The 576,716-nt window shown below is 38.8% G+C and overlaps 3 protein-coding genes and 1 long non-coding RNA gene across 14 annotated transcripts; 2 read left to right on the forward strand and 2 right to left on the reverse strand.

The window, feature by feature from the left end:
- The first annotated feature begins 53,777 nt into the window (after nucleotides 1–53,777).
- Nucleotides 53,778–360,474, forward strand: CCNY (cyclin Y). Of its 10 annotated transcripts, none has more exons than XM_072652041.1 (11): nucleotides 53,813–53,931; nucleotides 263,537–263,611; nucleotides 280,124–280,158; nucleotides 301,058–301,143; nucleotides 311,239–311,339; nucleotides 314,106–314,141; nucleotides 317,842–317,899; nucleotides 318,008–318,127; nucleotides 338,275–338,441; nucleotides 354,260–354,422; nucleotides 357,232–360,474. In XM_072652041.1, exons 5-11 carry the CDS (start codon nucleotides 311,254–311,256, stop codon nucleotides 357,346–357,348), a joined length of 747 nt encoding a protein of 248 aa, XP_072508142.1. In that variant the 5' UTR covers nucleotides 53,813–53,931; nucleotides 263,537–263,611; nucleotides 280,124–280,158; nucleotides 301,058–301,143; nucleotides 311,239–311,253; the 3' UTR covers nucleotides 357,349–360,474. The 10 variants fall into 10 exon arrangements, with proteins under 10 accessions (XP_072508133.1, XP_072508134.1, XP_072508142.1 ...); XM_072652037.1 differs by lacking the exons at nucleotides 53,813–53,931; nucleotides 301,058–301,143 and adding exons at nucleotides 201,353–202,108; nucleotides 212,108–212,276; XM_072652035.1 differs by lacking the exons at nucleotides 53,813–53,931; nucleotides 301,058–301,143 and adding exons at nucleotides 201,353–202,108; nucleotides 212,138–212,276.
- On the reverse strand, nucleotides 60,416–108,151 carry LOC140532896 (uncharacterized). 2 transcript variants are annotated; one of them, XR_011976724.1, is made up of 4 exons: nucleotides 107,702–108,151; nucleotides 103,343–103,443; nucleotides 64,931–64,993; nucleotides 60,416–60,891 (listed from the first exon to the last, which is right to left on the reverse strand). It is a non-coding gene; the product is annotated as an uncharacterized lncRNA (long non-coding RNA). The 2 variants fall into 2 exon arrangements; XR_011976725.1 differs by lacking the exons at nucleotides 60,416–60,891; nucleotides 64,931–64,993 and adding an exon at nucleotides 83,040–84,826 and having other exon boundaries at nucleotides 107,702–108,143.
- Nucleotides 360,475–365,813: 5,339 nt separating the features above from the next.
- GJD4 (gap junction protein delta 4) lies at nucleotides 365,814–404,832 on the forward strand. The gene is made up of 3 exons (XM_072652042.1): nucleotides 365,814–384,365; nucleotides 391,829–392,147; nucleotides 394,060–404,832. Exons 2-3 carry the CDS (start codon nucleotides 392,084–392,086, stop codon nucleotides 395,226–395,228), a joined length of 1,233 nt encoding a protein of 410 aa, XP_072508143.1. The 5' UTR covers nucleotides 365,814–384,365; nucleotides 391,829–392,083; the 3' UTR covers nucleotides 395,229–404,832.
- An 18,050-nt stretch (nucleotides 404,833–422,882) lies between these two features.
- Nucleotides 422,883–429,662, reverse strand: FZD8 (frizzled class receptor 8). Its single transcript, XM_072652043.1, has one exon. The coding sequence runs from the start codon at nucleotides 425,777–425,779 to the stop codon at nucleotides 423,686–423,688; it is 2,094 nt and encodes a 697-aa protein (XP_072508144.1). The 5' UTR covers nucleotides 425,780–429,662; the 3' UTR covers nucleotides 422,883–423,685.
- Between the last annotated feature and the right edge of the window lie 147,054 nt (nucleotides 429,663–576,716).

Here is a 576,716-nt window from a genome sequence, read left to right on the forward strand (position 1 = left end):
TATTTTTATGATATGTTTTTCCATGGGGAGAAGGGGTAATAGGAGGGACAGATAGCAAATATATGTTTAAAATAAATAAAAACAATAAAAAAGAAGAGAAAAGACATTTTATTTGGTAGAATAAAATGCTACTTTAGACTCTTTTGCAATCAGGTGTCTTCCATTCACATATCAAAATTATTCAAGATTCCTTGAAAGGTATTAACAAAAATAATTCTGTTCAATGACCTTTGTTTAAAATATCAGGTAAAGAATAAAACAGAAAACAGAATGCTCACTAAAGAAAGGTATTTACCATGATGACGATGGAGGAGATCCAGCTCACAGACAAAGTTTAAGAGAGATGTCTATGAATGGTGAAGTCTTCCAATTGCTCCTGTTTGTGGATGGCATTGTTCTAGCTGTACCAAACCTGGGAACACATCAGAGAGTTTCCTGGAAGAGATACCTTACCACTCAGAAGAGGTTGACTTGATCATCCATACAGGCAAGACCAAGTGGAAGGGATGTAATAAGCAGGCACTTTGCTACGTATTCTCCCATTTGATCCTAACAACAACTGTTCAAAGTATTTATTGTTAATCATTGCTTTTTTACACTTAAAAAACAGGCATGCAAAGGTTAAGTGACTTGTCCAGGGACATCCAACTATAACATCCCCAACAGGTGGTCATTGAGCCTCTTCCTGAAATCTTTAGTGATAGGAAATTCACTACCATTTGGTTTAGACTATAATACTTTTATATTACTGTAATGGTTAGGAAATTCCTCCTTACATTATGATAAAATGTGCCACCATTTGCTACTCTATTTTGCATCTCTGGATCAACTAGAACAAATCTCATTCCTCTTACACATTAGAACCCCTCAAATATTTGAAAGTAATGATCATGAAACCCCCAAGTCTTCTTTTCTGCAGGCTAAACATTTTCAGTTCCTTCAATTTACCCTCATATGTCATGGTTTCTTTCTTCCTTTTCTTTCTCCCTTTTCTTTCTTTCTTTTCTTTATTTCTTTCTTCCTTTTCTTTCTTTCTCTCCTTCTTTCTCCCTTTTTTGTTTCTTTCCTTCCTTTCTTCCTTCTTTCCTTTCTTTTTTCCTTCCTTCCTTCCTTCCTTCCTTCCTTCCTTCCTTCCTTCCTTCCTTCCTTCCTTCCATCCTTTCTTCTGAATTTAAGCACCAAAAAGGAGGGGGGGGAAGGGAAACATTTCCACATGTAACCCAAGTCCCAAAACCTGTTGGTATGAGATTCTCCTCACTGATGGAGATCAAAACCCAATGCCATCATGAGGGACAGGACAGAGTTAGTGAGCGTAGAAGAGAGAAGAGTTCCAGGCTCTTCAAGTCCCCTCAGTCTCCTGAACTCTGTTGAGACTCTTCAGCTTGGCAGGCACTTTGGGAGCTTCAGGCTTCCAGTTTTGTGAGGGTAAATAGATAAGGCCAACTCAACTTCAAGTCGCTGAAGAGTGAATAAGACTCTGGGAAGAAACCAACATTAGGGAAGCTAGAAGTTTCCATCATGTTCTTATCCCTAACTTTCTACACTGGAGACTTCAGGGATTTCCCCTTTGGGAAGAGCCAGGATTCTCTTAAATGAGCTGAGTTACCTCACTCCTAAATGGGAGAGCTTCTTTACTCTGTGCTTCATGGTATATATTCTCCTATGTATACTTTCTCTGATTTGTTTTGCTTTTAATTTGGATTAATGTGTTTCTTTGCTATTTCCTATTGGTGTTCATTATAGAATTGGTATTTGGAATAAAATCTTGGATATAAAGCTTGGATCCCCCTTTCTGCATTAATGAATAGTGATCAGTAGTTTGACTTGAACTTGAAAAATAAATCCCTTCCAAGTGAGGGGGGATCTGTTGCCTCAAGCCTACATAGGGTCCTTGAGGTCCTCAAGTGAGGCCCTTTGACTGAATCCAAACTTCACAGGATGAATGCATTTAATAAAAGGATTTGTTCTGTAAAACTTGGACTCAGTCAAAAGGTCTCACCCAAGGACCTAGAAAGCCATGTGGGACTTCAAGGCCACAGGTTCCCTATCTAGACCTAGACTAAAAGTATATAAGGGAGCAGATAAATATAATTCTAGTCTTATATCCCATATTTCTGAAGAGAGTTGAGTGACCAAACTTCTGGCTCCAACCTCCTTGGAGAAGGAGGGTAGGGGAGAAGAGGATAGAGATGTCTATTCTGTCTCCCTTTGAGTCATACCTCTATGGTACATATAGGGGATAGTCTCATTGCAACACACACAAAAGAACCCAAAAAAGAGAGTCTCCACTCTATACCACTTGCCTTAATATCTGTCTATCTGTCTATCTATCTATCTATCTATCTATCTATCTATCTATCTATCTATCTATCTATCTATCTATCTATCCGACATACCTGTGCTTTCTTCTTAACTTCCTTCTCTTCTGTGAATTTTAAATATTTCAATGTCATTTTTTTTTTGGCAGGAGGCCATCACTGTTAGCTCTTCCCAGACCAATTAACTGAGAGAATAAAAAAAAAACCAACCTCTTATAACAAGTATAGTTAAGCAAATTGAATTCACACAATGGTCATGTCCAAAAATGTATGTCTCTGCTCTGTGTGTCAGTCAGTTCTCAGTTAGGAGGTGAATAACATTCTTCATGATAAATCCCTGGAGACCAGAGTTCCTTAGGCTTTCAAAAAACTTTTTTTTTTTTTTGCAACATTGTTATCCTCATAAATGTTTCTTCTGGTTCTCACTTTACTCAACATTGGTTGAGTAATCCAACCAGGATTCTCTGAAATAATCTCATTATTTCTTACAGCACAACAATATTCCATTACCTTTATTTGCCATAATTTGTTTAGCCATTCCCCAGTTGTCTCAGAGGCAATTTCTTTTTTTAAAGTTTTTATTATTTTTATTTATTTTATTTTTTTTAATATATTCATTTTATTTACTTTTCTCAGAGGCAATTTCAAACAACCCCTTAGATAATACTCCCTTCAGGATAAAAACATTTGATTTGCTTTTAACTGTTCCCACCTCAGAATTATCTTCTCTTAAACCTCATCTTCCATTCCCACTTATTTACCTGTTGAGTTTGTTATATGTCTTTACCAAACTCTGATGAGTGTATGTGTATTTGTGTGTATGCAAGTTCAACCCTCCTTTGTTTCAGATAACAGTAATGTTCATCTGAAACCCACTCCCTCCAACCTTTCATCTATGTTTGCATACGCTTCTCACACACCTCACTCACAAGAAATCTAAGTTCAATTGTCTTCTTTCTCGATTCTACACACATGTATTCCTCTTTTTACCCTACTTTTCCTTTCCCCTCTCAAAACTCTCAATATACAACCAATCCACTTCCAGGTTCTGTTTTTCTTGAAAACTCCCTCAAAACCTTTTGAAGACGTAGTTTATGAAGGAATATTTGTTTCTTCTCCTATTACAATATTAGCACTATATCACATAGTTCCTGCTAATTGCTTAAATAAATTTACTTTTTTATGTTTCTTTTGATTCCCACATTTGTATTTCAAAGTTTCTATTCACCTCTGATCTTTTCATCAGACATGCTTGAAGCCTACATAGTCCTTTATTCTCTTAAAGGATCCCTTGTTTTTTTCCTTAACTTCTGTCTATCCTCTTCTGTATATTTCACAAAATGTTCCAGAGGAATTCCTCTCAGCTTTATAGTAGAATTCTACTCAGCTTTTCAGGGTAAGTTATTCTTGGTTCTAAGCCCATCTCTCTTGCCATTTGGAATACTATATTCCAAGATTTCCTCTGGTTTTTAGTTGAAAGTACCATGTCTTCTATGAACTAGATTAAGTTCCTTGGGACTTAAACTCCTTTTTAGATACTTGCATTTTGTTTTGATGTGGGAGCTCTGGATTTTGGCTATGACATTCCTAGGTCTTTTCCTTTTGGGAATTCATTTGAGGAGATTATTGGTGGAATCTTCCTACCTTCAGTTTGCTGTCTTCTATGAAAAGATCAGGATAATGGAGTTTAATGCTTTACTAAGACTTTCAGAACATGCTGTTTGGTGTCCAGGCTTTTTGTTAGGTCATAGTTTTCAGGAAATCCAATAATTCTTAAGTTATCTCTCCTTGACCTGTTTTCTAGGTTAACTGTTTTTGTGAACTGCTATTTTACATTTCTTTTTTTAAATCATCTTGATTTTTTAAAAAATATTTCTTGCTGTCTAGTGGAATATTGACTCCCCTAGATTTCCATTTGGTTTATTCTACTTTTTAGGAAGTTCCATTTCTTGGGTAAGATTTACCACTTCCTATTCAAAGCTGTTTGTTCTCCTTCCAATTCTTTCCCCAAAAGTTTGTTTCATTTTTTAAGATCTCTCGCTTTATTTCTAGTTATTTATTAGTCCTTGTGGAAAATTCATTTTTTCCTTTGAGTTTCTGCTTATAGTTGTTATGGTGTTAGATTTTTGCAATAATTATTGATACTTGTTGCTGCTTAATTTGATTTACTCATCTCTCTTGCTTTAGTTTCTAAATTGGAGCTTTGTGCCAGGGCCAGGATCTATTTCTTTGTTATACTTTTTGGTATGAGAATGAGCTCTTTTAGATTTTACCCTGGGCCCCCTGGGTTCTTGAGCTGATTCCTGCCTCCTGGACTCAGGCTCCCCCAGGAAATTTGAGGTTCAGATCACTGAGTTTATTTAGTACTTTCTGTCATCTCACAATGGACTTCAGAGCCCAGGGCTTGGGCTGTCCTGATCTGAGCCCTGTGGCATCAGGCTGGTTGCTGTCCATTCCCACTCCCTGGGCCTTCCAAGGTTCCCAGTCTGGGGCTTTCTGGAGTCTTCTGACAAGAGCCTTCCACTCTTGCTGCCTCTGAACAAAGAGCCTTACAGGATCTGCATTTCCCATCTTTGGCCAGATGATTACTTTGCTTGAGAGTCCCTGTTTCTCATTGTCCATGGCATTATGACTGACTTTTCATGAGGTTAGGAGATGAAAGGTGTAACTTCTTAAAGTTTCTCACTGGATTTTTTTATCATTATTGAGTGTGGTTCATGTTCCAAGGGGTAGGAATATGGAAACTGAGTGGTCTGCGTCCTTTTTAGGAAGCCATCTTGGCAAGATGTCATATAGTATGACTTCAATCCAGGTTACTGTCCTGGTCCACTCTCCTCTGGACATCCTCTAACTTGTCAAAATCCTTTCTAAAATATAATGCCCAGAATTGGATTGGAGCCTGACAAAAGGTAGATAATAATACAATGATTATCCCCTTCATTCTAGCTATATCTCTATTAATAAGCACAAAGATTGTATTACATAGTTTATCTACCATGTCATACTTTTAACTTATCTTGAGCTGTCAGTTTCCTAAAATTTCGAGGTTTTGTTTTATTTTGTTTCCCTTGAAAACTACTGTCTGGGTATGTTTTCCTTTCAGGACATCAGCTTTCTCACTTTCTTATTAACTACCCCTCCCTGCTTCACATCATCTGCAAATTCGATAAACATGCCAACTATGTCCTCATCCAAGTTAATGATGCAAATAGAACAGGGCCTTGACACTAACGGCATTGCTCCAGATTGACGTCAGTCTATTAATTGCCACTTCTTAGGTTCTCTCATTCAATCGGTTCCAAATCCATGCAACTGTATTATCTTCCAGTCTAGATCTCTCCATGTTATGCCCAAGGATACTATGAAAGATCTTGTCAAATGCCTAACCAAAATTCAGGTCTACCTGGACATACCAGGTTATAAACCCCATCAAAAAAGGGAGTGATGTTAGTTTGTCTTGACTTATTCTTTATAGAAAAATGTTTTTTTAAATTACTTTTGATTTTACACCACTGTGATTTATGAAAATTTGACTGAACCCTTTTTTATCACAAGGAAAAACAACCAAGCAAAAACACCTGATATAATGACCAAGTCTGGCAGAATATACTGTCCTGGCAGTGTTCCACCTTTCTGCCAGGAGTGAGGAGATATGTTTAATTATTTGTTTTCTAAGACTATTATTGGTTTTTCAGTTATTCAGAATTCAGCTTCCTTTTATTGACTTGCTTACTTTTAACCTAGAGGAGCTTAAATCAATCATATCGGTTTAATTCTACCTTGTCAGGCAAGACCCTCAAGATTTAAAGGGTCCTTGGTAATATTTCACCAGATTCCTTCCCTGTCAGTTTCTTCTATCAATTGTACTTTTCTTTTAGTAGATAAGGAGTCCCCATGACTTAAGGAATTGGGGCCAAGTGCTATTCCCTCTTTCTCTTCACTATTGCTAGGGTAGGCAATGGAGGATCTAATGCAGAAAAAATGGAAAGAGAAAGAATGTCTACTACCTACAGTGAGATTGGTCCAAAGACACTGAGGTAAAGGAAATACATACATATATCCACACACATATTTTTTATACACTAATGTATATGTGAATGCATGTATATGTGCTCTACATAATTTAAGGCTTTAATGGAATCTCTTTACTGGTTGAATTTTAGTGTTTACAACTCAGGTTGTTATTGTGTTCGTCCTTCATTTTTGAAGAGGACCATGACATCAGAGAAATGATGACATGAACTGACCTTGACTTTGTTTTGAGTGAGTGAGGGAGGGCTGTGCAAGGTCACCAGCCTCATTTTTTCCTCCTGAGCCATCTGGATCCAGTGACCAGATATTCATCAGGATGACTGGAGACAGCCCAGGATGCAGTGGGAGACCTTGGCCTTTTAGGCTAAGACCTTTTCAGGTACTCACTTAAAGTGAGGGCATAACTCCGCTCAGATAACTCAGAAAGCATTTATAAAGTGCCAGCCATGTACCATGCATTGAGATAGGCGCTGATGACAAAAAGGCAAAAATAAAACAGTCCCTACCCTCAAGAAGCTTACAGTCCCACAAGGTGCAATAAACATGCACAGATATAGGCATAGACAAAATATTTTCCAACATATACAATATAATTTTAGGAGAGAAAAGCCAGTAGCTAGGGAAATCAGGGAAGCCTGATAGAAATAACGGAAAAAAAAACCACTTGAACTTGGTTCTGCATCCATCTTTACCCCATGTATTACATATATATATATCAGGACTTGAAGTGGGAAAAAGAACTTGAATAGTTCCTCTTTATCCCACTGGTCTTGACAGCATCCTCACCACCCCTCCCTTTCCACTTCCCACCTCAACTCCCCTCCTCTTTCATTACTTCTTTGAGCTTTTGGAGGGAAATGGAAGAAGAGAAGTAAAGGGAATGGAGGAGGATTGACCAATAGAATGGGCCCCAGAAAGACTTGCAGCAACTGAGAAATGGAGGAGTGAAATTAGAGCCAATAAAGGAAAAACTGGAGCAATCCCTCCCCACCCCCAACTCCACCATGTCGAATAGTGAACATACTTCAACAATAGAGATGTGGTGACAGTGTGTCTTTAAATGCCCAAGCGCCCCAGTGGCTTTATATTTTATTTTTACTCATAATAAAGAAGAGACCATTGCGGCATTGTTAAGAGACATAAATTCTATAGTGCTGCTTAATTAAAAGTGACAGCAAGAGGTAAATCTTAGTGTGTTCAAGTTTAGCATGCCCCAAGAGAGTTGTAGCTTGTAATTATATGTTCTAATGTTCTCCCAGGTTGCATTTCTTTAGATTTGGAGAATTGTCAGGAGGTACTGCATAGTTAAATGAACTTGAACTGGGTTTCACCATCCCTTTGGGATAATTTTAGGGAAATTTCTCAAGTGTTTAGTCCTTCAGAGTGCAAATGACCCTGTGAAACCCAACTTAGATAAGTACATTGTTGGCAAAAAATCATATGAGAATTCGGTGAAGGGAGCAAACACTGTGGGCTAGGGGAATCAGAGGTAACATTTGAAAAATAGCTAAAGGTAGCTATGAAAGCACAGCAGGAAATGGGGTGAAAGGAAAGGCTTTCTGAATTTACATTTGAGCCAGGTTTGCAAAGTGAGTAAAGATATGCTGGAGGTAAGACAGGATAGGAAACACTAGTCTAGTTTGCTGGACCATGGGGGCGTCTAGTAGCACACTAGATAGAGTGCTGGACCCTGGAGTCAGGAAGATTTATCTTCTTGAGTTCAAATCTGGTTTCAGATCCTTAATAGCTGTGTGACCCTGTGCAGGTAGCTTAACCCTATTTGCCTCCTTTTTCTCATTTGTGAAATGAGCGGGAGAAGGAAACGGCAAACCACTCCAGTATCTCTGCCAAGAAAACCCCCAATGGCATCACAAAGAGTTGGACATGACTGACAGGACTGAGCAACCACAACAATAAAATATCTGAGATGAGGGAATAATGACAATAGCTAATTATCTGGTGCTTACTGTGTGCAGGCTCTATGCTAGGCATTTTTACCAATTACTGGATCATTTGATTCTCACAACAATCCTGGGAGGTGATACTATTATCTCTATTTTATAGATGAGGAAACTGAGGCAGAAGTTCAGTGATTTGCCCAGACTTACAGAGCTAAGAAGTGTCAGGCTGGATTTGATCTCCAGTCTTCCTGACTCCATACCTGACGCTCTACGCTCTGCGCCATTTTGCTACTTGTGTGATGAAGTTGGAAATATAGGCTAGCACCAGACTGATTTCACTCCACTATCTAGTCTAGAATCTCCAACTCTATTCAAGCCTCAGCTTGTGTAAGATACAACCTCTCGAATCAGCTCCTTCCAGTAGAATATAAGGTCCTTGAGGACAGGGATTGTTTCTGGGTTAGTCTTTGTCTCCCAGTGCCTAGGGGAGTGGAGAGGAGATAGAAGGTGCTTTCTCAATGTTTCTTGGGCTGGGCTGGATTCATTCAGTAGGCAATAGGGAGCTTTGGAAGGTGTTTCAGAAGAGGAATGATTCAATCTGAGCCTTGCTCGAGTGTGATTAATCTGGCAGTAGAGTGCGGAGTGGTTGGTTCTAGGAGACTCCAGGGAGAACTTGGGGATTCTGGTGGCTATATTTGGAACATTAGGAATTACTTTTCTGTCCCCTGATTATTTGTGCTTCTTTACAGTTTTATTTTTACATTTTCCAGTACAATCTCTTCTTACTACTGTGGTATTTCATTCCAATCTATATTTATTCTTTTCTGCTCAGTGGCTACATTTCTCAAAGTGGGAAGGAAGCTTGCAACATGCTTCTTGCACTGTTTTCAGGGTAATGACTAATTTTTTTTTTTTACCAGCTTTGCATGGCATATTGTTGTCTGTTAAAGCTCTATTTGTGTTAGTTTCCTTAATTGTCCCAAACACATGGCATTAGTATATTCTTAGACCTGATGCTCAGCACTCTAGTTTAGTCCATTATTATGACTAACTAGTATGTAATAAGGGCAGTGAGAAGACGCCATGGTGCATAAGGCACTGGGCCTGGAGTCAGGAAGACCAGAGTTCAAGTTCAGTCGCAGACATTTACCAGTTATATGACCCTGGACAAGTCACTTAACCCTGTCTGGCTCAGTTTCCTCATCTATAAAATGTGCGGGAGAAGGAATTGGCAAACCACTCCAAGAAAACTTGAAATAGGGTCTTAGAGAGTCAGACACGAGGGAAAATGGCTGAAAATATGTAATATATTTTGCTCCTCATGGTATTTGGCAGTTTCAGAAGAAGATCATAAGATCTTGAGAGTAATAGTTCTAGAGTTGGAAGGGACCTTGGAAGCCAACTAATCTAATCCCCTCATTTTACAGATGAATGACTCAGAGAGTCATCAAGGGACTTGTAAAAGCAAAAGGCAAAAAGTAGCACAGCTAGGAAAAGTGATCTGAAATAAAGAAATATGTCCCTAAATCACATAACTATTCAGGACCCCACTGAGATAGCTGAGGGAAGAAGGGCTTGCATTCTATTGACCTCAAAGGATCTGTACGAGCTGGATAACCTGAGGCCTGGGAAGAACATGGGTTGGGGTCTAGTGACTGACCACATGGTGTTCTGAGACATCTAAACTGTGACTGTCATAGCTGATTTCATGACATTTGGCTTGGGGTGCTATGAGCCTTTAAAATACGTGTGTGTGTATACACACATATATCTGTATGTGTAATATATGTGTGTATATGTGCATATAAACATATATGTATGTAATATGTGTGTAATATATGTGCATGCGTGTGTGTGTATATGTATGTGTATGTATATATGTATATAGTCAGTTCTGTCATCATACAACATTTGCATTTTTAAAAGTCAGATTGCCCTATACAAAATCACACAATGAAAACCATAGAACTTACGGGGAAAATGGGGTTAGGGAAAACAACATTCAAAAACTTTGTTGGTGATACACGAAGGATAGGAACTTAATAAAAATGGTAGCAGTTTTACATAAATTAAATGGTTAAGAAATACCACAATAAACGGTGGCAGTATCCATGGCCTTAGACTACTGTGGGGTGGGCTGGCCAAGTCAACAGCTACAGGAGAGTGGAGCCTCAGCAAGCTACCACTCCAATCATTTTTGAATGTTGTATCCCTAATCCCATTTTCCCCATAAATGTGATAGTACACTGCATTTTGGGAATGCATAGGTTATAGCAGAACTGATTATATGAAATTCAGATCAAAAGGAGGTGAATATTAGCCTATTTACTGTACTTACTTTAGCATGTGGAGTCTGGCTTAGGATATTTAAGAGTTAAATCAGAAATTCAGACTGTGGGCATGCTTACTGGTATCCTTCGTCTTTGTTTTGCCTTTTGGCCAGTTATGAGCCCAGTTGATGCCATTGGCATTAGGGATGATCCCCCAAGTTCTGGGTAAGTTTTTCACAATTCAGCCAAAGGTGTCAGAATAGGCCCCTATTCTATCAGAACAGGCCCAGACCTTCTGTAAAGTTGGACATTGGGTCAGACTTTGCACTTGCTTTTCTCCTTCAACCAAAAATCCAAACACATTTGGGAGCAGAGGTAACAGATAACACTGTCCCCCCCACTAATTACTTCCCTGGAAGCCCTAGTAATCTTGGAAAACTGACATATATCAGAGGGAAAAGTTGAGAATCCATCTTCGATTGCTCCACATTCTCCTTGAGCTGATCTGACACAGACAGGAAGATTTGTGGCATTCCCTCATTACTCAGCTCTCTGGAGGTCTTGGACTCAGCTGCAAAGAATATTCTTCAATACATTTCATTTACATATGTCATTTTGGGGTGAAGCTTCTCTTTTTCGTTTTCCTGGCACTGGCTTTGATTAATGACAAAAGCACTCATTTGGGGTAGGCGCTTGTCACAAAATGTAGAAATTAAAAAAGGGGAAGAAAACTTGATCAACTTTCCTTTTTATTTTTAAACAACTCTTTTAAAAAAATTTTTCCCCAAAATTTATTAATTTATTTGTTTTCAGTCTTCAACAATCACTTCCATAAATTCCAAATTTTCTCTCCCTCCTTCCTTCTTCCCTCCTCAAGATGACATGCAATCTTATATGGGTTCTACACATTCATTCCTATTAAACATACCTTCACATTAGTCATGTAAACAGCTCTTATGAAGGCAGAAAATAACTTTAATTCAGGGTCTGTGGTGCTGATTGAAAGGCCTGGTGTTGGGAGAGCAAGATGGCAAGAGATGACGGAGTGGCTAACAGGGGAATGTGTGTTCATCCTTCATTGCCAAAGAAGACCATGCCATCAGAGAAATAATAGCTTGACTTGCACTTGCACTTGACTTTGTTTTGAGTGAGGAAGGGCTGTGCGGGTCACCAGCCTCACTTCTCCAGAGCCATCTGAATCCAGTGACCAAATATGCATCAGGATGACTGGAGATGACCCAGGATGAGGCAATTGGGGTTAAGTGACTTGCCCAAGGTCACACAGCTAGTAGGTGTCAAGTGTCTGAGGTGAGATTTGAACTCAGGTCCTCCTGACTCCTGCACTGGTGCTCTATCAACTGCACCATCTAGCTGCCCCACAGGGAAATGGTCATCAGGGTGGATGGATGGTGGTTGGGAATGCAGTCCAATGGGCCATTTCCATGAAGCAAGGCACAGATCACTGAGCTGGAAAGAACCAGAGGAAGGGAGGTAGCATCAGAGGCAGAAGCAATGTGAAAAATAAGAAAATTATTCTTATAATTATAAAAGGTTAGAGAGAGTCAAGGCCTAGGTTTCTGCCTATTTGAATTTAGTACTGGGTCAAGGAGCCGAGCTAGACAGATTTGACAAACAGTTTGGGTTCAGTTTTTGATTCTCAAAGGCTGCACAGGTGCGTGTAAATTTACATCTAGTGGTACACTAGCTCTCTTGCTCTCTCTCTTCTAAAAGTGATGGCCATCCCTAACTACCTTTTATTTGTTTTGTATTTAGAATGAAAGGATCATAGATTCAGAGCTAGAAAAGACCTCCGAGGTCGTCTGATCCAACCTCCTCATTTTACAGCTAAGGAAACTGAGGTCCAGAGAGTTTAGGTGACAACTAACATCACATAGGTAGAAAGTGTCAGAGCTAGGATTTGAACATGCACCTTCAAATCCAAATCCATTACACACATGCATGTTATTGTCTCTCCTGGAAGACTGTAAGTTCCTTGAGAAACAAGGACAATTATATTTCTGTCTTTTTATTTCCAGTGCCCAACACAATGCCTGGTCCATTTTGTTGTTCAGTTATTTCAGTCATGTCCAACTCTTTGTGACCCCATTTGGAGTTTTCTTGGCAGAGATATTAGAGTAGTTTTCCATTTCCTTCTCCAGATTATTTTACAGATAAGGAAACTGAGGCAAACAGAGTTAAATGATTTGCCCAGGATCACATAGTTTGTAAGTGTCTGAAGCTGGATTTGAACTCAGGTTCTCCTGACTCCAGCCCTTGCATTCTATTCACTGTGCCACCTAGCTTCATATCTGCCCCATAGTAGGCCCTTAATAAATGCTCTCTTATTGATTTCTTGCTTTCTTCACCTCCATGGAATCTATAGGGCACCAGACTTGTTCTAATACTTGTCAGCTGAAATGCACCCCAGGCCACTTCCAAATTCATTGTAATTTCCATGAACTGTTGCCATCTTGTCTAGGGAGGTCAGCACAAGCTAGCTAGCAGAAAACTGAGTCTGACAAAGACTCATTGGCCAATGTAAATGCTTCCTTCAAGGTGTTGCCTGCTTTCCAAAATCCTCTCTGATGTCCCTTTGAGCCACTGATCCAACCCCTACTTCAAGATCCCTGCCTGGATTAACCAGTAATTTTGCAATTCAATGTCTCTTTCTGCCTTCACAATCTCTTGAGTCTATCCTTTACCCCTAGGAGGGTATCCTGGTAGAATGCCACTTGTTACTTGAGAGGCAGGGTGGCACAGTAGATATTCTGAATTCTGATACCTACTAGCTGTAGGCCATACCTAAGTCCAACTTCTCAGTATCAGTTTCCACTACCATAAAAATGGGATTATAAACCTAACTTTGTTCTATTGAAATTTAATGTTGCTTTTTTAATTCCTTTATGGAAGGCAAGGTTTTTGTCTTGTTTTTTGGTATTTCATATTTGGCCAAATTGGGAGTAGTGGTATAACAATATAATTTTGTTATGGTCACGTGAAGTTGAGAGGCGGGGGTGGGGGGGCACAGTAGATAGAGAACCAATTTTGGGAAGGTCTGAGTTCCAGTCCCATATCTGTCAAATACTGATTGTATGACCCAGGGCAAATCCCTTATCCGTATTGAATGACACTCTTTAAGACTGTAAATTGTAGAATAGTTTTCCATCTGCTTTGGTAGAAGAAATCTTCTCACTAGAAGTTCCCCAAATCAATAAAACCACAGATTCATAACAACAAGAGAAAGGCAAGTAATAAACGGTGACCTTTTATTCTGTTTTGTAGTCTGATGTATACAATAAGCTTTTCCATGTGTCACTGATCAAATGAGATCATGACAGGGAGTCCTTTGTTTCACAAGGGAGCTCATTACATTTTTTATGGCTTTTCCTGCCAGTTTTTGGCTTGGTACTTTAACATATATAATTCAATTTAATTGAAGTTCAGCCTGATATTCTCTCTGTGAACAGCGACATCATCATGCTAACCACGAACCTCATCTTTTCCTCCTGCTCCTTTCATCTGCTTTATTTTGAAAAAGGGATGAATTAGTCAAGTACAAAGAAATGACAGGTCTCACACAATCAATTTTAATTCGTGATCATTGTCTAAAAACATAGCAACCCATGAACTCAAATGTGATATTTGCCATTTGAACCAACAGGCAAAATGAAAAATACACAGCGGTGCCATCATACCAGGGATTTTGAACACTAGAAAATGGTGACATAGAGAGGGTGCAGAAACTCCTTTCTGGGAAGTATTTTAAATAGGCTACTTGTGTTTTATTCAGAATAGTACAGATGATTGGAAAGACCTATAAACAAGGTAACTTCAATCCTTTCTCTTTGTGACAAACAACAATTCACATTTTTTTAAACTTTTAAGAGTATGTGAATACTGATAAAATTTTCATATTTGACCTTAATGAGTGCCTTATAATTAGTTTTTAATGTTTTCCTTATAATTCTTTTGAATTTTTATATTGAATTTGCCATTGTGTTCTGGTCTTTTTGTTACAAACACCTGAAAGTCTTTCAATTCTTCAAATATCCATTTCTTTTTCATTCAGGGATTATACTCAACTATGCTGGGTAAGTTATTCTTGGATGCCATCCCAGCTCTTTTGCTCTTCAAAATATAATGTTCCAAGACCTGCGGTCTTTTAGAAAAGAAGCTACTAATAACTAGAAGTATGTGTAGAATATGTACGATATATCTGCCTAGTATATATAAGCATATATGCTATATATACACATTATATATAAAATATATACTATATGTAGTATATATTTATATTTACACATATATGTATACCCACACATATACACACACACATATACACACACACATATACACACACACATATACCCACACACATATACACACACACATACCTATTTGTGTCTAACAGTAGCTTTCTCTAGGGCAGGGATGGGGAGTGCAAAGAAGGAATAAAGGGGGAAAAAAAGAAATTTATGTGATAACTTTGTTATATATTTATTACTACATAATTATTATGTATTATAATATTATATTATATAATAATTATATAGATATTATAATATGACAATTATATAACATGTAATGGTATATTGTATATAATTATTATTATATATTATATATTTGGAGGGAATAACAAATTGCACGTGGTAGATTTGCAGTTCCATATCCAACCATCTTTTTTATCATACTGTATTATGGAAATGCTTGTTTTGTTCCATGAATTGAAAATTAAAAATCAAAAGAGTGTATGAATATGCTTTCCTCACTTTCAGAGAAAGAAACGGAGGCTCTCCTGGGCTCAGTGAATTGTTATCTATTACTTTCCCCATTGTACCACATTGCCTCTTTTCTTGCCTACAAGTCTCTTCTACATTTCCCTTGGCTATCCTTGTACTCAGAATAGGGGGTTCTGTGCACCTGACACACAACTAGCACCCTTCCCCTTTTTGTACAGACATCACAGATGTCTTATTTCCCCCCCTGTCTAGCAGATTACTAAACTGAAATGTTAATGTCCAAAATACAGTAAGAAAAGACTTCTGCTAAGGTAAGATAAACAAATTTCAGGAGCTCAAGGGCACCTTAGCAAACAGAAGTTGTGAAAAATGAGCACAATCTGGATCAATGACATTGATGGCTGCATTAATTTCTCAGATTAACCGAAAGAACCAAAGGAACATATACAGAAAAGGGGGTATCACACATAGGCAGGAGATTGGTTAGCAGGGAAAAGTACAAAGATAAGTATTGGGTTTAATTTCTCTGTTCATCAAGGATCTTCTGAAAATTAAGCATGCTTTGCGAGAAGTTGTTGGAGAGGAGGCTATAATATTTCTGAGAGCTGAAGGCAGAGGATATTAAGTTTACATGTAATGCCTTGAAAGAGACAATTGTAACAAATGCATATTGGCTTTCCAGATCTAATAACCATATGTTATTATCTTTCTTCCTAAGGATTCAGAACACTGCCACATTAGCAGAGGGTGGCAAAGGTGAGTGCCAATAAAACCAAGGTCAAGGGTTTAAGTACCCCCAGGCTCAGTTAGGTTTATCATGTTTTCCCACTCCAGAGCTCACACCTTTGAGTCCACTGTCTAGCAAATACATGGTTTTGGCCACCAGAGGGCCCAGAGGAGAGATTGTGTAGGGCTTAGTACAAATCCATTTACCCTCACGGAGAAAAAGCAACTCAGAACATAGCCTATTAATGTAAACTGCCGGAGAACAGGGGCTCTTTTTACCTTTCTCTACATCCCCAGCACTTAGCACAGTGCCTGACACATAATAATAGGAGCTTAATAAATGCTTGCTGACTTGATAAAAGTTGTTTATATGTTATATATATAATATAAATTATACGAAGGACATTATCGATCAGTCAATATCTACGCACTAAATGCTTTCTATATTCAAAGGCCTATGACAGGTACTGTGGTCAGTCACAAAGAAGCCTTGACTTCTGCTTTTAGTGAGCTTACAATCTAGTTTTAATACCATATAATTAATGAGTAGCTAATGAGAATAAGTGTGATGAGAGTGCAGAAGAGACAGAGGATTGCTTTAGGTTGGAACAATTAGGAAGAACTTCAGTGAAGGATGAGATTTGTGTGGAAATATGGGTAGAGTTTTAATAGGCAAAAAGGAGACAAGGAGGAGGCAGTTCAGGTAAGCGGAGACAGTATGAGATCAGCACAAAAATTAGAAATGGTAAGAAGTGCCCAGGAACAGCGAATACCTCCTTTGGTCAATTTAGATGGGGTAGCAGTGGGAGCTCAGACCAGAAAGATAGGAGAGAAACAGGCTATAGAAGGCTTTGATTGCCAGGCTAAGAATTTGAGACTTTATCCATGACAAAACAGAAAGCCATCACAGTTCTTTCAAAAAATATTTTAATTTTTTTATATCAGCTTCATTTCTTAATATATCTCCCCCCACCTCTCTTAGAATACAAAATAAGAAAGAAAAATTGGCAATACTAATTAACCAAATCCAACATTATAGGTAATATCCCATACCCCTAGTTCTTGGTCTCTACAAAGATAGGAGATATCTCTTATTTGGGGCCAAACTTGGTCATTACAAATGCATAGCATTAAATAATAATTGTGTTTTTGTTGTAATTGTTGCCATTCTTAAGTCTTAAGCAGATGAGAGCTTAAATAAAGTAGTGTTTTAGAAAAATGAATGTGGTGACCTCTCAGATAAGAAAGGAAAAAAGAGGAGATTGAGGCAAGGGAGGCCAATTAAGAGGCCTTTATCATCTTGTTACTGTTGTAAGGTGGTAAATGTCTGAAACAGGATGGTAACAATGGGTGTGAGAGACCTTTGAAAGCAAGCGTGGATAGGACTGAGAGATTAAATGTGAACAGACACAATGAGGATTGTTTTGGGCATGCTCCGTATTATAGTCGTGATCATTAAAAAGATGCAACATTAGGAATGATAGAAGGAAACAATGTTACATTTGGATAACCTAGATAATCTAGGGAAAGTTATATCATCCTCCTCACTATCACTTATAGGATTTGCACCGTGCTTTCCATAGATAACTTCATTTGAACCTCTCAACAACCCATGACATAAGGGCTATTATTATTTTACAGCTGAGGAAACTGAGACTGGTAGAAGTTAAATGACTTGCTCAGACTCACACAGCTAGGTGTCAAGCAGAATATGAACCCAGGTCTTCCTGACTCCAAGGTGAGAACTCTATCTACTACACTAGCTGTCTAAGACCTTCATTCTCATCTTCTTCATGAAACCTCACTGTACTAGTGGGAAAACTGGAGTCTTTCTTATAGACAAGACCCCTTTTGCCTGGACTAATGTGATTAGATGTAATGTTGTGGTGGGAAGATCACTGGACTTGGAGTTAGAAGACTGGGGCTCAAATTTAGGCTTTTCTCTTTACTATGTGCCAAAACCCAAGTTATTAACAGCTTTGTAACTCAATTTTTTTATCCATTAGATGAGGGAGAAGGGCTGTGCTACATGACCTCTATCATCCCTTTCAGCTACAAATCTTATGATCCTATAGGTAATCAAAACAGCAAATAGCATTTTTGGTTCCCAAGACAGCACAAACTACACTTGGCTCAGGTAGCAGGAAACACTCCTAAATCCTGAATTCTGGTTGTTGTGAGCAAGGACTCTGGGAGACTTTCAGGTTGTTTCCAAGGCAGTCACAGTGAGAGTGATTGCAGGAGGGAGTATGATGGGGCTAGGCAATGATTGGGCTCTGCTACAAGGTGGGGATGATGGAAGCAGGCTGTCTGGTAGCCCCTTCAACTAAATCCTCTTGCCAACTTCTAAGTTCTGTTGTTTCTTTTGATTAAGCACTTTTGCAACTGTTCTCAATGTCCTCTAAATTCAGCACCCTGGGACAAAGCCCCAGTCACCCTACCCTACTTAAAATTCTATCAATCACAAGCCTTTCGTGAAATCACTAATTTTCCAGCTACTGTTTCAAAATGAAGAAAACTCCCAGGATACCTTGTACAGATAATTCTCCTCCTACATCCACATAGGTAATAAATGAGAGGGGAAAAAAGCTATTCTCTTTCCTTTTGAAATGTGTAACGATAATCCTTAGTCTTAGAAAACACTGTATTAGAAGCAAATGTTTCAGCAGCAGTGTAGGGGAACAGGGACATGAAATATGTATTGAATCCAAACTCATTTGAAAATCTGCACTGTTTATCCCAGCAACATGAGCTATTCACAGTCATGCACTGTAACTAAATAAAGTAGCAGGAGCATGGAGCTGTATATAATTGTTTATCCTTTAAATAAAGCACAGATTGGAGTGGGTTAGGAGAAAGACAGGATCTGATATCCATGCTTTGTAACTGCCTTTGAATTTTCATAATCTGTCATGTCTCAGAGGCTGTATGAAGGAGAAAACAATCACTACCACTTTCTATATTTTCCTCATAGTGTGGGGCCTGACAGCAACAACAACGATAATAAAAAACATTTATGTAATTTTAACCATAACAAACATTTTCCTAACTATAAAATAAGCCAAAACAAATGTGGAAGGCAGGACAACAGAAACCTGTAACTATAAATGAAACAGTGTCAATGGCCCTAAAGCAGCTAGAGAAATGTTAACCCTTCATTAAAAAGGAGGAGGATTGATAGACTGTCTCAAATAAGTTTAAAATCTTAGAGAAATATTTTTGGAGCAAGTAAACATCCCTTCAGGGAGCAATAATAAATGCTAAGGATAGACACATGCTACTGGATTTATTGAATGTAACAGAAAATGGTTTGCCTGTGATTGTAGCCTATGGAAATAGTAAAGATCCGAGAGTGGAATCAGAAAGCCCTTCAGGAGTGAAATCCTTGTGAACTGAACTAACAAAATGTCAACAGAGAAGGACTGAACTGGTTGGGTAGTGAAGATATGCTTATAGCAATTGAACCTTATGATGGTAATTCAGGACCAGATCTTCCCCATTAAATATTACAGACAGGTTGTTCTTAGGGAGGCTGGATATATTGATGAATGCACGTTGTGTAAGGAAATGTAGAGACTACAGAACACATCATTTTAGGCCATGAAAAGTTAGCATCTGCTGAATACCTAGGAAAACACAACCTGGTGGCTAGACTTCAGAAGCTTGCTTTCTTTCATGGACTCACTGGTGAAAAATTACATAATACAAATAAGGATAGGGACAAGACTTGTGATTTCATTGATAAGGGGAAATCCCAAAGAAGGTAACTCCCTCTCCCAATGCAAATTTTCACCTTCCCTGCAACAATCTTAGCAACTGCCTAGAGCTTGGAGAGAGGTTAAATAACTTACTCAGTCATGCACCCAGTATGTATCAAAAGTATAACTTGAACTCGGTTCTTGATTCCAGGACAGCTTTCTATTCACTATTTCATGTTACAAATAAAAACCTCAGAATATCCTTGAGAACTTAAATAATAAATAGTACAGGAACTAGGACATCATCACAAATTAAACTGTTGCTCCCAATCTCCTGGATGTAACTTTGATCCATAAAAACTTAAGAAAAAAGTTTTTCTCTATTTTTTTGTTAATTAATTAATTATATTCATTTTCAGTGTTCTAGAATCACTACCATATAACTTAGATTATCATTTTTCCCTCTCTCCCCAAGACAGCATACAGTTTTATATAGGTTTTACTCAAACATTCTTATTAAATACATTTTCACTATAGTTATGCTGTGTAGAAGAATTAAATTGAATGGGAGAAATCATATAACAAACCAAAATGAATTATACACACGCAAAAAATGATCTGCTACGGTCTACAATTGAATTCCATAGTTCTTTCTTTGGATGTGGAAGACATTTTGCCTTAGGAGACCATTGGGAATTTTTTTTTTTATGTTCTTGCATTGCTATGAAGATCCAAGTCTACCAGAAAAAACTCTCACACATTGTGGTCGTTGCGGTGCACAAAGATCTCCTGGTTCTGTTCCTTTCACTCAGCATCAGTTCATATTAGTCCTTCCAGGCCTCTCTGAAGTCTTCTTGTTCATCATTTCTTATAGCGCAATAGTACTCCATTACATTCATATACCATAATTTATTCAGCCATTCCCCAATTGATGGGCATCCTCTTGATTTCCAGTTTTTGGCCACCACAAAGAGAGCTGCTATAAATATTTTTGTACATGTGGGACTCTTTCCCATTTTTATGATCTCTTGGGGATATAGTCCTAGAATTGATATTGTTGGGTCAAAGGGAGAAAGAAGTTTTTAAGATGTCACCACACCAAATAATTCTTTGTCCATGCTGGTTGGAACAAAGAGCTTTCAAAGTATAGAGTCCTACTAAAAGAAATAAAAATCATGTGGAAATAGGATATCCTTATCATTTTGTTTGCTCCTGAAGCTATGCCAAGGATGAATGAACCACCCCTCCCCCAAAATGAACTTACATACCAATATTTTATTCAATTATAAGAAGCTATTTTTATCTACCTATGAAATACTCCACAGAAAATTAAATATTAAAAAAAAATCAGGAGAGTGACTTGTCCTTGGACTGTTTCTATTGAAACTCTATACAAAAAGGTGAGAATGAAATCGTTATTATTACAAATCGTTATTATTACTGCAAACACAGTACTTTATGTTGACAAAGAATTTTGACAGATACTACCTCATTTGATAATAATCACCAGGAGAGATAGATATTTTTCATTTCTAACCTCACTTAGGAAAGAGAATTTTATGATACCCTTTTCAGATCAATAACAAGGCAATAGAAACTTCCTAATGTGCCCCATCTCATAACATACAAATCCCGAGAGATGGTATTTCTGATAATGTGACCCTCTTAGGAAAATTATGACTGTCTGGTCCCTTGTTAAGTTTCACATGAGTGCTTGTATGAGTTAGGCTCTGTTTGGTTTCCACCAGGGAAGAGTGTATACAAAAGACCCAGACTAGCTGACGTTCTTTGTTGTGCTCTGAAGTTTAAACTGTATTATGAATTTAAGTACTTTAAATTAAATGTCTTTTGAATGTCCCCATCAAGTACTTTCTAAATGTGAAGATGATACTGAGGTATCTTCCTTCCTTACAACCTATTTCTTTTTTAAAAATAAGTTTAGTTTTTTTATATCATCATAAATGTCCCCATTATCCTCTTCCTACTCCTCCCCCTGCCAGAAAGCTATCCCATTTAAAAAAATTATATTTTAAAACAAAGGGAAAAAAATATGAGGAAAAATATCAGCATAACTGATCAATAAATTGAAAAAATCTGAAGTAACAGATTGTGGGGGGTTTTCTTATCAAATCTGTCACTTTTTCATTTGATTGGATTGTTTAATCCATTCACATTGAAAGTTATGTGAATTAGGTTTGTATTTTCTTTCATTTATCTCTAATATTGTTAAAAAATTTTAAGGCAAACTAATTCTCATTGATTCTCTCTCACTAGCCTCTCTCCTGCCCCCAGGTGTCCCCTTCCTGTCCTAGAATATATTTCAATCAATCTGTGTGGCAGAGTATGGCCATGGAGTAGTCCACAAAGAGTTTCAGGTCAAAATAGCCATTGGAATACATGGGCAACAAGAAATGGAGCACGATGCCTGAGGAAAAGCAAGATCACAAGTGGCATGTATTACCTCAGTATTGTTGAGATGGGATGAACCATTTGCAAAAAACCTACTACTGATCCTTTACAATGTCCCCTTCAAAAAAATCCAAAGAAGAAAAAGTTGCAGACATGCTTCTTTGAGGTTCACTGTCCCTTGGTTAACTTATTACAGCTTTCTGGAATCTATCTGCAGCAAAAGCTAGACATATTCTTTCCTCCACATATCTGGAGCCATAGTGCCATGGTTGTTTTACAAAAAAGGGGATCAATAATAAAGATGGCACCAATAATCAAAAAATTTTTAAAAATCTGTTTCTATATCTCTTTGTTCTACCTAGATTTCTGTCATCCCTTCCACAAATATTCATTTTCATTGCTACTTTCTCAAAGTAGACATGCTTTCGCAGCTATTTCTAATAATTTTTTTGAAGTGGATGGAAGATCAAGAAAGATCAAATATGAATAAATAAACAAACAAATCAATCAATCAAAGGTTCGACTCCTGGTACTGTCTAAACTGGCCATGGTTAGTCTTCCTGACTAAGGTTTCCTTGGCAAAAAGCCAAGCTATTTTCTTTTAACTCTCCTTCTCCTCCTCCTATCTGCTTCCCTCATTAGCATTTCCATATGAGATCAAAGAAAAACAACATGGCATAGTGGATGGAAAGCCAGGAAGACCTGGTTGCAAGTGCCATCTCTGCCACATATAGTCACATGACTCTGGACATATTACTTTGCTTTACGTGTTCAAGGCATCTGTCTAAATTATGATACAGAAAGGCACTGATCTACATTAACAACAGAAGCTTTCCTCATCTGGTAGCTCCCTAACTAGTAAAACCACAAATCCAGTCCCAAAAGAAAATGGTGTAGAATCTTGGCAGTCACCTGACAGTAGCACTTCTAGCTTTCAGTTCTTAAGGTGGCTTTACCGCTCACTCTGAGGGAAAGAAGATGCAATTTTTAGGCACCCTGCAAAGCTGTGTTTATTCATTAAATCAATAATTACTTGTTAAGCATCTCCTGTACAATGAACCCCATTCTGGAACCTTACTCTGCTGCCTACCAGTCAGTCAACTAGCTTTTAAGTACCTTCTAAGCACCAGGCATTGTGCTAAGTTCTGAGCATATAAATAAAACCAAAACCAGTCTCTGCTCTCAAGAAGCTCTCAGTCTGATGAGAGAAAAACATCTAAACAACTATGTACAAACCAGATATGTGCAGGATAAATTGAGGGTAGTCTCTGAGAGAAGGTGTAAGATTAAGCTGGAATGGGAAAGTAACAGAGGAAGATTGATCATCAAGGTAGGAAATGAGCCAGCGCAACACAAGACCACAGAAATCAAGTGAAGAAGAGTTTCCAGATAAAGGGGTTAGTTGTAAGTATTAAGTGCTGTAAGAGTGGTACAGACAGGGAAAAAACCCATAGGATTTGGCTAAAAGAAGGTAATTGCTGACTTTTGAGAAAGAAGCTTCTGTGGAATAGTGTTGGCAGAAACAAGATTGCAAGGAAAAGAATCGAAGAGGAAGTGAGGTATTACAGACCACTCAGAAAAAAAAGACCAGACACGATAGATAGATGTAGATAGAAGTGATAGGCAGTTTGCTAGTTATGTTTTGAAAGGTGGAAAATTCTGAGCAAATTTAAGGTAGAAAGCAAAGAAGCTTGCAGAGAGAGGTTGAAGACATTTGGGAAAAGATTGAACATGGAAGACAACTTTGGGAAATAGCAAAGATGCACATAAGCTGAGAAACTGAATCGGTTCTCACTTTGGATAAAACCAAAGCAAGATTTTGCACTGTTTCAGCAGGGATGCAGACCCATGTTGAGTTTTATTTGCTCATTCTAATAGCTTTTTTTCTTTGAAAAGACAGACACAGAGGTGGAAATCTGCGGTCTCAAAGCCACATGTGGCTTTCTAGATCCTTGGATATGGACTGAGTCCAAGCTTTGCAGAACAAATCCTTTCATTAAGGGGATTTGTTCCGTGAAGTTTGGATTCAGTCAAAGAGCTAGACTTGAGGACCTAGAGGGCTACATGTGGCCTTGAGGCTGCAGGTTCCCCAACCCTGAGTCTTAGGGTATTACAAATTGTAACTCTTTCATCAAAGGGTTTAGTTAGTCCAACCAGACAAGGAAACATAGGGGAAAAGTGAATAACTGCAAATGAGAGACTCTGTGTTTGATATAAATTTCCATTAGTAATGTTATACTACTCTGCCCATCCTGGTTTTCTAGAACTGAATGGTGTGTAGGGAAAAGTCTCAGAATGTAAGAGAGAGAGAGACAGCTAAAGATTTAAATACATGGTAGAATACTTTAGCAGAGTGTATGAATCTCAAAGTAGGGCAGCTAGGTAACAGAGTTCTGAGACTGCAGTCAGAAAAATTAATCTTCCTTTGATCAAATCTGGCCTCAGACACTTACTAGCTATGTGATCCTGGGCAAGTCACTTCACCCCATTTTCTCAGTTTCCCATCTGTAAAATGAACTGGAGAAGGAAATGTCAATATCTCTGCCAAGAAAATGCCAAATGGGGTCAGGAAGAGTCAGAGACTACTGAAAAATGACTGAAAATAGAACTCAATGGAAAGAGTGGATATAAGTTCATTCAGAGAATAAAATACCTGCCCTTCAATGGGTAGTTCCTGCACTGGTTCCATGTTCTGAAGAGTATATTTATGCTTTCCCCACACTCATCCCTTCCTCTGACTTTGCCCTGAAATACATTTTGTTTTGGTATATAATAAAACATATTCATGGTCTTGATAGGCCAGATTTTCCTTTCTGGGGTACCTTTACTTCTGAGCTACCTTATCCAATAGACACATGAGGCATATGTCCAAGGGCTTCCAAGGTTAGTGAAAGTCAAGTGGTTAACCTGAGGACTAGAGAATTTTCCATTTTGTTGCCAATGGGAGGGAATATGGAAATTAGAAAGGAAGCAAGTACCCTTTTTCCTATCCTGCCTTTGAGTTAGAATCCACTCAAAGTAAGCACAAGGTAAACGGTGAAACATATCTGACTACAGAGGGTCCATGGGCCTGGGGTGATCTGAGGTGATCTGCGGTGACCTGGACCTTCAGGACACTCTGAAGAGTCAGTACTAGGAACAAGATGACGGCAAAATGCAAAACATAGATTTAAAGTCTGAAAAAACCTCTTCCATGTCAGGTAACTTTTAAATTTTAAAATAGCAACCAAAATGTCAAAAAAAAAGCCCTTATAAGTAAAATAATAGAACAATAAGCTCACTTTCCATTAAAGTATATATGTTTATATACATAAAATACACACATATAATTTCAGTATGATACTAATTTCTTTTTGTTAATTAAAATCTATGGAAAATCTCTTAAAATCTTGAACCCTAAGTGTCAGAATGTCTTAATCTACCACCTTTAAAAATTTACTTTTGTTGGTCTGAATCAATTCTGTCATTTTCTTTTATTGCCATGACTCTTCTGAGAGGATGCTGGCACACGACCAACATGTACAGGATGTGGTAGAAGCCGCGATATCCCCTTGTGCAGAAAGTTTTTGCTACTTGTTGTAGTAGAGCACTAATAATGATTATTTCTGGATACTTTCTAGTGTCTCTTCCCACTGCAACCCCTAGCTGCTCCAGGAAGAGTTTTTAGATGCTTCTTTGGGGTGACGCTAACTAAAGCCAAGAACTGAACGCTAGCAACAATAAGGATTTATATTTGATTTTAAAGCAGGAGCTCTCAACTTGTGGTCTGTGCACCTGTTTTAAAAATATTTTTGTAACTGTATTTCAATATAATTGGTTTCCTTTATAATCCTATATATTTTATGCCTTTTAGAATATTATGCTGAAGAAGGTCCCAAAGACTTCACAAGGTTATCCAATGAAACCCACAAAAGGTTAAGAACTCCTGTTCTAGAGACAATAGGGTCACTGAAAATTTTTGAGTAGGGGATTGACATGGTCAGATCTATGTTTTGGAATATAAATTTAATAGTTTTAAGATGAATGCATAGGAAAATGGAGAGACAGGTAGCAGGGAAATAAATTAGGAAGTTATTATAATTATCCAGAGGAGAGGAGATTAGAACCTGGACTGGAAAAGAGGCTGAAAGAGCAGAGACAAGGGGATGGATGCAAGAGATATTGAGAGGCAGAAAGTGATGAGAGTATGGAATGGTGGAAGCTTCATGAACTGAGACAAGAACTTTGGTTTCTTTGCCTGCCTCTGCTACTAACTCATTCCATGAGCTTGGCTAAATTGCTTCACTTCTCATTGTCTCCATTTCCACATCTGTCAAATGAGAATAATAATTCTTATGTGCTCACCTCTTAGATTTGATGTGAGAGACTAAATGTGAACATATGTGTGAAAATGCTGTCAAAAGTGTAAAGTACTCTATGTAGGATTCAATCGTAGATCTAGAGGTGGAAGGGAACTTAGACCTCTAGACCAACCCTCTCATTTTATAGTTGAGAAAACCAAGGCTCAGAGAAGTATATCTAGGACATAAATAGAAGACAGAGGATTTAAACTCAGTCCTCAGACTTGGAACCCCGTGCTCTATCTGTAACGTCTTGTGCTGCTTCTCATATTTCAGTCACTTCAATTCTTGGAGCTGCTTCATCATCTGTAAAAGGAGGAAGCTGGGCTGGATCATCTGCCAAAGCCACTTGTAATCTGAAGTCTATGACTCTAGGAATCCACAATTTCTTTTTAATGTTTCATCTTTAAAGATACTCATTCCAAGGAGTTCTTCCATCTTGTCCTTTTTGACCTAACATAGTCAGCCTCAGATAATGAAGGATTTACTTCATGTTTTCCTTTTCACCACTAAAGCAGTTGTACACCCAGGTAAATTTTGTTGTTTAATCGTTTCAGTCATGTCCAACTCTTCACACCCCTGTAGAGAACCTTGAGGGGTTTGAAAGAGCCCCTGATCAAGAGTTCCCCTCCTCCAAGGGAGAATAATAGCTGACTTGAGAAGTGATATATTGTTCTCAGGTGCTCGTCCTTGAATTCGGGTGTCGAAGTTCCAGGAGACAAGGCCCCTGCTATACAGGATAGCATTCCGATAAAGAGGCCTTGAAGCCTCCCTTTCTACTTATCACCATCTGCTCTGTTTCATGCTTCAACCAGTACCTTTATGGTTTTTTACTATTTAAGCATCCCGATTCCCTGAATTATTGGCTCAGTATGTCCAGAATAAACTCAGCTTGTTCAGACTGCTGTGTGCCTCCTGTCTTTTCATCCTCGCACTGTGAGCCTGTAACCGCCCCGGATCTGCTGGACTGCGCTGGCCGCAGCGCGCCCCCATTTGGGGTTTACTGGAGTGATTTGCCATTACCTTCTTTAGCTCATTTTTTTTTTTTTTTTTTTTACAGAAAAGGACCCTGAGGCATACAAGGTTAAGTGACTCGTTAAGGGTCACACAGGTAGTAAGTGCCTGAGGCTGGATTTGAACTCAGGACTTCCTCACACCAGGTCCAGAATTCTATCCACTGTGCTACCTAGCTGCCCTCTTACACCTCTCTTATGCTGACATTACTTACATTTTCCTTCTTGGCTTTTTGTGACCTACCTAGTTATAACTTTCTTTCAGGTCTCTGCTGTGCCAGGCTGTTTTGTAGCAAATGCTGTATTATTGCCACTTTAGAATTCACATGACTGAACTTTCAGCTCATTTGAGAGGCAAACACCACTTGATCATTTTCCCTCATAAGAGGTATTACCAGACCTTAGCCTTTATACATCTTGACTTGCAACCCCTAATCAACATCCTATTACTCTACTTACCATCAATGGAAACAAGCCTTCAGATACCCAAATGAGAATTTTTTAAAATAATCATACAGTATCCTGGGAACTTCTATTATTTACAGTTTTTAAAAATAAAAAAAGCATATATCAATGTTGACAGGCTAGTTGTTGTACACAAATTGGATTTAAGTGAGGCAGATTTGCACAAAATCAACTGATAAGAAAAGATGGTTCACTATATGGTGAGTGTAAAGAATGAGTCATGGATGACCCGTATGATCCACTTGTTTTCTCACAGTATCAAGAGAAATGAAGATGTTTCCCAACCTGTTAGAGAAGCTCTTTATGGAGAAAGTATAGAAGGACATGAACCAGAGTCATCCAGAATGGGCAGGCAAGGATGGTTTGTGATCTGCGTGGTTGGAGGTCATCCCTATAGTCATAGGATGGCAGGCTCGTTGGAATATTGGAATAAAATAATAATAAAAATAACCTGTTTGTTTCTGTTTCTCTGTCCAATTTTTTAAATCTATTTCCCCCAGATTTTGTGGCTGTTTTATTGTAATTGTTGTCATTGTAGCTTTTCCTCTATTCTACATCATGTCATGTATTTTCACATATTTCTTTGTATTTTTGCTATTTCTTATGGCCCAATAATATTTTATTCCACTTACACAGCAAACTTTATTTAGCCATTCCCCAATCCCTAAGCACTGGATATATGGAGTGATACTGCGTTTAATTGCTATTACAGAAAATGCACAACTACAAGTAGTTGGCAGGTAGGTGGTGCTGTATATAGAGCACTGGGTCTGGAGTCAAGAAAAGCTGGATTCAGATCCAGCCTTAGACAACTGTGAGACCTTGGGCAAGTCCTTTAATTTCTGTTTACCTAAACTTTCTCAAGTGTAAAATGAGGATTATAATTATACCAACCTCATAGAGTTATTGGAAGGATCAAATGAGATAATATTTGTAAAATACTTAGCACAGTGCCCATCACATAGTAGGTCTTTGTAAATGCTTATTTACTTTCTTTTTCAGATGGCTAAGGTTGTGACAGTAAAGGGAGAAGTGGTACAAAAAAATTATGGTGCCTCAATTACCCAGCTAGTTATAAGGAAAATATCATTTTTAGGAACAGAATAATTATGATGATCCATTCACATTGCTTGAATTCAATAGATTAAACTAGAATGACTTACAGTTGCATAATATTTTAAGGTTTACCAGATACTTTCCTCAAAATAATCTTGTGAATTTAAAAGTGTGAATGACATTATCCCTCATTTTATAGAGGAAGAAACTAAGCCTCTGAGAGATGCAATGACTTGCTCACATTCACATAGCTAAGTGTCTTTGACGGTATTTGAACCCAGGTCTCTTAGCCCACCTGCTGTTCATTACATTAAGCCACCAACTCTCCTCTGTCTTCACTTTGTGCTGTACAAACTCATATCCAAAATCTGTCTTTTTCTGGGACATGGTAGGATTGGGGATGTGTGTGACAAGGTTTCTTCTTCCCTCTTTAAAAAAAAGGGGGTAGTAAGCTTTGGAAATGAGAAATTTAAGGGGAAAATGCCATTTCTAAACCTTGGTGCACTTCAAAACTTAAAAAAAGGTAACCCCAATCTGTCCATTCTTCAGGTGGGTGGTTTGATCCTTAGAGTGACTTGGAACAAACACCTGAGCTTTAGATCTCAGGTACTTGGGTTCAATTAATTCCGTGTGATTCCCAAATATAGACATCTTCTGAAGTTTGTAATAGGATTTGATCTGTATGTAATAAAGTTCCCTCTAACTATGGAAAAGGAAGCTTATGATACTAATAACATCACAAATCTGACCTACCAATGAACTGTAATGACTCATTATCTATTAAAACTGGGAACTGAATCACAGACTTACAGCAATATTGTCTTGCCTTTATTATTACATTTTATTAATGACCTAGTCTCCTTTTGGGGAAAGGGTTTCATTAATAAAATGTATCCCTGACTTAAATTTTTTAAAAAAATCTTCCTCTATGCCCAAAGGGCTACAAAAATATGCATACCCTTTGACCCCGCAATACCGCTTCTAGGACTTTATCCCCAAGAGATCATAAAAATGGGAAAAGGTCCCATATGTACAAAAATATTTGTAGCAGCACTCTTTGTGGTGGCCAAAACCTAGAAATCAAGGGGATGCCTATCAACTGGGAAATGACTGAATAAATTATGGTATATGAATGTAATGGAATACTATTGTGCTATAAGAAATGATGAACAGGAAGACTTCAGAGAGGCCTGGAAAGACTTATCTGATCTGATGCTGAGTGAAAGGAGCAGAACCAGGAGAACTTTGTGCACAACAACAACCACAGTGTGTGAGAGTTTTTTCTGATAGACTTGGAACTTCGTAGCAATGCAAGGACTTAAAATTCCCAGTGGTCTTCTAAGGCAAAATGCCCTCCACATCCAGAGAAAGAACTATGGAATTCAATCATAGAATGTAGCAGATCATTTTTTTTTGTGTGTGTGTAATACATTTTGGTTTGTTATATGATTTCTCCCTTTCAATTTAATTCTACACAGCATGACTATAGTGAAAATGTATTTAATAAGAATGTTTGAGTAGAACCTATATAAAATTGTATGCTGTCTCGGGGAGGGAGGGGGACAGTAGGGGGTAGGGAGGGAAAAATAATAATCTAAGTTATATGGTAGTGATTGTAGAACACTGAAAATAAATAAAATTAATTAATTTTTAAAAATCAACCTGTCCTAAATCTGTTTAAAATTTCAAGAGTAGGTCTTATTTTGCTTTTTTCCTTTGGAAAATTTTATACAGAAAGGCTAAATGCTTAACACATGATAGGCACTTGATAAATATTGACTGGTTGATTATATATGTCTGACCAACTCCATTTGATATGTTAATGGTGCTTAGTTTCTAAGGTTCCAGAATGGCATTTATTTTGGGTTAGTTATGTAATGATGATTTGAAATACGATGAATCAGAAGTGAAATTCAGCATTATATGAAGGAATTACCAGTACATGAAAGTCTTCTTGAATACCTCCAGGAATGAACTCTCTTACGTGAAGAGGAAGTCCATTCCATTGCTGGGCAGCTCATTGTCTCATAAAATCTTATTCTGTACTCATAATTTTTTTTTAGCTTGGAAAGTGCCAGGCCTAGAGGCCTGTGGGCTACCCGAGTCTTCTTACCTCACCTCCGAGGTCTTCGGTTGGCCAAAACCGGATGCTCATATGAGAGAAAGGACGTTCCAGAGTCGAACAAGAGTTGAGCTTTATTTCAGGGTCTCGGTTACAAGTGCAGGGGGGTCTTCCTTAGGAGGAAGAGGGGAAGATTTCCTAAGGAGGCTAGGATCTTAAGGGATTCGAAGTAGAAGTACAAGCGGGGAGAGAGGGGGAGGGGAGAGAGGAAAGAAGAAAAGCGGAGCCTACTGTCCTCTAGGCTCCTCACGTGCTAAGAGAGCTTTCAGGCTTCCTCAATCCTACTTAACCTTCAGCCGCATAGTTTGCATCTGAATACCGTGCTGTTAGGTAACTAGGTGTGCCCAGATCCGGGACAATCTCGAGGGCGGGGAGATCTCTCTCCCATCACGTTTCTCACGGGAAGAGGCGGAATTACTCGAGATAGCTTGGTTCACCTCGATTCCCTGCCGTTTCCTGGGGGGGTCTCATGAGAGCTCTAAGATTTAGAAGCTCCCACCTTTACCCGCCCGAGACTGTCCACACGGAATTGAGCTTCCAATCCCAACAGGAAAGAACTCTTGAAGTCATTTCTTCCAATCCCTGACTAAAGTAGGAATGTTCACTTAAACATCCCCAACGAATATTGTCTAGTTTGAACACCTCTCATGACTGGGAGCTCTCTACCTCAGGTATTTTATTTTTTGGTGAGGTCTAGTTGTTAAAAATGTCCTTCCTTATGTTTAGCAAAAATCTGCCTCCCTGCAACTTCTGCCACTTGGCTCTGGTTCTGTTGTGAGGGGTCAAATGGAAAAAATCTGATATATGCTTGTCTTCAAATAGTTGGAAAATAAGCCAATTATTGATCAATCAGGGTTTTAATTCCAGATCTTTCATAATCCAAATTATCTGTTCCAATCCTTACCTAAAAACCTCCTAGTCCAAGTTCATAGATCTAGTTCTGAGAGAGATCTTAGAGGTCATCTAATCCAAATAACCTGTTTTATAGATGAGGGAACTGAGGAGACTCAGGAACATTTAGTGACTTTTCCAGAGTCACTTAAGCAAGCCTCAGAAGTAGATGTGAAGCTGGGTCTTCCAGATTTCCAGTACTCTATCCACTATGCTGAGCTGCCTTTAAAGCCCAGCTTAAATGCCACCTTCTCCAAGAAGCTTTACCTAAACTCCTCCACTTGGAAGCAATATATCCCTTATTTATTTTCATGATTTATTTTCATGTACTTTTTATGTGCTTATATTCTAATTTGTATTATTTTATCAGTGTGGGTATCCTCATCTCCCACCAGATGGCAGTTGCAATCTGTGTTCACCTTTGTTCTGAAGTTTTGCTATTCTGCTGAGCTTCCAGTAGATGGCTCTTGTTATATTTTCCAGGGGACCAGACTTCTATCAGATGTCTGCTGGAGGGGGAATACTATTTTCTGTTCAAAAGCAAGCCTTTTAACCAAAATGCATGGTTCTCCTGCCCCAAGATCTTCTTTTACATACCAGTCCTCATATTTAGTCTTCATACGCAAAATTACTCTTTGGGCTATAGGTTTTTATTTTTGTCTTTCAGTTGTTGCAGTTGTATCTGGTTCTTTGTGGCTCCATTTGGAGTTTTCTTGGCAAAAATACTGCAGTAGTTCCCCATTTCCTATTCTAGTTCATTTTACAGATGAGGAAACTGAGGCAAACAGGATTAAATGACTTGCCCAGGATCACCCAGCTAGTAAGTGTCTGAGACTGGATTTGAACTCAGGAAGATAAGTCTTCATGGGATATCTCATTACCTTCTCTTTTACTTTATAAACAGGCCTCTATGCCATTCTGTTTGGGCTCACAGTGCCCTATCCTTGGTAGTGTTTTCTTTTCTCCAGCCTATGAGTAATAAGTCCCCCTGTGTCTAGGGGCTCATTTGCTGTTAGTTTTCCCATCCCATCAAATATTTCTCTGTGATAACTGTTTTTCTACAGCATTCAAGGGAATGCTTTCCCAGAAGGAAAGAAGGCTGAGGAGTCACAGTCTCATTTCAGAAAGAAGGGAGGGAGTACCACCAAGATGCATGAAGAAGAAGATCCAGGTCCTGAAAGGTATTCCAATATGTCATATTAATTCTTCTTCTTCATCATCTCCTTTTTTCTTCCTCTTCTTATTTTTTCTTCTCTTTTTTCTTCTTCCTCCTCTGTTTTTTTAAATAGAGGCATTTCTATAATTCACACTTTACCCATCAGTGCTTTAATACAGCCTGAATTCTAAAAATAGAGGGAAGAAAATCTTTTTGCCTCCTTCCCCTTAACCTCTTTCCTGAATTCTCTCCTGCATTTAATAGCCTACAAAACCTTGAACAATGTTTACATGCATTATTTATATAGTACCATTTTAAATATGAACATGTATGAGGAAGTGGGGGGAGAGAATATGGATGGACAGTTTGTGATCGAAAGAATGCTATCTGGGTGTATGTAGGTGCAAGTCTTATGCCATGGGGAGGTGGGGGGGTGTGATCAACTAGATTTGACCTCAGCTGTATGATCAGAAAAAAGATCTCTATCCTTTTCCAAAAGTGGCTGGGTAAGGCAAAAATCAGATTCAATAATTCAAACATTTTTGGTTCATTTCAAAGAAATTTAAATCCTTGGCTCTGATACATATTTCAGAAAATTGCCAAAATTCATCTTCCTTCTGTCACCTCTAAAACATTTAGTGGGATCACAATTACCTACTGAATAAAATTCAAATTCCTATACCTGGCATGCAGTGCTTTCCATACCCTGGCACCATCTTTCCTTTCAGGCCTTTTTTAATATTTCTAGTCACTTATTGTTGGTGTGTAAGCTCAATTCTCACATGAATGGTTTCGGGCAGGTAAAAATGAGGGCTTCTTGATTGCAAGCTCTCATGAGGCCCCCCAGGGAACAGCTGGGAATTGAGGAGTGAGACTTGAGCTTTCTTGTTTCTCCACCTCTTCTCAGTGGAAACTTGCTGGGGAGAGCATCCCACCCTTGAGATTGGTCTGTGGTCTGAGCATACCTTTTTGTTGATTAGCTAGGGGCTGAGAGCATGCACGGTATCCACGTGCAGACTATGCATCTGGGAGAGTTTAAACGGGGACAGGAAAGCCTGAGGAGGGTGCCCTCTGGGGGTCCCTCCCCTCTTCCGCCCCTGCACTCTTGCAGTGTGATTCTTGCTCCTTGATGAGGAGGGGGTTTCTTTCTCCTGGGGAAGAACTCACCTGCATATGGACATGTAATCAAGATCCTGAATAAAGCTTAACCCTTGTTTGACTCTGGAAAGTCTCTTCTCTCCATACGTTTATCTGGCTGGCCACTGAAGACCTGGACTAAGGTAAGAAGACTCGGGCAGCCCACGGCAATTAGGCCGGGACAACTTATGTTGTTATGCTCCAGTCAAAAAGAATCATTAGCTATATGTTCATGTATGTTCCTCTCCTTGGACCCTTCTTCCCACAACCTGCCAAAATCTTGCTGATCTTTTAAAGCTCAAATGAAATGCGCTCTGTTCTACCTTCTCTGATCTCCTTTGTCAGTAATACTCTTACCCCTTAAACCTCCTAAAGCACTTTGTGCCTTTTTTGTGTAATGTATCATACTTTGAGTAGATTGTAAACTTCATGACAGAAGAGACCAATTTTAACCTAAACTTTGTCCCCTACCATCCCCATTCCCGACATTAGCATAGTACTTTGCACAGAACAGTTATATGAATCATAATTGAATTGGGTTATTGAGTTAACTTATAAAATCAATGCTGATATGTGCAGGAAATCAGAATTATTTGTGGACCAATGTATGATTTTGCTTCACTTCCTGCTTGTAAGTTTTACATTGGTAAGAAAAAGGTAAATTTATGAAGGATTTGGTTTTTCATGAGAGCAGAAGGACCATTCAGCAGCAGTGTAGTGTTATACTAACGATGCTAATAGAGAAATTTCCAGTTTAACCAGAATGATTGGAGAATCGGTTCTTCTGGTTAATTAACCAGGTATCCAGTGAGTGTTCAAGGAGCATCTACTATGCGTCACAAACACTTGGAAGTGTTTTGGAGGATGCAAAGTAATGGATTCTGGTCTTCAAGAGGTTTGCATCTAGTGAGGCAGAAAAGACCAACATCCCTGAAAAAGAATAAAATCAAAGATAACAGGTTTGTGTAAAAAAATAGTAACAGTCAGGACAGGTAGATGGCATAGTGACTAGGCAGCCCTGGAGTCAGGAGGAACTGAGCTCAAGTCTGGCCTCAGACACTTGATACTTACTCTGTGCTACTCTGCCTAAGTCATTTAACCCTGATTTCCAAAAAATTGCAACAAATGCTATTTATATAATACTCTAAAGTTGCAATATACTCTATCTCATGGATGAACCTCACAAAATCCAGTAGGGGAGGTATGATAGGCATCATTCTCGTCCCTCTTTGAAGATGAGGAAGCAGACTCAGAGAAGTTAGATACCCCAAACATGACCTTATAATAAGTAATTTCCAGAGATGTGATCTGATGAGAACCCAAAGTGTCTAGATTCCAAATTGAGCATTTTATATACATATCACATTGGCCCTGCTAAGTGATGTGGTATAGACCAGTGGTGTCAAACTGAAATAGAAATATACATGAGGATCCCTGTGGGCTGCTTGTTTACTTACTTGTAAAATGTAATGTTTTGTTGTTTTCTATTTATTTTGTTAAATATTTCCCAATTACACTTTAATCTGGTTCTGGCTACACTTGAGATGGTTATGGGCTCCATGCAGCCATGGACCATGTGTTTGATACCTCTAGGTAACCTGAAGTGCTGTAGGAATTCATTACATGAGAGATCGGTGAGACTGGCACAATCAAGGAAAATTTAATGGAGGGGGTGAGTCTGAGAGCAAAGGAATGTTGGGATTTGGACAAGCAGAGATTCAGGGGAGAGCTAGGTGACACAGCAGAGAGGGCTAGACTTGGAGTTAGCAAGACCTGAGTTTGAATCCTGACTCAAAAACTCATCAGCTTTATGACTTTGGGCAAGTCAGTTAACTAGTCTTAGTCTTGGTTCCCTCATCTGTAAAATGAGGATAATAATAGCCTGTACTTCACAGGACTGTTGTGAGGATCAAATGAGATAATTATATGTATGCACGCACACACACACACACACACACACCTACTCTTTACAAACGTATTGTGCTACATGATTGTGCATTTTTATTCATTCATTTATTTGGCTACTTACTTATTCATTCATTTGTTTGTTTATATGTTCCTGGGATGGGGGTTGTTTCACCTGGAACAAAGATTCTATATTAGAATGGAGCAGTAGATTGGGGACAATTATAAAGACTTTTACAAGGTTAATATTATCATGTATGCCACATGTAGATGACTAATTTTTAAATAATTAAAATACAACAAACTATTTTTATGCTAAAATGAAACTGAACAGTTAACATTTCTTTTGTGATCCAGAAAGTATTTCATAAGCTTCTAGGTCCTTAGGGTCCTCATTATGAACATAATGATTATTGTATATTCAAATGAAAAAAAATCTTATTACTTGAGGGTTTTTTGCTGCTATTTGGCTCTGGATGAGCTTAAAAATTTCCTTTAATACTTCCCCTGACCACTTAAACATGATCCAATTTTTCCTCCTTTACCTTTTTTTTTTTTTTTAGCAGTTATTGTGTGGTTGATTTCACAATTAATTGCTATGACATATCTTACCATCTTGAACTATTGCTTAAATAGTTCACATATTCACATTGTCTTTCTAACTAGATCATAAGCCCCTTGGAGGGCTGATGGTGGGGGAGGGAAAGCCTTCAAACTCTTTTTTTCAAATGTTTTTTTGTACTTTGTCCTCCAGAACACCTAGCATAGTGTTTTGAATGAGGAAGATAATATTTGTGGATTTGATTTTATTGAATGTAATTACAATGAACGTCAGATGATTGTTCAAATCTTTTTGTGATCCTAGAATTTCGCATGAATTAGTATTAGTTAAAATTAATTCAACCCATCAACTATTCTATGGGTGCAATGTAAATTGGTATTCAGATGAATCCTAATCAGTGATGCCTTTCAACTTATAGACATGCTGGCTATAGAAATTTTCAAGAATGTGGGTGATTTAGAAGGAGAATTGGTCAGCATGAAGAACAGGGAGACCTGGAGCCCCAAGATAATTCCTGGAAAAGAGTAGAAGGTGTAGGGATGAAGGGGGAAAATACTGTAAATTTTTCATTTACATATTTGGGAAAATTATGGAGAGGTATGTGATTGATAACATCTTTAATGGGGCTTCTCTAAATGGATGAAGGCTGACTTGTTAGAGTAGAGGGTTTGGGGAGGAGCTCTTTGCTATTAATTCTATAGAGATCTTTCTTTTCTTCCTATTGTTTTTCAAATCAAAATATTTAGGAAGCAGCTCACTGGAAAAATCTTTGATTTATATTTGGAGGAAATTACCATTTTGAATTTTTTAACTATTAGAAAACCTAGTTGATTCCACATACATTCTCTCCTTACAGGTATATTGAAGGAGAGATAAAGAAATGTCTCCTTCAGGGCTCCTGGGAAAGGGGATAGGGAAAGAGATGGGGGAGGTAGAGTCTGGGGAAGGGATGTTTGCTTACAAGGACAGGCTACAAGATTTACTCTGGAAAGATGAAAGCTAATACAAAGTTTATAAAAATGATGGAAAGTGAGTGCAGGATGAACAGAGCTTTGCTGTAGAGAGCTGACATCTTGGAGGAACACACCACTCTAAGGGACTAGTCATTTCCTCTGTCAGAGTGATTGGACTATACTTTAAATCACTGGCACCCTTTCTGCAGCTGTTTTTGTCCAAAGTGAAAAAATTCTTAATTATGTCTTTGGAGGGTGCCCATTTTGATGACCGAAGGAGACAAGGATAATCTTTTTTTTTTTTAAAGTCTACAACGCAGTTCAAACTAAATTCACAAAGCTCTTTAAGAGTTGGTGTAGGCAGAGAATAAATGCCAGCAATTTTTATTACTGATTATTATTATTATATAAAATAGATTCAAAAGAGGCTTATATAAATTGTTGAGTGACAGATTCATAATGGGCTATTAAGGCAAGTATGATAGAGTGAAAAGAGTTCCTAGCTCTAATCTTAACCCTAATTCTAGCCCTTAATTGCCATTGGCAATTTACTTCATAATTTTGGGGACTCAGTTTCCTCTTCTGTAGATATAGGTGTTAAACTCTAGAGCCCTTTGTAGCCATAAAATTCTATTATCTTTCCCTTGCCCAACTAAATCAATAAGAACTAGTCTTTATCATGTGACTAAGCCTGCCCTATGAACTCCCTGTTAATTGCAATGGCCAATTAATAGTCTTAAAATAAAATATTAATGAAGATTTTAAAAGTAACCTAAAGAGAGGCCATGCCACAAAAGTCCCTTAATGATTTTTTTTTTTTGTGCTGGGGCTTGTGATGCTGCTGAATTCTTTTACTAAATCACTTGAACTTTTTGCCCCATGATCACCTGCTGTCATTTCTTTTATTTTTCTACCATAAAAACAAGGCAATGGCCTTGTTTTTCCTCATTAGCCATGACTGATGTATCTGCCACCATAGTCCCAGCCCTGCTGCCCCTCCATGAACCACTTGCCCTTCAATCAGATGCAAGTATTTTCTTATTGTATTATTCTCATTACATTGATATGTGTGCATGCAAGTGTGCTAGAGGACAGGGTGGAGAAGGGAGACTGTCTGTGTAACAGAATCTGGATGTGACTGGTATATTATATCATTGGGGCTCACACTAGCATCATGGAAATGCTTGTGAATATTTATGCTCTATTAGAATTTTTCTTTTCCTCAGTAAGAAGGTTTATAAGCTGAGAAATTTTGTTACTAAGAATAGAGACATTTTAATTGATTTCTTAGGAAACTTTTCTTCTTTGCTTTCCATGTTAATTTTTCTTAATACTTCAACAATTTGTTTTTCTTGTCTTTTTAAAAGGCTTTATTGATCCCTTTTGTTTTTACCTCATATTCCTTTCTGAATATATCTCTTCCAACCTTTCCTTTCCATTGAGGCTTCCATGGTAACAAAGATTAAACAAAAAATTCAGTAAAATCAACGGATACATTGACTTCACCTGACAACATATGGAGTGTTCCATGTCCATAGGCCCTATCTTTCTAATTTAAAAACTTCATTTTTCTCACCTATTCTCTGAGGCTCTTTCCTCATAATTAAACTATGTTTGGTTTTGTTTCCTTGTTTTTCTTTTGAGTCATTGCATATTTATTTTCCTGATTCTCCCTACTGAAGTAACTATATCAGTTCATAGAAATCTTTATATACATATCTGAATTCTGCATATTCCTCATTTCTTATGTCACAATAATATTCCATTACATTCATATACTACAGTTTTTAAGAGCAGTTCACCAAACTGATGGTATTCACTTTGTTTCCAATTTCTTGCTACTCTGAAAAGAGCTTTCAATAATATTTCCAATTCCTATTTGACTTCAGGTTAGGGCTACAGTGGGTAGGGGAAGATGACATCACACTTTATTTCAAACAAATTTTCCAAACTAAGTTAAAGTTCATTATTTTCTTAAAACCATTTTATTCTTCTATCCAATATGAAAAAATACCCGACCTAGCACTTCCAGTGCTTTACACAAAGTAAGAACTTAATAAATGTTTATGGGATTGCTGGATTCTTGACTATGATGACTTTTAGACATAGGAATAGGTTAATGGCAGAGAAGGCTGAATCATCTTTTCTGGAGACATTTAAACTAGAACAAATAACTCCTTCCTATATGATGAACAAGGAGCTGTTTTCAAGGCAGGGTGCTGGCCTAGGTGACTCCTGAAAATCCTTTCCATCCCTCCATCCTTCTAATTTACTCTGTGCTGAAAGTTAATTGATAATGATATTGATAAGATACAAAATGAAAACCACTTTAATAAAGCTCTGGGAAGTCTATTTGCTCTTCTCTGTGAAAGTGGTAAAAATTTATTATATAACCATTTATACTTAAAGGGTATACTACAGTCTTTCATATTTAAAGGAGATAGAGAGCAGAACCTAAGAATGCCCTTATCTGAGACATCTCATCATGCTGTTTTATGAAAAATGTGTTAAGAATCTCAAATCTGACATTTATATCCTGAACACCTAAATTCCCCCTTTAGCTTCAGTAGATATTTCTCATTGCTTATGCTAAACACTTGATTATTGTGAATTCATGTGTGAAGGTGGAGGAAAACAACAGGGCCGTGCACCAGAGTTGAACCCAGAGGACCACAGATGTAGAACTGAAAGTAATTTAGAGTTCATCTGGTTAAGTCCACTAAGTTATTTCAGTCATGTGTCATTCTTCTTGACCTCATTTGGGGTTTTCTTGGCAAAGATATTGGTTTCTCATTTCCTTCTGAAACTCATTTTACAGATGAGGAAACTGAGGCAAACTGCGTTAAATGACTTGCCCAGGGTTACACTGCTACTAAGTGTCTGAGCCAGATTTGAATTCAGGTCTTCCTGACTCCAGGCCAGATGCCCAATCCACTTTGTCACCTAGCTGCCCTAAGTTCTCATTTTACAGATGGGGTAACTGGAGGCTCAGGAAGGGTTAAGTAATTTGCCCGAGGCCATACAGACAGTAAGTGGCAGATGTAAGATTCGAACTACAGTCCTCCAACTCAGATACCCAGTGTTCTTTCCACTGCACCACTGCCCTTCCTCCCCTTTGGTAGCCCTGTAGTGCAAAACAGTGCTGTTGGTGTATAGATATTAAATCAGCTGCCTTTAGATGATGTCCATAATGCAAAGTGTGTGAGAAACAGCCAAGGCTTTGGCAGAACACTGCAGCAGCTCAGTGACAGTATTCTAGTTCTCCTTTGCAAGGTGTTCTGTGTTCTCTTCTTGGAGGAAGGTAGCCAGGAGCAGGGGGGTTACAGTTGTATTCCCTTGGGGTCAGTATGGAGCTACACAATGTCAAATCTTTGTCTCTGGAAACAGAATGCATCATGAAGGGATCTGAGTAAAGATATGAGTCAAGGATCCTGCCCAAAGTGGCATAAGCGATCTTACGTGACTGAGCTACCACCACAAAAGGGGTGCCTGCTGACACAGAAACAAAGACTTGCCCAGAGTTTTACTTAGTCCCTCATTTTGTTAAATATTGCTTATGTGTAGAATCTTTCCATTTCATCTGTGTTTATCCTGGACTCGCCCTTCTCCTTCCTTCTCCCTCACCTATTCCACTGCCTCAGCAAATTGCCGAGTCTTGTCAAGAAGACTAACCATCCCCTTTTCTATCTATCCCTTTCTCTCTCCTCACATGACCAACTCCTAGTTCATCCCCTTATTTCTGTCCTGGACTATGGCAATAACCTTCAAACTGGTCTCCCTATTTCAAGTCTGTCTCCCCTATAACACATAGCTACTAAAAATTATCTTACAATGGCACAGATCTGACCATGCTGCTCTCTAGCTAATAATTTTTCAGTAGCTCCTTATTATCCCTAGGATAAAATAAAAACCTCCTTAGTCTGGCATTAACACCCTTCCACCCCCACCTCAACCCCCAATCTGACTTTTTACTCACTTTTTAGTCTCATTTCAAATTTTCCCTTTCCCATGCTTGATATTCCTGCCAGATTGGTCTAGTAGTCATTCCCTGAGCTTGGCACTAGATTTCCTACTTCTGTGCTTTTACTTCCCTTGGGGCAGCTAGGTGGTGCAGTGGATAGAGCACCATTGCAGGAGTCAGAAAGACTTGAGTTCAAATCTTACCTCAGACACTTGACACTCACTAGCTGTGTGACCTTGGGCAAGTCACTTAACCCCAGTTGCCTCATCCTGGGTCATCTCCAGTCATCCTGATGAATATCTGGTCACTGGATTCAGATGGCTCTGGAGGAGAAGTGAGGCTGGTAACCTGCACAGCCCTCCCTCACTCAAAACAAAGTCAAGTGCAAGTCATGTCATTATTTCTCTGATGGCATGGTCTTCTTCGGCAATGAAGGACAAACACACATTTTTACTTCCCCATATCTAGAATACATTTCCAGCTCACCCCTACCTCTTAGAATACTTAGCTCTTTCAAGGCTTGATGCAAAAGCTGCTTCATAGAGGAAGGCTTTCTGATTGACCTGCTCTTAGTACTTTCCCCACCTCAAACTCTCTTACATTTACTTATATCCCTCAGAAGAATGGTAGCTCATTTGTTAATGAGACTGCTAGAAGAGTGGTCATTCCCAAACTCCACCAGCTATTATTGAACCTACTATACATCAAATATGATAGGGAAGGAGGCAAGGCTACTGAGACCTTTATACTTTGAACAGAGAGTACATCTGGAAGCCAAAATCCACAGTCACATTTATGCTCTAGAGGAATAGAGAGGCATTTAATGGGTACCATAAGGCATATGGACTATCAGATGAATTTCTTTCTTTTTTTAAATTTTTATTCATTTTGAACTTAAACACAAAAAGACCAAGAAAAGAGAAACATTTCCATGCACACAGAACAACATAAAAAAGATTCAATATAAAACCATGAATTTCCATTTCAGACTGTTACTTTAAAAAACTACACATTATTTTCAAAGCTACCCTGCTTCTCTGTGCTTCCTTCTAAATTTTCTTTTGTTCTCTGCTCTGTACTTTTTATTTTAACTATCAGAAGAATTTCTAAATCAAGAGCAAATAAATTTTTACGTAAGTGGATGATCAAGGGAATTAGTGACCCATTAATAAACATACAAAGCTATAAAAGTAACTCCTCTACAATGAATAAATGGTCTTTAACAGTATTATTAAAATTTTAAGCATACAATTATTTCTGAAGAGAATGGTGCCAGTGTGAGTCATTTTTTTCTTTTAGTTGCAACTTCCTTTTGTCTTCTGGTTTCATTTATAGAAAGAACATCAAGACTGACACAATTCACTTCCCCCAGTAGTATGCCTACTTTTTGGTTATTGAACAAAGGATCATATATAGAGTGGAGTTGGACAACTGCCTGATACTTTTCAGCGTCTTACCTTCTGCCATTTTGTTACAGTCTCTGCAAAAGCAGAAAAGGGAATCACAGACATGGTTTTCATGGTTTGCTGCAACCAAAGATTCCATTGCCACGTAACCAGTCTATTGGTAATGAGCCTCTCTATACTTACGTAGGTGAGTCCTTGAAAAGTAGACAGAGTCTGCTTCTGAGACCATATCTGAAGCTTTGCTAGAACTTAAAAGGGCTTGTACTCCTCTGGCCTAGCTGTCCAGAATACAGCTTGCCTCCGTACCACATTGAGGCATTAGTCAGTCAGTCAGCAAATAAGCATTTATTAAGTGCTTACTAGATTTATCCTGTCTTATCCCAGAAGGCAAAATCAGGAGTAATAGGTGGAAATTATAAAGGGGAATATTTAGACTTGATATTAGGATAACCTTCTTAACAATCAGATTTCTCCAAAAGTAGATTGCTGCCTTGGGAGGTAGTGGTTTTCTCCTCACTGGAATTCTTCAGACACTAGACAGTTATTTGTTAGGAATATTATATTGGGCATTCCTTTTAGGGATGGGTCAGATTAGATAGTCTCAGGTCTCTTCTAGTACTAAAACCTTGTTATGACTACTCCTAGGCCCACAGGGATATACTTAGAGGCTGAAACTATATAAAGTTTCCTGTGAGAGAGAAGGTGACATATGCATGCATGTACGCATACACACACACAGATATAGAGACAGAGAGGTAGAGAGAGATTATAAAGATAGGACTCTACTACACCTTTCAACTGCATGTTGGAACACATCCAGGGCAGAGAGTGTTAGGACCTTCTAGATTGATGATCCTATGGTCTTTTTCAACCCAAGTTACTCTTTCTCACATCTGCTCAAAGAAGAGAGACTTTACATGAGTCAGTGGAATGCTATCTTACTTGACCACTAGAAAAGAAAAAGTTCAGAGTGGGACCAGAAGGTTGCTTCTTTGTGGCCAACTGGAAGGAGAGAGAATAAGTGCATATACTCCAGAAGACCTGGATCAAGCCCTGCCTACTGTTCCCAGTCAAATCAGGGCACATGTTCCTAGTCATAAGCCTTTTTGCATATGTCTTTTTGCTGTTTTTCAGCTCTTTACTCTTAACCAGTAAGAGTAATGTAACGTCTCTTCCTGTAACTTTGGAATGATGTCTCTACTCTGAGTTTTGTCAATAGTGAATATATGAATATGAATCATAGAGATTTTGCCACAGTATTTAGAACTGTGCCCAGCACATAGTAGGTACTTAATAAATGCTTTTTGATTAATGGAGAAGAATAGAAAACTACTTCCTCAGTTTAGCCCTCAAGACTCACTTGGGACTGGGGTTTCAAATCTACCTTCTCTTCCAAGTAATGTTGAGTCTTCCATACAGAATTCATTTGGGATGTCTATACTGGCAGGAACTGGGTAGAGGGGATGTCTTTTCATCCCAAACATAGATACTCTTTGAGGAAAAGAATTGTCCTTTTTTCTCTTCCATCCTTCCTTCCTTCCATCCTTCCTTCCTTCCATCCTTCCTTTCTTCCTTCCTTCCTTCCTTCCTTCCTTCCTTCCTTCCTTCCTTCCTTCCTTCCTTCCTTCCTTCCCTTTCCTTTTTTCTTTCCTTACTTCAATTCTTCTTTTTCTTTTTTTCCCATTGTATCCTTAGCACCTAACATAGTATCTTTCCCATATGTTGGGGGCCAGTCTTGGGATTTTGGTGATAAAAAGGAACTTCAAGTGTAGAAACTCTTTAAAATGGTGCAGATCAGCATGTCATTTTATTGGCATATTCTTGGACCCTGAAGAGTTAAATTAGTTGCTCATGACCACATAGCCAGTATATATCAAAAGAACTTGAGCCTAGGTCTGCCATATAATAAAGTCAGCCCTATATCTACTATACCATCCTGCCTCACATATTGTATAGAGAACCACTTTACAAATGTTTCTTGATTTCAATTAAGCCTCATTTCTCCAAGGGTCTGTGATGCTTATGAAGGCAAATATGCCTCTTTGCATGTTTTTTTCCCCCCAATGTATGTGACCCATATTTTGTGCATTCATAGATACTAAGGCTATAGGTTTCACCGTTGACTGACTTCTTCATATATTAGCTCTCAGAAAGTACTGGTCCTTCTACTTTTATTTTTTCTCCTATTTTTTTACATGTTACTCTGTCTAGAACAAAGCTTGTGTCTGTTTGTGGGTAATTTCCCCCTTCTATATGCCTTTTCAGTTTAAACTGCTTTTGGTTAGATTCTTAAGATCCCGTGCAACTGGCTCTTATTAGATGTACTCCATACCAGTTCAGAGACCATCATTACCATTTTTACATAACCTGGGTATATGGTAGGCATTGAACAAATAATTATTATTGCCCATACATGGAAATGTAAGATATAGTCCCTGGCCATTCTGACAGTTCAGAAATACACAGAAGGTTTTGATCACTGATCAAAGCAGAGAAATATCAACATACTTTGAAAGAGGGCTGATATGATGTATTGGTTTACATAAGCTAAGCAGAATAAATGTAATGGGCGTTTCTCTGCCTTTTATCTCAACAAAGTTCCTTAAGCCTGAGTGTCTTTTAAGTCCCTTCTAATGGATTCATTTTCTTGGCTTTTCTGAAGTCAGAGGTAACTTGATATAGCTCAGCCTATCTGCAAAGAGAAAGATTTGGAGATTGTAACACGTACATAAATTGGAGTGTAGCATTAGTAGGAAGATTTTGGGAGCTGAGTGAGGTTAGTCTGAGAAGGCTCATGTGACTTTCAAGAGCTTTTAGAATAGTTTATGCTTTAGTCCTTATAAGCATGAGTTACTTTTCCAGCTTAAAAGGGCCTGTTCAGTGGAAAGCAAAACTGCATGAAGAGTTTTTGCTATTTCTATTAGATGTTGTGAGAAATGCAAGACATGTATGCTCTTTACATTTAATTAATGTTTTACTCAAACTTTTTGTTCTCAATTAACCTTCTTCCTCCTAAACAGAACCCTCCTTTGTTACAAAGTACAGTTAAGCAAAACAAACTACCACATTGACTATGGTACAAGCCTTCTGATGGAAACCCTGGTTAAAAGTAATAGTACCAGTAGTAGTAGTAGTAGTGGTAGTAGTAGTAGTAGTAGTGGTAGTAGTGGTAGCAGTGGTAGTAGTAGTAGTAGTAGTGGTAGTAGTGGTAGTAGCAGAGCAGTAGTAGTAGTAGTAGTAGTAGTAGTAGTAGTAGTAGTAGCGGTAGTAGTAGTAGTAGTAGTAGTAGCGGTAGTAGTAGTAGTAGTAGCAGTAGTAGTAGTAGTAGTAACTGCTAACATTTAAATAGTACTTACTATATGCCAGGAACTGTGCTAAGTGCTTTATAATTGTTATCTCATTGGATCTTTACAACAACCTTGGAAGGCAAGTGCTATTATTATGCCCATTTTACAGATGAGGAAACTGAGGCAAATAGAGTTTATTGACTTGTCCATGGTCACACTGCTAGCAAGTATCTAAGGCTGGATTTGAACTCATGTCTTCCTGACTCCAATTCTATTCACTATGCCACCTAGTTACCTCCTTAAATGCATTAAAACAGAAATCTAAAACAGGCCCATAGAGTTTAGCATCATAGATGGAAGGTATATGTAAAATCATCTTTTCACAAACTACCTCCATGTCTCTCCCCCACCACCATTTTACAGATGGAGTAGGTGGGGCAAAGGAGGTTAACTTGCTCAAGACCACACAAGTCGTAAGTGTCTGAGGAAGGATTTTAGTTCTCTAACTCTAAATCCATTGCTGTCTCCATTGTGCTGAGATATATAACATCTCGGGATTCTGCTGGTGTCACAGTTATTTCCATTCAGTTGACAAAGTTATTGAGTGCAAATATGCAATATAGTTATTTTCTCCTTAGAATGACTGGATTTGTTTCATTTCCAAAAGTACAAAAAAAGTACCCAAATGGCTGTAGTCATTATTCCTTGTCTCATGCAACCAGCTAAAATTTGTTTCCATAGAATATCCAACCCAGCCCAGTATTTGTTTCCTGCTAAATCCATAAAGACTAAGCCCAGAGCAATATAACATCATTTTCACCAGATTTGTTTTTTCTGGATTAATTAAAAAGATAGCATAGAAATGGTTTATTGTCATTTGGTTATGGTAAATCTTGGAGGACAGATATCACAAAGAAGTAGAAAAAGGTTTGTACATAATTTCCAGTTCATAAACGACTGAATGAAATTTGCCTTTTGGTAGGGCTATCACTGGACTGGTAGACTTTCTTAAATGGTAAAGAGAACAAAGAAGAAATATGCAAACATTGCCTCTCAGACATTCTTATTTGCAGTGTGTTACAGTGGAAAGAACACTGTATTTGCAGTCTGAGGGCCTGGGCTGAAATCCCAGTTCAACCTCTACCAACTCTCCTTTTTCTCATTTAATTTTAATTTTATTTTTTCTCAATTACATGTAAACAAAAATGTTTAACATTTGTTTGTTTTTAAATTTTGAGTTACATATTCTTTCCCTTCCTTTCTCTCCTCCCTCTTCTTAAGAAGGCAAGCATTTTGATATAATTATACATTGCAGTTATATAAAACATTTCCATATTAGATGGACAAATCTCTTAACCTGTCAAAGCTTCTGTTTCTTCATCTCTAAAATGAGGAGACTGTTCTCTAAAGTCTCTTCCAAGTTTAAATCTGTGATTCTACAACTAAGTTTTCTTGACATGAATATTTAACATTCTGCCCTTTTTCCTCAGATTTGGTTTGACAAGCCTATTATAGGAATAGCCAAGGCCATGTATCGGCAATTAATTTATTGAGCATACATTTATTTAGTACCTACCATGTGCATATCCTTTATACTATGTGCTAATTAGGATATGTCTGAGTGGTGTGCTGGAGCCAGCTCCTATCTGCTGATTGTCAAATTTTCAATGTGAACATTTGCATCTCAGCAAATATTACACATTAGGGATTGATTTATTGTTTTGTCAATTGTCTAGACATTAAGGAAATGATGAAGAGAATGCTAATAATGAAGATTAGACTTAAAAGTGTGCCCTTCATGTATTTTTTTTTCACCTCGAGAGTAGATTGTTAAACATTTACCAGCTTATTTCTGTCCTTTATCTTCCCCTGTAAGGCTAACTTCCTTTTATTGTCTATTTATCTTGAATGTATAGATTTGTGTATTTGTTGTCTAATCTGTAAGAATGTTAATTTTTTGAGGGCAGGGACTGTGTGTGTGTGTGTTCCTAGTGTTTTGCACTTCAGTGCTAAATTAGTACTTGTAGATTCATTTGTAGTATGAAAAGAAAGATCACTTTCCACCTTGCCCCTCTCCAGTGCCTTTCCATGCCCTTTTGGACATTGTAAGACAGTTGGGTTCTCTGAGTAGGACATAATTGCCATAGATTCTTCTTCTCTCAGACTAATTCCTCTATTCAACAATTGTTTTAAACTGGAGCTTAAAACATGGTGTTATTTTATAATCATTCAGTATAAGCCTGTATTCTCTGAAAGTGACATGGTTTGGTAAGAGAGAGCAGTAATCTTGGGGTTTAGAGGAGCCACAAGCAGTCCAAGTGTCAGTCTATAATTTTGTATTAAAGTAGTAGCAAAATAATGCTCCTATACAAAGCACTGGGGATGCAACGAAAGGCAAAAATAGGGGAAAATTCAGAAATATCTCTCCTACAAACTTCTGCCAATTAGATTTATTGGGGTTCACAAGTTTCTCATTTAATAAGCAAATGACCTCGGGGAATATTAAGCCTATCCATCATTTAGGCCTTATTATAAATTACTTTAGTCTACAAACATTTCTCAGAATCCAAGCTGTAATGAGAAATGAGAATATAGAAATAGCTACAGCTCAAGGTATAATGTGTAAGTAAAATAAATGGTAGAAAGATTATACAAGGTACTGGGTTAATTCAGTGTGAAGAGATTAATGGAAGAGGGGATTTGATTTGAGTCTTGAAGGATGGGTAGAAAATAGGCATAGGCAAAATAGGTGAATATGGGATCGGAAGGTTATTCCCAGATGGAGGAACAATGTTGTATAAAGGCAAAGAGGCAGGAAATCAGAGAAAATTTGCAGAGGCCAGGAAGCAGTCCAATTTGTCTAGAATAGGGTACATAAAGGGGAATAATAGTAGGAGAGAAGTTTGGAAAGGTACATTTGTATATATACATAATGGGCTACATAATGGGGATCCATTGAAGGTTCTGAGCAAGGGCATGACATGATCAATTATGGTCTGATTAGATTAATCTGATACCAGAAGTAGAATGAATTGGTAAACGAGGGGAAGAAGACTGAAGGGGACCAGTCAGGAGGCTGCTGCAAGAATCTAAGAGTGAATAGTCAGGGAAAGAACACATACAACGACTACAGTAAACAAAAAAGGACAATAAAATGAAGCTGAAGGAGATAAAATGATTAAGCTTGGCCCAGGAAATGAATCTTTCTTTGTTTGGAGAGGTAAAGAACTATGTGTGCGGAATATCAAAAATAGTTTCAGGTGTTGGTGATATTTTGGTTGGTTTTGCTTAACAGATTTTTGGTTATTGTTACCAGAGAAGATTAAGATTTAGAAAAGGGAAAAGACATATTTGGAAGGGACTGGGATGTAAAAGCATAAGGCAGCAATAAAACTTAAGAAAATAATGTATGAAAGAGGGCATGGAAATCCGAACTGAAATGGTAGAAGTGGACAAAGAGAAGTTAGATGGGAGAAAGAAGAAAATTGTTTGGATGTGGGGACAAAAGAAAAGAAAGTCTAAGATGGCTGTCAGGTATCAAATATGGGTGGCTGGGAGGTTGGTAGTGTTAAATATAGGGAAGCCAGGAGGTGGAGCTGGTTGGGAAGGGTGGGGGTTGGAAAGATAAACAATTCAGTTTTGGATATGTTGAGTTTGAAGTGCTGACAGGTCTTCCAGATGGTGCTGTCTAGGAAACAGCTGGAAATGCAGATGTATAACAGCTCAACAGAGAAACTGGGGCTAGAAATTGAGATTTGGGCAAGCCAGTGAGGTAGATGAGATCACTGAGGGAAAGAGCAAAGAAAGAGAATTAAGCCAAGAACAGAACCCTGGGGAATGCCAACATGATGGGAATGGGAGGTGGAGGAACCAGTGAAACAGAAAAGTTATTAAAAAGTTAAGAACACAGTTCTAAGTATGCCAAGAGAGGGTGGATAACCAGGATCAATACCTACATAGGCTTTCTTGGGTAGATAGATCACTTGGGTAATCAGATTTTGAATTTTGGAGGGTGAGGGGGTGATACTCATTTAGAGGGACAAAGGAAGTAAAATTTTGACTAGACGGCGAGTTTGGGAATGGGTATCTTTGAACAGTATGAATAAACTAGATCACTGCAATACAAAGAAGTATTGGGTTAAGAGGACAATAAGGGAAAATGCCTAGTTTGCTATTTTGCCTAGTGCTTTCCAGGGAAGTCAGAGAAAATCACTGATTCCAGAACTAGACTATCAGGGCTATTACCAAGGCTGTACTCCTCAGGTTCTCCCAGTTTAGCCTAGTCTCTGTTCTAGACTAGTCTAGTCCAACTTCAATTCAGGCCAATTTCTCCATTCTGATCTTTAATTTCCCCACTCCTGGAAAGAAGGGGGCAGAGAGAAGGAAGAAAATGATATACACATAAAGTCACCTTGTCCCATATCATTACCATGAAATAATTCAGCATTCCAGGGATTATCCTAATCACAAGGACAAATTCCTGGGAATGACCTTTCTCTCATTCACCTTCAAGTACCCTTTGAACAACTCTCAAATGCCTTGGTAATACAAAAAAGTCAAAGTATCATAGTCTCCTGTCCTCAAGAAACTTACAATTCAATACTCTTCTGATTACCTCTCTACATCCCTTCCTGCCCTGCTCCAAAGGGCTGCATCAAACTTGGGAAGGGAAGGGAAAGAGAAGAGTTTTCTAGTTTACAGTTACTGGCAATACAGGTTTGCTTCATGGACAACACCTGCACGGCCACCTGACTACTACCCAAAATGGGCTCCCGTTCAGTGCATGAGGCAAACTTTAAAAGCATTATAGAAAGGTGAACCATTATTATCACCGAAAAGAGTGCTGGATTTCAGAAAACTTGGGTTTGATTCCCAGCTGTCATTTAATACCTCCGTGGATCACAGATGGAGAATTGGGAGATTACCTAGTTCAACCACCTCTTTTGATACGGAGGAAATGGTAGTTCAGGGTAATTAAATGTCTGGCCCAAGGTTGCATAAATACTGTGTCCAAACTAGATAACCTCTAGTTTAGACAGCATCTAAACTAGATGACCTCTAAACCTTGCCCCTAAGACTTTTATTTTTGTTGTTTTATTTCTAATTCCTAGCGTGCATGGTACCTGGCAGATCACAGGCTGTGAACTCAGGTCCTCTGACTAAAAAGCTCTTTCTATATGACAACATAGTTGGGCAAGTGTGTCAGTAGATAGGGCACTGGGCCTGGAGTCAGAAAGATTCATCTTCCTGAGTTCAAATCTGGCCTCAGACATTTATTTACTAGCTGAGCGACTCTCGGCAAGTCATTTAATCCTGTTTGCCTCAGTTCCTCATCTGTAAAATGAACTGGAGAAGGAAATGGAGAACCACTCCAATATCTCTGCCAAGAAAATCACAAATGGGGTCATTATGAGTCATGACTGAATATTAAAGCTGAAGGGTTTTTAAACCCTCTCCTAGTTCTAAATGTATAGAATGAATGTAAGCTCCTTGAGGCTTCATTTGGGTTGTTGTATCTCTAGTATATAGCGTAGCGTTTGGCAAATATCACTCAAATACTTGTTGATTAAGTGATAACCAGCACTTTGCTACTAAAAATAATTTCAACATTTTGTAATGATCATAATGCTATTTTTCTTGATTCTTGTATAGACGCTTAACTTTCAAGTGACTGTGCCCTCCGCAGCTGGGGGGCACAAGGGAATTCATTCTATGATTTCAACAAGGTCTACAACTAATCAATGGCATTGCCCTAAAATAAACCGGGGATCTTCTGACTCAAGGTGCAAGTTCCCATCTCCACTCCGCCCCACTTTTTTTTTTAAACACTAAAACACATTCTCCGGACTGTCACAAAAAATGCTTCTTTCTTCCTTCCAACGAGCCCCAATCATCCCTCTTGCTCCTACCCGCCTCATCCTACACTTTCTACCAGTGTGACCCTGGACAAGTCACAACCTCTCTTGGCTTCATTGTAAAATCGAGGGTTTTTTTTTGATTAGATGACCCCAAGATCCCTTCCAGCCTGAAATGTGATGCTCCTCTGCCCCAGTTCTCCATCCAATCTCTCTCTAACTCAGCCCCATCTAATTTCCCTAGTCCTCCTGATTCCTTTCCCTCTACTTCTGGTTTCACATTATGAAGCCAGCATTTGGGCCCCCCAAAAGAGGGCAAACTCACTCTCCCCTGCCAGTGTTTCTCCCTGTGCCAGGTTTCCATCTTGCTTGAGGGAAAAGAAACACAGATTGAGATGTTTTGTAAATATTCTATCGAGTCTCCCGTTCGGCTCCTTTGGATAAGGAGTGCGGGGAACTGAGGGAGAGATGGAAAGAATTATTATTTTTTGTAAGGAAGAAAGCCGAAGCTGCCCCAGGCACTCCGCAGAGGACGGGGATGCCTTGGGGCCGGGCAGGGCGCACGCTGCCTCCCGGGCACCCCGGGCACCCCGGCCGCGGGCTCGGGCTCTTGTGCTTCCAGGGCAGCCGACGCCTCGAAAAAGGAAGAGGAGGCGACAGCAGAAGAGGCGGGGATGTCGCGGGAGCGGGGGTTTCCCCCAGCGGCGGCGGCTGCAGCGGCGGCGGCCCGGAGGAATCCCCCCTCCCGGCGGGCGGCGGCGGCCCGGGGGCACGCGGGCAGCGCGCGGGGCAGGCGGAGACGCCCCGGCGGCCGCGCACTCGGGCTCCGCAGCCTGGCTGGCCGGCGGCTCCGGTTACCACCCCCTTGAACCGGAACCTTTTGCAGCAGGCAGCTTGGGGCCGCCGCCGCCGCCGCTCCCGCAGCCAGCCCGGGCGGACGGAGTGCCAAGGCCCGGAGGCGCGCCCCAGCCCCGGGCCGGCCCCTGGCTGCGGCGGGATGACTTAGGCGCCGCCACCGCTGCAGCCCCACGCGCGCGCGCGTGTGCGAGTGAGTGTGAGTGTGCGTGCGTGCATGTGTGTGTGTGTGCGGGAGACAGAGCGCTCGGGGTCTGCCTGCCCCTCGCGGCGCCGCCGAGCCAGCCAGGACGTGCTTTGGTGCGGGGCCGCTTGGATGAGCCACTGGGGAGAGCGGCGAGCGTGTGCCACCGAGGGGGCAGCCTGGGAAGCCGCCTCCGCCTCCGCTGCCTCCTCTTCCTCCTCTTCCTCCGCCTCCTCCTCCCCCAGCTCCCCGTTGTCTCCTCCTCCGCCGCCCATGGCTAGGCACCGCCGCCGCGGCCGCTGCTGCAGCTGCTGACCGGGGCAGCTGGGCTGCGGCTAGCACCCCCCGCGGCGGGGAGCGAGACCCCACGCCCCCTCTTCCTCCCCCACCCCCATCCCCACCCCCTGTGCCCCCCGCATCCCTTCCCTCCTCTGCCCCCGCCCCTTTGCCCTGCACCCCTATCCCCGGGGTGGGGGGGTTGGGGAAGTGGTAGAAGGAGAAAGCCAGGGGAGGAGGAATTGGGGAGGCCAGTGAAGATGGGGAACACTACGTCTTGCTGTGTGTCGTCCAGCCCCAAGCTCAGGAGAAATGCCCACTCCCGGCTGGAGTCCTATCGGCCCGACACCGAGCTGAGCCGGGAGGACACAGGCTGCAACCTGCAACACATCAGCGATCGGGAGAACATCGATGGTGAGTACGAGATGGGCAGAGAGAAGCATCGCGTGTGCGTGTGTGTGTGTGTGTGCGTGTGTGTGCCCGCGTGTGTGTGTGCCCGCGTGTGTGTGCCCGCGTGTGTGTGCCCGCGTGTGTGTGCGTGGTGCTGTGCTGTGTGCTCCCGCCTCTGTCCTGGAAAGGGGGTCAAGAACTCGGAGTGGGCAGTTGGGGAGAGTGCTTATGGGAAGGAGGGGGGCTCTCCCTTCCTCCCTTTTTGACCTTTCCCTCCTCCCCTTCTAACTTCTCTCCTATGCCTCTAGAGATAAACCCCACATGTAAGGATGAAGCTGAGGATGGCTGTTACTCCCAGCCTCCTTTCTCTCTGGTCTTTGGTTCCTGGTCCCAATTGTTGGGCAGCTCCGCATCGTCTCCTTCATCCCTTTATGATTTTTCTCTTCTCTCCTTATTAATCTTTGCTTCACCACCCCTCCCCTCAGCTAAAGCACTAGTATTTGTTAACTGTTTCTAATGGGAAGAGTTGTGTTTATAAATTGGTGTTCTGGTTCTCTAGGGGAGCTCTCTGATGGGTGTCGCTGGCTTGTTCTGAAGTTTGTACCATGAGTGGCAGAAAAAACTTTACTGACCAAGATACCTCATTGAACTGTCCTGTTTAGACAGTGTTGGTGCTGCTGCCTTAGGGATGGTCAGAATAGACAGGCCGTGGGTGTGGGTGACAGCCACTCCACCTTCTTTTTCAGAGATGATGGAACAAAGTGAGAGCTGTCAAACCTTAGAGATGTCCGTTTTTGCCTTTTATATCCTGGGATAACCACATTATATTTCTGGGGGATTGAGGATGGTGGAAAAATGAGGATGTACTGGGTGAAATATATTTCCATTACTCTGAAAGTCATGTATAAACACTGGGTTAGCTGAGGGTAGCCAACTCCCATTTTGGAGTTGTAGTGACTGAAAACTGCCTTGCAGTTAGAGTACAGTTGGACTCCTGGGGTGGTGTACTCTTCAAATTAATCAGACACCAAAGATGGACTGCCAGCTTCCCTGATCTGGTTTCATGTTAGTTGCTGTTTTCCTTCCCAAACATGATAAATGCTTTTTTAAAAAATGCAGCAAAACCTTTCTCTTCAGGCAGCACATACTAGAACTATAAATTATATACTTTTCTTTGGAGCTTTTTCAGCAATATTAAGAGATTAGGAGAAAGATTTGGATTAAATCAGATAATGACTTTAGTCAAAATAATACCATAAAAAAGGGCTTATATATTGAGTTATATTATCTTTCTATGGATTCATGACTGTAGTCCGATACACAGCTTTGATTTGCAGTAGAGAAGCTTTTGGAAATAATGCCCTGACTGTTGCCCCCTCTTAATGATTAACTATTGACTTTATTCTTTGTATCAGTGCTAGCCTGATTCTTTTTGCAGGGAGCTTTCAGTGAGAAGTTAGTTTGCACTTTTGGTTCAGGAGTGCTTTAAGTAAAAATTTTAGGTATTTTTAGTCTTTCAGAAAGCTTGCAACCAGAAATTTCTTGATTCTTTGGTTTTGCCAAGAATCTTCTGTTTCATTGGCCCTGTTAACTGTTCTATACAAGTTCCTTGTGTCTGCATGAATGAAAGTACTGATGAGGCAAAAGTGTATACTTTCTCTGTTGTAATAATCCAATTCCTCTCTGTTTGAGAATGGAGCATTGACTCAAGTCTTAGACAGTGGAAAACCCAATTTAAGTGGCACAAAAGGAATTATTATTTTCTCATCATGTGGTAAGACTGACCTAATCTGATTCTTAAAAGTGGTGACTTTCTTCAGTTCTGTAGAATACACCTAGATGTTAAGATTTCAGTCTTGTTTTCTTTGACCTTGGTTGTATATAGGTATTGAGGTTGAAACATGCACACACACACCCACACAACAAACTGTTTCTAACTTTATGAGATTGTTGTGGAAGACCATTGACCAACCCCTTACACTTGACCTGTAGTTCCATGTTTGGAAACATTTCCTCTTACTCCATTCATGTGAATTTACATTTTGTGGAGGTTTTTAATCTTAAATGACAGATTTGCCTAAACAAATACACAGTAGGGTCTGATTTCTTAGAAGCTGATTATGTAGAGATGCCTATAATAAGAAAACAGAAAAAATTGTAATTGTAACCAGCTCTTTGGTGCAGCAGCTTTGGGAGGATTTTGTGGGAACAATAAAACAGTATCCTATGTTTTTTCTTTTGCAAGAGTCGAAGTTTCAGTTGTTAAGTATCCTGGAGTGGAGGGAGGTGGGGAGGGAAAGAATATTTGGAAGTGTCTGGATTTTATTTTTGAGAGCTTGGGATCATTTGAATGATGGTAGGGTAGATTATAGAAAGTTTTATTGTTTCAAGAGGAAAGGCTGACCGGGGTGGGAACAGTTACTTGGCAGCAGGCTTCTCCTTAATGGTAGCATCACTGCGGTACTGTATAATTCCTGGCTGAAACTTTTCAGATGATGCCATTTTAATCCCAGAAATGCTAATTCACTACTTAAACAATGTTCTGTCATTCTCCCAAAATCTGATTCAGTAAGTAATACTTCCAGGATTTACTCACTCCATTGAGCTATTTGCAAGCTTTTCAGGGCTGCCCCTTCTTCAGAGCTGGAGGTTAGGAATAAGACCGCTGGTTTGTTTAGATTGGGTTAGAGTTTGGCCTAACTCCGGAATTGAGCTGTGGTGATTACTTTTCAAAGTCAGAAGCTGATGAGTTAACATTTTGGAATTCCACCAGTATTCAAAAGAAGTAGCCAGGCAATTCCATTTTTCTTTTAGCATTAGCAAAAACTGCTTTCTTAAAGCAAATCCTGCTATTCGAAATATATGAGTTTTAGGGGATAGCAGCATGGCTGGAAATGAGAAGTTCAGAAAAGTTTAGGCAATAAATGCTTAATGAACACTCTAGGTCAGTTCTCTGTGGCATACAGTGAACACATACCCATGTGTCACTTTGAGTATATTGTGTAGAAATCTGCAGCCAGCAGAAATCTTGTCTCCTTTATTAAATGTGCTTCATGTGGTGGTCCCAACGGTGTTTCTTCCTTCTGCCTGTTTAATACCTACTAACATTCATGATGATTTTCATAGGATAGCTGCTTATATTGAAGTTAAAAAAATTCCCACCACAAGCTGCTGGTGTATTGGAATTTTTTGTAATTCTTCCTTTGAAGATAAGGGTCCCTTTCTGGTTACTATAATAATGACAACATTTTGCATTCATGTAATGCTTTTTACTTTACAATTGTCTTTGCTTTTTAAAAGCCTTTTTATGTTTGAACTAACCCTCTGAGACAGGGCAAGTATTTTTTGTTCTTTTGCAGATGAAATACAAAGTGGGATGTGAATGAGTCTTAATAGAATTCTTAAAGCTAGAAGGGATTTGGAAACTGAGACTGAGAATGGAGGTGAATCTATGTGAGGTCATCTAGCTATTTTATGCCAGGACCAGGGCTCGGAAGGGGATATCTTAACTCCTGATTAAATGCTCTTTCTACCATATCCCCAGGGTGATGCAGCTAGTTAGTGGGAGATGAGGTATTAAAACTTAGCCCTCTTGGCTTCCTGCCTCCTGCTCTTTAGACCATTCTGTCATGCTGGAAGTATGTCTTGGCTTGCAGTTCAGCATTATCTTTTGGACTGAATATTTGCAGGGCAGTGCAGCTATTGAATAAAGGATTGGCTGGAGTGTCAAGAAAAGCTGGGTTCGAGTTCTGTCTTGGACTCACTCTAGTTTTGTGATCAGGGGCACAACACTTAGCCCCTCAGAAGCCAGGCATACTCTTTTTAAAATTATTATTTTATTTGTTTTCAGTGTTCTACAATCACTTCCATATATCTTAGATTTTTCCCCCCTCTCTCCCTCTCCTTCCCCTCTACCTCCCCACTCCCTGTCTGAGACAGCATACAATTTTATATAGGTTCTACACATACATTCCTATTAAATACATTTTCACCTTAGTCATGTCCAGGCATACTCTTTAAGACTATAAATGACTGATCAATTGTCCATCTCCATTAGTAGAGGTTGGAGATGGAAGATCATACATACATACATATTGTATGCATGGATATATGGGTATAGTTTCTTGAAGGAAGGAGATAGATGTCTGCAGAAGGCAAAATAAGAGCTTAATATTTTTATTTCCTCAAAGACTAAAGACCTGGGGGAAGACTAAGACCTGGAGAAATTCCAAGATGAGCCCTTTCAATAATGTTTTTGCCTTCCTGAAAGGAGTCTTCTGACCGCTAAGCATTCCCTGTGGTGGACTTGGAGGGGAAAAGCAAAAAACACCCCCTAATTTTATATTTTTATGAAAATGTTTTTAGTGCTGTTGACCTAAAGAAAAAGCTTGCTGAAAAATTTTGAAACCTAGCTGTCAGAGGTTCAGTGTACTTCCTGATGATTGCCCTAAGCAGCAGATAGCATGGACCTTTGTCTTGGGAAGAGATTCAGTGTATTTAGCAAAAAGAGCTTAGATTTCTTTCCAAGGTCTAATGTCCCACAAGGGTGTAGTGGAAAGGATGCTGAGCTGAGAGTCAGGAGACCTGGGGTCTAAAGAGTTCTATCTACCCCCTTGCCTCCTCCGTCCCAATAAACAGCCCTGTGGCTTTGGGTAAGTTACTTGACTTTTCTGACCTTGAATTCTCATCTGATAAAAGAATGGATTGGACTGTATATCCTCTAAGATCCAAAACTCTAAAACACTTGCATTCTTGTTATAAGTACATATACAAATCTTGGATTTCTTCAGGTTTTGACGGTTAATTTTAGTCCCATCTCTTGCTCAGTTTCATACCGAGTTTCCTACAAGGTTAGAGTAAGGATAGAAACAGAAACTTTCTAATGCTGCTTGAATGGGGCCTGGTTGGTGTGTCTGTACTTTCAGTTGTAGCTCTGGCCATGACTGGTTTATGCTTTTATTTTACAAACTCTTATTGAGTATCTGTTATGTGCAAGGCTCTGGAGGATCTGAGAAGGAAGAAACCTGACCACCTGCTCAGATAATAACTAGATGGCTCTAAAATACCTGAGTGTATACCTGCCAAAACAGACCCAGGAACATGAAACACTTTTTATACAAATAGACTCAGATCTAAATAACTGAAGTAATATTTATTGTTCATGGGTAGGTAAACCCAACATAGTTTTAAAAATGAGTTTTACCTAACTAATCTATTTATTCAATATCATTCCAATTAAATGACTAAAAATTAGTTTACTGAGTTAGAAAAAATAATAACAAAGTTCATTTGGAAGAACAAAAGGTCAGGAACTGCAAAAAAACCAGGGAAAAATAGATGTAAAGGAAATAGATTCATCAGTATCAGATCCTAAACTGTATAATAAGACTAGAGCATTGTTGAAGTGTAAAAAAGATAATTTTGAAATTTTGATTATTTGAAATTAAAAATTTCTTGTATAAATAAAACCTATAGAACCAAGAACAGAAGGAATGCAGAAAAATGGGAAAGAACTTTCATAGACAGCCTCTCAGATAGGATGTGATTGGGTTGGAATACTGCTGTGGTGTAGGACAGGATGAGCTGGTTTATTTAGAAAAACGTGGAAAGACTTGGATTTATGAAAGAAGATGCTATCAACCTTCAGAGAAACAGATGATAGGAGGAAATAAGCATAGTATCATCTTACGTCTATGTGTGCGAGTTTATATGTTTATGTTTGTGAATATCTATGTATATGTGTATATATACCTACACATACATCCGTACATGCACACACACACACACACACACACACACACATATATATACATATCTATAGCTATATCTGTGCTTAATTGTAGTCTTCTTTAGGGTGGGGAGGGGGAGAAGGAAGGGAAAAAAAAGCATACAGCAGAGAGCAAAAGAAAACTAACAAGGAAGCAAAGAATATAGCTGGGCAGCTTTGAAAACTGTGTAGGATTTATTATATAGGTTTTCTTGAAATGGAAATTTTTTTATATTAAATTCCCTCATATTCTGCTGTGTACATGGCAATGGTGTTTTTTTTTGTTTCTTTTCTGATTTTGTATTTAAATTTGAAATAAAAACATTTACAAAGAAAATAACTAGATGGCTCATTGGCGGCTTTGATTGAAGTTTAGCTTCCACGACTTTTTTGGTGGGTGGTGAGATAATATAGAAAGCCTCCCCCCCTCTAGTCTGCACAGATGTACCTCCCTAGCCAAAGTCTGCTCCCTCCTCACCTCTGCCTTGGGGAATCTGTAGTTGACTTCGAAGCTGAGTTCAAGTGCAGCCTGTGGGACAGAATCTTTCCTGATCTCTCTTGTAGCTGGGAGCCTTCCCTTCCTCCCAAATGACTTTGTGGATGTATTTTCTATTTACATTGTATGTGTTCATGCTGTTCTCATCCCAGTAAAATGTCAGCCCCTTGAGGTCAAGGTCTCTCTCTCTCTGTCTCATTGTCTCTGTCTGTCTCTGTCTCTCTCCTCCCACTTCTTTCCTTTCTTCCATTTCCTCTCCTCTCTCTCTCTCTCTCTCTCTCTCTCTCTCTCTCTCTCTCTCTCTCTCTCTCTGTCATTGTCTCTGTCTGTCTGTCTGTCTCTGTCTCTCCTTCTTCTTTCCTTCCATTTCCTGTCCCTCCCTCTCTCTCTATGTTTGTTGGGCTCTGTCCCTGTGCCTCTCCCCCACCTCATCCCCTGGACACTAGCTGGTGAACAAGTGCTTGCCACATTGAGTAGAGTTAAAAGTACATGACAGATGTGGTGAGTCCAGATGGGTCAAGGCCCCGGCCCTTCTTGGAAGAGTTTTGAGTCTCATCCTAAAGCAACACTCTAAGGTCTTTATTAAAGCAGGATTGCCCCTGAATAATGAGTGTGTGATGCAGGGCAGTAGGGGAGGGGGAGAACTTCAGGTGGGGAAGCCACATGGAAGGTAGTGCTTTTCTTTCACTTCAGCCAGAGAGGTAGCAGTTAGGGCAGAGCTCTGAAAATGAAACCAGAGAGAGGCCTGAGAGTGCAAACAAGAAGCGATTTGCAGGAAACCCATGGGAACTGAAACCAACAAGTCTAGCCCTGCAAGAGTCAATGGGCTTATTAATAGGTAACAATATCAGTTTGGGGGCATCAGCATGAAAAGGTAGGTTCCTTTTTGGTGCGGCTCTATGGTGGCTTATTTATTTACTTTTTTATCCTAAGTACTTGTTATGTTAGAGTAAATTATCACTCTCAATTCCAGTCAGGTCTCTATAGCCTCTCTAGCCAGTATCCCTAATAAATCTCTGTTGAACTCTCTTTATGGAATGTCAGTCTTGTGTTAACTTTTCAGTGCTTGGTGGGCAGACCTTAACTATAGACTATTTTTCAAGTTGATTTATTGGCAAAAGGGATGTTGGTAGTTTATTTTCTTTAAGGTAACCCTGTAGGCCTTCTAATGGAAACTCTGGGACTCTAGAAGTATAATAACCTGGATGGAAGCACCACAGAGTGTCTACAGAATCTGTCCATCCCCTTGAGACAACGTGTGACCTCAGGGTTGCTGTATTAGATTTCTATTTAGAATTTTTTGCTTTCCTATTTAAATTGGAACTTGGTGTTCCTACCTGGGACTTCATCCATTCTTTGTGGCGAGCAAGTTTCTTAGTGTTGTCACTAGGTCAAGAGTATATTAAATCTTTTTGTGGACTGCTCCATCTTGACACCTTTCTACTGTAGTGATCTGATCTGACTTAATTTTGGGGAAAATTTAATGAAAAGAATTGAATGCTGGGAACCAGTTGGGACAGTAGAAATGTTAATATCACACATCTTTTTTTTCTTCTAAGTTTTATTTTCTTTATTGAGTAGAGATCAATTTTTTTCCCCTTCCACTTTAACGGCATTGGGAGAAAAAAAGGAAAACAACTTCCTCACAGCAGATATTCATAGTTGAGCAAAACAAATTCCCTTATTGCCTGTGTTCAAAAAAGATATGTCTTATTCTGTACTTTGAATCTGTCACCTCTTTGTTAGGAGGTCGATAGTAGAGCTCATCATTGGGCCTCTGGAATCATAGACGGTCATTGAATAGATCAGAGTTTTTTATAGCTTTTAAAGTTGTTTTAATAATGTTGTTCTTATTGTATGAATTATTCTCCTGGATCTTCTCATTTCATTCTTCATCAGTTTATAAGTCTTAAAACTTGTTTGTTTTTATAATGTTAATGTTTTAGTATAAATCATTCTTCAGTTTCTGCTCGCTTCATTCTACATCAGTGTGTATAAGTCTTTCCATGTCTCTTTGAAATCATCTACTTTCTTATTTCTTATGGTATAACACTCCTTCACATTTGGATGACACAGTGAATTCAACTGTGCCTTCATTGTTAGACATTCTCTTAATTTCCAGGTTTTTTTAAACCACAAAAATTGCTGCTATCAATATTTTTGCACACATAGGACCTTTTCTTCTATATTAGATATCTTTTGAATATAGGCCCAGGGTGGTACAACTGGGTTAAAAAAGTATGTGTGTATTGTTCAGTAAGTTTTTGAAACTTCTACTTTTAATTTTTTTAATGAACAGAAATCTTTTTTCATCTTTTGTTTGGCACCTCTGGGTTAGTGGAGCCAGGTAGCACAAAAATTATTTCAGTTTTTAGGTTAACAGAAAAGGAAAAAAAAGTCTATCTGGTAAGGAAGGGATAGATTAACTTTACTGAAACTAAGACAGTTTCAGATGTGTCATGGTCTACTTACTCTTACCTTAAATAATTTGGTATTTTTCATAAATGGGTCATTGAGGAATTCATTGTTGTTTTACTTCAATCCTGGAATGCCACACAAGTTTAAAAATATAAGCAGTCAAAGTGAGTCCCAGGCAATACTTGAGCTTTTCAAAAAAAATTTATTATTATTTTTTTTAGGTTGAGCTTTGTCTTAGGGAATTTATGTGGTCTGAGTTTCTCTTTTGCTCTTGGTATTATTTTTGTCTTGTCTAATTTCTTATGGGGGGAGGAGGGAAGAGGGGGAGAAAGAGAAGAAGGGGAGACCTTGCAGTTATTTGTACTGTCTAATCATTTTGGAATGCTGCGCAATTTGTCTCATCCAAGGCTGTCTAAGCTTTAGTATAGCCAGACATTTTCCCACAGATGTAGCCTCTCTTGGTTGTTGGTTTAAAATTTTTTTCCTAGATAGAGGGGCTTCTCCAAAAACCCTGAGTTACCAAGGGACGGTTCCAACTCCACTAAGTTTATAATACGTATTATCTTACTTCCACAAGTTAGAAGACCATGGTAATTTTTAAGCCAGGACACAGATGAAAATTGTGGTCAGGTTAGCATAGCAACCCATGCTGATTTGCATGTACTATTAAATATCAGCTGCATTTCAGTATCTATTTAGAAAATAAAATCGCTACATTTGTTTGAATAAGAAGAGTAGAAATCTTCCAGTGTTCACTTGAACCAACATTTCAGATTTTGTTGTTGTTGTTCAGATCTATGAATTCATGGATGTAGGGAACTTCTGGTGTGGAAATGCCTTCCAGTGATGTAGACCTGTCCATTTATACCTAAGTTATAGCCTTAGAGGGTTGTATGGCATCGCATTGCATGGGGTAGTATTTGTCAGACCTCCTTGACTTTAAGACTTTGAATACAGAATTCAAACTGTCTCAGGAAGAAAAACTAGAATTCTAGTTCTGGATCTTTCAAAGGGGTGTTGTAGGTAGAAATTGGAAAAGAAGGACAGTGGCCACCAACGCTGCTGAGCTGTTTGTATTGCGTGTTTCCTAAGTAACAGCATGGAACCATGCAGCCCAAAGCAGGGTGAAGTTTGGGAGTAATCTCTCTCTTATTGTCATTGGAGGCAGAAGGGAACTCCTTGGAATTTCCCACCTCCAGTTTGTAAGCCATGACAGGGGAACTGTATTCCTACCAGGTTCAGTGTTTGTACTTATGGGGCAGCCACATCCAGGTTTTCAGAAGTATGGAGTCCTAAATGGGAAATCAGCATTTGTATTCAATAAAATTAAAATGCTAGTTTAAAAAAAAAGGTTTGTTTTTTTTTAAAGGGGGGAATTAGGGGTTGAGAAAGGAGGTCAATCTGAGGCTTGTTTGGTATTCTTCTGGTACCATTTCTTCTGGGAGGCACTTCCCAAACCAGATTAGATTCACAGAAAAACAGCCCACCTTTCAGGCTGCTGCTTCCATTTTGGACAAGGATTATCTTTTGCTTTTAGATCATTGGAAGAAAGATACTTTGTTCAAAGTCAGATCCAGGGTGGCTTTGTCAGACTCCTGTTCTGCAAACAGGCAGCTTCTTCAGCTTTATTCACAACAGTAAGATTTTCCCTGAAAAGTTTCTTTCCAACGCATATTTGAGCAGGGGTCATTCTAGGGGTGGGAATACCCCAAGCCACTGTAAAGTCTGTTTCCCTTCTAATATGTCAGATTATGGCAAGTCTATCTACAGTAGATCCCTGTACTTCCTAAGGGATGGTAATGGAGTGAGTTTAAGAAAAGGAAATATGAACATTATTTGAGAAATAGCAGCTTTAGTGAAATAAATATTAATTCTCTTGTGGGGATTATTTTAAAAGAGATGATGCTTGTGTATAGGAGTTTTGGTTTGTTGGTTTAATAATTATTCTCATTATTTAATGGTCACAGCTCACCTAATAATTGTTTTTGTCATACTTCAATATTTTAGTGAATCTGTTATATCTCATTTTGCTAGATATGTGTTTCCCCTCTGTGACTGCAACCGCATTCACACTTTGTCATTCTATGTGATTCCTGTTCTTGACCTTGCATAAATCAGTCTTATATAAACTTGGAGTTCATTGGAAGTTTTCCATAACCATCTTGTGGTATTACATGGATACCAGGATAGCACATGGTTGTCAGTACACTATTCCTTGTTTTTTCCATGTTACTAGCTCACTCCCTTTTGCAATCCTGTATGTGGCTGTTTGATGGTATGCTTTGTTTCTTTTTTTGTCATAGTTTAACATTGAGAATATATTGTAGCCTGTTTATACCCACCTTGTATCTATCTCCCCATTGATATTTGAGTGGGCCTGCAGTTTGGTTTCCCTCCACAGTTATCTGAAAAATAAGAAGGTTGAATTAGTTAGTCTTTAAGTTCTCTTCTAGCTCAAAATTAATTATCTTATGATTCCATAATCATATTTTTGAAAGTCCAAAAAACTAAACATGTAGTCATTACCTAGGCTTAGATGGATTCCTTTTCTTTTGGAAGAAAGGGAGAAGTGAAGTTGTGAACGGTTTTTTCTTTTTTTAAACATTTGCAAGCAACCTTCTGGTTCTTGTTAATTCATTAACTTTTGTGCACTATGTCCTCATGGTGTAATTTCAACTAATTTAATAGTATTACTGTGTGAGAGCTTATGCCTGGATTGATACATGATCACAGTCTCTATCACTAAATGTAGGAACTTTAAGTATCTACCTAGCATGACTGCCCTCGTTTTATGGATGACAATAGTGAGATGAAGGTCACTTGTGGGTATATATAGTAGGTGTCAAAACTGAGATCACACATCAGGTCCTTTTACTCCAAATTTAGTGTTCTTTCTATGACATCCTGTTGCCGTAGCAGTATCATTTTCTTTCTGCTAAAAATAAGTTTAATTAGTTTAGTAAATTTTGTTCTGCATTTTATGTGCATTATTATTATTGAGAAAGGCCTTTTCTTCAGTTGGATATTTTCTTCTTATCTAGGACAGGTATATGCTGGCTGTCAGGCATTGGATGTATATTGGAACTTAGCAAAAGGAAGGGTATTTCTGTACCCTTGGCCACCCTAAGTACCCATTGTCATTTCCTGTCTTTATAAGGGAAGGATGACTTGGTTTTGCCAAGTGGACTGGGTAAGACAGTGTTAAACAAAAGAACAATTCTTTTGTTAGCTTGTCAAGCTTTAAGCATGGCATTTTATTTTGCTGAGGCCTTTTTTCCCTTTAGTAAACTATTGCCTTTTTAGCCAAAGCAGGTCTGTGAGATTGGGGGGATTTTCATTATCCAGAGGCCAATGATGGAACTAGTGGGAACCACAAGGAAAAGGCTGCTGCCCCATTGGTTCACTGAAGTTCAGCTGTTGTTCGTTCTTCGTTCTCAAAGAGGACCATGACATCAGGAAGATGATGCCATTACTTGTAAGTGAATTGGATTTAAGTGAAGCAGGGTTGTGCAAAGTCACCAGCCTCACTTTTTTCTCTGGAGCCATCTGGATTCAGTGGCAAGATATATAGATCAGGATGACTGGAGACAGGACCTTCGGTTAAGTTCAGCAAGCATTTTTAAATGGCCTATGTGCAAGGCACTGGAAACATGAAAACAAAAATAAAAAAAAAATCACTGCCCTGAAGGAATTTTTATTCTATGAGGGAAGCAGCTATATATTTACAAGAAAGTGAGAGAGAGAGAGAGAGAGAGAGAGAGAGAGAGAGAGAGAGAGAGAGAGAGAGAGAGAAACAATTTGGGGAAATTAAGGAACTTTGAAGAAAAGTGAAGAGGAAGTGCTTTCTAGGTACTGGGGGATGGCCTGAAAAACCTCCTAGGTATTTTTTGGTGGAATTCTGAGTTTGAGCAATAACAAATAGGTGTGTGTTCATTCTTTGTTGCTGAAGACCATGCCATCAGAGAAATAATGACATGACTTGCACCTGACTTTGTTTTGAGTGAGGGAGAGGTGTGCAGGTCACCAGCCTCACTTCTCCTCCAGAGCCATCTGAATCCAGTGACCAGATTTTCGTCAGGATGACTGGAGATGACCCAGGATAAGGCAATTGGAGTTAAGTGACTTGCTCAAGGTCATACAGCTAATGAGTGTCAAGTGTCTGAGGTGAGATTTGAACTCAAGTCCTCCTGATTCCTACACTGGTGCTCTATCCACTGCACCACCTAGCTGCCTTCATGGGGGGATGATAAGATCACCAAGAGCTAATATATGGCTCTAATAAAAACCAACAAGGAAAACTTCAAAAAAGTGGTCTGGAGTTCAGTCTCTTTTTTCCCCCCTCTTGGGATATTTCTTTGTGATTTACTTTTTTCTTATTTTAAAATGTATTTTAATTGATATATTTTGTTTTTATATTGCTTATACCATAGCTCTCTCCCTTCTTCCAGAAAGCCATTCCTTGTATTATAATTTTGTTTCTAACAAAGAAAATAAAAGAATGTGAAGGAAAAACAATTTGACATGTAATGTATCTTACTCTTGGACACTTCACCTCTGCACAGAATCGGGAAGAGGTATATCATTTATAACTAGGACTCTTATGTTGGATTTTGATAGAGACTTTGGTGAAAATCCTTGCTTATAGCCCTGCAGTGAAGTACAGTTATCATTAGCTAAATAATTTCTGGAATTTACTGGTGCCCAGACCTAGATTTAGGGGTGCCATACTTATAGTAGCTTCGGTGGTCTTCCTGCTGTTTTTCTCATGCATCCTCCTGAAGTCTATATGATCAAAGTATCTGTCAAGATGCAGATTCAGAAATTGTAGGTTTGTAAACTCATCTGGGTTGCATTTCTTGGTCAGTAAGCATTATTTTGATGCTTGGTATGGATAATTTGATACTTTTCCATGGCTCCATCTCTTTTTATGTGCCCATGGCATTTTCTTCCTCCTGTGTTAGTTTAGCCAGTGATGGGCAGCAGTTTTAATATATGTAGCATCTCTTTGTCTGTAGTGGCAGGAGGATCAGTGAGGAGCATTTATGTGGCACTTAGTGTGACTGTGTCCTCCATCTTATTTATGCTTTGTGTTGGAGAAGAGATGCCAAGGTTATTTATTTCTTAAAGTAAATCTAAGTCTGTGTCTGATAACTGTTTTTGCAAGAAAACTCCTATATTTATCATTCTGAGTGGCTACTTTCTTATATTTCATGGAAGCAGAGTCTAAAAGGGCCTAGCCAGAAGTGTGTTAATTATATCAAACAAAGTCCCTTTAGGTGTTAACCATTTGGGAGAAAGTCTAAAGGGGAGAAAACTACTTTTTTAAAAAATTGGTGGCTACATTTGCTTATGTGAATATTGTTGTTTCCCTGTCTTTAGCCAGACTGTATGTTCCCTTAAAATCACACTTTAGCTTGGGTTCCTTAAGTTTTTCTTTTGGCTTAACACCATTGGTCAGATAGGATGTGAAATTTGTGGTAGTCTTTGGTCTGTGAAAGCTTAGGGATGTGAATAAATATATTGTACTGTCAGAGAGAGAAAGACACACACACACACACACACACACACACACACACAGAGGTAGAGAGGAAGGGGAGAGAGAGAGAGGAAGGGGAGAGAGAAGGAGGAAGGGGAGAGTATAGGAGGACAAGGAAGGACAGGCAGAGACCTGCTAATAATGTGGAATAGTTATTCTAGATTCAAGTTTTCTGAGATGCTTAGGACTGACAAGTCAGGTCATCAAAGCTTCCATTTTCTCATCAGTGACTACATGACATTCTCCTCTGCACACCCCTCCCCATCCAGGGGCATGAGAACTTTTAGTATGAGGACACTTGGGAATGGGGGAGATGGCTAGGTTTATTATCCTTGGTAGGGATTGAGTAGGAATTTGATATGAGAGTGGGTAGGAACATAGAGATAGAAGGGATGTTAGAGAATAATCAAACTTAATTTTACATATGAATGAAATAAGGTCAAAGGCCATGAAGCGTGACGGATGTGGGATTTGAACACAGGTCTTCTATCTCTAAATCCAGTGCTATCTCCACAAAAACAAATGATATTTGCTGTTTTTTTCAATCAAAAAAATAAATACAATAAGAGCAATGTTGTGAGATAGCTCATAAGCCTTTTTGTTAAAATTGTATATGAACATGAAATTTACTTGAAACGTAGCAGTCAACCCTCTTGCCTTATGAGTACAAAAACACGTTAGAATAACTAATTTGCGGGTAACATATCTTTATTAAGTGCTTATGTTTGGCAGTTATGTAAATAATTCTTTCCTTTCTGAAGCTCATCTTAAAGTTCATTGCCAGCAAACACAAATATTACTTACATTATTCTGGAGGACGGAATAGAATTAGAAATAGGGATGATTAATTTGTCCTTTTTCTTCTGTTGCTTACTCATTAATCTTTTAAGGGTAAGGTTTAAAAGAAGACCAAGTGGAAACATCTTGGAAATGGAACATCCTGGATAGACAGAATGTCTCAAAAGAATGTATTTGGATAGAACTAGGTGAAAAGGAGGAAGGCAACTGAGGTTTAGCTAGAATGAGCAAGTGGAGGACAAGTGCTGAGAAAGGAGAGGGTATGGCATTGTGGAAAGCCTTGAAGGTAGGAGCAGTATTTGTGAATTCAAGGAAATAAAGGATAATTTAGGGTTTTGTTTTTTCCTTGGTTGACCTAATTAAAAAAAATAGATATATTTAATCTTAAGTCTGTTTAATTCAGGCTTGATTTGAGGACCCTGGTGTTCAGTAGAGCATAAACTCCTTGAGAGCAGGTTGTCTTTGTGACTCCATTTCCTAGCAAAATGCCAGGTATATAATAAATATTTGTTGATTGACTCATTACCATCCTAGAGTGTGTTTCCTTCTATTCTTGAGTGGTTGTATTCCAGAGTAGCCAAGGAAGTGAATTTTTTTGATCTGAATGGTTTTTCCAATGGGTGGAGTCAGAGTTGGAGCATATTATGGGTTCAGGGTGCTGAATACTTTCCTTTGAGCCTCCTGGGTCAGGAGTGAGGAAATTCTTCAGCTCAGGGAGGAATTGGAAATATGGAATTAGAGGAGGAGAGAGGTACAGTCAGTCATCAGTGGAACATGGTGATTCTCCTAGGGATAAGAGGTAGAAGATGGCTTTCATAACAGAGTTGGAGGCTTGGAAATAGAGACATTCTGTGGATCAGGCAGAAGGTTGCTATCCTGGGATGAGTGAGAGGGACTAAGATTCTAGGAAAAGATTCCATATTTTCCAGGGCACTGTCTTTTGAAGAGGTGTGATTTTATGGTTCACTGTGGGAGGTTGGGTTTGCCTTGCCTTTTTCCCAAAATTTATTGCAGGTGGACAGCTCCTGTTACTGAAATCTACATCACTTAAGGAAATAGCCATTTTGAAATGGTGACAGATATTAGCTGTCTCTATTACCTACTTAAATTGATGTAATTTGTGATATAACCTTAAGTTATTATTATGTAACTTAGCAGAAGATACGTGTTTTGGAGCATATGGGGATTATTAAAAGCACTCTGTAGTTCACCAAATGTGATGCAACTTGTTCCCTTCATTATATTTAATTCTGGGTCTAGTGCATTGTCCATTTACATTGTCTGTCTAAGATATACGAATTTAGGGCCTAGTTCAATGGGCTGTCCATCTGATTGTATGTTAAAATTTAGATAACAATTATTCTTCATCCATTTGGTTTTTCCTGTGTTGATTGATAGACTAATACTTTTGAATAGTTATTAATGCAAACTCTCTCTCTCTCTCTCTCTCTCTCTCCCTCCCTCCCTCCCTCCCTCCCTCTCTTCCTTCCTCCCTCCCTCTCTATTTCTCTCTTTTAAACGGTAATATTCTCTTGGTGATATTATATGATTTGAGACTCTAGAGTTTCTGAAGAGTCAGACAGTGAAGAGACTCATGTTGGTTATAGCATATTTCCACTAACGATTTGTGCCCAATGAGAGTTATATCAACTAGGACATTTATGATTTGAAAAGGAGATGGATTTAGCATGTAACAAGAGTGAAGGAATTGATGATGGACAGCTCTGTAGACTTTACTGGTTCCTGTAGAATGTGAAAAGACCTAGAGGAATCATGTGCTGGATGATTTATGGCAGAATATGGACAAGAATTGTATGGAATAAGAAGGGTGAATGGGTGTTAGGAATCTCCATGAAAATCCATTGGTGCAAGTGAAGAATGGTTAGGAAATGTATGGCTCTTGCTTCTGTTTATCCTCTTATTCCCAAGGTTAATTGCTTCTTTAAAGTTATGCTTCTGCTTGATTAGAATCCTTGGAATATGAAAGAATGTCTGCCAAGCCTGACTTTCTTGGGAGAAATGCAAATCCTTAAGGAGGACTGTCATCAAGGCAGAAGCCCCTTATATAAATAGCCACCCCAAGGACTAAAAGCCAAAGACCCCAGAAGCCCATTGCATGAATTTACTAATTGCTATCCCTCATACATTTCCTCTGTGTTTAGGATTAGGGGTGGGGAAACTGGGGCCTGGAGACCACATGTGGCCTCCTAGGTTCTTGAGTGTGGCCCTTTGACCGAATCCAAACTTCACAGAACAAATCCCCTTAATAAATTAAAAAAGATTTTAAAAATCCAAAATTTGTTCTGTGAAGTTTAGATTCGGTCAAAGAGCCACACTTGAGGACCCAGAGGGCCCCATGTGGCCTCTAGGTCGCAGGTTCCTCATCCCTAGCTGAGGTCTAAGAAAGTACTTTGGATGATTGTTACACCTGGACAATCTGAGAAACTTGAGGGGAAAGTTATCAGTTATGAAAAGATAGCTCCTATTTCACAAAATCAGTGTGTTTAGATACTTTTTTTTTTAGCAGTGAAAATTGAATTCAGTCCAACAAATCCTTATTAAATAGCCACTCTGCACCAATCACTATTCTGGATGTTTAGGATCCCAGGACAAAAATTGAAATACTTCCTGTGGGAGATGGTAGGGGTGGGGGTGGGGGTAGGTTGGGACATGAGGCTGCATATCATGTAAACTGATAAAATAAATTCAGTATTATTTGAGGACAGGTAGAATATCAGTGAATTACGGGGAAAGTTCCTATAGGAGGTGGCACGTGAACTGACCTTTGCTCTACAATTCACATTGGTGAACTTTACCATTTTTACATTGGTGAGTAGTTGCTTGTGTATTTTGTGTAATGCAGTGAATTTTGGAAGGTTGATCAAGGAACTGAGAAATTATCAGGAAGCTTTAAAGGATATATTACTTCTGTAAAGTGTTACAAAATAGCCTTCTTGGAATGTTAGCACTGGAATGGCCAAAAAGATCAAGTAGTCTTTCTCACCTCATTTTTTCTGGTGAGGAAACTGTGTCAAGAGGCCAAGTGACTTTCCTAGAGTCACAACGCATTATTGGCCGCATGAAGACCAGGCCTTAGATCTCCAGTACCCTTACGAAGATGCCAGTCTGTCCCCTATTCTGATGTAATGCCTGCAAGGGAAATTTTATGATGGCAAAAAGATCTTAACTTGGTTCTCTTAGTTTTTAATAAATATTTCTCAAGAAGAAGAGACACAACTGTCTCATTCTATCTGAATGATGCTATTTATTTTTCAAGGACTACGATTTATTTGTCAGTGCATTTGTCAGTGTTTGCTAGATCTTAGAGAGCTAAATGGTTAGTGAGGAGCAAAGGACTCAGTTTGAAAAAAAATCATCAAAATTTCATGGTGCTGGACTTGAATAATAAATCTAAATTTGGAAGTGAAGGTCTCAAATCCATATTTAAGAACACCAGAGGCATTCTCTAGTAAAACAAGTTTAGAATGGCTTCATTGTGATGGAGCTTGAAGTTTGGGGTTTGGATTGGGGTCAGAATTTGAAAAAGGACCTGAGAGAACCAACAAGGTAAAGTACATATTGTAGATTTAAATTAAATTAGTTTTTCAGATGATTTGCCTTTGAAACTTTTGCAAACTTGAAAATTCAAAACTTTTTGGCTTGTGTGTTTCATTATTTTCTTTAAAAAGTAATCTTGCTGAAGTTAAAAAGCAGAGGACTTAACTTAGAGTTCTCTTTCCCCTCTCCTCCCCTCTCACTACTTCACAGGGAAAAATCTGTTAGAATTCCTATCTTGGTTTTTTTTTTTTTAACAGTTTATATAACTTGGAATGAAATTAGAATTTTTTTTCGGTCCCCAGATTCCCCATATAGTGTCTGCATTATGGGATATTGCTTTTGGCTTAAATTGATTTTGTTAAAATGAAAAAAAACAAAAGTGTTCTAAATGTATGCTTGCTTATTTTCATGTCTGAGGAAAACTTCAGTTTTATATCTTTAAGTTATACCGATTTTAGCTTAGCTCTGATTTTTTTATGAAAATTTTATGAAGATTAAAAACATAGAACTTTCCTTGAGGTTTTTTTCCTAGGTTTCTCGTCTCCTCCTGCATTTTGTCCTTTGAGGGCATAGGGGTGGTACCCTCTACTCAATGTGGGTCATTCTCATACCTAATCATGTCCTTCATATTCTAGTGACTCTGAACTCCTGCGGATCATTCAAACCCCAGTCCTCACCCCTACTGCCTAATTCCTTACCGCCACCCCTCACAATCCTCCCACCCCAAAGTTTCATTCTAACTCCACTTAGCTCTTCTACTGTGCCCTCTGGAATGCCTATTCCATAGGCACAAACTTCCTTTAAAACTATTCCTCTCTCACTCCTTCCCTTTACTCATTCTTAGCTCATCAGAATGCCACTTCCTCTGTCACTCAGTAATCTCTTTTCCTTTGAGGTACATGCTATTCATATATACCATTAAAATCCTGGTATTTGTTTTCTGCAGATCTCCAGGTCATTCCCTTTTCGTTTTCAATGAATTTAATACCTGCCTTAATTTTTCTGTCCTCCCAACACCTGCTCTCATACTAGGGAACTTCATTATACATATTGATTTTCCCTTAAGTACCCTAACCACTTAGTTCCTCAGCCTACTTACCTCCCATGAGCTGATGCACCATTCCATCTCAGCCAGACACAAAGATAGTTATGCCCTTGATTTTGCCATCACACACAGATGTACCATTTCTATGTTCAGGAATTCTGAAATCGCCTTATCTGACCATAATCTCTTGGTTTTCAATATCTACCTTGGCTTTCTCTTATATTACTCTTCATCTGCACTGTGACCTTGACCTGTCAGGTCTTTCCCAGGTCATCTCCCCTATACTAGCTTCTGCTGCCCATCTTCACTTCTTAGTGAAGCAGTCAAACTCCGTACTGTCCCCCTCTGTTGAATTCCTAGTCTCTTTATCATATTGTCAATTACATCCAGCCAAACCTTAGCCTTGGATAACTCCCACTATTTGAGGGAAGTCAAATATTGATATTACTTCTTTTTTTTCTTTTTGCTCATATTTGTGATTATAATGTACTCAGAAACTGTTTTGCTTAATACATTTAGAGGTGACAAGTAGTTAGTGGGTAGTGATACATAGACCTCTCTGCCAGGGCACAGTAAAGATTTTTTAAATTCTGGGAAGAAAACTTAAAAAGTTCAGTAAGGGGACATAAACAAGTAGAGAAGTTTTGTTTTTACCTTGTTTGTGTATGTGTGTATATATAGTTACATATGTGTTTATTTTAAAAAAATTATACGTAATTCCACGATTTCTTTTGGAGGCCCCTTTCTTGTTCTTTGTATGTTGGAATGTTTGTGTTTGATGATTAAGTTCAGGATTTTAAAAAACGTAATAAAAAAGAGATACTTAGTAGGTCCATAATATTTGATGGAGATGTCCCACTATCATTTTTATATTCTGGGAGAGGATTTTTAATTACATTTTTGCATCTGTAGAACAGTCACAAAGCAATATATAGGAAAGGTAGTTAACAAATGCTCAAGCTATTTATTTCCTATTCAAAGGCCTGAATTGAATTTTTTTTGCTGAAATAAATTAGTGATAATTAGTCCTAATTGAACAATGCATGATTTGGTTTAGGCAAAGGTTCTGTATCTGGAGTCTATGGAACCTTATGGATGAATCTTGGTAAACTTGGATAGGAAAAAAAATACATCTTTATTTTCACTAATTTTTTGTTTCCTTTCTAATCCTATGGTTTGTTTTTTGGATTTAAAAACATTACTCTGAGGAAGGTCCATAGGTTTTACTAGACTGTTAGAGGGGTCCACAACATAAAAATGTTTAAGAATACTAGCTTCTAGAAAGTGAAAGAAACTTGATTTATAGCAGCACAATTGTGCTTAAGAAATACTTTCTCCCACCGATTGATGGAGTTTGTACTTCTTTCTTTTCTTTCTTTTTTAAAGGGGTATGTATTGTGATATTTCCCTTTGCCAAACTTTACAGTGACATTAGTAGTCAATTATTATGCCTGGTAACGTGACCTTTGTAGGGAAACAAGTCTCATGCATGCCTGTGGTTTTGTTGGCTGGGTCTATTTGAGGGATGAAAGGCTGGTAGCTTATCATCTGGTAACTCAGACAGCAGAGTCACCAGCAAGTTAGCAACTTATTTATTGAGGGCTCCCGATGGGCACAGAAATATGCTTGGTGCTGAGAGAAGTTCATGGAGCAGCAGGAGAGACAGTCTCTGCCTTCAGAAAGCTTAGGATCTCATGGAGGAAGATGGAATAGGATGTAGGAGCACAGCGAAGGCTGAAAAGTCAAAACTTATTTTTTCTCTGCGCCATTCCTTCTGAGCACTTTGTGGGTCTTCTCCCCCTTAAACAAATTATTCTTTGGTTTGTAGTGTCTGGAAGTTGAAGTCTCTGTTATGTATGAGTATCTTCTTTCTAATTTGTATGTCGCTAAGTGGAATAATGGATAGAGTATTGGACTTGGGGGTCAGGAAGATTTGCGTGCAGATCCTTCCTTAGATGTTTATTAGCTGGATGACTTTGGACAGGTTGCTTAATCTTTCTACCTCAGTTTCCTCAATTGCAAAAGGAGAATCGCAGTAGTCCCTGTCTCACATTGTTGTGAAGCACAAATGAGAGAATATCTGTAAAATATTTTATAAACCATAAAGCTGAGTATTAGTTACTACTGCTACTACTACTACTACTACTACTACTACTACTACTACTACTACTACTACTCTACTACTATGACTTCTCTTAAAAAAGAATCGCCCCATTTTAAACATTTATTAAATGTCTGCTAAGTTTAAACCACTGTACTCGGTACTTAGGATACAGAGAGAAATGAAACAACCCCTGTTCCTAAGGAACTTGCCTGTTAAAAAAATGTAATGAAATTCTTGGCAGGGCTGGAACTCTTTAAGTGGCTGAACAGAGCTCTGTTCCAGGTGATAGCTTCAAGATTCAACCCAAGGTGAATGCCCTCCTCTCCCCTTGCCTGCTGGAGACCACTTTTCAACCTCTCCTGGGAAAACAGGCTACCAGGTCCCAGCAGTGTGACCCTCCTGTGCCAATATACTGGCTCTGCCCTTTGTGCCCACACATGTATGTCACTTCCACCTCACTTTGAAATTTTGCTTATGGCCCTAGTTAATATTCTTAATAACTTTGAAATCTGTAAAAGGGATATGGATGGAAGAAACAACAGACAGACAGATAGATAGATAGATAGATAGATAGATAGATAGATAGATAGATAGATGAGGCCAATACAAGGTGGATTGGGATGGGCAAAGGAATGATTTAGAGTGTGTGCTGGTAAAATGTCATCTTTAATTGCTGCTCACCAAGCTCATCTCCTTCCCAGTGTTGTTTGCCATCAGTCTACAGCAACATCCCATGATTTCCCATTGTGAGTTAGTATATTCTTAGGGCATTTACTTAATTACCTGATGTAAGCTCAGCATGAGTTCCCTTCTCTTCTAGAAGAGTTGTATTGCAGCCAACGCTGTGCTGGTGCTGGTAGACCGGCTGTGTTTCCAAATGTTCTTTGTGGTGACTGCCTTTAATGTTACATATAGCTTCTATTTATGAGTGTCAGTTTTAATATTGACAAAGTTGCTTAGTCATGTCCATACCCACAGCGCGTTTGCCTATTACAATCTTCTACTTTGTGCTCCCCCTGCCCAGGCTATGATATCTCTTCTTTTGGTGGTAATTTTGGAACACTGGAGAGAGAATTATGTTGGATGTGTTATAATTCTGGCCAGAGAATTGGTATTCTCTTGCCTGGAATAGTTTCTTCACTCAACATATATTTAACATTTTGTAGAGCTAGAAAGTGATCTTTGGGGTGGTGTTGGATAAAGAATGTTGGACTTGGAGCCAAGAAGACTAGAGTTCAGATCATGCCAGTGATTTGCTAGCTCTGTGATCATGGGCAAGTCATGGAAAGAACCTCCTTCAATCTCAGTCTCCTTATCTGTAAAATGAAGATAGTAATACGTGCTATATCTACCCCTTTGGGCTGTTGTAGAGCTCAAATTAGATTGCACATCATTTAACAGATCTTCAAATACTTTATTATTTATTGTAGAAGATTTGCTCGCATGTTGCCTAGGTGGAGTGATCAACTCTTTCTCTACTGGCTAGTTTTGTTTTCCTGTATTCTCTTCCGGAGTTCTAAAGTAATCAAGCGAGTATGTTCTGAGTTTTCAGACTAGTTATTAGAATTATAACATCTCCCTCATTAATCAGCCTCCACTCTAGTAGTATCATTATTTAATAAACTAGAAAACCCTGTTTTCTTATAAGCATTTGCTCATCTTTCTTCCTATCAGTCCCTCTAATTTCCTAGACTTAAATAAGCATGAAGGTTATTTACTATCCTGCATTTTAAAACAATGTAACAAAGAACAAAACAAAGATATAAATAAATATTCATAATGTATTGGCTTGAGCAAGATCACAGCCAAAGTTACCATTAACCATTAGTACAACTGCTACCATCTCAGTTTTGGAAAGACTGTCTCAACATTCAGTTCTCTCAGAATACTAATTCATATTTCTTCTCAAGAATACCCAGCATGTTTCTTTGAAAGCTAAAAGTTGGACCCAGTTCCCTCAGGAAATACATAATCTTAGTCCTTTTTATTTCTCTCCTGAAATCTGTCTCCTCACAGACTCCTCACATGATGGCAGGTAAACTCTCACTGTCCAAGATTCCAGTGCCACTTTAGATACAATAATAGTATCCATCATCTCTGTCGGAGAGGCAATTGAATCTGGTCATTATTTTCTAGTACAGCCTCTTCTTTTCGTTCATTACAATAGTATCTGCCTTTACTATGTCCCAGATGCTGACTGTGCTTATTACTTTATTTTATCCTGCCAACAACCCTGAGAGGTTAGTGCTATTATTATCCCTATTTTATAGATGAAGAAATTGAGCCTAACAAGTTAGATAACTTGCCCAAGGTCACATAGCTAGAAAGAGTCTGAGGTCAGATTTGAACTCAGGTTTTCCTAACTCCTGCACTCTATCTACTCTGCTACCTGACTCTGAAAAATATCCAAAAACCAAAACCCAGAAAGGGTCTTTAGGTCTCACAGAGCAAATGACATGCCTAGATCAACTGGAATTCACATTCAGACAAACTCCACCTCTTGTTCTCTTTCTGTATTTACTGGCTTCCTACCACCTTTGTCATTTGAACTGAGAGTCCTGAAGGAGTCAGATGAGCATGAGACATGGTCCCTGATCTTGTAAAGATTATAATCTATGTATAGAAAGAAAGTGTGCACAAATGAACTATAAACCATAGTGTGAGGCTATGTACTGTATGTGTTGTGGAGTTGTAGAGGAGAATGTGATTCTGAATGGTGACATCATCAGAGACTTTGTAGAAGAAATGGAATTTGAGCTGAGCCTTAAAGGATCGTTAGAATTTCAAGAAATGCTGGTCAAGGGAAATTTCAAGTAATGGGGATTGATATGCATAAAGACATAGAGTGGGGATGGTGGTGTGTGTGTGTGTGTGTGTGTGTGTGTGTGTGTGTGTGTGTGTGTGATGTTTTGGGCCATAGTGGTTAGTGGAGAGAATTCCAATCTACTTGCTTAACAGAAGCAAAGAGTTCATAGAGGAGACAATTAGAAGGTATGATTGGAAAGGCAGATTAAATTCAACATAGATTGAGGAGGGACTTAAATTCCAGGCTAAGAAATTTGGACTTTGCTTTGTGAGTCAGTGGGGAGCCTAGAGATGTTTGAGTGTGGGATAGATATAAGAACTGGACCTGTGAATTTGTTGATATAGGCAACTCTTGGATGGAGAAAATTCTTATATCAACATAGGTCAATACTTCTATAACTAAAGTGGTAGAAAGTTGCCTAGAGAACTCAGAAGTTAAGTGACTTGCGCAGAGTCAAATAGCCAGAATGTTTCTTGAATATGGGAAACATATAAAATAGAATTTTAAAACTGAAAGGACAAAAGTGATGTTTTATAAAAGTTAGTCTAGTAGTACTTTGAGGCACACAAATGGCTTGGAAGGGGGAAGAGTCTAGGATGACCTATATACTCTCCCAGGCATGAGGTAAGGAAGTCCTCTAGTTCTATGGCAATTAAAACAAAATGGTAGAAGCACCTCTATTGGTAGAAGTTTTTAAAACATATGTATATATATGTATTTTATATATGTGTGTATATATGTATATATGTATGTGTGTATGTATATACATATATAATTATTAAAACAGCTGAAACCCACAAATCAGTGTCCTCCCAGAAAACAGTGAAACTTAAAAGAGCAAATGGCTATTGTACGCTTCCAGAATTTTCCTTTTGATAAAAGAAAGGAAAATTATTTGCTTTAAGTTTAAGTGCCAGCATATTCCATTGCATTTATCCTGTTTTGTTGTCACCATTTGCATAACGTTGTAATCAGTTTGGTTTTGTTTTCTTCTTGTACCTAACTTTATACACGTCTTCCTGTATTTCTTGGGATTTTTCATATTTATTGTCGTGTGGCACAACAGTATCCTGCTCTATTTGTATGTCAGAACATATCCACTAATTCACTTTTGTGCTGGTCCCTAGTTTGTTTCCAACTTTTACTACTACAAGGAGTAGGGTGAATATTTGTGTATAGCTAGGTCTTAACTTCCTGTCTACTTCTTTAGAGAATAAACTTAGTAGAGAAATGGCCAGATCAAAGGTCACAAACAAGGTTATTACTTTTACGTAATAGTTCTGTATTTCATTTTTAGAAGAAGCAGCATCCTGAGAAAAAGAACTGATAAAACTTGGTGAATGACAGGATGTGGGGTGGGGGGTGAGGGAGAGGAAGGAGACAGACAACTTTGATTTTGAGCCTTGATAATTAGGGAATTGGTTGTTAAAGGAACAAAGATGAGCAAGTCAAGAAGAGCTGTTAGTATTTTTATTTGAGGAGAAAGGAAGAGGCAGAGCAAAAGTTTCATTTTAGACTCATTGAATTTATTAGGTATACAGACTCTTTCTACTAATTTTTTGAGAATAGAGTTGCTTTCAAGATTCTTTGAAGGTGAAATGTGTTGATGATTATGGTAATAAAGATGATATCTTCCATTTATATATCATATTTATATATTTATTTGCTTTTTGTCTCCCCCCAAAGTCAGTCAATAAACATTCTCTGTGCTAAGTGCTAGGGATATAAAAAGAGGCAAAAGACAGTCCCTACCTTCAGGGAGCTCACAATCTAATGATGGAGACAATGAGCAAACAGATATGTACAAACTCTATATGGGATAAGTAGAAAATCATTAACAGAGGGAAAAACAGTAGAATTAACAATGGTTGGGAGAGGCTTCCTCTAGGAGATCTTAGTTACAGCTTAAAGGCAGTCAGGGAACCTTAGCAGGTGGTGATGAGGAGGAAGAGTATTCCACATATGGGGGAACAGCCAGAGAAAGTGCTGAGAGCTGAGAGATGGAGTATTTTGTTCTTGGAATAACCAGGAGGCCAGTATCACCGGATTGAAGAGTACCCAGTGGGAAGCTAGGTGTAAGAAGACGAAAAGGCAGAAGGGACTAGGATATGAAGGACTTTGAATGCCAGACAGAGCATTTTATATTTGGTCCTGAAGGCAATAGGGAGCTACTAGAGTTTTATTGAATGGAGGTGGTGGTGTGATGATGCGATTAGAACTTCACTTTCAGAAGGTCACTTTGGTGGTTGAATGGAGGATGGATTGGTGTAGGGAGAGACTTGAGGCAGGCAGACTCACCAGCAGCTATTGCAGTAGTTCAGGCATGAGTTGATGTGGATCTCCAGGAGAGGTGGCAGGTTCAAAGGGGAGAGATGTCGCAGGGGTGAAATCAACAAGTCCTGGCAACAGCTTGGATGACACCTTGACCTCTAGTTTATATGCCTGAGGGACAGTGATAATGACATTGCCCTTTATCCTAATAGTGAACGTAGGGGGTAGGTTTTGGGGGAAAGGTAATGGGTTTCCTTCCTCCTCCCATTTGTTCGCTTGTTTTCTTTTGCATTGAATTGTGAACTCTTCAAGAGAAGGGACTAAGTTTTTTTCCTCTTTCTGTATCCCCAGCACTTAGCACAGTGCCTGGTATCTAGTAGGTGCTTAATAAATGCTTGTTGACTAATAGTATAATATGAGAAAACAGAGGAGGAGAGATGAAACTTGCCTACCTTCCCACCATTCAGGTGCAGGTCTTTTTCTTTACATTAGAAGTGTCACTCACCGCACTAGAAAGCTGCTTTGAGAAGGTAATCTGAATTTCCTGACCTCCACATTATTGCAGAAGACATGGCAGATTTATAGTTTGCTGGTTTATATGACAACAGTGTGTATTTTACAGCAACTCTTACTTATTTAGGGCTTGGTTATTCAGCTCCTTTGCTGCTTGTTTCCTCTCATTTGCTGGGTCTTTCCCTAATAATTCATACTTCTGTCAGAAGAAAGGCAAAGTGGGTACAAGATAAAATCCCAGTCTACCATCATATTGGAAAAAGCTCCCCTTTTGATTCAAATGCACTTATGTTAGCCTCCAGAAGATGCTGGAAGGGAGCTTTGGATTTTGACAAATTTAGATGTATCCAAATCCAAATAATCCAAATTATTATTCTTAATAATCTTCCTGGTGCAAGGGATAGAGTGCTGGCCTGGAGTCTCATCATATTGGTGCAGTACTTAGAACAGGTACTATATTCACTCTGGAACTCATGATCCATGAGCCTCAGTCTCCCCTAGTTGCAGGAAATTCAGACATGTACCACAATGCCCAGCTGAAGGCCAGTTTTTAGTCTTCAATATACACTATGACCATAATACTAATAGCTTATTATATATGTTCAAATTAATATGAAAATAAGAGATGTGAAGGATGTTGAGCAAATTCTAAAGTTACTTGAAATAAATGAGTCTTTTGAAGTGTAATAGAAAAATAGTTTTATAAGTATTGTATATATTTGTGACATCTGAAATTTTAAATGAAAAGCAGTTAACTCTACTTTTCAAAATGTTAAATTTGTCCTACAGTGAACTAATTGGCTGATTTTTTAGGATATTAAGCATTTTGAGTATGTAATATTTTCTTTATTTTTTAAAAGCATATTTACTTAATTGTCACAGAAATCAAATTGGAAGTTCTATATGTAGATTCAGTTTGGACCTGATGCATTTTTTTGGGTGTAGTTTATATTAATTTTCTTAATATTTGAGATCCAGTTGGATCCACATGTAGCTACTCTCTAACATTTTTTTAAATCTATGGTTATCTACATCTAAAACAAAATCATTTGTATTTTGTCCCAAGAACAGATCAGAAAGTCATGATTTAAAATAATAGCAAATTTCAACTTTATAAGATCCAGATCCATAGGAACATAGACTGAGAACTGGATGGGACTTTGGAGACAATCAGGACCATTTCACTCATTTTACAGATGAGGAAATTGAGGTTCAGCTTTTATATATAGCTTTAGAGTTTTCAAAGCAATTTACGTATATTACATATATTGTCTCATTGGACCCTCACAACAGATCTGTGAAATAGGCAATATTATTATTCCTATTTTACAGATGAGGAAACTAAAGCCGAGAGAGATTGTCTTGCCCAGCGTCACATAGCTAATAAATGTCCAAAGCAGGTCTTTCTGCCTTTAAACCCAGTGCTCTCTCCATTTTGTCACCTGTCTTTCAGGACTTTTCTGTGGCATGCTCCATCTGGATATGAACTCAGGACCTTTGGTTTATAAGCCTCGTACTATAACCTGTGAGCTACAGAGCCCATTTTGTTATTCCCAGAAATGATGGATCATTGCGTATTTATGGAAATGCATCCTAACTAAGTGCTTCCTAATTAGGGGACAGATCACACTATAGTCTTCATCTGTGATCTCATTGATGAAGGAAATTCTACAAGCGAAGACAGGTAATTGTTGTGCAACTTTGAGTCTTACAATAAGAGTTCTTTTTTTAAATAGCATTTTATTTTTTTTCCCAATTACATGTAAAGAAAATTTTTTTATGAGATTTTGAGTTCTAAACTTTTTTCTCCCTTTCTCCCCACCCCCTTCCCCAAGACAGCATACAATCTGATATAGGTTATACTTGTACAATCATATTAAACATATTTCCACATTAGTCATGTTGTAAAAAAAGAATCAGAACAAAGGGGAAAAACCAAGAGAAAGGAATAAGAAAAAACAACAAAAGGTGAAAATAGTATGCTTCTATCTGCATTCAGACTCCATAGTTCTTTCTCTGGATGTGGATAGCATTTTCCATCATGAGTCTTTTGGAATTGTCTTAGATCATTGTATTACCGAGAAGAGCAAGTCTATCAGAGTTGATCATCGCACAACAGAGCAAGAGTTTTTAACCTGTGATCTGTGAACTTCAACAAAAAAGTGTTTTGCTAATTCTGTTTCAGTATGTTTGCTTTCTTCTGCAGTCTTATGTTTTTTGTTTTAATCATTTGAAAGCCTTATTCTGAGAAGGGTTCTTAGGTTTTACCAGACTATCAGAGGGGTCTATGACAGAAAGAGAGACTAAGAACCTTCTCCTACAGAGTACTTGCAACACTGAGATGTTTAATGACTTAGTCTGTGTTGCTTGTACATATGCACATGTGGACGTGTATGTGTACACATGTGTACATACATGTAACTGAACATATCTCTGTAGATGCATGTGTATATGCACACATGTAAGGGTACACATTCATTAGATTATCTTTTATGGTAGAAAATTTTTATTTCAGGTAGTGGGGTATTGATTTCTTCAAAAATTTATCTGAATCTAGGTCTGGAAATAAAGGTAATAGTCAATAGCCTAAGATATGACCCTTTGAAATAATTAGCCTGATTCTTTTTTTTCATGTAGCTTATCACAGAATCACAAAATTGACCTTTGAAAGCAACCTCAGTGACCAGCTAGTCCAACTCATATCCCCACTACAATTGACCCAATCAGAATTGGAGACATTTTCAAAGGAAGAGTTTTGAACAATGACACTTTTGTTGGAATAAATGTAGTTTCTCAAGGTGGCAACTTTGAAAGGCAAAATTCATTTAAATATGTGTGTCATTTTATTTCTTAAAAATGACTTTTTCTTAGAATCACACCTTATTTATCGTTTAGGCCTTTCCTCATCCTTCTTCCCTTAGCTATTAGTGCCTTCTATTCCAAGGTGAAGTTGTATCTACTTTCCATGTTTATTTATATTTCTACGTGTTCATATTATTTCCCTTGAGGAGATATGGAGCCTTGAGGACTTGGGTTGCTTTGCTTTTGTTTTTTGAATTCCAGTGCTTGCCACATAGTAAATGCTTAATAGAAACTTGCTTGATCAATCATTGTTACTTCCTGAGAGATGGTGAAAGTTGGTGTTAAAGTTCACACTGGACATTCAGCAATTGTAAAATTTGATCATGACATTTTTACTAATGTGACCCCCTTCCACCTCCCTTTTGGGGGTAATTTGAAAAGTGGTAGAGCATTGAATGTTTGTCAAAATGGGTTATCATTAATAATTATGTAATAGCTACAGCCTGTCACCTCTAATTTTTTTCTGCCTGCTCCATCCTAGTCAATAGCCATGGTTAGTGTAGTTGACATTTGGTCTGGAATTAAAACCTGGGTGTATTTGGATTATGCTGGTAAGAATTGGGAGCAGCTTGAACATGGTCATTCAAAGGGAGAATTGACATCTTTCCCAGAGGGCTGAATACAAGATCTTTAGGAGTTACATCAGATTCTATCCTTGTCAAGCCTTCACTTTCTTGTCCATTCCATGCATGAGGTAGGTGATTTCCTTGAATGGTAGAGCATTATGAGGTCTTTGCTAAAATGTCTGCAAAAGAAAAAGAGCTTAGTTTTTAGAGACCTGTGCTACTTTAACTCTGGATGGATTTCTAGAGTGAAAAGCGTAGATAAACATATTCGTAATCTTGTATGTTTCCTTTTTCTACACACTTAAATCAAGCCTCTTGTGTAAACCAATCACCTGTTTAGTGATTATTACTATTAATCACCTAATCTGCACTTACCACTTACTTCATTTAGGTCCTGCAAAGAATAAAAAATAATCAACATGGTCCCTGCCTTGGAGGAGGTTCTAGTTGGGGAGGAAAAACTAATAAACAATTTAAACTACAGTTAATTAAGCTACAAATGTCATTTCTGAAGCTTCTCTATTGTGTTTGTGGCCCTGAGCTATGACACTGAGAGATAGTCCCCCAGTTCTCATGATATTCTGAGCAGCCTGTGCTTCATAAACAGAGTTTAGTTACTAGCAAATGAAACTGACCACAAAGTTAATCCGACACATTTAATGGCATGAATAAATATGGTTGTGCTGTGGTAGCAATTAAACAAACGTGGTAAACAATTTGAACAAGTGACTATATAGGAACCATTGTTTTTATACAGCCAGACTTCAGGTTTGTTTGGGAACCAAGAAGAAGGTAGGCTAGGCAAAGGCATTCCTGAAGGACCTCTTTGGGTCTGTAACCAGTGGAGATCCGGGCTGCTTGGCCTGTCCACTTGTTTGGCAAGGAGACCCACTACGCTCACCCCTGTCTACTGATGGGGGTGCCTGCTTACTGAATATGGAAGTTATACTCAAGTAGTCTCAGTCTTAGACTTAATAGTAATTTGGTGGTTTTCTCTCAGCCTGGGCCTCAAGCTCCACCCTGTAGGCGGTAGGAAAGAAAGAAATCCTGGAGGGATCAATTCTGCCTTCTTTTAGGGAAAGGTACTGGGAATCAGGGAGGAGCCTTCTTTCATCTTTCCCTTTCAAGGGGTACAGCTTTATCTCCTTGGTCTGTAGATTTAGGTGAAAGGAGACAGAAGGAGAGGGGATGCTAGGAGATAGGGAAAGAGGAGAGGCATAGAAAGATTGGTGGGAGTGTATCAGAAATTTTTTTTCTATATCTAAATAATTTCCAGGGCTTACTTGCCCCTGGTCTATCTCCTCTTTTATCTTTTATCCAGCACTTACGTACTTGTGCCTTCTTCTGCCTGGAGTAGTGGAGTGGAGGAAGGGGAAAGGTAAGCCCTCATTGGAGGTAGAGGCCTACCAGTTGTATCCAGTTCAAGGTATTTTTTCTGAGGCCTTGGTTCAAGATTAAATAACTGTATAGCAAACAGGTGTGAGGAATATTTTGTTTTGTTTTTGTGTGACTGATGAACATATGTACAAAGGCAGTTCCTGTATCAACAATGTGTACAATAGAAATTGGAGAAAGACTTTGTTAGGGGCCAGAGTGGATTCCAGTGCATCCTTCTTAAGGCACATAAAGCTTGTAATAAGATGTTGTCCTTTTTACTTGACATCACTGCTGTGAAGGAATTCTGCTCTATTTTTATATTACAGGTAAGGATGTTGAAGTCCTCTGTGCCCCGAGTTCCTTGCCCTCATATGACGCAGAAATGAGTGGAAGCATGTACTGAAAAGTCTGGGCTTTCTCCTAACCATGACTTGCTCAATTCCTAAGCAGGAGATGGACCGAAATCATGGGCCTTTATGGAAAACTTTGCTTTAGAAGGATGATTAAAAAGAAAAGTGTACCATCTTTCAGAATTTTAAAATCACGTCTTATTCATGAACCATTACCATCTCAATAGGGAGATTTTATATGTCACATGCAACTGAAAAGTTGCATTATTCCCAGAATCCAATTACTTCAGCTTTTCTTAAACAGTGTCAGGAGGGAAGAAGAACTTCAGGACAGCATCTCTGATTCTTTTCAGGAACTACCCTCACCGTTGGTGAAGGCAGAGGTGGCAGGTGCATCTGATTGATGAGTGACAAGCTTGGAGACATAGCAGAAACAGACCATGTGGGATTGAGATCCAAAGAACCTGGACAGGATGGAACAGTGAGCTCCTTCTTGCTCCACTCTGTCCTTCACTGCTAGGATGAACCTGTCACATGTGTAGATTTGCTCTGCCCAACCTTTCAGTGACTTCTTGCCTCTTATTGAGTAGAATTCCACCTTCTTCCCTTGGCACTTAGAGCCTCCTACAGCCTGGTGCCAGTTCACAATTCCAGCCTTGTTTCATCATACCCTCCTCCTTGTGCTCCCCCCTTTCTGCCCCCTCCCCAGCTGAGCTCTCTGCTTTTCTGCCTTTTTGCCTTATGCTGTTGTCTCCTATTCTTCAATGTCCTTACCCTTGTCATAAAGGACAGTCTGGTGCAGTGAAAGGTGAAGTTCAAGAACATCATTTCCAACCCTCATTCTGCTGTTTACTTAGTTCTATATGTGACTTATGCCAATATATGCTGGACCAGAATTGGATGATCTCAGAGGTCATTTTCATCTGGAAATCCATGAAATCCCTCACTGCCGATTTATTGTCCATATTGTAAAACCTAACTCACTTGTCACTTCGTCCATAAAACCTTTTGTTATCTTCCCTTCCAGTCATAATCTTTCGCCCTGAGGCTTAGTGTGACACTTTATTTTTTTTAATATCATGCATTTATTGTGCCAATTATCACGTTATTTAACATTTTAACTTTTTATTGATATGTTATTGGATTGGATTGTCCTATTATGCGGACAGAGACTTGTGTCTTATCTACATTTTGCATTCTTCTCCTAGAGCCTAACACTGTTACGGGTCCTGGAGATGCTGAAATATTTATTGAATTGAAAGTGATCACTGCCCAAAATCTCTCATAATGCTTTGTCCTTTACACTCAGAACATTCTGATATTATAGTATTTTGTGGGCAAATTCCTATTTTTGTATTATGAACTCCTGAGGTGAGAGTCGTTGTTTTACTCTATTTCCTCCTTATACCGTTAGTGTCTACTATAGTTGCTGGTATGTAGCTCTGTGCTTGGTTAATTCAGTTAAATTTTTTAGGAACCTTCCTAATGGATAAAGCAGAGAATACACCGTCATCATCGTCATCATCGTCATCATCATCATCATCATAAGTAATACATAATAGTAATGGCCAAATTTCATGGACAGATACCTTTCTAATTTGGTATCATGACAATAAGGCCCTCAAAATTATTCACCTTTAAATGTGGTACTTTGTTTTGCCTGACTATGCATAGTTACAATAGGTTTTGTTTTTCTTGCCTTCTAGTTGGGCATAAGAGAAAGTAAGGGGAGGGAGAGAATTTGGAACTTAAATAAAAGAATGAAAAACATCTCTAAAATTGTTCATTTTTATAATATTGGCATTTTTTATAATATAAATTTTTTTTGGTTTTGCTCACTTTGCTCTGTATTCACATAAATTTTCCATGTCTTTTTGAAATAATTTATTTCCTCATTTCATACAAAACAATAATACTCCATCTCATTTGTCAATCGGTTGTTGAGCATCCTTGGTTTCCTGTTTTCTTGTCACCACAAAAAGAGCTGCTATAAATATTTTTGTACATAAAAGACCTTTTCCTTTTTCTTTGATCTCCTTTGGATATAGACCTACCAGTAGTATAGTGCTAGGTTCATGCACCGTTTCATTACGTTTTGTGAAGTATACACCAAATTGCTCTCCATTAATGGTTGAACCCATTCATAAGTTGATCAATATGGTATCAATGAGCTTGTTTTCCCAGAGCCCCTCTGAAATATGTCATTTTGAGATTTTTGCCATCTTTGCTACTCTGATGTTTATGCGGTGAAATCTCAGGAAACATTTTTTACAGGTTAATTCTACCTCAATTCATAGGGATCCTTTTGTTTTCCTTGACGTGAAATAAACCAAGGCAGGTATAATGATGATGTTAATCAGAAATGTGTGACTGTTCTTAGCCTCTAGGAAGCCTTCATTTTTCTTCCCTCCTCTTAATGGATATTTTTAAATTTTCTTTTTGGCATATAGACTTTTCACTGTTCAGATTGTTTCAGACTTCTACAAAAAGGTGATTATAACTGTTCCAGCCATTTGTTTTGTTGCACTTAATATTATGATTATCATTGCCATTCTAAAATACTTTGTTCATTGAAATTGGAAGACTAAGAAACTGGGGAATACAAGTGTTATTTTGCTAAAAAACATCTCACAGTGCTAAAATGTATGTAAATGGTAATTCAATAAATTAGGGGCTCCTAATTATCAGTAAGTAGTCCCTGCTTCCTCCCCCCATCAAAATTCCTTTTTCTCTCTGCCTTATTTGGCTTCATGTTAGCTTGATAAACTGATTCACAATGAGGTGTGAATAACTTCTTCTAGGCTATTTGGTTTTGAAAGAAGATATTTATTAACTCAAAGCAGTTTCTAATTAACCCAGTTTATGAACTGGGGAAGTTATTCCCTCTTTTATGACCTCATTGCTGTTATCTGAAAATACCCATAGGGCAGAATGGGACAAGTAGGTGTCCTAGTAGATAGAATGTTGATCTTGATCCAGGAATGTATGAATTTGAATCCTGTCTGAATTAGTGACTGTGTGTCCTTGGACAAGTTACTTAACCTCTCTCAGACCAATTTCCTTCATCTATAAAGTGGGGATAATTTTGTTGATGTTGTTCAATCACATTTGCCTCTTCATGACCCCATTGTGGTATTCTTGGCAAAGGTGCTTGAAGTGGTTTGCGATTTTTTTCTCCAACTCATTTTACAGATGAGAGACTGAGGCAAACAGGGTTAAGTGGCTTGCGCACAGTCACACAGCTAGTAGGTGTCTGAGGCCAGATTTGAATTCAAGAAGATAAGTCTTCTGGCCATGTACTCTACTGTGCAAGCTAGCTCCTCCAAATGGGGATAATAACAGTATCTAAATCATAGGGTTGTTGTGAGGATTAAATGACATAGAGATGTTGAACACATTGGAAACTTTATATATAAATGCTAACTGGCAACTATCATTATCTCTCTTAATAACATAAGCTCCTTGAAAACCAGGGTTGTCTTCTTTTTAGCCTGAGTATCCCTAGTACCTAGCACAGGAGTCACTTACCTAATGCCAGTTTGTTGGATTGGATTGGACTGTGCCACTCCGTCCATCCTGTGCTATATATTTAACTTTTTTAATTTGTTTGCACTTAACCTATCGCTGAATTAGATTAGATTGGAAGCCTCTTGATGACGGAGTCTGATATCTTATGTTTGATTCTGCAGTAACTAGCACAGTGCCCTTTCTACCCATAGAGGACACAAACTAAATACTTGTTGAGAACATACGCAAAGTGAAGGTAATGCTCTTTGGAATCTTGGTGCACTCCTTTGGGCAGCAGTCTCTGTAGTGAACCATTTCAGAAGGGTTGTATATTATTGTAAATTTCAGTGAGTGGCATTCTTTTTTAAAGTTGTTTGTTCTGTCTTCTTTGTTTGGGGTGGGGGTCAGTGAAGGGTTCCCAAACATGGCATTGGGAAAGGTCTATCCAAAAACCCCCAGCAGCCTTCTTCCTGATGTCATTTGGCTTCCTGTTGGCATTCTTGGTGGGGAGAGGCTAGAGCTTGGGTAGCTGGACCTATCCTTGTAGACCTTGAAGGATCGTCCAGAGAGCAAAGCCGAGTCTCATTTGGCAGGTCAGCCTGAGAGCTGCTGCCAAACACATTCTCCCTGCTTGTGGTTCTGCCCCACTGTGCCCACTGTGTGGATTAATAGAGGATCTCGGCTGCCAGGGCTGCCAGTTTAGAACTGGTTCAGTGTTTGTCGCTCAGGGAAAATAATAGGGCTTTTTGTGTCCTGGTGCTGGGCTCCCAGAGAGCTGCGCTATCTCTGATCCTCATTGCCTGTTGGAAGCACAATACTCTGTTGTAGGTTAGGCTGGGGCGATCCGTTGCTGGATTTAGCTGACTGTCTGAGATGACAGTGCTTCTCCTTTGGCAGTCCAATAGAGATGTTGATTTTAAATCTGAGACTGAGTCAGAGGAGGCCTCTTTTCCTTACTTGTATTGAATTTTTGCTTCATCCTACCCTTAAATATATTTCTACTACTAAAGGCCTTTGGAAACCATATATATTTCTGTTTCTTGAAAAAGTGTAAATAAAAACCAGATGCTGTGGTGGGATTATAATAAAATGTGTGAACCTGGGACAATTCCATGGATCTTTATTTTTCTTTTCTTTCCTGGGAATATCATTACAGAGCATTTCTGCTGAGCTAGAAGGGAAATGAAAGTCTCAAGTTATGGGCCATCTGGGGGAAATCATATTCATCATTCATTCACTGGACAGATATTTTCCAAGTGTATAACATTGCACTTCGATGTAGTAAGGGACACAGAGAAGTTTAACAGCCTTTGTCCTGAGGGAGCCTTCAATTAGTTGGGGAAATAAGATTTATAGGTACAAAAACTTAGCTGACAGACAGGAATTAAACAGCAGTGCAGCAGTAGAAGTGACCAGAAAAGCGACCTTTATGATCTGAAAATAATATTGATGAAGATGGTAGATTTTATATAGATCAGAGAAGATAATAAATGTGTTTTGCAAATCTTAAAGTATGGTATAGATGTTAGTTATTGTAATTATTATTATATAGTGCTTTCAGATTTGCAGAGCACTTTATATACATTACATACATACATATATATATATTACACATACTTTACATTCATTATTATACTTGCTGCAAAACTGGGGAGTGCTACAACTGTCCTCACTTTATAGATGAGGGAACTGAATCCAAAAAAGTCAAGTGACTGGGAATGGCACACAGCTAGTAAATGCCAGGGGTGATTTGAACCTAGGACTTGGCTCTTCAGTCTAGTGCTAAAGTGGTCACCCCTCTGTACCGCTGATATTTTTATGGTTGGTAGAATTGACACAGACTGATTATCCTAAAGTGTAAATCTGACCCTGTCATTCAATTTCTTGGGCAAATGTTATACACACACAAACATCTGTCTGTCTATCTATCCACACACATACACACATTATTCATTATCCATATTTGTGTATACACACACACATACATGTACTTTCTTTTTCTTTCTTTATCTCTATATCTTTCTATATTTATGTATAAACACTTAGGTGACAGACAAAACAGTAGTAGAAGAGCCCTGCCCAGAAAAATGACCTTTTTGATTTAAAAATAATAATATTGATATATAGGGTACATTACTTAATAAACTACAATGGCCTCCACTCATCTCTAGTATAAAATACAAACCCCTCTGTTTGACACTTTAAGCCCTTTACAGCCTTTCTAACTTTCCTGCCCATTAGTTCCTCTCCTGTTTGCTACGCTCTAGCCTCGTTGACCTTCCTCATACGTCTCACAGAATCTCCTGCCTTCATGCCTTTGGACTGTTTGTTCCTCATCCCTTTTCTCCTGAAACTGTCTGAGTCTTCAGTTTCCTCCAAAAGTCAGCTCATGTCTTTACTACTTTTATATATGAAGCCTCTTCTGATTCCTAAAGCTGCTAATGCCTTTCCCTGTTCCTGGAGATTTTTAAAAATCTACTTTGTATATATTTCTATATGTATAGGTTGCCTTTTCGGGTTTGACTATAAGGTCCTTGTGAACTGGGGATGATTTTTGGTTGTGTTTGTATTGTCAATATCTAGCTACCCACCATGGCCTGGCACTGCCTGGAGCTCAATAAATGTTTATTATTGATTGATCTGCTCTGAAAGGGAAGCAAAGAGTGGCCTTCAGGGTATAATTTAAGCTAAGTTGATTTAAAATTATTGGTATTTTCTGAGGTTTTTGGAATTTCACTAAATCACTGCTACTATTTTTTGCTTGTTGAGGATGAAGCTAGGAGTCGGGTCAGGCATATCCAATTGATTTCTGACCCTCACAGCTCCTACCATAGAGCTTTCTTTGTATATAATTGACTCTTTTTTTTGAGGTAGTCAGGATTAAGTGACTTACCCAGAGTCACACAGCTAGTAAGTGTCTTAAATCAGATTTGAACTCAAGACTTCCTGATTCCAGGGCCTGTGTTCTATCTACTGCACACCTAGCTGCACCATAATTCATTCTTTGAGGGCTCCATGCCTCTACTGGTCTGGATATACCTTCTTCTGTGCAGTAAGTCACAGCCCATCCACTGTTTAGTGCTGGTCTTTGTAAGTTGAAGGAGCATTGATTAGGAGACAGAATGGACCTTAGAGGTCATCGAATCTCCTTCCTTCATCTTACAGAGAAGAAAATGGAGGTCTAGAGAGCGTTAATGACTTCCTCAATATCACATAAGCCGCAAATCTCACTATTGGAATCTGAACCCGGATCTTGTTCCTTGTTGATTCTCATTGCTGGAACATTATCTAATTGCCATTACATGATGGGCAGCCCTTTCAGGGAGAAGCTGGGCTGATTCATGCATGATGACCTTTTTAGCTGGGCATAGGACCTGCCAGAATTGATGCACCTTTGACTAAGTCTTGGGATCTCATGGGCACCTCCACACCATTATGAGTGAGTGGCTGGGCTATAGTAGAGACCTTGTGTGTAGGAGATAGCGATTGTTTATTGACTGGACAATCCAGTGGCGGAGAGGTAAACAGAGACCCCTCCCTACCACAGGACAGTGGTTACAGTGTTGCATTGTTGAACTCTTGGTGCTAGATGTTCAGATACCTCAGTGGGAAGGAAGTATTCCTGGAAAGATTGTCAGTGGCTTACCAATTAGAGAGTGTGGTACAAGGAGGAGCATCAGGAAAGGACATTTGAATTGTAACATTGCTACCAGACTCTTGTACTTCTTTGAAGGTTTAGACCTAGAAGCTCATTGGAGACCTGGTCCAACTTTCCTTTCTTTAGATGAAGAAACTGAGACCTACAGAGGTGAAGTGGTATGCTCAGGATCACACAGCTAAAATGGAAGAAGGCTTGAATTTAGGGCTGATAATTCTATATCTACTGTGACATAATGCTGTACGTGATCTCCTCTTTGTCTGAGATCTCCATGTATGCATGTATGTATGCATTGGCCAAGATACCTTCAAGGAAAGAATTCTTAGAACAAAGGAATAAATTGAGTGGCTGCATAAAGGAAAGGCCTGTTTACCTGTTTCTTTGCTTATGCTGACTCATACCAAAAACTAACGTGGCTGCTGTGACCTATGAAAAGGAAAGGAAGGAAAATGCCACGTATGCAGCTCTATAGACACTTGCCTACGCAAAACACTTTGTAAACCTTAACTAGCAAGTATTTATTAGGCCCCTACTGTATGCCATTAGTAGCTGGGGAGAGAGAGAGACAAATTGGATTGTTATTGCAGTAGTCTAGGGGAGAGGAGAAGGAAATAGCAAACCACTCTACTATCTTTGCCAAGAAAATCCCAAATGGGGCCATGAAGAGTCAGACATGACTGAAAATGACTAAACGGTAACAACACCAAATGGCGGGGAGGTGATAAGGGTCTAATTCAGGGTGGTGGGTGTGTACTTGCAGAGATAGTGTTGCATACAAAAGATGATGTGAAGGTAGAAATCAGATTTGGCAACAGATTAGATGGGGGATCAGTGAGAGTAAGGAGTAAGGATGACCCTGAGGTTCTAAGTCTGGGTGACTGAAAGGATGGTGGTATCTTCAGTACTAAATAGGGAAGTCCAGAAGAGGGGAAAATTATAACTTTTTAAAATTAATTAGCTAATTTTCAGTTTTCTATAATCACTTCTATATATCTTAGATTTTCCACCTCCCTCCCCCTTCCCTCCCCAAGACAGCATGCAGTCTTATATAGGTTCTACACATACATTCTTATTAAATACATTTTCACCTTAGTCTTGTTGCATAGAAGACTTAAAATGAATGGGAGAAACCAGGAAAACAAAACAAAACACAAGAGAAAATGGTTGCGATCCACTTCCATAGTTCTTTTTCTAGATGTGGATAGCATTTTGCCTCAAGAGTCCACTGGGGATTTTTTAGGTCTTGCATTGCTGTGAAAGGCTAAGTCTGCCAGAAAAATTCCTTGCACACTGTGGTTGTTGCTGTGTACAAAGTTCTCCTGGGTCTGCTCCTTTCACTCAGCATCAGTTCATATAAGCTTTTCCAGGCTTCTCTGAAGTCTTTCTATTCATCATTTCTTATAGCACAGTAGTATTCCATTACATTCATATACCACAACTTGTTCAGCCATTCCCTAATTGATGGGAATCCCCTAAATTATTGCAGAAATAAAATGAATTCTGTTTGAAACATGGAATGCTCATGGGAATCCAGTTCAGGATGGCCTGGAGGCAGTTAATGAAGCAGGACTGTGACTCAGAGGAGACACTAAGGATATATGCATTGAAATGACCAATGAACCCACAGAACTAATAAAATGACTGGTTGAGATAGAATAGAGTGAAAAGAGGGCCCAGGGAGGAGCCTTGGGCACAATTCACAGTTAGGTGAAGAAACAGCAAAAGAGACCAAGAAAGAGTATTCAGAAATATAGGAAAACCAGGAGAGAGCAGGGTCATGAAAGAGAGGAGAGAGATTTAAAAAAAATCCACTAGGTAATCATTAGCTGTTAATATTATTATGAGTAGGAGCTGGTTAGAATTAATGTAAAGAGTAAAATTTCATGTCGAGAGAGAGGGGTCACTTCATTCAGTTTCTATAAGCCTGGTCCTGTTGTACAATTTCAGGGTGACTAAAGTGACTTACTACCTGTCATGGTCCAACCTGTTGCTTAACTTTTTTTCATAGAAGAATTAAAATGAATGGGAGAAACCATGAGAAAAACTAAACCAAAACAAAACATAACACAAGAGAAACGAGTCTGCTTCATTTTGCATTCTGATTCTGTAGTTCTTTCTCAGGATGTGGATGGCCCTTTGACTCAAGAGTCTATTGGGCTCTATGCAACATGACTAATGCGAAAGTGTGTTTAATAAGAATGTATGTGTGGAACCCACATAAGATTGCATGCCATCTAGGGAAGGAAGGGGGCAGGAAAGGGAAGAAAATTTAAGATTTATGGAAGTGATTGTAGAAAACTGAAAACAAATAAATTGATGAAATTTTTTTTCATAGTGCTTTTGCATGAGTAAGGAAATGCCAGATATTTTTGAAGAGGAAGAAAGAAAACACTTTATTAAACTTCTGTCAAATGTTGCCCCTGTGCCAAGCACTTTATAGTTAGTATCTCACTTGACCTTCACAATATTGTTTTCTCCATTTTGCAGTTGATGTAGCAGAGGCAGACAGGATAAATGACTTGCCTAGGGTAACACAACTAGTAAGGATCTGAACTCATATCTCTGGACTCCTGACATCTATCCACTCTACTGGATTTTTAATAAGAATTTTTTTTCAGATTCCTTGTACTTCAAGTTGTAAAAAGGATTGTATTTTTCTCCAGGAAAACACTGTCTTCTCCCTTCTCTTCTGAAGTGGGTACCCCCATCCTAGACTTGACGCTTCACATGGATATTCTTGTTTGTCCTTTGTTTTAAGTACGTCTTGGCCATTTATGGGTTTGTTACGATTTTAACGTTATTTAAACTTTTTTTAGTATTCAATTAACATCTCGTCCTGCTGCTTTACCATTTGTAGTCTAAACAGAGCAATGTTAATTATAAACTTAGCTAATTATAAACCCTAGATGGTGATGATTTATATTCTCTCTCCCTCTGCTCTTCTTGCTCTGGAGTTGAAAATGGCTTCCTAATAGAGTCCAGGTAATTTTATGTTGTTATACTTTTTGTCCGCCAGGGTTTTTCCTTTGTGGAAAAGCCTTTTTGTACTGCATCTCTGAATTAATGCTAGCTTCTGGGCACTTGTTCAGGAGTTTTGTGGATCATTTATCTGATAATATCATACTTATTTCATAAGATCTTATGACTTAGAGTTGGAAGGGGCCTTAGAGGTCATCTGTTTCAGTTGGAGTTAAAAAGACAATCTCAGAAGAGAGACCAGATGATTATTTCTATTAAGTCTTCTTATTTTCTCATTCATTCTACCAGTTTAAGATGAGGACCCCAAAGAAGTTGAATGATCTCTTTTCTAGAACCAGGGTCTCTGATTCTATGCATACATAAGTTTGTTCCCCCAGGAACTTGCTTTCCTACGGGGAAGACAAAATACTAGACTTATTTGACATCATTAAGCTACAGCACAAAGCAGTAGGTGATTTTTTTTCAGGCTATGTGTCTGTGTAGGGAAGCTGAATGGCTAATCAGAGAACCCTGTTCAGAGATGAGGCTCTAGGGTGAGATAGAAAAGGACAAGAGTCTTGGTTCTGGGACCTGCCAACTCCTGCGCATGACCTTTACACTAGGTGCCAGCCTCTCAGCTCCTTTCATCATCCTTTCCTATTGCCTATGAGGTGGCTGAGTTCTGGGGCAGAAGATGTCACTGTAGCTTCTCAGTGGATTTCTTGATCATTATTTTGTTGGGTGTGAACTTTGGGGTTTTGCTGGAGTACATGTTAGGGGCTGGCAGCCTGCCTGCTGCTCAGGTAGCCATCTTGGCAGATTGTTCTCAGATCATACTTATTATAAATTTGAAAGATGCTGAGTGGGCCAACCTATAATGAGTTAAAGCTTAGCTTAGTTAAGTAGTAGGAAGCACATTTGGCATTGTATGAAGGGTTCTTTAATAATGGGATAAGCTACTTGGATATGATCACTGAGGCAGCCTGGCTACTGAGTTAGGGCACAGAAATTGTAGTCAGAAAACCTGAGTTTGACTTCCAGCTCAGATACTCACTAGCTGTGTGACCCTGGGAAAAACCCATTAACCTCTTTGAGCCTCAGTTTCCTCATCTGCAAAATGAGGATAATAGCCCAGGATAATAGCTTATGTCTCAGTGGTTTGTGAGAAGCAAATGAAATACTGTAGACAAAGTACTTTACAAGCCTTAAAACACTATATAAGTATCCACGATTGTTATTCACAATAATGATAATTATTCTCCAGAATTTAAGGGGAGTCATTTAAGAGCATTTAGCGTGTAGTAAAACAGTCAGAACATTGTATTTGAAAGACTAGGCTGGCACCAAAAGAGGAATGGAATAGGGAGAGATTAGAGGCAGGGAATCCAGTTATAAGACTTTTGTGACCTTTCATTTCTTCTTTTCTCTCTGGCCAGTGAAGTCATAAAGTCTTGAAATATGGTGGAAATGGATCGAACCACAAATGAAAGCACAACTAGAAGAGGAATCAACTGATTGGATAAAGGAAGGGATTGGATGAAGAGGAACAAATCATAGATGATTTAGATTTTGAGCTTAAGTGACTAAGGAACTGCTACTATTAATAAAAAGAGAAGTCAAGAGGAAAATTTTATTTAAGGTTTAAGGGAAAGGAAGCAATCAGATTTTGGACCTCTTGAATTTGAGATACTTACAGGACATCCTGATGGAAATATTAAAACGCTGGACTAGAAAATCAGTAGGATCACTGATATACAAATAGAATGGACCATAGGTCATCTAATCCAACCTCCTTAGTTTACAGATGAGGAAAGTGAGGACCAGAGAGTTTAAGTCACTTGTCCATCATTAAGATGATCTCTAAAGTCCCTTTCTCTAGCATTGTATGACTGTATCTAGTGGGCAGCTGGAAACTGAATGAAACTCAGGTGAGGTCAGAACTAGAGGCAAAGATTTAGGAGTTGTCTACTGAGTTACCAAGCCCTATCAATTGTTCCTTTGAATATCTCTTGTATATGCCTTTTCCATTGCCACCATTTTGATCTAGGTCTTCTTCCTACTACACTTAGAAATGTTCTTTTTAGTGATATTAAGATAACAAAACCAAAAAATTTTGGAAAAAAAGTGTGGGTTTGAGAAGTGTCAGAGTGAGTTCTAGATTTGTCACCTAAGTGTAGCTTATAGTTGTAGCTTATAGTCAGAGTGAAGGAGAACTCTGAGAGTGAACAGAGAACACAGAGACAGGGGTGGGGAACCTGTGACCTTGAGGCCACATGTGGCCCTCTAGGTCCTTGAGTGTGACTTAGAGCTGCACTTGAGGACCCAGACGGCCACTTGTGACCTCAAGGCTGAAGCTTCCCAATCCTGGAGTAGAAGTATAGATCCTTAGAGAAAAGTCCCCATTTACAGAATGTAGAAAAAGACCTGATAGAGGAGCTAGACTAGAGGAATATTACAGGTAAGAAGAAACTCCCAGAGGAAAAAAAGGGGCTGGAGACCACTTGTTGGAGATGGTATCCTGGGGCTTCCTTTTCAGTATGGATTGGACTAAGTGGTAGCCGAGGTCCCAACTCTCAGATTCTGTGTTTTTGTGAAGCCCAAAGGGAAAAAAGAGATTTAAAGAGGGATTGAGTCCCCTTCAGAGGGGCTGTAGTTCGAAAAGTCATTAGATTTGGAGATGAGGGGGTTGGTAAGCTATTGGAATTGCTTCAGTAGAATGATGGGGGCAGGAGCCAGGATGTAGAGGGTTTAAAGAGAGAGACAGTGACGAGGAAGTAGAGTCAGCTTATGTTAACTACTCTGAGAGGCTTGGGTGTGAAAAGAAGAGATGTAGGAAGCACCTTCAGGGAAGTTGCTACTCCCCTGGCCCCATCCCTCTACCCCCTTGCCAAGGTAAGCACATTAGAAGAAGGTCAATGGAGAAGGGAATCTAAGATGTCCAAAAGAGAGGGATATAGACTAAAATTTAGAGGAGAGAATTGGTGGAGGAAGGCAGTGCTCAGGTGGAAGGATTATTCTTGCAGGTGCAGAAGGGTAGTTCTTTCTCTGAGGAGAAAAGAAAGAAAGAAGAGAGATCCCTTGAAATGAAGGAGAGATAGTAGAGACAAGTAAGAAATCTTATACCTTTATGTAGTCAAGTTTTTATTTTATTTTATTTTTTTAAGAAATTAGAAAGTGAGGCGATCAGTTGAGAGACAGACACACATGCAAGACAGACATAAAGAGAGGCAAAGAGAGGAAGTTTGAGAGAGAAAAGAAAAAAGTGATAGGATTTGGGGCTTAGAGAGGATGAAGTTTTTTAAAAATATTTTGTTTTTGGTTTTCTGCAATCACTTCCATATATCTTAGATTTTTTCCCCCTCCTTCCCCACCCCCTCCCTAAGATGGTGTGCAATCTTATTCTTATTCAATACAAGAGAGGATGAAATTTTTTTATTATCTTGTTCCTCCAATTGATTTCTAAACTTCATGGTGATAGAGGCAATGGATTTCATACTTTATAGCTAAACTCCATGCTTTCTAGCACAGCATCCAGGACAAAGCAGCACTCAGTAGTATTTATAGGGCTTTCAGAGATTAGACTGTTAATGTTCCTTATATAGTACCACAGAGAGATGTTGAATTCTTTTTCATGAAGATACTATGTTAAGGAAGTCTATTTCTGGAGAGTAATTCTGATGTGGTCAGTTGTGTGTGTGTGTGTGTGTGTGTGTGTGTGTATTTTAACCTACTTTTCTGTTTTCAATAACAAGTAGATTTGGGATTGTGTGGACTGTCTTGTTGACGCATCTCTGGGTCCAGAGCAACTCTTATGTAATTGTTTTCTCTATTAAATCCCCTCTCTTACATTTTTGTTTGCATTCAGGGAACTTTGTCAATTATCTGTTTGAAGACTTTTGTGTCTCTTTTTAAAAAAAATAATATCTTAGGCCTAATAATATTTATATGTATAATGGGATGATGTAAATATCTAACGTACATATGGTTTATGAATCAGAAATGGAATATTACCTTGGGGAAGTTTTTTCTCATTTATTTTTAATTCATTAAATGTTTCGTTTAAAGGCCATCTGTCTCTAGTGGAGCTATATACCTGACTTAGTATAGAAAGGAATCACCACTGTTACCCCTTTCACAGATTTTAGGACCAGTTCATCAGAATGACAGTGGCAGGAAGCAGATTCAAGTCATGGTCTCTCACATAAAATTCTGTAGCTAACTGATGTGATCTGAATGAATACACACATTATGTGGTTCTTTTAGTAAGAATATGCTTGTCTCCTGACAGAACAATAGGGAAGAGCGACTCATGATGTGAGAATTCTACCAGTTAATATGAATCTTAAACAAAACAGTGGCTGCAGTATCTTAAGCAAAACTTAATATAGTTAGTTCACAGGGTGTTCCTTGCTCATCTTTATTTGTGACAAATGAATGTACATTAATTTCCAAGGCCATAAAATATGTCTCATGTGGCACATAGAACAGTGATAGATGGCCCCTTTAGCTAAAAATATGGTTTTTGGGAGGAGGGAATTCTGTACAAGTGGGATGGTTATTGTCCTACTGGAAAGGATTCCATTTCAGACTTAATTTTTTTTTATCATGGAATCATAAAATTAGAACTGGAAGGGACCTCAGACATCATCTCGTTCAATCCCTGTGTTTTACAGCATGAAAAACGAGGAACTTGTGATCTGCCCAAATTTACACAAGTAGTAAGCATCAGAGATGGAATTTGGACTTGGGTTCTCCGATTTCAGAGCTAGTATTTTTCATTGAGCCCCACAGCCTCCTAAGATGGATGCCTGGAAATACTAATTTGCACAATTAGTTGATTAATGAATGTGTTTGCACTACCCAAGTATCTTCTTTCATCATTGAGAACATAATTAAGAAAAGGGGACATTGCAAAAGAAAAGGGCACATTGGGGGTTAAGAGGGTCATTCTAAAATAGCCCTCAACGACCAATGACTCGAAGTATCAGAAGAAGCACGTTTTTGGCTCAGTGTGATAAACTTCCTAGAAATTAGATACCACTCTCAGATAAAAGGGACTGTCTTTCTAATGTATGGAGTGGGCACCTCATCCCTGTGAGTGCTGAAGTAGAAACTGAAGTATTTGGCATATATATTCTAAAAGGTGGCTTTGCACTGGAAAGGATGTTGAAATAGATGGGCCCTTTGAACTGTGATCTTGTGTCACTCCCTAGCTTATGGATGTATCATGGTTCCCTGATTGAATCTGACAAGCATCTGGGAACAATGTCTATTCACAGCCTATTAGGATGTCTGTGTAGTATAACAAGGAATGAGAATTAAAATGGAATCAAAAAGGACTTAAATCTAGCATTACAGTTTTAATTAAAAAAAACATTCGAAATGTTGCTCATGCATTATTTTGACACAACAAAACACCCAAAGAATCCTCCCCTGCAATGAACATTTCCTGAAAAAGTTTAAGCAAACCTGCCTGGTTATGTAACTGAGACTGGTGCGTGTCACTTTTCAGTTCTGTACTGTACCAATTATTAAAAAAGAATTTTTCTTGATATTTTTTGTTTTTATACTATTTTCATTTCTGAATATATCCTTCCTGAGCCATAACAAAACAAAACTTTAATTAAAACAAATTTTAAAATTTAAATTTAAAACTAAGAATTTTTAAAAAGAAGGGATAAAAAACATTTCAGCAAAACCAGTTAACTTGCCAATAATATCTTGACAGTTTATGCAATATTCCACACCCATAGCCTCTAATTTCTGCAAAAAAGAGGAGAGAGGGAGGTGGATTTTTTCAGCTTGTTTTCTGCCAGATATAAGATTGGTTATTATAATTCCACAGTGTTCAGTTTTGTTCTGTTTATACTGTTGTAGCTATTTTGTATACAATGCTTTCCTGGTTCTATTTACCTCATTTTCAGAATTCTCTGTATTTTTACATTTCTTTGCTTGTTATAGATCAACAATATTTATATTTATGTGTGGGTCTCTAGATGAGAAAACTTCCTCCTCCTTGCTCTCAGGTGAGGTTAAAAACAATGCAAACAGCCAGAGCTGCTGTATACCCCATTCCACGCAGAAGCGAATTGCCATGATTACCCTGTCTGAGAATTTTAGGACCAATTCAGGGAGACAGTCATAGGACGCAAAGTCAAGTCATGGTTTCTACATAAAATTGTGCAGCCAACTGGAGTGGCTTGAATGAACACAGAAATTATATACTGAGTCTGTTTTGTAGAGGGCATGGTGGGACATGTTGCTCAGCTATTGAGTAGTAATCGCCCAGAGGATTCTTTTTGTTGGAGTTTGAGAGGAAATTAACTTCAGTGGAATACTACTTAATTATTTGTCTTTGATATTAAGGAATTATAACACAGGATCATTTCAAAGACATGACATGTGGGTTTATTTTTAAAATGTGGTTTGTTCCAACAGTGTTTGATATGGTGGAAAAGAAGAGACTTTGCTGTTAGCATCAGCACATAATTAGCAAAGATAGCAGTGCCAGAGGGTAGAATTGCGCCTTGTCCTATGAGAAGGGAGAACATGACTTCATCCAGACTTGATGCAGGAACATCAGAAGCATATATCATGTTTTCAGTTAGCCCCTGTGTCTTTCTCTTAAATTAAGCCAGTTTCAATGTAGTGGAATGGTATTTCCTGTTTCAGAGGATGGCGCATACTGTGCTGTTAGAAGAACCATCTGAATATTCCAGATTTATGTGTATAGCAACCAGACTAAATTTCCCTTTAAGTTCTGTCAGAAGCCTAGTCATTTGATCCTCTGCTTCACAATAATTTAGTGGGTCTGGCTCTTTCCAGTGGTACAGATCATAACTCACCTATGCCTTCTTTTTCAATTCTTGTCCATGTACTTCTGTAAGTTCTCCATGGGGAACTCATTCAGTATGTCTTTATGTAGGTCTCAACTTTGAGCAGGTACCTAAAGGACAATCTCTTGGTTATTCTTTACTCTTGCCATTTCATCTTCTGGTCATATATCACTCTGATAATATTTTTATATATCCCTACTCCTCAGTTTTTCATGGACAAGATGTACACATGGCATATTCATGCCCATCATGCATTTTACTTTTGTTCATAAATGAGAGTCTTAATAACTCCAAAAAGTTCAGTCTGACTATCCACATATGGAAAACCGCATATGGTACCAGTATAGTACCAGTCAGCACCATTTGCACCCAGTACCAGCAAAAGGTACCCTGTAATCTCCTTCTGACCAGTTGTTCTTCCACCCCGCCCCCATCTCTGGACTGAGAGTTCTTGAAGCTGTGGCTGTTGTAGTCATTTCCAAGGCCCACTGTAGCATCTGCTCTGGACCTGCCCCCACGTTGGTGTCATAGACCTCTCCTGTTGAACTCCTAAGTTATATTAGGCTGGAAAAATACTTTACCCTGACCTTTTGTTGCCTCTGCCACTCTAGAATTCATTTTGATGCATAATTTTAAAGTTGTTTGGGGGGGAATATTGGGAGAGTTTGGCTGGTTCCTTCCTGTAATCCTCCATCATGGCTTGCCTGGGGGTGGTGGCTTTTGATGAGTCCAAGTTTCTCTAAAATGGAGACTCATTTTAAAATAGTGTTCTTTTGGTGAATCTGTGTTGCCTGCAAAGTTCTAGAATATCATGGTATAGTTTAGGTTTGGGATTGCAAAGATTATTTTATCATTTATACTTAATTCTCCTTTGATGAATCTTGACTATTTTTCAGGATGTGGAATTTGTCTTAATTATCTTGTTCATAGCCTATTGCTCTCCCATAAAAACGTGAGGATTCTTGGTCATTTGTAATGCACCAGGCTCTATCCCGCTTGCATGACTCCAACCCTTAGTTCTAGTGTTGACCATGAGACCAATAGAGCAGGAATTCTGAAGTACTGTATGCTCCCCTGATGTCCCAGTTTGGGTTGTACATCCATTAGACATCTTGTGTCTTGCTCTGCATAACTGGTCTACAGAAAATATTTATTAAGCCTCTTTCATGCATAAGGTACCAAACTAGGCCATTAGGGAGTCCAAACAGTCTCTGCCCTCAATTCATTAAGATAGGACTTTCTTTTGCATTTAGACTAGCATCATTGAGCCCTCTTTCAAACTAAATATATGATGACTCAGAATTTTTGATTTGAAATGAACCTTATCTTAGGGTGGGTAACCTGTTGCCTCAAGGCCACATGTGGCTCTCTAGGTCCTCAAGTGCAACCCTTTGACTGAATCCAACCTTCTTTTATTAAGGGAATTGCTAAGGGGGTCTGTATTAAATATGGACAATCCAGTCTTAGCTCCTCCTTTTAGAGAGGAGGAAGCTGAACTTGAGAGGTTAAGTGATCTGCCCAAAGTTCCGTAAGTGGTTGGCAGGCAGCAGGGGCCCTGAAAAAAGCCCCAGCCCTGGAGAAAGAAGGTTTGTTTGCCAACTCTACCACTTATTGCTTTATGACCTTGGGCAAGTCCCTTTGACCCTTTCAAGTCTTGGCATATTACTCTATAAAAATAGGGAAAATATTCATGCTTCTTACCCCATAGAGTTTTTAGGATCCAATGAGATAGTGTATTTTAAGCACGTGGTAACTGTAAACACCATACACGGTGGTAGTTGTGGTTATTAGCAGAGCCCAAATCTGATGTGAAATGTCTTGACTTCGAAGTCATTGTCCTTTCTGGCTTATTCTGCTTCTCAAGATTCATTTCCATTCAAATTTTCCTCCTCTCTTTGGTTGTAGCAAATTCCCTGGTTTTGGAGCCAGAAAATCTGGATTTGAATCCTAGCCCTAATCTACTTACCTTTGTTACTTTAGGCAAGTCACTTAACCTTGGTGGGCCTCAGTTTCTTTATCTGTAAGATCGGGGGTGGGGCTAGATGAAGGCCCCAAGGTCCTCCAGGCTCTATATCTTATGGATGGAACTATGAAATGCTTCTAGGTTCTTTTCTGGTCTTGACCTTATCACATTTGGTACTTCATTTACAGGGAACTTTTCCCATGGCTCCTGCTAATTCCTTTGTAAACCAGCAGTAGGTTGAGAATTGTAGCCTCATAGATCTAGAGCTGGCAAGGACTTTTACCTCATCTTAATTTCTGAATCTATCCCTCACTCAAACTTATCAAGCAAGTTATCTCTTGGAAATAAGGATGAAAGAGAGGGAGAAGGAGAGGGAAAGGGGAAGGGATAAGGAGAGAGGGAGGAGGGAGGGAAAGAGAGGTGACAGAGGGGAGGAGGAAGGGAGAGAGAGAGAGAGAGAGGAGAGAGAAGTAGAGAAGGAAGAGAGGGGGGATGGGAAAGGGAGAGGGGAGAAAGAAGAAAGAAAGGGAAAGGGAGAGGGAAAGGTGAGGGGGGAAAGAGAGGAGAGAGGGAAAGAGAGGAGAGAGAGGGGAAGAAGAAGGAAGACAGAGAGACACGATAAGGAAGTAGAGAGAGAAAGGGGAAGGAGAGGGGAGAAGGGAGAAGGATAGGGGAATAAAAAGAAGAAGGGAAAGAAGGAGGGAGGGAGGAAAAGAGAAAGAGAGAGATGGGGGGAGGAAGGGAGAGAGAGATAGAGAGGGGGAGAGAGAGAACTAACGTGAATGAGCTATTTGGCCAAACCAGCTACCTTATCAACCATCTCCAACAGGCTCCTCAGTATTCCAGTAGGGCATCCAGTCCAACAAGCTCACTTTGTAGATGAGAATACAGATACCTTGGGAGGTTAAATGACTTGCCAGTGTTAGGCGAGAAAGTGTCAGAGATGGGATGTGAATGCGGGTTTTCTTCTGACTCCAGATCAGTGTCCTCCCTCAGCACCACAGACTCCGGCATTCTTGGAGCTGAAGTCCCTGGAGAGAGCTCACTCTCGTTCGGCTTGAGTGTTCCCTCAAGTGTATAAAGTTCCACTGCCACAGGTTTGGTAGTTCCAAGGCTTCCATTTGTTAGCCATGGCAAGCTTTTCTGGGTTCAGGTTTCTTCATCTGTGATGTGAGAAAGTTGGACAAGATGACTTCTGAGATCCCTACTGACTCCATCTCTCTCTGTAACCCAAGACTTGAGTTGTGTGATCATGGAGAATTCCCTTTAGCTCTTTCATTCTCCTCCTCTGTATAATAGCCCTAACAAGACTTTTAGCCCTTTCCTAAAGAGGCATTGTTCTGTAGTTAATAGGGTGTTGCCCTTGGAATCAGAGAGACCCCTGTTCAGGTTCTGCTGTTGATACAGTGACCGTGTGACCCTCTGTGGCCTCTTAGTGCTTGTGGGCAATCCTCTGAGGCCCTGTATTTCAGAGAATGTTCCAACTGCATTAGGAGAGAAAGTTCCTTATTCAGAGCTTCCTATAGTGGTGAAATCACATGTCCAGTCCAAAAAATAAAGTAGTTAACTCATAGGGATCTTATGAGGATTAATTTTGTTAATGTGTATATAAATGTCAGTTAGAAGGAGGCAGTGTGGCATAATGGATAGCTTGCTGGCCTTAGAGTCAGGATGACCTGGGGTCTAATACTGATTCTCACACAGGGCCACATCCTCTGGCCCTGGACAAGTCACTTAACCCTTCTCAGTATCTCCAGCAATCCCCTAGGATCATAGCTATAAAGCTGAACTTTAGAGACCATCTGGTACAACCCTTTGATTTTACAGCTGAGGAAACTGAGACCTAGATATGTCAAGTGACGTTCCAGATCATTGTGTCATCAACTTAGAGCTATAAGAAACTTCAGAGGACATTTAGAATCAGAGTGCATTTAGCCCAATTATCTCATTTTATAGATAAGAAAACAGTCCCAGGGAGGTTAAGTCATAGGCCTAGGGTCATATAACTAGGTGTCAGAGGCTGCATTCAGATTCAAATCTGGGTCCTTTTGAAGCCAGGTCCTGCACTCTCTCTGTTTTTTGACACTAGTGATAGTAGAATTTGAACATGGATCATTTGACTCCCAAGCCAGTGCTACCACCACTGCACCCTACATTCCATTGTATCATGCTTATCTACTAAGTCACAAGTGGATCATGAGTTGTGGTCTGTATTGGTGGATGATATTCCCACACTGGGAGTCTTTACTGATATTTCAGGTGCTTGTTTTATTGCAGGAAGATGAGATATAGCCATTTTCCTGTGGTGGCAGATATGATGTGATATATTGCCTAAGCAGTAACCTAGTACAAATAATTTACCTCTTATGAAGAAGTGGTTAATTTTAAAAAACGAATCTACTTACCCTGAGTGTAGGTTTGAATAAGGGGCAGCATTAGCATTCCTCATGGAGTTTCTTGGCAAGATAAACTTTGTTGTTGCTCAGGTGTGTCTGACTCTTTATGATCTCATTTGGAATTTTCTTGACACAGATACTGGAGTGGTTTACTATTTCATTTTCCATCTCATTTTACAGATGAGGAAACTGAGGCAAACAGGGTGAAGTGACTTGCCCAGAGTTGTATAGCTAGCTAGTAAGTGTCTGAGGTCAGATTTGAACTCAGAAAGGTGAATGATAGCCAGGTGATCCCTTGTGATGAGGGCCCTCAGTGCGATGGAAATGGTCTCTGTACTTTTCTGTTCTGTGGGACAACAGATAAGTCACTTAATGTCTGTGTGCAAGACCTTCCTACCCTTTAAAGGGTAAGTGTGTGTGGGGATGGGTGATGTAGAGTAAGATTGCTCCATTTTTTTTTCTTGTCCTGTTTGTACTTTCTTATGTGTGTATTCCCAGGGAGCTCTCAAGGATGTTGGAAAGGTTTCTAAACACATTGCCAGGGTGGTTTTTGGCAGCAGCACCCCTCCTGAATGGTGGCCCTGCCAAGGACCCCCAGCAGCTGGACCTTTTTAGAAAGGAGGCTCTCATCGCTTTGCTGCAGCTGGGTCTGCTTCACTTCCCTTTCTCTGTTCCAGCAGGTGCAGTTGTCTCAGACTCCAAGCCTGTGGCAGTTAAAAGCAACAGGCTGTGGATAAGTTGATTTCAGTCTTTGAAAGAAAAATTTAAAAGAATTGTGGGGCTGATCAAGTGGATCAGTGGATCCTGGCCAGTAGGAGTCTTGTTGGAATTGGCAGACTTTTCAGATGAAGGATTCAATTAATTCCATCATTAGAAAAAATTGAACTGGTATTTAAAGGAATCAGTCAGAACATGCTTAGTCTGGATTTGCCTAGGAATATTACTAAGGACTCTGACTTCTATTTAAGAGAAATGAATGATGTGCCCTTAACTCCCCTCCCCTTAATTGTATATTGTAGAAAGAGTTTATCACAAAGTAGGCATCTAGTAATATTTCTTGATTTTATTGTCTCATGAGTAAAAAAATTCCCTTTATGAGGATAAAGAGGCCTGGTTCTCTAGTTTACCTCCCTTATGACCTTGGATAGGTCATTTCTATCTCTGGTTCTCAGTTTACTCATCTTTATAATGAAAGGGGCTGGATCAGGTAATTTCTGTTCTGTGATCCTATGAATTACAGTACTCTGGTGGACCGTTGGTAATGGCCTCAGTGGAAACTTGCATATTTTGAAGGTCATACATTTGGAATGCTCTCATCTCTGCTTTCCACTAATCTCTATCTTAGTCCTCATTCACAAATCTTGCTCAAAATTCACTTCATTCCCCAAGGCTTTCTCAGCTTAATCTCTGTCATGCTATTATTCTACGTTTAATCATTAGCTATGTAAGGAAGCTAATGTTAAACTTACAGCTGTTGATAACTCTCATCTTTAAGTGTTCTCTTTTTCATGTGCATTTTTCTTGTACTTTATTAGCCTGTACAGGGCAAGGATTATCTTTTTATTTTTTTCCTTAACCTCACAGTATTGTCGTCGAGTCGTTTCAATCTTGTCTAACTTTTTGTAATTGCCATTTGGAGTTTTCTTGGAAAGGATACCAGAGTGGTTTGCCATTTCCTTTTCTAGTTCATTTTATCAGATGAGGAAACTGAGGCAAACAGGGTTAAGTGACTTGTCCAGTGTCTGAGGCTGGATTTGAACTCAGAAAGATGAGTCTTCCAGATTCCAGGCCTGACTCATTATCCTCTGTACAGTTAAACCAGTGGTGCTGACTTTTCACAGCACATCACAAAGCTCAACGAATACTCAACCCAAAAAGTGAAAACACCGTAGAGAAGAGACAAATTAGGATTGTGTCCTCCACTTAGCAGGAGACTCTCAACAATAGAGGCTTTTATTAGTTGCCTTAAAAAATCCGATTCCTTGTGTCTCACATACTGGGTAATGAGGTCTTTTTAAAAGAAGAAAAATCATTTGTTTGTATACAGTTAGTAAGGTAAGAAAGGGATGGAGCAATACTGTTCATTTTCTTTGCCATCTCATCAGTTCTTGATGGCATTTTAAAGAACTCTGGCTCCAGGAGTCAGGAGACTTGGGTCTGCTTATAATAAGCGTGATATGGGGCCCATATCTTTCAGCTCTTTGGGCCTCAGTTTTCTGGTCTGTAAAGCAGAGGGATTAGACTAAATGATATTTTATCCTTTTGTGTTCTGAGTTCCAGTGCTTTAGCTGGAGGAGGCCTAGGATACAGGACAGATGTTTAGCCAGCTGAGGAGAGAAAAAAATGGAAAGAGCAAGGGTTCTGTATACAGAAGGCTTACCACCTGTTACTTAAGACTGCATCTGCTTCTTTTCCACAGGGCAGACTGAGTTTTTCAGAACTGGCAAAATTTCAGTATAGTCTTGGTCTGAATGGGGAAGTTAACTCTATGATAAAGTGTTTGGCACTGAGTTTTGTTCTCCCTGCCTCACCTCTCTCTATCCTATTTATTGGTTCCAAGGTCATTGAGATAGTTAGTGGGGGAGCCAGGATTTTAACCTGTTTCTTCCTACCCCAAATCTAGCTCTTTTCATTCTATTCTATGATTGCTCTAAGCACCATTAGTTGTTTTATGCCAAGATAACAGAAGATAATTTCCATTTTAGCACAATTAAATCTACAGTTAATATGCACCATAGTCTGTGAAATCCTATTCTCCCATGCTAATTTAATAAAAATACCTCCCCCTCCCCCAGATTGGAAGTTGCTGGTAAAGACCTGAATCTGGCCCTTTAGAACTCCAGTGTCAGAGTTCCTGGGGTCCACCCACACGGTCATCAGGGGATCTAGCTGTGGGTGATCCTCACCCTTTGTTTTTGCCTCATGGGAACAAAAGCTGAACCCAATTAATCTGGTTCTTGTCTCTTTGCCTGCCAGGTCCTTGCTCTTTCTCTTTATCTGAAAAACATGCAATTCTGGATCAATCTTTTTCTCTTTCCTTTATCTGGGGATTAGCTGCTGCTTTGTATTATTTGAACCACTGTTCCCCATTGCTATTGATTATTTTTTTGTAATTGGCTAAATATCAGGAAAGACTCTGATTTAACAAGAAACAGTTGCTTGTTGTGTATTAAGGACGTTGGTAGGCAATGGGGACAAAAAGTCAAAATTGAAATGGCCATAGGATCATAGATTCAGGGCTGAAAGGGCCCTTGGAACCCCCTAATTTAACTTTTTAATTTTACAAATAAAGTAATTGAGTCCCAAATAGAGTAAATGACTTTTCCAGGGTCTCACAGCTGGTGTCTGAGAAAAGGATCTGATCTCATCTTCCTGCCTCCAAGTCAGCACCATGGACAGCTCCATAATCTGTACCAACTAATTGTCCTTTAGGATATTATGTTCTTTGGATCTTTAAATTGGTCAGAGAAGTAGGACTGAAGTGACCTTAAAAATGGTGGGAATAATGATTAAAGGTCCATGTTAATGTGTTCCTTTTGCTAGGCCCAAGTGTTTCTCAAACTTCTTTTGCTTTTCAGCATTTGTCATTGTTTAGTTATTCAGTTATATCTGACCCTCCATGTACCTTATGGGATTTTCTTGGCAAAGACACTGGAGTGGTTTGCCAATTCCTTCCTCAGTGGATTAAAGCAGATAGAGGTTAAGTGAATTCCTCAGGGTCACGGATCTAGTGAGTATCTAAGACTGGATTTGAACTCTAGTCTTCTTGATTCTAGGCCCAGTGAACACTGAGCCATTTAGCTCTATCTTTCAGTATTTACTGTTAAAATTTTGCATGTCACTCAGAATGCACAACTGTCTCTATTGTAGAACAGCAGGATTTAATCCATGAATCATAGTTAAGAGTTACAAGGGATCTCAGAGGTCCGAGGCCCTCCTGGTTAACCTCATATCCAAAGCATGAATCTTATTTCTATCACTGAGGAAAGTTGTCATCCAGTCTCTTACTTCTTGATCTGTGACTAGGAATTCACTGCTCATCTCAGATAGCCCAGTCCATTTTTGGACAGGTCTGATTGTTAGGAAGTTTTTCCTTGCTTTGATGTGGAGCATATGGCCTCTTTAATCCCATTTATTGTTCCAAGTCCAGCCTTTTCCCAAACCAAACAAAAAAGCATGATCTCTCTTCCACAAGACAACCCTTTGAAGCTGGAAGAAAGCATTTATGGTCTTCTCTTCCTTGGGTTCACTACCACCCAGCTGTTCATTGGCTTGCATGGTCTCAGGGTACCTTGGCATCCTGAGTGCCCTTCTGCATGTTTCACCTTTTCAGCATCCTTCCTAAAATATGGTATCCAGAACAGAACACAATATAGACTTTAAAATGTAAAGAGAATGTGGAGAAATCCAGTTCAACTGAAAAATAACCCAAACTAATAAATTAAGAAGCCAAGGCCTTGCCTAGTTGTCTGCCTCCAGGATGGAGTATTGTAGAATTATCATTCTCCACACCTCAGACATTATGCATCTATTAATAATACAGCCTAAGGTGCCTGTAGACTTTTTTTTGCTGTTCTGACAAATCAAGACCTGTAGGTCCTTCGTATGTACTGTTTTCTAGCTGTATTTCCACAATCCTGTATCCTGCGGTTGTTCTTTGGAACTTGTTGCACAGTTTTGTTTGTCTCTATTAAATGTAGTTTTGTTAGTTTCAATGTGCCATTCCAATCTCTTGTCATCTTTTTCAATCTTGATTCCGTCATACAGCATATTAATTATGTCTCTCAGCTAGGTGGTATAGTAGATAAAGCTCTGGATGATTCAGGGAGACTTGACTCCAAATCTAGCTTCAGATACAGACATTTAGCTAGCTTTGTAACCCTGAGCAAGTCACTTAACTTCTGTCTGCCTGTTTCTTCAAATGTAAAACAGCACCTACCTGCCAGGGTTATTGTGAGGATAAAATGAGATACTATTTGCAAGGTACTTCGCAAACCTTAGTGTGCTATATAAATGTTAGTGATAATGATGATGATGTCTTAATGACTGAATGGGCATTGCCTCAGACAAACCAAAACCTGGGAAAGACCTTAGCTTAAAAAGGCTGAGGTCTCCCATTGCATCCAAGACCATCTCCAGTATCTATCCAGTATCCTGATCTATATCTTGCCACTGAACCCAGATGGCTGTGGAGGAGAGTAGACTGGTGACTTCGCACAACCCTTCCTCACAAACATTCAGTTCACTTGTAAGTCATGACATTACCTTCCTGATGTCATGGTCATCCTTGAGAATGAAGGACAAACAGTGATCTAGTAATAGATTTATGGCTGGAAGGGACTTTAGAAGTTACAGAATCAAACCCCTTCATTTTATAGGTAAGGAAACTGAGGCACAAAGAGGTTATGTGACTTGCTCAGGGTTACACAGCTAGTAAATATCAACAGTAGCATTTCAGCACAAGTCTTCCCTACTCCCAAGTCTAGTGCACTATTTACTATACCACACTCTCTCATTTGATGGACATTTTGTCATTATCTTCTCCTAAGTTGTATTATTGAAAAGAATAAGGACCAATGATAAAGGTCCACAGTACTCTATCAGTACCTTTTCTTCTGGTTTATCTTAATCATCACTTCTTGAGTTCTATCAGTTAACTAATTATGTATCCACTGAACTATACTGTCATGCATTCCACCTCCCTTGATGTTATTGTTGACAAGGATATCATGAGAGACTTGCCAATGCCCTGCTGAAATCTAGATATGCTGCATACATGGCATTCTGCTAACCTAGTAACCCTTTCAAGAAAAGGAAATGGGTTTAGGCTGGCATGGCTTGTTATTAAATTGTATTGGCTCACAGGGATGGCAGCTTCCTTTTCTAAGTGTTTGCAAGCTACCACTTTAATAATTTATTCTAGAATTTTATCAGGTTCTTACTGGCATTTAGTTTGGCCTTTTTCCTCCTTTTGAAAACTGTAACCCTATGGGCAGCTCTCTAGTTCTCCAGGATTTCTCAGTAATTACTAACAGTGAATCAGAACCACAAGTTACTTCCCTTTGCTGGGATCCAAGCCAGGTGATTGGAGATTATTTAAAGGAAGCTAGCTACTCTTTAACCTCATATTTTTTGGTTTTCTGTTCACTCTTAGCCATTTTTGTTCTCCTGTTTTCCATTTTAAAAACAATGAGTTGTTATTGATTGCTTTCGTTTTTATATTACCAACATTTCCCATTACATCTCTCCCCTTCCTACTCCTACAGAGCTATCCCTTATAACAGAGAATAATAAAGGGAAAATATAAAGTTCAGCCAAACCAATCAACCTATCAACAGAGTCTGACATTTTATGCAGTGTTCCACAGCCATAATCCTCTTTCTCTGGACAAAAAGTGAGAAATGTGGCTTCTCTTATCCCTTCTTTGGGTACAGATTTAGTTTCAATTTTATAGTATTCAGCTTAAATAGCTTTGTTTTTCTTTCTGCTCATACTGTTGTTAGTTATTGTGTTTTCCTGGTTTTGTTTTCATCCTTTTGTATTATTGCATATAAGTCTTTCCATGTTTTCCTGTCTTCATCATAGTCTTCAGCAGTATTCCATTACCTTCATGTTCCATGGGTTGTTTAGTCATTCCCCTATTGATGGGCATCATTTTGTTTTCCCTTCTTTGTTAGTTGTTCTGTCCTTTATAACATGAAGATCATTCTTCTTGGTAGAGAAGACAAAGTAGCAGCTCTTTTAGATCTCTCCTCTACGCTATTGTTTTCATATCTGTCAGTTATTCACCTCTGTCCGTTAAATCTGCTTGCTTCCTTTAGGGGGTCACCTTCCTTGTGAAGTTTTTCTTGATGCCCCTACTTGTTAGCTTAATCTTAAAAAATAAAAACCCTTTTATTCTTCAACTTTCTCCTTAATTTTTTTATGTTAACTCATCTGTGTGCATGCTGTTGAATGTGAATTGAATGTTGAATGTAATCTGCCTGAGGGTGGAGACTATTGTTTTGCTTTTGCACCCTAAAAGACTTTCATCTAGTAACTGCTTAAAAGAATGTTTGTTGCATCTCTGACTTGAATCTTCCCAGGCACACCAAGCTGGGGTCCTACCTCTTCCCTGGTTTTGCTCTTGCCCCAAACCTAGCTAAAAATGATGTGGTACAATAGAATACAATAGAATCAAGGTGATCACAATTCAGATCCTGGCTCTGCTGTTTGTGCTCTCTATGAACCCGGCAAAGTTATTTAACCTTGATTTACTCATCTCTGAAATGAGGGAGTTGGACTGAATGATTGATGGCATCAATCTCTAAGGTCCCTTTCAGTTCTAAACTTTATATTATAGACTTCCTTTGTATTATCTTCAGCTTTAGTTGCATACCTCTCTCTGTCTAGGATTCAGTAGTTTTTATGTTGTTCTTATGGTGACATTCTACTCTTTTTTTCTTTTATCCTCACTTATCTGCCTTTCCTTCCATTTCTTGGAAATGTCTTTGTGTGTGTGTGTGTGTGTGTGTGTGTGTGTGTGTGTGTGCACGCGCGCATGCTCACGCAGAGAGTCTTGGTTAAATGACTTACCCAGGGTCACACAGCTAGTAAGTGCCTGGGACCATTTTTGAACTCAAGTCTTCTTGACTCCAGGGCTGGTGCTCTATCCACTGCACCACCTTAGAAATCTGACTTCTTTGATGAGCTTCCTGAGATGCCACATTACACTTTTTACACTTTTCCCTTTTTTCTTTATAATCAGTTATGATTATGAATCCTGTCTATGAGATCCTCCTCTCATTCTTGAGTTTCTTTTTAGAGCCTCAGGTGTTATGGAAATCTCCTTATGTCTCTGTACTTTATGAAATGGCCTTTCTTAAAGACCAGAGTATGGTATACACCAAATAATTCTTGGTTTTTCCTTATTTATAGTGAACTCAAGTCCAGAATAGCAGCTGCTTTTTTCACCGTCCAAAAAATGAATTTGTCAGGAAGGTGACTTGAATGAAGAGCCATGTTTTTCAGAGAGGTTTCTAGCAAGCTGCTTGGATGGTAGAAGGTCCCATCGTGATCATAGCCTACTTTCATGCCAGCTTTGTTACCTTTCCAGGGATTTTTTTCCAGCTGATTTTGAAGGCTATAGTATATTCTCATTCATTATAATATTTTCCGTTTCACTCTTGTCTGATCCTTACCCAAATATGCTGTACATAATTTTTCCTTTCTCACAGCCATGGATTTCCACAAAGATGAAACCTCCTTGATGCACACAGTTCTCCCCTGCTGTCAGTTCTATTTAATATATCCCTTCTGAACAAAAAGAATGAAGGGCTGGGTGTCCAAGAGTGACATAGCTGATTATTTTGATTGAGAGCCGTAGCATCTCTTTGTTCATCATTCCAGAAAAGGAAGGCTAAGCATTAGGCTAGCATTTCAGTCAAGAGAAAAATGGTTTTGATAGCTGATAGCTTGAAAGATCTGTGATTTCATCAGTGTGGGTAATCCCTCCACCAAAGCAGACTGGAACTCTTCCAGGATTCATGAGTTGTTGTGGCCTGAAAAATTAATCACCCAGTAGCCAACCTTATGGTGATGAGCCTTACTGTACTAAGCTAGGCTGGTCCTTGGATGATAAGCACAGGGTCTGATGCCAGACTCACACTTGAAACCCTTCCAACATGGTGGTATCTGCCAGAGTTTGCATTCCATTGGCATAACCCTTGGCAACCTAGAGGGACCTCTATGGCCTGATGAGACATCAAACTGTGAATCTTTAGTAGAGGAAATAAAAAGAAAGATAAAAAAATATCTTTTTTGTGAAGTATAAATTTTGTCAAGTATCTCTGTTGCTTTTTCCTTGATTTAAAAAGAGGAGGTGGAAACAGCAACCGCCCTGCATGAAGAGATAGATTTGTAGAAACTGACCATGCTTTAGGGTTCCATAGATATGGCAACCTCTTAGATTTAGCCAAAAAAATAGTCTGTGATCTGGGCCTGTTAAACTTTTTTTTTTCCTGTCTGTGGAGAGAGAATAAAACCTATTCAGAGGTTTCTTTTCTCCTTTGGCCTCCATCAATTTAATTGTCAGAATCAGTGAGCAGTGTCACCTATGGTTTCAAAGGTGTTGACAAGATGAAGCAAGAAGGTGATGGAGGGTATGGAACAGAGAAGCATCACTTCCCTGCCACTTCCCTGCCTCCCCTGGGAGGGATGGATATTATGGATCTCCAACAATTACGCCCTTTTAAAGAGCTCCAGGGAGCTGCGGACCTTTGATGCCCTTGAGTTAAGGGCTTGTCTTTGGCAGCAACAGGGCTTGGCAAATATTGGTGTGTTTGAAATGTTTAGATTCAGTGTAAATAGAGCCCTCGTCTATTGTGTCATTCCCTTGCTGCACGAACCTGCACTGATAAGATCATCCTGTTAAACATTTGATACTTGAAACTTGGGGTCTTGCCTTGATTTAAGCGTGGCTGTCCTGATGGCTTGAGCAAATAGAACTGGAATCGAGCTCGTGGTAGTAATAGCTGGGGCATTACTGGCCACCTGATACTCTGGCACTACCTGAACTTTGGGGTAAGATGGCAAGGAGCCAGTTGGAGGTGGGATGATCTCTCTTTTCATCTTGCCACAGGTTCTTAATTAGCCCTATGACCTTGGGCAAATCATTTACTTTGTCTCATACAGTTTCTTCACCTGCAAAATGGGAATGATAATGGTGTGGTTCTCTCAAGGTTGCTCTGAAGATCAAATGAGATAATATGGATAGGGTACTTTGCAGACCCTAAAGCACTATATAAATGTAAGTCATCATCATCATCATCGTCATCATCATCATCATCATCATCATCATCATCATCATCATCGTCATCATCATCGCCTTCTTGTCTTTTTCTGTGGTGCTCAGGTAAATGGTCCAGGCCAAGTTGCTGTTCTGCTCTTATTATTTTATATTTAATGCCTGTGGACTGTTACATAGGTAGATAAAATAAATGCTTTTTGTAGTTGAAGAAAAGTATTTGGCTGTAGATCTAACCTTTGTAAACTCAGTTAAAGCGCCCTCTGGGACCACGAGGATGATAAAAGTTTCCTTCTGTTCTCCAAAGACGATGATAGCAAATGATGGTTATTGTGACTATTTTTCCTAATATGATTTTGGTCTGAGTCTATGACTATATTATTCAGAGGAACTTCCTGTATGGAAATCTCCTCCCCAGATCAATGCAGCGCATAAGATCCATGATATAGAAATACAGGGAACCTCAGAGGTCATCATATTCAAATTAATTTTATTTAATTTAATTAATATTTAAATTAATTTCATAAATGAGGAATTTGAGGCCAGGGGAGGTAGGCTAAGTGATTTGTCTAAGACAGTAAGCATTGGAGGTAGGCTGGGAATCTAGGTCCTCTGACAGTGCCTCCTGAAGGTTGGTAATTTATATGCTATAACTTAAGGAGTTGAGTAGGGACACAGAAAGGTTCAGTGGCCTGCCATAGCTAGAACCAGGCTGAGGCAGGATGTGAACCCTCATTTTCCTGGCTCTGGCCACCAGGCTCTCACCACATTATGTTGGACCTGAGTCACAGGATCTTAGAGTAGAGGGAATTTTTGAGATAATTTACTTTAGCCTCCTTGCTTTACAGAACAAGAAACTGAGGCCCAGAAAGGTGATCTGAATTATCCAGGAGCACATTCAGAATCACCTGTGAATTATAACAGTGTGAGAAGGTGCTTTTGTAGGAATGTGGGGTTTTATTTGCTGTAGGGAGGTATATAGTTGAGACAGGTTAAATAAAGAAAATAAAAACAAAAAAATTCATTGAAATATTCCTACTGACAAAAGCATTAAAAGAAAGATGGTGATTGTGGGGGAGGAAAATGAGTCTGAAACAACTGCCCAAAGAGGATTGTCATTCCACGTTGCCTTTGGCTATGTCAAAGGAAGCTTTTTTTTCTTCATCCTGTTGTACTTGTCTTATGTCATAGTTCCCCCCACCCAACAGAGAATTTTATTATTTTAAAAACTCACCCTAATTATCAAAGTACAAATAGAAGTGTAATCTATGAGGAGAGTAAAGAAAAACTACAAAGGATCAAGGACAAATGACTGAAAAAAACTTTAAAAATAATTAGTGGAGTGGAGCTGCTTGGGGAAAATGGTGACCCTTTTGATTTCTTTTAATAAATTGATGCAGCTGATATAATTTTTTTTTTTTGCTTTGCTTAAAGTTTACAATTTCTCAGCCCTTTAGACTAGAGGCAAAATCATGTTAAGAACAGATAAAAGTGTACTCAGGATCTGTTGTTCCTGAGAAAGAACAGTCAAGTAGTCAGTAAACATTTATTATATGCTTACTGTATGCCAGGTACTGGGCTAAGCACCAAGGATTTAAAAAAAGAGGCAAAAGATAGTTCCTGCCCTCAAGGAGCTTGCTATCTACCGGGGGAGAACAGTGCCTAAAAGAAATGAGTCTGGAGAAACTGGGGAAAAATAATCACAAGGCTGAAAGGAGAGACCCTCTTTCCCTTTGACCCCTTTTAATTTATTTAGGGCAAGGAAGGGGAGAAAAGGAACGTTTTTTAAAGGCTGGTTGAGCAAGGATGGATATGTAAGCCTCTCATGAGAAAGTGAACTATTTGAACTCACAGAATCAGGCTCATTTCAATAAGCATTTATTAAGCTCCATCTCTATACCAGTTAGGTATCAAGCTTGATGCTGGGGAGTAAAGACAAATCAGAACAGTCCCTTAAGCTCGAGTTCCCCTAAGCTCAAGTTGCTTGGGTTCTGTTTGGGAGGAACACAGGTGAGAAAATACAAAATGAACACACAAAGTGAACACCAAGTAATTGTGAGGAAGAAGAGTGCTAAGAAAAGGGAGGATCAGGGAAGGAGCTCTATAGGAGGCTGCTGTACTTGAACAGAAATTGGAAGGGAGCTCAGGCTATAAAGAGGCAGAGATAAGGAAGGCTAGGAATCCAGGCAGAGTTGTACAGAAGCCTCCAAAGCAGGGGAGAAGAATGGTGTGCCTAGCACAGTGCTCTGTGCTTGTTGAATTGCAGAAAACAAAGTGATCAGATGATGAAGAGTAAGAACAGGTGAGATAGCAAAAAGAAATGAAAGAAGTGGATAAAGAACAGGAGGGCTGGATGAAGTATCAGTGCCCTTCCTCTCCATTATAATTTTTTCCCCAATACAATAAATATGATTGTAGAGAAAATTGAATTAGGCATTCTCCTGCTGAGCTGAATCCCAGTCAAGATTTGTGTGACACAGCGAAGCCCCAGCTGGATTCTGAGTGCATCAGGGAGGGCCCAGTGAATAGTTGGAGAACTTTTCATTGAAGCTCATCATATCCACATACATCCAAATTAGGTGTGGTCCTTTGACTTTGGCAGGTTGCCTGCGAGGTTGTGATCCGCTGAGTCATGCCAAGTAAGAAAACAGATCCTGGGCCTCTGTCCAGTAGGGAAGTGGCCCTTTGTGTCTTTTTTTGGATTCCTTTTCTATTTCAGGACATCGTCTGGCAGGTAGGTTTGGGACTATTTTTGAGAGCTCTAGAGAACAATTCTAAAGGGAGTGGAAGCTTTCTGACATTCTGCCAACATGTAGAAGAGGATTCTATAACTTTTACTGGTATCCCATTTAAGCATGTTTAACAGTTGGCTGAATTTATAGCTCCCCAGTAGACTTGAGATGAAATAACATAGTATTTCTGACAGCATATATTCCAGGAGGCCCATATGAGGCTTTGTTTATGTGATATTTTAGTGTTTCAAGTGCCAATCCCATCAGTTTCTAGGCTAAGAATCATGAATCCATGTTTGCCTGCCTGCCACTTACTTCTCTGAAATCACAGATCTTTTGGTTAATGGTTTGTCTCATTGCCACATGGGCAGAAGCACATTTTGACTTTGTTTACACTTGCAGATGGGGATGGGGGAGAGACTTACAAATGTGAACCAGTAATGGAGTTCTTATATGTAATACCATTCCCTCTACCTTTTTGGGTGACTAGTTAGTTAGGGAAGATGGAAGCAGTAAGAAATGAGACTCGTCCTTTGGTGGGGAGAGAAGGGAGCAGAATTGTAGCTTTTGAATTGTAAGACAACTTAGAGATCACCTACTTGAACTCTCATTTTATAGATGTGAAAACTAAGTACCAGTCGATGACTTACCAAAGGTCTCAAAGGTAGTTGGTGAGTTCTCATGCCCTTTATCTTTTGGTTTCCATCAACACAATGTGAAGGTCCAGGGTTTAGTTCTTTCAGGATAGGGAAGAAAAACTACATGTGGCGGAAATGAGTACTCAGTTGTTACCCTCTCAGGAAGGTATTATTATCTGATGTGGGTCATGTGTATGAAACCAACTGAATTACCATTAGTATATTTAAAGAAGGCAGCTATTATATATGTCCTGCTCTGTAAAAGAGGCTGCTCAGTAAATGAATCCCAAGTTAGTAGCAACAGTAGAAAATCTTATATGAAAGCTTCTGTTGACTTGAAAATAAGGTCTTTTAAGCCTTGATCAGTATCGAGTTAAGTTTGTACTGAATGTAGGAGATAGATAAAGCCATTGACCAATGACCAATGTGATGATTTACTTTGATGTATTTGTGGTTGAAAAATCTTCCCATTCCTTAATTTTAACTGTGGGCACAAATGTTCTTTGGGATGTCTTTTACTCATTAGCAGCAAGTAGCATCTTAGAGGCAGCCAGTCAGTCATCTACAAATATCTGCTCAGAGGTTTTGGTGACTCTATATCCAGGAGCAGACTGACTCAGTCACACACCTAGAAAGAAAAGGATACTTAGCCTCTTTTCATAGCTTGATCCCCAGTGGAAGTCTGATGAAGCTTATGGACCCCTTTTCAGACTAATGTTTTAAAATGTATAAACTGAAATACGAAGAGTTCCATCTGTCCTCTTGTCTTGGTCATTCCTTACTTCAGTCCATCCTTTGCTCAGCTGTCAAAGTGATCTTAAAGCCAGCTTCTACCGTATCACCTCCTTATTTAATAAACTGCAATGGCTCCCTATTACCACCAGGATCAAATATAAAATCCTCTGGGCTTTGGAGCCCTTCATACCTTGTCCCTATTCCTGACTTTCCAGTTTTCTTAGACTTTCCTTCCTTCAGCATACTCTCTGTCTAGTGACACTGGCCTCAATCACCCACAGATCACTTCTTCTCTCTACTCCGGCCATTTTCACTGACTGTTCCCCATGCCTGCAATGCCTTCCTTTTTCATCTCTGGCTCCCAGTTTCTCTGACTTCCTTCAGAAATCAGCTAAAATCCCATCTTCTGCCAGAAGTGTTTCCAGGTGCGTGTTAGTGCCCTCCCTCTGAAATTAGCGCCACTTTTTTCTGCCTGGATCTTACTTGCACGTAGTTGTTTGCATGTTGTCTTTCCCATTAAACTATGAACTCCCAGAGGGCAGAACTCTTTTTGCCTTTCTTTATACACCCAGGGCTTGGTTCTTGGCATAGTTGTTGTTCAGTCCTGGCATAGAGTGCTTAATAAATACTTATTTACTTGACCATGATAGAGGGAACCAATTACACTGAGATACAGTTATCAAAATATTAAAAAACCTAAGTCTCTTATAGAAATCACCCAGTTTAAGAACCCCTATAATAAAGGCTTGTAAACATTGTTTTGTTAGACTGAAGTTTTGAAAGTTAAACATGTCTTAAATCTGTTTTATATGAAAAACAAATTCTTATTTTGATTGATTCAAAATCTAGCATTTTTGAAAATAGTAGCTTTTCAAAGATACTTCTTTATAGATATGGTATCTCTAAGGATGCTTCTGCATATTTGATTGTTGGCCAATGATTGAAATCTGTAAACTCAAAGTCATAGCTGCCTAAAGACTAGTCAGCACCTCAAAACTAAAGCTTCTGTTCCTGACCTCAGAGGTCAGCCCTTCCGAATCTGGTGTCTCACTTCCTGTGCAGCTGCTCCTTCTCCCTACTTTCCAAACATATCCTCTGTCCTCGCGTGGCCATTTTCTCTCTTGTCCCACATGCTTATCTTCACCTTTCTTCCTTTTTCTCTCTATCCCCTCCCCCATTTCCATGCATTTTGTTTGAATTTTATAAAGATATTTTATTGATATCTTTTCTTTTGACATCACTTTTAAAAATATATTATTCTCTTTTCCTTTTCCAGAGTCTTCTCTAATAACAAAGACTAAAAAAAGAGGAAAAACAAACTGTAATAGTGAAACTCACCAATATATCTAAGAAGTTTGAAATCTCTTGCATTTTTTAATTAAGATTTTGTTTTTAACGAACAAGCATTTAGTTTCTTTTCTTCCCATCGTCCCCATCGTTGGAAAAAGAAAATAAAGATAAAAGCAAAATTTTCTAACAAATATGCATTGCCAAGCCTAGAGGCCTGTATTGGGCTACCCGAGTCTTTCTTACCTCACCTCCCGAGGTCTTCGGCTGGCCACGCCGGATGCACATATGAGAGAAAGGACGTTCCAGAGTCAAACAGGGGTTGAGCTTTATTACAGGGTTTCGGTTACAAGTGCAGGGGCTCTTCTTTCTTAGGACGAAGAGGGGGAGATTTCCTAAGAAGGCTAAGCTTAAGGGAATGGAAGTAGAAGTACAAGCGGGGGAGAGAGGGGGAGGGGAGAGAGGAAAGAAAAGAAGCGGAGCCCTACTTTTCTCTTTGGCTCCACACGTGCTAAGAGCTTTTAGGCTTCCTCATTCCTACTTAATCTTCAGCCACACAGTTTGCATCTCAATACCGTGCTGTTAGGTAACTAGGTGTGCTCCAATCCGGGACGACCTCGAGGGCAGGGAGACTCCACCCATCAGGTATCTCCGGGGGAGAGGCGGAAATGCCCGAGCTAGCTCGGTCTGACCTTCTCGAACCCCCGCTGTTCATGGAGGGCCTCGTAAGACTCTAAGATTTAGAAGTCCCACTTTTACCTGCCCGAGACTGTCCACACGGATTTGAGCTTCCAGTCCCAACAATGCATAGCTAAGCAATAACGAATTTTTACATTGCCTGTATCCAGAAAAACATGCCTCTTTCTGCATTTTGATTCCATCATCACTCTGCCAGCAGTGGGGAGCATACATTATCATTGGTCCCCTGGAATGTCAATCATGATTGCACTGCCCAGAATTCTTCACTAACATCTTTAATGTTATGAACCTTTAATTGTCAAACTGATAGTATCTATAACAAAAAGGAGGAAAATGCCTTCTCAACTGCCTTCTTTGGGGCCAAGCTTGGTCATTATCATCTCATACCTTTCAGTTTCACTTGCTTTATTACCACTGGGTATGTTGTTTTCCTGGTTCTGCTTAACTTCTTAGCTCAAATACCAGCTTCTGTGGGAAGCCTTTCCTAGCAGGAGTTGTTGATTGGCTAATCTTACTTATGTTGTATCAGTTCATTAAAATCTTCCATGTTTCTCTCTATTCTTTAAATATACATAATTTCTTACAGTGTAATACTGTTCCATTACATTCCAATAACAGATTTTTTTAGCCATCCCCTAGTTGAAGGGGATGTATTTTGTTTCCAAGCTATTTGCTACTATAAAAAGAGCAGCTATAAATGTTTCAGTTTATATAGAGCCTTTCTTTTTATTATTGACCTCCTTGGGGTATATGCTTAGTGGTAGACTATCTGGGTCAAAGGGTATAGATAATTTAATCACTTTATTCCTGTAATTCCAAATTATTTTCCAGAATGTTTGGACTAGTTCATAGTTGCACTAACAGTGCCTGTCTTCCTCTAACTTTGGGTAGTCACAAATCTTGTCATCATTACTACTTGGATGGATGTGAAATGAAATCTCTGAGCTGTTCTGATTTGTATTTGTCTTATCAGTGGTTTGAAGGATTTTATATGATTGTTAATTTGCAGTTTTTCCTTGGAGAGGTTTTTGTTCATAGTCTTTGACTACTAACTTATTATGCTGATATATTCTGTTGCCAATTTATCAGAGACATTTGAAAACAAAGATTTTTTTCCATTCAGTTGCTTTTCTTTTAAACTTCATCACATTAATTTTATTCTTGAAAAAGCTTCTCAATTTCATGTAATCAGAATTTTTTCTTTTGTAGTCACCTCTGTCCCTTTACCCCTAGTCTTAGCTATGACAGTGAACTGACATGGCCTTTAAAAATGTATATATCTATATTTATGATATATAGATATATATATACATATGACCTCTAGTATTCTAGTCATGTATTCTTTGTGAGTTTAATGTGGTATATTCTGTAAGATGTTGATCTAAACTTCATTTATGCCAGACTGATTTTCAGTTCTCCCAGAAGTTTTTTGTTAAATAAGAAGGTTTTCCCAAGTAATTTATATTTTCAAGTTTATTTTATACTGGGTTACTGAGTTCAGTTATTTCTCATTCTTCCTTATCCAGTCAGTTGTATTCATCTCTCTCTCCCTCTCCCTCCCTCTCCCTCTTCTTCTTCTCTGTCTTACTGCTTTATAATGTAGTTTAGAGTGCAGAACCTTTGTTCATGCTTTTCACTTCTCCTGAAAATTCCCTCTCCTCTTCTCTGCCTCTCTAAATGTTATCTATTCTTGGGGGTCCAGCTTATGAAGACATCTCTGACTACTTCTTTGCAGGGTGATTTTACCCTTCTCTAAACTCCAAGTTTATACTCACAGTTTTAAGCACTGAATTCCATACTCTTTTAATTGTTGGCTCATGTTTTCATAGACATTAGTCTTCTTTCCTGACTAGTTTGTGAACTCTTTGTATTTAAAAAATATGCATATTTATTATTGTCTTTCTTTCCCTTTCTCCACATATTGTCACTTCCCAGTGCCTCTCCCATTCCCTAGTAAAATCCTCTCTTGCAATAAAGAAATGAACTTAAGGAAAAAACCCCAACATATGATCATGTTGGACAGCATATGCTTCATTCTATATCTATCCATCTTTTTCTTGGAAGAATCTTCTGAAATTGTAGTGGTTCACTTCTTTAATCTGAATTCTGAAGTCATGCGGTACTGTTTTTCTTTACATTACTGTGGTCAATGTCTAAATGGTTCTCTGTAACTTATAAATATATCATTTAATGCACATATTACCAAGTATCTCCAAATTCTTCACATTTGTTGTTATGTTGTACAATCATGTCCCATTACATTAATTTACTGCAGTTAGTTCATTACACAATCAGTGGGTACTCCCTTTCCAGTTCTATGCTACAATAGAATAGTTGTACTTTTGAATATCTCCCTTTTCCTCTGTCCTTGGTGGTCTGTGCCTAGTAGTCATGTTGCTGGGGGCAAAGGTAAATACAATGAGTATAAGTTCTTTGAAAGGTAGAATCATATGTTATGGTTTTCTTTCCTATCCCCCTCAGTCTTTAGCATAGATTGACTGTATAGTAGAGAAAGCATCACTACCTTTAGAGGGAGAGCTGTCTTGGGTTCAAATCCTTGCTCTGCTTCTTAGGTGACTTTGATGTTGGCTGTCAATATGTGTCTCAGTCGTTTTCTCTTCTGTAAAATGAAAATATTGGATTAGATGCTCTTTAAGCTTCCTTTCAGCTCTCAGTCTCTGATGCTGTGTCCCTAGAATGATGAATTCAGAATTGAACTGATTATATTTAAATAGCTATGGTGATGAGAACAAAAGAAAAGAAGGTAAGTGAACCAGAAATAGATCACATGATTTTAAATGAGGGCAAACATTTATTTATAGTTTATGAAAACAAAGTAGGAAAAGACATTGTTTTATTTTTTTCCGTGGCCCCTTCTAGACTTCTTTTCTGTGCCTTTATATCAGAGTTTTATTACATATTACAGGGGAGGAGAAGTTGGTAGAGAGAAAAGGGGGTGAAGAGTGGGTAGGTCAAGATTCAGCAACAGAAGGAGAAGCACATTTCAAATGGGGCATAGAATTCTTCTTGTGCTAAGCCCAGTTAGTCCATAAGGAGAAGCTATTTCTGCCAGAATTCTGTCTCTTAAATGTTTTATTTTCGTATTTGCCACACCCTGGGGGAAGCCACTTCTGGCAGGGCCAGTTTGAGTTAGTGGCTGGCCTCTTGGGTTGACCTGGGGGCTGTCCAGCAGGTCCCTTGTCCAGAAATATTTCTGTTATTGATTTGTCATAGTGCCTGATTTTTCAACATTATAGACTTGTGCTTTTGAGGCTTAAAGATGTTTGGGATTTTTGTTTTTGGCCTTTTGTACCAAAAAGAAATGAAAATACCCTTGAGAGGAGATAACACCTTAGACTATTATATGCTATTTAAGGAGATTAGGTGACAGAAGAAATGAAATCTAGGCTCTCTGGGAGTAGGGGCATAGGGACAAATACCCAAGAGATGGGAAAATAGAAGGGGTAGAGGAGAATAGAACAAGGAGGAAGGGCACAAAAGATTTAAAAAAAAGCCACTTCACTTTTTGCCTAGGATCAGCTTTGTCTTTTGGAATTAGAATTTCACCTGTGTTAGCTTTCAGAGTTATAGATATGAGCCATCAGTAATGACACTTCTTCCTTTTCTCCTTTATTTTTTGTGGTAGAAGGGCATAAGTGGGGAGAAAGAATGGACACATACTTCGTTAGTCGTTGGAAAAAAAGATTCATCACCAATGTAACTATTCTCTGATGATCGACAGCTTATCATTAACATGAGCTGACTGAATAATCCTTCATTTATGGGCCTCTATTTTTTGACTTCACTTGTATTACATTTTACATTGTTAAATTTATCATTTCTTGTTTTGGGGTGACAGAAGGAAAAAGTATACTTAGGGATATCATCCTTCCCTCCCCATCTGTTCTCATTCTACCTTCTCCCCATTTCAGGCAGATTTCATTCTTTTTCTCTTTCTGTCCCTCCCTCTTTTCCTTTAAGTAAAACTGCAGAAATGTGTGATGAGTGGTGTTGACAGACAGAATATGCCACCCAGTAAAAGGCTTATTTCTTTTTTTTTAATTATTATTTTATTTTTTTTCAGTGTTCTACAATCCCTTACATATAACTTAGATTTTCTTCCCCCTCCCTCCCCTTCCTTCCCTGCTCTGTCCCTGAGTTGGCATGCAATTTTATATAGGTTGTATACATACATTCATATTAAATACATTTTCATCTTAGTCATGTTGCTTAGAAGAATTAAAATGAGTGGGAGAAATCATAAAACAAACCAAAATGTAATAATACAAAAGAAAATGATCTGCTACATTCTGTGATCGAATTCCATAGTTCTTTCTCTGGATGTGGATCTTAAGGCATTTTGCCTTAAGAGACCATTGGGAATATTTTAAGTCCTTGCATTGCAATGAAATCTTAAGTCTACCAGAAAAAAATCATTGTACCCTGTGGTTGTTGCTGTGTACAAAATTCTCCTGGTTCTGCTCCTTTCACTCAGCATCAGTTCATATAAGTTCTTCTAGGCTTCTCTGAAGTCTTCCTGTTCATCATTTCTAATAGCACAATAGTATTCCATTACATTCACATACCACAACTTGTTCAGCCATTCCTCAATTGATGGGCGTCCCCTTGATTTCCAGTTCTTGGCCACCACAAAGAGAGCTGCTATGAATATTTTTGTACATGTGGGACCCTTTCCCATTTTTGTTATCTCTTTGGGATACTGTCCTAGAAGCGGTATTACTGGGTCAAAGGGTATGCACTTTTTTGTTGCCCCTTGGGCATAGTTCCAAATTGCTCTCCAGAAAGATTGGATCAACTCACAGCTCCACCAACAATAAATTAGTGTTCCAACTCTCCCACATCTTCTCCAACATTTATCATCTTCCTGTTTTGTCATGTTAGCCAATCTGATAGTTGTAATGTAGTATGTCAGAGTTGTTTTGATTTACATCTCTCTAATCAATAGTAATTTAGAGCATTTTTTCACATGACTATAGATAGCTTTAATTTCTTCCTCTAAAAACTGCCTGTTCATATCCTTTGACCATTTATCATTTGGGGAATGACTTGTTTTTTTGTACATTTGACTCAGTTCTCTATATATTTTAGAAATGAGGTCTTTATCACAGACACTAGTTGCAAAAATTCTTTCCCAGTTTTCTGCTTTCCTCCTAATCTTGGTTGCATTGTGTTGTTTGTATAAAAACATTTCAATATAATGTAATGAAAATTATCCATTTTGTACTTCATAATGTTTTCTTTCTTTTGTTGGATCAAAAATTTCTCCATTCTCCACAAATTTGACAAATGAAGATTGCTCCCCTAATTTGTTTATAATGTCAGTCTTTATACCTAGATCATGTGTCCATTTGGACTTTATTCTTATGTATGGTGTCAGGCATTGATTTATGCCTAGTTTCTGCCTCATTGTTATCCAGTTTTTCCAGCAATTTTTGTCAAACAGTGAGCTCTTATCCCAGAAGCTGGGGTCCTTGGGTTTATGAAAGAGTAGATTGCTATATTCATTGACTACAGTGTCTTGAGTACCTAACCTGTTCCACTGGTCTACCCCTCTGTTTTTTAGCCAGTACCAAGTGGTTTTGATGATTGTTGCTTTATAATACAATTTGGTAGGGGTAGGCCACCTTCCCTAGCATTTCTTTTCATTAGTTCCCTTGATATTCTGGACCTTTTGTTCTTGTGGATGAATGTTGATATTATTTTTTCTAGCTCTACGAAAATAATTATCTGGCAGTTTGATTGATATGGCACTGAATAAGTAACTTAATCTAGGTAGAATTGTCATTTTTATTATATTAGCTCAGCCTACCCACGAATAACTGATGTTTTTCCACTTACTTAGGTTTGACTTTATTTGTGTGAAAAATAGTTTGTAATTGTGTTCATATAGTCCCTGGGTTTGTTTTGGCAGGTAGACTCCCAGATGTTTTATAGTGTCTACAATAGCTTTAAATGGGATTTCTCTTTCTATCTCTTGCTGTTGGGCTTTGTTAGGAATATATAGAAATGCAGATGATTTATGTTGGTTTATTTTGTAACCTGCAACTTTGCCAAAGTCGTTTATTATTTCAGGTAGTTTTTTACTTGATTCTCTGGGATTCTCTAAGTGTATCATCATATCATCTGTAAAGAGTTATAATTTAGTTTCTTCTTTGCCTATTCTAATTGTTTCAGTATCTTTTTCTTCTCTTATTGCTAAAGCTAACATTTCTAGTACCATATTGAATGACAGTGGTGATAATGGACATCGTTGTTTCACCCTGATCTTATTGGAAATGCAGCTAGCTTATCCTCATTACATATGATGCTTGCTGATTGGTTTAGGTAGGTACTACTTATTATTTTATGGAAGGCTCCATTTATTCCTATGCTCTCCAGTATTTTCAATAGAAATGGGTATTATATTTTGTCAAAATCTTTTTCTGCATATATTAAGATAATCATATGATTTCTGTTAATTTTGTTATTGATACTATTGATAATGCTGATAGTTTTCCTAATATTGAACCAGCCCTGTATTCCTCATATCAATCCTACCTGATCATAATGTATCATTTTTGTGATAAGTTGCTGTATTCTTTTTACTAATATCTTATTGAAATTTTTGCATCTATATTTTGGTCTATAATTTTCTTTCTCTGTTTTAGCTCTTCCTGGTTTAGGTATAAAAACCATAAGGGCAGGTAGGTGGTGCAGTGGATAGAGCACCAGTGCAAGAGTCAGGAGGATCTGAGTTCAAATCTCACCTCAGACTCTTGACATTCACTGGCTGTATGACCTTGGGCAAGTCACTTAACCCCAATTGCCTCATCCTGGGTCATCTGCAGTCATCCTGATGAATATCTGGTCACTGGATTCAGATGGCTCTGGAGGAGAAGTAAGACTGGTAACCTGCACAGCCCTCTCTCAACTCAAAAAAAAAAAACAAAGTCAAGTGCAAGTCATGTCATTATTTCTCTGATGGCATGGTCTTCTTCAGCAATGAAGGACAACCACACACAGATCAAAACTGTATTTGTAACAGAGAAATAATTTGATAGGACTCCTTCTTCACCAATTTTCCCAAATAGTCTATATAGTATTTGGAATTAACTGTTCTTTAAATGGTTGATAGAATTCACTTGTAAATCCATCTGGCCCTGGAGATTTTTTCATAGGGAGTTTATTGATGGCTTGTTCATTTTCTTTTTCTGAGATGGGGTTATATAAATATTCAACTTCCTCTTCTGTTAATCTAGGCAATTTATATTTTTATATTCATCCATCTTATTTAGATTGTCAAATTTATAGATATACGGTTAGTCAAAGTAATTTCTAATTATTGTTTTAATTTCCTCATTGGAGGTGAGTTCCATCTTTTCATTTTTGATATTAGTAATTTGGTTTTCTTCTTTCTTTTTTTTAATCAAATTGATCTAAGGTTCATCAATTTTATTGGTATTTTTCATAAAACCAATTCAGTTTTATTTATTAGTTCAATAGCTTTCTTAATTTCAATTTTACTAATCTCTCCTTTGGTTTTCAGTATTTCTAATTTGGTATTTACTTGGGGATTTTCAATTTGTTCCTTTTCTAACTTTTTCAGCTACATGCCCAATTCATTGATCTTCTCTTTCTCTATTTTATTCATGTAGGAGTTCAATGATATAAAACTTCCCCTAAGAACTGCTTTTGTAGTATCCCAGAAGTTTTGTAGGTTGTCTCATTATTGTCATTATCTTGAATGAAGTTATTGATTGTTTTTGTTATTTGTTGTTTAACGCATTCATTCTTTTGGATTAGATTATTTAGTTTCCAATTAATTTTTGATCTGTCTTTTCATAGCCTTTTATTACATGTAATTTTTATTGCATTATGGTCTGAAAAGGACCTTTCTGCACTGCATTGGTTTGTGACGTTTATATACCCTAGTACATGGTCAGTTTTTGTATATGTGTCATTTTAACTTTCAAGAGTAACTCCCACCCAGTCCACTTAGAGAAGATATATACAAAGAAGGGACATGAATAGAAGTAAGTTATTATGAGAAGGAAAAGATAGGATCATTGATTAATACTAAAAGGAATCTTAGAGGTCATTGTCTATCAACTCCCATTCCCAGTCCCTTCCTCACAAATTATGTAGGCCAATGGATCATAGATCTAGAACTCAGTGGTCCTTCAGAGACCATCTGATCCAGTTTCCCCATTTTGTGGAGAAAGTCACATGACCTTCTCAAGGTCACACAAAGTAGTGGCAGAGGTAGTATTTGAAGTCAGATTATCAATACAATTCTTGTTCCACTAGAGCCTGCAACTTTTCGTCAGTGTTTCTCTAGGAAGATAGGATGGATAAATAAAGGTACTCTCCTCAGAGTTGTATTAGACTGTTCTTGCTGGGGGACATTGAAATTCCTGGTTAGGAAGAAAGCTGAGCCTCTTTCATCCCTCAGAATGAATGATAGCTCAGCAAAAGAGAGATTGCCATGTCCAAGAAAGATTGAGACAGTATGAACCCTGTGAACCAGCTTGCAAGGTTCTGGGAGAGAGAGAACTAGAAATGACTTCTGAACTTCTCTCTAAGCCAAAAAAAAAACCCCATTAAAAACAGGGCACTCTCAACACTGAATTATACCTGCTAACCCCCTCAAAAAAATTAACCCCTCTTTACGTGTGTGTGTGTGTGTGTGTGTGTGTGTGTGTGTATGGATGGATGTAAAACTGCAAAAAGGATAAGATCCATTGGTAGGGATCCATTGGTAGTCTTTTACAGAATTGTTCTTCTATCATATCTCTTTCAGCTCGGCCTTGAAAACATTTGTTACTTTTCTGTGTAAGCATTAGTTTGATACATATAAGGTTATTTTAGAGTAGGTGTCATCTTCTGTGTGTGGCTGTGAAGGAGGGAGGGAGAGAGGCTCACCTTGTGTGAGATAGGATGGGGGCAATTTTTTTCTGGACCATGTTCTTCTAGATTCTGGACCAGAAGTTATAGTCTGTTGCGTCATTTTTTGCTGGATCTGCGTTCTTTCAAACTAACCAAGGGTTTAATAGCCAGACTTATGGTCAACTGGGTGGTACAGAAAAGGAGTCTCTCTTAAGGGAGGAAACGAATAAGCTTTTCTGTGGAGTTTTGCACCATGAACTCCAAAAGATATTTTCCCTAATTCATGCCACAAATAGATATCCATTTGGGATCAAGTCAGTAATTGAATGAGTCCCTCAGGGCCATTATTGTAGCTTCAGTGTGTCTTTCATTTCCAGTTCAGTAAGCAGAAAGCTATCAATGGCTTGGTGTCCACTTTGGAAAGAAACTAGTCAGAATTCTTATCCTACTATTGTGTTAATATCCTCTTCATATACTAAGGATGGCACATTTCATTTTTCCTGCTATGAACAAATATGGAAAAATGCAATTTCAGGGAGCAGAGATCTCAGTGTGTTTATGGTAGCAATAATTCATTCTCACAGAATTTTGAAGAGTTTTTGAGAAGACAAGGCATCATTCCTAGTCCTAGATCTAGACTTAAAAAAAATTCACAGGACTTTAATTGGTCCTGGGAGACAAGGAGAGATCATAATATGTAGATAACTTTTGTTTTATGTGAATATGCCTTATCCATCTGGCAAAGTTGTAAATCAGTGGAGGCCAGGAACTATGAAGTTATATCATATGTAAATCATTTTATCAAGTGTCCTGGGTATTATAAAGAGTTCTTAGATATGCTATGTGCCCCCAAATAGCTTATAAGACTGGATGGGATAGAACAGATAAATATGCCAAGATAAACAGTGGCACAGGCAGTAAATGATCATTGCAAATGAGTTGTTACTCAGTATGTATCAGAGGAATTTAGAGGCTAAATGAGAGAGGGCATCCTGAAAGGGATGGTTAGCAAAAGCTTCCCATTTCATTGAGGGTTGAACAGGGTCTTAAAGGATGGGAAAGATTCAGAAAGGCAAAGAATTGAGGGAGTTTTGGTATATAAGAGGGAGCAGAACAGAGCTCACAAGCTGGAAAACTCCATTAAATATCCAGGGGATACTGAAATAGAGCAAGTTAGATAAAAGGGAGGGTTGATGGAGGAGAGTAATGGGAAATAAAACTGTCAAGATAGACTGAGGGTTGGTTCTTGAATGTCATGTCAAGGAGTTTGAACTTAATTCTGGGGCTTTGAATAGTTATTGAAGGCTGTTTGAGGGTGTGTATGGCGGGGGGGAGAAGGCTGTAATGAAAAGTGTTTTAGGAAAGCTGACCTAGCTTTGGTGTACAAGAAGGTTTGGGGGAGGAGGGCAAGAAGGAGCCTGAGAAACCATTGTGCACCTTACCTCCTTCCTCCACCCACTCCTTGCTAGCTAATTAATAGTTGCTGATAAATAGTTGCATTTCATTGACCTGCAGCCGTAGGAAGGATGGATGAAATTGTAATATTCCCTTCTCTTGCTGCCCTGGCTTTCTTTTAATTGGGCTTAACATAAACTGTATACTGTGCTCATTATCTATTCAGAGAGAAATTGTGGCCTTGCTATTTGGAGAGATGTGATGGTGAGTCAGTTCCTAAAGCTTTAAAAGAGCAAAAAGAGTGATGAACTGGCAGCTGTAGAGGAAGTCTGTTCCCATGATCTGTGTTCCTTGGCCTGCCATTCACCTTCCATTTCCAGTGCCCTCTTGTCACTTGGTTACACCTGGGTTCCTTAAAGACTTTCCCAGGATGCTCTAAGTAGAAGGGTTATCCTTGAAGGCATACTGCTAATTTTTCATTTCTGACATTGTTACTCCTGTCTGTCCTGCATTTCTCTGCCATCCTCTTTGTAGATGCAGCTGTGTGGGAGAGCCATTCTCCACAATCTTGAGGTGAGTATTGGCGTCTCTAGATATGGAAGGACCGTTATGAACAGGAGCGTTTAGAGTCTACCTTGATAATTTAGAGGGCAGCCTTCTACTTTAGGGAATAGATTTGAGAATTTGCTTGAGAAGAAGAGGGAATGAGTTTGGTTTGAATCTTTGCTAATGTTTGGTTTACTGGGTACTCCTTACTTTGTACCCTGCTGAACCTGCACTGCCTTCGTGCCTCGGCTCACATAGTCACCTTTAAATCATGATAGCCAGTAGACCATGTAGATTAGAGGGTATCTCTGAACTTGCTTGATAGTTTTTTGGGTTTAAGAATTATCTCAAGCTTTGGCTTGAGAAGGCTGTAAATGTTACTTTAGGCCTCTCTGGATTGCCTTTGTGGACTTGCCTTGATGTTTTCAGAACTCTCTCCAATCTCCCCCTCTCCCCCCACCTAGGTTAGCTTGTTAAATAGCTCCTTTTACTTGGTAAAACCCCACAGCTTACTTGTAAAGATATGTTAATGATGAGAATGTTGAAATAGTGAGAAATGCCCAAGCTGCCCTGATTAAATTAACATTTCATTTTAGGCTGTCTTAGAAAGAATTGCACGCTGTGAAAAAGCCTAAATAATTGTGATTCAAATTATTTAACAAAAGCTCTCATTTGATCGCATCCTTGAACACCTCAGATTTTTTAAGTGTCATAATTTCAAAGAGAAAGAAAGAAACCCAAGTCATGCTAGTTAGCTCTTAGTTTGATTGATTTCAGAACTACATTTTAATTTTAAATGGATGGGGCACAGTGCCAAGAAGGCAAAATTGAGTGTTATTTACATCAGGGCCTGGGGTATGCTGTAATGCTTTTCTGACTCAGAGGTGGCAGTGGGGATCTCTGAGAGACAGCACGAGGCAGTGGAGAACACTGGCCTTGGCATCACAGGACTGAGTTTGTAATCCTCGCTCCACCACTTCTTGGTAAATCATTAAAGCTTTTGGGCCTTAATTTTTTTTTTTTAATGTATAAAATGTAGGACTTGAAATAGATGACTTCTCAGGTCTTTTCCAGCTCCAAATCGATGATTCTGCATCTTCCAAGCATGTGTGTAACCCTACTGTTTCTCCTAAGCTGGATCTTGTCCATTTTGTAAAGTGATGTAAGCCCCATTACCATGAGTGCTGGCTTTTACATTGAGACCAAAGAAAGGGAGTTTACCAGCTTCTTGGAGGGTAGAGTCTTTGTGAGTCAACAGATGGATCTCCATTTAAGAACTACGGCAACTGGCTTCCACTGAACATGCCTACAGCTCCTCACCACCATCTTTCTGGAACGCTATCCTGCACTGCCAGTTTTGGACCCTCCAAACCCAATCTTTAGTGTTGCTCTGGGGCCATACTATCCTAAATTATGAGAGTTCCTTCCATCTAACCAGACACAGCCACATGACCTTGCTTCCTTCTATCTTGCCACACCATTCATCCTATTCCCTGCTGCTGTGGACAAACTAATCAAATTAATACTCCCATTGTTTTAGGAAAAGGTAGGTCCTCTTGGTTGCCTATGGAACAGTTCATCATTCCTGTGCCTCCATAGAATAAAACTCCCTCCCTGGTCACCAGTTCCCCCCCCTCCCCCATGTGTATAAATAAGTGTCTATGTGTGTATACATAATATACACAAAACAACATATACATATATACATACACAAGCACACGTACACTCACAGAGAGAGAGAGAGAGAGAGAGAGTGTGTGTGTGTGTGTGTGTGTGTGTGTGTGTGTGTGTATGTGTATGTGTGTATTCCTTTCATAAATCAGAAGCTTCTTGAAGTCAGGAACTCTCTTTTATATTTGTATTTCCAGGACTTAGCACAGTACTTGGCACATAGTAAATGCTTAGGAAATGTTCTTAATGCATTCATTGAGCAGTTTTTTCACCACCTACTAAACATGTTTCAACTACTGTTCTCTCCCTCCTCCCCCAGTTTGCCTTTCCTAGATTTCTTAGTCTTAATAGGTATGGAAATTTCCCCAAGTAATTAATGTTGACAAATGACTCTAACTCTCATTCCCACGGGGTCTTAATCTCTTTTCCAACTCTTTGTGCTCCAAAGGGGATTGCTTGTAAATAGATTAGAGGGAAGTTGCTGAATGAAATTAAAAGTGAAAGGTAATGATAATAGTAATGCAAGTGTTAATATTAAAGCTCCTGGAGTTTGAGTAAGCCCCAGTCACATGTGCTAGTCTGAACTTTCTGGCTTCCGTCATTCTTTTGCTCTGCCTTTTCAAGTCATCCCTGATACAAAAATGCTCCCTAAAGACCCCTGTGCCCAGTGCTGCCTGGGCTCAGGTTGGGGAAAGGAGGACTGGGGTAGAAATCACTACTATCCAGTTATCCTTCTTGCACTGTGTGATCAGAGTAAGGCTGGTCATTCATTTTGACCTCTGTAGACATAATATTCCTCTCCTAGCTAGTTGTCAGATATAACCTATGAGGTGGAGTGCTTTAGGTGGTAGATGACTAAAATTCCAATGCCTTTTCCTAGTGACCTGTGCTTTTCAGGACTACCCCAGTGTGTGTGTGTGTGTGTGTGTGTGTGTGTGTGTGTGTGTGTGTGTGTGTGTGTGTGTGTGTGTGTGTGTGTGTGTGTGTGTGTGTGTGTGTGTGTGTGTGTGTGTGTGTGTGTGTGTGTGTGTCACACACACACAAACACAACCATCTTAAAGAGCTGTCATCCCAAGCACAACCTTCAAATTCATAACTCAAGAAGAATGAAAGATCACCCAAAGAAAGAGAAAGTCCACCCCCATAAAGAGATGCAGAGTTCTGTGCTGTCACTTCTGAACACCCCTCCATTCCATGGCATCCAGGCACATCTCTCATTCTGTTTCTGTGCTCACCTGAGGCTACTCAGCCCTGCTTTGCTCATCTTTTTAGTATCCTTAGGATTCAGACTATGCAGGGAAGGCACTTCCATCTGCACAGTAAAAAGTCTTCTCAACAAGTGTTACTTAATCATTTAAAAAGTCTCCAGTTTTCCTTTATGGACCTCACTTTCCGCCTCTTTAAGATGAAGGGTTTGGACTTGCTGACCTCTCCGTTTCTTTCAAGCTCTAATTCTATGAGTCTATGATCCTCTTTGAAGTATCTTTGTAATTTCTAGTTTGCTTTTACTTACATATAATTTCAAAGAACTCTGTGGATCACGGTGATTTTTTTTCCCTTGGAAAATTAAATAGAATTCTGTGAGTAAGATTACAGAGTAATAATGTAAATTGTCCTCACAAATAAAAATCACAGGATCCATTGAGAGGTGGAAAGGACTTTAGGGATCACCTAGTGAGAAAACTGAGGCCCAGGGAAGTTATATGACTTGGCCTAAGCTGTATTGATATAGTAAGTAGCCAGACTGATTTCAAATCTCATGTTCTCTTTGCTATGCCTGACTCCTTCTCGATAAAATTCTCCCTTTTTTTACATGAATTGTGAGGAAAGTGCTTTGTAAACCTTGAAGTAAATAAATATATATGAATAAATCTGAGACCTAATTACTTCAAAAGTTGTGGAGATACAACATGGAGAGGTTCTTCGCCCTCACTCATGCCATTTTATTATCCCTCTCCCGTGTTTCCTTGGGGAAATCTCAGAGAGAGTTCATTTTTACGTCTCTGCAAATGATAGAAAAAAAAGTGCTCAGGTTCTATGCAAGTATTCATGGGAACAAAGCATATTGCATATAGGACAAGCTTTATTTTATCCCATAGAAAACACAAATGATACAAAGGACTCCTAGTAGTCCATGAACACATGATAGAGTTCTCCTCCCTCTTTGGAATTTCACCTTCTATCTGACATTCTCCCAGAAGTGAAATAAATTTAGGATTTCTAGAAAGGTGTCTACTCCTCCCCCCCTTACAGCAAGTCCCTTCTTTACTCCAGAGACCTATATAGACTTCTAGCCTCATTGTACTATCTTAAGGGCTTGAACTCTCCACTTAGAAGGAAAAATAAATTTGGTATTGCTCGAGAGACAATCAATGTTTCTTTGAACCTGTGCCATTCAGTTAGCTCATGTTAGTAGCATGTCTAAGTAGGATAAAGTACAAATTAATTGGTCCTTTGCATTATGGCTTATTCCCTTGTTACTATAGCTTTGGGATTATAAATACTACCTTCCCACCCCTCACCCCCTTTTCCCTTCCTCCCTTCCTCTTTTCTTCCCTCCCTCCCTCCCTTCTTTCTTTCCTTCCTCCCTCCCTCCCTCCATTCCTTTCTCCCTCTTTCCCTCCCTCCTTCCCTCTCTACCTTCCTTTGTTCCTTCCTTCCTTCATTTCTGAAGGTATGTATTCTTCCAAAGGAATTTTTTTAAATAAATGAAAAAAGCAGAGAAATCCTAAACTAAGTAAAGTCTAACTATTGATTAGATTGATTGGTATAGCTTATAGGATGCAACCTCCATTCTTAGTCATTGCTTCAGCCCCATGAGGGACACAGGATTATAGATCTGGAACTCAAAGGGAACTTGTAGTTCAATCTAGTACATCTGGTACAGTCCCTGTATTTATAGATGAGGAAATGGAGTTTTGGAGAGGGAAAGTGACGTGAGTAGTAGGCAGAATCAGAATCTGGACCTCGAGCCTCTACCTGCAGAATCCTGTCTCTAAGGCTTTCCTCTCCTCCCATGTCCTCGGACTGTTAAGCTTCCTGTCTCCGCATTTAGTGGGCGAGGAGGGAAGGGAATCTAGGAGTAAGAGCTCTAAGGAGCAGCTAGTAAGTGGTTTTGAAAAACCTCCTTCTCAGTTCCCAAACTATTACAAGACTTGCTAAGTGACTCTTCCCTTTGTTTCTTTTTCACACTCTTGGCTGGGAGTTTTAATGATGAAGGTCAGGAACCACGAAGAGGAAGAAAAGCTAATGGCCAGATGACAAATTGGACAAGTCAGACCCTCTTCCAGACGCTGAATAATTGATAGTTAAAAGTCACGCATCTTGATCTATGTTGCCACTGGCTTGCTTCGAAGATGCTTTGTCCCAAACTTAGTTTCCATGTTTTTTTGTAGATGGCCAAGGAATGAATGGATGGTTAAAGGAAGGAGTTTATGGAAAAGTATTTTCACACTGTAGAAGGATCAGCCTATGCAAAGGGATTTCTGTGGGGAGAGAGCTTCCAGTCTGTATATCCAGGTCTTGGATGTTATCTTCTGAACAGGCAGCAAATCAGATTCAGTCATGGTTAAAGCTCCATCCTCCTATCTCAGGAAGTGCACAGAATTAAGTCGAATCCATGAGGCTGGTTAGTGCTGTGTATTGCTTAACTAGCATAACTTAATTGCAATGGCCAAGGGGCTATTTGCAAAGTTGCTTTCAGTCCTTTGATTCGAGGATTTCTAGTTATGAAATCCATAATTACTTTGCTGAAAAATGTTTATTTAATTGTTGAAATTGGCTGTCCCACTTAGAATAGGTCTCCAGTGAGTCACTTCGTCTGCTTTATCTATTTGGGTATCCCATTTTACTCTTAGAGGTGGTTGTTTCTACCTCATTTTTTCATTTCTAGTGTTGTTGACACCTAGATGATGCAGTGGATAGAGAGCACCAGTTCTGAAGTCAGGAATTCCTGAGTTCACATGTAACCTCAGACACTTAATACCTTGTGACTGTGGGCAAATCACTTAACCTCTGTTTGCTTTCATGTCTTCAATTGTAGCAGGTTTGTTGTGAGGACCAAATGCTTATTCTCTCAACATCTTTCTTCTTTCTTTCTCTAATCTGTCTTTTGACCATTTGATTAATTCATTAATAAACCTCCCACAAGGAGGGAGGTAGAAGAAATGGAAGCCTTAATCTCAGAATTAACTTTTGCTCCTTCTTTATGGTCCTGGCAATAGGTTTGGCAAAGGAGGTGGTTGAAAACTACTAAGTGAAGATTTTGTGGTTGGTCTGTCTTCCACTGATTTATTCCTGCTCTCTCTTCAGGAAACAGCTGGGAGATTGTTAGGAGCATGGCATTTTGAGATAGAGAAAAGTGAGGGATCTGCTACTTATGCATCTGGCTGCTCTCTTTGGGACTCAGTTTCCTCATCTATAATGTGACAGAGGTGTTGGGGATAGTGCTTAGATGAAGGTCAAAGGGGAGACTAAAGAAAACTCAATTGTCAATAGTTTAATCTCTTGCTCTCTGCTGCTATAGCTATATGACCTGTCAAGTACTTTACCACTTGAAGGGACTGTAGTATATTCCTTGGCCTCTATATGTTGCTCCAGCTGCTTGTGAGAATTGACTCCTTCCACACCCCAGCATTCCAACTCAGTTGGAAGCAAAGGTCTCACATTGATCACTATTCATCTGACAACTCAGGTTCAATATTGGAATTAAGTTGGATCATTGAACAGTTAACAAAAGGAAGTTTGTTGAGCCCTGACAGAAAGGATACTCATCAAGGATTTAGCACTTAACTGGGGGTACATGTAGCCATTTTCATCTCTATACAGAAACATGTCTGTCAGCAGGACAGGATCTTGGAATTTCCAAGATCTGAGGATATCTGTCAAATCTCTGCAGCCATAACCCAACATGATTGGGCCTTTTTTAATACTCTTTGGTGACCACGAAGTTCCTCAAAGTCTTGAGTCTTAGCCTTCTGAGCCAATAAAGTTTTGGGGAATGGCTTCCTTTCCTTTCAAGGGAAGCACTATCCTTAAATAAGGTAGGCAGGTGATGGAACCCTAGTATATGTCTTTGTCTTTCCTATTATACTTGGTGACTGAGATTGCCTCAGAGTTGCTGGAAGTCTAGAAAGTATGATCTGGAACAAATCCCAAGTTACCCCAAAATGAAAACTTCCATCTTTTTGACTAGTGGAGCACCCATTCCTCATGGACTGGTTTTGCCTTCGTCATCCCAACCCTTCAAACTCCAGGATCTGACAACTTGTTATTAATGACCATATGATTTATTAACAGTCCCATAGCATCAAAAACTCAAAGAGTAAAACATAACTTTAAATAGATTGCAATGGTGGTGTAACTTGTGTTCATTTTTCCCTTTTATCCCATCTGAGGGGAACAGAAAAGAAAGGGAGTGGTCAGGTTTAAATAAGAATTATGGGATCTTACTCAGAAGAAAGAAGATGGGAAAGAAACTGTAGACTGAAATTCAACTTGGTCTTACCTAGTTTTCCTCTGGTCCGTTCCATACCACATTGCTGGACTTGGCCACTTTCCACTTCTTACTCTGGCTGATTCTTGTCCACTACATTCCAGTCTTCATTGTGTGCTTTCTATCTACATTACTTATATGAATGTCCTTAAAGGAAGATTTTGGTTCCCGCCTTGCTTTTCTCTGCTTATAGGCACTTCATGGCAGGAAGAGAAAACAGTTTTGGAGTGGCTTTTTCCTTCTTTATCTCAGCTTATAAAAGCTCTGGAGTAGAAGTCCTTCCAAGTGAAAGGAAAATTGAAACTTGAGGACTTTGAGAAATGAATTCCTGAATATGTGTCTTAGTTCACTCAAGTCTTATGACCATGAAGATTCTGTTGCTTTGATTCTTCTAGGAGAAGCTGACCTACAGCAAAATGAAGGTGTTGGATGAGGAGGGGATCATGAGCTCTCTTTCAGGTCTACATTTATTTTCCTGTGGGCAGTATTCATTTAGAAACAACCCATATCTACCAGTGTATTTCTCTCTTAGTACATGGCAGTGGTATTTTTCGAGAACTTGGTGGTGGTGGATGCAGTGTATTTAGAAATGGAAAAAGAGAATATGTGACCACAGGCAAGTCATTTATCTTTACAGAACCATGGTTTCCTTTTTGTCAGAAGGAAGGAGCTGAACCCCTTCTTTAAGGCCCTTTGTTGCAAGAGTAACTTAAGAGAGACATTTGGGTAAACCCTCATGGAGGATGCTTATCCGCCTCTGAAATATGCCTCTGGTTCCTCAAAAAAGTATCTTCTCCTACTTGGACTTGAAGGTTTGTCTTTTTCTTCTTTTCCTTTTGACTGAATTAACATTACCTGTTGTTGTTCAATTGTGTCTGACTCTTTGTAATGCCATTTGGGATTTTCTTGGCAAAGATACTGGAGTGGTTTGTCATTTCCTTCTCCATTTCGTTTTACAGATGAGGAATTGAGGCAAACAGGGTTAAATGCCCAGGGTGACACAACCAGTTTGAGGTCAAATTTGAACTCGGGTCTTACTGACTCCTGGTGCAACATTTTTTCTATTATGCCACCTAGCTGCCCCCCACTCCACTTTTAAATCATTACCTACACCTTTTTTAAGGTGACCAAGATTCTGAATTAGCTCAAGCAGACTGGTTTCAGTCAATCAATAAAGTCAATAAATCATTAAACATATATTAAGCCTATCATATGCCAGGCACTGTGCTAAGCTCTGAGGATACAAAGAAGGTAGAAGGTAATCCCTGATCCCTAGAAGCTCACAGTCTAAATAAGGAGACAATGTGAAGGCAACCACATCCAAATCATATATATACAAAGGAGATTGGAAATAGTCAACAGAGAGAAAGCATTTAATTTCTAAGATAGTTTTACGTGGAGGAAATGGAAGTACTGATTTTTGCCTCTGTGTTGGGTAGCAAGAAGTTAGATGGATTGAGTTTGGAGAGTGGAGTGTGTTTTGGAAGATGAGGCAAGGCTAGATGGGGCCCCTCAGTAGCTTGAAGACATTGAGGGCCTTGAGAGTAGGTCACTACTTGGATGGAGGGTATTGGAAGTTTTGGCCTGTTTCAAAAATCTCTGGGAAAGAGAAGAGTGGATGTCAGTGGAAGTGTTTGAGGTATAAAATGTATTCAGTAGAAGTTTGTAGGCCACCTTTTATCCTGACCATCATGTACATATATATAGTATGGTTTCTCTGGAAAATATTTTCAGGAGTTTGTAGTAACTACCTTACAAAAGGGCTTTTGAAATTTGTTTGTAAGTTGGAGATGGATTACATGTTTTTTTCCACATATTTCCATTTTTATACATAATTTGTAAAGCCAGAAGTTCCTGTTTCAGAGGTGCAGGTACATTTTAGTGGTTGTGAAGGTTACAAGTCTCTTGCCAGTTAGCCCAACATTTTGTGGCACTCCTATTCCACTGAGGGACCTTATATAATCTTGTTGAATGTTTGCAGGGCATGGAAATGTTTGCTGGCTGCCTGCATAGCTTTCTTTTCAGTCATTCTAGGCCTTAACTGATTCCTTTTTAGGCCCAGTGGTGCCACAGTCAGCTGTTGCCCCTTCATGCTTCCCTGCCCCCTCCTCCATTCCATCTCTTTGCTGCCTCCCCCTCCCCCTTTCCTTGCCTTCACGTATTGGTTTGGCCATTTGAGTTTTGAAGTGGTGGGTATTATTTGAAAGTTATTTCTAGTCCCAGTCTCATTGCCACATAGACAGACACTTGGGGGAAACTTTCTGTGTTCTGTAGCAAAAACTTCAGAGTATGGAGTCTGATTCATCTATCCATCTATCATAATGGATGACAACTCCTTCCCCCTAAAAGCACATGGGAACAAAACTGCATTAGTTGCTCAAGTCATCAGGGGCATGGCCATCCTCTTTGCTAACTTTTTGAAGGATTATATACTCATCAATCTGGAATTGGAAAGGGACCTTAGAGGTAATTTCATTCAATCTCATTTTACAGATGAGGAAACTGAGACCCAGAGGGTTTAAGTGACTTGCTCAAGGTTATACAGCTAGTAATTGGCAGAGCCAAGATTTCAAACTCAGGTCCCATGACTCCAAATCTCCTAGTACCTTGGTAAGGTACTGGGGGCCTTTGCATTGTGTACGCTTTTAGACTTGAGTGCCACAACTACCCCCTGCCACTGCTAATATCAGCTGCTGCCACCATCATGACCACCATCATCACCATGACCAACCATTAACTATTCATATTTCTCTAATGATTTACGGTTTTCGAAAAGGTTTTTTTTTTTTTTTTTAAATAAGCGTCCATTTAAATAAATAAGTAGCACAAGAATTATTTCCCCAAGATTCCTTAGTTGAATTGAAATTCACCCTTCATCCAAGGGCACTCAGTAGTCTACTACTGTGTCTTCCCTTTGTAATCCATCTTTTCTTTAAAATAGGTTTTATTGATGCCTTTCATTTTTGAGTTGTGGCCATTCTTGTTACAAAGAAAAGTTAAGTAAAAGCAACTGACACAGCAAGAGAATCTGATCATGACACTGTCTACAAAATTCTACATTGATAATTTTCTGTCTCCTCAAAGGAAAAAGGTTCTTTCATATCTCTTTGGGGCGAAGATTGGTCATTACAGTTGCTGAACTTTTCATTTTAATATTCTTCTCACCTGCATTATTTTAGTCCTTCTACGTATTCTCTTGGTTCTGCCTACTTCTCTCTGCATCAGTTCATACAGATCTTTTCATGTTTCTTAGAATTTGTCATTATTTTTGGCACTCATGGCACAGTTGTATTTTATTCATGCACTACAATTTATTTGACTTTCCCCACCTGTAATGAATTTGCACATTGCTTGCTTTCTTTTTTTTTTTTTTAAAGATAATATTGTAATGTCCAATAAACTGTTGTCAAATGTGCCACATGGTGGTGGATTAGTGTGAAAAGTCTATTAAGAAAGTATTAAGAGACACCGACCTCCATCTTGGTACCTTAGCCAACTGAGCTGACTTCTGGCTGACACTGCCAGGGCATGTGGCAGTTCCATTTGGCTTTAGAGTTCTCCTGCCTGATTGGTCACCCACTTGGGGAGCTCATGGGTTTGTTTGCCATTCAGATTCCTCTCTTTTATGCTCAGTTGCTTAGAGAGCAACGTGGTTCTGAAGTAGGCTGTCTCATAGCAGAAGAAGGCCGTGTAGCTTTGCCAGATCAAACAAACAGCACAGAAACCTTTCCTTCCGTCATCATGAGAAGGCAGGTTGCTAAAAATCATTGTGGTGTGAGATCAGGACACATTATTTTTTCTATCTCCTGAATTATTAGGGACTTAGTCACTCCTTTTCTATGCCCCCTACATATAGGCGTGCTGGAGAATTCTCAGCCAAGGCTGCCACTGGCCTGTAAGGTCTGCTTCCTTCAGGAGTCTTAGTTACTTATTTAGAAGGGGAAAGGATATATGTCCTAATCCAAGGTCTTGTCATTTGTTTGCATTATTGAATTACTTTAAACCATTTTCTATTTCTGATGGGAAAAGATAGTTTAGCCCTTTAAAAAATATCACAGAAATAGAGCTTCCTTTCGCAAGAAGGCACAATAAGATACTTTCCATCCTGAAAGTAGCTTCGTACTTGTTCTCGTTATCATCATCATCTTCATCATTGTCATCATCATCATCATCATCATAGTAAATAGGTAACACTTATTTACCACTTATTTTGTGCCAGGACTGTCCTAAAAGCACTTTACAAATATCTCATTTGATCCTCACAACAATCCTGGGAAATTATTATCCTGGTGCAATTATTATCTCCATTTTATAGTTGGGGAAACTGAGGCAGAGGTTAAGGTGACTTGCCCAGGGTCACACAGCTAATAAGTGTCTGAGGCTAGATTGCAACTCAGGTCTTCCTGACTGTAGGCCCAGTGGTCTATCTGCTGCATCATCTAACTGCCCTCTAGGTTGTGTAGGTAACTATCCCTTAAAAAGGGAAATTTAAGGCCACAGACCTGGGAAGTTTAAATATTTTTTTTCACCCCACTGTTCCTATAACTTGATTATTTTCTATAGTCAGTGGAGTATCTTAAAGACTATATTTAGCATTTTGGAATATAGTGGCTGAATAGTGGCTATGGTGACATTGGTGTGGAAACAGGAGCATACATTTCCGATGTGTATGTGTGTATGCACATGTACAAGTGTGTGCATTTAAATTGTCAGCATAATGTGGCCTTGATCCATTACTTTGAGAGGAGGAGCCCATCCAGAAGAAATGAAAGAAGGTTCTGAATGGCCATTGTAGAGACATGACTGTTGTTCATTAGGGTGGGATGCACCCTGAAAAGCCATTGGAATTCTCACCAGTGGCACTGCCTATCCATCAGCTGACAGAAATGGCCCAGGGCCATGTGGTAAACAGGGTTTCTCCTCATCTAGGAGTATTTACAGTTTGCATTTCTGTGAAAATTCGTAGTTGGGTGCTGGCAAGGGTATTCTGGTGAATGTTTAAGCAAGACACACTTTAAAGTTTAATCTGAGTCATTAACATTTTCTCCATGGCTTTCTTAAGTCTAGACAGTCAACAAAACAATCAATCTTGCCTTGACTTGTAGCATTTACAGATTTGGGAGGTAGAAATGGTCATACTGAAAACTGAACAATCAGCTGGGAAGAGCTGGGTCCAATCTGTCCCTGAGGTCAGGGTTCTGTGGAATCCCTCCATCTTGACCCCATGTAGTTTCAGCTTCTGCATCTGGAGGTGAAAGAACATGAGTGGCCTCACCTCACTTGTGGAGTGAAGCACAGGATCTTGCTATAGTTATGTTTTCAGGGCAGAGTTTTCAGCAACTCAAGTCAAATGAACAAATGTGTACTAAGCACTTCCCATGGGCTAGGTACAACTAAAGAAGATACAATATGAGATAAATTGAGGGTAATCACATAGGGAGGGCATTGGTATAAAGAGGGGTATGAATAGTAGGGAGGAAGAGGCTATCAAAAACCTGAGGGTCTCATTTGAAAAGGAAATCGCTTCCTAGATGAGGGAAAGCTACAGAACTCTGTTAAGCTGTGGATGTGAATGCTAGAGGGAAGGGATGCTAGAGACCCACAGATGGAGAAAAAGACTGAGGGCAGGAGCTAGAGAGCTAGAATGAAAACTTCAATCTTTATTTCAGAGGAGAAGTTGAAAACTGAAAACTACCAGGGGAGGGCACCCCCCTGACATTCTCCTTTGACATTATTTTTTCCCAGTGAAGTGTGTAGTTTGGTAATTTTTATTTGCCAACCTATTTTCTTAGTAGCCCTAAGAGAAAGTTGTTTGATCACAGGCAGGATAACTACTGAATTTCCACATCAGCTTCTTTAAAAGTATGTATTATTTTCCAGACTAGCCTCCCTCCCCTGGCACCCCCTCTCCTGTTTATTTTCTCAAAACAAGCAGTGATAGATATAATGGATTGAGGAAGATTTATCACCTGCAGAGGAGGAAAATAAAAATAATCCTCTCTCTTTGCTGAAGAATGCCAGAGAATGAGTTCCTAGCAAATGAGATGGTGCACATTGGAAATGGGCTTCAATGAAAAGGGAAGATGATTTCTTTGAGGCCCCATTAAATGAGTTTGCTAATGACTCCCACTTTCTTGGAGGAACACTTTTTTTCTCTAGCTCATGTCTCCTTGCTGTGATAGAAAAAAAAGTCATGCACCAGCCTTTCTTTTGCCCCAGGTACAGAGATAAAAATGGAAATCCAGTTTTATTGACCTATGCATGAGCCTGTTATTGGAATAGGAAATGAATTGCTTTAAGGAGGCTGCTGAATCCTTGGATAGACAGCCTGAGTATTGCAAGGAGAGGTATCAAATACCTGAGTCAGATCTAAGACCATGATCTGCGCCCCACTGACTAATAGGGCTGAGACCTTAACTGGCTACTAGTTATCCTGTAAAGATGTTGGGAAAAAAATCTATTAGTGCCTCTAGGATACGCTCCAAAGAAGGTATGGCAGGCCTGTGTTGACAGCAGTGATATCTTCAAAATGCTGTCACCAGTCTGTTTCAGGACTTTGACTGAGAAAAGACAACTACACCAAGTAGGGCATGGGAAGTTAGCTTACCACAACAGCTGGTGTCTGGGGAGCCCAGGGAGCGCAGTTTCTCATTGGGAGGTCAGGCTAAGCTCTTCATTCAAGGATAAAGCAGAGGGTGGTTTGGATCCTTGTAACTTGGTTGTAGGCAGCTGGGAAAATCACAGCTGCTGACAGAAAATGCCGGCTGTGCTGAGATCTGTAAGCACAGCTGGAGTAAGAATCAAGGGCAGTCTCAGGGCTGAATAACAGAGCTGGGAACAAGAAGAACTGTATAAAATTGTAAAAAACTGTAATTCTGACTTTATAATTGTAAGTGATTCTAGTAATAAAGAAAATGAGGAGATATATAAGGAAGCCAATATAGCTGCACAGGGAACTCTCAAAAAAAAAGCCTCAGATGTTTAAAGACCATATTTAGGAAGGGAGTTTAACTCAGGACCAGTATAAAAGAGTGACTTCAACCTCTTGTAAAGCACAGTATCAGCCTTAAATTCAGAGTTTTCACAGATTGTCAGAAAAAACAAAATAACCCTTAAAGCAAAAAATATAAATGAGGAAGTAATCAGATAATACATGTTTGTTGAATTAAACAGAATAGATCTCATTCGGGAAGCTGCTGTAAGATGGCCAAACAACTTTCAGTGTTAGGTTAATGTTGTCTTCTCTACTAACTGGAAGGAAGGGAGAGAGAAAGGAAGCAATTAGTAAGTGCCTTCTGTGTGGTAGATAGTGTGCTAAATGCTTCACAAATATTACCTCGTTGGATGCTCACAACAACCCTCTAAAGTTCCCATTTTACAGTTGAGGAAATTGAGGTAGACAGAGGTTACATGACTTTGCCAGAGTCATACAACTAGTAAGTGTCCGAGGCTGGATTTGAACTCAGGTCTTCCTGACTGCAGGCCCAATGTTAAAAGGAAATAGAGGAGCATAGATTAAGAGCTAGGAATGGATCTTAGAGATATACTCCAACCTCTTCATGGTCACACAAGTGGAAAGTTGAATGGCTGGAATTTGAACTCAAGGTCTTCCAGTTGATATGGAATTTGAACAAAAGTTTTTCACAGCCAGCGCTTGCTCTACCATGATGTCCTGCTTCCTCTTATGTTCTTCATGGTTCAGTCAGACTGGACTACTTGCTGTTTGTTTTAAGAGTCCTACGCTTTCTTACCCTGAAGCCTTTGTTGACACTGAGTGCCCTCTGTCTGGAATTCCTACCCATGTTTTTAAAACACAACTGTTTAATACAGTACATTGTATACTCTGTAGTTGTTGTTCCATCGTATCTGACTCTGTGACCCTATTTGGGATTTTATTGGCAAAGATACTGAAGTGGTTTGCCATTTCCTTCTCCAGATCATTTTACAAATCAGTAAACTGAGGCAAGCAGACTTAGGTGACTTGCTCAGGGTCACACAGTTAGTAAGTGTCTGAGGCTGAATCTGAACTCACATGTTCTTGATTCTAGGCCCAGCAGTATATCCACTGTACCACCTAGCTGCCCTTATACACTATGGAGACTTATTAATGTTTGTGGTTGAAGAATTTTTTAAAGTTAACACATGATTGAGACAGATGTATGCCATGTTTTAGTAGATTCAGAATCACCTCCATGGGCTTGAGCAATGGGCCTCAACAGATAAGATTGAATTAAATGTTGATAAATGTGAGGTACTGCATCATCGTATCACAGATTTTGAGTTGGAAGAGATCTTAGAGGTCATTTATTCCAGCCTTCTTACTTTACAGATGAACAACCGGAGTGGCCCTAAGTAATTTGCTCAAGGTCTCGTTTGCCCATGAACTCTGACTCCAAATACAGTTCCCTTTCCTCTGTATTGGAGTTTAAAAAATTTGAAGATAAGTTATGGGAGCTATGACTAGAAAGCAGTCCATGTAAAAAAAATAAAAATCTAGAGATTTTTATTATCCTCCTGCAAACTAAAAAAGAAAAATAACAACAGAAAGAACCCCTGGCATGCAGCAGCTCAAAATGTTAATGTGATCTGCATTTATATAATGCATTGAGGTCTGCAGAGCACTCAATTCCATATACTACAGGAGGTAGCTAAGGGGTGCAATAGATAGAGTGCCAGGTCTGAAGTCAGGAAGACCCTCTTCCTGAGTTCAAATCTGGCGTCAGACACTTGAAGCTGTGTGACCCTGGGCAAGTCACTTAGCCTTTGTCTGCCTCAATTTCCTCATCTGTAAAATGAACTGGAGAAGGAAAAGGCAAATCACTCCCGTATTTTTGCCAAGAAAACCCCAATTGAGGTCATGAAGAAATAGGCACAACTGAAAGAACTCAACAACAACAAAATGTACTGCATCCTATCTGCTTTAAGAGAAGTACACAGACCTCCCAAGAATTTCTCATTCTACTTGATTCTTCTATAGTCAGGACTCAGCTGGAATGTTGTGGCTAGTTTTGGTCACCACACTTTGACAAACTGGAAGGCATTTGGTTGAGTGTGACTAGAACTTCCAGAATCCATTGAAGCCTCATCAGGCAAGGAACAGTTGAGGGAAGTGGGGATTTTTATCTTAGGAGAGCTGAGGAAGGATACGTGTCTTTAAATATTTGAAGAACAGTTTTGTGCAGAAGGAATAAAGTTATTGTTCAGGGTTTCACAGGCCACGAGGAGGATCACTAGCTAATGCCTAGAAAGGAAGAAGATTTTACTTTAACATTAACAATTTGATAGTGCTTTAGATCCAAGGTGTCAAATGTGGACCAGAAGCTTGAACCAGATTAAAATTATTGGGTAATGTTTAGCAAAGCAAATAAAAATATGATAGAACATAGATAATGTTAACATGTGGTTTTCTGCTGCTTTTGTTTGTCCAGAAATGGGGTGAGCATCTCAGTGAACAAGTTCTTTAGTATGGGGAATGTTAGAACTAAGGGACCTTGGAGATCATCCAACTTGTCATTTTGTAGGTGAAGAAACAGGTTCAGAGAAAGGAAACAATTTGTACAAGATCATAAAGCCACTTAGTTGCAAAATCCGGACCAGACCCTAGGTCTCTTAGCTTCTAATCAAGTGCATTTTTCATTGTGCCTTGGCAAACTTGGAAACAAGAATTCCCATAAATCTGACACTCTTATTGTTTGGATCATCCACATGGGTCCAGTTCATTTGGTTTCTTCCTTTCTTTTTCCTTTTGAAGTTGAACTCTATGCTTCCCTCTCTTTGGGGAGATTTTTTTGGGGAGCATAAAGCAAGGGCCTTATGACATCTGAAGTCCATAGGATCATAGATTCAGAGCTGGAATTTTACAGTCTCATTTTAAACGATGATGCAGCTGTACCCTAGAGGGCTGAGCTATTTGCCTAAGGTCACGCAGATTGTAAGTGGCAGGACTGGAATTTGAACTCATGGCCTCCCCCTCTAGCTACAACAATCATTGCCCTGTGCTATGTCACCTCTTAAAACTGTCAGTGTGAATCCCCAACTATACTTTCTTCATGCAATCTTGTCTTTTCACATTCTCTCTTTTCCCTTCTCCCATCCCTTCCTTCTTTTCCAAGGTATCCACTTTAAATCTGTAGTCATCTCCATTACTTAGCTCCAGTGATGTTATTCAGAACTGAAGGCCATGCCAAGAGTGGCCTGGAGCTATTGGTAAATGCATTGGGAGTCAGTAACCAAGAACAATTTGTGAAAACCTTAAAAGACACAAGAATGCAAAAATAACTCGCATTTATAGAACACGTTAAGGTTTGAAAAGCACTTTCCATGTACTATATCATTTGACACGACAACCCTGGTGATGGGGGCTGTTATTATCCTCATTTTACAGCTGAGCAAGTGAGGCAGAGAGTGGTTAAGTGAACAACTAAGTATCTGAGGGCAGACTTGAACTCAGGACTTCCTGACTCTCCCACTGATGCTGTATTTACTGTACCACCTAGCTGTTTCCTGAGTTCTTGAGCAGCGATGACTGAGGGATTGAGAGGGGTGAGGAGGGAGGTAGCTCTTATCCTTTGTAGTTCCAGAGGTCAGAACTAGATCCAGTGGAAGCAAGAAAGGAAGACAAGGAAATAAACATTCATTAAATGGCTACTCTGGGCCAGACGCTGGGCTAAGTGCTATATAATTATTATCTCATTTGATTCTCACAATAACCCTGGAAGATGGGTGCCATTTTGATCTCCATTTTACAGTTTAGGAAACTGAGGCAGACAGAGGTAAAGCAGTTTGCTTAGGGTCACACATCTAGTAAGTGTCAGAGGCTGGTCTTCCTGACTCTTGGTCTAGTGCTCTATCATTTGCCACCTAGATGCCAAATGGGGAAAAAATTAGAGGCAGATTTCAATTCAGTATGAAGAACTTTTGAATAGTTCCAGTTGTCTAAAAAGAGGGCAGACTGCCTTTTAAGGTAGTGAACACCTTTTTAATAACAGGCATTTATATAGCACTCTGAGGGCTGTAAAGTTTTTCCATAATTTTCATTTGATTTTCACCACAACTTGGAGAGGAAAGTACTTACTACAGCTGGTATTGGCTCCATTTTACAGATGACAATTCTGAGCCCCAGAGGTGATATGACTTGCTTCAGAATTGTACTGCTAGAAAGTAAATAGATGTAGGATTGGAACTCATGTCTTCTGTGCTCCAACTCTAAAGTTCTCTCTTATACTTTTCTGGAACGAATCAGTAAAATGGCATTTATTAAGCACACACTCTTTGCCATGCGCTCAGCTAAGTACTAGGAATATAAATACAAAAAAACCAACGTAGTCCCTGCCCTCAAGAAGCTTGTACTTTAAGAAGTGGAAGATAATAAATAGTGACCAATGAGAGATGTTTTAATCCAGGAAGCCATCAGGCTGGTGAGTAGAGCCCTGGAACAGTTGGTTAAGTCATCCTTTCTAGGCATAGAATCCTGCATTTAGCAGGGGTGAGGAACCCAGGCCTTAAGGTTACACTTGGCCCTCTAGGTCCTCAAGTGTGACCCCAAACTGGATTGAGTCAAAGGCTGCACTTGAGGACCATTTGTGGCCCTAGAGGCTGCAGGATCCCCACTCCTGATTTAAGCGATTCTTAACCCTTTTTTGTGTTTTGGGCTGCCTTGGCAGTCTAATGAAACCCATCAGCCTCCTTTACAGAAAAATGTTTTTAAATGAAATAAATAAAAACATAGGATAACCCAAATATATTGAAGGACAGTTTACACACACAAACTCATATGCCTGGTTCGTGGACCTCAGGTCAAAGCCCCTGATCTGGTCGGACACTCTCATTTTGTAGATCAGGAGATTAAGACAGAGAAATTAGATCTCTGTTTTGAAAATATCAGTGTATCAGCCATTTGGAGAATGGATTAGAGAGGAGAGAGATTAAAGTCAGGAAGATCAGTTAGGAGAATGTTAAAAATGGATCCACTTACGTGAACAGGATTGCCGTTGGTAGTGATGCACCCTGATTGGGGGATGAGGTTTGCACTACTTTGTGTTTGATTTTGCGAGATATTATGAGTTTGCCACCTTTCCTTCCCCCAGATTTCATTGTGTATGTATTGTATGCTCCATATTTACATTTTTAATTAAAGTAAATTAAAATATATTTCGTTTGGAAGGTTTTAGCTCCTTGAGGTAATTGGAGACACCTTTGAGTGTCACAACAAAATCAGACTTTGCACACAGACGCCCGTAATAAGTGTTTGAATAAATAAATGGCAAGAGGTGATTTAGCTTCCTCTAGCCTCTAGGGAGCTATATCTTCCAGGGTGTCAGTTTTCATTTGTAAAGAGCTAAGACTGTGTGTGTAGCCTTCTTGTAACCAACCTGTGACTAAGAGAGAGGAAAATCAGATTTCCTCTGGTGAGTGAGTGGGTGGTATAAGGGTACTCATTCCCACCATCTGGAATGTCTTGTCCCCACTCAGGACCCCAAATTTATTGTTAGAAGAAAAGGTAGCAAAGTGCTAAGGAAGGGATGAAGTGTGTTTCCCTTGTATTTCCCACCTTCCCTCCTCTGGAGGAATTGAGGGTAGAAGTAGGCGTGGGAAGAGGGCTGAGGGAAGGGTGTTGAAAGATCATAGAATAGTAGTTAGCATCTTCAGAGTGCTTTATGGTTGACAAAATGCTTTACACGTGTGATCTCGTGTGATTCTCACATCTCTGATAGATGCTAATATGATCCCCATTTTATTGATGAGGAAACTGAGGCTGAAAGACCTTAAATGACTTACTAGAATCACATAGCTAATAAATGTCTGATGGAGGATTTGAACTCACATCTTCCTGACTTCCTAGTCCAATATTCTATTGGCTGCATGATCTGTCTGTCTCAAATATACATTTAGAGGTGAGAGGGACCTTAGAAGCCAGCTAGGACAGTAACCTCATTGTACAAATGCCCAGAAAGGAGAAGAGACCTACCCAAGTTGACAAAGCTTGGACTTGAGTCCAATTCATGCTCCACAATCCAGTGTCCTTTCCTTTGCAGCAAGGCAGGAACCTGTGTGGCAGTATGTGTAAACCATGACTTCCAGCTTCCAAATAATTTCTCAGTTGACTTTCATTTGTGCCATTACCCAATTAGGGTGGTGCAAGCATATTAAGTAGCCCTGCTAAATGTCCAACTTTTATATGATATTTTTACGTAACAAAAGCTAGTGATTTTAAAAACTGTCATCTTTTCTTGTGTTGATACTGACATCCAGAAGAAATCCCTGCTTTTCCTTTATAAAGCAACTCTAAGTTATCCCTTTGGTGTCATTTTTTCGAAAGGAATTTGATCGTGACATTTCTAGTGTTTTTGATGTCATTAGAAATTATAGAATAGTGGAAATGAGAACAGGATACTAATCTTTCATTAAGTGATTCCATTAAACTCTTGGGGAAGATGCAAAGGCTAGATAAGGTTCAGAGTCTCAGAGTCCTGTAGGGCCTTAAGGACCAAAGACACCAAGCACAGAGAAATAGAAGACATATTACTAGGAAATAAGTGTATTACAAAATTATAAAATGAAGTACTTTGTCAGACCTGAGGAGAGGGTTATTATCAATGTTATGCAGGGGGAGTTTTATAATGGATGACTTTCTGGAGAGGTGGGATTTAAGATTGTCTTTTAAAAAATAGGTAGGAGGTGGATGCATGATGATGAGGAAGATGGGTATTCTAGGCCTAGCAATGGCTTGGAGGAGGGGGTTTATTCTATAGAAAAACCATATGTGAATCACCACACTGCAAAATAACATCAATCTTTTGTCCCTGGAAGCTCCAGTAAGCTTTTTTTGGGTTGTTTTTCACCTGACAATATAGGATTATAGGTTTGGCACTGGAGGATATCTAGAGGCCAAGTAATCAAATATTTTACAGAAGAGGAAACTGAGGCTCAGCAAAGCTGAGTAACTCGCTCAAGATCACATAAGTAGCAGGCACCAAGAGGTGAGATTTGAGGTTGGGTCCTCTCAAACCAGTGTTCTTTCCAGGATACCAGCATGACAGTCCAAGGTATCAGTCATTTATCAGTCAATCAGTAAACATTTATTAAGCACAGGACTATGTGCCAGGAGCTGTGCTAAATGCTAGGATACAAATAAAATACAAATAAAATAATACAGATAAAAACACAGACAGTCTCTGCCCTCAGGGAGCTTGCAGGCTACTGGGAGAAGACCACACACAAAGAGACTGAAAAGGCAAGGGGAAGGGGAGGTGGTTACCCAGCTTTAGAACATGATGGATAGCTCCAAAGGTGTCTAGAAGCAGTGTAGATAGTGGGAAATGCTTTACTTTTAGTTGACAGGGATGATGACATTTACAGCTGTTTTCAGCAGTGGTCTTTATGTAGGCTGATAGCAATCCTGCAGTTCTGACAAAGTCTGGGCTGACAATTTTTGAGACTGTATTTATATCACTGCTTTTCATCCCAAATCTCCTTCTCCTGAGTCCTCTATTTCAGCGAATGGGATTGCTGTTCTCCCAGTCACAGAGGTCTGACACCTTGGATTCATCTTTGACTTTCCTGTTTTCTTTCCTTATCTTCCACTCCATTGCATTCAGTCATTCAGAAGTCTTGTAAATCTGCCTCTCCAGATTTCTCTAGAATCTCTCTCCTTTCCCTCCCTCCTTTTCCTTCCTACTGCTGCCATCAGTTCAGGCCCTTATTATCTCTTAGCTGAAATACTGTAATGACCTGTCTCCCTTTCTGTCTCCTCATTGTCTTCCCTCTCTGTTCCAATCCGTGCAATCCATGACTACCAGATTTATCTTATTAATGCATGGTTTGTATCTCTTCTTTAAAAAACAAAACTAAAAACAAACAAATAAAAAACTGCAAAAAAGAGCCTTTCAGTGGTCTGCTGAATACAGTTCCAGATCCCTTAGAGTGGCTTTCAAGGCTCTCCCAAACCTGCCTGTCACCTCACTTTGCTGCTTTATCTAACACCGTCGAATCAAAGTGTATCATCCACTGCTCCCTGAACACGCTGAACACTTCAGACCCTTTCTTAGTCCTGTGCTTTGTCAACCTAGGCACAGCTTAGCTTCCTAAATGTGAAAAAAAAATTGCCATCAAAATGTGGGAGACCTATATTACTTTAATTTTTTTTTAATTTTGGTTTAATTCAGCAAACATTTAGTAGATACCTGCTATGTGCTGGGTATACAAAAACAAAAATGAAATAATCCCTGCCTTAAAAGCCTGGGACCTTGGAGGTCACGGAGTCTAACCTGCTCATTTTACAAATGAGGAAATTGAAGCCCAGGGAGATCGAGAGATCTTATGAAATACATGTATCAGAGGTCGTAAGCATCAGAAGCAGGATTTGACCTGAGATCCTTTGACTTGCCATCAAGGAGCATATATTTTAGGGCAGGAGGATAAATAAATACAAAACATGCAATATAAATAATAAGTAACACTCTTAAAAATATTTTTGAGAGGAGCACTAATAGTTGAAATAATAAGGAAAGACCCCCTGGAAAGGTATCTATCACTTGAGTCTGGAAGGGTGCTAGACTTTCCAAGAGATGGAGATGAATATGAATAAGGCATGAGATATCTGACTTTTAAGGTTTTGGGATTTTGCAGTGGACCTGGAGTCAGAAAGACTCCTCTTCCTGAGTTCAAATCTGACCTCAGACATTTCCTAGCTGTGTGACACTAGAAAAGTCACTTCACCCTGTTGGCTTCAGTTTCCTCACCTGTAGAATGAGCTGGAGAAGAAAATGTCAAACCATGCCAGTATCTTTGCCAAGAAAACTCCAAATAGAGTCACGAAGAGTTGGACAATTGAATAACCACAGAAGCTACCTGAGTGTCAGGGAGGGGTTTCATTTTTATCTGTCTGTAACCTGGGTTTATACCAAGCTGGGGCAATTTGCATTAAACTTTCCTGATTGAAGGAGAAAATGCTAATGGAGAGCTGCCATGCTTGGTAGAGGAAGGGAGTTGGTGGGAGAGCTTTGGAGAGGAGGGATTTCTTTTTGTTCCTTCTCTTCTTACTCCTCTTTCCCCCTTCCTTCTTCCACTCTTCCTTTTCCTCCTCCTTGTATCTTTCCTCCCTCCCTTCTTCCTCATTCTCTCTCCTTCCCCCTCCCCCAACTCTCTGGTACCAACTCTGGACACACTGGGATTACACTTGTATCATTAACATCTTACATTTTGTGAGACACTTAATAAATGTTTCTTGACTTATTTCCTCCTCCATTTTTCTACCTGTTGTCGTTAAGTGTGGCAACAAACTTTCTCCATCAATATGTGGCTCTGTTGCCATTATAGTAGTATAGAAGAAGGGCCCGCCCGGATCCTTTAGTGACCTCAGTTACTGTCTTAGGGGTACTGGCAAGAACTAACAAATAATTTATGTTTGGGTTCAAACTAGATTTCTGTACCTTTTGCTGATAACCAGTCATGCTCCAGTAGCTGTTTGTAAAAATAATAGAAGCCAGTGGTCCAGTTCAATTAGAATACTTAACTGGGATTGTCCTTATTTTAGAGGAGTGGGGTGGGGAGGGAAAGGGGACCTAGATGTAAGCTAAGGAGTCTACATTTGTAAATAGTGTTTTGGAAAACTTTTGGGTGTGTGCAATGACGTCTCCTCATGTTTACCTTTGTAGCTTTTTCTGGGTGTGTAACAGTGCCTTACGCAGACCTGGGTCATTTAATTTCACTCATTTATTTTAATGTGCATGCTTTAGTAGTAATGAATGGGGTCAGTTTTCAGTGAGCCTTGTTCCAGGAAGTGAAAGCAAAGAGATGGGACGCTCTCAGGTTCTCTCCTTATGTCATTCTGTGGTGCAGCCAAGAACTCCAGACCGCAGGGGAGAAAACGTCCACCTTCCTATCTCTCTGTTGTTTCCTGGTCAGCTGTCTCTGAAGAGCCTTCAGTATAAGACTGGTATTCAGACAGTACTTTTCCAAGTCAGTCTAAAAAGTTCATATGACCTCTTGGAAGATATCTTCTTGAGGAATAAAAATGCCACAAAGCTTTTCACCGAAACAGTAAAGTGGAAAATGGGGTTTGGACCTGGAGGTGTGTGTGTCACTTAGCTTCAATTTTAGTGAAAGTTAGAGAATTTATGTAACAGAACTGATAAACTCCCTCCCCTTTACCCCTCTTTTTTTTGTATCTTGGCTAATGAACATCTGTGGGTAGTGGCAGTGAAACCTGATTTTTTTCTTCTGCTGTCTGACTGGTTAGTGCATCCTCAAACATACCTTGACCTGTTCACTGACAGTACCATGGATTGGAGGGGTGTAGAAGAGAAAGAGCTAGGAGAAAATGCTACTGGTCTGTGCCCTGCTCGCTTGAAGTACAAGCCACTGCTTAGAATGGAAGGTGCCCAGACTTGGAAGGCACCTCCTTATTGAACTGACAGCCATGTGTCCTGTCCCACTCCTGGCACCACCATGGCACCATGCAATGGGGAGAGCACTGGAACAGGAGTCACACTTGGTTTTTTAGGACTTGGTTTCAAATCCAAGCTCATGTGACCTGAGGCAAAGTATTTTTCCTTCCTGCACACTGAGTTCCTCTTTGTGAAAAGAAGGGATTGAGTTAGACCAGAGGTTCTTCTTTTTCGTTTTTGCTTCATTCTTTTAAACAGTATTTTATTTTTCTAATGTCATGTAAAGACAATTTAAAACATTCTTTTTAAAGTAAGATTTTGAGTTCTAAATTAGACTTGGAGTTCTTAAACTTTTTATGGCACAGACTGGTGAAACCTTTTACAGTCTGGTGAAACCTCTGCATATCTTTTTCACAATATGCTTTTAAATGTATGAAATAAAATGTACAAAATTATTAAAAGAAAAGCAATTACATTAAAATTGCATTATCAAAATTTTTTTTCAAGTTCCTGGACTCCAGGTTAAGACCCTTTAGTTAGGGAATCCTTCTAACTCTAACAATATACGAATCACTCTATTAATTAATAGGTATTTTGTGCTGAGGACCTAACATGTGCTCAGTGCTGTGCTTGATCAATACAGGGGCTGCAGCCTGGTACAATAAAAAGTCCTTGTCATCAAGGAATTTGCAGCCTAAGCAAAGAGACACAGCACACACATATAAAATTTAGAAAAATTTACATGATAAAGCAGTACATAATATGGTTCAGGTGAGAGGTATAGGTAAATCAGTGCCATTGGAGTTTGGAGGAAAAGGAGATTACTGAATTGGCGTGATCAGGGAAGAGAAGCAATTAAGGAGTGTAGGGAGTTTGTGTGATTTAAACTGACTCTAAGGAAATCGCTTTGACTGTTGTGTGGAAGATGGATTGTAGCAGGTGGAAGCTTGAGAGCAAAGTAGAGCCTTTTGAAATAATATAGGTGAGAAAAAATGATGGTATGAACGGGGGCAGTTGCTACATTAGTGCATGGAAGGAGACATATTCAAGAGATGTTGTAGACACAGAAATGAGCCACTGATTTAATATATATGGGTAAATAAGATTGAGGAAATGAGGATGGCATTGATGCCGGAAACCTGAGTTATTCAAAGGAGAAGGTGCTTTCAGCAGAAATAGGGAAGTTTTGAAGAGGGGCCGATTTTGGTGGAACAGATAATGAGTCCAGTTTTCGACATAATGAATGTGAAATTCTCATGGAATCACTAATTCAAAATGTCCATTTAGTAGGTGCAATTGTGAAATTGGAGCTCAGGAGAGAGAGACTTAGGGGCTGGATATAGGTCTAGGCGTCTGCATAGAGATCATAATTGGATCCATGGGATCTGATGAGGTGACCAAATGAGAGAGTGTAGAGAGAAAATCAGTCAATCAGTAAACATTAAGTGCCTACTGTGTGCTAGGCACTATGCTAAGTGCTGGGGATGCAAAAAGAAACAAAAGACAATCCTGCCTTCAAGGAGCTGACAGTCTAATGGGGAAGACAACATATAAACAGCTATATACAAAGCAAACTCTGTCTGGATAAATCGGAAGGCACTGAAATAATTAGTGTTTTGGAAAACTTTTGGGTGTGTGCAATGACGTCTCCTCATGTTTACCTTTGTAGCTTTTCCTGGGTGTGTAACAGTGTAACAGATAAATAGGAAGGCACAGAGGGAAGGCACTGAAATTCAGAGGGCAAGATTTCCAGTAAGAGATGGGATTTTAGTTGGGATTAAAGGAAGTCAGTGAGGTCAGTAAAGCAAAGTGGAGTAGGGAGAGTATTCCAGGCATGGGAGACAGCCAGAGAAAATTTCCTGGAGCTAAGAGATGGAGTGCCTTATTTCTGAAATTGCCAAGAGGCCAACAGAACTGTGATCTAAGAGGACGTGGTGAGAAGTAATGTGTAAGAAGTCTGGAAAACTAAGGAGGGGGTTGTGTTATGAAGGACTTTGAAAGTCAAACAGAACATTTTGTATTTGATCCCATGGACAATAGGGAGTTATTGAAGATTATTGAGTAGGGTAGTGTGACATGATCAGATCTGACTTTAGGAAAATCACTTTACTGGATGGATTGAAATGAGGAGAGACTTGAGGCAGGCAGACCAACCAGCGGAGTTTGAAAGAGTCCAAGTGTGATGAGAGACTTTGCCAGAGTGGCAGCAGTATCAAAAAAGAGAGGGGACCATATTTGAGAGACTGACAAACACTGAACTCTTAGAGATAAGAGGGAGAATGACCTGGGACTCCATAAATAACAAGGAGTAGGATCTGGATTGGCGAGTAAATAAGGGTAAATCTGGCACGTAGTAGGCATTCAAGAAATGTCAATTGATTGATGTAACACTGGGCAAATCAGAGGTTATGGACCTTCACTTAGAGTCATGAGCTACTTTTCATGCTTCAGAAAACTCCATTTTTCACCTTTCCCCCTCAAGGGTCTCTGGATAGGAAGGGAATATCTTAGCATAGAGATACTCCTGGTATCTAAGAGTCCTGCCCCACTTGGGGCATTGAATCACAGATTGGGAGAGCTGGACAGTATTTTAGGGAATGATGGTGTCCAACACTCTCATTTTACAGATGAGGAAGCTGAAGGTAAGAAGGCTAAATGATTTGTCCGGTCTTATACACTAGCCAATGGCCAAACTAGGATGGGAACTCAGGCCTCCTGACTCCTATCCCAAGATTCTTTCTACTCCATCATTAGGTTCTACTATATAGATACCAGTATCTGCTCTGAATGCTCATACTTGTGATGGATAGGCTTCTTGGTTTCCTCAGAGCTAAGAAACCATAACTGCATTAGGAAAAGCAGTGGGGCATAGTGGCATAGTGAATAGAGTGCCCTGCCTGGAGTCAGGAAGACCTAAGTTCAGATCTGGCCTCCGACACTGCATAGCTGTGTGACCCTGGGAAAGTCACTTAACCCTGTTTACCTGAGTTTCCTCATCCATAAAATGAGTTAAAGAAGAAAATGGCAAAGCACTCCAATTTGTCAAGAAAACCCCAGTTGGGGTCTCAAAAAGAAGAGGACGTTGAACAGCAAGTGTGGTGGTGTAATAGCTAAAGGGCTGGAGGGACTTCTGAGTCAGGACATGGATTCAAGTCCTGACTGACAAATGCTAAGTGATTGGTCCTTGTAAGTCATTTAACTTCTCTTTTCCCTCAAGCACTTTTTTTTGAGGTATAATATATAACTTATTTATTTTTCAGTTTTCAACACTCACTTCCACAAAAATTTGAATTCAAAATTTTCTCTCCATCACCCCCCACCCTCCCCAGGACAGCATGCACCCCATCCACCCCTTCCTCCAGTCTGTCCTCTCTTCTATTACCCACCTTTCTTCCATCCCCCTTCCCCTCTATTTTAAGGCAAAATGGATTTCTGTACTCCATTGCCTCTATACTTAATTACCAGTTGCATGCTAAAACAATTTTAAACATTCATTCTTAAAGCTTTGATTTCCATATTCTCTCCCTCCCCCCCATTGAGAAAATAAGCAATTCAACATAGGTCATACATGTGTAACAATGCAAAGCACTTCCATAATAGTTATGTTGTAAAAGACTAACCACATTTCCCTCTGCCTTATCCTGTCTTTCATTTATTCCATTCTCTCCCTTGACCTGTCCTCCCACAATAGTGTTTGTTTCTGGTTATCCCTTTCCCCAATTTGCTGTCCCTTCTATTATCTTCCCTCTCTTATCCCCTTCCCCCTTGCCTTCCTGCAGGGTAGAATAGATTTCCATATCTAATGTGTTATTCCTCCTTAAGCCAAATCCCAGGAGAGTAAGGCTCATTTATTTCCTTTCATCTCCCCCCTCTTCCCTTCCATTGTAAAAACTCTTTCTTCCCTCTTTTATGTGACATGATTAGCTACATTCTACCTCTCCCTTTCTCTTACTTCTAGTATATCCATTCAACAGTAAATTTTATTTTTTTAGGTATTCTCTCTTCATATTCAGCTCATCCTGTGCCCTCTGTCTACGTGTGTATATATATATGTATATATATACACACACACATGTATATATACACCCTCACATATACATACATATATATACCTACATACATATAATATACATATGCATACATACCCATACATACCTACATATGCACACACATACATATGCATATATATTCCCTCTGACTACCCTATTACTGAAAAAGGTCCCATGAGTTACAAATAATATCTTTCTATGTAGGAATGTAAACAGTTCAATTTTAATGAGTTCCTTAAGGCTTGTTTTTCCTGTTTACCTTTTCATGTTTCTCTTGATTCTTGTATTTGAAAGTCAGATTTTCTATTCTGCTCTGGTTTTTTCAACAGAATACTTGGAAGTCCTCTATTTCATTGAAATTCCATTTTTTCCCCCTGAAGTATTATACTCACTTTTACTGGGTCGGTGATTCTTGGTTTTAATCCTGTCTCCTTTGACCTCTGGAATATCATATTCCAAGCCCTTCTGTCCCTTAGTATAGAAGTTGCTAAAGCCTGTGTTATTCTGATTGTATTTCCACACTACTTGAATTGTTTCTTTCTGGCTGCTTGTAATATTTTCTCCTTGACCTGGGAACTCTGGATTTTGGCTACAATATTCCTAGGAGTTTTCCTTTTGGGATTTCTTTCAGGAGGTGATCGGTGAATTCTTTCCATTTCTGTTTAACCCTCTGGTTCTAGAATATCAGGGCAGTTTTCCTTGATAATTTCTTGTAAGATGATGTCTAGGATCTTTTTCATCATGGTTTTCAGGTAGACCAATAACTTTTAAATTATCTCTCCTGGATCTATTTTCCAGATCAGTTGTTTTTCCAATGAGATATTTTACATTGTCTTCTATTTTTCATTCTTTTGATTTTGTTTTATAATTTCTTGCTTTCTCATAAAGTCATTAACTTTTATCTGCTCTGTTCTAATTTTTAAAGAACTATTTTCTTCAGTGAGTTTTTGAACCTCCTTTTCCATTTGGCCAATTCTACTTTTTAAGGCATTCTTCTCCTCATTGACTTTTTGGACCTCTTTTGCTATTTGGGTTAGTTTATTTTTAAAGGTGTTATTTTCTTTAGCATTTTTTTGGGTCTCCTTTAGCAAGCTTTCGACTTGTTTTTCATGATTTTTTTTGCATTGCTCTCATTTCTATTCCCAATTTTTCCTCCCCCTCTCTTACTTGATTTACAAAATCCCTTTTGAGCTTTTCCATGACCTGAGACCCTTGCATATTTTTTTTGAAGGTTTTGGATATAGAAGCCGTGACTTTTATATCTTCCTCTGTTGATATGCTTTGTTCTTCCTTATCTGAAAGGATTGAAGAATACATTTTCACCAAGAAAGTAACTTTCTATAGTCTTATTTTTTTCCCTTTTTTGGGCATTTTCCCAGTCAGTTACTTGATTTTTGAGTCCTTTGTCAAGTGGAGGGTATACTACCCTAGACTTCAGCTGTTCTCTGAGATATCTGTACGGACCAGTAAGTTCTCAGTTCCTTCAAGGTAACACAATCAAGAGACAGGAGTTTCCTCTTCTCCTGCACTGTGCTCTGGTCTGTGAGCAACCACAAAAACTCTTTTCTGACCTGGAATGGCAAGTAGGGTTCCCACTCCACAGCCACCACCAGCTCTACCATGCCAGAGCTCCTCCCCACTCCAGGACTGCCACTCAGGACTGAGAACCAGATCAGCTGCTCGATTCCCCCAGGGTCTTTAGGAGGCTGCTGCCTCAGTGGCTCTCATGGCCTTGGCTGTGGCCAGGGCTGAGTCCAGAGCTGGAGCCAGAGCTGGGTCCAGACAGTGCTGCCCTCTCACCCAGGTTAAAGAGCTTTCTTACTAACCTTTGAAGTTGTCTTTGGCATTTGTGGGTTGAGAAATCTGGGAACCACAGCTGCTACCTGTGATTCCATACCCTGAAGTCTGCTGCAGTCCTGTCCATGCTGCATGGCACAGGCTGGACTGTGCTCCATTCAGAGCCTAGTGTGATATGCCCTTCCTGTCTGCCTTCCAAACTGTCTTGGACTGGAAATCTGTTTCACTGTCATTTTGTGGCTTCTGCTGCTCTAGAATTTGTTTAGAGTCATTTTTTACAGGTATTTTATGGGCAACGGGAGAGGGAGAACTTCAGCAGGTCTGTCCTTCTACTCCTCCATCTTGGCTCCGCCCAAGCACTTTTCTAAAATAGTAAGTTACCTGAAGCATTGCTATTCAGCATTGGTTAAGGGTATTTCCACACTGGTAGTCTACATTGACCAAAGAGAAAAAAATGAATCGGGCAAGGATCATTGTGATGCTAAGAATTTCTTTTAAGTCTCTAGATAGTCACTAGGGGTTGAATCATAAGGAAAATCATTTTAGAGCTTCATGCTTGAGTTATCTTATTTGAAAGGTGGAGCATAACCTCAGCTTTGAAAAAGGTACTGAGGGTGAAGCAGACTTTTTTGACAGGTGACTTCTTTTGCTATTAAAATGACTTTCTTGATGGCTGTTTGGCCTGTCAAACCTGAGCTCAATGGGAATGGAAAGATCAGTCTACACTGTTATTTTCATGCCCACCTGGAAATGAGCCTGAGTAATTATTTTGAAGTCTTGGTTGAACTATATCTCCTGAATGGAGTCTAACAACGGCACCCCTGGCTACTGTTTCAGAATCTTACTTGTAAATGTTTTTTGTTTTTTTACCAGATTTGAACTTTCCATGGTTGTGGTGACATTGCTTTTCAGGCCTTGTTATCACAGCTTGTGTATCTGGGACTCTTTTGGATAGCCCAATTGGAGTTTGGCCTCAGGCTACCCTAAGATGCCTACTATCTGCTCAGGTAATAGAGTATAGACTCAGGATGGCAGTCTCACCCCTGGGATAGAACACCTAAAGGAAAATCCCAACCAAGGGCCAAAAAGGGAAAGGGGATAATCAAGATTGCATCTTTGATTAGATTGCCTTTCTTTTTAATGAAAAAAAATCTTTTTGTTGGTTACTTGTTATTTATTATCATAATTTCCACCCATATCCTTAACACTTAGCACAGTACCTGGCACTTCATTGATGCTTAATGCTTATTGATTGATTTAATTCCCACCCTTATTCTCCACTCAATAAATCATCCTATGTAACAAATCTCTTGGACCTGGATTCCAGAATACTTGAGTTCTAATTCTTCTTCAGACAACTAACAAGCTGTGTGACTCCAGATTAGCCTCTTAATCTCTGATTCCTTATGTGTAGTACAGGGTTGACAATAGTACTTTCCTCATAGGGGCATGGTAAGAATCAATAGAATCAAGATAGTATAAGTAAAGCTTTACAGGACTATATGTTAATGTCATTGTTGTTATTGTTATTGAAGGAAAAGAAAACAGTCCACCAACTGTGACTGTTCATATGTTTTCCAGATCCATGTATCCCAGCTTTGGGCTCTTTGAACGTATTCCACTTTCTTTGTATGATACGACTCTCTAGTCAGTAGTGCAGTGTGTGTGTGTGTGTGTGTGTGTGTGTGTGTGTGTGTGTGTGTGTGTACAAGGCACATAGCACAAGGGCACAACCTATCAGTGCCTTTTGTTTATACATCACAGTCATTTCTAGAAACATCTCCCTTTCTCCACTGAGCCCTTTTCTTTTGACAAAAACAATGAAGCCAAAACATCTGATACAGTGACCTGTCTGACCATGTACACAGCATTCTACCTCAGCAGTCCCCTGCCTGTCTGCCAAGAGGATGAGAAGTATGTTTTAGTGTATGCTCATCAGAACAGTTATTGCTTTTTTGTTTACCCAGAATTTATTTTAGCAGTCTTTCCATTTTTCATATAGTCATTGTTCATATTTTTCTAAGTTTTCTTTTACTCTGCATCAATTCATGGACATCATCTCACATCTCTCTGAATTCCTATAGGCACCATGTCTTATTTCACAAGAATATTCTATTATATTCCAGTACTACAAGTTTATATATGGGCAGCCACTTTCCACCCCAGTTCTTCAGTCACCAAAAAGGGATAAAAAATAGCTTTTCCCATATTGGGGAGAATTTCAGAGTCTAAACAATTTATGATTGAGATGAATCTCAAATATTTTCTCATATTAGTTAGCTCAGGGGTTCTTAACTTGGGATACATGGGCAGATTTCAGGGGATCCAGAAAAAAGAATCCACCTTTATTTCAAAGTAATTGGTTTTCTTTGCAGTCTTTATTTTATGCATTTTGAAAACATTATCCTAAGAAAGTGCATTGCAAACCTTACAGGGCTATGTGTTAATATTATTGTTATTTATATGTATACGTATCCTGGGCCATCTCCAGTTGTCCTGATGAATATCAGGCCACTGGACCCAGATGACTCAGAAGAAGAAAGTGAGGTTGGTGACTTTGCACAGCTCTCCCTCCCTCAAATCAAAGTCAGCTGCAAGTCATATCATCATGTTGATGTCATGGTCCTCTTTGAGAGTGAAGGACAAACACAAGAACATGTACATATATATGCATATATACATACATATCTGTCTATCATCCATCCATCTGCCTGTCAGTCTGTCTGTTTATCTATCTGTGTGTCTATCTACCTATCTATCTATCTGCTTCACGAGACTGCCATATAAAAAAGTTAAGAACACTCGAGTGTTTGATTTACGCTTAAATAGTTAACTAGTGCTTTCTAGGTGCTCTCTGGATTCATGACTTTAGTCAGCTGACTTTGAATCTGGGTTTCAGTTTTCATTAATTTACCCTTGTTCTCAGCTCTCTAAGGCCGGACTGTTTTCTTTTACTCTCCCCTGCCAGGTCTTCCCCCACACCCTGCCCCCCCTCCCCACCTCCAGTTTTGGCTTCTGGAAGATCAGAGTTCTTTTTCCTTTTGGGCCCAAGGCTGAACCTGCTTTGACTTCTGCTTAAAAGTATTTTTTAAAATTTATTTATTTATAGTTTGTAACATTCAGTTTCACAAGTTTTTGAGTTTTTAATTTTCTCCCTCTCTTTTCCCTCCTCAAGATGGTATGCAATCTGATATAGGCTCTACATATACATTCATATTAAACATATTTTCACATTAGTCATGTTGTAAAGAAGAATTATAACCAATGGAATGAATCACAAAGTATTGTTTTAGTAGTCACTTCTCCAACTTAGGCTGATGTCCTTCTGGCTCGTACTCAGAGAAAGTCACCGACTAACATTTTCATTATGGACGTCAAGCTCCTGGTTGAGCTGCCCATTTTCATTGGCATTTACTGGGTTTCATTTCCCAATATGCAAATCTTCCTTACTTCTATTGCCCTTAGCCCACCTTTGCTTCTAAGGCTTTGCTAGCTGGTTTTTCTTGAGGTTGCGTCATCTGAATCAATTCATCCTTCATCCTCTACAACATTCTTTCTGCCTCTCTTCAGAATAATTTAATTTTTATTTGCAGTTCCTCATTCTGTCCCTCTCTCCTCTCCTCCTATTGAGAAAGAAAGAAATAGGGTACTTATTATAAATATTTGTTGTTATTCAGTTGTATTTGACTCTTTGTGACCCTGGTTTTTTTTTTTGTTTGTTTGTTTTTTGGTGTTCTTGGTAAAGATACTAGAGTGGTTTACCATTTTCTTCTCCAGCTTATTTTTTCAGATGAGGAAGCTGAGGTAAACAGGGCTAAGTGACTTGTCCATGGTCATACAGCTAATAAATAATTGAGGCCACATTTGAACTCGGGTCTTCCTGACTCTAGGATCAGGACTCTATCTACTGAGCCATCTAACTTTCCATTTTATATATATATATACAATCATGCAAAACATATTTCTGCTTCAGCCATGTTTCAGTAAAAAGAAAGGAAAACAATGCTTTAGTCTCCCCTTTGGGTCCATCTGTTCTCTTTCTGGAGGTGGATGGTATTTTTTATCATGGGTCCTTTGGAATTGTCTAGCTCAGTCTTCCACAGTTGATCCTGGTATAATGTGGCTATTACTGTGTAGATTGTTCTCTTGGTTCTTCTCACTTCACCTTGCATCAGTTCATATGAGTCTTCCTAGGTTTTTCTAAAACCATTCCTTTTATCATTTCTTACAGCATTGTAATATTCTGTCACATTTAGATACCACAACTCACACAACCTTCCTCCGATTGATGCTCTCCCCTCTTTTTAAAAATATAAATTTTATTGATATGTTTAGTTTTTACCTTACCTGTATTTTCTCATATTTCCCACACAAGAGCAATTCCTCATAACAGAGAATAAAAGAGAAAAATAAAACCAGTTCCACAAAACAAACCAGTCAGTTGAAAAAGTCTGCCATTTTACGTCTTGCTAATCCACAGCTCCCCTCAAACCCTCCACCTTGGCACAGAAGCTTTAGGAGGTACTTCCTCATTTCTCTTTGAGTGCAAACTTATGCTTTATAATTTCACAGCATTAACTTTGGGTCAGTTTTTATGTCTTCCACGATTTTCTGTGTTTATCACACTTGTTATTTTCTTATATCAAGAAATCTTTCCTGGTAACCTTAGAGGTTATCTCCCATTGTCAGATCGTTCAATAATCATTCAATAATTAAGTAACCTGCCTTCCCTTGGAGATTATCTTGAATTTCTCCTGTGTGTGTCTTGTTTGTATGTACTTGTCGGCATGCTGTCTTCCCTGTTAGATTGTGAGCCCCTTGAGAGCAGTGACTGTTTTTGCCTTTCTTTCCATCCACAGTGTTTAGTGAAATGCCATGTACGTAGTAAGGCACCTAACAGATGCTTATTGATTGGACAGCACAGTATGATTCCATTGCATTGATGCACTGCAACAAGCTTAGTCATTCCCTAATTGATAAATATCTACCTTTTTCCAGTTTTTAGACTTCGAAAAGGGTTGCTATTAATCTTTTGATGTATGTGTATCTTCATGTATCTTAGTTTATGACACACAAAGTACTTTACATGCATCATTTTGTTGGATCCTCAAAACAACCCCAGGAGAAAAGTTTTAAAGGTATTCTCCCTGATTTTTGATATTAATTTTCTTTATTTTCAGTGTTTTACAATCACTTCCACTTAACTTAGATTTTTTTCCCCTCCCTCCTCCCTACCTTCCCGGAGACAGCATACATTTCATATAGGTTTTACATATACATTCCTATTAAATACATTTTCACTATAGTCATGCTATGTAGAATTAAAATGAATGGGAGAAGTCATATAACAAACCAAAACACAATACACACACACAAAAAAATGATCTGCTACATTCTGCGATTGAATTGCATAATTCTTTCTCTGGATGTGGAAGATATTTTGCCTTAGAAGACTATTAGGAATTTTTTCTTTAAGTCCTTGCATTGTAATGAAGTTCCAAGTCTACCAGAAAAAACTGTCGCACACTGTGGTCATTGCTGTGTACAAAGTTCTCCTGGTTCTGCTCCTTTCCCTCAGCATCAGATCATATAAATCTTTCCAGCCTCTCTGAAGTCTTCCTGTTCATCATTTCTTATAGCACAATAGTATTCCATTACATTCATATACCATAATTCAATCAGCCATTCCCTACCTGATGGACATCCCCTTGATTTCCAGTTTTTGGCTACCACAAAGAGAGCTATTATAAATATTTTTGTACATGTGGGACCTTTTCCAGTTTTTATGATCTCTTGGGGATGCAGTCCTGGAAGAGATATTCTGGGTCAGAGGGTATGCACATTTTTGTAGTTCTTTGGTCATAGTTCCAAATTGCTCCCCAGAATGTTTGAATGAGCTCATAGCTCCACCAACAATGAATTAGTGTTCCAACTCTCCTACATCTTCTCCAACATTTTTCATCTTCCTTTTCTGTCATGTTAGCCAGTCTGATAGGTGTGATGTAGTACCTCAGAGTTGTTTTGCTTTGCATCTCTCTAATCAAAAGTGATTTAGACCTTTTTTCATATGATTATAGATAGCTTTAATTTCTTCCTCTGAAAACTGCCTGTTCATATCCTTTGACCATTTATAAATTGGGGAATGACTTGTATTTTTGTACATTTGACTCAGTTCTCTATATATTTTAGAAATGTGACATTTATCACAGACACCAGCTGCAAAAATTCTTTCGCAGTTTTCTGCTTCCCTCCTAATCTTGGTTGCATTGGGTTTGGTTTTGCAAAAACTTTTCAGTTTAACGTAATCAGAATTAACCATCTTGCACTTCATAATGCTTTCCATCTCTTCTTTAGTCAAATATTCTTCCCTTCTCCATAAATCTGATAAATATACTATTCCTTGCTCCACCAATTTGCCCATTGTATCAATCTTTGTACCTAGATTGTGTACCCATTTGGATTTTATTCTTGTGTACGGTGTCAGGCATTGGCCTATGCCTAGTTTCTGCCACACTGTTAACCAGTTGTCCCAGCAATTTTTGTCGAACAGTGAGTTCTTATCCCAGAAGTTGGGCTGATTTCCTCTTGGAAGGATTTGTTATCTCTTTGATGGGCATACAAGGTACAGATTGCAGTCCATTCATCTCATAAATTCAACACAGGAGGTCACCCTGTTTTGGAGGCCTTCCTCTAGATATTTTACCATTTAATGAGTACCAGGAAAATACACAGGCTGCGCATTCATTCTCACTTTTGCTGTGTCCTCATTTTATAAATGGGCAAAACAGACTTAGGGAGATTGGTATATTCATGGGGGCAACTAGGTGGGGCAGTGGATAGAGCACTGAGCCTGGAGTCAGAAAGATCTGATCCTTAGACACGTACTAGCAGTGCATTCCTGACCAATCACTTAACCTTTGTTTGCCTCAGTTTTCTCCATTGTAAATTGAAGATATGAGGATAATGATATCGTCTACCTCCCAGGGTTATTGCGAGAATCAAATGAGAGAATAATTCTGAAGTGCTCAGCACGTAGTAAGCACTATGTAAATTTGAGTTTTAATTATTGTTATCATTGTTGCTGTCTCATAGCTACTAAATGTGGGAGATGAGATTGGAGTCACCCCTCTCTTGCTTTCAGGTACAGCATTCTTTCCACCAAACTACAAATTTACAGAAAGCAGGGTATTTATTAGGCTCCTCCTATGTACCAGGCTCTGGGCTAAGCACTTTACAAATATCATCTCCTTTGATCATTTGCATTTGTACCATTTTCTCACTCCCTTTGTGGGCAGGGGTGTGTTTTTGCAGTAAGCTATAGTACAAAAGAAAATTTTGGTTTTTTTCCAAACCTTAAATGCTTGAAAGTCAAACTGACAAATTAAAATATTTGTTTATCCTTGGTACCTGTTTTCCTCACAGTATTCCATTTACCCATAAAACATCTGATTGCTCTACATGGAGATAAATAAATGGTATGGTTCATTTAGTTGTTTCTACAAAGTAGATCTAGTAATGTGAGTTTATTTGCCAGTTTCTTTGGGAGTGAAGAAAAGATCAATTTCATACATTTAACTGCAGTGTTTTTAACTGACTTAGTATTGTTAGATGGCATGGAACTGGCAGCAGCTACTACTGAACCTTAATTAATGGAATTGAAAAATCAACTTGATTTTGTAAATCTCTGTTTTGCAAATGCTCTCCATGTCAGTCACATCCTCCAAAAATAAGACTGGTGGGCTTTTTTGGGTAATGTTTAGTAGTGTTCAGGGTTTGAATTGACTCTTGTTCCTTTGGCTATTTATAAGATTCTTTGACTCATTTCATAGTCTTCTGACAGTATCATGGTTTTCACGAGACATGTGTCCTGAGGGTGGGTGTCAGAAGCAGCATGTTATTTTGGTGTGGATACACACTAACATTTTATGAAATGAATGGGTTTTTCCTTGGTATATCTGCCTTAGGTTGCACATGTTCTAGTTTTGTCTAATTTACTGGGCTTGCTTCCACTGGCACTTTGTATTATGGTAACCTTTCTTCTAGGAAGGACTTTAACCTGCTTTATTTCTGAGTCTCCTGGGCACAGTCAGATTAGGTAATGGTTTCAAAGCACAGCATCTATGTTTTGTTGGTATAGTTCTTTTTTCATTATATTTGAATTTATTTTAAAATTAAATACAAAATAGAAGAAAAAATTGCCATATACACAGAACATGAGAGAATTCAATATAAAGCAATAACTTTCCATTTCATGAAAACCTGTATAATAAATACTATGCATCATTTTCAAAGCTCTCTATCTTTTCTCTGCTTCTTTGTATGCTTTTTTCCTCTGCTGTATAGTTTTTACTTTATTTACCCCCTCCCTTTTTCCCCTCTCCCAGAAGGCTATAATTAAGTGTGGATATATTTGTAGATATGTACATATATATGTATGCATATTCACCTATGCATAAATATACATAGATACCCATAAACATACGCATGTATATACATTTACACTCAAATGCGTAATATACATAAGGCTGTAGTATGTTTATTTCCGTTTGTCATTTATTTCTCTGTAGGTTTGGGTAGCACCTTCCTTCATAAATCCAAGTCTTTCCATATTTTTCTAAATCCACTAGCTCATTATTTCTTAAACTACAATGATTTTCCAATGCAATCACGTTCTATCTGGGAGATTGTCTATGAGAGTTTTTTCCCTCAATTTTTCTGCATTCCCTCTATTCTTGGCTACATAGACTTTATTTATACAGGAAAATTTTAATTTAAAATAATCAAAATTATTCATTTTACACTGCATCATTGCTCTCACCTTATAGTATGGTTTAGGTCTGATACTACTGAATCTGGTTCCTTCACATCTCTTTCCTCTGGTTTCTTGAAGTTCCTGACCCTCTGCTCTTCTAAATGAACTCTTGTTATTTTTTTTTTTTACTCAGTAAGATAATTTTTTTTGTAATTTAATTGGGGTAGTATTACATAAATAGATCAGTGAGCTAAAATTGTCATTTTTATTATGTTAGACTTACCTACCCATGCACAATAAATATTACTTCAGTTTTTTAGATCTAACTTTGTATAAACGGTGTTTTATGTTTATATTCGTATAGTTCCTTTGTCTGTTTTGGCAGGTATACTGTCATATATTCTTATACTATCTAATTATTTTATATGGTCTAAAACTATTGACAAATATGGGTGAGATGATATAATACTTTTAAATTTCCATATCATTGCCCAGCAAAAATTAATAATATATCTCAGACATCCCAAATTCACTTATTTGTTAATGTCATCTATCCAGGACATAGCTCAGAGTTAAGAACTGAATAAAAATAGCTTCTGACTTGTCCAAATGGATGTCACAAAGCTCATGCATTTTACAGATGAAAACCCCCTCATCCAGAATCTATTTTATCTTTATTGAGATATATTTCTTATGACTTTGATTATTTGATATTCCATTGCATGTCAGATTAAAAGTAGAAAATTAAAAGGGGGAGTTTACTGTTAGAGGAAGGGAACAAGCAAAAACTTGTGACAAAGCAGAAAAAGAAGAAAACTACTTAAAAAACTAGAGTAACCTGGGACCCTTCACTTATCATTAAGGTCTGATAGACTCCACATCTCAGCAGTCTAAAGGAATGACCTGCTTATGACCGGGACAAATAATTTCTCTTTTCATTGCTTACATTTATGAGGCATCAAGAAAAACTTCCCCCATTTCTTGAAATGTTCTGCCCCCTTACTCTCACCTCTTAGCTTCCCTGTCTTCCTTTAATACTCAGCTCAGTGCCCACCCTCTGCAGGAACTTTTTCCTGGTTCTTCCCATTTCCTTGCTACTTATGTCTTACCTTTCCAATTTTTATTTTGTTATTGTTGTTCAGTTTTGTCTGACTCTGTGACCTCATTTTGGTTTTCTTGGCAAAGATACTGGATTGGTTTGCCATTTCTGCCTCTAACATGTTTTATAGATGAGAAAACAGGCAAAGCGGGTTAAGTGACTTGCCCAAGGTCACATAGATAGTTAAGTGTCTGAAGCCAGATTTGGACTCACAAAGATAAGGCTTCCTGACTCCAGGCTTAGCACTGTATCCACTGCCCCACCCAACTACCCCATATATCATGTATGTAGCCACTTATTTGCATGTTGTCTTTCTGATTAGAATTTATAGTCCTTGAGGACAGGGATTGATTTTTTTGATATATATATGTATACATATATATATACATATATATATGTATGTATTTGCATCACCAGCACAGCGTGTGGCCCATATTAAGAGCTTAATAAATGCTTGTTAACTGAACTCTTTTTAAGATGACAGGGAAGTATGTAGGGCACTTTTAAAAGATTTCCATGAGAAATTATTTTATTCAGTGTTTTGGTGCTTAAGGCATTAAACATAAGTTACCTGCAAAATACCTCAATTCTCAGTGGAGCTAGGTAGATGCGGTAGTGTTATAGTGTTATAATGTGAGAGCATTGTGCAGCCTCGTAGAGCCCTCCTTTTTAAATGTGGAGTAACTTCTGACCAGAAAGATAGATGAGGATCTTTTCATCCTCATCTAATGACCTTTTTTTTTGCATTAGCAGACCCATAGAATAGATACTGTATTCCTCTTCTGCAGAGGAGGTCATAGTTTTGTCTCCCATCTTGATCATAAAATGACAAAACCTCTTTCCTTATAATTAGATTGAGTTAATAACTTCAAGGTGAGAATCCTTGCCTAGGCACAGATTAAGGAGGCTAATGGGTAGAAGCCACATTGAAATCATAAATTTTTAGAACTGGGACCTTAGAAGTCATCTGATTCATTCTACCTGAATCTTGAAGCCCTGTAACATTCTAAACAAGTGGTCCTCTTGTATATGTTTGAACAGATCCAAAGAAAGGGAATCACTACCTTGAGAAGCAGACTGTTGCATTTTTAGATGACTCTAATGGCTAGGAAGGCCTTCCTTGTGGTCTGCTAAAGTCAACTTTCCTCTAACTTCTATCCCATTGGTCCTGATTTTCTGTCCTCTGCAATTACACTGAATGTCTCATCCTCTTTCCACATGACAATCTTTCTTTGCAGTATTTGACGGCAATGACAAGCTTCCCTGCTATGCCTTTTCTCTAGACCAAAAGTTCTTAGTTTTCTCAATCATTCTTCGTATGGCATAGTTTTGAGTCACTTCATGCTAGTTGATTTTTTCTGGCTTGTCAGTTTTTTCATTAAAATGTGGTGATGAGAGCTAGTCACAATACCCCAAATGTGGTCTGAGCTGGGCAGAGTACAACAGGGCTATTATCTCCCTTAGGACTTTATACGTTTACAAATAGAGCCCCAGATCACAACTGCGGTTTTGTCTGGCACCATTTGACTCGTATTTGATCTTTTGGTCAACAAAAGCCTTACATCTTATTCTAGTTGAGTCTGTCTGTCCTGTCCTGTGATGTGCTTGTGATGGTTGGCTTTTAGAACCTACAGTAAACATTTTAAATTAAAAAAAATTAATTTCATTGAAGACAGCCAGAATGGCATAGCTCAGCTCAAAGACAAGATCATCTAATATTGCTTCTGACACATAACAGGTTGTGTGACCCTGGGTGAGTCCACTTACCTCTGAGTGCTGCATGAAAGTTTCCAAGACTAAAGCTGCAGAGCAGGCCCTGAACAATATGGGTAGTGAGGAGTTTCCTCACTGGACCTTCTCTTTACCAATGAAATCACAGATCCAGTTCCTCTTCCTCCCTCTAAGTTTATCAAAACTGATTTAGCCCATTTAATGTATGTTTATCAAGTCATTTCAAAGTAGCTGAAACAGAACTATCTCCCCTGCTTCTTGTTTTTCAGTAGGCTCTATAGCAGGGCAAAATACTCTTTCTTTTTGTCACATAGGGATAATAGTAACTTAGATAACATGCCTCACAGAGGGATTGTGAAGGAATTGCTTTGTAAACTATTAAAACCTCTATTAATGTGAGGTTGTGATCATTATTTCTTTTTAGTAAAATGCTTTTTTAAAAAAAAATCGGTGAGCACAGTGGAATCTAAAATTTTCCATACATGTCAGTCCATCGAGTGATGATGAGGTGGTCTACTTGGAGACAATTTACAAGCCTTTCTGTTCCTTTCTTTAATTTTCATCAAGCCTACACTCAATACAAGCTTAGACCATTCTCATAAAAATTCTGTAGAGATAAGAAAGTAGGCATTTGAATTATGGGCATCTTTTTGATCACAGAGAAAAAAAACGATGGTCAGCTTAAGGCTGGTCTTTGAGCTCCACAGGGGCAGAGGGACTGGTTCACGTTAGTCTTTTTGTCTCCAGAATCTAGTATGATACCTGGAACACAATAGGCATTTAGTAAATGCTGGTTGATTGGCAGCTAGATGGTGTTGTGGACTTTGTGCTTCGACTTGAAAACAAGAAGTCCTTAATATCACAACAACAATAATGTCTGTATCCCTGGATTGATGTGAGAATCAAATTAGATAACATATGTAAAATTCTTATACTAGCTGCTATCATCACCATCATTCCCCACAAAATGCAGAAAAGGTCTAGAGCAAGGTCTCTTAAGATATCTCTGTGGATAGATTTCAGGGGCTTTGTGACCTTGGTTGAGAAAAATAATAAAATTTATTTTCACTCACCTTTGGCTTCTTTTGGAATCTTATGTATTTTATTTCATACATTTAAAAACATTATCCTGAGAAGGAAGTGAGTAAACCTTAGGCTTCACCAGACCAAGGGTCTGAGGCACAAAGAAAGGTTGAGAACCACTAGAGGAAGGGGTTCAGCAAGTGGAGTACTTGCTTTATGGAGGATAATAAGAGGAAATGGATAATATTAATAATAAGTAATAGCTAGCATTTAAATATAACACTTTACTGTTTACAGTGAGCTTTACCAGTGTTATCTCATTATATTCCCACAGCAGCCCTGGGAGCTAGGTTCTATTATTGTTCCTATTTTACAGGAAACTGAGAATTATACAAATTTTTTTCTAAACAATTAAGAAATTAAAAAATAATGAAAGTCTATGTTTCACCTAATGTTAAAATGAAGAGCCTTAGAATTGAGAGCTGCTATGCACTTATTATTCATGATGAGAGTTTATAGTTTTAAAACTGTTATTTTAAACTTTGTTAAATCTTTTGTTTTATGCACATTGAGCGGCTAAGTGACCTGCCCAAGGTCACATAGCTACTCACAGTCTGCGACTGGATTTGAACTCAGGTGTTCTGACTCCAGGCCCAGTGCTCCATTTACTGCACCACCTAACTGACCAAATATAGAAAGACAAGGACCTGAAGAATAACTACCCTTGCACCCTGGAATCTCAGAGTTGGGTGAGACCCCAAGACCATTAAGTTTGACTTGTACTTGCACAAGAATCTCTTTTATGACTAACTGAACGGGCATCAGGACTTTGGTTCAAGCCCTCTATGAAGGAGAAACCACGAAGGCTAAAGCAGCCAGTTGTGCTTTTCAGTAACTTAGATTGTTATAAAATCTCCTCTTCTAATGACCTGAAATATCCTCTGCACTATCTGCTTATTTTGGTTCTCTGAGGCTGAGCAGAGTCATGACAGGTACGCTTCCTTTATCCTGGGACAGACCTGCGAATCCTTGCTCATTCTCATTTCCCATCCATCTTCCACTCTTCCCCTAAAGTTTTCTCTTCTCTGGGATAAAATGTTATTTTTTTTGAACTAATCCTTTTGTGGCATGAATTCGAGACCCCTTACCATCTAGGTTGCCACTTTATCAGTGAGATCATGTCTCCATCAAAGTATTATTTTCCAATCCTCAGGGGGCCTCAGGCTACAATTTGACATGGAGATGATTATAGTGTCAGCCAGCTACATAATCAGAAGAGGAAGTAATGTTTTGAGTAATTTGAATGAAAGATTTTGTTTTTGGAGGGATAGGAGGAAGGGAGATATCGAATGCCAGCAGGGAATCCCTCTGATGACTTGGGTAAAAATTGCAAAAGAACCAAGTAGTAGTGACCTCATTTGCTGAAAAGAAAAGGAAAAGTTATTAAAGGGGGTGGGAACAGTAGCTCAGTGCTAGGAGTGAACCTCCCAGAGACTTGGCTGTAGGGAAAGCTGTGATCTGGGCTGCAGCAGCCACAGCCCTTCAAGCTGACCCTGTCAGCAGCTGCCAGTGGGAGCAAACTATCCATGAAATGTTCCCTCCCTCCACTTTAGGTAAAATAACTTCGAAGAAAGCAGGGCTTGGTGGCCAGGGAATGCCAGTAAACACAGTGTGAGATTTAATTTAGTTTTTCTTTCAAAAGTCATTATATCCTGGTTCCACAGGCAATTTTTTTTTTAAAATAAGAAGTTTTAAAATAATGTCTTTTATCTAATCTTAAAATAAGAGGGACTTAGAATTGGGAGTTACTCTGTGCTTATTATTAATGATAATCACTCAAAGTTTTGAAATGGTTTAACCTGTGATTTAAAGTTTGTTAAATGTTTTATTGTCATTATCTCATCAGAGATTCACAATAATCCTGTTCTCTGTCTCCATTTTACAAATGAAGAAACTCTGCCCAGAGGTTGAGTGTCTTAAGCACCTGTAGTCACAGGGATGCTAGATTATAGAGTTTCTGGGATGAGATGTGAACCCAGGTCTTCCCTACCTCTAGCCCCACACTCTCACTATTAAAGACTTTGTGACTAACATGATTTATTTATCTCCTGATCAGTTAAAAAATGTTCATAATGGAGTACTTGTAATTCAGGTGTTAGCCTCATGAGATCATCAATGCCTAAGCAGGTCTTACGTTTCATATTAACTTTGAGACAAAATAACCCAGTTTTTCATAAATGTATCCACTATATGCAGCATATGCCACATTGCTGGGGTGGAGATACATTAGATAACATATGGGCAGACATGACTCTAGAGCTCTTGTGGAGCTTAAAGCTTGGGGAAAAGACGTAGTACAGTAGACTTTATAATACAGAATAATACGTGATGATAGATAGCCCTGTGATTTATAAATCTGGTGTCTTGGTTTCTTAATCTTAGAAGTAATGTAGAGAAATATGATTTTTCACAGAAGTTAAAATTAACATCTGTAAATAAGATTAATTTTTGCTGCATACCTTCGCAATGGTATCATCTTAGGTTAGATTGCAGTGAAAGGTGGCAATGGAATTTGGAAAAATTTTGGAATTTTTGAAATGAATAATAAACCTGGATGAGTGTGTTTTTGTTAGTGTTTTCAGTTTCAATAATGATTCTGTGTCTCTGTGTTACACATTCTGCTCCCTCCCATGAAATCATGAAAAAGGGATCCCAGATATCAGAGAATAGCTCTTCATTTGAAGCCTGGACAGTAATAGTACCCTTGTGTTATATACCATTGTTTCATGCATGGCCATGGCCACATTCGTCACCTAGTGACTGCCAGCTGCCAGGAGGTTGATCAGTGTTGCTGAACTTAGACTGATCCTTGGGCAGCAAGCACAGTCTAGATAATATTAATACAATGTGTGTTAATTGTATTGAAATGCTTTATTATCATTATTTCTGTACATTTAACATTTATATTGAGGCATTCTTAAGCTTTAAGTTAAAAAAAAAGCATGGCTATATACATGCAAAGGAAGTGAAATGTGTGTCCTTGTGATTTTAGAGCATTCTTAATTGGATTATTTTGGCTGACAGACACTTATTCCTCGTGCTAATGAGTCTGTCAAATCATATTAACTTGAATGTTGCCCAGTTAACTTCCGAGAGTTTTTCCTTGTGTACTTGGCAGAAAGAAGTGTGTGCCCTGACTTAATTTAAAAGAAAAGTATTCCCATTAGGTTTGTTCATTCCCTCCATTTCAGGTTTGTTGCCTCTTCTGTTGGGTTTGAGTGAAAGTTTAGCTTAAATGCTTGATCAACAACAACAAATACCTGGTATCTGTTCTTCTAAAAGCTGCATTGATACAGAGGATAATAAACTATGGTTAACACACTCATCTTGGTCCTAAGTCCTAGGTCTTAATAAAACTTTCCCTCTCTTACCCTCTGAGAAGAAAGAATGATGATGGGTTCTAAATTGAACACCCTCCAGAAGACTGATTTTACAGGAGTGTCAAAATCCAGGTAAGTCTAATGGAATCAGGAAGCATGCAGATTTCAGACTGGGAGAGGTCCTGAATCTAGAGGCAAAAGTAAGTAAGGGAGTCTACTTCCCCAAGACTATAGCAATGATGACATCTACTTCTTGCTTTTGTCAGGTGTCTGTGTGGTCATAGGCAACCTCCCCCCACCCTCCACTGGACTTGCCAGCTCAAATGTCATCCATCTGCCTAGATTACATTCCCAGACCTAGAGACCTTGACTTGGTGAGATGGAGTTGATAGAAAAAGCCTGTCTTAGTTCTGGGGCATCCATGTCTCCTCACGCATGTTCTCATTCCAATCCATTGGGTGGTGGAGGCAGCTCCATTGCCTCTTGAGTGGAAAAGATGCTGGATTATGTGTTCTTTCTGCTTATAGTGTAATAATAGATAGGGCATTGGGCATGGAGTTAGGAAGGCTTGAGTTCAAATCCAGCTTTAGATACTAACTTACTAGTTGTGTGACCCTCGGCAAGTCACTTAACCCTTTTGCTTCAGTTTCCTCAATTGTAATATGAGAATAATAGCACACACCTCCCAGGGTTGTTATGAGGATCAAATGAGATACCTGCAAGTAATTGCTTAGCATGTTTCCTGGCACATAGTAAGCAAGATGTAAATATTAATTGCCTTCCCATTTCCCTTCCTTGTGTAGTATATAGTGAATAGAGATCCTTGGATCCAAGAAGACCTGGATTGAAGTTCCATTTCTGACATATACTTGCCCTATAACTCTAAATAAGCCCCTTCTGAGGGCCCTAGCCAACTCTCTAAGCTCATAAATTAAAGAGAAGGCGCCAACCTGCATTGGCAGTGGGAATTTCCTCATTCATGAGTTCCCTGAGCCAATGAACTTATAGATTCAGACCTTATCCCTGACGCTAGTATGGAATTGAGATGAACTTGAAGCACTTTATTGTTGCTCGTTTGTGCAGGCCCATAGGATTAAGGGTGGGTACAAATGAGGTAACCCACTATCTCCTAGTTCCGTAGATACCAAAATTCTGAATCTAGGTCCCTTTGAAAAATGGCAGGTATACTGTACAAATCAAGCAGTATAACTCTCATATTATAAGCCATACAGGGTCAGGAAGGATGTCTTCTGATTACCATCTTTATGTAAATCATTTGTGGTGTACTGAGGGAGAGGGGGTTCTTCTGAGAACTTTATGAGCTCATGTATGACCTGGAGAGTTCTAGATAGTGATGACATTGAGTGCCCTTTAATTGTGGCAGTCATAAGTTCCCATTCTTCTTTTTAATGAACAGTATCAAAACTCCATTGAAGGAGGTAACAGATTGGAGAGATTCATTCTTCCAGTTTTTACCCCAACACTGTATCTAGCAGTACTATGATCTTCCTCAAATGCCATAATCCCGGGGGATGATATAGCACCAGACAACTGATCCCCAGCATTACTGGGAAGACAGGTGGGGAGAGTGGGTTATGTTCAGACCGAATACCTCATAATGTTTCTCCATTCATAACTTTAAGGACTCCTGTGTCATTTGTCTGAACCAAATTTGGTGCCCGTTGAACGTTTTAACTACCACTGGTGGAGCATGGGATTTGGATTAGAACAGAGTTTATAAAGTTTCTGAAGTCCTCAAGTTCACCGTAGCTGGGAGCTATAATAGCTGGGGCTCTGGCAGTTCTATCTTAGAAGGACAAAAATAGGTGGGCTGTTGGAAGGGATGGGAGGATCTATTGATCAGAAGATGGGGTATGATGGGAAGGGAAGGGGATCTCACTGTGCCCTTGTTCATGGTTGCCGGCAGCCTACTTGGGTGATACTCTGTGTTCAGGCATGATGGTGGAGGTAACTCCACTTGTCTTAGCACCCTGCCTGTCATGCCACAAGTTTCCATAATGCCGGAGGGTCAGCCACAACTTCACCCATGACTGAAGGTGGGACTTGTTGCACATGTTACCATATCCATTCTGGTAGGCTGGTAGTTGCTGTATGTGTCCCTGCAATTTCATGGTCACTGCAGTCTTCTTCTCTGGGATCTTATGGCAAGTGGCTTGGTCCTTGTCTCCCATGAGTAATTTGTTTAGAGCATATCAGACATGCTGTCCTCTTCCTCACATTGGGGCTGTTATGAATCAGTGATTAGTGCACTAATTAAAGCTGAGAGGCTTCTTCTGTATTTTACCTGCACAAACAAGGGTGGGGAAGTGGGTTAAATCTTGAGGTGTTTTTTTGTTGTTGTTCATTCAGTTTCAGTTGTGTCTGACTATTCATGGCCCCCTTTGGAATTTTCTTCGGAAAAATAATGGAGTGGTTTACCATTTTCTTCTTATAGATCAGGAGCTGAGGCAAACAAGGTTCAGTGACTTGCCCAGGATCACAGAGCTAAGAAGTGTCAGAGGCCAGATTTAAACTCAGTTCTTCCTAACTCCAGTCCTGGTACTCTATCCACTGCACCATCTAGCTGCCTAAATCTTGAGTGTAAATCAGAAGCCAGATTAGAAAGCATGGTTTTTCAGGATCATCAAAATCCAAGGGGCAAGAAGTTTTGTTTGTTTTTTTAAATTTTAAACCAGGGATCTTTGCACAAGATAAGGAGGCTAACTATTTATGTGTTTGCATAAATGATTGTATGATGAAACACCTTCCCAAGGCTCTAGGGTTTCTGTTTTTTGTTTTGGTGTATTAACTTAAAAGACACAGAATAGCTTTTGATGAGTATTACAGTTGGGAATTGACCATGTGCACATACCAGTTATATACTTATACTACTAGATTAGTTATTGTGGTTTTTGTCCATCTATGTATCGATGTATCTATCTCTGTTTATATACACATATATGTACATATATGTGTGTATATATATTTGTTGTAGGATCTACATCTCTTTATAATTCCATTTTCCACATTCTATCTTTTTAAGGATATGTTCTTCAAACTCTTGTAATGGTAGAAACGTGGTGCAGTAGCAAGATTTGGCATCAGGAAAGCTGGGTCTCATTTGGATCTACATCATTTACTAGTGTGTGGCTACAGGCAAGTCACTTTATAATCAGTTTGCTAATTCGTAAACTGGGAATGTTCATAGCTGAAGTTCTTACCTCCCAAAGTTGGTGTGGTGATCAAAGAAGATAATGTGTTTGCAAAAGCACTTTTTAAGCTTTTGAGAATCATATTAGTGTCAGCTAATATGGTGGTTATTGTTATCTCTGCAAGCCTCAGTTTTTCCAACTGTAAAATGAGTGGGTTAGATTAGATGGTCTCTAAAGTCCCTTCCAACCTTTTCTTTCTATGGCTCTGTAATTTTTAGTAACTGTGAACAGTGTATCTGTAACTAACTGTCTACCTAGTGTATGTTTCTGGGTATCCCATCCCTGTCCCATCCACCTTGGGCTGAGAGGAGGGTTAGACCTACAAGAAATGGAAACAGAAATATTCTAAAGGGCTCATATTCTTGGAGGTCTTCTGTTAGAAAAGCAAAACCATGGGAAGTTTAGGCAGATAAGCAAATATTGCATTTAAATGGAGACCTGTCAGTGATAAGTCCAAGATCATAAAATATGGTAGGCAAACAGTGACTCAGGGGCACAGGCAAAGACGTGGATTGGGGGGGCAGGAAGCTGAGAGTTGGGGAGGGAGAGAGGCAAATTTATTGGCAGTAGCAAATAAGGACATGGAGGGGGAGACAGTCAAAGGATAATGAGTAATACTCAGCTGCTGGAATTTGCCTATTGGAGACTGAACAGCTAGCCATACTTCTGTATTTTACCCAGCACAGGGCAGCTCTTTTGTTACATGTGTTGTGGACACACAGAAAACTGGGTCCAAAGCATTCCCTTGGGTATAATGAATCAGGACAGTCACCTTATTTGTCTTCGGCTTTAAGAGATTCATTATTTTAGAAGTTAATGAAGGAATTTAGGAGATAGAGGGATAGTATCTTTAGTTGGTATTCAAAAAAAAGTCTTCTACCTATATTCTCTAAATCCTACCACCCTCATTTCTCTCACATCACCATCCAAGTAAAGCAGGTGAAACATTTCCTTCCTTTCTTATATAGAGTATAGACGTAAAGCTGAAAGGGACCTTACAGGCTTCCTCATTTTATAAAAGAGGAAACTGAAGCTGAGACAGTTTAAGTGACTTGGCTAGGGGCACACAGCTAGTGTCTGAAGGAGGATTTGAACTCAGGTCTTCTCACCTCTAAACTGACTGCTGTGTCTCCTGCACCACTTAGTTGCCTCTGCAGCCTATGACAGAATGATTTTTTCTCTTTGATGGCTTCTCCAGGACCCAGCGGAGTCTGACATATGGTCCATTTCTGAAAATATTTGTTAATTTTCTTTAGCTCTTTGGTGTATGTTTAGCCTGATTTTCTGTGTACAAAAATATTAGGGGTATAGCTCCTGCAGTCAATTTTGTAACTTCATCTACCCCATGGTGTTGGGCTCCTGTTGGAAAACCCATTAAAATGCTCATTATCATTTGCCAGAGGATCGTCTTATGCTTAGCCCTAGTTGGGCTAATTTATACCTTAGAGTAGAACTTATTGTATAAAACTGTAATTTTTGATGACTTAGCACCAATATTGTTTTCATTTCCAAAAATTTCTATCTTTCTTTAGTATTAGTGCAAGAATTTTTCATCCATATTGGGCATATGCAAATATATGTGCTTATTTTCACTCATTATATCAATATGATATCTGGTATTACCATCTAAACAACTTGTGGTGCTTTTATTTATTTATTTATTCAAGGAAGGTAAAACCTTCCTGGAAGGAAATGTATTGAGTCAAAAGCCTTTGTCTCGACCATCAAAGACATGTGAAGACTATTCTTGAACAGCAGTGGTGGTGGTGGTGAATGGATATCCTCGTAGAAGTAATAGCGTGGGAAAGATGGTACCAACTATGTGACATGGATTCTTACTTGATTCTGTATTCAGCCTGGTGTCTTTGGCCAGCTTGCATTAAAAACTGTCTCTTGAAGAGGAATATTTAGAGAAATGTTAACTCTGAAAATGATTGAATTCACATAGCCCATATCCTACTTGATTCTAGATTCTCATGAACTCCTACATACAGGGATGGGATAAAATGAATGCATCTCTCCCTCACTTGGCTAGAGCCCCATCCAAGCTCTGCTGGGAGCCTTTGTGGGTTACAATCAATTTGTCCTATTCTAGCAGAGAAGACAAAGAGCATGCATTATAAAAAGCCACATTTAATTGGGACAAAAACACAACAAAGGAGAAGAAAAGCAGTCAACACACAGACACAGAAACTTCAAGCCATAGAGAAATGATGTGAGGAGCAGTTTACCCTAAAACTCACACTCTACTAAAGGGAGCGTTCAGTCGATGTCTCTTATGACTTGACCAAGGAGTAGAAGGAAGGTTGATTGGAAGTTTCTGAGTCCCTCAGTTCTTGAAGTCTGCTGCTTTTAGCTGTGTTGTTCACAGCGGGGCGTTCTTAGCTCACCAAAGCTAGTTCTCAGCAAGCAGACTCCACCACAGCTGGATTATCGGGCACCTTTTTGTTATAACTCAGTACCACCACGGTCACCTCTTCTAATGTGCCTTCCTTGCTTCACAGAAACCTCATTTCCAACAGAGTTCATGTCTTTTGATCACCTTGAACTACAGGCACGAAGTATCATGGGAATTAAGAACTTCAGTCAGGTATGCCCTTTAGGGCCCAGAAACTCATGGGAAATGTAGTCCTGTGTTCAGATATACCCTGATACATTAAAAAAAAAAGCCAGATGTAGTTTTGGGGGGTGAAAAACATTTATGAAACAAATGATTTATTACAGTTGCTTGATTTATACTCATAACCTGTTTCTGTCACAGGGTTTTTCCCTTTAGATTTTAAAAATGTGGCCACAGTGCTTTTTTTTGAGAGAAGTAACAAAGTAAGGAGGTCTTTCTGTATTTAAAATACTCAGTCTGAATTGTGCCAGAGGATTTCAGATGGCTACATTATTATTCTCAGCTGTTTTTTTCCTCCTCGGGCATTGACCTGTACTCTTAGAGTCTGTTTTTTTCCTAAGAAACTCCCAACTTGGTTTTATCCCTTTTTTTGAAATGGACAATTGGGTGGAGCAGTGGATAGAGTACTGGACCTGGAGGCAAGAAGATCCTCGAGTTCAAATCTGGCTCCAGACACTTACTAACTTGAAGATGTGGGAAAGTTGCTTAATGTCTGCCTCAGTTCCTTTATTTGTAAAATGGGAATAATAATAGTATCCATCTCCCAGGATTTTTGTGTGAGGTTCATAAAAGATAATATTTATAAAGTGCTTTGCAAGCCTTCAAGCGCTATATAAATGCATTCTGCTATTGTTATTCTTTTGACTGGTTTTTCTTATCATTATATTGCTATAATTATATGTAAATATATAATACATATTATATAATATATTTATATTATACGTTTATAAATATAATATATATTTTACATATATTGTAATATATAATATATAATATAAAAATAATAAATATTACTATAATTGCTATTATATATACTATTACTCTTATATATAATATACTATTATATATGTATAATATATTATATAATATGTCATTATAATGCTGTTATCCCTCCTCTGCCTCTTTGTCTTCCTCCTCCTTCTGTTTCTGCCACTCCTGTGATTACTATTGCTATTTTCAATGGGAGGTATCCATTTACTTTGTATTTTGGTTGCAGCATGTCTTACTAAATGGGACATCTAGGTAGCATAGACCCTGTAGTGTGTCATGCCTGGAGTCAGGAAGACTGATCTTCCCGAGTTCAAATCTGGCCTCAAACATTTACTGCCTGTGCAACCCTGGTAAGTCACTTAACCCTGTTTGCCTCAGTCTCCTCACCTATAAAATGAGCTGAAGAAGGAAATGGTAAATCCCTCCAGTATCTTTTCCAAGAAAACCCCAAATGGGGTCACAAAGAGCTGGACATGACTGAAAATGACTGACCAGTAACAACCACCAAATATCCTACTGACTCCTAGCAGTTACATTCTTAGACACCCTGGAATGTCCCAGAACTTTATATATTTGGACATATTGACCAGTAAATAAATAGAAAATTGCATTAAATGTAAAACTTGTGTACTTCCTACTCCATTGTGCCCTGGACTTGCTTCTCCTGCCATTGCCCAGGACTTTAAGGAGAAGTGTCAGGTTTGTGCTTTGTGGAAGGAGCCCAGTAACTTTCATTTACACATCTGCCAGAACCTCATGTGTTGTACCAGTTTTTATTTCACCAAACAGGAAGTATGAACATGAAACTAGTGTAGGAGTGAGGATGGGAGGGACACTTAAATGATAAACTGCCTTATTTATTTACTTGTGGCTTTGGTGATACTTAACTTTAATTTTTGGTAATGTAATTGATAAATGCATATTGAGAGTTAACAGATTTACATTTTGCAAAGCTTAATATCCTGTTTTTGTTCTGAGAAGCTTCAAAGATGCTCAAGATGCTGACGTTACTCCAAGAGGTCACATTTATCTTGTTCATTTGGAAAACAACCAATATTTTTTTGAAATTAAAAAAAAAGTTCATAATACTGGTTTTTTGGTCGGAAGTTAGGAGGACGTGGAGGTTAGTATTCATTCCCCGTGTCTCTTTTCTCCTCTCTACTTCCTCATAATGATTTTAGCAGTCAGTATACATATATATTTGTTAGGAAAGGATAAAGAGACCAGAGTATAGAATATATTTTGTGAATTTCATCTTGGCACACATGCAGCTCATATTTCATTTGTGTTTTCTCTGTGTTTATTTTATGTAAGTGTAATCTTAGGCGTGTTGCCATAAAATAATGTTATGCCACCCAGCTCTGACCAGTAAGGTGAAACATAAAACTGGAGCTGACAAAAATGATAGTGTCCAAACCTATTTCTCTTTCTTAGTTATTTTGGTTCACTAAGTAAATGTCAGTTGGTTGGGCAACTTTCCCCCTTCCTTTCTCCTACTGCCTAATTTTGTATAGAGCATAATCTCTGGTTTATGAATACGGACTTGGGTTATTTCTGTTCCTGAATTTTATGTGATAGATTTTTATTGGATAGCAACTTCCCTTTTCTGTGCTTGAGTACTTTCGATTCTAGACTATAAAGTGGGTGGGGGGGGGGGGGAGTGAATTTCTTTGGCATGGAGCAAAGCATAGTCTATATCTTCTCACTCCTCCTAACAATTGTACATAAGCCTTTTCAAATTGTGGAAGCAGCTTGGCATAATAAGAGGATGGAGTGCTATTGTTGGAGGCATGAAGACCCTGGATTCAAATTCTGGACCCTTGGACATTTACTGTTTTCTGATCCCAGGTGGATCAGTTGACCTCAGGAAACTTCGCAGGTCTTGTATCACTCATAGACCTGGGGCATCGATAGAGTTCTCTACAGTGATGAAGTCTCAGATTCATGGTATATTTGTGTAATTCTAGGTTAGCACCATCTTAGAATAGCTTTCAAGGAGAAAAGCAGTGACAAAAATGCAGGCTGCCACCAAAGAAGAAAGTGTGCTTCCTTCGCATCTTGGCGGAGAGGTTATTTATAGGCATGGGGCGTATTTATAGCAACATCTAGCAAAGTTGCCTCCTCGTGTAATTTCTTTTGCCACCTAGTTGCCTTTGCAGTTCCCTGCCAGCGTTGTTCCTTCAAAGCGTTGCCCTGGTGTATTTATTCTGATTGACCATACTCAGGAGGTGCTTTGTTTCCCATTTATAATAGAGACTTCCTGGAAATGCCTTTGTACTTTAAAGTAAAAATAATAATGCCATTAACAAATCTTTTCACAGGTTCCTCTGAGAGGCAAATTGCCCTCCTAAAGTTAGGCAGCTATCTTGTCTGCCTGAGAGTGAGCTGGCCCGGAGGAGTTAGGCTTTGAATCCTAAGAAATAAAAGCAGTGCTGTAGTCTAGTGGATAGATAAATCATTGATCTTAGAGTTCAGAAAACTTGATGGGGTAGGCATGGGGGTGGGGATTGACTCAAACACTTGACAGGCAAGTGACTCTAGGCAGTTCATTTAATCTGAGTCACAAATATCTTCAGCTGTAGATTGAAAATAGGTCTTGAGCTTCTTAAGGATTTAAATATTAAAAAATAAACATGATCTAGTACCTAAAAAATTAATTCTGTGATGCCCTGATCATACTGCACTTGGCTGTTATGGGGAAAGGGTTTCTAGTTCTCAGTGTTGAAGCTTAGGATCATAGATTAGAGCTGGCAGGGGCCTTTGAGGACATTTGCTCCTGCTCTCTCATCTTACTGATGAATGTGAACTGTCATTATTGTTGTTTATTTATGTATTAAAAAGAACATTCTGTCTAGGAAGTACTTTAGGGCGAAAAGTATCTGTGAACTTCAAGTATACCATGAGAACAAAAAACCTTTCTGAATTTTGAATCCCACAACCCTAAACTAGACTGTTTCTCTGCTCATGTTAGCCTTGATTAGTTTTTGTAGCTACCTGTTATCTTGCCAAGTATAGTGTGTTCTCCTAGAGGGTTGGGGGCATTTCTGGTGTATTTCCCATTGTGCTGGGAGCACCATTGGCTCTCTGAGTAAATGCATATCACTTTGATAAGCCTCATCATGTAGGCACTAACAATGTATTGTTTAGACTCTTCATGACTCCATTTGGGGTTTTCTTGACAAAGATGCTAGAGTGGTTTGCCATTTCTTTCTCCAGCTCATTTTACAGAGGAGAAAGTTGAGGCGAACAGGGTTAAGTGACTTGCCCTGGGTGACACAGGTTGTAAGAATCAGGGGCCAGATTGGAACTCAGGAAGATGTCTTACCCACTCCAGGATTGATGCTCTGTCCACTGTACCACTTGGCTGCTCTTACGGTGTATTACATTTCACTAAAGTCTTATCTTACTAGAGTGTGTAGTAAGTAAGGTACCCTGGATTCTTGAAGATGGTACCAGCACATTGAAGGTTCTGCCAGGTCCTATTAACTAAGATGGACCTAAGTGAACTGTGCTGACACTAACCAGCATAGTTAAATTGGAGAAATGTCTCATTAGGCTGGTAGCCTTTTGGATCACTAACTATGTCATCTAGCATTTAAGTGTTTATTATATTCTGGCTCTGGGGATACAGACAAAAATGAAGGAACTTGTGCTCTTTCAAGGAAAAATCGCAAATACACACAAATATATATCAAGTAAATGCAAGGTAGTTTAGGGCTGGGAGCAGGTACCAACAGCTAGGGGCATCATGATGGGAGAGTCTCATGTGGTTGGGAGCTCTTGAACTGGGCTTTGAAGGAAGCTAGGGATTCTATGAGACTGAGGTGAGGAGGGAGTGCATTCCAAAGGGGACAATCTAGGCAGAGGCAAAGAGATTGTAAATGGAATGTCTTGTGTGAGGAGCAGCTAGGTAGCCATTTGACTGAACCATAGAAATAATCAAGGGAAGTAGAATATGATAAGGTTAAAGCTACCATCCTAAAATATAATCCTGAAATAGTGACCTTCATGTAATGAAGTACTTTTCAGAGAGGAAAGTGTGTAAACGAGTTGGAGAAATTCAAAACTCAAGTGTTCGTAGCCATGGCCAATTCAAACTAGGAAAATAAGATTTTCACACTTTGTCTCGTGCTGCTGGCTATGAGCTCTTCTAGAAGCAAGAGTGACTTGCTTTTGTGAAATAAATGTTCCCAGAAAAGTTGTGTAAATTGAATTTTTATTAAATAAAATATAACTTTTTTGTAATTAGCCATCTTAAAAAGGATCTGTGGGGATGGCGATTGTGTTTGTAAAGTGTGTATGTGAGCCAGTCAGTGGCTGCAGAACAACACTTAAGTGGTTACTTTGTTATCCTTTATAATCGTGTATTTTTTGCTATTGATGTTGAAGGTGAAACTGTTGAACTGGAGTGTTTTCTGTCCTTTTTGTTGGTATTGAAGATAAACACCTTGGACATTGGACCATGTCCAACATTAATCCATTTCTGTAACTGTTTATTTGAACTGTTCTTATGCTAGCACTTTTCATTACTCTGGAAACTTCTTTGTCTCATTTTCATTGTCACTTTTTATGAACATTTAAGTCTTGATGGAATTTAATTTTATATTGGTGGAGTAAGCTAAAATTCATTTGTAATTGCTTGCTTTTGTTTGAACTCTCTATGGAATACTTAATAATGAATTTCCAGTATCATTACCACCTCTTTTGATTTGTCTGGGAGGCTATTTAGCAGAAGTCATCTGTTAGTGAAGTAGCATCCTAAGTAAGAGCTCATGAATTTGGAAATGGAATTTTGAAAATTTGGGAAAACTATTTCTTTCAGAGTCTAAAATGTTTTCCTCTTGGATTATATTGTAAGCTCACTGAGGGCATCATTTTTTTGACAATATGTCTTCACAGGTACCAGCACTGAAGGGAATGCTTATTAAATTCAGATTGTTGTTCATCTAAATGAACAGATTTCTTACCCTGAAGATGTAAAGCATGTAGTGCCTATCTCCTAGGATTGGTGGGGATCAAATGAAATAAATATATACGCAATGTTTTCAAACCTTAAAGAGCTATGCTAATGCTAGCTGTTATTATTAGCTATTAAAAGGCATTTGTAATGTTTCTTGTAGAAAAATAACAATGGTTAATATTTATATATTGCTTACAGGTTACAAAAAAGAAAACCTACCTTGAGGTAGGTGCTGTTATTATCTTCATTTTACAGATGAGAAAGCTGAGACTGAGGGATCTTACATGACTTACTTGTCCAGGGTCCTGCAAGATAGAACCAGAGGTGCGTTTTTTTGGACTGAGTCTGTATTCCTGAAATTTGGCTTTCCAGGCTTTTCCTGGGGTGGATTAACTTATAGATAAAGAGAACTGGAAAGAGATGTCAGGGATCTTCTAGTTCAATCTCAGTTTCTGGTTAGAGAACTGAAGAGTTCAGGGGTTATGACTAAATCTAGGTCTCCTGACTCTCACTCCAGTCTACTTTCCATGCCAGTAAACTGTCATCACAGTATGTAAAAGCCAGGTCTTTCTCTTTGAGACTCTGGATTTTGATATGCTTATCATTCTTGTCTGGCATCCTACCAAAAAAGCATTTAATATTTTGAGCATGAATAATATTCTGTTGCAAACCAAAATTGACACTTTTGTCTATTAAGATATTAAATTCATTCTAATGGTATTAGATGCTCATTTTCTTATAAAGGAGCATTGGGAATAATTTGAATTTTTTTTAGATAGATTTCTTTTCGATCAAAATTTCAAAGGAAAGCTATAGGTAGTAGTATCTGTAACACTAAGTAACTTACCCAGGGACACACAAATGACATGTGTGAAAGGCCGGATTTGAATTTGGATCTTCTAGCTCTGAGGCCCGCTCTTTATTCACTATTTCATGCTACATGTCAGGTGTACATATACACAAACATGTATATACACATGCGTTAAATTTTCAGAAGAGTACTTCTCTCCTCTTTAAAGTGTATTAGCACTCTGTTTCCTGGTAGGTTTTTTTTTTCACTTTTAGACTTTTTATTTTCATTTCTGTAATAAAATGCCTTAAACATTTTTTATTCATTTAATACAGTATGAAAATTTCATACATGTGAGCTAAGCTGACAAGTGTTGCTTTACTGGCCAAGCTATAAAATATACAATATTGTCAAATAAAAATTCAGAAGAATTCCTATCTCCCTAAAGCTGAATAATAAATAGGTTGTAGCACATCCTATAAAGAAGGAAAAGGGCTGAACACATATCTTCAGGGTTTGTCAGCATGTAGATTTTTTGTTGCCCCTCCTCCTTTAAGAAAAGAGTTGTTTCTGAAGCAAATAATGGAATTAAGGCCTTGGAAAATCTTAGCTATTCCAAGAGAATGTAAGCTCTTTAAGGACTAGCACTTTTTTGGCTTTTGGCTTTGTTTTCCTAGCACCTAACACTCTTCATGTATTTTATTTTATTTTAATAGCATTTTTTCCAATTACTTGTAAAGGCAATTTTTAGCATTCATTTTTTGTAAGTTTTTGAGTTCCAAATTTTTCTGCCCCTCCCATCCCTCTCCCCTTTTCCCTAATATGGCAAGCAATCTTATATATTGTTATACATGCTAACATCATACATGTAGTAGACTCATGATGAATATTTCTGAATAGCTTCACTAGTAGTGTCTGCTGTTTTTGGAAAATAAAATGCTGTGGCTTGGTGATAAAAGAGCTGACTTTTGAGTTAGGAAGATGGATTGGAGCCCTGCCTTTGCCTCATATAGTCCCTGTCACCCTAGCTAAGCCACTTCACTTCTTAGAACCATAGGTAACTCTCTAAAACAAGTTTCAGAGCAGGTGGGAATTTGCATTAGGTAGAGGACCTTTCTTTACCCCCAAATTCCCTATGCCAATGGTTTTGTCCAATTTTTGTCTTGCAAAGTAATATTTAATGGGTCTAGTTAGTAGTAAGTGGATACATATTATTAACCCACTATAATTAGTGGTAATGAAGACTCCATTAGAATTGTAGGTATGTCAGGAAGTGATTTATGTTAATTTTGATTTTTTTCTTAGCATTTAAAAACAGAACTAACAAAAAAAAAACAAAAACAAAACAGTGACACAGAACAGAAAGAATGTTACAAGCCAACTTCATATTGTGATCCTAACATAGGCTTTGATTAGAGGTTTGGTAGTTTTTGGGAAAGGCTTGAAGACTAGGAAAGTCTGGCTGGAAGACAGAAATAATGCCATCAGGTTATTATGTTGTCTCCCTCTGTCTGAAATGTGGCTTGCAATATAACAGGTTCAGGGAAAAGGGATCAGTGTGTATTTTTACTGGTCCTCATGAATTAGTCATAACCCCTTTAAATACTGAAGGAAAGGCTCTCTTCATCGCCCTGATGAGTCAAGCTTCTTCATTGTTAGAAGGCTGGCTGTCATCTTGAGCTTGCACCCTTCGTTAATTTTGAGACTGGAAGTATTTATATTTCAATGTAGATTTTGGGGGACAAGTAGCTTTGGGTAAGCTAAGCCATTTTCAAAACAAGTTATCTAAGGTGATTCATTTGGACTCATTTAGAGGTGTTATTCCCATCCCCTCCCCCCATAGCATATTTATTCTTTGTCCTTATGTTACGCTTTTTTTCCCATTCAAATGGCCTTTGATCAGAAAAAAACCCAAAAAACCAAACCCCTTGTCAGCCTATAAAGTGTTGCTTTTTTGCACCAATCAAGCTTTTGGAGAAATCAAAACTTAGCTGTTTCTGGAAGAGTTCTTCATAATTTCTTTTCCTTATAGCCAAATTCAGATTTTCTTTCGTCCTTTGAGAATAGCTACACTTGATTGACACTCAGATTCATTCTTAATTTCCTTGCTGAGATGCCCTCCATCAAGGCAGATCGCAAGCCCTCTATGACACCTTTATCCTGTGTGATTCCTGCTCATATCTTCTCGTAACTCTTCCAGAAAGTGCTCTCCTCCTCCAGACTTCTTTCCGTAGCTCAGTGGTGTCCGTGTATCTTGGGCTGATTGTCCTTTTTTCCTTCTCCCTATATGTCTAGCCCATCTTCCCCCCCCCCAATTGTTTGCACTCTCAGTGATATCTTTTATATTACTTTCTCTTCTTCCCTTCCTCCTCTGCCTCCTCCTCCTCCTTTTTTTTTTTTACAACACTAATATAATTTATTTCACTCAGGTTTTCAAGGTACTTTACATGTTATCTCATTTAATCCTCAAAAACAAAATCAAAAAACATGAGAGACATTCTATCCCTACATCAATTTCAGGATGAGGAAATGCAGGTTAGAGAAGTTAAATGATTTGTTCAAGGTTACACCAGTAGGGTCTGTCTAAGGCACGATTTGAACTCAGATCTTTCTAACTCTAAATCTATCCACCGCCGGACTTCTAAAAGAAAACCACTTAACATTTAGAGCCTTCTAGAAGTGGAATGAACAATCGCCATTAGTCATGAGTTCATCATCACTGAAAGCATTCAAAGAAAGGCTGCGTTGCTACTTGTTAGGGACTTTGCGTAAGAGATTGACTCAATAACATTGACTGTTTTATATTGCTTTGTTAGAAACTTGCTTGGGCCTGGAATGTAAGTATGCCTACTGTGTCCTTCCATTGCCCTTTGAGTTACATTTAATTTTTATTTGTCTGAGATCATAGTATTCCATGCTTCATGGGTTATAAAACATTACCGAGAAAATGTTGGTGTCGAATGATGGGCCCTTGTCGTGGGGAGCAGCTTAAATCATTGAAAGCAACTAAGTCAATCAGTGAACCTTTAAATGTTAGGCTCTTACTATGTGCCTGGCACTGTGTTAATGCAAAGAAAGGTAAAGGAGAATTCCTGCTCTTGAGCTCACTGTCTAATGGGAGAGACAACATACAAGCAATTATGTACAAACTACACCCAGGAGAAGTTGGAAATAATTAAGAGACAGAAGGAACTAGAATTAAAGGGGCACCAAGAAGGACTTCCAGTAGTAGCAACTGAGATTTTAATTGAGACTTGAAGGAAACTAGAAGAGCCTGAGGGACAGATAGTAGCAATGCCCAGAGTTGTGAGATGGAATATGCATGGTGTTTGGGAAGCAGTAAGGGGGCCTTGGATCAACAGAGGATGTAAGGGGTGAGGAAGGTATAAGAAACCTACTGGGAGGGTATCGGGTTATGAAAGGCTTTGAATACCACCCAGAGGAGTTTAGATTTGATATTGGGGTTGATATGGAGTGTCCCTGGAGTTTATTTAGAAACAGAGGGGTTTGACATGGTCAGAACTATACTTTAGGAAGATGAGTTTGACAGCTGAGTGACTGACTGATTGCAGTGGAGAGAAGCTTGTAGTGGGGAGACCAATCAGCAGGCTATTTCTGTAGTCTAGGTAGAAGGTGATGAGATCTTGAGCACCAGAATTGTAGAAGCATCGTAGGAGAGAAGGGGACATAGAAGGGTGATGTTATGAAGGTCTTAACAAAAGTTTGGATATGGGAGATGAGGAGTGAGTAATTAAATTGTGAGCCTCTGTGACCAGGAGGATGGTGATGCCTTCAACATTAATAGGGAAGTTTGGGGGGTAGGAGGGACATTGCAAGTGACTGGAAAATGTGGAGGTGGGGAAATGAAAGGTATATTCAGGAGGAAGTCAATAACCTTATTTGGCTGGTGCAAAAGATTTGGAAAGATTTAGAAAGTTGAAAGTCAAGTGTCTTTACAAAATTTAAATGAGGTTCATTATTAATGGTAAAGTGGGAAATCATTTATAAAGCTATATTCTAGACTTCTGGCACTGGAGTTAGGATAAGTTGAGTTCAAAGCCCTGGTTCTGACACATAATGGCTATATGGTCATGGATCCACCCCCTTAATCTTGAAGTGAGTAGGTAGCTTTCAAAGACTATAAATTGTAGCCCAATTGCCTACTGTCATTACATTACTGGAAGAAATTTCCATGAGTGGAGGGTCTCAACACTGGTGAAACCACAAGTCTCTCCCGTTTCCCACCCCCAGATCTAACTGACTGAAATAAAATTGACCAGACATAAATATCTGTCTAGTCAAGTCAAGGAGTCATCTACACGGTCATTTTCAAGATTCTCACTTTCAAGTGATTGACTTTTATTTATTTTGTGAGAGGTATTTTGACTACCTAAATTGTGTTAGCTAGAATGAATTCCTAGCATAGATCCTAGGAATCCTAGAATGATTCTTAGTGTAGTAGCATAATAATTTGTAAAGTGCCTTGGAAGTTTATTGAATCCATTTTAAGCCACTAGAAAGAAGAAATATTTTACAGGAAATGAGAGTCATTACCACTTTCCTCTCTTCTAAACCCTGGGAGGATGTAGTAACATTATGAATATCAGTATTTTTTGTCTTAAGAATCAAAAAATTTTTTTGGGGGTACGGGATAGAGTACAATTTTCTTCTTCCTTTGGGAGTAGTTATGATTAAGCTGTGGGCAGGTGTGTGGCACAGTGGATAGAGCACTGGGCCTGGAGTCAGGAAGACTCTCCTTCCTGAGTTCAAATATGGCCTCAGATGCTTACTCGCGGTGTGACCCTGGGCAGGTCACTTAATCCTGTTTGCCTCAGCTTCTTCATTTATAAAATGTGCTGGAGAAGGAAATGGCAAATCATGCTAGTATCCTGGCCAAGAAAACCCAAATGGGATCATGAAGAGTTGGACATGACTGAAAACAGCTGAACAATTATTAACCTGTAGTCTATGAAATTAAAAATATTTTGATGATGGTATTTCATTGTAATTGGGTTTTCTCTTTTTGCTTTGTGCATTTAAGAACTTTGTTCTGAGAAGGAATCATAGCCTCCACCAGAATGCTAAAGTTGGCCATGATGCAAAAAAACGTTAAGAATCCCTGCATTAGAGAATATTGCTGTTACAGATTACTGTGGAGATAGGAACTGGGTTGAAAAGAGAGATATCTTTTCAGCATAAGCCATCATGTTCCTCTCACACTGTATACATGATTGTCCTGTGGTTCACACCAGCCCCCACTGTTTGCAGAGCCTCATGGCTCATTTTTATTTTTAGAACCTAGATACTGATTCTTTTTTTTTTTTAAGATTTAAATTTATTTTTAGCTTTTAATATTCATTTCCACAAGATTTGAGTTAGTAATTTTCTCCCCATCTTTTCCCCCCTACCCCTCATGGCATGCATTCTGATTACCCCTTCCCCCGGTCTTCCCTCCCTTCTATCATACCCCCCCCCCTTAGGCCCTACCCCTTTACTTTCTTGAAGGGCAAGATGGATTTCTATACCCCATTCTATACCCCATCTATACCCCATTGCCTGATTTCCAGTTGCATGTAAAAACAATTTTTTACCATTTATTTTTAAAATTTTGAGTTCCAAATTCTCTCCCTTCTTCCCTCCCCAATCCCCTTCCCCATTGAGAAGGCAAGCAATTCAATATAGGTTATACATGTGTAGTTATGCAGAACACCTCCATGATAGTCATGTTGTGAAAGACTATATTTCCCTCTATCTTATCCTGCCCCCCCAATTATTCTGTTTTCTCCTTTGACCCTGTCCCTTTTCTAGAGTGTTTGCTTCTGACTACCACCTCCCCAGTCTGCCCTCCCTTCTCTCATTTCCTTATCCCCTTCCCCCCTACTTTCCTGTAGGGTAAGATACTCAATCAAGTATATATGTTATGCCCTCCTTAAGCCAGATCTGATGAGAGTAAGGTTCACCCATTCCTTCTTACCTACCTCCTTTTCCCCTCCATTGTGAAACTTTTTTCTTATCTCTTTTATGTGAGATAATTCTAGGTGCTGATTTTTAAAGCCTTCATCTGCAAAGAGTTCCTCATTTCTTGATTTTGGCTCTACTTAAGTCAAAGTCCTTTGCCCCAAATATTTTCACTTGGCTTATGACTTTGTTGAACTGTTTGGATTTTTGTTTCTTGTGGTACACTTTAAAAGTCCGTTTGGTGCCCCCCTCTCATCTCCCCTTGGTGCATCTCATTGCGTGAATGTTGTTAGACTTGCTTTTTGACTTTGGGCAAGTTTCTTAACCTGCCTCTTAACCATGTTTCAATTTTCTTCGATGTAGAGTTAATGAGATGATCCCTAACATATTTTCCAGGACCATGTAACCTTGGACAAGTCTTAACCTGTCTAGGCCTCAGTTTTCTCATTAGAAAAGTGAGGGGATTTGACTAGACTTTCTTCTATTGCCCTTTCCTTATGTGAGATGCAATGAAATGAGTCATATGTGTGATTGACTTAGTGATGACTTTTGTAAAGTGCTGGGAGGGAGAGTCCACAATGGTGCCTGAGAGAAAGTTATTTTGAAATGTTTCTTTTGCCTTTCTTTAGCTTTATCTTAAAATATTCCATTTGTGTTTCATATCTAAAACATGTTAGGCAACTGCCTCATCTTATATTTTTCACGGCTTATGACTTCTGGCTGTTACATAGTTAATGAAGTTCCTAAGCACTTCAGATGACTTACTGATCTTTCTCCACCCCACCCACCTTATTTTTTTTTCATTTTCTGCAAACTAGCAGCCTGTACTTAAACCACAAAACTAGAGCTTATAATTTTCAGGTCCAAAGTGTTATATTTGTCATCTCCTAACCACATGTGGCTCTCTTGGTTCTCAAGTGCAGCCCTTCGATTGAATTCAAATTTCACAGAACAAATCCATTTAATAAAAGGATTTTTTGGTAAAACTTAGACTCAGTCAGAAGGCTGTACCCAAGGACCTAAAAGGCTACATGTGACTTTGAACCCACAGATTCCCCACCCCTGTCCTAGTAATTGAAAAATGAGCACACAAAGCTGTTGGTTTCTTCCTAGATATTTTGGTGTCTAGGTAGATAATGGTATTTGTAGTCGGTAACTGAGGCACTCTCTTATGCTACAAGCAACCATATTTTCTAAAAGTGTGCTCATATGAGTTCAGTATACCTTTATTAAGTGAGCATTGTATGCCAGGCTTTACCTCCCCAGGTGCTGAAGATAAAGGTAGAAAGGGAAACTGATTGATCCTTCCTATCACGGAACTTCCATTCTGCCAAAATCAGTTTATAAGCAGATTTGACCTCTTAATTATGCTTGTTTTAAAAAATGGATCTCATTCATTAAAACAACTAAGTATAGGCAAATATTTTAAAAATGAGGAAAATTGTAATATACCTCATAGTAGCACAGCATTTTAAAAGTATGGTAAATAATTTTAAGCTTTATCTTGAACTCTTAATTTATCTTAAACTTATCTTAAACTTTTAAACTTATCTTAAACTGTTCCTGGTTATGTCTAATCCAGCCTGGTTTTCCTCAGTGCTTATGGAAAATGTAAACCCAATTCACCTTGAGTTTTTTCCAGATTAGACCTTGTCAACAGCTTCTGGATTTTCTGCAGTGTTTTTCAGGCATAAAAAGCCCCACCATTCTTTCTTCTGCTGCCTTTTCTTCTGTAATTGTTTCTCCTACTATTTCTAGGAAATGGGAGACTGTATTCCCTTCACTTTATTGGGAGTGTGAGAGCTCTGGGTTTTGGTATTTTCTCCTCTTTCATGTTGAGAAGCAGATAAGAGTATATGTGGCTTTGTTCTCACTATGTTTGCAGGGTCTGTTCTTTATCCAATCAGAAAAAACTTTTTCTCCATCTACTTGGTACTCTTAACCATAACTCTCTGACATTTGGAATTAGGGTTGTGGTGATTCTAAGCAGCATAAAATAATAGAAAGAGCCCAGGCCTGAGAATTAGTAAACCTAGGTTCTAATTCTAGTTCAGCCGTTCAATAATTGTGTGACTTTTGGCAAATTGCCTAAGCACTCTGCACTTTAGCTAAGTAATCTGTAAAAATATTTTGGATTAGGTGAGCTATGAGGTTGATTTCAAGGCTTAAATCCAGTAATCCTAAATTGTATTGAATACATAATAGAGGCAAGGTGGCTCTGTGGAGAGAATATGGGCTCTGGGTTCAAATCCCACCCATGCCAATTACTACATGTATGATCATAGCCAAACCACTCAGGTTCTCAAAATCTCATAGCATCATCTGCAAAGTTGGGGTGGTGGTCTAAACAGCCTCTGCGGTCACTTTTTTCTCTAGATCTATGATCATAAATTAACTCACCAGTCATTTTTCTGTTGGCTCTCTTAATCATGACTTAAACGTACATCCTGCTTACTTGTGAAGCTTCAAAGAGTCGATTCTGGAATTCTGGACAGTCCACCATAGTTGCATACTTTTCTGAATTCCTGGAAAGCTCTTTTGAAAAAGAAACCCATGGGGGATCTTTTATTCCCCATACATACTCAGAATTCAAAAGCAGGAGCTTGTGAAAGCCAGATGGAAAATCCATGTTCTCCTAAAGATAGAGTCTTTGCACAGCACTTCCCACTCGTCACCTTGACCATGAACTCAGATGACCAGAGCAGCTCTACATGTTAAACACATACTAGGAACTGAAAAAAGAAATGTGGCTTATATTTTGGGGGAGGAATGGGAGTGGCAAAGGGCAATCTATCAGAGAAATGATTTTAGAATTCCAATTTTCCCATTAGGATCCATAGCCTCAGCTTTGCTTTGCCGAGAAGAAGAAAGAGCTCACAGCGAGGCAAGTGATTCTCTATCTTGGAAAAGGGCATAGAGAGAGCAGAGGTGCTGTTCTAGAACTCTGACAACAAAGGAAGAAATTAACCACAGAGGAGGAGAGAACTTACTCTGAGATGTCAGCAAAGATGAGCGATGAAGTAAGATTTGGTGAAATTCTAGCAGTAGTAGGAAAATGGCAGCCTCTTGAATTTCGTTGATAGCCTTCCTAAGGAGGGTTTTGGTCCCAAGACCAGGGACTATGTCCTTCGAGTTAGGAGTCCTCTTACATGCAGCCATGTCCTCTTTTGTCTGACATCATCCGGGAATGAGGTGTTGTGCATCAACGAATTTTCCAGAGGACAAAAGTATGCTTTTTCTTCTCCCAATTATTAAAAATTTAATTATCTTTAACATTTAATTACTTTTTGACTGGACTTGGGATTTCCCAAGTGTAGGGAGCTCCCAGCACTGCCTCTGCAACTTAAAAGTCTTAAACAGTTTTGCTAGGACACTGAGAGATTCAAGTGACTTGCTCAGAGTGGTGGCCAATTTGTGTCAAAGGTGGGACTTGGACTCAGCTTTATAGGTCTGTCTCTAACCCTGATACTTTCCTATCCCTCAGTTTTTTGATAGAAAATTTTTTTTTATGTTTATAGAAATCTTTCTCAAATGGATTATTCACTTCCCTGCCTTTTTCAGTATAATGTAATTAATTTAACCTTTTCTTGATGACCCAAAGTGACTTTAATGAAGGTCAGGCATTGTGCTGTGCCAAAGTACTGAGATTCCTATGTTTGGTGGAATATATTGGACTGTTTGGCTGCTCACTATAACTCTTGAGATCTTGTTTTCACTTAAAAAAACCCCAACCACCCACACGAAACCTTTTTGAGTTTCCCCCTTACCGTCTACCTGTCAGCTATGGATTATTTCCACTCTTATTTTATGTGCCTCTTCTATCCATCCCTGGCTATGTTTATGGCACAGGTTCTCCTCCCTCGTTCCCCTCCCCTTTCCAGTTTTCTGTTTAATTCTTCTGTGGACTGGGAAATCTGATAGTCAAGTTTCTTAAAAAATGTGTGTAAAATAATAATAGTTTTGGAAGGACTCTCCGAAGAGTCAGCAGAGTCTGGTATAGAAGAATGAGCACTGATCAGTCTTTGGTATTAGAAGGCCTTGTTCTGGCTCTCATATTTAGGGGTTCTGTGACCCAGGGCATGTCACTTGCTGGCTGAACTTCAGTTTCCTCATCTGTAAAATGTATGTGCGGAATGACGCTTGGATAGTTTATTACATAGGGTTATTGGAAGGAGGGTGCTTTGTAAACCTTAAACTGCTATATAAATGTATGTTTGTGCAATGATTGAAAACTACCAAAATTACTGCTGCTGCTGCTACTTCTACTGCTACCACTATAACTACTGCTACTGCTGCTGCTTCTATTACTACTACTGCTATGCCTTATGGCTTCCTTTCTGGGTTTTAGTTTTATTTGGAATGATGAAGGTTGTCAAAAAGTTGACTTTTAGACAAATGAGCTACTGTTGAACTTCTTCCACAGATGGATCATAAGGTATCATTGAGTCCAAAATGTATTTTTCCTTTTTAGTGCAGGAAATCCAAAGTGAAACCATTTTAACCTGTGTGTCTTTCTTTGACAGTGCTGTTTAGAAGCACAAGTGTTGTCTTCTCTCAGAAATAAGCTTTTGTAAGGGGGAAAACTGTTGATAGGACCCCCTGGAAAGAGGGCACTGGTTGTGTCAAAAGAAGGCTGAGGTGCAAAGGTGAGAGATGTAGGGAAGGGGAAAGGTCGTAGCTCCAGAGGGCTCAAGTTCTCAAGCTGTAGAGGACTTTGTGATAAGGAGGTTCCTGAGCAGCTAGAAAACATTAAGAAGGAAGGGAGAAACGCATAGGTTGGGGACATAAGAATAAAGGAATGAAACAAGGAGGAAATTATGTGAGAAGAGAAGGGTTGGGCATGGAAATTACAGTGTTATTTTCAGCTAAATAGAAAAAAAGACTACAAAGGAAAAATATTTTGCTACTGTTCACATCCTAGACTATCCATTTCCCTTTCCCCTCCTCCCACTGCCCCCTGGTCTACAGTGCCTTACATATAATAGGCATCCAGTGAATATTTTTGCATTAAGGGATTGATTTCATGGAACGACAATATAGAGTAACCAATTTATTTGGTGACAAATAAAGGCCTTTCTTCCCAATGTGATTTGAAAGGAAAGTAATTTGATTTGAGATAAAGATAATATGTGAATACATCTAAATGGAATAAATTGGAAATACTATGGGTAGTATATAGTATAACATAGAATTTAATAGCATACACTGTATATGTAGGATATATTATATAGTTTATAGTGCATATATATTATGTTATGGTGTATATATAGTATATACATACATATATAATGTACATATACACACATACACATAGTATACTATAGTATAGCATATACATACTATATATATACAAGTATATTATGGTAGTATATTATTCTGGTATATACTATATAATATATTATACTCCATGAATTCTTAGTATTCTTATTCCATGTATGTGTTATAATGGAGCATAGCAGGATACTGGGAGATGGGCTTGGCCTTTAGTGCCGTGGTCACCTTGGGAATACCCACAATTGGAGATGGGGTAAGTGAGTATGGTTCTGGTGTTTCAGTTGGTCTGTACTCCCTTGGTTAGGATGGATCAATCAGTTAGTCAACAAGAAATTAAATGCCTATTATGTGTTAGGCATTCTGCAAAGTTCTGAGGATATGTAACTATAAAGAATAAAAAAATTCCCACTCTCAAAGAGTTTCACTCCATTAAAGGAGACAACAAGTACATAAGCGAGGATTTACAGAATAAATGTTAAGAGAAAACCAGAAATAAGTACATGGTAGTTAGACTTAAGGCAGCTAGAGAAGGAAGGCGAAGACAGTTGGGGGTATCAGAAGTCTGTGCATAAGCAACTTCTGTGAGGAAAAGGTAGAGAGAGAAGAGGCATTCCAAGCATGAGGAACAGATGGCCAATGCAGTTGCACCCATAACACATGGAGAGGTAGAGAGGCCAGTTTAGACAGTAGAGTATGCAGGAAGGAGACTAATCTATGCGTGTGTGCATACATACATGTATATATATGTATATACACATATGTATACACACATGTATACACAGACATGTAAATATACAAACATGTATATATGTATATACATATATACATACACACATATATGCATACACATATTGAACTTGAAAAGATAGCTTGGGGCCAGGTTGTAAAGAATTTTAAAAGGTAAGCAGAGGAATTTGTATATTAGTCTAGAACCACTGAAGTTTGTTCAGTAGAGGAGAATTTGACCTTCAAGAAAATCACTTTGGGAACTGTACAGACCAGATGTGAGCAGAGATGGACTGGAGTGAGGAGAGAATTGAGGCAGGGAGATCAGTTAGGAGACTCTTGCATTAAGTGGTTCAGGGGAGAGATGATATGAACTTGAACTATGGTGATGCCAGTGGGAATTGAGACTTAAGTGTCAAATGTGACTGATGTTGTAAAGGAAGAGGAATAGTGAGATTGAGCATCTGATTGGATATGCGAGGTAAGGGGGAAATGAGAAGTTAAGAATGATGCTGAGAGTATGAACCTGGAAATAAGAATGTTTCAGAAAGGAGAGTTTGGAGAGCTCGACGATGAATTCTGTCATCATGATGAGTTTGCAACATACAATTTGAAATCTCAAGAGTACTCACTGTCTCCAGTGCAGTGTTATGCACTTATATACTTTGTTGCTTTCAGAATAGCAATTTTTAGACTAATCCCTGGGGTGGATGGGTCTGACTGGGCTATTTCAGTGTTCTCTAAGCCCATAAACAGCATCTGAGACTTGTTTGTAAAAAACTAAGGTGGCCGTTGGGGGAGTGGGCAGGAATGGGGTTCGCCTTGTGGAGTGTCCAAAAGCAGCTTGTGAATGTAGAGGGAAAAAGAAAGGATCCTCCCCAAAGAAAAGAAAATCCAGAAAGTTGCCTGTGCAGGTACCGAAGAAGTAAAGCAAATAGTTAAACAGATTGAGACTCCAGTCCTCAGTAAACTTTTACTGATGTCAAGCATTACAAACACTCATTAATAATGCTTGTTAATTGTGCTGTTAAGACAGACACTCATTAACCCAGATGTTAAACTGAGCTAGAAAGTTTCGTGATTTTTTTGCAACTTCTTTATTTTAAGGCAAAATCAGCACTTTTTACCTGTCAATTTATTTTCATAGTTGTCTGATAATCTAGTTTTGAAATGGTTAATGTTAATCCTAGAAGATATCAGGACTTTATAGGACCTGTAATTCTTGTATGGGGGTTTAGTCAATCAGTTATCAGTCATTAAGTATTTATTAAGAACCTGCCATGTGCCAGACTTTGTGCTAAGTGATGGGGATATAAAGAGCTTCCAGCCCATAGATTTCCTTCATGTTCACACATAGCCCCTTCCCCTGAACAGATCTTTGTGTGACTGACCAAAAATTCATCACCCTGGTTGAGAACCTCTTAAATTTACTCTGTTGGTAGCTAGTCGTATAGTAGGTCAATCAATCAAACAACTATGACAGAATATTCTTTGTTATATGGGATGATTCCTTGGGAGGAAGGAAGAGGGAAAGATAAAGGGGGAAAATAGAGGCAATCTAAAAACAAACGATAGCAATTTTTTTAAAAAAGAGTTTGTTGGCACTGTATTTGTCCCAAAGATAAAAAGGTAGAAGTAAGACATCCTTTTCTCATTATATTCTTGTAGGGAGATGCGCAGAAAGAGGAATGCAAAATAGGTGCATGTGTAAGATATATTTTTAAAGGTAATTAAAGATAAATTTCTAATGGGGGGAGAAAAGGCACTAGTGCCTGGGGGGTGGGGATCTGGAAGAGCCTCCTATAGAAGATGGGGCCAGAGTCAACTATAGAAGATGGGGCCAGAGTCAAGCTTAGAGAGAATTTAGGGATTCTGTAATGCAGAGTTGGGGAGAGAATATGGCTCTAACCTTCCAGAATCTATGGTCACATTTGAATAGCCTTCAAAAACCCAGTCTTTCCCTTGCCATGACAAGGGATCAGAGGAAGACTCAGTGGACATGTTTGTATTGGAGGTGCAGGCAAGTTATTTGATATGCTCAGGAGTGATAATAGTGCATATTTATATAGACTTTCTGTTTTGCAGAGAGCTTTCCTCATGAAAACCCTGTGAGGTGGAGTAATCTAATGAAGCTGAAAGGTTTACTTTGAGGTTGTTTGATCCTGGGAATTGAAGCTGCCTCTCTTGCTAGAGCGTCTTTCCCTCAAATAGAGAGAGCCTTAGGAACTGAACTGGCCTCACTGTTCTTTACACACTGTCCTCCAGCTCCACTCCCTGGGCCATCTGAACAGGCCCTTCTCCACATCTGAAATAGCCCCCTTCCCCTTGTCTTAGAAGCCTTCAGAGCTTATCCTAAAACATGACTTCTTATATGTGGCCTTTCCTGACGTCCACCCGTTGTTCATGCCTTCCCCACCTGCATTCACATCACATACATTTTATACAAATTTGTAAACGTGTTGTCTCCCTCAAAAGAACAGGAGCAGGAACTATTGATTTTTGGTTTTGTTTCTTCAGAATGCAGCACAACCTCATATATAGTAGGCCCTCAATAAATACTTGCTTGATAAAAAGAGGGAGATTTTCAAATGAAACTTTCTTTGGAAAAGACTTTTGTGGTGTGGTATTTATGGCCTAAAATGCTAAAACATTTGAGAAGGTTAGCATTTCATCTTTGAGAGCTATGTAGTGTTATAGCTTCCCACCCACTTCTGTGGAACCTTGGTATTTTAGGTAATGTGAAATGGATGCCGTGATGAAGTATTAATTGTAGTGATATTTTCCTCTCCAAATGATAAACTATGAATTGATGCATATATCTTTTTAAAAGATACATGCACAAAATTAAAAATTAAAATTTAATTAAAATTAAAAGTTAAAATTACATGTGGCAGTTTTTCAATATGAAAATGTGATGATTTCCTTTTCTTATGTTCCAGAATTTCCTGCCACCTCCACTTTGTCCCTGGGGAGTTTATATTTTCAGATTCCTCAGACGGGCATTTCTGGGTTCCTTCAGTTTTGGGGAGGGGTAAGATACTTAACTTTGTAGAAACTGTACAAGAATACTAACTTTGTCCGAAGTACATGAGGCTCATTTTGAATACTCCTTTGTCATCTAGCTTAGGAAAAGGAATTCAGGATGATCACACATCTTCATTCTGTGTAAAAACATAATCTTAGGATAAATGCACCTCCTGTACCCCCCTACCCTACCATGATGCAAACTACAGCCTATTTCTGTCCTCTTGGCTCTTGTGATTCTTGTCTGTATTCTTCCATAAATTTTCTGGCTGAGGAGTCTAGCCAAGTACTAGGGACCTTCCTTTGGATCTCCTGATCTACCTGTTTCTTCCTTTCCTTTCTTCTCTTAGTCCTTTTCCTCTTTTCTCTTCTCCTCTCTGCTTTTTCCCTTCTCCCCCTCTCTTCCTTTTCCTCCACTTCCTCTCTTCTTTTTCTTCTCCTTTGTCTCCTCTCCTTTCTCCCTTTCTTCCTCTTTCTTCTCTCTTTTTTGCCTCTTCTGTCACCTCTCTCCTATTTTTTTCCTTCTGTATCTTCTCCTCCTTCTCTTTCCCCTCCCTCTTCTTCCTCATCTACCTAGACATGGTTGACTTACTGGGAATACACATACAAGCATCTATGTCAGGCCACTATCAGGTGCTTTTTAATGTCTTATTTTGTGATCTTTCTCTTCAAAATATGGCTTTGTTTTAGCATATTGCTAGATGGAGCTATTGTGATCCATGGACAAGTGGGCTTTTCATCTGTTGATGAAAGCGAAGTAGAAACCATTTTTTTCATATTATTATATCTTTGGGAGGAAAAGTGGGCAGAAGAGTAGGTTCTTTCCCAGATAATGTATATTTACAATCTTCTGTAACTGAGTAGCCCCTCCTCTTTTCGTGCTTTTTCTTCATTTCTTTTGATTCTCATTCTTTTAGTTTTAGTAAACTGTCACTAGAACTTTAATTAAAAATTAAGAATTTCAAGCAGAAGAATAGAAATTGCCTGAATGAATGCAGTTCAAAATAGTACAGATATTGTCTGATTTTGCAGAATAGATGTCTTCCTATAGAGCTGATTCCAGTAATTTAATCTGATTTTGCCTTTGACTTTCGTTATACAATTAGGGATGATTTCCCTCTAAAAAAGAATTGTCCTCGGGATACAATAAAATTACATTGAAAAGAACAGCCAACCTTTTCACACCACATATTTAAAAATAACCTTATCATGTAAAATGTTGGTAGCTGTAATTGAAAATAATTCAGTACTTTAAATGCATTGGCATGGGTACTCCCCCCACCAATGCAGATAGCGTGTCTTCTGTGGCTTACTAGAAGGTCTTTATGATACCATGGTCAAGAAAATGCATTTTTTCTAAACTTCTGCTGAAGGATATTTTGAAATAGTATTTTAAAATTATAAGATATTAGAAGAAGTCACAATGTGAATGCAAAGTAAACCCCATTAAAGGGCTCTTGATACCTTACCAAAGGGCAGATAACATCAAGTTTCTTAATTAAGGCTAGGCAGTGAGGGCACAAAGCTCTGGCTGGTCCAGACTGGAACAATTTCAGATACTGGCTCTATGACAGAGCCCAAGTCTTTCTTCTGAGGACCAGCCCAACTATCCTCCACTCAGAGTTTCATCACCAGTGCATTGGCCCCCAAGGGTGTATATATTTTTCTTCCAGTCACAGAAACTTACGAAGATCATCTCCTAAGGCATGAAACAGTTGATATCTGCATTGGTGGAGGATTTGTATCCATAATGACAAAATTATAGGTTCTTGAAATATTACAGAACTACTGAATATAGTGTAACCAGCTTATTTTTTTTTTTACTTTTGGTGTAATGCTCTGAAAGCTTAAAGGAAAAAAAACCATAATATAACTATAATAATTAGGGCAGTAAATAGAGTACCAGACTTGGATTCTGAAAGACGTGAGTGTGAATCTTGCCTGTAGATGCTTATTGGCTGTGTGGCTCTGGGCAAGATACTTAACTTTTCTCAGACTTATTTTCTTTATCTATACAGTGGAGATAACAGTAGTACCTACCCCATAGGATTGTTGTGAGGACCAAATGACATAACAGGTAAAGCACTTTGTAAACTTTAAAGTATTATACAGGGTATCCCAAAAAGTCTTAGTGCAGTTTGGGACACCCTGTATAAATTGCTGGTGGTGGTGATGATGGACAGGGAAGTTGTTCAAGGCTTGTAGTCCTTGACAAGAAACACGACTGGCAAAAATAGCAGCCCCCATTTGTAAGACACTTTTTAGGTTTGCGAAGTATTGTAATAATCATGAGGCAGCTAGATGGCTCAGTGCAGAGTGCTGGGCCTGCAGTCAGGAACACCTGAATCAAATCCAGCCTCAGACATTTACTGGTTGTGTGAGCCTGGATAGGTCATTTAAATTAACCTCTGTTTGCCTTAATCCACTGGAAAAGGAAATGGCAAACCACTCCAGTATCTTTGCCAAGAAAACCCCCTGGACAGTATAGTCCATGAGGTCACAAAGAATTGGACACAACCTAGTAGCAGAATAACTGCCAAAGCAGCAGCTAACATGTATAGAGTTTCAGCTGTGTACCTGACACTATGAGAATATTATCTCATGTGTTCCTCACAGCAACCCTGACAGGTAGGTGCTGTTGTCCCCATTTTACAGATGAGGATACTGAGGCACACAGGTTAAGTGACTCACACATCTAGGAAGTATCTGAGACCAGATTTGAACTCAAGTCTTCTTGAGTCCAGGCCTGGCACTCTATTCACTGCACCAGCCAGCTGCCCCTTGTCACAACCAGGGGAGTACAGATTTTATGATGTCCCTCTTGTTTTAGACTAAGTGGCATCCTCCCAGGGGACTCAGTTCAATGTTAGAACCAGGACTACAACTCATGTCTTCTTCCTATTCTTAGGTGCTAAGAATTGGGAGTAATAGATGGTTTCTGTTCGTAAGAGATTTACTATTTGGAGGGGAAAGCAGAACGAAAGAAAACATAAAATATTTGGTGACATATTCTAAGTGCCTAAGATTGCACACTTGCCTGGTGCTGCCAGGTCTGCAGAAGCCTTTATTCATTGCCTTGCTTGATTTCCCCAACAAGGTCATGAGGTGAGTGCTCCTGCTCCCAACATTATTAATGCTGTGGCTTCCAGAGCTAATGTCTTGGGTCATTTAACTAGTCTATTCCAGAGGCAGGCTTTGAATGCAGGTCTCTCCAGACTGTAGAACCCTTACCATTACAACATGCTGCTGTAGGCATCGGGGTGGAGGTGGGGGTGGGGATTGCTGGTGTGTTGGGAAAAGGAAAGAATTTGTTGTGGGTCTTGAGGAAAAGTAAGATTGCTATAGGTGGAGAGGAGGAAAGAGGGCATTTTGGGCAGGAAAGATAGTATGTACAATTTCAAAAGGACAAGGAGGCATTTCAAGATTTAGGGGATGACAGGTCCATCATTTTGCCTGGAGTGAAGGGTTTTATATATATAGCCATAATGCTGTGTTATTTAGGATGGGATGAAATACAAAAGAGAAATTAGAGGCAAAGAACAGTTTTGAGAGAGAGAGAGAGAGAGGTAAGAGTCCAAGAATGAAGTGATATGTCTAGACTAAGACAGTGAAAATGAGAATGGACAGTAAGGTGTGGATGTAAGAAACAGTTGTAAAGGAAGAATGGACAAGAACTGGTAGCTGACTGGATTGGGGAGGGAAAGAGAAAGAGGAGAGGAACCATAGAATGATAGAGGGACCTCACAGGTCATCTAGGCCTTTCCATGCCTAACTAAGGATGCCTCAGAAGTTTGAAGACTGGCAAAATGGTGGTACTGTTGATAAAAATAGGAAAATCTGAAGGGAAAACAGTTTTGGTGGGAGAGTAGGGAGGGATGATGCCTTTGATTTTGGATACGCAGACTTTGAGGTGATGATGGAGATAGCAGCATATAGTACAAAATGCAGGACTAAAGATCGGCTTCTCTTCAGTTTGCCTCTATTTTCTCTCCAAGGATAACACACAACTCTCTTTGGCTGCTCAGGTCCCATTCTCAGCTCTTTGTGGAAGCCAGTAGCAAAGGCAGCAATTCAAAATGGAGTAGTTAATAAACAAAAGGGAGCATACTTACTGGAGCACACAAACGAGGGGACCTGAAAAAATTATGTAAATCGAGGCACCAGGTAATGTATTTTGAATCCATTCCCTGATTTTATAAATTTGTTGATAGCTAATTTTTGTCTCTCAGAAGTCATTGTGATCATTACCTCACCTGTGCAGATAAACTTTAACTGTGTGGAGAGCAAGAAATGTTTGTGCTTGAATATTCTTGGGAAGCCAGTATAATTGCTTGTCTTTTCAGCCCTCTACCCTGACCCATGATTTTGACCAATGATTTCACTTTTGCTTCTATGGCAAATCATTTTCCAAACAACTGGGAAAAATAATAGCTAACATTTATATAGCACTTTAAGACTTCCAAAGGGCTATCTCATTTGATCCTCACAATAACCCTTTAAGGTAGGTGCTGTTATCATCCCTTTCTTACAAATGTGAGAACTGAGGCTGAGAGAAGTTAATTAGAGGTTAACCCTGCCTTCAAGAACTCTGTACCCCTTGGCTGGTAAAATCCAAACTGACTGATTGGAACTGTCCTTTCTCTACCAGATGTGAGCAGGAGAAGGAAACAAAAGTCAGAGATTTGGCCCATCCACTGAGCAGTCGACCCCTATGTAATTGAAAATTAACTATGCTTCACCATTTTAACCCACATGGGTGTGAAGCTCTGATTTTATCAACAGAGAGAACTTCTAGTGTGGAAATGCCACCTACAAATATAGATCAACTGTTCATCAGAAAACGATGCCATTGGAGAGTTTCCTCTCTGAGGTTGAGTGATCTCTTATCTTTCCCCTGGTCATGTAATGAGGACATGTACATTCAGGCAGTACCTGAATGTAGGTTTATCTAATGTCAAAGTTTGCTTTCTACCTGCTCTGCCAAGTTGTCTTTTCATGCTTTCAACATAAAGCTTGGTTGTGTTTGAAGTTCCATCTAAACAATTAGGCCCAATAGTATATTCTCCCAAAGTGGTTCATTTGATCTGGAGCTTTCTTTTTGCATAAAAGCATGAAGGATGTTTATTTCAACAAACATTCACTAACCAGTAAGGCCAAGTCCAGGGTACTGAGTTGGGTGCTGTGGATACACAGAAGAAAAATGTGCCACATTCCCTGCTCTCAGTCAGCTTGCATGAAAATACAGACACACACACACACACACACACACACGAGATTATGATAGATGTGTAATTACGAGGCAACGGAGAATGTGATAAGCAAAGAGAGATGCAGATAAAGAATTACAAGAAAGCTAGAGGAGAGAAGAGATCCCTTGGTGTTGGAGGGAATTCAGGAAGACTTTGTGGAAGAGCTCTGTACCATAGCTGTACCTTGAAAGGAGGGAAAGATTACAAGTTGAAATGAGGAGGGAGTGCATTCTAGCCATGTGGGATAACTCTTTGTTGTTTGTTGTCCAGTCATTTTAGCTGTGTCCAGTTCTTCATGGCTTAATCTGGGGTTTTCTTGGCAGAGATACTGGAGTGGTTACCATTTCCTTCTTCAGTTCATTTTACAGATGAGAAAACTGAGGCAAGTAAAGTTAAGAGACTTGCCCAGGGTCACATATCTGAGGCCAGATTTTACCTCAGGAAGGTGAGATTTTCTGCCTTTGGGCCTGACACTATGCACTATGGGATAACTAATCTGTGCAAATTCAGAGAGATGGCAGAAGGGAAGAAGGCTGTTAGAGACTGCTAACATCGGATTTATCTAGAATAGAGTTTGTGTAGGTAGTCTAACAAATGAAAGAGAAAGAGAGAGAGAGAGAGAGAGAGAGAGAGAGAGAGAGAGAGAGAGAGAGAGAGAGAGAGCAAGTGCTGACCTGGAGATTAAGAAGACCTGAGTTCAAACTGACCTTTTGACCATGGAGAAGTCACTTAAGCTCTCCTTGCCCCAGGCAATTTTCTAAGATTATAAAGTGCATGGAAGGTGCTGACCTACCTTGGTGGGTCTCCTCACCCTAGCAGTTCCCTATATGACTGAAGTCATAGATCCAGTCTCTGTCCCTAGTCTCATCCTTGTGGTGGATTTGAAAGGCAGTTGTTTGAAACAAGACTGGAAATGTAGGTTTGAGGCAGGTGGTGGAGGACCTTAAATGCTAAGTTAAGGAGTTTATATTTTTATCTAATAGACAAGAATGGGGAAAGGATCCTGAGGAAGGAAATAACTTAGAGACACCCATATGTCAGAAAGATGATTTTGACCAGAGCTATGGCAAGGATGGTTTGGAGAGTTGAGGGGAGAAGATCGCTTAGAATACTATTCTAATTGTCCAAGTCAGAGGGGGTCAAGACTGGGCTATGGGGGAGACATCTTTTGGACATAGGAGGGACTAGATGACCGTTCTATGATTATGTGATTTTACTCTAAGAAAAGGTGTATAACAAAAATGATTTTAAAATGGCCACTGCTGAGAAATTTCCTCTTTGTTTTGTTTGTGTTTTGGGAAGTTTGGTCTTTAGAATTAGGGTTAAATTAAATGACTAGATTGTTCTTTTCATATTTTCTTTAATTGACTGATTTATTTTGGAAATGAGCTAGCCTGGTCCGCAGAGTCAATGAGCACGTGATTGAGACATATGCTTCTTTTAAAGGATTTCATAATCCAGTACTTTGCTGCCGGTTATCACCAGTGTGGGAAAGGAAGGTTGTTCTTCTATAACTAAAGCACTCAAATAACACCTCACATTTTATCACTGGTTTGCACTTCGGATAAAAGTGTTGAGAGTAATTTAGACTGGTGCGTATTAAAAATGTACAGAATGGCTTCATTTATATTCTACTTAATTGTGCTAAATTGTGTTTATTTTATTTACAAAGTTTTTATTGTCTTTTTATTTTAGATTTAAATGCTAAAACTTAAATACATGATGCAAAAGAAAAGAAATATAAACTTAAATGTAAAAATAAGAAAAGAAAAAATTTCATGTGTACAGCAGAACATGAGAGGATTCAAAATACATAGCAATAAATTTCCATTTCAAGAAAGCCTATATAATAAATACTCTGCATTGTGTTGAGAGCTGTCCATCTTTTCTTTGCTTTTTTGTGGGTTTTCTTTTGTTCTCTGCTGTGCACTTTTTACTTTGTTCTATATTTACAAAGTTTTGAAAAAATGCATGTTCATACTACCTGATTTATTTTCATAACTCATGGATGTGGATTATACTAAGGTGTCACTCTAGACGTCAGAACTGTTTTTGGTGAAGGCACTTGAAATGCTAAAAGATGGATTATGTTGGTGGAGAAATCCTGGTGTCAGTGGTAAGAGTATTTTTTTCCTTCTGCCCCCCCCCCCCCCATTTTTTTTAAACCCCATTGCACAGACAATAGCCTGGGCCTTAGGAATAGTAAAGGAAATTGAGCTCTAGAAATATCCTGAACAAAGCCCTTTCAGCCATCAGTGGAGCTGGCATCTGTACTGTTCTCTAGTAATTGCCAGGCAGTGGATGTCCAGGGATCTGCAGTCTCTTTATCTGCCCCCTTCCTCTCTTCTCTGCAGGTGGCTCTTCAGCCCTTATCAGGTTTTCCAAATTTCACATCAATTATGAATGCGTCATTGATATTTAAGGTTCTCATGCAACTTCGGCATATTCTCCTTTCTAGTAAAGTCCCCATCTTATGGGTCTGATTCACTGATGTCATATGACTAATAGAAGGTCTGATCTAGGGTACAAAAAAGAAGATTGTATCAAAACCAAAATTATAGGAAACCTATGAAAATACTTTTAAAAAGTTAAAAGTAAGCCTTTAAAATGAAAGACATTTCAAAAAGGAAATTATAATATTTTAAAAATTCTAGCCCAGAAAAAAATTCTTCTTACCATTTAAAGACATGATAGTAATAGCAGAATACAAAAAAATCGTAGTTTTTAGAATTGGAAGTGACCTTAAAGGCCATCTATTCCAATTCTCTCATTTTATAGGTAAAGAAAGTGCAATCCAGACTTGAAATGAATTGCCCAAGGTCACACACAGAGAGTATTAAGAATAGAAGAGTCAGAATTTGAATTCATGTCTTCTGATGTCCGTAATCTGGCATGCTGTGTAGTACATTCCTATATTTATATGGTGTTTTACAACAACAAAGTCTCTTTTTTTCCACAATCATTTCAATTTGATACTTAAAATAAAACCATATCAAGGCAAATTGTATCCCACCAGTGGGGACACTGAGATCTAGCAAACTTCAGTGAGCTGCTCAGGTTTAGGCAGCCAATAAATGATAGATTCCAGTCCACATCTGGTCTGATTCCACATCTGGCATTATCCTTTGTCAGGAAGATTACATGTTGCCTCAGCAGACGTTAGAATGTAAGGGGACCGGGAGGAGTTTTGCTTTTATCTTTGTTTTCTCACCGCCTAACCCATAGCCTGCCACATAGTTGACTCCTCATAAATTCTTACCAATTGCTTGTCAAATCAGAGTTAGAGTTAGCAAGTTGTATTTAATAAACTCTTTTTGATGGATTGCTAAAATTTTCTGCTGCCCTGCCTTCCACCCTCCCATATTTTATTTCTAATCTTTACTTCTTAGGAAAAACTCTTCTAATCCTTCATTGGTTCCTTTTTTCATTCCCTTAGTATAGGGGTTCTTAACCTGGAGTCTATAAAGTTATTTTTAAAAAACTGATAATTATAGTGGATTTTCTTTTTAATCCTGTATTTTTTATTTTATGCATTTAAAAACATTCCAAGAAGGATTCTCTTGATTTCACTAGACTTGCTGCCAAAGCGGGGTGTACAACACACAAAAAAATTGAAAACTCCAAACTTTTATTTGCTTTGCCTCCTTCTTTTAGGTACTTGTGAGCCATTTTCTAGTTGTTTTTTACCCTCTACAAGACCATAAGAACCATGAAGGAAAGGATTGTGTTTTATTTAATTGTTGCATCTCCCCTAGAGCCTAAGACAGTGCATATTATGAATCAGAAGCTGTTGACTTGAAAGCCAAGGTTCCTTCCAAGCTCTTTCTATGACTTAGATGACTTAGATTCCCTCTTTTTTTTACTGTTTTTTTCCTCAAAATTTATTATTCATTTTCAGTTTTTAACATTCACTTCCCTAAGTTCCAAATTTTCTTCCCCTTCCTCCCCAAGATGCCACACAATCTCATTTGTGTTCTACACATACATTCCTATTAAACACATTTTCACATTAGTCATGTTGCATAGAAGAATTATAACAAAGGGGAGAAACCATGAAAAAAAACATAACAAAAGAGAAAATAGTCTGCTTCATTCTGTATTCGGACTCCATAGTTCTTTTTTTGGATGTGGATGGCATTTTGCATCATGACTCCTTTGGAAAAGTTTTAGGTCCTTGCATTGCTGAGAAGGGCCAAGTCCATCAAAATTAGTCCTCACACACTGTGGCTGTTACTGTGTATAGTGTTCTCCTGGTTCTGCTCATTTCACTCAGAATAAGTTCATATAAGTCTTTCCAGGTTTTTCTGAAGTCTGCCTGCTCATCATTTCTTAGAGCACAATAGTATTCCATTACATTCATATACCACAACTTGTTCAACCATTCCTCAATTGATGGGCATCCCCTTGGCCACCACAAAAAGAGCTGCTATAAATATTTTTGTACATGTGGGTCCTTTTCTCATTTTTAAGATCTCTTTGGGATATAGCCCTAGAAGCGATATTTCTGGGTCAAACGGTATGCCCATTTTTATAGCCCTTTGGGCATAGTTCCAAACTGCTCTCCAGAATGGTTGGATGAGCTCATAGCTTTATCAACAATGACTTAGTGTTCCAACTCTCCCACATCTTCTCCAACATTTATAATATTCTAGATTCCCTCTTACTTGCTGCAAATAAAACCCTGTTTTGTCAATAATTAAGAAGTCTGTAGTCTTATTCACAAGCATTGTCACTTCAAGTAGCTTGGAAGGCTTATTATGAATAGTATCTCCTATTTTGCTGTTTACTTTGCCACAGCAGGTAGAAGTGCCCACTGTGTGGGGAAAGAGGAGGGAAATTCCTTGAAATCTATGGTTCTAGTTTGCTCATCTTAGCAAAAAGTTGGCTATTCTGTTGTGTGTCGTGGTAAAGCTGTGTATGGAAAGTGCTTTGCAAATCTCATGTTGTTAGAGACGTAGTGCAGGCCAGCACAAAATAAAATCATAGCGTTATTGGTTGGTTAGTTGTATATCCTTAAAACAAAACAACAGTACATTGTATAAAGATTCTGTGAAGTAGGTGCAGAGATCCTTGCTTTCTAAGTTTTGCTGGTATACTGTACAAAAAACGAGAACATCACGAACTCTAGCAGTCCCCAAGTGGGCCAGTAATTTTCCATCTCTTTTCATGATTTCCAAAACTTTATCAGTGAATTAATAAGATCTGTTGATGTGAGAACCCAACCAGACAGAAATTCCTGCCAAATGAATTAAAGAGCAAAACTTTTTTCCCCCAAGCAAAGTTTTGGTGGTTTTAGTTTTTAGTATTTTTAGCTGTCCCCATGGACCACATCTGGGGTTCTAAGTGTGTTTAACTGAGGTCTTAAGGTTAGGAGAGGGTAACTTTCATTTGAAGTCATGTAAAATTCTGTGTGGGTGAAAAACCAGTGTTCCTCTGAACTTTAGCCTATCCATTCCTTGAGTAGTGCCAGCATTGCCTCACATCAGAGTGGACATGGTAGCTAGGGCCTCTTAGATGGTGGAAATTAGATGCCTTGAGACTTGCATCAAAGGGGCTGCATAGGCCTTCACACCAAAATGCTATATACATCTAATGACTCTTGTTAATTGTCTCGACTTGGATATGGCATTTCCCTCCCCTTAAATTATCTAATACACATTCATCTGACTCACTTTTGAATTTATTTGCACAATTGCTGTCATCTATTATCTATTGCAATTTCTATGCCTTACCCCTTGCTTAGTCCCTGTGCTGTCCTGACTATGCTTTCCACTGTGTCCTTTAAAATTTCTGTTTCATTGGTAACAGTCTCTCTCTTCCTTTTATACTTAGACTTTCTGGAATTAACTAAACCTTGGCTGTCCCCAGAGAATTTCACAATTCTAGTTCCTCCCTCTAATGCAGGGTATCCCATCCCATTTCTTCCTGGACCTGAATGTTAAATTGGCATTCTCTTCAGTTCCCATTGACCCTTTGGGATCCTTGATCTGCCATCAACATTTGACAGCTTCTCCTTAGATGTTAATACCGTCTTATTATATTATCATCCTTTCTCCATCTTTGTTACTGCGGTCTACCAACTTCTTTAGCCTTTCTCATTTCTCTGTGTGTGACTGGCACTGCCTTCCTTCTCCACCCAGATGCCTGCGGACTTGGATCTATATTGATGGCCCTTTGCATGTACTGTTCTCAAATTTTCTTGAATTTCCTCAAGGTCTGTAAATCTCCACCTCCATTCTTTTTTAGTAACCTACTTTAGTGATCGCACCTTTATCCCTGTCCTTAGCCCCTGCATCATTTGATACTGCTGACTACCTGATTTCTTCCTTTTTGATTCCTTCTGTTCTGCAGTCCCATAGCACTGCAATCCCATTATTTTCCTGCATCTTTGCTATCCATTTGTTGTTCTCCTGCCTCATAAGCCTGAGTGTTTCCCAAGGTCTCCATGCTGTTTGTCTTGGTGATTTCACCCATTTTCTTGGCTCTAGTTAGTACCTAGGATCATAGGATCTGTCTCTCTGCAGTATATTCTGATAACTTCCTCACTCTACCTTTAACCTCTTACAAGAGTTCCAAACCAATTTGGATTTTCCTTCATCTGTCAGACTGTCTGCCTCATCATTCAGTCTTCACCACAGCTCTGGGAGGCAGGTGTATTATCTTCATTTTACAGATGAGGAAGCTGAGGTAAACCGAGGTTAAATGACTTGCCCAGGGCCACACAAGTAGCATGTGTCTGAGTCTGGATCTGACTTCAGGTCTTTCTGACTCCAGACCTGGCATTCTATCTACTGCACTACCTAACTGCCTACTAGATAGTGATTAGGCAAGGTCAAACTAGTATTTTGTTTTGGTCTGGTTGATAATTTTCCCCTCTGTGGTAGAAGAATGAAGGGGTGATATTGTCTCATTGTGTCCTATAAAAAAGATGGCATATCATATTTTTGCATGCTGTTGGAAGCATATCCTTATTTAAAAAAACTAAAATTGTTGATCATTTCACTTTAAAGACGCAGAGAGAATTGAAGAGATTCCCCAATGTTATTTATTTTTTTCCCCATGACTGACCCTACTGTGACTCCCTCTATATACAATCAGGTAAGTAGGCAGAGCAGCAGAAAATAAAGAATTGTGGGCTTTTTTCCACCTTCCATACGTCAGAACTGCTCTTTAGTTCAGATTAGATTGGCAGTGATAACATTTCTGGTATTTTTTCAGCCAAGCATAGCCCTGCTTATCTTGGAGTGAAACAGAATTCTTATTCAGAGGTAAATAGGTTTAACCTTTGCTTGTTTAATTTTTAATGTTTGTTTTACCCATTACCTACTATTAGTTTCCTGCCAACTAGTTTGGAAAAAGAAATGTACCTAGTTTTCACTATCACCAACTGAAATTCTTTAGACCTTTGGGCTTGGAATTTTTCCCTCCCTTCCTTCCTTCCTTCCTTCCCTTCTTTTTTTCTTTCTTTCTTCCTTCCTTTCTTCTTTTCTTTATTTTCTTGCTCCCTTCCTCTTTCCCTCTCCTTCCTTCCAGCCTTCCTAGAAGAAGGGGTGGATGGATCAGGTGTCTAAAGAAGTACATTAGCATATTCTGTTTGTTTTATCCACAGCGACTGTATAAGAAACCAATTGTTGTTGGAATGGTGATAGACATCTCTTTTTGTGCCATTCTGGACTGTCTCTGGTACAAAGGCTAGCAAATAAGGGAGCAGGGTCAAGTGGGACAAATGACACAGGCAGTGACTGAGGGGACTTAGTAGCAACTTCCAGCTCACGCTACTATTCCCAGAGCCATCTCCAGTTACAGCATGCTATCCTGCTTTCTAGGGAACTATCAAGGACAACTATCAAGGACTTTTGATCAGGGAGTGATCTACATGCTCAAAGTAACACTGTCCAAGTTTCAGGAAAAACTTGATTTGGCTCTTAAGAAATGAAAGTGTATAAAAAAACATTGAGAATTCAAGTGAGTGAAGACTGAATTAAAAGATAACATGGTTATTTTTAGACAATTCATTTTTTCCCCTAAGGGCCCTTTACCAAATAATAGAATCTCAGAGTTGGAAAGGATCCATCTAGTGCAACCTGTACTTAAGAATTCCTGCCATGATATCACTGGAAGAAAGTTGTCATCTAGCCTGTCTGTGAAGACCTTTAGTGAGAAGAACCTACTCTTTTCTAAGTCAGCTGGTTCCACAGTTGGACACTCCTAATCATGAAACATATTTCTCTTATATCAGAGGTGCCTAGGGTGGTGTAGTGATAGAGTGTTGCATCTGGCGTCAGGAAGATCTTACTTTAAATTTGCCTCAGATATATACTAGTTGTGTGACTCTAGGAAAGTCACTTAATGCTATCTGCCTCAGTTTCCTCATCTGAAAAATGGGAATAATAACAGTCCATATCCCTCAGGATTGTTGTGAGGATGCAATGACATAATATTTATAAAGCACCTTGCAAAACTTGAAAATATTACGTAAATGTGAACTTATTATTCGTCTCATGAGGGTTAAAGTCAAGCAGAACTAAGGACATATTGTTGTTGTATTCATCCTTCATTGCCAAAGAAGACCATGCTATCAGAGAAATGATGACATGACATGCGCTTGACTTTGTTTTGAGTGAGGGAGGGCTATGCAGGTCACCAGCCTCCATTCTCTTTGGGAGTCATTTGAATCCAGTGGCCAGATAGTCATCAGGATGACTGTAGGTAGCCTAGGCTGCAATGGGAGACCTTGACCCCTTTAGGCCAAGGTCTATTCAGCTACTCTCTTAGGGTGAGGTAATGCCCATTCATTGAATAGGCCTGTTTAAGAAGTAGTCAGGATGGTTCCTTTAATGAGGCAAAGAAAAATAACTACATCAGGCTGGGAGGGAAACAGCAACAGTTACTATTGATAATCACTCTTAAGCCAGGAGGGCCCAGAAAACAGCCCTTAAGTGGAGCTTGGGCAGGGGCCTAGTGTTGTCCAATCTATGAACTTCAGAGTACAGTAGGTTTAAGGTTTTGGGAAAGAAAAGGAAAGGGAAGGGAAGGGGAGATAGGGGAGGGAAGGGAAGGGAGAAATCTAGCCAGTAAACCCCAAGTTAACTGGGCATCCTCTGCCAAGTGTTACTCAACCAATAGATGACAGAACCAGAATATGGCCCTAGATAGCCTGTCTTCCCTCTGGTGCCATGCTGCTTCATTTAATTCTCTCTGATAATACCTGGGGAGGAACCATACCTGCAAACATTGCACAGAAGTAGGAGCTGCAGGCAGCCAGTACCACCGTGTGGGCTTCAATCTCAACATCTTTAGCCACAGTCATCACATGGCATAATAGCTGCTTACTCTGCAGTTCATATGCCTCTTTGAAGGCAAGGGATGATTTGTTGGGTAAGGATCTGAGAGAAGGCTAGATTCAAATTTATGCAGCCTCAGGCATGGCATTAACTACTCTTGCCTTTTTTATCACTCACTCTTTTGAGCTAGTGAGGCGGCAGGCCAGTAAAACTTCCAAATCATTTTGGAGGAACCCTCTTTCCTATATGTGTGGAAGACTTTTTTCCATCCAAATATAGAGTTTTACATTTATTTAGGGATAGGGAGTGAATCTGTGACTTCACTTAGCAAACTCCTCTTGAGTGAAGAAACTGTAACAATGCAGGTAGGTCAGCACCCTCTCTGCACTTGATTACGTTATATAGTTTGCTGGAGTTCTGGGATATGAAGTCACTTGCCCCTGGCTCTTAGGTAGCAGAGGCAAGGTTTGAACTACTTTTTCCTGGCTTTGTGGCCAACTTTTTATCCACAGATCCCATGCTGTTTCTTTACACTTATTTATGCCCATTACAGTTTTTAAATCCATATTTTGACTCATTAGATTTGGCTTATTTTAGCCTATTAGATGCTTTTTTTTGAATCCTGAATCTTCTGGTTTAAAAATTCTTTATGTTCTACTATTATTTACTTGCATATATAGGATTGCCCCTGACAAAGAGTGGGAATTTTGTGAGTACTGTAATACTTCATTGCTAAATTTACATCATCTTCCAAATGTAGGAGGCTAGCATATCATAGATACACAGAAAAAGGCAGGAGAAAATAAATGGAAGGCCAGCAGGAGCTGCCTGCCCAAGTGGGTTAATTGTAGCTTTAGTGGTGTACTGATTACCTTTAATGGACTGTAAAACTCATTGAATAGATGTGGTTCAACAGAGGGAAGAAAATTGAGTCTAGAGATTCTTTTTACCTAAGAAGTTTTCTTTAGTAAGGAAACTGAGTGCTGAATCATGGAAGAATCAGAAAAAGATCTAATAAATTGTGTAAATTTGAGGCTCCCTATGCAATGGGCCTTAGAGACTCCGCTATCTCTTTTATTTATTTATTCATTCATTCGTTTATTTATTTTTAATGTTCTACAATCACTACCATAAAACTTAGATTTCCTCCCCTCACCCCCCCATTACCGCCCTCCCTCCCCAAGATGACACACAATTCCATATAGGATCTACATATACTTTCCTATTGAATATGTTTTCACTATAGTCATGCTGTGTAGATGAACTAAAATAAATGGAAGAAAACATACAACAAATCAAAACAACACACATACACACACACACACACACACACACACACACACACAAACATGATCTGCCACATTTCTGCAAATGAATTCCATAGTTCTTTCTCTGAGTGTGGAAGGCATTTTGCCTTAGAAGACCATTGGGAATTTTTTTTTTTAAGTTCTTGCATTTTTACAAAATTCCAAGTCTACCAGAAAAAAACTCTCACACACTGTGGTCTTAGTTCTCCTGGTACTGCTCCTTTCCCTCAGCATCAGATCATATAAGTCCTTCCAGGACTCTCTGAAGTCTTCTTGTTCATCATTTTTTATGGTGCAATAGTACTCTATTACATTCATATACCATAATTTATTCAGCCATTCCCCAATTGAAGGGCATCCCCTTGATTTCCAGTTTTTGTCCACCACAAAGAGAGCTGCTATAAATATTTTTGTACATGTGGGACACTTTCCCATTTTTATGATCTCTTGGGGATACAGTCCTGGAAGCGATATTGCTGGATCAAAGGGTATGCACATTTTTGTAGCCCTTTGGGCATAGTTCCAAATTGCTCTCCAGAATGGTTGGATCAGCTCATGGCTCCACCAACAATGAATTAGTGTTCCAACTCTCCTACATCCTTTCCAACATTTTTTTTTTCAACATACATAGAGTTTATTTTAGAAAAAATTAAATATTTGGGGGTCTGTCATCATACCTAGAAGTAACTGGCACTAGATGGCATTGTTTTCTTTTTAAATAATTAAAACTTTTTGTCTAAGCCTTTTAAAAACATATTGCTAAAACCATAATAACAAGCAAAATACTAAAGTATTTTTTGTTTTAAGCATAAAATTTCATTTTTGCTAACATCACTATAGACTAAAGGTGAAATATCTATGAAACATAAATCAAAATGAAAGAAAGAATAAAAATTAAACAATAACCTATGCACTTTTGACAGGCTTTTGATCTTCTGAACATAATGTATGGTTTTTCTTCTAATTTATTTTTATTTTTATTTTTTATTATTTTTTTAATTTTTTTAATTTTTATTTTTTAATGTTTAACAATCACTGCCATACAATTGCGATTTTATCCCCCCCAACCTACCTCCCACTCCCCCCCTCCTTCCCCACGACTGCATACAATTCTGTATAGATTCTACATATACTTTCCTATTGAGTATATTTTCACTATAGTCATGCTATGTAGTCAGACTAAGATAAATGAAAGAAATCGTATAACAAATCAGAACATGATACACAAACACATACACATACACAAACATGATCTACTACATTATGTGAGTGACTTCCATATTTCTCTCTCTGAGTGTGGAAGGCATTTTGCCTTGAGATCCACCATTGGGATTTTTTTTTTTTTTGGTAAGAAGTTCTTGTGTTATTACAAAAATCTAAGTCTACCAGAAAAAACTCTCACACACTGTGGTCGTTGCTGTGCATAAAGTTCTCCTGGTTCTGCTCCTTTCACTCAGCATCAGGTCATATAAGTCCTTCCAGGCCTCTCTGAAGTCTTCTTGTTCATCATTTCTTATGGCACAATAGTACTCCATTACATTCATATACCATAATTTATTCAGCCATTCCCCAATTGATGGACATCCCCTTGACTTCCAGTTTTTGGCAACTACATAGAGTGCTGCTATAAATATTTTTGTACATGTGGGACCCTTTCCCATTTTTATGGTCTCTTGGGGAGATAGTCCTAGTAGCGATATTGCTGGGTCAAAGGGTATGCACATTTTTGTAGCCCTTTGGGCATAGTTCCAAATTGCTCTCCAGAATGGTTGGATGAGCTCGCAGCTCCACCAACAATGAATTAGTGTTCCAACTCTCCCACATCCTCTCCAGCATTTATCATTTTCCTGTTCTGTCATGTTTGCCAATCTTATAAGTGTGATGTGGTACCTCAGAGTTGTTTTGATTTGCATCTCTCTAATCAAAAGTATTTTAGAGCATTTTTTATATGATTATAAATATCTTTAATTTCTTCTTCTGAAAATTGCCTGTTCATATCCTTTGACCATTTATCAATTGGGGAATGACTTGTATTGTTGTACATTTGACTCAGTTCTCTGTATATTCTAGAAATGAGGCCTTTATCCCCAAGATTAGCTATAAAAATTCTTTCCCCATTTACTACATCCCTCCGAATTTTGGTTGCATTGGGTTTGGTTGTGCAAAAACTTTTCAGTTTAATGTAATCAAAGTTATCCATCTTGCATTTCATAATGCTTTCTATCTCTTCTTTAGTAAAAAATTCTTCCCTTCTCCATAAATCTAATAAATACACTATTCCTTGTTCCTCCAATTTGTCCATGGTATCAATCTTTATACCTAGATTGTGTACCCATTTGGACTTTATTCTTGTGTACGGTGTCAGGCATGGGTCTATGCCTAGTTTCCGCCACACTGTTATCCAGTTTTCCCAGCAATTTTTGTCGAACAATGAGTTTGTATGTCAGAAGATGGGGTCCTTGGGTTTATCAAACAGGAGGTTGCTATATTCCTTGCCTACTGTGTCTTGAGTGCCAAGTCTGTTCTACTTGTCTACTCTTCAGTTTCTTAGCCAGTACCAAGTGGTTTTGGTAATTGCTGCTTTATAATACAATTTGAGATCTGGTAGTGCTAGGCCGCCTTCCCTAGCATTTTTTTTTCACTAGTCCCTTTGATATTCTGGACCTTTTGTTCTTCCAGATGAATTTTGATATTATTTTATCCAGCTCTAGAAAATAATTATGATAGTTTAATTGGTATGGCACTAAATAAGTAAATTAATTTAGGTAGAATTGTCATTTTTATTATATTAGCTTGGCCTATCCATGAGCAACTGATGTTTTTCCACTTACTTGGATCTGACTTTATTTGTGCAAAAAGAGTCTTGTAATTGTGCACATATAGTCCCTGGTTTGTTTTGGCAGGTAAAATACCAAGTATTTTATAGCGTCTACCCTAGCTTTAAGTGGGATTTCTCTTTCTGTCTCTTGCTGTTGGACTTTGTTGCTAATATATAGGAATGCAGAAGATTTGTGTGGGTTTATTTTGTAACCTGCAACTTTGCCAAAGTTGTTTATTATTTCAAGTGGTTTTTTACTTGAATCTCTGGGATTCTCTAAGTATATCATTGTATCATCTGCAAAGAGTGATGACTTAGTTTCTTCTTTGCCTATTCTAAATCCTTCAATTGGCTCTGCTATCTCTTACACATTTTTCCTAATGGGGAAAATGTCTGTAGTATAACCTACTATATTTCACTAGAGCTGAGCATGGGCAAAAGGGATTGAGCTGGAATTTGATGAGATGTGACTCACCTCATGAATTTAACTGGTTAAGACGAATCATAAGATGATGATAGCAACAGGGAGAGCAGCAGCAACTGGCATTTCTGTGGTGCTTTAGGGTTTTCAAAGCACTTTGCAACTATTAAATCATTTGATCCTCATAGCAGTCCCCTGAGAGAAGTGCTATTTTCATCCCCATTTCACAGAGGAGGAAAATGAGATAGAGGTTAAATGGCTTGTTTAGAGTCAAGCAGCTAGTAAGCATTTCAGGCTAGATTTGAGCTCTAAGATTTCCTGGCTCTCTATCCACTGTGTCACCTTATTGTAGTACAAGGTTAATTCATTTTCTTATTATCTTTTGTTTTCATATTATGCATACCTTTACTTTCTCCTCTCCAGTGTTATCCTTTATAACAACAAATAAAAAACCAAAGGGGGAAAAATCAATTCATCCTAACTGATCAACACATCATTGTAGTCTGACCTTGTATACATGTTCCATAGCCATGGTGCTTCATCTCTTTGAATCTTGGAGGGATAGTGTATTTTATCACTTATTTTTCTTCCTGTCCCTTTATTTTAAAGCCACTATGATCAGGAAATGTGTATACATGGCTTATTTTAAATTAAAAATCAACCTTTTAAAGAACAGTCTATTTATTGTACTTGATCTTTTCCTGCACTGGTCAAACAATAAATGGTCTTCTAAATGCATTTGGTGAATTAATGGATGAGGAGGTGATTTATTACAGAAATAGCTATATTAATGAATGAGATGAATCCCAACTGGCCCCAAGATACTAGTTTAGGTTGACATTTTTCTTAAGATGGAAGAAGATGACAGAAAGAGATATGGACCTTATCAATGAAAGATTTTTATGAAAAACTGTTATTCACCCAGGACTGGGCTCTTTGTATATCAGCAATCTTTGTTCTAGTTTTCTTTCTTTATCATTATGGTTTTCAGAAGGATTCCATGCATTAAGAAAGAGATGCTGCCTGTCTGGGGGTGGGGTGGGGGTGGCAGAATAGGCTTTATCTTAGGTTATTCTAATTTGCCAAGAGGATAGTAAGTATATATGGTTTTGGATGGCATGTTTAAAATACATTTTTTGCCTCCAGAGAGTTTCTTATGGGACTCATTTTCTATTTAGAGAGTGAAAACTTCCAAGACAGGTCACATACTCACTCACTAGCTGTAATAACTCTATTGAGTTTTCATGCTTTTAATTAATTTCCTGGCTATTTCTAATTATGGAATAAAGCATTATTTCCCACTCCTCACTCCCCTCCGCCCCTTCATCAGTCTGTGACCTGCATCATTGTGATGGCTGGGAACATGTCTGTCTGTGTCCTTATGCTAGACAGCCAGTACTGTTTTCTATTTTTATGATAGTCACATATTGTGTGACCAGATTTGCAAAGTAGAAAGGACCATATTTCTGATCTTAGATTTCTTTGAATACTAAGAGAAAATACTGTCATCAGAAGCCGTATTTTTCAAAAGTAACTCCAAATTTTTCAGATTAGCAAAAGGGTACAATTAAGAAAACAAATGAATAAATGAACTGCAGAATATGTCTTCCAAAGGGGGCTACCTTCCAACTGGTAGGGAAGAAATATTGCCCTGGGAAAAGGCAAAAAGAGAAGAAAGAAGGGTTATTTAGGTGTGGAATCACCCATGTAAAATGAGGAAGACTATAAAGTACTAGGTCTGTTAGGGAAGTGTCACAAAAATAGTGTGCCAATTTGAACCTCTGAGGACTTCTCGGGAGAGTCTCAGCCTTGAATTCTTTCTGTGTGTCTTGGGGTTATGGGCTTCCTACCATCCATTCTGTGCCTTTGGCCAAGGGCCATATGCCATTTGTCACACTATTTACCTTCTTCCATTTTGTTGGACACTAGTCATTTTCTTGATGTTCCTGCAGAAATTTCCAGGTTCTAGCTTTTAGCTTATCTATCAACAAAATCAGTGTTTTTCTTTTTGTAGGGATAAAGAGGGAGTAATGTCAATTTTGGAATTAAAAATACAAACATCTTGAGGTAAAGCTGATCTTTGGTTGTCAGTGGCATTTGGTAAACTGGTCATTGGTTTCTATAATGGATTGCTCCTTTCTCCTCCATTAGGCTGTCAGCTCCTTGAGGACAGGGAATGTCTTTTGCATCTTTTTATATCCCCAGTGCTGAGACTGGGAATATGTGCCAGTGCCTAGCACACAGTAGACCCTTAATAAATGCTCACTTATTGTTTGATTGACACCTCCTGTTATAGTTTGAAGAAGAATTATGAACTTCTCAGACCTTATGCCCTTTGAGAGAAGGGGAGTATGACTCAATCAATAAGGAAGTAGAAGCACCTGCTCTGTGCTCAGTGCTGTGCCAGAAATATGATTGCAGAGAATGAGACAACCTTTGTGAAGGGGATGAAATATCTCATTAGAAAAACAATCCCCCAGAGTATAGTATTTCATGACTCAGAACTGTATGCCCAGTGGTAGTGTTCTAGCACTTTGGTAGGGGCAGAAAATGGTGTAGAGGGCTGAAAGTTGGAGGGTCCCGGCCTCTAATTTCAGCATGGACTAGCAGAGAGAGCATTGGACTTGGAATGTGAAAGATCTGGGTTCAAATCCCACCTTAGAGATCCAATAGTTATATAAGAGTACGCAGAGTGACAATCTAAGTCTCAGTTTTCTCATCTGTTAAATGTTATGGCATCTACCTCAAAGGATTGTTGAGAAGTTTGAAAGATAAAAAATATATGTAAAACTCTTTGCAAGCTTTAAAGCTATGATTATCCTCATTACCCTCATTATGGTTAGTGTGGAGAACTCCAATTCCACTTAGAATAACTCAGTGGGAACTTCAGTCTCAGAGAGTTGTCTGGATGCACCTTGAGTTTTAGTGACTTACCCAGAGTCACACAGTGCCTTGAACTTGTTCTCCTTGAATCCTTCCATCCACTATGGCCCCACTGCTTTCCTAGCACTCATATAGCATAAGAATGTTCAGGAGGAAAAATTCCTCCTGCTAGACTAATTACCTTATTATTGACTTGAGTTTTGAAATGAAATGGACTGTTTAAACATTCTTTGTTTCTATGATTGGCTTAATTCAAGTTTTATTAAACCGCAGCCGTTCTCTGATGGCAGTGTTGCTCAAGCATGGTTTATTTGGCTTTTCCTCAGTGGCTTTTCTGAATGCAAATCTTGTCCATCTGGCTGCCTATTAGCCATCCTTCCCAGACTCAACAGACTTGATTAAATTCTGAATAGCTTGGCTTAAATTTTAACATTAGCTGTGTATCAAATTTCTTTGTCTCTTTGTGACCTAGGGAAGCTGAGGTATTCTCTATCTGCTTGACCTTAGAATCATTGAAGGCAAATTTTTTCAGATGCAGTTGCAGGTTCAAAACAAGGCAGAAAGAAAGTTCTAGATGAACTTAGATTTTTTTTTGTTCCATAAAATTTTTTCTTTTGATGTATAAATTAGTAGCAGGAGAAAAAAAAAGTCTTCATTACCCATTGTATATATAATCTGAAAAGTACCAGAAGTATGTTGACTGGAAATACTTTTGTAGCATGAAGTTTCATATGATGAATTCAACTGGCATAAGCCATTGCCCAAACCAGAAATTGCCTGTGTCATAGCAGCAGCATTATGAATTGCATTTATTTTACAACTATACTTTTAATTAAAAATACATATTTGAAATGACTTTTGCCCAGGACTGATGCTGCAAATAAGATGCATTTTTTTTCATTAAAATGTCACTTTTAGTCATAGAGCTTAGGTTCTTACAAATGTTTTCTGAATGGCCTTATATATTAAAAATATATTAAGTGTCTTCTCTTTGCCCAGGTTGATGAGATCTTTCCCCAGGTTGGGGAGCTTGTACCAGAACAAGAAATCTAGAGAGTATTTATACTTCTCTAAGCAAAAAAGACAATTAGATAGGTTGGGGGGGAGGGGGAGATTTGGCGGTTGGTGCTAGGGAATTCCCAGATGAGGGAAATTGAGGGGATGGATTGAGATTGCCTTGATATGAATTCTGGCCTACCTAGGGCTGAATTCAATTCTGTGAAAATTCCCTGCTAACCATGGTGGCCTGGCCTCCTAAGTGATTTAACAGGGAAGACAGGTCAGGGTATTGGTACATGGACTGGTCCATCTCCTGTCCGTACCTGTACCTCGTCTTACTGCACATTGGAACAGACATCTGTTGCACCCAGGAGAGTCTGCTAGGCTGTCCTCCCAGGGGTAAGGTAGTTATACTCAGTCATGAGACTGGAGGCCAGTGCTTTTGAATGATTTGGCCATATGTCACAGGGCTACATTTCAACAGCCTGATTAAAAAAGTCCTGGACTTGGATTTAAGACACCTAGGTTTTAGACTCTTCTCTGACACCCTAAAATGAGGTTGGATGAGATGGTCTCAGAGATTGCTTCCAGCTCTAATAATCTGTGAGTTTATTAGATTGTAGATCCATCTGACCACTCTGGGCGCAGCCTTATTTGGAAATAAGCATGTGACCTTGGGCAAGCTACTTCCCTTATGTGGGATCTTGTGCCTTCCTCTGTACAGTGGAGTTTGATTACAATAATCCTTATGGTCCCTTTCAGCTCTGGCATTTTATCATAGTACCTTGAGGATTTGGAAGGGGTTGGCTTTGTGACTTTTCCCAAAAGTGTCTCTTTGCCAAAAGGTTACTCTTCCTTCCTCATCCACTCAATCAAGCTTCTTTGATTCTAAGTGGTAAAAACGAATTGACCTTGGCCCTTAGTTGGAAAGATTTGTTAGTTAACATAGGAAGTTATTAGATGGTACATTTCAGCTTTAGTGTTATGGATATCCAAGGATGTTCACCTTTGGGGTCTGGTGTCTTCCTGTGATCTTTGATTCACCCTATCAAGTAGAGTCCATACCACTATACTCCAACTTTTGGTATTTGCTCCAAGTTAATGATGATTACCATTCTGCCCAATCATCTATTAGGTGCTATGGAGTGCCAAAAAAATTTGTGACCACTGCCTTATATTATTTTCTAAGTTTTTGAGGAGAAATTGTTCAAGAAAGTTTATAACAAGCACGTTGAAATACATTAGGTCCATGCTACCCCACTTCCTGATAAGAGAGGCAATGAACTGTGAGTATAGATTGAGACTTATACATGTTTGTAGCAGGGCTTTTGTTTTTTCTTGTTTTCTCAGTAGGGATTGAGGATGTGTGGGGAAGGGAGCAGCTAGGTGGAACAGTGGATAGAGGGCTGGGCCTGGGGTCAGGAAGATCTGAGTTCAGATGTGGCGTCTGACCCTTACTAGCTGTATGACCCTAGGCAAATCACTTAACCCTTTTTGCCTCAGTTTCCTCATCTGTAAAACAATGACTTGTTAAAGAAAATGTCGAACCTCTACAGTATCTTTGCCAAGAAAGTCCTACATGGAATCATGAAGCGTCAGATGAGGCTGAAATGACTGAACAGCCACAAAGGTAGGAAGGAGAGAAGATGGAGCTTCACTGAAAAAAAATGAATTTAAAAACAACATTATTTTCTAGTAAAGTTGAACTGTACTTTACTACAAAGAATTATTTACGTATAGAGCGCAATTTTCAGGGTTGTCTGCTTCTTTGACTTCCTCTTAGTTTTGTTTACCTTTTCTCTTTTAGCACCAGGCTGTATGATGCATGACAATAACAACTATGTCTCATTTTTCCTTTTATTCCATACAGTGCCTTGAATGTAGGGCCTTATTCAAAGAAGAGTTTGTTGAATGAATGAATGAACCCATCTGAACTCATGACCTATGCAAATAATCACATATAGGAAATGTAGACAGAAGAGTAAAATTAAACCAGTGCTGTACTGAATGCATAGAAAAGTGCTTATGTTAGGATCTTACAGTAGGCATAATTTTATATATTAGATCAAAACTGGCTACATAATTGAGTAGGAATCCAGGAAAAATAGTGTAAACAAAAGCATTTTTAAAACTGAAAAGTGGTATTAATTGTAGAGTGACAAATGGTAAGGCTGGGAAAATTTCCTGCCTTTTTCTAGCTCAAACTGGAAAGAGACTTGGGAGCCTTGGGGTTTGTGAACTCTTTGATACACAGTAATAATGGAGAGAGTGTAGGATTTGGAGTCAGGAGACCTGGATCTAGAACTCAGCTCTAACCTTTAATATCTGAGTGACCCCAGGCACATCTTGTAACCACTGCAAGCTTTTGTTTCCCTCTCTGTAGCCCCCAATTTACATGGCTGTTTCAAGAATCACTTGAAATGTACTATGTTATGTTGGCCATGTACACATCTATTTATATCTTGCTAGAATTCAGGTATAATTACAGTAGAAAACAGTGGTTAAAAGATTTTATTGTTACCTTTGGGTGAACTATCACAAGCCCCTCAAAGAACCGGCTTCATATAGTGGGGATATCTTTGGTGAATGACTCATACTTGGCTTGAGCTCCCTTCCTAGAAAGAAACTGTGACTCTATAAAGTCTAACTCAAGTCTAGATGATTTGGTTTGCTACAGTACTAACAGAGACTCAGGCAAACAAGAGCATGAAATCATTAAAAATTGTTTCATTATAAACTGGAAACTTTTTTCTAAAAAAATGGAAACATTTTCAGCATTTACTATCAAAAGAGCATCCTCCCACTTGCCCTTTTCCCTAAGGATAGTCTGCTTTGGGGAAGAATTTTCTTATCAGGTTCCTACTTGTTAACTGGGAAAACAGGCAAAAGTCTGAAGAACCAGCTGATCAGAGCACTTAGTTATGCCTTCCTCTTGACTGCCCCTTTCTTTTGGTCTCTGTCTGGCATTGGTGGATGCTGACCATGACTAAGGCTCATCTGGTCAACTATGACTTGGAATCACTTGAAGTTTCTCTCTTGTGTCTGTATACCTCTTTGCTTTATTTTTTTAAAGCCATCTGTGTTAGGCCATTGAGGCAATCAATTCCCCAGAACCCAAGGCACGCAGATTCACAGGAACTGAAGTCCCTGAAATCTTCATTAAGTTGCCCACCAAGGCTTAGAGCCTCATGGTCAATGTGGTCTTCTCTTAGACAAGTCCCCTTTAGACCTCAAATTCATTTTAAGTGAAAACCCAAATTATGCTTTGTTTTAAAAATCTCTGGTCAAGAAATAGCAAATAAAGAAACCCAAGTTCAGTAATCTTTTTATTGTTTTCAGCATTTTCACAGGGTAAGGAAAAGACTCTAACTTTTCAAAATAAAACATCATTCATTTTGACATGTTTTACTTTTCTCTGGGGCCTGTTTTTTGAAGGCATAATAGAACAGAGACATGATCTCTTGTTTTGGTTTTGGCTTTGTTTTTTCAGTCTCTAGAAGGCAATATCTTCTTTTTAAGGGGAATAGGAAATTTCATATTTTCTCAACATGACAATTTCTGTTTACCCAGATCTGGTTGTTTGAAAAGAGTAGGCTTTTTAGTAGATGGTGGCATGTTGTATGAGCCTTCTGTTGGTGAAATATGGTCCTCATGGTCATGTAGCCTTAGTCAGTTATCCTGAGGATATGACAACTTTTCCTTCCCTTTTCAGGGATGGAAAGAAAAAATTCATGTTTTGGCTCAAGGACTCTACTGATCATTAATCCGCATTCAATACTATTTCACTTATTCAGTAGTCATCCATCAAACTTAGCTATACAGATTATAGCTAAAAACTAACAGGTAAATAGAAAAAATCTCTCTGAAGCCAAATAGGTGGAAAAAGTCCAACTATATATTACTAACTCTAGCACTGAATTCATAAGTGGTGGTCAAGCCCTTGCTCATAGCCCATTTATTTTTTATTGTGTGACATATAAACAAATAAGGTAGTTATTTTTCCAAGCTGGGACAGGGAAATTTGCTTAAGGTAGATGTATTGAAATCAATCACTGACAGATTGAATCAGTGATAAAAATTAGTTATTGAGTATTTATGTCTAAGTGCCATGTACTGTGCTAGGTGCTGGTGATACAAAGAATGAAATGATGCCCACTCACAGGTGATGGTAACAGAAGAAAAAAAACTACTACTATTACAAAAAGCAAATTCAGGAATTCTGTGATTCAACATATGCACGACGCCATTTGCACAGAAGCAGAGACCTCTGTGTAGCTCACACAGCCAAGGGGCTACATCTTCACTATAATTCAGTACAAATATTAATGTTAATGATGATGACTCATTAAATAAGGAAAAGTTAAATTAAGTTTGCTGGTTCACTATACTGCATTTCAAGAAGGGAAATGTTGTGTACTTTAGAAAGATTTTTTTAAAGGTTAAAATAAGGACACTTTGGACCCCAAAGGAGGGAGCATTGATTTTTAGTATATATACATACATACACATACACGTATACATACACACACATACGCACACTATGGAAACAATCACTAAGCTTCAGTTTTCTGGAACTTTCACTTCTGTGGAACATTTCACTTATTGTTGATGTGATGTTAATATAGCAAATTTGAAAGAAATTCTGGGCAATAAGAGTCCTGAGGCACTAAGGCATCTTGAAGAGTTTTCTCTGGAGATTTAGAAGAGCAAGAGAGATAGTTGTGTCCCTTGTCTGGAATCCAAGAATAGTCTAGATAGTCTAAGAAATCCTTCATTGTAATGTTTACCAAGTGCAAATCATTATGTGACTTCATCTGGATACTCATGGATACAGTGCAAGAAGACTGCCATTCCCAATTGTGCGTTAATGATGGAAACAGGAAGACTTTGACTGGACAGATTTTCTCTGCCTCTTTGCCTCTTTCCAAGGAGGAAAAAGAATGCATAAGTAACAGACATTAATCAGGGAAACATTAACTAGGTGCCTGTTTTTACATAAATGCTAGTGCTCTCCCTCCCAAAGCACCTTGTATTTAACTACTTCGTGTTTATTTTCTAAATCTAGAGTGTGCTTCTTATCTTATCTTAGAATTCTTATCAATAGAAATTATTTTGTTCTTTTTATTGGAAACCCCAATTCTTAATACAATGCCAGGCACGTAGTAGGCATGTAATCAGTACTTACTGACTCAAAAGAAGCATAAATTAGGAACACTACCACATGAAGAAAGAGTTCACAGCCTAATCTTGTCATTGAGGCTTAGGGTTTGAGTGTACGGGGTGAATAAGGAAACTAAGTATCAACAGGCAAGGAATGTTTCCTGTAGCTGGTGTGACTTGAGGTTTAAAAGATAGAATTTGAGTGCGGAGAGGGATGCTACCAAAGGCAAGGTGGTAGGAATGAGTATTTTACATTGGTGGGGCCTTCATTGTAAATTCTAAGCAGTGAAACAAAACAAAAATCCTTTTCGAATTTGTATATAAATCAGTTAAACACAGTGATATAATATAGTGACCTAAATAGATTCGTTTTCTTGTATTTGCAAAAAAATTTTTTTTTAATTGAATTGATTCAGATTTTATGTGATGCAATTTGGTCTCTTGGGTCTTTTCCAATTCTGTGCTTCTTCCAGTGTTCCCCTCCAATAGTGCAATTTGGAAACATATCTGCCATCTGATGGTCATCCAAAACCAAGGGCCATTTTGTATTTTTCTTGGTTTCATGGTTTAGGTGGCCAAGGTCAAAGAATTCTAGTGGCCATTCTGTTCGTGATAAGTATTTCTGTATTTACTTAATCTGGTTCTCTGACTTGTAAAGGTTTTCTGTTTGTGAGATTGAACTCAAAACCCTTTTTCATGTTGCAGAACTTGGTAGATCTTGTGGTCCACTGGCATGACCCTTGAGAACAACCCACATTTACCTTCTTGCCACCTTATCATTAAGATAAGACTTTTGTGGACATCATGGGTTTCTCTAGTTCATGGAATTTAGAAGGGTTTCTTTGGATTTTGACAGTTGTTTTTGAAAATACTTTGGAGAGTTTATAGGACTGCTCAATTTTTAAAGAGAAATTGATTTTCTGCTTTATTTTTAAAAAATATTAATTTCCCCACACCAAGCATGAGTGGGGAGAATTGAGTTGTTACTTTCTGTTGAAAAGTCAAGAATCTTTCTGCTTGATCAGTACAAACAGCCTCACCTCATATTTCAGTATAAAAGAAGGCATACATATCCTTAAAGTTCATGAACGCATATGCTAAGTTTTCCATTCTTTCCTTTCTTCTCTGTTGTTGTTTCATGATTTCTAAAAGCCTCAAAGCTTTGGCTTGGAGAAGGTGGGTAAACTTATAGGTATGTGGGGCCAAGTTTAACCCTAAATCTAAAAAATAAAGTTTTTCCATTTCTGCTACAAGTCCTGTGTGTTACTTTATAATAGTTATAGCTGTCAGCAGAGCCTTAAGGTTTCCTTTTATTGTTCATTTTAGAGGATTGAATAGGAATTTGAGTATAGAGCAACGAAACTCCCCTCCCCTCAAAAAACCTACCTGTGGCAACTCATAGTTCTAATTCATTAAGAATTATCTTGTTTACATATTTTAACTTTCTTTTCAAATTTTCTTCACAGCCAATTTCCTAGCCACAGAAGAAAATGAAGCATTTCTTTTTAGGAATCAGTGATGATTCCTGCCTTTTTTTCCCTGGCTTCTTTTTTTCCTTTTCATCCCACTTGGCTCTCATCCTGCATGCGCTTGTGTATGGATCTGTGTAGAGGATTCAGTAATTAGGGGCTTCCTGAGAAGGATGTACCAGGGGTGTCCAGTGCCGAAAGTGGGCAGAGTGAAGCAGGGAGATGTTAATCTGTGAGCCATGGAAAACTAGTGGGGCCGTTGACTCAAGACAAGTACTCCCCTTTGGGGAAGCTTTCAGTCAGAATATTTCCTTAAAATGGTCCATCCCTCCCTGTGGATGGCATCCACTCCTGCGGTGACAGAAACCATTCTTAGTCCGGTTCCTGGCACATTAGTAGATACTTAGTTAATGCTTATTGATTGGTTGATTACTAGTTGGCTAGGCATATCCTGGAGGAACTATGTGCTCCCCCTGTTCCAAAACTGTATTGCATTTCAACCAGTTATGGGTTTGACAGACTTTTGTGGGTTTAGAAACCAAACCGCCATCTGTAATCTTGTATCTATGGGAAATAATAGAAGAGTGTTTTGACCCTGGGCAAATCACTTAACCACACTGAGCCTTAGACAATTCTTTTAGATTTATGATCTGTACTGTCTTCTGTAGAGGCCTTTCCCTGTGCCACTTAGCTACTAGCACTTTCCTCTCCAAGGTATTGTTGTATATATCGTTATGTGTGTGTGAATATATGAAGTTAGACACATATATAGGTATGTATGTGTATGATAGATATGTCTGGGTTATGTATATTATATATATACACACATACACATGCACACATACGCACACACTCACATGGAAGCCATAGCTGTCACCCACATATACACATATATAAACACATATACATATATTTTGTTGTTGTTCTTTAATCATTCAGTCATCCTGACTCTTTGTGATCCTGTGGGACCATAGCATGCCCATATTGTCAATGGAGTTTTCTTGGGAAAGATATAGGAGTGGTTTGCCATTTCTCTCTCCAGTGGATTAAGACAAACAGAGGTTAAGTAGATGCCGCTATATATGTGTGTATGTATGTGTCTGTGTATGTGTGTGTGTGTATATGTATATTTGTGGATCTGTGTGTATATACACACATATACATACACATGCATCTGCATGTGCACACACATTTACAAATATATGCATACATGCACACACATAGTAGTCTACCCTTAAGGAGCTTATGTTCAAATGGAGTAGACATCTCCTCTATTTGAATGCAAACTCCTTAAGATCAGGGATTATTTTTGCTAATTCTTTGTTTTCCAAAGGCCTGGTACTTAATGACACTTAATAAATATTGATGGAATGAGAATTGATGCCAGGTCTGAAGAGCATTTCCATGATGAAAGCTCTTTGAATAGGAACTGTTTTTATTGTTGTCTTTTTAACCCCAGGGCCTACCACATAGTAGGTGCTTAATAAATGCGTACCTGTTCAATTGAAGAAGTGGAATTTTAAAAATATAATATTCATACTTACAAAAAAGATTAAGTTATTAGATACGGACCAGAAAGGCAAGATGCAAAATAATTGTCTTAAAACTAATGGCTCTAGTAAAAAAAAGTCTGTGATGGGAGAAGACCCATGAATAAAATCTATGGTCTTTCTGGTGTTAGGTTATTGGAGGAAGAATAAGTTAGTGGAGGGTAATGCACCTGTGGATCAGGGTGAAACCTTTTAATGGTTTGGAAATGTCAGCCCAGAAAGGAAAGGGAATCATGAATCTACAAGATTAAAATTTTATAGTAAATGACATCATGCACCAACACTTTGGAAAGCATATGTTAAGTAGAACATTAAAAAAATTTATTAGAATCCTTTATAAAACTGATTATTAAGTTTGGAGCAAATCCTAGACTTGGAGAAACAAAAAAGAAATAAAAGCTGTTGAAGTAAAATTGCTTAATTTGTGAACATAATCAGATGATGAAATACTTTCCCTTCACTTAATAGTTTTTTATTTTTTTCCAGTTACGTTTGCAACATTCATTTTTATAAGATTTTGAGTTCCAAATTTTCCTCCCTCCCTCCCTTCCTTTCCTCTCTCTCCAAGACAGCAAACAATCTGATATAGGGTATACATGTACAATTGTGTTAAACATGTTTCCATATTAGTCATGTTGTGAAAGAAGAATCAAAAGAAAAGGGAAAAACCACAAGAAACAAAAAACAGTGAAAATAGTGTGTTTTAATCTACATTCAGACTCCACAGTTTTGTCTCTGGATGTGGACAGCATTTTCCATCGTGGGTCTTTTGGAGTTGTCTTAGATCACTGCACTTCCAAGAAGAGCTAAGTGAACCATAGCAGATCTTTGCACAATGTTGCTGTACTGTGTACGATGTTCTCCTAGTTTGGCTTACTTCACTCAACATAAGTTCATGTAAATCTTTCTGGTTTTTCTGAAATCCTCCTGCTCATCATTTCTTATTGCACAATAGTATTCCATTGTATATATGTATATGTATAGCATGTAGAGATATGTATATTATATATATGTGCATACATATGTGTGTACATATGTACGCCACAACTTGTTCAGCCATTATCCAGTTGATGGGCAATCCCATCAAATTCTAGCTCTTTGCCACCACAAAAAGAGCTACTATGAATATTTTTGTACATGTGAGTCATTTTCCCCTTTTTATCATTTCTTTGGGATACAGATCTAGTAGTGGTATTGCTGGATCAAAGGGTATGTGTAGTTTTACAACTTGTTGGGCATAGTTCCAAATTGCTCTTCTGAACGGTTGAATCAGTTCACAACTCCATCAGCAATGCATTAGTGTTCTAATTTTCCCATATCTTTTCCAACATTTATCATTTTCCTTTTCTGTCATATTAGCCAATCAGATAGGTGTGAGATGGTACTTCAAGAGTTGTTTTAATTTTCATTTTTCTAATCAAGTGACTTAGAGCATCTTTTCATGTGACTACAGATAACTCTAATTTCTTCATCTGAAAACTGGCTGTTCATATCCTTTGAACATTTATCAGTTGGGGAATGATTTATATTCTTATAAATTTGACTCAGTTCTCTACATATTTTATCAGAAGCATTGGCTATAAAAAATGTTTTCCATCTTCTTTCCTTCTAATTTTGGTTGCGTTGGTTTTGTTTGTGCAAACCTTTTAAATTTAATGTCATCAAAATTATCTATTTTGCATTGCATAATGTTCTCTAAGTCTTGTTTGGTCATAAATTCTTCCCCTGCTACATAGATCTGATAGGTAAACTATTCTTTGCTCTCCTAATTTACTTATTTTGACCTTATCTTGGTTTATGCTATGAGATGTTGGTCTATGCCTAGTTTCTGCTATACTATTTTCCAGTTTTCCCAGCACTTTTTGTCAGATAGTGAGTTCTTTTGGATTTTTCAAAGCTGGAATCTTTTGGGTTTATCAAACAATAGCTTACTATAGTCATTTACTGCTGTGTCTTATGTACCTAACCTATTCCACTGACCTACCACTCTGTTTCTTAGTCAGTACCAAATAGTTTTGATGATTGCCACTTTATAATATACTTTTAAATCTGGTATGGCTAAGCCACGTTCCCTTGCATTTTTTTTCATTAATTCTCTTGATATTCTTGATCTTTTGTTCTTCCAGATACATTTTTTTTTTTGCTATTTTTCCTAACTCTGTAAAACAACCTCTTAGTTTGTTTGTTATGGCACTGAATAAATAAATTAAATTAGGTAGAATTGTCATTTTTTGTTATATTAGCTTGGCCTACCCATGAGAAATGGATATTTTTCCAGTTGTTTAGATCTGACTTTATTTGTGTGAAAAATGTTTTATAATGGTGTTTATAATTCCTGAGTTTATCTTGGCAGATAGACTCCCATAGACTCCCAAATATTTTATGTTGTCTATAATTATTTTAAAAGGAATTTCTCTGTTTACTTTTTGCTGCTGAGCTTTGTTGGTCATATATAGAAATGCTGATGATTTATGTACATTTATTTTTTATTCTATAACTTTGCTAAAGTTAATTGTTTCAAGTAGTTTTTTAGTTGATTCTCTAGGATTCTCTAAGTATGCCATCATATCATCTGGAAACAGTGATTGTTTTGTTTCCTTGTTGCCAATTCTAATTCCTTCAATTTCTTTTTCTTCTCTTATTGATAAAGCTAACATTTCTAGTACTGAATAAGAGTGGTGATGGTGGGCATCCCTGTTTCATCCCTGATCTTATTGGGAAAGCTTCTAGTTAATCCCCATTACAAATAATGCTTGCCGATAGTTTTAAATAGATTCTACATATCGTTTTAAGGAAAACCTCATTTATTCCTATGCTCTGTAATGTTTTAAATAGGAATAGGTGTTGTATTTTGTCAATAGCCTTTTCTACATTTATTGAGATAATCATATGATTTTTGTTAACTTATTTATTGATATGGTGAATTATGCAGATAGTTTTCCTAACAGTGAACCATCTCTGCATTCCTGGTATAACGCCTACCTGGTCATAGTGTATTATCCTCATGATAAATTGCTGTAGTCTCTTTGCTAGTATTTTATTTGACATTTTTGCATCAATATTTATTAAGGAAATTGGCCTATGAATTTCTTTCTCTCTTTTGACTCTTCCTGGTTTAGATATCAGCACCATATTTGTGTCATAAAAAGAATTTGGTAGAACTACTTTTTTGCCCATTTTATATAGTATTGGAATTAATTAGTCTTTAAATGTTTGGTAGAATTCGCTTATAAATCCATCTGGCCCTGGAGATTTTTTTCTTAGGGAGTTAACTGATGACTTGTTCAATTTCTTTTATAAAATGAGGTTATTTAAGTATTTAGTTTCTTCTTTTAATCTGGGCAATCTATAATTTTGTAAATATTCATTCATTTCACTTAGATTGTCAGATTAATTGGCATACAGTTGGGCAAAATAGCTCCTAATTATTGCTTTAATTCACTCTTTTCATTTTTGATACTGGTAATTGTTTTCTTCTTTCTTAATCAGATTAACCAAAGCTTTATTTTATTGTTTTTTCCCCCATAAAATCAACTCTTAGTTTTATTTATTAGTTTAATATCTTTCTTCAAATTTTATTAATCTATCCTTTGATTTTCAGAATTTCTAATTTGGCATTTAATTGAGGATTTTAAATTTGTTCTTTTGCTACCCTTTTTAGTTGCATACTCAATTCATTAACCTGCTCTTTATTTTATTCACATAAGCACTTAGAGATATAAAATTTCCCCTAAGAACTGCTTTGGCTGCATCCCATAAATTTTGGTATGTTGTCTCATTTTTGTCATTCTCTTCGATGAACTTATTGATTGGTTCTGAGATTTGTTGTTGACCCACTCATTCTTTAGGATTATATTACTTAATTTCTAATTAATTTTAGTCTCTTTTTCCATGGGCCTTTATTACATGTAATTTGATTGTAACATGATTTGAAAAGGATTCGTTTAATATTTCTGCCTTTCTTCATTTGATTGTGAGGTTTTTATGTCCCAATATGTTGTCAGTTTTCATGTAAGTACCGTGTACTGTTGAGAAAAAAGGCATATTGCTTTCTGCCCCTATTCATTTTTTTTTTCCAGTGGTCTACCAAATCTAATTTTTCAAAAATTTTATTCACCTCCTTAACTTCTGTCTTGGTTATTTTGGTTAGATTTATCTAGTTCTGAGGGTCCCCCACTAGTATTGTTTTGCTATTTCTTCCTGTAACTCACTTAACTTCTCCTCTAAGAATTTGGGTGCTGTACCACTTGGTATATATGTATTTAGTATTGATATTACTTCATTGTCTATGGTACCTTTTAACAAGATGTAATATCCTTTCTTATCTCATTTAATTAAATCTATTTTTGCTTTTACTTTGTCTGAGATCAGGATTGCTACACCTGCTTTTTTTACCCTTAACTCCAGGTGAAGCATAATATATTCTGCTCCAGCCTTTTACCTTTACTCTCTATGTATCTCTCTGCTTCAGTTGTGTTCTTGGTAAACAACATATTGTAGGATTCTAGTTTTTGATCCACTCTTCTATCTGCTTCCATTTTGTGGGAGAGTTGATCCCATTCATATGCACAGTTATGATTATTGTGTATTTCCCTCCAGCCTATTTTTCCGTTTATAGTTTTCTTTCTCCTTTGACCCTGTCCGACTTCACCAGTGTTTTGCTTCTGACCACTGCTTCCCTCAGTTTGCCCTCCCTTCTACCTGCCCCTCCCCCTTTCCTTTTCTTTCTCTTCTCCTCTGACTTCCCTATGGGGTAAGATAAATTTCTATACTCAACTGAAGGTGTATGTTATGTATGTTATTCCCTCTTTGAGTCAAATTCAATGAATAGGGTTAAACAATGCTTATCCACTCCTTTTCCTCTATTGTAGCAGGTCTTTTGCACCTCTTCAGATCATATAATTTACCCTATTCTGCCTCTCCGTTTCCTCTTCTCACAGCAGAATACTTTTTTCACCCCCTTTTTTATATCATCACATCAAAGTCAGCTTATACCCATTCCCTCTGCCTATATATGCTCCTTCTCATTGCTCTAATAGAGATGCATTTCTCAAGAGTTGCAAGTATCATCTTCATATGTAGGGAGGTAAACAGTTTAACTTTACTGAATTTTTTTTCTTTCTTATTTACCTTTTTATTCTTCTCTTGAGTCTTGTATTTAAAGATCGAATTTTCTGTTCAACTCTAGTCTTTTCATCAGGAAAGTTTGAAAAATTCTTTGTTTCGTTGAAGTTCCATCTTTTCCCCTGAAGGAGTATGCTCAGTTTTTCAGGGTAGTTGATTCTTGGTTGTAATCCAAGCTTCTTTACCTTCCAGAACATCATATTCCCAGTCCTCTGATCCTTTAATGTAGAAGCTGCTAAGTCTTGAGTTATCTTGACTGTGGATCCTTGATATATGAATTTCTTTCTTTATGTATTTCTTTAGTATTTTTTCCTTGACCTGATAATTCTGGAATTTGGCTACAATATTCCTCTGAGTTTTCATTTTGGAATCTCTTTCAGGAGGTGACCTGTAGATTCTTTTAATTATTATTTTACCCTCTGATTCTAGGATATCAGGGCAGTTTTCCTTGATCATTTCTTGAAAGATGTGTCCAGGCTCTTTTTTTTTAATCCTGACTTTCAGGTAGTCTAATAATTCTTAAATTATCTTACCTGGGTTCTGGCCAGTTGTTTTTCAATGAACATTTTTAATGTTTTTTCATTCTTTTGATTTTATTTGACAGATTCTTGATGTCTCATAGAATCTCAAGTTTCCACTTGCTCAATTCTTATTTTTAGGAAATTATTCAGTTAGCTTTTGTGCCTTCTTTTCCATTTGGCCAGTTTTGCTTTTAAAGGAGCTGTTTTCTTCAGTGGATTTTTTTCCAATTTGGCCAATCAATTTTTTAAAGAATTGTATTGTTCATTCAATTTTTGTCCTTCCTCTTCCAAGCTATTGACTGTCTCATACAAGAGACTCTCTTTTCAATACAACTCTCATTTCTTTTCCCAATTTTTCTTCTACCTCTCTTACTTGATTTTCAAAATCCCCTTTGAGCTTTTCCAAGAAGATTTTTGGGGCTTGAATCCAATTCATATTCCCCTTTGAGCCTTCAAATGTAGACTTTTTGACGTTGTTGTCTTCTTTTGAGTTTGTGTTTTAATCTCCCCTGTTGCCATGGTAGTTTTCTATGGTCAGGGCTCTTTTCTGTTTTTTTTTTTTTTGCTCATTTTTTTATCCCATTTCATGACTTAAAATTGAATTCTGCTCCAGGGACATAGAGGGGCATTGTCCCAAGCTTCTTGCACTGGAGGCCAGGGGCCTGGTCACTGGCTTTCATTGCTGGGGCCTCAATTACTGGCAACTTTCCCACTGCACTGGGGTATCCAGGCCTAGTCACCCCTGTTGTGCTGGGGTTCTGGGGATGGCAGTTGGTTTTCTGCACTGGGGTTGGAGGCCTCACAGCTGGCCTGCTGAGCCAGGACCATGGTGCCTCTGTGCTGATATGTGCTGTGACAAAGAGGCTCCTGCTATCTTGTCCAGCCATGGGCTGTGTTGGGCTGTGCTCTCCTTTTATTCAAGTGAGACAGATCTTTCCTGAAGCCCTCCTAAGTTACCTTAAGCTGGAAAATTCTTTCACTCCACCTTTTTCTGGTGCCTGCCATTCTAGAATCCATTTAGAGGCTTTATTTAATGTTGTTTCTGAGGGAAAATGGAGAGAGTTAGGCAACTTCCTGGATTTTCTCCATCATCTTGACTCCTTCCTGCGCCCCCCCCCCCCCATGAAATACTTTAAAATTTGTAAGTCAGTGTTGTTATTGGAAGAAATGCTTCCAAGCCATAACTCATAAGGAATTACCTTTAGAACTCTCACCTATGTTACTTATTTCACAGATATGAGTTCAGTTTTGTGACTTGGAGTCAGAAGCCCAGGGTTCTAGTGCCAACTTCCATTCCTTATAGCTCTGTGACATTTGGAAAGACTCATCCTTTTTGGACTTTGGATTTCTGCTAGTAAAATGAAGGGCTGGACTAAGTGATGTCTGATGTTCCTTCTAGCTTTAACATGCTGTGATTGTATAGTATTCCAATCACATGTCCCTTCTGTTTTTTCCTCCATGCATTTTGGAGGGTTGGGGAAAGGGTGGCAGCTAGATTTGGGGGCAAAGTGCTGACCTTAGCTAGCCCTGACCCATTCTACATCCCCTATATGAAAAATGATATTGGAGATATTGAGGCTATAGACATGGAAGAAACTTTCTTTCTGGCTGCAGTACAATGATGTGTTTTTACATTAGGAGTTGAAAACCAAGTTGTCAAGAAAGAAGGGTGGGCAATTTGACAATTTTTTCATACCAGTGCAAGAAGATTGGGCTTAATTTTGGCCAGTCGACCAATATTGCTTCACCGGTATCAGAGGACCCAAGTGTCGTGTCCATTTTTTTTAGTGGTGTATAACAGTAAATTTAATCTAGAATGGTCTTATACATGGGGAGCCATTAATTTACTTGGTATTTTTAAACAGCCATCAGAGTGGAGTTTTTCCCTTTCTAGGGCAAGGAAAGAAAACTCTGATTCATGCATCTCAGAAGATTATGGTTGCTAGGAGATTCTCCTTTCTCTCTTAATGTTAGTCTTTTTTGTTTCTACACATTGAGTTAAAGAAGTGGTCTTGCTCCTTTTTCATTTCTTAAATTGAGGATCTCTTTCATTTGATCCATTTAGTTACTTTAAATTCTTCATTATTGTCATTAACTGGGCTTGCTTATTGATTTATTATTATGTTTGGCACAGCCCTGTACCTATCAGAGGGCAGATGTCATTTTTATCTCAGAGGTATAATGATCTCATCTGGGAAGAGAGTATTGTCAATACAGTAACTATAATGAAAATTTACTTATTACTCTGATATAGAGTAACCCCCAGGGCAAACCAGGTGTTGTTAAATGAGTAGTTTCAGCTGGTGTGGCTTTAAAAAAATCAATTCTTCATTTACCACTTGACTTTGTCTTTTTGGGGGATGGGTGGGATGGGGGAAATGTCTTTCTGAATCTTAAATTCATTAAATTAATAAGCATTAATTATTTAAAATAAGTGGCTTCAGCCATAACTAATGATCCCAAATTATTAGTCTCCTCGATTCTGCTCAGAGTTCTAGTTCTTTATTGCCTCCTGCCAGGTAGATAACTCCATTTAGTTGTCTTGTTTATCAGCACCCCCAGTTCAACAAGTCCTGAGCAGAACTTCATTTTCTTTACCCCCAAACCTGCTCTCATACTCTAATTTCCCTGTTTCTATTAATAACATCATCTTTCTCCCACTCACTCAGACTTGTGCGATCATCTTTGGAATCAGCCTTGGAATCATCTTGGAACTTTCCTCCTTTTTCCACCTGTCTGATCTGTCACCAAATCCTCTGTAATATTTCTAGTATCTCTTCTCGAAAATTTCCACTGCCACTGCTGCTGTTTAGGACTATTGTTATAATTTCCTTAGGGGTCTTCCTGGTTTTAGTTTACAAACTCTCCACTCTTTCCTTCCACAACTACCACAGTTGTCTTTTTCTTGCACTGTGGGGACCATGTTATTTCTCTAGTTAAAAATCTCTGGTGGCTCTTTGTTGGCTGTCTCATCATTTCTGGTGTTTGAGGCTCTCTACTCTGATGTTTCCAGTCTTTGCAGCCTTTTCATAGACTACTTCCTTCGTTCCACATACTTTGCATTCCAGCCAAATTGGACCATTCTCTGTCCCTTAGTCCCATTTTACCAGTTCCTACCTCTGCACCTTTGCTTACTCCTTTCCTCAAGTCTGAAATAGAAACCTCTCTTGCCTAGACTTCATTTGTGGGAGTCCTGTTTATTGAAGTCTTTCCCTTCCTAATCCTGGTGTCTTCTTATGCTGTTGATAAATGGAATAGAATCCAACAAAAGAGCAGGTTCCTAAGGGTGTGTGTGTGTCTTCCATAAGGCATGTGCTTGGCCATCTCTTGTTCTGACACATTGACTGTATCTTGATTGAAGTTATTATTGAGGCCATGTTTACCAAAAGCAGGAAAGGGTAATTAATGTAGTGAATGGCAGATTTTGGGTCCAAAATGATCTAGCAAGACAAATTGGTGAGCTTCATTGAGGGGTAGCTAGAGGGGTTCAGTGAATAGAACAGGGACTGAGAGTCAGGAAGACCTGAGTTCAAACTTCAGCCTCAAACACTTACTGGCCTCTGATCCAAGTCATTTAACATCTGTTTGCCTCTTTCCTTATTTGTAAAATGAGGATAATAACAGAACCTCCCTCCCATGGTTAGGATGATCAAATGAGATAGTGTTTATAACACTCTTAGCATGGCGCCTGGCACATAGTGGGCACTATATAAATGTTAGCTATTGTTATTATATTAAAGATGAAATTTATTATGGATGAAATCCATAGCGGCACACATGAAATAGGGTCATACAGTAAACAACATAAATATAGAAAATATAGCTAAAGTGATTCACGTGAAAAAAGCCCTCTGAGATTCAGTGGATTGTAAATTCCATGTGAATCAACAAGACGATGCAGCAGCCAAGTTCAGACAGTCTTAAGATGCATTTATTAATAATACATTTATTATTATATAACATAATATATTAAATATCAGTATTAGTTACTATGCCTTTATTAATTAATTAATGCATTTATTGATAATGTGTGTTCGTCCTTTGTTGCCAAAGAAGACCATGCCATCAGAGAAATGATGACATGACTTGCGCTTGACTTTGTTTTGAGTGAGGGAGGGCTGTGCAGGTCACCAGCCTCACTTCTCCAGAGCCATATTAATAATAGCAAGTGTCCAGAAGAAGGAAGGTGCAGAAGTCAGACATCATCTGTACTATTAGCTCAAGTTGTAAGCACACACTCTTAAGAATGACATTGACAGACTAGAGAACACTAGAAGGAGGTTGACTAGGATGGGAATGAGTCTGGAAACTTAGGTCTTGTGAGGACCATCTTACTAATTTAGAGAAGATTCAGGTCACGTGACATGGGTGTCAAATCAGCTAGCAATTATCAAGCCCATACTATGGGCAGGCGCTATGTTTAGCACCAAGAATAGAAGTACAAATAGAAAGACAGATAGTCCTTTCCCTTAAGAAGTATTCTAATGAAAGAAGACAGCATATTAAAGGAAGTTGAAAAGGGTGATGGGGAGAGAGGAAGGTGAATAGCCCTGGGGGGATTATAGGGAAAGTCCAAAAGTCTGAAGAGGGATCAAGACTGGACATTCTTCTTAAAATGGGGTCTTGAAGAACCAGCCAATCAGAGGGGCGAGGTCATAGAGGCACAGGGTACTTCTATTTAAATTCTATTTAAATCTTCTATAGGAAGCCTTTCCCCCTCCCTCTGAGTTCCATTGCCTTCCCTGTACTGTTTTCTGATTTATCCTGTATATAGCTTATGTATGTTTATCTGTCATGTATCTATATGTGGATACATTATCTTGTATATAGCTTTTTTTTTGTTTCCTTCATTAGTTTGTGAACTCCTTGGGGCAGACTGTCTTTTTTGTCTTTTTAAATTCCGGGCACTTTAAATTCCAGTGCGTGGCTCGTCCTAGGTGCTTAAGAAATGATTATTGACTGACTGGTGTGTGAAGTTACATTGTGTTTTCAAATACTTGAAGGATTGTCATGAGGAAGATCTTGTGGGCTGATGCTATTTGGTTCCAGAAATCCAAAGGAGGATTAAGATTAATAGATAGAAATTATCGCAAAGAGGGTCTGGGTTTAGCATAAAGACTTCCTAAAAATTAATGAAATTCCTATGTAGAATAATTGTTGCCTTTTGCCAGAGTGATTCCCCCTATTCCCAGAAGCAAATAAGCAGCAGCTAGGTGACTATCCCAGACACTATCGAGGGGTTTCTTGCATAACTTAAGAACTGATTTCTAATTTCCGTTCTAGCTCCAGTGACTTGTTGATAATTGTAGGAAGATGAAGTAATAGCCATAAATAGAGCCTCAATTTTACATTAGTTATCCATTTGAAGCTTTGCTTCTGTCAGCTGGGAATATTTTCAGTTTGGTGGTCATGGGTTAAATCATTTAAACCTCTCTAGGCCTCAATTTCCTGGGTTTTTAAAGATGATGCCAGAGAAATGTCAGCTCTGGCAAATCCTACCAATCTGGAAAGGCTTCAGATACAGGCTTAATAATGGGATGTGTGTCTGTTGTCCAAAGACCAGCTTAGTTAAGTTCCGAGATGCTCACTGCTAGGTTGGCTGCAGAGTGATGAATTTTTTGGCCACAATAATTCTTAGGGAAAATAATCTCCCAAGTCACAGAGTGATTGTAGTCTATATCAGTTGAGAAAGTATCCATAATGACAAAATTATAGACAGTTTGAGTTACTGAAGGAAGAAAATGAAAGTTTGGACTTTCATCGTTCAGTTATTTCATTGTGTCTGACTTTTTGTGACCCCATCTGGGGTTTTTTGACAAAGATGCTGGAGTGGTTTGCCATTTCCCTTTCCAGCTCATTTTACAGATGAAGAAACAGAGGCAAACAGGGTGAAGTGACTTGCCCAGGGTCACATAGTTAATAAGTGTCTGAGACTGGATTTGAACTCAGGTCTTCCTGATTCCAGGTCCGGCACTCCATCCACTGTACCACCTAGCTGCCCCCAGAAGTTTGGACTAGATCATTTCTAAGGTTCTTTCCAATTTGAACATTCCAGGTCAGGTATTTGTGGGCCATTTGTCAAGTGGAGCTCGGCCATCTTTTCCTTGCCTTGCCTGACCTCTAGTGGAGGTGTAAATGAGCACTGATGTAAGAGCCACAGTTAGAAGCCAAGATCTTGGAAAATGCCAAGCATGAATAATCGATCTCAGTAATCAAGAGTTTATTTCTCCCATCCCTTAGCATATTTTTATGACTGACTTTAATCTTCAAAATTTCTGGTCCATGAGTTGCTTAAATGCATAACTTTTATACTCTATCTTTTCTTTCCCCATTTGTTACACTCAAGAAGCATTTCATCCAAAAAAGTTGGTCAACAGTTCAATAAACAATCATTCAGGGCTCTATATTAGTGAAAAAATGTGTTTTTGAAGCATAACCTTATTTCATTCAAGTGTCATGAATAGGAGTCTGCTTAGGCTCCAGAAGTAGATTCAGGTGCTATGTCTGACACATCCTTGCAGTGTTCCACTGGCCCAGCGACTTCACTTTTCAATGCCCCGGGCAACTCCAGAATTTGAAGTTGTCAAACTGGTGGGAGTCTACTTTGGTAGAAGGAATTTCCTCCTGTCATATGCCAGTGATAGCACAGGTGCAGATCAAAACGTTTGTGTTTTTTTTTTTTAAATTTCAGTTGACAAATGACAGTTTGTTACATTTAAGTACTAAAAGAAAATATCTTGACATTTTCTATTGGGAGTTTTGTGCCTATTTGCAGTATTATTCAACTGTTTTAAAATGGAAAAAACATTTGCTTCACTTTGTTTAAGCATAGGAAGAAAATAGGTTATGAACTTTGAAAACTGAAACCAGTTATCCATTTTATATGAGTAGAAATGAATAAAGTTTTGGATTGGAAGATATAGTAAAAGCTTGTTCTTTTGAAAAAAGAAAAGGAATTAGAAATGATGAATTTCGCATTAGCCAGGTTAGAGAATTGGAGTTTTATTTTTCTTTGACCCAACTGATGGAAATGAACAAGGTGTGACTTTATGTAGATTTTGTGGATGTGTTGGAAATCCGTCCAGGACCTTGTTTCACAAATTATGGCCTTATTCTTGTTTATTCAGTCATCCCTTTTTGATTAGCCTCACTTGCTTCATTCCTCTCTATCCTAAGAAAATCTCCACTATCTCTCTACTTTGCTCTTCCCCAAATGACCTTCCCATCTTTTTCTTTTATTGCAAACTTCATGAGAGAGTTGTTTATGCTTGCCTCTCCTTCCTTCCTTCCTTCCTTCCTTCCTTCCTTCCTTCCTTCCTTCCTTCCTTCCTTCCTTCCTTCCTTCCTTCCTTCCTTCCTTCCTTCCTTCCTTCCTTCTTTCCTTCCTTCCTTCCTTCCTTCCTTCCTTCCTTCCTTCCTTCCTTCCTTTCTTCTTTCCTAGTTCTTAGCTCCTTGCAATTTTGTTTCTACCTCTATTGAAAATACTCCCTTTCTAAGGTAATTGGTGACTCTTATTACCTCATCTTTTCTTCAGACTACATGGGAGTTCTTTGATTTCTCATCAGCATTGGATGTGCTAGGCTACTCTTCTTCCTTTTATTTTTCTCCCCATGGTCTTAGTTATCTTTCCTCCTCTCTTCTACTTTGGCTGGTTTATCTTTCTAATCTTGCCTCCTTAGTCACCAAGTCTTACTGATATTTCTCCTCTGTGTCTCCTGCCTCTGCATCTTCCTTTCAAATTCTTCTGCCATTACAATAGTTGAGGCCTTTATTACCCCATAACCTGTTATTTGAATAGCCTTGTAACTGCTCTTCCTGCCTCTTGTTTCTAATCATGTCCCACCCTTACTCAGAAACCTTCAATAGTTCTTCACATCATTGGTATGATATCCTGGGGTCCTCTGGGATCTGGCCATTTCAGTCTTCTCTCCCACTGCTTTTCCAACAGGTAGCCAAACAGTGCTCATGATGACTTTGATGTGGCTTTTCCACTTTAGTGCCTTGTGATGTTCCTTCAACTGAAATGGCCTTCTCTCTCATCTCCATTTGTCATAATCCTACCCTAATGCTTTGCTCTAGTTCACATGCCAGTTCTCCCATGAAGCAAAATATCCTTTAGCAAAACTGCCTTCTGTGCTCTCGAACCATTTTCTTTATCCACATTCTGCCTGGTATTACAACTGCTTGTGCAGGTTTAATTTGCTTTTACTGGATTGTCAGCTCCTTCAGGGAGGAAAACTAAGATATTTTCCCCCTGCCTTTTTACCCAGCTGCCTAGGTCAAGTAACTAAAGTCCAAACTCCTAAGCAAGGCTTTCCAGGCTATCCATCTAGGTCCTCAGCCTTATCTCCCACTACTCATCACTACTCTATACTTCAGAAGCATTTCCTGCCTTTATTGCTTTGCCCATCCTGTCCTCTATTTCAGAATGCCCTTTCCCTCTAGTCTCCACCTATGACTAAGCATCTCCCCAGGTCTAGCTTAAATCCTACTTCCTTCAGGAAACTTAACCCTGGTCGTGTTGGATTCTGCTGCCTCGTCTGCCTTTTCATCGTACTTTTACCATTCGTATCCAGTTCTGTCTTGTATTTTAACTGTGACTGTATGATGGAAAGCAGAGCTCTGATGTTGGCTAGGTAACCTTGAAGGGACCAGTTATCTTCCCTTGGACTTAGTTCCTTCAGACATTAAAAAAGAGAATTAGACTGAATGTCTCTTGAATCCTCTTCCCGCTTTAGATCTATGATCGTTTGAGTGACAGGGAGAAAGAGAAGAAGAAAAAGTGGAGTGGGGAGCTGGCTCTCTACTAGAGTGCTAAATCTGCTCTAGTGTGGAGAGCTTTGGTCATTCTTATTCTTCACATTGTTGTGCATGTAGCAGACTCTTAATCCAAGAAGCAGAAGGGTGGTATTTAGCCTTAGTCTTATGTTGATCATCCCCTCTTTTTTTCACTCTCCATACGGATATCCATGTCACTGTTATTCTTGTCTGCCCTTTCCATCTCTTCCAATTGAACTTTCTAACCCTACAGATGATCAGTGAAGCTGTCTAGCTACTTCTGATTTTCTTGGGTATTATGAACATTTCCAAGTTCTTTTTAGCACTGAAATTCAGTTGGCTATGGCTCAAGAGGTGAAACAGGCAATGGTGGGTCAGTTACACAAGGGCAGTTTGGAAAGGCTAGAACCATGTAACATTTTTCCTTGCATTAGGTAATAAAGTGTGCAATCTGAGGTTTAATTTTCAGGCTGAATGAAGGTCTCTGTTCTCGGAGTGAATGGTGTTCATTCTGTTCCTTTGCCTTATTTAAATGTAAACTATAAGTAGTGAGGCCATTCCTTTTCTTTATTACCTGAAATCGAATGCACTCTGGCTATATTACATTAGTAAAAAAAAAAAGAACCATTTTAAAATTAGAATCATAGAATTTAGAGGCAGAAATGTCTGTAGAGATCATTAGTGGTGCTTTTTTCTTAAGGCATAGCTACAGTTTCTGTCAGGTATAGGAATAATGAATCAGTGATTAAAAACCATGTGGCTTGACTATTAAAGATATGTCAGCTGCGCTATCCTTTCATATACAAATGCTTGAAGGATTCATTATTTTAGGGGGAAGGAGATTCCTGATGTGGGACCTCATTCAACTAATGCAGATTACAAATCATGTTGCTAAGGATCAGGATGGCATTTGAACTCATTTCTTTCTGGTCTACTCCCATCATGTAGAATCTCATAATTACTGAACTTTTTAAAGTTACCATTTTATCTACAAATTGTAATAGTAGCCTCAAAGTACACTTTGCCTCTGTGTCTTGAGCTACTTTGAAAGCCTTGAGAAACTTCATAGGAGCTGTGAAACTCTGTTTGAAAGGGAGGATATTTTAGCTATCAGTTGTAGACTACATCAGTTTTGCTGTCAATTGCATTTCCTGGGGAAAGAAAGCTCATTCATAGAGGTTTAACATCAGCATTTACTGATTTATCGAGTTCACTTCACTCAGTGAAGAAAGATTGCTGGAAGATTTTGGTTCAAATATCACTTCTGGTGCTTGCCTTGCATGTAATCTTTCCCTCAGTGGGCTTCAGCTACTTTCTCTGTAAATAAGGGGTCTTAGATTAGTTGATCTCAAAGGACCTTTGCAGCTCAAAATCTTTTGGCATTATTACATAGGATCATTTGAGGAAGACATTGTGCTAGAAATAACTCTGCACTGAGAATCTGGAGACTGTCATTCTAGACCTGGTTATTCTACTAAGCAACCAGCTTGACAAGGTCATTCGGTCTCTCTTGGTTTTAGTTTTCTTATTAGTAAAACAAATCAATGGTTCCATATTATATGTATAGTCCAGTCTAATTCTGCCATATTAGGATTCTGTGATTATTATTATCTTAATTAAAAGAACATTGTGGCTTACTAATGTACCACTCCAGTGCTTCCTTGGGGTATTGAAAGTGATTCTCAGTTTTTTATGTCTGGATCAGCAGTGCATGACCTCTGGTCCACTTATTTGACAATTGAAGAAACCAAGACTCAGGTTATAATCTCTCTAGATCTCACTGTCGTCAGCTGTCAAATAAGGGGGATGGACTAGATAACCTTGGAAAAGGTCTCCTTCATTTCTAAATCTATGGTCCTATGACATTTTACCAAGTTGGAGAGGCTTTTGACTATAGGCTGAATAACAGGCTTTCTGGTATCCAAGATCTAACCTAAGTTCACAGTTTCATCTCTGATGGTTGGTCATCAGGTGATGATTTGAGGGGCCAGGGGTCACCATAGCTAATTAAACTATCCACAAAAGCAATGCTTCTTAAAGCTTTTCTACTGGTGACCCCCTTTAGGGTTTAGGCAGCGTTTGTTGGTGTTGCATGGCCTGGGGGCATGCACAGTGCAAAGTGCATATGCTTTGTGTTCAGAACCAAGACTGCAGTGAAGTTTTGAGCCATATGGGCAAGAGGTGCCAGAAACACTTCAGATTCATTATACATTGAATTTTTTATTAGTTTTTGGCCGTTGTGTGTTTCTAGATTTTTACTGTTGCCAAATTTTTCTTTTGCAACCCACAGTTTAAAAAGCACTTCATTAAGACGTGAAGCATTGCCCCCTGCATCATAGGACTCATACTAGTGGAAATATATATTCTTGAAATGTTAAGGAAGCATGAAGGTAAAGGCAGCTGGGTGGCATGATGGAAAGAGTGCTGGACCTGGAGTCAGGAAGACCTGAGTTTGAATTCTGCCTCTGACACTAAGGTTTTAAGAACTTGGTCAAGTCACTTAACCTTTGTCTCAGTTTCCTCAGTTCCAAAATGGGGATAATAATAGCACTTGCTGCTCAAGGTGGTAGGAAGTTAATACGAACTGTTTGTGTGAATTAGCAGGAACTTTGCACCCCTTAAAGCCCTAAATAAATGCTAGATATCATCAACAATAACAGTGCCATCATCATCATCATCATCATCATCTCATATTTTCAGAGCTGGAAGAGAGTTCATCTGGTTCAATTCCTACTCTTATAGGTGAGGAAACTGAGTCCCAACATGGCTTGCCCAATGTCAGCCAGAAGTAAATGGCAGGGCTGGGATTTTAATCCAGTCCTTCTGACTCCAGAGCCAGCACAAACCATAATCATAATAACTCACATTTATATTGAACTGTAAGGTAGAACATTAGCTCCTTGAGGGCAAGGTCCGTTCTTTTTTTTCTTTGTGTACTGAGAACAATGCTCTGCACCTGAGTGAATCTTCACTGTTGAACTGAATGAAAAAATGAAAAACAAAAGACATTTACTGAACACCTAACATAGATTTCCTGACTCTGAGTTTAGTGTTCTTTACTATGCCAAATATGTATGTGTATATATTATATGCATGTGAATATACCTATATATGCATGTCATGTATATGTACACATACACATGTGTACAATTTTACTTTTAAATTAATTTTAGTGAAGTTGAATTTCTTCTAATTTTTATTGTTGCTGTTACAACTTCATTGAAGTGAAGTTGTACTGATTGGTAACTTTATTCAAAATGTTTTCATTCTTGTTTCTGTTTGAAACAAGAAGTGTTAGAGAAGATTATAGTGGGTTGTTTGGCCTTACTTTCTGTGCTTGTCTTAGTGTGGCGGTTCTTGTGTATGATACAGTCTCAATTAATTTCAGCATTAGAAAATAGAGCCAGTACTTAGCTTAGCTTAGCTTCCAGTACTGCCCTTCCTTGCTTGCCTCCATATTCATTTCACGTTCGCAGGAAAGAGTAGCCTCCTCCCCAAATTTGGTATTGCCATCATCTGGTTTCCCTACAAGATCAGAATCTTCTCTTTTAGAGGAGATTTGAATAAAAGGAAACATCTGACTCTGGGCCTTTTGTTTTCATTGACTGTCAAAAGTTCAGCTTGTGTCCATTTCTCAGATGAGCAAGGTACAGAATACAGTGGATTCTGTGACTGTCTTTCCTTGGAATTCAGGGTAAATAGAAACCTGTTTTTCATTGGTGATAGAAGGTGATCTGTAGACATGCAGTTAAGATAGTTTTATTCCCTTTCTCTATGCATATAGTTAAAAATATTACCCTGTGCTTTGATCCAAGAAAAATGCAAAACAGTGTATTCTCAGATGTTGTTTTTCTGGGTAATCTACAGGAACCTCCTGAAAATGCTCTTCCCCAGCATTGTAAACATTTAAGCATGGTTTCCAATGGAAATTAGTCAGTGATCTCAGAAGTTTTCTTCAGAAGCACCACACTCCATTGTTTCCAAGAGCTCTACCGGTTTCTTGAATTTGTATTAAAGCAGATGCTTATCTGCTCTTGAATCTGGAAGTTAACATTTTTAGCAGAACTTGAGAAGGATTCTTTATTATGTGCACCTAGATTTTGGGGAAAGGCACTAATTCTGTCCTCTTCTGCCTTTTGCCTATCTTGCTGTTTGAGTCACCCTCAATATATTTGGTATTCTTAGGGCTGTGGTGATAGATGCCATTCATGGTGGGAGGGAGTGAGGTGTGCTGGAAAGAACTCCAGATTCAGAGACCTGAGTTTTAATTCCAGTTCTGCCACTAAACCAGCTGTTTCCGACTTGTAGCAACTGACTTAATTCTCTGGGTTTTAATTATCTCATCTATAAAATGAGTAGCTCTCTAAGGTCCTCCTAACTTGAATGTTCCATGAATCATTTATAAACTGAAAAGATGTGATGGGGATTTCTGTTCCTTTTTCATCTTCAAAGTGCAGTATCTTATAGTGCTCATTGTGCTTCTGATTAGGAATTGAAATAATGACCAAGAAGCCCAGAAATCATGATACCTGTTCACTAGATTCACTGTTCCGCATCTGTAAACAAGAACATTGACCCCATGAATCAGATTTCTTTTTTTTTATTATTTTTTAATGTTTAACAATCACTGCCATACAATTGAGATTTTATCCCCCCCACACCTACCCCCCACTACCCCCCTCCCTCCCCACGACTGCATACAGTTCTGTATAGGTTCTACATATACTTTCCTATTGAGTATATTTTCACTATAGTCATGCTATGTAGTCAGACTAAAATAAATGAAAGAAATCATATAACAAATCAAAACATGATACACAAACACATACACATACACAAACATGATCTGCTACATTTTGTGAATGACTTCAATATTTCTTTCTCTGAGTGTGGAAGGCATTTTGCCTTGAGAACCACCTTTGGGATTTTTTTTTTTATAAGAAGTTTTTGCATTATTACAAAATTCCAAGTCTACCAGAAAAAACTCTCGCACACTGTGGTCGTTGCTGTGCACAAAGTTCTCCTGGTTCTGCTCCTTTCACTCAGCATCAGGTCATATAAGTCCTTCCAGGCCTCTCTGAAGTCTTCTTGTTCATCATTTCTTATGGCACAATAGTACTCCATTACATTCATATACCATAATTTATTCAGCCATTCCCCAATTGATGGACATCCCCTTGACTTCCAGTTTTTGGCAACTACGTAGAGTGCTGCTATAAATATTTTTGTACCTGTGGGACCCTTTCCCATTTTTATGGTCTCTTGGGGATATAGTCCTAGTAGCGATATTGCTGGGTCAAAGGGTATGCACATTTTTGTAGCCCTTTGGGCATAGTTCCAAATTGCTCTCCAGAATGGTTGGATGAGCTCGCAGCTCCACCAACAATGAATTAGTGTTCCAACTCTCCCACATCCTCTCCAGCATTTATCATTTTCTTGTTCTGTCATGTTTGCCAATCTTATAGGTGTGATGTGGTACCTCAGAGTTGTTTTGATTTGCATCTCTCTAATCAATAGTGATTTAGAGCATTTTTTCATATGATTATAGATATCTTTAATTTCTTCCTCTGAAAATTGCCTGTTCATATCCTTTGACCATTTATCACCATGAATCAGATTTCTTGGAGCTCTAGCTCCTTCATTCTTATGAAGTAAAACTCCTAATTGTCATCTCCTCCTGCAAAAATGAACTGCTTTTCTCCCTCATTCTTCCTTTGTCCCATTTCCCTACTCATCTCTATTTCCTCCCTTCAGCCAGAGCACACATCTGCAGGACCCCTTTGCTTTACTCAGCAGGGGAGAAAGTATGTGCATGACGAGCAGATGAGCATGACAGGAAGAGTGATTTCTACAGGAATCTGTGTAAGGGAACGCACTGGCTGACTTCATAACCATTTTCCCTAGTGGGCTCAAGTACGAAATGCTTTCTGTAAAATCAGGCATTGCAGGACTAGACATGAAAGTGTCATTTGGCCCTGGACAAAATCCCTGGGAGTGCCAGTTGAATCCTGCCTGGCAGAGTCCAATAGTCCAGTCACAGAGCTGTTAATGAAGTCTCAATTATTTCTGACATTTCACTTGTTCAAGTCTCTGCTTTCTCTTGTATGATTGGAGGGCTGTTATCCATAGATTAGAGCCAGACCTGGCATAGTGGATAAATAACTGGCAAGGGAATCAGCAAGACTTGGGTTCGAGTCCTATCTCTGATATCTAGTCAGATCACAAGCAGATCACAACCTGTTAGTGCCCTATGCATCTCCTCATAAATTACAGGGGTGTTGCCAATCTGCATCCAGGGAAGGAGTTTTTAAACCGATGAAAACATAGTTCCAGAATGACAGGAAAAGAAGATTCTAGTTAGAGAGGGATGGGATATAAACTGGGAAAGGAGGCAAGGAACAAAAAGGTAAGGGAGAGCCAGGACTCCATGAGAAAGGTGAGTGGATTGTTGAAAAGCCTGTCAGAGCCTTTGAAGGGGCCCGAGAGTTGATGATATATGTTCTTTGCCCTTTCACTCGTGTGAGTGACCATTACCACAGGTGTTTGCCTGCCTGTTGGCTTTTTTTTTTGTTGTTGAATTCTTTATGGCCCATTCCAGTTGGGAAAAAACAATTCTGCCACTTACATAAGGAGAGGAATGTTTTTAGCATCACAGGACTTCAACATTTAAAGGGGACAGTGGTGGTTAGTCTCCTCATATCTTTGTATGTCTCCCAGTATCATATCTAGTAGCAGGGGTGTGCTGAAGCGAGTTTGTACCAGCTCAAGCTACTTGTTTAATATTTAGTGCGAGCATTTATACCTCAGAAAATGGCAATGCCACAAAGAAGGACTTGAGTTATGGCTTTCTTGGTTGTCTAGACTTAAGAAAGCATCAGGGAAATGTTAATGATGTAGATCAAATTTAAAAGTGGGTCATATAAACATTTTTTTAAAGCTGATTGTTGGGGGCAGCTAGGTGGCACAGTGGATAGAGCACCAGCCCTGGAATCAGGAGGACCTGAATTCAAATTTGGCCGCAGATACTTATGAGCTGTGTGACCCTGGGGGGAGGAGCTTAACCCTCATTGCATCAACAACAACAACAACAAGAATAACAAAGCTGGTTGTTAAACATTTGCCAGCAACAACATCAACAACAATAACAAAGCTGGTTGTTAAACATTTGCCAGCATACTCCTGCATAGTAAGCACTTAAATATGTACTAAATGAATGACTTTTACAGATGTTTAAACTGAGGTTCAGAGAAGTTATGTTGAAATGCTAGGAATATGAAGGAAGTAATCCTGTTGTGCTCTGCCCTGGTCAGACCAGGTCTGGAGTGTTAAATTCAGTTGCATTCATCATTGTTAAGTTAGAACAAGTATGGAAGAAGACATCTGATGTGGTGAAAGGCCTCTGAAAATAAGTTAGAGGAAATGGAGATGCATTAGGCTTGGAAAATGGAAGACTTATTGGAAGTGGGAGGTGAAACAATAGCTATTATTTGAAGGTCTGTGTCTTGGAAGATGGGTTAAATTAGTTCTTTTGGGTCCCAGAGGGCAGAATTAGAAGCATTGGGTAGAAATCACAAAATGATATGGTTGGGCTTGATATTGGGAAAGTCATCCAAATAACTAGAGTAATTCAAAAGGTCATCCTTAAGAGGAGGTCAAAAACAAACAAACAAAAAAGCTGGACAACGATGCGTCAGAGATGTAAAAGGAATGCTTTTTCAGGCTTGGCTTTAGCTAGATGACCTTCAGAGATCCCCTCCAATGCTGAAATGATTGATTCTGGGAAAGTACTGAGGCCCAGTCTGGTCCGATTTTCATTTTATAGACACTCTTGATACCATATGGCTTAATGATTAGCATTTTCTACTTTTTGCCACATGCTGATACTTCCTTTGAAGGGGGTGTTGTTGGGGACAGAATACCCTAGGTTTTTTTCTTTCTCTGTCTTTTAAAAAGTTGAGTTTTCTACCTTAATATGGGGAGAAAAATAAGGATTCTTCTGTAAAGGCTCCCAACATGTGGCTTGTTTTGGGGAGAATTCTGAGAGACTGAAGGTATACAAATATTTTTGTCACCAGGGAAAGGAGATGAGCAAAATGCCAGGAGAAAGGGAATAAATTTAGGTCAATTGATTGACTGTTGGAGAGCCCCTCACACTTCATTGGTTTTCAGCTTTTGTGCTCAGTAGTCCAGGGGATATATAGAACCTATTGTTTGGAAATAGTGTCTTGAACTTAGAGGCAGAACCTACGTTTAGGAAGTACTGGTGCTTGTGATTTCTTCCCTGAGACAAGAAAAGCTTGTTTACTGATCCTGTTTTGCAAAGCTACCTCCTCACCAGTGAATTCACCAAACATTTCCCAAGTACATACTCTGTGCCACACACTGTGATAGGCCCACTGCAATCTGGCTTCTGGTTCTCATTCTCCCTGCTCCCTGTCCCCACCATGGACGCTGTTCTTGATGATCACCAGTGACCAGTCAATGCCCAAATCCAGGAGCCTCTGTTCTGTCCTTATCCTCCTTGGCCTCTTGGTAACTTTTGACCCCATTGATCCACTCTTTTCTTGAGGATTTTATCTCCCTTGGTGTCTTCAGCACTGTTCCCTATTATTCCATCCAATCCTTCCTCCATCCCCTCTCTCTGATGTCCATTTTTTTTGCAGCAATGATTGAATTTGAATTAGATTTTAAACTCATTTATGTAACTGTATGTTTTGATGTTCCAAGCTAATTTGACTAGTAATCAATTTACTTTAGACATTTTTTTCCTCCTTCCCCCTGCTTCTTTCTTTGTCCCCATCATATGTCTCTATTGACATCTTCGCCTTTTCGTATGCTAGCCTCCAGATAATCCTGTCTGGCTGTGTTCATCCTTTGTTTTCAAAGAAGACCATTGGAAAATTATGACATGACTTGCATTTGTTGTCTTTTTAAATGAATGGGAAAACTGCTTCCAGTGAATAGATTCTAAGATTCTTGTACTGTCAAAGAAGAAAAAACAATTCTTTGCTACCATCCTACTGCAAATTCTTGACAGATGTTTTAGCTTTTGGATGAAGAAAAGTCTTTGACAAAGTACAGTTTGGAGATACTAGTCAGACCAGTCACCGAGTTCCCCAGCCCTTCATAGGAACATACATTTAGAGCTGGAAGGCATTTCAGAGGTCACCAATTTCATCTCCTTTATTTTACAAATGAGGAAACTGAGACCTGGAAGGATTAAATGACTTGCCCATTGTCACACAGAATTAGCATTCCAGTCTAGGTCCTCCAGCCCCTGTGCTCTTGGCACAGTGCCAAAAAGACTTGATGCTTCTCTCTCCAAAGAGTGCTGCCCAGTCTGGGAGCCTATGAAATTCTGTCATTCCAGTGTGCATTCACTGTGATTTAGCAGGCTCCTGGGGTGGAAGGGCAGCATTTTCCAATGAGATACAAATTACTGGTAGACAGTTGTCCTCAGTGTCTGTCATGTATGTATGTATGTATGTATGTATGTGTGTATGTGTTTTCATATTCCTCCTTCATCCTCCTTCTCCAAGACCCTGAACTGAAACCCAAAAAGTTTACTAGCACAAGAACAGGTTTTTCTTCCTCCCTCCCTCCCTCCCTCTTTCCCTCCTTCTCTTCCTTTCTTCCTTCCTTCCCTACTTTCTTCTTTCTTTCTTTTCTTTCTTTTATTCTTTCTTTCTCTTTTCTTCCTTTCCTTCTTCCTTCTCTTTGTTTCTTTCTCTTTCTTTTCTTCCTTTTTTAAGGACATCTAACGATATGATCACTTAGTCATTAGGAGATCTGACAGTTACTATACTATTAATTCTCACTTTTGCGATATAGTTCATATGTTTTCATTTTGTTTCTTTAAAGATTTGAACATGGAATTCAACCCTTCAGACCACCCTCGGGCCAGCACAATATTCCTCAGTAAATCTCAGACCGACGGTAAGTTATTATTTATGTCTCTTTTTCCTCTTCTAAAAGACATTGTAGGCAGTTGGCCTTTATTTAAGTTTTGCCTTTTCTTTTGATTTGCAAGGTCACACAGTAACTTCCAGGGTCTCTTGTATTGCCTAGAGTGTCTTTGATGTTTGCCTCTTAGTGGGGGTGGGGTGGGGTGGGTAGACTTTAAGTAAAAGATACCTGTAGCTCCTCCTCCTTGGAAGAGGTATCTCAATCCTTCCAGTCCTTTCAAACTGTAGAGGGGCATGTTCCAATCCACATTCTTCTGATGTCTCTCAGAAATTTGTTTCTTTTTGGAGGTAGTAGCTTCTTTCCTGTAAGAAATGTGCTACGTCTGGCTTAGCTCTAACAACAACATTATGCAGACTTCATGTGAAAAAGCTGGAAACAACCAAATGTATCCTCAGCTGTAAGAAGAGAAATTCTCTTGTTGCAAAATAATAACAATAATAAAGCAATAATTTTATTAGCATCTATATAGTACTGTAAGGTTTGCAAAGCACTTTATAAATAAATAATCTCACACACACACACACACACACACACACACACACATATACACATACACACAGATAACCTTATTTGTTCCTTACAGCAGTCCTAGGAGGAAGGTGCTATTATTATCCCCATATGCAGAGAAGGAAACTGAGACAGACAGAGGTTAAGTGACTTGCCCAGAATTACGCAGCTAATAAGTATCTAAGGCCAGATTTGAACTCAAATTTTCTTGACTCCAGGTCAAACCCTCTCTCTCTATTTACTGTGCCACCTAGCTGCCCCACCCCCAAGAAAGTCCAGCACGAAGGCCTTCTTGCTCATCTTAACCTGTTGGTCCTTGTTCTTTTTTAATTCTCTTTGCCTGTCTCACTGCTCTGCTGGCCCTGCTATGGCTCTGCTGTTATGGGGAGAGAAACTTACATAATAAAACAAAATAGAAATGGACTTGTTAAAAGTTGATCAGATAACAGAAAGACTACTTAACCAGGGGAAATTTGTTAGGGAGGAGGCTAACACATTGCATTGAAACACGTGGATCCCCAGGAGACTCCTTCTGAGACTAACCCTCACCAAATAAACTGGGAAAATCTTTGAGTACTGAACTGATTTAAGGAAGAACCTAACTGTATTTCAGATTTGACCTTTAACCTAAAGGATTAAAGTTATTTGCAAGAGCAGGTTATTTTTATTAGTTGTTATATAATGATATTGTATATGGTTTCTTTGTGAAGGGGTGGGAATTATGTTAATTTGTTATTGATGATCTCTGTGCAGACAGATCACTCTTGATCTGATATGGTTTAATTTCAGTACTTTTAAGAATTCATGTGATTGCATTTGGTGAAGCTGATCTCTCTAATACAGATTCTCCCTTTGTCTAGACCTTAATCTGTGGCTTTCAGGATGGCCCAAAATATTAATGACTTTGTGATCAGCCATCCAGTGGTGCATCTCTATGAGCTTATCCAGGCTAATCCTCAAATAAAATAAACAGTCTGTTGCTAGCCCCAAACTTTGCAGCTCTATAGAACTGTGCAGAACTTTTTGCTCCACTGGTATTAGTTGTCTAGACTCCAAGATTTGACCCAGAGTCTGCTAAGTCCTTTATGACTGGAGCCCCTGCCTGGGGAGTGCTTGCTGACTGGTGGCTCCTCGTTCAGTGGTCCCTTGCACCTGGGACTGGCTCTACTTGTACTTCATTTATTCCCTGGCTACTTCACTGGCTACCATGTTGACATTCCCTGCTCCCCCAACCCTTCTGCCTTTGCAGGTTTGGAACTACAATCAATGAACTCTCTAACTGCCCCTTTGCTTCTCTATGGCACCTCTCCCCATTCCTGGCGACCACTCCTTTATTATATGCTCTCTCCACTATCAGAATTCAAGCTCTTTGAGAGCAAGGATTGTCTTTGCTTTTGTATTTCTGCATCCTGTTCTCAGCGCTGTGCTTGTTGTATAGCAAGCACTCAGTAGATTCTTGTTCATTTATTCATTCTTACCCTTATGAGGTACCACAAGGAGGACTTTGAGCATCAGATGGTTCTCTTTGTTCATGACAAATGAGAATGTGCTGAGAGCTTGAAAGAAATCATTACGATCCTAAAAGAATATGAACACATTCTGCCTGTTCTTTCTGACCAATTTTTCATTGAGTTTTCAAGGGAAATGGTAACTGTGAAGGGACTTGAAGTCTTATGTGATGGAGGGAGGGAGCTTTTGTTCTCTTGCTCTAGTGAAACTGGAGCTGTCAGAAGATTTGGGATGGCCAAGGGAGAGAAGGGGATGGCTGGAAAATTTGGGCCAGTGAAAAATGTGAAAGATAAAAGAAGTATATATAAGCTTTATGAATTCCATATGTGAAAAATAGTGGCAAAGTTTACTTAACTTCATTGTGTTTGACTTTTCTTCTAGGTTGCAAGCAGGGCTTGACTGGTAAATCTTAACAACCAGCTACTGGGGGATAAATGTTTATCACACTTCGTTTAATCTGCATTCTTTTTAAAAGTTTTAATAATATTTCATTTTCCCCTAATTATATTTAAAGCAACTTTAAATATATTTTTTAAAGTTTTGAGTTCTAAATTCTATTTCCCTCTTACTCCTTCCTTCCCCTCCCTCTTCTTGCTTCCTTACCTGAAGTGTAAAAATAGTAGATATGGTATTTTATTCTTAAGAACTCCCAGGTTCATAATTTGAGCATAACCAACCCAGAAATGAACTATATTGGGATCCATATATGGATATCCCTTACCCAGGTTTTTTTCTTGTATTAGCCAGATACAGAAACTATCCCATAAAGTTGGGGGGCTAGGGAGGGCAGTTGAGGGTCTCGAAAGAGACCAGCTTTCCATTGAATGATTCCTTATATCTGTACTACTGTATGCATATTATCTTGAACTCTCTGTCCATCCATGTCTCCATGTTCCTTGTTTTCTCCATGCCTCTATTTTTGCCTTTTGAATTATTCTAGGCACAAAAGACACTTTTTTAAAGCTAGGAGAGAATTTATATCTTCAGATGATTTAATTCCCTTTAATTCTCCTCTCTGTTGAACCTGATGTTCTTTCTTGTCTTTGCATCTCAATGACACCCTTTCATAATTCATGATAGGTTTGCACTTTGGATGCTAACTCTTTGTCCATCCTGAGTCACCTGGAGACAGATTTTCCTTTATATCTACATACTTAATCTGGAATTCATAAAGCTTATATATACTCTAAGTATTTAGTACTGGTAAAAGAGTACTAAATACTTAGAGCTTTTCAAGGTCTGCTGTTGAACTCAAATGGGCTATGTCATCAGTGAACTCTCATTTCTTGTTTTCTATGTGCCAGACATTGTATTAAGTAAGCTGTGGGGATACAAAGAGAGGCAAAAGACAGCCCCTGCTCTTACAGAGCCCACAGTCTGATGGGAGAGACATGATGCAGATAGCTATGTTCGAACGAGATTTAGACAGGGTAAGGTGCACCTCTGAGAGAAGGTGTTAAGATTAAGGAGGTCTGGGAAAGACTTCTTATAGAAAGTAGAATTTTAGTTGAGACATGAAGAAAGGCAGGAAAGCCAGGAGGCAGAGATGAGGAGGGAAAACATTCCAGCCACGTGGGCTAGCCAGGGAAAACAAGAGATGGAGATGGAATGTTGTGGAAATGAACGGGAACAGAGGCCAGTGTCACTGGATTGAAGAGTGACACATTGGGTAGAAAGTTTAAGGTGTAGATTAGAAAGATAGAGAAGGGTCAGGTTATGGATGGCTTTAAAAGACACAAGATTTTATATTGAATGTTGAAGGCAATAGGGAGCCACTGAAGTTTATTGAATATAAGCTGATGACATGATCAGAACTTGTGCTTTAGAAAGATCATTTTGACAGCTGAGTTGAGGATGGACCAGAGTAGGGAGAGAACTGAAGCAGGGAGACCAATGAGCAGGTTATTGGCAATTGTTCAGGCTGAGGGGATGATGCTGTCACCAAGATGGTGGCAGCATTTTGGACCTCCACCCTCAGAAATAATAACATGTGTATTTATTTAATTACATATAAATAATAAATTAATAGGACTGATTTAGATTATATCTGTAAGTATTTGGGGCTTTATTGAACTGAAGAGCTATTAAGCCTCTTTTTGTCCTAGATGTCAGAAAGATTGGTTTTGGTGGGAGGCTTTATCTCTGCATTCATAACTAGATGGGAAACCCCTTCACAACAGGACATTAATGGCTTGCTCACCATGACGGTTTAGCTTATCAGGCTTCTCCTGCTAGTGTGATTAGTCAGATAGTTTATGCAAAGCACAAGTGATTTTTCTCTGCAACACTTGTTATTAGAAAACAGATGTTATGAGCCATTTAAAAAGAAAGACGTTTCTATGCTTAGGATGTATATTCCTGCATGGGAAAAGATAGACTGTTCTTTTTACCTATCCCTGGGAGCACATGTTGTCATTGCTGTTGGGGGTGCAGGGTGGGGGAGGGAGAAGTTGCCCAAGACTTTTTATATTCTTTGACCCTGTCTTTTCCATCATTTCTGGTGTTGGATTTGTTCTACTGAAAAAAGTGTGGTCTACTTTAAAAATTACATTGAGTCTGTATAGTGCTAGTAAGAGTCAGCGTGGAGTCAGTCCTTGAAGGAGCATTTATTAAGTAGGTTGTGTTGGATGGAGAGCTCTCCCTAGGTAGAAAGGCCAAGTCTCTAGTCCAGCTGTATCACCCTGAGCCAGGAGTGGGAAACTTGTGGCCTCAAGGCCTCTTGTGGCCCTCTAGGTCCTCAAGTGCAGCCCTTTGACTGAATCTAAACTTCACACAACAAATCACCTCAATAGAAGGGTTTGTAAAACTTGAACTCAGTCAAAAGGTCACACTTAAGGACCTAGAAGTCCCCATGTCACCTTGAGGTCACAGATTCCCCTGTGAAAATCACTTGCCCCTGGGAAAATCACTTAACCTCTCAGTACTCCAGACATTTTTCCCATACTCTAAGTTGGCAGAGTAGGTGCCAGCCCGCACTGGAAGGAGAGAATTTCTTTTATACTAGTGAAAAATACAGTCTGAAAAATTACCTTTTTTCAATAATTAGAAGAGAATCAAAGGAAAAGAAAATTAACCATATTTCTAAAAGAGTCTTTGAAATAATGAAATGAATGAAAACTACTTGTCCAGTACCTGGCATCATGGTAAAATAGGCTAGAAATGAAGATATGGACCAACTTTGATCTGGGAGATGATTCTCTGTGCTTGCTCACATTTTCCTACCGAGCAAATTGGTAAATGATTAGAAAACAAAGGCTATTTAAGCTTTGGCTATCAGAAATACTTCCACACCCTGTCCATAATCCTTGTCATCATTCAGTATAACCACCTTCTCCTCTTTATATTCCCTTTTCTGGAATGTAACATCCTCATCATTCCATTCCCTCTCTATGTCTCGCACGGTTACTCTGACTCAAGTTGAATGCTTGAGTTCAGGTCATTTCAGGTCAGGTATAGCCCGGAATTCTCTACTAGCCTGGAATCATCTTGAAGATCTAGGGATACAAAACCATTTTAGGGAATTCCCCAGAGATTTCAGATATCATTAGGAAGTGTAGGATCCTGTTCCATAAAAGGTACCCTCTCATCAAAGATCAGAATCCCACCTCTTCCCCACTAAGGTAGTGATTACCTATTAATATCAATCAATCAGAAAACTTGTCTAATTTTCATCCCTTAATTTAGTGTAGTGATAAAATTTCCTGTTTGCAATTGGCAGAGCTCTTTGACTGACCCCAAGCTTCCCATGAAAGCAAAGTTCCATCTTATCAAAATTGACATTTTATCAGTGTTGCTACATGGCAGTGAGGTCTCAACTACCCCTGCTTCTGAAGAGCTAAAAATGAACATCACACAGAGGGGAATGGTGGGTATGAGCAGGTTGCAGCATGTAACCAGTGAAGAACATCCAAGAATACCAAGGGTAAAGGATGTTATTCAGGAACTGTATAATACAAAGAGAAGTTGGGCTGTCCCATGGCAAGAGTGAGGGATGACAAATGGATGGCCAGAGTGCTTTGCTGGAACCTTTATGATAACTAGAGAAAGTGAGGAAGATGTTGACCACATCATGTGGGACACTGAGGAGAGCCATTCAGATGGGTAATCTTGGATGGGTTACACTATGCACCACTGGAAGGAATTCTCAAATCAATGAGATCACAGATCCCTTGAGTATTTAAATAGTGATAAAATGGCATCCTTTGTTTTAAAAAGATTTGATAATTATCACCACCACCTCTCCCCCAGAGGTCATGGTCACATCCATGTGTGATTTTGGGGGAAGATTCAGGGAGAGGAGGACAAAATACTAGCAACATTTTTTCCTTTGGAGTCTGGGATAGGTAAGGTACAAAATCATGCAAGTATATGGGAAATCTTAAGCACGCAATGGGTACTCAAGAAATGTCAAAGTAAAGAGGGGAGTTCTGATTGGGGAACAGTCATCTGACATGTCTAGAGGGATCTAGTAGTGCTTTTACCATCAGGCAGTTGTTTCCAACCTTGCAGTAGCCTTACGGTCAGGAAATATTCCTTTGATGCCCTGTATAGGAGATCTGAACCCTATCCTAGTCCTGACTAACAACAAACTAGTTTTGTGTTTTTGGGCAAATCACAACTCCTTTGGGTCTTTTACTTGAGTGGACAACCTCCAAGGTCCCTTTTGCCTAAAATGGTTTATTTTTCTGTGGTTCTTCAGTTCTTCTTAGGGTTGTCTTACCCCAATACTCAGGTGTTTAGCTCATTAATTTCTCCATGGAAAGAAAATCTACAAGCATCAACAGACACTGGAAACACCTGTTCTGTTCTGAAAGTCATTTGGTGGTTGTTTTCATTTTGAGCTCACTTAAGGTAGAGGCAAAATACTAAAGAATGTGAGATAGTATTTTGCAGGTATGTTGAATGTCTTAGAAACCCAGTAGGTTTTCCTTGAGAATTAAGGATGTAGTTGTCTCCATAATATTTTTTTTTAATGATGAAGACTTATTAAGTTCTTCAGTATTCTGAACCATTGGCTGAGAGCACTCAGTATAATTGTTCCTCTTTTTTCATTTTTAAAGTAGTGGTTAAAGTGATCTTATATTTTGTTGCCTTATTTCTTGCCCAAATTCTAAACTTGCACCCGAATATGCTTCCTCAAATTCTCACTAAAAAAGCCCTTCTTCAGTCATCTAGCTGGTAATTACACACCTCCGGGACTCTTCATCTTCTAACTCATTAAAATAGGCAAACTGTTCTTCACATACATTATTGGAGCTTCTGCTGGCTGTCGTGAGAGCTGATTGTTAATTTTTCAGTGTGAGCATTTATATCTCACAAGTTGGTAAATGCTACCAATAAATTGAATTAGTGTATTGTTGATGGTCTTCTCTGTATTTAAGAAGGTGATGGAGAAAATGTTAATGCTGATTAAACTTAAAAGTGAGTCATGATTTTTCCCCCTGGGAGATCTGGTTGTTAAACTTTTACAAGTACACACCCCTGTTTCTATTTCTGTCTCTGTCTGTCCGTGGTCATCTGTGGTCCATCCAGCATGTCACCAGTATTGCCACTGATTTAGTTACTGTCATGACTGACTCAAAGTGGGGCATGTAAAAGTGGCAAGAAGGGCAAAGATGGAGCCTTCTGTAGTCCCATCTCACCTTAATCCCCCTTTTTAGTCCTTTTTTCTCTTAACTACTCAGAATAGAAGATGATGTCATGATGATCAATCACTGTACTTTTAGCATCTGTTTCCCCTTGCCATTCATTTCAGTACAACTCAAAGAAAAACATGTATCATGTTGTTTTTTCTAGATTGTATTTTTTGGTTTCTTCTAGATCCCTTCTCAGGTTGCTCACCTACCTCTCTACAGTAGGGGCATCTCCTGGGTCATGCTGGGTATTGAGCTTTAGTCAATTCGGTCCTTATAGTAAATTGGATCAGAAGACTCTGTCTTTTTCAGGGTCAGGTCCCCCGGGGTGCTATCCTTTGATGAGGACTTTTCAACTCTATAAGTTTGGAACCTCAGTAGTAGCTCATACAGGATTTATTACCTTTTCCTGAAACTAGCTTACACTATTCCAGGTTGGACAAGATTGAGCTATACTATAATATCAATTTGTTAATTTTCTTTGGGTAGTGACCAAATATTCTTGTTATCCATCAAGGGCTTTTCCTACTTGGCATGAAGTCAAATTTATAATTAAGTTGTTTGGTGTATTAGTGTCTTATGAGAATATTTCAATCTTGTAGAACCTGGTGAGCTGTCTTGATCCTGCTGTTGAGTTTACTTTGCTAGTGAACAGATATTTGTACCTACCAGGCTTGGTCATTTCCCTGACACCATGCCACCTAAAAATGTCTTCTAGTTAGCTGGGTAGAAACTATCACCTGTATATCATTTTTCTTTCTCTTTTCTTTCATCTTTTTTCATTCTTTCTTTCATCTTTTCTTTCTCTTTGTTGATGTCCGGCATCAACAAATTCTTATTCTCCATCCTAATTTTTCCCAACTTCAGGGTGGCCATCACTTTTTTCTTTTAGTAGTATTCACTGCAACAGTTCATTATCTTCTAGGAAGAATTTGTGTGGGAAATGTCCCATACACATGCATGATGATGGATTTTTATTCATTTAAGTTGAGCAGGACACTGCTACTCTGACTTTGTTATTTATCCCTCTTCTAGACCTACCTCAGTGACATCTTGTTCTAGACTTGGGAAATCCATTGACACCTTCCCCCCACTTAGCACCACCCTTTTTTCCTTCATGGGCTTCTGTCTACTGATTTTAGTTCCCTGCCTTTTTACTCTGCTTCTCTCCTTTCCTTATTTCCAGGTAGATGAGGGTCAGGGGCTTTGCCCATATCCCTGAGGTACATAAGAACCACAGGGATGGGTGAGAGGCAGGGTCTGGCTGATATTTACCTGGTGGAAAATGATAGATCTGGAACATTAATTATAAAGAGATGCCTTTATACATCTGGGAATCATGCAAAGGATCTTGGGCTCTTAGGTCCAGAGTTGGAAAGGACCTCAGTGGCTATGTAGACCTTCTTTCATAGTTGAGGAAACTGAGGTACAGAGAGGTTAAGTGATTTGCCCAAAGTCACATAGGGAATAAGTGACAAACAGGATTCAGAGCCAGGTCCTCTAATTCCAGAGCCAATGCTCACATAAGAGATACTGTGAGATTCCAATGAGATTCAAACCCAAATGTCCCAGGAAAGGTACTCTGAGCTTGTAATGACCCATGGGAAATGCAAAACATCTGAATTCAGTTTTCAGTTTGTGCTTTCTTTGACCTCAGCCTATCTTATATTCCATAATGATTTTTTTTCTACTCTAGTCTGGACTATACTAGATAGAGGGATGTGTGTGTTTGGACTTTGTTCCATCTCCACTGGTAGTCTGGGTCTTTGGTTAGCTTTTGCAAAGCCACATTCAAATTTATGTCATCTAAAATATTCCTGGTATTTCTCAACCCAGAAATTACTAATGAAGATATATCCAGCTCACTTCAGAGTGGGCAAAGACCTGTATTCAAATCTCAGAGGTTTAGTTTTGAAGAAAGCACTCATTTGACTCCTTTCCACAGGACACTGTAGAACAAGTTGCCAAAACTGCCTGGCCTGATGCCTTAAACATATATTAGCTATCTGATAAATGTTTGTTGATTGAATGAATCCACTGTAGCATAACGGATCAAGTGCTGATTTTGAAGACAATGGACAGGAGTTCAGACCTGCTTCTTTCTAACACTGGGATGTGTAGGTCACCTCATACATCTCTGAGTTTCATTTTTTTCTCATTTATAAAATTAAGAAGTTAAACTAAGTCAGTGATGTCAAATTCAAATAGAAATGGGGAGGAGCACTGGATCATCTCATAAATATTCCTGATGGGCATAGTGACTTAGAAAGCCACATGTTAACATTATCTATGTATTTTTATTTATTTTGTTAAATATCTCCCAGCTACATTTTAATCTGGTTCTGGATACAGTCTGGAGCATTGTGGACCAATGTGAGTTTCATCTTTCTAGACCGGATAACATCTGAGGTCCCTTCCAAGTTTCCATCTATGATCATGAGATATGAATTGCATTTCTTTGAAATGATGTATAGGTGATGGTTTCTACCCAACTAATTGGAAGACATTTTTTAGATGGCATAGTGTCAGGGAAATGGCCCTAGATCTTCCATCAGGCTACTTTGCCTTCTAGTCCCAGCACTGCTCTTGACTTGGGTAAATCTTTGTGCTTTCTCTGAGCAGTAGTTTCTTCATTTATAAAATTAGCAGGTAATACAGATAATCTCTGTTGCCTTTTCTGGCTATGAAATCCTATGGTCCTTTTTCCCCCTCTTGTATAGTTCCCCTTTTCAAGACAAGATAATATTGATTTGATTGATTCAGGGGCTAGGGACAATTGCAAAAGGACAAAACTAGCCCACTCTGTTTTGAGGTCCAGTTTATGTGGTCTATATTAGCACAGATCCCCGATTATTCACTTTTTTGTGAACCCCTTTGGCAGTCTGGTGAAGCCTGTGGACCCTTTGTAGAAAAATGTTTTTAAAATGCATGAAATAAAATATATAGGATTGCAAAGGAAACTAATAATAAGTACGCTATGAAAATATTTTTAAAAGACCCTAATTTAATAAAGTTTGGGTTTGGTAATCCCTAAAGACCCTTCCAGTTCTAAATTCTGCATAATCTCTACCCTCAAGGAGGTTTTATTCTCTAAGAATTTTGATTTTGAGCCAGAAGGCATTTAGCAATTACCAATTTAGCTCCCCATTTAACAGATCAATACATTGACTTGCAGAGGAGTTAATGACTTGCCCACAGCTACACCAATAGCAAGAAGCAGAGGTGATATCGAACTCCAGATGAAGTGTTCTTTTCACTATTTTGTAGGATACCATTCTCCCTCTCCTTCTCCCTTTCTCTCTCTCCCTCCCTCCCTCCATCTCTCTCTCTCTGTCTCCCTCTCACTCTCTCTCTCTCTCTCTCTCTCTCTCTCGTTTATTTTTTAAAGTACCTAATACCTTTTAAGAGTTCCATTGCTATGGATTAAATCTACTATTATAATCAATTTAAAATCCACTTAGTATTTTTTAAAGAATATCAAAACATATTGTAAACTGAATCGGAGACAAGAGGCATCCATCCTTCCAAAAAAGAAAACCAAAACATCATTAAGACTACAACTAATCACCCTTTAAAAAGGGGAATGTGACTTTATTAATGTGTTCAGTTATTTGGGAGCTCTGAAAACAACAGAGATTTTGGCAGATGTGTTGATGTTAATCTAAGGATATAGAGAATTTTAAAAAAATTAAAATCTCTTGTTACAAATGACTTCACATCTCCCTTCTGTAATAATAAAACACAGCTTCTAAAATACTCAGCTTTTCAGAGCTGATTAATCAGTGTGTCCTTATTTGATTTCTCTTTAGATAGAGTGGCAGAAACACAAAGATAGAGAGGGAGACATTGTATCTTTGAGGAGGATACTTTTGACACTGCTTGTTGGGTAACCAATCAGTCAAAATTTGTGCAGTGAATCAGAACTTGGGGGAAAAGAAAAAGCAGAGAAATGTACAGAGCATTACAGATACATCTTCATTCTTAATTAACTCAGGCTTTTAAAAAAGGTTTTTGGTGGGACTAGCTACAAGCTGGGTCATTCTCCAGCATTATTATCACTATTTTACTATTAGTCCTTAATTTTTCTCTTAATTGTCCTTGCAATAAATCATCCTTTTTAGTGCAATGGTGTAAGAGGGGTGTTACATGGCTTGGCACTTGCTAATTGGTATATTGATTCATAGACAATGTAAACTCTAAAGAGCTGCTCACGTATCCTTTGAGGAAGGTCAAGGATTATTCTTTAGGATACTTTGAGTCATTCTTCAGTGCAGAGGATGTCTGAGCCTTCCTAAGAGAGCGCTCAGATGACAAGCTTATCTCTCTCCCTCCTTGAAACAATGGGAACCCACTATGCTGTACCACCTTAGCTTCTCTAATTCATTAATTAGTATGTGTAGGTTTTGTTGGGACTGGAAAAATGGTATTTGGTGAAATTAAAAGTAAAAGTCTCCTGTAGGACAGTGATTGTCAAACTTTTTGGTCTCAGAATCCTATTATACTCTTGAAAATTATTGAGGACCCCAAAGAGTTTTTTTATTTGTGTAGATTATGTATCTATAAGTTGTATAATATGATACGTTATGTAATATAAAAGTGTATAACATAATAAATATTCTAAATTTTTTAATTTCACTTGTTTAAACTAACAATTAAACATAAGTATCATGTTAATGAAAAATAAGTGTTTTTCCAAACAAAACTAGTAGTGAGAAGAATGATTTGCTTATTTTTGCAAGTTTCTTTAATGTCTTGTTTGATGGAAGACAGCTGGAGTCATATCTGCTTCTGCATTCAATCTGTTGCAATATCTTGTTTTGCTTGAAATATATTAAGAAAATCTGGCCTCACATAAGGTATGTAGTTGGAAAAGACAGGAATATTTTAATAAGTAATATTTTAATTTTGAGCTCAGATCTCCTGAAAGGTCTCGGGTACTCCCAGGGATCTGAGGACTGAACTTTGAGAACCCCTTCTTCAGGATTTTATTTTACATGATTTTATTGTGATTCATGTGTTGAATGCTTATTTATTTTATTAACTTTGTCTTAACCTGTGATTTCATAGATGTAGGGAATGACCCAGCATGGAAATTCTGTCTTCCCGTGTAGATTAGCAACTCATTTGTAATTTATAATTTCAGGGATTTACTAAAGCTAACAAGTTTTCAAGATAAGATTCAAACTTAGGTCTTTTTGACTCACAATGGGGAACACCTAGCTGCCAACCCATCCTTGCCTTGGTAGCAAATACTTTCTGAGTTGTGTCAAGGAATATATGTGATGGACTGTTACATGTACTTTTCCTTTACCTTTGTCTTTCTCTTACCTAGACCTGCATATGTCTCTCTCTGTCTACACACACACACACACACACACACACACACACACACACACACACACACATTTATATATCACAGAATTAAAGAGTTTTAAGGTTTTTGTTGCCATCTATCTGATCCAACCCACTATACGTGAAAATAATCTTCATTATAACATAGTGAGTAAAGTTGGTTGGTCCAAACTATGCTTGAAGACCTCAAAGGAGGGAGTTGGTGGAGAAGTCACCGTAAGGCATACCATTCCACTTTTGTACAACTCAGATTGTTAGGAAAATTTTTCTGTTCTCAAACACAATTGGTATCTTTTCAACTTCTATCTATTATAGTCCTCCCAGTCTGCCCTCTGGGGCCAAACAGAACAAATCTAATCCCTTCTCTTTAAACGTTTGAAGACAGCCAACAAGTGTCCCTTGAGTCTTCTTTTCTTCAGGCTAAATATTCTGAGTTCTTTTGGCCAGTTCTTATATGACATGAACTCAAGACCGTTTGCCATTGTGGTTGTACTCTTTTGGATACTTTCTAGCTCATCAATGCCCTTCTTAAGCCACTGTACCCAGAACTGAGTGCAAGACTCCAGAAGAAGTCTAGTGAGGGTGGAATATGGTGGACTTTTCTCTGTTGCTGGAAGCTATACCTCTCTTAATGTAGCCCAAGAACTACAATTAGTTTTTTTGGCTATCATAACATATAGTACACATCTATTAAGCGTTTTTTGACTGATTGGCATCCCATTGCTAATTAATAGTGAGCTTATAATCCACTAAAAACTATATATTTTTTTTCAGAACTGACAGCTAATGATGCCTCCCCCACTTTGAGCTAATGAAGTTATTTTTTCTTTGAATCTAATTTTAACTTATTAGATGAATTAGATTAAATAAGATAATAATTGTAAAGTGCTTAGTTTTGCACAGTGCCTGGCATATAGTAAGTGCTATATAAACATTGTAGTTGTTGTTATTCTTATTAAGCCCAGTGCTCCCAGTTTGTCAAGATTCTCTTGAATTCTGATTCTGTCATCTACTGCGTTAACAACCCCTCCCAGCTTTGTATCATCTGCTTGCAGATTTGATGAACATAGCGTCTATGCTTTTGTCCAAGCCACTGATAAAAATTAAACAGCACAGGGACAAGCACAGATACCCGAGGCACTCCACTGGAGACCTTCTCCCAACCTGACATTAAACTACCACAAATAATCTCTAAGTCTGGTCATCCAACAAACTCTGAATTCATATGATTGTATTCTCTTTTAATTGATAGATCTCATTTCTAATGCGTAATATGAGACTTTATCAAAAGCTTTGCTAAAATCTAGGTAACCCATATCCATAGCATTCCTCTTATCTACTAGTTTTACAATCCTATCAGAAAAGGAAATGAATTTAATCTGACATGATCTGTTTTTAATGAAACTAGTTCTTTGTATTCATTGTCTTCCAGGAGACTGTCCTTACGTAATATAACTGTGTGAGAATTGGAGGAACACCTCTTCACCCTCATATGTAGTTTGTAGATTAGTTTACCTTAATTGAGTTGACTTTCCACATCCGTATTGTTAAGTTCTTTCAAGACTAGTGATTATGTCTTATTGGTGTTTCTCGTGCCCTCTTATAAATAATAGGTGTTCAGTTATAAGCATTTGATTGATATGCTCTAGAATGCTCATCGGTACAAGGAGTTCCTAGAAGGGGTTATACTTTCCGCCTTCTCTACAAATTCTGGTCTTAGTGAGGTGCAGAGAGCAGAGGTGTCACACTCAGAGCCCTTGGGGCCCATAACATTCCTGAATGCCTCTGAATCGGATTAAAATGTAATTGGGAAATATTTGACAGAATAAAAATATAATAAAATAGATAATATTATGTTTCAAAACCAATTCAATATGTTGCCTAAAGGGATCCTTATGTACAGATTAGTTTCCATTTCTTGAGCTTGATGCCACTGGTTTAGAGCCCTGAGGAGTTAAATGTCTTGCTCAGATTCACATAGCTAATATGTATTGGGGGCAGGACCTGAACCCAGGTCTTTCTGACTTGGAGGTGAGCTAGCTCTCTACTATTTCAGGATGCTTCTCTTCTACAAATATCCATAATACAGACTGAAATATGATCAATGTGTGTGAGGATTTTAAAGTGCTGTGAGATCAGGTTAAGCTTTCCAGTTCAAGACATGAAGCAAGGCTTTATGGAAGAGGTGGTATTTGAGTTCTGGTCTCCTCAGAATCACAGCCTTTCTTGAACATTGAAATGCTAGAGATGGATTGCCTTGTCAATAGCATCTGGTTTCCCTCTGCCACAGTTCAATTTAATTTCACAGTTTTTGAACTGTTTGCTACATTTAATGCCATTCAGGCCACAAAGTTGAATAAGACATTGCCCCTACGTTGAAGGAATTTATAATCTAGTGGGTGAAAAGAAACAGGTATAAAAGTAATTAGCTTCTTTTTAGTTTATATTATACTTTGGAAGTCCTAGCTTTTATTTGCAGAAGCTCTTCTGCATTCCTACCACTCCTTCCTTGGGTAAGGTGGCAGCATTTTGAGACGCACGGTAATTTTATTGGAGAAGATGGATCACTAACAGTTTAGCTACTTGTGGTACAGCACCACTCAATGGATCTCTCTGTAGAAACAGGAGTGGGTCCTTTGTCCTGTGAGAGTGGTGAAGCAGAGAATCATAGTTCTGTTTAAGACTTCTTGTGCTAACGTAACAGCAGATACAGCAAGCGACACCTGTTGGGGGATGTTTCAAAGTCAAGTCATTGACCTCGATGATCAATAATTGCCTCTACATGTATGCCCTGTATCCTGACATAGTAGTGTTGTCATACTTCTGTCATTTTTTTTCATTTCCTCAGTCTGGAATAGAATTTTAAAGGTATGAATTAACACATAGAGCAATGGGCTTGGAGTCAAGAAGTCCTCAATTCAAGATTCTTATCTGTGTGACCTTGGACAAGTCATTCTTCCAGTCTCAGTTTCCTCAACTCTAAAATGGGGTAATACTATCACTTACCTCGCAGTATTGTGGTAAGGATAAAATAGGGTAACACATGTAAAGCATTTTCTACACCTTAAAGCGCTACATAAATGCTGCCGGTATTATATTACATTTAGTTGGGATAGAAATTATCTTTGGTTAGCTGCTTAAAGTTTATGAGTGCTTGCAATTTTTTATTAGAAGACTTCCTTCATCCAATTAACATTTTCTGTATCTTCAGTGCTAACTTTGCTTGCTTCCACAGCCATAAAAGGCCTCAGCTATTGGTCTAATATGTTTTCAGCGTCAGAGAGTACACTCTCAAATGAAGATTTCATCTATCAGTCAAGTACAGAATGAAGCTTCCTCCTCAGATGGTATTTGAGTAACAGGATACCTGGTAGCAGTAAGGAATGGGGCCATCCTGCAGAGGCTCAGCCTAACTCTGCGCTGTGAGGGAAGTGTGGTTTCTAGCAATGTAACCTTTCTGTTGCATCTTTTGTTTTCACAGTGAGAGAAAAACGTAAGAGCCTCTTCATCAACCACGTAAGTGAAACTGCCTCCTTGTTTTCTTCCTGGGCAAGTGCTAACATTAGTGTCATAGCTGAAAACCTTAATAATGATGTTTCCTGTTGGTTAAAGCTTAATTTTTATGTTTTAATGCTACCTAGAAAACTGCCACTGATGCTGAAATGTACTTTCTCTTCTGTTTTTTTTAAAATAACATGTTCAGTGTTTTTATTGAGATCCCAGCCTAAAGCTTCTTCATGATAGAACTTTTGTGAATATACACTCCAGTGATACCACAATTTTCTAGTGAAAGCCCTTCCCTCCATCCCTCCCTTCTTTCTTCCCTGTCCTCCCTTTCTGTCTTCCTCCTTTCTTCCTTCTTTCCTTTCTTTCTTTTTCTTTCTTTCTTTCTTCCTTCCTTCCTTCCTTTCTTTTTCTTTCTTTCTTTTTTCTTTCCTTCCTTCCTTCCTTTTCTTTTCTTTCTTTCTTTCTTTTCCTTTCTTTCTTTCTTTCTTCTTTCCTTCCTTCCTTCCTTTCTTTTCTTTTCCTTTCTTTCTTTCCTTCCTTCCTTCCTTCCTTCCTTCCTTCCTTCCTTCCTTCCTTCCTTCCTTCCTTCCTTCCTTCTTTCCTTCCTTCCTTCCTTTCTTCCTTCTCCCATTTGGAATAAAAACATTCCTTGATCCAAGATCTTGATTCTTGTTCTGCACCTCTCTCCCCTAGAGTAGTTCTCAGTGAACTCAACAGTTTGAAAGAAAGGGTCCTTTTGTTACTGGGACAAGTTCATTCCAGAATGCCCTGTTTTAAAAGGTATCCCCATCTCTGCTGGCTCTGGCTCTGACTTAACCCAGTTCAGTGGGGACTGCTTCTTTTACTTTTTCCTTCCTTTAGGCTCAAGTGTAGCTGCAGCCAGGTACAGGTGTAGCTTGTAAGCTGCAGGACTCTGACTTCACTGGGATGCCCCAGCGTGCACCATGCTAGGGTATTTTGGCTTCATAGAGGAAGCCCTGCCATCAGAGCAAGTTCTGACCACCTCCCCCCACCCCTGTCCTTTAAATATGCAGCATTCTTTTCAAAAAGTCCCCCAAACTGCTAAATTTTTAGGAAGGGAAAATTAACATAAATGTTTGTAAATGTACTTGTGAAGAATTATGGGATGTGTATTCAGCTTGAGAAAGAATTCTTCACTTTAAAGAAGGTCCTCATTGGTTATTTTTTTTAATAGTAGCAACTCTAGTGTATCTAATCATTTCTTTACAGATTCTTAACTACTTACTGAGAAGATGGGAGTGAACTTTAGGGTACAGTCTTAGAAAGTAAATGCCAATAAAACCATAATAATTTTTGAAAAAATCATCTCTGATATTAGAATGGAGGCCATTGGAGAATGATTTGTAAATTATTTACGCATATCTGTTTATGAATATGCCTTTCTTTAAAGCAAAATATTTTTGCACAATCAACTCTTAATGGTGGGTTCTAATAATCCCAATCTTTGCTTTTCTTTCACTTTTCTTCTGTTGTAATTTGGACATTTCATTGCTTATCAGCCCTTCCCCCTAGAGCAAAGAAAAGTGATAGAATCAAAACTCAAACCACTGTGTGTGTGTGTGTGTGTGTGTGTGTGTGTGTGTGTGTGTGTGTGTGTGTGTGTACTGGTCATGAATAGAACTATTTAAAAGCTCCATGAAGGAAGAATTTAGTTCTTCGAATTATTCATGCCATCCTTTCTCTCTACCCCCATCATGACAGATTTTTAAAAAATATTTCACTATACATAGATCATTGGTTTTGAAGTCAGAGGCTAGGAGTTTCATTCTTGGACTTGTTATTTACTTGTTGTTTGACCTTGAGTAAGTCACTTAACTTATCTGTGCCTCAAGTTCTTCATCTGTACAATGGGAATATTATTCAAACTATGTGTCTCATAGAACTAACCTAAGTAATATTAAAGTATTGTATCAACGTGAGTTAATTATTATGTATGTATGTATTATTTGCCCCCCTCATATCATATTTTTGACTGGGATGAGAATCTCCTACCATTAACTTTGCCTCTTATTTAATAAACAGTCTTACCACTTGTCACTGAAGAAACTTCTGCTCATAGACAGAAACTAGCAGAAAATACTAAATCTGACGTTGGACACTTTAGTTCTGTGACCCTAGGCAGGTCACTTAACTTCTGTGTGCCTCAGTGTAGTTAAGTGTAAAATGGGGATAATAGTAGCTCCTAGCTTATAGGGTTTTTGGGATAACTAGATGAGATAAATTTTTTTTTAAGTGCTTGGCTGGTAATTTCTTATTTCTTTCCTCAAAGATAGAAAAAGAGAGTTACTGTTTCCGTACATTTGGGCTTTGTAGTATTTTGTTTATTTAACGTTAGAATGAATGATTCTCTTGGTCTTTACAACCTATTAGATAACTCAAGCACATTGTATTACATATGGCAAAATACTTTGCATAATGTACTTTAATTTGCCTTTCGTAAAATAATATTTTGAATTTTTTTCCTTTGTTGTAGGAGTCTACTTAATTTTCTGTTAAAATAGTCTGTTGTCACTTTAAATTAACTATCTGAAATAAGTTTCTAAAGAAGCCAGCTTGTGTTGCTAAGGGCAGTCCGAGCTGTTAAAATAAACTCAAGGGTTGTATGTATATAAGGTGAAGGAGAGGAGAGAGATTTGATCTGTTTCTTACCCTGAAGAATGAGTGAATGGAAAAGCAGCCTTTTCTGATTGGAGGAAAAGAGGCATGAAGTTTTGCTGTTCTTAAGGAGAAGATTCCTGTTTCCCTAGAGGTTAAAGTTGGACATCTGTAATTTTAAACTGTGGTGAGCTGAAGCAGAATGCTACCATTTTAAGTCTGAGGAAAAACCTACACCTCGTGTTGTTGTAATCCTGGCACCCTACCAACACTTGGTGGGATTATATCTGAAATGTAGTTGTAGTAATGCTTATCAGTCTTTACATGCTGAAATTGCATAACACATCATGAAATGGCAGCTTTTTGGCAGCCTTAATTTGGGGATTTTTCCTCAGCGACCCTTTAAAATGAAAGGGCATTCTCCAGAATTGTTTTATCTCCCTTTCTGCAGCCATTCAGGAAGGTAGGTCAGAAATTTGCATATCTGAAGTACTTACTTACTGTAGATTGTCAGATCGTCCTCAGAATTTGCAGGGAAGCCAAATTTTATCCTTTGTTTATCAATCTTTGGCCAACTGCAGAATCACACTAGAGATTCTAATGTAACAATTGTAATTTGTTAGCTTTGTCCTTCAGGGTTTGACTAAATTAAAATCCATTTTTTCTGAATTCAGCCTATAAATTTTCAGATATGCTAAGTGTGGGCTAAGATTTCTCACAAAAACGTTTGTTCTGTTGGACTCCTGGCTTAGCTGGTCTAGTTACTGGTATGTGAGCCCTGAAGTCTTTATTGCATCTCATATATAACGACTGGGGAAAAATAGATAAAGCAGGGCAATATTGAGAGTTTGTATTAGAAGTGCCTTGCCTATGCCCCTACTCGACCAGTAAGTGTCAGAGCTAGGATTTGAGAGCCCAAGGGTCCTTTGATTCCGAGTCCAGATTACCTTCTGTTAAACCAGACAGACTCTTGGCAGCATTATCATTCCCATTTACAAATATGGAAATTGAGTCTCACCAAAGGTAAAATGAGCCTTTCTCATGGTCTTCCCGCTAATAAATGATAAAATTCAGATGAGAACCCATCTGTCATGATTCTTGCACTTCTGAGCCCCGTACTCTTTTCACTGCATCACATCTTTTAAGTGCACCAAATACACTGAATTCCAGAGAAAATTACTGAGGGGGGAATATAGAATATATTTAATTTGAGATATTTGAAAGTTGGAAAATGTGCCATGTGTCTTTTGTTTTTGTTTATGGCACCTATCATGTGGTGTTCTTTCTTGTTTAAAATTTTTATTGAGATCTTTTATTTCATATCATTTTCGTTTCTGAATATATTCTCTTTTCTACCACTTAATAAATAGTTACATCTAACAAAGAAAAAAAAGGAGGAACAAACAATCCAACAAAAGCTAATCAGCACAATAACTGTCTATAGTGTATGCAGTGTTCCACACATTTTAGGCTACCATCTTTGCAAGTCTAGTTTGTATAAAGAACATTAATTGGATTGAGAGTCAGGAAGCCCATGTTCTAATCCCAGTTCTATCATAAGTTGAATGGCCTTAAGCAATATTTTCTCCAGTTTTTTGGTTTAGTTTCTTCATTTGTAAGATTAATGAGCTGGATTTTAGATGATCCAGAAAGTACCTTCCCACTCAAAAATCCTGATTCATTGTTAGAGGGTTTCAATATATGATAGATGGTAATGAGAAATACGTTTTTCTTCAGTCTCTTTCATGGCTATATGTCTGAGAAATAGGATATGAAAGCATTAGATAATATGTGAACATATTTGCTAGTTTTAGATTCTGGTAGTTAGTTCATAACCAGTTACTGCAAATGAATAGGAATTTGTCTTGTTTGAAGTAAGTATAAGTATAAGATAAGTATATCTAAGTATAGATTCACTATCATAGTAAGATCAGTTTTAAAAAAACCCCACAAAATAGAGACTATTTGCCAGCTTTCACTTTTGCTAATAAATTAAGAAGAAAGTTGATAGGTTGAACTTGTCTATGCTTGGCTTTAAAGTCCTGTATCAGATGGTGTGGTTAACTAGCCCATGCTGTCAGGGTGTAAAGGTTGATCGGCAAAGGAAGGCCTCGAGTACTTGTTTCTCCATTTTATAATCTGGTGACTGCTGAAATTAGGTAGCTTCTTGGGGCTTAAATTCCATTTTGCTAAACCTTCAGATGCCTCACTTTTTCCATTTCTAGAAAACTGAAAATATACCACCCAGAACTTTATTATTAGTTTCCAAGTTAGGGTACTTGATTGTACTTTTTCTGTACTTGTTGCAGAGGGTTAAGTGACATGCTTGAAATTGTCTTAAAATCACCATCTTCCTCTTCCTACTGAGATCAAAGGAAGTCAGAATTGGAGGAGAGCTCAGAGGCTATTTGGACCAATCTGTTCCTGAGTAAGAATCCTTTCTACAACTCAAAAGTAGTCATCCAGTCTTTGAAAAACAGAGAGACAGAGATAGAGATAAGATAGAGACAGAAAGAACCCACTTAAGGCCCATTCTACTTTTTGATAGTACAGTACTCATTATTAGGAAGGTTTTCCTTATGTAACGCTGGAGCTAACTCTTCCCCATCCCCCAGAAAAAAAAAATATTTCAGGTTCAATTTGCTCTCTGATTCCACAGCCACTGAAAACCATAGCTTATGAGACTCCACTAAAGTATTTACTTTTACAACAAAGCCAGAGGACACAATATTTTCCCCATAAACCAGGGCATATTCTTTTACAAGCACAGACCTTAGAGATATTACAGGTTTGGTTCCAGACCACTACAATAAAACAAATATTGCAATAAAGTGAGTCACACAAATTTTTTTTGGCTTCTGCTGAGAAATATATATATATATATATATATATATATATATATAAATATAAACATATAAAAATTATGTTTATACTGTACTCTAGGAAGTATGCAATAGTATTATGTCTAAAAAAATGTGTGTACCTTAATTAAAAAATACTTTATTGCTAAAAATGCTAACCATCACTTGAGCCTTCAGAGAATCATAATCTTTTTCCTGGTGGGGGGGTCTTGCCTCTTTGTTGATGGCTGCTGACTGACCACGATGGGAGCTGCTGAAGATTGGGAAACTGTGGCAATTTCTTGAAATAAGAAAATGATGAGGTTTGCTGCATTGATTGACTCCTCCTTTCACAAAAGATTTCCCTGTAGCATGTGATACTGTTTGATAGCATTGTAGCCACAGTAGAACTTTTTTCAAAATTGGAGTCAATCCTCTCAAACTGTGCCGCTGCTTTATCAGTTAAGTTTACTAATATTTTTTAATATTGTTGTGTCTTAGGGAATAGTGGGAGGAGTGGGAGAGAGATGGGGGAATGGTGGTCTGTTGAGCAGTTTGAACATATGCAATTTGTTGATTAAGTTCTCTGTCTTATATGGTTGTGGTGCATGGCAGCCCAAAACAATTGTAAATAATACCATCAAAGGTCGATGATCACAGATTGCCATTACACGTGAGATAATGATGAAAAATTTGAAGTATAGAGAGAATTACCAAAATGTGATACAGAGACATGATGTAAGCACATGCTGTTGGAAAAATAGCATTGGTAGACTTGTCTGGGGCCGTGTTGCCACAAACCAATTTGTAAATAATGCAATACCTGCAAAGTACAATAAAGCAAGGCACAATAAAATGAGGTGTGCCTATATACGCATATCATTTGAGAAGAGTGGATTCCTTTAGGGAGTATGTGGAGAAGCTTACAGATTGGAACACTTATGGTCAGATCTCACACATGGAAGAACTCAACTTTGAAAACATAAGATGCTCATTGACTTCTGGTGATGTCTTTGGGCTATTCTTGCTCATCTTGTGGTTGCTGCTGAGTGTAATAACTCCTAGGCATTGCTTCACTGAACTTACTGTTAGGCATGTGATTGTAAAGCTTCTCTTTGCTACCAGCCTTTCCCTTTAGCTGGAGTCTTCAGTTAAGTGTTTACCTCTTCTCCAAAAGAGGAGTGGGTTCTGCCATCTCTTTCTACTTGAAGCCCTATAACTTAAACTTCAGCTCCTTCAAGGGGGAAGGAAGACCCCTTTCTAATACAGTACCCTTTCTAGGGGGAAAACTTAGGTGCTGTTTCACCATTAGTCAAGGGATCTGTGTGTTCCTAGAATCTTAGATTCCAAGGGTCATCATTGTCTTGTGGAACACAGAATAACCAGCCAGCTACTTAGAGCCTGTAGGCACTAAGTCTGCTTTTGATGCTCCTTCCTCTTACTTATCAGGATCACATCTCTTTCCTATTCTTCTGAATCCTTCTTAATTTTTTCATGGCCAAGTTACATTCCCCAATGTATTACATTCAGTGGCAACCTTTCTAACAGACTCTGTGCGAGTTTGAAACTCCCCAGTTTTCCTCAGATCATCCCTAGCATCCTTTGGATCTCCTATAGGAATAAAAGGAGGAGGCAAGAAGAACAACAAAATCCACGTGGGTTTATAGTGAAGTTACAATCTCCACCTTAATTCTCCGCTTCAGATTTATTTCTTTATTTTGTATGTGTAACTGACTACTTGTCTCCCAGGCTTTGTGCTGTCCATAGCTCATATCAAGCCTAACTCTGGTCTGCAACTTCTGCACATTGCCTATAATTCATCTAGGTGGCACAGTGGAGAGAGCAAGGGCCTGGGTCAGGACAATCTGAGTTCAGATTTGGCCTTGGACACTTCCTAGCTGTGTGACACTGAACAAGTCACTTAATGCCTCAGTTTCCTCATCTGTGAAATGGGGATAATAATAACCTCTACCTGCTAGGGGTGTCCTGAGGACCAAAGGAGACAATCATTGTAAAGCACTTAGGAGAGTGCCCAGCACATAGTAAGTGCTGTAGAATGATAACTATTGTTATTATCACTGTTATTGTTGTGTAATTCTGCCCTCTGAAGCCAAGTAAAAGATATAATCTCTTTTCAGTACGGTAGCCCTTTAGGTACTTGAAGACAACTCTTGTATTCCTTTTTTGAAATGTCTTCTCTAGTTCCTTTGACCATTTGTCATATTGCATATTCTTTTTTGAAAATGTATACTTTATTTATTTTTCAGTTTTTACTTCCACAAGAATTGGAATTCAAAATTTTCTCCCCTTCCTTCCCCACTTCCACCCCAGGATGGCATGTACCCCATCCATCCCTTCCTCCAGTCTGTTCTCCCTTCTATTACTCAACCTTCTTCCATTCCCCTTGCCCTCTATTTTCCTATAAGGCAAAATAGATTTCTTTACTCCACTGTCTCTATATCTTAATTTCCAGTTGCATACTAAAACAATTTTTAACATTCATTCTTAAAGCTTTGAGTTCCATATTCTGTCCCTCCCTCCCCACCCACCTTCATTGAGAAAACAAGAAATTCAATATTGGTCATATATGTATAACAATGCAAAGCACTTCCACAATGGTTATGTTGTAAAAGATGAAACTACATTTCCCTCTGTCCTATCCTGTCCTTCATCTTTTCCATTCTCTTCTTTGACCTGTGCTCCCACAATAGTGTTTGCTTCTTATTATCCCTTTCCCCAACTTGCTGTCTCTTCTATTATCTTCCCTCTCTTATCCCCTTCCCCCTTGCCTTCCTGCAGGGTAAAATAGATTTCCATATCCAATGTGTTATTCCTCCTTAAGCCAAATCCCATGAGAGTAAGGCTTATTATTATTTCCTTTTATCTCCTCTCTCTTTCCCTCCTTTGTAGAAGCTCTTTCTTTGTGAGGTGATTTGCTATATTCTACCTCTCCCTGTCTCTTAATCCTAGTACATTGCATTAAACAGTAAATTTTATTATTATTTTTTAAGGTATTCTCCCTTCATATTCAGCTCACCCTGTGCTCTCTATGTGTGTGTGTATGTATGTATGTATATATACATACATATGTATAAATGTACATGCATACATACACCTATGCACATATACATACCTACACATATATAATATACAGATACATACATTCCCATATACACCCACATATATATGTATTCCCTCTAACTACCCCAATACTGAAATAGGTCTCATGAGTTACAAATAACATCTTTCCATGTAGAAATGTAAGCATTTCTACTTAAATGAGTTCCTTAAGGCTTCCCTTTCCTGTTTACCTTTTCATGTCTCTCTTGATTCTTATATTTGAAAGTCAGGTTTTCTATTCAGCTCTAGTCTTTTCAATAAGAATGCTTGAAAGTCCTCTATTTCATTGAAATTCCATTTTTTCCCCTGAAGTATCATACTCAGTTTTGCTGGGTAAGTGATTCTTGGTTTTAATCTTAGCTCCTTTGACCTCTGGAATATCATATTCCAAGCCTTTCTGTCCCTTAGTGTAGAAGCTGCTAAATCCTGTGTTATCCTGATTGTATTTCCATAATACTTGAATTGTTTCTTTCTGGCTGCTTGTAATATTTTCTCCTTAACCTGGGAGCTGTGGAATTTGGCTACAATATTCCTAGGAGTTTTCCTTTTGGGCTCTCTTTCAGGAAGTGATTGGTGAATTCTTTCCATTTCTGTTTTATCCTCTAGATCTAGAACATTGGGGCAGTTTTCCTTGATAATTTCTTGAAAGATGATGTCTAGGCTTTTTTTTAATCATAGCTTTCAAGTAGACCAATAATTTTGAAATTATTTCTCCTGGATCTATTTTCCAAGACAGTTGTTTTTCCAGTGAGATATTTCACATTCTCTTCTATTTTTTCATTCTTTTGGGTTTTTTTTTTAATAACTTCTTGGTTTCTTATAGAGTCATTTATCTTCCATTTTCTCCATTCTGATTTTTAAGGAACTATTTTCTTCAGTGAGCTTTTGAACCTCCTTTTCTGTTTCGCCAATTCTGCTTTTTATAGTTTTCTTCTTCTCATTGGCTTTTTGGACCTCTTTTGCCATTTGAGTTAGTCTATTTTTAAAGATGTTATTTTCTTCAGCATTTTTTGGGTCTCCTTTAGCAAACTGTTGACTCTCTTTTCATGATTTTCTTTCATTGCTTTCATTTCTATTCCCAATTTTTCCTCCCCCACTCTTACTTGATTTTCAAAATCCTTTCTGAGCTTTTCCATGACCTGAGATCATTGCATATTTATTTTGGAGACTTTGGATGCAGAAGCCTTGACTTTGATGTCTTCCTCTGATGGTATGCATTGTTCTTCCTCATCATGCTGCATATTCTTGAGGCTCATCACCAACCTGACCTTCCTCATCTCAATATTCTCCAGCTCTTTCATTGTAACCTCTCTTTTATATGCATAGCTCATGGAAACTGCTACTGTCTCTTGAAGAACCAAGACAAAAGGAGCTCAGATATTGTTCCTGTAACTTTAGAAGTTAAGATGTCGTGTTGGGAAAAGGACAGTTAGATGAACAGTTGGAAGGGACTGATCATATGGGAGAAATGGTTTACTGTGAAGCACCTGTCCCTAATTAGTAAGAGGGAAGTGAAACTTTTATTCTTGATCTGATAGCCACTTACAGTCTGTGTGACAGTCAGCCAGTCAGCAAACACTTATTAAGTGGCTAGTGTATGCCAGGCAGTGTAGGAAGAGCTAGAGAGAAGAGAGAGGATGTGAAGAGCAAGGACTTGTTTTGGTTTGTGTGTTTAATGGAAATTGTCTTGTTATTTTATGAGGAAATCCTATAAAGAGAACTTAGTGTAGCTTTTAAAGGGCTAGCAGCACAGTGTATTTGGGGATAGAATTTCCTGTGTGTATTAAAGAGAAGTCAGTGAAGGGATTAATGTTGAAGAGGAATAGACTTTAATCATTGATATAAAGTGAGATTAATGTCTTGAGACTTAAGTTTCCAGAAAAATGTAGAGGAATCAACTATTGATATTTTGAGGGTTTAAGGAGACTTAAAGAATGATGTTTATCTCATTTGTTAATTATATGAATATTTAATAGTTTTAAATATTTATTTAAATAGAGATGAGTAAAATAATTTGTAGTAGCAAAGGTGGCTTCTCAACTTCTTTAGAAAATTAGTATTTCATAAATTGGAGTGGGAGCCCAAATTAATGAGAAGAAATTTCAAATTTATTAATGAAGTATATGTTATCAAGAATACTCCTAGGTTACTATAGAGTTTGGAGTTAACAAATTTAATATATAACAACAAGAGTCAAATGGAAGGCCAAAGTCAGGTGACCTACAGGAGAAAGTGGTCGGACTCCTGACCATAGCCAGTTCACTTCAAAATTCACTCTTGCCCCATGAATGAAAAATATTTCTAACTTCCTTTTTCTTTGCCTGAATACTATGGATCTGAACCAAAATCAAAATGTTCTGCTTCAAAACTTGCTCCTGTGACCTTAGGGAGACACATTACTTGATTCACTGTGTGTATGTGTGTGTTTCTGTTTTTTGATAACCTACCATGTTTGCATTCACTATTATAGGCGCTTGGGAGAGCATAAAGGCACAGATAACCTATAACCTTGAGGAGATAAAAAGAAGCTTTTGATTACAGTATTGATTATGATGTTGATTTTTCATTTCATAAGACTTTCATCTCTCGCTTTGGAAAATCCTTGGTTATAGAATTTCTGAATTGGAAGGACCTTGTTTAGATATCTGGTCCAACTAGGAAAAATCCCTTCTTCAGCATACCTGACAAAGGGTCATCCAAACAGTGCTTGAAGACTCTAGCGATGAGGAACCCATGATCTCTATTGGTGGCCAGTTCTGGTTTTGTTAGTTTTGATTGTTAAAAAAGATTTTCTATCTTAAATTTGCCTCTTCCATCTGTTGCTCTCAATTCTGCCCTCGATGCTTTGAGGAAATCTAGTCCTTCTTCCAGTTGGCTGCCCTTCACCCATATGAAGACAGCTATCATGTACTTTTCCTCACTCCAAGTTTTCTCCAGGCTAAACATTCCCAGGTGCTTGAGCTGATTCTCACATGACATTCCTTCACCATCTTAGAAGCCGAGTCAGAAGTAGTCACTATTTTTTTTCCTTTTTAATCAACTGCTTTCATAAAACTCCTAGAAACAGTGATGGTGTAGATCACAAACGTATTGATTGATACAGGTGGGTTGTCTCCATGGGAAAATGATAACACATGAGTATCTTTTCTGGGGTCAGAGAAGATTTCCTAAAAAGATTCCTATGTCAATATTTTATTTATCTCTCTCTCTCTATCTTTTGCCTCTTAATCTCTATCCTATTTTTCTTTCTACCTTCAGTCCTAAATGTGTTTCTCCCTATCCTTACATTTATCTCTTTTCCAGTCAACCCTCCCCTTCAGCCTAGATGTTAAGGAGATTCAATCAGATAAGGTGTGAGAAAATGCTTTGGAAAGCTTACAGTGCTAGACAAATGTAAGCTATTACTGCGTTTCTTTTTTCATCCCCCTGTTCCTCTTTCGTTGTGATTTCCTAACCTCTACCCTTTTATTCCTGCCAGTGAAAAGTTCTGTATCTGTGCTGACAGATTACAGTGTTTCCCTTGTGTATTCTGCTAGTGCACTTGAAAGTTACAGTATGCATACTGAGATGGGCAAGCATCAGCATCCCTGACTTACTTATTTCCCCACTCCCCCCAAAAAAGTTCATAAAATGGTGTAGGTGAGATCGCTTTTAATTACAGCAGTAAGACTTTGTCCATGGTGTTGGGATTTGACCCTCCTAATAAACCACTGAAAACTCTAAAAGTTGTAGTTACACAGTTTAGGAGCAGGCCTGTCTGAGTTCTCTAGTTTGATAAACATTGCTAAGGGATTAGAGGTAGTAGTTCTTATTTCACACCTACTCATGATTCCTCCACTTCATTGTTGTAATTTAGTGAGTCTTGAGGATAAGAGTGGGAATGGAATGGTGTGTAATTTTCCTTTTAATCAGTCTGGTGCTCAGGCCCTCTCTGAGATGTCTCTCCCTCTTTCCTTGGCCCATTTTCACTCTTTCACCCCATCTCTCTCTTAGCTTGCTCAGTTTTTTTAAAATTTATTCAGCCTGTACAGTAACCTCTGAAGCTGAGAAAGGGAGAAAAGTGTGAAATTGGGGAAGCAACAACATCCTCTTTATTAGGAGCAGATATTGCTTTGGAGTCTGGATTTAGTAACAAAAGCCAGCCAAGAGAAGATGTTGCTCTCTCTTTTTATCTCCTTATAAAATGTGGTGACCTGCTTTTCTTCATTTAATGTCTCTTTTATTTTTATTTCTATAAAGTAGAACACACACACATGTGTGTGTGCGTGTGTGTGTGTATGTGTGTGTGTGTAATATTTAACCCCACTACCAATGGAAAACATGGAGATACGCTGTCTTCCAAAGCAGAACTTTCTTTCCTCTTCAGCCAGTGAATCAGCCAGTTCTCAGCCGAGCCTCCTATGTACACTGGACTATCCCAGGACCATGCTAAAAAACTTATGAGCCAGTCAGTCAGTTGTAACAATGGCTTATCCTTAAAATTTTAAAACCAAGGCCAAAAGGAGGAGGCAGCTTCTTAAGGAAAAATATTCTCAAAGGAAGCAAGCCTGTGTGGCATCACTCAGCTCTGACTATGAAATTTGTTTCCTAAAGGAAAAGGAAGCTCTATTCATCTCCTTCCAGCCCAGGGCTAGAAGCCAGCCGATCTGAGGTCTGTAACAAACCAGCTGTATTACCTAACTTAGGGCACTTAATCTAATCTCTGCGTAAAATAAGTGGGACATCTTCTGTAAAAAGGGAATCAGGATACTTTATTTGCCTGCTTCACAAATTGATTGTGAAGAGCAAATCATATAATTTATGTAAAAATACTGTGCCTAAGAACTGTTATGTAAATGCAAGGTGGTTATTGTTTGGTTGTTCTTGTGTCTGACTCTTTATGAACCCATTCCATGTCAGTGCTAAAAGATACTCATGTGTTATCATTTTCTTCTGGAGACAACCCACTTGTGTCAATCAATACCTTTGTGATCTATACCATCATGGACCATCCTATGCCATTGCTGTCCATAGAATTTTCTTGGCAAAGATGCTGAAGTAGTTTTCCATTTCCTTCTGCAAAGAAGAAAGTCATTTTACATATTACATGGCCATAATCTTTTGTTTATGGATTGAAGGAGGAGACAATTCATGGCCCAAAGAACTTACCTAAATGTGTTGGGGGGTTTTTTCCTCTCTTTGGCTCAAGACTTATGGTTTCAGAAATATTGGAAACTTCCAGGGTGAAATCTCCCTTCACCAATGCAAGATCAACAATTTATGTTAACTTAAGAATATGAGAGAATTGCTTTGGTGCTCAGAGGTTAAATGTATTGGAGGCTGAACCTGATCCCTGGACTTTCTGACTTGAGGCCTAGCCCTTCATCTCCTATATTATGCTGCCTCGGAAATATAGCTTATTAATAGTAAAATGAATGATACTGTGAAGATTTGTGTACTTCTTCGAGGTAGCCAAGTGGATCTCAAGCTTGTTAGCATGATCCTGGGATATGCCAAGGTACATAGGAGGCTCAGCTTGGAACTGGCTGAGCTAGAAGAAGTGACCCATTTCTTCATCTCCTACCCCATCCCTATCTTGCTTAAACTTAATTCAAGGGTGCTTTACAATTGCACTCCTCAAAAATTAAGCTTATAGGAGTATACACCCATATTGGTACAATGCCTTTGGTGGTTGCATCGTTACACCTTAAGCATTGGCTCTTTCTGTCAAAGTGTTCCCTGCCTTCCCTTCCACCCCACCCCCCCAGTTCACTTTGGAAAGTGAATCTGGCTAGAATCTGGAAAGACAAATCTGGCTAGCCTGTATCAATTGGCTATTTGTATTTTCATATTAGTGTATAGAGAACGAAAACTATAACAATGTGGGTACAGAAACTTAAACTCCTTTTCTTCTGGGATAATCTGGCTTTGATCCCTTTCTCCTTCTGGAAAATTAATTTTTTTAAACCAGAGGCACCTGAGATGACTCCTGAAATGAATTATTATGAACTCCCCCAAAATGTGCCTAACAATATGGCATATTTCTATTATACCTAGGAGATGAAACAGTAATAAAAAAAAGTACTTTAAGATTGCTTCTTGAGCCATCACATAAAAAAAAAAAGTCACATAAATAGTATAAATGGTAATAAACCCAGAGCAAGTCTTTGTGCAGAAGCAGCCCTGCTAAGAACATTGCAAAGGCCCCAGGGCATTGCTCCATGGCAGTGTCAGTACCTTGCCAAGCAAACCTATTTCTCTCCTGTGATTTCAGCCCTTAAGGATATCTCATACATCCTAAATGCATCTCTAGGGCTGTCTCTGGCTATCATTAGCTATAATGAGGAAGAAATACATCTCCCTATAGAGGAAATGCATTACACCATAAAGGCACTGAGAGCTGACTCCATTTGAAGGCAGATAAAGTCACTTATAAACTAATGATTTGCAGCAATGTTGTACACGGATCAGACCAGAGGAGAGTTCTGCCATACAAGCCAGCACTTTCCCATATTCTATTGCATTTCTAGGCTGGGCATTGATTGTTTCACCCCAAGTACCCTGTCAGCTTGTCCCCTCTAGCATTCAGTCTAGACTTGATAGCTGTCTGTCCTTCTCACATCTCAAGGCATCTTCAATTGACAGTGATAAATGCCTTACTTTTTCCTGTCTTTCTGATCACACTTCCGTCTTCTCTACTTCACTCAGTGACATTGTCATCTTTACTCTTTCCTCCTCCAAAAGAATGTCAAGTCCTTGTGGACAGGGATCCTTTCATCTATGTCTTTGTATTCCAAGCATATCTAGCACATGTTGCAGGCACCTAATAACTAACTGCCCACTGAACCCCATTGCATTTTTGGTGGACTCTGCTAAAGGCTGTGTGAGTGACTTCATTTGTTGTACACTTGATTTTTTTCATCTCAGCCTATGTTCTGTTCCATACTGTACTCTGCACACAGTAGGCAAGCAATAAATTCTTGCTAATAGCCTAAGGATGGAATTAATTTCTTTGGACTGTGACATTTATGTTACATGAGTTTTGCTCAACCTAACACTGAATTTTTCCTTATCTTTTTCTATAACAAAGCCTTGTTTTCTCTCACTTTTTATCAATCCTTTTTGTGTGTATTCCAGTGAATGAATTAGCTTTCATTTCAGTACATATTCTTAAGTTTTCGTTTTTGCCTCCCTTTTCCCTTCTAATTATGATAGTGAGATGAACTAATTATGCTATTATATCGATAGCTAATTATTAGTTTGTGATCCTCCCCTTTCCTCTTATTTCTGTTAAGACCCAATTCCCTGAAAAGATCAGTCAGTCTCTCAAGGGCATGGCTGAATAATACAATTACTCCTAGCTCCCAGGCTCCTTAACTAGATTGGACAGGACCCCACTCAAATGGGAAACCTAATTTCTGTTTAAAGTATAAACAGAATCCTGTCTAATTGAGCCTTTGCCTGGGGGAGGAGCCCTCTGTCCTTGATCCCCTCCATTAGAGTTTAGGGCAGCCCAACTCTTGCAGGAGAAGATTAGCCACAAAGGTCCAAATGCATATGGTTTCCCCTTCCCAGATGCCTAGAGGCTGCCAAGCCTTATGATCAAGCCACGTTCTCAGTAGGAAAGGCTGAAGACTTTTAGGCCACCTCCTCATTAAATGTCCACTAATCAGAGCTGGATTTCATTTGTCACTGGAGTTCCTGTCAGATCTGATTTAAAGAGTTTTTGAGTCTCCCTTGTGGTCTGTGGATACTGAGAGAAACCACTGACCATCAATTTATTGTTTATTAGCTTATTAATTACCCAGAAACTCTATCCGGGATTGTCATTCTTGACAATGGCTTATATTTCTGTGGTGCTTAATTCATATGTGCTCCTCACAAATGCCTGTGAAGTATATAGGAAAGATGTTCTTCCCATTTTCTAGAAGAGGAACCCGAGGTACGAATAGTCCTACCCGAGGTCATTTAGCTAATTAATGACAGTGCCAAGACTAGAGCTCATGTCTCATGCATGACTCCTGGTCCAGTCTCTTTCTATTGCCCAATGTTCTCTGTTTTTCTGTTACCATATTTTAATCAGACCTGAGTTAAGTACCCATCTATGTACAGTTTTTGGTTGAGATGTCTAAGATACCTTACAAGGATGAAATTTCTCATCTTTGGGGGCTTATATTATAAAATGGGTAACTCATTCTTGGACATACTTCACCAAGAACTGTATGACATGAAGAACTCACACAACACATGGAATAAGAATTACAGAATTTTTTCACTGGAAGGGACTTCAGTGGCCTTTTGGTTCAAGCCCAAATGAAAAAAAACCCTGGCTGCAATACATAAAACAAGTGTTCATCCAACTTCTCTCCTTGAAGCCTTCTAGCCAGTGGATCTCATCCCCTCCCGAGGCAGTCGTTTCAGCTTTTGGAAAGCTGTGATTGTTGTGAAGTTTGTCCTTCCATTAAGCCCAAATGTGCCCTCCTCCTCCTCCTAGGTCTGCCTTCTGGTGGTGCAGGAGGGGAAAAAAGGGAAGAAGCAGAAGGAGAATGAGTCTACTAGGGACTCTTTCAAATGACAGCATTTCAAATACTAGGAGATCGCTATCTGTCTCCCTTGAGCCTTCTCTTTTCTAGACTAACTAGTCTTGGTTCCTTCAGCTAATATTCTGTATGTTATGAGCTTACAGCTTTTCGTAATCCTGTTTGCCTTCCTCTGGATACTCTCAGACTTAACAGTGGCCTTCCTAAAACTATCATTCCCCCAGACTGAAGGCAGCACTCCAGATGTAGTCTGATCCAGAAAAGAGTACAGAAGGACCATCACCTCTTGACTCTTGGAAGCTGGTCTTCTTTCAGTCAAATTGAAGGTTGTTTTGTCTTTTGTGCTTGTTGACCCATATGGAGTCCCCTGAAAAGTCTCCCATCTGCTTCAGACAAAGTACTGTCTAAATCATGTCTTCCCCATTTTGTAACTGGGAAGTAGACTTTTAAAAACTCATGTATAAGACCTGACATTTATCCGTACAGAATTTTTCTTATTAGAATCAGCTTAATGTTCTAGCCTGTCAAAATCTTTTTGAATCTTGACTCCATCCTCCATTGTGTTAATGGTACCTTCCAACTTTGTGTCATCTGCTAATGTAATAAACATGCCTTTACTTAAGTAACTGGCAAAAATATTTAACAGCACAGGGGCCCTTTCCAGCAGACTTCTCTACAGACCTTGCCAAGCTGATGCCGGCTGATTAATGACTACCTACTCTGAGATTGACCATTCAGGTGGTACTGATGCCATCTAATTGTACCTTCTATCTAGTCTACATCTCTGTATTTCACAAGAGGAAAATAAGATACTTTAATAAATATTTTAACCAAATCAAGATAAAACATATCTGTAGTCTTCATGTGACCTACCAATTTAGTAGCCTTATTTCCCGCTCCTGTCTAAAAAAAGAGAAAATTTTGTTAGTCTAACATGACCTGTTTTTGATACAGCCAGTGCTGGCTCTTTGTCGTTACTGCTTCCCCTTTTTCAGATATTCACGAGCTATCTTCTTAATGAGCAGCTCTAGAATCTTCCCAGCTCATTGGCCTGTAATTATCTATAAGCTTTATTGTGCATGGATTTTGGAGATTTTGAAATCAAGAGACCTGGGCTCACAGTTTTACTTCACTGACTCACTCTTGGTTTTTGAGGTAAATTGTTTAACCCTCTCTATTTGTCAGTTTCCTTATTTCTAAGCTGAGACCTTTTGATTAGTTGAATTCTAAAGTTTGATTCAACTTGGATTCTAAGTCTTAAGGTTAATTTTCAAATACATAAATAATCATCATCATAATTATAATGATTATATTAATAACACTGCATAATATGTATATTAGTGACTATCAGATTCCTTATGTCTAAACTGAGAGCTTCAAACCATTTGATTTCTAAGTTCTGATTCAACTCATGGATTCTAAGTTTTCATGTATTAATATGTAAACACAAAACAATAATTATCATAAGAATTGTATAATATCACATAATTATATTAGTTTTATTAATACTATATTATTCTATTATATGATAGATGACAGCAGTGTTGTAATACAATATAGAATGATATGTAATATAAGAAATTCTATCAATTCTATTAACACCATATCTTATAATAATGTATCATATAATAATTGTAATATTTATTATTAAACCCACAAGTGATCTGTGACTTCATTGTAAAGAATTCCCTCCACCAATGGAGATATTAATTTTAAAACCAATGATTCTGTATTGTGTTAATCCATCAATTAATCAAGCATTTATCAACGGCACTGTGCTAGGCACTGGGGATACAGACATAAAAATGAAGATGTCCGCCTTCAAGGAACTTAGATTTTCATTTGGGGAAGCTATACGTACAAATGTATATAATAGATATGAAAATATATATACGTATATATATGAATATATATACGTATATATATATATATATATGGTCATTCTGAAGGAGAACTATGAGCAAGTTTATTATTGTGGTCTGGGATTATTATTCTCTTGTTATATTTTGTGAACTGCTCTGCTACAGTAGATTAGAGGAAAGAAAAACTCTCAGGGTCCCCTAGATAATGAATGCTTCAGGGGAGGCTGAATTTGAGGATGCTATTGAAAGAATGAAAAGTAAGTACTCAGTGATGGCGGGGGAAGAGGACAAGAAATGCAGAAGGAATATTGCCTGAGAAGCAAGTGGGACAGAAATATGTGTCACTTTGGTACAGCATAGGCACAAGGCAGGGGAGTAGAGGAATAACAGGACATCCAGCTAAGCTGTGGAGAGAGAGAGCATTTTATGGCTGAGAGTAAGGAGCTTAGCCTTACTAGAGTGGGTCACAGGATGTGTTGTCAAACACCAAGGATTGTAGAATGAGGGAGTCAAAGCAACGATAATGGCTTTCCTCAGATTTGTCTTTGCATTGATTCTTGATTCCATGTTTATTTTACTGTCTTCATCCAGTTTTTTTTTAAAATTGAACTGTTATAGACTGTCAATCACATATGCCAAGAGATTTATTTTAATCTAGGGCAAAAGATCATTGGGTTCTAAAAAGAACCAGCAATCCTTGCATTAATAGGAAGATGCATTTGCCCTCCACAGTAATGTGAAGCTTGGTTTAGGGCCAGCCAGCCATTTTGTACATCTGGTTCATCTGTTTTCTCTGGCCCCAGAAACCCTTCTGTCCTGATGCAGAACTTGTCTGCTTTCACAGAAACTAGGAAGGAAGGAGAGAGGAGCCATAGGGCACCAGTCTAGCTGACAGGCTCATTAGTGAGCTGCAGAGTAGGCCCAGTATCAATGGCATCTCAATGTGATGTACTCCGGACTCAGAGCATCTGGCTCTAGATCCCAGTAGAGCTGCTGACTCACTCTGAAACCTTGTGAAAATGACTTAAACCTTTTTGAGCCACATTTCCTCATTTGTAAAAGGAGACTTTGGATTAGATGTCATTTTAGGTTCTTTCTAGCTTTTTGGTCTGTGATTGTAGGATTATGTTTATAATGGTTTTCTGTGGTATAGCTCCTTGTTGGTCATACCAATTTATAAATTTTCCAATGTCCAATAGAAACTCATTAATTCAAACTCCTGGAATTTGTAAGATTTTTGAACACAGCACTTAGGAAATAGTTGCTGTCCTTCATTCTTGAAGAGAACCAAAATGACATCACCATGATAAAGTGAAGATTCAGTGTATATGCCTCTGGCTGATCAGGCCAATGTGAGCTTGTATGCTCTACCACACATTGGGCACAGATAATCCATGTGAACATTTGGGGTGGTTACTCCAAATTTGTGCATCCTACATTTCCTTTGTGTTGTCTTAATTCTGCTTTGCTTATAGAGCACAGCACCTTTTCTGATGTGGGCATGCCATGCTGAGCAGTCCTATACCAGTGTCTCCCCATGTCACACAATCAAATCCAAAGTTCTTGAGAGAGACATTGGAAGTATCCTTGTATTGCTTCTTCTTTCCACCATATGAACGCTTGACTCGTGAGAGTTCTCCATAAAATAGTCTTTTTGACAAGCATACATTTTGCATTAGAACAACGTGACCAGCCCATCAGAGTTGCGCTCTCTGAAGAATAGTTTGAATGCCTGGCAGTTTAGTTCTAGCAGGGACCTCAATGTCTGGTACCTTATCTTGTCAGGTGATCTTCAGAATCTAAGACAGTTCAGATGGAAGTGATCAGTTTCCTGGCATGGTAGACTGTCCATGTTTCACAGGTATACCACAATGAGGTCAGCACAACAGCTCTATAGGCCTTCAGTTTGGTAGTCAGTCTAATACCTCTTCTCTCCCAAACTTTTCTTCAGAGCCTCCCAAACACTGAGCTAGCTCTGGCAATGCATGTGTCAACCTCATTGTCAATGTGTACGTTCCTGGAAAGTATACTACCAAGGTAAGTGAACTTATCCACAGCATTCAGAACTTCTCCATTTGTTGTAACCAATGGTTCCATGTATGGATGCTGTAGTGGTGGCTGATGGAGAACCTGTGTTTTCTTGGTGTTAATTATTAGGCCACAATTAGGCAGCAGAGAATTGATCCATACTTTGTTGCATCTCAACTTAAGAGGCTGTGTTGAGTGCACAATCATCTGGAGACAGAAAATCATGAATCAACACTCCCTCCACTTTGGTCTCGGCTTGTAGCCTTTTCAAATTGAATCATCAATATGGTAGTTGACCTCGATGCCATGTTCATCCTCATTGAAAGTATTTGACAACATGGCTGAAAACATCATGCATAGAAGCATGAGAGCAAGCACACAGACCTGTTTCACTCCACTGGTGACTGGGAAGGCATTGTCCACTATCCAGAACTCAGGCAAACATGCCATTGTGAAAATTTGATGTACAATGCTGATGAACTTCTCTGGGCAACCAAATTTTGACATAATTTTCCATAAGCACTCATGACTAACAGTGTCAAAGACTTTGGTCGGATCTACAAACGTTGTGTACAGACCTCTGTTCTACTCCTGGCATTTCTCCTGGAGTTGTTGGGCAGCAAAACCGTATCGACTGTTCCTCGACTCTTTTTGAAGCCACATTGGCTCTCAGATATATGACCATCTTCCAGGTGAAGGATCAGCCTATTAATGAGGACTCTAGCAAGAATGTTGCCAGCAATGGTTAAGAGAGAGATCCCCCTGTGATTGTCACAGGACAATCTATCTATTCCCTTTGCCCTTATAGAGATGGACAATGGAGGCATCCTTGAACTCCTGGAGGATAACCTCCTCTTGCCCTATAACCTGGAAAATTTCAGTCAGCTTTTGTATGAGCAATGGTCCCCCTACCTTGTAAATCTCAGCTGGAATAGAATTAGCACCAGGTGCTTTGCCACATGAAAGGAGCCTAATATCCATCAAAACCTCTCCTTCAGTTGGAAGTTCAGCTAAGGAGGGATTGATTGGCTTCAGTCTGAGGTAGATGGTCAATGGCTTCAGCATTGATTGATGATGGTCTGTTGAGAATACTATGAAAATGTTCAGCCTTCAGATCTCTAGGATCATGTCCTTATCACTAATCAATGTGGCTCCATCAGCACTGAGTAGTTGTGATGCATCACAGGTTTTTGGCCCATAAATAGTTTTTAGGGAATCATAAAAGCACTTTGTATAGTTACTATCAGTATAAAACTGAATTTCATCTGCCTTCTTACTGAGCCAGGAATCTTGCATCTCTCTAAGCTTTGCTTGTGCTTTACTTTTGATGGAATAAAATGCTGCCTTTTTAGAGATGGATGAGATACCCTACTGGTAAATCCTTTGGAGTTCTTGTTTTTCATTTAGCAGCTTCTGGATTTGCCCATCATTTTCATCAAACCAGGCTTGGTGTTTGCAAGTGTTCTTACCCAGAGGAGCAAATGCAGTGCTGTACACCAAATCTCTGAAAGCTGCCCACTCCTTTTCTGCTCCACTGTTGCCAATTGTATGTTGGCTCAACTTTTCCTCCACATTGACATCAAACTGTTCATGCTCAGAGAAAAGCTCTAATTTGTTGACATTAATTCCCCTGGTAGTCATTTTGCCTTGGGGGTGGCACTTTTGATGAATGCTAATATTCAGCTTGTAAAGGATAAGTCTATGATCAGTCCAGCACTCTGCACCATACATTGCCTTTGTCACTCTCACATCTTATCTATTTCTTCTCCTCACAATCATATAGTCTGTTAGATGCCAATGTTTGCTGTGAGGGTGCATCCATGAAGTTTTATTGCATTTAGGTAAATGGAAAACAGTGTTGGTGATGAGAAGGTCATGTGATGCTCAAGTCTTCAGCAGTAAATGACCATTGCTGTTGCTGTTTCCAACTCCATTCCTCCCTAGAAATCCCTGTCAAATCTGGCAGTCTGAGCTTACTCTAACATTGAAGTTACCCAGAATTATAAGCTTGTCCTCTTTTGGCACATTGATGATAAAGGTCTCTAGGTCTTCATAAAATTTTTCTTTGACCTCATCAGGGTTCCTCATGATGGGAGCATAGACACTGATGATGGTGGCATGGTGTTTTCCTGCAAGTGGCAATTGCATTGTCATGAGCCTGTCATACACTCCTTTTGGCAGGTATACCATCTTGCTGACTAGATTAGTTTTGATCGCAAAACCTATACCAACTTCACAGTGCTCCCCTTCACCATGGCCACTCCGGAAAAATGTGTATCCTGCTCCAACTTCAGTAAGCTGGCCTTCATTTGCCAGCCTTGTTTCACTCAGGGCTGCTATTTGGATGTTGGGTTCTCTTGAGCTGAGAATCTGTTGAGTTCTCTTGCAACAGGAGCAGTTCTTCTTTCAGGTCTACTGGATTTTGTGTTGTCTATAAGTGTGCGCACATTCCATGTGCCCATGTTGAATGAAATCATCTTTGCAGATGTTTTTCTACATTTTTTTTATGTTTCGACCACAGAGAGGGATTTCCTGCCTGCTGCAATAATCAGGCCAGGGTTAGGTAAGAAGACACTGTTTAGGGCACCTTTTATAGCCCCCATTCTAATACCAGGAGGTGAGCAGTGCGATCCTTAAAAGGCTGCTCAGACACCCAAGGGCCTGCTGAGTCCCACTGCTGCTTCCAGTGAGAAACGACCCTAAAGCCTGAGTCACCTTTGTGCAGGGTCGTGACTACAGCTCCCAGTGTATCTGCACCTGCTGCTGCATCACTTGCCTGTCGCCACAGGACTTTGAGGCATAATAGTAAAATGGTATGGGTGATGTCTTTTGATTCAGGTGTAAATTGGATTTAAGTGAGTCAGAGTTGCACAAAATTGTCAGCCTCACTCTCTCTTTCAGAATCATAGTCCAGTGGTAGGACAGAGTCAAGACGACTGACGATGGCTCAGGATGCAGTGGATGACCTTGGCATCTCTGATGTCTAACCACTAAGCACTCCACATTGCCTGCTTCAGCCGCCTTCATGGCTGTTGGAACAAATTGTTCTCATTCACCCATTCCACCAGGGAAGTCTTCACATGCTTGGGGTAGACACCTCCCTAGCTCACCAATGGGTTTGAGACCCCTTGGTTACTCTCAACCTGCTTTGATCCTTCTCTCGAAATAGTTTTACTGTGGTGTGACCATCGCACATGCCTTAGCTTCTTGGAGTCACAGGTGAGAGTTGGGTGGAACAGGTGGACACCAAAGGTAGGAAGAGCCCTGAAAAGAGTTTGGCAGCTACCACATCAAAGGTAGTTCTCCTGAACACACCCTGCACCCCACTTAGGAAGTAAAATGCCTTTGAATATCGAGTCCAGTGATTCTTACCTGCTGGAGACCTTTTGTGGTTTTGTCAGATTATGTTTAAATGTAGGCCTAAGGTGAATTTTAACTTTTAAAATCATTTCTCATTTTACTGCACAGTGTCAGTATCTCAATTTTTAAAATAGGCTGCATTTGAAGGGAATAAAGCTACGTTGTTGGAGGTGATTCTGCAACTGGGACTTTTCACAGATTTAGATGGATCTTTTCTCCACATCTGCTCTCTCCTTATGAATTATGGTGTGACACATGGTGGATTTGAGCAGGCTACAACAGATTAAAATAAGAAATCGTGCAAAAGAGTGTAAATACTGTTATTCAGAAATGTATGACCAGAAAAAAAGATGGGCTGGTCATATAGCTAGATCTAGCAAGGGATTAACAGATGGATGATCCATATATTCTATTGCCTACCTACACTATCTAATTGGAAAGTGAGGAAGGCAATATAGGTGGGCACGTGGTGAACTTATCAAAGGCTGGACAGGTGTGATTGGTTACTGGAAGGAATTCCCATATCAGTGAGATCACAGATCACTTTGTAATATTATATTTTTTGAGTGAAGATATAAAAAAATATGTAATTTGATTTTATTTTTCTATGTATAATTTTAATTTTTTAGACTTATGGCAAGATACATTTGGTATTATTAGGGAAATACATCTGTGCTGCTTATGGTACCTAGTCATATAAGATTATGTCATCCATATTCTCTTCCAGTCTTCTTCTGGGGCATGCATACAAAAAATATTCTGAAGCTGTAGCCAGCATATTTAGCTCAGTTGCTTGGCAAACAAAATGATACATTTATTAAGTCAGTAATTATGATATTGCAAGATGCACATATGCAGAAGTGTGTGCTATGTTTGCATATACATATAAAATTCTCATTCAGAATGTTTTAAGAAATAAATGTTTTGGTAAAGTGAAAGTTGAATAATTTGGTTAACTGAGAGTTGCATATATATAAGCATATATTTTATTGTGTGTGTGTGTACATATGTGCATATATGGATGTGTTGCATGCTTCTGTTCATATATGTGTATGCATGCATATCCATTCTATGTGTATTTGCCTATGCACACACATACACACCAGACATGGGCTGCAAATTTCCAAAGAATCAGAATGCAGGAGACACAGACTTAACTTAAAAATGTCCTGAGGGTTATACAGTATTTTTTACTGATTTCATAATCAGGTAGTGCATCAGGGTCATCTCTATAAAGATTAGTTTCCATTGGACAAGATCATAAATTTAATTGGTGTGGGAGATCTGGCAAAATTACGATGACAGTTATCACTCACCCTGGAAGTTGGGTTTTGTTTTTTTAAAGGAGTAATCAGTTTATTTGCTTGCTGTTTATACCTTTCTCATAAAATCAGAATGTGGAAGCATTTATTTCTTCACATCTTCCCCTCCTCCCTCACTCAAGATTTCTAGTTATTGGAAGTTTTCAGTTGCTTAGATTTCAGATAAATAGAGTTTATTAGGTATGAATCATGCATGATATTGAACAACTTGCTAAAAATTTTAAATTTGACCTGATGTGACAAGTTGCATTAAAAAAATCAAATCCCATGTAGTTGATGAGTAAGAAACTTCAAATGTGAAATCATGTGAAAGCTTTTTGATTCAAGTTGCTTATTCCCTTGACCATTAACATCTGCCACATCTAGGACTTTTTTGAATCAGTAGTTAGCACTGGGAGACCCAGCATAAAAGAATTCAAACTACTGGGCAACTTTCCCACATTGAGGCTTGTTTTTGTTTGTTTGTTTTTGTTTTTTGGCCTTTGAAACCTTCAGGTCCCTTGTACACCTATGTCTGCTCTGTGACATTCATTTTATGTAGCTAATGGAGAGAGTTCCATAACCTGTGGAAAAGGGGGAAAAGCACGTCTGATTAATGGAAAGGGCAGGAAGGCAGTCACTGTTTCTCGAAGAGGGTTGTCCACACTCTAACCTTGGGAGGAATGTGCCTTAACATGAAACAGAAGGCATTTACTGTCAATTTTGCTCCATTGTTGGCAAAACTGCAAAAGTGATTCCCTCTTCCTTAAAAAAAAATCGAGCATTAATGAAGAATTTTTGAATATGTTTAAAATATAGAAGTATGTATGTATCAGTACCAATATGTGTATACATTGGTAATTAGTATTTTAATGCATAGCATATCTTTATATCACTTAAAGTAAAATGTACATTTCTTCATTTTCATCAGGTTGTTTACTGCCTGATCTTACAGTCTGTCACCTTAACTGCTATCCTGCAGAAGCTTCAAAGACGTTTTTTTTTTTTTTTTACCATTTTTAAAGTCGCTAAAATGTGGATACCATAGCCACTTACAAAGAGAGAGAACCATTTGTACACATTTAGATTTTCCTAATGAGACTGTTTAGAGTTTAATTCTGTCAACCTGGAAATGTCAAGTAAAAGTTGACATTTAAGTTCTAACTTGGACTTGATCTGCTTTCCTTCTGTTCTTTCCTTAAACAGCCACAGAAAAGTGAGAGCTTAAGTAGTCATGGGACTGAGTACAAACACTGCCTTTTAGATTTCCTGACTGGTTATTTGATTGTGGCTAGCAGTGTGATGTGGAAGAGAGAGCTCTTTAATTCAGGAAGACCATGGATGTTGCTTGGATTTAAGATATAAGAAGTTTATCATGTATGAAACACATGATCAGGATATTGAACAAATTGCTAAAAACCCTAAATGCTCCTTAACGTGACAAGTTGCGTTAAACATCATATGCCTTACAATTAATGATTAGGAGAGCATTTAACCTCTTGGCTGCTGTTTCCTTTGGTAATATGAGGATAATAATGCCTACTTCACAAGGCCATCATGAGGCTCAAATTAGATCATGGATGCAAAGTGCTTTGTGAGATTTAAAGCCTTTTATTATTTTTATGATAACCAGTGTTCAGGACTTAGTAACGTTTTGGTAATACAGCAATATAGCCTCCTTAATAACAATATATAAAATGATTGTTTTACGGGCTCATGGTTCCCTCAGTCATCGTAATTTATTGGGGTGAAATTTTAAGAGTTTGCTTACTCTTCAGTTGTCAAAGCTTGTAAGTTTCATAATATTCTTAAGACTAGAAACCTTATTTTCATATATTAGTTTTGGAGTAATGAATGAGGCAACTAGTTATATATAGGCCTTAAACATCCCTTTAAGATCTACCAAACAAGATTGATTGTTTATAGTTGTTTGGGATATGAGGAGGCTAGGCACTGATTTCAAGCTCCCTTTGAGATAATTTCATTATTTACTAGAGAACATACCTTAGCTGTCAACATAAACACAAAACCAAATGGAAATTTGACTGCTGTCCAGGGAATCTAATTTTTAAAAAATCCACTTTAGAATCAGAATTCTATAGCTAGTGTCTGCTGATCACAATATCCAGGCAGAATGTCAAAAATCCACTTAGTTTTAAATTAGATGTCACTTATTTGTAACTTATATGTTCCCCTTACCCATCCTCATCATATGGAACTTCCTCACTTTCAAATTTCACCAAATGAGTTCAATACTTCTTAAAAATGTCAAATGCCATGTTGGTCCCTCAAAATGTGTATTGATTAAAATTCAGATACAGCCTATAATTATTATTTTGGTAAAAAAATCAGTAAAGATCAAGGAAACAGCAGTGATATAAATGAGTATAATGATTTGATTACTTGTATGGAAAGAGATAAATTTTAAAAAAAGTTCCTTAACCTTCCATCATAGTGTTAGGGTTGGGAATGATATATAGGGAATGTGGATTTAGCTGAGTAGTTTATTGTCACAATGCTCTGGGGAATAAGTTTGTAATATAAAACAAAGCTGAAATGATTGCTTCTTCTAAAAATATAGGCCTTATTTCCCAAGGCATGGTTTGTTTTTTCTTTCCTTTCATCTCCATGACACACTCACAGGACTCCTCCCTTCTCCATCACCAAATGTCATTCAGTCTTCCATTTTTTACTGGAATTACAATATGTTGCAGGAATGGGGTGGGGTGGTTCCATGTTGAGTTTGAAGGTTAGTCATGACCTCTTACTTGCCCTCAGCCTCCCAGACTCATCAGCTACTCCCTCTTTCTCCATACCCCTAGAACAGAAGTTTTTCTCTGAAAAAAGGTGGTTAGTGGCCACAGTCCCACCTCCAAATGCCAGGTCGATTGCTGACTCATTCTTCTAGAAAGAGCTGAGTTTGAGTTTTTCAATTTGTTCTAAGAAAGTGTTAAAATTATTCAGTAATTATATTTCTATACCTCAAGGCCCCAGCTAGAGAGAATGTTCTCTGTCATAACAATGCTGCTATGAATCTGTCTTTCCTCCAGGGCACTCTCTTGTTTGAGCAAGAATGAACATAGTTTAGCAATTCATTGGTTGTGACCAGATTTATCATGCTTAAAAAAGAGTGAAAGGAAAGGCAGACCAATTCATAAGAAATGGAGATCCCAGGAGATGGGTGCACACAGGTACATATACTCCTCTGTGTGAGGCAGAGAGGGAAAGAGAAGAAGGAAAATTGGAGGAATCACTGCATCTTCAAACCAGTGGGGCAGCCATCTTGGGGATATAGCATCCATCCCAATACACCTCCTGCTCAGTTCTCCCACAAAAGTTTCATTTCTAGAGACTGTGGATGCCATGACTAGTGCTGTCTTCTCCATAGCTTCTTCTCTCCCAGTCACAGTAGTTGCCCCTCCCTATACTGCCTTGGTATCTGCACATTTGCTTTCTATGGAGGTGGTCCTCTTTGACCTTGGAATCTTCAGCTGTCCCTACCATCCCTTAGGATGGGAGAGTAGGTAGCTTGTCAGTCAGAGGGTAGTTCCTGTTATCCATAGGGTAAGGGCAGCTCCCCTGAGTGATTGGGGTTAGACTCACTGGACTTTCTGTCCCAAATCAGTAGGTTGTCCATATGTTCTTGGCAATACCAAGACTTGACATAGTTTTGCACATAGCTAATCTAAGCTTTGAGAGTAAATTCCTCTCTCATCCTGGGTAACCTGATCCCTGCTAATTTGATGTTTCTGTGGCCTCATAGGGAACAATTTCCTCCTTATAATGTCTCTTGGCTTTGATCAGAGTTCCTTGTTTGAGGATTCTTGTCTTTACCTGTATTTCTTTAGATAAAAATAATGGAGCTAGGTCCTCCTAAACTATAACTATTGAATTTGTTTTCTAAATACTATGGAGCCTTATTCTCTGATGTGGGCCAGCTGTTCCCCAAACCTGTCGCTCTCTCCCCTACTCATCCAGCACTTTTTACCAACCCTACTCTTCTCTCCCTATTGCTTGGCTTATACCAATTGTGTGTGTGTGTGTATATACATGTATACACACATATACACACATGTGTTTATATATGTATATGTGTGTATAATTATATATACATATACACATACATGATCCAAATTGTTGAAGAAAAATTCTGTAATATAACATACACACGCATATTTTGGGTGCAATTATTTCTCAGTGTGGATTCATATTGTTTTTATAGGGTTTAGAACTATAAGGGGACTGAAACCCTTTAGTCTGACCCCCTCCTTACTTAGGGAACCTAAGGCTTAGAGAGATCACAGTGATTTCCCTACAGTCACACAGAAAGTAACATCACTAGTATTGAAGCCCAGGTCCTTTCATTCCTTAAAAAGAAATTTACTTAGGAGTTTGGCTTACAATGAGTAGCAGCCTGTCTTTGGAACAACTGAATTTATGCAAGGCCTGAGCAGTTGTTCATTTCTTCTGCTTTCTGATATATCAGCTTATAACACATTTTAAAACAGGTTTTTCTATCACTATCACTTGGATCAATAACTTTGCTTTTTCAACTCTTACATAGTTCTGAAAAGTAGATGGGTCAAAGAGACGAATATTAAAGTAACTTGCATCTTATATGAAATATATCTTATAAAGCCTAGTGTGTAAATGGCCTCTAGATTCTAAATAACCCCATAAGAATAAGAAAGAAAGAGTTGATTCTGTGGAATCTTGTTGTAATGGTGGCATGGTAGACAAGGATCCTTCTCATTGTTGGCTAGGGGAGCTCACAGTGTGAAAACTCCTTCTCCTGCAGAAGATGGTAACCCAGCTGTCACCTACGATGCGGTAGATAAATCCTAGAGAGTTGCCTGAGGACCCCAGAATTATAGCCCTTTGGTGGCAGAGTAAGAACCCTACCATGTACTTTTGAATCTTGCTTCAGACACTTACTAGCTGTGTGACCCTGGACAAGGCATATAATTGGTTGGTTGCCTCAGTTTCCTCATTTGTAAAATGGAGTTATCAGTAAGTATACACCTCACAGGGGTGTTGAGATGACTAAATGAGATATACTTAAACCTCTTTGCAAATCTTTAAGCATTATATAAATGCTAGTTATTTTTACTATTAATGTGATTACATGGGGCTTAATATTCCTCACCATACACCTGAATTCATGTTACTCTATAGCGTGGTTTTCTGCTCTCTTTCTTTTTGGATGCAGACTTTGCTTTTCATTTTTAAAAAGTCATTCAAGAGCAAATGCTTTTTTTGCTTTGGCAGATAAGACTTTTTAATCCTGTTCTCACTGGGATTTAAGTAACTTTCACTAAGATTGCTCTTTTTTTGTGGGTAATCATCACCAGTGAAGGTGGGAAGGTGGGGAGGTGGGGGGTCTCCAAGAAGAGTACTAAACAAGTGTATAATTGTCATCATTTTGTTGCCTGTTGTTTCCTAGCATCCTCCAGGACAGATGGGAAGGAAATACAGCTCCTGTTCCACTATTTTCCTAGATGATAGCACAGTCAGTCAACCAAACCTCAAGTATACAATTAAATGGTGGGTATTCAGATCCATGCCTTAAATTCATATGCAAGTATGCCTTAAAGAAATGTGTGTGTATGTGTGCATGCATGTACATGTATGTGCATGTGTGTGGTTAAATAATCACCATATCAAGAAAGTTGAAAAATGGTTATGCTTATGAAATGTGTAGGATTTAAGGACATATGGGATGTAGATCACCTTTTCAGAGAAGGGACAAGGGGGAAGCTCTTGACCCTTTGTCAGTACAGTGGTCCCCCCAATTTCCACGGGTGCCTGTACTTTTCCTTTCAGGGATGACGACTGAAAGTAGTGACTTGACTTTTAGGCTGTTGAGATGGCTCGTGGGAGATCATAAGTAGCTAGGGTCATGGGGGTGAAATAGCTAATACATATTGATGGTTACAGGTTTCTTTCCTTCTTTTCTCCCTCCTTCCTTTTATTCTTTCTCCTTTTTCTCTTTTCATTTCCTTTTATTCTAAATTTAGGAACCATCAATAAAATATTCATATAAATTGAAAATGATTGCACACAATTTTAAAAAAAATTAAAAAGATGATTTTTTCCCAAATGTTCCTTATTTTTGTTAGAAATTCAAAATATTGGTACTCTCATATTCTCAAGCAGCATCCCACTCATCTTCTACAATGGCCACACGTGGATTCATCTGTTGGGGTTATTGTCTAAAAGTCACATGAAAGTTACACACATACACACACATGCACACACACACACAGTGTCCCAGCTTTGAACAGCTCATACTTTTGTCTGTACTGTTAATGTCTAAACCACCCCTGATTCACAAAGGGATCCTCCCCACAGTTTTCATCCTCACCCCCATCTCCAAAGTCACCTTATCCTTGCCGAGTGGAAAAGCCATTAGTGCTCTTAGGGAAAGAGCAGTTTCAGAAGTAGAAGGGAATAAACTGAAAAGAACACCTTAGAAAACTGACCTTAATGGTAGACCCCAGGCACCCTGCCTGTGCCCTGACCTAAATGCGGTTCCCTGCATTGCTGGAGGTTTGGTTTTTTTGTTTGTTTGTTTGTTTTTTTACATTTCCCTACATTTACTGCTTGAAATTTCACGTGGTAGAGGTTCAAGTGGGCTATCAGTCATTGACACATTAGTGTGAACTAACTAGTCAAGTTAATTTTCTCCTAATAGCTGAGATGAGTTACTGTGAAAGAAGAGTTTGCTTAGAAAGAGGAGAGAGGGGTAATTGGGTAGAATGGAGCTCTTTGGGAGCAAGGCTGCTCTGAGGGGGTGCTGAAGTTGAAGCAGCATGTGGGTAACAGGGAATCGAGCAAAGTCCCCAGAGGTGGCAGAGGAAGAAAACCAAGCTCTGTTATAAAGTTTTACCTGCTTCTAGGCCTTTCTGCTCTGAAAAGAGTAAGGAAATCATCTCCCTTCTGCTTCTCTTCTTTCCTTATTGTATTGCATGACTCCTCATCTAAGAACCCTAAAGTCATATTGGAATTATATTGATCCTAAGACCTTAGTACCATTTCTCTAATTCTCAGCTTGTAAGTTCCTCTTTTCAAAAATGCTTTTAAAGATTCTAAAAGTAGATGGATCTTGATTTTCTTATTGTTCCAAGGTGCTTTATAACTCCCTTTTCTTTGAGCATCAACTTTTAGGACTGGAAAAAACTGATCCCCAGAAATGGAGTTTTATTTCTTACTTGTAAGGAAAGTTAGCTAAAAACTGGAGGAATTTCAAATTTCCAGCATACCTCAGATCACTACACAATGTGCTGATTAAGAGGAAATTAGGAAGTTCAGGGTCTATCCACACTTCTAAAGCCAATGTCCTGAAGGGCAACTATCATAGAATGTTTCCTGATGTCTCTGACAAAGCCAGAATACTTGTCTGAATGGACCATTGGCATAAATTCAGTATCCTGTTTCTCTTAAGGTCAAACAAACACAAAACAAACTAGGTAATCTGTGTAGAGCAGGGGCCTGGAGCCACAGGTTCCCCACCTCTAGTGTAGAGTCTCCTCAGATCAAAAAAGGAGGAAAAAAAGATACTTTCTTGCCCAACACTAGTGATATTTCCACCAAGATACAAGCTATATATTTAGTAGCATTTCAGCAACTGAATCAAGATACATGAAGAGTTTGCTAAGAGAAGATAATTGTTGTAAAAGAAAAAAATACCTAGCAAACTACTTTGGACAACTTAATTTGCATTTTCTGAGCTATTGTAATACAATTCCATTTTCAGGCAGTAGGTAATAGATTAAAAAAACCCTTCTAGGTGTTCTGCTGTGGCACTTGAAGTGACTTTGAAATATACAATATGCCCATGTTTTAATAAGATCCTAGTACTGATAGGTGGAGGGCAGCCTTAGGGACCATCAGGTCCAGCCCCTTCATTTTACTAATAAGGAAACTGAGGTTGAAAGAGGTGATGTGCCTTGCCTACTGTCTCATTGTAAGTAACGGAGCTGGTATTGACATTCAAGCCCCTGCCTCCGTACCCTCTGTACTTTCTACCACATGGTAAAGTCTTACAAAATCTGGCACGTGCCGTGTTTTCTTTGTAAACGTCGAGGGACAAGTCCTAATTTTGCAGAAAAGATTAATGTAATAGCATCACTGGTCAAGGAAGAGAGAGGTGGTTATATTTTTTCAAACTGCATTTTCTAGATCTGATTTCTAAATGGGAGAATGGTATGCAAATGTAGACATTTATAATCAGATGGTATTTCTTTCTATGTTAAGTTCCTGATTTTTTAAAAAAAAATAAAACATTAACTCTTGTGTTTTGCGTTACAGTGTAGCACTTGCAATATATTATCACATCAAAAACAGGTATGTGGATAATGACTTTCTTTCCCAAGATATTAAAAAAAAAATTATCTTTGTCCTTTTTTCTTTACTCAGACTATAGGACTTGTACTTTTAAGTCACATTTTCATAGGACTTCTAAATTTGCTCTAATTCCTTATACACTCTCAGCACACATGCAGTTCCTTCCATAATATGCAGCTCCTCTTGAACTGGGTGGAGTCCATGCATGTAATAAGAAAAAGACAGGATGCTAACATGAAGCCCAGTTGCCCCCAGATGTCTGCAGGGTAACCATCCCTTATAGATGAGAGTGGATACCTCTGATTATTCACATTACACAGAGTTAAACATTCATTATCAGACTATGTAACTTCATAAAGAAATTTCAGTAGGCATTTTATACAACAGGAAAAACAATTTAAAGTAGTGTTAGGTACAGTTTTACATCTAGCCAAAAATAGCTCATTCTGGGGATTTTAAAGTTGATTATTAGAGAATATTTCATACACTGAATTGTTTCTTTTTTGTAATCATGAACCATGATTCATAGGTCCACCTGGAACTGGAAAATGCATTATTTTTGAAAGTTATAAAATACAGGATATCCCATGAAACAGGATAAAACACAGTGAAAATCAAAGCCTTGTCTGTTTTCTTATTTTTGTAATTCTGACCCAAATTTCCCAATCTCATCCAGATTAATCATTTAAATCCCAAAGAAAAGTGCAGCCTTATTGGTGCCATTCAGGTGCCAAGCCCCCAAAATGACTTTGCAGCAATGTTTCTGAGCGTTTTCTGTGAACTGAGCAAACATGCTACATTAAAGGTTAGCAGTGGTTAGGCAAGGCAGCAAGCATTTATGAAGTGCTTTCTGTGTGCCAAGTAGTGTGCCAAGCAGTTAGTGATGATCTACATGCACTGGCGAACATCTGGCACTGAGAAGAGAGGGAAGATGATGTTAACATGTGTGATAAATCTCAGCCTTAAAACTTACCTGTAGGTCTCTTGGGGAAGATGTGGCATCTCTTCCTGACCCAGTTTCTGCTTGATAAATTATACTGGCTGAAAACTTGGAGCCTGTGACAGGTCTATTTGCTTGATAGAGGAATGCTGTTCAAGTGGAATATACATCCATGAAAGGAGGTGAAAGGGTACAAGATGAGTTCGGTGTATATGTGCTTCAGAAAAGACTCATTCCACACTTCCCCCCCACCCTCCAAGAGCCACTGTAGCTCTAATTTCCCAAGCCCCATCCAGATTCTTTTGGTGAATCTCTTCCTCCATCTTTAGTGCTATGAACCTCAGGTCATTTTATATTTTTTTCCTAGACTTCCTGGATTGGTATTCAAAGGTTTTTTACTTTTCAACAAAAAGAAAAAAAGAGATACTGTTGAACTGTCTAAGAAAATTCAATGCTGAATTGTTAGGCTATGTCACTCAGATATCACTCAGAAAATAAATTTAGGGGCATTGCTAGTTTGTTAAGAGATAAAGGGGGCTCTTTACTCCCTTTAGATTTATTCTGCTTCAGTGGTATTGATGCTTAGCTGAAACTTTTTAAAATCTGGCTTGTGTTTGCTTGCAAAGGTGAAGCAGGCAGTAGTTCACCCTCCTTGAAAGATGTGCCTGGACCAAAAGTCACTTGTGTGATTCCCCTGCTGGGTTGTAAACTCTGTGAGGGTCAGTGCTCTAAATCTTGTTATTTCTGGTCTATCACAGTTCTGTGGACATGGTAGATGTTTAACAGATGTTTAATAATAATTATAGCATTCATATGCGGCTTAAAGATTTGCAGAAAGCTTTACATATCCCAGTTGAGTAATTAAATTGAGACCCCCTAGGAATTCCCATTTTGTAAATGCAAGGTAGTATGTTTGGATGTTTCTGTTTTGCCATTTTCTTTTCTCTTTTATTCTTAATCAAGCATTTTAAAGAGAAGGAATTTTCTGTTTGCCTATAAATATATACAAATTGTTTGTGGCACAGTGGAAAGAATGCTGTTTCTCACATTAGAAGACCAGAGTTCAGATCTCATTCCTAATATTTGCTACCTGTGTAACCTTGGGAAAGTCACCTAGCAGTTTTGGGATTCAGTTCCCTCATCTGTAATCAGATTAGATTACCTCTGACAGCCTCTTTTCAGATCTGGATCTATGATCTTGTCATCCTATAACCAAGAATTTTAAAGTTTCCCTTGTTATATCTGGCTCCTTATGACCCCTTTTGGGGTTTTCTTGGCAAAGACACTGGAGTGGTTTGCCATTTCCCTGTCAAGCACCTCATTTTACAGATGAGGGAACTGAGGCAAACAGGGCAAAGTGACTTGCCTAGGGTCATATAGCTAGTAAGTGTCCAAGGCCAGATTTGAACTCATGAGTCTTCCTGATTCCAGGTCCAGATGCTCTATCCACTATGCCCCCTAGCTGCCAAGGTTTTCTTATGAGCAAGGAATCCTACTGCATAGATATAAGCCACAAACAAAGTAACACTTGCCATCCAAGAATTTTTGGTCTCATGAATACCTTCTCTGGTTTTCTTTAGCAAAATATTTTAGAAGTACAGATAAGAGAAATTTCATTGTGCTAACTTAACGGATTCTGCAGATATATTCCACCTAACAAGATTAATTGATTTGTGAAAACATGATAGGTAACATATTATTCCTGGGGACAGTTAGTTCAGTGGGGACAGTATCATAAAAGTTACATATGGGCAGTGGGATTGGCTGAATAGTGAGAAGGGGTTTTATAATTTTAAGGTGAGACTAGCTACTTTAATGCAAAATGCAGCAACAAAAACCACAACAAAATACAACAATAGGGAAATATTCAGAGATGTGACAGGGGGCAGGGTGGTCCATCCTGCCTGCATTTTTTGAACTTATTAGAAGCTTAATACCTTGAAAGTTATCCAGGCACTATTTTATCAGTTAAACATGTCATGCATGTAAGCTTGTTCAGTATAAAAAGAGACCAAGGTTGAAGTCTGAATTATTTCACTAGCTAAATTGAATGCGGAAATCACAAATGGATCCTTGGAGGCATTTGCTGTTCATAGCCTGTGAGTTCTTTCCCATCAATGACAGCTTAGCAGTGGTTTTAACATATGCCCCAGCCCGTGTCCTTTCAGGAACAGCTTCGGGCTCAAAGGGTGGAGAATTGCAGGAAGAGTTTCCTTCTTTAGGGTATCTACATATTCACACACACAATATATGTCTATGTGTGTATATCTGCCTATGTGTACATATTCCACATGTACATACAGAAATAAACATATAACAAATGTAATACTCATATGTTCTATGTATATATTCACATATGTGTATTTACACAAGTGGAAAACTTCATAAGTGCATATGTATACATATACATACATACATATACTACATATATGTGTGTGTATTCACACACATCCTACACACATCTATAAAAGGATCCATAGGGAATCAAAGGCCCAAGTTTTCCCCTTAGTACAATTTATGAAGTATGAATTATTGCTGTTGCTATCATGGACTTCTAAAATAAACATGATTTCCCTGTAGCATGGGCATGAGGAGGGGTGGTAGTTATTGAATGGTCTCTGATGGCATTTCTTCACATCACAATTTATCAGTGCCTTTTTGAAATACATTCAAATTAAAATGTATTTTCCATCATTTTGTGAATGGCACACCTTCTTGTAGATGGTAAAATTCTACATTCTTTTTTTTTTTCTTCCTCAGGGACACAGATGGAAGGATGCTCTTAGATATTTTTGATGAGAATCTTCACCCCCTCTCGGTAATCTCCTTCCTCTCCCCTGCTTTGTTATTTATGAGATAGAGCGTCATTATTTCTGTGCTCTGCGGGTTTGGAGGTGAGTCACCTGAAAATGATTTCCTTCTGCAGAAATCCGAAGTGCCACCAGACTACGACAAACACAACCCAGAACAAAAGCAGATTTACCGGTTTGTTCGGACGCTATTCAGCGCCGCCCAGCTGACTGCTGAGTGCGCCATTGTCACCCTGGTGAGTACCTGTGGGGCACTGCCAGTGCTTCTCTTGATTTCCTGGTTTTACAGGGGCGCTGGAGGATTTACAGATCAGAAGTCAGGAGATCTAGGTTTTGGTCCTGGCTCACTTTCTAGGTATCTCTCTGTGACCTTTCTGGGTGTTGGTCACTGTATATTGATACAGTAAAGGGATTGGACTGGGTGACCACTGAGATCCCTTCCAGTTCTGCAAGTATGATCCTAAGACTAGCTGAGGCCTTTTCAGGAACAAGATTCCACGATTCTTGCCACTCTCTGCTTTCTGATGGCCGAAGGGCATATATGCTGTCAGCAGATGATCATCATCATATCTAACAAAAACTAATAGCTAACATTTATATAGCACTTACTCCGTGCTGGGCATTCTACTAAGTGCTTAACAATTATTATTTCAATTGATCCTCACAACAACTCAGAGAGTTAGGTGCTCATTTTACAGATGAGGAAGCTGAGGCATGGAGAGGCTAAATGACATGCTTAGGTCACACATAGCTAGTCAGAGTCTGAAGCTGCATTTGAACTCAAATTTTCCTGACTCCAAGCCCCGGTGCTCTATCCATTGCATCATCCAGCTGCCCCATTTGCCTAGTGCCGACATTTATAAAGTGGTTTAAGTTTTGGAAAGTGCTCTACAGTAACACCTGAAACTTACAACCTGTGTTTAATAGCTTTGCCTTTCTGAGAGGCTCAGCCCTCCAGATCTTAAAAGGAGCCATGAAGCACTTCAGGCCCAACTTAAGTTTGGTCTTCTTTCTTTTACCCAATTTTTTAAAACATTTTTAGTTAAAGTTTTGAGTTCCAAATTCTATCTCTCCCTCCCTTTTCATCCCCTCCCTGAGATGGTAAGCAGTCAAATAAAGGTCATACATGTGCAATTACATGAAACATTGTCATATGAGTCATTTTGTACAAGATAGATTTTAAGAGACTCAAAAGAAAAAAAGAAAGTGAGAACAGCATGCTTCAGTCTGTATTCAAACAATATGAGTTCTTTGGAGGTGGATAGTACACTTCACCATTAGTCCTTTGAGGTTGTGTTGGGTCATTATATTGCTGAGAATAGCTAAGTCATTCCCAGTTCTTCACTGAACAATATTACTGTACTGTGTACAGTTTTCTCCTGGTTCTGTTCACTTTACTTTGCCTCAGTTCTTGTGAGTCTTTCCAGGTTTTTCTGAAATCATCCTGCTTGTCATTTCTTATAGCACAATAGTATTCCATTACAATCATGTACTTTAGCTTGTTTGACCATTCCCCGGTGAGTGAGCATCCCTTCAATTTCCAGTTCTTACCCACCATAAAAATCTCAGGCTTCACATCTTGAACAAGATAAGTCATTCAGCCTGGTGTCATTAGTCCCCGATGATGCAGGGGATATCACAGACATTTTGACTGTGGGGAGATAGGGAGTGATAGGACTCTAGGGTACCCTGGATTGATGACATGATTGGCTATCAGAGGTATTTAGTTAGTGATGTACTGTCATGGCTTCTAGTTAAGTTTTTAGGACAGTTTAATGATGCTAACAAAAAATGATGGTTGTGCAGCTTGCTGTTTGAAGGAGTAGATTGGTTGCTGCTGTTTTTATTGTCTTGAGAGTATAATCAATCTAGCTTGTGTACTTGGTAGCATCTGTGTTTAGAGAAGATGGCTCCTTTTGCCATGGTGTGGTGGAAGACAGCACTGAACTTTTAGGCAGAAAACCTGGGTTCAAGTCTTGGCTGCTGCTTAATACCTCAGATTTTGGCTGAGTTGCTTCCCCTTTTGGGGACTTTGTCATGTATAAGGTGACAGGTTAGGCCAAATGAGTTCTAAGGGCACATGGTAGGCTTGAAATCCTGTGATCCTAATAGATTAGTAGAGATTCTTGGACTGCTTAGGCCTTATTTGGGAAATAAAATTAAACATATAAGATGTGTTTTCTTCTCTTTCTTTGATACAAGGATATGGGTAACAGAAATGAGGAATTAACTTTGCTTATGGTAGGTCAATTCAGGAGCCTAAATTCCAGCTTCATTTGTGAATAGGACAGATACACAATTATTTTTTGTGTATCTCCATAATGAAAAGTCAGGCATAAGAATTGAGATCTGTTCTGGAACTTAATGAAGATATGTTTTACCTTCCCTTCCCTCTCCTTTTCTATTTCCCCACTGGTTTCCATTATCACAGAAGGTGACAGCACAGAGAATTGGTTGAGTCTGTGGAAAATTATGGATGGGGTTGTAGGTAGGAACAGTTATAATTCTCCAACTCTTTAGCTGTCTTGTTAAATGTAAGCTGAAAGGGGTTTGAAGTTTGTGTTTTACAATCTGACTGTCAGAAGATAATATCCACAGTCAGCACAGTCCAGAGAATTGAGTTAGAACCTTCCTCCAGTTCTCCCCCACTGGGAGAGAGGCTGCAGTGTGAGCCAGGGGCTGCCCCCTCACGGTCTCGGAGGCCTGCCAGCAGCAGACTTCTGGGCAAGCAGACTGAAAGTGGCCTTTGAACAAGACATTTGCAACTGTTCTTCTTCTCTCTTTATGCCCTCCAGAATTAAAAGCAGCCATCGGTATTGAGATCTGGGCTCCCTCTTGATGGAGATGCATTGCCTTCTGCTTTTCCCCTGGGTGTAATCTTGGCATCTTGGCGAGCTGCCCTCTGTAAGATGGAAGAGAAGTGAAGGGGAGGGGTGGGAATGGGCGGTGGCAGCCACTGATGCTGAAAGATCAGATTGCAGCCTTCATGTCTGGTATAGAAATCCAGCTTTCTGGCCAAATGCAAGAACTGAAAACCCCCAGTATTTAAGTTAAACCAAAGAGGATATGGAATGGCTAGATGAATTTCAGATGAAAAACAAGCTGCACTTAGTTTTTTCATATTATACAGGAAGGGTATGGCTATCAAAATGCCAGCTTTTGTTTGGGATGATGATGATGATAGCGATGATGACGATGATGGCAATGATGACAACTCAGTGTTAGGTCACCATACTCAGTCAATGGAAGATGTGGTGGAATAAGGTTGAAATTTTTAGTCCCATCTCCCCAACTAATCAGCTGTGACTTTAGACAGGCACACAGTTATAGTATCTATCTCAGTGCCTAGATCTTCTTTAGTATTCAGTAAACATTGGACTTTGACAGATACCTTATCTAAATCTTCTGTTAAAGTGGATGTAATTATGACTTTCTGAGGTAGTTCTGCTGATGGGTGATTGCTTCAGTTGATTTTGTTTTAGTGTAGTATTTTGATTCTAAAATCTTTCATTTGTCATTAGAAATTGTCACCCAAACACCCATCCTCTAATGCAGCTTCAGCAAAAAAAAAAAAAATATTCAAAGTGTGTCACCAATTTAGTTTCTTATCCTAGCTTCACCTTTATCTAGCAGGATGACCTTGTACAAGTCACTTTCCCTCTTTGGGTCTCAGTTGTTTGATGTAAAATGAGTGGGTTGGACAGATCAATAATTATTGGTACATATATTGAGTTTTCTATCTTTATGTAGTTTCCTTGTTGTCTTGCTCCTTGAGGGAGCATGTCTTTTGCATGGTCCCTAATGCCTGGAATTCTCTCCCTACCAATGAAAATCCATTGGAGGTATGTGGGTGTTCAGGGAGGACTAGAACCTCCAGTGTGAGGTCTGCCTTTGGTGTCTACTTGGCACTCTCCCCTGTGGCTCCAAGAAACTGGCATTCCTGGCAGCTATACCTTATTAAACTGCCTTGGCAGATGGGCTAAGGCACAAACCTGTTGTTGAATTAGGGGGATGTCTATCCCAAGCATGTGAAGACTTTCCCAGTAGAATGGGCAGATGGGAGCATTTTGTTCCAACAACCTTGAAAGCAGCTGAAGCAAGTGCTGTGGAACACTTAGAATTTGGACAAACATTGAAGACTCTGAGGTCATTCACTGTATTCCAGGCCATCCCCAGTCATCCTGACTTTTGTCTTACCACTAGGCTTTGAAGACTGTAGAAGAGAAAGTGAGGCTGATAAATTTTTGCAACTCTAGCTTACTTAAATCCAATTCACAAATGAGTCGAGGTACACTTTAGAAAATGAAAGACAAACAACAAAATCCCACTTGCTACAAGAAGTTTTCCCTAATCCCTCTTCACTGCAGTGCCTCCCCTCTGTTAATTATTTCCCATTTATCCAGTGTATAGCTGACTTTGTATATATTTGTTTGCATGTTGTCACCTCCATGACTGTCCTTGGTCTCTTTTTGTATCCCTAGCACTTTGCACAGTGCCTTCCTGGCTCATCTTAGGCACTTAATGCATAGTAATTGAATTAAATTGAATTTCTTTGCATCCCCAGAGCTTAGCACCATGCCTGGCACATAGTAGGCACTTATTCTTTCTCTGTGCCTTGTCTCATGATCCCCATTTCACAGTTGAGGAAACAAAGTCTCAGAGAAGTATGTCTTGCCCACAATCACACATCTGGGTAGTTAGTTAGTCAGTGAGTTTCAGGAATCCAGATCTCTTTTGACTCCAAGTCCAGAGTTATTTTCACTACACCATACTGCCTCTAGATAATTTCTAAGTATGGAAATATGTTTTACATGATTCCACATGTATAAGCTATATCAAATTACTTGCCATCTCAGGGAGGGGAGGAAAGGAGGAAGGAAGAGAATTTAGAACTCAAAATTTTAAAAAATAAATGTTGAAAATTGTTTTTACATGCAATTGGGATAAAATATTATTTTTTTAAAACAGATCATTTCTAAGGTCTCTTCTAGCTCTTAATTTAGTGACTAAGATTCTTTAAGAAATCAGGTCAAGAGGGGCAGCAAGGTGGCACAGTGAACTGAGCACTAGCCCTGGAGTCAGAAGGACCTGAGTTCAAATCCAGCTTCAGACACTTGACACTTACTAGCAATGTGACCTTGGGCAAGTCACTTAACTCTAATGGCCTTGCCTTCCCCTTCCAAAAAAATGAAGAAAGAAAGAAATCAGGTCAAGAGTGGCTGAGAAGGAAAGAAGTAAGGTCTATAGGACCTGCCATGCTCCAGGCACTGTGCTAAGTGATTTGCAAACATTTCATTTAATCCTCACAACAACCCTGGAAGTCAAGTGCTGTTATTATCCCCACTTTGCAGTTAAACATACTGAGGCAGCAGAGATTAAATGCCCTGCCTATTGTCACCCAGTTGGTACAAGTGCTGAAGCCAGATGTGAGCTTAGGTCTTCTTGACTCTGATCTACTGTGGGACCCAGCTGCCTTCAGCTGGCAAAATGGGTTGCATCTGCTTCCCACAGTACTTGTCCTGAGAGTCTTTTAACTCTACAGACAATGATGACTAAATCATTTGGAACTTTGAGGAGAGAAATAACTAGATAGAACCTAACTTTCTGTGGTTAGCAACATTACTGTTGGCTTAGATCTGGGACAAGCAGAACCTTTTAAACTGCCTTCCCTTTCAGGCTGTAGATACCCTACAAAAAAACTGACACTAATGTTAAAACTTGCATTCTTTACTGCTGGGTGTTGTTGGCCCCAAGAATAGGACCAGTCATTGTTCAGTAACTTCAACACACACACAGAGACTCACAGAGACAGAGACACAGACAGACAGACAGACAGACACCCAGTGAATCCGGTTTCTTTTCAAACACATTCACTGTGAAGTGCTTTGTCTCTTCCCTCCAGATGCAGCTGTCTTCTGAATCATAGGATTCTACCTCTGAAAGGAGACCTTTAGTATCACAGAGTTCAGTCACTTCTGTAACATGGAGATAGTCATAAAGGCCCCTCCTCCCAGGGTTGTTGTGAGTCTCAAATGAGATATTTGTAAAATGCTTACTTAACAGAGTGAGATGCAGAGTAGAGGCTATAGAAAATGCAAACTATCATTATTATTAGGGTAGCTAGGTGACCAGTGGATAGAACACCTTGTGCTAGAGTCAGGAAGACCTAAGTTCAAATCCAGCCTCAGGCTCTTTCTAGCTGTATGACCCTGGGCAAGTCACTTAACCCTGTTTGCCTCAGTTTCCTCATATGTAAAATGACCTGGAAAAGAAAATGACAAAACTACTCCAGTATGTCTTCCAAGGAAACCCCAAATGGGGTCACAAAGAGTCAGATACAACTGAAATGATTGAACGACCACAATCATTATTATTATTATCTGTAACTTGAAGTTGGATCTCCTTGTTCTCAAAGCAGTACTTTGCCCCCTGTATCAAACAAACGACTCCCTCTCCAGAATGTACCTTGCCATCTGGGCAGTGCTGCATCCCTCAAAGAGAAGAACTGGTATTTGGAATGGATATGATAAATAGCTAAAGAATTTGTGTCTTTTTCTTGTAGCATCTCCATTTAGCTACTAAGGCTGAGAATAGTCATTTTAATGAAAAACATTAAAAAAAATCTTGCATTAACATAAATTCTTGACTGGGATAAATATTAGTTTGTCATCACCTGGGAAAATTAAATCTATTTTTTAATGTGACCTTTTTCTACAAAAAACCCCACAAAATATGGATCTAGAATAACTTAGAATGTCTAGTTTAGATGGTATAGGGAAGAATTGTGGGAGAACATTTTTCAAGAGTCTTTTTAAAAAATCGTAAGAATTTTGTGAATTATTTTTGCTCCAATGTGGGTCTCCTGTTGTTCTCATATACTTACTCTCTTCTGCTACATACGTGGCCCTTGGTTTACCTGAAACACCGAATGTGCAACTGACTGACTGTTTATGGATCAGAACTTTTATTTTAATCGGACGGGTGTTCGGAACTGATTGTCATATCAGTAGAAGGTCTGGATTTGAACCTTTAGCCATAATCAATTAGCACTTAGCACTCATCTGCTAATTTTTCTGAATGATTCTTTTAAAGCTTTCGTTTATTCTAAATTGTTCTGGATGAAAATTAATTAGTGGAAGAGTATTTATTGAGTGCTTCCTCTCTGCTGGGTGCTGTGCCAAGTGGTGGGGATGGAAATCCAATCAGATAAGACACTTGATCCTTGCCCAGGGCCAGTCCCTTGGCTCCCTCTACTTGCCCCTCCTGAATCATCCTCAACCTTTGTGCTTGTCCTTAAAAGAAAATGTTCTTTTAACCCCTCTCTTTGTCCTCTTTTATTCATTTGTATGTTTTTTGAAACCTTATGACTTACATGCCTGTTTTCTGTTGCAAAATTTATAAAGGCTAGAATGCATCAAAATGTAGCTAGATGGGGCTATAGACAGCATGCTGGACCTGGAGTCAGAAAGACCTGAATTCCAGTCCAGCTTCAGAGACTTGTACGAGCCATGTGCCCTAGAGCAAGTTGCTTAACCTGTGTTTCCTCAGTTTCCTCATCTGCAAAATGAATATGATACTAATAACATCTCTCTCCCAGCGTTGTTGTGAAGATCAAATGGGATGTTTGTAAAGCACTCAGCACAGTGCCTGGCATATAGTAGGTGCTTAATAAATACTTGTTTCCTTCTTTCCTTCCTAATGCAGATTGAAACCTCTTTATGTTTTTGATGATTATAGAATATATTATATATATACATATATAATATATTACAGTGATTACTCAGAGGCAAAGCTAGAAAAACGAGAAGAGAGTTTGTCATTCTTAGTGTTTTTTAGATCTGAGGAAGGGGGATGGGGCTAGCAAATTGAAACAATTAACCAAAAGCTGTTTGTAGATGGTGGATACGGTTGATTTTCAGTTTTGTTTTGTTTTCTGGAAGGTTCAGAGGAAGTCCTTAAGATGGGCTTTTTTTACTCTTGTTCAGTTGTGTCCAACTCTTCCTGATCCCATGGCCGAAAACTCATCAACACTGTCCATGAGATTTTCTCGGCAAAGATACTAGAATGGTTTGCGATTTCCTTCTCCATCACATTTTACATGTGAGGAAACTGAGGCAAACAGGGTGAAGTAACTTGCCTAGGGTCATACAGCTAGTGAGTGTCTGAGACCAGATTTGAACTCGGGTCTTCCTGACTCCAAGTCCAACCCACTGAGAAAATGAGCTACCTAAGGTACATTTACAGATGCTAAAAATGCGAACCTCAAAAACATAGTTTGGCAGTGAGGGGGCAAAACATGAGTGAGTGAGCTCTCCTTTCCCCCAAGTTCTCCTTCTGCATATCCCTGTCAGTTTTCTGACCTTCTGACTTTACTCAGACCAGAGCCGTAACAAAGAACTTGTTGGCAGTGCTGAGAGGAAGATGACCCTTTGGATGGACATTCCAGACACAGGAAAGCACGTGATGGAAAAGTCTAAGAATGTCTGGGGAATGCATGGCCTTGAGGCCTCGTTTGGCCTTCTAGGTCCTCAAGGCAGCCCTTTCATGGAGTCCAAGTTTTAAAGAACAAATCCTTTTAAGGGGATTTATTCTGTGAAGTTTGGATTCAGTGAAAGGGCCTGCACTTGAAGACTTAGAGGACCATATATGGCCTTCAGTTTGGCCTTCTAGGTCCTCAAGGCAGCCCTTTCATGGAGTCCAAGTTTTAAAGAACAAATCTTTTTAAGGGGATTTATTCTGTGAAGTTTGGATTCAGTCAAAGGGCCTGCACTTGAAGACTTAGAGGACCACATAAGGCCTTCAGGCTGTGGATTTTCTACCTCTGGGTCTGGCATGTTACAAAGGAAGTATAGACCAGGGTCAGGGGAACAGTATCTGGGTGCTGCTCAGGCCTCTGCTTGGGAGGGAGTCCTGGGATCATAGGTCTAGAGCAGGACCTTTGGTCAGTCACTTTGTGGATTGTAAAATGAGTTGGGACACAATAACCTGTCCCTTAAATAGTGATTCCAACAAGAAATGAAATACACTTCAACAGCTATTTATAAAGCACCATGCTAGGATAAAAAAAGTACAAAAACAAACTGCTTCTTCATTCAAGAAGCTAACATTCTATTGGGAAAGAAAAACATCTACAAACAACCAAATAAAACTATATACAGAGTAATATTACTTTCATGGGGGATGAAGCACTACCACCTGGAGGGATGAGGAGAGGCCTCATGGGTGAAGTGGCTCCTGATTGATGCTAGTGATTTCAAATAATGTCTGTACCCCTTTTTTAATTTCTTGGAATGAATATGCCATCCATTCATTCAGGAAGCCTCTATTAACTACCTATTCCGTGCTAAGAGTTATGCTCATTGTCACCTTGATATGAGAAAGAGGGAGAGAGAGAGAGAGTGCGTGAGAGGGCGTGGAAGCATCTGTTCTGAACAGAACTTGCATTCTTATGAAGGGGGACAGGCAGGGAGTCAGTCAGACGATAAGCATTTATCATATACATGGAAAGGAAATACAAACTCATCTCCATGGGGGTAGGGTGGCAAGGCTGGGGGTGGCATAAGGTTTGCAGTAGGAGAATCTGATAGGTAGCACTTCAGCTGAGATATGAAGAAGCTAGGGATTCCATGAAGCAGAGGTGTGGAAGAAAGTAGGTGTCATTCCAGGCATGGAGGAAGTGGAGGAAGATGTTTCCCAGAAAGGCCAATTTGGCAGGGCTTTAGAACATGTGAAGCAGGGGAGTCATTTATAAGAAGGCTGGAAAGATAGCTTAGAGCCAGATTCTGAAGAGCTGTAATAGCCAAACAAGAGTTGATGTTTTATGCTAGAGGCAAGAGGGAGCCATTGGATCTTCTTGAGTGGATTGGATGGGGAGAGACTGGATGCAGAGACTGGAGGTTCTTGTAATAGTCCAGTGAGAGGTGACAAAGGGACTAAACTGGGGGGTGGCTGTAGGAATGCAGAGGATTTGTTGGAGGAGAGATACAAGGAAAGATACTTCTTGCTGTATGCTGGTTTCAGTCCTGTCTGACCCTTCGTGACCTCATTTGGTGTTTTCTTGGCAGAGATAGTAGAGTGGTTTGCTGTTTCCTTCTCCAGCTCATTTTACAGATGAGGAAACTGAGGTAAACAGGGTTAAGTAACTTGCCCAGGGTCATATAGCTATTATGTATGTATCTGAGACCAGATCTGAACTCATGAAGATGAGTCTTTCTGACTGTAGGACCAGGACTCTATCCACTGTACTACCTAGCTGCCCAGAGAATCTTGGGGGAAATGAATGTTATATATGAAGCAGACATTGTAAATAATGCCAGTTTTGATGTGTTTGCATTGTATTCTGCTGGACCTCAGTACCTAAACTTAAACACTATTCCTCACATTCTAAAAAGATTTTTTACCACTGTGAGTGCAAGTGACCAGCTTCAGAGTTCTGTACAGTGCTTTTCCTCATGGCAGATATTTAATAAACATTAGCCTCGTTGGATTGAACTGAATCTTGCTGACTTAGGTATAAGGTTTCTTTTCAAAATTCATTTGTGGGGTTTAGGAGACCTTAAAAATCTATGACAGTTTAATTTATAAAATGCTTTTGCATATGTTGTCTTATTTGATTATCCCTACAATACTGAGAAATGGGCAGAGGATGTGAGGCTGATTTATACAAATGAGGAAGCTTGATTTTAGAATTAAAAGTGGGAGACCTCGGCCTTTTTAAGCTAAGGTTCATAGGCTCAGCAAGTCACCTAATACACAGTTTTTCTTCTTATCCATTATATACAAATATAGTTAAGATAAAGGACATAAGGCAAGGAGGCAAAGAATTTGAGAAAATGATGAATCATCCCTGTAGCATCACCATTAATTTTAAAGAATGAGGCCTTGCCGGTATTGTGGTGAAACCTTAGATGAGGGGAGGGGACAGGGGGCAGGACCCTGGTGGGGTCATTTATATACTGAGTGTGTTAAGCCTGGGGTCAAGGAGTTGGCTATCCATGGCCTGAATCTGATGCTGATTATCTGGGTGACCATGGGCAAATCTCTTACTCCTCTGGATCTTGGTTTACTTGTCCATGAGGCGATTATGATTGTGAGACTCAAGTGAGAGCATCGATATAAAATGCCTTGTAACCTTTAAAAGAATTTGTAAATGTTGGTTATTTAAGTGACAGACTTTAAGTGAATTAAGGTTACAGCTCGTGTTTTCTTGCACTTTGGGAAAAGAACAGAGCTATCCAAAATTTTCCCACGACTTTACTTCATTCCTCTCCCCCTTCCCACCCCATTAAAATTGTTGTCTGGCAAGAAAACAATGCTTGATGAAGTCTTGGCTGGTTAGGAGAAATGAAAATAAATTGTAAATAAAGCTTTTGGGGGTGGAATTGTAAAACATCTCACATAGTTAATTAAGATCATTGCAGACAGACTGTGCCTGGTTCATTTTGGCAAATTAAGTTTGAATAAACAAAATATCAACATCCCAGCTTTCCTCTTACCCCCCCTTACCCCCCCCCCCCCCCCCACATGCTAACTTTCTCTCTGAGTCTCTTAAATTTGATCACATTGGGATTCTGGCTGCATTTCTGAATTTGTGTCTTCTTAACTCCATATCTTCAATCTTTTGATCCCAGATAGGTTGAATAAACAGACAGGGCAAAGAACAATGAGGATTTGATTTATTTCCTAATGTCATTTGTTTAAAGTTCTTTCCAGTATATCACCGCCTGATGTTTCTAATTTTTTTTAAGAAAATTCATATTGATATTAGATGGTGTAGTTAAAACTCAAGACTGTACAAGCTAAATATTGGCACATTTTAATTTATAATTCAAATATAAGTCTTTGAAACCTCATTTTATTTGGTGGATCTATAGATTTAGGCCGTCAACTTTTTGCTGAATTAGGTTTATTGTCCACTTCGTATTTCACTGTCAAACTAACAGCAGGGATTTTGGTTCCTATTACTGAAAGACATATCTTAATTGCTTAATTTATGTGTTTAGAAATACTCCTTTGGTACAAGTCCTAACAGTAGCAGTACCTACCCAACTGGCACTTCCTAGTCTGTGTTAGTGTGTCTCAGGGGCTGGATTTCATCTGACATTAAATGTAGGAGGTTCACAGATTATTGTTCATTCTTCATTCTCAAAGGGTACCAATGATGTCAGCAGGATGATGTCTTGACTTGCAAGTGAATTGGATTTAAGTGAGGGAGAGCTGTGTAGAGTCATCAGCCTCACTGTCTCCTCTAGAGTCATGGGAGTCCAATGGCAAGACATAGGTCAAGACAACTGGCATAGGCCCCTGCTGTAGGGGGAGACCTTGGCCTTTTAAAATTAAGGTCCATAAGAGGCTCAGCAAGTCACCTAACCCCCATCTGAGCTGCAGTTTATTCCTTCACAGAAGAAAATAATAAAAGTACTTACCTCATAGTAATATTGTGAAGATTAAATGAGATGTCTACAAAGTACTTTGCAAATTAATAAATTGATTAATTAATAAATTCAATTAATTAAATAATTTAATTAAGAAATTTAAAAAATCATTCAGTTAATTAATTAAAGTTTAGTCAATGAATTAAAAATTATTAAATAAAATAATTTAAAATTAAATTGCATTTAAATTAAATTAAAATTAGACTATTAAATAATATAGTAAATGAATGAATGAATTCTTACTGAATAAATAAATTCAATAAAACACATTCAAATAAATAAATAAATTATGCAATTATTCTATTAATATTCCATTTGAAAGGCAGAAGAGATCTTGGTAGATAGAGCTCAGGATTCAGAGTTGGAAGGCTAGAGTTTTAGTTTTAGCTCTTCCACTGACTGTGACTTTGGGCAGATCACTTGGCCACACTAGGCCATCATTTCCTCATATCATGAGGGGATTGATACGATCTCTTTTTTGTGATTCCATGGAACAAAATCCTTTCCTGAATCAACTCCCTGAAGAGACTGTTAATGACTTAGAATGTGGGCTGAGCCACTGAGAGGTCAGATATCTCATTCAAAGTCACAGAGCTAGTTTCAGGGTCAGGTAGAATTTGAACTCAGGTCTTTATGATTTCAGTTTGGCCCTAACTTCTATAGTTCTGAAATTCTGTGTTTTTCTATGACTTTCAATTTTTTTATTTTTTATTTTTTGAGGCATCATACTTCAGTGACTTACCCAGATTTGAACTCAGGTACTCTAGAGTCCAGGGTCTCCAGGGTCAGTTCTCTATTTACTATGCCACCTAGCTGCCCCAACTTTTTGTTTTTTTTTAAACCTGAGAGGAAACAGACTGCTCTCTTAGCAAAAATTTCTTTCTTCTGCCTCCCCAAAGGCTTTGTCATTAATTTTCTAATGGTTGTCACCATTAATTTTCTCTGCATCATTGGTCATTTGCCTGCTTGGTGTCCTAAATCAGAACATGTCCGCTCTTGAGTATTTGTCTGAAGATGTAGCATCAACAGCTTTTCCTAAACTGGAGAGGGGCCTGACTTCTGCTTGTTAACCATTTACCTCTAACATTTGCCTTGTGATTGTATTCGTCCTTCGTTTTCAAAGAGGACTGTGATATCAGAGAAGTGATGACATGACTTGTACTTGCTATGTTTATTCTCTGAGGACAGGGGACTATAGTTGGTAGGCCATTCAGGTGGCTGTATACAGTGCCATACTTGTTAAAATGCCAGTCCTACTGGGCTGACTTTCACTGACACACTAGAATGCTTTCATCTTGCTTTTCCATATCAGAAAAGTTTCCAGTGCTATCTTTCAATAATACTGCATGTATGTATCCTCTTCTTGGAGGTCTCTCCGAGGAGGGTAAGAGCTCTCAGAACTCCCTTGCTCTTTCTAATCCACTAGTGCTTCCAGTAGTTACCTACCCTAAGAGGGAAGGGCAATAAATTACATTAGGGCCATGAATGTTGCATCTTGTTAATTAAGTAGTAGTAGTCTGCCATTTAGGAATCATGAATTTATATTTGTTATGTAGCATCTAAGATTCTGAGCTAGAAGGAACCTCGGAGACCTTTTATTCCAACTCCTTCATTTTATACTTGGAAGTGAAACTGAGTCCTAGGGAGGTCATGACTTGCCTGAGGTCACACAGGTAATAAGTCCTAGAGGTATGAGTTGAACCTATATCTTCTGGCTCTAGACCCATTACATGGGTCTAGTTTTTTGTTTGTTTGTTTTTAGGAAATTCATCTTGAAATTAAATGACATACTCAAGACTATCCAAGCTAAACCTTGGTGCATTTTTATTTACAATTCAAATATGTCTTTAAAATCTCATCTCATCTGATGAATCTGTAGTATTAGGCACTCAACAGTTCACCAAGTTTGAATGATTTCGATTTTCTGTAAATGATTCATTTATTCAGCAAGCATTTATTAAGCAGATGATTATAATAGTGCTTCTGTTTATAAATTTAGCCTTCACTCTGAGAAGGTGCTCTGGGGCCATGAAAAGTTTGCTGCATTTGGAGTCAGAGGAGTAAGTTCAAATCCCCACCCTACCCCATGTGACCTCTCTAGGCCTTTTTTTTTTCTTTTTTTTTTACAAAATGAAGGAGTTGTAGTAGTTGATTTCAGAAGCCCCTCTGCCCTGCAATCTGGAGGGCAACCAGAATGGCAAAGATCAATATCGTGCCATGTCAATATCATGGGAAGGAACAGGAGATGTTTAGGCTGAAGAAAATTTAGAGGAGATACAACTCTTTTGTCACCAGAAGCAAATCCTTTCACATCCTTCTCTGTATAATCTGGGATTTGGACTGCATTGAGACGTTTTCAGTTCTAAATTTGTGAAATGATGTGAAAGAGGATTCCACTGTTCTCCTTGGTCTTACAGGGCAGAAACCGAGAATAGTGGGTAGAAATTGCAGAGGGACACATTTAGACTCTTACTAACAATTAGAGCCACTTGGAAGTAGAGTGAGTTTTCTCAGGGCATAATGGGTTCCCTCTCCTGGGAGGTCTGACCATTGGATGACCTTTTCCCAGTTGTGTTTTACAAATACTTAAGTACAAAATAATATATGTTAAATGCAACAAAAAGTAAACAAAGTGCTTTATAAGGGATAAAGGGGGATAGAGGAGATCATTTTGATATTGGGCAGGGGAGAAGGTTAAGGAAGGCTTCCTCGATGAGGGGAATTTTAAATTAGGAGTAGGAATTCACCAGGTAAATTCAGAGAGTACATTTCAGACACAGTAAGCCACATTTGGCAAGCAACTTTGTGCCCAATGTAATAAGATGAAACTTAAGAGGATGAGATGTGATGCATATTTAAATTTGAAAAAATCAACTGTACCTAGTATAAGATTAAGGAGGCAAAAACTAGATACAGTTTGAAAAAAGATCCTCGGATTTTAGTGGACTGTGACATCAGTGTGATATTGAAACTCCTCATAAAGAGAATCTCTGTGTCCAGAATGAGGGCAGTGATATCTCTGTATCCCACTGGATTCTGTCCCAATCCCACTACATCTGGAGCATTAAGTTCACTTTTGGGTTGGAAGAGAGTGACAAGCATGGTGGGAAGTCTTGAGATCATTCCATAGAAGGAAGGATTGGAAGACACTGAGCTTGTTTAGCCTGGAAAAGGGGAAACTTATGGGAGAAGCATGATCACTGTCTTCAAGTACTTAAAGGGCTGTTCTGGGGAAGGGATATTTGGTCTGTTTTGCTTGGCTCCAGAAGACAGAACAAAGATTAATAGAGAATAGAGTTTGGGGAAAGGCAGATTTAGACTCAAAAGAAGAAGAAACTTCCTAATGATTAGTACCATCCACAAGTAGATCAGGATGCCTTCAGGGCTGACAGTGCTCCTAAGGAAGTTTAGGAGATATCCTCAAGAAAGGGACATCTCTCAGTCATGACTACCTGTCAAGAATGTCATACAGGCATTGGTTAGACTAACTGGCCACTGAGGTCTCAACTTTGAGATTATTTGATTCTGTATATAGTAATGTAAATAAAAATCATAACCTCAAACAGTACACTGCTGAAAGTCAAATTCTGTCAGTTTCATTTTTCTCTGATGCTTTCTACATTTTTTTCTATATAATCTCATTTTTCCTTCAATTTTTTTTCAATGTAACCAATCAACAATCACTTATTAATTTCTTTATGCCACTTAATAAAAAAGATCTTGAAATCTCAGGCAATGACATGTTTATTTCAAGAAATAATCATTTTAGCTAAAATACCACATCCACGTTTTAATATTTCTTCCATTCTGTTCCCTCCAAGACCTTGTTGCAGCCCAAGGTAATTTGAAAAGATTTGAACTATATATACTTCTCCAGGTCTGAAGTTGTATGGAATACTTTTTGCCTTCTCTTGCTCAGTGCTCTAGCAAAAACAAGTGGTGTTTTTTCCCCTCATTCATTTTCATTAAGTCTGGAAAGGCTGATTGAAACCATATTGAGAGGAGCTTTAAATTCCAGACTGAGGAGTTTGTATTTTATCCCAGTGGCCACAGTGAACCATTTTAAGCAAGGGAAATTATTTTGGCAGACTTGTTCTTTATGAAAATGATTTCGGTAGCTAGCTTCGTGAAGAATGCATTGGCCAGTGGTAAGAATGAAGGAGAGTAAAAGAAATGTGAAGCTGTTAAAATAGTCCCATGATGGGTAGTAAGAATTTTTGTTTAGGCAATGGTAACAAAAGATATTATAGAGGTCAGACCTCTGACATTTGGCAAGTAAGTTGAAAATGTTGATGTCATTTTCTATTCTTCTTACTCTCTCGTTCTGTGTATTGGAAATGACATCAACGTTTTCAAGTTGGGTGACTTGGCAGCAAGGTGGTACCCTAAATCAAAATAGGGAAGTTAGGAGGTAGGGAGCAAATGTAGAGAGGGGATGATGACTTCCGTTGGAGACATGTTAAATGAAGGCTAGAGAATCTAGAAGAGAACCTTGTAGTAAGAGGACATCCATTCTTAGGGGGTAGAAGGAGGAAGATGAACCAGCAGAGATGTGATTGGTCACTAGATAGTAGAAGAGCCAAGAGAAAACTCTCCTAGTTGCTAAGGAAGGAAAGAGAGAGGGTATATAGGAGGAAATGGTTAATAAATAGTGGGAAATGTTGCAAAAAAGCCAAGGAGGATGATGAGTACTAAGAAAAGGATTGTAATTAGCAATTAACAGGTCATTGGTAACTGTCTAGTCCCTTTGACCAAGTGATCTCACTATTGAAATTACTTCCAGAGAAGTCATTATGTACCAAAATAATCATAACCATACTCTGTGGTAAGGAAGAACTAGATAAAAGTGAGGGCTTATTGATCTTAAAATGGCTGAAGAGGTCATGGTATGTGAATGTAATGGGATTTTAATATAGAGGAAGAAATTTAAATATGAGGAATTTAGAGAAAAATGGAAGATAGTATGATGCAGAATAATGGAACCAAGGAAACAATATATACAGTAACTGCAACAATATAAATGGAAAGATCACCAGAAGGAAGTTGAACTCTGAGCAATTGAAAAATCAGTGAAGGTCCTAAAATAGACATAATGAAACATACTTCACCCCTCAGGGCATAGAGGTGAGGGACTAGTAGGATGATACATTGTGAGATTTGTTCACTGTATCAGATGCTTTGATTATTTTTCTTTGACACATGAGAAGGTTCAGTGTGTGTGTGTGTGTGTGTGTGTGTGTGTGTGTGTATGTGTGTGTGTGTGTGTGTGTGTTGGGGATTGGGGTGGGGGGATGGATGTGTCTACAAAGGCTCTGATCTAAATACAAAAGTTATGAGTAAAAAGATTTTGAGAGGTGCCATTTGTGATCTTGAAGAAAGTAGTTTTATTAGACCAGTATCGAGAAAAGCTGGGGTCTTGTTGCAACTTTCTTCCTATCACACTTTGCAACAGTGAAGCAGGTCCCTAAGGCAAGACCTTCCTTTGTGGAAGAAGCCATTTCAAAATCACCCTCTGGGCTCCTCTTTGACTTTTTACCCACTGAGAACATTTATATACACACTTACAAACAAAAGGTGTAGCTGCTGAACTGAAAAGTCCTAGCCAAAATTTAGTAGATGAATGAAGGATTTTTGCATCCCAGAGCTAAAACAAACAAAAAAACTGTCATGGTATTTTAACTTGTTAGATCATAGTAATAATAATAACTAACATTTAACTAATGCCAACGTTTGTTTGAAGCACTTTACATATTATCTCGTTTGATTCTCACAATAACCCTGTGAGATAGGGGCTGTTATTATCGATTCCCATTTTACAGATGTGGAGCTTCAATTTGAGAGAAGCTAAATGACTTGCCCAAGGTCACACAGCTATTTTGCTGTGTGGCAGGGTTTGAACTTAGTTCTTCTCATCTCTGAGCCCAGCACTTTATCTGCATTACATCATATCATCTCAGAATTTGCCTGTAGGTTAGTTAGCTTTCCTTATTTCTCCCTTCTTCCTGGATCTGATTTTCGGTTTACTTATACTAATGAATTTCTGCTATACATATCTGATGCTCCTCCTTTCCAACTTTTCAAATGTTGCCCTTTGTGTTTAATATTTCTTCCCTCAAAATGTGCCTTCATACCTCCCTTTCTCAAGTCCTTCCTAAGGTTTATACCTCTTTCATGAAATATTCCGTTTAAATTATGTCATAGGCTCCATTTTGACTTATGCTGCCCTATTCATGAGTAGTAGAATCCCTTAGCTTGAACCATTGCCTGTTGGGAATTCTCCATATTATATTTTGTTAGCATCATTCTTCCCAAGTGTCCCAGTTTCTCTTAATGCCTTTTATAAATACTTCAGTACTTTGAAAATAGTGTGGACACCCACTCTACCAGTCACACCTTCCATAACTTAGCAGATGGTCTTTGAGATTAGTTGTGTTGGAAGAATCAATCACCCTGCAACCAACCTTGTGAAGAATTTAAACATAGTTTGGAGGGTTTGATGGTATCATAGGGTTAGAGCTGAAAAGGTGCTTTGGACCACAGACACAATCCACCTGATGTCTGTTCAGTGGCAAAGCTTGTGATCTTTTGGCATAGCTTTCAAAAACCCACTGGTATGTCCATGCCATAGCCAGGCATCAGAGCAGGGCCTTTTTATCTAGCTGTTTTAGTATAGTTTATATATAAAGTAAAACCCAAAGTCCAAAACTAAATATTATAGATAGAAATATATGTGATTAAACTGCTTTGTTATTTCTTTGTGAATGAGTGTTGATGGCTCTTTGTTTTATCGTTCTCTCTCAATGCCTTGCATATAATTAGGGTGTAAGTATGTAGAAGACAAGGGATTATGTCTCTTCCATCCATTTTGCCCAAGTCTTATTGTAGTCAGATGTACTAATAAACTGCTTCATCATGTTTGCTAATAACTACAAAATGCATCTTTTCATTATATATCCAAGGATAACACAGGTTCATAAAACACATTATTTTGGAAGCATTGTAATCTGTAGCATTTCTATAGCTCATTGAAGTTTGCAAAGTGACTTGGTGTTGTAGTGGGTAAGAGCCCTAGACTTGGTAGGATGACCCTAGACAAGTCTCAGTCTCAGTTTCCCCACCCATAAAATGGAGATAGTAATACCAATATTATAAGGATCAAATGAGATAATAATTATGAGGTACATAGTAGGTACTATATAAATACTACCTGTTATTATTGTCTCATTTGAACTTCATGATAACCATAAGAGGTAGGTACCACAGGTATTATTATCCTCCTTTTCCAGAGGTGGACACTGAACATCGCAGAAGGTAAACCTTGTCCATCATTCCCCAGCTACTATCAGAGGTGAGATTTGAAGTCAAGTTTCTCCTGACTCCAGAATCCAGTGCTTTATCTCCTATGTCTTGTTGATGAGTTTTTTAATTTGATAAACCATCATGAAAGATCGCCGTCAGTATTACTTGTTTGCTTTCAGGACAGATTATGACAGTTATTTAACTCTTTGCTCACTGATTTAATTTTCCAACTTTGTCCTAAATCTTTTTAGAAAACAAAACTGATCACAACTGTTTTGCCTTCTTTATACTTTCATTGCTCTTTTGGTTACTTGTTAAAGCATTTTTTGGTGTTTGAAACAGTGTTGTTACCTGATATAGTGAGAACAGCTGCCTTGTGGTTGATGAGAATTATTTGGTCTCTTTAAAAATTCTGGTAATATTAAGCAAGTCAAGCCCAGTCAGGTCACTGATCTTTGCCAGAGACTCCACTGGAATTTCTGAGCCTTTTAGCTCTTTGACAGACCAAATGTTCTCAAATGGTAACTCCCTTTTTAAAGGGAGGTGAAGGACTGTGTTTTCAATATTTATATATTTTTTCTGTTTATGTTGGTAAGTAAAAAAAGAAAAAACTAAAGTCATTTAGCTCTGGCATTTTCATGTCTTCCCAGGTATATCTTGAAAGACTTTTAACTTACGCAGAGATAGATATCTGTCCAGCAAATTGGAAGAGAATTGTACTTGGCGCAATCCTATTAGCGTCCAAAGTTTGGGATGACCAGGCAGTCTGGAACGTGGATTACTGCCAGATCCTGAAAGACATCACAGTAGAAGACATGTGAGTTAATATAATTTACTTATCTCATGAAACTAATAAACTTTCTGAGATGATACTCGTTAATGATGATTGTAATGGCTAGCATTTGTGCAGTGCTTTAAGATTTATTAAACCCTTATTATGCTATCTCATTTAACACGTAGAACAATTCTGCAAGTGCTGTAGTTATCTCCTTTTGACAAATGATAAAGCTTAGTCTGAAAGAGGTTAAGTGATTCACTAGTCATTAGTGAGCATCTGAGGCAGGCTTCAATCTCGTGTCTTCTGACTCTAAGTCCAATACTCAACCATGCTGCCTAACTGACACCCTTGCGAAGTGACCTGTGGAGCATCTTTTACAGAAAAGGTTCACAAACAAGCACAGGAAGCTACTCCAAGTTTTATGTAATTATGGTCCTCTGAAACTGGTCTTTTTTAAAAAAAAACTCAACATTTCCCCACCTCTTTCAGTTTAAAAGGTGTGCCTACCCCAGTCATTACACTGGTTTTATGCAGCACATTTTAGCTATTTTTATTCAATTTCTTGACCCTCCTCATCCAAAATTCTACCTAGATGGTAAAGCCCAGAGTATGTGATTGTGGACTCAGATTCCTCAACTGGCATACCTTGACCTCTTCAGCTTGTCCTTTGTCCCATTCAGCTAAGAATTTGGCATGTCTCCAGGCAGTGAGGCACTCTATTCTGGTGTCCTTCAAAGCCTCGAGCTATCTTTCCAGAGTCTTTAGCAGAGAGACATTCCTCTCCTTTAGTCCTTTCTCTTTACTATCCTTTATTAAATGAAATAGGCAAACTGTGATGGCATTCTTGACATTGAAAAGAACAAGGCAGTATGCAATTTCTTTTTAAAAGTATAAACCATTTCTCCAGAAAGAGCACATTGTAGATTCCATGTTCCATTACAGGTTATAGATGTTAAAAACATTTATTTTATTACTTTAATCATGGTATTTGGTCATTAACTGACTCCTAATGTGTAGCATTAAAGTCTGACACACTAATTGAACTAGACAGAAGTGGAACCTTGCTGGCCATTTCAGTTGAACTAAGATGTGGTCCAGATATAATTTGATCTATATATTAGAGCATATAGATACACATGGCATACTACAGATGTAGGATTGTAGATTTCTTGTTTTCTAGGTGTGGAGACCTGGAAGGGACTTCAGAGGTGATCTAGTCCGGTCCTCTTTTTTTACAGAAAAGGAAACTGAGGTTCCATGGAGATTTAAGTGAATCATCCAAGATCACACAGGGAGTAACTTTTAAATACATGATTAGAACTCAGATCTTCTCATTCTAGAACCAGTACTTTGTCCATTCTTCCATGCAGTGAAGTATCCATTGTAATTATTTTTTAAAAAATCAGTTTCATATCAATAGGGAAAAAATATCTGAAATCACTAGTAGAACCAGATCCAGCAGTTATGCCTCTGCTGACCAAGAACAAAGTGACTTTGATGAAGAGGGATGTGTACCAGGAAAATGGAGCGTTGTGATAGTTTGGATGAATGAATAAAGGAATGAAAATGCATTTATTAAGCAAGTGGAGAAAGTGCTGGACTTGGAGTCAGGAAGAACTCCATTCAGAGTCTGCCCCAGACATTCACTAGCTGTGTGACCCTGGGCAAGTCATTTAATATCTCTCAATCTCAATTTCCTCTTCTGTCAAATGGAGATAATAATAGCACCTGTCTTGCAAGTCTGTTTTTGTTAGATTCTTTGTGGCAGCATTAAGACAGAAATCACAATTTTATTTTGGATCCATTAAAGACCCTGTCCTCTCACTTGGCCAGTGCTCTTTGTGTGGTTATGGCTACATTCCAACATTAGCAGGCTCTGTGTCCAGTCCTTAGCACTGCTGAGAATTATACAGAATGCATGGCCAGAATTCAACCAGCCCAAAAATAGTAGCATCAAATTTGGAATTGATTAGTTAGTAATAATTAATACAGTTAGTAATAATTTTAAGTTTCATTTAATTTATTGGATTCCCCCTAGAGTTTATGAATCATGAGTCCATGCTATCCTACCCTAGCCCCAAATAAGGCCTTTTTTGCATGGAAATAGGAAATTTTTAATTGAGTTTGACAGCTTGGTTCACTAATATTCTTAAAAGAACCAATGATACAGTGTATGAAGAGGTTAAATGTAGCATATTAGCCAAAGAAAATTACTGAATTTTTTTGACCTGAACTGTCTATCGTTTGTGGAAAATGTTATTGACAAGGTTGCCCCATCCATCATTTGAGCCAAAGGTCAGAGCATTAAGAATTTTTGCAGAAGTTGATGGATGTCTCCAAACATCTCATGGTGGGCAGAGGAAGAAAATAATGAATGTTTACATAGGCATAGCTTGTTTTGTTCTACTTAAAAGGTCAAACTACAAAGTTGAAAGGTATTAGAAGTCTAAATATTCTTTACTAGCTTGAGCCTACAACAGGGTTCTGCTTCTTCCCCAGGAGCTAGGTTTTTATGAATATGACAAATAATTAGTAATAAAAGAGGCAATGTGGTGGCATAGGAGGACAAGCCCCACCCATCCTTTAGGGAAATGTTTGGCTTCACTGAGGTGGAACGTTCTAAATCTGGCCATTTCAATAATAGGACTAAAAACTCATCAGAGAGTGGTTTGAAGGTAGAAATGAGTGTTAATAGCATCAGTTACACTGTTGTTTTCTGAAATTACTGCTGTCACTTGACCACACCCTCTTTTTTTTTTTTTTTTGACTGGACACCATCTCCCTGAGATTTGGTAAGGTTGCTCTGTCCATGGTAACTCTTCTCCCTATATCACTATTACTTCCCCTCCTTTCCTATCCCCCTTCTCAGAACTTTTTTCTTCCATTAAAAACACCATCCTCTTCCTGATAACTCTAGTTTAAAACCTAGGCATCATACTCCACCCTTATCCTCACCACCACCTCCTTCCCCAATATCCAGTCACTTGCTAAGTATTCCACTCTTTCAACACACCATGTCTCACATCTTTTCCCTGCTTATACTATCTAGTTTTGTCTCCTCTCACCCTTCACATTGATTGTTAGAATAGCCTTCCCCTTTCAATCCATTCCCAACAAATTGACCAAAAGAATCTTCCTAAAGCATATTTCTGAGGATGTCCTTCCTTGGCTCATGCACTATCAGTGACTCCTTTTTGCCTCTACCTAGTTTGGCATTTATAACTCTTCACAATCTGGCTAGACACATGGGACATTGCTCTCTTTCCTACACTCTACATTCAGGCCAAGCTGACTTCACTTGCTCTTTGGAAAGTCAGCAGTTCATCTTCCTTGGACCGTGTGATTGGAATAAGTTCCCTTTTCACTTCCTCTTGAGGTTCAGCTTAAGCAATTGAGCACTTGTTGAGTGTTCACCATGTGCCAGGCAATGTATTAAATGCCAGGACTACAGATACAAGCAGAGAGAGAGAGTTCCTGCCCTCAAAGAGCTCACATTCTAAGGGGGAGTACAGTACATAAAAGGGAGCTAAAAAGCTTGAGGGTGGGAGATAACCCTCAGATTCCAGAGGGTCAAGAGTGTAGCCTGTGGTGGAATCAGGATGTGGCTAGAGAGTGGTGTCCTTTACATGGAGGTTCTGCAAGAAACCAGCCAATCCAAGGAAGAGGTAGCAGAGGTGGAGGGTGCTTCCAGTGGGAGAAGTGCATTAGTAATAAAAGAGGCAATGTGGTGGCATAGGAGGACAAGGAGAATAAACTTCCTGAGTGAAGAGGTTTTGCTGGTGTGGCAAAGTCTAGAGAGTTAATGTTCCCTGGAGAGAAATAAGATTCAGTTCGTGATGCATTGGGCAACTCTTTGTTGAGTTCTTTTTGTTTTCTTCAGATGATCATGTATTTACTTAATCTTTTCACATACTTTGTCCCTTTTGAAGAATGTAAGCCTCTCAGGGGCAGGAACTGGTTTAAAAAATGTGTTTGTCTACTATCCCTAGCACCTGCACACAGTCTTGCATACAGTTGGTGCTTAATAAGTGTTATTAGACTTAATTGGATTGAATTATATAGTTAAATTTATTTCCTTGTGATTGTTTTTGAAGGGGAACAGAATATATTTCTCTCAGAAACGTAGGTTAAATAATTGCATTGATGTATAGGTGAAAATTTTGCATTTAAATTATATCACCTCCCAAAATGAGAAGACACTGTCTATTAGAAAGTGCCTGCCAGAAAGGAGGATTCTTATTCTATATGGTAAAGGTTTCTGACCTTCAGAAGGCATAATTCTAGAAATCCATTTTTAGAAACATGGCACAGTGGATACAGTGCTGACCTGGAGTCAGAAAGATTCATCTTCCTAAATTCAAATCAGACTTCAGATACATAGTAGCTATGTGACCTTGGGCAAATCACTTAACTCTGTTTACTTCAGTTTCCTCATCTATAAAATGAGCTGGAGAGGGAAAGGACAAACCACTCCAGTATCTCTGCCAAGAAAACCCTAAATGGTGTCATGAAGAGGCAAACCTGACTGAAAAACAACTGAACGGCAATTTTTTTAGAAGAGTTGGGTTCTTTGTTTTTGACCTCTGACACTGGCTAGCTTTGTGACCTTGACCAAGTCATTTAATATCTGTTTGCCTCAGTTTCCTCAACTGTGAAATGAAGATAATAGCAGTACATACATCTCATGGTTGTTGTGAAGATCAAATGAGGTAATACTTGTTTTTTTAAGCGCTTAATTCAGTGCCTGGAACATAGTAGGTGCTCTATAAATGCTTCCCTTCATCTTTAAATAGCTTAAGATAACTAAGATGGCTACCTCTTAACTCCAGGATCAACTATATAATAATCCTCTTTTTCGTATTTAAAGCTCTTCCCACCTTTGCAGTCTTCTTCCAGTTTCCTCCTTTCTGTATAATCCCCAGTTCAGCTAACCTATTGCTGTCCCTCATGAGTAACACTTCCAGACTCCGTGCATTTTACCCTGATTCTCCCCATTCCCAGAATGGTGCCTCATCTCAAAGCCAACTTCTCCATTCCTGACTTCCTTTAAGACTTAGCTCAAGGTCCTTCTGTAGCTGAAGGCCTTCCCCAGTCCCCCTAACTACTCTCCTCCACTAGCCACTTCCCTGTGACTAGTGACCTGCCCATAGGCTGTGCATATCTTGTATCTATGTAGTGATTTGCATGTTGTCTCCCCGCTTGGAATATGATGTCTTTGGAAACAGGAATTGTAATTGGTGCTTTTTTTTTTAATCCCCTGTACTTAGCACAGTGCTTGGTAAGCACTTAAAAATCCTGGGCTTAGAGTCAGGAAGACTTGAATTCCAGACACTTGTTAGCGTGAGTACCATGTGATCCTGGGCAAGTTATTTTGTCTCCTTCAGCCTCAATTTCCTGATCCAAAAAATGGGGAAAATAACACCTCACCAAGTAGCTTGAGGGTTATTGTGAGAACTAAATGAGATAACATATGTAAAACTAATTTTTTTTTGAGTCAGTCGGGGTTAAGTGACTTGCTCAGGTTCACACAGTAAACGTCTGAAGCTGGTTTTGAACTCAGGGTCCTTCTGACTCCAGGGCCAGTGCTGTATCCACTGCACCACTTAGCTGTCCCAGTACTTTGTAAATCTTAAAGCGCTATGTAAATGCTAGCTATTATTGTTGGCCAACATTTTTTCTAGCTCTCTAAAGTAACTCTTTGGTAGTTTGATTGATAGAGCATTGAATAAATAAACTGATTTAGATAGTATTAGTGTTTTTATTGTACTGGCACAGCCTACTATGAGCAATTAATATTTCTCTTATTATTTATTTAGGTCTATTATTTTTTTTTCTTTTTTTTTTATTTAACTTTTAACATTTATTTTCACACAATTTTGGGTTACAAATTTTCTCCCCTTTTATCCCCCCCCCCCCCAAACCCGAGCTTTCTGATTGCCCCTGTGACCTATCTGCTCTCTCCTCTATCCTCCCTCCCTGCCCTTGTCTCCGTCTTCTCTTTTGTCCTGTAGGGCCGGATAGCTTTCTTGACCCCTTAACCTGTATTTCTTGTTACCTGGTGGTAATAACATTACATTTGGTCCTAACACTTTGAGTTCCAACTTCTTTGGCTCCCTCCCTCTCTGCCCCTTCCCCTTGGAAGACAGGCAATTCAATATAGGCCATATCTGTTTAGTTTTGCAAATGATTTCCATACTAGTTGTGTTGTATAGGACTAACTATATTTCCCTCCATCCTATCCTGTCCCCCATTACTTCTATTCTCTTATGGTCCTTTCCCTCCCCATGAGTGTCGACCTCGGATTGCATTCTCCTCCCCATGCCCTCCCCTCCATCCTCCCCCCCACCCTGCTTGTGCCCCTGTCCCCCACTCTCCTGTATTATGAGATAGGTTTTCCTATCAAAATGAGTGTGCATTATATTCTTTCCTTTAGTGGAATGTGATGAGAGTAGACCTCATGTTTTTCTCTTGCCTCCCCTCTTTATCTCACCACTAATAAGTCTTTTGCTTGCCTCTTTTATGAGAGATAATTTGCCCCATATAACTTCTCCCTTTCTCCTCCCCATATTTCTCTCTCACTGCTTGATTTCATTTTTTTTTTTTAAGATTTGATCCCATCCTCTTCAATTCACTCTGTGCACTCTGTCTCTATGTATGTGTGCGTGTGTGCATGTGTGTGTATGTGTACTCCCACCCAGTACCCAGATACTGAAATGTTTCAAGAGTTACAAATATTGTCTTTCCATGTAGGAATGTAAACAGTTCAACTTTAGTAAGTCCCTTATGACTTCTCTTTGCTGTTCACCTTTTCATGGTTCTTCTTCATTCTTGTGTTAGAAAGTCAAATTTTATTTCCAGCTCTGGTCTTTTCATCAGGAAAATTTGAAAGTCCTCTATTTCATTGAAAGACCATTTTTTCTCCTGAAGTATTATACTCAGTTTTGCTGGGTAGGTGATTCTTGGCTTCAGTCCTAGTTCCTTTGACTTCTGGAATATCCTATTCCATTCCCTTCTATCCCTCAATGTAGAGGGTGCCAGATCTTGTGCTATCCTGATTGTATTTCCACAATACTTGAATTGTTTCTTTCTAGCTGCTTGCAATATTTTCTCTTTCACCTGGGAATTCTGGATTTTGGCCACAATGCTCCTAGGAGTTTCTCTTTTTGGATCTCTTTCGTGCGATGTTCTGCGGATTCCTTGAATATTTATTTTGCCTTCTGGTTCTAGAATCTCAGGGCAGTTTTCCTTGATAATTTCATGGAAGATGATGTCTAGGCTCTTCTTTTGATCATGGTTTTCAGGTAGTCCCAGAATTTTTACATTGTCTCTCCTGATTCTATTTTCCAGGTCAGTTGTTTTTCCAATAAGATATTTCACATTATCTTCCATTTTTCGAATCTGCGCGGTATGTTCTGAGATACCTGTCTTTCTCATAAAGTCCTTAGCATCCATCCGTACCATTCCAGATTTGAAAGATCTATTTTCTTCAGTGAGCTTTTGAATCTCCTTTTCCATTTGGTTAATTCTGCTTTTGAAAGCATTCTTCTCCTCATTGGCCCCTTGCACCTCCCTTGCCAGCTGAGTTAGGCTAGTTCTCAAGGTGCCAATTTCTTCAAGATTTTTTTGGTTCTCCTTTAGCAGGGAGCTGATCTGTTTTTCATGCTTCTCCCTCATCCCTCTCATTTCCCTTCCCAGTCTTTCCTCCACCTCTCTAACTTGATTTTCAAAATTCCTCTTGAGCTCTTCCATGGCCCGAGCCCATTGGGTGGGCTGGGACACAGAATCCTCGATTTCTGTGTCTTTGCCTGATGGCAAGCATTGTTCCTCCCCATCAGAAAGGAAGGGAGGAAGTGTCTTTTCTCCAATAAAGTACCCTTCAATAGTTTTATTTCTTTTCCCTTTTCTTGGCATTTTCTCCAACCAGTGGCCTGACCTCTGAATGTTCTCCTTACACCCACCTCGCCTCCTGGTCCTCCCAGCCAGTGTTTGGGGACTGAGATTCAAATGCTGCTTCCCGCCTTAGAGTTTTTGGCGGGGGCAGGGCTGCTATTCAGTGTTAAATTAAGTTCAGGTGCTGAGGTCAGGGGCAGGGCCGCCTCTCTGGCTTGGTTCCCTCAGGGGGTTTATGCACAGACCTTCCGCAATGGATCCAGGCTTCCGCCCGTTTGGGGAGCCCCTGTCTGCAGCCGCCTCTCAGCTTCTATCTCCTGGGGGGGCCCGAGCCATGGGAGCACTCCACTCCCCTCTCAACCCGCCAAAGAGACTCTCTCACCTACCCCCGTCAGTCACCTGTTGGTGGGGGGGCTTGTGCCGCCGCTGAAGATCCCGTCTCTGGAGCCCTCCCAGATCCGTGCCTCTCGGAGCCCTGGCCACCGCCGCTGCAGGTCCGGGCTGGGCTCCGCGTCTGCAGCGCGACGGACCTTTTGCGAGAGGTTTGCAGGTCCCTCTGTGGGTGGGGAGACCCGCGTGGCCGCTGGAGATCCCGTCCCCGTAGCCCTCTCGGATCTCTTCCCCTCGGTGTCGTGGCCGCGGCGGGGCTGCACTCTGCTCCCCGTCCCGGCGCCCAGTCCATGGCGCGAAGGACCCCCTGCGAGATGTTTGCAGGTCTCTCCGGAGCAGAAATCTCCCTCGCTCCAATACTCCGTGGTCTCTGGGTGCAGAATTCGCCCTGGCTTGGTCCCCTTTAGCCGCTCTGTGGTTTGTGGACCCGGAGCTATGTGTATGTGCGTCTTTCTACTTCGCCATCTTGGCTCCGCCCCCCTATTATTTCTATAAAGATGTTTTGTAGTTATCTTCAAATATCCCAAATATTTTATACATTCAGTGATTATTTTGAATGGAATTTCTCTTTCTATTTCTTGATGGGTTTTGTTAGTTGTCCTTTTATTTAAAAAATGGGAATGTACAAGACTGGACAGTAACATTTCTTAGCCCTTTCCAAACCTTGTGGCCTTCCTTTAGGCCATCCTCCTCATCTTCCTCTGCCTCAGATGCAGGACTGTGTTCCTGATACTCTGGAAGGTGACTTTTTGCCTTATCTTATTGGCACCAGGTCTGCACCTCCCTTTCCAACTATTTTCAAACTATGCTTCTACTTGTATGCCCCCTTTCCCCTTCTAACTCATCTCTCCTTGGTACAGTAAGCTCCACAAGGGTGCTTAGCTGTATTTGTGTCCCCACAACTTTGTATAGTTCCTGGCACACAGTAAACAGTAAATGCTTTCTCACTCATGCAGTCATTTTATTAGCAAACCTTGGATTAGATTTTTTTTTTTTATGGAAAAGTGCTATGGGAAGATTGTTTATTAGGAAGTGACTCATGCATCAGAACAAAATGTATTAATTTTTAAAAACAAGGAAAAGAAGAAAATGCTGTCCTTGAACAACTGCATTCTAGATTGTAGATAATCTTGCAAAATCAGCATTGAATTACAGGTTTCCTTATAGCATTAAGTCAGCACTCTTATTCAGCTTTTGGCACGGAGGCTCTTGTGTGCTCCTAGAGATCACTGTATAGAGCTGAGTTGAGTTATTAGTGTTTTTTGATATTTTGACAGCATTCTGAGAAGTGTTACTATATTTTTCTGGTTCTCCTCCTAACGTCTTGGACCTACTTACTTGGTCCCCTTCTCTGGATCCTCTTTCCCTGCCTTCTTCCTCTCAGACCACCTTCCCATGAAACCCTCAACAAACATTAGTATTCTTTGGGATGTTCTTCTCAACCCTCTTCTGTTCTTTCTCTAATTCTTACACGAGTCTCTCTCCCTTAGTGATTATCTCATCCATTCCTGTGGTTCCATCTACCCCTTGAGCAACTCTCAAGTCTTTGCATAAATCTTTTTCCTGAGTACCAGTCCTAAAGTTCCTGCCATCTGCTCTGCATTTTTACTTGGATACAGGGCCATAGATTTAATGCTGGAAATGGCTGTAGAGGTCATCTGATCTAACCTCATCATTTGACAGATGAGTAAACTGGGGACCATAGATATTAATTAGCAAAATTGATACAGGCTGGATTTGAACCAGTTATGGGGTTTTTTTGCCCATATTTATTGTGCTCAATAGCAACCCCAAATCCATCATATCTGAAACCTACTTTCTGTTTTTCCAGGTTCCTGTTAATGACCCCAACAGACTAGAGACCTCACTGCCATCTTTGGCTCCTCCTACTTCTCCACTTTTCATAAAGCTACCAAGTCCTTAAAAAAATTTACATACATTTATAATCTGTGTTTTCCACTGCTCCCTCAATTGAACACATTGAAAAAAACCCTCACTAAACATGTAAAGCTAATCAAAACAAGGGCTCACGTTGGCCAGGACCGAAAATGTTTCTCTTCCTGCATTTTAAGCTTAACATTTTCATCTTTTGAACTCATGGCTTATCTTTGCATTGGTCAGAGTTCTCAAGTCTTTCAAGGCTGCTTTTCTCTAGAATGTGTTGTCATTGCATTACTTGTTCTCCTGGTTCTGTTCACTTTGATCTGTATCAGTTTATAGAGATCTGCCCTGTTTGCTCAGGAATTATCCATTTTGTCATTCCCTATAGAACAATAATATTCTATTACATTCATATGTTGTAATTTGTTCAGCCATCCCCCAGTAGGAGGATACTCCTCCTCATCTTGGTTTTCAATTTTTGGCTACTACAAAAAGAACTGTGTGGATGGATTTTTTTCCCTTTTCCTTGAATCTTCTTGGGAATATGTGTCTAGTAGTTGTATATCTAGTCCAAAGGATACACACAGTTTAATAATTTGTGGGGAGCATTGTTCTAAAGTGCTTTCCAAAATGGCGGCAATAAGTGTGCACGCATAAACCTGTTTTCCATTTTGCACATTTGTTATTTGCCTCTCATGTCATTTCTACCAATCTGATAGGAAGGAAGGATGAATGCAACAAGGAACAAAGTGGAGCATGAAAGTTGCTCAATAATTAATTTATATTTCTCTAATTATCATTGTTTTACAGCATTTCTTCTTCTAACAGTTGGTAGCTTGGGTTTATTCACTTGAAAACTGCCTGTTTATATCTTTTGATCCCTTATCTATTGAGGAAAGTGACTAGGTCTTGTACATTTGAATCAATTCCTTATATATCTTGGATATGAGTGAGACCTTTTTCAAAGAAACTCATTGCAAAATTATTTTCCAGTGGCCTCATATCCCTCTAACTTTAGATTTGGTGATGCATAAACCACAGGCCCAATCTCTATCTCCTATCTCATTTTCCTTTTACTCATCCTATATTCCAGTCAAATTGGATATAAAAGTGCTGTGTTTTTCTACCTCTGTGTCTTTGTTCATACTTTTCTATGTCTAATGCCTTCACTGTGTATCCTAGTTTCTACCAATCTTTCAAGTCCTAGTTCACAGGACATCATCCCCAGTCTTCTTATCTAGAAATAAACTCTCCATTCTCTCAACTTACATAGTACATTGCCCCAGCCTCCATGGCTCTTCTTCACATTGTTACTTATATTATGGTCATTTGCATATGCCTTGTCTTACCTATGAGATTGTGAACTCCATGAGGACAGGGAAAGACCTTCTTTGTCTCCCACGAAGCATCTCACATTTAGTAGGTACTAGAAAAGTATTTGTTGAATACAGTAAGGAAAGAAAAGTTCAGCACATGTGTACAAAGTGTGTCATGAGTGTAGCTTGGTGTCATAACAAAAGATTTGACTTCTCTAACATGGCTGTTTCACTTGGTCCTGACATAGACATCATACACAGCTTCCTGAGTGGTCTGGTTGGCTGCTACCCTCAAATTTCCCTGCATACCAGATGATGGGAAAGCCATTTGCTGTTAGCACAGCTGAACTGGAGGGGTGAAGAGGTAACCACCATCGCTGATAGCCCTGAGAAATGTACCAGCCTCCTGTCATACTAAAAACAGGATAGACGTGGCTTCCATTGCTGCTGCTTAGAAACCTGTAAAGTACTTGGAAGTGATGGTAGGGAGGAGACAAGTAGGACATCATGGGAATAGAGCAGTACAGCTGTAGAGTGCAGACAAGTGGGCCTCCTGGGTCACTGGGAGTTTTTCCTTTGGCACCCCTGGGTGTATTTGACCCATCCTGTGAATGTAACCCTGAAATCTTAGATGCCTGGATCTAAAGCCAGGATATCTCAAGTTTAGGACATTAGAGGAATTTGCTTGGACTGAATCTGTTTCATAATCTCAGTAACAATCATAGCTATCATTGTTACTGATCTCCACAGGTAAGTACTATTAATATCCCCTTTTCTACAGATGAGGAAACTGGGTCTGAAAGAGGTTAAGTGACTTGCCCAGGGTAGATGCAGTAAGTGTCTGGGTCATGATTTAATCCTATTTCTCTCTGATTCCCAAGTCAAGTGATCTATCACTCTGCCATATAACTTATTGGAAGCTTCATTTTCTGACATTATAAGATGTACTAATATTTATGAGGCAGGTGAGTTCAAATCTGGCCTCAGACACTTCCTAGTTGTATGACCCTGGGCAATGTCCATTAGCCTCAGTTTCCTCATCTGTAAAATGAGGATAATAGTAGTACTGACCTATTTCAAATGTAATAATATATAACATGTTCTGCAAAGCTTAACGTGCAATAATAATGGTAACTGTGATTATTACTAAGGTCATGGCACAGATTCAGCCCAAGCAAATTCCGCTATTGTCTTAAATCTACTTCCCAGGGTGGTTCTGAGCATCAAATGAGATAATATTTATAAACTACTTAGCAGTGTCTGACATAGTAAGCACTATGTAAATGTTAATATTCATATTAATATTTATAAAAGAGAATTTAGAAAAAGTTTTTCATTTCCCAACCTTGGTGCATCCCCCAAATGCAGACTTTGTCAGCTTCTTGTTTGCCCAGGGTTGCCTGGGAGGCTTGGATGAAAATGTGACAGAAAGAGCTTTATTCCTACCCAGAGACCTCCTAGATCCTGGCATATGGAGGCCATGTTCCTCCCTGCAGCAGGGCCTCTGGGAAAATGTACCTTTTTAAAGCAAACAAAAAATAAACTATCCTGAGCTTGACCTGAAAAATGCTATTACCAGAGAACCCTGATGCACTGAGTAGTGTTTCTGCCTTTCTAATGGCATAATTTTCAGCTCTCCTGATGCTAAATAAAAAGGGATTTCCTCTTAAAATTTAGGAACTTTGTGGTGACATCTTCTGGCCATTGCTGGGTTGACATCTGTCTCTCATTTCCTAAATTCGTACATCCTAACACTTTGACTTCATCAGTGATAGGCTTAAATTCTTTTTTGTCACTTGCTTTTTTAAAAAAGTTTCATCTTGGCTCAAAACCTTTCATAAGATAAGTCTCTGGTTAAAACCTGTTAAAGTTAGAAATAAATGACCAGAGTCAAAGAGATGATGAAAACAGTGATATGTGAGTAAATTGGGGCAAAGTACAGTAAAATAATGACTTAAATATTAAACCATAGCTTTCTACATCTTTAAATATGCAGTATATCTTTCATTTGTCTAAGTCACTTAGTTTACACAATTTGATATTGAGTTCACAAGATTTGACACGTTTTCTTTCACTCTTCATCATGAAACCACACTTCTATCACGAAACCACACTTCTATCACATTGGCATAGCTTTGATGAGTAGTCCATTTTTCCAGTTCTAGCCTAGATGGTGACCCAGAGGTTTTCCAATTGGGGGAGTTCTTGGGCCACTGAAACATGTTATCTCTTTCTCTAGGCTTAGCCTGTTTAATGACATGTGGCATGATCCAAGGTTATGAAGCAATGTTCCATATACATTAGGGAATTTCTGTTATTCTGGAACAATTCTGCTTCTCGTGTGTGTGTGTGTGTGTGTGTGTGTATGTGTGTGTGTGTGTATGTGTGTGTGTGTGTATATGTGTGTGTGTGTGTGTGTGTGTGTGTGTGTGGTGTATAGTAGTTGAAATTTCTTAAAAAATCCTGCAACCCTACAAGATAGGACTATTTTTTCCTCCCTTCCCACTAGGTTATTTAGTAATAAGGTTGGAATGAATACACACACATATATGCATATTCACATGCACATGTATGTATGTATGTATGCATGTATATGTATATACTGTATACACATGAACAGTTACATGCATATATACAGATGTATGCATACACATACATATGAAGACCAAACAATTTACATAGAGAAAGGAAGAGAAAGGGAGGGAGAGAGACAGACAGACAGAGACTGAGGTCTTGAATGTGACCCCTTAATGCTTCCTTTCTGGAGAGCCAAGACTGTCCGCAGTCATGGGTTCACTTTTGTGAAGTGTCTTTGTTGTCTGTCTCATTAGTTGTAACTCCATGATGCCTGATACCTTCCTCAGATCTAGCAGGGTTTGAAGTCACCTCCCTCTTCCTTCCCTGCCCCCCTGGCTCCTTCTTACTGCAGCTTCCTCCCATTCTGGACAGAAATGGAAGCATTCAAAAAGTCATTTCACACTTATATATCAAAGGGTGCTTGTATTTGCCTCAGGTCTCAAGGCTTCATGGAGAATAGTAGGTAGACCATAGGATAACCTGGGACAAAGTTAAAGCAGGAAAGGAATTCTCAAGGGATAGAAAACAAACAAACAAACTTGGAGGCAGTTTCAGCAACTAACAATCACAGACCAAAACAATAACCTTTGTTAGAAGTAAAGGTACAGTCCTAAAAGAACAAGATTCAACAATTGCAGATGAGAGCATTAGAGTTAGAATGACATCCAAGGCTCCCAAGTCTCATAGAATATAAGAGCTAGCAGGAATCCTGGGTCCAGCCTTCTCATCTTATAGATAAGGAACCTGAGGCCAGCAGAGGACAAGTTACTGACTTGCCCAAAGAGATACAACCAGTTACTGGCAAGGACAAGACGAGAACCTCTGCCTCTTGATGCACTGTTCTCTCTGTTACGCAATACAAAACTCATACAATTTTAGAATTGGGACAGATCCAAGAGGTTGCCTAGTCTTATTCTGCAGATGCATAAATTGAAAATCAGAGGAATCAAGTGACTTGTCCATGGTCACATAGGTGGAAAGTGATATTGGAAATAGGATACCAAGCCAGATCTCATGCCTCCAGGACCAATGCTCTTATCTCCTCTAGAGGAAATATTGTCAGCATTACTAACTTTTATATAATGCTGTAAGGTTTGGAATGTACTTTACATATGTTAATTCATTTCAAACATTGTAGGAAACAAACATGGTAGCCCATTGAGTAGCTTACTAAGCTGAGTTAGGCACTGAAGGTTCAGCTTGCATCACTGGAGTTCTCTAATACTTCAGGAAACTCATTGGTCCACACCCTCCCAAATCCTTTCCCCATGCTGAATGGAAGCCTGTAGATTTTTGAGTGCTTTTATGAAAAGGTGTTTCTAGATCCTTCTCATCTTTTTCCCTCTCCCCTCTTTTCCAGTTCATTGCTTTAGTAGTGACACATGGTAGAAAAGCATGTAAAGGGATCAGAGGCTATATGAATTCACAAAGAGATGCCTCTCGACACCTTTTAGCTATTGTACCCAAATTATAATGGGCTCTTCCTGTTGGGGCCTGCTGTCAGAAGTCCACTATCTGTGTACCGAGTCAGAGAGAGAGTGAAGTGAGTCATTGTGGAACACTTGTGGTGATCCCCCTCATTGAATCGAGCTCTGTCCTTCTGGGTACTGTCAGGATCAAGTAGTCTGTGATTTAATACCAAGCTCAGTGGCTAAACTGCAACTCTGCCCTTCAAATTAAGCTGCACTCCTCCCCCGCCCCGAATTATACAATTTCCCAGGCTTGAGAAACAAGCGAGTGGCCGTGCCCCTTTGTCTGAGCCCCACTGCCTAAGTGTGCCATATTTCTGGCTTTGTTTTTCAGGAATGAGCTGGAGCGACAGTTTCTTGAATTGCTGCAGTTTAACATCAACGTTCCTTCCAGTGTTTATGCCAAGTATTACTTTGATCTCCGTTCCCTGGCCGAAGCCAATAATCTCAGCTTTCCCTTGGAGCCCCTCAGCAAGGAAAGGGCTCACAAGCTTGAGGTGAGATGCTTGAGAATAGAATGATGCATTGTTAGGATGTATCTTGTGCTTTTCATTGTTAGCCTTGAAGTAGATGAGGGAGGAAGAAACTTTTTCAAAATATGGTTTGTTGTCAAAAACCAAAAGTAGTTACTGGTATGGTATACTCTGACAGTGTTCCTGGCTGCTCGGCCAAAAGTGAGGTTAGGAGCTCTGAGATCTATGCATGTTTAAAGAGATACCTGTCCAAGATTCTGATCATTTTCTAAATATCATCCTTTATTTCCTGTGAATATTTTATCTTTCTGTCTGTATGTCTCTCAGTCTATCTACCAGGATTCGCCATCTTCCATAGACTAGAAGCACTGGGCCTATTCATGGGCCCAGTCTCACTGCTGATCATCATGAGAACTTTGACCAGCTCCATTTCTGATTTAGGCTGATTTATCCCTTCTTAGGCAATCTTGTGTCCTCCCACTCCTAGGGACTTATCATATCGATGCCAAACTTAGTGCAGAGACTTGTTTGACTTCAGCTGTACTACACCTCAGAATGCCCTAGTTCAAGCAATCCACCAATTTCAGCTACCTGTTAGCTAGGATTTTATAAGTGGTCCACCATGCCTATCAAGTGTAATTATTTCATTTGGAAATCTCAGAGTTACAGAGTTGAAAGTGAATTCAATGGGTATCTAGTCTAACCTATATCTGAAAAAGAATGCCCATTGTGGCATAATTAAAAAGGTTGTTTAGCCTTTCCTCAAAAATCTCCAGTGAGGGAGCATCCTAACCCTCCAGGCAGTCATTCTACTTTTCAGTAGCTCTGATTATTAGGACGTGTTGGTTTTTTTTAACTTCATCCCCAATTTTTGCCTCTTTGTAATTTCTGCTAATTTCTGCAGGTTCTTCCCTCAGGAGCCATTTAGAGCAAGTCTTAATTTCTTCTATACATAAGGAACATACACATACTTGGAGACAGCTTTCATTTTCCCTAGTTTACTCTTCTCTAGACTGAGCATCCTTAGTTCCTTGGATCAGTAACCTTTAAACCAATTAAGTGTGTAACCCTTGGCCTCATAGTCAAGTTAAAAACCCCCCAAAGCCCCGTAAAAGATTTTCCAAAAAAGAGAATCATTAATGTTTCTTCCTAACATGTCTAGAAAAGTTAAATTACATAGAGAGAAAACTTGGTGTCAGAGCTGCAGCTTGGATTTTCAAATTTCTTTAATGCCTAGCTACTGAGAAATAAAGGCCAATTCTCTTTCTCTTGGACTCAGTTTGGGGCCTGGATTGGTCAATCCCTGTTCCTAAAATGACTCATGTCCCCAGTTCTATGGACAACTCATCTTCATGATGGGAACTTGAACTTCTCTCTACACCCCTAAACTGATGGATGTATGTGCCCACTTTGGAAAAATTAAGGGAGAAGAACAGAGAACGGGAGAAAGAGGAAGTAAGGTGAGGGGCTCTTACAGCAGTTTTGATTTGCTCAGAGACAAGTGCCAGGAGGAAGCAGCCCTAAAATATTATTGAACTTTTCCCGTCTCCTCTTTGTTGCCTCAACTAAGCATAGGCCAAGCCAGTCTAGAGCTTTAGGCATGGCCAAAGACCTCAAGACCCCACACTATTTTTACTCCACTAATGTATAATTCCCATGAAAATATTATTCTGCATTCAGTACATGGATAAGAGCAAAGATGATCTGCAGAGTGTTTATAACTGCAAATCAAACAAAATGTGACATTACTTCAGTATTTTTAGAAATCAAATAAGGAAATAATGAATCAATTAAATATTTCAATAAGAAATTTATTAAGCACTTTTAAATTTATTAAGCAGATACAATGGAAAGCATGCTGGACCTAGAGTCAGGAAGACTTGAGTTTGAGTCCTGCTTTAGACGTTTACCAGCTGTGTAACCCTGAACATGTCACATAACTGTTGTCTGCCTCAGTTTCCTCTACTGTAAAATGGTAATAATAATGGTACCTACCTCCTAGGGTAGTAGATCCTCTTGTGAGGATCAACTGAGGCAGTATTTGTAAAAAGTAATTAGCAGAGTGTCTGGCACATAACAGGTGCTTAATATATGCTTATTCTTTTATTAAGCGCATACTATGTGGTAGAGATGCAAACACAAAAATAAAAAGTCCCTGTTCCCAAAGAATTTACATTTTAATGAGAGAACTCCCAGAGAGCCACAAGGTACTTCAAAGGATATCTTAGCCAATTCTCTCATTTTTAGAGATGACGAAACGAAAGCCCAGGGAGAAGGCAAATGAATTACTTAATTGTAGAGGCAAGATCACAACTTCTGACCTCTTGCTCAGTGTTCTTTCCTCTGCACTGTGGTATGGGAAAATCAAAATAAAAAATAAAATCAAAAGTATTAATTATTGAGGGATCAATTTAATGAAATTTGGAAAGGAAAGGGAGGCGAAGGAGGGAGTGAGGAAAGAAGGGAGGAAGAAAAAAGGGACAGAAGGAAAGAGAAAGAAGGGAGAGAAAAGAAAAGAAAAGGGAAGGAGAAAGAAAGAGAATGAGAGGGAAAGGAGGGAAAGAAGGAAGGGTGAAAGGAAGGAAATGGAGTAAGGGAGAGGACAAAAGGGAGTGAAGGAAGAAAGGAAGGGCTCCAGGCCCAATGATCTATCCAGTGCCACCCTGCTGCTCTCTGAGGACAAAGAAATAGTAGACTGTTAAGTACTGAATAAAGCTTACATTCTCTGTTATTTTATTATTGAAGGTGCTTGGTAAATATTTGCCAAATGGAATCGCTTGATCTGAATCCAGTTGGTTCATGTCTGACCTTCTCCCTCTCTTCTGGCTTGTAGGCCATCTCTCGCCTGTGCGAAGATAAGTACAAGGACTTACGAAGATCTACAAGGAAGAGGTCAGCTAGTGCTGACAACCTGGCTGCATTGAAGTGGTCTCCAGCCATCATCTCCTAACAGTGGCATGTAGGATATTCTTACAAAAATACTGTTTTCACCCCTCTGGTTTCTCATTTGATTTGGGAAAACACAAAGACTCTGGGGTTTTTTGGTTACATTTTTGTTTGGTTTTTTTAATCCTTAGCTCCGACAAGCTGCCTTTACACTGCCTCCTCACCGTGTGGCATACTCGCAGCAACTTTTCAGTGGAAAGCTAAATCAGTATTTTGGAAATCCTGTCTCATGCCTTTTCCCCCCCGATATCACTAACCTTTGGTGAGGGAATGGGGGACTCTGCAGGAAGAAACAGAGGAAAAGGAAAGTAGTGTAGAAGCAAGAAAGAAAGATATAAATGACTCTCTCATCTTTTTGAGACATTGTGCTCATCAATAGATAAATACAAAACGAAAACAAAACAGGAGATAAACACGTTTGGATGTGCACTAAGGAAAATGAGCGGCATTTTTTTACCTTAACCTGAAATACAGCTCAGTACATTCTGTCGGATTTTTTGCATTCCTTCTAGCTGCTTTTCAGAGTTTGGGGGATTTTTTTTTTGTTCTTCTTTTTCTTTTTTGGTCCTGCAGAGCAGAGAATACAGTCTGTATCTACCATAGCACAAACATCCAAATAAATAGTATTGTTTGTTCCTCACTGCACTATTCTCTGTGAGCTGTCTTCTTAGCCATCATCCTTCAGAAGTATTATGCATTTCTTAAGTTTCTAGATACCTGAACTGTAACTTTGACTTTTGTCCCCAACAGTGAACAAGTTACCTTGACCATAGTGCTGAACCAAAAGTATACAAAGTGATCCAACATTCCTGTGCTGTTTCTTCTTTATGTTTTTCCCCAACCAAAAAATGGGAATTCACACAACGTGCTTGTGCCTTCCTGTGTTCTTGGAGTGATTTTGTTTTCCTCTGACCTAAAGACGCTGATGTCAAAACACTCAGACTTTATGGGCCAAGAGGAAGCAATGTGCTGCAGAAATCTCTCTTGGGTTGCGATTCTGATTCCCCATCCTCACCTCCCCCCAGGCACTTAGATCCTTGCTTGAATTCACATCACAAAAGTGGTTTTTTTTGTACAGCCCACCTAGGCTATCCCTCCATCCCCATCGTCGCTAGCAATATCCTCCTCAATTTTCATATGTTTACTTTAAATCAAAGTTATGTCTGTTTGTATAAAACTTTTTTTAAAAACTTAAAAAAAGGGGTGGGTGGGAGGAGGGTCTCACTGGGAAAATAATTGAAGAGATGAATGTTAACCTTTATTGAGGTATTTTTCACAGGTTGAATTAAAAAAAAACAACAACCCACCACCACCACCATAAACTATTTTTCATTGTGGGTGCTCAGAGAAATTTAAACAAAATCCAAACTGTGAAGAAGGTTGATGTTTCATGAATTATGATTGTACCTTTTTAATTTCCTAATTATTCCTGGTTTCCTTATGAAATAAAGCAGACTATTTTATAGTAATGTCAAGACTGAGAGACAGCATGGTACAGTGGATAGAGGGCCAGCCTAGAGTCAGGAAGACCTGAATTCAAATGCTGACTCTAATACATAATAACTGTGAGATCATGAGCAAATTGGTGAATCCTTCTGTGCCTCGGACGATTCTTTAAAATTAAAAGTTATAGATGAATTGCTGATCTTCATCCACGGAGGGAATTTCCAAACCCTGGAGTTCCCTGTACCAATGAAATCACAGGTCTGGACCTATATACATAAGTGACATCAAAAATGTGTTAGGGTGGGGGGGGGAGTGATAAATTTGAACTCAGCTCCATGAATCTGATTCTGTGAAGGTTTCTTTCTTTTTATACTTTTCCTTTGAATCTGACGACAGAAGACAGGTCTCCTAATCTCCTCCCTTAATTCCCTCCCCCCCTACTCTTTTTTTCATCAGTGATGTAAATGATAGATTTTCTGAGTTTTTTTTTTTTACATGGTTTTTTGGACTAGCTGAAAATCTAAAGATCTTCCACTAGTTTTCTTCCCCACCTTAGTGCTGGAAGGTCATAGACCTGACCTGTGAATGTCTTTATTCACACATCACAGTGTAACATGCCTTTGAAACAAATGGCCTTCCAGGGCCAAGGTACCAATTCCAGACTGAATATTCTCTATTGGCAGGCTCATGTGATTAATTCTCTCTGTCATCTGATTGTTGGCCCAGAACGATCCACCAAGTTCTTTCTGATCTATTTTAAAAAAAAAAAAATAAGCAAAAAAGAAAAGAAAAACCCAAACCTCAAAATGAAATAAATTCCTTCTTCCCCTGATCTGTGCCCATTCATTTGGGATAATTTCTCTGTTCATGTGCAGGTTCAGTTTGGAACAGAGAAAACTGAACAGAGCAAGAGCTCTGAAAATTAATAGAAAGTACAAAATGTATTCCAAAAATCTATCCAGCTGAAAAAAAATAAAGGGACATATTTTCTTAGCTTCTGGAATTTTAATACCTCTCAAGAAAAATGAGTTCCTTCCATGATGTAGATGGTCATCATCTTTTACCAAACCATTTCAGAAAAGAGGTTCTGTTATCTTTTTAACAGAAATTGTAGTTTTATCCCTTTTATTTGAATGAGAGACATATAAACTTTGAATTATGTAAATATCTCAATGCATCTGCTATAATTTTGTGGAGTTTATTAAAACTACTTTGAAGATTGTATAGTCTATTTATTGTATGTATGTACATACAGTCTGATACTTAAAATTTAAAGTGGATTCCATAAAATTTGGCTCAGTCTTGTTTAGACTATTGATTATTGTCTTCGCCTTGTGCACTGGACTCTACCTCTGTATAGGAGAATTTTCCATCCTCTTTCATTAGTACTCATTCTGTGATTAAGTTGATTATGTTTCTTGCACTAAGGTTTTATTTGAAATCTGCTGTAAGTGTAGATTTTCTATTTTCAGTTTTGCAATAGAAATCATTTGACCTGTAGTTAAATAGTTATTTTTGGTTTATTATTTTTTCTACATGATAATTAAACTTGCTTTTTTTTTGTTTTGATTTGTTCTGTTTGCCAAAAAAAAAAGTACAGTACCTATTGATAAATGGTAGTGACTGTAATCTGTTTGCAAGGTGATTTAATACCATACAATTAAAACAAATTACTATTTAGGAACACATTGTCTTAGTGTAGTTTTTGGGAGCTCCTCTGGCCAGAGAGTTTCATCATTGATTAACGAAGGGAAATTCTCTTACAGGGTGAACATGGGAACAGAGTTCATTGACTAAAATTATGACCTTGACTCAAGCAACATATTTGTATATTAATCCTTTTAAAATATGAAAATCATCTGTAGGATCAAGGCTTTTTATTGGGAAGGGGGATAGAGGGAAGGAAAGAAGGGAGTCGAGGATTGAGACTTATTTCACGTTAGTCTCTTTTCTTGTTTCATTCCCACCCTTAATTGATTATTTGCCAAAGTAGCAATCTCATCCCCTGGTTCCTTTGCACAGATCAAGAGTTTCTATCCCCACATCCAAGAATCCTTAGTTCTTTAAAGGTCCAAGTAAGATTTCGCCTCTTTCAGGGAGTCTTTCCTGATTTCTCTAGATGCCACTGTTCTGTCTCTATTTATTACTGGCTTTTAATAGGAACAGACAACATATAAATGAGTAGTCAAGTTATCTATCCCAGTAGAATGTAAGCTTTATTTACATTCTTATGGGAGACAATTTTTTGGTTTTGTGTTCATATTCCTGAAGTGCCTAGTAACATTGCCTTACACAGAGTAGGTGCTTAATAAATTGGGAGTGAAGAGATCTAATTCCCATTTTACAGATGAGGAAACTGAAGTTCAGACACTTAAATGATTTACCCAAGATCATACAGCTGGTAAGTGGCATGACCAAGACTTGAACCCTGGTCTGCTGATTCCAGTTCTTTCTACCCCACCATGTTGTACCAAAGTCTTCTTTATTTTCACACCCAATTTCTTTTAGTAGGTATCCAAGTGATTTTGTTCTGTCCATCTTACATGATAAAAGTTTCCTCTTGTCTTTTCTTACCTAATTTTGAACCAACCCTCCCTACTCGGAAAATGTGTCTTGATATTAAGGGTACTTCACACTGGTCTGAATGACATCAAGCCTGAAAAAGCAAATGGCAGGAGGGGTCATCTTGAAGAACGGCTTTGTCCTCATCCATGTAAGTAAATCCCGGCTTGTTGCAATGTCACATTTTAAAACTGACTTTTCTTGTAAATTTTTGCAACTGTAAATTTAATGCCACCATGGAGTACTTTATTGGGGGCATCCCTGAAGGATATGGATATTGAATGAATAAATGAGTGAACGAATGAACAACATTTATTGAACACTTAGGTACTGGGAATACAAATAGACACTCAACTCTATATAGTATGAGACAACACATAAATTCCCAAAGTGCAGTAGCACAAGAATAGCAATGAATCTTTAATCCCAATTTCATGGATAAAACCCTATTTCTGATATAGAGCCATTTGACAGTGCCAAGGACATTGAGGTCCAGAACTTTGTTTTCTGGGTCTTCAGAGGCTGTGGCTGCTGAGGAGGTTGGGGGATGGCTGCTTTGGTGGTCTGGGGCCTCTGTTATTTTTGAAACTCCTGGGCCTTCCTGTCTGATGGCAGTTAGCTGTAGTTGGTATTGGTGTGGCTAATTCTTAATGGCAGCTCCCCAAGTCTAGTTGGCCACGAGTTCTATGAGGCATATGTGAGTCCCAGAGGTTAGGAACTTGTTTGGAAGTCTGCAGTAGAGAGTGGGTACTTCATGGGACCTCATGACAGTAACTTTTAGGGTGATGCCCTTTGTCATCATATCAGCTGGCCTCCCATTGCTCAAATTTTAAATTGAACATATTATCTTCTACAAAACAAAAACCACAGAACCTTTTTTTTTTTTAAACAGGCAAGGAAATGAGAAGTACATTGTATATGGTAGATGCCTAATGTTTATGGGATTATATAGCTCCATACACACAATTAGGATTTTAATGATGTACCCACCTCTTAAGATTACTTTTATCATTTTTATAACCATATTAAGGCTTCTTGTCAATTCTATAACATAGGTATCAGAAAAGTTGATACTATCCCCATTTTCTAAACCAGGAAACAGAGCCAGTGGTAGGATACCTTTAGGGCTTGACCCTTTATCTCCTTTCTTCTTTTGCTGTTTATTCACTTTGCCATGTCCAACTCTTAGTGACCCCATTTGGGGTTTTGTTGGCAAAGATACTGTAGAGGTTTGCCATTTCCTTCTCCAACTCATTTTACAGATGAGGAAACTGAGGCAAACAGGATTAAGTGACTTATCTAGGGTCACACAGCTAATAAGTTTCTGAGGCCAGATTTGAAATCAGGAAGATAAGTCTTCCTGACTCCAGGCCCAGCTCTCTAGCCACTATGCCATGGACCTGCCCATCCTTATTCCTTATTGAATTCTATTTTGTGATCATTAGGTGATTGACTCTGAAGAGACTATGTGGCTTATTGGACCCCTTTCTGTAAGAAAGCGCACAAGGATTAATCCATTTTTGTTGATCCCTCAAGCAAGAGAAATGATTGAAAAGTTATGTGGGATTGCAATGCTACCATGAGCTATCCCCATCTGAAACATAAACAAGCCCTCAGGCAGTGATTTATCCTAGCAGCTTGAGGCCTAATCCTGAGGCAGCCTCTGTTAGAGCAGTCCCAGGAGATCCGGTTACAGCAGGAGGCAAATTCCAGCAGAGCATAGCAATGAAGAGGATAAATAAAATCAGATCTTTAAAGATCCTGCCTTTACCTCTCAGTTTATCATGCTGTTTGTTATGGGTTGGGTTTTTTCCCCATGTAAAATCTGTTTGCTCATGGAAAGTTGACATTTGAGGTACGTCCCTCTAAAATCTACCCCTCCCATCCTTACTTCGTAACAAGTTTTATCCTACAAAAATTATAAAATGGAAATGGGAATTTAATATAAGCTAATGTTCATGATGATGTTGGTATTAAAATGTTTCATTGAAGAAAGATGCTGAAATGGCAGCCATGAAGTCTTAGCTCCACCACTGACCTGCCTAAACCAGTGACTTAAACCTCCTTACCACCACCCTCATCCCCTCCCCTGGGCTTCAGTTTCCTCATTTGTCAAATAACAATCATAATTTCTGCCCCTACCTCTGTCATAGGGCTGCTGTGATGAGTTAATGTATATAAAATTGCTTGAACTGAGAAAATTGTATAAGGGATTATTTAATGTGCCAAACATGGATAAACTGTCAAACCTTTGGGCTAGCCTTCCTGGGGGTGGGGGTGGGGACTAGACAGGTGAGATGTAGAATTCTGGTTCTTAACTTTGAGGGATGAAGATATAAAGAACAGAAGAAAGACTTTTGAAAAAGCAAAAATATGGCACACAGATCCATCAAAGCAAGGAGCCAGGTGATAGAAAGCTCGGGCTTATGACTGTAACAGGGAGAGGCAATGAGCCCATGTATAAGTGTGATATTGATATACATAACATGCACATATTACATATGCATGATCTGTATGATATATGTAATAAATGCTATATTTGTGTGCATTTATCTATCTATATACAGAAAAAGAGACAGAAAGAGGAGAGCAGAGAAGGAATAAGTGAGGAATATTTAAGGGCACAGCCAGGTAATGCTAAGAAGAAGGATCAGGCCAAGGGAATGGACCAGATGTGGCCAAGGTTAGACCTTGAAGGTCTTTAAGAAGGGAGATTTTTTTTTTTAATCTGGTACTGAGGGATGGACAACTTGGGGCTCAGAGAGAGAAGAGTCTGCTTCCTTAGCCATTAAGGAGGCCTTGCTATATGGTGGTAAGAAGACCACAGAATGTGAAGGCATAAGGCCTGAGCTTCTGTCCCTGCTCTGTTAGGCCATGTGGTGCAATGGAGATAGTACCTACACTTGGATGCAGGGAGGACCTAAGTTCAGATCCCATCTGTGAAAGTAGCTTGGTGACCACACACACATACACAAACCCTTTGAGCCTCAGTTTTCTCATCTATAAAATGGAGATAAATGTTACTATCATTATAATATATTACCAGTTTGATATTTGATGTCATTTCATCTCTCTAGGCCTCAGTTTCCTTATCTGCAAAAGGAAGAGAATAGTCTATGTAACACCACTGGTGAGTATCTCTTTGGAAGCTAGACTTGGCCAACTGACAACTGGATCCTTCTTATTTACTTTTCTCTACTGGAATGAATCCTCCTAGGCCTTGCTTATCTCTTCCTTGAAGTATTAAGTTTAGAGTGTCATGGCCACCTCTTCCTCGCTCTGTCCCCCAGCCTTAGTCTCTTGAGAAATTTAATCAGTTTCACTGAATTTCAAGTCACTTAACTTGGATTCAATTGACTCACTTCAGCGCAGGGGCAATATAATGGCCCTCAGGTTCACACGATCCCTTTCTCAGCTACGTTAACACCTGGGCCATCCCCAGTCATCCTAATGAATATCTGGTCACTGGATCCAGATGGCTCAAGAGGAGAAAGTGAAGCTGGTAACCTTGCACAGCCCTCCCTCAAAACAAAGTCAAGTGCAAGTCATGTCATCATTTCTCTGATGTCATGGTTCTCTTCTAAAACGAAGGACAAACAGAACAACTCCTCCATTAAGGAATTTATGTCAGATGATAAGAAACGTAGTCATAACCATTCAGAACTTCCAGTTAGATCAGAAGTTCCGCTCTCTGTTCTAATTTAAATTTTATGTATTTCACTATTCCCCTTTTCTTTGCACTAACCTTTGTGAATGGTCCCAATTTTCTTTATGAATGAAGTAAAATCAAGATTCAGGAAATGCATAGATAAAAGAAGGTAGAAGACTTTTTAACAATACAGGCATGGGGAGGTGAACTTGAGGACCAGAGTAGATAAAAATTATCTGAAAAAAGATCTTGGAATTTTAATGACTGGCAAGCTGGAGATGAGTCAGCTGTGTTTTTAGTCTTGTTTTAATCTAGATTTGTTAAGGGGAACTCCCAGAATGAAACTCCATCAAGGTAGATTATAAAAACCACTGTAACCTTGAGTCTTAAGAAAGTTGTTTGGAACACAGAGGTTAAATGACTTGCCCAGCTGCAGAACTTGAACTCAGGCGTTCTTGATTCCAAGACAGCTGTCCTCTATGCCTCTTTATCTGTGTGATATGACAGCCAAAAGAATTAATACATAGGTTTTATTAAGAGAAGCAGGATATTCAAGACTAAAAAGGTGAGAAGCCTCACTGCACTCTTCCTTAATCAGAATATATTATACATATTATATGTATGTATATATGTCTATATGTACATGCATGAAGATGTGCATATATATATATAATACACAGAGCAGGAGGGGGAGGGAGGGGAAAGAAGGAGGAGTAGAAAACAAAAGAGGGGAAGGTGGGGGAGAGAGAGAGAAGAGAGAGAAAAAAGAGGGGGGGGGGAAGGAAGAGGAAGAAAAAGAGGGTGAGGAAAGAGAGTCATTTTAGAAAAGATACTGATAAACTGGAAAATTTCCAGAGGACAGTTCTTGATGCTAAAGGGCCTTAGTACTGTACTCTATAAGAGTTGAAGGAACTGGATAGTCCTCTCCTGGACAAAAATTGTAGAGTGTATTTATCGGATAGCTGTCTTGAGATATCTGAAGAATCTGTCATATAGAAAAGGAATTAGACGCATTCTGCTTGACCCTGGAAAGCAGAACTAGAAACACTGGGTGGCCATTGCAGAGAGGCAGGTTTGGGTTCAATGTGAGGGAAAACTTCCAAAAACCAGTTGCTCTGAAACAAGATGGGTTTCCTTAGGAGAGAGTGGATTCCCCAAGTGACTGCTCTATCTTCCCATTTGCTTCATAGCAGAAGGGACTCCTGCTCTTCAAAGGTCAGTCTCAATGGCCTTGGAGGTCCCTTCTATCTCTGACATTCTGAGTCCGAACCCAGAAGGACTTGACCCTCTCTGGGATACTTTCAATGTAGCCACATGTCATGTTAGGATTTTTGATTCTCCTAGCACACTTGTTAACTGATTTTGAGTTCCCAGGTTACTAAAACCTTCCAGTACTTCTGATATGAATAGTTCTCTGGGTATATCTTTTTCATCCTGTACTTTTGAAGTTCATTTCTTGAATTCTCACAGTTCTTTTTTATTTGGTGAATAATGGAGGCGCCATCTGCTGGCAAAAGATGTAATTGTAGTCAGCACCGTGCATCGGAAAAGACTTTCCTTCCCTTGCCAATATTCTTTCAGATAAAAGGAACGCGTTGGGGCAGACTATCCGTATACGTCGTGAGATCACCCATGAGCTACAAGGACCTCAGAAACTAGCATTCCATGATTTCAGAGCTGGAAAGGACTTGAGAGATCATCTAGTCTGGCTGTCATTTACGTGGTTGGTCCAAAGTCATACATTTGGCAACTGTCGTTTAAATGTCTGTTCCCTGAAAAAAAAAATCAGCATGGTAGGGACTGAGGTGATGATGAAAGAAGATGAAAAGGTCATTCATGCAGGGCACACAAATTAGTAACTGAGCCACAGATTAGAACTAATCCCTCTGACCTTTTTTTCTCTCAGTTTCTCTACCTACCTTTATACTTCTGAATTTTTTCTCAATTATCTTTAATTTCCTTTGCTTTAAATTTGTGAGCCTTTCTCATCCTTATGGATCTAACAAGGAAGAAATTTTGCAGTAAAATCCAGGAAACATGGTGTATTGGACAGAGTTCTGGGTCTGGAATCAGAAGCTCTGGTTCAGATCTTGTCTCTGATGCTAGGCATGAGATGCTGGGTAAATTACTGATATGGCTGGGTTGTGATTTTCATTGGGATAGAGAGTTCTGAATCAAGGCATCTCACCTGCCCTTCCCCCCATCTGTGATGAATTCTGTAACCAGGGGTGTGCTGGTAAATGTTTAACAACCCGCTATCCAAAAAAATAAAAGAAGTACTCATGACATACTTTTAAGCTTATTTTATTATGATGATGAATATTTTTAATATTATTAGTATCTTCTTTATCTCTTGTCTAGAGTCTAGAAAATATTAATGCAGCTTAAACTTAAAAGTGTGTCATGAGTACATTTTTTTGAGAGCTTGTTGCTAAACATTTTTCCTATCTTTAAATAAAGTTTTATTGTACTTAAAAATGTAAAAAACATTGCCACCATAGAAAAACAGACCACAGACGAGATTTGGCTTGTAGTCCTGAATCCTGGTCATAGCAAGATAATAAAACTCTAAATCAGGCTCTGAGTTGTAGCTTTTATGGTACAAGCACCCTCACTGAAACTTTAACAATTGACTCTCTCAGGAGTTGGTTCAAACTGGATCCAGAATACCCCTATTGAAGCTATGCATTTATATGCATATACGTTGATATTCATAGTATATATAAATAGACATCCTCATGACACCCTTATGATTTAGGCAGGCATTGCTAATCACCACCTTACAGATAAAAAACAGAGATGCAGAAACATCATTGTGGGTGTTGTTCAGTTGTTTTTCAGTTGTGTCTAACTCTTCATGACCCTATTTGGGGTTTTCTTGGCAAAGATACCTTTCCTTTACCAGTTCATTTTACAGATGAGGAAACTGAGACAAACAGGGTTAAGTGACTTGTCCAGGATCACACAACTAGTAAATATCTCAGACTGGATTTGAACTCATGAACATGAATTTTCTTGGTCTCCTGGCAGAAACATTAACTTACACTTAAACCTCACACAAATGGAAATGAAAGTCATTAGAACAGAGAAGTCTTCTATCTACTAACCCCATGTTCTTTTCAAATCTGTGTCTCTAGGAAGCCATTGAGTCCTTGCAAAAGTCAAGGACCATGGTTAGCTGGGCATATAGTCTGAAGTCAGGTTTGCTCCAGAGGGAAGAAAGCAATTTCTTTTTGAGTTCCTGAGAGGACAGCGTTAGGATAATTCCAGTATTATCTCTCCTCTGCTTTCCTCTTTTCCCTTCTGTTTCTGTAATATTTGGATGACCAGTCTTCCGTTATTCTCTTCTGAGCTTGCTACAGCCGAAAAATATTAAACTTGCTCTCCAAGTCACCACCAGACTTTGAACTGTAAAGTATTTATCATGGTGCCTGGCACATCCTAGTAAGTGCTACATAAAAATTGTTGTTATTTTTGTGGTTTTTGGGTTCCTGTTCACGTTTGGACACACAAAGGTAAAATCCAGTAACTCAGAACTTTTACATGTGTCAATGACCAAAATGAATTCATGTGGGAACAGGCTGCTGGAAACTTGACGAACAACAGCTTTTTCCCAGCTCCCTCCCCCCCCCAGGAGTGATAGACCAAACATTAATAAACTGTTCATGGAGCTGTGATTTGGTGCCACCATTCTGGAAAGTTACTCGGAATTATATTCTCAGAGTCACCAAGCTGTGCACACCTTTTCACCTAACAGTACTAACTCAAATCATATATCCCAAAGGCATTAGAGAGAGGGACAGAACCTATTAGTTGAAAAATATTTATAGCAGCACGATTGTCATAGCAAAGACCTAGAACTATACTGAATGCCCATCAATTAAGGAATGCCTGAACATATTATGGAGTATGGATATAAAAGAATTTTATTTTACTCTAAGAAATTACAAAAGAGAATTTCAGGAAGACCTTATATACATTATGTAGAATGAAGTGAACAGAGAACTATTTTATAGGAACCTACAGCATTGTAAAGGAAAGAATTTTGAAAGACTTGAGGACTCTGATCAGTTCAATTCAGTGACCAATCAGGACTCCAGAAGATTGAAGATGACATGTGCTTCCCACTTGAAGTGGGAAGATGTTAAATGGTAGATATAAAATGGGACGTATCTACAGTCATGAACAATACACCTTTTTTTTTGCTTGTTGGTCATAAAGGTAGTCTTTTTACTTGGTATGGGAGAAGGATGGAGGGTAGGAATAGTCATGCAAAAAGAAGAGAAAGGAATATCAATGAAATGTTGAAAAACTACATAGAGGATAGAAGGAAGTTCAAAGTGTTAGTGCTACCACACTATAAAAATAAGCTGTATGTCACAGACTTATGGTTTCATTTCTAATACTCTTTTTATGAATATAGAAATGTTTATATTTGTTGTTGATTATTTAGTTCATTAAAAAATGTCACAGATAATAGGAAGCCCCCTGAAGGGGAAGAGTCATGGGTAGATTGGGAAAATAGGAAGTTAGGGTAGCTAAGGAACCAATGATATATATGTTGAAGTCTCCTAGTATGAAAACAGGAGCTGGAATGATGAGAGTAACTATGAATTAGATACTAAACTCACTAAGGAAGGAAAGAGCATGTTCTAGGGATTGGTGGATGATGGCAACCAGCCATATGTATTACGTGATAAATTTGGATAGTGTGAACCTCAAAGGAGGGATGGTCATAAAGTAGTGGCGGTAGAGGGAGAATCTGAAAGTGGTAATGAGGAACAGGGAGCATTTTGATGCCCCCACCACAACCACTGCATAAGAAGGGGTATGAGTAAAAGTGCAGCTAATACTTGAAAGAGTGACCAAGAAGAAGCCAAATCTCAGTGAGCATCAGAAGGTAGAAGGACTAAGATAGAAAAATTGAAGGTGAAAGCAAGTTTAACTATGCAGCAGGCACTACAGAGAGCAAAGTGGAAGAGGCAGCCACATCTGAAGTGGCTTAGGAGGGAGAGCTGAGGGGGGATGGAAGTAAGGGAGGATTTGTACATGGAATACAAGGGCTTCAGAATCACTGGGATGGGAAAAATATGAGGGGGTGGGAATACACAAACCATTGAAGGTATGAATCTAGGAAAAATTCCAGTGATTAAAGAGAGGTTCATTGGGAGAAGCAGGTGATTAGATTGTTGAAGTTTCTTCCTCGATGGTTCAACCATATGGCAAGTAGTGTGTGTCTGGGAAAGCCCCAGGAAGCCCATGCTATAGCAGGTAGGACTAGACAGGGTTCATGATCAGGAGGAAGGAAGCAGTAGTGTAAGGAGGGCTAGTATTTGTCTCTAATCTGATGACTGTATACGTGAGGCCCCTATGGTTTCTGGAAGAGCTAAAGCTTAAATTCTGAGTGAAAAGAAAAATAGCTGAACTGATGTCCTGTTAAGAGTAAGGGATACTACCTCAGCTGAGGGTTATAACCGATGCCTAGTCAAAGTGCAAAGGCCGATTCATTGGAAAGGGGGAATTGGAGCACCTTCTGCTACCAAATAAAGTGCTGCTGGTAGGACATGCCCAAAAGTAAAGCATGAGACCAGTAGAACAACACAAAGCAGAAATTGCATACGTATACTACGCACCTCTGCTTCCCTAGAAGAGACTACATGCCCTATCCAACAAGAAGCAACAGTGATGTCTTCTAGACAGCAAGCCCAGCTAAGAGCAGTGCCCAGTCGGGAGTAGGCCCAGTGAGAAACTCATAATGACATTAGAAGAATACATCAGCAGCCGTGCAGCATCAAAGGTATAAATTGGACCCCCTGCCCACATATATATGAATATCTCTTCGCATGTGTGTAACCTAGTCATACCTAGGCACTGTATGCATTCCCATCATGTATGATCCCTGTCATTGTCTAGTTTGATGGGATATGTACTTGTGAGAAAGTATAGCTTACTAGGTACCAGGCAGTACACGAAGTGCTACAGATACAACGGAAAGGCAAAGGAAATTCTTGCCCTCCAAGAGCTTATATTCGAATGGAGGAAGCAACAGCTAAATAACCACGCACCTTCAAGATATCTACAGAATAGGTGGAAGGTGATCTGGGAGGGGAAATGGGAGAATATTCTAATAATTTTTTCTTAAGCTTTTTCAATAAATCTTTGATTTCAACTGATTAGGCCTTCTGTCTTCTAGCTAGGTGGTGCGTCAGGAAGACCTGAGTTCAAATTTGGTCTCAAACACTTACTAGCTGCATGATCCTGGGCAAGCTATTAAACTTCTGTTTGCCTCAGTTTCCTCAACTATAAAATGGGAATAATACTAGCATCTCCCTCACGTGGTGGTTGTAAGAATCGGATGAGATTTAATATTTGTAAAAGCACTTAGCACCTCGCCTTACCTGTGGTTGGTGCTATATAAATGTTTATTCCCTTCCCTAGTAAAAGTAACCACACGTTGGTACAGGTTTGTGAACTGTGGTTTTGAATGCATGTGGCCCCACTGAGTACTTGGAGCAAAGGCTGGCTTCTCAGGGGGGGCCATGGGTCAGAGAGGGTGTCCTAGATGCTACAAAAGAGAAGGGCATGCTTCTGCCCCCTTGAAACTCTCAGGCTAATTCTGACAAAGACCCTTTTGTACCTCACTGCTCCATGGTTTCACTGGCACAGGGACTCTTGATGCAGATGTAAATTGCATCTTCTTTACCGCTGTATCCTATGTGGTTCTTGGTCAGGCTTCTCCCTGGACCTCCAGGGTGCTTTCATTTAGGGACTGGAAGGTCAGGTATGGAGTAGTGGAGATTTCCTTTGTGTACAGGTTGGACTAGATAGCCACAGAGGGCATGTCCAGCTTTTTAACTCTTTGACCATTCTTCTCCCAGCTCTGCTTCTCCCTCTTTGGACTTCTTTACCATGCCTTAGCTATGGGATTGGAGTTCAAGAGAGAGATTAGTCTAGGTACATAGATATGGACATCTCCTGCAAAGAGATTGTAATTAAACCAATAGGAATTCATGAGATGGGTGTGTAGAGAGCAAAATCTAGGGCTTGGCTGGGGAACCTTCAACCTCAAGGTCACATGAGGCTCTCTTGGTCCTCAAGTGTGGTCCTTTGAGAAGTTTTTCTCCAGTCAAAGGGCTGCACTTGAGGACCTAGAGGGCCACATGTGATCTCTCCCCAACCCTGAGACCTTGATGCTTAGGGGATGGGACATGGACCAAACACATCAGCACCTGTGGACTAATTTTTTCCAAGTCTACACATGATGATATAATACATTCATGAAGGTCAGGGATACAAAGTTCATCATTCAATGATGTCTATAAGCCTTATACATCTAGTCATCAGAGAAGGAGAAAATTGCTCTCTTCATCAGGACAAAGGAGGTGTGTCAGTTTCCAGAATCTTAGCCCCAGGAACCACATTCTTTTGGCCCAGAGAACAACCAGGTAACTAATTAGATCCTGCAGGCACTTTGTCTATCTTTAAACCAACTTCCACCTGGTAGCAAGAGCCACATCACTATGTCAAGCCTCTGTTTTAAGGTTAACAAGGGCTTAGGGGAACACACTGAACATGTGATTTTGTTGGTAGAAGGAACTCCCAAGTTGATGAATCTCCCTCTACTAATACAGTTCACCATTTTCTCTGCATCTTATAGTTGGCACCATTCATCAACTAGTCATCTCCAGATGATGTCATATTCAGGATGGGAATTACAACAAAGAAATCACATCAATCCCTGTGGGGCATCTTTAAAGATGACATATAATGATCTATTATATTACTGAAACTCAGAGATATAAAGTTCATCGTTTAGTAATGTGTGTGAATTGTGTCATGTACAAGGATGTAACAGAATGACAATGACAGGGCTAGCAGTGAGTGCCTTCTCTAGTCTTCGTGGGCTCCTCACCAGTCTTTCCAGAATGGTGGACAAAAAGATCCACATGCATCTCTTTCAATACTAACAGAGACATTGATTAAGAAATGGCTTTCTCTCTTTTTATCTGATTTCATTATTCCCAGCATCAAAAGGGTCAGGGACCAACTGACCAAATGTATGGGAGCAGCCACTTTGAAAGAAGAGAATGGAAAGCAAATGGGCCCAGAACATAGCTAAGTGGGTTCTCCAGCAGCCATTTATGAATCATTTGTTCATTTTCCCCCAATAGAAAGCAGCTCTGGAATTTTTGAAGCCAGCACTATGGTGGCTGAATGCCTCCATTACCAGCATCTTTGCATCCCAAGCCCATGCCATGAGCATGGACAAAATGGGCTTTGTTTCTGTGCACAATCAGCATTCACCAGCACAAGCTACTTAATGCCGACATTCATACTGGAAGTCATTGGATGATGGAGAGAGGAGCAGATTGAAGAGTGGTCTCCAAGCAAAGCATTTAATCTGCATAAAGGTGCAAAAGCAGATTAATTGGCCAGAGGCCCCCTTTGAAAAAAAAAAGCAGGGTACATGAGTTGAAAGACCTCTGGGATTGGTCTAACTTGCGCAGCCCTCATTTAGAAGGGCTGAGAGGGAGGTGCCTCATCACTTGTTCAAACAGATAGGCTAAAAGTATGTTCTCCCAAGAGAAAACATTTTGAAATGTTTATTGATATATTTTGGTTTATTCCTAATACTTGGTAATTCCTAATTATTCCTAATTATATACTTACCTCTCCTTTACTGAGAAAACCAACTCCTTATATCAAAGAATAAAAAAATAGAGGGAAAAAAAATCAAATCTGCCAAACGGAATAAGACATCAACCAAGTCTGACAGTACATGCAAAGCTGCATACGAGTAGCCCCCTACTTCTGCAGAAAAGGGAGGGAACTGAATTGAGAAGATGGTTTTGAAACTTCTCTTTCTAGCATCTCTCTCAGGCATACTTGTTATTTCCGTAGTTACTCTGGAACAATGAGGTGAACCATTGAAGCTGAAGGCAGAGAGATTCTTAAAAATATTAGGCTAAGAAACAAGGCACAACTGAACAGCTGGAGAGGCAGCCTCTCATTCACAATTTGTTACTCTGAGTCTCCTCTTCCTCATTTTATTGCCAAGGCTGCCTTAATGGGCTGTCTTGATTAGTTGTTGTGTGTTTTGCTCAGTGATCGTGGCATGGTGAATAGAGCACTGGCCTGGAGTTAGGAAAACCTGAGTGGAAATCCAACCTCAGACACTTACTAGCTATGTGACCCTGGGCAAGTCACTTAACCCTGATTACTTCAGTCTCCAGAAAAGGCAAACCGCTCCAGTATGTTTGCCAATAAAACTCCAAATGGGGAGAAGAGTCAGATGTGACTGAAACGACTCACCACCATTAACGAATATTATCTCCCTTCCCTTCTCCATTGACTGAATAGTGAGAGAGAAGGAAGGTTGCATCTTAGCATCTTGATACCCAAGGACTCAGTAGTATTAGCAGTTGTATCTCTAGATCTGGAGTCATATTATAGTTGCTGCCTGGCCACTTTCTTGCATGATATTATCAGGAATTCTTTCCCTCCTGATTTCCTCATGGGAACTTCCATGACTTCCTTCATATCTTATCTAGAGTTCTCCCTTCTGCAAGATGCCTTTTCCTGGCCCTTTTTAACCTTAGTGCCTTCCCTCTGTGATGATCTCCAAATTATCCTGTGTGTATCTTATTTGGAGAGTTGTTTACATGTTGTCTCCTCCATTAAACTGTGAGTTCTTTGAAAGCAGAGACTGTTTTATATTTTCTGTGTTTCAGTGCTTAGCACATAGTAGGCACTTAAATGCTTGTTGACTTGAGAACATCAGGTTAGTTGGAGTATTACCCAAAAGTCACCAAGAAATAAATAAATAAGAACATAATCCATCTGAAAAACGGCTAGGTGGTGCAGTGGATAGAATGCTGAGCCTGGAGTCAGGAAGACCTGAGTTCAAATCCAGCCTCAGATGTGTGACCCTGGGCAAGTCACTTCACCCTGTTTGGCTCAGTTTCCTCATCTGTAAAATGAGCTGGAGAAAGAAATGGCAAACCGCTCCAGTTATCTCTGCCAAGAAAACCCCAAAAGAGGTCACAAAGAGTTGGACAAGACTGAAAAGACAATCTGTCTGAAATGATTAACTAAAACTAGATATAAAGTCTGGTTTATTCTGGCCTCTGATGATGCCCTATGGAATTAAATCCATGGTAAACATTTTACTTGGTTCCAATTAAGTCTGAATGAACCACCCTTTAAAAAAAAGGTCTACTAGGAAAAAGAACAATCTCTCCTCTCCATATGATTCCTGGGATTTCAGAATTTTATCTTGCTTCCTTGGCTTGCAGTGGATTTTCTAGGCACTTGTTAAGGGCAATCAAGCATCCAGAAAATGTTTCGTGAAAGTCATTTTGTGAGCTGGAATTCACTGCTTGAGAAGAAGGGTAAGTATAAAGCATCCCTCCCCCCCCCCCCCCCTCCGCCCCTGCACTAGTCACCTGACTATTAATGAGCCCAAAGCTGAATACCAATTAAAATATTTTCCAGTCCACTGCCTCATAAGAACTCTCAGCTTATTAATTCCTAGTGCCTTCCTCAAATTCCTACCTTCAAGTTGCAATAAATGGGGCTTTGAAAAGGCTTGCTAGCTGGTATCTAAAGCAAGACATTTTCCACCCCAAGTTGTCAATTGGTTCAGAAGTTTTGTGGATGCATCAAGTGTTATGGCTCCAATCCAGACACTTTCTTTTAGGACCTACTGAGTCAGAATCTGAAATGAGTGGGACTAACTCGTGACAGGCACCCAAATGAACCGGTATCTTTTTTTTTCTATTGTAAAAGGACATTTACAAGTTACATGCATCTCCTTTATTAAGAGCATTTTTTTCTGTGTAGCAGCATCAAAATAAGGTTTAGCAACAACTGATGGAAGAATTGTTTTACTATGAAGGCCAAATCCTCTTCAAACGCTTTCTTAGCTTGATTTTTTTTCTATTACAAAAGTTGTGTGTCTGATGGCCCACATGGGTTGAGCCGTTATATGCTATTGCCTTACCTCACTCAATCTCCACTGTTGTTGGGATATCACAGGGGTATACGGGATAGAGAGTGGCCTTGGGAGTCAGGAAAACCTAAATTCAAATCCTGCCTCAGCCTTGCAATGTGGCCCTGGCCAAGTTGTTTTTCACCTCTCTGTACCTTGGTTTCTCCATAAGTCTTCTCTATTTGGAATGCTGTCTCTCCTTCTACTTCTTAGAATCCCCTGGCTTCTTTCAAGTCTCAGTTGAAACACTCCAGCTGCTACTATCTTCCCTTCGGTAGTTACTTTCCATATACTATGTCATATATGTATGTATTTATGTTTCTATTTATTGTCTTACTCAACTGTAAGCTTCTTGAAGGCCCTATTTCTTCCTTTCTTTACATGCCTAGGCCTTAGCACAGTGCTTGCTACCCACAAAGCACTTTAAGAAGTGCTTAGTGACCAATTAACTGTCTTCTACCTGGGCCTTCTACCTGGGAGAACTAGGGAAAATGGGTGAAAGTTGAAATGAGGCAGATTGAGGCTGATCTAAGAAAAAGCTTCCCTCAAGTTCAATATGCTATATGTGGAGATAGTGAGTTCCCTGTCACTGAAGGTCTCCAAGCAAAGACTGGATGGCCATTTGGTGAAAAGCCACCAAAGGGATTCTTCTTCCAGTACTGACTGGATGAGATGACCCTAGATACCCCTTCTAATTTTGAGATTCTGTTAATTTTCATTCACAAAGAATTTTCCCTCTGTCATCTAAGTGGTCATCCAGATAATGGTGGAGTTAGTCACAGAGCAGCTTGGAGTTAAGACCAAAGATATTTACCTCCCTTTGTACAATGTAGGGCTTAAATAGCTCCCTGTTCTAAGCATCTAGAGAGAAATTCACAATAAATTAAAATTAACCTGGATGTGCTTCCCAGCAGTAACAAATGGTCTACCACAGGGAACATGTCACAACTGGCCATTCCAATGGGATGTTTGTGTGTGGGGGAGACTTGTCTGGTCGCTGAACTTAGTCTCCAATTTCTATATTTCGGTTCCTTCCTGGAACATCTACATTTACAATGTATTTAAGCTCTAAGGCACCCAGAATACCTGCTGAGCACAGAGAATGGTCCCTAATTCTTCATTTTAAACTGAAAACTTAGAACTAGGCACATAGGAGACTCCCCAAACACTTGGAAGTGGATTGAATTATTTTTCTCCCTACAGGTACCTCTCCTGACAGGAGTCTTACCCACAGTGTCATAGCTGAACTTATTTAAATTTTGATTTGCTTTGTGAGCACAACTTTTCAAGTAGCGATTCCATTTGTTTAGAATGTAATAGGGTTGACTGATATTGCCCTCTGAGATTCATACCTATAACATTTCTCCCCAACCCCTGCTCAAGGTTCTCAGGTACCTTGAGAGGTTTGGGATGTCTCTTTTCTCTGCCACTGGCTCAAACTCCCACTGGCTGTGTTTCCTCCCATTTTTTAAGGGGTCAGTGACCATTTAACCCCTATTTCTTTTTAACCATTTATCATCAGGTGACTCTTACACAGGGATACTTACCTCAAAGATATATCATAAAAAACTAACATTTCCCTTAACACCTCAGATACATATTCTCCATCTCTATCTCTAGAAGAGTAGACTTCAAACTTAGCTCAGTTCCTACATAGTCTTAGTCCTACCAAGTTCATGTTCAGATGCTACGTGGCAGATGCTAATGGGCTAGAGTCCTAGAAGTTGTTTCTTGTTCCTCACGGCATCAGTGCTACATTGAATGAGAAATTCATCCTAAGCTCTAACTTTCAATTTCTATCCCTTGTTCTCCCAACCTTTTGGATTTCCCAAGATTGGAGACTATACTCCTTTCTGCAGATACTTTGATCAAAAGAATCACTGAGATTTCCCCTCCCCAGATAAATGGTGTGAGGACATAGCTGAAGTTGCCAAACTTTTTTTTTAATTCTTCTGTAGTTAATCAAAGAGACTTTTTCTTTTTTAACAAGAAATTAGTGGATCAGAACCAGTTTCATAAACTCCACATCTGCTCTAGTCTCTCCAATTCCCTTTATGTATAATCAAAATTCTCTCAGAAACTGCCTCTCTGAATTCCTCCTTATTGAGAAACACCATCTGAGGTGGTCAGGACATATGACAGAACCCCAAAAAACGCAATTTTAATTTTTTATCAATTTTTAAAAATACAACTTTAAAAAAAAATTAAAGATGGATACCATTGACTTTAAAAAAAAATAACAATAACCAGATAAGAAATCCTGAAACTAGAACAGCTAAAAAGAATATGATTGAAGTTTGTGACTTTAATGGAAAGAAGAAAACTAAGCTGAATAGAACTGACATGGGGGTTTGCTAGCATCTGAATCTTAGGGTGTTCATGTCCGTAAGTTTTAGGTTCCAGCAGATAAAAAAGAAAAGTCATTCTATTTCATACTTTTGTTACAATATCCTTCAGGCTATGAATCATAGCAGAAAAATACCATCCAATCCCCTGTATTTGGTATGTGGTTACTCAGCACTTTCACTGAATAAGTTGTTCTGTGTGTGTGTGTATATGTGTGTGTGTCTGAGTGTGCAAACACAGACACACACACACACACACACACTATTTTTTACATTAAAATTCCATTTGTCTGTTGGGGAAAAACAGTTTTTAGTAACTGTAGCTACAGTAGAGGTTTTGTTTCCAAAGAGTCAATCCTGAAATACAAGAAGGTGTTAAAGAGTCTATTTTAATCCTACAACTGTTGCTGTTAAGAAAGAGTTACTAATGTCTTTAGCCCATATATGTATAGTAAGCACTTTAGTAATGAAGCAAAGCTTAGTCAGAGATGCCAAGGCAGCCCACTTTGGAAGCCCTTTGGAAGCCCTCCTTAACTGGTGACGTCTCCATTGTATAAACCCAGTCTTCATTTCAGGATTAAGGTCAGCTGTCTTCCATTTAAAGTTTCTCTCTGATTTCCTTTTTCTATTTAAATATTTTCAGTAAAGCAAGGTGATTTTTAACTGGTGTCAGGCATATAGATACTCTTAAGAGCGAGAATGTAATGAAATGAAAGCAAAAATATTATTACGCTGATTTATTAATCTCTATATGAATCTCTATCAACAGCAGTACTTAAATAAGACAACCCAACCAACAATGTGTTGACAAAGCATTTAACAAATGACTGAGTTACTTGAATTTGTTTACAGAAAAGGAGAGGTTGAAGATACTAATTAAGGGCTGGATCATTGCCACAAGAAGTCATGAAAATCTTATCCTTAAAGAAGTTTGATCAAATCAGATTATGCAAGGAAATGGGGACTGTGCAAAATGTGACTGACTATATATTATAAAAAATTAGTAAGTATGGAAATAGAAGTGAGAGAAAGAGAACAAGGGGAAAAGGAATAAACCTTTATATAGCACATACTCCGTGCCAGCACTATGCAAAATGCTTTATAAAGATTATCTCATTTGATCCTCACAACAAACCTGGAAGGTAAGTGCTACTATTATCCACATTTTATAACTGAATAAACTGAGGCAAATACAGGTTAAATAACTTGTTGGGTGTCATAGAGCTAGTAAGTGTCTGAGATCAGATTTGAACTTATATCTTCTTAACTTCAAACCCATTGTGCCTCCTATCTGTTTACTGAATAGCTAGGAGACCCAAACAAGTAGCCAGAATTATACATCAGAAAGTCCCTTGCTTTTGTAAACTTACAGATGACAAATCCCTATATTACAAATATAGACTTCCACATATTCTTAAGAATTCAGTACACAAACTATACTAGAATGTCAGCATTAATCTCATAGACAAAATTGTTGCTTACCATCACTAAGACGTAGCAATGATCCATAAAAATTTAAGAACTATATTTTAAAATGAATATTACCAAATACTCTTAATTTTCAAGTGACACTGAATGACTAGGTCTCAAAATATAAGTATGGTGCCCCCCAAAATCAAAATCTTGTGAGAACAGAATGTAGTAGATCTATCATTCCTTTTGTCCTGCTTTTGGAGTTGGTCCAAAGATGTTTTCAATGAGCCTTTGGAAGATGATGTTCCGTCTTAGTACTTTCATCCCATTACATAAAGTAGTCATTTTATCTATCTGCATGATAGTCTGCAGAACATTAAATATACAACAATAATATCAGGGAGCAGTTTATTCTAGGACCAATTCCATTTGAAAAAGAAGAAAAGGAAATTATGATAACTGGCATTTATGTGGTACTTCTTTATGAATGCCATACCAATGGGCTTTGTGACCGGGGTTGCGTATGGGATGACTTAGAAAAAAAGCTTAACCAAAACCAATGGATAGCAACTGAATCTTTGTTACAAGGCAGGCCCCAGTGGCAGAGGTATGTCGAAATGGAAATGAGTGTTGTAAAAACAAAAGGCAACAATCAAGCTATATGGAAGTTTTTAAAAAGTTTTATAATCCCCATTCTTAATATCTGATCTATGATTTCATTGGTAGAGGGAGCCACTAATGAGTTACTCTATACTAGAGCAAGTCAATATCTCCTTTGCAATTTAGAGTCTTAGGTTGCCTGGGCACCAAGAGGTTAATTACTTGTCCATGGTCATAGAGATAGAAGAGGCCAAACACTTGACCTGAATTCGTCTTGACTTTGAGGTCATCTCTCTGGCCTTAACTATTCCATGCTGCCTTTCAATCTTTATTTTACGTATGAGGAAACTGAGAGATCAAGGGGAGAGCATAGCATCCAGGGATATAGAGGGGAGGTTTGAGAAAGCAGGAGCAAGGTGAAGCAACATAGATCTCGTTAGATCTTTGAGTTTGGTTTTATGTATTTATATACTTATGTACAAGTCTCCTAAATAAATTTAGCATCACTTTCTAAGTGGGACCAGGGAGTCCAGTATGTAGGAGTAGAGGACAAGATTCTAGAAGCTAGTGAAAAGGTAAAATAAGATTGATGGATCTTATTTGCATTTTAAGTCTTACTTATGGGGCAGTTTGCCAGAGTTAGCCTCAAGGGTCGGCAAGGAGCTACCAAAAGGAACACAAAGGACTCTGGAGCTTGCCTTGAACAGGTATAGAGGACATGAAGAACTTTATTGAGACCTGCAGAAAGTGTGATACACTTGTTTTCTTCTAGTGTTAAAATGTATGTATGTACAAAGTACATAGTAGTATTTGTTGTTCTAAGAGGCTAAAAACCACATTTCTACTTTCAAGACTATCAGGAAGAATGACATGTTCCTTGAAAAAAATGCAAAAGGGCTTCAAGGAGAAAATGTACTGTGTGATGTGGGGGTGGTGTTGGAGATGTTGGGGAAAGACACAGTAATTCAGAGGGGAATACTCACCCATGTCAGGAGGTTGGATGAGAAGGCTATATAATAAACGTGTATGTGGACATGCTGACTTTGAGATGCTGATGAAATATGAACTGTGTGTCATTGGCATAGAAAGGCAGAAACTGAAATCATGGAGGTGAATGAAATGAGAAAGAATGAGAAAGAGACATGGAGAGACAGAGACAGAGAGAGAGAGAGAGACAGAGAGAGAGAGAGACAGAGAGACAGAGACAGAGACTGACCATTCCGGCAGAGAGAGTGCAGATCAACAAGGTAAAAGAAAATATTTCAAGAGATCAAGGAAGATGAAAAAAGGAATGCCTTTCTATCTGGTGATCTGGGAGACCACTGTTGACCTTTTGAGAGAGTTGTTTTAATGGTGTAGGTAGGAGCCAGATTGCAAAGTATTTAGGAGAAATTGGGTAGTGAGGAAAAGAAGCATCAGGTATAGACAATTTTTTTGAAGACATTTGGCAGTGAAGGAAAGGAGAGAGCCAGAAGTTGGTATGCAAGCTGAAATGTGTAGAAAAATCAAGGGAAGAGAATTGTTGGTTGTTTTTTTTTAAAGTAGACTTGGAAGATCTGAGTATGCTTGTAGGTTTTTGAGAAGGATCCAGTGGAGAGGAAGAGATCAAAATCATATACAAGAGAAGGAGTGGCTCTTGGATCAAGGTCCTAGAGCAGTAGGCTAAGGAACAAGATTAAGGAAGTGTCTGTGAAGAACTGGAATGCCTTGTTGTTGTTGTTGACCAGAAGGTGATTGTGCTGAGCTCTGCTCTTGTTCATCCTTCCTTCTGAAAGAGGACCAATGACATCAGGAGGTTGATATCTTGACCTGCAAGTGAATTGGATTTAAGTGAGACAAGCTTATGCAGTCATCAGCCTCATTCTTTCCTCCAGAGTCATGGGAGTTCGGTGTCAAGACATGACTGATGATGGCTCTGGATGCAATGGAAAACCATGGCCTTTTTAAGTTAAAGTCTTTCCCAGGTTGCTGAGCTCTGAGAATGGATGAGAAGAATCTGAGGAAGGTCCCTTATCTAGCTAGGATACAGCCATGATTTTTTTTAAACTAAGTCTATGATATTGTTATAGGGAGCTCTTGGTGAGGCATTTCCTCTCCCAGGACTGTTAGAATCTTAGAAAGTTGTTTGGTATTACAAAGGCTCCAATGACCTGCCCAGGGTCACAGCACCAGTATGTGGAAGGTGTAGGTGTTAAACACAGGTGTTACTGCCTCCAAAGTCAACTCTATCTGGATCAGTTATGCTGTGCTGCCTTTCTGGTATGCAGATGATCCCATGGTTCTAGATGACTTAAATCTTAGTGAAGCAGACAAATGACCTGGCATAAGGGTGGGGCAAAAGAGAGAGAAGAAAAAGCTTAATATAGTCACTGGAATGGAAGGATTGTGGGCAATAGTGAGGACTCAGTTGAGGTGAGGGATGGCTGTGTTTTGAGGTGAACCCCTAGGTAGATTATTTTACTTTTTTGAGTATTTAGATATTTTCAAAATGATTGTAATACCAATAAAGGATATCTAAAAAGTGTCAACTCTGAAGCTAATTATCCCAGGTTTTGTTTTATGTTAACCTCTTTTATGTGTTTAGATGAACTTTAATCTTTCTTTGTTGTTCATTTGTTTCAGTCTTGTCTTTCTGATCCCATCTGGGGTTTCCCTGGCAAAGATACTGGTGTAGTTTGTCATTTCCTTCCCAGCTTGTTTTACAGATGAGGAAACAGAGGCAACTAGGATCAAATAACTTGCCCATAGTCACACAGCTAATAAGTGTCTGGAGGTAGATTTGACTCAGGAAGTTGAGTCTTCCTGACTGCAGGCTTAGCACTCTGTCCACTGTACCACTACAGAGTTATTAACCTAGTACTTTTAACATATGTCCATCCTACCATTTGTGTGTGAGGGGGGAGGGAGTTGTCCGATACTGTGATCTCATCAGTCTACTCCATTAACATATTTTAAAATAGGAGCCATTGGCTTCTTTATGGAGAAATCCATCCCAAATGCTTCTCTGTGGAGAAATTGGGGCCAAATACATTTCTATAAATACCTCTGGGGTGGGGAAGCTGATGACAGAGAGCTGTTACAAATTGTCACTAGTGTGAACAAGTAGAGAGGGAAACATCACTGGTAGCCATTGCCTTGAATACAAATGGGAAAAAAAAAACCAAATCTCTTACCCTCAAGCCCTACTGGGATCCTAGAAGGTAGTAACCTGCTAACATTCTGCAGGGACTGCAGCCTCTGCCTCCCTAGCATCTACAGCTACTGAAGACCCAGAAAAGAAAGTTCTTGTCTCCTAATCCCTCAATATTGTCAAATAGTTGAACCATTAAAACAGGTATGGTTTATCAATGGAAATCTTTAAAAGGGTTCATTCCCATCTGCTTTGCTTCTGTGCCCTAAGGATCATGGGACTTTTCCATCTGACTTGCAGCTACAAGGTTCTTTCTGGGTCATCTTTCCCTATTAGAATGGAAGTTCCTTGAAGGTAGGGGGCTGCCTTGGCTTTCTAACTGCATGTCCATCACTTAGCACAGTGTTTGTATATAGTAGCATTTAAGGGATGTCTTCTCCATTCATGCATTTGTCAAGAATTTAATACTTTTGCTCTTGCCATAAAACTGTGTTCTCCTTTACAGTTCTGCGTACATGGTTTGCCTTCACTAACTTGTTACTCTGTTTCTAATTATCAGTTTCACTCCCTCCCCTCCTCTTTGCTTAGGAGCACAAAATCTCAGAATACTAGAGCTGAAGTAACTTTATGGATAATCTGGTCCATGTTGTCTTATTTGACAATCTTTTCTCTTTCTCTATTTTGTTATTTTCCTTTCTTTTCTTTCTGGGAATTTTTTCTGAAATTAGCCCATGGTAACCATATCAGTCACTTCCATGCATATATAGGTTGTACAAATGATAAGGCTGCCAATAGATTTGGATGTTCCCTGACTTTTGTTTATTTTTGTTTTTAAAGGGGAAAATTGAATTAAAAAGACTGCCAGAGGAGAGCCTTGGATGACAAAGTAAGTTGGATGAGACCAACATGAGCTCATTTTTTTGGGGGTGGGGTGAGAATCTGAGCCTTTCCTTCACTTCAGAGAGAAGGGGCTTCTCTCTTGTCATAATTCTGCTGAGCAACAAATAGTTAGGTGACTGTTAAATTCAGATAATAGTTGTGGATTTTAAAATAGATTTCATTATGCCTTCTTGTATTTCAACACAGAGGAAAGGGAAGAATTCAAAAATCTAGAATGAGACAAATAAAAGGATATTAAAGACTCATATTAGAGATACTAGGGGAGGTTGAGGGACAGCGAGAAAAATGTGGAAAGACACATATACTGGGGTACAGGTACAAAGATAGAACCGTGATATTATGCTCTCCCCATTTGAGAAGCTCTTAGCCAATTTCTTCTCCACATGGCATTTAGATAATGAAGTCATCATGGCTCACTTTGTTAGTTTCCACCCCTGCCACCCTGGGAAACTGAAAACATAAAGTAAAATAATAGAAAATACTAAATAAAGTAATGGGAAACAAAACACATTTAACAAACGTTATCTTGGCCTTCACATCATAAGCCCCATACCTCCCTAGATAAAACAGGGAAATAAAAAATGGTCTGGGCCACAGGCTCAGGGTTCATTGAATGTTTAAGTTGAATTTGATTTTGTCTTGGGAACTTTCAAACAATAAAAGAATTCCTTCCCTCAGAAAGCTTACAGTCTGCTGGGAGTAGGGAAGGGAGAGAACAACCTGTAGATAGATATGTGTATTCAAAAGAAACACAAAATAAATTTTTTATTGGGGAGAGCCTTAACAACTAAAGGAATCAAGAAAGGTCTCTTATAGGAGGTGGTGCTTGAGTTGAACCTTGAAGAAAACTAGAAGTTCCAAGATCAGGTAAGCAAAGAGAATATTCCAAGCAGCAAAGGCCCAGAGGTGGGAGGTTGAATATAAAATTTGGAAAACAGCAAGTAGACCAGTTTGACTAGAATGTTGAGTGCAGGAGAGGATGTAACATGTAATCAGCCTGGAAAGATAGGGAAGAGACAGATTCTGTGTTAAAAAAAAAATGTGTTTTAATTTCTCTCTCAAAGCGTTCTTTAAAAAAAAAAAATCCAACAAAGCAGACATTGTCCCAAAGTTGAGATAGACGGATCTCTGAGCATTTCATAGCAAAGTTTAGGCAACTGTATTCACTGAGCTTATTCCTAGAAGGAAATGCTAGAGATGGTTAAGAAGTGTCTGGAGTGGAAGCTTTGAGTAACAATAGGTTATGGGTTAGCCCAAATCCTACAGCTTGAAAGGATTCAGTGTGCAGAATGAGTTACACGTTTAGATGTGGTCAAAGTGGGAATACATTTTGCTTAACTACATATATTGGTTACAGTGGTTTTGTTTTTCTTTTCTAGTGGGGGAAGAGATAAAAATAAATGTTTATTAAAAAATAAAATTGTTAAAGCATGATAGTATAGATAGGAATAACCAACACTGGAGTGGTTGTGGAAAGATAGGCACACTAATATACTGTTGGTGGAGCTGTGATTTGACCCAAACATTCTAGAAAACAATTTGAAATTAGATACAAAAAAGAGAGTAAAATGTCCAAACCATTTGATTCAGAGAGTCCTCTGCTAGGTGTATACCCTAAGATTGTCTATCTTTCAAAGACAAGAAGAAATACAAAAATATTCATAACAATATTTTTCCTGAAAGCAAAAAACTAAAACAAAGTAGATGTTCATTGATGGGAAAATGTTTAAACAAATTGTATCAAAAAATGGAATGGAAAGGCCATGTATAAAAATATTCAAGGAAGTATTGGGAGACTTATGTGAAATGATATGGAATGAAGGGCAAAACAAACCCCACAAAAAATCAAACAACTCTACTCACTGACTACAACAGTGTAAATGGAGAGAACACTAAAACAGAACTGAAGGCTATAACCAAGCTTGGCTCCAAGAATAGTTAATAAAATGTTCCTTCATTTATTGGAGGGGCAGGAGAATGTGGGTACATAGAGCAGATTTACTAGAAGGGCAGTGTGGAATGTTATGTTTGGAAACAATTGTGAAAATAAAGGCATCAGTAAAACAAGCAAAAAAGAAATGAAGACCAAGATTAAAAGACTGAGGAATACCCACTTCGTGGGGTCTGAAACAGAATTAGGAGCCATCCAAAACTACAGAGAAGTATGATAGAAGAAAACCAAGAGACTATAGTATTTTTGAAGTTAATGGAAGAGTTAAATCCCAAAGGAGAGAAGATTGTAAACAATATCAAATATCATGGAGGATGAGGATAGAAAACTATATTAAATTTGGGAACCAGGAGGCTTTGAAGAGCACAATTTACAATAAATAGTGATAGCCAGAGAACCCAGATTTTAAGGGGTTTCAGAAGAGAGTGGCTGACAAGGAAGCAGAGACATTGGCTATGCACACTTAAAAAAAAAGAAATTCAGCGAAGGAGAGCAGAAAAATGGGTACTCATTGTAGCAAGTCAGTCTTTTTATTTTTCCCTAATTGATTCTCTATGGCAATCCTCTCCAAACTGACTCCAAATCTTCTCTTATCTCATCAAATCCTCCCCCACCCCAGAATTAGGGTCATAGTTTAGCTGAGGTAGAACACAATAAAGGAATTCTTCTGGTCTTTGGAAGCTAGGTGGTACAGTGGATAGAGTGTTGGCCTTGGATTGTCAAGAAGACCTAAGTGTAAATCCTGCCTTAGGCACATACTGATTGTATGACTCTGGCCAAGTCATTTCTCCTCTTAGCCTGTTACCTTACAGCACTGACCTCACCTGTGTGTTTCATGAATCAAATATAATATATGGAAAGCACTTTATAAACCTTAAAGCATTAATAAATACTAGTTATTGTTGTTAATATTAATTATGATCAAACTTCCTTTTATAAATACAATCTCAGCCAACATACAGATTCATGAGGGAGCTGTCCTTCTAGTCACCGTCAGGGAGAACCAATTTACCTTTATTCTTGCCAGCTGTGAGGCCTGAGCATGGAGTGTGGGGCCCTTTGGGGAATAACCATCAAAGATAGAAATGTAGAACTCCAGAGCCAACTGACAGCTAAATTTAGTGAGCTGTCTCCTTTGTATTTAGACTGCTGAGTTCTGGTCTTCACAGATTTACTCTTTTTCCATTGGGCTCACATTTTGCCATCAGTCTAGATGCAAAGTAGCTGGGATGCTGGGGCATTTAATCCTCTGGATTGCCTAGGCCTATGGAATAACTACATACCATTGGTGCAATAAGCTATTATTACTTATTTTCTTAATAGGGAAAGTGGATTTAAATATGGAAATGGAACTCAAATGTCAGACAAGTTTATTCTGTTGTGTCTGTACAGCTGCTGAACATTTGTTCTCCATCCAGCATCTTAAAATTTCTTAAAAGTCATCTAAATCTTGAGCAGTGCCAGTAAAACATTCATTTCTCAAATTAGATAATTTAGCAGCTCCTTAAAAAACCCCACACAAACCTAAACAAAAGTCTTAATTACAAGATGCTACAGAACTGTATTGCATTTGACTAAGTACATGTCATCAATCTGCTGCTAGCTCAGTGTTTGGGAGGCTCTGAAGGAAAGTGTGGGGGAGAAAAAGTATTAAACTGCCTGCCAAACTGAAGGTCTACAGAGCTGTTGTGCTGACCTCATTGTTGTATGCCTATGAAACCTGGACAGTCTACGAATACCATGCCTGGAAACTGAATCACTTTCATTTGAATTGTCTTAGGAAGATTCGGAAGATCACCTGGCAGGATAAGATACTGGTCATTGAGGTCTTTTTTCAAGCTTAACTGCCAAACATTCAAACTCTACCCAATGGGATGGCCATGTTCAAATGTCAACATATGTTTGCCTAAAAGACTGTTTTACGGAGAACTCACACCAAGCAAGCACTTGTACGAAGGTCAGAAGAAGCAATACAAGTACACTCTCAAGGTCTTTCTGAAGAACTTTGGAATCAATTGTGAGACATGGGAAATACTGGCACATGACAGCCCAGCGGAGCATGCTCTCATCAAAAAAGCCACTGTGCTCTGTGAGTAAAGCAGAAACGCATTAGCTCAAAAGAAATGGGAGATGCGTTAGGAGACATCTCTACTCCAAATGTTCATATGGACTATTTGTGCCCAACCTGTGGTAGAGTCTTCTGAAACAACCAACCACCATGTTGTAAGTCTGTTTACGCCTGAGGGGGAAAAATCCCCTTTAGACTGCCTTGCCCTCCAGCTCTCTCACCTTTCTTATGCCAGGCCATTGATGCTCAATTGTTTGCCCTTTCAAAACCTTCAGCTGTCACTCTGGGGCCTTGATGCTTCAATATTCTCAAACTGTTGGTAATTCCATGGAGAAGTTCCTTTCTTTTTTCCCCATGGTAACCACTTTCAACACTGAACTCCCATGCTAGACTTTGGAGTAAATGATAAAAAAAAAACAAACAGTCCCTGCCCTCAAGGAACTTAATATCTACTTGCTGCTTCTTGCTCTCTCATATGCCTACCTAAACCTAGGCTTACCTCCTGTCACTCTCATACCTTACTGACCTGTTGGCCTGCCTACCAACATGACCCTCTCCTATTGCCATTGAATGAGTGCTTGTTGACATTATTTTTTGACTTGACTAAGCCTTGGTCCACAACTAACCAGGACATAGCAGAGTCTCACCAATCCTGGATAACTCTGTGATGACATGGTCAAACTTGACTGCTACAGCAACCTTCTCCTATTCCTCTTCATCTGTCCCTAGCTTGTTTTATGCTGAAACCAGGGGGGATATCAACGTTTTCTCTAAGTATCTCCTAGTAGATAACTGAGCCAAAGGAAGATAGAGTCAGTAAGTAGAGGTAGCTTGTGTGGATGATGACAAAGATTGTGTATTGGTAAGATAATGGCTAGGGGATTGAAAATGGAATTGAGGAATTCTTTACTGACATATAATGATACCTGGGCATTTGAATAGATTTCATATTTTTAAAAAATGCTTTTGCATCAATTATCTCAATTGACTCAATACCACACTGTGAAGTAGGTAGGGTAAGCAATACTTCTGTTTTACAGAACAGGAAGATTTATCAAAGTTGAGTGACTTATTCAAGGTCACTCAACTCCATTAAAATGACTATTTGCTTTCACAATAAAAATTAGCGAGTGTGGACAGACAGAGGATGTGGATAATGAAGATCTGGCATTGGAGTCAGAAAGACCTAGGTTTCAAGTCTTGTCTCTAACAAATATTTGCTGTGTTTGACATCATTTTAGTACCCTAGGCTACTCTCTAAGGCTAATTGCAAGGGAAAAACTGATCTGCTTATATAGAGGGGTTTCCTCACCAGGGGTAAAATAAAAACAATCAAGTTTCTTTTTAAATTATTTTCTTGATTCTAAAGTGTCCTTGGCAAGCATAATTTCCCCAAACTTGTTGCATTGGAAGGCAAATAGGTTGTACTTTGCTTTATTCTCAGATCACAATTGCTATTACAGGATTTGTATTTGTTGATCATTTTTCTAAATGTTAATTCTCTTTTTTTAGGTGCCTAACTAGAGTCTGGCAAAACATATCATTTTCAAGGAAGGAGTAGTGGGGCTTGTAGAATAGGGGGAAGTGTTTCTTGGGCAAAGATAAAAAAGAGCTTTGGTGAAACCCTTCTGGGAAATCTTGCTGAGAAATGGCTACTGATTTCCCCTTTCTGTCTCCTCCCCACAAATAGGTTTATCATTGTTATTGTTCAGTCATGTTTGACTCTTCATGACCTCTTTCTGGATTTTCTTGGCAATGATACTAAAGTGGTTTGCCATGTCCTTTTCCAGTTCGTTTTACAGATGAGGAACTGGGGCAAACAGGGTTAAATGACTTGCGCAGGGTCACACAGCTAGTAAATGCCTGAGGCTGGACTGGAACTCGGGAAGATGAGCCTTCCTGATTCTGAGCTCAGTGCTCTATCCACTGTGCCATCTTGAAAATGAGACACACTCAGAAATAAGATTTTATGAAAGTTCAGTCAGTAAAAATGCAGCAAATACAGAAAAATAAAACTTCCTGATTTTAAAATTCCAGAATACTTAAGGGGTGGACTGGTAGAAATTGCAGAAAAGCAGATTTATTGTAGAATTGTTTTTCAATCATGTCTGAGTCTTCATGATCCCATTTGGGGTTTGCTTGGCAAAAATACTGGAGTGGTTTGCCATTTCCTTCTCTAGCTTGTTTTATAGATGAGAAACTGAGGCAAATAGAGTTAAGTGACTTGGAGAAAGAGGTTGGCAAAGGGGGAGGTTTATGTTGGTAGGAAGGCCAGTAGGTCAGTAAGTTATGAGAATGAGTGACAGGAGGCCAGATTTGAAGTCAGGAAGATAAGTCTTCCTGACTCCAGGCCCAGCACTCTACCTGTTGTACCACCTAGCTGCCCCCCACAAATAAGTAGAAATGAGAAGAAAAAAACATCAGGACATTGGAAGGGCACAATTTTTATTATGGGTTTTGCATCTCCAGGTATGTAGGATAGTTTCTTATAAATAATGGTATAAGGGGAATGAGGGGAATTTGGGATACAAATATGATATGAGTAGGATCTTGCAGTCCCATTCAGATACCCATTTATAGGCATTTGGTAAATAGATACTCCATGAGCAATACTGTACTAGGCCTCGGAAGGACGTATCAAAAGGAGAGTATTCCTCCAAGTTTATCATCTAGTTGGGGAAAGAAAGAGAAACATATTCCTGAAATAAGGAAGAGCAATCATGAATTATAAGGTAAGACCAAGTAATATAGTAATGACATATATTCTTACATGTTATAGAAATTTAAAATAAAGATGATGACCATTGTAGTTTGTGACCATGGAATGCTTCATAGAGGAAATGAGTATGAAAACCACAAAAGAAAGAATCATGAGTCCTCTTAATTAGAGCTTGGGGCAGCTGGGTGGTGAAGTGGATAGTGTTGGACTTGGAGTCAGGAGGACCTGAGTTCAAATTTGGCCTCAGACCAAATGTCCCTGGACAAGTTACTTAACCCTGTTTGCCTCAGTTTCCTCATCTGTAAAATGAACTAGAGAAGGAAATGGTGAACCACTCTAGTGTCTGCCAAATAAACCTCAAATGGGGTCATGAATAATCAGATATGGCTAAAATGTTATAGCAACTACAACAGTCAGAGTATGAATGTGGAAATATTTACAAGAAGGGAATAACCAAGAAAGTAACTCCTTTTTGGAAAGAAAAGCCTAAGTGTCTCCTGATTCTTTCAGTTACTGATCTCTACTATTCTGGGAGTGAGGTAATTGATATTTTTGGACCTCTAATAAAATTGCATTGCACATATTCCGAAGGCACCTGACTCTCCCAACTGAGACACGGGAGCAAGGCCAAGAGGTTGGAATGCCCTGGAGAGGGTAAGAATAACTCACAATGGCTTAGATAACTGCTGTCATCTTTTTGTCTCTTTGCAGCTGTCAGGAAATGGGCAGCCTTGGAAGCAACCAGCTTCCCAAAGTTTCAACCTGAGGAAGAAGAAATTGGGCTCCTGTCAATGGACTCGTCACCGGTTCTCTTTGTTTCCCCACACATTTCCAAGCTCCATTGTTGGGCCTCTTTCTAGCTAAAAAGCAAACATATTCTGTGGAATTTTTACTGTATTCTTTTGGTCTGAAAAGTACCACATTCCAAGATCTCCTGCAAGTTGGAGTTTGGGGAATTACTGAAATATGGAACGTTGGGACTTGTTGGGTTTTCTCATCATCACCTTAAATTGCAATGTGACAATTGTGGGTGAGTATTTTCTTTTTAATTCTTTCTCCTTTTCCCCTTTACTAAAAATGACAGAATTCATTGTCTCTCCTGGAACCTGACTTAGTTTCCAATTCTGAGTTTTGCTGGTTGAGCTTTAAAGAACGAGCTTCAATGTTTTTGTCAATAAAGGACCTAGAAATATGTTTCCCCTTCCCTAGGTTCTGGGTTTGCTTCCTTTTTTTCTATTACATTTTGTTCTCATTCCACTGTGATTACTTATGAAGGTCTTCAGTGAAATGCTGTTTGAAATCTTGCCGACTCTCCATTCATTGACACAAGTGCTGTGTTTGAAGACTGGAGCAGGTGGGAAGGGGTATTTTTATACCATACTCAAATTTTCCCATACTCAAATTACCAGGAATGGAGACAATTTTGTGAAAATAAATCATCGTTATCCTTGAAATATATTTTTCTTCCACCATATTTCCCATTTGTTTTTAGGTGTCTTAAATATTTAGCTGATACTCTGCTTTCTTATTCCTTGCAACAAGATGAAGTTGTGTTTTAAAAAACTATACTCTCCTGTGTTTATTTCAACCTTTACCTTTCGTTGCTTCAATAGGCAATAGACTTCACACCCTTTCCTGTCTGTCCTCCCTCTTTCCATTACATGTGATAGTCATAGGATCATTGATCTATAACTGGGAGATTATAATTTGGTCCTTAGAAGTCATCTATTCTGACTCCCTCATTTACATATTGGAAAACTGAGGTTTGGCAGCTAGGTGGTACAGTGGGCAGAGTGTCAGGCCTGAAGTCAGCAATACCTGGATTCCAATCCAGCCTGAGACATTTACTAGCACTGTGACCCTGGGCAAGGCCCTTTTTGCCTCAGTTTCCTCATCTGTAAAATTAGCTGGAGAAGGAAACAACAAACCACTCCAATATCTTTGCCAAGAAAACCCCAAATGGGGTCAGGAAGAGTTGGACAGGGCTTACAGACATGGAGTGACTTGTCCAAGTTCACACAGGTAATAAATGCCAGAGATGGGATTTGAACTTGAGACCTTTGACTCCCAGTGTAATATTCTTTCCTGAGAAAACCTAAAGCATTTTATAAATTCCCTTGGCCACATCCAGTTGATGCAAAATGGTTCTTTGAAGTTAGTCTCCTGGGTAGATTTTGAAAGTTTTTTGATTTTTATTCACTGATGATGGCAACTTTCACAGACTTGGATCTCCCTGCTAGTTTGAATCACTAAGCAGTCAGGATTATCAGATACATTTGAACAAATTCAGTGTGGTTATTTTCAGTCATAAACAGCAATGTTAGATGCTAATTGTGTTCCCCAGCAAAAGTTCTGTGGATTGTTCCTTTGAACAGATATTAGCTACATCCATCTGTAATATAGACAATTACTATGTGGAGCAGAAATCCTTTAAAAAAATCATTTATTTCCTTAAGTAGGTTGTACATGTCCTCTGTAGTCTTGTTTACACCATTAGCTGGCTTAGGAAACACTTTTTTTCAGAGACAATATGAAGATAGATTTCAGCTCTCCCCAGAGACAACTGGACTTTTTAAAAGTTCAAATTAGTAGAGGCTGAATTAATGAATGAAATCTTAATATATGTTCTTTTTTTGGTCTAAGAATGCTGAAGCACTTTAAGAACAAAAACAATATTAGTTTACAAATGGGACAATGAAGTCACATGGAGCTTAAATGCCCTATTCAGAATACCATCCATAGATTTGGGATTTATAATTAAAAAAACAAACCAAAAAGTATATTTACTCTCTCTTTCTCTCTCTACACATGCACACACACACACACACACACACACACACACACACACACACACTCTGTCCCCATGTTCAAACAAAGTTTTTAGAATTTTCTTTAAACTTATTTGGCTGTAATATTTTCCACAACAATTTGCTTTTTTGTAGGGAAGATCTGGCTCATCTTCACTATAATGCTGAGGCTGGTGGTCATCATTTTGGCAGGCTACCCAATCTACCAAGATGAACAGGAGAGATTTGTCTGTAATACTTTGCAGCCAGGATGCTCCAATGTATGCTATGACATGTTTTCTCCTGTATCCCATTTCCGCTTTTGGCTGATCCAGAATGTGTCTGTTCTCCTACCATACATCATGTTTAGTGTGTTTGTCCTTCACCAAGGTGCCCTACATGCTGCACTGGGGGCCCGCCAACCAGATTGTTGTAGAAGAGAGCATAGCTCTGGCCAGAGAGCAGTGAAGGGGCTCTACCCAAGGGCTGGCTGTTCTCATCTAAATGTCCCGGACTTTTCCACTGCATACATAATACAGCTTCTTTTGCGGATCTTGACTGAAGCAGCTTTTGCTGGTTCCCAATACTATCTCTTTGGATTTTGGGTTCCAAAACGATTCTCCTGCTACCACTCCCCTTGTACAAGCATGGTGGATTGCTATATCTCCCGACCCACAGAGAAATCAATCATGATGCTTTTTATTTGGGGAGTCAATGCTCTATCCTTCCTCCTAAGTTTTGTTGACCTGACTTGTAGCATGCAGAGATGGCTAAGGAGGAAGCATCTGGCAAAACAGGTGATAAAAAATGCTTGTGTCAATGAGGAGCATGGCTCTCCAAACATCTCTCCTGGTGAAGCCATGAACTATTTGACCTCAGAGCTAGAACAGGAACCTTCACACCTGGTGAAGAGGTCTAGTCCGACTAGTGAGAATGGTGAGTGGCCTGAGTCTAGAGGGGAAGATGTATCCCTTCATCCTGTGGTGTGGCCCAAAGATGCAGCTTCCAGGTCAAACCTCAACAGTCCAAGCAATAAGTCCTGTTCATTGGGAAGAATGACTTTTCCAGATGAAGATGGCAGTGAGATGATGTCCAGTGGCAGTGAACTGCAAAGGATAACTCCTAAACAGTTTCAGGGCAGACCTGTCAAAGAGATGGCTCAGGCTCCCAGGTCAAAAGACAGTCCCCAACTTGGAGAACTTGCTTCGGCCCCACGAAGCAGACTTGGAGGGCATTATTCATCCAGTGAGCTGAAACCTTCTGCTTCTCAGGTGAGCTGTGGCAGCCCTAGCTACCTGAGGGCCAAAAAGTCTGAATGGGTATAAAAAGATGATACCCAGGTGGATATGAAGGTCTGAGAAAGAAGGCCTAGCTAAGGCCTCCAGTATCTGCAGCCATAGTCATGGCAGATGGAAACCACAAGAAAGATACAACCTCAGATTTGACACGTGCAAATATCCAGGCAGGAATGATGAGCAGAAAGCAAATCTGGCCAAGGAGAAAGACAGGCTATACAGGAAACTCAGACCAGTTCTCTTCAGAGATTTAATTTCGATAAAGTCAGCTGCTGGAAAATAAGATTTATTTTATGCTTTCTAAAGTTTGGAAACTGTCCCAAGGAATATCACTCTAAGTCCACAATATTACTTATTTTGATGGCACTTTTTGTTCCTATTTCACCATGAAAGCCTAACTCTAGGCAAAAATGATTCAGCTGAGGCACAAAATTGAATTGAAAAACTAATTTTAAGCTTATCTTTAGTAATACGCTTGAATAGTTTCTCTGAATACTTTAAAGGAATATCACATGGGACCACTTTGTTTTAAAAAGTACAACATGCACCTCAAGACTTTGTAAGTACAAAAGATGAAATGGTGAGACTGTATCAGTGCCTACAAAAGTATCACTGAATGTCTAGACCCCATTGGCAACATTTGAATGCTAACCAGGAAGTTTATAATGAAACAACTGGAAAGTTTTAGGTCGCTGCTAAACTTATTCTTGAGATGTAGAGTTAGTCTAGCTAATTATCTTCTAATATGTTTAGTATGGAGTGTTTTCCCTTGTACTAATAGAGCTCAACTGTGCCTTCATGGGTCATGGGGAAGCAGTTCATTGTTTTCTGGGAGAGAAAAGACTTAGGGCCTACTGAGAATCGGAATTACAGAACATGAGATTTGGTAGGAAACGTAGCTACCATCTCCTCTGACCTCATTTAAATAGTTTTAATAACTATGGATGTTGCTGTGTAGGGTACTTAACTCTTATGTGGTACTTCCTCCTGTCTGGAAGGGGAAGATCCTCCCTCTGGATCTTGCCCTTCCTACGGTGGAGTCTAGAGATCCAATCAGCTACACCTTATTATTACTACTCGGTGACTTTTAGTGCAGTAGAGTGGCCCTCAGATGCATTGGCTTCTTCCTCAACTGTTTCATGGAGTTCATTGCTGATGCAGTTATTAATACTATCATAATAGCTCAGAGTTCCTAGTTAGAAAAGTTCCTAACATTCAGACAGAGGTTTGGATTTCTTTCTTAATGTAAAGTTTTGTGTCTACCTAAATCTTGAGGAAATAATCAAGATACAGGAAATGATTATGACTCAGGGGTGGGAAACCTGTGGCCTGGATTGGATTCAGAGGACTGTACTTGAGGACCTAGAGGGCTACATATGGCCTCGAGGCCACAGGTTCCCCACCCCTGGTTTAGGTAGAAGAAGTGAGTAGAGTCTGTTACAGTGACTGTAACTAGGTAGGCATATAGGAAGGAGAAGTTCAGGAATGAACATCATTCTATTGTGGGGAGAAGATTGAATGAAGTGAGCTCCTCTGATAGTTGTAGTCTGAACCTTCTGTTCTGAAGTGCTTGCATGGCCTGGTAGCCCCCTCTGCCTCTCCTTTATTCTATAAGAGCTCAGCTCTTCTTTCAGATTCACTTTTTCAGTTTCTTCATTACTTGTTGACCCTACTTTCCAGTTTGGCTCATTAAATCCCTGCTAAGGGAAGCTGAACATGTTGCCTCCTCCCTGCTGCTCAATTCTTGCTGTCCTCTTGGTCTCTCAAAAGCTATGTATGTCCCCATTCACCTTCCAGCCCTAAATAGAACAGCCAGAGAATGAATGGTTTTCACTTTGAAATACAAACCCTAGGAAGCCAGTCACTTATCATTCCCTTGTTAAGCAGTAGTTAGGAAACTGAGGCACAGAAAGGTGTGTGACTTACCTAAGGTCACACAGCTAATGAAACACAGACCATGGATTCCCACTCGACTCTTCTATGGAATTCAAACCCAAGAACTCTTTCTGCCCAAACAGAAGACATTGATTGATGTGCTCATCTGGATACATAATAGTAGTATGTCTACAATGCCAGTCTCTTCCTCAACTTTCTCATCTATAAAATGAGGCTAATAACACTGGCTCTGATACTTTCTAGGCTATGTAACCATGAGCAAGTCACTTAAATTCCTAATATTGGTTTCTTCTTCTGTAAAATGTGGATAATAACTGTAGCACTTCCTACCTTGTGAAGAAATCCCTTTGTAAGCCTTCAAGAGCTATATAAACATGACCTCCTCCTCTTGTTGCTATCATCACTTCACCTCTGTTTGTCTCATTTTTCTTATCTGTAAATTGGGAACAATAAGAGCACCTACCTCTTAGGGTTGTTGTGAGTCTAGTGAGATAATGATTGTAAAGCACTAGTACAATGACTGTCATATAGTGTTATGTGGATGTCATCTTCATCATCATCATCATCATCATCATCGTCATCACCATCATCATCACTGTATCAATAGAAAGCCTATTAGCTTTTGGATTATCTAGACTTTAAAAATCAGCATTACTAGTTGAATTTTAATATTACAACACACTTAAATATATTATGTCTCAGCAAGACAGAATTGTTGGAAATAAACGTAGATGGAATTTTTTTAAAAGCATATCTTTCACTGTTAAGTGTGGCAAATGAGTAAATAATGCATTGGGGTACAGGATGGTGCAGAGATCACTTCTTTTTCTATGTTTCTATGTTGTTGTTCTATATTTGTTTTAGTTGTATCTGACTCTTCTTGACTCATCTGGGGTTTTCTTAGTAAAGATACTGGAGTGGTTTGACTCCAACTTATTTTACAGATGAGAAAACTGAGGCAAACGGGGTTAAGTGATTTGCCCAGCATCACACAACTATCTTTAAATGACTACATAGTCTTTACTCTGTGGAAGGGGATAGTCTTGCTATTTGAATACTGTAACATGATTTATTTATCTCAAAATTGTTAGTCTAGTCCCTAGGAGGGTTCTTCACAGAGTTCTAGGGTTAGAGTATAAGAAATGTTCTAGCACCAATGAAGCCTGTGATTGAAACTGACCAGCAAGACTTGGGAGCAGTACTCCCACCCTAAGACTCAATGCTGCAGGCCCTCGTGCATATGGACAAATGCTGGAAGGTAAGTGGTAAAACTGATACACTAATGCCTTGTTGGTGGACCTGTGAACTCACTCAATGATTTAAGACACTTACAATACAAATTATATGTAGTCCATATGTATATATGTATATTACATATAATAATGTATATTATATACGTGTGTGTGTAGGTAGATGGCATGTTTGATCATGAGCCCTTTGGGAATCATAGTTAGTCATTTTATAGACCAAAATTTTTAAGTCTTTCAAGATTGATAATCTTTACAATATTGCTGTTAGCGTGTATGGTGTTCTCTTTGTTCTGCCCACTTCACTGCATCAGTTTATGCAAGCCTTCCCAGGTTGTTCTGAAACCACACCCAATATCATTTCTCACAGCACAGTAGTATTCTGTCATAATCATATAACACAGTTTGTTCAATCATTCCTCAATTCATGGGTATCCCCTAAGTTTAAAATTCTTTGCCACCACAAAAGAGCTGCCATAACTATTTTTGTACATATGGATCTTTTGCCTCTTTCTTTGATCTCTTTGGGGGTATAGACCTAGTACAGGTATCACTGGGTCAAAGGTATGCACAGTGTAATAGCTTCCTGGACATAATCCCAAATTGCTTTCCAGAATTGTTGGATGAGTTCACAGATCCATCAATAGGGCATTAGTGTATCTATTTTCCCACTTACCTTGTAGCATTTGCCATTTACTTTTTTGGAGGGGGTCATCTTAACCAATTGGATGGGTATGAGGTAGTACTTCAGAGTTCTTTTAATTTGCATGAAGTGTCATAGTAGATAGAGCACCAGGCCTGGAATCAGGAAGAGCTGAGTTCAAATCCAGTCTCAGACACTTACTGGCTGTGTGACCCTGGGCAAAGCACTAAACCCTGTTTGCCTCAGTTCCTCATCTGTAAAATTGGCTGAAGAAGAAAATGGCAAACCACTCCAATATGTCTGCCAAGAAAACCCTAAATGAGGTCATGAAGAGTCAGAAAAACAAGCCAAAACACATAACACAATTATTAGAGATTTTCACTTTTTATATGACTATTGATAGCTTTGATGTCTTCCTCTGAAAATTGCTTAGTCATATTCTTTGACCCCTAATTATTTGAGGAATGTATTATTTTTTAATTACAAAATTATTTTGAAGTCCATAAGTCCCTCAGAGCAACTTGGGCATAGAAGATTCAAATTGAGAACGCCCCTAAATGAACACAATGGCTCTGGAAGGTAAATCAGATTAACAAGAATTTCTTGTGTGCTTATGACATGCCAGGGCACTCTCCAATTTTGTGGATGACTGTTAGTGAGTAATTGGATACATAATGAATGATGTGTTTGTGTGTGCGTGTGTGTGTGTGTGTGTGTGTGTGTGTGTGTGTGTGTGTGGTGTCACTGAGATATCATTTATTCCTCCTCCCCACCATAATCTTGATTATAGTGTCAAGATTATGACATATTCTTCTTTGGGTATCAAACCTATTTTTGAGAACTTCAAGGGAAAGAAACTCTTCAATCTTCTTCAAAGTCCTATCCTAAACCAAAACTCTCAATCTGTAAAATCATGCATTTCTTCCTATTTGCTCTTTTCTCCTTACCTTTCCACAGTCTGTACCACATACCTGAAATATATTCCTTCTTCACTTCCACCTCTTGGAATTGCTAGTGTTCTAGGCATAGTCCTTCTACATGTATGTTCCACCCAAGCTCATGGTACCTACCTTCCCATCAAAATAATCTTGCATCTGTTTTTTTGTATACACCAACATATATGGATGTTGCTTCCCTCAGTTAGACTGTAAGCTTCTCGAGGGTAGAGACTATTTCCTGTTTTGTCTTTGTATCCCTAATTCCTAGAGCAGTACCTGGTACAAAATAAGTGCTTAATAAATACTCATTGATTAATTTGCTTTGAAAACAAGTTTCATTTTTGCTGGCTTAACTTGCACTCCATATTGGGTACACTCTCTAGGTGAAGTTAGAGCCATAATTGGAAACCTTCTGAGCAGGGTAAAGACATTTGGGGGAGATGCAGATCAATGTCAAGGGTAACCGAAGAAAGGACCCTTTCTCCTCTGGGGGCTGGAGGGGAAAGGTCAACCTAGGAGAGGACACCATAGTGATGGGAAACTGAGAGTGGTGGCTGTGCTGTATGATGACCCAAGTTACAGGATACATTATGCAGTGAGACTTTGGAAAAGGTGGCTGTATCATGTAGCGGCATGGGCTAGCAGAAGAATTGCAGATGTGGAGACAATGGGCGCTCCCTGGATGTTGGTGCTCTGGGGCAAAGTCACATTGGTTCCATGTTATTACAGCTTTGGGTAAAGGATATTTCATGCTCATAGAACTTTTAATAGGGAAGAGCTGCTAAGTCATCCAAAGGGTGTTTTTATCCTTACAACATAATTTTACTTTTGTCCATATACTGCTATGTAGTGTTCTATTGTTTCATATAAATATTTTTTATTGAACTAGATTTAGAGCTGCTTGGGAGCATAAATTACCACCTGGTTTTCCTTAGTATCTCCTATCTCCCCTTAAATAAGGCTGAGGACATAGCAGTATTTAAAAAATATTTGGTAACTCGTTGACTAATCTCATAGAAGAGAAGGCCAAGCATATTTATGTTTTCTCATTCAGATGAACTTAGATTTTATATCCTTTATAAGCCTTTCTGTTCAAGAGCCAAACCAAGAAGTCTAATCTAGAGCCAGAACTACAGCATTTTCTCCTTCTTACTCTACCCTGAAGGGAGAAGAGAATGAGGGGCTATTTAGTTCAGGAAAACTGAGGTCAATATCCAATCTCTCCTTCCTTCTGCCTCTTGGAACTCTTGTTTCTCTTCCAGGTCCAACTCAAATTCTGTCTCATATTCCCCAGTCACTGGTATTTATATTTTATATGGTGACTTAGTTGTGAACTTGCTGTATACCTGCTCCCAGAGAGCAGAGGTGGCCTCACTCTGAAATTTGTATCCTCAGGGTCTTGCCTAGTATCTGGCACCTAGTAGGAACTTAATACTTTCTGACTGATTTGATTATTTTTGAATCTATGTAAATTTTTTTTGATGATTTTTGAATTTTTTTTTTGATTCTATATAAATTTTGGAGCTTGTGAAACTTTTTCTCCTGAAGAAAAAAGTGATTTTCAATTCCATTCAACATGTATTTCTGAGGACCTACTATTGACACCAAGGAGAATGCAAAGGTGAACATGGTGTGATCATTGTCTTCAATGAACTTTCAGTTTAGTTAGCAATGGGCAATAATCCAGTAAGCCTAATACAGTGCAGATTGTTTAGTATTATTGTATCATATTAAAAGTGGATGAAGGCATGACATGCTATGAGAGTTGTTAGGGGTAAAGCATCCCTTCAGGGGAGGGGAGATCATGAAAGGGTTGATATTGGAGTCAAGCCTGGATATATAGGAAGGATTCCAATTGGTAGATATGTGGGGGTAGAGTATTCTAGGAATATGGACTAAGGGTGTGAATAAGGAGAGGGAAGGGGGAAAGAATAGGAAAAAGAACAGAAAAAAGAACAGAAAGTACTATTATATTTTCTCCATAACGCCCAAAAACCTCTTAATTCTGCAAACTCACTTCACCCTTGGACTTCACACACTGGAAATACTCTCTATCTCTCTGGTCCCTCCCTTTGATTGATTGGTTTCTCCCAGAAGCTCCATTTTAAAGAAGTCCAGATCAGCTATGTCTTCATTCATTTCCAGGCTGCACTCCATACTCCACTGGACCTTCTCTACCTTCTTCCCTGTTCTCCCCACCAGTTTTTCCTTGACAGATACTTTCATCTCTGTCACCACCCCCTTTTCAGCTACTTTTTATTTGTTTTCTTCCCCCTGTAGACTATAAACTCCTTGAGGACAGTGACTATCTTTCTTTCTGCTTGTATTGTATTCTCAGCCCTTAGCACAGTTTCTGGAGCATAGTAAGAATTTAATAAAAGCTCAATGGCTTGTTCTTGACATGTAGGTTGGTTGGGTTAGACCATAGGGTTTGTAAAGGAAAAATGTGAAAATAGGCTATAAAAGAAGGTTGGAACTAGATTGTGGGTGGTGTTTAGGGCAGAGATGATTTCATTTGTGGTTTTGTATCCCTAATCATTAACAGAAAAGAGATGCTTAATAAATGCTTGTGGAATAAATGAACAGTCAGACTTATGCATCAGCATAATCAATATGGCGGTGATATAGAGTAGAGAGAGTAGAGGCAGAAAGAATGGAGACCAAGAGAACAGTTAGAAGATTATTGTCAATAATGCAATCAATGGTTCCCTAAACTAGAGTGGTCATAGGGCATGACATGGGGGCAGTGGGGGAGAGGAACACTATGGCAACAAGACTTGGCATTTGTATGGATGTGAAGGTCAAAGGGATAAGAAAAAGAACTCCAGTTTTCTACCTGGTTTACTGGAAGAACAGTAACAGGCATAAGAAAGGAAAGCAGATTATAAGGCAAGAATTGTAAGTTCAGGTTAGAAGCTACTGAGTTTATGGAGTTATTCAATAGGTCAGCAGAAATATCAGTAGTTAGAAATGATTTCCAGAGAGAGGTAAGGGTTATATATCTGACTGCTGCATGCACAGCCCATATTTTATAATGTTTAGTAGATGAGAGAGGATGGAGGAAGGGGTATGGCTGAACTGATAGTTTAAAAAAATGTTGGTTTTGAAAAGGGTTTGTGGGTATTAAAGCAAGCAATAAGGGCACAGGTGGTGGACAGAGATCCTTGAAGTGTTAAAAGACCTGCGCAAGGCTAGAGGGATCCAAGACTGCTAGCTGGTCCTCTAATAGAGGTCCTTACCTTGGAGTTCAGAAACTTGTTTTTTTTCAAAAAATGTTTTTAAAACTGTCACCATAATTGGTTTCTCTTACAATCATATGCATTTATTTTGTCCTTAAAATTTTATTATTTAATTTTATTCATTCTTCTGAGATGGGTGGTTGATCCATAGGTTTCACCAGATAGCCAAAGTTTTGATATGAAACAGATAAGAACTGCTATCTGAAGAACTTATGGAGGGACATGGAGATAAAAGCATGGGTAGCTTGTACATATATGACATTGTGAGTCTGCTGTAATATCGAGTGCATGGAGATTCTATCACACATATGCACATCTTTATGAGTATCTATAATAGGATAAACAAAAATTTGTTAAACATCTATTAATTATACCACATGGTTCTAAGGAGACATACATAGCCAAAAATGGGCATTGCTTTTTTAGGTCTGGGAAAGATACTTAAATTAACTACTCAAATTTATAAAAGAAAAACAACAATCAACATCTCATCCTCCCATCTCTTGGCTTAAAAATATCCAATGGATAATAGCCAACTCTTGGCAATATATCTCTGGGATATGTTATTGGAAACTATTGCAGCTGCTGCCCTTTTTGTGCTGTGGTATTAATGCAGAGATTATCTTTGTATTCAAGATGAGTGAAGAGGAAATGAGCTGTGAAGTATATTTAATGCCAGGATTAACATGAAGCATAGACTATTTATTATCAGTAGAAGTCAGATTTTTGTGAGAATTCATGGGTGAAATACTAATGAATATTTTTCTTAAGGAGGAAAGTTTCCCAAACTGCTGTTTCCTTCCATTTGTCCCATCTTACCTCATGTTTCTTCTTCTTTTCCAATGGGTGAGGGCATCTCCAGTATTCTTGATAGGTATCTTGCCACTGGACCCAGATGACTCTGAAGGAGAAAGTGAGGCTGGTGACTTCGCACAACCCTCCCTCACTTAAATCCAATTCACTTGCAAGTCATGGCATCACCTCCCTGATGTCATGATCTCTTTGAGAATGAAGGACAAGATATGTCCTTCACTAATATAGAACACTAATATAGAAACTTGCTTTCCCTCAGATTATAGTATGATTTGCCACAAATTTTGAGGTGAGTGTGAGATGAAAGGGGGCAAAAGGAGACTATTGGATAAAAGATTAGATTCATAATTACCTTTCTAGATCTTTGTGTGGTCTAGTGTGTCGCAAATTAAAACAAAATTGTTCTGCACTTCAGAGGCAAATAAAGCATTGCCTCTCTCTGAATGACCTGGCAGTGTACAGTGGAAAGAGAGAGCCAGTCTCAGTGCTAGGAAAGCCTAGCTTCAAATCCAGCTTCTGATACATATTAGCTATACTACCACAAACATGTAATTTAACCCCTCTGTGCTCTAGCCTAGGCGACTCCAAGATTAAGTTGTAGAGAATGGGGTGACCTGCACTGGTAGAGGGAGTTTCTTCAATGGAGAATTCCCTGTATCAGTGACTTCATAGGTCCAGCCCCTGTCCTATCTGCTCTGTAAACATGCAGTATTTTATAAGGAAAAAAGAAAAAAAAGGAACTATGTTGAGTTCCTTGGATGTAAATGCTAGATTATCAGATCTGTAGAAAAGCAATTAATGAATTACTAAATCCATTTGAACAAATTCCAATAACTGCTTCTGGAGAAAAATTAACGATTGTACTCAGCAAGGCATGGTGGCATATGCCCATAATTCCTGCTACTAGAGAGGTTAGTGGGTCATTTGTGACCAAAGGTTCTGAGCTATAATAGGGTATTCAGTCTGGGACCTATATGGTGAACCCCAAGACTGAGAGGAAATGAAGATTCCTAAGGAGAGTAAATCGTGTCAGATCAGAATTGGAACAGGTCAAAGCTCTGTCTTGCCCATCAGCAGTGAAAGTTTGTCCTTCATGGTTCCTGGGCATTATCTTGAAGAACATACATACATACATACATACATACATACATACACATACATATATAATTTCTATATATCATGTATTATACATACATATGTGTAGGTATGAAGGTACACATGTATGTATATGTGTGCATATATACATACATACACATACATATATAATGTTACTCTAATGAACTCACATTACTTTGATATACATATACACGTATATGATACACATATACACATACACAGACTTTGCACATAAGAGAATTATACTGATTAATGTATTGCTCCTCTCTCATATTTTCAAGGTTAAATTCCAGACATTTATTGTAAAGATTGGTCCAACAACATATTGCAATGTTTAAAGAGATCTGAATTCTAGACAGAGGCTTTTAAATCCACCAGCAGAAATTTCCACCTGCTGAGACAAAAATGAGAGAGTGATTACAAGGACTCAGGAAATTGTCCGTAAAGCAGTCTGGGATCAGGCAAGAAAAGTGGCATTTACAGAACTGTTCCAAGTGACTTGGAAAAACTGGTATTGCTGCCGTTTGAACATGTCTTGAATGCTGTTTGCATTTAGGGTAAGGCAGGTGATAAAGAGAATGGCGGTATTTTCCAACTGAGGAGATGGAATATACAGGCTTCTCAGGAGCAGACTTGTAGAAGATATTGAAAGTACTGTAAATATTTCTTACTCATCACATGAATACAAATCATAGAAGTAAGGTGGGCAAGAAATCTTGGTCAAATACTGTCAGTTTTATTTTTGTACTGCTACTGAATAATTGTTTCCTGGAAAGAAACTGAAAGATATGTTCATTTTCCTCCTAATTTGAAATAACTTTTTGTCTTTCCTATCTATCACAATTCAAATGTCTTCCTTGGGAAAATCTTTTAAATTGAGTTATTATATTTATATAGAACCTTGGAGTAGGATTTAAGATGAACCAGATTCAAGCACCATCTCAAATTATTACTAACTAGCTCTGTGACCCTGAAGCAAGTTACCACCTGTCAGAACCTCAGTTTACTTTTCTATAAAATTAAGCACTAACTCACAGCATCGTTATGGAAACCAAATGAGCACCATATAAATGTGAGTTGCAATTTTTGTTTTTATCATATATTGTCAACGGAGGAAAAATATAGGAATGGCTGAAACATACTTTACTCTTAGGTGCAATGCTTACAAACAGAACTGGGAGTAAGTACTTGATTTCTCATAAACTAAACAAAGATGGGATGAGTTTCATAGAGAATTCAGGAAATTAAAGTAAAATAAAAAACTTGGTTTTAATTAAAGGACTTTTTCCGAGATGTGTGGGCCCATAGAATTGTGATAAGATATTTTTTAAGCCAGTAGCTCTCAGCAGTCCCTTTACTATCAGGATATTGACTTTTTCATATGATTAATTTATCTGGCCATTGTAAGACTGAATAGATCCACAATCAATCAAAGAAATATTTAGCTAATCTAATACAGGCAATAAGATAGTTTAAAACTCTGCTTTGATTTTTTTTAACCCAAACTGGCATTTGTCACTTTATAATAGTTATAACTGACATCAGAAGCACTGTGGAGCAGTGGGCAAAGAGCCCATCTTGGATCAGAAAAACTTGGATCCAGTCCTAAGTCTGACATATAAATTTGTCTTATTACCTCAGACAATGCACTCAACCTCCTTTTGTCCACAAGCAATTCCCAAAGACTATAATAATGACAGTGGTGTTGTTTCAGTCATGTCTGACTCTTCATAACCCAATTTAGAGTTTTCTTGGCAACGATACTGGAGTGGTTTGCCATTTTCTTCTCCAGCTCATTTTCTAGAAGAGGAAACTGAGGCAAACAAGGTTGTGACTTGTCCGCACAGCTAATAAGTTTCAGGAGCCAGATCTGAACTCATGAAGATGAGTCTTTCAGATTCCAAGCCCAGGGCTCTAATCCACTATGCCATTTAGTTTATATCAATTGATGACTATTTATTGAAACACTAAGTTCAATTTTGGGTGCCATATTTTAGGGGAGACTTTAAAACCTAGAGTGTTCCCTGAAGAGTGTAACTGAGATGATGAGAATTAAAATGATGTCCTATGAGAATCAGTTGAAAGAATTCGTGACATTAAAAGAAAAGGCTTAGGGGAGGTATGGTCACTGTCTTTCACAGATCTGAAACTCTGTGAAGTGAAAGATCAGATTTTTTCCATGGGGCCCCAGAAGGCAAAACATATTTCAGTTCAGTATGATGAACTGACTTGCCAACTGTCTGAGCTGTCCAAACTGGAATGGCCTAAGTTGAAAACTAGTGAGTTCCCAGTCACCGGAAGTATTTGAACAAAAGCTAAACTTTTCAAGGACATTATAGAGGATGATACATGCTTCAGGTAGGCAGACAGATTAGATAATTCCTGAGGTCCTTTCTAACTTCTAAGAGTCTAATAAGTGCCTAACACTCAGTTGGGTGTTGGGGGTCTAGAAATATAAGAAAAAGTTGACCCTGACCTTGAGGGTCTTATTAACTTGTTCACAAGTCAAAATGTATCCATATGGAATATGTACAAGGAGTAACATAAATCAATATATCATCAAGAACTTAATTGTATGGTTCAAATTTTAAATGCTTTGGCCTAAAATTCCATTTTCTATAAATAATCCATCATTATGCAGAATGGCAAAATTTTTATTAATAAATCATAGATTGGGATACAATATCTGCAGGGCCAGTCCTATTGAAAAATTAGGAAAATACCATATCACTTTTTTGTTTGTATGTTTTTTCTATATTTCTATTTCCTCTTGTTACTCTCTCATCCACTCCCCATCTTGACCTCACCTTGTTGACAGTCATGAGATTGTAGAGACATCAGTGTAATTAAGGATTTTGGGGGGCATCAAATTCAGGCAAACCATTGCTAATTTGTCAACAGTGAATTAATTGCAAGGAGTTACATTAAGTAAAATGACATTCTCATCTCCAAAGTCTGTGATCAGGAGGTTAATACAACACAGTTTTGAAGCTGAGATACACACATGCACCACACATACATATACACATACATATAAATTTTTTGAAAAAAATGAAAATATTATATGAAGAATATTTTTGTAGCTCATATTAAAAAAAATTCTGGCCCAGGGCTTGTGCATGTACATTACTTTTTTCTCTGATATTTTAGGCATATTCTTCTACCATCACTTTTATTTAAGTTCCACTTTTGTTCTTTTCTCATTATGTACTTTTAGGGGAAAAAAATCTAATGATTTCTCTGTTATTTTGCTATTATTCTCTCTCTCAAGCCATAGATTTTTCTCTTTCTAGTTTTTTTCCTCCTTTTATGTTGAGGTAATTTATTTTCTTTGGTAGTCTCATTTATTTATTCATTCATTCATTTCTCCCTAGTCATTCATTTGTTAATCTATGCATTCATTCATTCATTTTTCTACCTATTCATCCATTTATGTATCTATTTTTTTTAGTATGGATTGGAAAGCACTACTTTAAGTTTCTTTGGTCCCCAGGAACTAGAAGCAATAAAAGTTGCAAAGATAGAAGTTAAATAAAAGTTTCCTTGGAGTTATTTAGCTATTTTTCCTAAGAGGACTAAACAGGCAGAGGTGAAATAGATACACATGCATGATGAGAGCATCAAAAGATGCACTTTTGAAAGAATTCAAAAGTGCTTAGAACCTGAACCTATTTACCTAAAGAGCCCTGGAAAATGGGACACATTATATATTATTGCCAATCATGAGCAAGATTTCTCCCTGTTTCTACACTTGCATTCTCTACCCGGCACTAGGTGGCACAGTGGATAGAATGGCAGGTCTGGAGTCAGAAAGACTCATCTATCTTCCTGAGTTCAAATCTGGCTCCTGACGCTTACTAGCTGTGAGACCCTGGGCAAATCACTTAACCCTGGTTCCCTCAGTTTCCTCATCTGTAAAATGAGCTGGTGAAGGAAATGCCAAACCACTCCAGTGTCTTTGCCAAGAAAACTTCAAAACTGGATTGTGGAGAGTCAAGCATAACTGAACAATAACAGTTCTCTACTGGAACTCTAAGCAATAGTTTTCGCATATACATGTTTTTCTTTTGTATATTTTATGGGTGTCATGAATTTAACAGTTTCTTTTTTTACCTCTGGCAATAGTGGGTCCTAGTAGATTATCCCCAACAATTCAAACCCTCACTGATCTTTTGAAAACAGAAATTTAATCTTATTAAATATGTAGGATTAGAATAGACATTGATCAAATTGGGAACATTTTAGCTCAAAAGCATCATACAAGTCATTGTTCATCAAAATGGGAATATGAACAGTCAGATAATTATTTTACATAAGGAATTTCACTTTAACTTCTCATTGGGTAACTTGCAACATATTAAGGCAGAGAAAACAGGGGAAGAGAAAAGATAGATAGGACCAAACTTTGTGAGCTGACCAAATGCATGTAGAAGTTGAAACAACAGAGATTAAAACTCTCAAGGAAAATATCTCCAGGTAGAGCAGACAGAGCAAGACCTGGTTGAACAGGCAAAATGAGAGTTTCTGAGCTTCCCAGCTCTCAGAAATAGTGATTTCTGAATGGAAAAAGCCTAAAAGAGAGAAAGAGAGAAGGGAATATGAATGGTATTCTTCAATGTAAAGTCAAATAATTGAGTCTCTCTGAAGTCAATTCCAGTCTTCAAGAAGAGAGATGCAACCCATACACCTTCCTTGACCAGGACTTCAAAATCAAAGCAAATCATATCCCCTAACATCTAGTTCATTTTAGATGTTATTCCCCTAAACTGTGGAATGGGATCAGATGGTCACTGATTTAGGGTTGGAAGAGACCTAAGACATCAAACAATTCATTACCACCCTTCATTTTCCCTCGCTAAAGATATTAAAAGGATGGAAATGGGGTGGTTCTAGCATGTCTCTTTTTGTCTTGTCTTCGTCTTGCAAATGTTTATTTCTTTTCTATAAAGCAAGTTAGCTAGTTGTTCAAAAATAATCACAGGGAGACAGAGGCTCTGAATGAAACTCTTGTGTACTGTGTTCTGTCTGGAACTGTCTTTGTATAGTTTCTTCTAATCCTGTTTTGTCTCTGGGTCCCAGAACTGCTAATTCATAGATTATGTTTTTAGGCTAAATAAGGATTTAGTACACCTCTGGTCAGGTTGGATGTAGCGTCTGTTCCTGCCAAAGGAGGAAAACAATGGCATCTTGAGAAAAATTCTGCCTCTACCTTCCCAAGGTCTTTTCTCTCATTCTTTTCTCTGTTACTAGACAGCCACCTGAAATTAATTCAAATATCAGATGAACCACTCAAAACCATCACTTTGGTTTCATGATGTCTTTTAGGAACACGCCAGTAAGCCATATATATGTCAACAGCCTTAATACCTCATTATGTGAACTAGTCAGTTCCCTACAAAAGTCCTGGAGCATGGGGCACAAAACAGGTAAATTTTGATGGATACAAAAGGCGGTCAGGAAAAATCTAGGGCTTGGAGGAATTGTGACCTGCTCAATCAAGGGCCAGTGTTAGGGAACTGGGTGAAGGCCGTAAAAGGAAAGAAGGGGAGAGTGAAAGCTTGGAGATGAATTGGCTACTGAACCATTTTTACTCTTTTTCACAGTCCCTGGGAACCTTAAGACAGATTATGATCTAGTACTCAGATTTCATGGGAAGCTTTGAAGGTCTAGTGCAGGCCTTGGGCTTTCCATAAAAAAAGTAGCTATGGAATTTGATTCTGGGTTTTGCTTTAGGCATAATCTATGCTAGGAAAACCAGACTTTTGATAATCCATGGAGAATTAATGCCTTTTGTTGTCATCCTGATGCTTTCCCCAAATGTTAATGGCCAATTTACAACAAAGCCAAATCAGGAGCACATAGAAGTGGATTGGATTTACTGATCCACCCTTTCTTTACTAAACTTGGAAACATCTGCTTGTTATTCATTCTCTCTAAATTTGGCAAAACAAGATTCTGTTTGAAGGTTTCAAGGAATTTGCCATAGTCGTCCCTTAATTTGATTAAGCTTGGACTTAAAAGCTTGTGGATGATTTACAAAAATCCAAACTTTGTTAAGCCTTTAAAGAATTTTGAAATGCAAAGATGCAAACTTGTAATACAGTATAAAGGTCTGTTTCTCTGGAGGGCATGTGTGTTCTTTGGAACCTAAGAGAATTTTTTTTTTAATTCTTTCATTCCAGATCTAACCTTCCAGGATGAAAACTGGAAAGCTAAATTTTCTTTAATATAAAACTATATATCTAAAATATAAAAACTGTATGTGAAGTTATTCTTGCCAATGTGGTTGTAGCATTTTGCTAAAGAGATTCTGCTTCCCTCAAATTCCAGTTTTCTCTAAGCATTCCTCTCCCTCACCCAAGTAATAATAGTAATTAATAACAATAGCTAATAGTTCTGTAGTGCTTACTCTGTGCTAAGCACTTTACAATTATTATCTCGTGTTGTGGTTATTCCTCATGACAAATCTGGGAGGTAGGGGTTGTTAGTATCTCCATTTTGCAGTGGAGGAAACTGAGGTAAACAAGAGTTAACTGACTTACTGAGGGTTACATAGCTAGTGAATATTGGTGGCCACATTTAAACTCGGGTCTTTCTAACTCCAGGTCAGGTGCTCTATCCAGCATGCCATTTAGTTATTCAGATCTGGTTTCCTCTCCATTAATTTTCCCTCTCAGTTTTCTTTCCTTCCTGAATTGTGGTAACTTACAAAGGTTATGAGTGTAGTCTCTGGCTAAAAGAACAGAAGCCTAACTCTGGATACAATGCTATTAATATTTCTAGCTTCTGGAATGCTATGGTTCCTAAACAACATAGAGATACTTTGGTGTGTCACCAACATATTCTTAGTATGTAGCAGCCAAATAAATTCAGCTTAATTATAAAAGACTTTAAGTGCATGACAGTGTGCTAGGGGTCCATGAAAGTCAAGGTTCCTATACTTAAAAAGCCTACATTCTATATGTCTTCTTGTGTTTTCCTCACTGCCTTAAAAATTTGGAGTAAGAAAGGTAGAGAATATGATAACCGTGAGTAAGGAAGGAGAATAGGAAGATGTATCTGTCTAAGAACATGTATACTATAATATCATAATGTAGTTGGAGGTAAGAGATAATAGATGAACAAATGGCTATAGTGGGTAGATAACTGGTTGAGTCCAAAAGTTTTCATGTCTTCTCACCATCTTTGTCAAAACAATTTCATAAATTGAAAAATGTTAGGAAATGGTATTAGTTCATTAATCCATTCAGCAAACATTGGTATGAGGTATGAATGAAACTTATAAAGTTTTCAGTTTTTACTAAAGTCTTGTTTCAAGTTCTACATAAGTGAGATTAAAATAATGAAAAATATGTTGTTGTATATCCAACCAGAGATTTCTGTCTCAACTCCAGCTACCTGGTGCTGCTAGTGTTCAGAGGGAAAACCATAGGAAGAGTGTGGATAGACCAAAGTGATCATCACTGCTGGAAAACATCACAACATATATTTTACTGATGGCATAGATTGTTTGAGCTTGAGCTAACCATCCCATCATCCAGAATCTCACAAAAGGAAACAAAGGTTGAAAAAAATTCACCGAGCCATTCTTCAGGGTGGTTACAGCTATGGAAGTTTGTCAGGCTTTTCTTAGGTAAGAAAGCAGTAGAATCAGATGCTAGGATTTGGGTGCTTTGCAATTGTAGAGCTTTTAAAATGTCTTCACAAGGAATCTGCCCACCTGTTCTTACTGTTTGCCTACCTTCCATCCCAATGATCGATGGAAAGTCAAGATTCCTCCAAAAATCCTCAGCACATTCTGGACTCTGATTGATGGCTCAAGTTGCCCCCTCCCCTGCCCAGAATACCTGCTCCCTCTCCATACTCTCTGCTTAGCAGAATCTTAACCATTCTTCAAAGCCCATAACAAAGCTCACCTCTTCTTCAAATTCTTCCCTGATTTCACTGGTCCACAGTAACCATTCCCATCTCTAAATTCTAAAAACACTTCTTTTACTCTTCATTTGAGACTTACTTAAATTCTCCCTTGTATCATTAATTTTTCCCTATGTAATGTACTTTCTCCTCAAGTAGATTAAAAATTCCTCCAAAGCAGGAATTTTATCCTATGTCTCTGGGCAAACTCCCATAAGACCTAGCTTGGTCTCTAGTAGAGTTAAAATGCTCAAAGTCCCCATCACTTGATATATCTTTGTGTCCTCATCTATTAAATGAGAGGATCAGATCAAATGATTTTTACATGTCTCTCAGGTTTCAAATTCGATACTTATAATAACTTTGATTAAATCTCCTTTAATACCTTTTCCATTTCAAGACTATTTAAAATTTGTACTTTTTAGTAATAGCATTTTGCTTTTATTAAAAAACCTTTTTGCTAAGCACAGGCCATGCTCAGGAATAGGAAAAACAAAACAATAAGAAAAAATGAGCTTGTACTCTAATGAGGGGACATCACTCCAGTAACTGTGTATAAACAGGATACATGTGGAAACACTAAGATGAAGGAGACTGGGAGAGACTCTTGTAGAAGGTGGCACATGAGGTGACACTTGAGGTAGAAATGAGGAGACAGAGCATGCAAAGCATGGAGGCCAGCCAGTGAAAACTCCAAGACAGTCAAATGAGATAGTATTTGTAAAAGGCATTGAGCATAGTACCTGGAACATAGTAGATGTCCCTCCCCTCCCCTCCCCTTCCCTTCCTTCAGCATGTAGATAATCTATATGAATTCTGAATTTGAATTCATGCCTTTCTGACTTTATGTCCAGCACTCCATCCACTAGGCCACCTAGTTACCTCTGTGAAGTATCTCCTTATGTGGTCAGAAGTATTTCTAAAAAGAAATAAAGTTATCCCAATAACTTAACTTCTTAAAGTCAGATGTGAGTCATCACAGAATCTATTATTATTACACAGAACATTTTGTGGATGCTCCAGGGACCTCAGGTGGCCTTGAGGTCATATTGTTCAATAGGATATGCTTGGATTTGACGCTATAAAGAAAGAAAAATTTTTCAGAGGCTTTCTCAAAGTTGCAGTTCTTTCTTATAGAGGCAGGTGGCCATGTGAAATAAAATATCTTTGAGTTTTCAGAAAGAGTTGGAAGCCAAACTATCTTTGACTAAGTTTCCCAAGAACTGAGTAGCTCTAGGGAAACTAAGTCTATCTGAAGTAGTTTAGAATGCAGATTAATTTTCTTTGTATTTGCTGCAAGAACTATCATTCATTGTTTTTCAAATATCTTTTCAAATGATGAGACTAAGGACAGAACTCCACTTACTGAAAATTCTCTCTGACTTAATCAGCCAAAAGTAACAGAACATGCAAATCAAAAGCATAAGAATGAAGTATTTCATGCAACCCCCAAAATCCTTTTTACACATCAGAGGTATTCCGTAAATATTTGATGAATGAATGGATTTAAGTTAGATGAGAAATATTTATTTTCTAATATGTTTATTAAATCAGGCTGTTAGTTTCTTCTGAATTCCCATTTAAAGGAATGTTCTTGAATTCAGGTGAGAATTGTGATCTTGTATAAGTATCTTGTCTTGCAAAGTTTGAAATCTTTTGTGGATTGGACTTGGGAAATCCTACCTCAGTTTTCTCTAAATGATGAAGATAGAGGATACTAATACTTGGGTTCTAAAACTAGTTATGCAATTACTATGTGTCCTAGAGATTAAGGATCCTTAATTTAACTAACTCACTCTCTCCTGCAAGTTCCTTGGGTAAGTCCTCATTATTCCTTTTAGGTCAAGGGGGAGGATGAAGGGGTGGGGAGAGAAAGGTGAAGGGAGGGAGGAAGGAGAGAGGAGAGGAGGAGAGAGAAGACTCTATTTTATCATAAATACTCCATTTTATCATTAAAAATTTCATAAATACCTCACCTTGACTAGCCTAAGATTGGGCAGCTAGCTGGCTCAGTGGATAGAGTGCTGGGCCAGGAGTCAGGAAAACATCTTCCTGAGTGCAAATCTAGCATTCATCACTTACTGGGCAAGTCACTTAACCCTGCTTGGCTCAGTTTCTCATTTGTAAAATGAACTGCAGAAGGAAATGACAAATCATTACAGTGTCCTTGCCAAGAAAACCCCAAACGGGATCATGAAGAAAGTCAGACACACCTGAAAAAATGACTCCACAACAAAAAAAAGATAACAACCACAAACCAAGACAAAACCAAAGGTCAAGATTTCCTTATATAAAGGAAAATGGAATTAATTCCACTCTGCAGGTAAAGAAAAAGAGGCACAGAGGTTAAAGTAACTAACTAAAGACCCCAAAGAAAGTCTGAATAAGAGCATGTCTCCAGCTAGGCCTCAGCATCATATAATCACAGAATTGGAAAAGGTCTCAAAGGTCTTGTGGTCGATCCCTTGCCCACAACATGAAACTTGTCTACACTATGTACCCTGTCCACAATATGATCCCCCTCTGAACGTTACACCCAGGGCCCATCATCTATTCAAACTCACATCCTGGAGACCCTACTCCCTCTGAATCTTACCAGTCCAACCCAGAAGACATATATTTGAAACAGAAAGCATTTAATGAAATATAATTGAGAAATAGCAATGACTTCCAATGGGAATACATATTTTTACCACCTATCCCCACTTGGTTTCTACTCCTAGGGTGCCTCCTGAACTTAGGCTCAGATTCCAGTCAGCCATTGTTTCTCCAACACAACCTGAGGAAGAATTCACTCGTCACTCACAGGAGCTTTAAAGGAAGTTTGCCACAATTCATGGTGCTGGGCTTCTCGGTGAAGACTAAACATCATCATGTAAACCTTGGTCAAACTGACATCTAACTTCCTGTGGCTGACTCACTGCTGCTGGTTCCATATCTACTTTTTTTTATGCATTTGAGAATTATATTTTATTACTGAATTTGAACTAACCAGTGAGAAGGTAAATCAAATTACAAAATGTGTGCTTATTAAAGACGTCCCCCTCCCCATCCTTCAGGCTTCATTTTTCTCCCTAAAATTTAAGATAAAATTTCTTACTCATAAAAGATGAGCTGCCCAAGAGAAATAATGATAGTAGCTAACATATATGTATTGCTTTGGGGTTTTAAAATATAGATAATATTTATAATTTTACATGTACAATCTTATTCGATCCATATAGCAATCCTATGAGGTTGGTGCTATGACCATCCCAAGTAACAAATAAAGAAACTAAGGATAAGAGATTAAGAGATTTGAATGGGGTGTCCACATCTACTCTTGAAGACCTCCAGTGACAGAAAGCTCCCTACCTCACAAGTTGGCCCATTCCATTTGGGGACTTCTCTAATTGTTAGGAAATTTGTCCTTGTATTGAGCCACAATGGGTCTCCCAGTAATGCTGGATCTCCCAGTAACCAGTGATGGGTGCTCATCTTGTTCTGTTTTTATTCTTATTTCACATGTCAACCTTATATATTTGAATAACAATATTGGAAAACAGTAACAATATCCCCTGTCTTCTATATTACTTTTTTTTAGGTTGAACCTCTGCCAATCTTCACATGGCATTGCCTTGAGTTCTTTCATTATTCTGATTATCTTTAGCACCACTCCACACTTGGTAATTTCCCTTCTAAAATGTAGAAGAAGTAGAAACATAACTAAATAGATTAAAAAATATATATTTCTTTGACATTGAAAAGGTAGCCAGATTAAGACCAAAGGGTGAAGTTTACTTCTCAGGCCAGATGAGGGCACTCCTGACTTCTCAAAAAAAAACTGAATGCCAAAATTAAGTAGTTAAAATGATGAGGGAAAAAAAAATTCCTACAATAGCTCCTGGTTATAAATCTCAAATATGTTATTTGTCTGCTTGATTAGTTTCTATCAATGGACTTCTCTCCTCTGCTCACCCTCATTTTCATTTTGGATAATAGCTTGGGTAGAACCTGTTACATACACAGGACAAAGACATTCATTTAACCCACCTCATTGAACACTCAGGTGAAATGTAGACCGATTTAAATTAAGTTTAATTCTGACATAATTTGCCTTAGTATTACTTAATTAGAAGCAGGTTTATTGAAAAAGAAAATGCAAGTCACTTTATTTTCTAATTTAAATTATTATATGGTTCACCTGAGTGTTAAATGAGGTTGTATAAATGACTGCTTTTGTCTTACCTGATTAACAAGTTATCTCAAAGATTCCATAAGCTCTTCAAAGCTCTGTTGTTTGGTCAGAGTTTATCTTAAACCTTTGGCCATTTTCTTTCCTCCAGTCAATTCTTCTTTCAACTCTATCCTATTCAGATCTCCATTTGCCCTTTTCAGGTATAATCTATCCCTTTAGGTTATCTCATCATCCTTGGGCCTAGACTGGAGTCTAAAATCACATTTAGCTAATCCCTTAGAATTCCACTGCAGTTTTGTTCTTGTTGACTGATTTCCCCAACTCCAAGAATTCTGTCCCAGAACTATTTCTGAGATGATTCTTTCTAGTGATTCTTGTATTAACTTTCGAGTAGCCAGTGTAGAATCCCTCCTCCTGTCAAACTTCAGAGGTTCAGAACATGTTCTCCCTAAAGTGATCCTGGCCTTCCTTAGGCCATGGCTGGAGTGTTTGTCTTTTGACTCTCCCCCCACCCCAACCAACGACATTTTCCCACAGTTCATTAAAATTGCATCTTTACCTTGGTTGGACTTCTTGTAGTTTAATTAAGAGAATATGAAATATGCAAAAGACTCTAGTAACGTGAATGTTGAAGAGCAATTAATCTGAGATCACTGATGCAAAAGTGGATTGATCAGTCATGCCAGTACTTGTATTGAAATCAATTTACTCATCTATAAAATGAAGAAATTGGAGGAAGTAATCTCTGAGGTCCTTTCCAGTTTTAAATCTAGGATACTCTGAAGCATTTGCATTGCTATTTGAAACTGTGCTGATTGGCATCAAAACACTGATGGGAACTGTATGGTTCAGTTTGATTTTATGACGGCATAGATATACCCTTAGTAAGGCCAAATTTACTGAGCTTCAGTATGCTAACTTATATCTGGGTGACTTGAAGAAATTAAATCAGCTTCTAAAGATTGTGAAAGGAGGGAGCATAGCAGAGAAGGGACACTGAACTCTAGCTCTGTCATTCTATGACCTTGGACAAATCACTTAACCTCTCCATCCCAGACTTTTTTATCTGAAAAAAAGTGTCTCTGTTTGGGGGGACAAGGAGATTACAAGAAAATTTAGTTCTTAATACTTTTCGTTTGTCATGGATCTCTTTGGAAATCTGGTGAAACCTATGAACGTTTCTCAGAATAATGTTTTAAATACATAAAAGAAAACATGAAGCATTACAAAGGAGGTCAGTTAGAATGAAATAAAGATTTTTTCCCCCTTGTCCAAGTTCATGGACTCCATGAAGTCCTCAGACCCCTGATTAAGAACCTCTTTGATGAATGATATTGAAGACCTTGCCATCTACAGCATTTTATGACTCTATAATGGTGTCATAACTTCTCTCGGTCCCAGCTCCTACATCCTTAAAAAGAAAGGGATAGACCTAATGATAACATCTCTTCTACCTCTACAATTTTGGGATTCTAGCAGGTTGAATCTCACTTTGATCTATATTCCCTTGGATAAATTCTTGCTGGATTCTTGCTCCCCTCTCAACATTTCAACCACCTATGGCCAAGATGACTCTTCTTAGCAGTCTGCACACTACTTTAATCTTGACTGGCCTTCCCTTTCTTCCGTGGATTTTCTTACCATAATGGTGCATTTACTTACTATGTAAATCTTGGCATGCATCCCTTAGGTCACCAATGTCCCTAGCTTTTTTCTCTTTCTCTTTCCTTTGACTGACCTTGAAGAAATTAGTTAGTTCCCTAGTCTCTGTTTCCATGAATAGCCTGAGAAGTATTTCCCACCCAATTCAACAACAATTAGGCTATGAATGAAATTTCCACTAGACTCAGCAAAAAAATGGATCAGCTTCCACACACAATAGATGCTATGGAAAAGGACAGCCCAAAAGAAGGGAGTAAAGATAACAAAATTCATTTCAAGTAAATTATCCTGCATTAATTCTTATTTCCCGATGGTGCCGTATGGTGCAGTAGAAAGCACCTGGACTTTGGGTCAGGGGACCAGAGTTTTCATCACACTTCTGTCACTATCTGTATTATCCATCACTTAAGCTTTCTGGGTCTCACTTCCCTCGTTGGCAAAATGAGGGAGCTGAACTAGATTGTCTCTATCAGGTGTTGATCCCATGACTCTTTTTTTTTTTACCAGAAGCTTTCATGTTTCTTGGTGTCTTGGGTAGACACCCTATTAGGTATTTGCTTGAAAGATAGCTGATTAAGAACAAACATCACCTAAGGAAGTACTGAGATCTCAGTGACATTCTGAAATTTGACTATACTCATAACATAACCATTTAGATTATTGCTTAATTCTAGTGAGGTTTAAAAAATTTACTTCTTATGTGTGTTTGTACCTTTGATAAGCAAAGTGACTTATACATGATGGTTGGCAAGGAAATACATAGTGGAAGGCATTTATTTGTCAACTAGATGAATGTATACAGTAGACATCTAATTTATATTTGTTGGGTTGGATTAGAATGAATGGGAATCTAATTTTAATTGCTTCTTTATTAAGCCATGTGTGGCTTCTTCATACCACAAGATGGCAGTACAACATAAATTTCAATTTCTGACGTCTAGATTCCATACATACATATAGGCAAACAATCCTTTATAGCTCTCTTATCACGTTTCCAACCTGAGTCATCTGATTTGGAGATTATTTTTTTTCTGAGTCATAGTTAAATGCATATTGTGCCTTGTTGGCCGTTTATATTTAACCTCATTTCCTAGTACATTTTACCATTTGAGTTACTTGTGGTTTTGAGCAAGAATTCCCCCCCCCCCCAATAAAACTTTTGAAGTGTAACAGGCACTTGGAATGTCCAGCTGTTATTTCATATGGATTGCCTTTTCTATTTTCATGTAAACTTATTGCTTCCCTTTGAGGCCATTTTCAAATTAGATTTATGATAAAGAGGAAAGTGTTTCATTGAAGTTTTCCCACAATGTATTTTAATGAACTTTAGTTTTACGTATAGTTTTCAACCCCATGAATTTTATTTACATTGATATGATAGCCATGCTGTAACCACAACCCCAGATTTGACAGCATTTCCAAGAACTGATACAGAGTTCATATGTAATAAGTGTATCTATATACAGTGCGAAGTATTTTTACAGTTAATTGCATTCTTTTTGTGATCAGTGTAAGCAGCCAAATTAAGAAATAGTAATTCAGTTCTCTCCTTCCTTACTATTCCCCTCAGCCCCCCAAAAAAATCCATTTTGGGGAATAGATTCCAGAAACCAATACTGAATAGATCCTGGCAACTTTGTTATCCAAATGTCCTAATTTAAAAAGCAAATGAACAATATTTGCATTTGACACCAGTCCCTCCACCCCCCAGGTTGGGGATAAGAATATTTACTTACTAGTAGATTCATTATGTTACAAGTTTTAAGAAACTGGATATATTTATAACATTTTATAGCTATATTAACCAAATAAGCTGTCTTATAAGCTATAATTTGTGCCCTAAATAGTGACAGAAGAAACTTTGCTTGGTTGCAGTACTTGGTTGAAAATGTTGATGCTTTTGTTGTAGTTGAAAAGAATGTCTTACCACAATGGCAAACCCACATGCCAACCAGTATCTTCTGGCACCCCTCTTCCCTTTCCCTGAACAGAAGGTAAAAGCTCACTTTGAGCTGTACAATTTTTCTTGAACTCATCATTGACAATGCTTCATAGTTGAGAACTTACTTGTGCAAAATACAGTAGAGGATAATAACCCCAATGAATATGTTGACCATTGACTGGTACCTAAGTTACAAAACAGCAATTGTTAAATAAAATGCTGGGCAGGTAAGTATTTTAAACCTTCCCTCAACTTTAAGACAGATGTGGGAGCAATCCGACCTACCTTTGCATCTTGCATTGTAAATAGAAATCCAGTTAACAGCAAGGATAATAACTCTGGGAGAATTTTCAAAAACATAACTGTCAGCTGTTGTGTGATAGTCATTTACTAACCCAAAGACCTGTGGAAAAAGCTCAGCCTTATGATTTCGATCCCAACGTATATTTTAAAAGACCTAAAACAACTGGAAATTCCTATTATGGAAAGTAAAGGGAAAAATATCTTTAGGGGATGCAAAAAACAAGTCTTAGCTCAATGGAGAAGGCTTTTCCCACAAATGATGATTGATGCCTATGTCATTAGCAGGCTAGCTGCCCATCTCTTATCTTGATTGACAGGTTAATAAGGGACCTGGGGCTATCTTTTCAGTGCTAACACACAACCTTACCAATTACTTTTACATTATTGCTAATCTGACAGAAAATAACAAGCATAAGGCATAAAAATATCTGAAAAGAAGAAATGTCTCATGAAGAAGCTTTTACTTCCGGTGCTTTAAGAGGCTGCAGCTCAGAAAATTTGCCAGAATTTAGTCAATAGATTTTAGACACAGGATTTTTTTTTAAAGAAAAAACTTGTAGTTTATAATAGTTCATTGGTTCAATTAGGAGTGAAAAAGAAGGGAGTTTTGTAATGCAATTGTCCGGCAAAGGAAAATGCTTTAAATTGGGGGATTATGTGAACAGACCACCTGTAGGGCATTCATAGCTTTTTCTATAATGCTTCAACCCATGCCTTGCTGCCTGTAGTCTGGCTAACAATGCAGGGAAAATCTGTTTAAAAGGCTGCTCTCCCTTTTCCCTCTGGTGTTCCCTAACTGTTACAAGTCTTCCTCTCTCTCTCTCCCTCTCCCTCTTTTTTTTTTTTTTTTTTAAGCAAAAGTCCCACATGCCCTTAATTGAAGAACTTTAAGGCTCCATGGTGGCCAATTGGTCTGCAACAAGAGGAACCCGGCAGCAGGGAAAGAAACTTCAGACTATACATCACATTTGGAGAGGAGAAAAGATCAAAGTTTTTCAAACTCAAAAGACCAAGTTCCCTACAGATTAACCCTATTCATTTAGCTCCTCTTAAAGGAATGATGTGCTGAGCCACTGGGCAGACAGGTAAAAAGTTCAACAATTGCCAAAGCATTCTTCTGCTAATTCAACAGCCTTCTGCTCAAATAAATTAGCTTAGTCTTGACAGAGGAACAATACCTTTTCTCTTAGAAAAGAACCACATTTGATATACACAAGTATGATAGGTTATTAAGATGTTAACCCGTTAGTTCAATCTATTAAAGAGAACCTGATCTACCTACCATCCTATTTCAAGTGACTTATACTGTAAAATGGGATCGATTAGTTTTAAAACATTAACCTTCACACTTGAGCAGTGTGTAGTCCCTGGAATGCCAGGGGTTTAGAAAATCATAGACAACTGAAATAAAATTGTAGGGATTCTAAACTTTAGGCATATCTTACAGGATAAATAAAGTCTAAGGGTAATGACTGCTTTGCATGAATTCAGTTTACACCTATGTAACAACTATTGTGATTGTCACTAACCAAGGAACAGGATAGAGCTGTGGCAATAAACGCCACCATTTGGAGGGTGCACAGACTGAACTTGGATTCTAGCTAAACAATATTTACTTTGCAAACAATTTAGAAATTCAAGTTTCTTAACAGAGGTAATGCTTGTCCAGGCCTCAGGGCAGCGTACAGTATTTTACTATTCGGAAAATTGTTTTGTGGCATGGTGCTTTCTTTACCCTTCAGAAAGTTTAGAGTAACAGTTTAGAACAGGCAGGGGGAGAGGGCAAAGCTGAAATCATTTATCAAAAGTCATTTTATTGACAAAATAGAATAGTCATATTTGTTCTTACAGGGGTAGCCTCTAAACTTTTTACAAAAAAATGTACAGACAGTATATCTTTTGATATGTACATATTTTACATATTTTTACAAGTTAACAAATAATTATATAAATACATCCTTTAATGTAAGAAACCCGTATTTACTTGGGGTGTATAATTAAGACATGGTTTTGTTTGTTTGTTTGTTTAAGGCATTTGCCTGGTCATTAAGAAAACCCAAACCTTGCAGTCCCATCAGGTCACGATCATCCCTCCTCTAGGATGTGTTAATCATAAGTTTATGTAAGAGAGTGAGTGTATGTATCGGAGGGGGAGTGGGGGAAGGAAGACACAGCCCTCAGTCGACATGTGCTGCGGATCTTTGGGTTTCCAGGCGAAGCACGGGACCAGGAGTGAAAGCTTCTTGCCTTCCGTCCTAGAGACAGGGCTGGGTTCACCCTTCTTTGCCAACAACAACAACAAAAATTAACATTGCCTTGCAGTAAAAGTTCCTTGCATATAAATGGAGGAAAGTGGGGATTTGGGTCTGCGAGTCTCCAATGCCAGGTACATTGTTCTAAGCAAATCATTTAAGTCCCGGCTAATGGATACCATTAAGACTTCATTATTATGCTAATAGCAATCAACACAGGGAAGGGGGGTGGGGGTGGGAACTTCAGGCAGTCAAAGGTCCCTTCTCCCGTCTTCTCCTCACCCCCGCCTAGTCCTTTTCCGTGAACTCCTCTCTCTTGTTCTTTTGCCCACTGCCGCCCCCCTTCTAGACCTGGGATAATGGCATTTGTTTGGGATAGGACACCGAACTGGCGGTGCCCGATCTCCACGTCAAGCCCGTGCTGACATCGCTGTACATAGAGCCCCCTCCTCCCATTCCTCCGCCTCCCACTCCTCCGCCCCCGCCCCCGCCTCCCCCTCCTCCTCCTCCCCCCGCTCCTGCTCCTCCCGCGCCCACGGCAGCTGCTGCAGCTCCTCCGCCGGGGCCAGCTCCCTTGCTGGCCCAGCAGCAGCGGGTGCACAAGGCCCGCCACGACTCGAGCGTCTTTCCAGACCAGACCCACACGCCTGAGGTGATGCCCACCACGAGGCACATAAAGTACTTGAGCATGAAGACAGCGTAGTCCGGCCGTCGGGCCTGGTCTGGCTGCAGGTCCCGGAGGCAGGGGCAGTTGTGGGTGGCCTCCCAGCGGGGGCGGTTGTGCTGCTCGTAGAAGAGGCAAGCTACCACGACCGCGGCGGGCACGGTGTAGAGAACGGTGAAGAGGCCCAGGCGGATCATGAGCTTTTCGAGCTTGTGCGTCTTGGTGGGGCCTCCCTGCTGCTTGATGACCGAACGGATGCGAAAGAGCGACACGAAGCCGGCCAGCAGGAACATGGTGCCGATGAAGAGGTAGATGACCAGCGGCGCCAGCACGAAGCCCCGCAGGTTGTCCAGGCTCTGGTTGCCCACGTAGCAGATGCCGGCCACGGGGTCGCCGTCCACGGAGCTGAGGGCCAGCACCGCGATGGACTTAACGCTGGGCACCAGCCAGGCAGCCAGGTGGAAGTACTGTGAGTAGCCCGCGATGGCCTCGTTGCCCCATTTCATGCCCGCCGCCAGGAACCAGGTGAGCGACAGGATCACCCACCAGATGGAGCTGGCCATGCCAAAGAAGTAGACGAGCAGGAAGACCACGGTGCACAGCGCCGGGCCCGTAGTCTCGTAGCGCACGTGCTGCTCCACCGCGCCCAGCTCCTCGTACTCGCCCCGCCCGCCAGGACCCCCGGCAGCCCCCGCCGCTGCCCCCGCGGCCCCCGCTCCGCCGCCGGCCCCGCCCGCGCCGCCAGCTCCAGCCGCCCCGCCGCTGCACGCCACCTTCTCGTGCCCGGCCACCAGGCGCACCAGATAGCCAACGGAGACGAAGAGGTAGCAGGCGGAGAGGAAGATGATGGGTCGCTCCGGATACTTGAAGCGCTCCATGTCGATGAGGAAAGTGGAGACAGTGGCGAAGGTGGAGACGAAGCAGAGCACCGACCAGAGACCGATCCAAAAAACGGTGAAAGCGCGCTCGTCCTGGCTGAAGAAAGGGTTGTGGCAGGGCAGGGCGCAGTTGGCGATCTGCCCCGTCTTGACCCGGTTGTACAGGGGATGCCTCTCGCTGGACACCGACACCATGGGCGCACGACACTGGCAGCCCGGCTCGCAGGGGGAGGAGCCGCCGCCCGGGGCCCGGGATTTCCCGCCTCCGCCCCTGGACGGGGGAGCTGGAGCCTCCGAGCTCTTGCCGCCGCCGTTGCCCCGGTGCGGGGGCCGGTGATGGCCGGAGCCCGGGGGCGGCTGCTCGCCTGGCAGAGGGGGCGGCGGCGGCGGCGGGTGGTGGTGGTGGGGCTGGCTGGGCGAGGCGGTGGTGAGGTCGGTGCGATTGTAGTCCATGCACAGGGTGTCGGGGTTGCCCTGCTCGGGCAGCCGGTCACAGCGCATCCGATCCGGCCAGGCGAAGCCGTACTGGCGCATGAGCGGGGCGCAGCCGGCCTTGGCTCGCTCGCACACGGAGCGGCAGGGCGGCAGCGGCTTCTTGTAGTCCTCCAGGCAGATCGGCGTGTACATGCTGCACAGGAAGAACTTGAGGTCAGGCGAACACTGGATCTCCACCAGGGGCCAGAACTGGTGCACCTCCAGGCCAGCTTCGTCCTGCGTGTCGTGGTTGAACTGGTTGGGCATGTAGGTGTAGTTGTAGCCGATGCCCTTGCACAGGGGCACGGTGATCTCTTGGCACGACAGCTCCTTGGCCGAGGCGGCAGCCGCCCCGCTGGAGCGCTGCAGCAGGGAGAAGGCAGCGATCAGGGAGGTGACTTCCAACAGGTAACTCCACTCCATACTTGGCTCCTCGCACACCTCCGAGTCCTCCAAGTGCCCCTCTCGCCACGCTTACTAGTCCTCCCCAAATCTCTCCCTGCACCGCGGGAGCTGGTGGAGGGAGGAGTGGAGAATGGAGAGAAAGAGGGAGGGAGAGGGGGAAAGAGTAGCCTGGCGAGCAAGCCCTGTAGCGAGCGCCTTCCAAGCTTCCCCCGGGTACCGGCGGGGGGCTGCGCTCCTCTTGCTGGTCCCTCCCCCTGCCCCTCTTCGAAGGTCTCTGGCTTCTCTAAGGAGAAGTGGGCTGTAAATGGAGCTGCCGATTGCGCTCCCCCCCTTACCTCCCCCGCCAGCGGCTAGTCCCAAGTCCCACAGTCCGGGAAGCTGGATGAGGAAATCAATCCAAACCTCCCTCCCTCCCTCCCCCCTGCCCCCCACCCGCCTCAAGTCTCAGTAGCGGCTCCTTTCCCCGGGAGCCAGGGGCGGGGGGAGAGAAAGCGCCACCCCCGCGCTCCCCCCCCTCTCCAAGTCCCACAGCAGTTCCTTTGCGGCTTGGAAAGGAGTAAATCGAGAGGGAGCAAGAAATGCACTGCAATCCTCCTCGAGAGGTTCTCTCCCCCTTCCCCCCCTTAAAAAAATTTCAGGTCCAGTTTCAGTCCGCCTGGAGGAGCGTTTCCAGCCGCAGTCTCATCGTCCTCCGGTTATTGCACTTGCTTTTTTTTTTTTCCTCTTCTTTCGGGCCGCAGCCACTTTTTCTCCGGCTGCTTCTGGGCTGCCCCTGACTTTGCTGAGCACAGAAGGTGGTGTGGCCGCAAGTTTCGCCTCCGCTCCCCGTGATGCAAAGTCAAGATGGCTGAGCCAATCTATAGTAAACTCCCCGGGTCCCGATAGTAGCCTTTCCAGCTCTCTCTGCCCCTTCAGAACACCCCAAGACCCGCAAACCAATTTCCCCTCCTAAAAGCGGAGCCGCCAAGCAGGGTTTCTCCGGACTCTGCTGCGGTAGCCGCAGCTCAGCTCTCCGCCGGGTACGGGGCAAACGGATCTCTCCTCCAGGTCAAAGGCGCGGCGGTGCTGCCCGGGGACGCGCGGAGCTGGTCGCTGCTGGCTCCTTGTTAAAAAACAACAAACAAACAAAAAACACCTGAGCTTCGGCTGCTGCGGCTGCGGCTGCGGCTCCTCCTGCTGCTGCTGCTGCTGCTGCTGTCTCCTCCGCGGGAGCAGCGCCCTTTGCACAACTTCCCAGTCTCCAGCCCCCGCTTGCTTCTAGCCGCGGCCTCATGAATATTTATACGGGCTGACTCAGTCTCCGCCTCCTGGGTTAAGTCAGCCTATCTTTCGGAAGAGGGGGCGGAGACCAGGGACTCCCAAGTCTCAACCCCACTTAAGGAGGTTCTCTTATAATATAGAGTCTATATGCTTCGGAGACGTCCATGCGGACGCTTCTGATGGGGGTCTAGGGAGGGCGGGGGTTGGGTGAGGGTAAGGGGTGGGGAATCGGTGTGTGTGCGCGTCTTTTGCTTTTTGAAGCTGCGGTTTTCCGGAGGAAGCCGAGAATCCGCCTCCTAAATTTCACTGAAAAGAAAAAAAAATCCAAACATAACAGGAAACCCAAGTATCCCTCCTTTTTCTTCTATAGGTGTATCACTGGTTAGCACCTTTCTCTTACTCTGCATACCTGAGGAGTACTGTCCGTCTGCCTCCGATTCCTAGGCTACGTAGTTTCTACGTAGTTTCATGAGCTTGGCCTTGTCCAGCTTCCATCTAACAAATACCAGATTAATAAAGTTTCCTTATCCAGACGTGAATAAAACTGTGTCAGTGGTCCTGACCCAGCTTCGGTTGTTGTTCTGATACCTTTTGGAGGAGGCTACGGAGTTGTCTGTGCACTTTCCGTACTCAGCACTCAGTGAAACAGCATTAACAAGTTCTTAGGAAGTTTCATCCGAGTAGAAGGGCTTGGCCAGGTGAGTGCAAAGGACTTGGGGTGGAAGGGGGCTTACTCTGTACCCCTTTACTTTGTGTGAAATCGGACCCTTGTTTTTAACTCAGGGTACCAACGGAGTTGCACTTAGGGATCTTAGAAATAGATGTGGCATGGATCGCGAAGGGAGTGACCCATAGGTCACAGTGATCTGGGATAGTTCACTGGATTGAGTTTCTAGCTGTGGTCCCTTCCATTAACCTCTCTGGACCCCGGTTTCTTCTTCATTAAAAAATGAAGAAGTTAAACTAGGTAACTGCCAAGTTACCTTTCAAACCAGACATTTCTTTGGGACATAGGCTACTAAAAACGGGAAAAAATTTTATATTAGGTGCTGGTTATCGGTAAAGAGGAGAGAAGGGTTGGTAGGGGCGGGTGGGGCATGTGATTTAGTAGACCAGGGTTCAGCTTTAGCACACACACATATACAGATATCCCACATGTACATATATGGTATTTATATATGGCATGATAGAAATATATATGTATATTATATATGTGCATTATATATTCTATCCCTCAATTCCCACTCCCCATCACTGCGACTAGTACCAAAAGCATTTTGTTCCATAGACAGATGGAAACCTTTGCCTGGTCCTTGATTCCCTCTGAATCTACCACACTAATCTGTATTTATGTGAAACTCCATCCAGTTGATGAAACAAACTTTTGGAAGCATAAATACATTACATACACACATCATAAACACACACACACACACACACACATATATATCACATGCATATGTATGCACATTTGTTTAACCTGTGTTCTGAGTTTGTCTTCATTAAATCGTCCCCCTTCTCCTCACCCTACCATTTATTCAGATCAGTCAGATCAGTGGAGAGGTGAGGCTTACTTAGCCTTCAAGGTGAGCAGGTAAGGGTTTAATTCGTGATCTTGGCACATGTGGTAATGGGGACCAGGGTTTCTTTTACCTCCCACTTGTTACCATGCCAATTAACCCTTCCCCTTGCTAACTCCTCCAACCCACCTTAAGATAAGAGAGCAGGGAGTGGGGTGGAGGGGCAGGCTGCCTGGCAGGTTCATTTACGCTTGTTAGGACGTCCCAGGGGGTTGTCTTACTCCTAGAATGGAGTGTTTATTTTTTAATTGATGTGCTGTTTCATTTAGCGCTTGTATGGAGCTCATGCTGGGGCTGTAATTACTGTAATCTCAGGAACAAGCATTTCAGTTAGCCAGGAGGGTGGCAAAATACTTTTTTTCTTTTTCTTTCCTTTTTTTTTTTTTTTGGTTGCAAAATTTTTGCTATTTGTCAGATTTCAACCCAGGAATAAGTAGTGTTAGAAAACAAAAGTTTTTATGGGTGGGGAGAGGGTATGTGGGGGTGGAAAGGAAGAATTAAAGGTACATCCAAGGCCAGTGCAAACTTCTTCACCTTATTTTTTGAAGAAAAAAAGGCAAAACGCAGCACATGTCATAAAACAAACCAAAAAAATAATAATTAGCAGCATTTATATAAGGCTTGAACCAATGGAATCTTTGCCTTGCACATCCTGCTTTCAATTACTCATCAGCTACCTCTTTAAGCAGGACACTCATAGGAAGAATGCTTTTCTTTTGGTAAAGATTCTGTGTTTTCACCAAGAATCACAGTCATACCCCTATACCTCGCCACTTTTAATTACTCCTTTTTTGTGGAAGGGTGTTTAGAACTTTACTAAACTTCTCAAATGGAGATGGGGGGAGGAGGGAGGAATGAACTTCCTTAGGAATTAAAGATGCCAGGTTTTTAGAAACATTAACCAACCATTCCAGCAGAGGCAGATGGACTCAGTCTGCAGAGACTACCTTTACTTGCAGTAAGCAGCCATAGGTGTGATTTTCTTTTTTTTAAACTCACAGTCTATATTTTCATTTGTGGAGGGTATTAATTCAGAAAATCACATATTTTTAATTTGGTCAAAAAAATCCTTATCCTTATGAAGATGGAGCCATAGGGCAGAGTGACAGGTACGATTCTGATACCATCTGCAGTGGCCATTATAAAATAACCTTTTACACCCAGCCTGGACACTGCATTGCAGAGACAGCAGATGTGAGATGCTGCTTTCCAAAAGCAACACAGATGCGGAAAAGTTTCCACTCCTCTATTTCAGCATGGAAATGTCAAATACTAAAGGTTAGAGTTACAGTATATGAATCTACCAGAATTTTGGAAGAAAAGTCTTGATGTTTTTTCAACCAGGTTGAAAATAGTTGCTTTTAGCTTTAACCATCAGATTTGAACTTTTGCTTTTTTTTTTTTTTAATTTTGGAAAGTAAGTCCAGTCACCCAAACTCTTAAGGATATTGTTGTTGCAACTTTTAAAAATATGTTGAAAATAGAGAAGCTATAGTATTTTAAAGTGTGAGTTTTTGAGTTTCCTCTAAGCTATTTAGGTTCCTTATCAATTTGTCAGAGTAAATGTTCAAAGAAAAGTTGTGTTTCAATTCATAAGATTTAAAATACCCCTCTTCATCACTATCAATTTAAAAAAAATTCTCATATTTGAAAACTGAAATGAAACAAGGCTATGTAAGAAACCATTAGGAAACCAGAGTAACTTGGGAATGATACAATTAAATATGCTTTTAAGTACAGCAGCTCTATGGGGATGGGGGTGGGGACAATAGCTTTGCCTAGTGAGCATAAGAGAACAATTCCTACAGAGATGGCTGAACAGATGTCTGTTGACTCACCTTCATACAAGTCTAGAATCAGCATATGAAGACCAGGGTCTGTTTCAGGTAAGATCTTTTTTTTTTTTTTTGCAGAAGTATTGATTGTCAAGTTAGATAGGATCCTATTCCACATTTCCAGATGTTACAAATGTTTGAAACTTTTGAAAAAAAGCATTTTTTCTTAGTAGGTAGCAAGATTCTAAAAATTCACTATTTAAAAATGTATCCCAACCTTTAAATTCCTTTTCAAGCAGTGCCCTATCATATGTCTTTTTGTGAAACAAGTTAAAATGATATACCCTAAGTATTAAACAGATATCTCTCTAGTGCCATTTCTGGGGTATCTCACATACAAGATCATTCATTTCTTCTAAAGATAATTTTTCTGGGAGAATTAATAAATGCTGTATTTTGGAAGAATATAAATTGTAATCAAATAATTTTCTAGTATCAGCATTTTTTGTGAGTTTGGGAAGGTAGGATTTAAGTTTGCTTTACTATTTCAAAAATAAAATGAAAAAAATGAACTTGACTTTATTTTTTGCCCTTTTCTACATGGATCTTAAAACCTGTTTCCTTTCTTTTTCCTTTTTTTTTAAAGTAGTTTCCTCAAGACCGGGGCAAAGATCTCATCACAAGAAGGTCCTATGTTGCTATGGCTGCTGGTGCCAGGTGAAGTTCAGAATTGAGGAAATGTATAGCTAACTGAGGAACAAAAAAGGTGATGAGAGTTGAATTGGCAGAATAATTGATGCAATTATCCTTCCATTCACTTTTAGACTATTAGGCAAAAGGGAGGTTTTCGGATTTAATTATTTGGATAGCAATTTCAATTCTCCACATTACATAGGTACATAGATATTTGATTTCAAAAACACACATATAGCTTATCTAAAATAGTACATTTTTAGTTTTAGAAACTTGTTAAAATATATATTGGGGTCATCAGTTCAATGTAGGTAAACTCTATTCTTACTTATATGAAATGGTTTTGCATAAATTAGCAATTGCCCTGATTGTCTCCTTTTGTTTCTAGAAGCAATAGTCCACTTCCCACACTTAACTACACTGTGATGTGGACCAGTGGCTCAAAATCTTATAGTGACAATAGTACACAGTTATTTGCTAGAAATTGACCTTCAGATGATGTAACATGTCAGTTCTACTTATTGTCCAGGTTTGTGAAATGTGTGAAACTCACACATGTTCAAAACAATTTAACGGGGATATTTTTCTTTTCCTTTCTAACTTCCTTCTAATACTCTTCACACAATGGATATTCAATAAATACAGATTGATTTATTATTGATGTTAATATGGCTGGATATAAATTTAATCTAGTTTCTTTTACACATCTTATTTCTTTTATTTTTAGGCATCCTTCAAGATAGTTAAGCTACTTTTAGAAAAATGATGTTATAAATGTGCTTTCGGTCTGCTTTTTATAAGGAAAATTTCTAGTGTGATAGAAGGAAAAAAGTTATTACTGATCCCTTTTCAATATCCTGTTCTATTTATGGTTTACAGTGGGAGTTTTCAAACTTTTTGAAGTCACAGGACTTTAAATAATAAAGAAGTTAATGGATCAGAAGATCAGGCAATTAATTCTGAATTACTTAAGTCAATATACACACGTCATGAGAAAGTCAATAAAAATGTACATATATATATCAGTAATCCATTCTAAAGGCAAGATGTAAAAGAATATAGGAACAAAATAATGATGTAAATTGAAGATGGAAATTGTGAGGGCTGTAATACAGAGGCAAATTTTCTAAGGCCCCCATTTATAATCCTGGTAGGCTTCCTAATGTTCAAAGTATTCTTCCCTGGATACCATTCACCTACACATGCTAATTTTTCCATTAGAATATAAGTTCTTTGAAGGCAAGACTGTCATTGATTTTGTCATTGTATTCTCAGGGCTTAGAACAGGACTTGGCACATGGTGACCCTTAATAAATTGTTTTTTTAAAAAAAAAATTCATTAATTTGTTGTTCCTTATTGAAATCATTGTAAAATAAATACAAAAGTTCCGGCACATGAGTGTCAGTCTTGTATTGTTTGATTTTTGGTGTGTAACCCTTGTTTGCATTTGGGAACCAATGTGCTCCTTGAGGCTGAGGATGAGACTAAGTTAGAGACAGAAGGGAAATGTAGGGTAATGAGACTCTACTGCTGACATCAGGTTCTCTTCCCTCATCATAATATTACACTTGGCCCTTTTTTAGTATCTTTCCTATGTGCAGATGTATTATTTTACATTCTAGCTTTCTATGCTTTCTCCTGATATATCACCGAGGCATGAGTTTGACTCTGAATTATCCAAGACTTTGCCAGAGGAGCATGAGCTTTAGCAGGTTCTACCATGTTGGAAGGGATTTGAGTAGAGGCTTCATGAAATGGGACTGTATGTCTGCCTTGCAAGGGCTATCTCAGGCAGATTCAGAGAGGAACTATATGTCTGCCTTGTGAAGGCTGACTCAGGCAGGTTCAGATCATCCCTATAAAGTTGACTTCCAGGTAAGGAATTTTTTTTTTTTCAGTGGAAGCAACTCATGCAACCATCCGCTTGGGTGTGAAGGGCTTCTACTCTGCATTGGTTGAGAAAATATCATATTTATGATCCATGAATCAGTCCCTGGAGTATTTGAGGTCTTAGTTATTTGTGTGTGGGTCACATTCCCCTGCTAGGCTGGCATACTTCATGAAGTTTGCATGCAGAGCACATTATTCTGCAGACAAGAGGCATTCAGTGTGCAATTGTTGAGTCAATGAATGGAGGAAAGGAGACCATGAGGTGACAAAGCAAAGGAATGAAGAACAGTCTGACTCTGAGTGTCTGCATTAGTAAGATTTCAGATCATAGATTTTGAACTGGAAGGGACTTTAGAAACTATCTTGTTTAATCTCCCAACTTTGCAGATGAGGAAACTGAGGCCTTGAGATGTTGTAACTTATCTAATTTTAACCTAGTTACATAGATAGCAGTCCGGTCTTAAACCCAAATCTTTCTACTCCAGAACAAACCCTTATACCACAATACCTTAACTAGTGCTCCTTCCCCCAAATTTTCCTGTATGTATTTTGTATGTATTTATGTAGATACTAACTCCCCAAATAGAATGTATACTTGAAGATAGCAACTCTTTCTGTTTTTCAGGTTTCGTATCCCTAGAGCCTAGCATTGTATCTAGCATGTAGGAAGCATTTGACAAATATTTGGTGATCGATTGATTGGACAGCCATATTTTCCTTTTTCCCATTTTACTGGATGATCAAAGCACACCAACTCCTGGATCATTGTGGTATGGTAGAAAGATGAATTAATTTCACTGGTATTCCATTCTTCTGCCTGGGCAAATGACAGCTCCTGTATCCTTAGTGGACTTTCTCTGGTTGCCCTCTCCTCCCAATTCTTCACCTAATGGCTAGCCTTTCTTGTCACGGGCCTATCTAAATTCAGACTGGTGGGACAATATATAAAGGCACATGTCAGAGGAAACACATCAATGATCTCTGTCCCTTTCAGTATTGATGTTCTGTGTTGCCAGGATGCTCTGGTTTCTGATTAGTTCACCAAATGGTAGCACTAAATGGCTAAGTAGATACATTGCCAAGGTGGAACTTGATGGCGGTGAAGGCAAAACCATAGGAGGCCCAGGGCAATTGTAATCACTGATTAACCTGAGGCCCCAGAGCTCATATTTGCTCTTCGAGGGGATTCATTAGTTTGGGTAAATCCTGTTGATGTTGTGGCTGGAATGCTGAGACTAGAAGAACTTCACTGCTTGCTGCTTGCTGATTGGTGGACTCCACCTGCTGAGTCCCACCTACTGGCTGAGAGTATAAAGCAAGCAGGAGAACAAACACCTCATGACCTAAACAGAAGAATTCGATGACTCAATAACCACACACACACAAACACACACACACATACACGCGAAATATGTAAAAGATGGACAATTTCACACACACACACACACACACACAACACCATTTGTAAGACAGCACAATTATTTTTCCCAGACTTCTGGGAGATCCTGGCTTTTTTCAGTCTTGTTCGTCTAAGACTGTGTGGTGCAGTGGAAATATAGTCCTACAAACTAAATCAAAAGAATTGGATTCACATCCCATTCCTGCTACTTTAATAGGCTCAAGAACCAGAAAGGACCCTAGAGATAATCCAATCCAACACCCCCATTATACAAAAGAGAAAACTAGGCTTGAAAAGAAAAATGACTTGCCTAAGGTGATACAAGTATTAACTGGATCTAGCAGCTAGATGTTGAATAGATATTTTCCATTGGATAGAGTGCTATAGACAGAGTTCCATAATGGACAGAGTGCTTCCTTAATTTCAAATTTGGTCTCAGACACCTATTAGCTGTGTAACCCCTAGGCAAATCACTTAACCCTGTTTGCCTCAGTTTCTCATTTGTAAAATGAGCTGAAGAAGGAAAATGGCAAATCATCCCAGTATTTTTGCCAAGAAAATCCCAAATTAAGTATGATTGAAATGAATGAACAACAAAAATATTCCACATACAGTAAGTACTATATTCAGAATTCAAACCCAGATCTTCTGACTACAACTTGAGTGCTTTCTCCACCACACAATGGTTCCTTTATGATTTTGGAGAATTAATTTTCTTAGACTACCCTTCTCATCTGCAAGGATGAGAGAGTTGGACTAAATGACCTCTAAGGTCCTTCCTAGCTTTTAAATTCTGTAATCTACCCTGATCTAGACCACAGCCAGTACTGGATTAGAAGCCAGTACTGGATTACCCAGGTGAAACATGCTTATGGGCTCCCAAGACTGGTTGACATGAAACAATTAATGAGCAGAAACCTCAATGCATAGTTCAGGTTTCTAATATTTATGTGCTTGGCATATCATTGTGCCTTCTTCTTATTACCCAGTGGATACAGACTTATAGTCCTGGCTCTATATTAACTTTTACACTTGAGATCCTTGCCCCCATGTCTTTTTGCCAGTTATACCTTGCCAAGCCCCACCATCTGCTCTCTTTGCTCTTATCCATGTGTTGCTGAACAGAGCTGGAGAATGTAAAGAAACCATGCTGACTGGGCTTACTACAAATTTGTTACATAGTCTCAACTGGGTCCTCACTGCAACAAGGCAATGTTTTTACATTTCTCTAATCCATTTACTATCCACTCATTACAAATCTTTCATCCCTCCTCACACTTCCATGGTACCCATTGTCCCATCCTCAAATGAAAACCTTGCCTCACATTTCACTGAAAAGATTGAGGCCTTTCACCAAAAGTCCTCTCTTTTTCCTTCGACTTCATCTCATTCTACACAGATGTCTCCTCCCACTACCACAAAAAAGTGGTCCTTCTCCATATCAAGCAAACCCCTCAACATGCACCCTTGATCCCATTCCATCCTGTCTTCTCGAGAAGACTGCCAAATCATGCCCACTCCCTCTCTGATCTTCAGTTTCTCCCTATCGACTGGGTACTTCTCGGCTTCTGACTAACAATTTCATCTCTCCTTCATTTTATAAAATCCCTTACTTGATCTGACTATCTTTTCCAGCTCATGCTCTTTATCTCTTCTTCCTTTCATGACTATACTCTTTGAGAAAGTCATTTATAATTGGTACCGTCACTTCATCTCTTCTCATTCTCTTCCAGATCTGCTCTATTCTGATTCCAACCTCATCATTCAACTGCTCTCCCCAAATTACCACTGATCTTAATTGTGAAATCTAATGTCCTTTTCTCAGAACTCATCCTTCTTGACCTCTCAGCAATCTCTTACAGTGTCAATCACTTCCTTTCTTGGATATCCTCTCCTCTCTAGGTTTTTGGGACAGTTTTCTCCTGGTTCTCCTCTGATTTCTTTAACTGCTCTGCCAGACCTAGAGGCCTGTGGGCTACCCGAGTCTTCTTACCTCACCTCCCGAGGTCTTCGGATGGCCAAACCGGATGCTCGTATGAGAGAAAGGACGTTCCAGAGTCGAACAAGGGTTGAGCTTTATTTCAGGGTCTAGTTACAAGTGCAGGGGATTCTTCCTTAGGAGGGAAAGAGAATCTCCCAAGGAGGCAAAGATCTTACAATAAGAGATTGGAAGTAGAAGTACAAGCGGGGAGAGAGGGGGAGGGGAGAGAAGGAGAAGAGGAAAAGCGGAGCCTTGTGTCCTCTTTGGCTCCTCACGTGCTAAGAGAGCTTTCAGGCTTCCCTGATCCTACTTAACTCTCCAGTCGCATAGTTTGCATCTAAATACCGTGCTGTTAGATAACAATAGTGTGCCCAGATCCGGGACAATCTCGAGGGCGGGGAGATCTCTCTCCCATCACGTTTCTCACGGGAAGAGGCGGAAATACACGAGATAGCTCGGTTCACCTCGATTCCCAGCCGTTTCCTGGGGGCGTCTCGTGAGAGCGCTAAGATTTAGAAGTTCCCACCTTTACCCGCCCGAGACTGTCCACATGGAATTGAGCTTCCAACCCCAACACTGCTCCTTCCTCAGTCTCTTTTTCTGGATCCTCATCCAGGTCACGTCTGCTAAGAGTGGGTATGTCCCAAGACTCTGTCCTTGACCCCTTTCTGTTCTCCTTCCATACTCTCACTTGCTGACATTTTCAGCTTCCATGGATTCAATATCATTGTCATGCAGATGATTTTCAGATCTAGTTATCCCTCCCTAACCTTTCTCTAAACTTCCTTACATCTCCAACTGCCTATTAGACATCTTGAATGGGATGTCTTCTAGATTTCTTGAATTCAACCTGTAAAAAGAGAGTTATTATCTTCCCCCTAAGCCCTTCCCCCATTTGAACTTCTCCATTACTTTTGAGGGCACTCCTATCCTTCAGTTATCTAGGCCTGCAACTTTGGTACCATCTTCCATCCAATCTGTTGCCAAGTCTAGTTGTTCTATTTTTCATATCTCTTTATATGTTTCCTTCTCTTCACTCTAACAGCACCACCATGGCACAACTTCTTATCACCTTGTTCCTGAAATATTGCAATAATCCACCAATTGATATTCTGCTCCAAGTCTCTCCTCACTGCAGTCTATTCTCCACTCAGTTCCCAAAATGATCTTTGTAAAACACAGGTCTGACCATGTCATACCCATCCCCAAATCTTAATGGATAAATTCTAGTGCTTCCCTATTACCTGCAGAATCAAATATAAAACCCTCTGGATTTTAAAGCTCTTCATTACCTGGCCCATTCCAACTTTTTCAGTTTTCTTTTTCTCCCCCATACCTGTCTTTATATTTCATAGTGCCCTTTTCTTTTAACATTTTAATTTATCATTTATTTATTTAAAACCTTCTTTTCTTTTTAAATTTGGACTTCCAAATTTTTTCCCTTTCTCCCATCCCCTCCCATGCCTGGTGAGAAGGCAAGCAATATGATATCAATTATACATGTAAAAGCATGCAAAACATATTTTCATGTTAACCATATTTCAAAGAAAGCAAGAAAAACAAAGAAAGTGAGAAACTTATTCTTCAATTTGTACTCAGAGTTCATCAGTTCTCTTTTTGAAGGTGGATGGCATTTTTCATCATGAATTGTCTTTGGATTGGAGTTGTCTTGGATTATTGTATTGTTGGGAGATTGTATTGATCAGAGTAGCTAAGTTTTTCACAGTGGAAACCTTGCTTTTAGTGTATACGATGATCTTGTTATTCTCATTTTACTTTGTATCAGTTCAGATGGTTTTTGCTGTGTTTTTTGGAAACTATCCCTCTCATAAATTCTTATAGCTCAGTAGTGCTCCTTCACAATCATATACCACAATTTGTTCAGCCATTGCCTAATTCATGAGTATCCCTTTGATTTCCAATTCTTTGAGCTGCTGTAAATATTTTTGTATATATAGAGGTTTTCCTTTGATCTCTTAGTGATACAAACCTAATAGTGAGATGGATGGGTCAAAGGATATGTGGCAGTTTTGTAACTTTTTGGGTATAATTCCAAAATTGTTCCCTAGAAAGGTTGGACCAGTTCACTACTCTACCATCAGTTCATTAGTGTACCTATTTTTCCCTCATCCCCTCTAGCATTTGTCATTTCTGATAGGTGTGAGGTGGTACCTCAGAGTTGTTTTCATTTTCATTTCTCTAACCAGTAGTTATTTAGAACACTTTTTTCATATGACTATAGATAACTCTGATTTCTTCTTCTGAAAACTACCTGTTTATATCCTTTGACCATTTATCAATTGGCGAATGGCTCGTAACTTTATAAATTTGACTTGGTTCTATATTCAGTATATATTTGAAAAATGATGCCTTTATTAGCGAAACTTGCTATAAATTTTTTTTATATTTTCAGTTTAATACCATTTCCTTGATTATCTCATTTAAATAGGTCGATTTTTACTATTATTTTGTCTGAGATCCTAATTGCTGCCTCTGCTTTTTTTTTTTACTTAAGCTGAAGCATATTAGATTCTGCTCCAGTCCTTTATTTTAACTCTGTGTGTGTCTTACCATTTCAGCTGTATCTCTTATAAACAACATATTGTTGGATTCTGGTTTCTAATCCATTCCTGCTTGCTTCCCTTTTATGGGAGAGCTCATCCCATTCACATTCACAGTTATTATTATTATTTCCATTCATCCCATTTTTTCTTTCTTCCTCTCTTTTTATCCTGTTCTTCCTCAAAAGTCTATTTTGATTGTAATCATTGCCTTCCTTAATCCACCCTACCTTTTATTATCCTCCCCTTTCTTTTCCATTTCCCTCCCATTTCTCTATTGGTTATATTGCATTTCTATATACAACTGAGTGTGCATGTGTATATATATATATATATTCTTCCCTCTTTGAACCAATTCCAATGACAGTAGGTTCAAACATTTCCCAACATTCACCCTCCCTCCACCATTTCCCCTTTCATTGTAAAAACCTTTCTGTGTGCATCTCTTTTATGTGAGAAAATTTTCCCCATTCTATATCTCCTTTCTTCTTTCTCCTAGAACATCCCTTTTTCTCACTCCTTAATTTTTTTTGGAGATCATTTCGACATAATTGACTCACATTCATACTCTCTGACTATGTAAATTCCTGTCAACTGTCCTAGTAATGATAAAGTTCTTAGGAGTTACATTATTATTTTTCCATATAAGGATTTATACAGTTCCTTATTATTACTCTTTCATGCTTACCTTTTTATGCTTCTCTTGAATCTTGTGTTTGAATATCAGATTTTCTATTCAGTTCTGGTCTTTTCATCAGGAATGCTTGAAAGTCCTCTATTTCATTAAATGCCTACTTTCCCCTCTGAAGGATTATACTTATTTTTCACTGGGCAGGTTATTCTTGGTTACAATTTTAGCTCTTTTTTGCCTTCTGAAATATCATATTCCAAGCCCTTCCCTCCTTTAATGTGAAAGGTAGTAAATCTTGTGTGATCCTGACTGTGGCTACATGAAATTTGAATTGTTTCTTTCTGATTGCTTGAAGTATTTTCTCCTTGATCTGGGAGCTCTGAAGTTTGACTATGATATTCCTAGGAGTTTCCATTTGGGGATTTATTTCAGGAGGTGGTTGGTGGATTTCTTCCATTTCTATTTTACCCTCTGGATCTAAGATATCAGAGCTGTTTTCTTTGATAATTTCTTAAAATATGCTCTTTCCTTAATCATAGCTTTTGATAGTCCAATAATTCTTAAATTGTTTCTCTTGGTTCTATTTTCCAAGTCAGTTGTATTTTCCGATGAGATAGTTCACATTTTCTTCTTTAAAATTTTCTTTTTCCGACTTTGTTTTTCATTGTCTCACGGAGTCATTACCTTCCACTTGCCTGATTTTAAATTTAAAGAAATTATTTTCTTCAGTGAGATTTTGTATCTCCTTTTTCATTTGGCCAATTCTGCTTTTTAAGGAGCTCTCTTCAGTGAATTATTTTCTTTTTGTCACTGAATTTGGATTCAGAAGACCTGGGTTCAAATCCTGATTCTGTGTGATGTTGGGAAAGACATTTAATTTAGGGACCTTACTTTCCTACTCTGTGAAATGAAGTAGCAAGAATAGATGATTTCCATGTCCCCTTTGAGCTCAAAACTTAAAGTCTTGAGATATGTTTTGTATTTTCAGAATTTTTTTGCCCAGTATAACTTTACATAGCCTCATCCCATTCTAGAAATAAAAGTAGTGGCTTATGTTTATGTTGCAATATTAAAACAAAATAGTGGAACAACTTGTAGAAATAATAAAATAAGTCTCTTTTCTATTTTAATAGTCATATTTAAAGCAAGTTTTCTGGCATTCTTTTCTACGCTCTTTTCTTTTTAAAAAACGTTATAAATTAGAAAGAAAGTCCTTCCATGTAAGAGGCATCCTGCTTCATAGGAAAGAGAGCTTTGGACTTAGAGTCAGAAGCCCTGAGTTCAAGAGCAGAGTCTTTGTTTTGTGTCTTACTGCTATACATTTTGATCTGGGGCAGCTCACTTAACCTCTGTTTGTCTTAATGTCACATCTTATCTTACTGTAACATTTCCCCAACCTATGGCAGTCCTGGTTGTTTGCATCCCCAGAAGAGTTGGGCTACTATTTCTAGTGAGTGGGTGGCTCTCCTCCTACCACCATCATCTTCTCAATAGTTAGTAGACTGCGTTCTTCAGCTAAAGCATTTACTCAAATGGAATAGGAAGATCAGCTGTTACAAAACATTCTCCACTAGACCTGGGATGCACTTTCTCACAAATATACAACATTCAGTGGGGAGAAGAGTGACCATGAACTGAAGAGGTCTCTGCCCATGAGCAAGGGGTATGACCAAGGCAACTCCCAACTCCAGAAGTTCAGTACTCAGTGTCCTTTCTTGCTCCAGAGGGTCCTTATCAATTTCACTTCAGGGAATAGCACTGGTGATGGATGAGTTATTCCACTGCTCAGCTGAGCACAGAATTTCTGCTCAATGAACAACTCTGTCAATATCCCTCTTTGTAGGGAGTACTGTTTTGGCTGCATGAGTCAGTTTTCTCCTGAAATGAGTCAAACAGATCATTCAGCTGCTCTGCTGACTTCTCATTGAGCTTGGATACTGCTGGGTTTGATCGGGCAGGTAACTTGGCACTGGGCAGAACTGCCTGAGCTAGGCCAAACAGGTCACTCAGATGCTAGACTTTTGCCAGACGAGACTGAACAGGTCACTCACCCGCTGGGCATCTACTGCTGAACTGGCTGAGCAGGTTGCTCTGTTGCTAGGCTCTTCTTTGGGATTGGCATGTGTGCTGGTCAGGCAGATCTACTAGGCTCACTCTTCACTGGGTAGCTCCACCTTCATCCATTGGCTTAACTGGGTGTTACTCTTCCTTCAAGTGTGTTACAGTGCTCTTTTCAGCTGGAGTGCTATAGCTATCCAATTTATTCAGTAGTTTTTAACAATAGAGAGTCCTGGAATTTTGAACAAGCTATCTGGAAAGGAGGGGAGAGATAAAAAAAGAAGGTAGTATTCAAAGCTCATAGAGTTAGGGATGGGAGAGTAATATCATGAGTACCAGAAATCTACCTGGGCTGGCTGGTCATTTTCATACAAGTTTGTCCCTGTTCATTGGCCATGATACTAGTAGACCTAGTAAAATGTACACCTTGGAAAAATGAATACAACCAACTCTTATAGACAGACTTTTATCAGAGAAATCTGAGATGATCAAGTGAAAGGTATCTTTGTATTTAGTGAAAATGTTATTATATAACAGGGGCAGCTAGGTGGTGCAGTGGATAGAGCACCAGTGCAGGAGTCAGGAGGACCTGAGTTCAAATCTCACCTCAGACTCTTGACACTCACTAGCTGTGTGACCTTGGGCAAATCACTTAACCCCAATTGCCTCATCCTGGATCATCTCCAGTCATCCTGATGAATATCTGGTCACTGGGTTCAGATGGCTCTGGAGGAGAAGTGAGGCTGGTGACCTGCACAGCCCTCCTTCACTCAAAACAAAGTCAACTGCAAGTCATGTCATCATTTCTCTGATGGCATAGTCTTTTCAGCAACGAAGGATGAACACACATTATATAACTCCTTTTATATCTCCTTGAACAACATATTTTTAATTGCATATATTCAGTTAGCTGACTATGGCTCTTGGGTAAGACTCACTGTGGAGTCAACATTCTAATTCCAATTTTACTCATTCTTAAGCAGGAATGATAAAACTTCGGTTTTTCTAATGCCCATTGTCCCAGGCTAACAACTTGCAGGTTTCCTTCCTTTATATCAGATTTCTTTGCTCTTCTCTTTTGCCCTCCTCTACTTTTGGCCCTTCTTCCCTCATTCAGTCCCAGCATACACACAACAGGTGAGCTCTGCTAGTTAAGTTATTGTTCATTTAAGCAGAGCAACCTGCTTTGCCTGCTGTCAGCTCTAACTGATCTATTTCCCACATAAGAACGCCATTTGCCTTTGGGCCCTTTGAGCAAGAACAGGTTAAATGACTGGGCCAGCACTGGGAGGATTCTGCTCTGTCTAGGCCAAAACAATCTGGGTGGTTTGTGGGATATTTTTGCATGTCCTTGTCTCACCACAAATTACCCCAGGGCTAATCAGTTGGAAACAAGAATTTACTCAACAGCTAAGTAGCTGTTAGCTACTAAGTAAGCCAGAGATCAGATTTTATTCCTTACCTATGTGGTTTCTAGAACTGTGTAGAAATAGTCACAAAAAGTTTTCAATTAAAAAAAAAATAACATATACTGGAGGCAAATTTTCCCAATGCCATAAGAAAATATTCATTTCAACTGAGTTCATCTCCACCAGTACCGGGGTTTTTTGCTACTCTACCCCAAATATTCAATTTCTCACCCAGCTCTGGTAATTTTTTGCTATACATTCATTATTCATATTTGTGAATAAATGTTGATCATTTCTTCGCACCCTCAATATTTATTAAGATTCCACACATATATTCTATGGTCTTTCCTGTACACATACCAGCTTCCTCATTTTCACTATATCTTGTCTTATGATTCCTTTTAGTAGACTGATTTTCAGATATTTCAAGATCCACATGAGATATTGATATTTTATGCAGCACTTTCTTAGGCTCTAAAAAGTACTTTGGATTTGCCTATTTGTTTAGCACTTAGTAAACCACTAGTGTTGGGGTCCATGGATATATTTCGGTGGGATGATCCATGAACTTGGATGGAAAAAAAATTGCATCCTTACTTACAATAGAACTGACTCTAACTAGAATTTAGCATTTCCTTTGATGGTGAACACAAGCAACAAACCATAGGAGTATTAGACTTTACTTGACTGCTAGAGGTCCATCTGCCCCTCAAAAAAAAAAAAAAAAGAAAAGGAAAGAAAAAAAAGGTTAAGACCCCTGCTGTAGGTAATTGTCTAGTAAAATTAAAAATGGAGACTATTTCTCCAATGGCACTCATTCAATTCAATCATTCCTTATTTTCCCCCTACTTTATGAACTAAACATTCTACAATGAAAAAAAATGGAGACTTTAATGAAGGTATAAATGGCATGCTTATCAAATTTGTGGATGACACAAAGGTGAGAGGGACAGAGAATAAATTGGATGACAGAATGAAGATCCCAAAAGATGTTAACAGATTAGAACAATGGGCTGACTCTGATAAGATGAAATTTAATAGATATAAATGAATACTAGTTAAAAAAAATCTACACAAAGACAGGATGGGGAGGATGTGGCTTGACAACAGCTGTTATAAAAAATACCTGGGGGTTGTAATGGAATGTAAGCTCAACATAAGTAAACATTGCCACATAGAATCCAAAAAAGTTAATGTGATCTTAAGCCGCTTTAAGAGAAGCTTAATATACAGAAGGAGGCTGTTCTTTGCCCTGGTGAGACCACATCTAGAGAATGATGTTTAGTTTAGATTCTGCCAGATTACTGGAGTCTGTATGCCCACTGGCATTATCTGCAGTTAGTGGAAGTCTTTGGTCTGGTTCTACATCCTTGGCTGTGCCAGTCCAGAGTGGAGAGGGTAGCGTGATTTCATTTTAAGTTTTTTCTCTGCTCCACTGAAAAGGAAGTCATTCTGCTTTAAGATTCTATTACACTTTTGGGGGTCTTGTGGAAAGAAAACCCATGGTTTGGACTGGGTGAATCAGTGAAATTACATATCCTTATTCTTTTTGATCAGACTCTAAAACGTATAGGTATACCTAAATGTAGTGTATAGGACCTATAGGCAATAATTACACATTGTAGAGTCTGAGTGGAATGCTTAAAGCAGGCAATAAAAAAGCAACTTGGAGAAGCAGTTTTGTTTCTGAGTTAATAGTTACTATAGGGAACAGTTATTTTATTCTGTAATTAAAAGTTCAGAGTGAGGGTAGAAAGTGTTGTAAAGTTAGCTAGGTGATAGAGTGGATAGGGTTCTGGGCTTGGAGTCAGAAAGACTTGATTTCAAATTTGGCCTCAGGTGCTTATTAGCTGTGTGACCCTGGACAAGTCACTTAGCCCTGTTTACCTCAGTTTCCTCATCTATAAAATAAACTGGAGAAGGAAATGGACAAACCACTCAAATATTTTTGCCAAGAAAACTCAGAATGGGGTGATGAAAAGTCAGACAGGACTGAAATGACTGAACAACAGCAAGAAAGCTTTATAGCAGGTGATGGGAGGAGAAGGACAGCCACACCAGGGGCAGACTGCTCACTAGCAGAGGTTATTGAAAACCCTGCATGATTTGAGTGCCAGAGGAGAAGGAGAGGAATGGAGTAGTTTGTTAACTGTATCAAACTGGCAGTATTCTTTTGGCTGAAGGATGTCCATCCCTCATGTCAAGGGTGGGAAAGACATCAGAGCTTTTGTTTACCCACATGGAAGCTGGGTTGAAATATGGTGAAACCAGATTGTAATAGAATCTCCTACTTCAGAGTGTCTCCAGTGTGTAGAGAATAGTGGCAGGAAAGATAAAGGAAGGACTGGGTAAGAATCATGAGAATTTGGATGCACTTCTGGGGAAGTTGTAACTTCCCAGACAAAGAGAACTTTTGACTGTGGAGATTGAGCCAAGAGACAAAGAACCCTTGAGGCTTTTTTCTCACCTAGCCCACACAGAATGTGCCAAAAGACAAGCAAGACAGCTGTGCTACATAGCTACAGGTCAATGCCAAGGGAGCATTATGTCTGATCCAGTAGGTGAGAGGTAAGAAGATTCCAGGAGCCAGCTTTCTACACAAAACCTTACACACAGCTCCCAAGGAGAGCTACTGTTTTGCAGATCAAATACTCTTAAGGAAGTTGCCTCAAATATTGAGAGAAAAAAGTGGGGAAAGAGCTAAATGGGGTGGAAAAGCCTATTATATATGCAACTTTGCCTACAATATCGACAAGGCACAGAAGACACAGAGATCAGACACAAGTAAAAATGGACTAATGTTTGAGAAAATGGAGGGGGTAGGAAGCTGAAATATACTTTTTTCTATTTTTAATTTATGGAATAAAACAGGCATTTCCATAACACACTATAGTAAAAAGGATTATTGCATTATAAAACTGCAAATCAATTATGTACAGCTTGCTATTCCTTTTAAATACATAATGTAAAATAGATAAGATATATTATATACAAATAAATACGTTATAAAATAAATTAATGTATTGAATATGTAATACTAACTAAATAGATAAATTTATAATAAATATGAATATTTGAACTTATAAATACAAAATATAAAATATAAATTTAGACAAATATATAATATATTAATAATATGTAAGTATATTTCATATATCATTATTATTTGTATTATACACACATATATAATATGGGGATTGCATCGGTCTCTGCATTATCATAACATAAGGAGGAGGCTTATTGGCTAGTTTTCTGCATTTTACTACTCATCAGCTTTATCGTAGAGCTAAAGGATAACTGCCCCTTCCAAAAAAAAATTCCTTGACCTGAGCCAACCAAAGATTTGAACCCTGAACTGCTCCTATGAATATGACTATTCTGTTGTGTTCTTACTGATAATTAAATATTATATAACTGTTTATCATATATAGATAAATTTGTTATAATATAACAGAAAAATAAATTTCTGTAGAAGGTTACTTGGATAACACACACATATGTATACGTATATGTATTTGTACATATATATCATATATATCGCCTGGATAACATATGTTTGCTTTAGGTCATTGGCAATAATTTGCTAATTACAAAACAATGGCACCAGAGCAAAATCACTCCAGATAATTTAAGGAATGGAAAGTTCCAGAAGAAACCTGTAACTTCATGAACTTAAATGGAGTGTTGTCCAACAAGACCTTCCATCTCTTTTCCCTTCATATATAAAGTGAAACAGGACTCAACTGGGAAAATTAGGAACTAGAATGAGAGCTTTAGCAAAGAGAGAGGGCTAAGTGAATATTCTAGTAACCAACAGATTACATAGTTCATCTCTCTGTTTGTGCACAAAATACCCTTTCTGCTCTTTAATGGAGAAGGCAAGAGAGTTGGGAGAGTGTTTCTTTAATCTTTGTACTATCAAGGAAAATGCAATGCTACTTAAAAGATGAGATAAGTGCTCTGACACCAGCGTGTTTTCATTAGAAAAAATGAGGTCAAGTCAAGTCAGGCTTCTATTAAGCACCTACTGTGCGCTAGCCATTGTGCTAAAGCTGGGGATACAATGAAGGGCAAAACACACACACACAAGCAAAAAAAACAACCCTGGTCTCAAGAAGTGAAACTTGGAGCAAGAATCTACAGAGAGGTTGAGCTCAGTCTCTTTGTAGGTGACACTGGGCTGACTGTCAAGTCCCAGAACATGACAGAACCTCCTAAATGCGATCAAATCCCCCGTCTTGAAATGAGTCAAAAGTATAACACGGAAGCCAAGAAGTTAATGTGATTTTAGATTGCATTAAAAAAAAATTAATCTACAGGAGACAATAGTCCCACCTTCCTCTGCCATGGTCAGATCTCACCTGGAAAATATACAGGATAGGGATTTTGTGGGTAGGAGTATGTAAGCCAAAGAATAGGGGGAAACAAGTCCCCACAAATGTAATGGCAATCTAGTGCCATGTGAGTCTCTGATTCAAGGATATAGTAATTGAAATGTTTCATTTTAAATGCACTGGGGTTGGGAGAGAGTGAGCAAAGTTGGAACGAATGGTTGATCAGATGAGATAATGTATGTAAAGTGCTTTGTGAACCATAAGACATTATGCAATTGCTGGCTCTTAATGGTGTCATATGTTTCAGAAAATAATAGTTAAATAATTTCTAGGGAGCAGTAATAATGGTAAAGCTGTGAATGTAGCAGTGTAGCCATCGTCACAGCAGCCGCTCAGGGATTTCAAGTCTTTGGTAGGCTGAGGTCAAGGGGTGTGTGTGTGTGTGTGTGTGTGTGTGTGTGTGTGTGTGTGTGTGTAAGGGACAGTTATTCTTTAGCTCTGATCCAATGAAACTAATGAGTAGTACAATTCAGAAAACTGGCCAACAAACCTATTCCTTAAGTTATGATCATGCAGGATGCTTGGTTGATGCAATCCCCATGTGTACTTTTGAGTAGGCTTATAGGATTAATTGGCCAGTCCCTCATTACAGTAGGACAACCCAGTCATCTGTGATGTTGTACTCTTCCTGTGGTTTGTTGCTTTAAGTAGGTGAGTCAGAGAACCAGCCTTCAAATCCTGATTTTGACACTTTTTGCCTGGGGGATCTTCAGGAAATTAGTCCAGGCTCAATTGCCTCATCTGTAAAATAGTGAGGTTAGATTAAATGACCTCCTCAGTTCCAGTTCTATATTTGTTAATTTGTGGTTCTAGAAAAGCTATCCTCAGTGGATCCTTATTATTGTGTGGAAAGAGGAGAGAGGTAAGTTTTTCATATTTTCATATTTTGGGTAAATTCTTCATTTACCAATTGTAGCTGCAAAGTTGTGACCAGATAGAGCATTTCTCTTTCCAATTCCTCTCTTAGGTATATTTTTTTATTTTGTTCAGCTGTTTCAGTCTTGTCTAACCCTTCTTGACCCCATTTGGGGTTTTCTTGGCAAAAATACTGGAGTGGTTTGTGATTTCCTTCTCCAGCTCATTTTATAAAGAAACTGAATCAAATAGGGTTAAGCAACTTGCCCAAGGTCACACTGGTAATAAATGTCAGAGGCTAGATTTGAACTCAGGAAGATGAATCTTCCTAACTCCAGGTCCAGTCCTCTATCCGCTATGCCACCTAGCTGCCCAGTTATGTGTACCACTTGGTTGAAAATACATCTAATCTAGCAAAATAACCCTAGGAAAAGATACACTTACCTTTGGGATTTAGCCTCTTACTAATATGATATCCAGTCTGGTCAAGATTATAGTATCCTTGGGACTATTAGCTCCAGGTTCCTGTTTGCATAGCTGCAAGGGCCTATGTAGAAATACCGTGCAAGATGTTGTGATTCCTTTATCCCCACAAATAAACTGAGTCTTGGATGAAGTTGGTAGGTAATTACCCTTCTATGAAACATCCAGAAACCACTAAATTATAATTTTAAGGTTACAGTAAGGATGAATTGAGGTAGTGCCATTTCCTGTACTCTTTAGAATGCTCTGCTGTAGACTTTCTAGCGTCTGTGAAACATAATGTGGGCTTTTTTTTGCACAGTCCTCTGGGATTGGTTGACCACTTCATTACTCTCTTTCCTATGCTGCCATTTTTATAGCCCCAAGGGAAAGTCGGAAGGCCAGACAAAATACCAAGCACCATAGTTGTCTTTATGCTGTACGGCCATAGAAAGCTGAGCATGGAATGCCCCATTTTTCTAACAGATTAAAATGTAAACAAAGAATAAACCAATTTCAAACTGTTATGTTTTTAGCTGCTTGTTCTAGGAGACTCTCCATACGAGTAACAATAATATTGTATGACTTTCTTACCTTGATTGCTGCTTTAGATCTGCCCGATAAAATATTTGCTTAAGTTAATGTGTTGTCTTTGGAGGGAAAAAAAGTACCATCTATTGTGATTGAGGGAACTTTAAAAAATTGTAGAATTTTTGTTTCCAGTTAAAGTAAAAAAGGTCAAATGGCTATGAAAATTCTGAGTGCATTTCATTTGAAACTGAAGGCTACTTACCTTCAAGTTTCTAATAAAGACCTCAATTTAAGAAAATTAAATTCAATTAAAATAATAAATAAAATCAAAACACACAAGGAAAAGTACAGCTTGTACAGTGGTTACAAATAGTAATCCGTGGGCTTAGTGATAATCTTGCAGTACTTTCTTCTTTAAGAGAAAAGGACATCCAGCATCTTCCTTTTTTGGCTATCTCACAATCACTTGGAGTGACCTGATACCCCCATGTTTTCATTAGAAGAGGTCAAATCAAGTCATGCTTTTATTAAGCACCTACTATGTGCTAACCACGGTACTAAAACTTGGGATACAAAGAAAGGCAAAACAAACACACAAAAAACTAGGTCCCTGGTCTCAAGGAGTGAACCTTGGAGCAAGAAGTGGGCTGTACTGAGAAGGGACCAGCCATCCAAAGCAAGTCCCTGGGTTATTTTTTTGCTTGTTTTTTGATTTTTCCTTCTTTTCTTTGGTTCTTTCCTTTCCTTCCTTCCTGGTTACTATTCTCAAAGGAGACATAAACAATGTTCTAAGAGGAAAGGCCATCAGGCCTTCACATTTAAGGCTGACATGTAGCTCATTGTTTTTGCCTCTTTGCAATTCTTCTTTTAGGTGAAGAAGGATTAGAGACAGTTATTGACCTTGTGAGCTTTGAGAAGTCAGAATGGTAAGCCATCTGGGATGGGGATAAAGGGGAGCTAAAGGCCATGCCAGATTTTGTAGCTTATTAAGAACCTAGTTTAGCAGTAAAGTGCTGCTGGAATGGCTTGAGGGATCTAGTTCGGTGGTAGCTGACTTGAGACCTTATCTAGAGACTGTGGCTTTGGAAGTGAACTTGGCAGGATCAACACTACCTAGAAATGACTAAGTTCCTGTTTACTATGCCCAGGGAGTAAGGAGGCATAAGGAAATAAAAATCCCTTTGTAAAAGCTAAGCAACGTTAATTGGCTAAATGGAACTGGGTTGTAATTTCCTGGGAAGTTAAGAAGGGAGCGAGCACATTGAATTGGGGGACTGGGGCTAGAACTCATGCCATTAGAGAAAAAGTGTAGCTGACCTCTGAGGTGAGTCTTGGTGCACTATAAATTTAGCACACTTTCCCTGTACCACCATTGCCTTTCCATAGAAGTTGTGGTTTTGAGGAGAGAGGAGAGTTTCTATGTATTCCCTTGAATTTGTTTATTTCTTTTTAATTTGCGCATTTTTTTTTTTGTTTCCACCATTCTGAAAGTCATTTTTAGGTGCTTGGTACCAGCCTCAGACTCTTGATTGAAGACATATCTGACTGTGTGAACCTAGGCAAGTCACTTAACCTTTCAATGTCCCAAGAAACACATTATGTTTCAGAGTAGGTGCTCATCTGTTTTGGTAGATGGCATTTACTCATTGGGACTTCTCCACAGAAGTGAAATTGCAAGTCTCCACCAATCACTATCTGTGGTAGGAAAAACAGCTCATCCCCTCTCCCCATGCAGCTCAGGCTAACTTTTTCCTTAAAAAATATGGAGACATTTCTTGAGACTCAGTTGATGCAGGACTTTAAGGGCTCAGACCACTGAGGTCACTTTGTTACCATCTAAGTACAAAGCAGGAGCTCCATAATGGGTCATTCAGGCAAGAAACCTTTACCTAGAAACTAGAAGTGTCCTCAGCGCCTGGTCTTGTTGCCTTATTGAATGTCCTTTTCCTACTATAGCCACATAAACGTCTTGTTAACAGTTGGATGAACTAAAAGTGTCCCATTTGATTCCAACCTGAAGCTCACTAGGGGACTGGCTTGAGTCAGAACATAGCTAGTACTTGGCAGAAGTTGGATTTGAGTCCAGGTCTTTCAGCAGATGGACTATTCTAGTCACTGCACCATCTACCTGCTGTCTCTTATAATGGACAAGTTAGTTTGTCCATTACATGGACCAGTGTTTCCTTTTCTGTAAAATGAGAGGGTCAGATTATATTGTACTTACTAGCACTAAATCTATGATCCTATGAAGACCCTTTGCCTTTAAATATTTTCAAATCCCAGTAAAATGCCTTTAATATTTAACTGTTTCCTCAGTATTTTAAAATTGAAGAAGACTAATTGTATGATTGATTTTTTCTAGATCATTAAATAATTATTTATTAAAGCTGATTAATAGGTGCATACCAGATATATATGGAATGTACCTATATATTCCATATTCCATATATATGGAATAATTTTCCATATAGAATCTTTCTTGAAAAGATATTTTTTTAAATCTTAATATCAAATATAAATAAGAAAGTTGCTTAATAGAGCTTTATATTTCAAATAATTTCTAAACATGAAGTATAATAACACTTGTTTTCAGCACCTCCTTCTAGACTGCCAATAAGATTCTTTGTCCATTTTTCTCATAGAATCTTAATCCTTTTAAAAATTTACTTATTTATTTGTTTTTAGTTTTCAACTTTCACTTCTAAATTTTCTCCTCCTCTCTCATCTGCCCCCGCCCCAAGATGGGGTACAATCTGACATAAGCTATACACATACATTCATATTAAATATATTTTCACATTAGTCATGTCATAATGAAGAATCAGAACCAACGAGAGAAACCATGAGAAAGAGAAATAAACAAAAGAGAGATATCAAATAGTTTGCTTCAATCTGCATTCAGACTCCATAGTTCTTTTTCTGGATGTGGACGGCATTTTCCATTATGAGTCTTCTGGAGTTGTCTTAGATCCTTACATTGCTGAGAAGAGCTAGAATTTTAATCATTTTAAAAAGTAAGTTTTTATATAGGTAAGACATTTCATTTGCTTGCTTTTAAACAAATCTCTGTTGCAAAAGCAATCATTATATAATAACTAGAATGACATAGCATGCTAAAAACAAGTGTCATTTTTCCAATGTTATTCCAATATTAAAATTCTTATCTGAGCTAGTTTCATCATCTTCAGTATTGTACTGTTAATACAACATTCTGTTTGTCCACTGTCTCGCAACACTCTCTCATGTCCTTTCCTTTTTGTAGTTATCTCTTCCTGCTTTTATTTACATACAGCATTTGTTAATTTGTTAATTAGCTTCAGATGGAGTAGAGCTTCTTGGTGGTGGTCACATCAAGACTGTCCACATGCCTAGGGAGCTGTCCACTTTTGATTCATTATCTTCTGCAGAGTTCAGTATTGCTACTTGGAAATGACCAATCTGCCAGATTAATTTTTTCCTTTAAGGTAGTTAATAGACTTATTAAAGATTTGATTTGACTAGGGTTTCCCCCACCCAAACTTTATTCTTCTTGGTGATTTAAACGAATAATTTTCCATATGATTGCTCCAAATCCTTTAATATAACAGAAATGCAAATAAAACCTCCCAACTCTGAGATTTTGTCTCATTTCTATTAAACTGCAAAGATGATGAAAGATGGGAATAAGCAGCATTAGAGGGGTTGTGGGAAGACGGATGCACTACCAGATTGTTGTAGAGCTGTGAACAGGTCCAAACATTCTGAAAAGCAGTTTAATGACTCTAAGAAAGTGAGTTAAATGTTCTTCATCTACCTGCTAACCCAGAAAGCCGACTGCTAGTCACATACCCCAAGGATATCAATAATAGAAAGAAATGTCCTAAAGACTCCAAAATATTCATAGCACTTCTTGGTAACTGTTACTTGGAGTAACAAAGAACTGAAAGCAAAACCTATGCTTATTGATTAGAAAATGGGTGAAGAAGATGCATTTCTGATTATGATGGAATGTTATCATACTATAAGTAATGATGAATATAAATAAAATTGGGAAACCATGCATGAACTGATGCAAATAAAAATAAGTAGAACCAGGAAAACGCACACATTGCCTCCAGCAATATAAATGAACAATAACAAAAAATGAAAGAAATTTGAAAGCCACAAAGTTATAAAGACCGATATTTTCTCAAAAGAAGAGATGGGAGAAGATATTTTCCTTTCTTCTTTCTAGAAGGGGGCAGCTCTCTATTGATGTGGAATACTGCATTTAATGTCAGACTTTTTCCTTATGTTTGTTAGTTTTGCCAAACTTTTTCTCCCTGCTTTTTTTTTGAGGGGGGTAGGGTTCTTTACTACAAAGGGTAGCTCTCAAGTAAGAGTGGAGGAAAGGGATACATTGGCAAATGTTTCTGATGTAAGAACAAAAAATAAAAAAGGATAAAAATGGAATGCTATGCAATAATAAAGACCCATCTTAAGGCCAAAGAAAGATATGTGTTGCCCTCCTTATGTTGTAGGAATGGAGGGCTGTGGGTATGGCATAATGCATATAATGGAAGACTTGAAGGTTGATGGGTTGGTTAGTTTTGCTGAATCTTCCCCCCTCCCCACCCGTTCTTATTCTTTGTTATAAAGAATGGCTCTGCAGGAAGGGAAGGAGGAGGAACATATGTAGGTGATATAAAAACAAATGATGCCAATTCACCCCACCCAATTATTAATAAAAGATTAACTTTTGTGATTCAAGTGACTACTTTTAAAAAAGTTATATTCAGAATAGTCCATATGGTTGCATAGTGTATCAGCATAGTATTGAGAGTGGAAAACCTCGAAGTTGAAAGACTTAGGCTCATATTCCACTTCTGATATAAAAAGCTGTGTAACTGAGCAAATCTCTGAACCTTTCTGCGCTCCGTGTCACACTCTAAGATTATAAATTGCAAAGTAGGTGCTGATCTACTTTAGTAGATGAGAGTTTCCTTCCCAGGAGTTCCCTACCCAAAATAAAATCCCAAATCTTGACAAAAAAATAAAAGTAGAAATTCTTTTAAAAGAGCTTTGGGTACATTCAACTCCCTTAAGGAAAACACAAATTGATTTATATAACCTGGAGAATTATACAAATGTGTCCCCTGACCCGAATGAGTTGCAAATGGTGGGTTCTGAAAGAATATATTCCTACAGATTCAAAGTGCTCAAGGCCCTTCTTTGTGAAATGGTTAAAAAAAAGGCAGGACAGTGCCCATCTAACGGTGGCTCTAATTAGCCCCTCTTGAATACCTTCCCGAACACAGAGCTCCAACAGCTAAAAATTCTCTGGATTGCCCTTGAATTCATTTTTTCCCCAGCAGAAGACATGGTGAGTTGCTCTAGACGTCATCCCTGAGCAGGAGAAACAACTCTTTCTCTGTCTGAGCATTCTGGGAAAGGTTAATACGCTCATATTCCTGAAATCTCTTCAAGGCAGACAAAAGGCATTGGTCCTCTGACTTCCTTTCACATACAACATCAATAAATATGGAAATTATAGTTTCGGATCTCTTACTTTTGATGAAACAATATGCTGCCCAAATTCAGTTAATTATGAGTTATTTAAGTGCTGAAAGACAAAGATATGCAAATCTTCTTATTAAAAGTATGCCTAGTTAAATTCAGCTAGAAATTCCATTCAAGGATTTCGGCTTTGTGCATTGTTCCAAGGCAAAAAACCCACCCACTGTGTAGTGTACATAGTTAGCAACTTGGAAAGGTGAAAAGTTTAATTATGAGTCTATCTTCTGGGAGAAAAAGAAAATAAGGCAGAAGTCTTACTTTTATTCTTTTTAGATTAAACCAGTTGAAAGCCTCCCCCTTGCACTGTTTACAATGGTATTACTCTGACAATAAGTTAAAAAAAAACATTTTCCCCTTCTTCCTCATTTGAATTGTAGTTGATTTTAAGAAATACAAATAAGGGAAAAGGCCTCAGCTAATCATCAAGTTTACTACCTTGTATATAGACTATTGATTTTTATTAATTTTAATTTTTCATTGAGATAGATGATACATAACACTTGATTTAGGAAACTGAGAAATGGACCCCGGGACTGAGTGACTGAAAGGTTTAATTGTGATGGACTTTGTTGGGTGACCTTGTGCTAATGGTGAAACCTCTCTGTTGAATTTCTTCACCAGAAACATCAGACGAATCACAGGGACTTATTTTAGAAGTCAGTAATGATGAATAGATAACAACATTTCATGTTTTTAAAAAAGTTTGCATATGCCATATATGACAAATACTTGCCCCCCAAAATGCAGCAAAATAATATTTTCAATGTAATTTTACTTTTTGGATATTTTATTGCTATTGTCTGATGATGATGAATGATATAGATGTAATTATGTGAATAATTAATGCAGACTTCTTTTAAGAACAGGGGTTCTTAACCTTTTAAAGTCATGAGTCTCTTTGACTGATGGAATCTATAAAGTCCTCAGAAAAAAAGATTTGTAAAATACATAAAGTAAAATACATAGGATTACAAAGAAGGCTAATACTATCGACATAAAGTAGTCAAAATGTAAAAAGACAAAAAAAAATCATCCTCCTCAGATTTAGAACCCCTGTGCATTTTCCTTGTCCTTTTCAATTATTCATTATATGGATAAAATCAACAAGTCAATCTCACCACTATTTTCTGCTGTATTGGTAGGTTGGATGTAGCCTTAGTCCCTTCTATTTCCCTGACGAAGAATATCCCTAAATAGTTCTAATCCTCCTGTTGAAATTTTGTGGTTCTGTTTTCTCTAACTCTAAATAATATTTTGGCTTGGAAAATGTAATACATTTTTATCTTTCCATAGAATATTACTATGAACCCAGGGGTCTCATGGCAGCTGGGTCTTTATGAAATAAAACAACCAGATTCTAGTACGGTGAAATTCCTTTTTAGTTATCTTTGATTTGGTTGTTGTGTTTTTTGATAAAGTAGGTAATATGGTGCAGCGGAAAGACAACTGGTTTGGAGTCAGAGAACCTGAGTTCTGATCTTGACTTTGCCACGTACTACCAACATGGTGCTTGCAAGTCCCTTATCTTCATCTGTTAAATGAAGAAGTTGGATGAGGATGACCTATAAGGTATCTTCTACTGCTAAATCTGTTGTTGTTCCTTGTCTATGACTTGATGGTCAGTTAAATTCCTTTTCTCAGCTTGATGCAGTCCCCTACATGGAAGAGGCTGGATAGCATGATTCCAGAAAGAAACGATGCTTTGTAATAGAAGGACCTTGCTCCCCAATTGGTCAGTAAATAGTTATTAAGCACTTATTATGTTCTAGGCACCCTGCTAAGTTTGGAGGTTACAAATATTAAAAGAAAAGACAACCCTTGACCTTAAGAAGTTTACCATAAAATGGTAATGATGTCAGAAAGCTTAAAAGTGGATGGGGTGAAGGTAACTCCTCTGACAGAGAAGCCAAATTAGTCCAAAACTAATTTAGACAGGTGGGAAATGGGGAGATGTCAGAGAAGACATTACTTCTGTTCCTTGCCTTAAATGGAGGAGTTTATGGTTCCATCCTCCAATGAGAGGGGCAGAGGGATTTGGTACATGTGAAGATATACTATCACTGGTTTTGTCCTCCAAAAAGCCTTTTTGCTGGGCAGTGCAGCTGCATCAGGAGCACTCCAAAGGCATAGCCATAAAGGGCCTGGTCTGTTTTTGCCCCCCTTTTGTAGCTGTAGGTAAAGTAGGATACGTAAGGGCCTTCCCCATCTGAGTTCTGCATGTGCCCCAGAAATACAGGTCTTTGTTCTTTACCTCTTTGTATTAATTCTCTCTTGTTTCTTGTTTTATCCAAGATGTTGGAGATGGCTATGACCTTGTGAGTTTCAAAAGAGACAGTCATTGGGATAGATTAGAGTCTATGCTGGAATTTTCCAGAAACCAGATGGTAACAAGTGAGTGGAGTCTTGGGTGATCTGCCTGGCCCAGAGCAGCAGTAGCAGAGATTCAGAGTCAGATATCCATCAGTCATGATGCCCTTCAAAATGAACATGGTGGTCATAGGTAGAAATAGTGCTAAGGGCTGAGACAACTCTCCCTAGGAAATGAGGTGGTTTAGGGAAGACTATGCCCTTAGATGTTGGAAGGTGGGGAATGTTTGTATTTCTGTCCTTGCTGTATTTTCATAGTGACTATCTCTTTATTAAAGCTAATTGATGTTAATTGGTTAAATGGAACTAGGGCACTAATCACTGGTGTCTAGGGTAGGGAGAACCCACTGGAATGGAGATTTGAGCTGATAGCCTTAGAGGAATACACTTCAAACTCCTTAGGGATACCCCTGAGGGTGAGATGTAGTTGGCTTTACTCAGGGAGAGTGAAGCCAGGGTATCCCTACACATACACATATCATCTCATTTGAGGCTCGTAACGATTGAATAAGATCTATAGGTATTATCATCTCTATTTTAAAGATGAAACAGCAGAATTTCAGAAAGCCTTTAAGAAGTAATGAAATGTGTACATTTGTAACTTTAGTATGTTAGGGTTGCCTAATAAATGGCTGAACTCCCTGTCAAATTCCTTGGGGATGGGGGAGAAGTCAGTTGTAAGTGCTTCTCCATCCCTAAGGGCCCTGGAACCTCTCCATCTGGTTTGCAACTGAATCCTTCTATATGTGTTGTCTCACCTGCTAGGATATGAAAGTAGGGACCGTCTCTGTTTTTCTACTTATAACCCTAGGGCACAGTACTTGGCACATAGTAAGCACTTACATGCATCCATTCATTCATTTAAATGACTGGTTTTTAAATGAGCTAAAATTTCAGAACTGTTTTGAATCAAAGTATTCAGAATAATACCCATTCATTTAATAAACATTTAATAAGTTCTTCGGCATTTTGGGTCCAGGGGGAGTACAAAAATAAGGAAAATCCCATATTTCATGAAATAGGTTGCATTGTCACTTTCTATATAAATGTAATATACATTTATATAATTATAATAAATAATAATAATTATAATAAATAATAACAATGCAATATTATAATTTCATGTTAAATTGTTAGAATGGAAGTGTAGGTCATGAGAAGTGAGTAGATGAAAGAACTAAAGGTTCTTTAGTGTCATAGTTTTAAAACTGAGTGGTCCTTCAGGGGTCATCTAGGTCACTCCTCTAATTTTACTGACGAGGAAACTGAGGGCCAGAAAGCTTAAGTGATTTACCCAAGATCACAAAGAAAATAAATGGAATTTGAACCCAGATTTCTAATTCCAGATGTGGCACTCTTTCAGTTAGAAAGTTTCCACCCTGAGTTCAATGCTCTCAATATTCCTTTCCAATTACAATCCTATGGTCTTATCTGTAGATATATTTTGATAAGATTTAAAAAAACCATTTATATAGAATTTTAAGGCTTACAAAGACCTTGCCTTACAACAATGCTTTGAGGTTGGTAGCTTAAACATTAATATCCTCATTTTATAGTTGCTCAGACTCAGAGCCAAAAGGGTCAAGTGATTTGCCCATGGTCATACAACTAATTGGAACCAGGATTTGATTCTAGGTTTCTTGACTCCAGTGTTCCTGGTATTTTATTTATTATATTATAGTGTTATTATTTCGTTGAACATGGACTAGTTAATTTCATTTATGTAAACCACTACACAAACCCTAAGCCCATTTCTTGGCCTAAAATTTCCCAAGAGTTCTCTGGCTTAGTGGATATCAATTAATTTATTGTCAACTAACCACTTCACTTTGTGCTCATATAGACATAGCCACAGGGAATGAACTCTGGACCTCTGTGTTTGGCTGTCTCTGAAAGTAGAACTGTACACATGGGGCTAAGCTTTTGTCTGCCCGCACAAAACTGCAGTGAAAATTGGGTAATTATCAGAATAATTCAGGCACCAAAACATATTTGTCTGAAATATGGTGACAGATGAGGCACATGTATTTGTTTTTGTGCAAGTAGCCAAGTAATTGCCCACTTTGCTTTGCGTGTGTAGACATTAGCCTGGACTTGAGAGGAACATTCAGTGAGTCTAATTCACCTTTGTCCAAACCTGTCATAAATTGATCCCAGCCCTCTAAAGAGCAGGGCCTGCCTGCTCCCGGGCTACCCACAATTTCCCAAATTGCGCTTCTTAAAAACAGCTGTGTTTTTAATAAGCAAATCCTTTTAAATCATTAATGTGCAAAATTAGCCTAATTCAAAACTCATGCCATTAAAAAGTTTACATGAACAATAACCCTAATAGGTCTCTTTGATTTCTAGGGTGAAAAAAGTTTTACCTCAGCTTCAAAAAAAAAAGGTGATGATAACTAATTGAATCTCATGTGTTGTCAGTGAATATTGGCATCTTTGACTTACTCAGTTTTTCCAAAGATCACAAACTCTCACATTTTGGAGAGGACCTTGGAGGCCACTTAATCTTACCTATTATCTGCATGCCAAAATATTGAGACTTTTTAAAAAAATTTCTCCCTCATGGTATATCTGGAATCATAGACATAGAATGACTTCGGAAGAAGGACATCTTTTCTAACTTTTTTTTTTTTTTTACAGATAAGGAAACTGAGTTCCAAACAGCTTATGTAAATTGCTCAAAGGTACGCAGATTATATTCATATATTTTAAAATCTGAAGTTCCTCATATAAAGTTAAACTTGCATTTGTAAAAATATTTTCATCATTTGTAGCCAAATTGCAAATTTCTCATCATCAAAAAATATTATTAAATTTCCACAGTGACTACAACAATGCCCAAGGTATTTGGGGAGTTTCCAGAGAGGAGAACAGAAATATTTCATTGATTTATATTTGTGAGAAAAAGCAGTTGAAAAAGCAGACTAACAGTTTATGCACATGTATGTGTATATATTATATATGTACATAGTTTATATAAAATACACATAATAAATAAATACATAGTAAAGGAAATCCAAAGGGATTGATGAGAATTAATAGTATGAAAATACATTTTAAAAGTGATATGTTTTTGGATGAGGGCCTTATTTTGATCTAGTAAATAGCAATGTTGTTGTTCACTTGTTTTCATTTGTGTCTGACTCTTTGTGACCCCATTTGGGGTTTTCTTGGCAGAAATAATGGAATGGCACCATTTCCTTCTCCAGCTCATTTTATAGATGAGGAAACTGAGGCAAACAGAGTTATGTGACTTGCCCAGGGTCACACAGCTAGTAAGTATCTAGTCAAATTTGAACTCAGGTCTTCCTGACTCTAGGGCCTGTGCTCTATCCACTGTGCCACCTAGCTTCCTCACATAACAATATAGACTCATTTTATTTGATCAATTTTGGGAGCAAATAAACTTTGACTAGTTGAAAGTATACACACACATTAAAATTTATGTATTTAATTAGAAAAATTGTTTTTTATTTAATTAGAAAAATAAAATTTACTTTTGCTAGTATAACTGAACCCATGAGTTCAGTCCTCATGAGAACATGTCATTGCTGCAATTCCTGCTGTGAAAGAGGTTGGGGATCCCCGAGAATTGTGATGATATGAAATGGCAGTACTTTAGGAAGCTATGGGTTATGTGTAGACATTCTGCTAACCATGTGAGCCTCTTTGACTGGCTGTGGCTATGTAGTCAGAACTGGGAGTGCATTCAAAAGGCATTATTCAACCTAGTCCCCATCTCTTGGTTGGATTTTTTTCTTTGGGAGACTTTTTCCTGCTTGATGGCGTTTCAGTGAGAGGAGAGAGAAAACTCTGTAAGCAGAGAGACCCTAAGCTTTTCCTATTCAAAGCCACCATGTAGCCTCATGATTGTGGGCACTAGTTCTTCAATTTAGCATTTGTCCTTTCATTTTTAGGTGAAAGATATTGGAAGCCATGGTCTTGTGTATTTCAAGAGGTCAGAAGATTTCCTGGAGATGAGTCCATGCTGGTTTTTTTTGTTTGTTTTTTTGTTTTTGCTTTTGTAGCCAGCTGAACGCTGGTACCTTGAGAAACAAAGAGTGACCTTTGGGAACCATTTTATTGGTAATAAACCTGAGAGACCATGCAGCAGCTATATCACATTTGACCACAAACCTGGTGCATTGTAGAAAATGTGTCTCTCCAGAGACTAAAGAGGTACATGGAAGAATGCTCCTTGGAAAGGGTTGGAGGTGGCAAGGTTTAGACTTTTGTTTTTACTGTATCTTTAAAGTAAATATTCCTTTGTAAAAGATAAGGGACATCAATTGGTTAAATGGAATTGGTGTGCTAGTCATGGATGGCTAACAGAGTAGGGAAACACACCCTGACTGGGGGCAGGAGCCGGTGGTGTAAGGGAAAACCCCCAATACCTCAGGGGTACCCCTAGAACACTGATGGGGAGACAGCCTGTCTCTCAAACAAGGAGACTGGAGAGAGATACTTGTTATAGTAGAATAGTTCTGATGGAAAAACAAATATATGCCACCAACTGCTGCAGAGAAACACATGCATGAATCACAATAATAATTCACATTTGTATAGGACCTTATGGTTTTCAAAGGACTCTGAACATCATGGTCCTCATAACAATTCTGATGGTAAGTGTCTTATCCCCATTTTACAGATGAAGAAAATGAGGCTCAGAGAAGTTAAATTACTTCTCAATGGTATCAGTAAATAAGTGTCTATGCAGGATTTGATCTGGAGTCCTTTTGAATCCAGTTCTAGCATTCTAGATAGTATACCCCATTGCCTCTTCATTAACCAGACTTCCTTAAAAAGAGGAGGCTCCACTACAAAAGCAATTGACTTGTTTTCAATTGCTTGGCAACTGATAATTATATTGCTAATGAGACTCCAATGCAATTACCCTGCATTACAACTATTTTTGCAGTTTTATCTAATATTGCATCTTTGTGCTTGCCAGCTGAACCATTCCATCTTAGTTCTGACTATAAATTTCTGTTGCATCCGTCATAGTGATTTATGAGTTTGTTAAACGGTTAAAAGGTGGAAAACAGAAGACAGTCACTACCACCCATGTGGGCAGTTGGAACAGTGGTGCTAATAGTAATTTAACTATGAGGTGAAGTTGATGTATCAGCTTTTCTGCTGATTTAGATTAAGAATCTAGAAACTGATGGGTTTCACTGAAATGTATCAATGGAATATTTCTACATTCTTATTTCCCATTCTTATCCTATGGGAAATACCAAAGAAGATGGCAGTCCATATTTGGCCTTTATTCTGTAGTTTGTGGACCCCTGCTCCAGAGGATGTATAGAGATTCAGCAACTAGTCTTGGTTGGCTAACCATACAGTGAAGGAGAGGTGTTCCAGTTGGTTTCAAAAACATTTAAAAAGACCCATCAGCTTCAGTTATTTCTTTTGCTTCATTCTATTCGTTGCTTCACTTAGCGACGTGGGTACCTGTTGACAGATCACTCGGATCTCAGGAGTTTGGAAGGTTGGAAGAGAAAACCACAGAAATCTGGGAGTCAGGTCTAGGCTGGGTTTCACAGCTAGCATAGCATCAGTGCTCCACGGTGTAAGGAGTGACACTTCTCCAAGAGTAGCTGAGATGCTAGCTTATTTAGCTGGCTTATCTCTTCCTCCTCTGTGTTCATAGCTCTCCCCAACCCTGGGCTCTCTGCTGATAAATTGGATCCAAAGACAAGACTAGCTCTGCCTCTTACCTTTAAGTGACATCCTTTGCATTATTAATGCAAGTCTTATCTATACTGCCTCATCTGGATGTGAACTCAGTGGGATCTGTGCTGGGTGGAAACTGAGCTAAGCTTTCAGCCTGTTCCTTCAAGAATCAAGGTGATGTAGAGGAGAATATGCACCCAACATTCTGGGAGGGAGGGAATATTTGTACGTTTTTTTCTTGTTATATCTTTGAAGTGGTTAAGTGGAACTGAGCTTCTAGTTCCAGGCCCCTGACAAATGGAGGTAGAGATGACAAACACAGTTAGTGGAGCCTTGAGTTGATGGCAATAGAGAAGAGAGAAATTCTAGTTTCTTAGGGTACCCTAATCCCCTGAGGTGGGGCTGTAGTAGGCCTGGCTCTGAGAGAATGGGGCCAGACTATGTATTCTATACTTGCTTTGGTCTAGTAAACATTAGAAGTAGAATTTAAATCCAGGCCTTCCTAAGATAAGTATTCTGACCAAAATGTCCCACTATAGAATGAGAAAATTTTGATGTTAGTGATATTTTTCTGATAAAATAGTACTTATGAAATCATATAAGTATAGAAAGTTCACAATGTACATTTCTTTCCTGTGTAAAAAATAAGCTGCATTGCCTATATTTTGCTAAAAATATCTCCCTTCTTTCCCCTTTCTTTTCCATACTTCCAGACTCCTGGACCAATATTTGTTGGTTCCATAAAAATTTCAAACCCTGAAGTGCTCCTTGTCAAATGTGTTTGGGAGACAAATCTTAATTTCAAATTCAAAGAGACCAGTGGAGGTCTCCTTGAAACTCTGGAACCCACAAATCTGTCAAACTCTGATTGGGTTTACAAGATGCCAAACATCTAGATGAAAAGTACAAAAAAAGACAAAACCAACCCCCCATCCCCCAAACCAAATTAGAACACAGCACCTGCATTTTGGCATCATGTAGAGCAGGGCTTCTTAAACTATTTTCCACTCAGGATTCCTTCAGTGCTTCTTAAACTGTGGGTCATGACCCTACATGGGGTCCTCTTAGAGGATGTCTTTACTTCTCTAAGCTTCAGATACTTTTATCCTCAATGTCTGTGCCTTCACTCTGTTCTACTCACCTCCTCATTGTATTTTCCTTCTCTGCTTCACAAGGAAGAGGGGGTTTCTCTCCTCTCCCTTCCCAGCTAGTTCCTTAAGCTTCAGGTTTATAGAAGATAGTTATTCTCTGTCCAGACAGCATTACTCTTACATAAGAAGTTCTGAGAGAACACTGCTGTAGGCTATCCCCCTAGCTAGTTTATTCTATAGTCTTAATATAGTTATATCACTAATAACTGTCACAGTTACCTAAGGTGGCAGCTGTTTGAAAACTAATTGAATCAGTTACAAATTCCAGCAGGCACAGGTTTCCTTTCCTCATTGCCCAGAAGACCTACAGTAGGAATCTTGGTCAACTTTGACCTCCTCTTTTCCTCTTCCCACCCCCAAGTAATGGTCTGTCCCTCCCAACATTGCAGTCTTTTCTTCTTTGAACCCATAATAATACCTCTCACTGTACTCTGTTTCTTGTTGTGGCTGAAAATCTTCAATATCCCGACTTTCTTTCTTGCCTTCAGCGCTATCCTTCTCTGACCAACTGTTCATCATGCTACCACTGAACTCTGCTGCCCTTTCAAACATCTCTTTCAAAACCTCCATTTGGCTCCCTATCAGTGTCCAAATCAAAACTAAACTTCTAACTATGACTGTAAATGTCCCCACTACTTGACAAGTGAGTACCTTTCCTTTCTGGTGTCCCTCCTGTTGTCCTTGACTCCATCTATCCTAAGCTCTCCTCCTCCTCCTCTTTCTCCTCTTCCTTCCCCTTCCCCTCCTCATTCCCTTCCTCCTCCTCCTCTGTGTTCATAGCTCTCCCCAACCCTTGGGGTCTCTGCCGATAAATTGGATCCAAAGACTAGCTCTGCCTCTTACCTTTAAGTAATATCCTTTGCATTAGAAATGCAAGTCTGCACGAAATACCCTTCCAAGATATTTGCATTTATCAGATCAACAAGTGCTTACCATGTGCTCAGTACACTAAGAATTTCTAGGCACTGAGAATATAAAGAGAAAGCAAAAATAATTCCTGACCTCAAGGAGCTTACAATCTAATGGTACATACAAGATACACACAGAGGAGCAGGAAGATAACCTTAGAGCCCTGCTGTCTTGATGAATTATTCCCTTTCCTAGACTATTCTTTAAGGAAAGTCCCAGCTACCATGTTTTACTTCATGCCCTGTTCTCTGGTCATTTCTTAGATAGTTTTGCCAATTGCTTTAATACCATCTTTGTACCCTTTCCTGTCCTTGTCCCCTTTCTAGTTCTGGAGCAATGAACCATGATCACATCAAGTCTTCCACTAATATGGGATACTGTGTATTATACTCCCCTAATTCTATTCTTCTAACTTTCTGGATCAAAGTGTTCTTCCTCCTTGTTTGTTTTTTCTTCCTTTAGAGTTTAAGCTTCTTGAGGGTAGGGAGTCTATGTTTTTATATTGTGTCACCAATGCTTGGCTCAGTGGTTCGCACATAGCAAGCACTTAATAAACGCTTATTAAATCATTCATTCACTTCACTCATTCATGCATGCATTTATTTACCTAGCTCAATCACTTCATTTTATTGACAAAGAAATAGAAACCCAAAGACGTTTAATGACTTGCCTGGATGCACAAAAGTAATAATGACAGAAGCAGGATTTGAACCCCCATCTTTGACTCCCTATCCAGCGTTCTTTCCCATGGTACCACATTGCCTCTATTATTTGATTTAACTTCTGTAAAATTCAGCCTATACGGGGCACCACTATGACAAGAATGGAATTCTTATGGTACCAGTCAATGTAATGCATGCTCAACTTAAACAGCTAATTGGTTTTGTACACTATTCATAACATGCATTTTTCATATACTCCTTTCCCATGTTTGTCTCCTCTAGGAATTGTCCATCTCTCTTTTGCATCTACTGTGATTTCCCAGTGAATACTACTTCCCAGTTCCTTTCAATATTTTTCCTTTCCCTCCTCCCACTTACTAATTATGAAACATCTTCAAATAAATACAATTAAAAAACCCCATAAAAACATTCTGTTCCCTATGAACAATGGTCTGATGTTCCCCCCACCCCCTTTTTTATTCTTAGGGAGTTTTCATTCAGATGGAGTGTTTTGCAGTTGGCTAGTCTTGAGATTTCTGGGACCTGTAATTGTGTCTCATTAATTCTTACAGTAATGTAGGGTAACTATAAGAAGCAGGCAATTAGCGGCCTGGTCAGTGAACAGAACAGTTAATCAGCAGACAAAGGATGGGGCTCAGGACCTATTAGTCTGAAAGGAAGTGCTGCTATTGTCCCAGGTCCTAGGAATGCAGGCAGGCTTGCCTAAATGTTGAACGGGTGAAGAGAGCTATGTTTGTCTTTTTGCTAAACCAGTTTTTTTGGTTTTTGTGTTTTGGGCTTGGTATGTGTTTATACAGATACTTCAGAGGGTTCCTTGAAGTAATGGTTTTTAAGAATCAGGAGATGAATATCTTGCTAGGATACACCATGAGTTTTCTCACCCAGTTCTACTGCCCTTGGGCTTTATTGGGGAAGGGAAAAAAATACAACACAAAACTCTTCCTACCCCCAAAAATAAATAAATAAAAACACCTCAGACCCTTAATAGACTGCAAAATAAAATTTTAAAAATAATCAAAACGCAACATAACTGTTTAACAGAATCATGCTAGAGATAAAAGCCTTTAGCGGATCCTCTGTTGTCCGAAAGTCGCAAAAGAGTGGAAGACACTGAGACAGTTCAAACTAGCATCACATCACACTCAGGCGTGCTTTGGGTATTTCTTTTTAGGAAATCATGTACTTTCAATGTATATGAATGGCAGGCAAAACATGATTTTAAAAACATTTTAGCCCTGATAGTAGGAGTTTTTGACCTTAAAAGAAAATATGTCATGAACCCCTTTGGCAGTCTGATAATGCCCAAAATGTGGCTTCTCAGAATCTTTAAAAATAAACATAAAATATACATGTATTTTTTTTTACCAATTATATTAAAATATAGCTATCAAAATTAAATAGACTATTTTGAAATGAAAATTAATTATAATTGAGATAGTTATTAAAATATTACTTTAAAGTCAACTTCAGGGACCCCAGTTTTAGAATCCTTGATTTGTGGAGTTTTTTATGAGAAACTCGGAGCTGAAATTGTGTTTCCAAACTCCTATATTGGAAAGTTCATTGTTTTGGCCATAGAATGTGTACTCTGCCCCGGAAAACCATGTAATGGTGATAATGGGAATCATGTAAGATGTTGTAAATGTGAAGTGATGATTATAGAAGAAAATGGTTTATCAATAATACATCACCCTGGGGGTTACTCACTGCTCAAGCAAACAATTCTTCAAATAGAATGACATTTCCACTCCTCCAGAAAGCATACATTTAGTAGAAAGGACTGATTAAACTTCTTTTAAGAAGTGAAGCTCATTTAATAATTAACTTCTTTCCCCAAGTCAGGTGCAGGCCTCCAAATAAAGACATTTTTTCCTCCTGTTGCCTCTCTAAGAACCTGTCTGTTGCTTTAATTTCCTTGGATTCCTGTCAAAAATAAAGATTGGAAAATAAATGCTCCCAGGCTTTTTTTTTTATTAGGAATTCAGTTATTTATAAATAATTAGCTTCATTTGTTAAATATTTGAAAGATTTTTCCACTTTGAGGCAAAGAATAGTAGGACGGAGTGATGAGTACCTGGGTTGTAGTGCCGCCTTATCAAATGATCAGGAAGATGAAGCCCACATGGGCCACTTGCAGACTTTTGTTTAGGGCGCATTCCCAGAAGAAACAGCATGTTTTGCTCAGTGTTGCCTGTATTTAATTTCTTTGAAGTGTTAAAAGACCAAATATTCTTGTATTAGTTGGAAAGAAAACTGGCCTGCCAGTCAGAGACCTAGGTTCTCAGCCACCTCTGACACTGAGGATTACTTATGTGACCCTGGGTAATTATTTAACTTTTCTGAGCTTTAGATTTTTCATCTGTGAAATGAAGGTATTGGAGCAGATGATTTCCAACATCTTTAGCAGCTCTATTGTTCTAGGACTAAACAAAGAAGATGTAAGTATTTAAAATATGACTTATGACTTGAATTTAAAATGTAGACATTTCTACCACTGCCATCCATGTCCATTGAACAATGCCTAGCTGTTTGATTCTTCCAACACATTCTCTCTTGGCATTGTTAGGGGCTGTAGAAATCCTATTTTTAGCCTAAACGTGATAAGAAAGCTTTCCACCTGCGGTCATTTTCCCTTAAATTGCTCTGCCTAGTCCCTCATTTAAGGCAGAATGGTGAAGTGCAGGGGCCCTCAACCTGGGGTTCAAACACACATACCTTGGGAGTATAGGAAACTTGTCAAGGGAGAAACAAGGAATTTTGTGTAAGTAATACTATCCTATTGAAATTAATCTCTATTTTACTCCTTATATGCATATGTAGGGTAAACTCTAGATTCTATTTCCTTTCATAGTGAATAGGGGATATGGGAAGGTTGATTGAAAACAAGAGACACAGATACCCCAAGTGTAGTGAAGAGCCAGACTTGGAAGAAGGAGACCTGGGTTTGAATCCCTCCTAGATCACTTGCTAGGTATGCAATCATGAGCAAATCAATTAACCTTTCACAACCTCAGTTTCCTCATGTATGAAATGGTGATAATACTACCTGTACTAATTATCTTACGGTTATTGTTAGGAAGGCGTTTTTCAAATCTTAAAGCAATATTTTATAAGTATTAATTATAGTTTAAAAAATTAGCCATGCCCACTTATTTTGGTAGAGAATAAATTCTTTTCTGAATTCAGAGAATTTACTATTTAATGAGTTCATCCCCTGGTAGAGTATAAACTCATTGTGAGCATGAACTATCTCTTTTTTTTTTTTTTTTGTGCTTGTTTTCCCAGTCTAGCAGTGGGACCCTGAAACACATTTTTCAATGACTTGGATAAAGGTGTAGAAAGCATTCTTATAATATTTGTAAAAAACAAAAGGCAAGAAGGGACAGCTAATACACTGGTTCCAAAATAATCTTGACAGATTGAATCTAATAAATTGAGGATTAATAGCGATAAATGTAAAATCTTATACTTGGGCAAGAAATCAGCTTCATCAGTTTGAGACGAAGGGACAGAGCTATTTATGAGCCAGGGATACTTATATACCTCTTGCCCAGAAACAAAACTTTTCTCACAGGGGAGGAAGATCTGAATCCACAGTATAAAGCAGTTTGCTTTCATTAGACTAGATACAATGGCTATGAATGAAGTTTGGGGGTTATGTGGAATGCAAGCGCAATTATGAGTCATCAGGGTGATATGGTAGCAAAACATACTGATGTGATCTTGGACTGCTTTAAGAGAAGTACATTCCAGGAATAGGAAAGTGTTATATCCTCTGTACTCTGTCCTAGACAGAACACATCTGGAGTATTGTGTTCTTTTCTGGTCATCACAGTTTTAGGAGGGACTTTGATAAGCAAGGGCCTGTCTAAAGAAAGGCAACCAGGAGAGTGAAAGACCCTGAGTCCATGATGTGAGAATTAGTTGAATGAACTGGTGATGTTTAGCTTGGAGCAAGGAAGGGTCTGCCAGGTCATGGATAGCAGTCATCAAATATTTGAAAGCCTGTTATGTGGAAGAGAAATTAGATTTATTTTGTTTGGATCTGGAGGTCAGAACAAGTAGCAATGGGTGGAGGTTGCAAAGAGGCCAATTTAGGCTTGAGGTTAGGAACAACTTCCTAAGGAACTTCCTGAGGAAGAGGAATGGAGTGTTTGAGGAAGTGGCGGGCTCCTTTCACTGACGGTCTTTGAGCAAAGGATGGCCAACCATACTTTTTGGTATGTGGTGGTGAAGATTCTTTTTTGGGTATAGTTTGTAATAGCCCCTGAAATCTCATTCATCTGCGAAATTCTGAGTTCTAATCTTTTGCATACTATAGATTAAGCCTGCACAACATATGGCTAAAGGATTTTAAGCAGCCTGTGAAAAATGTAAGGTTGCTACTGTGCACTCTCCTGTTTGCCATGTGACGTGTGGCAACCACCCATGTCCATCTGTCTAACTTTCTGTGGCCTGAAGAAGTTTACAAGTTGTGCACGTCTGCTATAGTTGAATTGAGTTTTATTGATAACTAATTGTCTATTTACAACAGCCAACGCTGATTTATGCCGATCTAGCATATTAAAAAAAAGTTCAAATCTCTATTTGAACAAGACCACCATTTTCATCAGCATGGACCTTATCTTTAGGTCTACCACATCTTAGTTAATGGTCTTAATGACTTGATATAGTTTTTAAAAATTCACCTGGTGGCCCATCTTCTAACTCTGAAATATAGTCTATTTCTGTGTAAAGTAATCTATTTTTGAAATAACCTTCTTATGTCATTGTCCTGAAATAAAGCCATAATCTTACCAAATCAAACTGGAGATTTGATTTCTACAGCTTGTCCTCTCTTCAATCTATTTTCCAAAATAACCATCTTAACGTAAAGACCTGGCTATGCTACTTACCTCTTGAGAAACCTTCAGCGGCTCTCCTTATTGCCTCTGCACTAAATACAAATTCCTTACTTAGCATTCATGGCCCTCTAGAATATTGATCCAATTTACCTTTTCAGCTTGATTTCCTATTACTCCCTTTAAAAAGCATTTACACACTGCTTTAAGGCTAGCAAAGAGCTTTACAAATATCTCATTTTATCCCTCCTACCTGGGAGGTAGGTGGTATTATTATCTTTATTTTACAGATAGGAAACCAAGGCAGAAAGAGTTCAAGTGACTTGCATAGAGTCCTATAGTTGGTGTTTAACGCTGAATTTTAACCCAAGCCTTCCAGACTCCAGGTGCTATTAAGTGCCGATAAGTTTGTTATTGACACATTAGACATCCCACCAAAATGATCGGATCTCGTCTTGCCTCTACATTCACATTGGCACTTGTATCCAGAATATACCTCTTCATCATCTCTGACTTTAGGGATCCTTTTTAAAGTCAGATTAGGTGCCAGTTCCTCAATGAAGCTTTCTTTGATACTTGAGTTGAAAGTATTTTTCCTTCTGCTCAAATGTTCTTAGTGTACTTTGCATCTATGCTTTGCTACTATCACATTTCCTCTTATCTTATGTTTTATGTGTGTGTGTGTATGTGTATACAAGGTGTCACCCTAGTAGTCAATTCCATTATGAAAAGAGTTCTTGGAAGAGAAATAATAAATTATGAGCCATTCTTTGAAAAAAGTTCTACCTTTCACAATCAGAGGAATGCTAATTAAAACATTTCTGAATATTCTGCTTGATGTGAGAAAAACGAAAAAACCAAATGGTGGCATGGTTGTGGCAAAACAGGGATAGAATTAACATGCTAGTGAACCATAATTTGGTTCATTCCTTTTTGAAAGCAAAATTAAATTATACAGAAAGAATTTCCATAATGTGTATACCCTTTAATCCAATGATCCAATTATTGGCACTATGCCACAAGGAGGTTACTAAGAGGAGGAATAAAACCTAGCAATTAAAACAAAATGAAACTAAACAAAAAACACACTTCCTCCTTGATATTCTAATAGCAAAAAAAATATAAACAAATATTCTCATGTTTATGTTTCTAGCTCTGACTTCTTTCCTGATCACTAGTCTTACCTGTCTCTAATAGCTTATTGGGCATTTTGAACTTGATGTCCTATAGACATCTTTAAGCCAAAATGTCCAAAACTGAACTTATCATTTCCCCCAAACCGTCCCCTTTTCCTAACTTGCCTAACTACCATCTTCTAGATATCAAAGCTCACAACATGGATGTCATCCTTCATTCCTCACTCTCATCCCCTCCCCCTTCTGTTGGCAAATTCTGTCCATTCTAACTTAACAACATTTCTCATATATACCCTCTTCTCTCCTCTGACAAAGCTAACACTCTAGTGTAGACCCTCATCATCTCATGATCAAACAGCTGAAATAGCACTCTGGTTGGTCTCCCTGACTCAAGGCTCTCCCCATTCCAGTCTGGTCTTCAGCTGCCAAAGTGTTCTTCCCAAAGTATAGGTCCCACTGTATTACTCCCTTAATTAATAAACTCCCATGTCTCCCTGTCCCTTTTACCGTCAGATATAAAATCTTACATTCCGTTTCTAAAACCCTTCACAACCTGGTCACCTCCTACTTTCCAGTCTTCTTACACTTTATTCCCTTCTACTTAGCAATCCAGCAAAATTGTCCTTGCTTTCCTCCCATCAGATATTGTCTCCTGACTGTGAATTTTCACCATCTGTCTCCTATGCCAGGAATGCTCTTTCTCCTTTTCTCTGCATCCTGGCTTCTCTGACCATCTTCTGGGTTCAGTTCAATTCAAACCCCTCGTTCTGCAAGTGACCATTTCAGGTCTTTCCCCAGACTCATACTGGTGCCTTACCTCGGAGATGACCTCCAGTTTATTTTATGAGTCTTACATGTGTGTTGTGGTTTAGATATTGTCTCCCCCTGTAGATTGTGAATTTCTAGAGGGTATGGACCATGTTTTTGTCTTTTTTTGTATCTTTAGGGCTTAGCATAGTGCTTGAAACATAGTAAGTGCTTAATAAATGCACACACATGCAGGAGCACACCTATGTGCTTTCTTTCCCTTCAATTTTTATGCCCATTGGTGGCTGTTAGTAGGAGACATTAGTTATATTATTTCCTTTATTTTTGAAAACTTCAGGTATCTAGGGTATCTTTTTATCTTACTACTGGGCATTGCATGGTATTATACTCTATAACAAAAGAATGAATAGTAAAATTTTTTTTTCAAGGTGAGGTCTATTCCCTACAAAGAAAAAGTTTCAAAGGTAGCCAACGCTGAAATACAACATCAGAAAGGTGACAAAACACAAATACATATAAAGCTATGTCTCTGTGCAAAACTGGGAGTTCTAGGAGTGGAGCCAAGATGGCAAAGAAAAGGCAGGGACTTACCTGAGCTCTCCCATATTTCTCTCCAAACAACTTTAATGGCTCAAAACAAATTCTGGAGTGGTAAAAACCACAATTTTAAGCCCAAGACAAGTTACAAGGTCAGAAGGAAAGGTCTGTTGCACCAGGGTAAGAGTGGAGTACAGTTTGGGGCAGGTCACGTCTCAGCCAACAGTCAGCATTGTGGATAACTGGGCAGAGGCAGTGGTGGTGGCTTCCCAAGCTCTTCCCAATTCACCTTTCTGCTTCTTAGCCAGTACCAGTTAGTTCTGATAACTACCACCTCATAATACGGCTTAGGATCTGATCCTGCTAAACCTCTTTTTTTTATATTCCTCCCTACCCCCATTGTCCTTTCATATTTTTGACCTTTTATTCTTCCAAATGAATTTTATTATTTTTTCTAGCTCAATAAAAATTTTTTTTGGGGTAATTTAATTGGGATGGCATTGAATAAGTAGATTATGTAGAACTGTAATTTTTATTGTATTGCTCTTTTCACACATGAACAATTACTATTTCTCTAATTATTTAAATCTGACTTTATTTGTATAAAAAGTTTTGATAATTATGTTCATGTAGCTCCTGAGTATATTTTGGCAGGTATACATACTACCAGGTATTTTATGCTGTCGATGGTAATTTTAAATGGTGTATCTCTTCTTACAGGATTTTGTTGGTGATGTATAGAAATGCTGATGACTTATGTGGGTTTATTTTATATTCTGCTACTTGGCTAAAATTATTCATTGTATCAACTAGCTTTTTAGTTTAATCTCTAGGATTTTCCAAGTATGTTATCTTATCATCTACAGAGTTTTGTTACCTCATTGCCTATTCTGATTCCTTCATTTTTTTCTTCTCTTATTGTTATTGTTAACTTTTCTAATACAATTGAATAATGTCAGTGGTAATGGGCATCCTTGTTTCACTCCTGGTTTGAATGGGAAGGCTTCTAGTGTGTCATTACAAACGATGCTTACAGATAGATGCTTTTAGGTAGATACTTCTTATCTTTTAAAGGAAAAAATCCATTTGTACTTATGTTTTCAAGTGTTGTTTTTTTAAATAGGAATGAGTGTTACATTTTGTCAAAAGCCTTTTCTGCATATATTGATAGAATCATTTTTTTTGCTTTTGTAATTGATATAATCAATTATGTTAATAGCTTTCCTTATGTTAAACCATCCTTGCTTTCTTGATATAAATTCCAATTGGTCATAAGTTATATAATTTTTGTGATATATTGTTGTAGTCTTCTATCTAGTATCTTATTTAGGATTTTTGCATTTGTGAAATTGGTCTATAATTTTCTTTCTGTTTTTGCTCTTTCTTGTTTATGTATCAGCACTGTATTTGTTTCATAAAAGGAGATTAGTAGAACTCCTTTGCCTATTATTTCAAATAATTTATTAAATATTGGAATTAGTTGATCTTCAAATGTTTGGTAGAGTTCATTTATAAATCCATCTGGTCCTGTTGCTTTTTTCTTAGAAATCTCATTTATGGTCTGTAAAATTTCTATAAAGTAGGTTTATTTAGATATTGTATTTCCTCTTCTGTTAATCTAGGCAGTTTACATTTTTGTAAGTATTCTTCCATTTCACTTAAATTGCTAAATTTTTGGCAATTAATTAGGTAAAATAATGCCTAATAATTGCTTTGATTTCGTCTTCATTAGTGACATATTCTTTCCATATTTGATGCTAATGATTTGGTTTTTTCTCTTTTTAAAAATCATATTATTCAATATAGTTTATATATGCTATCCATTTCACTGTTTTCCCCCCCACAAAACCAACTCCTTGTTTAATTTATTATTTCAGTGGTTTTCTTACATGTGACTTTATTAATCTCATCTTTAATTTTTAGGATTTCCTATTTCATAGTTTAATTGGGGATTTTAAAATTGTTTTTCTTTGTAGTTTGATAAAAGTTGCATAATCAATTCATTGATCTTCTCTTTCTCTCCACTTTATTGATGTAAGAATTTAGATATATAAGTTATCTTCTGATTACTGTTCTTTCTGTATCCCATCAGTTGTGTTATGTTGTATCATTATTATCATTTTCTTTAATAAAATTATTGTTCCTATGACTTGTTCTTCAGCCTACTCATTCTTTAAGATTAGGTTGTTTAGTTTCCAATTAATTTTTAATCTGTGTTTCTATGGTACCTTGTTAAATACAATTTTTATTGCATTATGATCTGAAAAGGATGCATGTAATATTTCTGGAGTAGTTTTTTTTGCATTTAAACACAAAATTTTTATGATCTAATCTGTGGTTAATTTTTGTAAATGTACCAGATACCACTGAGAAAAAGGTATATTCCTTTCTGTTCCCATTAAATTCTCTTCAGATATCTATTATATTTAGCTTACCCAGGATTCTATTTATCTTCTTGACTCCTTTCCTATTTTTTTGGCTATTTCTGAGAGAGGAAGGTTGAAGTTCACCACTAGTATAGTTTTGCTATCTAGCAACACCTGTAATTGATTTAGCTTTTCCTTGAAAAAATTGGATGCTATAGCCTTTGGTACATATAAATCTAGAATTAATATTACTTCATTATTCAGAGTACCTATTATCATAATATAGTTTCCCTGTTTATTTCTTTTAATTAAATCTATTTTAGCTTTAACCTTGTCTGAGATCATGATTGCTAACTCTGCTTTTTTATTTTTGCATTAGTTGAGGCATAATAAATTCTGCTTGATCTCTTTATTTTTACTCTATGTGTCTCTCTCATTTTCAAATGTGTTTCTTATAAACAACATATTTTCAGATTCTGGTTTTTAATCTATTCTGTTATCCATTTTTGTTTTATGGGTGAATTCATCCCAATCTCATTAGAAGTTATAATTACCAGTTCTGTATGTCTCTTCATCCTAGACTACGTATCCTTCTCTACCTCTCTTTTTATCATATTCCTCCTCAGACTTCTAATTTACTTCTGACCACTGCCTTGCTAGTGCACATCTCTTCTAAGAATCTCTCTCTTATCTTCTCCCCTTGAGATCCTATTCCTTAACCTGCCCATCTTTCTAAGATTTCCCTTTTTATTCTCTCACCTTACCCTTTTATTTCTTAGTCTGCACACCCTTCTAAGAGTTCTTCCCTTGTTCTACCTCTTCCCTCTCCTATTTCTCTGTAAATTATGAAGACTTTTATACCTTTGTAGATAGCTATGCTATTCCCTCTTTAACTCAGTTCTGATAAAAATATGGTTTTAGCATGATCCTTCTCCCTCCCCCCTTGTCCTCCACTATAACAGTTCATACATTCACACCTGGTTTGTATGAGATAATTGCTTCATTTGGCCTCTCCCTACCCAATTTTATTTTTTAGAACCACCCTATCATACTTACTTCAATCCTAGGCTTTCTGTCTATGTATGCTTTTTCAAAATACTCTGATAATGGCAACATTCTTAAAAGTTATAGATAACATTTTCCTATATAAGAATTTGACCTTATTGAATCCCTTATAATTGTTCTTTTAATCTTCCTATGTTTCTCCTGATTCTTGTCAAATTTTTCATTCAGATCTGGTATTTTCCTGAATACCTGAAAATTTTTAATTAATTATATATCCATTTTTTTTCCCATTCAGGATTACACTCAGTTTTGCTGGGTAGGTTATTTTTGGTTGCAAACCCAGCTTCTTTGCTCTTTGGAGTGTCATATTCCATGCCCTTTGGTCTTTTAATGCAGAAGCAGCTAAATCTTCTGTTATCCTAACTATAGTTCCACAATATTTAACTTTTCCCCCTTGTTGCTTGTCGTATTTTCCCTTTGATCTGGAAGGAACTTTCAAACATAGTCATAATGTTCCTGTGAGTTTTCATCTTGGGATCTCTTTCAGGTAGGGATAGGGTGGATTTTGCCCTTGAGTTCTAAAACTTCGGGGTAATTTTCCTTAATAATTTCTTGAAGTATAGTGTCTAGGCTCTTTTCTGGATCGTAACTTTCAGATAGTACAACAGTTCTTATATTGTCACTCCTAGATCTGTTTTCTAGGTTACTTGTTGTTTCATGTTCTCTTCTATTTTTCATTCTTTTGATTTTGTTTGATTATTTCTTGGTGTCTTATGATGTCATTAGCTGCCCATTTTTTAATTCTAATTTTTAAGGGGTTATTTCTTCTGTAAGTTTTTGAATCTTTTTTCCCAACTGGTTGATTTTCTTTTCATAATTTTCTTGCTTTTCTTGCATTACTCTTATTTTTTCCTAATTTCTCCTCAACCTCTCTTTTTTGATTTTCAAAGTCCTTTTAAAGCTCTTCCAAGAACTCTTTTTTGAGTTTGTGACCATTTTACATTTTTCTTTGAAGTAGAAGTAGCTGTTTTGCCTTCATTGTCTTTTTCTGAGTTTGAACCCAGATCTTGTCTATTAACCATAGTAGCTATCTATGATTGATTTTTTTCTCTTCTACTTACTATTTTTAGCAGCTTACTTCCTGTCCGTTAACTTTATTAGAGTCTGGCTGTGGTCCTGAGGTATGGGGAATAATGTCACAAAGTTCAGGTTTTTTGTGCTGTTGTTTTCTGAGCGCCTGACCTAAGTTACTCCTCTGTGCCCCAAGTCACAACCAGGAAGCCCACCAACACTGTCACCACATGCTGTTACTCTTTGTGGTTTCTCTGGTGTCTGTGTCTTTCAGCTCCCCTCTCTGCCCTGGATCCAAACCCAGAGATCTTGTTCTCCTGTTAGTGAGCACAGTTAGCAGGGCTTGAAATTTAGAAGAGGGGCTAAATTATGAAGGAATTTGAGTGCCAAACAGAGAATTTGTATTTGGTTCTGGAAGCCATAGGGAGCCACTAGAACTTATTGAGTGAGGGGTGACATGTCCAGATCTGTACTTTAGGAAAAGCACTTTGGTTGCTGAATAGAGGATAGATTGGAATGGGGAGAGACTTGAGGCAAGCAGCCCCACTAGCAGCCTGATGTCATAGCCCAGATGTGAGGTGATAAAAGCTTGCATTAGAGTTATGGCAGTACCAGAGGAGAGAAGGGGAAATTGACGGGTCTTGACAACAGCTTGGATATGGGGGAGTGGGTGGTTTTAAGGTCCTTGGAGCCAGAAGATGGAGTGTCTTGTTCAAGGAATAACAAGAAATCTGAAACAAGAAAGCATAATGATTAAAATCTGCAGTTAAATTCAAGCGTTGACAAAGTTTGGGTGGGTCAGGAGGGGGAATGGGGAACAGAGATAAGAGTTTTATATTAATATTTTTATATTAAAAGTTTTATATTAATGTTACTCTCTTTGACTTTTGTTATATTTCACTGTTACTCAGAAAACATGATTAGAGTTGAAAATAACTCCCAAAAAAGAAATGAGTAGGTTAAAGTAAAACTGCTCTTTTCCTGTAGAAGGGTTCAAATCAATCTCTTCTTTGGGAAGGTGACTAGTTAGAAGATCAGATGGGAGAACAGTGTTTGTTTTTAATTTTTCCTATTAGTAATTGTCATATATTTGGTGTTTGCCACAAGACTTACATAACTTTTACCCTATATAAGTATAACCTCAATAAGATGCTGTTTTTGGATTACTAAGAACATAGTTGTGACAACCTCCCTCACCGTACCCGCCCCCCCCCCCCCCACCTCACAATATGGTTTTGATAGGAAAGAGAGGGAGAACGGCTCAGCTCCAGCATTATTTCCCAACTCTGTTCTGAAATAGTTTTCCAGAAAATCACACAATGGATTGGGGATTTCTGCAGGTACTAAGATAATTGACTCAAAACATTGTATTTCGGTTATGTTCCTAAATGCCTCCAAGGCCAAGATAATAGTAATGAACACTGTTGGTTCCCATGCTTTGGTGGACGGGCCGATTGCCAAGTAGGACTAGAAATAAACCATGTCAGAGGCGTCTGGAGAAGGAGAGTACTAGATTGGAATGTTTGTTCTGGCACGGAGATTCATACCCATGGCCTACCAGACACTCCCACTACCACGATGGTGGATTTAAGTATTATCTTCAAGAACTGATAAAAAGGGGAGTGTTGTTGAAAGACATCACTGTGTATTTTTATTTTATTTCTAAATTTTTGTTGGACAGGATCTTATGAAATCTGGAGCTCTGAAATGGACATAGGAAGCATTCTCTCCCCCTTTCCCTCCCCCCCACCCCCTTAGGCTAAGGGGAGGAGGGAAGTTGATGATTTTTGGTATGTACAGTGCTGTGAATTCCAGTGGTCTCACAAAGTTATGTGGCACACTCCCACTTTTTACTATGCAGCAACAACACTTGCGGCTTTAGGCTAGAATGTCATTGGAGAGGATGGATTGTTAATGAGAAGTTAGTTGTGTGTGTTGAATAAACTGGTGTGTTGGACTCTACTGTTGCTTGCTCCTTAATTGTTGGCCATATATAAAGAGCTGTCAGTGTCTGGTCTGCGTTTTTGCCCCTTCTTTGTTGGTCATGTATATAGCTGTCAGCTTCTTGTCTGGATTTATGAACCTTGTGCTAACCATTCTTGGAGAAATTCTAGTGTTTTGGCTTTTTTCCTGACTCTACTCTGTCTTCTCTTTCCTCCTTCTCTCTGTCCTTTTCCCCTCCTCCCCCAACATCCCCCAGGATAGATCATTTGTAGATCCTTTTCCCTCAGACATTAGACACCTGATTAATCGCAGAGACTCCTTAGTTATTTTTTGTAGTTGCTTAAAATGTGAGTTAGAGTTTTTGATGGCTTGATGAACTTGAGCTATGGGGGTAACAATGCCATAGTTTTCATATTTGCCAAAATCGTTGGCTCATTTTTTTTTGGTTCTGAGGACTAAGATAAGGGAATATCAACATGCCTTGTAGAGTGGGCCTATAGTAACTGGAATTTACCAGAAGGGCTTGATTGTATTAGCATGCTGTAGGTATTTTGTAAATGTTTGTTGATTGATTTGTAGAATATATTTTAAACAGTTTGGTGTTCCAAAGTAAGAGAACCAGGGAGAGGATATATAGACCATTGTGTACTGCCTGAACAGACCCTAGCACAGTTCTTATGTCATGGGATCCTTGGGCAGTCTGATGTAGCTTATGGATCCCTTACTTCTCAGAATCACATTTTTAATGCATCAAATGAAGCACAATAGATTACAAAGGAAACTCTATTTTTAAAAAAGTTCATGAACCCCAGGTTAAGCACTCCTGCTCTAGTGGTATGGCTCTAATTATACTTAGAGTCATTGGCTGGGAGTGAGACACACAGGTATGCTTGAAGGCAGGACTAAGTGACCATCTTAGTTAGCCCCTCTTGAATTCTTTGGTATTATGGTATGCAAACTTTTAATTCAGCTGCTTATACAGGTTTTCCCAAAAGTCATAGTGCAGTTTAAATTTATTAAATCTTTGGCCTTTAGGATATCCTGGACTTTAGGTATTTGTGACAAAATGATTGTGAAACACAAGGAAGGGATGTACAACCCTAAAAAAAAAATCTCCCTCGAATGTAAAGCACATTCACTAAACATTCAAATTCTACGTAACACGAAACACCCGAGGTTATTCAAACAGTGTTACATTTATGTGGATACTCCAGTGATATGATTATTTAGCTTCTTGTATTTCCTGTTTCCAAAATACTGCTCCAAATTGGAACTTGTTGGAAGAATAAATTATGTGACATGGAAAACTTCCTTCCGATTTTATTTACCGTCAAAAACTCCTGAATGCATCTGTATTATTGGAAGGACTGGAGGCATAAGACAAATATTGAAAACAGAATCCTTAAAAGATGCAAAGCAAACAAGAAGGGATCAGCAGAAGGGCAGGGCAGAAGTCACTACAGCCTTCATCACTCTAGGAGGCCAACCCGAGTTCTACCAGAAGCTTTCTATGTGAATTTGAGACATTGTCCATCTACATCTTTGGTGCCTTGGCTTTCTTATGTACTAGGCACACCATCAATGAATACTTTGGATATTGGAACTTTGGGGTTAGAGGAGATGGTAGGTCATTTGTTTAACCTTCCCTTCACACACACATGTACACACATGCACACATATTCAGGTGCACACATGCATGTGCACACACATACATGTGTGCACACATACACATGCACACATGGATATGCCCACACACGTGCATACATAGACATGAACAAATACACATACACATGCATTCATACCTGTGTACACACATGCATACACATGTTTTACAGATGAGACAAATGAGATGAAGTAATTTTCCAAAGAACTAATTAGTAGCTGACCTGTCTTGGAACAATCAGTCTTCTGACCAATTTACCAAGCTACATTTCCAATCTTGTTGATTGATTGGTGGAGAGGAAGAGACATCTACCTGCCTGAGTATCTGGAAAGCAATTCAAGTGACTGTTTGGGAGCCACTGGTCTGGGGTTGTGAATAAGGGCTGTTAGTATCTGCAGTTTTAAAAGACTGCCCTTACAGTCTCCTTTTGAGGGTGTCCTGGGAAGCTGTGGCTGGTGTTTCCATGTAGGTAGGCTTTCTAAACCTCCTCTAGACCCTGTTTCCCTATCCCCCATCCAGTTTAAAACTTTTAATTGCTGATGGGGAAGTCAGCCTAGGTGAAAGTAGGAGGAAGGGTGTGGGTGCTAAAGTGAAATTATTGATAGAGAGACAAGTAGGCAAAAGTGGTTGAAAGCCACATTGCTTGAGACTTAAAGATGTGTTTTCTCATTCAACAGGTTTCTCATTCAGCTGTTGTGCCCAGCACTGTGCTAAGTATTTAAAAGGAGGCAAAAGAGGCTGGGGAAGAAGGAAGGTGGGAGGAATAGATAGGAGTAGTGGGAGAGAGGAAAGAGAGGAAGGAGAAAGAAGCAAGGGAAGAGAAAAGAAAGAGAGAAGAGTCAACAGGGGAGGTAAAGGGGTAGGGAAAGGAGAAAAGATATTAGGGAAGGGAAAAAGGAGAGAGGAAGGAAATAGAAGACAGCATCCTTCGATCTGTAGAAGCTTGATTACCATCGCATATACATACATACATATATATATATATATACATAGTATAGCATAGGAAAAAAACCCCCAACAATTAGGGAGCAAGTATAAGCAACATATGGACAGAGGCAACATGTAAATGGGGGGAAGATAGCTATTAAAAATAAATATAGAAGGAAGAAAAAAGAAAGGAGGCTATGTGGAGTCAGAGGTCTCAAGTTCAAATTCTGCCTCCAAAGCCTGAATTTTGTGGACAAGTAGTTTAGTACGTCTGGCACTCCGTTGCCTCATGTATAAAATGAGGGAAGGTCCCTTCCAATCAGCTCCATTATTTCTAAGTCAACTTCAGTAATTTCCTATTACTTCTAGGATTAAATAGAAACTCTGTTTGTCATTGAAAGTCTTTTAGCACCTGTCCCCAACCTTCCTAGCTAGTCTTAAACAAGAGCAAACAGACATTTATTACATACCTACCATGTACCAGGGACCTGAGTTCAAATCCAGCCTTAAATATATACTCTGTGGCCGTGAGCAGGTCACTTAATTTCTATTTACCTCAGTTTCCTTATCTGCAAAATGGGGATAATGAAAATACCTACCAATCATCATTGTTGTGAGGGTCAAATGAGATATTTGTAAAGCACTTGGCAAACCTTACAATGCTGTATGATCGCTAGCTACTATTATTGGTGATTGTGTTTTTATACAGACTTCCCTTAGGAATAGAAGTTGCTTGAGGGAAAAGGCTTTCACTTTTGTTCTAGTGCCTGGCCCACAGTATATTCTTAATGAATGTTTGGGGATCGATTCCATTTGTAGAACTATGTTCCTAAACTGGGAGATCTCTGTATGAGCCCCAGGGATATGTAACAGGACCGAAATGCCTTATTTATTTGTGTGTGTGTGTGTGTGTGTGTGTGTGTGTGTGTGTGTGTGTACGGGCATGTGTATGGGTATGTATGCATGTGTGTAAGAATTTTAAGGCCCTTCAATTAACTTGGCAATTTAGGCTTTACTGTGTTTGACTACACTTCAGAATGGAAGGGAGAACCAAGCCCCAGCAGCCCACGTTCCACGTGAGTTTGGGGGGCAGGACTGCCAGCTTGTAGCATGGCCTGGGGCTCCTGGTTGGGTTCTTTTCACCTAAGTTAGGGCCTGGCCTGGTCTCTGGGGGCCTCCTGCTTCCTTTTCCTCCTTGTTCTGGGGGTGGCTGCAGCCCAAGTGAGCCCCAGTGCAGTTATATAATGAAACTCAGCTGCATGTGTTTTATTAGGATTCAGAGTTTGTAAATCCATGACTGAGGCTGGAGACTTTCAGGAAATACCGGCCTAATAAAATCGAGAAGGTAAATTGATATCGCACTGCGCGTCTGACTGAAACAGCTTGGGCAGAGAAGCTAGTTGCTAAACAATTTATTTTTCAGATAATAACCTAGGACTGCCTGGCAGGACATTCAGGAGGAAAACACAGTAATTAATTTGTCACTGAAACCTGAGGGGTCCCTTTCCACTTATAGGTGATAATGAATGTTTTGCATGTAATTAGCAAGAATAATTAGCACATCCCCAGTAACAAACAGACTGACTGGTGCTCTGCAAACACAATTAATTGTTGTGTTAACAGAGGCAATTGTGTCTCTTTATTGTGCCACACAACCCTCTCCTTGGGCCCCCCCCCCTCCATACCCTCTCTTCCCCTTTGCACATACTAGACCTATTTTGGAGCTTGGCTCTTTCTGCAGATAAGAAGGAGGATCCATAAAAGTGTACCTCTTCCATCTGCTGCACAGAAATTTCAAGACCACCAGGGGACTTGTTTGTCAAAACTTGTTAAACAATTTGTAATCTTCAACATGTGTTTTACTGTATTAACGGATGAACTGTTCAAATCAACTGACTGGGTAAGCCAGGAAAGCAACGCGAATCCATCACAGGCTGACATTTGTAGCCCTGAGAACTTGGTCCCCCCTACTCCACTCTTTCCTTTCTCTGAAAAAGGAATACAGAAAAATATTGAGCACCAGAAAGGGGGGGAGGGCAGAGAAAAAACCCAAAGGTAAGTTTTTACTAATGATCTTTCAAATTATTTATTCCAGCAGCCATCATCTTAAATTTTTACAGGGTGATGCTGGGTGGCTTGGGTGCACATGCATGTGCGTGTATGTGTGTGTATGTCTGCATGTAAAAGTGTGTGGTGTAGGGGAAGAAAAAGCTTGAGATGCTCAGGTCCATTTTGATCAGAAAGTAAATGAAAGCCTTAAACAGTTAAAGGATTTATTAGACTCAATTTAACAAGCTTTTATTAAAGGCCTACTGGGGGCATGGCACTGTGCTAGGCACTGGGGGCTGAAAGGAAGAAAGCAAAATGAAACTCTGCTTCCCCTTGAGCAGCTTCCATTCTACTGCATTTAGAACAGTCCCTCAAACACATGAGACAATATAGGTAAAGAACTCTGCAAACCTTAACATGTGCTATGAATATTAGCTGTTAGCTATTATTACAGAAAGGCTCCTTTTCTAACTTTGGAAAATATTTTAAATGATGACAAAGAAGCCTATAGACTTATATATAGTATGTGTAGTATAGTATAGTATATTATAGCTTGGATAAATTAAATCAAATGAATATTAATGTCTTTCCAGTAATTCTCAGGATATTCTATATAGTTCAAGGTGTAATGCTGGATTTTCAAGGAAAGGTTCCAAGTGGGCTGTGTGTACTATGGGTACTTAATGAATCATTAATTAATTAAATTGAGGAATAATCTTTCAACCAATCCATGACTTTTCAAACACCTATTGAAAAGGCCTTGCCTGAGGAAAAGACTTGGAACAGCAATTTGGTCATTCCCTTTTTGGTCACTCCCCCTTTAGGAGTTTGAAGCTTCTTTTAAAGGCTCAGAAGAGCTGTTCACCCCTGCTCCTTTCTTCATTCATTCACTCACGCATCCACTCACTTCACTGATTTGCTCATTTATTCATCCATAAGCATTTATGAAACCCATTGCATTCTTTCCTTTATGCCTTCTCATGCTATTTCCTTGGCTTGTGATGATTTGCCCATCGACTGAAATCTAATCCTTTTTTCAAGCCCCAGTTTAGATTCCCCTGGAAATATTCCCTGCTTACTACAGCTCACAGTGATTTTCTCCTCTGATTACCTTTACATTTAATATCCATAACTACTCATTTGGAACATATTATATATTGCTTTCTATTGCTACATTAGTTTGCAAATGTGCCTAGTTTATCTGTGCAGTTAGAGTGCAAGCTTCTTCAAGATAGAGGAAGGGCTATATTTTATCCTTCTTCATGTCTCTTGGACCATCTAGCAAGAGTTTACTAGCTTTGCACATGTGGCTACTGACATTTTTAAAGGTAGTTTGAATCAGCAGGTTTTAGGTTAAAAGGTAGCATATGGATCACAATTGAAATTTACACACATATCTCGTATGATCTTTGCAACCAGCTTGTGAGTTAAGCCCTGAAATTATTATTATCCCCTTTTACAGGAGAGGAAATTGAGGTTCAGCGAGGTCATTTGTCCATGGTAACTATGACTAGCAAGTATCAGAGGTTGGATTTAAAGTCAGGTCTATCCTGACTTCAAGGTCAGCTCTCTTCCCATTGTGTCCCTCTGCCTTTCTTGGATCTTTGATGTGTCTGTGATCTCAGTGTGGGAGCATCGCACTATGAAAATAATCTTGACCTGATGACAAAATGGAAGATTTTAGAGGTTAAGCCCTAAGTATTCAAAAAACATTTGTTGACTAATGGATTCAGCTTTTTGCTAGTGATATTTTTATTCTTAATATACTTAAGGTAAGAGCAATGGATTAGTACTCAGGAGATGTGTTGGAATCCTAATTTTGTTATTGAATGTTCTTAGGTGAATCACTTCTTCTGCATTGGTTTCCTCATCTATTAAACACAGATATGTATCTATCTTATGGGTCATATACTTATTCAGTACATGAAGATTGGAAAAGTAGAACACCTCTCACTGATGACTTCTCATCCAGTGCCATTCTTTTTATACTTTTGACTGTATTTTGTTTTTTGTTCAGCCATGTCCAACTCTTTGTGACCCTATTTGAGGCTTTCTTGGCAGAGATACTGAAGTGGTTTGTCATTGTCTTCTTCAACTCACTTTACATATGAGGAAACTGAGGCAAACAGGGTTAACTGATTTGCCCAGGATCACACAGTTAGTAAGTGTCTGAGGCTGGATTTGAACTCAGGAAGATGAGTCTTCCTAACTTCAGGTTTGGCACTTTATCCACTGTGCTACCTAGCTGTTCTATAAGCTATGTAATCTTGGGGGAAATCATTTAACCTCTCTCATCCTCAGTTTCTTCAGCTGTAAAACAGGGGATGAAAGAGGTACCTACTTCTCAGAGTTGTTGTGGTGGTCTGGATGGGCTTCTCCATAGTCACCAAAGGCAGGCCTTAAAATATTTAGCCAATCAATGAATCCATTGATGAATGAGAGTTTTATTGCCTAGTTTGGCTATACAATGTTATATAAATTATTCTGCTGATTCTGTTTAGTTCACTGTGTCAGTTCATATAGGTCTTTTCAGATTTCTCTAAAACCAGACCTTTCATCATTTCTGAAAGCACAAAGGTATTCTGTTACATTCACATACCATAATTTGCTCAGCCATTCTCCAGTTGGATATGCTCTTAGTTTCCAGTTCTTTGTCACTATAAAAAACGATACAAATATTTTTGCACACATGGATGCTTTTACCTCTTCGTTTCATCTCTTTAGAGGTAGACCTAGTAGCGCTAGCGCTGGACTTGATTGTCTAATTTGAAGTGTAAATTTTGGTTGTGTTATTATACTTTCATTTGTCTGTAAAGAACAATGTCCTATTATGGTGCTGCACATACCACCAATTTAGGTCTCTCTTTCTCTATGAGACTGTGATGAGGAATAACATAAGTTTCTTGACTTTTAGGATGCTACATATATCCCCGATCTAGGTGTTCATTTCTCTGTGAAACTATGATGAGGAACAATATATGTTTCTTGATTTTTCTGCTAGACCACTGGTACAGCCCCTTAGGTCCTAAGGCCTTTGGAGAAGGTGTGGTGTTATCTTTCCTCTCCCCAGCCTACTTTGAAGGGGAAGAAGAGGAACTTGCACAAGTTAATTGCTGGAGGGAAGATGGCAGTCCCATAGCCTTTCTGGGAATTATGGGAAGCTCAGAAAAGTCGGTCAGAAGACCTCGCAAGGTTCAGCAGGTGGAGTAATTTCAGGCCTAGGCATTCAGTTCTCTAAGACATGAGGATGTTGAAAGAGATGATTCCTTCAGCTCAAAATTTCCATGATAATGGCCAGAAGTCCTTATAGGAAAAGTCCTAGGACACTGAGTCTTTGAAAGTATTCAGAAAGACATTGAAAGCATTCCTAAAGAATCTGAAAATCTTGTGTTAGCCCAAGTTAATTAACATTAACACCAGGTACTAGGAATAGCTTTACAAAGGTGGTCATCTTTGTTTCTTTGTTGTAAGAAAATGAATTGTGTACTCACTTTAGGAGGTGGCCCAGATGGACACTGGGTAAAAAGCTCCTCTGCTTTTTAATTAGCTGGGTAAGAGAGAAGGAGTGTGAGAAATAATTTTTATTTTTGCCCTCGGATCTTCAGCCCTTTAAGTTTTTCCTGGATATAATACAAAAGAAAACAAAATTCTACGCATTTTGTAATGAGACTGTTTTTTGGTACCGACTGATTTTTAGGCAGACATCACAAGCCCATAGAGGCCTTCCAGGAATCAAGTTCCAATTGTCACATGTAGCTTCTAATGCAAACGGACTGAAATGGGCTTAAGACCACAGCTTCAGCTGTGCTTCAGAAGGAGCAAGACCGATCAAAAGAAGAGAAAATCTCCAGAATCAGAATTTTAGCAAATGGAAAGATTAACATAAGATCCGCTTTTAATTGTAGACAAGCTGGGTTTAGTTTCCTACTGAGGCATTAAGATTCAGGAATGGAGGTGGCTCCCTTTCCAGCCTGGTCGGAATCTGCATTTCCTTCCTTTGGATATCCTGACTGGTATTCCTTAATAGCTGGAAATGTGGGATTAGCTCAGGCCATTGAAGAACTTTGGAAATTTTTTTAGGCTTATTTTTTTTTCCCCAATTACTTTATTGGCCTAATGTTCACTAAAAGTGACTGATTGGAAGAGAGAAAATGTTCTTTCTTTCCAGGTATAACAAGGTGAGGTTGTTCAGAGACCTCAGGGTATTTGCAATGTAGTTGGTCTTTTTTTGGAGGTGGGGCATGTGATGAATCAACCCAGATTTGTTAGGTCCCTGCCATGTGACAGGCAAAGTGCTATGTGTGGGCAAATGAGACAAGATCCCAATAGTGTCTGCCCTTCTGGGCCTTATATCATAAGGATGGGGCAGAGGGGGAAGAAAGACAACAGGCACATAGAGGAGTACATAAAGCATATGCACAACAGACAGGTGACTGAAGGCAGGCACTAGCAGCTGGGGGAATGGATGAGAATATGACTTTCATTGGATTTAGGTAGGGTGAATGGGAAGACACTCTGGGTTTGACCCATGACCGTCACTGTTCTGGAGCAACTGGAGAGGTTCAATCCCATTCACATTGGCCATGCTACCTGAAGGGTAAGAGGATTTGGGCAGGCCTCTAGTTTAGGTCTTTACTTTTAGGCTATTATGTTGTACAAGCCTTTATGAAAGTCAGAAATGAAGAATTTTAGGAAATGGAAAGAAAATATAAATGACTTATTTTATGAGACTAGGTGCTATGGGGAATCTCAGCCAGTTGAGAATAAGTCAGGGAAGGGACTATGTGATTCCTGCTCCTCAGAGCCTGGAAATTCTGTAAATCAGGAATTCTTGGAAGTCTTTGAATTAATTAGACTATACTAAATCTGAATGCTAAATTTATGATCTCTCCCTCCCCCCCTTTTTCTTTCCCCTTTCTCTCATTTCTTTCTACCTCCCTCTCTTCTCCTTCCCTCTTCCCCTTCATTCTTTCCAGTCTTCCCCTTAATTCCTTACCCTCTCCTCTCTGTCTCTCCTTGCCCCTCGCCCTCCAACTTTTCCTTCTTCTTTTCTACTCTTCTTCCCTCTTCTCTCTCCCTCTTTCTCCTCTGTCCCTTTTTCTTTCTTCCCTCCTTTTCTTCTCCCTCCCCTCTTTCTCTTTTCTCCTCCTTCTCTCTCTCTCCTCTCAGATTTGGATGGCTAGTGGACGAGGAATAGAAGAAAATCGATGGCTAAGAGAGAACATTAGGGGGACAGAATAATTTCTCAAGGGTATCGGGAATAAAGGACAATAACTGATTCCAGTCATTTGCTGACAGCCGTGAGTGGCCTTTAGGTCCAATAGGAAGCGAGCAATAAAATGCTGCTTAAAGCTGAAAAAAGGGAGGTCTTTCATTTTAACACGTAGCTCTAACCCGCTTAGCAAATTCTTCCTGGCCTTATTCTAAGAGAGCTTTTACTATTAGTACATGTTTTTTCAATTGCTATTTGTTTGCTTCCACTAACACATAGGGAATTCTTCATTCATCGAGTCCAACAAATATTAACACAGTTTGTCAGTTCTTGAACTCCTGCCTCATGTTAACGGCGTAAATCAGTGCTTGGGTTAAGTACTTAATCCAGTGGACACCTCCCTTTCACTTCTTTCTGCCTCCCCACCCCAAAACCAAAACCAAAACAGCACTTAAGAATCTTGAACAAAGCCATGAACTATAACTTGGTTTAACAGTGTGGCCAAACACAGAACTCACAGACTAATTTGAGGGTTGTCTTATTCTGTCTCAGGTATTTGACATTTAAACCTTGAAGCTGATTGAGGGGTTTGGTCTGTCTCTCTTTGTTCATTTATATAAAAGTCCCTGAAATTGTGTATTGAAATGCCCAGCTGAGCCTAGTTATAGTTTATACTTCAGCTTCACATTATAACAGTACTTAGAAAATGGAAAGGAGGCGCTCTTTTAATTCACTATCATGGAAGTCACCAGTCCCTTGACTGGGAAAGAGAGGCTTGTCATTTCCCCTTTCCTTCCCTCATGTTCCCTCCTCTATTTTACAGGTCTGAAGAGAAATCATAGCCATGGTAAATTTTCTTTGTCTGATTTGTCCACAGCCTTGCCTGGGACTTGGCCACAGTGGCTCTAAAGTCATAGATATTTCTCTGTGGTAATCTCAGCTAAGTTTCAAAGAGCTGCTTGAGCCTTTCTGATGCACCTTGGTATTCCAGTGTGGGTAAATAAATTCAGTTTTCTGGAGCCTAATAAGGAAAATCATTCTTATACTAATTGATAATTTCTAGTAATCACAGTAAATAGATTAAGTAACCCTATAGTGGTGGTGGTTGTTTCCCTTTTTCCCTATATCCTCAAAGACATGATGAGCTGCCCCTACCCTGGGGTGCATCTTTCTGGTGAGCTAGAAAAATACACCCACTGGGCATTCCTTAATGACATATTTAGGCTCCCCTGAGAGTAGAAGTGTCCTTTCCTTCAAGATTGTAAAGTATGTTCTACATCTGTTTTGCATGTAGAAATGCCGCAGAGATGTTTATGTACGTTAGACTGTAAATTTGTCACCTATTATGAGCTATTTTTTTTTCTATTGCACAGGCGGGAGGGGTAGAGGGGATTAATTGCACTGATATAATGGACACAGAATAAACAAGAAAGAAAAATATTAAACATTGGTTCAGAAAAGGTTTTCACTGGAGCTAGTGCCTCCCCGCCAAAAAAAAAACCAAAACAAAACCTGAAACAAAAATCTCCAATGTTTCTCCACTGTTCTATTTACTTTAAACTTGTTCATGTGTCTTCAAACCTCTTAGTAGAATCTAAATTCCTTGAACAAAGGGACTGTTTGATTTTTCAGTGGCTGAACCTGAAGTCAGGAAGACTGAAGGTCAAATTCAGCCTTAGACGCTTCCGAGCTGTGTGATTCAGGGCAAGTCCCATGATTTGTCTCCCTCAGTTTTCTCAACTGTAAAATGGCTATCATCATAGCAGTAGTTGTGAGAATCAAATAACGTATTTGTAAAGTGTTTAGCACAGTACCTGGCACATAGTAGGAACTTAATAAATATATGTCCTCTTCATTTACTCTTCTTTATATCCCTAGTGTCTAGCCAGGTTCCTTGTAAATTTTGTTGTTCATTTTCAGTGGTGTTTGATTCTTCATGACCCCTTTTGGGGTTTTCTTGGCAAAAATAATGGAGTGATTTACCATTTCTTCTCCAGCTCATTTTACAGATGAGGAAACTGAGGCAAACAGGTAAAGTGACTTGACCAGGGTTACACAGCTTGTAAGTGTCTGAAACTGGATTTGAATTTGAATCTTCTTGACTCCAGGCCTGGCACTCTATCCACTGTGCCACCTAGCTGCCCTTCCTCGTAAATAGCAGGAGCTTAATAAACACTGAGTTGTTGAATGTCTTGTAGGTTATATTTAGCATGAGAGAATCTACATTTTTATTGTGACAAAAACACACAAACACAGGACAATAGAAACATGGGTCATTTTGTAGTCACCAGTATTTTTTGGTCTATCTCCTCTAAAGCTGCAGTTTTTTGTGATGTTCACTCCTCAGATTACTATATATAGAATCATCTCTGTGAGACACAGCTGGTGCCATAGAGCAGTGGTGACAAACTCAAACAGAAACAGCATTCGTAAGGACTCCTCTGGGCCACATATTGACTTAGTTTTAAAATGTGATATTATCTATGTTTTATTGTATTTTTACTTATTTTGTTAAATATTTTTCAATTGCATTTTTATCTGGTTCTGGCAGACCTCAGGAGTGTTGTAGGCCAAAAATGTCACCTGGAGGCCATATGCTTAATATCTCTGGTATAGAGAAGAGAGGACCTTCCCTGGAGGCAGGCTGAGCCTCCGACACACACTGGCTGTAAGATGCTGGCTAAGGCACTCAGCCTCTCAACTAACTCTAAGATTCTGAGTTAAAGATGACTTGTGGACCTATATCTGTGAAACATGGGAGATTCCTTATAGTCATGGAATCATAGATCTGGGCCATATTGAACTGTATGAAAGTTGTATTTGTCAGTTGAATGTAAGCTTCTTGAGGATGGGACTAGTTCAATTTTCTTTTTTTCTTGCCAGTCATCAATGGAAGGCAGCATGATCCTGTGGAAGGAACGCCGGTTCTGGAGTCAGACGACCTAGATTCAAACCCCAATGCTTATTACCTATGTGATGTTGAATAAGTCACAACCTCCTTGAACCTCAGTTTCCCCATCTATAAAATGAAGGGGTGGGATTAGATGGTCTCTAACATCCCTTCCAATTCTGGAGCCCTGATCTGAAATGCATGTATACCTAAAATAGTGCTTTGAACACAGTAGGCCCTTAATCAATGTTCATTGAATTGAATTAAATGGAAAGGTCACTGCTTTGTTCTTTTGAACCAGTAGCAGTTTTTCAGTCATTGGGTTGAATGAAATTCCTCTTTTGCTGATGATCAAATTGCAGCTTTGAAAAGTTGAAAAATCACAGAGCAACTTATGAGAGAAACCCTTCATATTTTCATTTCAACAGACAGTGACTACTGTGGAGAATAGAATTTGAGCTCTAACGGAAAGTCTATGAATTTTGGGCAAGATGGTGCCCCAACATTATATCATAGCTAACTGAACATTGATGCTCTGAGTTGGAAAGTGTGAGACACCTTAAGAATTGGCCTTGTCCAGCCCTTTGTATTCAGACCCCACTACAATGTAACTATTTAAAACAGAGGGTTGATTGTATGTTATTTTTAAAAAAAGTGGCTAGTTATGGTCATTTCTGAATTTTCTTACAGTAGGTTAATGTTTTGTATTTTGCCACCTCCACAATTAGGAAGTACGTTCCCTACCTCTGACCTAAATCTCTCTTTTGCAACTCCACCTCTTTTCTAGTGCTCCATTTTCTTTGCAGATGGAAGACAGAAGGACAAAGCTTTCCTTGTACTTGAAACTTTTTATATATTTGACTATAGATCTTAGAACTGGAAGGAACCTGAAAAGTCATCAAGAATCTTCCCTCTCCTTTACTCCTGCCCAAGTTTTTTAGAGGAGTAAACAAAGGGCCCCCGAGATGGAATAATTCACCCAAGGTCACAAAGGAAGTCAGTGACAGCTGAGACCAGAATCTCTTTCAGCTTATCTTTCTTTTCCTCCTGGGCTTAATAACTTTCAACTTCTTCTCTCTCCATCATCAATATATTTTCCAAACCTCTACTTGTTTTTGTTACTCTTTTTCTGGATCTTCTCTTATTTCTTCATATTTTCTTTAAATGTAGAAACAAGATAAGACCCAATGTTTTAATAACAACCCAGTCTAAGCCAACTAGAGCAGTAGGATTATTTTCTGGCTCTTGTATGTCATCCTCCTAGTTCATCTCAGTATCATGTTAGCTTTTGAATGACAACACTGACTTCTATGTAGTTTGACTACTGTAACTCGTAGGTTTTATCCATTACAATCATGTCATATGGATTGTCTAGACATTTTCCATTTTGTTTCATTAAAAAAAAAAACTTTTTGATTTTGGCTTCACTGACTATAATTCCACTTTTGATGGGTCATTTCTGAACCCTCCTCTCCCCACTCTAGTGCCCTGCCTTAAATATTTTGATTTTTGTTTTAATAAAGGTTCCCCCCCCCCCCAAAGTCAGACAAATCAGATGTGCTTCAGCTGCTACGCATTTTACACACAAAATTACACAGTGTTGAAACCTACAAATAGATTCCGCCAGAAGCACATAGGATGTAATTGCTGTAGAATCTGACCCTTCTGGCTGTCCATTTTCATGATTATGATTGACATTCCATAGAAATACGTTATTTGAGCAAATCTATTTTCCTGGGGCCAGGAAAATGATACGTTCCATCTGCATGCAGCTCTATCATCTAATAGTCTACCAAGGAAAGAAGCCAAGAAGCATATTTTTTAGGCTCTTCAAAACCAGATTGGACAAAACTTTGAAACTGTAGAGAATTGATATACGTTGGCAGGAAGACACAGACAGATAATTCAGGAAGTTATCTTAGTGCCTTCCATTAAATATTCAATTCACTGGGCCAATGGAAGAGCTTGTATTCTTTTCCACTCTTCCTGTTCCAATGATAATAGCCATTGTGGTCTGTGTGGTGGTGTGTGTTTTCTATTAGGCAGCTACAAGCAGGTTATAGGCATGAAAGTGTATACAGGAAAATATTTCACTATCTGTTTAGGGAGATATATAAAATAGGCCAGATATGTTACAGTTACCATATGCATGTTCACCAAACCCCAAAGCTGTACTAATGAAATTTTTATTTGGGACTGTTTCAGGCACATGGAAAATAATATTTGGACACTGTAAGCACTTTTTAAAAATTCCTAAGTTACTAATGACAAAAATGTAGCATTTTCAGAAAGGGCTGTTCCTATGATTTGGAAGGAGAGTTAAAGCCTGCTAAGCTTACAGGCAGGGTGATGGCTGTGTTTCTGTAATTCTTGCTAGTTATTTCACATTGTGTATGTGTGTGTTTAAAATTTCTCTAATCTCTGCAGACCACAGTCTTAAGAGGTTAGGCTTCTGTCTTGCCTCCCTGTCAACACACTGGATTTTGTCACCATATTGTAACAGGAGATCAGCTGCTTGAGAGTTGCTTTTTGCTTGTATCATATTTTCCTCTTCTGAGCTCCTGGGTAAAGTGCTGGTCACACATGAACTCGGGAACCATTTTATTAAAAAGACATTTGTGTATTTGTAGGACATGAATGACCATACAACTATTTACTGGTGGTAAATCTTGACTTTCAAAAAGAAACCCTGAATGGGGAGAAGAGATAAAGAGGAAAGGGAACAGAAGCGCTCTTCCAGCAATTGAGTGCTACATTGGATAAGAAGGGGTCTTAAAACCACCGTCATATATTGGATTTGGAGGTTAGAACAGGAGTGTGCTGGTTAATGTTTAAAAACTGACCCCCCCTCAAAAAAAATAAATTTCCTTATGACACAATTTAAAACTAAATTTACTGTATTAGTTTTTCCCCATAATTTCTTAAATCTAGAGTCTAGACAATCAAAAAAAAAAAACAAAACTCAATCAAACCATGATTTGTAACATTTGCTGATTTCCAAGGTGAAAAGGCTGACACTGGAAATTTAATAATCATTTTCTACAAGCTGATTCAAGTACACACCTGGGTAGGAGAGACATGGGTTCCAGTCTCACCTCTGATGCTTTCTGGTTGAATGACCTCACTGAGGTTCAGGTTCAGCTGTCAAATGCAGCGATTATGTCTGTAATACTTCTCTCCTCAAGTCCTTGTGCACATCAGATAGGATGTGTTTCACTCTCTTTTCTGATCTTTTACTCAAGCTACAGTATTTCCTCTCTCCCTGCTTGAAGACTTTTCCCCCTTGCCTCTTAATTCCCATTCTTCAAAAGGTAGATTGAGACTCCCCTCTTCAGTGAAACCTTGCTTAATGCTACTGCCTGAAATGGTTTCCCATTTGTTTTCTTAGAACAGGCCATTGTCTCTTCAACTAGATGGTAACCTTTCTTAAATGAGAGATCTCTCTTGCATTTCTCTTATCTCTGGTCTTCTGTAGTCTATAGAACTCTTTTGTCCAGCCTATCCCACAATAAGTATTTATTAAATACTTGTGTTAAGGCTGATTTAGTCAACTCATCTAGACTGGTAAAATATTGGGCATAGTAGGGGAGCACAGTATGGGAATGGTTAATTAGGAAGCTGCCACAGTGTCTCTCTTTGTGTGCTTATCTGTTTGTTGATCACCAAGGTCCCTTCCAGGCCTAATGTCCTGTGATTCTGGGATTTTATGAGCTGTTTAGTTTATTTGAATTACTCTAGCAATTTAGGACAAGACTAAGCCAGATGACCTTGACATACCTTCCAGCTCTTGTTTTCCTATCATCTGGCCCTGTAATTGTCTTATTTTTAACTGCTGCTGTTTCCCTGGCACGTGTGAATGGTAGAGGGCTCAGCAGGTTGAAATAAATGCAGCTGCACTTACTTCAATAATCAGGCATGTGAATGATGTCTCTAAGTTTTATCCTATGTAGCTGAATGTGAACTCTCCCAGGATAAGATTTGGATGACTGACCTTATAAAACCACCTCCTAGTACATCTAGCTATCGATCCACAAATCCATCTGTTGCTTAAGGGGCTACTGCAGTCACATCAAAATCCTAAGCATCTACTGTCCTTGGGGACATGTGCTGCAAAACTCTACCCTGGTTATTTTCTTAAAGGGAATATTGCTGGAAAAAAAGCTCTGCACCATCTCTCCTTAACAAATTACAAGTAATGGACCTCTTTGGTCAGCAATCAGTCAAGGAACGTTTATTATGCAGCTCCTATGTGCCAGGCACAGTTCTAAGTGCTGAGCATACAACAAAGACAAAAACCAAAACCCGTTATGTGTTCTCAAGTAGTTAATAATCTAACGGAGAGGCAACACACAAACAAGTATGATGTATAAGAATTATGCAGAATACATTGGGGGAAATCTCAGAAGGAAGGCACTAAGCATTTTATGTTATAATGACACCGACAAGAATATTTTAAAAAAATCAGAAATTTCTTAAATCTTAATATTAAAATTTTTTTTAGTAACTATATTTAACCTCAACATATAAAATATCAGAACAATATTTTGGCCTCTTCCCTTTAGTCTCTATCAAGAATATCAAGTGCATTCAAATTCACTCATTTTTCGAAGTTAGTATATTTTCTGTCCTTCTGATTCTGCTTTTTTAAATGTTGTATTATCCCATAAAGGTCTTTCTTTCTGTTTACTTGCTTGTCCTGATTTCATCTTAATAGTACCATGTATTAATGTACTACAATTATAATCATGCTCTTATTGCTGTACATTTGGGCTGCTGCTAATGTTACTTACAAGTATAAATAATGCTACATGAAAATTTTTGGCTCTTTTTTTTTGTTTTTACTTTTAGGGTGAATTCAATATGCCAGTCCTGGCATATTGATCTAATATATCAATATTTATATCTGTCTATGGCACCACTGTTCTTTTAGTATGCTGAAATGGAACTCTTGGAGTCATATTTAGTTCTTCTCTTTCCTCCATCTTTTATATCCAATTTGTCATCAAATTGTCTTAACATTTATAGAATTTCCTCTTCCTATTTCACCCTTATTATTTTTAATTTGATTATTAAAGTGATTCACTTCTCCAATTCTTCCTTAATTATTGGGAATGGAAGGGAATAAGAAGTATAGACAGTGGGGGAGGGGTGGGGTGGGGAGGGAGAGTGATAAGAGGGAGGGCAGATTAAGGGAGGTAGTCGTCAGAAACAAAACAGACTTTGAGGAGGGACAGGATAAAAAGAGAGAGAGAAGAATATGTAGAAGAAAATAGCATAAAGGGAAATACACAGTAATCATAACTGAATGTGAATGGGATGAGCTCACCCATAAAATGGAAGCGGATAGCAGAATGGATTTAGAAACCAGGATCCAACAACATGTTGTTTATAGACACATGAAAAAGAAAGATACATACACACAGTTAAAATAAAGGGCTGGAGCAGAATAATAATATACTTCAGCTGAAGAAAAAAAAAAGGAGGGGTAGCAATCATGACAAAGCAAAAGCAAAAATAGACCTAATTAATAGATATAAATAGGGAAACTATATTTTGCTAAAAGGTATCATAGACTGAAATAATAACAAAATTTTTTATAGCAAGTTTCTCTGATAACAGCCTTATTTCTCAAATATACAGGGTACTGAGTAAAATTTATAAAAATTAAGTCATTCCTTTTTTGATAAATGGTCAAAAGATATGAAGAGGCAGTTTTTAGAAGAAATCAAAGGTATCTATGGTTACATGAAAAAAATGCTCCAAATCACTATTGATTAGAGGAATGCAAATTAAAACAACTCTGAGTTACTACCTCATACCTATAAAAATGACATGTTGGAGGGAGTGAGGGAAAAATGCATATTCCAATGAATTGTTTAGTTATGAACTAATCCAACAATTCTGAGAACAATTTGGAACTATGCCCAATGGGTTATAACTCTGGGCATACCTTTTGACCTAGCAATACATCTACTAGATCTGTATCCCAAAGATATTGAAGAAAAAGAAACTGGTCTTTTTATTGTGGTGACAAAGAATTGGAAATTGAGGGGGATTCCCATCAACTGAGGAAGGGCTGAACAAGTTGTGGCACATGACTGTGGTGAAATACTATTGTGCTATAAGAACTGATGAGGGGGGGTGATTTCAGAAAAACATGGCAAGATGTATATGAACTGTTGCAAAGTGAAGTGAGAAGATCATTGTGTACTATAATAGTGCTGTAACGATGGGCAATTGTGAAAGTCTTGACTACTCTGATTAATACAATGATCCAAGACAATTTCAAAGGACTCTTGATTGAAAAAAATGCCCATCTACCTCCAAAAAGAGAATTGATTAACTCTGTCTGCAAATTGAAGTATAGTTTTCCTGTTTTCTTGAAAAAAAAAATTTTTGCTTTTTTATGAGATGGCTAATATAGAAATATATTTTACCTGATTTCACATGTATAATTGGTATCATTTTGCTTGTTTGGGTGGGGGAGGAGTGAGAGAGAGGGAGAGAGAGAATTTGGAACTCAAATTTTAAAAGAATTTTAAATACAAATACATGGTAATTTTAAAAATTGTTGGAGTTAGAAGGTTCTTTAAAAATAGAGTTTTTACAATATTATTTTAAACCATCTCTAATTTGTTCCTTTGGACTTTGCTCACACTATTCCCACAACCTGGTATTTTCTCTCCTTTCTTTGTATATTCATAGATTATCAATTAATAAACATTTATTTTTTAAAATTTATTTATTTTTAGTTTTCAACATTCATTTCCACAAGATTTTGAGTTCCAAATTTTCTCTTCCTCTCTCCCCTGCCCTCACCCCAAGACACCATGCATTCTGATTACCCCTTCCCCCAATCTGCCCTCCCTTCTATAACAGTCCCCCTTCCCTCATCTCCATCTTCTCTGTTTTCTTGGAGGCCAAGATAGATTTCTATATTCCATTACCTGTATTTCTTATTTCTCAGTTGCATGCAAAACAATTCTCAACATTCATTCCTAAAACTTTGAATTCCAACTCCTCTCCCTTCCTCCATCCCCACTCATCCCTACTGAGAAGGAAAGCAATTCAATATAGGCTATACATGTGTAGTTATGCAAAAGACTTCCATAATAGTCATATTGTAAAAGAATAACTGTATTTCCCTCCATCCTATCCTGACCCCCATTTGGTCTATTCTCTTTTTGATCTTGTCCCTCCCTGGAAGTGTTTACTTCTAATTACTCCCTCCTCTCTTCTTTTTCTTCCCCTGCTTTGTCCTCCCTTCTATCATTCCCCCACCCCACTTCTCCCCTTCTCCCCTACTTTCCTGTAGTGTAAGATAGATTTTCATACCAAATTGAGTGTGCCTTAAGTGAAATGTGATGAGAGTGAGCTTCACTTTTTTCCTCTCACCTCCCCCCTTTTCTCCTCCATTGAAAAAGCTTTTTCTTGCGTCTTTTATGAGAGACAATTTGCCCCATTCCATTTCTCCTTCTCTCCTCCCAATATATTCCTTTCTCACCCCTTAATTTTATTTTTTTAGATATCATCCCCTCCTATTCAACTCACCCTGTGCCCTCTGTCTATATATATATATATATATATATATATATATATATATATATATATATATATATATATATATATATATATGTAGTCCCTCCAACTACCCAAATACTAAGAAAAGTCTTAAGTGTTACAGATATGATCTTTCCATGTAGGAATGTAAACAGTTCAACTTTAGTAAGTCCTGTATGATTTTTTTTCCTGTTCACCTTTTCATGTTTCTCTTGATTCTTGTGTTTGAAAGTCACATTTTCTATTCAGCTCTGATCTTTTCGTCAAGAATGCTTGTAAGTCCTCTATATCATTGAATGATCATTTTTTCCCCTGAAGTATTATACTCAGTTTTTCTGGGCAGGTGATTCCTGGTTTTAATCTTAGTTCCTTTGATTTCTCTAATATCATATTCCAAGCCCTTTGATCCCTTAATGTAGAAGCTGCTAGATCTTGTGTTATCCTGAATGTATTTCACAATGATTGAATTGTTTCTTTCTGGCTGTTCGCAATATTTTCTCCTTGACCTGAGAACTCTGGAATTTGGCTACAATATTCCTAGGAGTTTTTCTTTTTGCTTCTCTTTCAGGAGGTGATTAGTGGATTCTTTCAATATTTGTTTTACCCTCTGGTTCTAGAATATCAGGATAGTTTTCCTTGATAATTTCATGAAAGATGATGTCTAGACTCTTTTTTTTTTTTTATCATGGCTTTCAGGTAGTTCCATAATTTTTCAGGTCTCTTCTGAATCCAGGTCAGTTGTTTTTCCAATGAGATATTTCACATTGTCCTCTATTTTTTCATTCTTTTCGTTTTGTTTTGTAATTTCTTGGTTTCTCATAAAGTCATTAGCTTCCATCTGCTCCATTATAATTTTTTTTTTAATCTTTTTATTTTGTGTTTCCCTGATCAGCCCTGGGGTTAGCTTGTTAAGTATTGGGGAGGAGTGGTCTGGTCACAGGTCATCTCTTCTGCTGAACTGAGGCAAAGGCAAGCTCAGAGGTTGGTGATCCCAGCTGCCCTATTGTCTTTCTGTTTCCCTTTCCCCGGTGTGCTGAGGCACCCTTAGATCCTAGTGTGAGTTTCCACCCCTCCTGGGGCTCCTCTCCTAGCACTGAGGTTCACCTGGGTCCTAGTGTGAGTTTCCACCACCCTGGATCCCCTCTCCTTCAGGTTCACTTCTGCCACAGTAGGAGGAATCCCCCTTAGCTATTTTCCTAGCCTCAGATGTTATGAGACTATATTCCCTCTCTGCTGTGCCCACTGATCCAGGATTTTTCTGGGGAAATATTTTATGGTTCTTTTGAGGTCATCGGGGGGGAGGAGAGAGCATTTACTGATCACGCCACCATCTTGGCTCCCAGAAGTTCAAGTAGGTGACTTATAGGTGTTTAATTTGTAGGCTGAAAGTCTTAGGAGCTGCTGCAACTGATATCTGGGGCTCAGTGACTGTCACTCGCTCAGCTCTATTGGTCTCTCACCCTGGGCTGCCGCACTGCCTCAGGTCTCCCCGGGGCCCTCAGACACTCTGTGCTGTGCAATGTGGACTTACCCCCATGGCACAGATCCTTCCCGTCGACCTTCCAGTCTGTCCTGGGCTGTGAATCTGCCACAGTCTGTCTGCTATTGGATCTCCATTATAACTTTTAAAGAACTATTTTCTTCAGGGAGCTTTTGAACCTCCTTTTCCATTTGGCTAATTCTGCTTTTTAAAGCATTCTTCTCCTCATTGGCTTTTTGGACCTATTTTGCCATTTGGGTTAGTCTATTTTTCAAGGTGTTATTTTCTTCAGCATTTTCTTGGGTCTCCTTTAGCAAGCTGTTAACTTGCTCTTCATGATTTTCTTGCATTGCTCTCATTTCTCTTTCCAATTTTTCCTCCACCTTTCTTACTTCATTTTCAAAATCCTTTTTGAGATCTTCCATGGTCTGAGACCATTGCATATTTTTTTTGGAGGTTTTGAATGTAGAAACCTTGACTTTTATGTCTTCCTCTAATGGTATGCTGTGTTCTTCCTCATCTGAAAGGATGGAAGAAAATACCTGTTCACTAAGAAAGTAACCTTCTGTAGTCTTATTTTTCCCCCCTTTCTTGGGCATTTTCCCAGCCAGTTACTTGACTTTTGAGTCCTTTGTCAAGTTGAAGGTATACTCTAGGGACCTGTAAGTTCTCAGTTTCTCCAAGGTGGCGCAATCAAGAGAGAGAAGGTTCCTCCTCTCCTGGCCTGTGCTCTGGTCTATGAGCAACCACAAACACTCCTTTCTGCCCAGGATCTTTGAGTAGGATTCCCCCCTGGAGCCTCCACCAGCTCCACTACAAGAGTGCTCTTCCTCACCCCAGGACTGCCGCTACTATGGACTGAGACCCAGATCAGCTGTTTCATTCCCCCAGGGTCTTTAGGTCTAGGGCTCCAAAAGTGGATGCTGCTGCTGCTGTCGTAGTGCCTGTTGCCACCCCTTTCACCCAGGTGAAAGAGCTTTCTTACTGACCTTTCACTGAAAGCTGTCTTTGGCATTTGTGGGTTGACAAATCTGGAAACCTCAACTGCTCCCCATGATTCCATGCCTTGAGGCCTGCTCCAGTCCTGTCCATGCTGCATGGCCAAGGCTGGGCTGCCCTCTGCTCTGAGGCTGGTGTGATTGACCTTTCCTGTCAGCCTTGCAGGCTGTCTTGGGCTGGAAATCTCTTTTACTCTGTTGTTTTGTGGCTTCTACTGTTCTAGAATTTTAGAGTCATTTTTTACAGGTATTTTATGAGCTATGGGGTAGAGTTAGAGCAGGTGTATCCTTCTACTCTGCCATCTTGGCTCTGTGCCCATAAACATTTATTAATTGTAAATAATGGTACATTTCCCCAAAGGACAAAAGTGAGATGGTCCTTGGACTGAAGGAAATTGCTTTCTACAACAGAGATAAAACACATCCACAGAAAATAAGTATAAGGCAGAGAGACACACATACATACATATAATAAAAAATTATTTTGGCTACAGGTGGGGCACTAACAAAAAAGTGAAGCAGGATAGGGTTCTTGAATGAGATAGTACTTCAGCAGAGCCTTGAAGGGAATTGGGATTTGTAAGAGGGAAAGAAAGAGGGGGAACATTCTAGGTTTGAAGGACATTTCATGCAAAGACATGGTGGAAGGAAGTGGAATGTCATATAGAATTTTGACTTTAAATTTTTAATTCACCAGTAAAGATTACATTGACCACTACAGCCTGAAGTGAAATTTCCTTTTTCTTAACTCCTACAGCATTAATTGTTTGTATCATTCGTTTAGTATAAACTAAGATCAACTTTCACATATAGCTTGTGTAATCAGTTTTATTCCTTTATCCTTACACATACTACTTTATATTAGTAATGTTTCTCTTGAACTATATCATATGCTCCTTGATTGCAGGGACTATGTTCTAATTTTATGCAAATTTTCTACCGTGCCTTGTTTAAAACATTTGATGTATCTGAGGTCCTAGAATTGTGTTCATATTCTTTTCAAAGAAGAAAACCTGAATTATCTACTGAATACAATTCAAATGCTTTAGCTTGAAATTCAAGGATCTTTCCATTATATTCCCATGTATATTTCCAGGCTTACTTTCGTAACTACCCTGATCTTTACTCTATGCTACCACCAAACTAATCTGTCCATTATTTCCTGACCACATCCTATACTTTCCCACATACATACCTTCACTTATTCTGTTTCCTTTGTTTTGAAAACCCTTTGTCAACATTTCCTATCAAAATCCTCCCCTTCCTGCTAGACTCATCTCAAGCAACATGTCTTCCATGAAACTTTTCTTGTTTTCTCTTCCCCTCAACCTTCATACTATTTTTAATCTACTTCCTGTATGGACATATTTTATTTTATTTTGCCTTGTCTTTTACTCCTTATATATCGATCTTATACTCCTTATATACCAATCTTAACCTCCATGAATTCAAAACTCCTTGAACACCACTGATTTTGAGTACAGTTTAGCAAAGGACTTTACATCTGTCCACTTGAGGGACAACCTGGATAAGACCAGAGAGGCTGATCAAATTGGTTGTCAAGGGATGAAGATTTTGGCCACTACGCCTCTCAAAGTGATCTTCTGTGTTGTCATGGGGTTGCAATCTGCATCTGTAGGGGGAATTCTCCTGCAAGTCATGGACCATTGACATACTGAAAGCACCAGGGAATCCAAATCAACCAACTGATAAGCTTTAATTAAGTACCCATTTTCCATCTGGCACTCTAACAGTGTGTAAAAGAATCACTACTTTCAAGCAGCTTCCATTCTATGAAGGAATCTTGTTCAAGCACATTTTTTAATATGGACTACTTGTTACACATATGATGTCTGCCAGGGAGAATAGGCTTCAGGCAACTGAGGTCCCCATATGCTCCTAAATAAGCATACAACGTCAATATCATGTGTAACCCACGGGTGGTAACTTAATTCTGCTGCAGGAGCTGTAAATCTGACACTTCCCTCTCTGGCCTAATTGCCATGATTAATTTTTCACTTGTAATACAATGCTTGGCTTTGTACTATAAAAGGCACCAAAAGGTCTCAGAGCAGTTCAATCCCCTGAGCAACTGAAGAGAAACCACATGGGACCCAAAGGTGCTGAATAGTCATCCAGAACAGCAATGTGCTTTCCCCCAAAACTGGTAGTTTTAGTCAAATGAAAAATGCTTTTGAATTCCTTGCAATGTAAGTAGAGTGCGTGAATTCTTTTCATGGCATGAGGGAAATATCTAATGACACCAGCCTATTTACTATGGACTATTTCAAACCAGATTTTAACATAAGAGGCGAAAGGTAGCACATTTGCTGAATAATGAGCTGGACAGTGATTCCAGCTCATTCCTTGGCATTGTACATATACCTGTATGGCTGTCCTAGAGCCTGCAGTGTAACTCCTGGCAATGTTGTATGCAAGGAGAGAACTAGCTCACTGGAAGAAGTCTTGGTGAGCATTCATCATGCACATTTTATAGCAAACAGTGTCGGGACCTGGTAGGGCCAGGGCCAGTAATTCTTGCAGAAGAGCTGGATGAATCGGATTTGGGCCTTGATTCTGTATTACTTATTTGAACTTAATCAACACTTATAAAGGACCTAGTCTATACAAGGCTCTGAAGTAGGTGCTGAGGAATACAACAAGAAAAATGAACAAAAAGACCAAGTATGGAAGGAACTGTCATTTCTTCTGTGTGCAGAGGTTTCCATTTCTCTGAGAGGATAAAATCTTGAGGATTTGCCAAAGGCACCTGGAAACTAAGTGGCTGTCCCGGAGTTATGTGACTGGGAAGGCTGAATTTGGAACCAGCTCTCCTTCCCCAAATTACGTTAAATTCATTGTGAACATATTCTGTGTATACACAAACAATATATATATGTATATATATTCATATATATCCATAAATATATATACACACTCATACACATACATATGCATATACACAAACAACACACACACACGATAATACATTGAAATGTCTCACTGTTAGAATATAAACCCCTTGAGAGCAATTAATGTTTTCACATTTATTCCTGTATGTTCCACTGTCTAGCATGGTACCTAACACACAACGCATTGCCCAAAGTAATGGCTTCTTCTCAGTAGTCCTTTTTCTTGACCTCTCTTTAGACTTTGACACTGTCAATCACATTCTTCTCCATCATATTCTGTCTTTTGTAGGTTTTTGTGACTCTACTGATCCTCCCTTGACCTCTCTAACTACTTCTCAGCCCCTCTGATGGATCTTCACCTGGATCTTGGTTCCTAAGTGTAGGTGGTAGAGAGAGCCCTGGGTCTGAGGTCAGGAAGCTCTGAGGTCAAACGACTTCAGACACTTAAGACCTTGGGCAAGACATGCATTTTTCGCAGCTGTAAAAGAGAATAATAAAAGTGCTTGTCTTTTAAGTTTGTTTTAAGGATCAAATAAGGTAGTATTTGTAAAGCACTTAGTGCAGTTGCCTGGTACTTGGTGTGCACTTAATAAGCCTTTCCTTCCCTTTCCTTCCTCTTCCTTTCCCCCCTTTCACTTCCTTTCCTCTCTCCCTTCATTTATCCTTTCCTTCCTCTCTCCCTGTTCTAGATTCTCTTTCCTTCTCCTATACTGTTTCTCTCAAGGATCTCTTCAGCTTCCATGAGTTAAAATATTCTCTATGTAGAAGATTGTTAGATCTATGTATTAAGCTCTAATCTCTCTGCTGAACTATGGTCTTACACCTAGAACTCCTTTTGGATATCTTCAATTGAATGTCCCATAGACATCTTACATTCAACATGTCTAAAATAGAACACATTATCTTTTCCCTCTTAACACTCCCCTCTTTCCAAACTTTCCTATACTCCCTTTCTTCCACCAAATAATAAGCCCCAGGACTATACCTGTTATATTGAGTACTAACCTCTTCATAAGTCAGGACAAATGCTAGTTTTAAATTAAAAAAAGATGAAGCTAGTATTTTAAAATGGTAAAAAAACTGGAATAATATAAAAGTTCATATAAAATGTCAGTAAAGAGCTTTTGGATTGTGATTGGAGAATTTCTTTTGTTTAGGTCTTATTAATACTTGGCTGAAGTAACCTTCATGCGTATAATGCCCTCCATACTCCTTTTGGAAACCCTCTCTTCTTTCAGAGATAAATTGCTACCTCCTACACAAGACCTTTCTTGAGACCCTCAACTCTTTGCTTTTCTATCTTCCCTCCCCATCCTGAAAGTTAACATCTATTTTCAAATACATACTTTGTATTTTTATCTGTGTATATGCATTCCCTGCCTCTCTCCCTAAGGAAAATAGAAGTCTTTTGAAGGAAGACTTCCCTCCCTTCCTTCCTTCCTTCCTTCCTCCCTTCCTTCCTTCCTTCCTTCCTTCCTTCCTTCCTTCCTTCCTTCCTTCCTTCCTTCCTTCCTCCCTCCCTCCCTCCCTCCCTCCCTCCCTCCCTTCCTTCCTTCCTTCCTTCCTTCCTTCCTTCCTTCCTTCCTTTCTTCCTTCCTTCCTTCCTTCCTTCCTTCCTTCCTTCCTTCCTTCCTTCCTTCCTTCCTTCCTTCCTTCCTTCCTCTGTATCCCAGTGCCTAGAACACAATAAGTGATAAATATCCATTTAATTGAATTGCATATTTAAAGAGAATCAGTTTCTAGATTTATTCCCATAGTGGGGAGATACGGATACAAAGTGAGGAAGAAGACTGAAAATATAAGGCATGTGAGCTTGATATGCTTTTATTAAGGACCCAGATTGTTTTCAGAGATTATTAAAAATATGGTTTATGAATACTTACGAAGGAGATTAGAGAACACTATCAGCCAGTCAGGGCACATTTAGAATAAGATGCATCAGCATAGTCTCCTTTCTTTTTGTTTTCTTTTATATTTGTCAACGTCAGAGCAGGGGAATGCAGCACATACAGCACATCTGGATTTCTATAGGACATTACCAAGGCCTTATTTTATAGTGTTCTTTTCATTAGATGGAGAGAAGTAGGTAGGATGATAGTTTGGGTGGAGTAGAACTCGTTGAATGACCTGACTTAATTAATGGATCAATACCAGCTTGAAAGAAGAGTCTTAGAGGAGTCCCTCAGGTTTCTCTTGGTGGTGTTCTGGCTGATGTTGTGACCCATGGGGAGAAGGAAGGCAGGAATACTTACCCAATGACATGAAGTGGCCGAATCAGGAACCAACAGTATATTGAATAATTGTACTGATAGACTGGCTTTAGTAAAATGAGATTCAATAGAGCTCAATGTCAGGTCCTACATCTAATAAAAAAATGAACTGCACAAGTCCAGAGTGAGGGAGTTGTGGCTAGATAGCCCTTTGTGTAGAGAAGCTCTTTGGCTTTGGAGAACTGAGACTTATTGTCTTTGACTGGATTATGGAAGTATAGGGTCCAAATTACGGAAGATAACTGTCCTATGTTTGTTTATTTACAAAAACTAGTTTTATTTTTCATTTTTAACTGAACAAGGTACCACAATGCAGCTATTTGGATATCTAAAGAGGAGCAAATCAGAAATTATACACAAAACCAACAATCTTTGTTAGGTACAGCTTATTTTTGGAAAAGTGAGTGTTAAATTTAATAAAGTGGTAACAAAATCATCCGAGTTGTGTCTCTTTCTGAACTTTTTTGTTTCATTTTGTGTATCTTTAAGTGTTTTATTGATCTTATTTTTTGTTCTTTATCATTTCCCACTCTCTACCTCCTAATAAGATTCCTTCCTTTGTCACAAACGACAATTACAAAGCAAAACAAATTCTTGCATTGGCCGTGTCATAAAACATATAATTGTTTGAACATGACTTCTTCTGCATTTCTACTTATTTACCTCTTTATATAAACCACAATTTAATCTCCTATTCCCCAAGTTGTGAAGACTCACTATTTGTATCCAATTCTTCACTATAACAAAAAAATACTGCTGTAAATATTTTTGCTCCTAAGGGTCCTTTACCTCCATCTTGGATCTCTTTGCACAGTCCTGCAAACAGTGAATTAATTTGCATATAATCCCAAAGCTCCTTCAATATTGGCTATTCTGATCTTTGTCATCTTTGTCAATATGATGGGTAGAAGTAAGTCAAACCCTAGAGCTGTTTTAATTTACATTTCTCTTATTGTTAGTTATTTGGAACAATCTTTCATATAGTTGTTGATAGCTGGTTCTTCTTTCGAAAATTGCTTCTTCATGCTCTTTAACTACTTATCTACTGAGTAATAGGTCTTCTAGGTACCTTCTGTATTTGGTCAGACTATTCATATCTAGAGTATTGTGTTCAGTTGTGTGTGATATATTTTATAAAGGATATAGATAGTCTGGTGAATATCTAGAAAGGAGGTAACTAGAACAAAGTGACATAACATCATTCCAATAGAATATCATTTGAAGGAAGTGGGAATGTTTGACCTTGAGAAAATAGGATTTAAGTGGGAGATTGGCAAAGTTATGCTGGAGCCAGCTGTAACCCTCAGAGTTAATATTTAAATTTTCAGTGTGAGCATTTGTACCTCAGTAATTGGCAAAACACTACAAAGAAGTTGCTGATTTATTGCTTTGTTGTTTGTCTAGACAACAAAAGGATGGAGAAAATGCTAATAATATAGATGTAAAATTTTTAAAAAAGTGTTACATATTTTGGGGAGTCAATTGTTAAATATTTTCCAGTACACCCCCTGGATGAAGGGTATATTGTCCATCTTGAAATGTTTGAAGGATTTTTTTCAATGAAAAACAAAGATTGAACTTATTGATTTAACCTCAGAAGGCAGAATGAAAGTCAGTGGATAGAAACTCAGTATAAAGAGGGTTGATATAAAGAACTTGTTGAGTAACTAGTGCCATCGCAGAATGCATCAGGCTGGATGGCAGTATGGTCACTGACTATGGAGCTCTTCAAGGAGAGGCTGAACAATTGCTTGCTAAGAATGCTGTGGATGGAATTCTTGTTTCAAGTATGGCATGGAAATCCAATCTCCTTGGGCAGATCGGTTTCTTCATCTTTAAGGAAGTGTTTGGACTTAGATGGTATCTGAAGACCCATCTGGTCCAATATCTAGGATTGTTTGATTCTATTATTTTCTAGCTCTTGAGATTTTATGATTTGAAATCTCTAAGCTTTGCTGTGCCCAAATGGGTCAGTCTGGTCTAACTGTCTGGTTTGTGTCATAGAACAGTGACTTGCCATTTGAATTTCATGGCAGTTGAACATTTCTAAGTGTATTAAATTCAGAGCTAACGTTGATAGAGTGCTTTAAAATTGGTGAGGCACTTTAGATGTAACTCTCAGATTTAACCTTCAGAATAGCCCTGTGAAGTGGATATTATTTTCTTCATTTTAGATGAGAAAACAGGTTGAGAGAGACTAACCTGTGGAGGTGGGCAAGTGGAGAGAGAGAAGCATTTGTCAGGTGCCTTCTGTGTGTCAGGCACTGTGCTGAATGTATTGCAAATATCTGTAATTTGATTTGATCCCAGAGTCATACAGCTGGTAAAGACCTGAGGCATGATTCGAACTCAGATCATAGAGAGTTAGAGGGCACTTAGGTGTCACAATAGACAGAGTGCTGGGCTTGGAGTCAGGAAGACAAATCTGGCCTTAGACACTTACTACCTGTGTGACCCTGAGTAAGTCACTTAACCTTGTTTGCCTCAGTAACATCTGCAAAATGAGCTAGAGAAGGAAATGGCGAACCACTGCAGCATCTTTGTCAAGAAAACCCCAAATAGGGTCATGTAGAGTTAGACACAGCTGAAATGACAGAGCAAAAAAGCTGGAAGAGACTTCAGAGACCATCTAGTTCACTTACCTCATTTTACATATTAAGAAACTGAGGTCCAAGGAAGGTATATAATTAGCTTAAAGTCACAAAGTAGTTCAGAGGTGGGAATGAACTGAAGTCTTCTGATTCCACTTTCTCTTGACTCCAAGTCCAGTACTATATTTAATATTCCACCTTAGTACCTGTTATGATATACCTGGGATCAGTGTGCTGGGTTGGGTTAGGGACTACTGAAAGTTGAGTAACGATATACTCCAGTGGAACAATGGTCAGTATTTTTTGTGTTTTTTTTTTAACTTTCCCCTTTTTAAAATTTTATTTATTTTCAGTGTTCATTTTTTTTGGTTTTTAAACAATAATTTGCTTTTGTTTGACTTTTCCATAATTCCTACAAGTGTTTTGTTTTTCTTTTTTCAAATGGGAGAGAGAGAGAGATGGGAGGTAGAGAAAATAAACAGTTTTTTATTATTATTTTGTTTGTTTTCACTGTTCTACAATCACTTCTATATATCTTGGATTTTTGCCCTCCCTCCCCTCCTTTCCCCCTACCTGTCCACTCTGTCCGTGAGATGGCATACAGTTTTATATAGGTTCTACACATATATTCCTATTAAATACATTTTCACCTTAGTCATGTTGCATAGAAGAATTAAAATGAATGGGAGAAATCATAAAACAAACCAAAACCTAATACAAAAGAAAATGATCTGCTTCATTCTGCAATTGAATCCCACAGTTCTTTCCCTGGATCTAGAAGGCATTTTGCCTTAAGAGACTATTGGGAATTACCTAAGTCCTTGCATTGCTGTGAAGGGTTAAGTCTACCAGAAAAATTCCTTGAACACTGTGGTTGTTGCTGTGCACAAAGTTCTCCTGGTTCTGCTTCTTTCACTCAGCATCAGATCATATAAGTCTTTCCAGGCCTCTCTGAAGTCTTCCTGGTCATCATTTCTTATAGTACAATAGTATTCCTTTACATTCACATGCCAAATTTGAAAATAAATGTTTTTTAATTGAAAAACAAATTTTTAAAAAAGATCTAGAAAACAAAAATATATTTGATTGTGGCAATGAAGAGTCAATCTATCAGTAAACATTTATTAAGTACCTACTATGTACCAGGAAGGGTGTTAAGTCCTAGAGGAGAAATAGGTACAAGAGACAGGAAAGAAAAGTTCAAGATCAGCCCAGTTAGACTGAGAGCTAGTAGAGTTGGGAAAACCCAATGAGGTCTTTAAATAAACATTGTTAGATTCCAGCAGATTGGTTGGAAGTCAGTGCAAAAATGAAGAGAGAGGGAAGGATAGAGACCACAGCTAGAAAGGGAAGGAGAAGAACACCAGTTTGGGAAGAATGATTAGGCAAAGCAGTCATTTTTGAGAATGAATTTAGGCAGAGGATTATGATTCTGTTAGATGCTGAGAGACGTTTATAAAAGAGTGAGTTTTAGATGACTAATTAAGGAGAGAGTTGCAGCATAAAGCAAATTGTGAGCTTTTAAATGATTATTAGTGGTGTGTGTGTGTGCGTACATGTGTGTGCTGAGGTGAGGACTGTCAGAGGAGAATAAACTAATAGAGTACATACACTTAATGAATGATGACCAATTCTTTCTCTGGTTGGTCAGTTGTTTTAGTCATGTCTGACTCTTCAGGACCCCGTTTGTTTTTTTGCAAAGATGCTGGAGTGGTTTGCCATTTCTGTCTCCAGCTCATTTTTACAGATGAGAAAACCGAGGCAAAAAAAGTTAAGTGACTTGCCTAGACTCATTTCTCTTCCCAATTTGTCCTCTACTTTTCTTAGTTGACTTTCTGAATCCTTTCTGAGCTCTTCCATGGCCTGAGACCAATTCCTATTTTTCTTGGAGACTTTGGATGGAGGAGCTTTGACTTTGTTGTCTTCCTCTGGCTGTTTGCTTTGATCTTCTTTGTCACCAAAATAAGATCCTATAGTCTGAGGTTTTTTCGGCTATTTGATCATTTTCCCAACCAATTACTTGTCTTTCTTCGAACTCTTTGTTAAGGTAGGATACTGCTTCCAGCATGGAGGATGTACTATCCCAAGCTTCAGGGGTTTTGTGTAGCTGTTTTTAGAGACACTTCTAGGGACCTGTAAATTTTAGTTCTTCCAAGGTGGTATGATCAAAGGTGGGGTGTTTGTTCCTCTTTGGGCCTGTGCTCTGGTCTGTGAGTGGTCACAAGCATTCTTTTCTGCCTTAGAACTGTAAGGAGGATTCCCTCTGCTCTGCTGTAGCACTCTTCCTCAACCTAGGATCTCCCTCCAGGACTGTGACCCCAATCCAATCAAGGGCAAAGCAAGAGAATCCTGCCTCAATGCCAGCAAAGAGATACCTGCAATACCCCTCTGATCAGCTGCTTGATTCCCCCACCATTTGTGGGCTGAATGTTCCAGAAGGAACTGCATCTGCTTCCACTGCCCTGGGACTGGGGCTGGAATGAGATCCTTTCTCATCCAGGTCTGACAGACCTTTCCTACTGACCCTCTAAGGTGTCTTTGGCATTTGTAGGTTGAGAAGTCTGGAAACTGCCACAGATGCCAGTGATTCAGTGCCTGGGGGCCTACTCTGGATTTGCTGGGTCCCTGTTTGTGCTGGAGAGTTTTGCTCTGGACTGTACTCTTCTCTCAGACTGGTGCACCAGACCTTTCCTGTTTACCTTCCAGGTGATCTTGGAACGGAAATTTGCTTCACTCTGTCATTTTGTGAGTTCTGCTGCATTAGAGCTTGTTTAGAGTCATTTTTACAGGTATTTTGGGGGGTTTGGGGGAGAGTTCAAGCAAGTCCCTGATTTTACTTTGCCATCTCTTTCTACTGTGCCACCATTAAATGAATGGTAACTAATTCTCTTGGTAAGAAAACTTTCATTCATTGGTGCCAAGTAAGATATCTGCGATCTTTTCTGGACTCAGAATCACACAGGTAGCAGCAATACTCTTGAGGGTAGATTTTTCTCGCTGGCCAAATCTGTGTGGCTAACCAGATCAACTGTTTACTCACCAGTCACAAAACGTTTGTATTATGATAATTCTATCAGTTGATGAATGTCTCCCTGCCTTGATAACTGAACAAAGAACTGGCTATGTCGTTTGCTGAGGTCCTTAAATTGAGTAGATAGCATTCATCTGTCCTTCCTGTCCTCTTTTCCTTCCTTCTTTTTTTCTTACCTTTGACTTTTCTTCCTTTTCTTTCTCTCTCCTTTTCCTCCTTTACTTTTAACTCTATCCGCTTCCCTTTGACTATGAGCTACTGGGGAACAAGAACTGTCTTTCTGCCTTTCTTTGTTTCATCAATGGTCGGCACAGTGCCTTAAACATAGTAGGAGATTAATAAATGATTCTTGACTTCTAACTGACTCACCTTATATTAATAGGTAGAGGCAAATAGCCCAGTGACGTGGTAAATGGCCTCCTGGGAATTAAGGAGATGTAACTTCCTAAAATAGAACCGTGTGGTTGTGGTGATTTTAAAATGTCTCCATCTGCCCTCTCCCCACCCCTGACTTCCTTCAACATGTATTCAAGGAAAAAATTCCTTGACCTTCCTTGGAAGATTTTTTTTTTTTCAGGGGGAAAGGTAGGGTCAGGGTAAACTTCTGCTTTTTATTTTTGCATGCCTTATTTCTTTAAAACAGTTCTTTTAAGAAGAACATGTTTTCTTTTGTCTTTGAATCTCTATTAAAGCATTTTGGATAATGGTACTAACATCCTCCTCAACTTTCTATCTTATTTTAGAATATTCCCATGGTTAAAAAATTTTTATAAAAGTCCACTCTTCCCTAGTTTTTCCTTTGATATGAAATAAGCCACATGGAAAGAAGCCCTGTGTATTTAGGTTAAACAAAATGGCTGCAGTTTTCCTTTAAATATCTCTGGATGGTTTGTTAATAAGAACTGAAGTGGAAAAATGAATACAACCTAAACACATTATATGGAGGCTTGGGAGAAAATGTTACAAAGGAAGCAGGAAGTCTGAAAAAATCTTGATTAAATTTCCATAAATGTTTGTTCAGAAGATGCAGCAAATTCCAATATGCGAAAGCTATTAAAATAAACCTTTGCCTCCTTCATTTTTTCTGCTTTTTCAGGAATTTTGCTGATTGTAGCTCTTTGTCTCCCCTCTGAGAACTATAATTTTACACATTGTAAGGCTACATATTTAATAATAATGTGGAAGCTAAAAAAAATAAAAAACTAAAGAGCACATCATGGGCTGCAGATTCTGTACATATAAAGTTGTTAATGGAATTAGAAACACAATGACACAGTGTATGGTTTCCATTTATTATACCCTGATGATTTCTGAAGGAAGTAGACCAGACTTCTACAAATTCTTGTGAAGGATGAGGAAAATATATTTCAGTGTATAAGATAAAAATGAGCTTTGGTGCATATTTGAGCCTAGCTGTGCCTTTGTAGGAATAAATTGTCTTTTCAAAGGCAATGAGAATCTGTTTCATTAATCAAATCTCCAAAAAGTGATTATTAAGCTGTTCTGCTTTGGACCAGGGGCAAATCTTTACATGGTAAACATCTTTTATAGAATATGTAAGTTCTTTGTTCAAACTCCCTTATGGGTTAGGGCCCATTCCTTTATGCTATTAAAAAAAAAAACCAAACCCTAAAATACACTAGTTTTTGAAAGGATAACAAATTATTTTTTTTTTTTTTAGAAAAAAGGTAATGTTTCCCTTCTTTTACTGAAAGGAATATGTTTCTTTAATCAGTAGGTAGTCTCCTTCCTTAAATTAAAAAACTCTTGATGTCTGAAAATCTGCCTTCTCATGTCCCTACCCATTGAGATACCCCTTGTAACAAACTGTAAAAGAGATGGGGAGGCTGGATTTCAACAAACACACCAAGTGAGTCTGACCCTGCATGCAATCTGTTACATCCATAGGACTCCTGTAAACTAGGGAGGAAGGTGTTTTTCATATCTTCCCAGGGCCAGACTTGGTCATTAGAGTTACACAACGTCCAGTTTAATTTTTGTAATTGCTATTATTTCTCTTTCCATTTATATTGTAGTTCTTATGTACAGTTTACTCGGTTTTGCTGACTTCCCCTCTGCATCTATTCATGTAAGTCTTCCCTTACACCTCTTCATTTTCTACATTCATTTTGTTATAGCACAGTCACTTTCCATTATGTTAATGTACCATGATTTGTATCTAATTTGTTTCCAGGTTTTTGCCAAATCTTAGCAATGTTGTTATTGAAGGAGTTATGATTAAACTTAGGCTTATCTTTTGGATAAGACTGGGATAGCTGAAGTATTTTGGGGATCATTTTAAAAACTGAATTCATTGTTTTCTGTTCCTGGCAAAATTCTCTGGGCATGAGGAATCCTAGCATCTCTATTCTGACCTGGGAAATCAGATATTATGGATGCCAGCATTTTTTATACCTAGAGGCAGTGCTATGTGATATTTGAACACTGTTCAGCAGAAAATAACTAGGTGTGAGTGATTTTCCTTCCCAACATTTTGTTGCAAAAGAAGGAGCCATGTGCTGGCAAATTGTGCTGAGAATCACAGGATATAGGTACCAAATGACCTTTGTTTTAAAGGTTAGGGAAAGGGAGCTAGAATTTGACTAGAAGTCTAAGAATAGAATTTTTAGAATCAGAAGAATGAATGACAGAAAGATAAAGAAAAATAGTCCTTTTCATCTGTTCATCTCCAAGTCCAGGTCACATATTCTACTTGGAATGTCTCCTTTGGAGTATTCTCCAAGATGTTCTTTTTCCTTCAGCTATGTCTTCAACCCTCAACAGGATGCAAATTTCTTAAGAGTAGAAATTTTCCTTCCTTCCTTCCTTCCTTCCTTCCTTCCTTCCTTCCTTCCTTCCTTCCTTCCTTCCTTCCTTCCTTCCTTCCTTCCTTCCCTTTTTCTCTTTCTTTTTTATTGCTTCTCTCCCTTCCTTCCTATCTTTTGTCTGTCTTTCTTTTTTCCTTTTATTCCCTCCCTCCCTTCCTCCATTTTCTTCCTTTTCTTGGAGTCAATGAGGCCTAGTCTTGAATTCTACCTCAAGCACCACCAGGGTAACTTTAGATGAGTCACTTAATCTCTCTGGTCCTCAGCTTCCTTATCAGCAAAATAAGGGGGCTAAACTTAATGACATCATCTAAGGTCCTTTCCAGTTCCAAATGTATTATCTTGGAATCCACATACTTTCTGTTTCAGTCAAACTGAATTGTTCAGTCCTCCATGAAAATTCCCTGTACTTCCTATCCTTTGTGCCTTTATTGATGGTTCCTATAGTTTGCCTCCCCATCCTTGTCTATTAAATCCCTAACCACATTTCAATATCAAACTCAATACCACAGTCTCCATGAAGCTTTCCACTCATCCCTTGTTTCTGTTGGTGATTCCTGTTCTTGGTGGACTTTATGTAGCACTTTAACAACAACAAAACAATTGAGGTTTGCTTATTTCTACCAATATCCTATGCTTTTACTTGATTGTGGGTTCCACAAGGGCAGGGAATATGTTTTTCTAATGTTAGATAGCTTTACATCTCCAACCTTTCTCTTTCCCTCAGTCCCTAGCACAATGGTCTGTCCACAGTACAGTCTTAATAAACATTTGTTGAATTAATGAATGAATGAAAAAAGGTGATATAATCTGTTTGGCTTGCTTTGCAAGCTCTTGGTCTGCTTCCATGTTGAGGAAGAGGATGGAGTGGAAAAAAAAGAACATTGAAAAAGTGAAATCTCCAAGTTTCTTATTGAATCATTCTCAGAGATTAGGCAGAATAAATTTGGGGTTTAGAATTCATCTTGCCCCCACCAAGGTTCAACAAACTTGGGGAAGTTTATTTTAATCTCTTGATTTGAATTTGGCATTTGTATGAGATAAGCCACAGAAATGCATTCTTCATGATGATTCTCCTAAATTCCAGACTTTACCTCATTTTTCCTTTAATCTACATACAACTGGAAGGATTTCTTACTTCACATTGGCTCATTTTTAGTATTTCTTTGCAGTTTTGCAATTTTTTAGTGCATCTTTTTGATATTCAACTTCTACCTGACAGTAGCTGACCATAGGTTTAAGATGAGGAGTCACATCTAGTTGTTGCAAATTTTGACCTGTAGAATCCCCTTCTTGCAAAATCTCTCTCAAGTAAGGCCATATGATACAGTCTCATCTCTAGGTCTGATGCTCAGTATTTTTGCTTTTTGATAGAGCTTTCTCCTAAGTGAATATAGAGTTAGAATGAAGGTTTTGGTGTTATTTTTCCTTTGTTTTCAGAGGACCAGTGACATCATTGGTGGTGTCTTGACTTGTGGATGAATTGGATTTAAGTGAGGGAGAGTTGGGCAAAGTCACCAATCTCACCCTTTATTTCAGGGTCATTGAAATCCAGGGGCAAGGCAAAAGTCAATATGACTGGTGATGGCCTGGGATGTGGTGGATGAACCTGGTGTCTATAATCAGTCCACAACACCTGCTTCAGCTGCTAAATGAAGGTAAGATATATATCCAGAAACTGGTCAGTTTTCAAAACACTGTTTGCCAAAAATGTTTTGATTTTAACCAAGCTATACATTTAGAGATGTGATATATGCTGCTTACCGATAATCTATTGAACATGCAGGGTATGTGATGGTGGTGGGTAATAGAGACAGTTCTTTAAATGTAGTTTTGGAGATTATATTTTGAGGATCTTTCTATCCTCTGCTTGACACTTAACCATTCATTTTGTCTGCTGTGAATTCTGAAATTTAATATGGATGTAGTATATTTATCACATACTTCCTTACCTTGTGGGGAATATGTCATTGTCAACAACTGCACTTAGTAGCAGTTCCTTGAAAATAAGCATAGAATTAGAAAGACACATAGGATCTTAGACTTAGAGCTGTCTTTTAGATGCCATCTTGTTCAGACTCTTATTTTATAGAGAAGGAAATTGAGGCCCAGGGAGGTCACATTATTGAATTGAGCCTAAGTACAATTTTCTTGGTCTAACCATGGATAGCACTATTCATTTTATTTACATCAGAAATTAGGAACACAAGATGAGGAATAAAAATAATTATAATAATTACTATTTGCATCGTGCCTAAGGGCTTGCAAAGCGACTGGCCATGCAGTAGTTCATTTGATCCTCTCAGCAATCCTGTGAGACAGTTCCTATTCCTATTATCATCCTTCTTTGGTAGATGAGGCCACAGAGTCTCAGAGAGGTTAATTGAATTGTCCCAGGTGATAGAGCTAGTGAATGCTTGAGGTGGGATTAAACTTGTCTTCCTGACTCCAAATCTGCCACTTTAATCCCCCCAAACCATGCTGTCTCTTTAGCACTTTCAATAATCAATCAGTTTAGACTAAACTTTTGGTGTGCTGTCCTTATTAAGTTCTTTAGTATGAATGGGGAAAGTGCTTTACTAACCAGACTGATAATTTTCAAGATAGGAGAGCACACCATTCACTTGAGTTAATTCAGTACCTATTTCATTTATGGCACAGAAATTTTACTGTAAGTCAAAATAAAGAGCCATGATTTGTAGTCCATTTCACACATCACTTTCATGAAAAAGTTATGTAAGATTTACATTCGGCTTCTCCTCCTATGAGCCCAACCTTGGAGTTTTCTGCATTGGCTCCACCAGGGCTCATAGCACTTTGAGAGAAAGGGAAATGGGGCTCTGTTACTCTAGTTTGGTTTAGTCCAATACCACAAAGTCTTAGTGCATGTTTTAACATGCTGCAGATGTTACTGTGATCCTAGAGATTAATGCATTTTTTAGCGCTGGGGGTATCAGTTTGTTGGTGTATCTTCTGATTTTTGGCAGGGAATTAAAGCTCTCTCAGGATTTATTTCAGGGGCTTTTCCCCCCTCTTTCTGAAGCATGTGAGAATTAAAAAGCCTATTGCTCCTAGGAGTAAAAGCATCCTAGGATTAAAGAATCTGCCTTTGCTATTGATGTTGCATAGTACAAATGATTATTTACTAAATATTTGGTACCTGGCACATAATAAGGACTAAATACATTTTTTTTTTTAAATTGAGTGATTGATTTAATTTGACTCTAAAGCAGGGGTTTTTCTTGCACTTGCTTTGACGTCATAAGTCCCTTATGTGCATATAGATTAAAAAACCCACCACATTGGGAGAAGGTCCATTTTTATAAATTGTTAATAATAATTAAGAATTTAAATCAGCTCCACTTTGACTACCAGAAAATTAACAGTACCATCATAAAATGAACATTTGGTGATCATCTAGAATATCAGGAAGTAGGCAATATCACAGTTCTCATCATCATTTTCATCTTGCTCCCTACCTTCACTGCTAATAGCAGCAAAGTTTATGGATCAAATTTATGTATGTTGTCTTGGAAACAATAAAAATGACTTTGTAAAAAAGTGAATTACTCCAGAAATTGAAGTTTTTTATGATTAAGATAATGAATCATAAAGATGACAGAGAAAGAGTAAATATATTATTTATCTGGTTAGTGCTGACTATTTGGATGGAAACTTAAAAAGAAGTTAAATCCTGTTCTTAAAAAAAATTCTCTTCCATCAAAGTTGCTTCCTCTTTTATGGAAGCTTCCAGTATCATCATTGTCACCCCTCCTCCCATTAGACTCTTCTAGGTAGAAGATGAGAAGGATATTGCTATTATTCTCTTCCCTTCTTATTAGGACTTTCACTTAGTAAAATGTAGGTGTGGTAGCATGGAGGGAGAAAGTAGGGTACAAGGTTTCCTGGATGAACGTTTAGGAAGCACTGCACTTTTTTAGCTTTCTTTTCACTCTGTAATAGGTAGTCCAGAGGTACTTAGGGGTCTTTCCACGTGAAGCTAAATGTTCGTTTAATTGACTAAAATTTTAATTTTTATCTGTATGAATGGTTTTTATGTAGAGACTTTAGTGAGCTTATAGGGTTTTTTGTAAAGTGAGATGCTCATGTTGGCTGATGGGAAAGATAATGGTTCTGAGTTCTCATTTCATTTCAAAATGGGCTTTTATTGGCACCTAGAGTCTTAGTTTCTTCATATGTAAAATGAGAAAGGAATTATTGATTCGATTTTAGTGTGAGAAAGAACTAATAAAGGGTTATAAATACCCCAAATGGGAAGAACTCTGAAAACTGTTGCCTATAAGATTCTTTAATAAAAACTTTAATAACTAATTGTACATACTGGCAAATTTGCCACACACACATAATACATAAAAAAACCCCCAGGATCCTCCCTGTTCCCCCTCCCCTGAGAAAGCATTTTCTGCATGTTCGGAAGATAAAATGCTGACCTAAGGAAATATTAAGCAAGGGATTCAGCCCTCATTAACTTTTTTTAATTAGGCAGAAATGTGGATTCTGAGATTTGTATACCTGCTGCTTTTAGCATCCAGATCTTGAAGTTGGAGTTAAAGCTGAATTTCTCAGGTTTTGGAGGTTGGAATTTCTTTTCTCACACAAGCAGACTGCATAGACTGAGATTTTTATGCAAACCATTTCTATTTAGTGAGAGGGGGTTTGTTCAAAGCAACTGATGTCTCCATTTTTATGCCTCTTGGTAGGAACAGGTTGTTTGGATTTTATAGACAAGGGAAGGAGAATATGTTTATATGATTTTACTTTATGTGCTAGGAGAAAAGAAGTCTCAAACTGATGACACCATATTGATCTAAATGACAAGAGACCCTGGGGGGAAAATGACTTAATTAGAACTTAGAAGAGAAAAAAGTTTCATCCTCTTCAGCTCTGAATACTTGTGTCTTTTTGAAGTTTTCAGTGTGGATGTTGTGGATTTTGAAGTAGTGCCTTCAGCTGAATCATTTCATAAGAGGCAGAGTGAGTGTGAGCTTGTACTGGGACCCTTTCTTTCTGAATCATTCACCTAATTTCAGTGGTAGCTGTCGCTTTACCAAGTCAGGCTTCTTAGCTTGTTTCCAATTATAGTGATGAATAAGATGCTGTTGAGTCTCTCCTGTATCATGACCTGTTTTGATAGATGCATGTTAACACTAATAATAACACTTTTGTTTGGAGCCTTAAAGTTTGCAAATTGTTTTACCTACATTATCTCATTTGATCCTCATTACAAACACTCCGAAATAGGTACTGTAGCTTTTATTGTTTCCATTTTACAGTTGATGAAACTGATTTTCAGGGAGGTGACTTTCTTGTAGTTATACAATGAATAAGTATCAGAGGCAAGATTGGAACTTAGGCTTTGTTGGCTTAAGAACCATAATACATCAGACTTAGTCCTTTATAAAAAATTTTGCTGGAATTGGATATTTGCTAGGAAACTTGTAAACTGAATTGATCAGTAGAACTGGACAGCATATGGCAGTTTGTACCCTTTCCTCCTTCTAGGGGCTTATGGTCCAATTTTTGTAGATACATTCAGCTTAAAACACACATTCATCCAGATTACTTTGCATATTTTCCTCCATTAAAGTTATACTCCAATTTCTTGTCAGGGTATAGCTGAGACTCTGGATCTTGAGGACTGTGACAGTTATGCAAAATTCTTGCAGGTCTTACTGTGTTGGATGGTCTTTGAGTATAATCCTGAAACTATGACAATGACATTTAGAGCCATAACAAATCTCTAAGACCAAAATTCTGGTAGTTATTATCTATCAGTCTGCTTCTCTCTTGTATCACAGCTACGCACTGTCATACTCTCCATCTTGTCACTACTTTTGTGCTTAAGAGCTCCCAAATTCCTTTATCTGATCATATTTTTTTGTCATTCCATCTTGTCTTCTGCCTTATGGCCCTAACCCTGTTACCTGTCCTCACTGTCTCTAATTCTTCCACCCTTCAGTTTTTTCCCCTGGCCATCACCCCTATACGGACTGCGTTGTTTTCTTCCTTATCTCAAATGCTTGGTGAATCCTTTCAACCGTATACTATCTTTGTCTTATTAAGAATTGCCAAACCCCAACCTTTCCCCCCTCTTTTCCTTTGCCTCCTTCCCTTCTTTCCTGTCTTCTCTTCCCTTCTTCCCTTTTTTCAAAACTTCTAATTTCTTTCCTTTACTTCCAGATATGGTTGATATGTATGTATTATTATCATCACACAAAAATAAATCAATAACATGATGCTAATTTCCTGAGACTTGTTGCTAGAGCTAGGAACAGTTTGTTGACTTCAGGTCAGTGTTAGTTTATGCTGCTTTTGTAAATCCAAGATCTATTGACTTTTAGAATAATAAGTTTCCGGGTCTACCAATTTTAAATAATAAAGGCAATAAAGCAGAACAAACTTCAGAAGCTCCAGTAAGCAATGAGATATTGAAACTTTTAGAGGTGAGGTTATGCAAAGACTTTGATATTTTGCTTTGCAATTTGGACTGGAAATGCGAGCTTACTATTTTTTTCATTTTTAATAAGCACTTGGACATACACAGCTTGAAGCAGCACACATAAACATTTTCTCCTTTTTTTAAAGAAAAAAAGGGAGATAAATTGCATTCCAAACCTTCCAGAATACCAATTACATTTGGATAATGGAACCATTCTCATTTGGGCTGGTTTGTTCCCACCGAGGCACCAAACTGCAAACATCTGTGGAGATCTCTTCATAGAACCGCAGACAAAACAGCCTTCATAACTGCTTAAGTAAGAGCTGTCGATTCGCGACATACACTTGATGAATCCAGTTTGAACAGACTGAATTTTGAGTTGAGTGTGAGAGAGTGGCCTCCCTGAAGGCGCCTGCTTGGGATATTGTCATTTGAGATGCTTCACAAGCTACTGCTTTGGCAGCTGTTGATGCCATTGCACATTCTCAGCTGATGGGTCGATGGGAAACCTCATATTTTTCTTGAAGTAGCCAAATATTAAATGATGTGTAAGATTTGATTTTGATCTGTATGAATGTTTAAGATAAAATATATGTAGGTTCAGGAAGAGTTGACTACCTTCAACCTTTTTCCCACAAGACTATAGCAAGGTGCTCTACTGAAAAGTTTGACGTGGAATAAAATAGTTAAATAATAAAATCATTTTACCAGAATATAATTGATGTGTAGGATAAAATTTCTAGTGTCCTGGAGGAATGCAAAGGATAAGAATGAGGTAAGCCATTTAATTGAACATATGCTAAACCTCTGGGATCTGGATACTTACAAACATGTTTGGAGGTATGGAGAGGTAGAACATCTGGATTAATGGAATTTTTCATTTTTCCTGTTTCAACTTGATTCTTTTGTGTCTCGTAATTGACTACAAAATGGTGAAATGAAGGTTGGTGCCAATTAAAATCCGCTTACACAGTTCTTAAAATACTTTAAAATTTGTGGAAATGATGCCCATATTTCAAGACATAAGGACAGGGACCAAACTTATGATTTTATTGCCACTAGAAACTGAAAGATGGAGAAGCCCTCTATATCAATGGAGGTATGAACTATATAGTCTGAGGATTATTGAACTCCAATATAAATAGGGAACAGTAAACTGTACGTAAGGATCCATGAAGGTGACGTACTGATTTAGTTCTAAAATTAGTACTACTTGTGTTTTAATATATTTTTTATTAATTTTGTTACATTTTCCCCAATTACCTTTTGGTCTAGTTAGGGCCATACTTGGGAGCGTTTGGGGTCTTTGTGTTTTACATTTCTGGTTTGGAACACTGAGTGGGTAAGGGACTTGCCCAAGGTTGTACCCTATTTGTGCTAGAGGATTTCCTGGCTCCAAGGCCAGCTCTAACCACTACCCCATTGCTATGTGGACCAAGGACTAAGTGTTTATGAACAAAGTACTCCAACAGTTTTAAGTATTCATCATTAAGTTTTCATTTCAACAATTTTTGTTAAAATGAAAATGCTATTTCCCTTGTTGTCCATTTGGTGAATCTGACCTTGAACTGACTAAGCTGGGTGTATATAAAACCATTTCTACTCTTATGATGTAGATGAGCATATACATTGAGACTCCACAGGACTATTGGTTGAAGTTGTAGAATGAATAAAAATCCTTTTGAAGATAGGGAGGCACCTCATTATTTTTTATCTTTCAAAAATTGGTTTTAAATGGTTTTGCTTGATTGGGTCTACCAAGCAATACTATTACGCCCCATGCCCTTAGGTGTTCTTCAGGAAAACTCTCCCATACTTTGAGGATTTTAGCATAAGATTGAAAATACAATTGCGTCCACAGCTAACATCTTTCTATGGTAAATTACCATACAATAATATTCTACTTGTGGGAAGGTGTGATGTCAGTTTCCGCTTCAGTACATCCTCACAAATATGACCACCACAAAGGCAAGATGTCTGACTTCTATGGCCTAGTAGCCAAGCTCAGAGATTAATTTTGATTGCCAGTTGGCTCTTTTTTTTTGGTCCTACTGAATTAGTGGATGATGATCAGCCTTGGAATCAAGAAGACCTAAGCTGAAATCCTGCCACTGACACATACTAGCCTTGCTACCAAGGGCAGTCACTTAACCTCTCAATGATCTTAGATTTATTTTCAAAACTATAAGCTGCAGAATGTTCAGTGGGAGAAGTTTCCACACTGGAAATTCTCCAGGATGAGATCACATATCTAGACAAGAAAAAAAAGAGTTTAGTGTATTTAGATCACACAGAGTAGGATTTTTAAAACAATTTTTTATTTCAACTAATCAGAATATATTTTGTATTCCTTCCATAATCATTTAGTCCAACCTCCTCATTTGACAGATGAGAAAACTGAAGCCCAGATGTACATGTGTACACTAAATGTACAGAAGACAGAAAGGTATAAAGATGTGTATCATCTACTGTTGCTATACATAATTTCTAGATGGTGTTAGGAGCTCCTCCAATTCCCTTTACTGAAATGGAGCTCAATCCCCTTAAGAACTGGGTTACTTGGACACTTGCACATACACAAATGACCAAAGTTAGTGTTGTCATGGCCCCTTGGATAACATTTTCTCCTTTGGACATCTCACTTATTTTCCCAAGACTTCACCTACTTATATACTTGGTTCCCCAAACTATATGTTGAGCATTGTTCCAAACTCCATAGCATGCTTCTAACTTTCCCAGGGACAGCTCCACCCAGTTTTTTCACTGGTACCTCCTCTGACACTGATATGTCTAAAATTCTGCTTATCTTCTGACAATAGTGGATGAGGTACTGCACTTGGTGTCAGGAATACCTGGGTTCAAGCCCTACCTCAGACTGAGCTGTATGCACCTGTTCAAATCACATAACTTTCTGTGCCTCTGTTTCCTTGGTCTCTAAGATTTCTTTGAGCTCTAAATCTCTCTATGACTTTCATCTTGGTTTGAAACCACAGTATCATATTTTGCTCCTCTCTCTCCCTCCCCATCTTTCTCTCAATCTCCCAAGTCTTATCAGTTCTATTTCTAAAATCTTTTCCGTTCATCTTCTTTCCATTCCCACTGTAGCAAACTTGCTTCAGGGCCTTGTTATTAGCATTCTCACTGTTGTATCTTGTTCGGAACTTCTACCTATTCAATCCATTCTGCACAGAGATACCAGAATAATCTTCATAAAGCTCAGATCTGGTTATATTACATCTTTAAAGGTTTAAAGACCTTATGTGACTTCCCATCACCTATAGAGTCTCAAGTCCCCATCCTATCATTCAAAGTTCTTACCATTTTGCAGCCAACCTTTCTTTGAAGGCTTATTCTCTCACTTCTTCCCCATATCTGTTGATGCTGCAGTCCTAGTGCTTTCTCACCTCTTCAGATTTGCTAATGCTATTACATCTTCCTAGAGGGTTCCCTTGTTCCATCTCTGCTCATCGAAATCCTCCAGAGCCTTTCTCAAATAGTGTCTCCTCTGTGAAGCTTCCCCATTCATTGTAATAAATTCTACCAAGGCTGTCTCTCTTTAATGGCACTTATTTTTGCTTATGTTTTCCCCTTCCCCTAACCAAAAAAATGAAAAAAAAATAGTAAAAGCAAAGTAGGCAGCCAGCTTTGGAGCTGGGAGAATTGATTTCAAGTCTTACTTCATATGTGGCCTTGGGCAAGTCATTTACCATCTCAATGCTTTGGGCAACTCCCTAAGACTTGAGAATTTCAGAGAAGCCAACCTGCATTGGTAAAGGGAGTTACCTCATCTGAGATCTCCCTATAGCAATGAGACACCAACTCTCACCAGTCCTGCTTTTATCCTGCCGCTGGAGTTTGAAGTCTCTGGAAGACTGAGTGAGACTGCTAATTTTGTGCAACAATACCTTACTTAAATCCAATTCATGGGCAAGTCAAGACATCACTTGCTAATGCTATTGGTCCTCTTTGAAAACGAAGGATGACCCAAAACAACAATAACAATGAAATCATAGATCTAGTCTCTATCTGATTCCCTATCCTTTTGTATCTTCTACTAAACTGCAGTGGTGATAATAATAATGATTAATAATATTATGAATGTAGTCCTTACTATGCACCAGCCACTGTGGTAAGCCCTTTATAATCATTATTTCTTTTTTCATTATTTCATTATAATTGTTATTTATTTTTAATTAATTTCAATTAATTAATTAATTAATTAATTTTGATTAATTGTTATTTATAACAACATTAGGACTGCTATTATTATCACCATCTTACTGGTGAAGAAACCAAGACAAACAGAGGTGAAGTGACTTGACCAGTCTTGCACAACTAGGAAATGTCTGAGGCCAGATTTGAACTTAGGTCTTCTTGATTTGGGGGCCTGTACTCTATCCAATGTATCACCTACTTGCCCCAGAGAACACTGACTTATTCATCTTTTTCCTTATTTCCTCTACTTGCACAGTTTAGCACAGTTTCTTGTAAATAAGAAGTGTTCAGTAAATATTGATTGAATTGAATGACATGAAAAATGCAAGATGGATATTCATGGTATGTGCCCATTGTGAGTATATACAGTGAATGATTGATTGAGAATTGTGGAATTGACACAAGGAAATATATAAGTTCTATTTGCACCTAAGCGTGGGCACATTACATGCAAAAGGAGAGGGGGGGAGAGGGGGAGGGAGGGAGAATGAGAATGAAGGAATGTAAAAACAGCCTTTGGAAGGGTTAATAGAGAATGTTGCCACCTTGACCTTAGGCAGTCTCCAAAACCCAGGCATAGAGTTTTAAGCTAACTGGTCATACAAATCGCACAGAAAATTTGCTAGTTCAACTTTTGTTCCTTTGCCCAGATTCTGAAGAAAGACTCCAAATCCTTCCCATTTCCTAGGTCATCCATTTGGCTGGGCCAACACCAAGTACTCCTAACTAAGGCTAGATCTTTATACCTTGGGGAGAATAGTGCAATAAAGTAAATACCGCACATCTGGATCATTTAATGAGCCTTAGAGCCAGAAAGTCTGGCAGTGCATCAGACTATGGACGGACGCTTAGAAGGAAGTCTCACAGTGATCCAGATGTGCTCAACTGGCAGCATTCGTTCTGTTTTTCTCCTATCCCGTAGACACATCCAAGTCCTCTGTGAGATTTCAGGGAAACCACCAGTTCCTTTCCTCCTTCCCTTGAGTGACTATGTTGTTAGCAATCCCTCACCTGGGATCCTAAGATGCTAGGAAATTAAAATCCCTCTTGCACATGTTTAGGGATCTCTAAACTATGTGTTTCATGAGACAATACTAGGTCAATTTATTTGTGTTTGTCTTGCAACAATCTTGAATGCCTAGTACAGCCTTTTCTTGACTTAGTTTTAGAGAAGAATGGATGGATGAAGGACACGTTCAAAAGATTCACCCTTTGCAATTATGCCTTGGGATATTTAGGATCTTATCATGTTGAGGCAGTCAGATTTGGTATCTCAGTGAACAGAGGCACAGCCACACCCACCTCTATCTGCAGGGTTTATTGAATCATATATAAACCATGCGAACTAGTACTTTACTCGTACAGAAAGGATCTAAAGGAGAATGCATTTTGACTTGCTTGTCTGCCATCTGCCCCGTCTCCATTTTAGTTTGGTCCAGGGAAATGAGACTGCATGCATGGTAGCTTCCAGAAGGTTGATCCTATAACCCAACCTTTAGTGGCTCACATATTGCTAAAGACTGTATGAAAGTATACCAAGAGGCGGAGCATCTTACAAACATGCTTATCTTAAGTTAAATAGACACAAGGGTTAGTAAAATTTCTTCAAAGTCAGGGCCTGCATTCATACAAATTTGCTAATTCGTTCAGATTCTGAATCCAGTGACCATTCAGCAATGAAGGACGAACACACATTAGTTCGTTCAGGCTCTCTGCATTCCCTGTCTCTCCATTCGGTTACTATCCTACCTCCAGGGGTCTGTTCTTACCAGTTGGGATCACACTTTCTAACTCAAAGACCTTCAGTGTCCTCCCATTTGCACACAGGATGGAATATAACCTCCTTACTTTAGCATTCAAGGTCCTCCATAGATAGCCTCCAGCTTACCTTGCCAGTCAAGCCTCATACTACTTGTGTAACAATCTGTAGTCATTTCTTGGTCTTGTACTGTCACCTTCTGCTTCTAGATATTGAGGCAGGACAACTCCTATGCTTGGAAATACTGTTTCCCTATGAAAGCTTATTGAAATCCTTCTCTTCCAAGGCTCAGCTTAGGTTCTGCTGCTTTCAGAAAGCTTTCCCTGAACATTCCAGCTAGAATTGATTTTTTACCCCACTTCAGTCTATTATTATTTCTGTTTGACCTTTCCCATGCCCTTCCTATGTCCTATCAAAGTCATTTGTGCACATATCTTGCCATATACTAGTCTGTCAGCTCTCTGAGGGTACATTATGTGCAATTTGGTATACCTAGTGCCTATAGTGTATCTGACAAAGTAAGTGCTTAATATTGGTCAGGTTGACTGTCTTGAAGTTAGGAAATGTGATAGAGACAACAAGGCACAATGGGTAGAGTGTTGGGCTCAGAGGCAGGAAGACTGGAGTTCAAATCTCATTTCCAATACATAACTTTGTACCTATGACAGTCTGGACAAATCACATAATCATTATTCTCCCCATGCCTCAGGTGACTATCTAGGACTTATCTACTAAATTAGAGATAGTTTAGATTTCAGATCTGTACTTTTGGAGGAATTTCCCACCCTGGTAAAATCCAACATCATCTACACAAGAAACATGCTATAAGTTCTATTGAGGAACAAAGAAAACTCCTTTTTTCTTCTTAATGTCAAGTTGAAATCCAAAGTTATTTAATGCTCACTGAGTTCCCTTTATATTATACTTGTCTTTGTGGGGTGTAAAGGGTGGTTAGGGAGGACTAGCACCTCTGGTATGAGGGTCTGCTGGGTTCTTTTCAGAGTTGCTCATCCACCTTTGGTGTGTACCATTCACTCGAGTCCAACCTGTGCCCCCAAGAAGCTGTAGCATGTGTGGCAGCCACACTCTGGTAAAACTATCTCGGCAGATGGACTAAATTAGGTTGAGGGTAATCTACAGGCTTCAAACCCATTGGTGAATTAGGGGAATGTCTACCCTAAGTTCATGAAGACTTTCCCCGGGGGAATGGACTTGATCAGACATTGATAAGGTCAAGGCCATCCACTGCATTCCAGGCCATCAGTAATATTCTTGACTTTCGTCTTGCCATTGTACTTCAGTGACTTTGGAAGAAAGAGGGAGGCCGATGAGCAACTCTGCTTCACTAAAATCCAATGCTTGTACAAATCAAGACATCACTCAGTGATGGCATTGGTCCTCTTCAAAGACGAAGGGAGAACAAGAACTTATCTGTGTACGTGTTGCAGTCTGTAGTTTAATAAGCATTTGTTGAAGTGAGTTTGCCTTAACATGCAGCATACAACATAGGATTAGATAATATACACTGCAAGTGATATGAACTTCCAAAGTCAAATCTGTGGAAATCAATATTCTTTGTTCTCTAATGTCGCTTCAAATTCTGTCCTCTCAAATTTCAACATGATGCTATCTGTCGTCTCTCACTGTTTCCATTAAATGACAGACACCATGTTCCTTTCACCAAACAGAAGCTATCACTGAGCTATTGAGAAAGACAGAACAATTATTTCGACAGAGGATATGTTAAAGAAGTTGACAAGTAGCATGCTTTTTTACAGTAGTCTCAAAAATAACAAAGACCTACAAAAATACCAGCAGGTAGCATTTTGATTTAGAAAGGACTGTGAAATGAATGATCACACACACCTACTAAAAAAATGAACATAATGCTAAAGTGCTTATTTCTATAAGAACTAGAACTAGGTTAGAGTATGAAATTCCTGCCCCACTATGGGAGATTCTAGTTTCACTGAAGACTAGTTGGGCATTGAGGTGCCTTCCAACCCTGAAATTCTGGGAGTCCATAACAAAACAATATGATAGGTTGTGAACAACATTAATCAACTATCCATCCATCAAGGCATATTTATTGAATGGCAAATATGAGCAAAAGACTGTGGGAGAAAAGGAAAGAAACAGTTTCTTTCCTCTTGGAACTTAAACAATCTAGTTGGGGACAGAAGGTATAGATGTGAAAAATAAAAGGGTTAAGTAACGATTTAAGACAGTAATAGCAGAGTTGTCACAATGATTAATTGTCAAATGAGTGGTCGAGACAATAAGGGCTGTGAGTTCACGGGAGGGTGAGATCACTTGGCTGCAGAAGCCTGGGAAGGCTATATTGGTCTGGAAGGCTGCGAGGAATAGATTAGTCATTTTGAGTAAGTACTTTGCAAAACATTCTGTGAGGACAAGGCAGGTACAAGAAGTATTTTTCTTACAAATGAGGGATAAAAATGTATACAGTAGGGAAGAATGTACTTTATTCAGGCTGGATAAATGGTAAAAAGGAAAATATCCTGAAAAATCCAGCCTTTGTTCTCTGAGATTTCTAATGTGCTTCTGGACTCCCTTAAGAGTCTGGAACAGGCAATTCCTCACTGAAAATTCTCTTTAACAGAATGGAGGAAATGTTTCATAGGGAGTCTCTATCCCCAAAGATGTTTCCTTGGGGTAAGTTACAGAACGCACACCACAAGGACAACCTGAGAACTTAGAGCTCCTGAAGCCTCCTCGCTGGACCGTTCAGTGATTCTTCTCCTTCAGGGGACTGTGGTCTTTAAGCAGAATGATTGTGAATCCATGCAGGACGATCGAAAATGGAGGATTGGAATTTGTTCTCTGAAATTTTGATTACAGAGCTCTCTTTTGCTGGAATCCTGGCTTCACTGAAAATCTCGGCTTTTGTCCCATGGTGGTAATCTTCACTCCAATTGTATGTTTTCTTGCTGAGGGAAAAATACTTTTTAAAAATATATTTTTAATTTTTTACATATTTACATGCAGTTTTAGAGAGTCACTTGGAGGGCTGAGATGTTGTGAATTGCCTGGAGGGGTAGGTAGAGTCAGGAAGCGTCTGAGCCAGCTGAGAAGGAGTCCAACCTGTGACACTTTGCTAGACTTAGCTTTCTAAGCTGCAGTGCAGCTATCTACTGACACTGGTAGAGGGACATCCCCAATTTCATTGAAATCATGGATCTGGGGAAAAGAAACATATTAATAGTGTTAGCATATAATTAGGTCCCACAGTATCAATGGTTGGGTTAAAAGTTATTTCAAATATAGTTCCTCCGCCCCCATAAGAAACACATTGGAAGAGAGCATGTGGCATAATGAGAAAGGTGGTAAAGAACTGGGTTCAAATTCTGCCTCTGATTGGCATCTGGCTTGTGACTATACAAAAGACAATCTCTCAGTGCCCCATACAACTTTCAAAAACTATAATAAATTGCAGAATAGGTGATGCTTCATATTGGCAAGGGGAATTTCTTTCCTACAAGATAATTATACCAATGGGATCACAGTTCAGAAGTAGTGGAAACTCATTTCTACATACATACATACATACATACATACATACATACATACATATATATATATATAATTAGACATGCTTGGCATTATTTCACATGCTCACTCCAAATAAACTCCATTGTCAACTTTTCCAGTCTTACTTTATGTTACTCCCCCACCCCCTCTTTAATTACTAGAAAAGGAAAAAAAAATGGAATATTAGCTATCCTTTGGGTCCCACGTTTCATCTTCCATCTCTGTCCCTTCCCACAAACTATCTCCCTCATTCTTGGAATGCACTGAATCTTTAATATCACCTCTCCATGTTTTTATCTTCCTTCAATGCTTTGGTAACTGGGCAACCCCTTCTTTATGAAGCTTTCCTTCACCTTCCTTCTTTTCGTTAGTGTTCTTTCCTTCCCCACTTTACATCATATTGTCATTTCTCTCTATTGAATTCCTCAGTAGAAAACACACACACAGTAAGGCATTTATTAGGCACTTATAGTTCACCAGGAACTGTGAGAAGATATGAGAAAGCAAATACAGGCAAAAATAAAGGTAATGCCCTGGAGGAGCTTACATATGTTCTTGGATGGTGAGGGTGCTTCCTCAAACAGAGGATTCTGGGGATGATCTCCCCTACCAGAAGAGGAGGCCTTAGAAGTGGAGGTTTTGCCAATGTGTGGTGGAGAAGTAGTCTGGGCAGTCATGGATAAGCAGGGTTTGAAGTGGGGAGAAACAGAATATCTCAAATCATTCTTATTCTGAGGCCAGGAGAATGCACAAGAGGGTGGTAAAAAGAGTGATAGAGTTACCAGTTATTTTCTCCAGAGGTAATGGGTTCCTCCCCACTTGTTATGTTGAAGTAAAGGCTGAATGACTGCTTGTTAGGTATGTTGTAGACTCAGAAGTGTCAAAGCATGTGGCACACAAAATTCCGCAGTGTAGCCTGAACCAAATTAAAATGAGTTTGACAGTGCTAAAGAAGGGATTCTTGTTCAGATTCAGGTGAAGTAGATGACTTTTGAAGTTCTTTATAGCTCTGAGATACTGTAATTACTGTTCCCTCTTAACTGGACAGGTCATACTGTTGGGATCTCAGGGTGTGCACCCCAACAAAGCTTACCTTGACTTTGTGGCAGGATATTTTGGGCCTGTTCTCTGATGGGCACAACATGTGCTGGCTAAATTGTTCCACTGAAGGATGAAATGGGGGAGAGAGGAGAGAGAAAACCATTTTCGCACCCCATTTCCTCCACTGCACTCTGAAAGAGGCACAAGGGAGTGGATGAAGACTGATTTTCTCTCAGGAACTGGGTTCTTCCTTCATAGCTAACTCTATTTTCTTATGTCCAAGAAGACGAGGATAAGGTTCCTTGAGGGTAAGGACTGTCTCATTTTTTCTTTGGATTTCCAGTATCTACTGTAGTGTCTATCTAAGAATAGACACTCAATAAGTACTTGAATTGTCAACAAGATTTTATTAAATACCTACTATTGAATCTGAGCCACTGAAACATTCAGGCAGAAATCATCAATTGGCAATAGGCAACTTGAGGCAGACTATGAGTTAGACCACCTAGGTCTGAATTATAATTTTTCTACTTACTACTTGTGTGACCTTGCGCAAGTTACTTAAACCCTCTGGCCCTTAGTTTCCTCATCTGTAAAGGGAAGGAGATAGCTTATAAGGCTTACGGAGTGGATTATTATTCTAAATCTATGCTCCTATGATGTCTGGGAAGAGGTTGAGGATAGAGAGGAAAATGGGAATCATCTTTAGAGAGATGAAAACTGAAGACATAAATAAATGAGGTTTCCAAGGAAAGGGAGAGAGAAGAGAAAGAGAGGAGAGGAAAGGAGAGGAGAAATTAAATTAATCAAGGCCTTAACTTTTGGGGTTGCTCATATTTAAAGAGTGGGAGCAAAATGAAGAAACAGGAAAGGAGACAGAAGGCTAATCAGGTAAGTAGTAGGAGAACCATGAGAAGATTGTGTCACAGAGTAAAGGGAGAAAGAAGTCTTCTAAAAGTGACAGTGGTAGGTCAAAGCAAAGAACAGTTTCAAAAAGTTCATTGAATCCAGTGACAAGATCATTGGTGATCTAGCAGTGAGCTTTCATAGTAGAGTGATGAGAATGCAAACCGTATTCATGATCAATAGATTACAAGGGAGTAAAGAAGGTGGTAATGAGTGTAGACACTGTTCTGCAGTCCTTCATTTGTGTCTGACTCTTCATGACCCCATTACGGGATTTTTTTCTCAAAGATCCTGCTCCAGGGGATTAAGACAAACAGAGGCCAAATGGCTTGTCCAGGGTCCACACCGAGTAGTAGTTAGTGTCTGAGGCTAGATTTTGAACTCAGATTTTCCTGACTCCAGGTCCAGCTCCCCATCCACTGAGCCATCTATCTGCCTCAGTAAGTACAGTAGCCTACCATTTCTAGAATCATCATGGTAAAGGAGGGGATGAAGTAGGGAGAGCTAGAAAGGGAGGAAATAAGTATTTGCATCACTTCTACTAGGTAATGTGCTAAGCTTTGTGCAAATATCTTATTTTCTTCTCACAAACACCCTGTGAAACAGATGAAGAAAGTGCAATACATGTAATGCATGGCAGGGCCAGGAAAGTATATTTAGTACTTTTGTTTGTTTTGTTTTTAGAATTAGAGAGATCTGAATATATTTGTCACTGAAAGTGAAGAAACTAACAGAGAGGGAGAGATTAAAAGGGATGTAGTTGGCAGTTCCAGAATTGACATAAGGAAGGCCTGTGTTCGAATTCTACCTCAGACGTTTGTTAGCTGTGTGACTGGACAAATAACTTAGTCTTTCTGGGCCTCTGTTTCCTCATGTGTAAAATAAGGGGGTTGAACTTGATGTCCTCTAAGGTGCCTTGCAGTTTTAAGTCTGAATTTCTATGGTCCTTTGGAGGATGTAGGAAAGATTGTGGGGACAAGGTGAAGAAAGAAGAAAGATCACAGACACAAGAGAAGCAAAGCATTCTGAATCTCAGGAGAGGTGGTGGAAAATTTCAGGTCCTGTAAAAGGCGACTGGATTTAAGTAAGAAACAGATGCCAAGTCACGGCACTGTTTAGAAAAGAATTACTCAAACAAGAGTAGAAACTTGACCCTGGGCTGTGGAGCAACTGACTAAAAACGAGAGAAAAAGTAAGGGAGAGATAGGAAGAGTGGATACCTGCAAAGTAATGTTCCTCTGGCATGAAATCTATCTATCTGCTCTTAGTAGGTGGTGCAGTGGATAGAGCACCAGTGCAGGAGTCAAGAGGACCTGAGTTCAAATTTCACCTCAGACACTTGACACTCACTAGCTGTGTGACCTTGGGCAAGTCACTTAACCTCAACTGCCTCTTCCTGGGTCATCTCCAGTCATCCTGATGAATATCTGGTCCCTGGATTCAGATGGCTCTGGAGGAGAAGTGAGGCTGGTGATCTGCACAGCCCTCCCTCACTCAAAACAAAGTCAAGTGCAAGTCTTGTCATTATTTCTCTGATGGCATGGTCTTCGTTGGCAATGAAGGACGAACACACACACAGGTAAGACATGATGGCAAATCATGCATGGATCAAAGTAAGTCAACATGAAGGTCTTAAGGCCACCTTAAGGAAGGTCTTAAAACCCAACATTAGGAACCAGGCTAAATAAACTCTGTTTTTATTGGTCAAGGGAGCTGACTCAGTACTTCATTTTGAGATACTTGCCTTGAAATGAGGCATAACATATTTGGGTTTTTTTTTTATTTTTTTTTATTATTTTTTTTATTTTGTAATGTTTAACAATCACTGCCATACAATTGTGATTTTATCCCCCCCACCTACCCCCCACTCCCCCCCCTCCCTCCCCACGACTGCATACAATTCTGTATAGATTCTACATATACTTTCCTATTGAGTATATTTTCACTATAGTCATGCTATGTAGTCAGACTAAGATAAATGAAAGAAATCGTATAACAAATCAGAACATGATACACAAACACATACACATACACAAACATGATCTGCTACAATTTGTGAGTGACTTCCATATTTCTCTCTCTGAGTGTGGCAGGCATTTTGCCTTGAGATCCTCCATTGGGATTTTTTTTTTTTGGTAAGAAGTTCTTGTGTTATTACAAAAATCTAAGTCTACCAGAAAAAACTCTCACACACTGTGGTTGTTGCTGTGCATAAAGTTCTCCTGGTTCTGCTCCTTTCACTCAGCATCAGGTCATATAAGTCCTTCCAGGCCTCTCTGAAGTCTTCTTGTTCATCATTTCTTATGGCACAATAGTACTCCATTACATTCATATACCATAATTTATTCAGCCATTCCCCAATTGATGGACATCCCCTTGACTTCCAGTTTTTGGCAACTACATAGAGTGCTGCTATAAATATTTTTGTACATGTGGGACCCTTTCCCATTTTTATGATCTCTTGGGGATATAGTCCTAGTAGCGATATTGCTGGGTCAAAGGGTATGCACATTTTTGTAGCCCTTTGGGCATAGTTCCAAATTGCTCTCCAGAATGGTTGGATGCGCTCGCAGCTCCACCAACAATGAATTAGTGTTCCAACTTTCCCACATCCTCTCCAGCATTTATCATTTTCTTGTTCTGTCATGTTTGCCAATCTTATAGGTGTGATGTGGTACCTCAGAGTTGTTTTGATTTGCATCTCTCTAACCAATAGTGATTTAGAGCATTTTTTCATATGATTATAGATAGCCTTAACCTCTTCCTCTGAAAATTGCCTGTTCATATCCTTTGACCATTTATCAGTTGGGGAATGACTTGTATGATTATACATTTGGATCAGTTCTCTATATATTCTAGAAATGAGGCCTTTATCCCCGAGCTTAGCTGTAAAAATTCTTTCCCAATTTACTACATCCCTCCGGATTTTGGCTGCATTGGGTTTGGTTGTGCAAAAACTTCTCAGTTTAATGTACTCAAAGTTATCCATTTTGCATTTCACAATGCATTCTATCTCTCCTTTAGTAAAGAATTCTTCCCTTCTCCATAGATCTGATAAATACACTATTCCTTGCTTCTCCAGTTTATTCATGGTATCAATCTTTATACCTAAATCATGTACCCATTTGGACTTTATTCTTGTGTACAGTGTCAGGTATGGGTCTATGCCTAACTTCTGCCACACTGTTATCCAGTTTTCCCAGCAATTTTTGTCAAACAATGAGTTCTTATCCCAGAAGCTGGGGTCCTTGGGTTTATCAAACAGAAGGTTGCTATATTCCTTGCCTACTGCATCTTGAGTGCCAAGTCTATTCCACTTGTCTACCTCTCTGTTTCTTAGCCAATACCAAGTGGTTTGGATAATTGCTGCTTTATAGTACAGTTTGAGGTCTGGTAGCGCTAGGCCACCTTCCCAAGCATTTCTTTTCATTAGTCCCTTTGATATTCTGGACCTTTTGTTTTTCCAAATGAATTTTGATATTATTTTGTCCAGCTCTAGAAAGTAATTGTCTGATAGTTTAATTGGTATGGCACTAAATAAGTATATTAATTTGGGTAGAATTGTCATTTTTATTATATTAGCACGGCCTATCCATGAGCAACTAATGTTTTTCCACTTACTTAAATCTGACTTTATTTGTGCAAAAAGTGTCTTGTAATTGTGTTCATATAATCCCTGGGTTTGTTTTGGCAGGTAGACTCCTAAGTATTTTATACTGTCTACCCTAACTTTAAATGGGATTTCTCTTTCTATCTCTTGCTGTTGGACTTTGTTGCTAATATATAGGAATGCAGAAGATTTGTGTGGGTTTATTTTGTACCCTGCAACTTTGCCAAAGTTGTTTATTAATTCAAGTAATTTTTTACTTGAATCTCTGGGATTCTCTAGGTAAATCATCATATCATCTGCAAAGAGTGATAACTTAGTTTCTTCTTTGGCTATTTTAATTCCTTGGATATCTTTATCTTGTCTAATTGCTACAGCTAACATTTCTAGTACCATATTAAATAATAGTGGTGATAATGGACAACCTTGTTTCACCCCTGATCTTATTGGGAATGCATCTAGCTTATCCCCATTGCATATAATGCTTGCTGAAGGTTTTAGATAGATACTGCTTATTATTTTATGGAAAGTTCCCTTTATTCCTACATTCTCCAATGTTTTTAGTAGGAATGGATGTTGTATTTTGTCAAAAGCTTTTTCTGCATCTATTGAGATAATCATGTGGTTTTTGTTAGCTTTGTTGTTGATGTGATCGATAATGCTAATAGTTTTCCTAATATTGAACCAGCCCTGTAGTCCTGGTATGAATCCCACCTGATCATAATGTATTAATCTCGTGATAAGATGCTGTATTCGTTTTGCTAGAATCTTATTTAAAATTTTTGCATCTATATTCATTAGGGAAATTGGTCTATAATTTTCTTTCTCTGTTTTGTCTCTTCCTGGTTTGGGTATCAAAACCATATTTGTATCATAGAAAGAATTTGGGAGGACTCCTTCTTCCCCAATTTTCAAGAATAGTGTATGTAGTATTGGAATTAACTGTTCTTTAAATGTTTGATAGAATTCACTTGTGAATCCATCTGGCCCTGGAGATTTTTTCCTAGGGAGTTCATTGATGGCTTGTTCAATTTCTTTTTCTGAGATGGGGTTGTTTAAGTATTCAACTTCCTCTTCTGTTAATCTGGGCAATTTGTATTTTTTAAAATATTCATCCATCTCGTTTAGATTATCAAATTTGTGGGCATAAAGTTGGGCAAAGTAGTTTCTAATTATTGTTTTAATTTCCTCCTCATTGGAGGTGAGTTCACCCCTTTCATTTTTAATATTAGTAATTTGCTTTTCTTCTTTCTTTTTTTTAATCAGATTGACCAAAGGTTTATCAATTTTATTAGTTTTTTCATAAAGCCAACTATTGGTTTTATTTATTAATTCAATAGTTTTCTTAATTTCAATTTTATTAATCTCTCCTTTGGTTTTCAGTATTTCTAATTTGGTATTTACTTGGGGATTTTCAATTTGTTCTTTTTCTAGCTTTTTCAACTGCAAGCCTAAGTCATTGATCTCCTTTTTCTCTATTTTATTTATGTAAGCATTCAGAGATATAAAACTTCCCCTAATAACTGCTTTTGCAGTATCCCATAAGTTTTGGTATGTTGTCTCACTATTGTCATTCTCTCGAATGAAATTGTTGATTGTTTCTATGATTTCTTCTTTAACCCAACCCTTCTTTAGAATTAGATTATTTAGTTTCCAATTGATTTTTGGTTTCTCTTTCCATGGCCTTTTATTACATGTAATTTTTAATGCATTATGATCTGAAAAGGATGCATTGATTATCTCTACCTTTCTGCACTGGATTGTGAGATTTTTATGTCCTAGTACATGGTCAATTTTTGTAAATGTTCCATGTACCGCTGAGAAAAAAGTATATTCCTTTCTATTCCCATTTAATTTTCTCCAAAGATCTATCATATCTACCTTATCCAGAGTTTTATTTACCTCCTTAACCTCTTTCTTGTTTATTTTGAGGTTGGATTTATCGAGTTCAGGGAGGGGGAGGTTGAGGTCCCCCACTAGTATAGTTTTGCTGTCAATTTCTTCCTTCAACTCCCCCAACCTCTCCTCTAAGAATCTGGATGCTATACCACTTGGAGCATACATGTTTAGTAATGATATTGCTTCATTGTCTATGGTGCCTTTTAGCAGGATATAGTTTCCATCCCTATCCCTTTTGATTAGATCTATTTCTGCTTTTGCTTTGTCTGAGATTAGGATTGCTACTCCTGCCTTTCTTACATGAGCTGAAGCACAATTTATTCTGCTCCATCCTTTGACCTTTATCCTATGTGTATCCCCTCGTTTCAAATGTGTTTCTTGTAAGCAGCATATTGTTGGATTATGGCCTTTAATCCATTCTGCTATCCATCTCCGTTTTATGGGAGAGTTCATTCCATTCACATTCACAGTTATGATTACAATCTGTGTATTTCCCTCCAACCTCTTTCCCACCATTTGTGCTTTTAGCTCTCCCGTCTCCCTTCCCCTCCTCAATAGTATTCACTTTTCTCCCCCTCCTCCTGCAGCCTTCCCCTCCTTCTTTTAGCCCCCCTCCCTTTTAGTCCCCTTTACTCTTATTGCTTCTTTCCTCCCTTTTAGCCACCCTCCCCTTTCTTCCCCCTCCCCCTCCTACTACCTATAGAGCTAGTTAGGCTTATCTACTTAAGATTATTGTTCCCTCCTTTGAACAAATCAGATGAGAGTACCTCTCAAACAATGCTCATCTCCCTCCCCTCCTTCCCTCTACTATAGTTTTGTACTTCTTCCTGTGATATAATTTGCCATTTTCTGCTTCCCCCTTTCCACACCTCCTATTACATTCCCTTCTCATACTTAAATCATATTTTTGCCATGACATCATTTACTTTATGCCCGTTCCCTCTACATATATCCCTTTTATCATAATAGCTGCACAGTTCTCAAGATTAACAGGTATCATCTTCCCTTATAGGGAGGTAAACAGTTTGCCCTAATTGAGTAGCAAGTTTTTGTTTTTGTTTTTTCCCCTCTGTTTACCTTTTTATGATTCTCTGGAGACCTGCATTTGAAGATCAAATTGTCTATTGAGTTCTGGTGTTTTGGTCAGGAAGCTCTGGAAATCCCTTATTTTGTTGAATGACTTTCTCCTTGCCTGAAATGTTATGCTGAACTTTGCTGGGTAGTTGATCCTTGGTTGAAGTCCCAACTCCTTTGTCTTACGGAATATTGGGTTCCAATTCTTTCGATCTTTTAATGTAGAAGCTGCAAGGTCCTGTGTGATCCTGACTGTGTGTCCTTGATATTTGAATTGTTTCTTTCTGGCTGCTTGTAGTATTTTCTCCTTCACTTGATAGCTCTGGAATTTGGCAACTATATTTCTTGGGGTTTTGAGTTTGGGATCCCTTTCCGGTGGGGAACGGTGGATTCTTTCGATGACTATTTTGCCCTCTGAGTCTAGTACTTCTGGACAGTTTTCCTTGATGATTTCCTGGAAGATATTGTCCAGACTCTTTTCTTCATCATGGGTTTCTGGCAGGCCAATAATTCTTAGATTTTCTCTCCTGGATCTATTTTCCAGGTCAGTTGTTTTTCCAATTAAATATTTTACATTTTCTTCTATCTTTTCATTCTTTAGATTTTGTTTGACTGATTCTTGTTGCCTCATTGAGTCATTAGTTTCTACTTGCCCAATTCTAATCTTCATCGTAGTGTTTTCTTCAGTTAGCTTTTGCGTCTCCTTTTCCATCTGACCAATTTTTCCCTTTAAGGAGCTATTTTCTCCATTTAATTTTTGTACTTCTTTTTCCATTCGACCAATTTTCCCAGTTAGGTTTTGGGTTTCCTTTTCCATCTGATCAATTTTCCCAATTAGGTTTTGGGTTTCCTTTTCCATTTGATTAGCTCTTCCTTTTAGGGAATTATTCTCTCCAGTTAATTTTTGAACTTCCTTTTCCATTTCTTCAATTTTCTTTTTCAGGGTGATGTTCTCATCAGTGAATTCTTTTTTTATAGTTTTAAAATCATTGGCCAGTTTTTCTTTTATATCCTTCTTCAGACGTTCCAGGTAATCTAGTTGTGCTTGCAAGAAATTCATAGTCCCATCTGAGGTTTCAGATGGAAGTACAGTCTCAGCTCTAACCTCTTTGGTGTTTGTGTTTTGGTCCTTATCCCCATAGAAAGATTCTATGGTTTTTTCACTTTTCGTCTGGTTTTTCCGATTCATGATATTGGCTGAGTGTTGTAGCTTTTGGTTCTTTCAGTCAGAAGGTAGAGATCTTTAAGTTGAGCTGATGTGTGTCTAGGCTAAAAGCAGGCTTTTGTTTTTTGTTTCCCCGATCAACCCTGGGGTTAGCTTGTTAGGTATGTGGGAGGGGTGGTCTGTCCTCAGGATATCTCCTCAGCTGACTTGAGGCAAAGGCAAGGTCAGGGGATGGTGATCCCAGCTTCCCTATTGTCTTCCCTTTTCCCCTGGAGGGCTGGGGCACGCCTAGAAGCTAATGCGTGTTCCCGCCCCTCCTTGGGCTCATCTCCCAGCTCTGAGGCTTGCCTGGGTCTCAGTGCGAATTTTCTCTGCCCTGGGTCGTCTGTCCCTCCAGCCGTCTCCGCTACCGTAGGAAGAATCCCCCTTTGCCACTTTTCCAGCCTCTGGTGTTATGAAACCACCCGCCCCCTTCTGCTGTTCCCGCTGATCCAGGATTAATCTGGGGAAGAATTTTATGGTTCCCTCACGGTCATCAGGGGGGAGGAGAGAGCACTTATTGATCACTCTGCCATCCCAGTTCCTGGAAGTTCAAGTAGTGACCCACCGAAGTCCGTCTTCAGGCTGAAGATTTCAAGGGCTGCTGCGCTGATGTCTGGCACTCAGCGGCTCTCACCGTCTCGGCCTGGCTTATCTCCTTCTCCGCTGGTCTCGCCCGCCACTCTCGGGCTCCTCTGGTCCCCTCTGCCCTGCCGCGCTGACCGCGCTGCGCTGTGCGCCGGGGTCTTACCCCCGCGGAACAGATCCCTCCCATGGACCCTCCGGTCCAGCCTGGGCTCCGAATCCGTCAAAGTCCGTCACCCACTGGATTCTACACCTCCAAAGTCTGGTCAGACTCTCCCCCCGGAGATATCCAGAGGAGTTTTTCCAGGAGCTTAGGTGAGTCGTTGCTTTTACTCCGCCATCTTGGCTCCGCCCCCATCCATATTTGGGTTTTAATCCTGATTTTCAAGTCCCTTCTTGGGGGAAGAAGAAAGAGCCCTAGCTATGATCTAAACAGCAAAATCACAGATGATTGAGGTATCCACTTTACCCTCAGAACTGGGTCCATTTGATCAGGATTGGAGAAGCATTGTGTCTAGTAACAAGCATTTAGTATAGCTCCACTGAATTGAATAATCATTTATGTTAGTGTTCTATGATGTTATCAAAGCATTTTCACATGATTAACTCCTTTGACTCTCAGAACATTTTTTGTGAGATAGGTAGGTCAGTTATTAACTCTGCTTCTAAAATTTAATTTAATTTTTCCTATTGAAAAGCAGTTATTTTTTTCTTTTCTACTACTTCACCCCTAACAATGAAAAAAAGCCCATATAACAAATATGCACGGTCAAGCAAAACATATCCACATTGGTCTAGCCCAAAACTGTATGTCTCACTCTGAATTTTTAGCTTATCACTTCTCTGATAGGAAATTGGCAGCAGGTTTCATCTTTGGTTTTCTGAGATCAAGGTTTCTTATTGTACAGATCGGAATTCTAAAGTCTTTCAATTGATTTTTGTCATTGCATAGAATGTTCTAGTTCTGCTCATGGCACTCTACATCAGTTCAGAGAGATTTTTCCAGTTTTCTCTGGAATGTTTTTTTTTTTTTTTTTGTAATTTCTTATTTCACAATTAGATTGTAAGCTCCTTGAGCACAGGGACTGTTTTTTTCTTCTTTCTGTAGCCCTTGTGCTTAGTAGAGTACTTGGAACATGGTAGACAATTCATATTTATTAATTTGTTGATCATAATGATGTTCTGTTACTTTCATGTGACAGTTTATTTGATCATTCACCAATAGATGGTCATTCCTTAGTTCCTTTTTATTTTCCTTCCCTTCCTTCCATCTTCCTTCCAATTTCCTTCCTTCCTTCCTTCCTTCTTTCCTTCCTTCCTTCCTTCCTTCCTTCCTTCCTTCCTTCCTTCCTTCCTTCCTTCCTTCCTTCCTTTCTATCTCTTCTTCTTTCTTTCTTTCTTTCTTTCTTTCTTTCTTTCTTTCTTTCTTTCTTTCTTTCTCTCTCTCTTCCTCTCTTCCTTTCTCTCTTTCTTTCTTTCTCTCTTTCTTTTTTCTCTCTGCCTTTCTTCTTTCTCACTTTCCTTTCTTCTTTTTTCTTTCTTTTTTTTTTACTATTGCATAAAGAGCAGAAAATATTTCTGTTCACATAGGTCCTTTTTCTTTGATCTTTTTTTGGGTGTATATCTTCTAATGGTATCTCTGGGTCAAAGTCATAGGTTAGTGACATTGTGGATACAGTTACAATTATTTTCTAGAATGACTGGCCCAGTTCACAACTCAAATAAGAGTGTATTCATTTGCCCTCCTTCCTGAAGCCCTTCTAACATTCATCATTTTCCTCTTTAGTATCTTTGTCAATCTGATAGACGTGTAGTAGAACTTCATATTGCTTTAATTTGCATTAGTGATTTGTACTATTTCATTTCATATGACTGCTGATGGCCTGGATTTCTTCCTTTGAAAACTTCCTCTTTGTATTCTTTGGCCATGTATCTGTTAGGGAATTAGCCTCAGTTTAATAATGTTTACAAACTGAATACAAAAAAAAATAGCATGGTTCTGTATGAATGCCATCAAGAATGCTTAATTAGCTGATAATGTTCCTTATTCTCTTTCTATAGGCAGCATTAGATAATTCTTATTTTTTTTCCTTTTTCTGCCAAAAAGAATGATAGTTGGACTGGAAAGACTAGAACAAAAATGGTTAGTAGGGAGTTAGTATCCATGATAAGTAGGGAAATAGTAAAAGAACACAGCTTCTTTTTATGAATTCGTTATTATGCTTAAGCGAACCAAATCCTTGGATATTGAAAAAAACTGAAAGTTGTGATTGCCAAGCACCAACAGCAATCTTTGGAGGAAAACAGAAAGATACCACAGTTTTAGAGAAGGGCAAATGTTGTCCTGATCTTCCATAAAGGGAAGAGAATGGACTTTACAAGCTATTGACCAATGAGCTTACTTTTTAATTACTGGAAAAATTCTAGAATTTACTATTAGAGATAGCTAGAAAACATCTGAAAAAAGATGTGGTGGTAGATGCCAATGATCTAGCTCAGTTTTGTTGAGAATAGGTTGTACCAGAATAATTTCATTTCATTCATTGACAGTGTTATGTGAGTACTGGGTCAAGGGGCATGCTGTAGAGAGTTTACTTTGATTCTGGCAAGCATCTGATAAGCCTCTCATGTAATTCTTGTGGAAAGTATGTGGAATTATCTTCTAGACAATAATATGGTTATCTGGACTTAAAATTGGTTGAAAGATTTCTTTAATAGTACAATGTCAACTTGGAAGAATTCTAGTAGAGAATTCCAGTAGTAGAGTAGTAGAGTGCTCCAGGAATCTGTGGTTAGCCCTTGCTGCTTAATGTTTTTTAAAATGCCTTGGATAAAGGCATGGGTGTCTATCTTATCATAGAGGGTGGCATAACATATCAGATCATTGGATTAGGATCCAAAAAGATCTTTAGAGGCTGATTGAAAATTGGATTAAATTTTTTTAAATGAAATTTAATAGGATTCAATATAAAGTCTTATATTTGAGTACTGCAAAAGAACCTCATAAGTACAAGGTGTAAGAGACTTGACTAGAGATGGTGATTAAAAAAAGATTCAGGGGTGTTAGTGGACTTCAATATCAAAATGAAACAACAATGTGATATGCCAGCTCAAAAAGGTTAATCTTTGGCTGCACTAAGGGAGTCACAATATTTAGGACTAGAGAGGCGAAAGTCCTCCTGCATTCTACTCCATCAGGCTGTTTCTAGAATATTGGTTCAGTGGGTGTCATGTTAGAGGTTAAAAGATAAACGATGTTATAGAGTCCCCAGAGGAGAAAGACCATAAAGGCTTTATCTGAAAATGGATTGGGGGAAACTGAGGATATTATCTGGAAAAGAGGTCACTTGGGAATGTGACAGCTATCTTTAGGTATTTGAAGGACTGAGATGTGGGAGGGAGATTAGGTGTATGAAATATGGACAGAGGTCAGAACAAGGAACAATGAGTAGAAGCAGGGGTGTTATGGTAAATATTTAATAGCAAGCTCTATAGGAATAAAAAACTAAGCAGGCAGGATAGACTTCTACATTTCATTTCTGTTAGTAATATTTTTTCCAACACTTTTAAAAGCTTAACTAATCAACCAAACAATAAATCAAGCCCTAAATTGTAGTCTTTGCTGATTTCTGAAATATAAATGATCAGAGTAAAAATTAAACAGATGGTTGTTGAGAGCAGGGCCGAGCTGGCTCCAGCACACCCCTAGAAACTGCAGAGACAAATCTGGGATTGCAGCAAGGAAAAAACACTGTTAACAGAGTTATTCAAAATGGAATGGGCTGCCTTTGGAGGTGGGGGCTCCCCCTCATTTGAGGTCTTCAAGCCAAAGCTCTATGACTACTTGTTAGTTATGTGTAGTGGAAGATTCTTGCTCAAGTATGGTTGGGATTAGACATGCTCGAAGGTTTCTTCCAATTCTAAGATTCTCCAATTCTGTGCATTTTTGAGATAACTTAATCTCATCTTTTAAATACCCACAACTTAAACTTTTTCTAAACCATTTTCATTTGAATTGTTAAAAAATGCTTCCACATTCCTTGTCTTCTTAGAAAGAGGGTATGTGACGTAATTGAAACTTTTATTGGTAACTCAGGGCCATTGTTATCAATATCAGTTGTTATACTTGATATGTTAACATAGAGGTTTATTAAGATGTTAGGGGATATTTATCCGTATGCTATGTGGTCCTCGACTGATATTCTCTCTCTCTCTCCCCCTGTATTTATAGACATATCTTTCTATATATCCATAGATAGATACATTTTGTGTGGGTAATGTGTTTCTTTTCTCAACACTAGGCTGTCAGCTTTCATTTTTTTTCTGTTTTCTGAGTTATCGCTTCTAGTCACGTCCATCATCCTTTTTAAATTTTTCTACTTCTAACTTGCTATGGTCTATTAAAACTATTAGATGGTATTTAAGAGTTAATAAGCTTCAAACTAGGACCCCAAGTAACCCTTTGTGAATAGAAATGTGATTTATTCTCCACACTTTAGGACACCTATTTTAGCTACATAAGGGTCTTTTTTGCTTATTTGGTTTGTTCCAGATAAGCGAGGTTGCCTGATCAATTACAATGAGTATCATTGAGCAAGTAATCAATCAATTTCTGAACTAGTATTTATTGATCACCTAATATATATAAGTAAAACAGGGTGGGACTGATTTTCCACACCAGACTATGTAAATTCCCATGATGCCAAGAATAAAACAGAATTTCCATTGGGGCCTCTTTCTCTCGTTATGAAGCCTATCTTGACAAGTTCACTAGAACAATGCCTGATTAACCCTTGGCAGAATCTCAGTCTAAAGTATGTTAGGAGGGTGATCTAGGTAATGTGTTTCTGTCCTGAAAAATTGTTTATAATCTTCTGATTTTATTTTAGGCTAAGGACATGTTTCTTTCCTCAAATCTTAATAAAAGAATCATTTAACTAACATCTTTATGGAAGTGACTTGCTCTCCATCTATGAGTAAGAAGGAAAATTGGAGGTGAGATGCTTATCTCAGAAGAGTAGGCTACTATTTAACAAATCACTATTCTGGTGCACAGCCTACTACTTTTTTTTCTAGAAAGAGTTAATTTACCTCTGAAGAATTTTCTTTCTGACTATTGACTCATAAATAAGAATATTGATAAATGCCCCTGAGAAGATAACACTATACTATTGTTTCCATTTTACAATTGAAGACATTGAAAGCAAAGTTTAATTGCTCAAGGTTACCCAGATAGTGAAGGACTGGGAATTGACCTGAGTTCCCACTGCTCTGTCTAAGGCTTAATCAACCGAGACATGTTGGAACAAGCTGGTCTTGACATTTTGTTTGTTGGGAAATAAGTGCAATACTTTGCTTTAGACCAAACAAAGAATCCTCTCTAGCAAGGTCCTCACCTCTCCTCTAGTCAGTAGAACAAATTCAACATTATTTGGTGAAATAAAAATAAAAGAGCAAAAACTATGTGGAAAATTACTGTTGAAGGGAAATTACTATAGGAGAGTGGATACTCAATGTCAGTCAGCCAACTCAGAAAATCGGAAATAAAATGGATACCTTTTACTCACCTAGATGTTGTTGAGTTATTTCCACTCCAGGTCAAAGACTTGTTTCAGATTGATTTGACTATCAGAGTTCCAAGGCTAAGTATTTATATGATTTTGTCATGGTTAATTTAAATTATTATCTTGATCATGGTGCCATTTCCTTCTCCAAGGATGATGGGCATTTTTATCTAAGTGTAGCAAACTACTTTTTGTGGCCTTGAGTATGTGGTATAGTAGACAGGTTAAAGGTCACGCTTTTGTGTTTGACAAGTCTGAACCATTTATAGTAAGAGTTATTGGAGGGGGAAAAACCCACTCAAGATAGGATTTAGAATGTATAATTCATGACTTTGGCAGTGTTGCATACTTAAATTGTGTTTAAGACTTAATAAGCCTCAAATTAGGACCCAAGGTAATCTTTTTGTCAGTAAATATATGGACTTTGCTACCTATACTTTAGTGCTATTTAGTACCATTTTAACTACGTAGGTTTTTTCCTTATTTGTTGTTTTCAACTGTACACCACATAAGTGAGGTTTCCTGATTGGGTATCATTGTGCTAGTAATCAGATTTGTAAATAACTTGATGGATCTATGATCTTGTTGATATGGGTAGTCTGTCCACCAGTGCAGAACACAAGCCACCCATGATGCCTGCACATTCTTTGTAACTCTTGCCTATATTTTCACATAAGTTTTCCACAAGGAGTCTGTTAAATATATCATATGATATTGTATGGATTCCAATGGCTTACAAGAGTTTTCCAGTAGCTATTCCTTGCTCTTACAGCATCTTTTTTTTTTTTTTTTTTGGTGGTCATAGATTTTTCTGAGAATATTCTTCATGCAGCTTCTTGTGCAATTATTTTTTGGTAATGTATTGCAACTTACTCTCCTCGTCCACCTCTCTATTTTCCTTTGAGTGACTCTCAACTTTAGTTCTTTGGACACTTTGATTTTCTATAACTCTCAAACATACAGAAGTGAATGAATGCATAAGCTTATCTAAGAGACTGAGTCATAGAATTGTTGCTTATGTTAAGGCTTTCTTTTCATAGTGGAAAATAACAATGTGAAATTTTGTTAAATTATAGAGTGCTGTAGTTCACAGAAATAAAAAAAGAGCTTTCCTAGATAAGTCACTCAGCCCTAATTTTTCTAGAAAAATAATCCTTACTTTAACCCACTTATCTAATGGGAGGCTAAAAAATGACATAATAAGCATTATATTTTTCAAGCACTTACAGCAGTTCTATCTAGACAAAGTCAATTTTGTTTAAAATAATTCCCGCATTTCTTTGCTTTGCCCAGTCTATCTTAGAATGATTTCTTGTCAGATGTGTCTACAGTCTAGTACATCTTGCCATTAGGAGCGGAATGGCAAATACTGGATTGGGCCAAGAATTATTCAGATGTTTCTATCACTGAAGACAACAGAGCCAAGACTTGTTCATTTATTTCTTTTGCTGAGAACAGTGATTGAGAATGATGATAGAAATAGATGAATAGTTCTTGGCTCAGTTCACTGTTTAAGTGGCTGAGGAACTTTGTGTAATTGAATTTCACTTTATAGAGTTATACATATTCAGTTTTCTCTCTCCTTTCTTAATCACTATGACCCAAGGGGCAAAAGATTTAACCCAGTATCCCAACTGCAAAAACAAAACAAAACAAAACAAAAACCCCAAAAAACCCAAACTGGAAGGCATCCACTCATGTCTTTGCATTTAATAGGTATCGTAGAAATCTCATAGTCAGATATTATAAAAGTCACAACTGACAGCATGTTATTAGGAAGAGATTATGATTTCATAACTATGAAGTATGTTTTTTTTCTCCTGATAGCTGATTTTGGGATTTTTTTTCTCTAAGTTCATACATAGTCATATTTCATAGCAGGGAAATTATGGACATAAAATATGATTCTTTTAAAAGGATCAGGAAAACTCCAAATGACTTTTATATGAGCCCTATGATACTGGCTACATAAAGTTCTCAGTGGTGGGTTGGAAGGGAAAAATATACATACCCAGATCAAATACCCTAAGAGGATGGACAAAGCCAACAGCTTCTCAATGTTGAATGAAACAGGAATGGAATTATGTCCTGCCTCGTTGCCCTTGACCATGATGATTCCAGTCAGTACATAGAGCTTCAAATCTCTCCCAGGCAGAAAAGAAGAATGTTGCCAAATACTGATTTCCTCCTAGCTGGACAACCTTACATTTGTTCCCATTTACTTCACAGCTTGGGAAATGGCTTTACCTTATGCCTTAAAGGCAAATAAGCCACACCAAAATTCTCTTGGCATAAAGCATATTTAACACCTAGTTGCTAAACATGGTCTCGGAGAGGACATATATAAAAATGATTTTTTTTGGAAAAAAGTAAAATAAAATACACTCCAGAATTAGTATCATTGTTTTAAAATTCAGGAAAATTTGGTATGAATGCTGTAAGCATAGTAGGGAGAATGAAGCATTTTAGGAATTGGTGATGGACAATGTTTTATGTGCTACCTTATGGAAAATATGTGACATTTTCCTGGGATGTGCCCTTGGCACCAGATCTGCAGGAACTAGTTGAATGTGGATGAGGCTAATTGAACCAGCATTTTCTCTATGACAGGAGTTCTTAAGCTTCTTTGGGTCTTGGGCTCTTTTGGCAATCTGCTGAAGTATATGAACCTTTTCTAAGAATATTTTTTAATACGTAAAATAGAATAAAAAGGATTACAAAGGAAAGCAATCATAATGAATATAGTAATCAAAATATTAAGAAAAAACAGTTCATACCGCCACCCCCCCCCCCCCCCCAGGTAAAGAACACTGCATTTTGGGTATTTAAAGGAATAATATAACGAGAATTATAGAATGATCATAGGATGTTATATGGAAAAGACCTTAAAGCTCATTCAGTCAAACCCTCTCAATTTTGCAATGACAAAACTGAAGGTTACATAAGTAGTGAGCTGTAATTTTATTCTTTCCTCTACATCATTCTGTCTCATTCTTAAGATAGCCCCAGGTCTTAGCATAGCACCTGGCACATAGTAGGCACTTTAAAATATTTCTTGACTGACTAGTAAGTCTCATTTTTAGTAAAAGCAACGAGCAAGCTTATAGACAGAGAGGCAAACTAGTTGAGATTTTGGGAGAATCTTATAGAACTACCACACACATGATGTTGGGATCTGGATCTTCCCTCTCTGTTGAGAGCTGGGTCTTTCTTCTCATTTCTTTATTGAGGTTAATGGGGAATGCTGATGGGCATCTGTATTAGGTGATTGTTAGTCAGTTTCAGTTGCGTTCAACTCTTGTGACCCCATTTGGGGTTTTCTTGGCAAAGATCCTAGAATGGTTTACTATTTCCTTCTGCAGCTCATTTTACAGATAAGGAAACTGAGGCAAATGGGGCTAATTGAGTTGTCCAGGATCACACAACTAGTAAGTGTCTGAGGCTGGATTTGAACTCAAATTTCCCTGATTCTAGGCCCAGTGCTCTATCGACATCACCACCTAGCTGCGCTTGTATGGGGTTAGGGCTGAAGCTTATGATGCTCCTGACATCATGTACTGTGTAACAAAACTGGAGGAACAAGTGATGATGAAATTATATTTCAGATCTAGCTTGGGGAGCTGCCTGTCTGAATTATATTAGCTCCATTGACTTCTCAGAGAAGGTATTTCCAGGAGTGGGTATTGAGTAAATGAAAACTGGATGAGTCTTCAAGGGTTAAGTGTGCGCAGTAATCCACTTTGGGGGTAGATTGACCTCCTAGAAATGTTTCTACATGGTTATAAACTATTGCTGCTGCTATTGTCACTGTTGCTTCTCCAATCAATGCTAATTCCCTTGTGGTTTCAGAGATGGGTTCCTATAATCGTTCCAAGGTGGCTGGAATAATTATGTAAGATGAAAAATATATTGTGATGCCTTAAGAAAAACATCCCTGAATATAGCACTTAGTGTAGTGTCTTGTGCATAGAAGGGGCATGAAACATGTTTGTGAACCCCAAGATGCCACAAGGGACAGGGTGCTGGTCTTGGAGTCAGTAAGACCTGTGTTCCAATCCTGACATTTTATATATCCTTGGGAAAATCACTTGACTTTTCAGCCTCAAGTTTTTTCATTTGTAAAACTGGGCCAGTAGTACCTACTTCATATAGAATTTTGAGAATCAAATAAGATTTTATATATATATGTATATATATGTATGTGTGTGTGTGTGTGTGTGTGTGCACGCACGTGTCTATGTATGTATAAATGGTGGTTATTATTATTATTGGCATCATTGTATTAGTTGTAGTTGAATTGCCTTTGGGTTTCATAGCAGAATCATGGTCAATACAACTCAAACTAGCATTCTTTGCATACTGTGTTCTTAACAAATGTCTCTTTGAGCTATGTCTTGGCCACTCTTCTTACTATAGAATGCCTATTGGATGCCATGATGTTATAGTCAGAAGATGTTTGCAGCTGTGGATTAGCAAGACTCATAGGGAGGGTCTGGAGGCAGTGCAAGGTTTGTGTGTGAAGAAACATCATTAGGAAGAGTTTTGTTTTGTAGAGCATGAATTTTAAACAGGAACTTAGGGAAAAGTCAGTCATAGCTGGTAGCCGCAAATCATTCTAAGGGTCTTTGTATTTTGATTCTAAAACATCATAAAAGCAGGAAAGGGTGGTTAAATCCTGACTGAGTCAGCTATATCCAGAGCTGTTAATGCTACCTGCTAGGAGGAAGGTTATGGGTGGCTGGGGTGGTGCTAAACTTCTTGGGGAAGTCAAATTAACAGGTACTACGAAGGTGATAGGGTATGGTGGAGTGAATGAGTGGGTTTGGCCGAGTGCAGACAGGAGTAACAGGGTAAGTAAAGTATCATTATCCAGAGGTAGACCACAATAATTTTGATAAATGTTGACTAATGAAAGAGGCAGAAGAAAAGGGAAACTGGGGTCTTGGGGACTGTGGGTTAGATTGATGATACAGTTATATGGAAACCCAATGACAAGAATGATTGAGCCATTTAGGGATTCCTTTAATGAGAGGCACCTGTGATATGATTCTGCCTCCTCAGCTGTCTTAAAGGCATGTGGTTCTGAGTTTTTGGGTCATGAAAATTTGTGTCATTTACTCTGAGAGTTCAAGTTTTTATGGAAGAAGTATTTTAAAATATGCTCTTCTATATAGTTTTTTCCACACCCTATAGAAATTATATTTATTCAATGCTTTGATGGCTCTTGGGAAAATTATGTACTTAGAACATAGATTTTGGAATGAGAAGATCTTGGTTAGAATTATGGCTTAGATATTTACCATTTGTGGTACCCTAAACAAACTAATTAATTCCTCCAGGCCTTAATTTCCTCAGCAAATAAGAAGGTATAGGAGGTGACATGTAAAATCCTGTGGAATCATATCATAAGTGAAAAGTGTAGACCAAAAAAGTGTTTGACTGTGTAATGCCAACATCTATTTCATAAGATAACAAAAGAGATATATTTTATCTGGATAAAGAACGATGGAATCCATAAAACAAGTCAGCATGTTTTGGTACTCAGTGACTTCAGTGCAAAAATTAGGAGAGACCTGAGTGCAAATACTGACTCCAATGACTTCTGGATTGTGTGGACATGATTAAGTGCTTCTGCGAGCCTCAGATTCCTCATACATAAATTAGGACTGGTAATATGTATACCATCTACCTTATTTGGTTATTCTGATTGCCACATGAGATAAGGCACCTGAATTTAAAGTGCTACATAATTTTTTAAATGAATATGAGAGCAGTAGAAGAGGCAAAAAAGTCAGAAAATACAGTTTGAGATTAAGAAATAAAAGGCCAAAAACTTATGAAGTGCTCAGAAGCCCAAACTTGTATGTTTTGAATACTTATCTTCCTCAAGAGGAGAGTTAAAAGATAATAGATGTGATGATAGCAAAAATATACCACAAAAGAGGAATTGACTATATTTTAACAAATAGGAAATGACTAGTTACAGATGTAGGAGTAATTTCTGAATCATTGATCACTTCAATAAAACCACTGATTAGGTTAAAAAAAAAGTAAAAAAAAACCAAACCAACAACACCATAATAGAACTATAAAGATGAGAAGACTAGTACGTAACTTACAATATCCCTAAAGTAACTTTTTCAAGTGTCCTCTTAATGCTGAATTATTAGAAATGGATAGCAAAGGAAAGACATTGCCTTGAATTATGATCAAGATTTCATAAGGAAATATAACTGCTGTGAAGTCATCATACATTGAGAAGTTTGAAAGAGTCCAGAAACTGCTTCATTCAGCAAACACATAGAATCGTAGGATCTCAGACTTAGAACTGAAAGGGATTTCAGAAACCATCTAAGTCAGCTCTCTGATTTTACAAATAAGTGATTTGCTTGGAATCACATAGGAATTAAGCATTAGAGGTGGGATATGAACCCGGATTTTTATTTCTTTGTTAAGTAGAAATATAGGGTAGTTAAAAAAAACCCCATCAATATGTTGTTCTGCAAAGAAAAATGGAAGAGGACAGAAGTTGAAAGCAGTGGAGGAAAAAATAAAATAGACCTGCATAAAGTTTGTATTCCATTAAGATAAATATCCCAAGAGAACAGGATCATAGACTGAGAGGTTAAGGGACCTTAAAGGACACTTAGTCCAACCACTTTGTTTTCATAAATGAGGAAGCTGGGACCCACAGGAGAGAATAATATTTCCAGTGTCACATATTAGTGACTTATTAGTGCTAGGATCTAGACTGAATCCAGGCTCTCTGTTTCCAAACACAGTATTGTTTCCAATGTACCACCCTGCCTTCTTATAGATGAAACTGAAAAAAAGGAACAAGTAAACAGAAAAATTGAACAGATTTGCCAGCATTTTCATAGCAATCCATAGTTTCTTATTATTGATGACAGTAGAGCCAATATGTTTATACTTGCATATTTCAGTACCAAATATTCCACAAGAAGTTGTAATAAGATGAAGCCAAAAAAGAAAAAGAAAAAGAAAAAATGTAGTCAAGTGTGTCTAGATAAGGCCAGCTCTGAAGATTAGAAATTCATCTTGGAGGGGAAAAATTGTGAAAGGATTGGGCCACTGCCATTCAAGATGTTTTAATAACTCAAAAGAAGGTATTTGGGAAAAAATAAAATATATTATTAGACGTCCCTGCTGGGGTTGGAAGCTCAATTCCATGTGGACAGTCTCGGGCGGGTAAAGGTGGGAACTTCTAAATCTTAGAGTTCTCACGAGGCCCCCCCAGGAAAACGACTGGGAATCGAGGTGAACCGAGCTATCTCGTGTATTTCCGCCTCTTCCCGTGAGAAACGTGATGGGAGAGAGCTCTCCCCGCCCTCGAGATTGTCCCGGATCTGGGCACACCTAGTTACCTAACAGGCACGGTATTCAGATGCAAACTATGCGGCTGGAGAGCTTAAGTAGGATCAGGAAAGCCTGAAAGTTCTCTTGGGCGGAGGGGCCACGTGTGAGGACAACAAGGCTCTGCTTTTCCTCTCTTCTCTCTCCCCTCCCCCTCTCTCCCCACTTATACTTCTACTTCCAATCTCTTATTGTAAGATCTTTGCCTCCTTGGGAGATTCTTTGCTCCCTCCTAAGGAAGAATTCCCCTGCACTTGTAACTAGACCCTGAAATAAAGCTCAACCCTTGTTCGACTCTGGAAAGTCTTTTCTCTCATACGAGCATCCGGTTTGGCCAGCCGAAGACCTCCGATAGAGGTAAGGGAAGACTCGGGTAGCCCTCAGGCCTCTAGGCCTGGCACATCCCCCTGCCAAAGGTGATCAAAAAGATGACAGCTACTTACCTATATGCCTACTCTTCAGCTTGATGAAATCTTCATAAAGACAATCTACATATATGTAAAGGGTGCCCTTGATGAAAATACAAGAAAGGAACAGGCAGGCTTTTTTTTTCTATTTTATTAATTTTTAGTTTTCAACATTCATTTTCACAAGATTTTGAGTTCCAAATTTTCTCCCCATCCCTCCTCTTCACCCATCCCAAGACAGCATGCAGTCTGATTACTCCTTCCCCCCAATCTGCCCTCCCTTCTATTACATCCCTCCCTTCCCTTATCCTCATCTCCTCTCTTTTCTTATAAGGTAAGATAGATTTCTATGCTCCATTGTCTGTATATTTTATTTCCCAGTGGCATGTAAAAACAATTTTTAACATTTGTTTTAAAACTTTGAGTTCCAAGTTCTCTCCCTTCCTCCCTCCCCACCCATCCCCATTGAGAAGACAAGCAAATCGATATATGTTATACATGTGGAGTTATGCAAAAGACTTCTATAAAAGTCCTGTCATGAAAGACTAACTATATTTCCCTCCATCCTATCCTGCCCCCCCCATTTATTCTGTTCTCTCTTTTGACCCTATCCCTCCTCAAAAGTATTTACTTCTAATTAAACCCTCCTCCCATTTGCCCTCCCTTCTATCATCTCCCATCCCCCACTTATCCTCTTGTCCCCTACTTTCCTGTAGTGTAAGACAGATTTTCATAGTAAATTGAGTATGCATGCTATTCCCTCCTTAAGCCAAATATTATGAGAGAAAGGTTCATTTTTCCAAGTCACCTCCCCTTTCTCCCCTTCCAGTGAAAAAGCTTTTTATTGCCTCTTTTATGTGAGAGATAATTTGCCCCATTCTATTTTTCCCTTTCCTCCTCCCAATATATTCCTCTCTCATCCCTTAATTTTATTTTTTAGATATCATCCCTTCCTATTCAACTCACCCTGTGCCCTCTGTCTATATGTATATAATCCCTCCAACTACACCAGTACTGAGAAAAGTCTCAAGATTTATAAATATTATCTTTCCATGTAGGAATGTAAATGGTTCAACTTTAGTAAGTCATTTATGATTTCTCTTTCCTGTTTACCTTTTCATGATTCTCTTGATTCTTGTATTTGAAAATCAAATTTTCTATTCAGCTCTGGTCTTTTCATCAAGAATGCTTGAAAGTCCTCTATTTCATTGAATGACCATTTTTCCCCTGAAGTATTATACTCAGTTTTGCTGGGTAGGTGATTCTTGGTTTGAATCCTAGTTCCTTTGACTTCTGGAATATCATATTCCAAGTCCTCCAATCCCTTAACGCAGAAGGTGCTAGTTCTTGTGTTATCCTGATTGTATTTTCATAATACTCGAATTGTTTCTTTCTGGCTGCTTGTAATATTTTCTCCTTGACCTGGGAGCTCTGGAATTTGGCTCCAATATTTCTAGGAGTTTTCCTTTTGGGATTTTTTCAGGAGGTGATTGGTGAATTCTTTCAATATTTATTTTACCCTCTGGTTCCTGAATATCAGGGCAGTTTTCCTTGATAATTTCTTGGAAGGTGATGTATAGGCTCTTCTTTTGATCATGACTTTCAGATAGCCCCATAATTTTTAAATTTTCTCTTCATGTCAGTTGTTTTTCCAATGAGATATTTCACATTGTCTTCTATTTTTTCATTTCTATGGTTTTGTTTTATAATTTCTTGATTTTTCATAAACTCATTAGCTTTCATCTGCTCCATTCTGATCTTTAAGGAATTATTTTCTTCAGTGATCTTTTGCACCTCCTTTTCCATCTGGCCAGTTCTGCTTTTGAGGGCATTCTTCTCTTCATTGGGTTTTTGGATCTCTTTTGTCATTTAGATTAGTCTATTTTTTACAGTGTTATTTTCTTCAGCATTCTTTGGGTCTCCTTTAGCAAGCAGTTGATTCATTTTTCATAATTTTCTTTCATCACTCTCATTTCTCTTCCCAATTTTTTATCTACTTCTCTTACTTGATTTTCAAAATCTTTTTGAGCTCTTCTATGGCCTGAGACCAATTCATATTTTTCTTGGAGGCTTTGGATGGAGGAGTTCTGACTTTGTTGTCTTCTGTTTGCATGTTTTGGTCTTCCTTGTCATCAGAGTAAGATTCTATAGCCTGATTCTTTTTTTCAGGTTTTTGCTCATTTCCCCAGCCATTTACTTGACTTTTGAGGTTTTTGTCTAGCTACATCTCTGTTTCCAGTGGGGGTGGAGGGTGTACTATCAGCCACTAGCTTCCTCCACAATCTGTGGACCTAGAGCTCCAGAAACAGTCTCTGTCTCTGCCCCTACTGAGGGTTCCTCTGCCCCCTTCCCTCTCTGCTGCCCTGGGACTGTGGCTGGACGATTCCACTCTCCCACACTGGTCTCATAGGCTTTTTCCACTAACCTTCCAATTTGTCCTTGGCATTTTAGGATCCTGGAGTCTGGAAACTGCCACAGATGTGAGAGATTCAGTCTCCCCAAGGCCTGCTCAGTTCCACTCTGTGCACTTGTAACCTACATTGGACTGTGCTCTGCTCCCACTGTGATGTGATAGACACTTCCTGGTGACCTTCCAGGCTGTCTTGGGCTGGAGATTTGCTTCATTCCATCATTCTGTGTATTCACCAGCTCCAGAATTTGTTTAGAGTCATTTTTTACAGGCATTTTCCTGGGCTTGGGGACAGTGCTCTAGAAAGTACATGCTGTTACTCAGCTATTTTGGCTCTGCCCCCAACAGGCAGACTTTCACAGATCGTTTTTGACAGTAGCCCACATCTTCACAGTCATACCACTGACTAAGGTAATGGAAAAGATAACATCCTGCTGTTTGTCATTTGCTGATTACTAAAAAAAAAACAAAAAAGAAGCTTTTGACTTGCCAGAGTAAACACAGTCTTAAAAGTGGTCCTCAAATAAGGGGTATGTAAGATTTGTTATAACCCCTGAGATAATTTGAAGAGCCTTTGAATGTCAAAGTTCCTCACTGTTGTAATGGAGGTTGTCCTTCCCAAGGTCTAAATGGAAGAGGGTCCCCTACAGATTGTGAAGCCCTCTAGTCTGTGTTTCACATTGTTCTTATTGAACCAGACCCTGTGGTCCTTCTTGAGCTTCTCCTTATAAAGATCAATGACTGCTCAAAGAGACTGGCCTAACAATTCATAAAGGTATACACCAAATACAAGAAGATAATTGTGCAGGCTATGACATGCAGTCTGAGGAACAATCACTTCAGTTAGACCACTGTGCCTCTAACTGGGGGCCCTGAAGGTGGACAGTCAACCTAGCTCAGAATTGATTTGGAGAAAGAAATCATGCTGGATTTCATTTGGAAAATTACATAGCATTTGCAGTGATCTCAGCATACCCTTTACCCACATCCAATCTTTTTTTTTAACATCAGTGATTCTCTTAGTAATGACTGTGAATCATGAAGCACTACCATCTTGGAAGAATGACACAATGGAGAGATACACATGTGAGTCAGCATGATGTATTAGTAAGAGTGCTAGATTTCCGGTCAGAAAAGACCTCAAAGACCTCATATGCTTCCTAGCTGCAGGTCTTGGTCCCATTTTCCTCATCTGTAAAATGGTTGTAGTACCTATAGCACCCAAAACACAGATTTGTGTTGTGAGGATTAAGTGGGATAAGGCGTATAAAGTGATCTGTCCAACTATAAATGCTGTCAGCTATTATTATTTTTGATTATTCTTGTCACATGTAACCTTGGTTAAAGTACCCTTGATGACTTGCTTGTAACAAATGCTGTGAAAGAATATCACAATATTGAGGAAACATATCATTGGAAAGAAGATGGGGTCCCAAAAGTGGGGTCCCAAAGAGCCAGATACAACTGAAAAATGACTGAACAACATTGAAATCAAAGATATTGTTCTAGAAGGGACTTCAGGGAGTCCAGCCTTCTTATGGAAGAGGAGAAGTTTCTTCTCTAAACACTAAAGCTTCTAGTGGTTAAGTGACTTTCCCAAAGTCACACAGTAAGACTTTTAAGACAGGTTTTTCTGACTTTAAATCTATCCAGTAAATGAAATTGGCTCCTCTCTTGTTCATTGGATCTTTGTAGAGGTTTGAAATATTATCAGAAGATTCAATCCAGGAATATTGAATGAGCATTTTCTAATTCAGCAAGCATTTATGAGGTACTTATTGTATTCCCAGTGCTGGTTTCCATATGAAAGATACAGACCCTGTGGGAGATACAGAGAATCCTAAGACATGGTTTTGGTCTTCATGAAAGTTGTAGTCAGTTGGGGAGACAAGATATGAATGCTTGGAAAGTCAAATCACACAAGGTAAAAAAGCTACACAAACACCAGTTCATTAGATAGTTACACAATTAAGTTCCATGTCAATAATCCAGACTACAGTTAAAGGGACACCAGATTGTTAAATAATTCAGGGTTTATGAAGAGGTGGCATTTTGCTGGGTTTTGAAAATGGAGATGGAATTGGGAAAAGGGAGAGGTAATGGTCTGAATACAGAACTTCAAAAAGTACAAGGTGCGTGCAGGCGATGATGAACAGAACAGTTCGAAGGGAACAAAAGGAGATAATAGATAAGACTCAATGTTAATTTAATATTCTGTTGTAGAGATGTAATTAGATTACATGTCTCCTTTTTGATGGGTTCCTTAGAGATGGGGCTGTTTATGAATGTTATTGTGCTGATTACATCTAGTTCCAGAATGTACAGGGTGTTCTGAGTATGGCCTGGCTCAGACCAGTTTCTGGCAGTTTATGTTTGAGATCAGTGCTAAATGAAACTCTCATAGATCATTCAAAAATGAACAATATGAGATTTAACCATAGCAGAACCAACAACAGTATGCATTGAAGAAGGGGAAGGGGAAAGAAATGGGCATTTATTAAGTGCCTATTATATTCCAGGCACTGTGATAAACACTTTAATAAGATCTTACAACAGCCCTGTGAGGCAGGTGTTACTGTTCTCCACATTTTCATTATTTCTTATTATTCACAATAGAAGAAACTGAGGAAGTTAAATGACTTGCCAATGGTCACTCAACTAGGAATTAGCTGAGACTGGATTTAAACTTGTGTCTCTTTGACTCTCAAACTTGTACTCTAGGCACTGAACAGAGCTCATTCAGCTGAGTGAAGCTGCCTTCTGAATTGTGTTCCATCAGTCATGGATTGGATTGATCCTAACAATCCTCTTAATGGTTTTGTAGTTAGGTGACTAGGAAATGATTTTTAACAGCTTGAGCCTTCAGTCCAAGTCTAGTGTGAAGTTTTAAGGAAAAATATTCTTACTTGCTTTGGAATAGAAGCTAGGATATTGTTCCCACAAGACAGGACTTCCTCTATGAGATCCAGAGCCATAACCCATAAAGGAAAATGAAATGAATGCAGAGTGTCTATTACCCAAGGAGTGGTAATCTGCTAAGTTAGTATGTCAGGATAAGAATATATCTTGGTCAGGTGCTACATATTGACAATGAAAAGAACCCTGAATTGACAAAAGAAAGTGGGTTAGATCTCATCTGGAAAATTACATAGCATTTTCAGTAACGTAAAGTTGCTCCCTGACACAAACATCCATGACCTTTCAATAATCAAAATTGGGAGTGATCCAAAGTCTAATGGATATTTACATAGTGGGTTTAAGCAAGCTGTACTGTATTAATCACAATGTCATGTGCACTAGTCATATACAACATCATCCAGAAAATGTATTGTTGGCAAAAGGAGGCTGGTCAGTCACATCATATGTGATTTAGCTAGTATTAATGCAATGCTTTAAGGTTGCAAAATGCTTTATATGTTGCATAATTTTATCTCTACAAAACACTATGGAACAAGTGTTTTGTTTCATAGATTTTGCAAATGTCGATACTGAGATTAAGAGAGGTTAAGTGACTTGCCCGGAGTCACACAGCTAGTAAGTGTTCGAGGTAGGTTTCCAACTCAGATCTTCCTGATTTCCAAGTCCAACATTCATTTTGCAGCACCTGACTGCCAAGATGCCCTAGATATACCTCTTAGTGCTATATGAGCAGCCACATAATATTAAGAACCCTCTCTGATGCACTGGATTGATAGATTTTATGAAAGGGTATAGATAAGAATCACGCATGATGGGAAGATATTAACAAGTTGGGATCTACATTATTAGTAGGAATACTTGGCATTGAGGAGATGGTAGATCCTTTGGCATATTGAAAAGATACAAGTTGAAAAAGAAAGGATATTGACTCACCTTTACACCTATTTAATTTTTTTGAAATTCTATGGGCCAAAAAATAAAAAAGTGAAAAAAAACAACCTGGTTCTCTTACTAAACTGAGGGCCCAGCTGGGGACTCTTGGGCAAATAATTTAACCTTTTTTTTTCACCTTGAATTCTTCATGCATCATCAATGGAGTTCAATTAGATGATTCCTAAAGTCACTTATAGAATTAAACTATAGCTTGAGTCTCATTCATAGGTAGTATCCCTAATAGATTATACATAGCATTTTGGCTGAGTATATTAAAAAGTATCGCTCGAAGTCTCTTCTCTGAATACAAGCATTGAAACAATATTTAGAGAAATCACAGGGAAAATTATGAGATCTGGTGGTTTCTATATTTTAAAAACATTTTTCATAAAGCAAGATTTGGAAAAGAGCAGGCATGAATGCAAACAGGAAAAGACTCCTTCTTGCAAATATTTTATTAACTTAGTTACTATTGAAAAAAGGTATTCTTTTTCTCCCCCATTGATGGCTGGCAAGGAGAACTCAGAAGAAGAATTCCATTCACCCAAAGCTTCCAATCAATGACCACATTTTGTTTGGCATCATTCAGATGCTACAGACTGGGCCAACAAAAGGGGCTTTCATTTTGAATCACTGTAGAGGCCTGCCGAAAACTGAGAGTGGGGCTGGAAGAACTGTTTGGGCAAGGTCCTGGGAGGCAAGTGATGTGCTTTATGTTCCTTCACAGATGAAGGCATTAGTGAGTTTGAAAAGTGGGCCCACTGAGCATCCTATACCTTTCCAGAATAAGCTAGTCATCCCCTCTGCTCCAAGGGAGAAAACCAGAGCTCATACTTTTTAAAAGGAAGAACAAAATACCCCCATCATCCCAGTGACTCCTTTCCTCAAAAAAAAAAAAAAAAAATACAGATCCACAGATGCAATCACTGGAGAAAGAAAAAGGCACTCCTGGTTGATTCTGGATGAATGATGGATGCTGGACTTTGACTAAAGTTGGATATCCAATGTAAAATTAGACTTAGAAAGATCTTGTGTTTTGAAAATGTGGTATTAAAAACTGGAAACTCTACAAGCCAGATGAATATAATTTATTGAACAGGCTATTTCCTTTTTTGTACAATTGGTTGGTTGTCCATCAATTGTGGGTTTTGCAGCTGTTTTCTCCCTTATGGTATGGACAGGATTAATTTCCTCCAAGCTGTGCACTAGGTAGTCTCTGTGGATTCTGGGAATGCTGTATTTGGATTGAATCCAAAAGGACAGAGCCATATATAGGACAAAGTGTTTGGAGCCACTGGATAATGAGCATAGTTCTGGTGTTTGCATTAAAGAAAAATCATGTATTTTAATAACAAGTTTTTTTTTGGGTGCAGCACAGTTAGTTCCAAACACTTTTGTACCAGCAAAAGCAGTCAGAAATTAAAAATTACATTCATTAAAGATGGCAAGAAATATGTACATACTTTTTAATTTTCCTTTCTTGGATTATTTTTCAAGAGAAGGATGATTACTTACATACTTAAATATAAAGAATTATGCTTCCTCGGATTCTTAAGGTGCAAAACTTTGGAGAAAAGATTTTGAGTTAAAGATGAGTATTAACCTTAACTATTAATTCCTGGATGTTCAAATTTTGAATGCCGAATCTCACAACTTTTGTTTACTCTTTTTAAAAATTGAATTTTTTTTCATTTAAAGAGGTGAGGGTATAGGATTATTGGTAGATCTTTAGCTAGAAGGGTTCAAAAACTTAAAAACTAGTTCCATCTCCTCATTTTATAGATAAAGTAATAACAGAGTAGACTGTGTCATTTCTACTCCAACCAGGTAGTGCTTACTAAAAGCTATATTGAACTTTATTAAAGAAGCCAGATATTAGTCATTTATTATATTTAAAAGTAAGTATTAATTTAGTCCTCAATAAACATGAACATTTCTGTATACAAAGACAGGAAAAGAGGATTGCATCTGAAACCAGGAACTTCGACTATGTACAGGTAAAGAAAAAAGTACATGTACTTAACTCAGTAGTAAAAAGTTGGCCTATATGTTGGTGCTTCTTCCTGAACTTCTCTTGTTGTTAGTGATTAAGACCATATTCTCATAAGGTTGTTCATAGCTTTAATTTCTTCATTTGAAAACTTCCTGGTCATACTCATTGACCATCTATCCCTTGGGGCATGGCTGTTGTTACAGAGGTATCTCAATTCTCTATTAATCTTGGTTATCTGAGATTTATCATAGAAATATTTTACAAAGATTTTTGCACATCAAAATTTTTTCCCAATTGCATTGATTTTGTTTATGCAAGTCTTTCAATTTTATGTGATTAGAATTGTCCATTTTATCTTTTAAGATCATTTCTAATCTTTGTTTTGTTAAGAATTTTCTAACTAGACACAGCTATGAAATGTGAACTTTTCCTTCTCCTCTAATTTGTTTGTGATGTGTCATTTTATATTAAGTCATGTATTAATTTGTTGTAAGATGTTGATCCAAACCTAATTTCTGTCAGACTGATTTTTTCTTTCTCCAGCAGCTTTTGTTGAATAGAGGGTCCTTACCCCTGTAATTGATGTTGCTGAATTTTTAAAAACACTATTCTGTTATGCTTGTTTGCCTCTTGGTCTTGTGTACCCAAATGGTTCCCTCAATCAATTATATTTTCCCCTAATAACAAACAGTTTTGAAGCTTACTGTTTTATAGTGTACTCTTAGGCTTCCTTTATTCTTCCATTTGTCATTTCCCTTGAGATTCTTGACATTTTGTTTCTGTAGATGGATTTTATTATTTCTATCTAATTCTATAAAATAACCCCTGGGTGGTTAATTAGTACAGCACTAAAATTTTAAATGAGCATAGGTATCATCATTTTTATTATATTGGCATGTCAAAACAATGTATTGTTAGTTGTCTTCCTTTATTTTGTGCTTAATTTATATAAGTTCTGAGTTAGGTTTTGGTAGGTTCTTTTGTTGAAACTTTATACATTTATTACTTATCTTGAAGGTGATTCTCTTCGCCCCACACCCAACCTGGTACCCATGCGTCTTTCCTCCTGCTGAGTTTTATCAGTAGTACAAAGACAATCTGATCATTTTTGTCAGTTTATTTTACTGAAGTTAATAGTTATATTAATAAGTTTTTAGTGGTATCTCTAGGTTCTCTAAAGAAACTGCCATATTATCTGAAAAAGAAAAACTTTTCTTTTTTCTTGCCTAAATAAAGTTTCTTAATTTCTTTATGTGGTCTTGTTGCAACAAAGAGTACTTCTGAAACAGCATCAAATGATGGTGATGATATTAGACATTCTTATTTTAACTCCTGATGTAATTGGAAAGCCTTCTAGTATTTCTCCATTACAAGAAATACTAGCTCTTTGTTTTATAGATTATTTTTTATTACTGGGAGTGAATTTAATCATGTAAGCATAGACCTGAAAGGCAAAAATTCCCTCCTCCAATTTTTGCCAATAGATTCATATTGAATTAAATAGAAAGAGCTTTTCTATATTCCCAAACCTAACAAGATATGAATAGGATTGGGTGGTCTGTCCTGGTCATGTCACTCAATCTCTCCAGACCTGCTTATGAAATATGGTGTCACTCTCGATCAAGAATAGAATGTCCAATGTTCTGCCATATTGAAAGATTCTCCTGACCTATGTGAAGTTTGTTCAGCTGTGCTGAGCAACAACTTAAGTGAGGTTTTTTTTTTTTTCTTTAACGGAGGGATCAGAAGCAGTGAATTTTATTCTTTCTTTCAGGACATCAGGTAGCAACTCATTTAGGGAACAGTGAATACAACTTCTAGAACTACTACCTTGAAGTCACTTACTCATTTGGATTTTCTCCCACTTATAAGAATGTTCAGAAATATAGTCTAACTAGAGAGGCTTATCCATTTATATCTTTTATCTTCACCTCACCTACATTTTCCAGTGTATCCCTTGCCTCATGCCCTCAGAGAGCCATCACTTAAAACAAAGAATAGAAAAGAGGGGGAAATAAAAGTCAGTTCAGCAAAAACAACCAACATAAGATCTCATATTATATGTGTAGTCCTCATCACCTTGCTGCTGGACTATTGCTGTAGCCTGGAAGGCTTCCTGCCTTAAAGTCTCTGCCCACTCCCATCTTCCTTCTACTAAACTTTCTAAATTAAAATCTGACTCTATCACCTTGCTATTCAGTAAACTACATTCAAAGCCCTTCACAACCTGATTCTTTCCTGTTTTTCATTCTTCTTACACCTTACTCCCTCCCACATACTCTGTGACCTAGGACAGTGGTCTTCTTGTTTGTCCTTAAGTATGTCACCCTACCTCCTGACGTTTTCATTGACTTTCTTCTGCCTTGAACACTCTTGTTATCTCTGCCTCGTGGTTTTACTCCTCAGCTAAAGTCTCACGGTCCTTGCCACCCAGTTTTCCCTAATCTTTGTTACCTCCCTTCTGAAACTATTCCCAAGCAATTCTGCATATATATCTTCTTTGTACATAGTCATTTGTATGTCATCTCCCCTACCAGACTAATTCACTCTTGAACTGTAGACCACTGTTTTAGGCATCTTTGGGGGTGGGAGTGATAAATTGGGAGATGGGGGAAAGACAAAAATAATTAAGACCTGCTCTTTGCCCCGGTGGAATGTACAATCTATCAGGAAGATACAACATGCAAGTAAAATAGAACACGATAAGTAGATGAGATATGAAAACAAATTTCCAAAAAAATTTGAGGAAGGAAAGACCATTTGAACTCATTAAATTCCAAAAGGAAATCGTTTTTCTTCGGCTGGGTGATTAACATCCCTTTTCTCCCCCTTAATCTCAGTCTGTGGGGAAAGTAAACAATTACTCAGTTATACCTAGTGATTCCAGAGGCCTGAATGAGTGGGCCAGGCTTCATTCCCAGGATGTGAAGTAACCTAAAACTTTTCTTCAGTTGCAGCTCTCTTTTAAATTGGGAAAGTCAATTTAAGCTCTACGTGAGGAAACACTTCCTAACAATTAGCTATCCCAAAGCAGACTGGGACACCTTAGGAGAGTTGTGGGTTCTTGCTCCTTGGAAGTCTTTCAGCAGGAGCTGGCTGACAACTTGTTAGGACTGTTTTGTCTGTGTGCAGGTTGGATTGGATGACCTCTGAAGTCTATTCCAAGTGGGAGATAGTTTGATTTCTTCAGTTTTATCCAGGGGAGAAATTACTTGACAAGTTTTCCTGCTGACACAGTCCCTTCTTTTCTAAAATATGTACATTTGGGAATTTGCTGAACTGATTGAACATATGGTTTGGAAGTTGGAAAAACTGAAGAGTAAAGTTATGTGAACAATTAAACGAAAGGTTTTTTCCTCTCAGTGTATGAAAACATTTCAGAAATAATCCAGGACCTTGCTTAGATTTCAGCTATCTTTTCCAGCTAATGAATGCACCTTACCAAAATGAGAATGAAGTGAGAAACTGACAATAGAAATCTTCAGATTTCAAGCCCCTCCCCCCTCATTTTTTAGAAGAAACAGATCTAGAGAGATTAAGTGACTCATTTTATTCATTTATCTTATTTAGGTTATTCAGGTTCTAAATGATGGATCTGGGGTTTGAACTAAGGTCCTCCTACTATGTTTCCCACCAACTTTCTTCCCATGACCCACGTGAGGTCTTCTCACCAAGCTTCCTCATACTACAGGTTGTAGAAGGAGGAACAATTCATTCCCCAGCTAGCCTTTTACCTACATTTTTTTTGGAGGAGGCTCTTGTGTGAACGTCTCATGCAACACAAGGTGGACCCTTCCTTCTCTGTCACCTTTTGGCACCTTTTATTGATGAATTGTAAAAGAAAAGCTTGGAGAGAATACCCAAAGGTTGAGTTATTCTGCTTATTTCCTTGGTCTCAGCAGTTGATGGTTAAGTCTTGCTTTTTCATATTTATCTTCTAAAAGAAAAAAAATCATAAAAAAGTTTCATTAAGAAGGAAATGTCCTTTTTGACTCCACCACGGCTTTTGGATGCCCTGCCAGTAAAACTAAGTCTGATTTGGAGTTGATTTGGTAGTATGTTAGTGTTCCTTCACAGGATTTATCTGGATTCCTTCTCACTTACCTCCCTCCTCAATTTTAGAATCTTTCTTTAATGCATGTAATTATTTCCTCAAGCTCCAGAGTCTAGTGACAGATGTGATTCTGTATAACTGATGACCTCCATAAATTCACAGCTGCTCCTGTTCTCCATAAGGCAGCTTTGAGACTTAAGGGCATATTGGAGGGTCTCTCAGAGACCAAGAGAGGGATCTTTTGCATTTTTCCTTCTTAAGAAGGCTTCAGGAACTTGAATTACTTGTTTAGAGTAACTCAGTAAGATGAGACCACATTGGCTTTTGGGAAACCAAGGCCTTCTTGAATCCCACTTCTTTCTGAAAGCTCTGATCCCATACTGTTTCGGATCCCTCTGTAACACAGTCTGCAGAGGTGAGAAGATGTACCTTTAAGATTATGGCATTTTAACCAGCACTGCTCAATTAACCTCTGACCTTTCCCAGTTTAATCAGGAAATAGACTTTAGTGCTTATTGCTTTATGCTAGACCTGTGGTTAAAGTTAAACATCACTAATAGGAATCTAGTAACAGGAAGTGTGTGAAAGCTAATCCATAGGAACAAAAACAAACCTTTGGCTTACCTACAATTTTATTGGAATTTTCCTCTTGACTCCATTTCCCTTTAAGTCAATAAAAACTACAACTACTTGTTAAAATCTCTCCAGGCTTCAGGCTTTCTTTGGTGACTTTTGGGGACTAGATTACATTTCTTTGCAGTACAATGCACACACAAGGTGGGGCTATTTCCAGACTCTCCAGGTCCACCCAACCTTGGGAAGGGCTTCTGTATCTCACCTGATTTAATGATGTACTCTCTAAATGATATCCAATAAACATTTATGTCCAAGGTCAGTGAGCAGGTTGAGTTTCAGGATATGGAATCAGCAGTATTTCTGTCAAATTTTCATTTTTATCTGTTTACTGAAACATGATTGATGTTATTAAAGAAGGAAAAGAAATGCCTGGGGCCTAGTGGGAAACCATCCTAGTGTGGGAAGCTGGAGATGTGGGTTCCAGCCTTGGTTTTGCAAGGACTCCCTCCATTTCCCCATGCAGTCTTCTGAACCTTAATTTTTCTCTCTGTAAGATAGAGATGATTATTATAATAGCTATTATATATAACACTTAAAATTCTATAAACCACACACATATATCCACACAGATATATAATCTCATTTGATCTAAAGTGGATGCTATTAACATCTCTGTTTTACAAATGGAACAACTGAAGCTCAGAGACAAATGCTCTTTGAGTGACTTACAAGTCCACATCATACAACTAGCTAGTAATATCTGAGGTAGGATCTGAATCCCATTCTACTGACTCCTAGTCCAGGGCTCTATCCACTATTTTATTTTGCTAAAATATCATAAGGGTAATGTTAAATAACAGCCCCTAAAGCACTTTGGTGCTTACAATTTTTTTTCAAAGGCAAATTATTTTTGCCTCATTGTGATGGGGAGATGACCATGAGTTCTCAGTGGTTAACAGACATTCACAGATGATGGCAGGGACCACCATGATGTGAAGGCGTCAGGCACTGATCCAGTGACCATCAGGTGTATTTAACTATCATGGAAAGGCTGGTATCCCTAAGTGTGATAAGCGCTTATCATCCAAGGATTGGCCACTGGAGTAATGACTTTTTTTGTGCCTACTACATGCCTCACAGGGCTGTGATATGGTAGGAGGAGGGAGTTTAAAGGTCCACAATACAAATATTATTGCCACCTCATAAGTATATGTGGGTGCATACCTGTAATTAAAATCATGAATATTATTAATTAAAAATGTATGTTGATATCATGCTTATCAGAGTAGCTAAGTGGCATGATGAATGGACAGCCTGGTCTGGAGTCAGGAAGACCTGAGCGTAAATTCAGCCTTACTAGCTGTTACTCAACACTATTTGCCTCAGTTTCCCCCTCTGTAAAATGAACTGGAGAAGGAAATGGCAAACCACTCCAATATCTTTGCCAAGAAAACACCAAATGGGCTTGCAAAGAGTCATACATGACTCAAAATGGCTGAACAACAACGACCATGCTTATCATTGTTGAATGAAGATATATATGAAAACATATTACTTATTTAAAAAATGATTAGGCAGCTGAGAGTAGTGGATAGAGAGCTGGCTTCAGAGTCGGGAGAACCTCAGATCAAATCTTTCTCCTAACTATACTGGCTATATGACTCTGGGAAAGTCACTTAGCCTTCATAGTCTATTAGACTACAAGTTACAGAGAGAGTGCTGATGCATTGGTGGAGGACATTTCCTTACATGGGAGTTCCCTTTACCAGTAAAGTCACAGGTCAAGTCTCTATCCCTATTTTTTTAAGGAGAAATTAAAAGATGATGAGTTAATGCCTGAATGATTGACCTCTACCTGCATCTGGTGTATACATCTGACTGTAGTAGGCAATGGAGAATGGTGACTGTAAGGTTTTTTTCCTTTCCTCAAATGCTCAGGACATGTTGCTGTTGCCTTTGGGGCCAAAAGGATATAACTGAGCAGAGCATGGCTAGTAACAGTGTATCCACTCTTAGCAAAACTGCTATTTTGACAAAATTTGCCCAAAATTATTTCTTGTTTCAATAAGTATTGCTCTTTTTCATTTAGGAGCATACTGCTCTGCTCTATGTTACTCAAAGAAAGAAAGTGGGTTATGTGTATGTGTGTATTGATATTTGTGGGGAAGGAGAGCTCCTTAGCATCCTGCCAAATAGTACCACATTCTCTATGTTGAGTGTGTGTGTGGTGGTTGTGGTGGTGGTGATGATGGTGCTGTAGGTACACATAGATCTGTGTAGATGTGGGAAGCATAAATAGAGTCTCTTCTATCTACCGCTTTCCAGAGAGACAGTTTGATTCCTGCCAGGAGGGGAAGAAGAGATTGGTCCATAGGGCTAATTAGAGAGAGAGAGAGAGAGAGAGAGAGAGAGAAAGAGAGAGAGAGAGAGAGAGAGAGAGAGAGAGAGAGAGAGAGAGAGAGACAGAGAGAGAGACAGAGAGAGACAGAGACAGAGAGAGAGACAGAGACAGAGACAGAGACAGAGACAGAGAGAGACAGAGACAGAGACAGAGAGATAGGGAGGGACAGAATGAATCAGGCTTATTATTATTCTAATAAAATAATATCTATCCTCCCTCCTAACATTAGACCAGGAAAAATGTTTTTAAGGTTCAGACTGTATATCCAAGACTGGATTTCCTTTCCATCAAAAGCCATTTATACAAAGACCACACAAAACAAGTAGCAAATAAACCCATTTATTCAAGCTGATAGCAAACAGAAATCAGATAAATTATTCAGATGAAAACATACCAGATAGTACACAGAGCGAATGAGCTTTCCTGTTGGGAGTGAGATGACTCAGCTCAGTAAAGAAAGAGAGATTCCTAATATCACCTACGCACCTACGGAAAATTCCCCAAAGTTTCTAGTGTGCTGTGTTAGGGATAGGAACATAATCAAGTTGTTGACTTCTCTATATGTCAGTTTCTTCTCAGAGTCTTTCTCTACCTTCAGGGACTTCTACCTGAAGAGAATTTGGAATCATGTCTTTCTTTTCTAGAAGCCCTAAGATCTTTATTCTCCCAATCTTTCTTCCTCTTAGGCTGTCATGGAGCATTGAGCAATTCATCTCCACCAATAAGGAGTCTTATGTAAATGGCCTCTGAGACCCTTGGTTACATCTGGGAGGCCCTGTATACATTTTCTGCCTATAGTATAGTGTAAGCGGCTTGAAGGTAAGGATTGTTTTATTTCTTGATTCTCCAGAAATTAATATAGTACCATGGACCTAGTAGATGCTTAATAGATGTTTGAACGGTGAAAAAAAGAAAGCACCTCTGTCAATATGACCCAAATAACAACAATTCATCTAGCAGAAGAGAATTGTTATGATTTCTAATCTAATTGAAGACCCATTCTTTTTCTGAGAGAGTTACATCAGTAGCCCCTCCCTTCTAGAAACCTCAGGACACAACTATAATGAAAATACAACTAATTAAAGTGTTTAAATATTTATACATCACACTCCCAGTGACCAAGTCAGAGAAAAAAATTCACCCAATAGGGAGGAATGGGATTGTGATAAAAACTCTTAAGAACAATACACACCTAACAGAAATGCACTTAGAAAGCTATGTTCTTTAAGTTGGAGATTTTTAAGTCAAGGGAAAGACAAATACAAAAAGGAAAGAGTTCATATTACTCCCTTAAATGCAATTTCATCTCTGTCTCTCCATATGCAGAGCAAATTGTCTCAGAAGTAATGACCATAGCATGCGACAAGCTAAACCATTCTCTGGAGATTTGAAGCTCCCAGACAGAAACTGTTTCCAGTAGAAGTTTGGGGAAAAAAATGCAGTCCTTCAGGGGACACTTTAAACCAGAATTCTCAAATATTCAATTAATTCTGAGTCAATAATACTACATGTTAGTTACTACATGTTAGATAATAATTTGCTGGTTCCTGACAACATAACCAAGGATGAGTGTGGTTGGAGCGGATGAGCTTATCCTCCTGAGTGAACAGTTATTAATTTTTTAAAATGTTTTAAGGCACAATGAAGATTATGTTCAACATTAGGAGTGAAACATTATGATGAAAATGGTTTTCCCAATCATTTACTGAAACAGATGCTATCTGTATCTCAGAAAACTCAGCTGTTAGAGTCACAGCTTTTACTGAGGGCTATGTTGAAGTCTCCCTATTCAGTTGTTTATATTTCTTTTTTTTTTACCATGAATACCTCCCTTCATTCTAAGTAACTGAAAAATGAGTAGGGTCTAAATAAGTAAACAAGCCTCCCTCCTTCTTAGCAGAGAGATGAGGTACTATGAAAGCAGAATATTATGTATATTGTCACACACATGAATTGGTTTGTCTTACTTGGGTTTTTTGTTGCTTATTTGTTTCAAGGGAGGATTCAATTCTGAGACAGATGATGGTTGTGAGAGATATTCAGAAACGATAAGGATGTCACAAAAGGTAGTAGTCAAACATTGTTTAAAATCCTCTATTTGGTTAAAATTCTCCATCCTAAAGACATACTCTTTTGGGATATTGTAAAGGAGTACCACACTGAAAAACTCCCGAAAGCTGAGTCCAACTGTCCAACTAGACTGATTCTAGGAAGAGTAGTGGCCACTTTCAAAGGAGAGAACATCTTCCTCTGACCGTTCACATCTCAGCCTGGCTGGAGCATGATGAGCATTGTTGCTACTTACCTCCAGCACAACTCATTTTCTGGATTTGTCCACTGCCTCACCATCTCCCCCAGACAGCTCCAACTTCACCGTAAATGTTGTTTTCCCCCATTAGAATATGAGGTCCTTATGGGTAGGGATTGCCTGGTTTGTCTTCATTTAGCATAATGGTTGGCACAATGCAATTACTTAACGGAAGCTCTCTATCTCTATATCCCTGACTCTGTCTCTGCCAATCTCTATCTCTGCATTTTTGTCTCTCATTTTCTATCTCATCTTTAGAGGGAGGATAGATGAGAGGAACATGAGCCAATGTGGTCCTGGCACCCTGCTAGACATTTTTTCCACCTTCCAGGGACGGACGGGACAATAGACGGTTAGAGAGGAAAGTGACCCTAGTGATCACCTGGTCCAGTGTCAGTCAACAAGCACTTATTAAGTATTGTCTATATGTCAGATGGTATTAGATCCTGGAAACACAAAAGTCAAAGTGATATTGTTATTTCTTTCAAGGAGTTTACTAGAAGGCTACAACAGATTCACAGATACGTTCATGCATGCGTGTGTGCGCACATACACACACACACACACACATATTGCTGTATGGGGCAAAGCCAGGCCTCCTAGGTTCAAACTGACCCAGAAGACAATCAGAAGGTGCAACTTGAATTTTGACCCAGGGTCACTATAACTCTGGGCAAGGAGATGGTAGAGTCGATAGAGTGCTAGACCTCGAGTCTGGAGGACTCATCTTCATGAGTTCAAATCTGGCCTTAGACACTTACTAGCTGTGTGACCCTAAGCAAGTCACTTTACACTGTTTGGCTCAGTTTCCTCATCTGTAAAATGAGCTGGAGAAGGAAATAGCAACCTGCTCCAGTACCTTTGCCAAGGAAACCCCATATGAGCTCACAAGGAGTCAGAACGTCTGAAAAACAGGTTCTCAGCCACAAAAGTTTCTGTGTGAGGGAGGGATCCTATCACTAGGAAAAGCAGGTATCCAAGATGGGGCCACCAATCCTAGAGGAAATGTGGCACAGACTACATTGCAAAACTATTCTTACTTCTATCTGATCTTTATACAATGCTTTTAAGGTTTGTAAAATGCTTTTATATACTTGATTACATTTGACCCTCCCACTAAACCATTGACATGGGTGCTCCCAACTCCGTTTTATAGTTGAGAAAAGTAAAATGTAGTTTACATGACTTGCCCTGGGTCATGCAGCTAGTAAATATCTGTGTAGAAATTTGAGCCCACTGCTTTCTGGACTTGAACTCAGTACTTGGATTTTTCACAAGAAAAAGGCAAGAGTGTAGTTACATGGTTAAAGTTCAGAATAAGAGTTATTAAGAAAAGATGACTTAATCTGAACCACTAGGCACTGGATCCAAGGGTCCTCATATTTCCCCTGTCTAGGGACCATAGGGTTCCCAAGGACTGGACCTCAATTAAGACTGCAGGTGGGGGCTTAGCAGGCCCCAGCTGGAGGGGATGAGGGCCCTTGGGGCCAGGTTGGTCATTACATTTTCACCAGAGGCCAAGTTTAAATAATGCATTTGGCCCAAATGTCAGGGAATGTGTGATTCTCTGACCAGCTGTGACAGGCCATGATTATGTTTTTGCCTTCACTAACACCCATTTAGAAATTACACTGGAAAATCATGTGCAGTTCCTAGAGAACAGACAAGTACATGCCTGTAAAAAAGAGCTGTTGAAAACTTGATTTTCCCCTAAACAGACTTTCCAAGGTTTAAGGACTAGTCTGAATATTTATGTAAGAGCTCTATAATTTCCGTTAGGAAACGGGTATATACTTAGAGTAGCATTTCTAAAACTATCCTGTGCAGTCCTGGCATTTCATGGGATATGATGATGGTTTTGTGAGAAAATGTCTTAGGATAGCAATATTTTCCCCTCTGAAATATTAAGTATAAAGCTATGTGTGTGTTACTACTTACAAGCAACAATTCTTTGACAGAAAAACAGGCTTTTTCTTTGTTTCAAATTTCTAACATCCCTTTATCCCAGCACTACCATAGACCCCCAGGCTTTTCAACTCTTACTTAAAGTCTGAGAGAGATATTTGTGACCCTGACTTCTGTCCAGGGTCACACACATTCTAATTGCACAGTACCACCTAGTTATCTTGATAGAAGCATATATAGAGGATAGAGTAGTGGCCTTTGAGTTAGGAAGACCAAGGTTCCAATCTTGCCTCTGACACTTAATATTTATATGACCCTGGACAAGACATTTGACCTCTCTATGCCTCAGTTTCCTCATCTGTAAAATGGGGATAATAGTAGCACCTACACCCCAGGTTTGTTGTGAGGATGAAATGAAGTAATATTTATACTCTGTATAAATCATTAAGTGCTATAGAAATGCTAACTTATCATTATTATCTCTTTCTCTCATTTTATTTTTTAATTAACAAAAAATTAATTTTTCTCTCTTCCACCCCTCTACTCTCAATTTAAAAGAAAAAAATAACCTTGTTAAAAAGCATATAGTCAAGTAAAGCAAATACCCACAATCCAAATGTTCAAAAATTCATGTTTCATTTTGCATCTGGAATCCATCATTTTTCTGTTGGGAGAACTTTTTCTTCATTAATCCTCTGGAGTCATGATTGGTCATTTAATTCATGAAAGTTCTTAAGGCTTTCAAAGTCTTTTTTTTTCCAGTGTTAGTTGTTATTATATATGTTTTTTCTCCCGGTTTTGGGCCCATCACTTTAATTATTTCTTATGGGTCAGCAGTATTCCATTACATTCATGAAATAGCATTTGTCCAGCCCTTCCTCATTTGAATGTTTTACAACTAGTCTGTGTCAGAGGAAGGACATGAATCCTGGTCTATATAATTCCGAGGCAAGCTCTCTGTCCATCGGACCATTGGGCTTACTCTTATTTATGAGTATAAGATGGAGAGAGAGACTGAACTTGTAATTTAATTTGTACAGGGAATCCCTGGGTGAGGAAATTTCCTCTACCAATGCAAGTCAGCACCTTTCTTGCAATTTATAATCTTACAGAGTTGCTTAGACAAGCACCAAGAGATTAAAAGCTTTTCCCAGGATCTCGGATCCAAACATTCCTGGGTTCAAGGCTGGTGCTTAGCTATCATTCCACATTACCTCTCTCATTTGTAGGTATACATAGATTAAAGTATGAAAGCATTTGATAGACAAACAAGATATTCTTTCCTCTTTCCATGCTGTTTTTCCACAATAGTTGTTTTGGGCGACTGAGGCTCAGATTGTAAAAGCTCCTTGAGTTTCTGGTATGTCTCTGGCAAATACTTTTGTTGAAATATAGATTTTCCTTTTCTTTAAAAGTGGCTCTTAATCACATAATCAGTGTATTTGAACAAAGATTACCATTTTTTGCCTTTTTCATTTGAAGTTGGAGCTGAAAGCACAACATAATGACTCATGGCCATGCCATTTTTTTTTTCTCTTCCTGTGTTCTAAGACCATGTTAGAGATAGAGAAGTCAATGGGGGCTACCCAGAGAGAAGACCTGGGTGGTACTTAGGGTCAAGTTTGTAGTAAGGAGGTTCTTTCTTTTGTATTTACAAGTCCTCTGTGAAAAAGAATCCCTTTTCCTGACTTAGTCCAAGATATTCTTTTGGCTTGCTTTTGTGGTATTCCTCTTCTCCTGTGCATTCTTATTTGGACATTTTCTGTTAAGTAAAGGAGAGTCAGGGCTACCCAAAACAAGTTGCCTATGTTGCAATTTTTCTTTATATATTAAACCTTTGAGAATCATTTAGCTACAGTCAAATCCCCAGTGAAGAAAAGTCATTCTTTTCTGTATGGTAATTTCTATTGTAAGGAAAGGTGAGATGTCTGTACA

The sequence above is a fragment of the Notamacropus eugenii genome, chromosome 3 (genome assembly GCF_028372415.1).
Source record: "Notamacropus eugenii isolate mMacEug1 chromosome 3, mMacEug1.pri_v2, whole genome shotgun sequence".
Lineage (NCBI taxonomy): Eukaryota > Metazoa > Chordata > Mammalia > Diprotodontia > Macropodidae > Notamacropus > Notamacropus eugenii.

Excerpts from the sequence above, each read along its gene's own strand:
- CCNY (XM_072652032.1), top strand. The coding sequence starts at position 53,778 with ATGGGGAACACTACGTCTTGCTGTGTGTCGTCCAGCCCCAAGCTCAGG. Across the intron at positions 53,932-263,536 it reads CGATCGGGAGAACATCGATG|ATTTGAACATGGAATTCAAC; the intron begins GTGAGTACGAGA and ends GTTTCTTTAAAG. Across the intron at positions 263,612-280,123 it reads CAGTAAATCTCAGACCGACG|TGAGAGAAAAACGTAAGAGC; the intron begins GTAAGTTATTAT and ends TTGTTTTCACAG.
- GJD4 (XM_072652042.1), top strand. The coding sequence starts at position 392,084 with ATGGAACGTTGGGACTTGTTGGGTTTTCTCATCATCACCTTAAATTGC. Across the intron at positions 392,148-394,059 it reads TTGCAATGTGACAATTGTGG|GGAAGATCTGGCTCATCTTC; the intron begins GTGAGTATTTTC and ends GCTTTTTTGTAG.
- FZD8 (XM_072652043.1), bottom strand. The coding sequence starts at position 425,779 with ATGGAGTGGAGTTACCTGTTGGAAGTCACCTCCCTGATCGCTGCCTTC.